This window comes from Typopeltis vanoorti, chromosome 7, assembly GCF_054136105.1.
Source record: "Typopeltis vanoorti isolate ZY-2024b chromosome 7, IOZ_Tvanoo_1.0, whole genome shotgun sequence".
Taxonomy (NCBI): Eukaryota; Metazoa; Arthropoda; class Arachnida; order Uropygi; family Thelyphonidae; genus Typopeltis; species Typopeltis vanoorti.
Genome location: NC_143555.1, coordinates 13,626,615 through 14,065,044, shown reverse-complemented (window position 1 = coordinate 14,065,044; position 438,430 = coordinate 13,626,615). Strand labels below are relative to the sequence as shown.

Genomic DNA, 438,430 nt, shown 5'->3' with positions numbered 1-438,430 from the left:
TCAGTTTCATATTCTCTTACATTTAGAAAAATTATTTTTTATTAATTCACATAGCATAAATGTACTTTCAAATTAAAGATAATATGAAATTCTGTTGTTATTTGATCCTTTTTCTGAGTGTAGGCAAACAAAGATTGCAAGTAAAGTATCTTCACAACTAGGCTTCTTGTATATAGAGGTTAATGAAGGTTAATGACTTCACAGGAATTACCTTAGAATACCATAGTGCAAAACACACATCCTTTCAAGTATGTATAATGCTATCGCGCGCACACACACACACACACACACACACTCTCTCTCTCTCTCTCTCTCCTTGGAAAGAAGTCAATGGATACCCCCCCCCCCCAGGGCTGCATTTACCATTAGTTGCATGAAGCGCAAGCTGGGGGCTACATTTTAAAACCTTACTCCTCACAAAGAACAATAAAAAAACAGTGTACTTATAGTTGCAAAATAAAATACTTATTTTTAAATATTAAATTTATAATATAATAACTAGAGGCCGCTGAAAAATTTGTGAGGCCTCCCACTTCCATTTGAAATACATTGTTCTTTCCTTAGAATATAAAACTAACAAGAACTCCTGTATTCCATAAAATTCATGTATAGAAGCGTACCATTTCTTTGCCGGACGTATATACACGTCCAGCACACCTGGATAATATTCTGTCAACCTGTTGAAAGAACAGGGATAAGAAGTGCAGTTTGACTGTCATGTCAGTGGCGTAGCTAAGGGGGGGGGGGGGTCCGCCCTGGGCTGCACTCTGGACCTTTTTGAACTTTTGCAGTTAATTCTAAAATACAATCTTGAGAACTCATTTCCAAATATTGCAATACTACTGCAAATTTTCCTCACAATTGCTGTAAGTGTTGCTAGTTGTGAGAGGAGTTTTTCTAAATTGAAATTGATTATGAATTACCTGCATTACTATGAAATAGACTTCGCCAATGTCATCAACGATTTTGCTAACAGAAAAGGAAGAAAAATAACATTTTAGAATGCTGAAATTAAAGTTTTACTTCAAAAATGAACATAGTGTTTTAATTTATTTGCCCGTATGTCGTTTTGACTTTTTGTAGTATTTTTGGTGTGTATTGAGAGGGACAGCAAACTCAGGGACCGCCCCAGGCAGCAAAAGCTCTAGATATGCCACTGTGTCATGTCCATTAGAAGGGGAAATGATCCTTCATGCTGAAAAGAACATTTAAGTAGATTACCTGGTGTAAGTAGCAGCTATGTTCAGTTGCCTACAGCAAACAACGCAGTTGCTTGCCGTTTGCTAGGTAACCAGAATCTAAGTTATATCAGACTAAATACCTATGACTCATATCATTTTTGGCTGCTTGGTTTTATTACGTGTAATTATGTAATGCCAGTGCAAAATAAGAAATCCTTTCATACTTTCTTCACTTCATATTGTATCACTTTAGAAGATCAGTGCCACTATCAATTTTTTTGCTAATTATTTTAATCGCGAATATATTTTAAAATTCTCCCAGAACTTGATTGAAGATAATTATTTTTGTCAAACAATTATTTTATAAATTCATGAAAATTCGAATTTAAAAATGAATACAGCCTCCATCTGTTCCAAATTATTATTTTTTTTTTTCATAATCATAGTTCAAAGGTTAGTTCACAGATTGCGCGAAGGTTCGCACTTTTAAATTTTGCTTTACAGAGAATCATACATAATCACTAATCATTCACTACAAATAGAAATACACGCCAGTTATGAAGTCAACTTTTATGTACATATTTTCAGCTAATTTCGATATTATACGGCAGTTTTGAAGTAGTGATATTTTCCCTATGGATAAGAACATGGATACAGTTTATCTTTCGAAACATGTGTAGGTGCATGCGTCAAAATGAAATTTTATTTCCAAAATTTTCATAACAGAATTAATTCGCCTTTAATGGCTAACTCCCCCCTCCCAAAATTATCACACCCACACACACAAAATGCTGCTAGATAAAATATGTGCACTTTCTTTTTGTTTGAATTTGTTATTTTTTCAATAATTGTACCAGAGAACTTTTAATATTCTGCAAAATTAAATTATGATTATTATAAATTAGCTTTCATTTATGTTATTTCCTAATAAGTATAAATCATTAAATTATGGAATATTGGGGAAATTAATGTTTAAAAAACAGTTTCATCCTACAAAAGCAATATCAGAATAAAATGTTTTGAGCATCTGTAAAGCAATCAGAAAGGTGAAAAATATAATAATAAACTAAAATAAATTTCTGTGTGCATTTGGCTATTGGGACTTTTTAGTGCATCTACTGGATGTGTGAGTTTCTCACTTTCTCAATAATTTTCGTTAACTTACGGACTGTTACTAGAGCTGAAAGGAATAGATCTATAACCCCCCCCCCTCAAAAAAAAAAAACATAAATGATTATGTAATACATATGCACCTTTTCTTTTAAATAATTGAAATTTTTTTTTTCTTTCAAGATAATTGTATCAAATTATTTATAATTTTTTGATAATAAAAATGAAACTGATCACTATAAATTAAGAAATCATTTTGGTATAACTGTTGTAACATCCTGTAAAAGATATGTCAGTATTTCTGTGTTAGGATGTCTGTAATCAATAATGGAAAACGAAACAAGACATTCTTGATGCATTCTGCATTACAGCTAGGCATTTTAGTGTGATTTCTGGGGAAACTTTTTATTATTATTATGTAAGGTGTCTCCATGGAGTCAAAAGACTCATCGCGGGAGACCCCACATTAACATACTAACCGTTATTCACACAATACCTGTCATACTTCCCTTTAAACTTATTCATAACCACCTGTGTGGCAATGCATTCCACCCATTTACAACCCTCCAAGCAAAAAAATCTAGTCCTAACACCCTTGTTAACCAAACACTCTTACACAATCCCCCTCGTTCTCTTCCTTCCTTCACTGGTCTTAAAAAGGTTATCAGTATCAATCCTATAAAACCCTTTTAATAATTTATATGCCTCTATCATATCTCCTCTCATACGTCTATCAACTAGTTTTTGAAGCTCACAGACCCTCAGTCTATCCTTGTAGGAGACATTCCACAGGCCTGCAACAATTTTCGTAACCCACATCTGAATCCTCTCCACCATTTCCACATCACCAAGAAATCCAGGTGACGAGATCTGTGCACAATAGTCCAAATGAGGTCTTATTAATGCTTTATGAAGTGGGACAATCACTTCCTTATCCCTGCTTGTCAGTGTTCTGCAATAACCATGTAATCTGATGTGAAGTTTTGGCAACCTTTGCCAAAATTTCACTTGCCCTCGAAACTTAAGTTCTCTGTCCACAATAACTCCCAGGTCCCTAACCTCATCAACCTCCTGCAGTTCAGTTCCATCAATATAGCAAACAGCATGTGATCTCATCCTTCCGAAGTGCATCACCTTACACTTGGCCACATTAAACTGGCAGCCATTTAGTTTAGCCCAAACCACCAGCCTATTTAAGTCATCCTGTAGATATCCACATCATCTGAATCAACTATCGCTCTTCCCAGTTTTGCATCATCAGCAAACAAGTGGATATCTCCTTTCAAACTATTCCCAATATCATTGATGTACAAATTAAATAACAGAGGACCAAGCTGAGCCCTGAGGCACACCGCTAGTCACCTGCCTTCTACTGGACTCCGCTCCACCATAAACCACTCTTTGATATCTATCCATAAGTCACCCTCTAATCCAAATCACTAGTCTGGGATCCATACCCATTTGCTCCAATTTATGCAACAGGGTTCGATGTTGGATCTTGTCAAATGCCTTTGCAAAGTCCAGCAGGATCACTGAAAAAGGATTTCCTTTATCCAACTCCATTGTTACTTCATTATAGAAAGTGAGCATATTGCTAAGGCAAGATCTACCCTTCACAAAATCATGTTGCTCTCTTGCCTTTCTCAATAGCAGTGAGAGTAATCTAAGTTTAGCTTTTCATCTGGCTAAGAGGATTATTATGGAGTATTTTGAAGACATAGTAATATTTAGAATTTAAAAATAAATAAATAAATAAAAATAACACCACTGAAATTTCAGCAGACCGCTGAACAACTGATTTCAGATTGCTAAGAAATAGGACAGAATTAGAAGCTTCGACAGCACAACAATATTATTGCTTTATTTTATTTATTTTATTTTTTTGTCAAAACGGTAAACTGAAGTAACAGATTTTGAATATTGTCTGAAAGTTTTCAAACCAGTAGAAATTTAAAGTACAGTAGTATCTTGCTAATCTGAACTCTTTAGTTCGAACCCTCCAGTAATCCGAACTGTGGTTTGAAAGAAGAAAAAAAGTTTTATTACGTATTATGATTTTGTGTACTATCATTTTTATTTAATAATTATTATTTTAACCATTATTATTTATTTTATTATTATTATTATAGTACAGTATTTTTTTTTTCATACTGTCGATTATACGGTTACACTGTAGGCCTATTTTGATTTATTGTGTGTTCACATTTGCTTTTTTATACTGTACAGTACATACTATATTGTTGGCATGAATCACGCTGTCGAGAGTCATGGATAAAACTGTGGCCTTCTAGAATTTACTAAGATAACTACGGTGATACACAAAAAAAGCAAAAATTAAAAACATGCATAATTTGGTTAAAAATATAAATCCAAATGTTGAAATTTCACAAACAGATGTTAAGGAATGGAAAACAGGTAGAACTGAAAGTGAATTCGAAATCAAATCAGATGCTAAAATTATAAATATGACGCTACAGAATGAATTAGAAGACGATGATGACAATAAAGAACTCGAAGAAAAAAAAAAAGTAAAACATGGAGAGGCAGTTGACAGTTTTAATGTGTGTATAGAATGTGCTAAGCTGAATGATATGCCATTCCACAAAATTGTATTGCTAATGCAGCTCCGAGGAGAAGCATTCGAAAAAAAGTTTAGCTTCCAAGAGAAAACCAGTGACTTTTTTACAAAGAAATCAAAAACTTTTTTTTGCATGTTTTGTACAAGAAAGTGATATTTTGTGTGCAAATTAAGTTATGTACTGAACTATGCAATTTTATTAAATCAGAATCCTCAACAATACAGGTACACACAAACTAAATTTTTTTCTAAAATCAACTTGTATACTATTATTTTTTAATTTTTATATTACAGTACAGTAGCATTTTTTCTATCAGTTACTTCATTTATTTACAGAATTAAATTGATGTACCATTAGAATCTGATTATTTTTGTCTTAAATGCTAGTTATTGTTGTCTCTTGGGAGAAAATTCGCTAATCCGAACTTTTCACTACTCTGAACGATCACGGTTTTTATTAGTTCGGATTAGCAAGATACCACTGTAGTTATGCAATTGAGTTCCAGGAGAGGAGAAGGGAGGTAGATTATTATTATTATTATAAAAATCTCCATGGAGTCAAAGACTCATCATGGGAAGTCCACTGTTATACACACAGTTTATCATACTGTGCCTTAAATATATTCACTGTCTCTGCACACACCACACTCTCGGGCAAAGCATTCCAATCACTCAACGCTCTCCATGCAAAAAACCTGCTCCTCACTCCCTTGCCCACACCCTCCTTATACAGCTTCCAGGAATGATCTCTTGTTCTCCTGCTATCCTCACCCATTCTGTGCAAAACCTCCCCGACGTTAATCTGGTAATAACCACTTAACAGCTTATATGTCTCAATCATATTCCCCCCCCCCCTCCTTCTATCCACCAATTTCTACAAATTGCATTTTGTCAATCTGACTTCATACTCTACATTCCAGAAACCACCTTAGTCAATCGCCTCTGAACTTTTTCCAATGCAATTTCATCTTTTTGAAAACCAGGTGACCAGATCTGTGCACAGTAATTCATATGGGCCTGATCAAAGCCTTATACAAAGGAACCATAACATCCTTCTACAAGTCAATGTCCTCCGCATCATTCCCATTATCCGTTATGTTGTCTTCACTATTTTAGTAACATGTCCCCGAAATTTTAGGTCCTTGTCTGCAATCACTCCCAGATCTCTCATTTCCTCTACCTCTTCCAAGATATTCGCACCAATTGTGTACTTTGCATCCCATCTCTGCTTTGCTTCCCAAATTTCAAAACCTTACACTTTGAAACGTTGAATTGACATCCCCACTTATTTACCCATTCAGACAGTGTATTCAGGTCCTCTTGCAAAGCTACAGCATTTACACTACTCCTGATAGCTCTGCCCAACTTTGCATCATCTGCAAACAACTGCACATCACCATTCAGACCTCTCCAGATATCATTTACATACAAATTAAACAGCAATGGACCCAAAACAGACCCTTGAGGTACACCACTAGTAACTTTCCTCTTTTGAGATATCGCTACTCCATAGACAACTTGCTGATACCTATCAGACAACCATTCTACTGTTCAGCCCCATCCTTTCCAATTTAATTACCAGCTTGTCATGTGGCAATTTATCAAACACCTTTGCAAAAACGATGCAGTGGAAAATCTTCAAAATGACATAAATTTTGAATTATTTCATATAGGATATCCTTCATGTTATATTTTTAGCATATCTACAGTGGTTACACTGGATATTATAGTAATAATGTGGATCCTAATAATAATATAAAAAAAAAAATCTGTTGCAATTTTAAGCAAAAGACAAAGGCGAAGACTCTCTGATAAAATACCATTGGATATAAATTTTTGATATTAAAAAGACTCACAATGGAAACCCCGAGTAATGCAGTTTAACATCATTTGTTGTTCACAAAAAAAAAAAAGAAAAAAAAGTTCCTAAAATTGAAATGTTACGATTCATATAACGATATTTTGCAAGGAAAGAAAGCTAAATGTCATTTATTTCAATAAATCTTATTTAAAAAATATAAATATTTAACACAATATTTTAAATGAAACAAACATTTGAAATTTCGCGAAAAAAAATTCTTCTATATTGTCAGTAAAGTGAAAGAACGAAGTTGTCTTGTTCCGTGACACTGATTTGAAGAATAAAAGGCAGCAAATTTACTATTACTAAATAGATTCATTGCAAAGGCTGATCTGTTGTCATTTCAGGATTGATTATTTTTGCACATGTGAAATTCGTTTTTATTTTTGGGAAAAGACACAATAATTGTGCCAGAAAAAAAAAGCAAATATCGTAGGACAGAAGGAAATTCCAGGTAACACAGTACACGCAAAATCAAAGGCTTTTCCACCACAGTTAATTCGTTAACGGCTCTAAAATCGCCATTCAGGGATTGACGGCGAAGGGGATAATTGCATGATAAAAAGTAGAATGGGATGAAGTTTTGAACATTAAAATTGAATTGGCAACTATGCCGCGGAATCTTGTCTGGAAGCAGTGCATGAGCTCTAAATTAAAGCATCATTGTCTGATCATTTTGACAATTCAGAAACAGCAATTTTAACAGTTGTGTGGGACAAAATTTTACAACGAATAAATGACTAGTAAATCTCTACAAGATCCCGATATGGATTTGTTTTTAGCTAATAATTTGTTAGTCTTTAGTTGGTTTTATTTTAGATATAAGAAATAAGTTTTTGCAGCTTTAAATGAAGAAGCGAATTTATTAACAGATGAGACAAAATTTAAATATGAAAAGGAAAGAGTGAAAAAAGAAAGAAAAAATGTGTCTTACGAAATTTCACAATCTAACGATGAGATTACTCGTATATTACATGGGAAAGAAAATTTCATTGTTAATACTTTTAATGTCTTTGCGATAAGCTAATTGTGGAAATTAATGAAAGGCCAAAAAGCTATTTAGACAGATATGTTTGGCATTTTTTTGAAGAAAGATATATATAGCTCGACAAGTACAAGACTAGTATTAACAAAATTTTAAAATCTTATGGGCGTGGTATTGATTCAGAAAAATTTATTGGTGAAGTTAAGCAATTTTTAATAATGATGAAGGAAGAAAATGTTTCAATTAAAATATGTACAAATTTATAAACGATGGGTTGAGGTGTACTTTTCCGAACGTAGAAACAATTGTAAAAATATTTTTGAGGATGCCTATTTCGAATGCTGAAATCTCATTTTCAGTGTTGAAATGAATAAAAACTTTAAGAAGCAACTCGCACCAAAATAAAACAAGTGACCTGTCGTTATTATGCATTGAATTAGATGTAATACACTCGATTAATTATGATATCATTTTAGATGATAGCATTTTTTTGAAGAAAGATATAGCTCAAGACAAATACAAGACTAGTATTAACAAAATTTTAAAATCTTATGGGGCTGATATTGATTCAGAAAAATTTATTGGTGAAGTTAAGCAATTTGATCACAAAAGAAACGAAGAAATTATGAAAGAATTAAGCCAAGAACCAGTAATAGAAAAAATTAAAAAATATAAACATAAATGGATGGAACACGTTCAAAGAATGAAAACAGAAAGATTACCAAAACGAGCCTTCAAGTACAAGCCATTAGGAAAAAGATGACTTCTAAGGCCGGATCAGGCCATGCTAGGCCTAAATCCTTGATATGCATGCATGATGATCATTTTAGATATATTTGCTAAAACCAAAGCCAGAAAAAAATAACTTTTAGTTATTTTTTCTTTTTTAACTTAAATTTGAACTGACATATATATACTCTCTCTATATAAAAAGATAAGCCGAAATTTGAAACGTTTTTATGTAATGATTTTTGTCTCCGGCTTACCAGCCGGAACTCGGGGGGTTGTCCCCCCTTGTATATATATATTATTTAAATGGAAATATATGTATATCAATGTTGTGTTACTTTTAGTTTATTAAAATGAGTTATTATTGAAATGTGGACTTTTATTTTCAATAAACTAAAAAAAAAAAAAAATGCGTATGAATTTGATTACCTGAAATAGACTTGTTCTTTTGGGGCTTATGATGTTGCGCCTAGGGCCTCAAAAAGTATAAATGCGACCCTGATACCTCCCCTCATTCCTCAATAGCAAGGCACATTGTACCATGTAATGAGTCATGTTTGTAGCTGGTATAAATTGGAGGAATATGATGCTCCCAAGTTAGTTCAACTGTGCACTGACTTGGGAGCACCATGTTGCAGGCCTATCTCTCTGCAAATTGGGCTGTCCAAGGTCAGCAATCAGTAATACCATGCTGAGATGGATGTGCAGGGAGTCAACTGCAAGTGCTACCTGCAGTGGGGAACCCACCACACTCACCGAAAGTGGCCATACGGTGCTATGAAGGATAATATGTAAAACCGCCATTCATTTGCAGACAAGTTGAATTCAGAATTACACGCATTGATTCTAACACGAATCTGCATAAAAACATTCAGAACCATGGGTTTCCATGGAAGCACTGCAGTTAGAGTAATGCAATCCCTACGTTACTCGAATTAACACGCAGCATCGTCTTCAGCGATGCAAAGAATATGTACAGTGGGATGTGAAAGCTTGGAAAACTTAGAGCAACGAATTATGCTACACCCCTCTGCTGAGCAGATGGACAGCTGTGGTGGATGCCCAGTAAACATATCTTACCAATGTGTATAACCCTAACTATGAAATTCGGAGGTGCCAGTGTGATGGTACGATATTGTTTTTCCTGGTTTGGCCTTAGACCTCTTTGTAGTGCCACAAACATTGAACTCTGAGAGATACCTCAACATTTTGTACAATATACCATGCATTCTACTTTGTGGCATTTCTATAGAACTGATCATAGTTGACTGGCCAACAATGATCAGTTCTTCACTTTATGACTGAGCTACTGGTATATAGAGGCTAATACTTTGCATGAATTGCCAATGCTTATATCCTCACAGACATGTATAATGCTATTCATTATGGGAAGGGCCATTACCCTTCCCATAATGAATACCTTATTTGACCCTTATTGAGGTCTCATCAGTGGGAGCCAGACCTAGAAGTGATACCTAGGTTGAGTTACTTCAACAGAAGTCATATTGCCATATACTAATAGTCAAAAGGTATCACACCATATTGATTGCTGAAATACTCTGGATTAGAGATAGATGTTGAAAGTTTTTTCAATTGGTTATGCTGTAAATTTAAGATGCCAAGTTGAAAACCTTTCAAGAAATTATATTCTTGGTTTCATGCTTTATCCAAGTGTAGGCAAAAAAAGTTTGTGCGTGAAGTAACTTCACGACTGGGCTACTTGCATATAGAGTCTGATGACTTCACAACATTTGCCTTGGTATCCCATAATGCAATGCACATATATAATACTATGCATCCAGAATACTTTAGTATTATATATGTGTGTTGCCAAGGCAACTGATGTGAAGTCATTAACCTCTATTTACAAGTAGCCCAGCTGCAAAGTTACTTTATCCAAGTGTAAAGCAAACAAAGTTTGCTTTACACTTGGATAAAGGATGAAGCCAAGAATATAGTTTCTTAAAAAAAATAATCAGCTAACACCTTTTATTCCTGTATAGGAAGTAAGCCTATACGGGATTAGCCCTGACCAATTTTTGGAGACAGTGGGCAGTTCAGTCTCCACTGGTAGCCAATGAGAGATAGCTAGCCCTGGGCTATAACTAATTTAAGCAATCAGCAGTGAAGAGAGAACTCAACAAATGCTGCCATTTTATCTAACACTTTTTTTTTAATGTTTGAATTAGTATGGGTTCTATGGTTGATTTTCCTGCATTTACAGGATAAAAAACCCGCTTGCCCCTGCCAGAGATCTACTAACTTGGGAACAGGTCGAATAAGGACTTAGAAAAAGTTCCTCTAGTCAGCGACTGGACTTGAAATGAAGTCTATTTTTGGGCGGTTTAGCGCTGAGGTGGGCAAGCACCACTTCCACTGAGTAATCTGGAATTTTTTTTTATATACAAAAAAAAATGATTTTTTTCTTTAGGTTTTTTTTAATCTCTCGCCTATTACCCTGATAAATTGATTTTGGTATACAAGCGAGTACCCTTTTTTTTTCACCTTTGTTTTTTTCCTCACTTCCAACCATGAAATCATTAGTAGCCATCAACCTAACTACTGTCAACAACAAAAAGTGGAGCCAGCTGCCTACTGATTTATTATTATTATTTCCCAAGACCTCATGGAGTCAAAGACTCATCTGGGAGGTCCTTTTATCACACACACATCTCATCATACTGTACCTTAAACACTCAAACTCCTTGCAGACACCACACTCTCAGGCAAGGCATTCCAATCATTTACAACCCTGCACCAAAAAAAAGCTGTCTCTCACTCCCCTAACCACACCCTCTTTAGACAGTTTCCAGGGATGAACTCTGGTTCTCCCCTGATCTCCCACTATTCTCTGTAGAACTTATCCACCATTGATCTTATAACAACCCCTTACCAACTTGTAGGTCTCTATCATATCTCCCCTCTTCCTTCTCTCCACAAGACTCTGCAAATTACATCTCAATCTTTCCTCATACTCAACATTCCAGAGGTCAGAACCTACCTTAGTCAGTCGCCTTTGGACCCTTTCCAGCATCTCTTCATCCTTCTGAAAACCTAGTGACCAAATCTGGGCACAATAGTCCATGTGTGGCCTAATCAAAGCCTTATACAATGGAACAAGAATCTCCCTACTTCTACACGTCAGTGTCCTCCACATCATTCCCAGAAGTCTTTGTGTTGTCTTCACAATTTTGGCGATGTATCTCCTAAATTTTAGATCCTTATCCACTATCACCCCCAGATCTCTTATTTCTTCTGCCTCCAACAATATATTCTCACCAAGCATAAATTCTGCATCCCATCTTTGTTTTCCAAATGTTAAAACCTTACATTTTGCAACATTGAACTCACATCCGCCATTTGCTTGCCCAATCACTCAATTTATTCAAGTCTTCTTGTAAGGCCACAACATCTTCACTATTCTTCATGGTTTGTCCCAACTTTGCATCATCCTCAAACAACTGAATATCTCCATCCAAATCTTCGCCAATATCATTAATATACAAGTTAAATACTAATGGCCCTAAAACAGACCCCTGAGGCACTCGACTAGTGACTTTCCTTTTTCCTGGATATCGCACCCCCATACACAACTTGTTGATACCTATCAGATAGCCGGTCTCCAATCCAATGCACTAATCTAATATTCAACCCAATCTGCTTTAGTTTGACTGTCAGCTTATCACTCTATCAAAAGCCTTTGCGAAATCCAAGTATATTACTGTGTATCCTTCTCCTCTGTCCAAGGAAGCAGTCACTTTATTGTAATAAGTAGATCACTAAAACATGACCTCCCTTTAGCAAATCCATGCTGTCCATCAAAGATTATACCATCGTTGTCAACCCAACTCTGGATCCTAGTTCTCACAAGCTTCTCCAACAACTTAACCACAACACCTGACACAGAGATAGGCCTATAGTTTGATGCATGAGTTCGATCATCTCCTTTATGAAGTGGCACAATCTTGCCCTCCTTCCACTCTTTAGGAACTTGGCCAAGTGCAAGACTCGTATTAAAAAAATATGTCAATGCAGGTATTAACTCTGGCATATTCCTTCAGAATACACGGTGATATATTATCAAGTCCCACAGCCTTGTTTACATCTAGTTTACTCAACTCTCCAAACACCTCTTGCTCATTTACAGTCAGTCTCTCCTCTCCATCATCAACTGCTCTCAATCTCTCCACGAAGTCACCTTCACAAGCTTGGAAGATCTTTATGAACTACTCATTAAGTATCTCCACCATACATTCTGCAACAGCTGTCTTTATACCATTTTCTCCTATCAGTGTCATCCTTCTATAATCATTCTTTCTTTTGCTAGCTACATATCGAAAGAACTCCCTAGGATTCTTTTTGGCTTCATTAGCTAACTGCTGCTCATACCTCTAGCTACTCTCACCAACTGATCACCCTCCTTGCCTGGTCTTTGTACACCTCATGAAATTGGTTACTTCCACTTCTCTTATGCTGCCTCCACAATGCCATTTTTCTCTGTATCGCATGCTTAATCTCTTTATTCATCCATCTCACACCTACCTTATTTAACCTTCTCACCCTTGGAATACATTTAGACATTGCATCTACTAAATAGTTTTTGAAAATCCCCCAAGCTGCATTGATCTCTTTCCCCGCTAACTCCTTATTCCATGCTACACATGCAAGCTGTCTCCTGAGCTCTTCATAATCCCCCCCCCCCCCTTGTAGTTCCACATATGCCCTTTTTTCACAGGGGGGGGTCCTTGCCCTGCTGGCAACCACCCAGGTAATCACCTCATGGTCACTGTCACCAATTGGTGGATTATTTGACACCTCATTTATAATTACATCCTCTGATGAGATGACCAAATCCAAGACCCTTAAACCTCGTGTGCCCTCTGTTACATACTGTCTGAGGCAGTTATCCCTCAAGAAACTCATTTTCTTTACTTCCAGTTGCTATCTTTTCATTCCAGTCTATATTGCCATAATTAAAATCACCCATAATGATCACCCTTTTCTTATTTGCTTGGCTTATTTGACTATACATTTCACTATCACCACCATCCACATTATCAGGTCTATAACAACATCCCACCAAGTATTTGATTCTATTCACCTCTATCTCACGCCATATTGCCTCAAAACCACTGGCCCTATATTTCTCTCTTGTATCTCTACCTTGTATGGACATAACTCTTTCTCTATCATCAATAGCACACCCCCTCCCTTTTTACCCCTTCTATCCTCACGAAACATATCACACCCTTCCATCTCTATTCCTCACCAATTGGTGGATTATTTGACACCTCATTTATAATTACATCCTCTGATGAGATGACCAAATCCAAGACCCTTAAACCTCGTGTGCCCTCTGTTACATACTGTCTGAGGCAGTTATCCCTCAAGAAACTCATTTTCTTTACTTCCAGTTGCTATCTTTTCATTCCAGTCTATATTGCCATAATTAAAATCACCCATAATGATCACCCTTTTCTTATTTGCTTGGCTTATTTGACTATACATTTCACTATCACCACCATCCACATTATCAGGTCTATAACAACATCCCACCAAGTATTTGATTCTATTCACCTCTATCTCACGCCATATTGCCTCAAAACCACTGGCCCTATATTTCTCTCTTGTATCTCTACCTTGTATGGACATAACTCTTTCTCTATCATCAATAGCACACCCCCTCCCTTTTTACCCCTTCTATCCTCACGAAACATATCACACCCTTCCATCTCTATTCCTGTCAGGATGTCGTCCTCATCTAACCATGTCTCACTTATTCCGACAATCTTTGGGTGAACAGACCCAATTAGTTCAACCATTTCATCCGCCTTGTTTCTTATACTTCTAGCATTGGTATACAAACACGACAGCTCATTTCTGGATCTACAGCTAGTTCCACTGATACCACTCACTCGATGTGATCTCTCCATGCTGGACTCGGGCAATTTCATTTTTTGCTTCTTCATTTTAGAACCCTTTTCAATTTCATCTGTTTCCTCTTGATCCCTGGTTATCCCATTTCTTTCCTGCCTACACATGCTCTCACCTCTTCTTGGAGCATCCACCTTTCTCACACTGTGTACCCCTGTCCACTCTGAGCCTCCCCGTTTCGCTGCTCCTCTTGCACAGCCATTCTCTTATTTTCTACACTCATACCACTCACTTCCCCATGCATTTCCACTTCTTCAATCTCTCCTGTCTTACTCTCCTGCTCTTCCACATCGATCTGATTCATTCTCTCTATTCACTTCTCTGCCTTCCAGCAGCAGTCTCTCCAAGCGACTCACACCATAACCACTCAATTGCAGTCCATCGCTCTCATATAGCTCACTTCATCCCTCAAACTCATTCCACACATTAACAAACTGTACTCCCATCTCCTCACACATTTCAGCCAGAATATCATTCATAATCCTTGCTCTCTGCCTCATTTCATCACAATCATACCTAGGCAACACACTGACTACCCTTCCTGTCACGCTATTCTCTTTTATCTTTCCAAGCAGCCTCCTGACATTCATTCATTCTGACATGCTCTTTGTTCTCTCTCAAATCATTTGTACCAATTAATACAATTAACTCTTTTGCTCACTCCCTCCTCATATCCAATGCCTCAATCACTCTACTCATTTTACCGCCTGGAAAACATACCTTGTGCATTTTATCCTCTAGCACATCTTTAGTAATGGAGTCGCCAGTAAGTTAGAGCTAGAATTTCATTTACTCCCATTGAAAATAAAATCATTAGGCAATTTATTATTTTTTTTAAAGTAAGGATTTGTGACAGTCTTTAGTTAGGAGATTAATTTGGTAACAGCTCTGTGGAATGCTCCTTATGAGGATAGTTGAAGGCGTTTGGGTTGCAAAGTTTTGATAGGCGAAAAAAGGACATGATAGAAACTTATATTAAACGGGTTTTATAAAATTAACAAAGGAAATTTTTCAATATATGAATGATTTTTCTGTGGAGAGTGGTGAATGAATGGAATGGATTGAATTGGCAGAATTAATTTCGAGTGACCTGATCATGAATGAATTTAAGGAAATGTATGAAAGGTTTGTGTGTATGTCTTCCATGATGAGTTTCTAGACTCCCATGGAGGTACTGTATAATAATTTCATTGCTTAGCATGAGACTGTTTAAAGCCTCTAATAAGAAGCTTAAAGCAGTAGCATTCGGAGAGCAACTGGATTTGAGAAAATGGAGCAGAGAGATTTTTTTAGTCAATCATGGTCAAAAACATGAGATACTCTGGTGTGCGCCGAGCAACCTTATGCACAAATGCCACTACCTTTGAGATTGAAGAGAATGTAATGAGAAAAACTAAGACGCTTAATTCCTGGACTTAGGGTATTTCGAGTGTGGATGTGCTTTGAAGCTCTTGTAAGATGACTATATATATATATATATATATATATATATATATATATATATATATATATATATATATATATATATATATATATATATATATATTGAAAAACCTGCTTGCCCGAGTCGATCTCTGGCACGGGCAAGCAGGTTTTTCCTCCCGGAAACTCGGGTTTTTCGTCCTGTAAACTCAAGAAAATCGACCGTAGAACCCACATTATTTCAGACATTAAATATATTGTGTTAGGGTTAGGGACCACGAGATGGCGGCACATTTGAGCCGTCTCTCTTCACTGCATACCGCTTAATTAGTGATAGCCTTGGGCCATCTGTCTCTGATTGGGTACCAGTGGAGATTGAACTGCCCACTCAGTCTCTAAAAGTTAGATGGGGCTAAATGGCCTCGCCTACTCCCGTATCAACTAACGCCGTAAAAAGGCGTTAGTTGATTTAAAAAAAAATATATATATATTGAATTTTTTTTACATTAGTATATGTTTTTGCTACATTGCTGCGGTTTTTTATGAATTTTATGGTATTTAGTGCATTTGTTAATTTATGTGATAACATTGTTAAATTAAAATGGTTTTTAAAACTGACGCCAAAATCCCGGCAGAACTGCGGCGTCAGAAGCTAAAAATCGCATACAATTCCGAAACGTGAACTTTTATGTTCATTACACAGGAAATAAACTTGATATGTGAAATTTCCAGATGATGAGGAATTATTAGATAATCGACCAGGGAGTGAGAGAAAGTAGAGGAACGTATACAGAAACTATGTGGGGGAGCAAACAGGAAGAGGCAGGAGATAACGGAAATTGGTAAGTTATTAGTGAATAACAAGTCAAAATACTATATAAGAAAGAAACAATATGGTAATCTGATTAAATTAGCTTGATGACGAGTTGCTACATGGAGCTTTCCAGGGGCTAAAGTAAGGGATCTGAGGAATGCAATAGGGAAAATATATAGAAGAGATGGTATGTACAAATGATTTAAGCAGTGTTAAATATAGTATGAGAGACAGTATGAAATGATTGTTGGAATAAGCAATAAAGCAAAAGGAAAAAGTAAAATTTGTTACTGTCCCATGCAGCTCGGTAGAAGTGGTGTATGCCATTCACGGCGCCATATCGCACGAAGTAAGAGCCTCGTAAGTTCAAAGTTCAATTCTAGTCGCTGACTAAAGGAAAAACATTAAGTTCTGAGAACTTTTACTAACTTTTTCGACAGTCCCAGAGTCGATCTCTGTTATTATGAGCAAACGGGTTTTTTTTCTCAGAGGAACTCTGGTTTTTCGTCCCATAAATTTCAGAAAATAGACCAAGAATCCACACTATTTTCAGATAGCAAACATAGTGTTAACATTAGGGACTATGAGATGATGGCACTTGTCAGTCTCCTCTCTTCACTGGATGCTATGATTAATGTATAATTAGTCTTGGGTCTCAGATTGGCTATAGGTGGTGATTGAACCCCCCCCCCCAGTCTCCAAAAGTTACATGGGGCTTAAAATGGCCTTGCCTACTCCCTATAGGGAATAAAAGACGTTAGCTGATTTTTTTTTTTTACTTGTTACTTTATTACTAAGTGCTTTATTTCTATAGTGCTGATAGTAATGATTCGATATGCAGGTAATGTAGAAAGAATGGGTGTAAAGTAATAAAACACTTGTATAAACGGGATGGCCTGCACTTAATGAATTTGGAGAAATTATTTATTGGAGTGAGACTTAATGCAGCGATTCTACGAAAAGTAGATTTCTCGGAATGAACACTGAGAATGTGTAAGTTCAGCAAGAGTGTGCAGAGACGGTAGTGATACAAATGTTAAGCAGGATTATGAATCTGGTGAAGTTATGCTTCGGATTCGGACTTTTGAGTGTGCCTGTGGAAGGGAAAGAGAGGTCCAAGCAGACTGCAGATGTATACGAAAGAGCCAGTATAGAACTTATTATGTACATAAATTCCAGGAACATTAGAAACAACACAGTTTAAATTTGTTGCTTTGATGAATGCGTTGTGGCTTAAATTCGTGGCATTAGTGAGACTTTGCTCTCAGACTCGGATGTAGCAACTGGAATCAAGTTGAAAGGATATAGCATTTTAGGGATGGTAGGAGAGGACTAGGCGTGTATTACTAATGATATAAGATGACCATTCTAGTTAGGGTAGAAACTCATGAAAGCAAAAATGATAATAATATTCCATGTAGAAGTGAATTTGAAGCTGTTTGGTGAAGTGAAGTCTAAAGGGATGAAATAAATGATGTGATGTTGGGGAGAAGGAAATGCATTCCGAAATTACCATGATGACTACTTAATGACTAATTATTAAGGATGACTTGCGTTATCCAAACATTGATTGAGTAGCAGAGAAGACTTCTAAGAATGAAGGAGAATTTATGAAGCTGTTACAAGACAACCTTCTTAAGCAGCATGTAAAAGAAGCATCTCAAAGGTAATGAGTGTTTCATTTAATCATATTGTCAGAAAGGTCTAAATTCGACTTTTACCACCAGTTGATGAGAGCAATCATGCGTACTGACCTGGAAATTCGTTATGTTTATAGAACTTCCAATTAAAAAGCTTGGAAGTATGACAAACTCAGAAAAATAATCGTTTCACTCCATTGGTATCAGTTAATAAATGGAAAGAATATCGGTATGGAATCATCAGTGTATGGGAAGTTTTGAACAGATGCTTAAATCAGGAGGTATCTGAATGTGTCCTTAGAGTTGGTAGAACAAAATTAAAAGAGAAATTGATATGCAACCCTATTAAGCAAAAGATACATAACGGGATGATCTGGAAGGAATATCGTGAAAATAAGGGTGAAAGGAACTATGAAATATAAAAAGCGCAAGCCAGAAAAGTTTCGAGCAAAGTCAAAGTATAAAAAGAAATTGGTTGTGCAGGCTGAAGACAATTCAAAAGAATTTTATCATTATGCTGCAAGTAAGGGTATGAATATGGAAGAATAACCTTACTGAATGTGACAATGTCCCTTGTTGCTTGTGCAACAAGGGACATTGACATTGACATTGAGTTTACTGCCCCTCTCAATACACATCAAAAATACTACAAAAAGTCAAAACAACATATAGGGAAATAAATTAAAACACTGTGTTTATTTTTGAAATAAAAAGCCTGTTTAGCTCAGTGGATGTGGCGTTTGCACAACACGGCGCTTAACCGCACGAAGGAAGACTTTGTTTCGAATCTAGTCGTCCACTAGAGAAAATTTTCCTAAGCCTTTTTTCGACCGGTTCCCGAGTTAGTCGCTCTCTGGCACGGGCAAGCGGGTTTTTTGTTCCATAAACTCAAGAAAATCGACCGTAGAACCCACGTTATTTCAGACATTAAATATATTGTGTTAGGATTAGGGACCACGAGATGGCGGCACTTGTTGAGCCGTCTCTCTTCACTGCATGTTGCTTAATTAGTGATAGCCTTGGGCCAGCTATCTCTGATTGGCTTCCAGTGGAGACTGAACTGCCCACTCAGTCTCCAAAAGTTAGGGCTAAGCGGCCTCGCCTACTCCCTATACGGGAATAAAAAGGCGTTAGCTGATTTTATTTTTATAGGTTAGGCTTCTGTCCAGGCTCACTCCAAGGTATTTCAGGTGAGGCTCGTGTTCTACCATTTTTCTACAGAGAGAAAGGTTGAGGTGTCGATTGGCCTCTGCATTGTTCAAAGGCTGGCAAAGGAGGAAGATTGATGTAGGATCGCTAGGTCATCAGCATACATATACTTACTTGAGCTGGTATGTTGTAAGTCGTAGTACACGTAGATGTTAAAGAGTAAAGGGAATAACACAGATCCCTGTGGGAGACTGTTGTGAAGGAATCTAGGACTGCTCTTTTTTTCTGCCAATATGGACCCGGATCTTTCTGTTGGTGAGAATGGATTCAAAAACCTGGAAAGTTTTTTCACTTATAATATTTCCTAGCACTCCCGATTGAATAAGCCAGCTTGTTCAATCGGGAGTGCTCTTTCGATGAGCACTCCCGAATTTTCGGTAAAATTCTTTCAAAGAGTTTAAAGATGGAGCAAAGTAAGGAGATAGGTCATAGATTTTAAACATCATTTGGATCTTTCCCTGGTTTGCCCACGATAATTATTTTGGCTTCCCCCCCACAGATTTGGTAGTTTTTCAGTCATAATTTTTGAGAAAAGGGCGGCCAGCCATGTTAGGCCTTGTTGACTGAGATGTTTTGGAAACTCGGAGAGGATACCATCCCTCCTGCAGCCTTGCCATTCTTGTTGAGTTTTAAGGCTACCTGTGCCTCTTCCCGAGATACTGGGTGTGCAAGTGCAGGATGCTCAGGGCTGGTGTTCAGGATTTGTCTGATGGAAGATTGCACAGTAATTTTCAAGATTAGAGCTAGGATGTATCGTGGAGGTTTTCAATGAATGATTTGCCATTTGATCAGGGTTATCTCTATTCTTTTGCATGTTGTTGTTGGTTCTGCCCTCTAATTTCCTCAGAAGTGACCAACTTTTTCGGCTAGATATGGTGAAATCGAATTCATGGATGGTTGAGATCCATCTTTCCTTTCTGTTTTTATCCAGCGTTGCTATGAGCTCCTTAGCAATAGTTGGGTCTTCAGTGTCTTCATATTTGGCTAAAAGTTCCTCAGTTTTTCTACTCCAGCATGGGATGTATTGTTTTCTGTAGCCTCTAGGAATAGAGGCTTTGGCTGCAAATTTGATTAGTTTAGCTAATCTTGCATAGCAATTGGAGGTGGGTGGAATTTCTCTAATGGTTTGCTCGATTTGTTTCTGAAATGTATTCCAGTCCAGTGAAGGTTCCATCTAGCGATTAGTGTTCTGCTGATGACTGGGATTGATTTGTCTGGCTCTATTAGTGCAGGACAATGCCGACTATTAGGGAATCTGTTGAGGGTGGTTCTGGTTGTTGGCAGAGGGTGGTCTTTAGAGAGTATGTACAGATCTGGGGTGTAGGTTCTGTTCCATCTGGCTGAGTGGAGAGTGCCTTCCTGCTTGGCATTGTAAATCAAATACAAGTTATATGTATCCATCCAGTTAACTATATTATTATCATCCCGGTTGTTAGAGCAATAGCCCCACATGGTGTATTGAGAGTTGAAGTCACCAACATAGCAGGGTGAGGTGGTGGCCGGTCTCTTTGATCAAGCCAGGATTGCGATGGTGGTCTGTACACATTTAAGATGGTGGTATTTTGAACTTTAATGCCTATGAAGTATTCTGCATGGTAAACCAGAGAAAGTGGGTGATAAAATAGAAGTCTGTACACTTCTGAAAAGATGTCATAGGATATCAGATAATTAAATGTTTCATTGTGGAGAAAGCGATTAAAGAAATAAATAGATAAAAAAAGACGATTATCTATTTTATCTATTTATTTTTACGTTTTTCGTTTTATTAAACTTCTCCAGTCAATATCATCTTTGTAGTCGTTCATATTTTATCAGTTTTAGTTTTACTTCGCGTATTTATTTATTATATGGTGGCTCAGGTTCCTTTGTGTATTTGAAAATATCCTTTTTATATTTATTGGTCTACTGTTTCATCACGTTTATATTCATTGTCAGTATTAAAAATTGTTTGTGAACGATGGTAGAACTAAGAAAGTTAGAATATTTTAACTTCAACATATTTCCGAGGTATGTTTTTATTAAAATACACTTGGCCATTTCTATTTTAGTTTTTGGAAATACTTCAACGCACTTTTGACTATTTTTATATGTTAATCATCATGCTGCAGGGTCCAAGCCGGTGTGTTTAACCAAAATAAAATGATGCTCCTATAGTAAGGGACCCTTGCTTGTGTTTTCCAGGGAGAAAGAAACCTAACTTCACCACAGATGCAAGAGTTGCAGCTTCTAACTCGAATATAAAAGAAGATTCTGATTATGATGTTTCTCAAAATTCTTAAACAACTTTGTTTTGATAAATCTAAATTAAACATAACGAGCGTTATCTCAAGAAAAAGATATCCCAATCCTTCAAATTTGAAGGATAGAGATAAATGGTCATGTCTCGGTTTTTAGTAGTTCACTTTAGATTGCACCTGAAACAGTTACTTCTATCATTAATATTTAAAATTGAAATGGATTTTACATACTGCTATTAATGTTATCATATCAATTAATGAATTTACTTCATACTTTTTTTTTTGTTGTTTAGGTCTAATTCAAATTTTATTTTTTTAAGCTTTGAGTTAACTCCGTTTATCCCTATTGCAGTGTTTCTCAAAGTGTGGTACGTGTACCCCCGGGAGTACGTGGCAATTTTCGGCTGTGCATAATTAAAGGGAACATTATATTTTTCAACAAATAGTGCAATTAGAGACAACTGGGATAAAAACGGCACTAACTAATGAATCATCTCCCCCCCCCCCCAACAGAAACTGCTCAAGCAAATCCATATGTTGCCGGTGGAACATATATTTTTGCTTGACACCACCCCGTCATGAACGTGTTAAAACTAAGAAATATATAGCAAATGTGTGTCAGATATTATGGAATTCCGTTAAAGGGAATTAGCATTTCAACTCAACTGTTGGAATGCTAATTTGTCTTTGGTTCGCGCGATCTTTTAATACCGCACCAATCAAATGCAGTTTTTCGCTGTTCTACGTATCTCAAGTCTTGTAAATTACTGGTAATTTTTGCTTGAAATAATGGGAAAGAAGATGACACTATTTGGGTAGATGACTTTGACGATGCACACAAAGAAACTGTTTTCAATGCCAAGTAGTGATAGCGAGTAGGAGCTTCTTGGTAAGTCGCACCATTTTCAGTCTGAAAACTTTAGTTTCCGAAAACCCCCGCACATATCTCGCAACACTATTTTTTAGCTTTAATTTTGGTGAAAAAAAGTGAGAGTTATATTCGAGTAAATACGGTAAATTTTTTTAGCTTTCATATTCTTACGTATGGATCATTGGTTAAAGATTGGATTTATAAAACCCCCAAAAGAGAGCAATATAGCAGATACAAGCAGCTGTAAGCAACAAGAAAACGTTGATTTTGAATCTGAATCAAATGAAATTGATAAGGGTGTGTCGTCTGACATCTCTAGAGAACCAAGTAGGAAGAGGATGAATTACTTGAAATGTGGATTTTCATGGACTGGAAATGAACAGGAACCTATTCTATTAAAAACAAATCATATTTGTTGTTTACATGAACATATAAATTCAAATAAAATAATTTATTTATTATTATTTTGATAAGTGGGTACTTGGTAATAATAAAATGAAATTTAAGAAGGGGTACGTAAATATCTGAAGTTTGAGAAACACTTCCCTATTGCATGTCATTTCCTTCAGAACAGGTTTCCTTATGACTCGGATTCAGCATCCAAAGCTCCCACTATGTTGAAAATATTTACTAGAGTTCTGTTGTACATCTGTTAAGTAGAGTCTTCAGTTTTTATTTTATTTTTACTCTTTGTTTATTCATATTAATTTATAAATGATAATAAAAATGCTGTAAAAACATAATTTTGGGAATAAAAATCCTTTAATTTTCTTTTGCAAAAGAAAGGAAGCAGAACTCTCAATCCTTAATGTATGAAAATCGGTCTGCAACAGTCACCATCGTTTGCATCAATGATATTTAAGTTTATTCGTACTGACCTTTATAACTTATGAGTAACGAAAATACGGCAGATAACTAAAATTCGATTTTTGAAGAGTAGAAACCCTATTCACATGCGCTACACGAACTGATTGAAAAACATCTTTAAAAAGTTCTACAACTAATACAATTGAATCTTTCAGTCTTTCTTCTGATGATTTGGCATCATAGAATAAATAAAAAAATCTCAGCGCAGCCATTAGGCTATAAGCACATTTCTATTTATTATTAAAAGCAGAAATAAGTAATTATATCTGATATCCTTAATATATATCAGTAAAAAACTAAATTTGAGAAATCCGAGGATTACTCTTGCAGTTCCATCAGTTACAAACTTGATGCATGTACTTTTTTTTATGCCTTCCAGTTTTAGAGTGGAAATCAGAAAAGGCAAAGTCAGTAGCCGGTCTTTATTCTTAGTGAGTTCGTGACTGCCGATGATTTATTGAGAGACCTCCAGGGTGTCATGGATTCATCGAGGAAGGCCACATACTATACGCACCAGCTATCAAACTTGTTGAATTCATTCACAATGCTTGCACACACAACATCCAATGACAATCCATTCCAATTACCACCACTCTGTGAGAGAAAACTCTAGATCTCATTTAGATTTGGCCAGCTGGCAAGTAACTGCCGACAGACTGAACAAAATAGAATATTTTTTATGTAATAAAAAATAATTTTTTAAATAAAATATTTTTAAGAAAAAAAATAGATATAACATTACTAATTACTTTGCAGAACTCCTGGTGACTTATTGGAACATATTAAAAATGAGAGGGATCTGTGGATAAATTATTTGTATGACGAGTAGGGTTTGTCTAATTTGTCGAGTCCTGATCTAAGGTATCTTCAGTTTAATTTTTTTTTTTTTTTTTTTTTAATGGGACAACATAGCATACAATTAAGAGAAAGATTCTAAAAAGTGCATAATACGTTTCGTGAGGTAAAAAAATGATCAAAAATTTTTAATTTTAAAATAATAATATATAAATAAAAATATATTCGGAAATGCTAGTATATTAAAAAACAAGTACTATCCCCATAAAGGAGATAACGTAATCCATCATACAGTGATGTTCCAGATGTTTTCTTATAAAGGCGTTCCATAAGGATCTGCTCTTATAATAGAGGCCTCTGTGCTTAGTGGGGATAGCTAATTGTTATAAATTTAATAAGACAAGCCACAAAAGCAAGGAATTCGAAGCTTTCCATGAGGAATAACGTTAACAAGTGTGGGTGAAAGAGTACTTCCCATTGTAGGCCTTCAGTTTGTTGGTGCAATTTATTTTGCACAATGAAACGTAACTCATCGGTTTCTTTTATTTCTAGTATTATGTGCACTTTCCTTTTTTTTTTTCAATTCTAAAACAGGTGTTCACACACATCCATGGCCACTTTGTTGACGAGTGGGTATGGTATCTACGCGACTAACTAAACCAGTAATTGGATATGGTATTGGTTTTAGTTAAGAGTTTTGAGTTAACTAACTTCATTACAAAAGTGATAACGCTTCAGGATAAACGACTTAGCAGTTGCTTTCAAAAGAAATCAATGTATAGCTTGGTCATCTGAAAGCAATCTTTACTGATCTCTCTCTCTCTCTAGAGAGAGAAATTTGACTGACGAGCAGGGGGAGAGGAAAGCCGAGATGCTCTCATATTAAAAATTACAACTAATAATTATAATAAAGTGACATTTCAAAAAATATTTTGTAGTAGTCGTGTGCAGAAACACGAGTTAATTGTGAAAATATTTAATTGAAGGTAAAAACCGTTGTTCCATTACATAACGCTATTATATATATACAGGGTGTTCGGGATAAATTTGACATATTTATAATTAATTATATTTTTCCGTAAGTTACATGTATTAACACACACTTCTCTTCATTTAAAAGGTTGGACCCTTCTTCATTCATATACAAGATGTCAGAAAGGATGGATAGCTGGAACCCACCTGAATCATGGAAGAGAATAACTTGTATCATGATGATTCGTGCCGGCCATCAAAATAAGGATATTTCGACTGCTGCCCAATGCTCCCTGAATACAGTAAAAACAATCAGGCATGAACTAGAGACTTGCAATGGTGACTACGAGGATGTAGCAAGAAGAAAGATCCCTAGCAGATGATCTGATTGCGTTCGTACAGCAGAATTCCGCATTTTTTCCAAGAGGGCCTCAGGTTGACTTCAGATGGCTACGTGGAGTTGCTAAACAACGGTGTAGTCAAGCCCTGGATAACAAGGGTAGCCAATGGTAGGCCGTATGTATGGCAGCAGGATTCGGCCCCTTGCCACACCTCTGGGAAAAGTCAAAAATGGTTGTGTGAAAATTTCTACGACTTCACCAGTCCAAATGTTTGGCCTCCAAACTCCCCAGACCTTAACCCCATGGATTATTTTGTATGGGGCGCAGTTGAAAAAGACACCAATCGCACTTCCAGTAATACAAAAGCCCAGTTAATGGATAAAATTAAAACAGTTTTTGCGGCCCTTCCCAGGGAGACTGTAGCATCAGCTTGTTCGAGGTTCCGAAGCAGGATTGAAGCTGTGATCGATGCTAATGGTGGTTATTTTGAGTAAATCTTGTTGATAGTATTGTAATTAACTCTGCCTGTAATGTTTTTTGTCAATTCATTAAATTTAATAGATACAAAGAAGATTTTCTTTTTCCTTACGAAACTGTCAAATTTATCCCGAACACCCTGTATATATCAGAGAAATCTCAGACTGGTTATAAAGTTGCAGAGTCGAATGAAATTACTGCTACAATATGACAGCCGTATGGAAGCACATTCTTCTACATTGTGCAAATAATTTTAGAGGCTTTTCAAACGACTTTAAGTTAATTAAATCTCATTCTGAGAAATTGAGTGATTCCGACCTATTAAATTTAGATGCACAGCGGGAAGATCCTGAAGAATAGGAAGAAAATTTAACCACTGACAAGCCCAAAGAGGTTTCACAGAAACAATCTGAAAATAGTTTTCGTACAATCGAAGTTTTTAAGCAGCCTTACAGACCGACCTTGGTGAATAGAGAAAACCAGTAAATTTGCAGAAGAGGCAATAGGGCCATAGCGTCAGTGGTATGAAAAAAAAAGAAACAGAATGCCCGCCAAACTACGTTAGCTCAATTCTCTGTTAAGAAGCAGAATAATAAATTTATATTCTGAATGTGTTTCATTGTCTTTCAGCTTCATGGTTTTCCTAATATATATATATATATATATATATATTAGGGTTACCAAGTAATTTTATAAATAAACTTGGTTATTTTACTCGTAATTCCAAGTAAGCAAACAGTTAAGTTTGCGCCTGAACGTAGTTCAAGTTGGTGGTGCAACACGAGGGCAACTCATTGTAAAGGTGGATAAAATTCAGGCGCAACCTTAACTGTTTGCTTACTTGGGATTAGGAGTAAAATAACCAACTTTATTTATAAAATTACTTGGTAACTCTAATATACATTATTTCCAAGGTAAAAAAAAAAAAAAATTATATCTATATCTCCTCCAGAGATTCTTATTCAAAAAAACACCTTGTAGCAACTTGTACAGGTAAAGTTGATAAGGCTCTGTATTACTAAAATCTTGGTATTTAGGGTCTAGCTACTCACTGAGGAGACCTTAAAAAAGGTTGAAACCGGTGGGGACTATTATGAGTTCGCTCTCTTAAGGTTTTTGCGTTAACGGAGCAATTTGAGTCTCCGGGGAAAGTGTTTTCCGGCACTGCCCGGTGAGGGGTTTTATCGGTGCTCCTGAATATGAGCGGTTCTGCTCGGTGGTGGTGGTGGGTGGAAGGCCATCACTGAGTGGAGCCAACGCTGAGATGGACAATCTTTCGCCCACTATTGAGTGGCCTAGGGACGTCCGAATTTTTTTAGAGACGGCTTCACTTATTCATAAGGTTGAAACCGGTCTGGGTAGTGACCCCACCCATAACACAATGTATTGCAGTATACATCTCTTAGTGAGATATGCTTTACATTATGGAAAATACTAAGAATAGTGATCAGAGCTTTTACTACCTTTACAATGAGTTGCCCTGGTGTTGAACCACCTTTAGACTTGAACTACGTTCAGGCGCAAACTTAACTGTCTGCTTACTTGGGATTAGGAGTAAATTAACCAAGTTTATTTATAAAATTACTTAGTAACCCTAATATACATTATTCCCAAGGTAAAACACACACACACACATATATATATATATTGAGATTTTTATTTATCGTATATTGTTCCACTAGTATTGATTAAAACGACTAGTTTTGTCAAAAACAAATGACAGACCCTTCAAGCATTTATCTACAAAGAGAACAACAGCAACAAAGCAGATACGAAATAGCCGTTAGCAGTATAAACATAAATAAACAGAACGAGACATGCACAGAACTAATGTCTTGCCCTCTAATAGGAGACTTGTTTTTTAAAAATGATTATTGGAAAAGTTGGCCATGTGTGTCGTATTTCCACTGAGCCATGTGATTGACTTGTTTTATATAAGCCATGATAAACAAGTTTCGCTCCCAAAAGCACGTGATGGCTTTATCTCAGAGCATTGTTATTAGTATCAATTGTATGCTTGGTGAGGCCAGAATTTTCTTACCTTGTATGGGTAAGGAATGTCGTATCCCCCCCCCCAACCCGAAATACCCAGGAATATTTTTTAAAATATTAAAAAATAAAACAAGATATATAAAGGAATCTGCTGAAGTAATTCACTCACGTGGCTTTCTGATTAGAAACCAAAGGTTAATTCTGAGTGACGTCTCTGGAAGTCTCTAATACGACCTCTTAACACACATGACTTCAAGTTTTTATCTGTAGTCTCAGAGCAGATGACATACAAACTCTGTGCATGTTGTCCTGTGCCTCCTTGTTTTCATATTTCTACTGCCGACAGATTTGCTTTATTGTGTTCTCTAGTCATTTGGTTTCGGCGAAACTAGTCGACTTAATGAATACCACGTGGCAATATGCGACTAATTCAAATCACACTTTTTAAATAATAATAATAATAATACCTTGTTATTGTACGCCCACAAATCATAGAACCGAATCTGGCACAGTGCTAAGAACAGTCAATTCATGCTGAAGGGGTGAAAGAAATAAAGGATGTACAAATCGGTCACCAACACGCGAAATCACGTGCTTTTTACAATTGGGAAAGGAAAATACGTAAATTTCCAACTATTGTACAAGCAAACTAGAATTTTCAGAAAAGAAAATGTAATTTTCCAGGGGCGAATGCTGGTCTTGAAATTCATGCTTGCTCTTGTCATCATTCAGGGAATGAGAGGTGTGATTGAAGTCTGATTAGCGGAATAATAAATTACTGACCATTTAAAACTATGTACAGGTAACCCTCGTATAATGCGGGTGTTAGGTTCCCCAGAAATGCCACTTTATATAAATCGCGTTATGCGAGACTCAGATCACATAGAAAAAGTAGGGTTAGGTTCCGAAATCGTTTTTTTTTTTTTAATTATGTAAACAACAATGACATATCCAACAAAAAAAAAATTAATTCAAGTAATTCATGTAAGTTAAGAAAACATAAACTATGAAACAAATACGTAGTATAAAAATTACAATTTGTACTTAAACTTCATTGCACATAATGCATAAATGTTTTAGGCAAAATAAAATAGTGCATATTTTAATCTTTCGTAGCACGAGGATTTGAGGATTGGTTAATAAACACTGGTTTTGTCATGTGATCACCTGATGCATTACTACAAAACAGTAGAGTAATTCTATTTTTGGAAACTTTGAATCCAGGAGCTGATCTTTCATTTTTCGAAATATAGGTGCGTTTTTGCACTTTTTTTTTTTATAACCCGAATTCATCCGCATTGAACACCTGGTCTGCACTCTAAATGTTTATAAACTTTGAGAGCTTTTTGTTTAATAAGATTCCCATCCATAGGAATTTTCTTTTCAAGTGCAATCTTCTATCGAAATCATTAGAGATTTCTCCATTTTGCCATTAGGATATCGCGTACACGAGCACCGCGCTTTGCACTTATCGTTGACCCAGCAATAAACACTTTCTCGGATTTTTACGTTCATTTTGTTTGATTGTTCGAATTGTTGATTCATTTAAATTCAAAGTCCCTCCAAAAACTCCTGGTTTTTCTCCATTTTTCTACAGATCCAAGATTTTGAATATTTTTCTTCGAGAGAAATTAATTTTGTTTTCAATGTTGGTTTTTCCCTTTCGTTGCAGTTTGTGGCCATTACTATAAAAATAATTTTTTACACAAAAAAGCAAGCATTACATATTGTGTGTAACTCACCAGAAAATAAAGTGCTCAGCTTGAGATGAACACACTTATGATTTTTAATGCACTTTCCTGGCAGAAACGAGGACAATTTTCAGCAATAAACGTTTTATACGGTGAACAATTGAGGTACATGCGTGCTAAAGGGTATTTCCCCTAATAGAAATTCGCTACTTATACTGTAATTACATGCGGAATACAGGCAGACATAAATTTAACGAAGAAAATTTGATTTTTAAGTCGCGCGGTGAAAAACATGAAAAGATAAAGGGTTACTACAATTTGTAGACCGTGTTTTTATCGGAACCGTGTTGTATAAGTACCGCGTTCAACAAGCGTTACTACAATTTTAGACCGCATTATACGAGGGTTACCTGTATTTAGAAATTTATGTACATTTAATTATACAAATACAACATTTATTTTACAAATGATATTCTATCTTTTTCAATTTAGCTACTTCATGTTGATAAGATCAATGCATCTCCTCAAATGAAAGCTCATACAGTAGCAGAAAAGAAAAAAAAAAAACAAGCAAAAAAAAAAAACCCGAATTAACCGATATGTATGTGCGTGTGCTAATATAGTACATAATCCAAACAGAGACATGGGATGGAAAGTCCAAATAATTACTGATCATCTGAAAAGTATAAATTTTATATATCACTTGAGAATGATTTTTTGTAAATATATGAAGAGGATATCTTAGCAAAATGTGCAAAAAGAACTAACAAAAGTCATCTTACTTTGTATGGATATAATAGATCCTGGTAAAAAGTTTTATTTTCAAATTTTATTTATTTATTTCTTAATGTGACTCCCACCCACAATTATTATATATATATATATATATATATATATATATATATATATATTGTATTTATTTTTTGCATGTCCTAGAAACTCTGTTCTAGAGATCAAACAGAATTTTTGAGCCACTTCAGGTCTCCAGTAAGCAAGAAAACTATGTCATATTAGGCAATGAAATCTCCCGACTGAAAGCCATCACAGACATCCGTGGCTAGATTTGAACCTGTGAGCTGTTGGTTGGAGAGCAGATCTATTAATCACTGGGCCAACCAGGCCAGCTAATTATCAAGGTTAAGCATACAGAAATCTTCTGAAAAATCTTGATTCACTTGTTATGATTTTTTATGTTCTATTGTTGCGTTGGCGTTGGTGTAGATGATGATGATGGTAGTTGTAGTTCATCATTGTTGGTGGATTTGAGAGGTGCAGACGGAGAGTTGCGAAGTAGGTGCCATTCCTCGATGAGTCTTTGGACTCCCTGGAGGTGTCAAGTAATAATAATAATAATAATAATAATAATAATAATAATAATAATACAGATTCTACCCTACAGTTCTTTTTTATGAACCGGTCAATAACATCGTCATAAAAAGTTGGTAGTAACTTAATTTTTCCAAGCAACACGCACACTTGTAAAGGCTGGCTGAAGCTCACTGGCTAGAGTTACTTTGACTGCATATGGCCCTTGTTTAAGCAACAGGGTGAGATGACGTGGAGGGAGCGGAAATGGCTATGCGCGCGCATGAAATCACAGTTCTGAAGCGAGGACCTGCTTGCTCGCATGTGGGAGCATCCACATGCGAGCAAGCCGACCCTAGTCATGACTAGGGTCGGCCTTCGATACACAACGCAAAGCTCAATTATAGCCGCGCAAGCTTAAGACTTCTTCTGTCTACAAAATAAAAGCCTAAATGGAATGCATATAAATGCATGCATTTATTAACAAATAAATATTACTTCTTTCTCAATTAATGAGCTTGCGCAGCAAGCATGGAGAATTCTCCACCCTAATACCCAGGGCCGACCGATGCAGTGCACCCGGGTCCCACGATCTAGTGGTCACAGTCGGTACACATTTGCGGAAACGTATTTTTTTTTCGTCTTCTTCTAATTTTGCTTATAACTAAAGGAATTTCATACTGGATTTTAGGGCCCCCGGTAATAATAATAATAATAATATTTCTGTGTTTCTCTATATATTAGGGTTTTTGCTTAACCCTTTTGATGCGTTTATGCAGTGTATAAAAATTAACAAACATGATTTCGTTTTTACCTTAAAATGCCTAATTCATCATTAGTTTTTTTCTAACCTGTTACACATTTATATCATTTTGCTCGTTATCAAAACCGCTGAAAAAATATTTATCATATTCTTTATATATGGTTAGTCTAAAGCAGGGTTGGACAACCCTTAACATGTCTGCCAAACGTGGCACGCCAATGACTTTTTTCCGGCACGCAAGCCAGGGCTCATCTTAAATAAGAATTAAATAAACATTTCAAATATCTTCGCTGACGCATATTTTAACTTAATATAATACAATTTTATTAAGTACAGCTATACCAAATGAAAATGCAATAATTAATTAAACTCTACCAACTGTTTCAGTAATAATAAGTAATAAGAAAATTAGAAACAAACATCCTACTTCCAAGCCATCAATATATCTCGCGATGTACAAGTTTTGTCCAGTTCAGTTGTTGCATTATTCGTCGGGCATCCAGACGTGGCGTGGCTCCTTTACCAGCATTTGATATATCTTTTCATGTTTCGTAAAGAACGTATCCGTTTTCTAAAGTGTATTTGGATTTTATTAAATCGTAAGTCATTAAAATATGGATTGGAAGTAGTTATTGTCAATTAATATGTTTTACTTATTAGATATAAAAGCAAATTTCCTTTACATTGATTTTCGGAAACTAAAGTTTTCAGTTTTTTCGTAAAATCCCCGCATATATTGCAATTGATGTTTCCTGCTTAGAGAGCAGTTTCCTTGTGTGCATCGTATCCAAATAGCACCATCTGCTTTCCCATTATTTCAAGCAAAAATTAGCAGTAATGTACAAGACTTGAGATACTTAATGAACAATGAACAGACAGCCATGGTACTAAGCCAGTAAAGATATGTGCATATGATTGGTGCGGTATTAACAAAGATCACGCAAGTCAAAGATTAAAATCAGCAGACAATTTTTTAATTGAAATGCTAATTCTCTTCAACCAAACTCAATATCTGAAAGTGCCATAACAATATTCACTATATATTTCCTAGCTTTAACACGTTTACGAATTTTAACACTTTCTGTTGATTTTTATTGTTGCTCTGCATTTGAACTGGGGGGACAGACTTCCGCACATCTAGTTTTTAGTGTTTGCCAGTGCAGCATATGGTTTTGCTTGCGGCTAAATAGCATAGTTTTAAACTCTGAAGGGCCATGCGATTCATTAGTTAGTGCCATTTTTATCCGAGCTGTCTCTAATTGCACTATTTGTTGAGAAACATATTACACAGACTGCAAATGTTTGTACCTTATTCAGTGATACAATAAAACGGCCTGTTTTTACTTGCGTCTGTAGACATATTAGCTAGTATGGAGGGCGCGTGGTTTGCCACGGGATCTATTGCCATGAGGTGAACGTGATTAAACTTTTTTTTTCTGTGCGAGGTTACGCGAAACTTTACAATTTCTTTTTTTCGCAAAGTAACATCAGGGGTGCGAGTTATACGCGAGGATCAATTATATTCCAGTAAATACGGTAAGTTATTTTTAAAGCTATGTGAAATGTATTATCAATATTCAGGATTATGAAGTGTTGTCTGCACGTGATTAGATCTCAACTACGTTAATTTCAACTCAGTTAATAGTGATAGTAAGGGTGAAACTGATGTACTGAAGTAAACAAACGAAAAAAAATAAACACATTCCTTGAGTGTTTCTAAAATTTTGTCATATTGTAAAAAGTATGTACATATTTAACTTTTTTTTAATTCATGGGATAAAAATATTTAATATTATTTACTCGTTCGACAGGCAAAGCCTAACCCATAATGTCCATGCCAAGAAAGTATTCCTCTGGGTGTCAAAAAGGAAATCAGCAGAAAAGAAAAAAAAAAGAAAAGCAAAATCTCAAAAAGTCACACGTAGATTTGTTTTCATGGCTACAAAATAAATCTGACAACGAAATTGCTACGACGTCAGCAGTTGCAATTCAAACTTCAACTGAAGAAGAAAACTCCAAACAAGCTACACAACTTTTCAACGAAAATGTAGAAAGTGTGGGATTCGTCGAAAAAGACACGTCTGATTATACAAACGTTTTGGATACAGCAAATAACGATGAAAACAATAATAACGATGGTGATCAAGTGAATATAAATGATCCAAGTTTGTGGCCAAATATCATAACTGATACATTTAGATTATTTTGTGTTAAAACCGGACCTAAACAACATCATCAAGACGCATTCGTTAAGAATGTTGAACGTAGATCATTGCTACATCGTACTATTTAAAAAAAAAAAATGCCAAATGGTGAAACTCAGCTTCGCAGCTGGTTAGTATTTTGCTTTTGTTGTGTATTATTTTTCAAAAGAAGAGGAAAAGATCAATCAACACGATTTATATATGGTTTTAATAAATGAAGGAAACTGTCATCTGTAATTCGAGATCATGAGCTTTCTGTTGGTCACTTCAATTCTTTTATTGCTTGGCAAGAATTATTAAAAATACTTAATTTATGTTCGACTGCTGACAGAACAAATTAAATTAATATAAATAAAGAAACGAAACGTCTAAAATTACTATTCCAAAGAATTGTAGATGTAATTCTATTTTTAGCAAGTAATAATCTGTCATTTCGAGGATCCCATGAAACAATAGGAACGCGAATAATGGAAATTTTTTAAGTTTAATAGAATTATTAAGTAAATATGATCCTGTGCTAATGGTTCATGTAAACAGAATTAAAAATACGAAAAAAAGAATTGTGCATCATTTGGCGCATAGATTTCAAGAGGAAATTATTGCTTCATTAGGTAATGAAGTCCTTAATAAAATTAAAGACGATATAAAAGCAGCCATATATTACAGTATCCAAATGGATTGTACTCCTGATATTTCTCACAAGGAACAAACTTCAATAATTATTAGATAAGTAAATTTGTAGACAAGAAAATAATTATAAATGAGTCATTTATAGGATTTATTGAAGTAACTGATGTGACTGGTAAAGGACTAGCAAATTCGCTTTTAAAAAGAATAGTACAATCTAGAATAATTAGTTTAAACCCTCATACAATTTATGTACCTTGCTTATCACATTCTTTTAATTTGATAATTTGTGATACTGCTTCCAGTAGTATATATTGTAAAAAAATTTTCGGAATATTGCAACGTTTATACTGCGTATTTTCTGCATCTACGAAAAGGTGGGAAATTATACAAAAGCATTTAAATATTACGCTTAAACCATTATGTGATACTCGATGGGAAGCCAAAATAGATGCAGCCAAAGCAGTGTATACACACAGTTTGAACAAACTTATAATGCCTTAGAAGAATTTATTGGTGCAATTAAGTATCCGAAGTATCCGAAGCTAAAAGTCTACTAAGTCCTTAAAAGGACTGGCTTACAGGGGCGAAGCAAGAATGCTTTTCACATTCCATGTTATCTGTAGAGGACAGTGTAGGATAAGGTATTATTGAGCTATATAAAGCTCTGATCATGGCAGGAGGGTAACAGCAATAGCCGAGCCTCAGTTAAAACTTCATTGGCTACAGCATTGCCATCCATTACCCTCCAAGTGTATTAATCACCGCATCTCACGGTCGATTATCTTTCTCACGTCTCCAATCTCCAAAAGTCTACTAGATTCATTACAAGAAATGCCATTTATTTGAAGCTTATCGGTGTGTTTTACAATATTGTCAAAAATTAATAGTATCAACAAACTATTTCAAGCAAAAACAATTGTTCTTGACTCTGCTTTTAATTTAGTGAATAAAATTAAAAATGAAATCCAAAATTTAAGATCAAAATTTAACACATTTTTAGACGACGCAAAAATGATAGCACGAAACTTGAATATTTCCGAAGACTTCCCTGAAAAAAGAAAAAGATTATTTTTCGAACTGGCAGAAGATGAAGTTTTACTAAACCCGGTAGAGGAATTTAGATGTCACTTTTTCAACGTTGTGATTGATTCTGTTATTGTACAAATAGACGAGAGATTTAAAAATATGCCCAATGTTATTTCTTATTTTAAATTAATCACTGATATAAAAACATTAGAAAAAAAATGAACTAGAAAACCGCTTAAGGGATTTTGTAAAATATTATTGCGGCAAAGGTTGGTCGACTGGTAGAGCCTCTGCTACTAATGGCTCAGTTAAGTAAGTTTGAGCGCAGTTAGTAGTTGGAAGGGGCCCAATCGTTAGATGGTGTTGGCACACACTCTCTCTCGATGAGTCTTTGGACTCCCTGGAAGTGTCAAATAATAATAATAATAATATTGCAATATATATATTAAATAATAGTTATAATGAACTATTTCCAAATGTGCTAACTGTATTGAAAATTTTCTTTACGTTACCAGTTACTACAGTAAGTGCAGAGCGTTCTTTTAGCAAATTAAAATTGTAAAGAATTATCTTCGGTCAAGTATGTGCAAAGAACGCTTAAATGCACTTGCTATATTAAGCATCGAAAAGGAAATTACCAAAAATTGTAATTTTTCGGAAATGATTAATGACATAGCAAAAAAAAAAAAAAAAAAAAAAAAAAATCGCATATTTAAATAAATACATATTAAGCAATATACGTGTAAGTAAAACTAGGCCCTAAATAGTAAACCTATTTATTTTTTTATGTGCTTAAATTAATTTTTTATTACTTTAAACAATAATTAATTGTAAATAGTTTTTGTGCGCTAGTTGGTGAGCCAGGTTACTTTTGTTTGTGTTAAATATTTATTTTAATTATTTAATACTTTTGTTTTGTGTTCAGTAAACGTTATGCTAACCTGTTATATTTCGAATATGTTTTTTTTTTTTTTTTTTTTTTCCTGTGCCAAAATCATTTGCAGGTAAGAGGTTTTACAATACGTTTATTTCGAATCCTTTAATTTTTACCTTTCAAAAATATTTTAGGGCCCCAAAAGGTTTCTTGCTCCTGGGTTCCTTTATAGAGAAGGCCGGCCCTGCTAATACCAGAAGCCTTTGCTGAACTTCCAAAATATCCTCCCCTCTATATTGTTTCTTCTTTCGCAACCATGTTTTAAATGCGATTTTTTAAGTACTCAAGTTAGACGTGTTTCACAAAATGTATGAGTCCATGCTTACATATGCTATTTTTCAGTTCCTACTACGGAAATTTAGCATTTATTAAAATTTGTCATGCTGTCTGAATTTGGGTTTCTGTTGGAAAAAATAAACAATTCGACTGCATATCTGTTGAAAGCATGAGCGAATCACTAAATCCACTAGACCAGTAAATATATGTCTGTGAAGTGTTAATCACACGTGCTTCTGCTGGTTTGTTTGTTTTAAGGGGGGAGAGTTTCCTGAAGGGGGGAAAAACTTGCTCTCTCCGTACGAATCCGGCTAACTTACCTTGAAACGAAAAGAACTTATAAAAGTTCTTCGCGTCGTAGATGGAATTTGAATTGGGGCCTTCGGAAAACCAAAGGGCACATGTTCGTGTGGTCTTACCGGTGGCTCTACGGAGACACACGAACCGAAACCGTGTTAAAACAACAATAAATAAACTGTGCACAGTTCATAAACCAAAAACAATTCTAGATTCTGCTGATGTGATAATGAATGATGTCACTATACAAACTTGCTGTTGAGAAACACCTCCTTATCGCTGTCACGGGTCATTTCCATTTTGTTATCCTTTTGTTGTTATTATTTTAAGCACGCAGGTTGTGTTTGATGTTAATGTACATTTACTTTATATTTTTATTTATTTTGTTATTCTTTTCTTTGCACTGGGAGGCTACTTTTGTACCTAATGGCAATAGAATGTTTCTTAGTTCAAGATTCCTGATAGTGCTTTAAGCGTTCCATGTGGAAGCATGGGTGGAGAGCTAATGACTGAGAAGACCAGTGAAGGTTTAAAAGACAAAACATATGCCATCCTCATGTTTCTAGAACAATTTTTAACAATCTTGCCTTGTGGTCCATTATTCTTCTGGAAGTGACTTTTACTATATGGCATTAAACTGTAAACATAAAGGGGTGTACCTAGCCAACAACAGTGCTCTCGCAGGTTGCATTATCCCCCCCCCCCCTCAACATACACATCACCACCTCCTGTCTACAGTATTTTCCAGTTGATACGATTATTAAGCAATTAATACCGTTGTTGGCGTACTCTGGTCCCGTCGGCATGGGACAACTTTAGCATAGGTTTAATAATATTAATAATAACATGGATCCTTCGCAGTAAAGGTAGAAATAGAAACCAAATATCGAACTTTTTAAGCCGCTTATTTGAAGGAGCGATCGTGGCTAATAATGATACTACCGAGAAAGGCAAAAACATATGGAATAGTCGAGTAATTTTTACCAGCTTCCTCCCCCCCCTCTCGTTGCCAGCCACAATGAGGCGTGACTCATTACACGACAGAGACCGTACTTACACTTTCCTCATACTGTATTTTCCCCATTCACTGAAGGTTTTATTTTATGTTAGACGCTACATCTAATCTTCTTCTCCGCGTTTATCCCGCTTCCACTGCAGGATCCGCGTGTTACATTATATGCGACTTTGTTAGTACAATCCCAAACCGACCTGCCGCTTGGCAGGGGGGGGGTATTTTTGATTGTAACAGCGTCTGTGTGTGTGTGTGTGTTCACGGTGCCAGTTTGCCTGTTCTGAGAGACGAAAATCCGAGTTGCCGGGAGGAAAAAATCCTCTACCTCCGTATGAGACCGGCTAACTCACCTTTAGTCGAAAGAGACCAGATAAAGGCTCCTCACGTCATCGATAGGAATTGAACCTAGGTTTAGACGTTACATCTAATACAAGTCATAAATGTATACTTTTGAGAATCCCTACAGGTTTTGTAGAACCCTAGGTTCCGCAGAATACAGTTTAAGAAACCTGCACTTAACCAGCCAAGTCTGCATTTAATCCCTTGAGCTATGCGATGATATGACGTTGTCCGAAATTATAGTATTAATGTTCTCTTATAATAATTGATATTCAGATTACCTCGATGGACTTGTGATTTCAGAATTGATATTCAGAATAACTGTACTTATATATAAGTCCAACAGTATACTGCTTTACACTAAAAACTGTCATTGATGCACTGTGTGAAAGAGTTAATCTGTATAGTTAATAAAGGTTGGTTGACTGACAAAAGTTATTTCGAAAACTACTCTTATTCTGCGCGCACCTACTCACTTCCATTAGTGACGTGAAGAAAGCAACTTCATTTAATGACAGGCAAAGCATTTTAAATGTCATATGTCAAGACAAGTAAACTTGCCCAAGTGCAAAACTAAAATTTATATACAGTATTCCGTTTAGATAAAATCACTTGTGGACACTGTTTTTTCAATCTGTTCCAGCAAGGCGGAAATTTCCATGTTACAAATGTACATAGCCACATCATGCAATGGCTATTGTATCACGCTCAAAGTCACTTAATTACTACTTATGCACACCATTCCCAATCTCTTGACATCGGCCTGCATGCTTTATAGCTTAGATTTAGAATGAATACGTTACGATGTCTCTTGAGAAACATTTGATTCCATGGATGATGAGACGTGTATAAAATGGTCACTCACTGCGGCTTATTTAAATAAATAAATAAATACTAACAATTGATTTTTTTATAACAATGGTATTAAAAAATAAAAGAAAAAACATTTAAATGTTTGATAATGAGTGCAGAATATCAGTATAAAAGCTTGTCATATTTAGATAGCCACTGATGGTTATATCAGAAGTTGTAATAATAAGAGATAATGTTAAGATATCAGGGTGATACTATTTAATACAAGCTTTCATAAGTTCCGCATTCATCTGTATTTTATTATTATCTTTATTGTATCGATGTACGTGCAGTAGAGTTTTAACAAGCTGAAAAATGGGGATGCCAGTTTGATGTTGCTAAATGCAAGGTTTGAATTTTGGGATCTCCAGATGAGATACTGTATTCTCCATATGCGAAAGAATACTGGAAGAAGCTGAGGAAGCAAGGGATCTTAAAGTTTTGGTGATCGAAATTTGAAATTTAAGGAACATGTTGCAAAGGTAATAAAGACTGTGCAATATTAAGACGAACATTAATCAACATAAAATGGTACTGATTCTATATAAGGCCCTGATCAGGTCTCATCTGGACTACTGTGTTTAAATCTGGCTACTGGGTTTGGGAGGGGATGAAGATACTTTGGAAAGGGTGCAGAGGCGGTTGGTAAAAATGACTTCAGGACTGTAGAAAGTTAGCTATGAAGATAGATTGAGGTCATGTAATCTGCAGGAATTGGCTGATAGAAGCGAAGGGATGATATGATTTGACGTTTAAGCTCTTGAGAGGTATTTGCTGGATGGATACGAGAGAGATTTTTGAGTTAGTGGAAAATAAGAAAGGAGCAAAAACTAGAGGTCATCTTTGGAAACTGCGGAAGGGAGTGGGGAATAAGAGTGAGAGAAGTATTTTTATTTATTTAATTATCACGTGGAGAGTAGTGGGTGAGTGGAATACATTGCCTGATTATTGTGCTGTAAATACTAATACTGTGAATGAGTTTAAGCTTTGGTATCAGGGGAGTGCCGGCCATATGTGCAATGTGTGTGCGACGCACACAGGCGCCAAAGAGGAGGAAATACTTTAAAAAAACGTTTTTTTTTAAAGTGATTTTTTATTAGAGGGGGGACGCCAACTAAAGTTTTGCACACAGGCGTCGAACACTACTGGCGCGCCCCTTTTTGGTATGATAGATATGTTGCAGGCAAGAGCGATTTTCTGCTAAGTCTGCGTTTTACTTATTTCATATTGTATAGTAATCTATGGAATACATTACTATACAAAGACTCATCTGTCGATGAGTCTTTGGTTCCAGGAAAGTTAATGTAATAAGTAGAATTATTATTATTTCCATATTCCGTTAACACACTTCACAGTCAATGAGTAACAAGAAACACGAAACAGCACAATAAAATCTTTGGCTGGCAAGTGAGTCTCCTATCATCATCATTATTAGATACCGTCCCAGAGTCAGGGACTCTAGGGAAGCTGTAAATATTATTGTTGTTGTTGTTCTTATTATTATTTCATTTATTATCAGTATATTTACTTATTTTATTTTATTTATTTATTTTATTATTATTTATTTTTTTATTTTTTTGAGAGCGAAGATTGGGCACTCAATCACGGAATCCATCCTGTTAGGTGAGCTTATGGCAACCACTATGCAAAACGCTGTACACAATACTGTGCTTTATTGTACTGCTTAATAATGCGTAATACAATACAAAATAAGAATAATAATAACATTTCAAAAATGATTTTAACAAAACGTGTTCTCTAGAAAACGTTTTTGTACATATTTGGACTATGGACTTAGATTACTCATTCATGGCAATATCAACATGATTCTTTCGTTTTGACTTGTAGATAGACCGATCAACCAAGTGAAAGTCACAAGGCTGGATGAAGGTCGACAGAAAGAGATAAGCATTTCCATGGCTCAGGAATTATAGCCCGGATTTTATCGGACGCCTTTGTTTGTAATATCACTGCCGGCGATTGTTGTTGTTGTTCGTTGACCATTAAGTGGTGTCTTCCAGTAATTTGAACAGCATAACTCATCTCTGAATCACACTGATATATATTTTAAAGCTTATATATGTTGCCGAGGTGCTGTCGTTACAACGGATTGAAAATTATTTTCTCTGCGTAAAAAATCTTTACTTATGATTTGCATATATAATGATAAATAATTTTGCATTTTGATGGAACAATACTATATACTACTTTCCTTCTTCCGCTTCTAATCATTAAATAATTCGTTATGAATAACTCTTTTTACCTTATAAAATAACGTACGACTGTAGTCTAAAGAAACCTAAAGAAGCTAAGAATAGTTAGGAGAGGGGAAAAAGCGAGGAAAAATTTTATTATGAATAATTTCATGTTAGGTAGATTACTGTAATATGGAAGAAAGTAATGTAGCTGCATCCTGAGATGAGTCTTGAAAATCTACATAGGTGCCATCTACCAACAATTATTACAAATGCTCTTTTAATGCACTGAACATTTCCAAAATAAAGGAAATATTAATAATTGAAAATTAAACTCCGAAACAGTTTCAAATTGTAATTATACAAAAAAAAAAAATAAAAAATAAAATAAATCATCTAATGCCTTTTATTATTAGGGAGTAGGCGAGGCAGTATTTGACTTTTGGAGACCGATAGAGCTATAAACAAAATTTAAATAAATAAAAATAAAATTATTTTCCATTTAAATTAAGGTGGTGGTTAAGTATAATTCGAGTTACGGTAAAATAACTGAATTGTATACAATGATTAACAGAGTTCAAAGTCTAATGTTTATTCGGCCATATACCACTCTGCACTGCAGAAATTTTCTTTGTTTACCCAGGCCATGTTTAAAACCTGTTGCTACCAGTTTTATTTTCTCTTCCCATGACACTTTCGTTTGTACTGAAAACGACTTGAAACGATAATAAGAATAAGAACACGCACTAATATCTCTGTGTAGGTGTGTGTTGTAGGAGGGGGGGCTGTATTGGTAAAAAAAATATTAATGAAACGAATCATTGATTTCTTTTGGAAATAAAAGGCGTTAACAGATTTATTTTATTTATTTGTTTATTTTTCAGTAAATCCTTAATCTGATAGAATTTAATGAAATTTCATATTTAGAATAACTATTAAAACTTACAGAGTCCATTTATTTGGACTAGTGGTAAATTAGATTAAAAAAAAAGTCGTGCTTACAATACATATTCGTTCTGATCGTTCATTATAACACTTGTGATAATAAACGATCATTATCATAATGTTATCACTAAATATGATACATTATATTTCGATTTTTATTGGACCATGATTGTGATAAAAATATATACATAATCGGCGACAAGTTTCGCCAGCTAGGGTCTGTCTGGCTTCTTCAGGACGAGAAAGGTTATACTAACATTAAATGCTAAAACAGAAGAATGCAGTAACGACCTTAAAATCAGTTAAACAAATTGAAAAGGACGCGTAACATTAAGAGCATAAAGCGTGGAGACTTAGTCATTGTTAGTAAATCGCGTTTTATAGTTTTTCGCGTAATTGAGTTCTGCTAAACATAATGAATTTATTAAGTTTTTCTAAATGTCTTTTAATATCATGCCTTGATTTCTATTGAGGTTGTCTCCTGTCCGGAGTACCACTGTAGCTTTTTTAAAGTTTCTACATCTGAAATCTTCTTCAGTGTATGGCATGGAGCTGTCGTCCCAATCTATGGAATGGTTGGAGATTGTGAAATGATGTGCTAATCCTGAGGTGTCTGTTCTGTTGTTGTTGACATCTCCGATATATTCTTTCTTTCGGATTTCTAGGCTATAATGATGTGCTCAGGATTTGCACATCATTTCTCAATCTCGAACCTAATGGTTCGAGATTGAGAAATGAAGTTCGAACCAAAAGGGCTAAAAATCGTCTACTCCCTATGGGAAATAAAAGGCGTTAGTGGATGCATTTTTATTTATTTATATCTTCCGTCAGAAAAATCGTACTTGCATCAAGAGCAACCAACTCTGAAAGCAGTTGAAAAAGATCTCGAAAATGTTTCTCCATTCAGTGGTTAGAACTGAAACATCGAATTTATCAGAGCAGAGAAGAGCAGTTTTACCAGGACCGAAATGATTCGAAATGTGAACAGAGATTATAAATATAAATTTCATTAAATCCATTCACCCAAAAGAGGAATTATTATTATAATTTTGAGTAATTTGGGTACAATCACAACAGGGGGGAAAATCGTTCATTAACTTTAATTAACTGAAAATCACGTTGTCACAATATGCATATGAGTAATATATACTAGCGTGAAATCTTATAATTTTTTACATTCAAAACATTTTGAAATTGTTCGGAGATCAATTTGTGCTTATCGATATTCCGTTATCTTTGCTTCAACTAAAATTTACAGATGTGTGGTATTCAGGAAACTGTTTCTGATGGCAGTGCTTTTGTAAAAATTCAATAGCAGGTCAAATCGCACTCTAGTTGGTGTAGAGTGCGATTTATGATTTACATAATATAGACATTTTTTGGTCTAATTTTGTGTCTACAAAATGTTTGATTGAAACCAATATTGACATGCATTGATAAAGTGTTATAGAGATTCTAAATAACAAATTTCATTCCATTCCATTCAGCCAATCCAGCATTATTAATTCAATCGAATCATTTTATTGAAAAAAAAAAGAAAGAAAACACGATTCTATCTGATCTTAATAATTCTACATTGGTCGGACTTCTAATAATTCCAATAGTAACAGACATATTCGAGCATATATCCCAAGTACCAACTTTTATTAAATCCTGCCTAATAGTCTGAAGTTATTGCTATAATTTGAAACGGCTTAAATGGTGCGTCTGAAACAATAGAGGGTTCGAACATTTTTATGAACATCCAAATATACAATTTCTTATCTAATTTTTCGACATAAGGAGATCAGAAAAGTCCGATAACATTAAGTCCTCAGATCCAGCTGGTATCCTTTTACTTGTGCTGAAAACGTCGCTTCACAATTAACACCCATCGTGTATCGCTTATATCAGCTGTTATACTCTTCTGGCATTTACCTAACAGCATAGATCCAAGCCCTTCTTCCATCATATCCCTACAAAAAAAGGAAGATAAAATTAACCATCAAATTATTGTCCCATTGCCTTCACCTCAATGCTCTGTCCAAGGGCTGGGAGACAGCCATTAATAGCTAACTTTGCTACCTAAAATCCACAAATGAATTAGATGGTGACTGGATTACAAGAATCTAATCACCATCCTTAATTGTGCACATTGCAGATAGTTTCTTCTCTCATTACATATCTCTATTAGTGATGGGGTACAGTAGTGCCCTCAGGATTTAATCTGGAGGAGGCGAATTGGGTAGACGGTTATTTGAGAATACACACTAAGCATCGCATATGATCGCTAATTCATAAGTGGTATAGAAATAGAAGACACGACACAACATAAATTTTTAAAAAAATTTAATTAAGAAAAAAATCTTTTAAATTTCCTAGTGTTTTTTCCTTTTTCTTTCGGGGAAAGGGCCCCTGTCCCCCTCTGGGTGCGCCACTGATGGGGTATACCAGGGCTCTCTGCTGCTGACAGAGACACATTGTATAGTCAAATCAGGCTTCAAGATCTTCACCGACGTCTTAAACTCTGGTTTCCTTACTTCCTAAGTGAGATGAAAACATAATTCTGTCTTATCTATATCTCCAAAAACAGATCTTGCTTTTCTTGATATTTCAATCTTCATTCAACATCAGTTTTATCTTCTTGGGTTTCACACTTAGCTATTCTGGCAAAAGCATATTTATAGCTTCTTCAAGTCTTCATGGTTTATGATAAATATGTTGTTTTTTCGACCAAAAAACAACATACATGACTAATGTGATAAAAAATAACTAACAGTGGATTTATGGGTCGTAATGATTTAATAAACCTACTAGTTTCGCCACTTAAGCTAGTGGCTTCATCTGGGTTGGGATGAACACACAAATATACAACAAGCGTTAAATATGAATAATTACACCACTAAAAAACACCAAATGTGTAGGACCCATAAACCCAGTGTTACTTATTTTTTTTTTAATAAACGTGGTTTACTTTTTCTTCAAAATGTTATTATTATTATTATTATTATTATTATTATTATTATTATTATTATTTTGACACGGCATCTAAAAAAACTAAACAAACACTAAAAAAACTCTGCCTTGATCTTAGAATATTATTTTCGCATTGGCGATGCATTCCAACTCTTCCTAATAATTCTCTATTGTATCAAGAAGTCCGCAGTTCGTTTATGACAATTATTTACAGATTCGTTTTCTGATCGCTTCTTCATACATGCTCTGGTTCTACATTACTTTATTAACCTTGGTACATAATGCACACTAGGAATGCAAGTGGTTTCAGATGCATCTTTGAACTTTCTGATGTATCTGTTTTCTGAGATTATATTTCCTCTTCTTATTTACGAGATTATATGGTGTCTTGATCTATTAGTATTATGAAATGTATACGATTCGATTCTGGTCTTCTGCAATTTAAATTTCTACACCAGTAGTATACCTGGCCTACATAACAAATTTCGATATATGCAGTATACCTTCACTTAGTAGAGTATAGGGTCTTACGAATCTATCAGATCGAAATAAAACAACAACAAAAATGCAGAATAATAATAAAAAAAAAACTGCGACAAAAGCACAGCCTTTTTTCATTATGCATTCTGATTGCTACAGCATCTAAACAGTTTTAATCAGTAGCTTTCAGTGAAATGTTTCGAAGTTTTGATACAAAGCCAATGATTTAGATTTGAAATGTAGGCAAGATTAAATTTAGATTTAGATTAGATGATGTCCACCTTGATCACCAAAGTTATGAATTTAATGTTCTGAAAAGATTAAATCATAGCGGATCTATACAGTAGACGTCTTGGCTTATTATTATTATTATTATTGGCTATTACTAATCATATGCACTCCATACAACGTGGAATACATTATTCAGCGTTAAAAAAAAAAAAAAGCTGGAAATTATCCAATGAAAACGAAATGTATTTTTCCATGACAATTCATCTCATTTGAGGTGAATCATTAAGTCAATATTCCAGAGGGAGCTACGTATAGGAACTACTCCATGTGATATGTACGAACTAAAGATCTGTGTAAAGCATTGCTGTATTTTGGTTTCTCTTTTGTTGCCGACCTAGTTTTTTTTTCAGTGAAAGATTTGTGCTTGGGCCCAAGGTTAGTATATACATTATTACAGCTAATCATATGTTATGTTGATGTTTTAGGTGACATCGAAACAAAGATCAGTGTTGGTAATTTCGAAATTAGTATTGAAATTGAAAATTCAAAGTATTTAAGTATTGAAATTGTTTTTAATTTTAAGTGTTAAGTTAATTGATAAGTCCTAAATCTGCGATTACCCCCCCCCCCCCCTCCCTATGATACAGTCTAGTGGATGGAAGATATGAAATTTCTATTTTTCATGAGTTTCCTGAGCGTGACGTAACTTGGCTAACTCAACCGATTATGTGTGACATATTATATCAGCTGAAGAACTAGTTTCCATAATATTGCAAAGTTTTTATCTAATAAAATAGAAATAGACGATAAAGGTATTGTTTTTATTGTACACAGATGTTGTTACACTCAGAGCTGCAAAGAATTAACTCATGGTTCCAATGCTTCGTTTTCAGAATCCTAAGAAAGTAGAATTTGTTAAATGGCAGTACTGTAAGTACTGCCATATTAATACGATGTCATATGTCCGTTCAAAGTTCAGGTTCATACTTATGCACGATATATTAGTTCATTTATTGTTATCCATTGGTTTCCGTAAATGTGCGTTAATGTTCGCAACATACTGTTTTAAAGCGAAATTTTCAAGGAAGTTTTCACTAGATGAAGATATATTATTTGCAACGAGAATACTTACTTTAGCAGTGTTACAATATTGTTGTTGGTACTGGAAATTTAAGTACATTTAATGCTACTTTATTCAAATGCAAGTAACATTTCGTGTTACTCTTAACCCTAGCTGAGGAAGCAGTACTAAGTCAGACAATAATAAAATTCACGATTTTTATTTATTGGAATGTTTTCACTATATATTTTAGAAATATATAATTAAATTAAAGAATATTAAGAATGAATTGGAAATAAATTGAACAGATCTACCATCAAAAAGCTACATGTTTTCCGAAAATCAACTTAATTGGTGGGTAGAAATTTAAGCATGAAAAATCGCTTTCACTTGTTCACACTTTACCACACCAGTCGCTTCAGGTATATTTGTGTATGTTTGTGTGTATTAGAGAGAGAAAGAAAGGATGCTGCATCTTAGTACTGACTTGCAGAGATCTATAACTGAAGCCTTAAGGGGTCAGAAAAACTGCAGGGAATATCATATTATTATTATTATTATTATTATTATTATTATTATTGCTATAGTGATACTAAAATTTATTATTATACTAATTGTAACGAAACTAGGTAATTTTACACCCCACACCCATTATAGAAACTTCTATCTAAATGAAATGAAGCCCTCAACATCTTATGTGAATCTAAAGAGGACTTTGGGGTAACTTTACATAATGTCTTGCAGGCCTGGTTGGCTAAGTGGTTAGCATATCTGCTCTCCAGCCAAAAGGATGTGGGTTCGAATCCAGCTTTGGGCATGGATGTTTGCGACTGTCTGTGAAAATACTATTGGTAGTGGTGGTCGTCGGTAGATGACGTTGGTATAGATGATGAAGTTGGTTGTGGTTGGTGGAGACCCTCCATTGATGATTATTTGGACTCCCTGGAGGTGTTATGTAATAATAATAATAATCTTTATATATATGTATGCAGACCCTCTGTAGCTCATTTGATGTAGACAAGCCTTTGGTTGGAAAGACCCAAGTTTGAATCACATCAATGATGTGAGAAATCTTTCATATCTCTTCAATCAGATGGTTATTAAGCCAGTCTCATATGAAGGTGGAGGGTTTTCTCCTAGAAACTTTATTTTTGTCCTTCAAAACAGGCAAACGGATCCTGTGAACATGCAGATCTACAGACATAAATACTTGCTCTTAGGGAATGTAGCAGAGAAGAGGTGTGTTGTATTAATTTGTCATAACTTCTAATCAGGGAAATCTATCCATTTCTAAGAGACACATGGGTTGATGATAATTTATAATTTTAGTGGTGCAAAGATAGCAATGGTCATACCTCACCAAATCAAGGTTATAGTACACAAGGTAGGACAATCAGAAACAGAAGCAATGAAGAATGATCTTATTAGAAAAACTGTGAATGGATTTGAAGTGAGAGAGTGAGAGAGAGAGGTCATTTATGTAGAGGAGGAAGAGCATGGATGAGAATACAGAACCTGGTATACTCCATTGATAAATCTGAGAGGGAGCCATCAGCCATGATACTTATTGAATGACCAGAGAAGAAGTTGACAATCCAATCACAAATTAATGGGGAAAGTAATATCGAGAGCTTGTTGAGAAGGACTCAATGTTAGATACAGTCACATCCGTTGAAAATATCAAGGATGATCATGAGTTTCCTGTGTTTCCATGGCCTGTTTCCCCAAGAGGGATTAGGTTATCAAAGTCTTTTGAAGAATGAGAATGGCAAAATCCAAATTTTATTCACACTAATTATGTGATAAATTCCCAGTTAGTGAAGAGGCTGGTTGTTAATAACCCTGAATTTGTATCCTGGCTGCCAAAGCAGTCAAAGATAAAACTTAGAGAAGTAATAATAATAAGTAGGGCTTGGATGAAAGTCAGAAGTTTACACTGCAGTGGAAGACGCAGCCCCTCATTTCAGTGATGATTTCAGTTATTTGGGCAGAGGAAGCATTTGGATTAGTAGTGCAGAAACTGTAATTTCTACATCATGAAAAAGATACAGAAATCCTAAAGGTTATACTTCTCGGCACCATTATAGTGCAGTAGAATATAAGACTAAGATTGGCCAGGAGGATATTGATTGGATAAGAGTATGGTTAGAGTTGGCAAGAGGTGAACAGGCATCTGCAGTGTATTTGGAAATCAAATTGGTTAGGAAAAAGTCCAGAGTGTTGGAAGAATGATCAGGAATGTCTGATATTTTAGTTGGTTTAAATTTATTTGTGTTATTTATTTGTGTTTGTTGTGACTGATGGCCAGTGGTTTGGCTCCCTTCCAGCTTAATGTGTGAAACTGGAGAAACGGTGCAAGTCTGTGTTTTGAGCAATGTCTCTCTTAGGAAGATGATCTCACAGTGTGAGTAATTAGACTGTATGAAATCAGCTTTCAGAGATAAGCAGAAAGAGGGCAGCATAGAAGTGTGCATTTCTGTTTTTACAGAAAGCATTATGCAAGGTGTAATTGGATAACTGGCTTGGTCTGTAGTCATAGAGAAGGCCAATTAGGGTTTGGTTAGATATAGTAGATTGGCTTTGATGCCTGTAGGTAGTAGTGTATGTAATTGTATGTATGTGTGCACCAGAAATAGATATGGAAGTGTCTTTTTTGGATGAAATTTCTGTATTATGTTAACTTTTAGGAGTATTTTCCATTTGTAAGAGATTTTTTTATATCTGCAGTGACACTTGCAATTAGTTGGTTATTTTCACATTAGAGAGCAGAAAAGATCAGCGGCATGCAGGTGAGGTTGAATGACTTGGACATAAATTTAGCTCAGGGAGTGCACAGAGTACAATCCAGGTGTGGCCTTGACAGTACTGGCATATAATCTACAGCTGCTTGATAGCTGATCAGGAAGCCCCCTGGCAGGACCATTACTATTATGTTTCATTCTGTGTACTATTGAATGGTCAGCCTGTGGCAAATGTTTTACTTCTGTATCTTCAAATGGAGATGTTGGCTACCCAATGTGTTAATAAATTAGAGAGCCAGCAACTACTATACTAACATGCTGTCAGTTTATATCCTTTCTTGGGGAAGCAACATAAAAAAAAATATTCGAGAGAACTACAATAAATTATATACAGGGTGTTCGGGATAAATTTGACAGTTTCGTAAGGAAAAAGAAAATCTTCTTTGTATCTATTAAATTTAATGAATTGACAAAAAAACATTACAGGCAGAGTTAATTACAATACTATCAACAAGATTTACTCAAAATAACCACCATTAGCATCGATCACAGCTTCAATTCTGCTTCGGAACCTCGAACAAGCTGATGCTACAGTCTCCCTGGGAAGGGCCGCAAAAACTGTTTTAATTTTATCCATTAACTGGGCTTTTGTATTACTGGAAGTGCGATTGGTGTCTTTTTCAACTGCGCCCCATACAAAATAATCCATGGGGTTAAGGTCTGGGGAGTTTGGAGGCCAAACATTTGGACTGGTGAAGTCGTAGAAATTTTCAGACAACCATTTTTGACTTTTCCCAGAGGTGTGGCAAGGGGCCGAATCCTGCTGCCATACATACGGCCTACCATTGGCTACCCTTGTTATCCAGGGCTTGACTACAGTTAGCAACTCCACGAACAAAGCCCGAATTCCAATGCCAGGGTTCTTCAACACCTGTTCCTGCAGATTTGCGAGGAATTCTGCTGTACGAACGCAATCAGATCGTCTGCTAGGGATCTTTCTTCTTGCTACATCCTCGTAGTCACCATTGCAAGTCTCTAGTTCATGCCTGATTGTTTTTACTGTATTCAGGGAGCATTGGGCAGCAGTCGTAATATCCTTATTTTGATGGCGGGCACGAATCATCATGATACAAGTTATTCTCTTCCATGATTCAGGTGGGTTCCAGCTATCCATCCTTTCTGACATCTTGTATATGAATGAAGAAGGGTCCAAACTTTTAAATGAAGAGAAGTGTGTGTTAATACATGTAACTTACGGAAAAATATAATTAATTATAAATATGTCAAATTTATCCCGAACACCCTGTAAAACTAGTAGAGAATTGTAGACCTAAAAGATTTATCTTGGAATTATGTGATCTTTATCTCAAGAATTGAAAAATAACTCAAAAGCTCATCTACAATATTTACTCTTAAAGGTCATTCTTATTCTATGGGGGGAGGGGGGGGATGAACCTCACATTTGAACAGGTGTGCTGAAAATTGTACATAATGGCAATGTATTATTGAAATGTGTAACACTGTAAAATCAGTATTAACTACTTTTAATGTTTCCTCTAAGCTGCATGCTTGTGTAACTGCACAGTGGTCATCACATGTATATACACATCTTATATTTGCTTTCAAGTTCATAACAGTTACTTGTAGCTGTTATGGACTTCTGCATTGCTTAATAAAAGATTCTTGTAAGAATTGTAGGATAAAATTATTAATGGACTGTATTGATGCAGCTTTTTTTTAGATAAGAAATTTATTCTTAGAGAAATAAATAGTAGAATAGGAGGATATAGATACAGAATTAGCTTATATCCTGAAACAGATTTTAAAATGGTATAGAAATGCACCAAAACTAGAAGGTACTTTAATATTGAGATAGTTAAGGATTTTCTTATTTCGTTTTAATTCAAACAAGGCACATTAACAAAGATGCATTATGAATGATAGGGAAAATTTGTCAGTTATTAATACAGGAATTATTTTTAAGTAAAGTCAGTAGAGATAGTGGAATATATATAAAAAAAAAAAAAAAAAAATACAGGCTGCAGTTTTTATTCTGGTTTTATTCAACTTTTTAATTGCTTTTCATTCTCAGAAAATTTCAAAATCAACATTATGGATCTCAAAGAAAAAAACCATCTCTAACAGAGCAGTGCTACAGCCAGACTCCCAATCCTCTCACTCATTACAGATCATTAGCACATATAATTTTTCATGAAGTTTTGTTTTTTGTTCATATGATATATCATAACTTCATAAATGTCACAAAAACATCCAAGGATGGAATGCAAAACTTTTGATATCTCTATTTTAATTTTTGTGCTTTTTTATTATTATGTTCTGATAGTAATGCAAACACATTTGATAATTTTAAAATTCAATGTAAATTGTTTGCTGTTTTTAAATAAGCACATTTTTTAAGTAACTTATCCAAGTAAATAACATCTTTAATATTACATTTCAGATTGGAGTAAGAATTGTTTGTCCAATAATGCTGGTCAGTCCCTTAATATCTTGGATAAGCAATGAACAAGTTCATGATAAAGTAACAGTCACTGATAATATAGAAGCTGTGTCAAACTTTTGTAACAGTGCAAGATGTGCTTTTTGTAAATGCTCTAGTTTAAAGAAGTACTGCCCAGTTTGCCATAAGAAAGCATCTACAAAAAAAACGAGCACATGATAGCATTTTATGGTAAGTAATTATTAATATGAGCTGATTGTAGTAAAAATCTACAAGGACTAATAAGTTATTATTTCTCAGGCATCTCCACAGTCAGACTCATTGTGAGAGACACACTGCTTGTCATACCTCTTTGAACTCGTGCACTGATGAAGCACTCGCTACCACCTCTTAGCATCTCATTCCACCCATATTGGTCAGCTCGACTAGGCCAAAAATTATCAGCACCGGTGAGACCTGTTTGATAGAGAATGATGTAGTGAAAAGGAGAGAATGTAAGGGATTTTCAGCCAATAAAAATAGAATTTCACGAGGATCATAGATCTGAGAGAGATGGTTCATTTGAGGCTGTCTATGTGAGATAGAAACCAGTAGGACAAAATATCAGTTACTGCTATAGACCTGGGGGTCTACAGGAAGATGTAGATGGCCAAGCAGATTAGCACAATGACTACAGGCTGAGAGAAAATGATGGGAGATTATCATGGGAGACTTCAGCTGTGAGAATATACATGTGTAGAGGCTTAAGTGCTGTGAGGACATCATGTTGGAGGCTTAATGGATTTTTTACAACACTCAAAAAGAATTAAAATAGAATTTAATACTTCCTATAGTTCGTCCTAGTCACTAGGACATCTACGGGGATTACAAAAACAATTAATGTAACATATACTTTAATGGGTAATGCTACAGTCGTTCTTAATACCAGTGAATACAATCGTAAAATGAACATTATCCTCCGCGATCGCGCTACCCACATCCCGCTAGAACACGACCCCACAAAAACACAAGTTAAGAAACTAAAAATCTTACTCAAAAAAGTATCTTCCTGGCCCCCTGATGTCACGAAAAAACTTAAACCTTCCCCCCCCCCCCCCCCCCCCCGAATATACGGTTTATCAAAAATCCACAAACCCAATTCCCCACTCAGGCCTATAGTAGATGCCACCAATGCACCTTGCTATAGACTATCTAAACAGCTGGCCAACTCTCTGATCCCCCTCACCGGAAGGTCCCCTTCCTATATAAAAAACTCGACCCACTTTAAAGCCCTCACAGAAAATTTAACCTTGAATAAGACAGACATATTGGTAAGCTTTGATATCTCCTCTTTGTTTACCAATATTCCCTTAATTGACACCTTATCTCTCTTAGAAAACGTTTTTCCCTCTGACATCTTAGATCTCTTTTCCTTTGCCATTAACTCTGGGTATTTCTCTTGGAACAAAAAAAATCTACAAGCAGATAGAGGGAACTGCCATGGGTTCCCCCCTCTCACCCCCCCTGCCAATTTCTATATGGAAGATTTTGAAAAATGAGCCATAGACTCAGCCCCACTCAAACCTTCTATCTGGCTAAGATATGTAGATGATGTGTTCCCTATTTGGCCTCATGGCCCAGACACATTAGACTCCTTCCTCAGTCATCTCAATAGTCTACATCCAAGAATCCAGTTCACTGTGGAAAAGGAAAAGAACAATTGTTTACCCTTCCTAGACACCTTAGTCACACGCCTGCCTAATGATACACTTACCTTCACCGTATACAGAAAACCCACACACACAGGCAGATACATTCACAAACTCTCCCACCACCACCCCTCTCAACAATATGGCATTATTAAAACTTTAACCAAGAGAGCCCACAATCTTTGTTCCAGTGGAACTGCCCCTCACTACTGAGCTTAACCACATACACAGCACTTTCCTCTCCAATGGCTACAGCAATCATAGTATCAAAAAAATAATCAACTCCTCTCCCATTCCCCGTCCTTCTCGTCAACAAGATTTTAAAAATGCCATCACCATACCCTACATCCGAAAAAATAGCCAAGATACTAAAACAGTACAACCTACACACAGCATATAAGCCCCACCGCAAACTTGCTACCCTTATCCATTCTACAAAAGATCAGCTCCCTCCTCTCTCTCTGCCTGGAGTTTACAAAGTACCCTGTTCCTGTAAGCTGGCATACTTTGGACAGACAGGCAGATCAGCATCCATCCGTCTAGAGGAACACAAGTCTTACATCTTCAAACACAACTATGGCCATTCAGGCTTGGCTGACCATGTTTTGGACACCACCCACAGGGTATCATGGAAGAAAACCACATGCTCCACCACAGCAAATTCAAGAAAGAGAGACTTTTCTTAGAAGCAGCAGCAGCTCTCAAAAACCAACCAAATCTCAATAAATACGGTTGCATTAAGCTTCCGAAGATTTGGGAAACACTCATCACCAGAGTTCCCACCTTACATTCCAGGCCACCTACTACTGCCCTTAGAGGGCGCTCTACCTAGATAGGACTTTAGTGTCACCCACGTGGTTGGGCTTCATGTTGTTTGTTATTTGTGTATATGTTACATTAATTGTTTTTGTAATCCCCGTAGATGTCCTAGTGACTAGGACGAAATATAGGAAGTATTAAATTCTATTTTAATTCTTTTTGAGTGTTGTAAAAAATCCATTAAGCCTCCAACATGATGTGAGAATATAAATTGGAAGGAGGAAAGGACATGTAGTTAGTTATTCACCTTTGACATCAGTGGATGCCATATATCACTCCCATATGTCAGTGTTTTTGTGAGCGAAGCCTTTTGCTAGAAGTGGTAGGGTCACAGAATCCCTTTTAACACAGAGGTAGTAGAATAACACAAAATTCATGCTCATGGCCAGGATTCAAATCTACAGCCTTTTGGCTGGAGAGTGGGTATGCTAACCACTCACCCCACCAGGATGGAAAAGATGGAAATGGAATTTATACAGTTATTAACAGGGATAATTATCTGAAACAGCACATAATGGAGGGAACTAGGGGTTTAAGAGTGTTGGATCTGGTAATAGTTTATAGGTTCAGAAGACCTATAGTACTAATTCTATCTTTTGATCAATGAAAGTGACCATGCAGTCTTGTTCAGAGGTTGCTCCACATGTGGAATTCTCAGTTAGAAAAAAGTATTATGCAAGGAATATAAACAAAAATGGGATCATTGTGCTCATGAGCAATATGAAATTCAGGCAAGATGACTAGTATGGTAAGAAAGGCTAAATCAGATTAGGAGAGAAAATTAGCTAAGCAGGCCAAAGTAAATCCAAAAGAAGTTTTTCACTACAGCAAGTAAGAGAAAGACTGATTATGAAAGGATGATTTTACTCAGTGCTGATGATAGGAAAGTGACAAAAGCAGAAGAAATAGTTGACAGAGGGTGATGTGAGAATTGAGATAAATCAACTGTGGAGGTACTCGGAATATTGAAAAATATCAATGTAAATACAGCTGTGGGACTGGATGTTATGTCAGCTCATGTGCTACCTTGTTTTCACACTTTGAATGAAAGTGTGAAAACAAATAATATTTCACATATTTATTATCCTAAGACCCCCCCATAGAGTCATAGGCTCTTCTAGGAGGTCCCTTTCATACATACACAGCTCATCATACAGTGCCTTAAACACATTCAGATTCTCTGCAGACACTATATTCTCAGGCAACGTATTCCAGTCATCACAACTCTCCATTCAAAAAAACCTGCTTCTCACATCCTCCTTATACAGCTTCCGGGAATGACCACTTGTTATCCAAATCTCCCACCATTTTATGAAAACCCTCTTCAACATTGATCCTATAACAACCGCTTACCTACTTAAACATCTCTATCATATCAACCCTTTTCCTCCTATTCACTAGACTCTGTAAATTGCATTGTCTCAACTTTTCTTCATATTCAACATTCCAGAGATGATTAAGAGATATTAAAATACTAAATTTTAATTGTATAATAGCTACTTACTATATACAGTAGTTAAAAATATAATGTTGTGTTAATATAGTCAAATACACACATCAATGGGATGTTTGGGGTTGTACATTTGCAACATTTAAAACATTAAACATAACCTATTTCTAGTTTTAAATCTGTTAAGTTTCCTATAAGGAAACATATGTATATATAAATTGTTGCAAATCTATAATTACAATGCAAAGGAAATCAAATCTAAAATAGAAGGAACAATTTAGTGGCAAGACATCATATTAAACTGTGCATAATGCAGTGAATTTGATGGTCACATGTGAAAATAATTAAGAAAAGATTAGTTATTATTGTACAGACACCCCGATGGAGTTCAAGGATTCATTACAGATGAGAATTATAATCAAGCCTAGTAAATCCACATGCATATTAGTATATGTCAACTTTGGTTCAAAAACCAGGATTGATGGACAGATTTTTTTTTTTTTTGTAAATTATGTTGGGCATTCAATTCATTTCATGAAAAAAAAAAAAAATGTTTACACCTGGTTAAGTAAAGAAGGTGAAATTGGTAACATCCAATCTTCTTTAATGCAAATGAATAGTGATTAGGGGCCATATCACTTTGGATGGAGAGGGGTGTGGGAAAATGGTATAATTACATTGATAGATACAAAAATGGGCCAAGCAGACTGTAAATAAGTACAATAAGGACAAAAAAAAAGTAAGGACAAAAAAGCAAGTAGGTAACTTTATGTCTATGCAAATGTCTAAGATTATTGGCATTAGTGAAACCTGGATATCATAGTCAGGTGAAGTAACTAGAGTGTAAAAGGTATAGTATTTTTAGGAAGGACAGAAGAGAGAAGAGTAGGAGAAGGTACTATTAATATCAAGTGATTTGTGTCCAGTTAGGGTAAAAAGTCATGAAGGCAATAATAATGTCCCTTGTGGCAGTAGGTTGGAGGCTGTCTAGTGTTGACATTGAGGCTAACAGGATTAAGTATATAGTAGGTGTTGCTACAGACTTGTCAGTTCAGTTGCTGGGGATGGTGAAATGTATTGCTAGATTATCTTGATGGGTACTAAGTGAGTAATCGTCATGGATGACTTAAATTATCTAAACATTGATTGGATATATGAAAAATCTCATGATACTAACAAAGGAGAATTTATCAAGCTGTTGAGAGACAACTTGCTCAGGTGAATAATGAAAGATATGATCATAATATTTGAAAGGGGGGGGGGTCTCAGTTAAGAATGTGATTGTTTTGCCATCAGTTGGTAACAGTGATCATGCCATACTGAGAAGTATTTACATAGTTAACTATATGGATGTTCAAATTAGGACAGGTTACATGCTCAACAACAAAGCAAAAAATTAAGACAAATTCTGAAGAATACTATCTTTAATCCAATGTTATCACTTACTGATGGCAACTGATCAGCAATTCATGGGAAGTTTTGAAAGGTGCTTAAATAAGGCAGTATCAGAACATATCTCTAGAGTTTGATGAACAAATTGGGTGGAAGTGGAATGGCTATGCAAACTTATTAAGCAAGAGATCCATAAGAAGATTATGTTAAAGGAATATCGGATTGAGAATGAGAGGAGTTAGGAAATAAAGGGCAAGCTAGATAAGTTCCAAGTATTGTATACAAGCTAAATAATCAGAGCATGAAAATAAATTGGCTGTGCAGGCTGAAGGCAATCCAGAAAATTTTTATCGCTATTCTGCAAGTAAAAGATAAAAATGAATATGGAAAATACAGTACCTTCATGTCAGAAGCCAGTAATATTGTTTAGGTAATGAGTGCTCACTTCTCTCAGGTGTATGTAACATAGTGTGCAATGCTAGCACTACACTGGATGAAGAGATAAAAGTGAATGAGATTCAAGAACTGTTGTGTAACCTGGATATCAATTTGACAATAGGACTAGATGGGATATCAGTATGTGTGCTAAAGGACTAAAATGTTTGGCCCTTGACATGTTCTGTATAACTCGAGTCTCAGCTCAGGAAAAATCCCACTGGAATGAAAAGAATGTATGATAGCAGGTAAGTAGATGTTTCTTTTGCAAAGAGTGAGTGAGTGGATCACTTTGCCTATTGAAATAATGAGTGCATCCAGTGTGAATGAGTTTAAGAGAAGGTATGGCATCTGATGTGAATGATCTATGGCTTTCCTTGATGAGTCCCTGACTCCCTGAAAGTCTATAATAATGATAATTATAATAATAATCAGTTAACAAAATAATTTTAATTTTGTAATTTCAAGGAATCTAATGACAGAAACACCTATTTCACGATTATTTCCTTTGAAAATGAAATCCAAGGAGAAATACTGCTTTGAAAAGTCCTGCTGTTGGTTTCAGGGTAAGTGAATGTTATTTTTTTTAAAATTAATACTATACCATTTAGCATTTATAATTATGATAACAAATAACTTAATAAAATATTATTATTACCCCAAGACTTCCTGGAGACAAAGACTCATCTGGGGGGGGGGGTCCTTTTATCACACACACAGCTCATCATGCTATGCTTTGAACACATTCAGTGCATGTATGTGTTGCAGTCACCACACTCTCAGGCAAGGCATTCCAATCATTCACAACTCTGCACGAAAAAAACCTGCCACTCAATCCCCTACTCACACCCTCTTTATACAGTTTCCAGGGATGACCTCTGGTTCTCCCTCGCTCTCCTACTATTTTCTGTAGAACTTCTCCAGCATTGATCCTATAACAATCCCTTATCAACTTGTAGGTCTCTATCATATCTTCCCTCTTCCTCCTGTCCACCAGACTCTGCAAATTACATCTTCTCAATCTTTCCTCATACTCGACATTCCAGAGGTCAGAAACTACCTTAGTCAATCACCTTTGGACCCCTTTCCAACATCTCTTCCTTCTTCTGAAAACCAGGTGACCAAATCTGGCACAATAGTCCATGTGTGGCCTAATCAAAGCCTTATACAACGGAACAAGAATCTCCCTACTTCTACACGTCAGTGTCCTCTGCATCATTCCCAGAAACCTTTGTGTTGTCTTCACAATTTTGGCTATGTGTCCCCTAAATTTCAGATCCTTATCCACTATCACCCCCAGATCTCTTATTTCTTCCACCTCCAACAATGTATCCTCACCAAGCATAAATTCTGCATCCCATCTTTGTTTTCCAAATTTTAAAACCTTACATTTTGCAACATTGAACTCGCATCTCCATTTCCATGCCCAATCACTCAATTTATTCAAGTCTTCTTGTAAGGCCACAACATCTTCACTACTCTTCATGGTTCGTCCCAACTTTGCATCATCTGCAAACAAATGAATATCTCCATCCAAATCTTCACCTATATCGTTAATATACAAGTTAAACAGTAATGTCCCCAAAACAGACCCCTGAGGCACTCCACTAGTGACTTTCCTTTTCCTGGATATTGCTCCCCCATACACAGCTTGTTGATACCTATCAGATAGCCAGTCTCCAATCCAATGCACTAATCTAATATCCAACCACATCTGCTCTAGTTTGACTATCAATTTATCATGAGGTACTCTATCAAAAGCCTTTGCGAAATCAAAGAGATTACTGTGTATCCTTCTCCTCTGTCCAAGGAAGCAGTCACTTTATTGTAATAAGTAAGTAGATTACTAAAACATGATCTCCCTTTAGCAAATCTATGCTGTCCATTAAAGATAATACCATTGTTGTCGGCCCAACTCTGGATCCTAGTTCTCACAAACTTCTCCAACAACTTAACCATAACACCTGACACACACAGATAGGCCTATAGTTTGATTTATTATATCATTTAACTAAATGGTTTCTCATACATGCCTGAACAGTTATGATAACATCATATTGTGTGAAAAATATACAAGTAGTATAAACCTGTTAACCAAATGTCTTCTCCTTTTTTGTTTTGAAGTTTTGAGCAACTAAGATGCCAATTTATAATGTTTTATGGTATAAACAACACTAGATAGAAATAAATAATTTATTGAACTTACTGATATTTTGCTGGATTACAAATCAGCATTTCAAGAGCCCAAATTATAACTGTGGTAAAGCAGATGTGCTTAGACTGCTGTAGAAAATTCAAATTGTTATTGATTTTGGTAATGTTCCTTGCCAAAGATCTTCTCAGATTGTTGACCAGTTAATGCAGCCATACTAATTGAAATTAGGGGAGTGTTTTATAGCTGATGCTGATTCATAATCTCTTAAACCTGTAGTGACTTCTGTTCAGCATAGTTATCTTTTTCCATTTAATCATATGTGAAGGACTGTTAAGAGCATGGGCTGCCAGCCTTGGCTTGCTGACAGATGATCACAGATGTTTTTATGTTTCCAAGGCAGATGCTAACTGTTCTACTGAAGTGGCCTAGAGGTAGGACATTACTTCCTTTTCAGTTATGACTTGAATTGTTTCTGCAGCAGTTTGAATGCTATGCATTTAACAGCAGTTGTAATTTTTGCATTTAAAGGTGCTGGTTTGAAAGCATAACAGTGCTTCACAGTATAAACAACTATTATCATTTAGTTTATTTTTTATTTTTTTAAATTAAATTCATTTTTTATAACTGATAACACCACGTTAGGAAAAAGATAAATTTTGGAAAAGTTTGTTGATATTGCACCTGATTAACACCACCACCACATATGATACCACAACAAAAGTATACTGTGAAAAAAATTCAAAATTTTACTGGTGCTAGGTAGGGAGCTAAAGGTAAAATAATGTACTCATTCTTGTTGAATGTCACTTCAGTACTATTATTGGCTCCAAAAATTCTCTCAGATTTGTAATGGACTTCTTTGTAGTATTCCCCTTCCTCAATCTGTCTGACTCCGTGTAAAGGAATTCCAGGCATGACCTATCAAACCAGACTTTGTCTTAATGATACATCCGATGTCTTCAAGGGATGTTAACAGTTCTGTCTGCTAAAACAGGTCAAATTCCAGGCACATGATATTTTATACACATCCTAAGATGTGTATATAAGATGTACTAATGGATACAGTTTATCCTTAAAAAAATGGATAATGGTTGCTTCTTTGGTGTGGGGTTAAAAGTGATGTGAACATTATATTTGTGTAGTAGGTTATGTTTTCAGAAGTATCCTGGATATTAGTGATGGGAATAATTTTAATATGATCTTGTATATTGGTGGTGGGGGGAAGTAAGTAAGTAAGTGTCTTTTTTTTTTTATGGCTAAAGTGTAAATAAATTTAGATAGTACTACATTACCGAAACAGTAGTATTTGCCCTGTTAGTTAGTGTTTTAAGAATACTGTATAATTAGTCTGAGTGATGATATGGGCATGTTGGTTTTCTATAAACATAAAGTGGTGGTAATGAAATATTTTGATATGGATGCTTGGATGTTACTTATTCATGTTAATGTTTAGTGGAATAAAACAGATCTCTTAAGCTAATAATTAACTAAATAAATTTATTTAGCTATATAAACAGAGATATCCTTCATACTTACCAAAAATTAGCTATCCTTAACCTCTCACCTAAAGATCCTCTCTACCATCTGGACCATCTTGGGGGGTCTACAGTATCTCTTGTTCCTGCAAGCTTAAATACTTCAGACAAACAGGAAGAACTGCCAATATCTATCTGGAAGAACTTCATACTTACCAAAAATTAGCTATCCTTAACCTCTCACCTAAAGATTCTCTCTACCATCTGGACCATCTTGAGGGGTTTTCAGTATCTCTTGTTCCTGCAAGCTTAAATACTTCAGACAAACAGGAAGAACTGCCAATATCTATCTGGAAGAACACAGTAAATTCATCAATACTACAGTTGTTCTAAGGTGGCAGACCATGCCATGGATATGGATCCATTGGAAGAAAGACTCCATCCTATACACAGATTTAAATCTGAGAGACTCTTTCTGGAAAGATTAGGGGCATGAACAGATGGCATCAATGGCAATATCATATTAAAAACAAGGATATTAGGAAAGAACTTGAATGTTCTTTCAAGTAAAAATGTGATGCACAGTACTACCACCTGTTTTAAAGCCTTGATATATTTTCTACTTCATTTTTTATTGTATTTATCAATATTTTACAAGTGGATACAGAGGGTTAAAAAACAGCCTATGAAAGAAGTTATATATGGAATGTTCTCGGCACAGATCATAATATGCTTCTAAAGAATATAGAAATGATATCAAAATTGGAGGTGTTAATCTCAGCTCTTTGCTTTATGTGGATGATGTTATACTTCTAAATAAATCTGCTATAAGTCTGCAAAATTCCCCGACTAAATTGAATAACTGTTGTAATAGATATGGTATGAAGGTCAGCATTAAAAAGACAAAGACAATGAAAATAGGTAGAATTGTTGAAAATGTCAACTATGTTCTGAATGGGGAACCTGTGGAACAAGTAAAACATTTCAGCTACTTAGGCACAATTTTTAGTGAAGATGGTAAATTAAATATGGAAATAGACAACAGAATGAACAAAACTGGTATGCTAGGAAGTCAACTGAATAAATTTTTATGGAATAAGAGAGAAATTAGCCAAAACACTAAATTAGCTATATACAAGACAGTGTTCAAACCAGTTTTAACTTATGGATCTGAGAGCTGGGTCAGAAGTAAAACATTTGACCAAAGGCTAGAGACCGCAGATATGAGAGTCCTGAGAAAGATTAGAGGCGTGAACAGATGGCATCAATGGCAATATCATATTAAAAATGAGGTTATTAGGAAAGAACTTGATATTGTCAGCATCCAGGAATGTATTAGCAGAGCTAATCTCTGCTAATGCATTCCAATCTTTCCCTCTCTCATTCTTAAGCAGAATGGGAGAGGAAATATTAGTAAAACAAGTGTTACCTGCCAGGTTGACAGGAAAAAGACCCAGAGGAAGACCAAGATATAGGTGGATTGATATAGTAAAAAGTGCCCTTAGAAGACAGAAATATTAGACCTGATAATATTGGAGTCTTGACATTTAAGAGACTGATTTGGAGGAAAATTGTAGATAGGAAGTTAGTAATGATATAAATTTTTCATGTAGTACTATCATATCCTGTACACCCCTTGAGGATATATATCAGGAATTTGATGATGATGAGAATATAGAAAAAATGTATGAAAGGTAAGTTATGTATAAAAGTAGGTAAACATAATTCCTGGAAAGCTTATGGACAGAATATGGAAGATAAATATCATGAAGGTGATGTGAATGTTTTTGAAGCTATTAAAGAAAGGTTAGAAGTGAAGAAGAGAATATCACAAAAGGAATAAAAGATGATAAAGGTAATATGAAAAATGAAGATAAGGATATTTCTCATGTCTGGTCATATTAAGAATATTAATGAGGAAATTCACATAAACCTGATATCCAAATTGAGAATATTAAGCATAGTAATTTTAATTCAATAATTCAGTAAAATATAACATTGATGAATTAATGTCAAGTATTAAAGGAACTGCATTATGAGTTATTCTTCTTCAAGTGTCATCTCCTAGAAGGAGGTTGGCAACCATGTCATGGAACCTTTTTCTTTCTTTTGTTGCTCTTGAACATTCTAATTCAAGCCGGTCCAGTCCTTGATGTCTTCGAACCACATTCTCCTAGGTCTACCTCTCCCTCTTTTTCCATCCAATTTCCCTTCTAATATTAATTTCTGAATGCCTTCTTGTCTGGTTAGATCCAAAATATTTAAGTTTTAGCTCTTTAATTATTTTCATTTATGTTCTTTTCATTTTTGGTTTCTTTAAAACATCTTCGTTTTTCATTTTCTCTGTCCATGGTATTTTCAGCATTCTTCTGATGGTCTACATTTCGAGAGCTTCAAATTTTTTCTCAGCTTCTTTATTTAGAGTCCAAGTTTCACTGTTGTAGAGAAGGCTTGAACAGATATAGCATTTTATTAATCTTTTTCTTATGTCTATATTAATGTCTCTGGATGTTAGAACAGTTTTCATATCAGTAAAGGCTTTTCTTGCTATATCTATTCTTCTTTTTATTTCTTTAAGGGAATTTCCTCTGTCTATAAACATTTGTCCCAAATATATAAAAGACTGAACCTGTTCAATTTTCTTTTTGTTAACATTTATGTTCTGTTTCTTATTTATTGGTTCTTTTGATATAATCATGCACTTTGTTTTCTTTAGGTTAATAATTAGTCCCATGTCTAAGCTTCTGTTGTAAATTTCTGTGATTAAGTTTTGAAGATCATCTTCAGATTCAGCCATAAGCACTGTGTCATCTGCATACATGAAGTTGTTGAAGTTCCTACCTCTGACTTTTGCATCCTTCAGTTCTGAAATATTTTTAAAAACTTGCTCACTCTACATATATATATATATATATATATTGTACAGTAAGGGTGATAAGACACATCCTTGCCTTACTCCTTTTTTGATTTCAAAGTTGCCAGATATGTATTATTATATCTTATTGAGGCCATTTGATTCCAGTATATATATTTGTAATTATACCTAGATCTTTTCCTTTTAACCCATTATTCTGTAGGATATGTATTAATTTCTTCTGATCTATTGAATCAAATGCTTTGGTGTAATCAATAAAACAAAGATATATGCTTTTCTGGTTGTCAAGGCTTCTTTCACATAATGTTTTCAAATTGAAGATTCCTTCTCTTGTACCTTTTGTCTTTTTGAAAACCTGATTGAGTGTCTTCTATTTCTACTGACGAAGTGCCTTTTATTCTTTCTAGGATTATTCTCAGTAGTTATTTTGGCTTGTTAAACTTATTAGTCTATATTCTGTACATTCAAAAGTTCTTGGAATTTTGCGAATAGTGACAAAGATGGATTTCCTTAGATCATCAGGGATGTATCCTGAATCATAGATGTTATTAAAAATAACCTTTAGGTCATTAAGCATGTTTTCATTTACTTTCTTTAACAATTCAATAGGGATCTGATCAGGGCCTGGTGTTTTACCTGTTTTCATTTGACTTAGAGCGTATTCTATTTCTTCATATGTAATTGGTTCACCATCTATATTTTGTATATCTGGTGCGTCTGTGCGATCAGAGTCAAACAGTTCTTTTCCATATTCTTTCCATCTTTTTATGATATCTTGTGTCTCTAATAGTATTTTTCCATTTTGATCTTTTATACAAGGATTATGGTTGAAAATTTTCTTTTTATTTGTCAGGGCTTGGATTGATTTATGCATTTATTGTGTTTCTTGTCCAATTCCTCTATTTCTTTACATTTTTCATTCAGCTACTTGTCTTTAGCCTTCCTGCATTCATTTTTTATAATTTTACCGGGTATTCTATACTGTTGTGTACTTTTCTTTTTTCATCTTTCATTCATAAGTTCTAGTATTGATTCAGTCATCCAGAGTTTTTTCTTATTGTATTATTTAATTTTTGGGATAACCTTGTTAGCTGTCTTATATATTACACTTCTAAAATTTGACCACCTGTTTTCAATTTCCTCTGTGTTACAAAGTATATTGTCTTCTATTTTATATCCTACATGATCTAATTTCTTCCTAATTTCTGAGTTAAACACCATTATGTTGTCAGGTATATTCAGAGCTGTGAAGTCAAGTCTTTCAGTATGATTGTTTTTAGAAATGTTTTTTAGTTTAATTTTTAAAGTGGACACAACAGGATTATGGTCTGAACCTATATCAGCACCTGGGTATGTTTTTATGTTGGTTATATTATTTTTCTATCTATTATTTATCATTACGAAATCTATTTGGTTTCTTATATAGTTATCTGGGTTTGTCCAAGTATACAGTCTGTGCTTTGGATGTTGAAAGAAAGTATTCATTATGCGCAAGTTGTTTTGAATGCAGAATTGTATCAATCTCTCACCTCTTTCATTTCTGTCATCTAGTCCAAATTTTCCAACAACTGGATTTTCTTCCCCTTCTAAAACCTTTGCATTCAAGTCACCCATCACTATGAGTGTCTCATTTGATTTTACATATTCTACAGATTTTTGTAAGTTATTATAAAAATCTTCTATTTCTTCATCATTGTGATTCATCGTAGGGTCATAAACCTGGATAATTATGATGTTAAAAGGCTTTGCGGCTAATTTAATAAGTATTATTCTTTCGTTTATAGGCCACAGCCCCATTATTACACATTTAAAGATGTCTTTCTTAGTCATGAAGCCCACTCAATATTCATGCTTCTCTCCACCAGAATATACAAATGTAGATCCATCTTCCCATGTTAGGCCATCTAACATAGTTTTCCCGTGTTAGGCCATCTTGTTTCACTAATTCCCATCACATCAACTTTAAGTCTTTTTATTTCCTGTATAAGGTTGTCAAAATTCCCTGGGTTTATATAATGTTCTCACGTTCCAAGTTCCAATTTTCAAAACTGTTTCTTGTTTTCAAATGAGGAATATCAGATGCCATCCTTCCTTCCTTTCGGATTTAAGTTGACATCATCATAGAGTGCACTTGCAGTGCTCATTTTAATCACAGTTTCAGTGTCTTCTTCCCTGTAACTATTTACAGCTTGGGACGTTGCAGAGGTTCCAATTTCCAAAGCATAGCTTGTAAAATATTTCTGTTTCTTCATGGTCGACTATAGGATAGAGGATAGTAACGTGGTGAGGCCCTGATCTCTTCCACGTCTGCAATAGTCAGCCAAGATCCTGGTAGAACACACACAGCTAATTCCACCCCCTGTGAATTATTATAGTGTATCAAATAAAATATTGAAGTAACATGTTATTTCTCTCTCTGCCCCCCCCCCCAAGTTTCTTCTCTTCTAGTGAGACATTTGAACACATACAGCAATAATAGTTTTTTTTTTTTTTCCTGAAGTTAACCAGGATTAGAAAGTGTCTTGCTTTTAATCTGAGAGGTTGGTCACAAGGTATTGCACATCCCATTGTAGGGTTGCTCTTGGTGTATAGAAATTTTGAAAAATTTCTCTTATGAGAGTCAGATGAAAATCTGCAAGTTTTTCCCTGTTTTTACTTTGTACAGTATCTACAAATTTAGAACTGTTTGTGCAAACAGAGATCAGTAACAACACTTCAGCTCATTCCTAGCAAGACAAAGATTATGGTTCTCTAAGGAAATACAGACTCTTCACCGAAGTGAGGAGCTTAAGGCTCTTTCTCAGACATAGCCAAGTTAGCCAGTCTTGGGCATGGACTGCAGGATTTTCTCCCCAGTTTATCTGGGGTTTTCCTCCTGCAGAGCAGGCAAACCGGTCTTAAGAACACAACGCTTTAGACAATTGCACATGGTTTGAGCGTGGGGGTAACGACCCCACCTCATAGTGAGTTATGAAACCCTGGCCTCCAAAAATAGGAGGCCAGGGGGACTGTAGTGCCAAATAAGGAGAAGAGAAGGAAATACAGACAGGGAAGCTCCTGAGAAACAAGTGTACTCAGGAGAAAGAACTGAGGAAGTCAGCAAGTTCGAGTACCTGGGATCCATCATTAACGTTAAGAATTGCTGTTCAGAAGATATCAGAAGATGATTAGGAATGGCAATTCTTCGCATTAATAATGGATCCCAGGTACTCGAACTTTCTGACTTCCTCAGTTCTTTCTCCATTAAGGTACACTTGTTTCTCAGGAGCTTCCCTGTCTGTATTTTATTTCCTTAGAGAACCATAACTTTGTCTTGCTAGGAATGAGCTGAAGTTGTTTGTTGTTACTGATCTCGTAACTTTGTCAAGAATTTGTACGTTCTTTGCCATTACAGAGGAGTACTGTATCATGATCATACCTCTGATTACTGATCAATCATCACTTATCCTAATTCCTGTGTTGAGCTCATCCAATGCTTCACACAATGTCCTCAGCATAGATACTAAACAAGTGAGGAGAAAGTAGATATCCTTGCATAACTCCCTTTATAACCTGAAGCTAATCATCAGTTAATCCAACACTGTTCTTACCATGTCTTCTTGCTCCCTTTACTGGTTAACTATCAGCCTCATAGCATGCATCCAAGACTTTTCTAAAATCTGGAAGAATGGATCTATCTCCACAGGAACAAAGGTGAGGATTTTGGATACAGCTGTCTTTCCAACAGTGACTTATGGATGTGAGAACCTAAAGAAGTCTGATAGGAAAAGAATAGCTGCTTTTGAGACATGGTTACAGAAGGCTGTTGAGGATATCACATGAAACGTGGATGGACAAATGAATGGGTGCTGGAAAGCACTGGTAGAACTTTAAGTCTCCTTAAGGATATCGACAAGAAATTTGAAATACTTTGGACACATGAAAGGATGGAAGGATTACCTTTCAGAACAGTAATAGAAGGTAAAGTTCCTGGAAAAAAGAGGAAGGGGTAGACTGTCAGTGAAATGGTGAGATAGATGGTGTGTTTGGAGTGACTGATCTTCAGAGTTAAAGCATACAACAGGACCAAATGGTGAGGACTACTGTGGCGCATCACTGAGCATTTGAGTGACCATATGGCATCTGTGGATGTCCAGTGAACAGATGGATGGATGAGGCCTTTCATATTTCAGCATAAATAGTGCATGATCCACTTAAATGTCATTGAAGTACGCAGTTTGAAAATAAAATTCTGGAATTGACTGTTTAAGCTTCATCATCTGAATCCAGTAGAACACCATTGGTAGCCATTTGAATGGTGCCTTGTAAGTACAAAGGGGATATACCTCTTTTTTGACTTCTAATAGCAGTGGCATTAAAAGGGAAACAGGGAAAACAATGGTGGGTTAATCTAATTTTGACAGATCAAATCAGATTAACCTGTCATCATTATAAACTGGTTGAACATATGCTGGAAGAATAGTGTTATTATACTTAGAACAAATTTTAATAAATTCTTTGATTAAAATTCTATTTTCATGAATATTACTAGTATCAAAATATTTTAAGAATAAATTATGTATAATTATTTCAGGAAAGCCTAGTTAATAATCGTAGGTTGACTATTTCAGAAAGTGATAATCTGCTGAAGATATCTGATCATTCTAAAAGCATTCTTGATAAACAGAACTCTCGAAAATTTAATTCTCTCATGAGATCATTAGGAAAATCAGGTCACCATATTAGAAAACATCTGTATAATTTGACTGAACAGATTAAGTCAAGCAAGAAACAGTGTGTTGATTTAGCCTTAATGGTGCAATTTTTCTTTTCCACTGTGGAGAAAATACTAATGCAGCACTTTCAAGTAAAAGGTATATGTATTTAATTAAAATTGTGTTTAATCTGTTGATTTAGAAAGTAACATGGTTTTTTTTTTTTTTTAAATCCTGTTCTTAAAATAATTATGCATTTTTATATATTTGTGGGAATGAATTTTTGAAATATTGCATTTAAATCTAGTGCATATAAGTAGAATCAAAGATTTAGTATATACTTTTAAGTATATACTAAATTTATGATTAAACATACTGATAAAAGCTTGTATTGCTCAGTAGAAGTGGCGTTTGCACTCTACAGTGCTTGACCGCACGACGAAAGGCGTTCGAATCTAGTCGCCAACTAGAGGAACTTTATCTAAGCCTTTTCTCGACCGGTTCCAGAGCTAGTCAATCTCTGGCACGGGCTAGCGGGTTTTTCCTCCCAGAAACTCAGGTTTTTCTTCCCGTAAACTCAAGAAAATCGGCCGTCAAACCCGCACTATTTTCAGACATTAAATATAATGTGTTAGGGACCACCGATGGTGGCACTTACTAGCCACCTTCTTCACTGCATGCCAATTAATTAGTGATAGCCTTGGGCCAACTATCTCTGATTGGCTACCAGTGGAGATTGAACTGCCCACTCAGTCTCCAAAAGATAGATGGGGCTTAAAAATGGCCTCGATTACTCCCTATACGGGAACAAAAAGGCATTAGCTGATTTTTTTTTTTTACATACTGATATGTACAAAATTTACCAATAATTGTCCAGACACTTGAGCAATTCACAATTGAATTGTGAATTGCTAAAGTGTCTGGTTTGCTAAATTGCTCCAGAGCACTGTTTTCCAATGGTCAGTTGTCCAGTTCACACGCTCTTTGCTGCATTTTCGGCAGACGATCCACCTTTTTCATTGTTGTGATGTTCAGCTTGTGTGCCGCTGTTCTTCTGTGGAAACCCAGTAAATGGAGTTCTTTTCATGCAGTATTAGCTAACCATGGTGTTACTGGCACTCTGGAACTCATCACAGATTGTCTGTGCCAATTGTAGCTGGTTTTTGCATGCTGCCTATTTTAACACCCTCCTGACCCTGCCAGTCATTTTTGGCAGCTGCCTAGGGTGTTTACCTGTATTAGTGATGCCAGAATGTCTTCATTAGTTGATCACATTGCCAACTGTTGATTTTGGATGCTCCAGTTGAACTGTAATGGCACATATGGCCAATGTGACAACCCACGATGACATCTCTCTCTCTCTCTCTCTCTCTCTCTCGATCTCTCAAAGTCACTGAGTTCACGTCATGTAGCCATATACTACCAGTTGCAAGTTTTTCCACTTGGTTATACTATAAATTAAAGATACCAAGAAATAATATTCTTGGTTTAATCCTTTATCCAAGTGTAAGCAAACAAGTTTGCACCTGAACTATTTTTAGTACTGGAGCAACTTGTATAAAGAAACTGACTTCACATCATTTGCCTTAGTGTCCCATAATGCAAAGCACATCTCCTTGCCAACATGTATAATGCTATGCATTATGGGAAGGGTCACTGCCCAGACTGGTTTCGACCTTTGGGAGCCAGACCCAGGTGATCGTCTCTTCAGTCTTCTATGCTGAGCTTGCACCTATCCCACCACATGGAAGCAAGCACATATCCAATCCATTTCAAAAAAGGAAGATAAATGCCTGCCATCCAACTACTGACCAATTGCCATCACCTCAGTCCTCTCTAAAATAATGGAGAAATTATCAATAGTCACTTCTTCACTACCTAGAAGCCCACTAATTAATCAGCAATCACCAGTATGGATTCTGCCAATCTAGATCCATGGCTGATCTCTTATCCTATGTCACTTGCCACTGAACATGTACTAGATAGTTTTGGAGAAATGTGTGCTATCCCCTTGACATTTCCAGGGCTTTCAATCATGTTTGGCATTGAGGCCTGCTTTGCAAACTCCTTTCTGTCTACCTGCCACCCTCTGTAACTGGATGGCACCCTCTCTTCAAGCTTTGCAACCAAAGCAGGAGTGTCTCAGGGTTCCTCTTTCTCTTATACATTTGTAGTGAATGACTTCTCATTCACTACAAATCCTATCTATAGCTTTGCCAACAATTGCCCTCTTCATTCATCTGGCTCCTTTGACATATTATATAGTGCCCAGACTTTTACATCAAGATCATCTGCAACCACTGCCTTAAACAGTGATCTTCATAGCGACCCACCAATTAATCAGCAACCACCAGTATGGATTCTGCTAATCCAGATCCATGGCTGGTGTTTGCCAATTCACTGAGCAGTGACCATGGAAGAACCAGTAGAAGAAACAATGAGCTAATATCTATCCTCTTCAATCTACCTGCACCCTCTCTTCAAACTTTGCAACCAAAGCAGGAGTGTGATGGAATTAGCACTTTTCCTGTATTGCCTGTATACAAGCTGCATGTTGATGTGATACAAAAGTTCTAGAGGAAGTCTGTATCCAGCCTAGTTTACCATATTAAGTTCTTTTCCCATTGATCTCACCTCAGTCCTCTTGAAAATAATGCAGAAGGCTTGCTTTTTTTACTTGAAGGCCCACCAGTTCATGACTGATTTCCAATATGGATTCTGTCACTCTTATTCCACTGCACATCTTATAGTTAACTTTGCCCTCTAGACACACACATGGTCCATGTCCAAGTGTGGACATGGACTAGCATCTTATTGTCAGCTTTCTATCCTTTGTGATCAGATTGAAGATTTCCTTTCTTGTCATTCATTGCATGTTATGGAAAATAGTTTCCTCTCATCAGATTTCTCTATCATTGCAGGAGTGTTGAGGATCTGTGATTTTACCTATATTCTTCCTCCTATACATTTAATGATTTATTCTCACTAACCACAAGTCCTGTCCAAGGTTTTAATGATTCAGGCTTTAGTTTTTCATAACTAGTGTCGTAGATACTGATCTCTTTGCCCTTCTCCATTGGAGTGAGGATAATCTAATGCAGTTCTCTTTGTGCTTACAAAATGTGATATGCTTTTCCTTGTCACATCCATGGCCTAATCAAGAGAATTAGCGTCTCTTTCATTCAAAACAGTGCTTCTCACCTGCACAACTCCTAACATTTTATAAATCCTTTTGCTGCCTAACATTGAAGTGCCCTTCTCATGTTTAGAAAAGGGTTCACTAAGGATTTCCATAGGAATGTTTGATGATGATCCAGAAGATTAGCATCAAACCAACTTCTTGTTCTCCTGTTTCATTCTGTCTGTCTCAGTTCTTTGGTACACCCTTTCCCATACCATTTTAGCCAATGACCACCACCTTCATCTCTTGAAGAAACATTAGCAAATTCAACAAATTCCTTTTTTTCCTCCCTAATGTTTACCCATACATGGCACTGTTTTGTTATGGATTTTATGACCTTATGTGTGTGTGGGATTGATATACATATAAAAATGCAGAACAGTTGATAGGCATTAATATGCTTGCCTTGAATGGTTAGTTATAATTAGGTATTGATTCAAAATTTAATCTCTCTCTCTCTCTCTCTTTTTATTTTCATGGTCGTTTGAAATAAGTGAAAATTAGAAGGGTGTGAGATCAAAACAGAAAAATGATATTCAGTAATCTGTACAGGTGGAAATTTTCTTGGTTTCTCATGTTGTCAAATACCATTATTCAGTTATCACTACATGAATTTCCTCCATCATGAGTTGGAACAACAGTTATTTTCTAGCTATCAGGAAGCATCCTAAAATGCTATCTTTAGGTTTAATCCAGTCACTTATCTATTCACCAGTCTGCAAATTCATTTTCATAATTATGAATAAATGCTGACAGACACAAAATACTATTGGTGTTGTGTGTTGATGGTAATAGTGTGTAGTAGGAGGATTAAGTAGAGGAGAAGTTGAGTTGTATAGTGAAGTAGCATGCCTCCCACAATGAGTCCAAGGGCTCCTTGATGGTGTCACATAATAATGTTCATAATTATAAGTAAATAAAATCCAAATAAGTGTTCCAAATTGCCATGATGACTTTAAAATTCCATCCTTCATTCTAAGTCTCAAGATCTTATTTTGAAAATCTTAGAGTTCATGCTTGCATACTTGGAGTGATTAAAGTTTAATTAAATACATAGGCTGTTCAATAAGTAATAAGACTATATTTATACAGAAAACAGATTACCTTTAATTGTCATCATTTACATGGTCTTTTTCGAATTGAATAAGCACTACTGTGAGATGCGATGCATTTGTCCCAACGTTGCGTCCACTTCTTAAACACATGTGAGAGTCCGTTTTTTTTTTTGAGTTCTTTCAAAAACCGCCTCCACATCTTTTACACATGCTTTGCTGCTTTCGAAATGGCAGCCTCTTAGTGGTTTCTTGAGCTGAGGAAACAGCCAGAAATCACGCGGTGTGAGATCAGGACTGAATGGAGGGTGTGGTAGGATATTTGTGTTGTTCTTCTGCAAAACGTCCACTACACAACCAGCAATATGTGGCCTTGCATTATCGTGGTGCAATAAGAAGCCATTCTTCAGCAATGGATGCTTCCTTTTGATGTGCTTGATGATAATCGCTGCTGTGTTGATCATTGTCTCTGTGATGGACGTTGAAGGTCTTCCCTCACGTTCAAAATCTTCCACATTTTACCTTCCTTCCTTAAAAGTTTTATGCCAGCGAAAAACACTTGCCCTCGACATTGCTTCATTGTGGAAAGCTTCACGTACCATGTTAAAAGTGTCCGATGCCAATTTTTGCAAATGCACACAAAATTTAATCGCATAACGCTGTTCCAAGGACGCTTCCATTTCGAAGACTGGTCGCACCTCATAGGTGCACCTATGAGCACTTCGTTTAGTCATAACACTCTGGCACATCGGCCCGTATATGCCATCTATCAACCTCTTTTGTTAATACTTACAGCAACATTTCTTTATTCTACAGAAATTAATATTGTAATGAGTGGTTTCGCCACAGTAAAATTAGTCTTATTACTTATTGAACAGCCCACGTATATGCTTATGTGAATTAATAATTTTAATACAAAATAATTGATCTTTTGGTTATTTAAGTGGTTAGTTATTTTCCTCTTTCTCTATCTCCTTCCCTCTTTTAACCATTCATGGGTTTGAATCCTGCTGCAGACATGGATGTTTGTGAATGTCTTTAGATGTAAAATAAATATTATGTTATAGTGTGAGATCACTGACTTGCTTATTGGAAGTCTGAGGTGGCATGAAAAGATTCAGTGTTTGGTTTCTAGAGCAAGGTTTCTCAATTGTTTAACCCTTAGTTCACCCATTGCACTATAGGTTTATAACTTTTCATGGATGGGAATAACAAAAATCAATTCTTTTCAGTGAATGCCAAACTTTGAATCTCCTTTTTCTTTGATTTTCTATGGCCCAGAATCTCCTTACTTCACATTGTTTCAGTAGCTTTTTTGAATGACCCTTACAATTTTTGGCATGCCTTCTCTACTTTCACACACAGAACTTGGGTATTTTTCTAAAAATGGTTAAAAAAAAAAAAAAACTAGCGTTTTGTAGTTTGTAATGATCTAAACGAAATCATTTATCTACTCTTGGAATACCACGAGAAGACCTTAGTAAAAGAACATAAAAAATATCAGGGCAAAATGTTCTAGAGGCTGTTGAAAAAGCTTAGGAATATTGTAAAAAGAATCAAAGATGATGGTGACATGACAAAAGAAAAGGATATATCCTAGATGTCTGGAGTAATTACTCTGAATGACTGTTAAATGTTAGAAGCAGTGATAGAACAGTAATAGAAAATTTTCAAGAAGAATACAAACATCAATATTCAAGGTAGAAAAAGCTATCAAAAACTTGAAATGTTGAAAGGCAGCTAGTGAAAAGACATTTCTGGTTGTTTGTAATATTCAACCAGAAATGCTTTCACTTTATACCAGATATTATTTCTATCACTCTTTTACATATTGTCATTACTGTTTCTGCTTTCTGATCACACCTATTCCGACCAAATCACTGAAATAATCTTTAATGGAATGAGAACCAATTAACGACAAAAAAAAAAAAAAAAAAAAAAACCTTCAAAGAGGCTTTTAAGCTTTCTGGTCTCTCTAAAGGATAGTTGATGCACCTTCTGCATTTCATTCTTTCACCTCACTCACACACATTCAAATGGTACTTAGGTCACCACTCAATGATGTGATTGACCTCTTGGTGTCAGTCTCCTTGCCAACTCTTGTTGGAATGACCAAGACAGATTCCCTTCTTTATCTAGAAGAGCCCCTGCTGCATGCCTCCTCTGATCTTCCATCAGAAAAGCATCAGAAAGGCCTTACTAGCTTGGCTGCCAAAGAATCTTCTATTCCAGATAGTTGCCCTTCCCAGTTGTTCAATGGACTCAAAATATGTGTTCCAGAATTATCACATCCCATATTTCAAGTTCAAGCAGCCATATTCATTGCATATACCCTACAGCATGGAAGCAAGCTTATTTTCTGTGCACATTCCAAAAAAAAAAAAAAAAAGAAGTCGGCCATCAAACTATTGTCCAGTTGTTCTCATCTGCCTCAAAAATAATAGAGAGGATCATTGAAAACCAACTTCTTTACCATCTGGAGACTTAGTGACAATCTGTATGGATTCCACCACGCTTGCCCGCATCAGTTACCTTCCTTATGCCCAAGCACTGGAAAGGTTTCAAGAATGTTGTGTAGCCATCCAGTTTATAAGACATTTTGGAGGTTAGGCATTACTGGGCTGCTTTCTGACTCTATCTTATGGCCTGCCTTTTTTTACTCTTTGCATTTGGATTGTCAGTGTCCATGATTGTTCATTACCATTCACCCTACCTTGGATGATGGTATGCTCTTTAGATTTTGTCATCAATACCAGAGCTTTTTCTTGTTGACCCCTTCCTTCCTAATGTACATACATAAATGACCTCTTCTCACTAACTTCAAATTTCATCCAGCTGATGATATACTCCATTTTCTTTATTTGACAAACTTTGTAATGCTCAAACATTCCAAACTTAAACTTCTATAATCATTGTCCTCAACATTTTGAGGACAACCCAGTGAAATTTAATTCTACTAACTCTTTTTGAGCTCACATGTACCTTTTTATCCTTTCCTTGCAGAACTACATCTAATCCATACCCCTCTTCATCCAAAAATTTAATGTTTATTTTTGCTTAAGACAGTGCTTTGCACCTTACAAATTCTTTGTAGTGATTTATGTTATATACATCTCAAATCTGCTCATATTTGGGGTGGCAGTACAACAAAAATTTCTCTCACACTCTCACATGCAAACACATATTCAATCCACTCACTTTCTCTTAAATTTGTATTATGATTTTTTATAATTATTTTCCTGGACATTGTTCTGCCAAAATAGCCACTTTCATTCTTTTTCTTTACTCTAAGCCAGCAAAAACTTGAGTAGCTGCTGGTTTATATCCATGTGAAGTTCAGCTTCCAAGTTACTGAACCACCATCTCTTCTCTTTCATTCCATGTACCTCTGTTCATTGAAGCAACCTTCCTCAATCAGTTTTTCCTCATGGTGTATCACCCATTTCTTCGGGAAATATGCCAAGAGGTTTCTTATCTCTCCTTAATCACTTGCCCATAAACTCCACATGAGTGGCTTGATATACAAAAAAAAAGTTGATTTACAGTTGATCATTATTTGTAAATAATTTGATATGTTTTGTTTAGGATGAATTGGGCTTCCCAAGTTGAGTCCTGAGGCTGTGGAGGTTCCTAAAGATCATCATCATGCAGTACTATCATATCCTGTACACCCTCAAGGGGTGTACAAGATATGATAGTACTACATGAAAAAATTGCATCATTACTAACTTACTATCTACAATTTTCCTCCAAATCAGTCTGTTACTTGTCAAGACTCCAACATTATCAGATCTTATATTTCTGTCGTCTAAGGCACTTTGTACCGTATCAGTCCACCTATATCTTGGTCTTCCTCTGGGTCATTTTCCTGCCAACCTGGCGGAGAACACTTTTTTTGCTAATCTTTCCTCTCCCATTCTATTTAAGTGACCATACCACCTGCGATTGGCTCTGCTAACGCATTCCTGAATGCTAACAGCATTCAGGAATGCGTTTTATGTTATATACCTTATATCCTCATTTTTAATATGATATTGCCATTGATGCCATCTGTTCACGCCTCTAATCATTCTCAGGACTCTCATGTCTGTGGTCTCTAGTCTTTGGTCAAATGTTTTACTTCTGACCAAGCTCTCAGATCCATAAGTTAAAACTGGTTTGCACACTGTCTTTTATACAGCTAATTTAGTATTCTGACTAATTTCTCTCTTATTCCATATGAATTTATTCAATTGACTTCGCACCATACCAGCTTTGATGATTCCGTTGTTTATTTCTATATTGAATTTACCATCTTCACTAAAAATCGTGCCTAAGTAGCTGAAATGTTTTACTTGTTCCACAGGTTCTCCATTCACAACACAGTTGACATTTTCAGTGATTCTGCCTATTTTCATTATCTTTGTCTTTTTATTGCTGACCTTCATAACATATCTATTACAACAGTTATTCAATTTAGTCAGAGAATCTTGCAGACTTGTAGCGGATTTATTTAGAAGTATGACATCATCTGCATAAAGCAAAGAACTGACATTAACATCTCCAATTTTGATATCATGTTAATGTCAGTTCTTTGCTTTATGCGGATGATGTCATACTTCTAAATAAATCCGCTACAAGTCTGCAAGATTCTCTGACTAAATTTAAGACCATCTCTGACCACTTTCCTTCATAATGTGATCCATATAGATAATGAATAACAGAGGGGATAATGTACATCCTTGTCTCACACCAGATTTAACATTAAACCATCCTCCTGTCTTCCTTCAAATCTAACTGCTGACTTACAACTCAAATAAAGACTAAGTATTGCTTGATATAATGCCCCATTGAAACCATATAACTGTAGCGTATTGAATAGCTTCTCTCTTGGCACTTTGTCATATGCCTTTTCCAAATTGACAAAACTAAAATACTGATCTTTGATATATTCCCATGCTTTCTCGACTATTTGTCGTAAAGTGAAGATCTTATCCTGACAGCCTCTATTTATGGCCTGAATCCAGCTTGTTCTTCACCCAGCTTTTCTTCCACAATTCTTCTCAATCGTTTCTCAAGTATACTTGCATAGAACTTGCCAGGAATACTTAGTAGAGAAATACCTCTGTAATTCTCATATTCAGTTTTATTTCCCTTTTTATATATGGGTACTATGAGAGCTCTACTCCAATCATCAGAAATTCATCCCTCTGTCCACGCTTTCTGAACTATGCAGCACAGCCACTGTAAGACTTTTATACCACCATACTTCAGCATTTCTGTTCGAATATCATCTACTCCTGCTGCCTTTCCACATTTTAAACCTTTTGATGGCTTTCCTACTTCAAGTATGTATATATATTCCTGACTGCATGCCTGGTCAGTGTTTTTTACCACTGTGCTCTCATCATTGCTTGTTTCATTTAGCAGTTTTTCAAAGTAATTACTCCATACGTCAAGGATATCTTTTTCTTCCATTTTCATGTCACCTTTATCATCTCTAACTCCTTTTACAGCACTCTTCCCTCCATTCCTAAGCTTCTTCAACAACCTCCAGAATATTTTGCCACCTTCTTGATATTTATTTTCTATATTCTTACAAAAGTTCTCCCATGACTTTTGTTTAGCTAGTTTTACACAGTGTTTAGCATTCTTGCATTTGTCTCTGTATTCTCTAAGAGCACAATCTGATTTATTTGCCAGGAACTTTTGATATTCTTTCTTCTTTTCCTTCACTGCCTCTTTAACTTCCTGTGTCCACCATGGAGTTGTAATTTTTCTATCCTTGCAGACAACTTCACCACATGCCTCTCTAGCTGAATCAATCAGGGCTTTCTTCAAGGCTTGCCACTGAATCTCCAAGGTTTGATTCCTGTTCTCAAACTCTTTCATTTTTTCTTCAATAATCTTTGTGTATTTTAGTCTACAGTTCACATCTGAGAGCTACTCAACTTTTATTTGCTTTAAAACTTTCTTACATGTTATTCTTTTCAATATGAAATTCAATTTTATCCTGCTCATGACTAAATAGTGATCACTTCCAATTTCAAATTCTCTGTACACTCTGGTGTCCTGCACCAGGGAGAAAACATCACTATCAACAATAACATAGTCAATGAATAAGAAAAGCATATTGCTTTTCTTATTCCTTGCCTCTTCTCTCCATGTGAATTTGTGCACATTTTTATGTTGGAACATGGTGTTAGTAATAACCAGTCCATGTCCTGAGCAGAAATCCAACAGATATTTGCCATTATTATTAGCTTTGCTCTTTTCTCCAAATTTTCCCAAAATATTTTTGTATGTCTCACAATCATTTCCTACTCTGCTATTTAGATCCCCAACAAGGACCAATTTTTCTTTTTCATTGTGTCAGTTGCTTTTTCTAAAGCCTCAAAAAATTCCTCCACTTCTACCTTAGTAGAATCTTCTGTGGGACCATAGGCACAAATAAGTCTCATTGTCCATTTCCCCATTGTCATATTTGCCCACATTACTCTACTTGACTGCCAGCCATTCAAGAAGATTAGCCTCGTATTTTCTGTTGAATGCTATGGCTACTCCTTCTTTTCCTTGATTGTCATTGCCTGAATATAACATTTTGTATTTATTGCTCAGAAAGATCTCACCAGTTTTGGTCTTTTTTGTTTCAGTCACCCCTATTATGTCGATCTGGTACTTATCTAATTCCTCAGCTAGCTCCATTTCTTTGCCATTCAGGCTTCTTATGTTGATAGTACCAATCTTTAACTCTGGTGATGTTGAGTCGGGGTTTGTTTTCAGATTTGTTCCAGTAGCTGACTTTTTGCTGTTCGCCCTGGTTCCCTGGCGAAAACAACAGGAGCCTTGTTTAACCGGGCGACGCCCAAGCCGGCATGAAATTTTGTCATATTGTACCATCATTTTTTATTTTGGTTTAACCAATAAGAATGCAATTTGGTCGGCTAAATCCCAAATTGGCAGCCCATCCTCGTTCGTTCAGTATCCAAGTAGATACCCAAAAGGGTGCACCACGAGACGGTGAGGATTGGACATTAGATCAGAAGCCCTGGTCAGTTCTCTGCATTCCTTTAAAGGCTATGTGGAGGTCTCCTCTTAGTTATACAGCTTTGACCCTTAAGCACCCCTAAAGATAAAGACTTTAATGTTCAATGAATTTTAATTATGTTGTTTAAAAATGTATCTTAAAAGAAGTTACTTTCTTGTCTTAAATTTACCAGTAATTTTGATTTTTATGTTTTGGATTATTATAGATTACTCAGATGAAGAACAGGAGGGTGTGTTTAGTAAAATTGAAAATTATGTAATGACATCTCTGCACGAATTTATCTTTGCCAAAATGTGTGAAGAAGAACAGGATAGAGATAAAACCATTTCTGATAAAATACATCGGTTGTACTGGGTAAAACCAAGTGAATTAGATGCAGATATTAATGAAACAGATTCTTATACAATGGAACTAGTTGACAGAGCAGCAATTGGTATGTAAAGTATCATTTTAATTCATATTGCATTGTCTAAAAATAATCAAGCAACATTTTATTGAGGTCCGGAAAATTTAGAATTAAAAATAACTGTTATTAAGAGAAGTTTCAACATGCCAGAAGTTTGATTTTTGCAATTTCAGTAAAATTAACACCAATCACAATTCTTAAAATTTCTGTTATGAGCATGATATAATAATGATCTCTCTCTCTCTTTCTCTCTCTCTCTTACTTGGTATTCAGTTTACTGGATGATATGCTTATTCAGTAAGATAGAATGGAGGCAGAATAGTATAAAAAAAATAGATATCATGTGCCTGCAAGCCAGACCATTGAGAGGTAACTCACACCTGCGTCAGTCAGTTGCAGTATCTTGCACTCGAACAAATTATGGGAGACTATAGGAACAGATTGTTTGTTGTAGATTGGTTGTAGTTAATTTAGAAAAAAAATCATTTTTATCCCAGGAGTGGGTCATATGAAATTAATACTATCAATAATAGCATTCATTTAGGTGACTTTGACTTTTTTTGAGATCCTCTCTCCCAGAAAAGCCTTGAGCATGCCCCCTGAATTCATTGACCTGCTGAATTTTCTTCCCTATTCCTAATTATAAGAAGTGTTGTATTTGGTTTTAAATATGTTAAGACTAAATTAAAATTCTGTTATTTCTCACTGTATTATTTTGCTAACAAACAAAAAAAAATTATATGTATTAATTTAACTTTACAACCAAGTTAAATTAAACTTAATTTGAACTTTATATTGTCTTTCTATGTAAGCAAATTACAGATTATGACTCATTCATCACTGAATGTGGCAAAAAGGTAAATACAAGTTTAACACCGCATTACAAAATACAATACTGGAATACATTTAATAGTAGAAATAATAGTAATATTATAATTACTGTTATCCAAAATTAAGCAGATGCACATGAAGCAAAAGGAAATGAAATTGCAAGACAAAAGAATTGGAGGGAATAAGCAAATGACTGATAACTAAAGCACATACTCCAGATGTGTAAAATAATAATAATAAAAAATAAATGATTAAAATGCTCATGTTATTATCATATCTTCTGTTAACTCAATATCAAAATTCATAATTCGACCATGTAAGTTGATTAAAAAAAATTAACAATTAACAAAATTTTTAACTTAGAATAGTCTAATGCAGTTTCATCCACATAACATTTTATTATCACTTTGAGGTAGGCATAATTACAAAAAAAAAAAAATTGTTAACCACTTATTTAAGAAAGAATTAAAACAAATTAATTCCATGACATGAAGGATATTAGGAATGTAGTTCTGATGTTGCTTGACCAATAATTAAGCAATAAAGATATGATTTTACCTAGAGACATTGTAGACTAAAGCCATCAGTAATAATTCAGAATTAGTTTTTATGTAAGATTCTATATGTTATTATTGTTGATTTCATTAGCTGTTTGTCTTATTAATGCTAATGAAATTTTTTCTATTAACATTTCATAATTATGAAAGAAATTACTACACACCAATTTCCTTGAACTTCATTATAAAATACTATAAATATAATAATGCATCTAGTCTAAATAGCAAATCTGTAAGTTAAATCTTAAACACCATAATGGACCATTTTGAAGGAATACCCAACTTCTGTTGTTTCTGTTTGTTGTATTTCACCAAGTATTAGATTTGGAGATCATGCTTAAAATAAATAATTATATTCTAATACTCCTGTTACAACCCTTTTCAACTGTTCTGAATTGAATAACTCTTATAAAAAAATTTATGAAAATTGCATTCATGATGGAGAACCTATAGAACAAATAAAATGTTTTTGGTTGTTAAGCACAGTTTTTAATGAAGAAAGCAAATTAAATATGGAAATAGATAATAGAATAAGCAAAGCAGGTATGGGAGTCAGTTCAATAAATTTATATGCAATAAAAGAAAAATTTAGTCATACTAAAACTGCATATAAGATGTTCAAACTAGTTTTAACTTTTTACTGATCTGGGAGCTGGGTTAGAAATAAAGAAGTTGATCAATTCTGAGAAAAATTAGGTGCTTTGAACAGATGGCCTCAGAGACAAAATCCTCTGAAATGAAGTATGGAACTTGATTATTAAAAAAAGAGCCATACAGCTTCATTTTGCAATGTAAAATTACATAGGCAAAGTAGATGTTAGATCCAACTTTATTTCAAAGCTGAATGTTTGTAGAAACTATGAAAGTTGAGTAAATTGACCAGAGAGCTTACGAGAATACAATCCTCAGCATTGGAGTTGCCTTAGCTTGCACTGCTTAAAAGACACGAGCACTTCCAGTGTCCATATATTCACCTTTTATTAGTGCATTTTTTTTAAGGTTTCACTGGCCTGACAACTTTCGAACTGGTCGGTTCTCTTCAGAGACCAGGCAGAAACCTTAAGACAGCAAAAACTCTCATTCAGTATTAAGGAAATCAAATGTCAGAGAAACTTATTTTCTGTAATTGAACTCTCGGTCAGTGTGCAAAAGTAATTACTAAAAAAAAAAGAGCCATACAGCTTCATTTTGGCTTTGTAAACTACTTAGGCAAAGTAAATTCGTAAATTGACCACAGAGCTTACGAGAATACAATCCTAAGCATCTGAGTTGCCTTAACTTGCACTACAAGACATGAGTGCTGCCCAACCTTTCATATATATGCCTTTTATTATTAGTGCCTAGTCTCTGAAGAGAATCGACCAGTTCGAAACAGCTGTCAAGCCAATGAAATCTTAATAAAATGCACTAATAAAAGGTGAATGTATGGACACTTGGGCAGGCTCGTGTGTTTAGAGTAGTGTGCAAGTTAAGGCAACTCAGATGACGAGGATTGTGTTCTTGTAAGCTCTCTGGTCAATTTACAAAACTTTCATAGTTTCTACAAACATTCAGCTTTGAAATAATGTTGGATCTAACATCTACTTTGCCTATGTAATTTTACATTGCAAAATGAAGCTGTATGGCTCTTTTTTTAATAATCAAGTTCCTTATCCAGGCCTATGTAAGGAACTTGACATTGTTGACATGAATGTGTGAAAAGAGCTCATCTAAGCTGGGTATGATCACTTAAACAAATGTAAGTGCTGGATACCATGATGGCAGGTAAAAGACCCAGGGAAAGAACAAAATAATGGAAGATCTGACAGTACTGAAGAACCAACATAGAAGAAATTAATTTGGAGGAAAAAATTCTTGATAAGACAAGACCGATTACTCTCATAATAATAAATTATAAGTGCCAACTAAAGCTCCATAGGCACAATATAGTGTTAAAGGACTATAAAAGGACTGTCCACTACAACAAACTCTTCAGTGATCTATGAATTTGTTCCAATGAGAATTAACTGTATTAATAATATAGACTTAACTGGATAGTATTAATTAATTGAGAATTAACTGTATTAATAATATAGACTTAACTGGATAGTACTGTCAGAGTATTCTTCCTTCTTGAGGGGATATCATTAATTTAATGATGAGATTATGCTAAAATGTGTGGTTGAGAGATTATTTAGTTACTCCTAGTTGACCACCTCCTTTAAAGTAAATATAAGATAATCTCTTCAGCAAGTAAAGATTAATCACATCAAATCTGTTAAAGGCTGAATGACAGAGGATAAGTATAGATTGACTTAATGCCAGTGATTAACTTTATTTTTCCTTAAGACTCCTCTATACAGATAGTGGATAATAAAATCCCCTTCTCCAGACTCTGGAATTTTCCCCTAAAAACCCTTGCTATTAATCCTTTAAATTGCTAGCTTATAATAGTCATCACATAATACTGATGTGTTATGCTCAGATGTCATTCGGTAGTCAAGCAAAAGTCATTTGTGAATTAGAATAATTTTAATTATGCCCTTGGATTAATAGACAAAGAATTATGACAGGGGACATCTTTAAATTATATTGTAAATTTAAATTAACAGAAAGACAAACAAATTGGCTATATGTAAAATGGTGTATTCTAATGATAAATTAAAAATTCCCTTTCATAACAATACTATAATTCACTCCATTCAGATCTAGAAGAGGGGTGTTGGCTATTCAATACAACTGGTTGTTCATTAACATGGGCAAGAGATTTGTTCAGAGAATTACTAAAACTACAAATAGTAGATATTGAAATAATTGATTTTCACACTTTGGGTAGGGATCTCATGTTCAGATAATTGTAATAATCAGTTGTATGCATTCAAGTTAAAAATATATACATTAGTATTTAAAAGATGAAAATTTTGTGACTCGAATTATGATGTTATCAGCTACTATATTTGCTTGCATTATTATCAAATTTGGCTGAATAAGTAAATATTGTATATTTGGTGTCCAATTTGGATGAAGCACTGGATATTCAGCCAAAGCATATTACATTCAGTTTTACAAAAAAAAAAAAAAAAAAAAAAAAAAAAAAAAAAAAAAAAAAGCACAAAGTAAAAGCTGATTTTATAAAAGACACTGAAGAAAGGTTACAAAAAGTGTGATCATCTAAAATGCAACCACATGAGCATGTAGAAATGAAATTTTACTTTCTTTAAATTTAATAAAACAGCCATGTAATTTTACTTTATTTTAAAAAAAAAAAAAAAAATCATCAATTTCCTGATATGTACCTAAAACGGGGGTTGGTCACTATGACAGCACTACATGATTAAGTTTAGATTAATATTAATCTCCTATCAACAATTTTTCTCCAAATTAGTCTATTACTTGTAAGCACTCCAATATTGTCTTATCTGACATTATGTTCTTCTAAGGCAGTTCTCACTGAATCAATCCACCTAGACCTTGGTTAAATCTTCCTCTGGGCCTCTTTCTTGGCATCAAACACCTGTTCCCATTCTATTTAAGTGACCATACCACTTTAGATTAGCTCTGTTTACAAATTCTTGAATACTAATAGTGTCAAGTTCCTTTCTAATATCTTCATTTTTAATATGATTCTGTCATTGATGCCATCGGTTCACTCTCCTAATTTTTCTGAGTGCCCTCCTATCTGTGGTCTCTAGTCTTTGATCAAGTGCTTTATTTCTAACCCAGCTCTCAGATGCATAAAACTTAAAACTGGTTTGAACACTGTCTTTTAAATTGCTAGCTTGGTGTTTTGGCTAATTTCTCTCTTATTCCATATATATTTATTCAACTGGCTACCCACCATACCATCTTTGCTTATTGTGTTTATTTCCAGATTTAACCTGCCATTTTCACTAAAAACTGTGCCTAAATAGCTGAAATATTTTATTTGTTCAATAGGATCCTCATTCAGCATGCAGCTCAAGTTTTTCTATATTCATAGTTTTAGTCTTTTTATTGTTTTTTCTTATTTCTTGTGTTTTCTTTCCATGTGAACTGGTGCACATCTTTATGTTGAAACACAGCGTTAGTAGTGTTTCAACATAAAGGAAACAGGGCGAACCGTCCCAATCAGAAAGGATGAACACAAACGACACATAAAATACCACGGTTTTGGAAAAACCGGCCTTTCTGACCACGCACTCCAAACATACCATAGAATTGATTGGAAAGGCACCCTACATCGCACCAAAACCTGGTTTGAGCGGAAATTCAAGGAAGCATATGAAATGCTCAAACATGATCCAAATCTGAATGAAAATGATGGTCTAACCATTCCAAGAATGTGGAGGACCCATCTGCAACCTTCATAGCAACCATGAAGAAAAATCTCAATACAAGAAGACTTGGTGAAGTGTTTTTTTTTTTTTTTCCCCTGAACATTCAATAGCAACCTGTACTGTACAAATCCAGAATATAATCGTAAAATAACAATATAAACGGTATAATTCCAGTAGAATCCTAGTACGTGAGGACTTTAGCAGAGTTTATTGTAGTTTTTATTGTTTTTTTTTATCACTAGAGGACAGGCTAAGAAAAAAGATTAGTTAACAAAGTAGATGTAGTTTACCTGTATAGAGTGCAACAACATGTAGCTTGGTTCTTATACACATGTATCCTTCTGATGATGACCTCAATACAGGGGTCAAAACGTCAAGTTATTATTTTATTATTAATCAGTAAAATAATCTTTTCAACATGTGTTTTGTGTCTCTAAATTCATAAATATATTTATTAAGACCTCTAGATACCTTTTTTTGGGTATGGCCTGAATGTATGGCATTGTTACAGTTTTCTATAGTCTTGTGTATTAAGCAATGAAGGGGATTTCTGAGGAGCATTTAGCATTATGTCTATTCTCTGGGAATTATAGCCATTAGCTAAAACAGTGATGCAATTAAGTGAGTTCAATGGTGAGAAATTGTCATTGGAACAGATAGCTCTGCAGTTGGTACCATGAAATGGATAATGGATGAAGCTATCATTGTGTTAAGTCAGGGGCATAACTTTACCAGCTGTTACACCTAGATGTGTTCCAAAAGTGAAAATAATGGCATTTGCTGAACATGGAATATACAACCTGCCCTCAGTTATAGCCACTAACATTTGTTTGGATATAGCCAACATCTAAATCTAATCGAAACCTCTCAGAAGCAATATGCCAAAAAAAAAATAAATAAAAAAATCGATGCTTTAATAGAACTATACAGATTGTGAATCAAACAGAATATGAAAATAAGATGTACATTCTTTTACAAGATCAGTCTACATATCAAATCATAGATCTTGATTCAACTAACTTACAAAAGAATAAGGTTTGGAGTTTTCTAAAGAAAAGAACAGAACTTCCTGGCCTAAAGAAACTGTTAACAAACTCAAGCCTTTTCATGTAAAAACACCCAGAATATATGGAGCATGAAAAATTCACAAGATACACCCCACGCCTAGTTGTGGATAGAATAAACAGTCCTGCATACAAATGTGCTAAACATTTGGTTAAATTACTACCCACCTCCACCAGGTAATTCTTCCTCTTTTATTAAAAATTCTGTTCATCTAAAAAGTATTAAAAGGCCATATTTTTAAAAAATCAAGACACGATTAGTTTTGATGTTACTTCACTATTTACCAATATTCCATTTAATTGAGCCTCTTGATTTTTTTAAAGTCGCATTTCCCCTCTCCAAAGCTATTATTCATATTCACAGTACATGCTGATTAGTTTGCATGGAAAGGGAAGAAAATAATAAAGTAACACGTAAAAACCAGAGTGAAATCTTTAATTAGTAAAAAGACAGATATTTCGTACTAAAAATAATAGTACATCTTCAGTGTCTGTAACAGTAATAGGAATCGAATACAGGCAAACGTTCAGTGGATCACCTATTAAAATACAATTGTTACCACGTGCTAGGAAATAATAGAAATAACAAATTTAATCTATTAAGATAAATGTTTTTTACATAAGATAAAAGTCTCCCAGATCTTTGAGAGAGAGATATACAGTCATTTCTATTTAAATTCGGTCAGTGTAAAATAGTTTCACAACTTTCTTTGAATAAGCATTCATATTTGAATCTGCATCTATGAAGGAGAACTGCTTTATCCCACTGGACACTATGAGTAGAGTCAATACTGTGCTGCGCCAGACCAGACTTCAGAAGTTTGTTATAATCAATATGATATTGATGTTCTTTTATTTTTTTTTTCCCAAAGAATGGCCAGTTTGTCCAAAATAAGAGGCATCACATTCGCAAGGTATTTGGTAAATGCCAGCCAAAGAAAAAAATTATAGATTCTGAAATATTAGTCAGTTTTGACATCATTTCTCTGTTCACCAATATCCCATTAACTAACACAGTCAATTCATTATATGAAGATTACCCTCCAGATATTGCAAAGATATTCGAATATGTCATCCACTCAGGTTATTTCAGTTGGAAATGAAAATCTACAAACAAATTGAAGGTACTGCAATGGGTAGCCCTCTGTCTCCACCTTTGGCAAACTACTATTTGAAACAATTCGAAGATACTATGTTCTCATCCATTCATCCTCAACCATCTCTTTGATACCATTACATCGATGATGTTTTTGCTGTTTGGCCAAACACTAAAGATGAACTTTCCACTTTTCTACAACAGATAAATAACCTTCGCCCATGCATCCAATTCACTATGGAAAAAGAAAACTCTGGTACTTTACCATTTTTGGACATCCTCCTTACTAGAACGTCTTCTGGTACCTTATCTTCTACAAGCATCTTTCGAAAACCCACTTTTACTGGCAGATACATTCACAAAACGTCTGCGCACGACATGTCTCAAAAATTTGGCATTCTTAAATCTTTAATTCATAGAGCACATAAAGTTTGCTCTTCCCCAATAATCTTACAACAAGAACTTCCATCATTAAAAAGTTAATGGAATCAAATGATTACAACTCCAATCAAATCTAACAGATACTTGACTCTTATGTTCCAACACCTACAGTTTCTTCAACAGTCTGCAGTGTTCCTATTCCATACATTCCAGGAATCTCAGAACCTATAGGTAGAATTCTGAAAATGTATCAACTGATCCCAACATATATTCCTATCAACAAAATTTCTTCTTTATTACCTTCTACAAAGGATAAACTGTCTTTTCTATCTTTGGCTGGCGTTTACCAAATACCTTGTGAATGCGATGTCTCTTATTTTGGACAAACTGGCCGTTCTTTGGAAAAAAGAATAAAAGAACATCAATATTATATTGATTATAACAAACTTCTGAAGTCTGGTCTGGCGCAGCACAGTATTGGCTCTACTCATAGTGTCAGTGGGATAAAGCAGTTCTCCTTCATAGATGCAGATTCAAATATGAACGCTTATTCAAAGAAAGTTGTGAAACTATCTTACACTGACCGAATTTAAATAGAAATGACTGTATGTCTCTCTCAAAGATCTGGGAGATTTTTATCTTATGTAAAAAAAACTATTTATCTTAATAGATTAAATTTGTTATTTCTATTATATCCTGGCACGCGGTAACAATTGTATTTTAATAGGTGATCCACAAAACTTTTGCTGTATTCCATTCCTATTACTGTTACAGACACTGAAGATGTACTATTATATTTAGTACGAAATATGTCTTCTTTTTACTAATTAAAGATTTCACTGTGGTTTTTACGTGTTACCTTATTATTTAATTACTATGCCACAGGTTCCACTGAAAATCAAAATGGAAAGGGAAGATATATAAACAACTAGATGGGACAGCTATGAGCTTCCCTTTTAGCCTGTTTCTACATGGAAACACTTCTGAAAACCAAGCATTGAATACATCCAATCTCAAACCTGTGGTTTGGCTGCCCTATGTTGATGACGCGTTTGCCTATTTGCCCATTTGGTCCAGAGGCATTACATGCATTTTTAGTGCATTTAATGAAATAGCTAACACCCTAATATCCACTACACAATGGAACAGCAAAGTGATTGTCTCCCCTTCCTAGATACGTTACTCAAACTCCTTCTTGATGGTTCATTATCTTTTTCTTTATAGAAAACCTATACGTACACAGAGATATTTGCACAAACAATCGCACCATCATTCAGCTCAGCAATATGGTATCCTAAAAACACTAACTTACAGAGCCAGAGCTATCTGTTCTGATGACAGCTCTCTTACCACTGAATTCATGTGCATCACACTTTTTTAGCTAACTGCTATAATCCTAAAGAATAGGCAAAATACTTAATGCAGCATAACTATTATAATGCCACTGGGCAATCTGAAAAGATATCTAGAGTGTTTAATAAATATCAGCTGCTCACTACATTTAAACCATATATCAGATTGGCAACTCTCATCCGTTCACCTAAGGATAAACTTTCCTTTATCCAAAAGTGTATGAAATTTGTGACCTGGCTTACTATGGACAGAGAGGAAGAACTGCTGACATCCACCTTGGAGAACATAAAAAATGCATTTGGCACTATCATTATGGCAAGTTGGGACTAGCAGACTATGTGTTGGATACCCTTTTACACAAAATCAAATGTAAGAAAACAAAAGTCCTACAGAGAAGTCATAAGTCTCAGAGATTTGTTTTTGGAATCAGCAGCATGTTTAAAATATTCTTCAAGCTTCAGTAAGAGATAATATTCTACATTCTGTAATCTCTATATAATTCATCTAACTCTACTTTGTATCCTTTCCATAGCTTCTTTATTCCCTCTGAACCTAAAGACCAAATCTGTGCATAGTAGTCTGGATACAGATAACTTCCTGATTTGTACATGTCAATGTATTTCAACATCACAATTACTGTCTGATTGGTTGCAGTTTTTGCTATGTGACTTTTTGAACTTTGAACTGCATTTTTTTGATCGCAGCACTTTCTGGTAGCATAATTCTGCTATTAGAATATGCTGTTGGAAATCTCATCATTCCAAATTGCATTACTTTATTAACATCATAAATTTGAGATCTTTAAACTTCTGAACAGATATTATAGGATATGTCTGAGAAAATTTTTCATGTGGAAGGTGGGCAAGAGAACACGAGGTCATTCATACAAGTAAGTTTGTGGTTAAGGTAGGGATAAGAGCTAGATTTTTCTCATGCAGAGCAGTGAGTGAATGAATTTAAAAGAAAGTATGACAGCTAGTGTGGGTGTATAGCCTCCCTTGATGAGTCCTTGACTCCTTGGTGGTCTCAGATAATAATGTCAGAATGGCCTTCAAACTAGTTAATGCCTTGCATGGTTTCCTTCATTCCTCCAAAGACAGTGTTCCATTCTACAAACATCCTAGGGTATATAGGATTCCTTGTTCTTGCAGAACAAGGAATCCTATAGACAGCTCCCAGTTTGACCCACATAGAAATTTCAAAATTCATAAGAAAGAAGTGGACTCATAGCACACATCTTTGCAGAACATCACAGTTGATTAGCAAGCTTTCTCCATGCCTAAATTAGAAGAGAATACTTTTATTTAATTGTTCAAGGAATCTTCACAGCACACTAAATAGAAACCTAGCACTTTGTGTCATCTGGAAGTAATTAATTAGTGTATGTAACATTCAGAACCTCTTATGCCAGCATCAACAGAGTTAGCGCAAAATACACTTCGCATGAGGTTCCTAATAATATTAGTATTTTTCAACTTTGTTTGATCAACAGTCGAATAACCATTGATCAAATCATTGTCTCTTTGGCATACTGTTTGAAATGTAATATGGCATGTGTATACTCCAGATGATGACCTTAATATGAAGGTTGAAATGTTGGGAAATTAAAGTAATTATTTCTAACATGGTTGTAGTCTCCATAATTTGTCTGAAATGAATTAATAAAGCCATGATTTAGCTTAATTTTTTTTAAATAGCAACCTCACATATGAGATTTCAAACTGAAGTGCATTATTACTTAATGACAGACAAAGACATAGTCTGTTTTTTGTATTTATGTGTACTTATTAGTTTTGACTGCTAAAGTTTGTTGAAATTTTACCACGTGCCAGGCTTAACCTCTTAATTTGTGTGTCTGTCTGATTATTCATTTTTTTCCCCTAAATATGAATTGTTCCCATAAAAACTTGCCTTTAATTTTTTACTGTAGGTAGATTAAGGGTAAGGTAATCCAAAAGCATAGTACTTTTTTCAAGCTCCTTCTGGCTTTCAGTAATCAGGGTAGCTGTCTCACTCTAGATGAAATTGGTTGGAAGGTGATACTGTTAGTTGCTGTATATCAGTTATAAATTAAGAGAAAAAAGTTTCCTACTTCAAATAATATCCATACTTATGAATAGTATTGTGAAATGCTATTAAAAATGATAATGAGAATAACTTCAAGTTACCTTTATTCCTTGAATTTGATTATTAATTTAAATTTAACGGTGTTTTAGTATTCATACTTTCTCATTAATTGATAAACAACTCATTTTTATTTCTAGATATGATTGAAATAGACTTCAAGAAATCTCATATAGATAAGCTTCAGTGCATTATGAACTGCAGTAAAAAGATATTTTCCATTCTGCAAAATAAGCATAATTTTGAAGGAAGTGCTGATGAGTTCCTACCCATTTTAGTTTATATAATCATAAAAGCAAATCCTCCACATTTGAGTTCAAACACAAAATATATCTCATATTTTAGCAATAATGACCATATAGTGAAATCAGAGGAGGGTTATTACTTTACTCATTTGGTAAGTGAATTTTTTAATCACACTTAAATTTTTAATTAAATATTTATTTTGTGAACAAACTTTACATTTTTTTATTTCAAAAATAATGTTTTAATTTAAAAGCTGTGTACCAAAAAATATTGAAAGTGAAAAACCATTATTGGATTTGATTGAATTTATTTCTAAACACCTAGCTTATTTTTTTATAATAAACAGTCATATCTGATTGTGGAATCGGCCATTAATTCTCAAGAACAACCTTTTGGCCTAATTTGGAAAGTCGAGAAAGTTGGCCAACTCTGGCTCCTGGCCATTGTAGATTCTGCTTGGGGATTAATGGACCATGCATTCAATTCTCATTTTAACAAACACCATTATAATGAACACTTGCTACAATAAATAACTGAAAAATATTGGCTAATGTAGCAATCAGCTATATGATAAAGGAAATTATCTACAATAAAGCTTTGTACTGTAACAAATTATTCCTGTCATGTATATATTCTCTGTGGTGCAAGTTTGAAAGTGATTCACAAGTTCTTGAGGCAAATTGGCCCACTCCTCCTTCAGAGCAAGGAATAAGGACTTGTTTATTTTCTGGTGGGGAATTTATTTTCAGCAGCAATGTGTCTCCTTATTGTATCCCAAATGAGTTCCACGGGTTTGAGATCTGGGGAGCATGCTGGCCACTCGATTCGATTAATATCTTCAATCTCCAAAAGTATTTCCACTACTCATGTAAGATGTGGTGTGGCATTGTCATCTATAAAAATAAATTCTTTGCCTACAGCACCATGTCCAGCACTTGTAGCTCAGTGCTTCCATTAAGCATAATGCCTCCCCACACGATGATCCCAGCACCACTGTATCTATCCATTTGAAGAACATTTTTGTGATGGTAAGCAGTACCACTTTCAAGCCAGATCAAGTTTCATCTAGAATCAGAGGAAAGACTAAAATGACTCATCTATAAAGAGAGTACATTAGCTCATTGGTCTCGTCTCCGATTTTTATGGATACAACTCCATAATGTGCTCTACAGTGAGCTCTGGATAAAGGGACACAGACCATAGGTCTTCGGGCATATAGGCTTACTTGTCACAGATGTCTTGCCACACTTTGTCGAGATATCTGTGTAACTGTGCTTAAATGGAGTTAACTTGTAAGCTGACCTGGTGTGATGCGTTGATTACGTTTTGCTTTTATAACCAAAAATCTGGCTTCATTTTCCTTGGTAGAGTGAGAGCAACCTCTTAGCAAATGTCTGGAACACATTCCATTGGTTTGAAATGCTGCCCAAAGTATGGATGCAACACTATGTGAAATTCCAAACTCTGGCAATATCAGTAACTTTGTGGCCTTCTTCATGCGTTCCAATAATTCTTCCCCATGTGAAATCATCTATCCAATACCTTTGAGACATTATAAGACATCCAGGTTTGCAACTGTATTCCTTTCACAAAAAAAAAAAAAAAAGATCTTCCTTCAAACACAGTTTGCTTAGTTCAGTCTTTTGCCTTTTATCCTGTTAAGTGCAGCCATGTTGACCCCTTTTGTACACTATTCAAAAATTTGAATGTGTACCTGCTTTCTTCTTGAAATTGTCTGTTATACATATTCTGTTATAAATTACCATAAGCTGATTCATCTGAATTTGTAATCTTCAGAAATAGTGTTAGTCCTTAGGTTTTGGATGCTAGTATTATATATATATATATATATATATATATATATATATATATAGAAATTACTCCAAAAACTTGCAAAAATGATTTAGATGATATAATAATAGTAAAAGAATTAAAGGACAACCTAAGTAAAATAAGATAAAGTAAATCAGCTGGCAAAAAATAGACAGGATAAACTCTGAACTGTATAAATTTGCTGGAAAAAAAAATTTCACCAGGGATTATTAAAATTTTTAAATAAAATATGTATATAAGTGGACAAATACCAATAGAATCAAATACAAGTATAATAATACCTGTATTCCATTCTATAGGATAAAAGAAAACCTGCAAATTACAGTGGTATTAGCTTGCTGAGTACATGCTACAAAATATATAGTAGCATAATTAATAAAAAATTGAAAGTATAGAATGAAAAAATATTTAAAATGGATTTAGAAAAGGACACTCTGCAATTAGTGCAATTTTTTGGTTAAAATTACTTATAGAGAAAATAAGAGAATTTAATTTAGAAACTTGCCTTTTGTTTATAGATTATGAAAAAAGCATTTGATAAAGTAAAAAGTCAGGTATTCTTTGATATATTATAAAGAATAAATATACCTAGTATTTTATTACAGACAATATTGAATATATACAAAGATAATGATAAAAATATATGAAAAAAATGTCTATCTACAAACCAAGATGTAAGACAGGGATATTCTCTGTCTACATTTTTTAATATTTATATTGATGAAATACTAATACAGTGGAACACTTTAAATAACACAAGTATAGAAATTTCATGGAAAAATAAATGTGTTATTTATTTGCAGATTATCAGATAAAGTAAAAAGTAAATTTTTAAAGAGCAGTATAATTTTAACATTAGAATAGAACAGTTCACAATGAAAATGTCTATACATTAAACTAAAGCAGTATTTTGCAGACAAACTCTGGTTAGAAATAAATAGTTATTAATAATGAATTAATAAACAGAAAACTACTTTTAATTATCTTGGATGTGAAATATTATATTAAGGAGAAAAAGACATCAGCTTAAAAACTTCAAAATTTTTACAGGTTATAGGCCTGATAAATAGAACTCTCAATTTGAATCTTGTACAAAGAGAAATATGCTTATAAATATACAATTCTTTAGTAGTACCTGTATTATTATATGGCAGTGAATAAACAAGATAAACAAAGAATAAAAACAATCTAAATGCAATTCATTAGAAGAACCACAATATGTATATTATTAGACAAAAAAAAGGAATGAAGATATTTAAAAAAATATCAGTAGAAGAAAAACTAAAAAATATAAACAAAATTGGAGAGAACACGTAAACTGAATGACCTGATATCTGAAAGACCTGATATCTGAAAGCACCTGATATCTAAAACAAGTAATAAAATATAAACCAGTTGGGAAAAGAAGGCCAGGTATTTCTCAGAAGTGGCTATTAGATTGAAAATAAGACTGGAACAGATCATAAAGATCTATATCCATATTTAGCATTATGATGAAGAATATAAACAAAACAGACCTACACATTTTAACATTCAAAAACATGCTACTTTATATATCTTCATGGTTTGTTCATATAGTAATTTCAGACTTATGACCTTTTTCACTTATAACATGGTGTGCAGAACGAGACCTATCATAAATTGAGGTCTGACTCTATATGTTTGTCGTCAGCTTACCCTAATATTAGTCATTCATCACCCCCAACACCAAATAACCTCATTCCACATGGACTGAGGTGAATATGGAGAGCATGCCACTTTGTCATGAATGTTTGAATAACCTTAGATGGTAGATGATTTTGATTGTCAGCATGTATCTGCTTCCCTTCTTAGTGGAGTCATGAAGGTTTTATGTTTAGTTTTTAGAAAAGGATGGATTATCTAGCTTTTAACCTGCCCACAATAATGTGCTATTAGTCAACAACTTTTTGTGGGTGTCATTTAAAAAATAGTTTAACAATAGTTATGTGAACAATGAAAACACTTTGTCCCTTTGAGCTTTTTTAAGAAGAAAAACTCTGAATTTAACTGTCCAGATAGTTACTTAACTAACTCTAAAATAGTATAGTATATATTCTAGCAGCCAACTTTATACTCTTTCTGGGATCTTGTGATGCACTTAAATTTTCTTGCCTTGATATGTGATGAGTGATAGTAAGAAACATTTAAAAAATAGTTTAACAAAAGTTATGTGAACAATGAAAACACTTTGTCCCTTTGAGCTTTTTTAAGAAGAAAAACTCTGAATTTAACTGTCCAGATAGTTACTTAACTAACTCTAAAATAGTATAGTATATATTCTAGCAGCCAACTTTATACTCTTACTGGGATCTTGTGATGCACTTAAATTTTCTTGCCTTGATATGTGATGAGTGATAGCAAGAGGCAACTAGTTACTTGATGCTGCTACTATGGCTTCATCTAGGTTTTGTCTAATAAAAATTAATAAATAAAATGTCAAGTTAGCACTGCCTCCTGGGTTAACTTTCATCACTGATAGAATTGTTTCCGTGAAATGCATGCACACTGTCACATTGAGCAATTTTCATGGGATAAAGATATTTTAATCAACTTGGCTGTAATCAAAACAAAGTTTTCTGTTTTTTTTTGTTTTTTTTTGAAAGAGAGAAAACTGATTAACTTACTTCTGATAGCATCTGATCCTCCAGCAGGATTACATTTCTCTCTTTGAGAATATCATGACTGGAATAGAAATGGAAAGGTATGAGGATAGAAAGAGAAAGGGGGGGGGGTACTGCTGATGTTAGCAGCGGAATTATGTCTACACAAGGTTGAGATTTGAGGAGCAAATAGCAGCAGTGGTTTTGAAGCAGTGGTGTGAGGTGGTGGTTGATAGGATATTTAGTTGGGTGATGCTATAGGCTGAGGAATGTACAGGCAAATTGGTTTAGTGAGCAAGAGAAGGGTTGATTATTATGAGTGATTTTAATTATGATAATATTGATTGGAATGAAGAGATAGTAGGGAATAAGGAGAATGAATTTCTTGTTCTTCAGGGACAACTATCTTAGGACACAAGAGTTTGAATCTTAGATCTTCCTCATAGAAGGAATATATCTTCCATATATATATATATATATATATATATATATATATATATTCCTTCTATGAAGAAGAAATATATGTAGAGCTATAAGGCTGGTAATTATGAAACATGACACATCTGGGAACCATTGCATGGAAAAAGCAGTTGGATGAAAAAAAAAAAAAAAGAGACAAATGCTGTTGCTTGGGCACTGATTCAGAGATATTTAACATCATCAATATCTGAGTGTATTCCAAAGGTGAAAAGACTAAATAAGATAGGAGTAAAATAGATAAATAAAGGGATTAAGCATGAAATCTGGAAGATGTTGCTCCAGAGGCAGCACAATGAATATTGGTAATAGTCAGTTGCATGAAGAGGAGCATGCTAGGAAGGTGACTTGGTTGGGGATAGCAAAAGTGTTGTATGAGTAGAAATTAGCCAATTAAGCCAAGAAAAATCTTAGTGAGTTCATTTGATATGTGGCAAATAGAAGAAAGAATGACTACTATGTAGGACAGTTTTAGCGGATGACAATGGTAGATTAGTAACTGTTGCACATCATATAGTCGAAGTGTTCAGTGAGCAGTTTATCAGGGGTATTTCATCTTCATGAATACAATATGAGAAGCTTGAGTGTGGAGGAGAGACTGATAGAAAGTGTGCAGGAGGTATAAGGAATTCAGTAAACTTGGGGTTAATAAGCAGTAGAATTTGACAATATACCATCATGTGTCTTGAAGGAATGCTCCATGGGAATTACTGACATCCTTGGGATACTGTTTAACATGAGACTTACAACAGGGCAGGTTCCACAGTATTGAAAGAGATAAAATTGTTATACTTAACAAAGGAGTTAGGAGAGACTGAACTTACAAATTATAGGCTAATCTTTGTGCATAGATTGTGGTTAAGGTATCAGAGAGGTTGGTGAGGACTATGATTCAGAATTGGATTGCTAATAATAGTCTCTTATGGGTTTAAGGGATGGAAATGCTTTAGCTGTCTGCTTATGTACTAACAGAGTGATGAATTATTGAATAAGGGAAATGCATATGCAGTAGTATACATGGACAATCTACCAAAGGCCTTTGGTAGATTGTCACATGATAAGCTGGTGACTAAATAGAAATGGATGGGGTTGGATAAGAGACTAGTGACTTGGATAGCTGATTGAGTGTCAGGTGTCAGCAAGTTGTGCATGTAGATGTGGCATCCCAAAACAGGAAGGTCACTAGTGGAATGCCTCAAGGATCTTTTCTGGGGCCATTATTGTTTAACTTGTATATTAATGATATTGGGACAGGCTTAACTGGAGATATGCAGCTGTTTGTAGGTGATGCAAAGTTGGGTAGAACTATGAGAAGCAGAGCAGATATTGTAGCCTTAGAAAAGGATCTCGATAGACTGTGAGTGGGCAAGAAGAGAGAGGAGCTGTAAATTTATTGTTGCAAAGTGTAAGGTCTTGAAATTTGATAAGCAAGGTTGGGATGCAAAGTATACAGTTAATGGGAAAATTTTGAAGGAAATGGACTCGATGAGAGGTCTGAGAGTGATGAGGGGACAGAGACTTGAAGTTCAGGGGTCACAGTGCTAAAATTGTGAGAACATCAGAATGTGTAAGGCCTTGATCATCTGGTTTGCAAAGGGATGAGTATATCTTAGAGAAGGTCCACCAAATTGGTGTTTGGTCTCTGGATATAAAGCCATTGAGGGAATGCAATTTGCAAAACCTTGTGAATATAAAGATAGAGGATATGATTGAGATGTGCAATTGGTGAGGGGGGGTTATTACCAGATTAATGTGGAGGAGGTTTTCATAGAGTAGAGGGAGATGAATAGAACAAGAGACCACTCTTGTTCTATCCACACTTCACTCCCTGTATAGGGACAGGGAGTGAGAAGCAGGTTCTTTGCTGAGGAGTGGTTGGTGAGTGGAATGCATTGCCTGAGAGTGTGGTGTGTGCTGAAACTGTGAATTCATTTAAGGGTATGGTTTGATCTTTTTTGATGAAAGTGTGGACCTTCCACAATGAGTCTTTTGACTCATTGGAAGTCTGATGTTAATAATTCTGTAGCTAACTATTACATACCTATATAAAAAGATATCTGTAGCTTCCTCAGCTTCCAGAAAAAGTTCAAATATTACTTGTTTTCTGTACAGTTGTAAGATTTCCATAAATCCCAGGTTCACTCCTATATAATACTTCTCTCGCCGACGGAATGATTCCCAAGGAATTTTCATAAAAGTCTGCCTTGCTATGCTGTTGCATGAATAAGTAAATTTTCCTCCAGAAGAGAGCCATTAGACTAATCCCTGAATCCTCCATCCACCACATCTAATTCTAATTTGTCTGACCATCTTTTGTTTGTTCTGTGTATATAAAGTAAGCTTATATTAATGTACTGTGTTATAAATATTGTATCGTACTCTAGTAAACATACCTTGTAAAATAAATACACCCAATACATAAATATACACAGATTTTATTACTGAAAATGTAAGTCCATGGGATTACCTTTTGTTATTTGGAAAGAATTTAAAAAATGACAAATTTGAAATTTTGAGATAATCAAAGGGATATATTATTAGTTCACTTAATGGAATTAAGCTGCTCTATACAGTTAAGCTACTCCATACACTTGCCTTCTGTTTCCATTGAACATGGAATAGAAGACAGTTGTTTGTTGATAGTCAAGAACTAGCAAATAGATTATCTCAATTTTTAATCATTTTACACAATTTCCAGGTAAAACCTTAGTAAATAAAATCAGATTTCAAGGACAGTTATGTATACTAAAATTACTTAATATTTCTCATCATATAATATGTAAAAACTAGTATTGTTTTATAAACAGATTTCTGCAGTGAAGTTCATTGAAAATATGACAGTGGAATCCTGCCATCTTAGTCAAGATAGAGATATGATAGTTTCTGATGATGCCAGTGACAAAGAACTGTTTTTATCTAATGCAGCAAGCAAAATCTTGCATTGTTCTGCTGAAATATCTATTACCTTAGAAGTCCAGCATGCTGTTTTGCAGAAAAGTTTATCACTTCTCAGCAGAGCCACAAAGCTCAGGGTAAGAAATTCCAAACTTTTGTTTGCATAGAACATTTAATTTTTTTTTTCTCACATGTTATTGAATATAAGTTAACCACTTTGTAGCCACTATTAAGCAGACATCTTCTTTATAAGAAACCTTCAGTTTTGAGAATGCATATGCCATTCTTTGTCTGTTGTTACAACTACTACCACCATCCATACTGGAAGCCTGAAATTATGAAAAAAATAAATAAATCAGTCATTTTCAGGACAGGTTTTCTGACTTGTTTAACTTGGCCCATTGTTCTCACTAATATACCATGTTTTCAATGTTTAGAGATGATTATTGTATAAAAAAAATATATATGATAAAGGTTGGAATTGCAGGCGTAAACTTCTGTGGCTAATTGGTTCAAAAGACATATTTCGGTGATTACACCACATTTTTTTATTATTCAGTTCTATAAAACACTGAAATAATAGTTCCCAACAAGTTTCGTAAATCGTAGGATTTACATCTTCAGGGGGTAAATAGTATAACTTAAAGTTTAAACAAGAGAATTAATAAATACAAATCATAACCGTCTGGCTATTCCTAAAACTCAAATAGCAGAATGCAGATATATAACGTTATTCACGTTGAACAATACTGGATGATGTCACGTGTGCTTGTTCTCGCCAAGTTCATATTGAGGTAGATTTTTCATTAGAGCTGACCACACTTGATGGAGAATTAAACCTTGATTTTTATTGCATTGGGTTGAGTTTTTTAGCATATTAGCAGCTTCTTTAAATTTTCTTATATAACTGTTGTTTTCTATGTATGACATTGTCGTTTTTTGCCAGAGTACATCGTGTCCAGTGGAAGTGGTATGGAAAGCAAGACCCGTTTTTTGTTCTCTTTTGTATTGTACGTCTTTTTGGTGTTCAGCCATGCGTATTTCTCCAGATCTTCCTGTCTGTCCTACGTAGCAAATCCTGCAAGAGCAATGGATTTTGTAGACTCCTGGTTTTTTAAGGTGGTTTTGGTGATGTAGGAATCTTGAGATTTTCTCCATAGGAAGGAAGGCTACTTTTATGTTGTGTTTGTTCATTAATTTGGCTAGCTTGTCTGTAACATTTTTGATATAAGGAAGCGAGATTGCATTTTTGTAATCCTGTTTTATTGTGTTAGCTGGAGGCATTTTAAGGATTCTCTTGATGGTTTTTGTTTCATATCCATTCTGTTGGAGGATTTGTGTTAAGTATTTTAGTTCTTCATTACATCTTTCTTGTGTGCTGGAGATATTGTATGCTCTGTCTTGAAGAGTTTTAATTAAGCTTATTTTTTGTGAAGGTTGGTGGTGTGAGGTTGCATTTAGAAATCTTCCAGTGTTTGTAGGCTTCCTATATACTGAGAAGGAGAGTTTACTTTCTTCATTAACTTCTAATAGAATATCCAGAAAAGGAAGTTTTTTATTTTTTTCTTGTTCTAAAGTGAATTTTATGGTGTTGTGCAAATTGTTGAGATAATCTTTGAAATTGATAAGTTCATCTGTTGTTCCACTGAATATGATGAAAATATCGTCCACATAGCGTAGCCATATTTTTGGTTTTTTATGGTAATTCTTAAGAGCATTGTTTTCAAATTTTTCCATAAATAGGTTTGCTAATACCGGTGATAATGATGAACCCATTTTAAAGGTTGGAATATTATGCCATTTGTGGATGATTCATGAAGCATAAATTAAATTTATAGATGCAACAAGAGATTGGTTTTCTTGGAGGTCCATACACATAGTACTCCATTTCCTAGGAACATTTCAGAAATTTGTAGAAGTATTTAGCTTGTCACACTAATAATTGGAGCATTATAGACATTAGTGTGACAATTGGAGCATTATAGACATTAGTAGTTTTTTAAAAAAAAAACATTATTATTAAGAGAGACCTTCAGGAGTCATGGACGTCACATACTACATGCACCAGCTATCATACTTATTCTTGACTTTATTCACACTGCTTGCACACACAACATTCAATGGCAGTAAATTCCAATCACACACCACCCTGTGAGAGAAAATTCTAGCCCTTCTTAGCAGCATTCATTCTCAGCTTCCAAGGATGCCCTCTTGTTCTTTCCCCATTCTCCGTAAAATGAAAAATTCCATCAACTGAAATCCTGTATGACCCTTTCAGGAGTTTGTAAGTCTCAATCATATCACCCATCTTTCTGATGTTTGCTTCATAATTACGAGGGTGGTCTCTGAAAAGTTCCCGGCCTCGACCATAGATGGCAACACTATCGGCAAGAGATTTTTTTTTTCTAAGTTGGTACATCTGTCATAAGCAGCCATGTGAAATTGCAAGTCATACTATCAAGTAGGTTGTTTTACACAGCTGTCTGAAGTAAAAGTGTTGTCTGTATCCCTTGAAATGGATAAAATTGAATATCGTGCAGTTATAAAATTCTTTGTAAAAGAAGGTTTAACAGCAAAAGAAATTCATTCGAAATTCATAAAAATTTATGGGCACTCTTCTCCTTCAATTTCAACAATTAAGAAATAGGCTGCCGAGTTTAAACGTGGCTATACCAGCCTTTAAGATGATCCATGTGAAGGATGTCCAAAAAGTGTAACACCACCACCAGAAATCATTGAAGTGCACGATATGGTATTGGATGACTGGCGAGTCAGAGTGCGTAAAATTGCTGAGACCATAGCCATTTCAAAAGAATGTGTAGGATATATTTTGCATGAAGAATTGCAAATGAAAAAGCTTTGCATAAGATAGGTGCCGATGCTTACTCACAGCAGATCAAAAATGCATTCTCATGAAAATCTTTGAACAGTGCTTGGAGCATTTTAACAAGAATAAAACTGATGTTGTGTGTCGATTTACTACTATGGATGAGACTTTGATTCAGGACACGGAAAAAATAGAACCCTAAGAGCAAGACACACAAGCAAAATAGAAGATCAGAGTGAAGAAATTTATGTAAATGAACTGTTAGCAGCAATAAATAAAATAAAACTGGACAAATAAGCAGGCCATGACCAAGTAACACCAGAAATGGTAAAGAATTTAGGAATGAAAGCCATAAAATTTCTTTTACACCTATTCAGTGTTGTATGGAAAAAGAAAATTATTCCCAAAGACTGGGAAGTAGCTATAATAATCTCTATATTTAAGAAAGGACACAACCGCAAATGTGAAAACCATAGAGGAATTTCACTTTTAAGCATTCCAGGAAAATTATATACCTGCATTTTAGAAGCGTGGCTTAGGAATCAAATAAAGGACACGCTGGATGAAATGCAATATAGCTTTCGAAAAAATAGAAGCACATAGGATCTTATCTTCAGTCTTAGACAAATATCAGAGAAAACATTGGAATATGGAAAAGAACTACATTCATGTTTTATAGATTTTTGAAAAGGCCTTTGACCGAGTTCCCAGAACTTAATAGGGCAAACAGTAAAGAAAAACAAGATACAATAACTTAATAGCAGCCATACAAAGCCTCTACAAAAGTAATAGAAATTATGTAAGAACCTGTAATAATAGATCAAAAGAATTTGAAACATTATCAATATCAACATTTGGTATGAAGAAACAAAGAAAAGGAATATGACCATAAATATAAATAAAACTAAAACAATGATCATATCTAGAAACCAACAAAAACACATAATAAAAATAGAGAATCACCAACTGGAACAAGTCCACTCCTTTAAATACTTGGGATCATATATACAAGAAGATGGTAGACTAGACACAGAAATTAACAACAGGATAAGAGGGAGAACAAAGCTATTCTATGCAATGAAAGGCCCAATCCTAGATAAGAAAGAAGTCACCCAAAATACCAAAATAGCAGTGTACCATTCAGTGTTTCTACCAACATTAACATACAGTTGCGAGTCTTGGTGTTTAACAACAGGAAACACAAATAAACTACAAACAATTGAAATGAAATACCTCAGGAAAGTGGCACAAAAAAAAAGACTAGACCGAATAAGAAATCAAACCATAAGAGACAGCCTTCAAGTTGCACCTCTGAATCAATTCATAACACAAGCCCAAATGAGATGGTTTGGACATCTTAATCGAATGGAAGAAGGAAGAATAGCGAAAACTGTATATGAAAGCCAGAAATTAGGAAAAAGAAACATAAGCAGACCCAGGAAAGGTTGGAAAAAGGAAATGAAAGAAAAATTGGAAAAGAAGGGAATTAACTTTGCTTCTTGGAAAGAAGCAAAACAACAAACCTTGGACAGGACGACATGGAAATCGCTTTGGCAAAATCTCGATGCTTAAAAGCATAAGAGATCATAGACAAAGAAGAAGAGACTTTGATTCACCATTACACACTAGAATCCAAATAGCAGTCAAAACAGTGGACAGAAGCTGGTTGTTCAGTGCCAAAGAAGACAAAGTTGGTTCCATCAACAGGAAAGGTCATGGCACCGGTGTTTTTGGATGCTAACAGCCATTTTAGCATCCAAATTTGTTTATTAATTATCTTGAAAAGGGTAAAACAATAACTCACCATCGTCATCAAATTCCTGCCATGTACCCTCAAGGGGTGTACAGGATATGATAGTACTACATGAAAAATTTACATCATTACTAGCTTCCTGTCTACAATTTTCCTCCAAATCAGTCTGTTTCTTATGAAGACTCCAATATTATCAGATCTTATATTTCTGTTGTCTAAGGCACTTTATATCCTATCAAACCACCTATATCTTGGTCTTCCTCTGGGTCGCTTTAATGCCAACCTGGCAGAGAACACTTGTTTTGCCAATCTTTCCTCGCCCATTCTGTTTAAATGATCATACCACCTGAGATTAGCTCTGCTAACGCATTCCTGGATGCTGACAATGTTAAGTTCTTTCATAATATCCTCATTTTTAATATGATATTGCCATTGATGCCATCTGTTCACGCTTCTAATCTTTCTCAGGACTCTCATATCTGCGGTCTCTAGTCTTTGGTCAAGTGTTTTACTTCTGACCCAGCTCTCAGATCCATAAGTTAAAACTGGTTTGAACACTGACTTGTATACAGCTAATTTAGTGTTCCAACTAATTTCTCTCTTATTCCATATGAATTTATTCAATTGACTTCCTACTATACCAGCTTTATTGATTCTGTTGTCTATTTCCATATTTAATATCTTCACTAAAAATCATGCCTAAGTAGGTGAAATGTTTTACTTGTTCCACAGGTTCTCCGTTCACAATGCTGTTGACATTTTCAACAATTCTGCCTATTTTCATTGTCTTTGTCTTTTTATTGCTGACCTTCATACCATTTCTATTACAACAGTTATTAAATTTAGTCAAGGAATCTTGCAGACTCGTAGTGGGTTTATTGATAAGTATAGCATCGTCCGCATAAAGCAAAGAGCTGACATTAACATCTCCAATTTTGATATCATTTTTAATACCAATTTCCTTCATAATGTCATCCATATAGATAATGAATAACAGCGGGGATAACGTACATCCTTGTCTCACACCAGATTTAACATTAAACCATCTTCCTGTACTTTCTTCAATTCTAACTGCTGACTTTCAACTCAAATAAAGACTAAGTATTGCTTGATATAATGCTCCATTGACACCATATAACTGCAGCGTATTGAATAGCTTCTTTCTTGGCACCTTATCATATGCCTTTAACAGATCTACAAAACTCAAATAGATATCTTTGTTATATTCCCATGATTTCTCCACTATTTGTCTTAAAGTGAAGATCTGACCCTGACAGCCTCTATTTGGCCTGAATCCAGCTTGTTCTTCACCAAGCTTTTCTTCTACAATTTTTCTCAACTGTTTCTCAAGTATACTTGCATATATCTTTCCAGGAACACTCAGTAGGGAAATACCTCTGTAATTCTCACATTCAGTTTTATTTCCCTTTTTATATATCGGTACTATTACAGCTCTACTCCAATCAACGGGAATTCGTCCTTCCTGTCCAAGCCTTCTTGGACAGGAAGGACGAATTCTGCAGTGCGGCAGACTATGCAGTGCGGCCACTGCAAGACTTTTATACCACCATACGTTAGCATTTCTGGTCGAATATCATCTACTCTTGCTGCCTTTCCACATTTTAAGCCTTTGATGGCTTTTTCTACTTCAAGTATCGATATGTATTCCTGACTGTATGCCTGTTGTGTGTTTTTTTACTACTGTACTAACACTGCGTGTTTCATTTAGCAATTTCTCAAAGTAATTACTCTATACTTCAAGGATATCTTTTTCTCCTGTTTTCATGTCACCTTTATCATCTCTAACTCCTTTTACAGTACCCTTTCCTCCATTTCTAAGCTTTTTCAATAATCTCAAAAATATTTTGCCACCTTCTTGATATTTATTTTCTATGTTCTTGCCAAAGTCCTCCCATGACTTTTGTTTAGCTAGTTTTACACAGTGTTTAGCTTTCTTATTTGTCTCTGTATTCTCTAAGAGCACAAGCTGACTTATTTGCCAGGAACTTTTGATATGCTTTCTTATTTTCCTTCACTGCCTCTTTAACTTCCTGTATCCATCATGGAGTTCTGATTTTTCTACCATTGCAGACAACCTTACCTCATGCCTCTCTGGCTGAATCAATCAAGGTTTTCTTCAAGGCTTGCCACTGAATCTCTAAAGTTTGGTTCCTGTCCTCAAACTCTTTCATTTTTTCTTGAATAATCTTTGTGTATTTTAGTCTACAGTTCACATCTGAGAGCTGCTCAACTTTTATTCGCTTTAATACTTTCTTACATGTTATTCTTTTCAATATGAAATTCAATTTTATCCTGCTCAAGACTAAATAGTGATCACTTCCAATTTCAAATCCTCTGTACACTCTGGTGTCCTGCACCAGGGAGAAAACATCACTATCAACAATAACATAGTCAATGAGACTTTTCTTATTCCTTGCCTCTCCATGTGAATTTGTGCACATTTTTATGTTCGAACATAGTGTTAGTAATAAAGAGTCCATGTCCTGAGCAGAAATCCAACAAATATTTGCCATTATTATTAGCTTTGCTCTTTTCTCCAAATTTTCCCAATATATTTTTGTATGTCTGACAATCATTTCCTACTCTGCTATTTAGATCCCCAACAAGGACTGTCTTTTCCTTTTTCATTGTGTCAGTTGCTTTTTCTAAAGCCTCAAAAAATTCCTCCACTTCTACCTTAGTAGAACCTTCTGTGGGACCATAGGCACAAATGTCTCGTTGTCCAGTTCCCCATTCTGATATTTGCCCACATTACTCTACTTGAGACTGCCTGCCATTCAAGAAGATTAGCTTCGTATTTAGTGTTGAATACAATCGCTGCCCCTTTTTTTTTCTTGATTTTCATTGCCTGAATATAACTTTTTGTATTTCTTGCTCAGAAAGATCTCACCAGTTTTTGTCTTTTTTTGTTTCAGTCACCCCTATATGTCAATCTGGTACTTATCTAATTCCTCAGCTAGCTCCATTTCTTTGCCATTCAGGCTTCTTATGTTGATAGTACTGATCTTTAACTCTGGTGATGTTTAGTTGGGGTGTTTTTTCAGATTTGTTCCAGTAGCTGACTTTTCGCTGTTCACCCTAGTAAACACAACGGGGGCCTTGTTTCACCGGGCGATGCACCATCTGGTATGAAATTCTGTCTTGTTGTACCATCATTTTATAATTTGGTTTAAGCAAATAAGAATTACAATTTGGTTGGCTAAATCCCAAATTACCAGCCTATCCTCATTCATTCTGTATCCAGGTAGATACCCAGTAGGGTGCACCACGAGAAGGTGAGGATTGGACATTAGGTCAGAAGCCCTGGTCGGTTCTCTGCATTCCTTTAAAGGCGATGTGGCGGTCTCCTCTCAATTATACGGCTTTGACCCTTAAGCACCCTAAAAACAATATCTGGGAATATTATTCCAATCTTTTAGACTAGACTAGATGAAAAAAATTCGTGAGAAAAGATCCGATTTGCAGAAGAAAACAATCATCTTTCATCAAGACAATGCACCTGCCCACAAAGGTGTTTTGTCAATGGGAAAATTAAGGGATATGCACTATGAATTGTTGGAACATCCACCCTATTCTCCAGATTTGGTTCCCTCTGACTTCTATCTCTTCCCAAAACTAAAACTCTTCCTCACTGGTCAGCGTTTTTCTTCAAATCAAGAGGTGATTGCAGCTGTAGAGGAGTATTTTGCGATCTTACTGAGAACCACTACATTGACAGGATCACGGCACTGAAGCATCGCTGGAATAAATGCATTAGTCTTAAGGGAGATTAAGTGAGAGAAAAATAATTTTGAAATTATGAATTCATTTTTTCATTATTAGGCTGAGAACTTTTCAGGCCACCCTCATAGTATTCCACAATCCTGATATCATTTTTAACTCTCCTTTGCACTCTTCCCGCTGAATCTAAATCACAACAGAATCAGTTTCTTCTAGCTTAATCCCACAAATATAATTCAACAGTGCGTATCTAATCATGCAAAAGTGCATGCCTTTGCATTTACTGATTTACATTTCCCATTCAAATCATTCTACAAGGTTATATCTGCAGCATTCCTGATTACCCAACCTATCTGTCATCATCAGCAAATAGCTGTATGTTGTCTGTCAAATCCTTCTTAATAATGTACAGATTGTGAATAACTGTGGATGAAGGACTGATCCTTGTGGTACACCACTAGTTACCTTAAATCTGCAGACTCAAATCCCCTATATACTACTTTTTGATATATGTCAGTTAGCCATCCTCTTATCCACACTAATATTTTATAATCCAAAGCCATATTCTCCAATTTGTGCAAGTCTTCCATGCTGTATTTTGTCAGAAGCCTTAGCATAATCTAAAAGTATCATGGTGTATCCATTCCCCTTGTCTAACAATAGTGGTAACATTATTATAGAATGTGAGCAAGTTGCTAAAACATGGGCTTCCCTTAGTAAACCAATGCTGTTCATTGCAAAGTAGTGATTTTCTGTCAACCCATTTCTGAATGTGAGCTCTAACCAACTTTTCCAAAATTTTCACCATTCACGAGATACTGATTGGTCGATAGTTGGATATATCAGTCTTTGCACCACCCTTGTGCAATTGGATTACCATACATTCTTTCTTTTTCTGAGATTCAAATTATATAGCCTGGTCAGAGGAATAGCCAGTTCAGCTGAACACTCTTTTAGTACCCATGCTGATATCCCATGAGTCCCTATTGCTGTTCTTATTCAATTTGTGCAACAGCTCTTATATCTCCTCCTCCTCATACACCCGAGTTTCTTCATCCAGTGAAGACATAGCAGTGAACTCAGTGTTGCATGCACTAGGTTGATAGCTTTTAGCAAAATGGGCACTCATTAATTGAATGACCTCTTCTGCATCTGTCACCTTCACTCCACACATTTAGAAACTCATATCCATCCCTTTTACAAAGCCTATGTATCGAATCGTTTGCCATAATAGTCCTTCTTCTTAATTCATATTTATCATATCAAGGTAATGTACTTACTATTTTCACTTTCTCACACTTCACACTTGCCTCGTCCAACAACCCTTTCATGTCCTCTCTCATACAAACTTATCATTAGTTAAGTCTTTAGTATCTACTACAATTATGATCACGTTTACTTTTCCTTTTTGTTTTAAATTGCTTGTATTATATTGCTCCTGGAAAACCCAAAGTTATAACTTGTTCATGAACAGCATGTTTTATGATAGTCACCATACTAAATAAGATTCTTCTTTTTAAAACATTACTTGCCTGATTTTTGTTACTTACTGACTTACCTGATTCTCTGCTTTGTAGTTTCTTATTTTGCTGCTTAATATTCTTTTCCTCCCTATATTCATTCAAATGCCTCTTGACTTTCTGTAATTTCTGCATCTTCTCTCTGATAATCTGCTTTAATATCTATTTTAGAGGTTAATTCATTTTCAATAACCTCCTTAGCTGGGCAAGTCTTCTTGTTCTGCTCTTCTTAGCATTACATTTCTTGTGTGTTTTTGGCACCAATTTAAACTATATTTATTATTGCAATATCTTAACAAAAATATGTTATAAAACACAAAAATCTACATGAATAGAAAATTAGCTTTTTATAGTATAAGGGAAAAGCTCAATAAAGCAGATAAAAATCACCAATTTTACATGAGCTCTAAATTCACCGACTAGTCACAATATAGCCTCAAACAAACTGAGCACATGCGTGTTACAAACTGCCATCATAGCTGATGGCAGTTTGGCACAGATGTTTAAGTTCTGTGGAAAGAGCTGTATCATTAGAACAAATCACTCTGGCTCTGTGTTTAAGTGGTTTTAAAATACCTTACTGTTGGACTGGATGATGATGTGAATGTTTATGTAGATATCTTTGTGTGTGTATGTGTTGGCTTTCTATAAATTATAAATAGATCCATTTCTAAAAAGAAATTCAGTCCATTTGAAATCATTAGTTAAAAATCTTATCCTCAAAAATTCAGACATAATGGTTATTTTTTGTGTCACTTCTTTATTTACTAATGTTCCACTAATAGACACTCTCAATTTAATAGTCTAAATTTCCCCCTGATATCTTTGGATTATTCAAATTTATAATATATGCAGGTTGACATGGGAGAAAAAAATCTACAAAAAGATTTATGGTACTGCTATGGATTCCTGCTCCACCCCCCCCCCCCACTCCCTTTTAGCTAACTTTTACATAGAATACTTTGAAAACAAAATGCATACAAGCCCCTAGTGTGGTTATACGCATGTGTGTTGTTGATGATGTACTTTTGTTGATATTTTTACCTTGTTGATGATGTGTTTGCCATTTTGCCCCATGGATAAGACACTTCAGAATTTTTCGTAACTTACCCAAGCAGCCAACACCCCAAAATTCACTTCACAGTAGAAAAGAATCTAATAATAACTGTCTGCCTTTTCTTAACAAATTAGTCACCTGCCTTTCAGATAGATCACTATCTTTTTCCCATTTACAGGAAGATATCTACATAAACAATCACATCATCCAGCCCAACAGTATGGTATTTTAAAAACACTTACACACAGAGCAATTTGTTCTAATGATATAGATCTTTCCACAGAACTTAATCTTCGCATCATACTTCCTTGGCCAACGACTACGTTTCCTACAAAATAGATAAAATACTACATAGCCCATTGCTTCTCTCTCCTCTAATACACAAGAACAAGACACCACTATTGCTATTCCCTATGCCAAAGGTACATCAGAAAAGATAGCCAAAGTACTAATAAAACATGGTCTTGTTATGTCCCATTCTATCTTACGATTTTGTTTGTCTTACAAATTGCCTTCGTCTATATTCTTCTAACTTCTACTTTCAAGACATCACCAAAATTTCTACTAATATCTGAGTTATTGTTCCCCGTAGTATCCCTAGTATTTGTATTTTAACTGCGCCCTTTGGGATATTTAGTTTAAGATATTTTATACATAAACAGAGAAAAGGAACTCAAATATCTGAAAGTGTAACTATTGCAGTCGTGACACTATTTCTTGTTACTCAACATTAATTCCTTAAACTACCCGTTTCTTAACATTAATTCCCTGCGTAATTAGGCTCGAATGTTTCTAAGCGGTGCATTGGATTAGCAATATCAGACAACTTTTTTATCATTAAACAAAAGGTTTATTATTTCTCTAAACATGGTACATATCAAAATACTCAACTAAATTACTTACACATTAAAATTAGCTTAATACAAGTAGTTGGGCTATGATTCGACAAAAGTTACTATGATCATGCCGCCACAAAATTTCATACAAAACATGAATTCACTTAACATGGAAAAATTAGATCACCACACATTATTAGATTATTCAACTTCAAGTACACTAACAAAATCATTAACTACTCTAGCACATACTTATGACAATTCCGATTCTCTACACATCACACTAGGCATTCAAATTCCTCAGGCTACTTGATTACTCAATTCACACTAATCAATCTCAATATTAACAAAACCATTTACTTCATTAACACACAACTGTGTCATTAACTTTCCTTTTACAATGTAGTAGGCACTCAAGATTCTTAGGACAATTAATTATTCACAAATTATCAACACTAGCTAGCTTACTTTTAACACTCTCTATCAAATTCTAAAGTCCTATTATATTTTCTCCCTAATCACTTTAACAGTTCCGTATTATGACAATGGTACCTATCACAAACAACTTCTAGTTAACATAAGACAAAATTCACAATACCTTTCTTTAGCTTCACTTACGGGCCTTTACCTTCTACTGAACGAACTTGCTTGCATAACTTCTTGCAATTCAGGGCTATATAAATATCTGCGCCGTCGGCTGTACTATCCGAAACGAGGACATTGATATTTTCACAGCTTCCTATGACTCTATGGTATATTTCGCTTTCTACATAGGAATACAGGAATAGCTTTCCCGCTCACCTCGATTCCTTGTTGTGACATGAATATACAAGCCATATCTCTCCACTCGGGAACACCCTGAAATCCACTAGAAAACCAAACTAAAACCACCGCGACTGTCCAAACGTTTCTTCTCCTCTGGCAAAAGGCAAAAATGCCTAAAGCCTCCTTGACTATCTAACCGTCTTCTCCAAAACCCAAAAGAGCCTACTCTTCTCAGAAAAAAAAGCCACGAGGGGGGGGGGGTTACCAACCCTTTTATAGCTGCTCCCCTAACGCCGCCCTTTCTTACTTCTTTTTCCCGCCTCCTACTTGTTTTCCGTCTGTCTACCAATTGGGTAGCATTTTGCCGCCATGCGTCATTTTGATCAGCAACTCGTAACGAAGTTTCTATCCGGGTATAGGCCCTAAGCGATATTCCGTTATTTCTCTTGTTAGCCTCTATCTTAACCCCTTTTAAACCTTTTCTCAGAATTCTACTTAATGCTTAATCTGTAGCCTCTTACATAGCGTATTTCATGACTCATTCTTTTATACTTATGCACTTAACTCTTTCATTCTTAATCGCATTACTATATTAATCCTTAGTTAGCTACTTATTTAATACAAATTCCTTGTTTAGTCATAATACATCTTAATACATTCCTTTCTTTTGTTATCTTAACTAAGCAATAGACCTTTACATTTTACTCAATTTATACTGGATGCAAGAATATTTTATTAATTAAATTATTCCTTTTATGCAGGGGTTTTTATTTATGTTATTTATTTTTCATGTTACACCATGATAACTGAGAATATTATATTCTCAAAGATATCAGGTCTAACAGTCTTCGTATTGTATTCAAACCAATGTTAATTTAGAACTCTGATCCACTTTCCTAAGGATAAACTCCATCCTCTAGCACAACGCTTCCCAAACTGTGGGCCGTGGCCCCCTTGGTGGCCGAAGGTTTTGTTTGGGGGGGAGGGCTGTGAAATAATGAAAACAAATTTAAAATGTTTTAAGACTAAGTAGATTTTTTTATCTTAAAAGAAACGTATTTAATTTTTATTTTTCGTTATTTCTTTTTTGTTATTTTTTATATTTTAATGAAAAAAATCACACATTGGTTCACAAATTTTGCTTCCTGCGTATTTTGGCGCTTAATGAATATTAGTAAATAAATGCTTATTTATATAAGTTTTAATTTCAAAGCAGAAATCTAAGAATTGCAGTTTCAAATATTTCACCTGATATTGACTTTTTGTGTAGCAGTATATAAACACATTCATCACATTAAATTGTTATTAAACTTCTTTTATGTTTTTAATTCTTTCTTTAATTGTTTTACATTTGATGTGCTTGTACTGCAAATGTACAATAACAATATATCTATATAAAAATATGAGATAATGTGCCATGTCAAATGTGTATGTAAGATGCTAAAAATATAATATTTGCATTTGATTTTTGCAATATTCGCTGTGTATGTTTTGTATTGAATATAAATACAATAAATATAATAATATATGTCTGTATTACGATTTTTTTTTCAAGAGGGGCCATAAATATTTTAATTTTTCCAAAGGGGGTTCTGACATCTAGAAATTTGGGAAGCACTGCTCTAGCATGTCCTGGAGTGTATGAAGTTCCTTGTAACTATGACTTGACCTACTATGGGCAGATAGGAAGATCTGTTAATGTCTGCCTTGGAGAAAATAAAAAAATACTTCGCTACCATTATTATGGCAAGTCAAGATGGGCAGATCATGCTTTAGACACTCCTTCTTAAGGATTAGTTGGAAGAAAACCAGTGTGCTATTTAGAAGTAGTTACAGATAAGAAAGATTATTTTTCAGTCAGCCATGGCTATGAAGCATTCTCCTAACCTGAATAAGTATGTTTGCATTCATTTCCAAAAATTTAGGAGACTGTTATCTTAAGATTAACTCCCTACATAGCAGGGCACCAAATTAGGACTTTCGCTTTAAGTGTATTGGTGTTGTTTATTTATTTTTCGTTAAAATTGTCAAATCAGTAATTTTCTTATAAGTCCGGGTAAATGAATTAATTTGGATCAGTGGAAGTCAAATAGCGAGCCTAGTGAATACGATTATAAGCAGTTAGAATTGAAGGAAGTATAGGAAGATGGTTGGTTTAATGTTAAATCTGGTGTGAGACAAGGATGTACATTATCTCCTCTGTTATTCATTATCTATATTGATTACATTATGAAGGAAAGTGGTATTAAACATGTCAGAATTGGAGATGCTAATGTCAGCTCTTTGCTTTATGCAGACGATGTTCTACTTCTAAATAAATCCACTACAAGTTTGCAAGATTCCTGACTAAATTGAATAACTGCTGTAATAGATATGATATGAAGGTCAGCATTAAAAAGACAAAGACAATGAAAATTGGTAGAATTGTTGAAAATGTCAACTGTGTTGTGAATGGGAAACCCGTGGAACAAGTAAAACATTTCAGCTACTTAGGCACGATTTTTAGTGAAGATGGTAAATTAAATATGGAAATAGACAACAGAATCAACAAAGCTGGTATGGTAGGAAGTCAATTGAACAAATTCATATGAAATAGGAGAGAAATTAGTGGGAACACTAAATTAGCTGTATACAAGACAGTGTTCAAACCAGTTTTAACTTATGGATCTGAGAGCTGGGTCAGAAGTAAAACACTTGACCAAAGACTAGAGACCACAGATATGAGAGTCCTGAGAAAGATTAGAGGCATGAACAGATGGCATCAATGGCAATATCATATTAAAAATGAGGATATTAGGAAAGAACTTGACATTGTCGGCATCCAGGAATGCATTAGCAGAGCTGATCTCAGGTGGTATGGTCACTTAAACAGAATGAGCGAGGAAAGATTAGCAAAACAAGTGTTCTCTGCCAGGTTGGCAGGAAAACGACCCAGAGGAAGACCAAGATATAGCTGGATTGATAGGGTACAAAGTGCCTTAGACAATAGAAATATAAGATCTGATAATGTTGGAGTCTTGACAAGTAACAGACTGATTTGGAGGAAAATTGTAGATAGGAAGTTAGTAATGATGCAAATTTTTCATGTAGTACTATGATATCTTGTGCACCCCTTTGAGTGAGGGTACATGGCAGGAATTTGATGATATTTTGTCTGTTACAATTTAAATTGTTTCACTTTCTCATTTTCATGTATAAACTATAACATTCTGCTTTATGCCCAGAAGATGCTGATTAAATTCAGCAAAATATAAGCCAGTTAATATACATCATTTTTTAATAAAAGAGTTGGTGTTATTAATGCTGTTAAAATAACATTATTAATAATGTTCAACACCTAAGCTTGTGTGTCAGAATGAGATGTGCATATGACTTCATCTGTTTGATTCCATGAAATGATTTCTTTTTCTGTCTGAAATACCTGGTCCAGTTGAATATCCAAAATAACTAAGTGGAATGAAGACCTATATCTCTTATTCTGCTAAAATATGATCCATTATTCAAGCAGTCTTGATTTTTCGACAACAGGCTTCATGTTCAAGTCATATGATGGTTGTGATTGTCCTTAGACAGGAGATGAATTTAATATCCTGGTATGAGACCACTTCCTCAGTTATTGGAAGTCTAAATTGGCTCAAAAGAGATCCACTGGTTTTTCTCTAGTGCAGTATTTTTTTTTTTTATTATGTGAAAATTAAATAAAAAATACAAAAAAAAAAAAATTCTCAACCCATCCAGAGTAATAATGTATAGGTCTGCATCCTTTCATGGTGGGAGTCGCATAAAATTAGCACACCAAAGCAGTCCGAGGAAAATTCCACACAATTTGCTTAAAAACAAAAACTCTAGCATTACACTTGAGTACAGAAGCTTGGACTACCTGTTGGGCAGTGGGGGGCACTCATTAACAAATCCATTTTCTGTCCTTCCCCCATTCTACATGCATTGTGAGTAATATGTGTTGAGGGCATGCCAAACATGCTACAGAGAACCATTATTTTCCCCATATTCAAGGGTACAGTAGGCAAGCATTTCAGGACTGTCACTGTCTGCCAGTTAGTGTACAAAATCAAATCAAATGATAATGTGCCTTTAGGAGACTTCCAGATCAAATGGCATAATCTGATTACCAGATCATGCCTCGAGGAAGGGTGTGTAGTGGTATGTTGGAGAAGGGGAAGTGTTGAAACCACATTATGGTTTGGAGACTGGTTGGTTTCACGTTCAAGAGTATTTTTCTCCCACTGCATGTTCCCTTTCTCTTTTCTCTTCACCTTTTGAAACATTAAATATGTAACTAAGCTTGAACAATTATCTCTGCACTTAAACTAAAAAATAAACCTTCCTCAAAAATCCCCCCCCCCCCAAAAAAAAAAAAAAACTTTTATACCACCTTAGATTACTGTGCTGACACCTTTTTTGAATGCTTATAATGTCAAGTTTCTTTCTAATATCTTCATTTTTAATATGATTCTGCTATTGATGCTGTCGGTCCACTCTCGTAATTTTTCTCAGAACTTTTATATCTGTGATCTTTAGCCTTTGATTAAGTGCTTTTTTTTCCATATAATTGTGATATATTGAAGAGAGTACAAAAGGGTGTTAAAAATGATATATCTGGATTATGGAATACTGATTATAAAGACAGATTGAGAATTTATAGATTGCAGACACTAGCAAACAGGAGAAAGAGGGACAATATGATTGAAACTTGCAAAATTCTGAAAGGGTCATACAGGATTTCAGTTGATGGAATTTTTCAATTTATTGAGGATGGGGTAAGGACAAGAGGGCATCCTTGGAAGCTGAGAATGAATGCCTCTAAGGGGGAGGGCTGGATTTTTCTCTCATAGGGTGGTGTATGATTTGAATGGATTGCCATGATGTTATTAGTGTAAACAGTGTGAATGAATTCAAGAATAAGTATGATAGCTGGTACATGTAGTATGTGGTCTCCCTTGATGAGTCCCGAACTCATCAATAATAATAAATAATAATAATAATTTTTTCAGCTAGCTACTCACCATATTAGCTTTGCTTATTCTCTGTCTATTTCTAGATTTAACCTGCCATATTCACTAAAAACTGTGCCTAAATAACTAAAATATTTTACTTGTTCTGTAGGATTCTCCATTGAGGATGCAACTGAAGTTATATGAAGAAACAGAAATGTTTCTGCCTATTTTCATAGTTTTTTTTTTATTGCTGATTTTCATGCCAAATGTGTTACAGCTGTCATTCAATTTAGTTAGAGAATCCAGAAGATTGGAAGTTTTTTTACTTGGTTATACTATACATTAAAGATACCAAGAAATTATATACTTGGTTTAATCCTCTGGGTCTGACTTCCACTGAAGAGACCTCAATAAAGGTTGAAACTGGTCTGGATAGCGACCCTTCTCATAATGGATAGCATTATACATCTCCGCAAGGAGATGTGCTTGTGCTCAAAAGCTTTTTTCCAGATGTACAAAACTAAAGTCATATTCCCACAATTTCCTCAAAGAGAGGAAATCTAATCTTGGCAACCTCTATTTGGCCTGAACCCAGATTATTCTTCTCTAGGTTTCTCTTCCACGATCGTTCTACACCTCTTTCAAGTATGCTTGCAAAAATCTTACCAGTAGAGAAATTTCTCTGTAATTTTCACATTCAGCTTCATTCCCTTTTTTAGATGGGTACTATGAGAGCAATACTCCAATCATCAGGAATTCGACCTTTTGACCAGGCCATCTGAATTATTTAGTGTAGCCACTGCAAAACTTTTTTATACCTCCATACTCAAGCATTTCTGGTCAATATTACTCCAGCTTCCTTATTACATTTCAAATTTTTGATGGCTTTTTTCTACCTGAAGTATTAATATGTACTTATCTTTGCATTCCTCTTGAAAATTTTCTAGTATTATACATATCTGTCATTGCTTGGTTCATTTAACAGTTTTTTAAAGTAATTACCATCCCAGATATCCAGGATATTCTTATCTTCAATTTTCATATCACCTTTATCATCTTTGATTCCTTTTTCAGTACTGTTTCCTCCATTTATAAGCTTCTGCAGCAGCCTCCAGAACATTTTGCCACCTTTCTGATATTTATTTTCCATATTCTTACCAGTCTTCCCATGATGTTTGTTAATTACTTTTACACGTAGCTTAGCTCTCGTACATTTTTCTCTGTATTCTTTTAGGACATTTGCTGACTTATTTGCTAGGAACTTTTTGTATGCTTTCTTCTTTTTTTCCAGGACTTCTTCTTTAACTTATGTCCACTATGGTATTCTTATTTTTCTAGCCTTGCTCCTAATGTCATCACATAACTCCCTAGCTCAGGGGTTGGCAACGCAGTGCCTGCTGGTGCCAACGTGCTCACAATGAATTTTTAGTGTGCCCTCAGAGAAATTATTGTAAACTGCTTTGGAGCTCGCAGCGGTAATTTCGCAGTGTAGTTCACAGTATATCTGAGAGATACATTTTCATTACTAGTATGTGCTAAAATGCAAGAAAACATAAAGAAAAAACACTTCAAATATAATACATGATGATACAAATTAAGTGAATATTGAATCCAACATTATTTCATAGCCGAATATAGAAACTACAAGAGTTTCGTGCCGAATATATAGAAACTAAAAGTTTTGGCGGTACAAGCATAAGTAGTACCTTATGGACAACTCGTAGTAAAGTTGGAGCAAGCTCCAGACCTCTTTCCTTAGTATTTTCCATAAATGTAAAGCGCATCTTGCAGAGGTCAGCAACCTTTTTAATATGAAGAGCACAATATGAAATTTGAAAATTACGGAGGGCTCATGACACAGACATTTTTTTCTCTGATTTCAGGCTTAGAAATTCTATGATTAGTTATTTTTAAGAAAAATGAGATTTCAAATTTTAACATTATTTTATTTAACTTGCACATATTTTTGTCACATATGAATGAATATAAAATACCATAAAAATAAAAAATGAATACAAAAAGAATATTCATGATAACAATTAGCATGTATCTGTCAGATCAGATGCCTTGCTTTATCAATCATAATGCAAATGTATTTGTTTATTATGCAATAATAGTTCTCGTAGAATAATAGTGTGGCTATTTCTAAAAAAAAAAGTAATATAGAAAGACATTTCAAAACCATTCATGCCAATTGTAATTTTAAGTTTAATTATTTAAATAAGGAGGAGTCGGCAACACAACACCCCTGAGCGTCATGGCGCTTGCAGTATTGTGCCCTTCATGTTAGAAAGGTTGCCGACCACTGCCCTAACTGAATCAATTAATGTCTTCTTCTGGGTTTATCACTGAGACTTCAAAGTTTGGTTCTTGTTTTCAATTTATTTCATTTTTTCCTCAATAATGTTTGTCGAGTCTACAATTTACTTTTAAAAGCTTCTCAACTTTAATTCTTTTTTAAAACTTTCTTACATATTATAAATTAAAGATACCAAGAAATTCAGTCGTAAGGTGAAGAGTTAGGCTGTTGTCACACGGACATGAGGCTATAATTGCCGAGGATGATTACCACTTGGGATTTTCTTTTCATTGTGATATTCATTTTTATCCTGCTTTGTATTAAGTAATGGTCACTTCCAATTTCAAATCTTCTGTATGCTTTCAAATTGTATCCTGAACAAGCAGAAAGATGTCATTATCAACAATAACATAGTCAATGAGTCTTTTCTTATTTTTTGTGTCTTCTCTTCATGTGTACTTGTACACATCTTTATGTTGGAACATGGTGTTAGTAATGACTTGTCAATGGTAGAGTATTAATATATTTATAACATTTTATTGTGATATTTTCGACATGGCACTAACATGACGAACAGTGGCGGCAATGGCTACGTTGTCCAGTGATTAATTTGTGAGATATTATTCAGTGCAGTATATGCAAAATGTATGCATCGAGAAAATTAAAGAAATATCTGGAAGGAAGTTGAAACTGCATAGAGAATATGTATTAAGTGTTTTAAAAGTGAGTATCTGTTAGGTAACGAGAATGCAACATATACCGATGATAAGATGGAAAATGATGTTAATAATATTGAACTTGCGGTCATGAAAATAGACGATAACGATATGGATATCAATAAAGAAATAGTGTACTTAAATGTTAGTTATCCTTCGTAAGACAAAGAACAAAATTGAATGAAAAACTACAGAAGCGGCAAGAGTTAAGCAGGGCTGAAAAAAGAAAGAAGCAGGTGATCCAAAAGAATAATAAAGACCAACCAAGAAAAACGAGTAAAGGAGAAAATTATGTATGGACACTCAATAATTAGGGGAGTACTTAATGAAAGTATGACAAAATCGTGTTTCCAGGGTGCATAATTCACGATATTAGCCATGCTATCCGGATGCAAAAAAGGTAAGTCGAAGGAAATGATTGTCTTGGTTGGTTTGTAAGTCTTCTGCCATGCTATGACAGAGGCGAACTGAAGAGAAGGCAGAGAAGGGCATCGATAGCCAATGAGTCTATACATAGATTGTGCAAAAGCAATTATGTGTAGAATTTGTGGTCTCTGTTGACAGAAGGAAGGATTTGTACAATGCCAATGGACTACATCAGAATGGTTTGGTGTTAGATGTCTGGAGAGTGCTTTGTTTCCCGAACATGCTGATGTGCAAATTCAGGGGATACTTAAACAATCAGGGTGGAAGCAAGTGAGTTTGTGTGAAGGTTACCATGAAGCAAGTGGGTGTGAGAATGACCAAGTGAGGTGGTTGGGGTGGGGGGAGAATAAAGGGATGTGGCATTTTTATATACTAATGCCAGAAGTATCAGGAATAAGAGGGATGAGTATTTGGCATTGATTAGTGCAACCTTGCCAAACGTTATAGGCATTAGTGAGACTTGGCTAACAGCAGATGATTTAGTTACAAGGACTGAATGTGAAGGGTTTAGTATTTTTAGGGACGATAGAGAAGATAGGATGGGGGTGGGGATTACTATTGATGATAGCAGATGAATTGCAACCAAAAAGAATAGAAGACCGTCAGGAGGGTGGCTGCTCATTTGAAGCAATCTGGTGTGAAATTAAGACCAGTAAGAAAAAATATACAGTTGGTTGTTTATGTCCTTTTCTCTACTAAGTTTAACATCAATTTAATCACTAGCTAGATATGCATTAATTGAAATATATTTTGGTTCTTTTCTTTGCTACAAACCAAGGAGCACAGAGGGTGGGGACCAGGAAATGTTTAGACAGTTGAGCTTGGCAAGTGCAAGAAGAATGATTGTTATGGGAGATTTTAACTACAGCAGTATAAATTGGGGAGAGGAAGATGCATGTAGCAATAAGGGAAAGGAATTTCTAGAATTCTTGAGGGACAAATGTCTTAGGTAACATGTAATAGAGGGAACAAGAGGTTCAAGAGTTTTGGATTTGGTCATAGCATCAGAAGAGTTGATAATAACTGAGATGACATCTCTCCCACCAGTTGGAGAGAGTGACCATGTGGTTTTGACTTGGAAGATGAATAGACATGCAGGAGTATCAAAGAGATGGGAACATATGTGGAATTATAAGGCAGGTGATTATAATAGTCTTAGACATCAACTTGGGGAAGTTTCATGGAGGGAGGAATTGGAAGGCCAGGATATCATTAGTGCTTGGGAAATTGTGAAGGAATATTTGTTAGCAGCAATAGTAAGCTGTATTCCACAAGTGAAGAAGAGGACACAATTTGGTGTAAAGTGGATGACAAACAATATTAAACAGGAACTGCATGTGAAAAAGGGGCTATGGAAGAGATATAGGAGACAGGTGAAGAGCAGATGCATGAAGAATATAAGACACAGGCCAGGAGAGTGACTAGTATGGTAAGGAAGGCAAAACCGGAATATGAGAAGAGATTGGCCCTAATATCAAAAGAAAATCTTAGGGAATTTTTTAGTTATGTGGCCAGTAGAAGGAGAAATGATTGTGGAAGAATGATATTGTGAGATAAAAATGGGAATAGAGTGACTGATGCAGAGGACATAGTGGAATTGTTCAATGAACACTTTATTGGAGTATTTTTTTATCCTGGAAGAGTAAATTTTACTACTAGAGGGATAGGCAGTTCGAGGTTTAGAGGTGCAGGAGAAGAGTGTGTTCCAAATACTGAGTACTCTGGATGTCAGTATAGCTGTGGGACTGGATGGTATTTCACCACGACATTTTGAGAGAATGTGCTAAAGAACTGACAGCTCCTTTGATCTGGCTTTTCAGTGAAAGTCTGGCTACAGGAAAGGTCATCAGGGAATGGAAGGAAGGTAAGATAGTGGCATTGCATAAGGGCGGTAGCAGACTGGAAGTGTCTAATTATAGGCCAGTTTGTGTGTCATCAGTAGTTAAGATCTTGGAGAAATTAGTGAGGGGCCATATACAGCAGTGGATAATGTTATCTGTGAGAGTCCACATGGATTTGTTAAGGGGGCGCTCTTGTTTTAGGAATATGCTAGCCTTTTATAATGGAAGTGTCTAATTATAGGCCAGTTTGTGTGTCATCAGTAGTTAAGATCTTGGAGAAATTAGTGAGGGGCCATATACAGCAGTGGATAATGTTATCTGTGAGAGTCAACATGGATTTGTTAAGGGGGCACTCTTGTTTTAGGAATATGCTAGCCTTTTATAATAAGGTTACAAGAGCAGTTGATGAGGGAAAATCAAATACTGCCATTTTCTTGGATTTAGCGAAGGCATTTGACAGAGTGCCACATGATAAGCTGATATTTAAGTTGCAGCACATGGGTCTGAATGTCAGATTGGCCAACTGGATTCAGGATTGTCTGTCCGATAGGTATCAGAGAGTTGTGTATAGTGGGGCAGTTTCAAGGAGGCAGAGGGTTACAAGTGGGGTCCCACAGGGCTCAGTACTGGTATCTATATTGTTTAACTTTTATATCAATGACATTGTCAGTGGATTGCAGGGGGATATTCAGTTGTTTGCAGATGATGTGTTGCTGGGAAGGGTTATTAGTAATAGTGCAGATGTGGTAGTCCTGCAAGAGGAGTTGAATAAGCTAGACAGATAGGCAAATGAATAGGGGTGTCGGTTTAATGCAGCAAAATGTAAAGTCTTGAGGTTTGGGACACATTGATGGGATGCTGCATACTCTGTTGGAGGAGCTATACTGGAGGAAATAGGGGAGACAAGAGATCTAGGGTTGATGATTGATAGAAACCTGAAATTCAAGGGACATATTGCAAAGGTGGTGAAGGTAACACAGAGGATTGCTGCAATAATGAGAAGAACACTGACCTGCAGAGATAAGAGTTATCATTCCATTGTATAAGACCCTGATTAGACCACACTTAGACTGTTGTACTTAGATTTGTTCCCCAGGATTTGAAGGGGACTTTTTCCACAGTTAATTTGATAAATTAACTGTGGAAAAGGGGTACAAAGGCAGATAACAAAGACAGTTTCAGGACTGTACAGTGTTAGTCATGAGGATCGGCTGAGGGATTGTGGAGTGCAGAGTTTGGTGGATAGAAGGAGAGGTGATATGATTGAGACTTTTAAACTGTTGAGAGGTGGTTACAGGGTTGACACTGGGAAGTTCTTTCACTTGGTTGAACAGTGGGAAGGAGTGATGACAAAGGGCCATCCCTGGAAGTTACAGAAGGAAACTGTGAGCAAGAGGGTGAGGAGTGGTTTCTTTGCATGGAGGGTGGTTGAACCGTGGAATGCATTGCTTGTTAGAGTGGTGAGAGCGAGAACGGTCAATTAGTTTAAGGAGTGGTATGATAGACTTTGTGTTTCCTAAGAGGGACCTCCCATGATGAGTTTTGATAGACTATGTTTCCTAGGAAGGACCTCCCACGATGAGTCTTTTGACTCCTTGGAGGCCTAAATAATAATAATTATTATTTATGTGCTTATCTGTTGTGCTTTAATATTCCGAAGAAGATGCAACTTATAGTTACTGAAGTTATTTACAAACAATTCAAGATCCATTAAATCAACTTTTGTAGAGAATGTATAAAATGCACCTTTTAAAAAAAAAAAAAAAAAAAAAAAATCCTGATTGTTTTACTTTCTTCTCAGTAATATGATTCATATTATTGTGGTAGGTAAATATTTCATCTGTATTTCTTTTATGTTCTTTCTAGTATATACACCTACCACCTTAACTCAAATTTTGTAATTTTTATGAAAAAGAATGTTTTGGGGTAATTTTCATTTTTAAAAAGTCTCTTCCTGCATTAATAGTGTAACTGAATAATCTGTTGCTTATTTCTCTCTTCCCTTTAGGATGAACTGACACATGTTCTGAAAGATAGTACTTTAGTAGAGAAAAAAAGACTTCAAGATGAAATATCCAGTGAACTTGGTGAATCTATTACCTCACTGAAAATGAATGGTGGTGTTACCCCATGTGTTTCTGCAAGGCACAATAAAAAAAGTACTCCCAATGCAGAAATCAGAAAGAAAACTGAAGACAGAGATAAATTGCTGACTAGTGATGATCATGAGATGACATTTTTCTCAAGTAGCAGTGAAACACTGAATGACAGTGTGATTGAACATAAAGCCTTATCATTGTATAGACTTCCAAGAACTGACGAACACTGCTTGACTCCAGATGAAAATTTAGTTGAAAATGGTGAAGATGCATTAAGTTGGTTAGCTTTTAAATGAAATCCTCAGATGTTAATTCCATTAATATATTTACTCACTAGCATTTAAATACTTAGTAATGTACTGAGTGATCTGTGCATTTAAATGTCAGGATTTTATTCGATTTTATATTTTAAATGAAAGTTAATGTGTTTTGTCTTAAATTAAGGTATTTTTTCTTATTTTTTCAACACCATTGCTTGAAAAGTTCGAGCATAAGAACATTCATTTTAATTCATTTTATATCTACATCGATAAATAAAAATAACTTTTATAATACAGTATTTTATAATATATTATATTTGAAAGATATATTTTAAAAAAGATAATTTATAGGATATATTTATTAATTATATTAAAGTATATAATATTCTTATAATATTGACACATAACCAAAGAATAAAATTCTTTATGCTTATCAATTGATTTGCTATCATGATGGCAATTGTCACAAATAATTTTGACCTTTCAGTTAGGTTAGTTATTATTATTAATATAATTATGGCTATTATAGCCTGTTTTTGTTTAGGAGTATCCCTTATTTTAATACATTGGCCAACATTACTCAAAAAAGGGATATATATATATATATATATATATATATATATATTTAAGGCATTATGGGTGAGATAGAAGGCAATATGGCAGAATAAAAGAGGCGGAAAAAAATTTGTACATACCTTGTTTTTGGTTCTATGATGCCTTCCAATTCCAAGATCTTGCTGAAGGTTGTTTATAAATGGAGGGGGATAGAAAACATGGGGGTGCATTTTGATGTGGGGAAATAAGATTGGAAACCTGGGTTACTATTAACATAATATATATAAATAATATATATATATATATATATATATATATATATATATATATATATATATATTGTTTAGGACCGCATTTTTTGTGTGTGCATGTGTGTGTGTGGGGGGGGGGGGAACGAAGGGAAACTGTCCCAGTTTCCACATAAGGATATTCTTCACCTTCCTTTCTCCCCCCCCCCCTTCTCCCACAAAAAATGCAGCCCTAAACAAAATAATATATATATTTATATATATATTATTAATAGTAACCCGGGTTTCCAATCTTATTTCCTGCGTCAAAATGCACCCCCCCCCATTTATAAACAACTTTCAGCAAGATCTTGGAATTGAAAGGCATCATAGAACCAAAAACAAGGTATGTACAAATTTTTTTCCACCATATATATATATATACCCCTTTTTTGAGTAATGTTAGCCAATGTATTAAAATAAGGGACACTCCTAAACAAAAACAGGCTATAATAGCTGTAATTATATTAATAGTGTTTAAGAGGAGTGACATGGGAATTTTCCCAGAAACTATACTTAAGTTTTTTTTTTTTTTTTTTAATTAAAGACTAATTTAAAATTGATGAATCTTTATGTAAAACAATTGTTTTTCATCTTATTGTTTAGCATTATAAATGTCAACATCACAAGAATGAAATACGATTATCTATTAAGCTGCTAATATTTTTCTGGATTTCAAATGAGCATCTCTTCAGAGCACAAAATAAAATTGCCTCAGTACACAACCACTAATAATCTAGTAGTAATTAAACCAGACACTCTGGAATCCAGCCATGTATGAAGTGGCTTGTGCCTCTAATTTGACCTCCTACCAGAAAGATATGATTTGTTAACATCCACCCCAGGTAACATAAGAAATACTTTTTGCTTCTATTGTAAGTCAGGACTAGTAGATCAAGCTTGGATACTCTTTCATATAGGATTAGATGGAAGAAAACTACAGTGTTTCATAAAAGTTCTGAGAGACTGTTTTTGGAATCAGCAGCTTATTGGATCCAGAAGTAATGAAGCATTCCTCAAGCCTCAACATGGCTGCATTAATTTGCTAAAAATTCAGGAAATATTCATTTTAAAACCAAGTCCAACTTTTAACAGCTATACTTTTTTTTTATCCAACATTAGAGGGTGCCAAAATGGGATGTTAATTATTTTTGTCCATTAGTTTTGATTGTTAGTGTTTTACTAAAGAACTGTGGCTGTGTGTGTTTTGAGGAGAAATTGTATTTGGATGATGGCATGATTTTGTGTGTGTGTTGGCTTTCTAATAAGAGAAAAAAAGATAATGGATCATTCATTATCTTAAGATTGAATGGTCCATTATCTTTTTTTTTTTCTCTTTATCATCCAGAGGAAGGAACAGTGAATAATTTGATTCTTTTTACATTGTGAAGAAGCATATTTTAGGTGGTTAGCTATTTAAATGCACTAAAATGAATCTAGTGTGTGTGTGTGTGCGTGCGTGCGCGCATGTCTGTGTGTGGACCATGGGCCCAGTTATAGACATACCATCTACATAGCACAACTAGACTACAGGTTTGATGAGTGTAGCTGTGTTGCTAAATACTTTGTTCTTTAAGTGGTCAGTATTGAAATTAGCTAAATGGGAGGGACAAACCTATCACAGTCTGATCTCTAGTTGCTTGTATTGTATATTTTCCTTTCCATGGGACTGCATCAGATCCATAGTCTAATAATGGTATGTTAGTACATAGAGATCCTTGATTTGATAGTCAACTTTACCCAGACATTTGGATTATTCAGATTTATGAAATGCAAGTTATTTTACTTAGGAAGGAAAAATATACAGCCAGCTAGATGGGAATACAATAGGTTCTTCTTCCTTAGGCGGTTTCTATATAGAATCTGATGTAAGAGTGGAAACTGTAGAGAACGAGGCAATCACACCAGTTACATTCAAACTTATAGTCTGGCTACATTGTGCAGGAATTTGCTTGATGTTTGACTCTGCAATCCAGATATATTCGATTAATTTCTAGTGCATTTAAACAGCCAACATCCTAAAATATACTTCTCGACAGAGGAAGGATCAAATAACTGTCTGTCTTTTCTTGACACATCAGTCCATCTTTGAAATGGTTAGTTACCTTTTTTTCTGCTTATAGATAGTCACACACACACACACACACACACACACGCGCGCGCGCGCGAAGACAATCACATTATCATGATAAACAATCACACTATCATCCAGTCAGACATTAAAGTATATCCTTTAAATACTAACTCAGACAGCCAGGGCCGTTTATTGCATTGACCTAGCTCTTACTAGAACTCAGCTCCCTCTAATACACATTTTTAGCCAGTGGCTACAACTCATAAAATAGATAAAATGTTATATAATAGTAGCACAAAGTATTGAAGCCAAACTATTCCTATCCCCTATATCTCAGGTGCATATGAAAGATAGACACAGTGTAAATAAACATAAATCTCTACATAAAATTCAAACCACAAAGCAAACTAGTAGTCCTTATCTGTTCACTTGAAGACAGACAATATCTGCGAACATCCATCTTGAAGAATATTAGAAATACCAAAAAGCTTTGGTATTATATTGGTGCAACATGATTTTCAGAATTTAAAACATTAATACATGCTTCTTTCTGTTTCAATACTCTTTCCATAGGTTAACTTAAATTTAAAAAAGGGCACTCCATTACCAAAAATAGCTTTGCTTTATATATGTATAATTAGAAATACATTTGCTAAGATAATTGTGGAAAGTCAGGATAAGCAGATCATGCTTTGGAAAATTCATTATCCATCACTATCCAAATGTGGAAAGAGCCCAAAGTGTATTGCAGAGGTTGTGTGTCTGAGGGATTATTTTTGGAATTACAGCAACACTGAAACCAATACCCAGACTTCAACAATTATTATTATTATTATTATTATTATTCCTGATACCTCCAAGGAGTCCGAAGACTCATCGCGGGAGGACCTCTTCAACTGTCTCTACACCTTACCTCTACTACGAATCAACACCATCTACCGCCCACCTCCAACACCACCACCACAACTAGTAATTTTTGTCTGTAAATTGCGTGTGTTCTGAAGGGCCGATTTGTATGTATGCGGGATGAAAAACCCGAGTTTACGGGAGAAAAAACCCTGCTACCTCCATATGAGATCGGCTAACTCACCATCGATTGAAATCGGCCAGATAAAGATTCCTCCCGTCGCGACGAGAATCGAACTTAGGCCTATTCCAATCCAAGGGCGCAATGTACCGTCGTTCTTCCAATTGCGCTACGGAGGCAATTATGTCTGCACTGCTTTACCAGAAATTTGGAAGATATTTTAAAATAGTCTAACTTAATGGTTCTTTTGTGTTAGTTCTCTTGTCCATTACAATTTGGTTTGTTTCTACTACTGTTTGATTATGTATATTTGTATTGTGAAAAGCTGAAGATGCTGGTTTGAAATCTAGCAAAATATTAGCAACATGATTAAACTTATTTATTCAATAACTTATTAAATTTATTTATTCAATGTTGATGTTGTGTATATAGTGATGAACAACATGATGAATAATTGCAAATATCTAATTCTGTCTACGTGGTTTAATCACATGCCTAACATAAACATCTCTTTTCAAAGGTTATTATAAATATACTACAGTTACATTTTGTCTAAATGTTGAGATGATACATTAAGATAATAGTTCTCCAGCTTATTCAAGCTATTTGCACTGCTGCTTATATTTGCCAAAGCTGAAAACCAGCAAATCAAGAATAAAGGAAAATATATAAAAATTTTAAATACTGTAAGCAAATACATGTAGGAAGAAAGAAGGAATTTAACTCCTTCCACTCTTTTAATCTTTTATTTCATCTATTTGCAATCAATCATTATCACATCCATCCAGTTTTAAAATGTTGTTTTAGTCTTTCCTCTTATTTGTTTGTGAAACCTATGTTTGAATTATTGTTTGTTGCCTTATGTGTTATTGTTAACACACTTGTCAAATTTCACGTTTATACTGATTTGCATTCTAATATCGTTACCAAGATTTTTCAGTCCCAAATTACTTTTCCTTTAATTAACCATTTCAATTATGTCAGGATCTGTAATAATCATAGCATTAAAATTATTCATTATAACTTTTGTTATGTTATGATAACAATAAAAAGTGATTTACCAACTTTTAAAGAAAGATATTCAGATCACTGAAAAAATTCCTTTACTATAGCTAATCTGGTAATAGGAAGCTTGAAATAAAAGCAAGAAAGAATTCCATAATAAGAATTTATTAAGCATTTTTATTCTTAGCATTTATGAAAAATGTCTTTTCATTTATTACTAGAGCCTTCTGTTTCCCCCGTGCTTGCTGTTTTTTTGTTTTTTTTTTCTAATTTTCCACCCAACTTTTCTTGGCCTAATTGCATTTTCTCAAAAAGGCTTGTGGTATATGATCCTCTTGATTTAACAATTTACACTAATACCATAAGTATTGTAATGATATTTGCATCATATATATTTTTCTTCTTTACACAATAATGTATATCACTCTCACTGGTTTAATTCATTGCCAGTATTTGATTCATGATTAAACACCGAGCAAGAAGTCTGGCTCCATAAACTGTGCCCGGCTGTTATGAACATAACAGTTAACCTACTATAGCGCGCGCGCGCACACACACACACACACACACACACACACATAGGGACCATAGGAATAGTTTTTCAAATTTCTGATATATTGACCACATGATGAGAACCTTTATTAAAAAAAATTTTAATAATCAAACAGTAGCTCGGTAGTTTCATGTGCTGATGGGTTCACTTTATGAAGAGTATTCTTAAGAGTAAAGGCTAGAGACATATAATGTATCACATTAAGCAATCAATGAATGAAAATTAAAATAAATAGTGAACCCATTAAAGCAGGTGTACTAGCTGATATTGTCACATAGTACAGTGTGATGCATATCATATCATAGCCAAGGTTTGTAAATGTGAGATTTCTGATGAATGAAGACCAGATTTTTGAAGAACCATGCTTTGGTATTAATTGAATGTATGCTCTATCCCGTGGAGGAATCTGCCAGTATTGGTGGGTTTCTGTATACTGAATAATAGTCATTTATCTTCAGAGACATTCTAGGAGAATGCCAAGGAAAAGTAATGCCCTGTCATTTTTCAAGTTCAAAAGTAAATTTTTTTCTGGACTGTAGGTTGTTGTTTAAGGTAATGCTTGAATTCTTCCAGTTCTTGGTTTAAACCTTGTCAGACAATGAAAATATCATTAACATTTCATAGCCAAATTTTAGATTTTGATGGTATATTTTTATCCTTCTATTCATTTTGGTGATGAAAGAATGAAGGAAACAGTAATAGAACCACCACCACCACACCTTCTATTATGTCTAAGCTTAAATGTTACTAATCTCTTTACAGATGTCTCCAGAGAAGAAACATTGGAGCTACTCTGAGATCTTTTCCCATCAGATAGTGTCATTCTATTCTGACTGTATAGCAAATACTTTCAGTTCAAAGATAAGTACTGGAAGCAACCATGCAGTCTTCCTATGAGCCCTCCTTATTTCTGTTTTTATTTCTTTCTAAAGGATGTAAAACTAACATTTGGTTATATGTTGATGATAGTTTCATCATTTGATCAGGTTCAAACCAAGAGCTGAAACAATTTAAGAATTATCTTAACACCCTATACCACGGGTGGCCAAACTTTTAGACGTTGGGGGTTACGTACCTAGTGAAAATATCTCTGCAGGCGACTATAGATGCGATCGAAAATCGTGGAATATTTTCGAGATTTTTAAAAGTTTATAAGGCAATAAATATAACAAAAAAAAAAAGAAAATTTATTGTTCATGACTTTATTAAAAAAAAAACAATAAAAAATACAAAAAACTAAATAAAATTATACAAACAAAATTGAATATTTTAATTTAATTGGACGATACCTGACATTGCATAGATGCAGCTAAGCGATCACAATCTGGATCATACGAACTTAAAGAAATTCATAAACATGATTCCAGATGTTGCTCACTTAGCTGCGATCTATGCTTTGTCTTAATAGCATTCATACATGAGAATGTTGATTCGCATAAATAAGTTGATCCAAAAATGCATTAAAATAAGCGGCAATTCTCCAAATATTTGGATATTTACTTTTGTGGATCAACTTCCAAAAACTATTATTTGAAGCAATTGATTTGAGCTGGATATCGCATTTTGTATTTATAATTTCTTCTTCCAAATCTACTCTATTTGTGTCGAGAAATTCATTCAATTTTGAAGCTGTGTTCTCAACATTAATATTTTCATTGAAGGGATATGATAAAAAAGTAGAGATATTATCGAGCTCACTGATTCTTACAAATCTTACCTCAAATTCGTTCATTAAAAGTCTTATGCTTTCATCGTATTTATTAAAGGTGACGTTTTGTATATCCCTTGACTGGTCAGCCAAATTTTTAAAATGTTTCAATTCACACCACTTTAATTGTATTTCAAGCATGTTTAATTTTTCCTTGAATGATTTTAAGGAGCTTATCATATCAATGAGTGTTTTATGTTTTCTTTGTAATTCTAAGTTTAGGTTATTTAGTTTTTCTGTAATGTCACAGAAAAAGCCGAGGTCAAGTAACCATTCTTTATCATTTAATTCTGGATGCGAATCATCTCTGCTTTTCAAAAACGAATTTATTTCTGGAAGAAGTTCTCTGAATCTTGCTAAAAATGTGGCGCGGCTTAACCATCTTACATCAGTATGTAACAATAATTCACTATGCTCACTCTCGCATTCTTTTAACAAAGCCCGAAATTGACAATGCAGCAAGCTATTTGATCTTATTGAATTAACAATTTTGAAAGCAACATTCATAACATGATTGAATTTCAGTACTTTTGAACACAAGATCTGATGGATGATGCAATGATAGTCTGCAAAACTTGGGATATCTTCATCGTTTTTAACAAAGAGTGATGAAACCAATTTTATTACCTACCATTGCACGTGCTCTGTCCATAGTTTTTGACACTAACTTATGAATTGGAAAACTTGTACGTGCAATGTAATTCTTAAATAAATCATAGATATCTTGACCTCTTGTTCGTCCTTGAATTGGAATAATGGTTAATAATTCTTCTGTGGCTGACATATCCTCAAAAACCATTCGAATAAAAATACATAATTGTGCAGTACCAGCGTAATCAGTAGATTCGTCAAACTGTAGTGACAAAAAATTGCACTTATGTTTTCATGCAGAATCTGTTCAAGGTTTCGGCTGGTTTCTTCTGCTGTACGCATGATTGTGTTTTGTGATAATGACATATTGTTAATAGTAGTTATTATTTTTGATTTATTCTTAAAATTTTGAAATAATGTTTCACCAGCTTTGAAGCCTTCCTTCCATAATTCTCCATCTTGAAACGGCTTATTATGTTTAATTAAAGTTTCATCAACTTTGAATGATGCAATTGTGGCAGCCTTTGCACCTATGTTGTACTTGACAAAAATATTTTGTTGTGCTGTCAGTAGTGTCTTCATTTGATGTACCTTTGATTTTCTTAAGGCAGTAGGCCCTGTGGATAATCTTCTTCGTAGTTTTTATGAACAGTTCGATAGTGTCTTTCAACATTTGCTTTTTTCGGTAAAGCCACATTCGTGTTGCAAATTATACATACGTATTTGTCTTTCGTCATAATAAAGAAAAAAATCTTCTCATTCTTTATGATAGTGATAAGTTTTTATTTTTTTCACACTTGTTCTTGGCTCACTCATTGTTATCCTTAATTTTTTTTTTTTAAACAATACTAATTGCATTCACTTGCTTAATTTAAAATAATACACGCTAAAGATCGATTTAAAATAATACACACTAAAGAAAAAACAGAAAACGATTTCATGGGATTACTCGGTACTAAAATACTGGATAATCGAGACGCTTTGGCTGCAAGAGTCTCGACCAAGAGCAATACACAGATGAACTGTCAATTGCCAGTGTACACATCATCAAACATGTTACCATTGGGCGTGTTCAGAACCATCAAGCGAACGTTTCTGGACGAAGCGAATCACGTGATTGATGTAAAGTGATGGCTTCATTGTTACCTGCTAAATTATAAACTTTACATCAGATTAGAAATAAATTAGTTTGACAATTTTTTATCAATTAATAATTTTGATTATCATTTATCTATTCATTTTCAATCCATTTATTCGTTTAATTTGCTACATTCGTTAAGAAACGAATAATTTGCTACATTCAGGTGCCTTGCAGTCGACGTCTTGGCCACCCCTGCCCTATACCTTAGTATAAAGTTTTCCCTTGAACTGCAAAATGACAGGACATTGCATTTCATTGACTTTTTCCTAGCAGTCTCTGTAGAAAAGACTTTGTTATACAGTATACAGAAAACTAGTGCTGATGCCTATACTGTTTCCTTTAAGGGGTTTACAGGTGCGAGATGATCACCAGGATTTTGCAAAAAACCTCCATTACATTGATTTAAAAAAAAAAAAAAAAAAAAAAGCAATACTTAATAGGAAGGTCACCCTTCCTTAAATCTTCAATATTGTGGACAAAATTTCTTGGATTCTTCAAATTCATGGAATAAAAATGGCTTTTGCTCCACTATATAAGACCTCAAGAAGCCAGGCAAATACTAGTGAGACACAGATGATTTGAATTTGGATAAGATTTTTAAATACAGCCATATAATACACACAGATATCACAAAAAGTAATCACTTTGGAAATTATTATTTATTAGGATTGAACCAAAGAAAGGCTGAAGTATCATTTTACTTATTTATACACAAGTTCCAATCTCCTTAGACTATAATTATATAATCTGTGACAGCTCTGGCAGAAAACAGGACGTTCAGTTCATCATCAACACAATGGGAATCCCATTATAAATATAGGGGAAAAAAGTTATAAATTATTTATAGAAAATATATTAAAAATGTATCTATATCGGTTATAAACACGTCACATGGGTGCTGTAGCTCCCCTAGTGTGTGTATTGTCACTTTTGGGGAAAAAAAAAATAAAGAATGGCATGGGATGGAGTAGTAAAAGTATCTAGTCTTTTAAGCAGAATCTGTGTTCTGAATTCTTTAAAAGTAAAATTCACTATATTTATCTAGTCATCACTCAGTTCACATTGAATATCTTAATATGTATTAATACAAAATGGGATGAAGTGCAATATTATTCACAAGACATACACTATTTTTCTTCTTACTTGACTTTTACTATTTATTGCATAGCTCAGTTCAAACCACTCCTACCTATTCAGTAATTCATATTTTAATATATATATATATATCATGACAGTGCTCCTTTGCTTTTAAGTTAAATGTTAATAATCATTTATTCATAAATGCATATCTTTCTTTATAACTCGGGGATTGTTATTTAAAAATTTCTGTAAAACATACTTATATTACACGTTAATGCATTCATTGATTTTAGTTAGTGTTTTTTTTTTTTCCATCATACAAGGGTAATTCAAAAAAAGTTTCCAACTCTAGCAATAAAATCCCTTTCTCAAAAAGGTTCTATCCCTTTTTGTTATAATCACTTCAAAGCAGTTGCTTTATTTATGTATATACTGATTCCAACAATCTTATTGCTTCCTGAATCAAATAGTAAATGCCATTTTTTAGAATGACCTGCTATTCTTGTATGACTGTTTCCTTAACTGAACTGTGAAGTACCATGCTGAATATTGAGGTGTCTATCAGCTCAAATTTTTTTCTCAAACACTTGGATCACTGTTTGTCTTTAACTTCTCAGCTGTTATAAATCCATCAAACCCTTCAATAACACTATTATTTGTTGCCTGTTTCAAGTATTTCATGAGGCTAACCTGTGGTACATACACAACTTTAATACATATTACTTCTTTAAAGGTTAATGTGGTGAAGTACTAGTGTCACTGTCAAAACATGACTATGTTACTGCAAGCAGTGGATAACAATATCTGGGTGATCCATGCATAACACATAGTTGATTACTGTATGTGTAAAACTTGTAGGAACCATTGGAATAGTTTGTTATAGTGAATTGCCTTTAGAATAGCACTGTGCACATGGCACTTTGGTTAGGACTTTTTTGATAGCTTGTTATAGTGAAAGAATTTGTTAAAACGTGTTTGCTATAGTGAGAATCAAATGCAGCTCCTTCATATGTACCAAAGCATTCTCTCAAACATTTGTTTCTTCTTAATTAATTAACAGCCTGAATAATTTGTGCACATTTGTTAATTAAAAAAAATTATATATATATATATATTGAGGATTGCATGTTTTGTAATGCAGAATGCTTAACTTTTTTGAGAAAAGCTGTTCTTATAATTTGAAATTAATAATAAAAAATCATACCACTTGAATTACATTGCAATTTTTGTAAATTTGCAATTATGTAATTTATTTCAGTTGCCACGTGTTAAATGTGATATTTTTGTATCATATCAGATGTGATATTTTTGTTTGTTAAATGTGATGTTTATGTTTAGTATTAAACATTAGTATTTGTTATCTAATACTTTCATTGGAGTAATATTTTTAATTGCTATTCTCTCTCTCTCTCTCTCTTTTTTTTTTTAAATCTGTATACAATGTTAAAAGTTGCATATAACTGGCACAGTTAAGATGTTAATAGTTAATCTTTTAAGGTTAAGAAGACATGGGAACCTAATTTTGATTACATCTCACCTAAGAACTCTTTCTACTAGTGATGTCTGACCAATATTGAATTCAATAAAACACCAAACAGTAATCCTTCTGTAAAGTTTTTATTTTTAAGAATTACACTGATTAGGTATTCAGATGACATCAGAAAGGTTTCATAGTATTCATACTTGATACATATACACATATTTGTATTTAATGAATAATTTAGTGAAATTGGATGAAAATCATCTTGGTCATATACCTGGGCAAGAGTGGCATCTGCCTCAAGATTACAAACACTATAATCTCTAAAGTTGAGCATTAAATTAATAATTAAATCCAGTCATCTTTGATATTTTCAACTTAGAATCATATAAAAATCATGAAGATATATTTGTAAAAATAAGAGGATAGAACTTAAACTAACAAAGTTATAAACCAAACTTTTTTGTTTATTAGTTTGGTTTACAACTTTTAAATATTGAGACGTAGTATGTGAGCCTCCATTTGTACTCTTGCCCATGACCCCCAACAAATGCTGATGGAGAGCTTGATTTCTACAGTGGCATTTTGAGGGTTTAACATGCTAAAATTACTATTTTGCATATTAATTTCCTCTTTTTTGTCTAGCTATAATCTGTAAAATTGCGAGCATTAAATTAATTCGCTTAAATCCATGTAGCTATAAAAACCCATTGCATCATTTGCACGAGTTCAAATGACTATACTATCTAGGCAGTCCACACTAATCAAGTATGGCCTTGCAACATCAGTTTGACCATATTGTGCAGGCTAAAAGTAACTAATTAAAGTGCATTAAGTTGGAATGGGTTAATATTGGAGAAATTACTAAATAAACGACGTATGATTTATCATATAGTTTGTTTCTGTAGTATGTTCAAAAATTGACAGTAGATTGGAAATTCTGAAAGCAAAAATTTTGCGCATGTAGTTACTGTGTGTGTGTGTATACGCACCCGCTTGCACTCTCCCTTTTTGACCCGCGTGCACAGCTTAGAAGGAATGTTAGTCCTGGTTAAGCATTACGAAAATTTTTGACATTAGATCTCATATTCATGTCTAAGTTCCTTTTCCTTAACTCTGCCTGAGAAAAGGTAATTTCTCTCCATAAACAAGAATTGTGCAACTCTGTTGCACTATCACTCTTCCCAATTCTGCATCATCAGCAAACAAGTGGATATTTCCTTTCAAATTATTAATGCACAAATTAAAAATTTGAAGGGAAATATCCACTTGTTTGCTGATGATGCAGAATTGGGAAGAGTGATAGTCAATTCAAATGATGTAGATATCTTGCAGAATGGCTTAAATAGGCTAGCAATATGGGCTAAGGTAAATGGCTAAGTGTAAGGTGATGTACTTTGGAAGGATAAGATCACATGCTGTGTACTATATTAATGGAACTGAATTGCAAAACATTGATGAGGCAAGGGATATGGGGGTTATTGTGGGCATACTGCGAAGGTTACCAAAACATCACATAAAATTACATGGTTGAAGAACATGCTGACAAGCAGGGATAGGGAAGTGATTGTTCCACTTCATAAGGCATTAATAAGACCGCATTTGGACTACTGCGCACAGATCTGGTCACCTGGATTTCTTGGTAATGAAGAAATGGTGGAGAGGATCCAGAGGTGAATTGTTGCAGGTCTGTGGAATGTATCCTATGAGGAAAGCTGTTAATAATTTTAATTTAAGTTCAGGGCGCAACGTGCCACCGCACACGCAATTTGGATTCCTTTGTACATACGCGCCCTTTCTTTTGTCATTCCTAGTATTGCCATACTGTACTGATGATGTCCTAAGATACCTAGGACGAAATATTTATGTAATAAAAAACCTACTACTGTGGTTCACGTGTGTTAAATTTAGTCATTAATTCTCCACAGGTTTCTCAATGTAATCAAGCTGGTAGATGTAGTAGAGAAGATATGATAGAGGTATAAAATTATTAATAGGATTGATACCAATGACTTTTTTTTTGAACAGTGCAGGATGGGAGAGAACTAGGGATCATCCCTGGAGATTGTGTAAGAGTGGTTAACAAGGATGTTGGACTAGATTTTTTGCTTGGAGGGTGGTGAATGTGCGGAATGCATTACCAGAGGTGGTGTTGAATGCTTCGTCTGTTAATAAATTTAAGAAGTATGATAGATAATGTGTGAATAATGGTTAGTGTGTCAATGTATGGTCTCCTGTGATGAGTCTTCTGACTCCATGGAGATGCCGTAATAATGATATTATAATAAATTTAGTTTAATCCTTTCTCCAAGTGTGAGCAAACAAAGTTTGCACCTGAAAATATCTTCAGGCCTGGGGTAAGGTAGTGCAACCCATAGCAAAGGTGGACCAAGCTAACACCACTCCTATCTCAGTATCTCCCATAATGCAAAACACATCTCCTTGCGGATATGTATAATGTTATGCATTAAGGGAAGGGCCTTAATGCATAATTGGATAAAGGATTAAACTAAATTTATTATATGTTGTTTATTTTTTAACGGTATATATTAGAACACAGAAAAATAGTTGAATAATTAATTTAACTTATTGCTGATATTTCGCTGGTGTTATAACCAGCATCTTCAGAGCACAAAAACACAATTTGTCACAATACGTGAGACTATAACAACATGGTGTAATCAACGGACTAGTTAAACAAAACTGTAGCAGCAACACAAAGACTAGAGTCCTGATTTTGGCGCCCTCTATCTGGGAAAAAAAAATTGCAGCTATCACAAACATACTAGTTTTTTCTTAAGATGACTGTCTCCCAGATTTTAGGCAAATTTATACAGCCATATTTGTTGAGATTTGGAGTGTGTTTCAGGGCTTCTGTTGCCTCTAAGAACAATCTCTCTGACTTGTAAGAGCTTCTGTGCAGTACTTTTGTGTTCTTCCAGTTGATCCTGTGTGTAGGGTTATCCAGAGTATGGTCTGCTAGGCCCGACTTGCCATAGTGATAATGCGGATGTTCACAGTTCTTCCTGTTTGACCGTAGTAGGCTTGATTACATGAGCCGGGTACTTCATAGACTCTTGGATGTGATAAAGGGGGAATGCTGTCCTTGGGTGAGTGGATAAGGGTTGCTAATTTGCTCCACGGTCTGAATGTGGTGCGTAGTTCATGTTTATTAAGAATTCTTGAAATCTTTTCGGATGTGCCTTTAATATATGGGATGGTGCTGTTTTGTTGTAGTTCTCTGTGGTGGATAGTGGGAGGGGTTTCTTAGGAGCGTTTAGTATTTTGTTTATCTTATATGGGGATTATAGCCATTGACCAAGAAGGTGTGGCATAAGTGAGCCAGTTCAGCAGCAAGAGTATTGTCATTAGAACAGATTGCTCTCGCTCGGTGGGTTAGCATTTTTAAAATACCATATTGTTGAGAAGGATGATGGTGTGATTGTTTGTGTAAATATCTCCCTGTATGTGTGGGTTTTCTAAAAACTGAAAATGATAAGGAACCATCTGGAAGACGTGTGATAAGTGTATCCAGGAAGGGCAGACAGTTATTAGCTTCCAGTTCCATTGTAAAGTGGATTTTTGAATGTTGGTTATTTAAATGCGCTAAGAATGTTTTCAATGTCACTGGGTCATGTGGCCAAATAGCAAGCACATCGTCAACATAGCATAGCCAAAGTGTTGGTTTGAGAGTGGCTGTATTGATTGCTAATTTTTCCAGGTGTTCTGTGTAAAAGTTGGCTGGGAAGGGGGAGCCCATGGCTGTCCCATCTATTTGTTTGTATATTTTCCCTTTCCATGTGAAATATCCTGTATGTATTGTGAATTTGAATAGTTCAAATATATCAGGGGGGAAGTGTGACTTCAGTAGATTGAGGATATCAATTAGTAGTACATTTGTGAATAGTTAGGTGATATCAAAGCTTACCATTAAGTCTGAGCTTTTTATGGTATGGTGTTGTAAGATGCTTTTTAGGTGGGCTGAATTTTTGACAAAGGAGGGAGAATTGTTTGTGAGAATGGCTAGTAGCTTAGCTAAATGTCTAGCCAGTTTGTATGTGGAACTATTTATACTGTCCACAATTGGGCATAAGGGTGTGCCTTGTTTGTGAATTTTTGGTGCTCCATAAATCCTAGGCGTTCTTAGAGGCAACAGAAGCCCTGAAACACACTCCAAATCTCAACAAATATGGCTGTATAAATTTGCTTAAAATCTGGGAGACAAGTCATCTTAAGAAAAAACTGGTACCAGTTTATTTCTCTGTTTAGGGCTAGTCTTATGTGATAGCTGCATTTTTTTCAGATAGAGGGCGCCAAAATCAGGACTAGTCTTTGTGTTGCTACTACAATTTTGTTTAACTAGTCCGTTAATTACACCATAATTACACCATGTTGTTATAGTCTCGCGTAGTGTGACAAACTTTTTTTTGTGCTCTGAAGATGCTGGTTATAACACCAGCGAAATATCAGCAATAAGTTAATAAATTAATTATTTACTTATTTTTCTGTGTTCTAATATATACCGTTAAAAAATAAACATGTACGACGAACACAAGTCTGTCCACACGTTTAAATTTATTATAGTCTAACCAAGTGAAAAATAAACTTTCAACATCTTTCTCCAAATCCAGAGTAATTTAATAAAAGGGTCGCACACCTTTTGGCAACTCCTATAGGTAAAGATGACCTTGCCATTGCTTCTGCCTGGTATCTCCACTATTGGGCCTGGCTCCCACTGAAGAGACCTCAATAAAAGTCGAAACTAGTCTGGGTAGTGGCCCTTCCCTTAATGCATAACATTAGACATATCCGCAAGGAGATGTGTTTTGCATTATGGGAGATACTGAGATAGGAGTGATGTTAACTTGGTCTACCTTTGCTACGAGTTTCCTGGTGTTGTACTACCTTACCCGAGTCCTGAAGATATTTTTAGGCGCAGACTTTATTTGCTCACACTTGGATAAAGGATTAAACTAAATTTATTATAGTCTAACCAAGTGAAAAATAAACTTTCAAAAAAATACTAATATCAGTTTTGCTTTGGTAACACGTATGAAGGCACTTGCGATGTACCTGTCGATTTGTTAAAAAATAAAATGTAATGCATTTAAAATTGATGTACTTACTACATTCTGATAGTTTGTAATAATGTAATAATTTCAGTCTTCTTTATTATAATTCATATTTCCTGTGTTTTGTAAAGATAAAGACATTCTCCGTAGCGTAATTGGAAGAACGACAGTACATTGCGCCCTTCGATTGGAATAGGCCTAAGTTCGATTCTCGTCGCGACGGGAGGAATCTTTATCTGGGCGATTTCAATCGAAGGTGAGTTAGCCGATCTCATACGGAGGTAGCAGAGTTTTTTCTCCCGGAAACTCTGGATTTTCATCCCGCATACAGACAAATCGGCCCTTCAGAACACACGCAATTTACAGACAAAAAATACTGGTTGTGGTGGAGGTGGGTGGTAGATGGCGTTGATGGAGATGATTCGTAGTAGAGGTTCGGTGTAGTGGTTAAGACAGTTGTAGGTGTCCTCCCGGGATGAGTCTTCGGACTCCTTAGAGGTGTCACGAATAGTAATAATAATTCTCTTTACGCTAACGAAGACAGCGTTCAGCTATTAATACGCATCTTTTCGCATGTTATTTACATCAATTGCGCATGCTCGCAATGAGATTGATGGGTTATGGACAGCGAGAGCGTTCGCCACCGGAGTAACGAAGAAAACAAGTATAGTTGATGGAAATTTGAGAACGGCAGCCAGAGAATTTTATTCTTGAGAAGTTTTTAAGAAAACGTGACATTCGGGAGAAATGGAATGTAGCAATGTGAATCTCTAAACTGGGAGAGTTGATACTGTCAACAAGTGTTTAGTAAATAAAATAAGATATTGGATTTGATGTTGTAATTCCATGTTCAAGGAAACGTTGAATGAAAAGTTCCGTCAATAATTCTGTCTTAAGAACACCGGATCTATTTATTATTCTGTGGAGAAAAAAGCAACGGAATTGGTGAAATCTGAAACTGTAAAATAGTTTAACATGAAGAGCTCTACTTAGTTGTTTATGAAGTAGTAGAAAAACTTCTTTCTCTGGTACAAAAATTGTAATTGGTGCGAGAGGTAAGAATATTTATACTCCAATGCGACAGGAGGAATGATTGAAAAAATCGTATGCTTTATAAGTAATTTATAAAAAAGATCCCATTGAAGTGAAAGGGTAGTTTTATATTTTCGGAAAGGGCCTCACAAAGAAACTGTCTGAACATTTTGTTCTTGTGAACACAAGATGTTTAGTCTGGTAGACATGATCATGTATGCGTTAAACAACCCAGTAATAGAATGAGTCAGAGAATTAATGATTTTATTCTTTTAAAATGAGATCTCTAAGCAGTAGACTTTGGAAAGCCTTGGATCTAGTTATTTAATTTTATTTATAATGTATATATTTTTTATTCGGTACTCGAGTCAATAATTTTTCCGGTTCTCAAAGAAATAGTTAAGTCATTGCACCTATTGGAATAAAACTCTTGTGCAAGTATACAGGATACCTAACATTCGTTGTAGAACAATCTCTTTACAGAGATGAAAAATGAATAATTAATAACCATATTAGAATATCCATGATCAGAGGAAGTTGGGGGGGGGAAATATAAGACATAGATAAACTGACCATAGATTTTTAATTCGTACAATATTGCCTACTGGTTTCGCTAGTAATTGACTAGCTTTTTCGAGGCTTGCACAGTACAAAAAATTGATAAATGCAAAAAAGGTTTAAGAATACAACAAAGGTTAGTGTAAGTTCGCCCACCGATTAGAGGTCCCTCGACACTTCTGCGCTTGTCAGAAAAAGGAGAATCAATTCCGGTAATAGGGTAATCAATCTGTCTTCTGGGATGTCTTGGTTTATTATTACAGGTCGGAAAATTTAACTTTTCTTTTACGAACATTGTAGTTTTTAAAGTGTAACTATTTTGCTTGTATAACAGTTGGAAAAATGTACGTAGAGTGTTAACAAAATTAAAAAAAAGTATAGCATAAAACAAAAATTTAACTAAGTTTATTTTTAAGAAAGTTTTCTATAAAATAAAAATAATTATACAGAAAAACAAAAATTTTTTCAAATGAAGTTAGATATTCTAAACTTACAGTTCAGAGAACTGAGACACTTTATTGTCCTAAACCGATTAATTATTTATGACTTGTGACTCTTTTAACAAATCCATGCAAAAGAGGTTGAAAAAAAATACCATTATCAAATCCTTTTAATCTTCATAGTCATCTGAATCGGTGTCCGAATCGCCATCACTTTCACTTAAACTGATCACAAAAGGTTCGCATAATTCTTCGATAATTCCGTCTTTGACATGAAAGCAATATTTTTCCCAGTTTTGAACTGTAATACTTTCAATCGCATGTTCTGAAAGCTTAAAAAGTTTCGACATATCAATATCCCCAGTTACCTTGCGATGGCGAATGAAACTTTTCACTTCTGCCCAAACATGCTCAACAATAGCATCAATATCGCAATGATATGGTGGTAGCCTCAAAGCTAGAAATCCATGCTCGTTGAGCATCGTGTCGAATTTAAATAGTTTAGTTGTGGGCGAGTTTCTTTTGATCAAATTAAGTAATTCAATTTTTCGCATATCTGGGGAATGAGAAATGTTATTTGCAGAGACGTTCCAATTTGGAACTTTGTTTAATCGAATAGAGTAATATGAAGCGTTATCAATTATAACAGCATTTTTCGGAAGGTTTAGAATTAGTTTTTCTTCTGCCCACTTTTCGAAGATCGTAGAATTTATTTGCCTATGGTAATTGGCTTTGTATTTGTATAGTAAGTTTGAATTTGGTAAAAAACCCATTTCTCCACCCGCACACAAAATTATTATGCGCCGCGAGGCATTTCCGGTTTGTAGCACTCCACATTCTTCTTTAGACTGCCAACATTTTCCATAAGTTAAATCACTATCAATCCCAGTTTCATCTAGATAAACAATCGGTCTTTTCTCCTCCCTGAAACGTCTTATTGCTCTCAAATACTGCGTTCTAGATTCTAGATAAAACAATGTTACTTCGCTCCATCTGGGACTTTTTAAAACAAATTCCGATTTCATTAAGTATTTTCCTTAAAGTTTCTCTTTTCCAAGGAAAATTAATTTTTTCTTTAAGCACAGGAATCAATTTCGGAACAGTTGGCACTCTTTTCTCGACCACGTAAAATTTGTGAATAATTCTTCTTATAACGTCTACATCAAAAATCATTCAAAGCTACGGTTTCGATGGTTTTCTTTATTCTGGCGCTTTTTTTTTTAGGAGATTTAAGTTTTGGCTTACCTTCACCTTTTGATTCCCTACGAATTCTTTTAACAGTCGACCCCACTACGCCCGCAATTGCACTTGCACGTTTTCTGACTTGAGAAAGGGGAACAAGGAGACGATTCTTTTTTCGCAGAATGTCAGCACATTATTCAATATTCTTTTGTAAGAGCTACTGAAACGTTTAACAACAGAACGTGCTGACTGTACTGGATCCATCATACAAATTAATAATAAAAAATAAGGCAAAAAAGCGACAACAAAAATCAAGCTAGTACTAGTACAACGACAGACAAGAAAGCACGTGATTTCGCATGTTGGCGACCAATTCGTACATCCTTAATTTCTTTCTCCCCTTCAGCATGAATCGACTATTCTTGGCAAAATGCCAAGGAGAGGTCTACAAACGGTGGGCGAACTATATACCTGTTAGGTAGCTAAGATAACACGTTCGCTTGACATGTCTGTATGCATTGTGACTCTCTACTAAGTATCATGAACACGCGTAATATCATTATTCGCGTACTGTAGTTCTGTTGAACTGAGGGAATTAATTAGATTTTTCCAAGTATCGTTCAGTATGGCCCCTTGATTTCTGTTTTGGTTGCTGCCTGTACGTATCACTATTGCCGCTTCTTTGAATGATCTATGTCTGTAATCAACTACGTAGGGCATAGAGCTGTTATCCCAGTCTATAGTGTGGTTCGAAGTTGAAAAGTGATGTGCTAAACCAGAGTTATCGTTCTGTTGTGATTTACATCGCATGTTCTTTCTGTCATATTTCCAGGCTTCTCGAAGTTTGTCCAATGTAGGAAAGACCGCACGTGCATGGAATATTATACACACCTGGATATTTATAAAATGGAACACTGTCCTTAGATCTTAGAATCTGTCTGATGCTAGTAGTTGGTTTAAATACAACCCTGATGTTATGGGCTTTTAACAATCTCGCAATTTTGGTGGAAATTGAACCCATAAATGGGATGACTATTGTTGAAATTTTCTGGGAGATTGTTCTTTCTTGTTGGTTATCTTTGTATAGAAATTTGTTGATGATGTTTCGAGGATAACCATTTTGCGATATTGTTATAGAGATTTGGGACAGTTCTGTCTGAACCTCTTCATCGTCGTAGATAAAGTTTCTGGCTCGATTTCTCAACACGTGGATGATGCTTTGTTTATGTGATCTGTGATGGTTTGAAGAGTGATGAGATATCGTCCGGTGTCCGTAGGTTTTTTTGTAAATGGACAGTTTGAAATTATCTTGTCTTTTAACTAGTATGTCCAAGAAGTGTAGTTGTTCATTGTTTTCTACTTCTAGAGTAAATTTGATTGTGGAGTGAGTTGATTCTATTGACAAACATGTAGGTTTTTCATGTTGTCCTGCCATATGATGAAGATATCGTTCACATATCTCCACCATACTGAAGGTTTAGGAGTAATGTTGGTGAAGATTTCATTTTCAAATTTCTCCATGAAAAAGGTCTGCACATGGTGGTGACAGTTGTAGGATGTTTTTTCCCCTTCACTTGTTTATACAGTATATTATACTTTACAAGAAATTATATTCTTTTTTAAACTCTTACCCAAGTGTTACTTAACATGTAAACTGTTTACTATCTTCATTATTGGTCTGCTTGTATGTAGAGGCTGTTGACGTCTCATCAGTTGCCTTAGTGTTCCATTATGTAAAACGCACTAGCTCCCACCATTGAGACTTAAGTAAAGTTTAAAACTGTTCTGAACCTATCCGTAATGCATAGCAATATAGACATCCAAAAAAGGAATGTGCTTTACAATTAGTCAAAATATATGACCATCACAGTAGCATGTGGCATCCTCTGGTCCAGATAACTATTTCTACCCATCTTGGCATTGAGTTCGCTTGACCACATAAGGTGATCCCAGAGGATGGTGAACAAGCAAGGCACTAGTTTCTTACTGGCAGATGCTGTATGCTGCATCATCTCAGAAATGTTCAGCAGAATCCAGATCAGAAGAATTAGATGGGGGCAGGGGAAAAATGCGAAATGCTTGAATGTGCTCTTCGAACCATGTTTGTACAATATGAGCCTTGTGACATGAGGTGTTATCCTACTGGAAGACGGGTATTGTCCTACCAGGTAGGACAATGCCTGTTTGAAAACAAATCCCCAATAGAATTAGCAGTGAAAGTGGGGGATGATATATGACTGTTGTTCATGAGAACAAGATACAAACCTAGATGCTTCCACCAGCAGCAAATTTCAGAAACAACTGAGTTTATCTTTTGGCTCATAAGCATATATAATATACTGTATGACCAAGTAAAAATACTTCCTACATTAAAGTGTGAATATTCTGCACATTAAAGAACTCCATAATTCTGTTGCACTATCAAAATATCATTTGAACAAATCTTATACAATGGAATAATTACTTATTTGTTTTCTGTCTAAATTCGTACGTTAAATTCCATTAACTGATTTCGTACTTTTATTAAGTTCAATTTTCCTAAATGTATGTATCTTATATTTGATAGTTGTATCTACCAACAATCAATATTATACTAAGTAGAAAATGATGAGCTGAGTAAAGTTCTCACTTCTGGGACTTCATTAAATTTTAAGATTATACACTGAGTTAAGAATCCCTCCCCCGATTTACGCATTTGGCACAATAACGAATACCATGTGATATCAGCGTCGTGTGCGGCTACTATAAATGGGCACACCTAGCCTCTAAGTGATCAATAAACGTTTGCCAGTAATGGGTAAACGCGGTGACGTAAACGAATTTAATGCTGAGAACTGCCTGGGGTTTCTGACCTAACGTCCAATTCCCACGAGAATGGGTTCGTAATTTAGGACTCAGCCACGACATTGTATTTATTATTGGCTTAAACCACAAATGCATATGATAGTACATGATGAGATTTCATGCCTGCGGGGGGGGGCACCTCCCGGCTAAACAAGGTCCTTGCTATTTTTTTCAGGTAACCAGGGTGAACAGTAAACAGAAGAATACACCCAACATCAGACGAACCATCAATATAAAGGAAATCGAACTTGAATTGGGAAAGTACGACGTAAGTGGAGATAATTGGCATCATTAACACGTTCATTGCCAAGCTGAAAATTGGAATTTCGTGGGGTGGCCAAATTTTTTTTATTTTTTTATTTAGTTAACGACGCCCACGCGATAACGCGCGATCGGCCATTCGGTGAGAACTCGCATCGCGCGATATCGCGTCATTGGCAATGAACGTGTTAAGACAAAAACGTGTGATATTACGAAATAAGTATAAGATGGTATTTCCAGGCAATAATAATCAAGGAAAGGAAGGAGTTGGGGTAGCATTAACACCGAGCATGAAGATAGACTTCATAGCAGAGAATATTTACATAGGAGATTCTTAAAATTAATAAATAACTTGGAGGAAATGTGAGGTTCCATCAGATTGGTTAAAAGCTAAAGCTATATCTATATTTAAGAAAGGAGACAGAGATGATTGTGTAAATTACAGAGAAATAAGTTTATTAAATTCAGGTTACAAAATTTACAGTAAAATACTGAATAAGGGAGAAATATTGCAAACAATTACTCTCTGATGAACAAACTGGTTTCAGGCATGGAAGATCATGTATAAACAATACTTATGTGCTAAAACAAATTATTGGAAAAAGAGAATTTAATTTAGAGACATATGTCTCTAAATTCCACAATAAAACAAGTTAGACGAACATGGTACTTCGTATATGCCAGGTAGCATCATTGCTGAGAGTTTTCTTTGGAAAAGGTAGCATGTTGTGAATTTGGTTGGTGGGTTTTATTTTATAGATTTCATAATTTTTGTCAAACCTTCAGAAATATCTTTTAATTTAATATATAGGAGTCCTATGGGGTTCTTGTCTGGGTTGATATGTAGGAAAGTGGTTAATTAAACAAAATAAGCCTAACAATACAATTTAAATATTGAAGAAAAGAAAAAAATCATGGCATTTGAAGGTCGGGATCATGTTAGATTAAAAATAGTTATAGAAAATAAAATAATAGAACAGATGACAATGTAATTATTTAGGTGCATAATAACATACCTTAAAGATATAGAAATGAAAAAATAAATTTCAAAAAATCTGTGGAACAATTAAAAGGATACTGAATAATAATAAAAAAAAACGACGAGAAACGACTAAAATTTTACAAAAGTAATGGCCACTTCTACTCTGTTACATGGTTCAAAAACGAGGGCGGCTAAAAAGAAAGATGAAAGCACAATACAAACTGCATAGGGGAGATTTTTAAGAACAATTGAAGTATGCACAACATTGGATCATACGAGTATAATAAATGAAAACCTCAGAAAAGAATTAGATATTTATAATACTCGTATAAATGAAAAGGTTAAGGAATATAGAAAAAATATCTATTCAAGGTGGAAATACAGTATATCGGCTACAAAAGAGGTGCATAGATATATACCAAAGGGGAAAAGAGAGAGAGGAAACCCATTGACAAGGTGGAAAGACCAGAAAGCCGGGACAGACAAATGCCAAATTCTGGAAGAGAAGAAAAAATGAAAAATTAGCAATATCATTTAACACCGAACATCAATATAAGCATATTGATTGCAAGACAAGATAGTTTAAAGACGAGTTATTTGGACAAACTTCAAAATGCAGAAATGTATAATGAAACCTATTTGTGCTAAGATCTCTCAGAAGGTTCTAAGTAAGAAGTGGGGGATTTTTTGCGTAATTAGAACAGGCAACTTACAAAGAAAGTGGAAAAAGCGATCTTGTTAGACACCTGAACAGCAGAATAGGAAATGAATCTCAGCTGTTATTATGTAGAAACATTTTGGAAAAATTTGGAGAAAAGGGAAAAGCTAATAAGTAAGGTAAATATTTACTATACTTATCCTCAGGACACGGACTACTCATTAATAGCACCATGTTTCAACATAGAGATGTGCACAAGTACATATGGAGAGAAGAGACAAGAAATAAGAGGACTCACTATGTTCTTGTTGATAATGACATCATTCTGCTCGTTTAGGATTCAAAAGCATATAGAGGATTTGAAACTGCTGCAAATTTTCTTCAATAATGCAAACATTACCGAAGAAAATTTGCAGCAGTTTTAAAACAGGAACCAAAATTGGAGTCTCAGTGGTAAACTCTGACGAAGACATTGGTTGATTCAGGTAGGGAAGTATGTGGTGAAATTTTGTGCAAGGCCAAAAAAATTAGAACACCATGCTGGACACAAGAAGTTAAAGAATCAGTCCTGGAAAAGACGAAAGTATACTAAAAGTTCCTAGCAAACAAATTAGCAAATTCCCTAAAAGAATAAAGAGAAAAATATAAGCGAGCTATTTGTAAAATTAGGTAAACAAAAGTAATGGGAAGACTGGTAAGAGTATAGAAAATAAATATATCAGGAAGGTGGCAAAACGTACTGGAGGGGATCGATGAAGCTTAGAAATAGAAGAAAGAGTACTGTAAAAGGAATCAAAGATAATAAAGTTGACATTTAAACTGAAGATAAAAATATCCAAGATGTCTGGAGTAATTACTTTGAAAGACTATTAAACAAACTAATCAGGGAGCTGTACTTGAAAACTTTCAAAGGAATGAAAGAGGAGTATACTTCCAATACTTCATGTAGAAAACATGGCTACTCTGCAAAATTCAGAGTGACTGGAAAGATCGAAATTCCAATGATCGGAGTAGAGCTCCCATAGTACCTATATATATAAAAAATGGAATAAAACTGAGTGTGAGAATTACAGAGGAATTTCTCTGCTTAGTGTTCCAGGTAAGATTTATGCAAACATATTTGAAAAGAGGTTCAGAAACATTGTGGAAGAGAAACTTTGATAAGGATAAGCTGGGTTCAACCAAACAGAGGTTGTCAAGATCAGATTTTCACTTCAAGACAAATAGTTAAGAAATCATCGGAATATGACAAAGATCTGTACTTAATTTTTGTAGATCTGGAAAAGACATTGGACAACTTGCCCAGAAAAGGTTTTCAAAACATATGTGGTGAATGGAACATTATACAGAGCAATACATAGTCTATATTTAAGTTGTCAATCAGCAGATAGAATTGAAGGAAATACAAGGAGATGGTTTGATGTAAAATCAGATGCTAGCCAGATACACATTATCTCAGGGTTAAGACAAGAATACACATTATCTTCATATTATAATCCAGTGCTGGCTAGTCCTCTGGAAGAACTGGTCTAGTAGCGAATAAAGAAAGTTCTGAACCTTTCTTTGAGTGGTTCGGTTCGCGAGTTAGTTGATCTCAAGTATGGGCAGTTGAGTTTTTCTTTCAGAAACTCGGGTTTTTAGTCCTGTGAATCCAAGAAAATCGACCGGATATCCTACGCTATTTCAGTAAATAATATATTACGTTAGGGTTAGTGTACACGATATGGCTGCACTTAAGTTTGTAGTGCTATACACGATAAGTGCACTTATGTTTGTAGTGCACCCTTCTCCTAGTGCAATTGAAATCGCTGATATTTGTGGGTTAGCTATTCTATGATTGGCTAATGCTAGCTGCCCACTAGGGTTCAAAAGTTAGGTCTAAAGGGCCTCGCATACTCTTTTTGAGGAATAAAAGGCAAATCATAGATTAAGTAGGCTTTGACTCTAAGTGCTACATTTTGTGTTGATTTGGATGGAAGAGTGAAAGTATAGAGATATATAATAAAAATAAATAAATAGAAGAAATCATAAGCACGCTCGTGAAATAATAAAACTGATGTTTTATAAAATTATATTTGGTGAAATTTCACTTTACCTAATATTCAAAATTTATGAAACCCAAAAATTGTGGTTCAAATCTAGTTGCCGACTAGAGGAAAATTTTCTAAGCTTTTTTTCGACCGGTTCCCGAGTTAGTCGTTCTCTGCATGCCGGCAAGTGGGTTTTATTTTTTTCTCCCAGAAATTCTGGTTTTTCGTCCCATAAACTCAAGAAAATCGGCCGTCGAACCCACACTATTTTCACGTCTACTTCCTATACGGGAACAAAACGGCATTAGCTGATTTTTTTTTTTTTTTTTTTTTTTTGAAAAATTATGAAATTTAAAAAAAATCCGCCAACTCCTTTTTAATTCTTGCAGGGAGTAAATGAGACCATTTTAGTCCTATCTAACTTATGCAAATTCAGGGGAGAGTTCAACTTCCACTGGTACCCAATTAGAGACATCTGGCCCAAGACCATCAATAATCATAAGTGACATTTGATGAAGAGAGGCAGACGTGTCACATATTCTGGTCTCTAACCCTGGCACAATATATTACGTCTAAAATAGTGTGAGTTCTACATTAATGAAACTTAAAAAATTCTCAAGCGCAAATATTATAAGATTTAAAAGTTATTAGGTTCTAGTCTGCAGTCTACAGGTGAATTCCGCATTGCTCAGTTACCATACTGATTATATATTGCATTTTTCTCATTTCTCTAAATGTCTCCAATGCATGCTGGTAGAACTATCTTAAACGTGATGCACCATTTCATAAACTTTCTTTTAATAGTACTAGAATAATATTATGGAGGAGAAAAAATTTTCCATGTATTTTTTCTATTGTGTATGGTATTAAAGGGTGTTCTTTCAGGAATTCAAATGGTGATTTAATAATTTATATTTCTTTCTTGTTGTTATTAATTCCATTTGGTTACTTCATTAGGGTTAACACTGTGAAGTGATACAGTGCAGGGGGGGGGGGGAGCAAGGGCTCATTGACTGAAATGAATGCATTCATGGACATAAAGACTTAAAGAATATCACTGAAAGTTAGTTGCAGAGGTTCCGGCTTGACAAACTACTGCCAGGAGCATGAGGAAAGAGGCTTAAAACGGTTGCAATGGATTTTAAAAATTTTTAATTCGATTTTTTGCCGTTTCTACTCTCAGTTGAGCATAGCAAAACTAAGAACTTGTTTTAATTATATTATTTATACCTGTTTAGCCTTGTGGAAATGGCATTTTTGCTTCCAATAGTATTGCTAGCAGCAGACGCGTAGTGAGGCTATGCCCAATGTGGGCCCCAAAATTGAGATTTTTAAAGTTTTTTTTTTTTTTTTTTTTTTGAACCGCGCAGTTTTCTTTCCTGGCCATAGGCGCCAAAAATCCTCACGACGTCTCTGACTAGCAATAGGTTTCGATTCTAGTCATTGACTACAGCAACATTTTCTAGCCTTTTTCAATCTGACCCCGAGTTAGTCGATCGTTGGCATGTGCAAGCGGAATTTCCTTCCAGAAACTCAGAAAATCGAGTTTTTATCCCTCAATTAAATATGGGTTAGGAACCACAAGATAGTAGCAACGTTTGCTGTTCTCTCCCCATGATCACTGATAACCTTTGACCAGCTATTATTGATAGTGAAAGCTAGAGGCTGGCTTTCCCATCGATCTTCAAAATGTTTGGGTTAAATGAACTTCGCCTACTCCTTTTGATAAAAAATATATTAGATTTTCCCATGCTTATTTATCCTGTGAACTGGTTCTAAATAACTTGAAATCTATAATTAAACTCACCTTCCATTAGAAATGATCAGACAGGGCGTCCTTTGGTTGGAAAAGATCTGAGTCTCATTTGCGTTGCGCCAAAAGGGATTTTTTTTATCGACTTTTCAATGTTGAGTCTGCTGATATCATATAGAGGTAGCAGATTTTTTGGGGGGTGTGGGGGGGACTTTTTATCCCATATTCAGGTAAATCAGCTATGAATCACAATGGATTTTTAATCCTGCATAAATATGGATGCAGGATTAAGTAGTGTCAAGGTGCTGGTTGTGGGAGAGATTCCCTCCCAAGTTGAGTCCATGGAGATGTGATGCAATACTACTACTACTAATAATAATAAATACAGCAGTTAGCAGAGGAAGATATATGACGGAAATAGCAATAGTCACTCGTCTCAGCTGAAGAACAGCCAGTTATACTGCTCACCATTAGTACTTAAACAGGTTCTCTAATGTATTTTATTCCTGAAAAGGGGAAATGGTATTTTTATAGTCCTAACTTGAAAACTCACAGTTGCAACAGGTCTCCATCTTTTATTATTGTGGCAAGTTTAATGCATTTCTGTTCAGTGTGAATTAACCAAATGTGCCATAATTATGATAGAAAACAGAGTATTGTTCCCAACGTTATGTGCTATTTGGGAAATTTTTCGAGTTGTGGTATTGAAACTATACTTACCTCCATAACTAGTGAACTGGCTGAAAATTAGGTCAAGCAAAAATTACTTTTCTATATCACTAGATTTGTAGCTGCAAGTGTTTGTTTGTCTTCTTCTTTTTCTTCTTCTACTAATTTAGAGTTAGGAAGTTTACCACAGGTTAACACAAGCATTTTTACATAGTTTTCTCTTTCTATAATATTCCATCTTTGGGCACATCCAAAGGCAACTGGGAAGGAGAGTATTGCAGACAACTGTTGTCATCTCATGGGCAATATATATATATATATATATATATATATATTGCTGTCTAAAACAGCGAGATCTGGGTTCAGTTTGTGGGAGAAAAACTCTACATGCGTGCCAGAGATGAACTACTCCGGAACTGGATGGGGCCAAAGAAACAAAGCAAAACAAGGCTAGTTTCATCAGTTTTCATCTCACAAGGTCTGATGCTTGATAAGGAACATAAATATGAAAAATTAATGAATTCGGTTTCATTAAATTATGTTTTTTTTTTTTTTTACCAAGTAAACACACAAGCTTTTAAGTTAGAAGATTTGTGCGGTGAGCAGTTACAGTCGTCAGGGTAGGAGTAATGCACTGGCGTCAGAGTCACCAGATGTCATGCGTTTGTCTTGACCACCACTGATTTATATTTGTACATTATTGTGAAAAATCATCCCGTAAACTCAAGAAAATCGACCGTAGTACTCACATTATTTCAGATAATAACATATCCTGTTAGCCTTAAGCACCAAGAGATGGCAGCATTTGTTTGATGGTCTCTTCATCAGTAGTGCCCATAATCTGTGATAGACATGGGCCAGCTATCTCTGATTGGTTACCGGTGGAAGATTGAACTACCTACTCAGTCTCCAAAATTTATATAGGGTATAAAGGCCTCGTCTACTCCCTACTTGGGAATAGGACGCCCCATGGTTCATTAGAACCTCCCAGATTCACATAGAAGTCAACATTCCCTACATCACATCCCTCCTTCATGATCTAGCAGAAAAGTTCTTCACCAAGACAAGCAATCATCCAAACCTGCTGATCAAGCAAGCTTCAGACTACAATGAAGCAGAATTCTACAAATATTCAAAAGACCCAAGTCAATTCTATACTCCGCTGAACACAGCTAAACTCACTCCATTCCAGGGCGGGCTTAAAGCTCAGTAACTCCCCACTCAAAGAGCTTCCCTCTCAGACAAAGGGAAATATGAAAAGCATATGTGCTTCACCCATCTAACTAATATGGTTCTGCGTGTTAGGGAATAAAAGGTGTTAGGTGATTTATTTTATGTAAAACATTCTTTACGATCTCAACTACAAACGTTTGACAAGAACGTTTGTAGTCGAAATCATAATTAGATCTTCACTTCACTTGTAATTATATCGAATGAAAACGAAATAGCTAAACATTTTAATTTTGAGGACACAAAACGAGTAAAACTTTTTAACTCTTTGCAAGTTGTAACATATAAAAGATTTTATATATTTTTGCATCTATAAATTAATTTTTATTTATTTTTTTTATAGGCCTGTGTAGCTCAGTGGAAGTGGCACTTGCATCCTTTGTGCTTGGTCGCTCGAAATTAGACTTAGATTCAAGACCAATCGTCGACTAGCTGACTGGAGGAACTTTTCTAAGCCTATTTTCGGCCGATTCCCGAGTTAGTCGTCTCTGGCATGGGTAAGCGGCTTTGTCCTCCCGGAAAATCCGGTTTTTCGTACCGTAAACTCAAGAAAATCGACCACATTATTTCAGACAGTAACATATCCTGTTTGGGTTAGGTAACAAGAGATGGCAGTACTTGTTTGCCAGCCTCTTCATTGGGGGCTGCTTATAATTAGTGATAGACATGGGTTAGCTATCTCTGATTGGCTACCAGTGGAGATTGTACTGCCCACTCAGTCTCCAAATGCTAGATAGGGTATAAAGGCCTTGCATACTCCCTCTTCTTTTTCTTCTTTGATGCATCAATCCGAAGATTGGTAAATATAGCATTATATCACAACATCCTGTCTTGTGATCTTCTTTTTATCTCTTCATAGCTCTTAGCGCCAGTTAGCATCATCATGTTATTCATATATTAAATTCTTTGTCTGCCTCGTGGCCTCTTCATTTCTACAGGCCCCCTCTATTATTTCTGTAATCACTCCCCCATGACTCAAATGGTGTCCAATTAGGATTTTTCTTCTCTTATTGATGTGTTTCATGAACTATATTTAGAACTTCTTCATTACTTTTACTTTCTGTCCAACTAATTTTCATCATCTTTCTCCAGCAGCAAAGTTCATATGCCTCCAACATTTCATGTATTGTTTTGTTAGAGTCCAGTCCTCACAACCATATAATGCAATGCTCCATATCTATGATTCCACTTTTTTTTGAGCTGGATGCTAAGTCCTTTACTGGTAAAAATGTTTCTTCTGTTATAGAATGCTTTTTTGGCTAGGATTATTCGTGCTTTAATATCTGATTGGTTTCTTCCATCTTCTGTGATAAGATTTCTAAGATATTTAAAAGAGGATACCTGTTGTATTAGGTTATTATTTATTTCCAGGTTTATTTTTATTAGATTTGCTTTACTTGTAATTAATAATTTTGTTTTCTTATAAATAATTTTTAGGCTGCACTGTGTGAAGATTTCTTCCATCTTTGTTAGGGTGACTTTCAGTTTGTTTTCGTTATCAGCTATAATTGCTATATCATCCGCAAACCGTAGCCAGTTAATATCAATTCCATTCATCTTAATTCCTGTTTCTATTTGCTCTTTCAGTTTATTTATTGCATCTTCAATGTACAGATTAAACAATATGGGTGAAAGAGAGCAAACCTGTCTTACACCTCTACATTTTTTTCCTATTGCGGTTTTTGTTGTTTGCTAGCTGCTTCTATTAGGGCTTCCTGGTGCTTGTAAAGACTAAATATGAGCCTTCTATCTCTCCAATCTACCTTTATTGTTTTTAGGAGGTGAAACATTTGATTCCAGTCAATACTATCGAAGGCTTTCTCCAAAGATAATCAGAGTATTTTGATTCTTCTCCACTTAGAGCTAAGATTGCTTCTCTTGTCCCCTGCTGTTTCCTGAATCCAAACTCGTCATTGCCAACATACATTAGATTTGAATATGGCGCCATTGCGACGTAAGATAATGGCGTCCAAAAATACGAAGCCATTGTTCAAAACTATAATGTGAGAGAGTTTGTCCAATGTGATGTGTGTGGATGTATGCATTCCCGAATGAGGCTGGACTTTGAATGAAGGTGATAGTGGTGGGAGACTGTGCAGAAATTGTAAGCAAAGTGAGGAGTTGAAGTATGTGTCAGGTTTCGAGACAGTTATGGTTGAAGAAAGCCAGAATGGGAGTGAAAATAGTGGCTTGATAGGGAATTGCGATGTACAAGATGGCAATGAGAGCGGTGATCAAAGAAAGAGTGAAAGCAACTATACATAGAGAGAAAATGGTTTGAACGATAAAAAAAAAATGAGGATTTATTTGTAGGAAATGAGATCGCTAGGTTGCGAGCAGTGATACAAAATGCTCAGCAGCAATTAGAGCACCTGCAAAACTCTTTCCAGAGTGATTCGGCTAATGTAAATAAACAGCGTAAGAGTGGAAAAGTTTCTAAAATGAAGGAAAGAGTGTTGTATGGTGACTCGTTATTAAGAGGAGTGATACATGGGAGTGTAACTAAATCGTACTTACCGGGTGCGAAATTTAAGGAAGTAAGTGAGAGCATTAGAGTGCAAAAACAGAGGGTGAAAGAATTGATAATTGTGGCAGGTACGAATGAATTGAAAGGAGATAAATTCTTTATGAGAGAGGACTTGAAAATATTGTTAAAGGTAGCGAAAGAAAAGAGTGACAGAGTTAGAATAATGAGTCTGTTGCGGCGGTATGACAAAGAGGAGTTTAGAAGGAGGGCCATAATCGCAAATGATATTATGCGCAGGTTATGCAGACGGTGTGGTGTGGAATTCATGGATGTGTGGAATGAGTTTGATGGGCGAAAGGATTTATACAAGATGGATGGCACTGCATTTAAATGGGCTTGATGTGCCGAGACTGGAAAAAGTGTAGCTGAATGAAGTGAAAATGGATGTGCAGAACCAGGGAAACTAGAACTACCAAGGAGGGGGGGGGGGGGGAGGATGAGTGGTTATGCAGACATCAGTGAGACAGTTGAGTGTAAGAATGTATATAATGTACCCGAGCCAGCACTAAGGACAAAAATGGGAATGGGACATTTAGAATAACGCATCAAGCTAAAGGGGGGGGGGACAAAGGAATCACTGCAGTTCATGTATATTAATGCCAGGAGTCTTAGGAACAAGAAGGAAGAATTTTTGGCCCTGATTGGCCCTTCCTGGCCACAGGTTATTTTCATTAGTGAAACATGGCTGACGGAAGATGAAATAGTTAGTGGGATAGAATGTGTAGGTTATGGTGTGTTTAAGAGGGACAGAGAAAATAAAATGGGGGAGGGGTGTTATTGATGATAGCTGATGAACTGCAGCCAAGGAGAATTGAAGTTGTAACGCAGGATAGTGAAAGAAGCTCATTTTAGGCTATTTGGTGTGAGATTGAGACTGGCAGAATAAAATATACAGTTGAGTGCTGCTATAGACCAGGTGATGGAATAGATGGTGGAGATAGTATGCATAAACAAATTGATGGAAGGAGGGTAATTATTATGGGGGGGTTTCAACTATGGTAACATTCATTGGAAGGAAGAGGACACATGTGAGGAAGGAAATGGATTTTATTCAGTTATTAAAGGGATAACTATCTGAGACAGCATGTCATTGAAAATACTAGGGGTGGGAGAGTGCTTGACCTGGTAATAGCATCTCAGAATTTGACTGTAATGAATATGACCATATTGCCACCTAATGGTGAGAGTGATCATAAGATCTTGACCTGGGAGGTGGCTAAAAGTGTGGAATTTTCGATTAAGACAGGGTATATGTGGAATTACATGGTGGCAATTATGACAAGCTTAGGAGATTGCATGGATCAGTGCCATGGCATGTACAACTGGAAGAGCTGGATGTCCATAGAGCATAGGAAGTGGTCGAGGAGCATTTACAGGAGGTTATGGCTGATTGTATACCTAGGGTCCGAATAGTAAAACAAGTTAGGGTTAAATGGATGAATAACACCATTAAGTTTGAGCTGCAAAAAAAAAAAAAAAAAAAAAGAAACAGCTGCGGAGGGAATTTAAAGAAAGTGGTGACCTGCAGGCACAAGAACTGAATAAAGTACAAGCCAGAAGGGTAAGGAGTGTGGTAAAAAAAGCAAAAGCGGATTATGACAGGAAACTAGCTATGCAAACTAAAGAGAATCCCAAACAGTTCTTTCAATATGCTGCAAGCAAGAAAAAAACTGTACACGGCAAAATGATTTTAAGGAATGACGATGGTAAGGAAGTCACTGAATCAGTCGATATAGTGGAGTTACTGAGGGCACACTTTGCAAAAGTATATCATCCAGGTGGTGACATTGAAAAAATGAAGGAACCATTAGTTTATACGGGAATTGTGATGAATGAATGGAAGTGAATAGTCTATTATAGAACCTTAATGTGAATACATCGGTGGGATTTGATGGTACCCTGGCACGCGTCTTGCGTGAAGCGGCTAAGGAATTATCATTGCCCTTGACCATGTTGTTTAATCTGAGTCTCGGGTCTAGTTTAGTCCCGAAGGTGTGGAAAGAGGTGAAAATAGTTTCACTGCATAAAGGAGGATCCAAGACTACGGTTGCAAATTACCGACCGATCAGCATATCAGAAGTCGTTGTCACGGTCTTGGAGAAAGTAGTCAAGGGAAAAATACAGGAATGGATTGATGAAAATGAGATACTGTATGGGGGACAGCATGGCTTTGTGAAAGGTAGATCATGCCTCAGTAACTTGCTCAAATTTTATAACAAGGTGACAGCTGAACTGGATAAGGGTAATGGGTTTACAGTGATACTGCTGGACCTGGCAAAGGCGTTTGACAGGATACCACATGGAATTCTAATTCGTAAACTACAACGTATGGGAATGGATATAGGGTTAGTTAGATGTATAGGTGGGTGGTTGATGGAGAGATATCAAAGAGTAGTTTATTCAGGAGTAAAGTCCAAAAGACGGCCTGTGACTAGTGGTGTGCCTCAGGATTCTGTTCTTGGACCACTGCTGTTTAATCTGTTCATTAACGATATTAGGAAGGATCTAAGTGGAACAGTTCATTTGTTCGCGGATGATGCAAAGTTGGGTAGGGCGATAGTGAATGCAGAAGATGTCAGAGTCTTGCAAGATGACTTAGATAGATTGGAGTTCTGGACTAAGGAGAATGGATGTCAATTTAATATGACAAAATGTAAGGTTATGCATTTCGGAGTGAAAAGATTAGCAGCAGTATACCACATTGGTGGAACTGTACTCCAGGAGATTGATGATGCTAGGTACTTGGGAGTGTTGGTGGATAGGGAGATGAAGTTTAGGGGGAACATTGCAAAAGTAGCTAAATCTGCTCATCAACTCACTTGGTTGATGAAAAATACCTTGACGAGCAGAGACAAGCAAAAGTTATTGTACCTCTATACCGAGCCTTGATAAGACCTGATCTTGACTACTGTGCCCAGATTTGGTCACCTAGGTTCCTTCTTGATGGGGAGGTGGTGGAGAGGATCCAGAGGCGAGTGACTAAGATGATCGCGGGTCTATGGAATGAACCATATGAGAACAGGTTGAAGATTTGTGGGTTGCAGAAACTAGTTGATAGGCGGAAAAGGGGAGATATGATTGAGACATTCAAAGTGCTAAAGGGATCCAATAGGATTAATTCAGAGGATATTTTTGAGATCAGGACTGGTGGTGGGAGAACTAGGGGACACCTATGGAAGCTGTGCAAGAGTGTGGTTAGCAGGGGTGTTAGAGCTGGGTTCTTTACTTTTTGAGTGGTAAATGAATGGAATAAGCTGCCAGAGTCTGTTGTGGGTGCTATGACGGTGAGCGAGTTCAAGGCAAGGTATGATAGATACTGTGAGAATGTTGTATAGTTGTGTGGACATGATGTTTAGGGCCTCCCTCGATGAGTCTAAGTACTCCCTGGAGTCCCCGAAATAATAATAATAATAATAATTCAACCTTCTTTGTTAGTTTTTTCTATAATTTTTATTATTATTATTATTATTATTATTATTATTATTATTCCTGATACCTCCAAGGAGTCCGAAGACTCATCGCGGGAGGACACCTACAACTGTCTCAACCACTACACCGAACCGAACCTCTACTACGAATCATCTCCATCAACCGCTCACCTCTACCACCACAACAACTAGTATTTTTTGTCTGTAAATTGCGTGTGTCTGGAGGGCCGATTTGTCTGTATGCGGGATGAAAAACCCGAGTTTCCGGGAGAAAAAACCATGCCACCCCCGTATGATATCGGCTAACTCACCTATGATTGAAATCCTCCAGATAAAGATTCCTCCCGTCGCGACGAGAATCGAACTTAGGCCTGTTCCAATCGAAGGGCGCAATGTACTGTCGTTCTTCCAATTGTGCTACGGAGGCATAGGATATATTTTATTTTCTCAAAAGCATCTATGTACATTCGGACGAACTATTTGCATATATACAATAAGTACATAGCATGCTTATTTCAGTTAACAATTTTCATTTACAGCATGATAATGAATACAATAAAATAATACAATATACAATAACATATGTGCAATAAGTACATGGCATGCTTATTTCAGTTAACATTTTTGATTTATGTATTTATTTATTTATTTATTATTATTTACATTTTTTTTTTTTTTTTTACAACATGATAACATGCCCAATGTCTGTTTTTACCTAGAGTCCTGTGCAATCTTTTGGGCAGTTATTTTGTCATTTAACATCCATTGAAATATCAACATATTTTTACCAACTGAAAATTATAAGACATATACTTCCTCTTATACAAATAGGAGGATACATTTTGAGTAGTATTTTCGAAGCATGTGATATTAAGCTTATTGTTCGATGATTTTCACACTTGTTTGCATTATTTTCTTTAGAATGGATATGATAGAGTATTGTGAAAAATCTTTGGGGATGATCCCCGTTTCATAAATATCCTTTATAATCTTGAAAAGGTATGACTTAGTTATGTTTCCTGAGTATTTTATTAATTCTTAAGGGATATTATCAGTGCTTGGTGCCTTGTTGGTTAACAATTCATTCAGTGTCTACTCCCTATAAGGGAATAAAAGGCGTTAGCTGATTTATTTTATTTTATTTTATAAATTATTTTTATTTTTGTATCCAAAATGTGATCTGACCGTATGCACTGCGAGAAGAAAATGCGAGTTTTTTCCGGTCCACTTTGTTGTTAAGACATTTGGGTACTGTATTTTTATCCTGTACTGGGCAACACAAAAAAAAACAAAAAAAAAACAGTCGGTTCTGGAAGAAAAAAAAAAAGATCGAGAACAAGTTGCTTTAGTCGATCAGTAGAATTTTTCCTCTGTCCGCACGGCACTATGGGAGCAAATATAATTTTTATAGGGCTATACATGTTAATTTATGCACTAACGGGGGCTACTAATATGAATCTAATTCTTTTTTATTCACTGCTAGATAAAGGCCTCCCCCCGTAAATTCCCAATTGTTTTTGTCTTTAGCTAATGTCCACCATCTCATGTAAATCTTGTTCTTTGAAGATATTTCATTCTCTTTGTATGCACTCAATGCTTAATTTAATATTTTATCTCTTAATCTGCTAATATGTCCAGCCCATTGCCATTTACAGGGTGTTCGGGATAAATTTGACAGTTTCGTAAGGAAAAAGAAAATCTTCTTTGTATCTATTAAATTTAATGAATTGACAAAAAAACATTACAGGCAGAGTTAATTACAATACTATCAACAAGATTTACTCAAAATAACCACCATTAGCATCGATCACAGCTTCAATTCTGCTTCGGAACCTCGAACAAGCTGATGCTACAGTCTCCCTGGGAAGGGCCGCAAAAACTGTTTTAATTTTATCCATTAACTGGGCTTTTGTATTACTGGAAGTGCGATTGGTGTCTTTTTCAACTGCGCCCCATACAAAATAATCCATGGGGTTAAGGTCTGGGGAGTTTGGAGGCCAAACATTTGGACTGGTGAAGTCGTAGAAATTTTCAGACAACCATTTTTGACTTTTCCCAGAGGTGTGGCAAGGGGCCGAATCCTGCTGCCATACATACGGCCTACCATTGGCTACCCTTGTTATCCAGGGCTTGACTACAGTTAGCAACTCCACGAACAAAGCCCGAATTCCAATGCCAGGGTTCTTCAACACCTGTTCCTGCAGATTTGCGAGGAATTCTGCTGTACGAACGCAATCAGATCGTCTGCTAGGGATCTTTCTTCTTGCTACATCCTCGTAGTCACCATTGCAAGTCTCTAGTTCATGCCTGATTGTTTTTACTGTATTCAGGGAGCATTGGGCAGCAGTCGTAATATCCTTATTTTGATGGCAGGCACGAATCATCATGATACAAGTTATTCTCTTCCATGATTCAGGTGGGTTCCAGCTATCCATCCTTTCTGACATCTTGTATATGAATGAAGAAGGGTCCAAACTTTTAAATGAAGAGAAGTGTGTGTTAATACATGTAACTTACGGAAAAATATAATTAATTATAAATATGTCAAATTTATCCCGAACACCCTGTAAGTGCTTTACAGTTCTTCATAATATCCTCCACTCCAGTCATCTCTCTCTCTCTAATTCTATCCTTTTTGTTAGGTGGAGCGTTCTTCTCATTCGTTGTTCATTTCTCACTTCCAAAGGTAAACACTGGAATCAGTGGCGCACCCAGAGGGGGGGGTAATACTGGCCCCTCCAAAGAAAAAGGAAAAATACCACTAGAAAAATTTCCAAAAATCTTTTCCTAATTAAGTTTTTTATTTTTATTTATTTATGTTGTGTCGTATCTTCTATTTCTCTACTACTTATGAATTAGCGATCATTGTAGATGCTCAGTCATAGGTTGTATGCGATGCGTAGTGTGTATTCTGAAATCGTCTAATCAAACATCCCCCCCCTTCAAGATCAAACCCTGAGTGCGCTACTGACTGGAATAAAGCACATATTAAATAGTTTTCTTTTTAAACATAGAGATTTCACAATAGCTAATCCTTATGCAGCTTAAACGCTTTGTTTTTTCCTGGCATATTTCTCCTATTTATTTCTTCATCTTGTTTTCCTTATTGTTAACTAATTGTCTCGGGTAAATGCCACTGCCAATTTCAATAGTATTATTTGCTAACTTAGGTTGATATGAATATGTCATAAATTTTGTTTTAGTTATGCTAATTTATAAATCTTTTTTTCATGCTTTCTTTGTTAAGGTCATTTAGCATTTTGTGAGCTTCTTCTTCTTTTTTTTTTTTTAGTGTGTGTGTGGGTTTAACAGAACAATGCGATCTGCTAAACAGCGTCATCGTTATGTTTGCAGACTCATTTAACGAAATACATGTATATGCCGGTTGCATAATTGCAAGTGTTTCCTCTTTTTTGTTTTGTTTTTCAAGCTAACCCTCGCTCATACTTTTGTCTGGTCTACTAAACTTTCTCACTTTCCACTGTTACACCTCCATAATTTATTAACTGGCATTCAAACCTCATTCACATCCTTGGAGGTGTCACATAATCACAGGAATCTTTACTTATGTAATCATTAATAGCAATGGGCGCACCCAGGGAGGGGGGGGGCTTGGCCCCCCTCAAAAGAAAAAGGAAAAAGCCTAGAAAAATTTCCAAAAATCTTTTCCTAATTAAAATTCTTATTTTTCTTTTTTTTTGTTGTGCCATGGCTTCTATATTTACCCTACTTATGAATTAGCGGTCACATAAGGTGGGAATACCCTTTGGCTCTCGGGTATATCACGGCCGTTGTGAACGCAAGGCGAACGAAATATTGCTTGGGTGATATTTTGTTTGTCCGAGCCGGGGCAGAGATCACAGGTATCATGTATCGGCAATCACTGCAGATGCTCAATCATAGGTCGTATGCAATGCGTAGTGTGTATTCTCAACTCTCTCCCCACAAGATTAAATCTTGAGTACTCGGAGCCCCCTCCAAGATTAAATCCTGAGTGCGCCACTGATTAATAGTACAGGTTATGCAAAGCTTCTTGACCTTTGCCCACTGACTTTTAATAAGCTTTCTGGTTTATTAATGTGATTTTAAAAAAATGAACATTCTAATATTCGAATTGAATATTCCGAAGAGGCTGAAAATTTTCATTATGGTTCTAGACTAAATTAAATTCAGAAATATTAATTAGCACCGATATTTTTGCTTTATGCGTCTTAGAGCGTGTCGTTTGTTTACAGAAGGGTTTATCCAAGCAAATTGCGGGCATTGCTGTTTATGAAAAAATAAATTAATTTGCATTGAATTTCTGGACAAACTTTCTTTCTTTATATCATAAAATAAAGCAAACTTGAAAACTGGAACTAAATGAATCCATTCAGAAAAGTTTTATATAAAAATTGAATCTCACTAAATAACTCATGCTGTAATACAAGTATGATCAAATGTTACATAAAATGTATAGAAATAGAAAACATTCTATGTTTTCTGCTTGCTAAAGATATTGTACTGTAACATAACGTGTAATGCACCACGTTTTCTCGATATACACTTATATATCTCGACCTATATGCTTATAACGGCTGGCCGGGAAATGGCGACCAGCGAAGACGACGGGAAGGTGATAGAAGTAGTTAGGAGTCAAGTCTTTGAAGTTGGGCCAAGATATGTGAATTTAGCATATATTGGAGAAGGTGCTTATGGAATGGTTGTGTGAGTAAAAATATAATCACCATTTGTTTCTTCACGTACAGTTATTTTAGAGCAATCAAAAGCATGAAGTTGAGTCTAATATACCAGCTTTCATATAAATGTTCTTTCATACATATATGTATATGAAGACAAAAAGTAGTTTTTTGTCTTCCTTTCCTGAAGAAAATAATTCATCAAGTTGCTTTATCTTGATTTTCATTATTGATAATGAGTCTTCAGATTTCACGGAGTAATATCAAAGATAATAATTGAGGTAATTTATATTACCTTGATGTTTGGAGAAATCCCTGGATTACATTTCTTAACGGCCAAAGGAAGACGTCGAGGCGATTAATATGCAAATATCGAATATATATTGAATATATAAAAATGTAATTCATAGAGGATTTTTTAAGTAGTAAATTATTATTACCGCTGTTCATTTTTCAGGTATGTATAAATTACTCCCAATTTGTATAAAATATTCGTTCATGGTATTGAGGAATGCAGTTTGATCTTTGGATATTTTGAGATATCAGTATGTTTGGTATTTACTTGATATAAGTGTTGTTTTACAAATAGAAAACTGCATATTAAAATATTTTATATGTTATGTTAGGTGATTTTTTTAAATATTTTATTTTTATTAAAAATAACTTGGAAATTTTCTATTATTCTTGAATTTTTTAAAATAAGTGGGAAACAACTGTAATATCCTACTTAGAAAAAATTTCTTGCTGTTGATATACATAAGAGGAAAGCTGTGTATATAAACTAGAAAATTAGCCAACAAGCTGAAATACTAGAGAATTCGTTACCTATCCTTTTCTCACTTTCTCTATACATCATGTTGATTAAATGGATTTTCTCAGAATCAATAATTTTCACACACCAATGATTTTGTTATTTTTTATTTTAAGAAAGTAGCCTTTTTATTTATTATTTGCATGTGCAAAGTATTATATTACATTTTAAGATGCAAATTTTTATTTTAATACTATACTTGATATGGGTGTTATATTTATGCATGAGATTTTAATCTTAAAACAGGACACATTAGATCAGTCAAAGAATACTACAGTAAATGTCTTACTAAGCATTTGATAGCAAACACATTATTATTTATGTAATCATGCAGGATTATCATCATCATCACATTCCTGCCATATACCTTCAAGGGGTGTAGAGGATATGACAGTACTACATGAAAAATTTACATCATTATTAACTTCCTATCTACAATTTTCCTCTAAATCGGTCTGTTACTTGTCAAGACTCCAACATTATCAGATCTTATATTTCTATCTTCTAAGGCACTTTTTGCTGTATCAATTCACCTATATATTGGTCTTCCTCTGGATTGTTTTCTTACCAACCTGGAAGAGAATACTTGTTTTAGTAATCTTTCCTCTCCCATTCTGTTTAAGTGACCATACCATCTGAGATTAGCTCTGCTAACACATTCCTGGATGCTCACAAGTTCAAGTTCTTTCATAATTGAGAGAGGACTTGAAAGTATTGTTAAAGGTAGCGAAAGAAAAGAGTGACAGAGTTAGAATGGTGAGTCTGTTGCCTCGGTATGACAGAGAGGAGTTTAGAAGGAGGACCATAATCGCAAATGACATTATGAGAAGGTTATGCAGACGGTGTGGTGTGGAATGAGTTTGATGGGCGAAAGGATTTGTACAAGATAGATGGCCTGCATTTGAATGGATTTGGCGTACGGAGACTGGAAAAAGTGTTGCTGAATTAAGTGAAAATGGATGTGCAGAACCAGGGAAACTAGAACTACCAAGGAGGGGGGGGGGGTGGATATGCAGACATCAGTGAGACAGTTGAGTGTAAGAATGTATATAATGTACCCGAGCCAGTACTAAGGACAAAAAATGGGAATGGGATATTTAGAATAACGCATCAAGATAGGGGTGGGACAAAGGGATCACTGCATTTCATGTATACTAATACCAGGAGTATTAGGAACAAGAAGGAAGAATTTTTTGCCTTGATTGGCTCTTCCTGGCCACGGGTTATTGGCATTAGTGAAACATGGCTGACGGAAGATGATATAGTTACTGGGATAGAATGTGTAGGTTATAGTGTGTTTAGGAGGGACAGAGAGAATAAAATGGGGAGGGGTGTTATTGATGATAGCTGATGAACTGCAGCCAAGGAGAATTGAAGTGATATCACAGGATAGTGAAAAGAGCTCATTTGAGGCTATTTGGTGTGAGATTGAGAGACTGGCAGAATAAAATATGCAGTTGGGTGCTGCTATAGACCAGGTGATGGAATAGATGGTGGAGATAGTATGCATAAACAAATTGATGGAAGGAGGGTAATTATTATGGGAGATTTCAGCTATGGTAACATTGATTAAGGAGGAGAGGACACATGTGAGGAAGGAAATGGATTTTATTCAATTATTAAGGGATAACTATCTGAGACAGCATGTAATTGAAGATACTAGGGGTGTGAGAGTCCATGACCTGGTAATAGCTTCTCAGAATTTGACTGTAATGAATATGACCATGTTGCCACCTATTGGTGAGAGTGGGAGGTGGCTAAAGGTGTGGAATTTTTGATTAAGACAGGGTATATATGGAATTACCGTGCTGGCAAGTATGAAAAGCTTAGGAGATTGCTTGGATCAGTGCCATGGCATGTACAACTGCAAGGGATGGATGTCGATAGAGCATGGGAAGTGGTCGAGGAGCATTTACAGGAGGTTATGGTTGATTGTATACTTGGGGTCCAAATAGTAAAACAAGTAGGGGTTAAATGGATGAATAATACCATTAAGCTTGAGCTGCAAAAAAGAAAGAACTGTGGAGGAAATTTAAAGAAAGGGGTGATCTGCAGGCACACGAACGGTATAAAGTGCAGGCCAGAAGGGTAACAAGTGTGGTAAAAAAAAGCAAAAGTGGATTATTAAAGGAAACTAGCTATGCAAGCTAAAGAGAATCCCAAACAGTTCTTTCAATATGCCGCAAGCAAGAAAAAAAACTGTACACGGCAAAATGGTTTTAAGGAATGACGATGGTAAGGAGGTCACTGAATCAGTCGATATAGTGGAGTTACTGAGCGAGCACTTTGCAAAAGTATATCATCCAGGTGGTGACATTGAAAAAAGGAAGCAACCATTAGTTTATATGGGAATTGTGATGAATGAAGTGGAGGTGAATAGTCTATTACAGAACTTTAATGTGAATATATTATTCACATTAATAATATGGGATTGGATGGTATACCGGCATGGGTCTTGCGTGAAGCGGCTAAGGAATTATCAGTATCCTTGACCATGTTGTTTAATCTGAATCTCAGGTCTAGTTTAGTCCCGAAGGTGTGGAAAGAGGGGAAAATAGTTTCACTTCATAAAGCAGGATCGAAGACTACGGTTGCATATTACCGACCGATCAGCATATCAGGCGTCATTGTCAAGGTCTTGGAGAAAGTAGTCAAGGGAAAAATACAGGAATGGATTCATGAAAATGAGATACTGTACGGGAGACAGAATGGCTTTGTGAAGGGTAGACCATGCCTCAGTAACTTGCTCAAGTTTTATAACAAGGTGATGGCTGAACTGGATAAGAGTAATGGGTTTAGAGTGATACTGCTGGACCTGGCAAAGGCATATGACAGGATACCACATGGAATTCTAATCCGTAAACTACAATATATGGGAATGGATATAGGGTTGGTGAGATGGATAGGTGGGTGGTTGATGGAGAGATATCAAAGAGTAGTTTATTCAGGAGTAGAGTCCAAAAGAAGGTCTGTGACTAGTGGTGTGCCGTTGGGTTCTGTTCTTGGATCACTGCTGTTTAATCTGTTCATTAACGATATAAGGAAGGATCTAAGAGGAACAGTTCATTTGTTCGCTAATGATGCAAAGTTGGGTAGGGCGATAGTGAATGCAGAAGATGTCAAAATCTTGCAGGATAACTTGGATAGATTGGAGTTCTGGGCTAAGGAGAATGGATGTCAATTTAATGTGACAAAATGTAAGGTTATGCATTTTGGGGTGAAAAGATTAGAAGCAGTATACCACACTGGTGCAACTGTACTCCAGGAGATTGATGATGCCAGGGACTTGTGAGTGTTGGTGGATAGGGAGATGAAGTTCAGGGAGCACATTGCAAAAGTAGCTAAATCAGCTCGTCAACTGACTTGGTTGTTGAAGAATACCTTGATGAGCAGAGACAAACAAGTTATTGTACCTCTGTACTGAGCCTTGATAAGGCCTCATCTTGACTACTGTGCCCAGATTTGGTCACCTAGGTTCTTTCTTGATGGGGAGGTGGTGGAAAGGATGCAGAGGCGAGTGACTAAGATGATAGCGGGTCTATGGAATGAACCATATGAAAACAGGTTGAAGATTTGTGGGTTGCAGAAATTGGTTGATAGGTAGAAGAGGGGAGATATGATTGAGACATTCAGATTGCTAAAAGGTTTTTCTATAGGATTAATTCAGAGGATATTTTTGAGATCAGGACTGGTGGTGGGAGAACTAGGGGACACCTATGGAAGCTGGGCAAGAGTGTGGTTAGCAGGCGTGTTAGAGCTGGGTTCATTACTTTTAGAGTGGTAAATGAGTGGAATAAGCTGCCAGAGTCTGTTGTGGGTGCTATAACAGTGAGCAAGTTCAAGGCAAGGTATGATAGATACTGCGAGAATGTCGTATAGTTGTGTGGACATGATGTTTAGGGCTTCCCTCGATGAGTCTCACTCCCTGGAGTCACCTGTAATAATAATATCCTCATTTTTAATATGATATTGCCATTGATGTCATCTGTTCACACTCCTCATCTTTCTCAGGATTCTCATATCTGCAGTCTCTAGTCTTTGGTCAATTGTTTTATTTCTAACCCAGCTCTCAGATCCATAAGTTAAAACTGGTTTGAGCCCTGTCTTGTATACAGCTAATTTAGTGTTCTGACTAATTTCTCTCTCATTCCATATGAATTTATTCAATTGACTTCCTACCATGCCAGCTTTGTTGATTCTGTCGTCTATTTCCATATTTAATTTACCATCTTCACTAAAAATTGTGCCTAAGTAGCTGAAACGTTTTACTTGTTCTATAGGTTCTCTATTCATAATGCAGTTGACATTTTCAAATCTTTTGCCTATTTTGATTGTCTTTGTCTTGTTATTGCTGACCTTCTTACCATATCTGTTGTAATAGTTATTCAGTTTAGTCAGGGAATCCTGCAGACTTGTAGTAGATTTATTTAGAAGTATAACGTTGTCCACATAAAGCAAAGAGCTGACATTAACATCTCCAATTTTGATATCAGGTTTAATACCACTTTCCTTCATAATGTGATCCATATAGATAATAAATAACAGAGGGGATAATGTATATCCTTGTCTAACACCAGATTTAACATCAAACCATCTTTCTGTACTTCAATTCTAACTGCTGACTCACAACTGAAATAAAGCCTAAGTATTGCTTGACACCGTATAACTGTAGCGTTTTGAATAGCTTCTCTCTTGGCACCTTGTCATATGTCCTTTCCAGATCTGCAAAACTTTCCATTCTCTCCTCATCCATTTCACCTGTTGAAGCCATCTTAATCTGCAAGCTGATTTCATCAAAAATCTGTAAAACGTTTGCATCGTGGCCTGGTATGCTCCAGGTTTCTGCTCCACATAAACAATAAGTTTAATGATTATCATGTATATTTCTATTTTAACTCTGCTTGACAGAATTTTGGAAGATAATAAATGATGTGGTGTATGATAAGAACAATTGGAGGTATGTATTTTCGTGGGTATTTTTGTACTAATTTTATTTTCTTGAGTGATCAATGTTCGAAGATATTTGAAGGAAGTGAAATTTTTAAATTTCAAGTTTACCATTGGTAAATTTGAAATTTAAACTTGGTAATGATCTCTTTACCAATGGTAAAGAGGTCATTTTCCCTTGATGTTTGTTTGTTTCTATGTACTTTTAAATTCAGTTTTAACCTAGTTTATTTATAATCCTAGTTTTTCAGCAGAAGTTTTCTGTTTTCTAAATGTTTTTCTAATATCTTCAACATTTTCTCCAACTAGGAATATATTGTTTGCATATTCTAATTATACTGTTCTGCTTGCGCTTTCTTTTAGTTTCTTGAATACATTTTTCTTATTCTGTTAACCAATACCATACTTAATCTGATAGTGGTGTAAATTTTGATAAGATTTGATATATTCTGGTTCATTTAATATCTTTGAAAGGCTTACTGTATGAATGCCATCATCATCATCAAATTCCTGATATATATTGACCTGTTTATAAAGTTTACTTTTGAATTCAAAATAGCCAGAGTTTACACAGTGAGATAGTGGAGAGAACATTTTATTTGAAATCTTGTTCTTTAAAATATGGAGAACTTCTTGTGTCGGAATGGTGGTAAACAGTGCTACCACATCAAAGCTCCCCATGATGTCAGAAGATTCGAGTTTTAAGTCCTTGATTTTAGAGAGAAAATCTGTTGAGTTTTTAATATAAGAATTCGATTTTCCCGCATAAGCTTTTAACGATGATGCCAGATATTTAGATAACCTGTAGGTGGGTGAGTCAATGCTGTCTACTATAGGTCTCAGTGGATAGTTTTCTTTATGTACCTTAGGGAGACCATATGGCCTTGGAATGAGTGGGTGTAAAGAACGGATGGAAAGCCGTGTATTTCATGAAATTTCTGTGGTCTTTTGTAGGAGATTATTGGTTCTATTGTGTATTTCTCTTGTTGGATCCCTCTCAATTTCCGAATAACTATCTGATTCTAACAATGTTAAGATTTTTTCTCGGTAGTCTATTTTATCTAGAACTACAGTTGCATTACACTTATCAGCTTTTAAAATGACGATGTCCTTATTAATCCTTTGATTTTTAATTGCAAGTCTCTCACCAGGGGATATATTTTCAGAAGGAGATTTTGCATTGTTGATTGCAAGAATTGCTTCTATGCGAAGTAAACTCGCATCTGCAGTAGGAACTTGCGAAGCTGCTTTCTCCATCTTAGTTAAAAGTAGTTCTTTAGAAATGCATTTTGAATTCGAAGGTAAACTTTATAAATAGGTCAAAGGATTAGCTATGGGAAGCCCCTCTCTCCTATATTAGCCAACATTTTTTTCGAGGATTTTGAACAAAAGACAATCTCCTCTTTTAGTTTAAAACCAAGAATTTGGCTTAGATATGTGGACGATATATTCCTCATATGGGAGCATAGGTTTCTCAACCAACTAAACAACCTTCATCAGGATATCAAATTGACCATGGAAATTGAAGAAAATAGTCCCTCTGTTTCCTAGATGTTAAACTCACCAAGACGCCTGAATCAATAAAAGTCTCTATATTTAGAAAGCCAACACACACGGACAGATATTTGCATTTGTCCTCACATCACCATCCAGCACAAAAGTTGGGTATTATATCAACTCTTGCGAATCGTGCAAGATCTGTACTGTCAGATGAAGAAGAACTAAAAAAAGAACTACAACATCTTGCATGGACCTTTAAAAGCAATTGCTACTCTTTAAAAAGTATCAACAAACAATTATCCCACTGTCAGCATAGCAACGTAGAGACACAGGACGACTCCAAAGGTTATATCTCCTTGCCATATATCAGCACACTATCCAAAAAACTGACTAGAATCTTAAAGAAATTTAACATACAAACGTGCTTCTCGACTCTAAGATCAAGTTTCAGCAACTACAAACAATCTCTCACAACTTTCTACAATTCCCAGGTGTATACTAAGTGACATGTGAGTGCAGAAAACCTTACTATGGCCAAACGGAGAAATCTATCCTCCTACGTCTCGAGGAACGCAACAGAGACATTGCTTACAAGAGAACCAGAGCTACTGCCCTATCAGGCTATGTCCTGTTTTCAATAAACACGAACAACGAAAGCCACCAACATGAAGTAAATTGGACAACCACTTCAAACCCACACATTTGCCACGATGAGGTAGAACACAGCATTGTCGAGTCAAAAGAAATCACCTTGGACCCTCTTCATATGAACAGTAATCTCAGCTATAATTTGCCTGACTCTTTCAGCTCTACTATCAGATACTGGAGATCGCGTGGTTCCACACACACACAAGTGTACAACAATAGAACTTTAACACGGAGTATAGCTCAAGTTCACAATAACTGTAATTTACAGTTGAATGTTATAGCTTTATAATTGTATAGCTTTAGAGGTCTCAATGTTTTTTTCAGTGTCTTTTAATAGCTTTCTATGTTCTTAACGCCTGATGAAGTCAATCCCGACGAAACATGTTGCATTTTCAAATAAATCTCAATTTTTATAATTCTTGGATTTTTAGTCAGTTTATATTATTATTATTATTATTCTTGACACCTCCAAGGAGTCCGAAGACTCATCGCAGGAGGACACCTACAATTATATTAAATTATATTAAAATGAACATATCCCAACTCAAGTTAATAGTAGTAGTGATATATATATGTAGAAAGTTTTTTACCTTGGGTATAATATGTTAACGATGCCAAGCTATTTTAACCTGGTTTTACTCCATTTCCCAAGTAAGCAAACAGACAAATAAGTCAAGTTTGCGCTTGCACGTATTGCAAGTCTAGCTGACCCACAAAGTAGTGCAAGTCAAGGCAACTCGTGGTAAAGGTAGAATAAGTTCTGATCACTATTCTTAATATTTACCCTTCATGCAAAGCCAATCTCTTTGAGGAGATGTATGATGCTATGTATTAAAGGCAAGGGGCCACTACCCAGAACGGTTTCGACCTTTATTGAGGTCTCATCAGTGGGAGTCAGGCTTAGGAATATCAAGATTTAAGTAATACAGAGCTTATAAGTATTTTACCAAAACAAGTTACCATAAGGTGCTTTAATCTTATTAAATAAAAATCTCAGGATGAGAGATATATGTAGAAAGTTTTTTACCAGGGTATAATATATGTTAAAGATGCCAAGCTATTTTAACCTGGTTTTACTCCATTTCCCAAGTAAGCAAACAAACAAATAAGTCAAGTTTGCGCCTGCACGTATTGCAAGTCTAGCTGACCCACAAAGTAGTGCAAGTCAAGGCAACTCGTGGTCAAGGTAGAATAAGTTCTGATCACTATTTTTAATATTTACCCTTAATACAAAACCAGTCTCTTTGAGGAGATGTATGATGCTATGTATTAAAGGCAAGGGGGGTAGTGGCCCCTTGCTAAAATAGCTTGGTATCTTTAACACACACACACACACACACACACACACACACACACACACACACATATATATATATATATATATATATATATATATATATATATATATATATATCTCCACAAGGGGTGTACAGGATATGATAGTACTACATGAAAAATATACATCATTACTAACTTCCTATCTACAATTTTTCTCCAAATCAGTCTGTTACCTGTCAAGACTCCAACATTATCAGAGCTTATATTTCTATCTTCTAAAGCACTTATCTCACCAAAAATCGTGCCTAAATACCTGAAATGTTTTACTTGTTTTATAGGTTCTCCATTCAGAATGCAGTTGATATTTTCAACATTTCTGCCTATTTTCATTGTCTTTGTCTTTTTAATGCTGACAGTCATACCATATCTATTACAACAGTTATTCAATTTAGTCAGGGAATCTTGCAGACTTGTAATGGATTTATTTAGAAGTATAACATCATCTGCATAAAACAAAGAGCTGAGATTAACATCTCCAGTTTTGATATCAAGTTTAATACTGCTTTCCTTCATGTGATCCATATAGATAATGAATAACAGAGGTGATAATGTACATCCTTGTCTGACACCAGATTTAACATTAAACCACTTTCCTCTACTTCCTTCAATTCTAACTGCTGACTTACAACTCAAATAAAGGCTAAGTATTGCTTGATATAATGCCCCATTGACACCATATAACTGAAGCGTATTGAATAGCTTCTCTCTTGGTACCTTGTCATATGCCTTTTCTAGATCTACAGATCTTTGTTATAATCCCATGATTTCTCAACTATCTGTTGTAAAGTGAAAATCTGATCCTGACAGTCTCTATTTGGCCTGAATCCAGCTTGTTCTTCACCAAGCTTCTCTCTTTTACAATCCTTCTCAAGTATACTTGCATATATCTTACCAGGAACACTCAGTAATGAAATACCTCTGTAATTCTCGCATTCAGTTTTATTTCCCTTTTTATATATGGGTACTATGAGAGCTCTACTCCAATCATCGGGAATTCGTCCCACTGTCCAGGCATTCTTAACTGTGCAGTGCAGCCACTGTAAGAATTTTATACCACCATACTTGAGCATTTGGTCGAATATCATCTACTCCTGCTGCCTTTCCACATTTCAGGCTTTTGATGGCTTTTTTCTACTTCAAGTATGGATATATATTCCTGACCACATGCCTGGTCATTGTTTTTTACCACTGTCCTGTCATCACTGCTTGTTTCATTTCATCATATGCTTTTTCTAAAATCAACGAATAAAATATGGACCTGTTGATTATATTACAATTTGTTCTCTGGTCTTAGTGTAATCTGGTCATCTGTGGAGCTATTTCTTCAGAATCCTGCTTGATATTTACCTATATTTTCTTAAGCATGTGGGAAGATTCTTTTTAGAATAATATTAGATAAAAGTTTGTAGACTGCAGCAACTATTTCTTTATATAGTGGTGTGATTCTTTCCATTCTGAGGATATCTTATCTCTTCCTTTTTTCCATATTAAATTTAGTAATTTGTATTTCTTGAGTTGCTTTCTGTTTACTTCTCCTCAGGCTAGTAAAAGGTGTAAATATTTCTGGATGAGAGATATAATATGTTTTCTGTTCAAACGTCTCAACAAGGTTCATCACAGTTTAGGAGTTTATTCAAGTACTGTCACCACCTGTGTGAGAGTACTTTAATTTCATCCTTAGTAACTAGTGTTGGTCCATTGCTATTGTAGTTTTCATGTCTGCACCTGATTTTTTTTTTTCTGATCTCATAGGAAAATGTTTTTTGGTTCATAATCATGTATGAGGGTTGTTCGATAAGTCTGGGCAATAATGAAGAAAACAATTTTTTTGAGACAAACATTTTTTAATTTTCAACATAGTCAGAGCCGGCGCTAGGATCTTTGTCGCCCACATGCAATGTCTATCTAAGTGCCCCTGTAACGATCCGGGTGTGTGTGGTTCTTTTACGATAATAAAAATTTTAATTATTTGAAATTTCTTAAATAAATTTTGATAGAACAGCCACACGTTGGTTCGCTAAATGTAACGAACCGGGGTTGTTGACTAGGCAGGATAATTGTTAAAAACTTGAATATTCAAAAAATTCTCAAAAGGTAAAGCAAATTTTGATAAAGCCACTTCACTTTAATCGTTGAATATAATGATACAGGGATTACAGCCTTCTCACCGACCCGAATCGCTAACAAAATTAGAATGAATTTTAATTAAAGTTAAAATTTATTTGAACTAAGATTTAAAAAATTCTTGCATTTTACAAGTTACTAAATTCTTAGTAACTTGTAAAAAATGTTTAATAATTTTTATAAGTGGAACTATCTTTTAGGAAAATAAAAGAAACTCAAGATAGATGAGAAAATAAGAAAATAATTCAGAAATAATTAGAACATTTAATATAAGTATTCAAAAAATAACATCTTCAGAATAACAGAAAAAAAAATTAAATTACATAAATATACTTGAAATTTTTTAAATTAAAAGTTTAGGGTTTTTGATTTCATATTCACAAAATTAGAAATAATGGTCTTAACGTCTAATTCTGCACATATATCATTTTCAATAACTATTAACGCCAAACTAACAAGCCTTTTTTGTGACATATTTGTTCTTAAGTAGGTTTTAAACAATTTCAACTTGGAAAAGGAACGTTCACCGCTCGCTACATTAACACCTAAGGTTAATAGTATTCTTAAAGCAATTGAAAAGTTAGGGAAAGATAAATTATTGGACACAATAAAATTAAGAATATCGAAATGGTTTTGAATATTTAAATTATCCTTCCGAAAAATATCCCGGAAAGCACATAACTCGTCATATAGTTCTATCGCATTTACGTCTTTATTGTCGCCGTCCTTCAAGAGAATCTCTAAATCGTCACAAGTTTTTCGTAAATCTTAGTTATTAATTTGTAGTAATCTATACAAGAAATTGAAATTATCATAATATGTTTTTAGTTGTTCAAAATGTTCTATTAACGAACACATTGCAACGTCTAGAAGTGTATAAAACACATTCGCTCTAAATGTATCTTCTAGCGATTGTGGCGTTTCGTCATGATGCTCGTAGTCAAATTGTCGTGTCTTCTTTTGTCGTCGGACTTCCGTACCAGTTTTAAATTCGTTCTCCGTCCACCTCTTCACTCAGTTCTTTTGCGTTTTAGAACTTCTTTAAAATTTGTATCTGATCGATATTCTTGTAAGAATATTTTTAAGTTTTCGATAGATTCTAAAGCAAGTCTGTAGAGTGCTTTCTATGGGGATAAACAGAAGATTTCTGGATTACAAAGTTTAGTTAAGTGTGTAAAAGAGGGGATAAAAACATATAATTTACTAAAGGAGAATAGATGCAGAAGATATTTTTCTGTACATGATAGGAGAGACTCCTTCCAGAAATTGTGTAAGAGTCTGGTTAGGTAAGTATGTAAGCATTATATTTTTTATTTGGAGGGTGGTGAATGGGGATTATGAGTGCTTTTTCAGTGAAGGAGTTAAAGAAGTATGATAGGTATTGTGGAATTATGGTTAGTGTGGGTTTCCCATGATAGGTCTTCAGATTCTATTGGGATACCTATGTAATAATACTACAAAATGCTGTCCTGCATATTGGGAGGGCAGGGGAAAGAAGAAATAATAGCTTGGTATTCTCAAGATAACTGCTCAGCATTTAAGAAATTAATTCTTCCCTTTTGCTCAGGGCATTACTTTACTTTATTTCTCAGCAACTATTAACTCTTTACAGATCACAAATCCATCAGCCATTGAATACTGTTTTCACATTTGGGGTAATTCCCTTATGAGCCCTCTAAAAATTCTTGGCTGAGTCATTGGCATAGGAATGTTTTGGAACTGGAGTAGTTGGCAAGGGTGTATAGAGTGCAGGATATTTTAGTAGTTATTGCAAATGTCACACTATAAAACACACTAAGCTACAAATCTGTTACCAGATCTCTCTGCCATTACTTTCCCTAATTCAGCATAATCTGCAAATGATTGAATATGTCCTTTCACACCATGAACTATGTCATCGATATATATAACTACATAACATCAGTTCCAGGATGTGTAATACCTCTTGTTATTTTTCTTTTTTGAGTCAGCTCTCCAACTATAACTTACTGGCTTCTGTCATTCATCCATTTATGTATTTGTGCTGCCAGTTGGCTCTCCATTCCCATCTGTCTCACTTTCAAGAGAAGTACATTTACATTTTCTGTTCTAAAATTTAGAAAATCTGCTTATATGCATCTTCAGTACATTTATGACCTTGTTATAAAATGTAACTAGATAACTGAAACTGCTTTTTAATGAATCCATACTGTTCTCTGAAAATAGCCAGTTTTTCATCATTCCAGTTTCATCTTCTATTTCTAACCAACCTCCCCAACTTTCAGTATTACACTACACTCTTGTTGAACAAGTGTGGTAAACCAAGTCAATGGTCCTGTTAACTGCTTTGCATATTCTCTTATAAGGATAGCTCAGCAGGTTTTAAAGCCATAGTTACATCAGGCTTACTTAAACTTTCCCACATTACAGTTTGTAAACTGGTCTCATCTCTTCCTAATGTTATCACCTCTAAACTTCAAAACATGAAATACACTGACAAAATAGTTGCGGAATGTTTCTGATATATCTTCCTCAGATATCACGTGTGCATCATCTCAAGTAATTAAAGTCGGCATTCTACGCTGCTTGAAAAAGTCGATGGACACCATAGTGTGAGAAACAAACAGCCATGCACCTACTTAATAAGATGTAGAACTTCCTTTTGCTGCAATGAGTGTGGCAATCCTACAGGGCACACTTTTCACAAGCATAGGAGAGCAATCAATATGAATTTTGGACCATTCTTCCTGTAGGCATGAGATCCTGGACTGTTTTTGGGCAGATGTCCTTTGACCTCACCTGTGCTCTAGATTTAATTCCACAGATGTTGCATAGGACTGAGATCAGGGCTCTGTAGAGGTGGCCAGTCAAGTGTGGTGAAATTAATGTCCACAAATCATGCAATTACAGCAGCAGCCTGATGACATGGTGCATTGTCTTGCTGAAAGAGACAATGGTCAGTTCCACAAATTAGGAAGCATTTCATTATCCAGAATGTTCAGATACTTCTCAGAGTTCAGTGTTCATGGCATCGCAAACAGATGTGTCTGAGGCCAAACCAGGATAAACAGGACCATACAGGATATCACACTGCCATCTCTGAATTTCATAGTTGGGATTACACACATTCACCTGGCATTCACCACACCCACACCTGCCCATCTGCTTAGTAGAGGGTGTAGCATGATTAATTTTTCCATAACACAGCCAAGCTTCCACATCCCACTGTACACTCTCTTTGCATTACTGAAGATGATGCTGTATGCTGGTTTAGGTAATGTGGGACTTGCATATTGTGGTCCTACCATGGCAACCCATATTGTGAGCCTCGGTTATGAATGTTTTGTTGTGCAGATTCATGTTCCACTCAGTGCCTGGAACTCTGCATTCAGTGTGTCGGCTGCCGAATGGCAGTTTTACATATTATCCTTTGTAGCACCATGCAGTGACGTTTGGTGAGTGTGGTGTCATCCACTGTGGGTAACACTTGCAGTTAACTCCCTGCACTTCCATCTCAATATGGTATTGTTGTCCCGGAATGGCCCGATTTGTGAACAATTTGTTGATGAACAGATAGGCCTACAAGATGGCATCCCATCACAACACCTGTTTCAAACTTCGTTAGTTTCCTTCTCACAGTCATTTTACTTGGACATAGTTGTGCTCACTTGGGAGCATCATATTCCTCCAGTTTATACTGGCTACAAACACGTGACTTGTTACATGGCACAATGCACCTTGCCCATGGTGTTGTCTGTTGACTTCTTTCCAAGCAGTATATACTTTCTCTTTTCTTCTGTTGCTCATAGAATTCAGTAGAATTTTGCTTTGCTACCTCTGCTATTCTCTTTTCTGACTTCTCCAGCCTCTGTTTTATATGCTTTATTTAGCTGGTGAGCATCTTTCTCATTGTACCGCCTTCATAACCTTGTTTTGTGCAGCTTCTTCATATTATTCATCCATTTCCAGGGATGAACTAAGGTTAGCCTGGCAGAGTAGACACATCTATCTGCTTTCAGCCAATGGGATGTGGGTTTGAATCCTGCTGCAGTATGACTATTTTTTGAATGAGTTTGGTGGCAGATGGTTTTGATTGCACATTAGAAGACCACTCTGCTTATTAGAGATCTGAAATGGCTAGAAAAGGCAGTGTCTTAACAAAATTATGTAATCCTTACTCCACCTACTGTACTAATGTACAGTGAGTAGATGGATTTCATATAAAATTTTACACCATAGCCTTCTGACTTTAGGAATACAGTTTAACGTTATCATCAGCACTTGTTCTGAATGATTCATAGACTTTGCTCTCCTACTTCACTGAAGCTTACACCTGCCTAACAATCTATTTCTATCACTGACTTCTTAAAGTCAGTGATAGAAATTCTTTGCACTTATTCTGAATACTTAGAGCATCAGTATACATAAATTGCAATACTCCCTTCCTCCCATAATCTTCCTGTGTGTGAATTAGCCCACTCTCTATACTGTTAATTTTCTGTGAACAATTAATCCCAAATTCACAGTGATTAATGACCTTAGTACTATTTACAGCTGACTCTATCACCTACCTCCCTAGCAAATCCCGTTTCTCTGTTTTTGACCATTTACTCTATCCTTTATCAAGAAATGTTCTAAATGCCAAGCGCCCAATCCATTTAAGTGAAAAACATCTCTCCTAAAATACTCCTTCCTTTTATCAAACTCATCCCAGACATTCATAAAATGAATATTCAGTTTCATTTCTTTGCAGAAGCTTTTTCACAATCTTGACATCATTCCATTTACTGTAATTGCTCTTCTGTTTAATTCCTATCAAATCTTGGTAGCACACTCATGATCTTTCCACTCTCGCTCTTTGCATTCATTGCTATCATTAAATCCTTCAAATCCTGTCTCACAGAAAATCTTTCGCTATCTAGATCATTTGTCCCTATAACTGCAATAATTTCACTCTCTCTATTTTTCTGCAATTTCACAGCCTTAATCTTTGACCGTGGATAACACTTTAATTATACTACCATTCTTTGCACCCTTAATTATAGAATCCCCATACAGCACAATATCTTTTCTGCTCCTTTTTAACTTGACATCCTTTACCCCCACTGATGCTTGTTTTTGTCTCTGATCTTCCCACATTCTTTTGTATATATCGCTCCGCAATCTCTGTGTATGTATTTCTGCACTATTTATTCCATGCACACACTCACTTAATTCGTTACTAAATAATCTGTCATTCTCATTCCTTGTCATTGTTTTTGTCTCTGATCTTCTCCCACATTCTTTTGTATATATCGCTCTGCAATCTCTGTGTATGTATTTCTGCACTATTTATTCCATGCACACACTCACTTAATTCGTTACTAAATAATCTGTCATTCTCATTCCTTTTCATTCTTAATCCCCCCCCCCCATTCTTTCTATTCCATAAAAACATTAGAACATATTGGAATGCTGAAAGATAGACTATACAATTTGGTCTGATCAAAATTATAAAATATATTACAATCATTTAAAAAAGTGTGTTCCTTTGTCTCAGGAGAACTTGCACAACACAGTTTACTCCACATGCTTCTATCAGTTACATTGGGATATGGCTGTATAAAAAAGGAATGTTTCCCATGAGACTAATGGCACCTAACTGTGAAGTCTTGATGATCACTTAAACTTGGGACATTAGACAAACCAGATGTATCATCATATATTACACTAAAACTTCGGTGTTTATACGAGTCAATTAATACAGGCAAAACAGGTGATACATTAGAAGATGTGAAATGGACTGCATTATCTTTCATTTCTACCTTGACATCAGATTCAAGAGATGACACCATAGACACACACACAAGATGATAAAGATGTTAAGTAATCTGGATTGACATCCCTAGCAACTACAGAAGAAATGGTTGACTCAGATGACATATCAAACTAGAAAATAAAGGATTGATGTCATTCCTACCCAAGATTTTGATTGGCAGGTGAGAATTAACTGTAGCATCAGAAACTGAATGGGACAATACACTGGTATGCACACATCCATCTGAATTGATGAAAGGATTGTTGTCATAACTACCCAAGATTTTGATCGGTAGGTGAGAATTAGCTGAAGAATCAGAAACTGAAAGGGACAATACACTGGTATGTACACATTCACCTGACAGTTAGCCTTCAGCAACCACATCAAGGCCACTCGAATGTTGATTTAGATGACAATACTCATTTGGGAAGTCTGACTAAGTAACCTATAACACTGTCACTTGAGTTGTCAAATGTTGTTTTCAAATATTTACCTAGTTTAATTTTACTAAGTGTGATAGAAACCATCGTTTCAAAATGTTTAACCTCCGACAGTACAACGAATGCCGTTTTCTTTGGCCAGACACAATATGACTATGCATGATTGGTAATGTTGATTTAGATGACCATAGTCATTTGGAAAGTCTGACCAAGTCATCTATAACACTGTCACTTGAGTTGTCATGTTGTTTTCAAATATTTACCTAGTTTAATTTTACTAAGTGGGATAGAAACCATTGTTTCAAAATGTTTAACCTCTGACAATGAATGCCATTTTCTTTGGCCAGACACAATATGACTATGCATGATCGGTTTCCCTGTTTCCTGACGATCATTACCTGAAGCTCCCTGCTGTGTGTGCCTTCCACAGAATCATAGTGCTTATTAGCAACTTCCAAAAAATCTTTCGTTTTTAGCAACTCCGCAGCTTTTAACAATAATGGAAGCATATCCCATGAAATATTAATTTCTCCATGGTACAAATATTGGATCATCAACCTTAAGTAATTAAAGTTTATATCACTTAATGTCATAACAGGATGATTACTTGAGTTCTCTAAAAAATAAGCTGTAGAGAAGAGTGCAGCTTGCAGATAGAAAACTACTTTGTGAGCCTTAAGGGTCATTCCCTCACACAATAATGTTACATCCACCACCAAATTCCTGACATGTACCCCTTGAGGGTACATGTCAGGAATTTGATAATGATAAACATGTACCCTCAAGAGGTGTACATGATATGATAGTACTACATGAAAAATTTACATCATTACTAACTTCCTATCTACAATTTTCCTCCAAACCAGGCTGTTATTTGTCAAGACTCCAACATTATCAGATCTTATATTTCTATCGTCTAAGGCACTTTGTACCGTATCAATCCACCTATATCTTGGTCTTCCTCCGGGTCGTTTTCCTGCCAACCTGGCAGAGAACACTTGTTTTGCTAATCTTTCCTCTCCCATTCTGTTTAAGTGACCATACCACCTGAGATTAGCTTTGCTAACGCATTCTTGGATGCTGACAATGCCAAGTTCTTTCCTAATATCCTCATTTTTAATATGATATTTCCATTGATGCTGTAAAAATAATCATAATTTAAAATTCTGAATATTTTTACGTATTGTTTATGTTAACATGTTTATTAGTTTTAGTTTCATAACACGCATTGTCGGCACTTGCAATGTGCCCGTTATTGAAATTGTTTTGTCAAAAATGATATGTAAAGAAGTTAAAAAAAAATTGATGTACTTACCAGATTTGATATCTGTATTACTTACAAGAATTTTATTGTAATTTAAAATTATCAAAAGTTGTATTTTATGAAGACATTCTCTTGTCGCTAACGGAGACAACGTGCCAGCCATTACACCTATTTTCTCGCTTTCCATTTTCAAGGAGTGCGCATGCTCGTTTGATGAGTGATTGACAGCTGACAAGTTCGGTATCGAAGCAACGGGAGAGTAAACAAGGATAGCGTTCGGAAGAAATTTAGAACACAGGCCGGCAGATATTTAGGTTCGGGGAAACTTAGGTTTTTTTTTATGTGACAGTCGGAGGAAAATTAATAGTATATTCAGAAAAAGGAATCGTGGAACTATTAAGTTTTAATGTGGAATAAGTATGTGGATAAATAAAAGAAAATATTGCTATATGCGTTTTAAAAGGAGTATTGGAGGAAACACCAATAGAAAGATTTATAGTAGATTCCGAAAAGGGAATCGTAGAGCTGTAAGTTTTTTTAATTGGAAGAGTAAGACTGTCAATAAGCATTTAGTGAATAAAAGAAGAATTTGCTATTTACGTTCTAAAGGAATGTTCGAGAAAACTCTGATTAGGAAGTTTCATCTGTATTAAGCACGCCAGATCTGACTGTTATTTCTACTGAAGAAAAGAGATAGAATTAATCTGTGCTACATAAGTGATGAGAAAGGATCCTGTAAAAATGAAGAATAGAGTCATATATCTTCGGAAAAGGGCCTTGACAGAGAAAGAAACTGGCTATGAACATTTTTTGATTGTGCAAACAAAGTGTTTAGTCTAGTGTTAAGTGTAAGTTTATTTAAAATGGCCTTGGATCCAATTAATTTGTAATTAGTTATGTAATATTTGTTTGAAGTGTATATATATTGTTTTTGTTTTATTAAATGTGTTTATTTTGTATTTTGGTCTTGAGTCAGTGATTATTTGGATTCTGAAAGAAAGAGTTAAGATCATTGCACCAATTGGAGTGAACCCCTGTGCATATAATAACATATTGGTGCACTCGGAATTAAAAAAATAATTGTTAGAAACAGAGATCATCCCTATGGTAGGATTAATATTAAGATAATATCTATGAATATCCTCTCTATATAAAAACCCACAAATTATTAACAATGCCATTTGTTCACGCCTCTAATCTTTCTCAGGACTCATATCTGCAGTCTCAAGTCTTTGGTCAAGTGATTTACTTTTGACCCGACTCTCAGATCCATAAGTTAAAACTGGTTTGAACACTGTCTTGTATACAGCTAATTTAGTGTTCCGACTAATTTCTCTCTTATTCCATATGAATTTATTCAATTGACTTCTTACAGCTAATTTAGTGTTCTCCGTTCAAAACACAGTTGACATTTTCAACGATTCTACTTATTTTCATTGTTTTTGTCTTTTTATTGCTGACCTTCATACCATTTCTATTACAACAGTTATTAAATTTAGTCAAGGAATCTTGCAGACTCGTAGTGGATTTATTGATAAGTATAACATCATCCGCATAAAGCAAAGAGCTGACATTAACATCTCCAATTTTGATATCATTTTTAATACCAATTTCCTTCATAATGTCATCCATATAGTAATGAATAACAGCGGGGATAACGTACATCCTTGTCTCACACCTGATTTAACATTAAACCATCTTCCTGTACTTTCTTCAATTCTAACTGCTGACTTTCAACTCAAATAAAGACTAAGTATTACTTGATATAATGCTCCATTGACACCATATAACTGTAGCATATTGAATAGCTTCTTTCTTGGCACCTTATCATATGCCTTTTCCAGATCTACAAAACTCAAATAGAGATCTTTTGTTATATTCCCATGATTTCTCCACTATTTGTCAAAAAGTGAAGATCTGATCTTAACAGCCTCTATTTGGCCTGAATCCAGCTTGTTCTTCACCAAGCTTTTCTTCTACAATTCTTCACAACTGTTTTCAAGTATACCTGAATATATCTTGCCAGGAACACTCAGTAGGGAAATACCTCTGTAATTGTCACATTCAGTTTTATTTCCCTTTTTATATATGGGTACTATGAGAGCTCTACTCCAATCATTGGGAATTCGTCCCTCTGTCCAGGCCTTCTGAACTATCCAGTGCAGCCACTGTAAGACTTTTATACCACCATACTTCAGCATTTCTGGTCGAATATAATCTACTCCTGCTGCCTTTCCACATTTCAAGCCTTTGATGGCTTTTTCTACTTCAGTATGGATATGTATTCCTGATTGCATGCCTGTTGAGTGTTTTGAGTAATTTATCAAAAACACTTAATATATTATCTTTGTGATTGTGTTCTTTCAAGCAAATTTTCTGTAATCTTGTTATCATATTGAGTTCTGAACTAGCATTAAAATAATATATTCAATCAAAAAAAATATAATCAATGTTAATTAATTCAATTAACAGTGAAACATTAAAAAATGTTTAATGAATGTTATTAATGGCTATTATTTAATCTAACACTTGTTTATTGTGCTGCATCTGCTACATGTTATGTAAAATAGATATCCCTGAGCAACTTAAGAAACTCATTCTCCTTGCTCACACGTATTATTTCCTACTTCCATACTTTGTTGTCCATTATCACGTGCCTGCCCTCTCACTAATCTCATCCTCGAAAACATTTCAGAATTGCTTCCTTGAATGTTTCTCAGTCTTAAACAACATCCCACTCAATATAATTTTTCCTGTCTGCCTCACACCAGACGTCTAACGCTACTATCATTGCTGTTACATTAAGGCTGTTTTAAATTTTTTAAGGCGACATATGCATTTCTCTATCCATGAAGCATGAACATTAAAATTAATGCGAAATGAAATGCTTGCAATTCATTTCTTGTTACTTTTTTCAGTCTGCATCATCTTTAAGCAACTTACAGTTAACCAACACTCTGCATGCCTGCCATTCCATCAATATGTAGGTCTTCATCAAATTCCTGATATGTACCTTTTAAGGGGGTGAACAGGTTACTACATTAAATAGATTACATCATTACTAACTTCTCATGAACAATTTTTCTCCAAATTAGTCTGTTATCTGGACTCTAGTATTATCAGATCTTATATTTTGGTCTTCTAAGGTGCTTCTTCCACCCAGCTCTTGGCCTTCTTCTGGGACTTTTACTTGACCTCCTCCCCACAAATACTTGTTTTGCGAATCTTTTTCCCATTCTGTTTAAATGACCACGTCACCTTATATCAGCTCTGCTTACACATACCTGAATAACAATGTCAAGTTCTTTCCTAACATACCCCATTTTTGATATGATTCTGCTATTGATACTATCTGTTCACTCCATTCTTTCTCAGAATCCTGTATCTGCATTTTTTGATCAGGTGTTTTATTTCTAACCCAGTTCTCAGATCCATAAGTTAAAATTGGTGTGAAGACTGTCTTGTATACAGCAAGTTTTATGTAGTGGTTGGACTAACTTCTCTATTAATCCATGTAAATTTATTTAGTTAATTTCTATCATACCAGCTTTGCTAAGCCCCTTTTCTATTTCGATATTTCATTTGCAATCTTCATTAAAAACCGTGCCTAAATAGCTGCACATCCTAGATTTAACATCAAACTATCTTCTTGTACTTCCTTCAGTTCTAACTGCAGATTGATAACTATTGCTGGCTGTGTCATATGTGACAACATTTGGAGCACCATGTTGTCATATGTTTTCTGCAGATCTAACAAAACTTAAATATAAATCCTTGTTATATCCCCATGTTTTTTCAACTATTTGTCTAGAAGTGAAAATGTGATTCTGACGGCCTCTATTTGTCCTAAACCTAATTTGTTTTTATCTACTCCCTCCCCTCCTTCCACTTTCTTAGCCTCTTCTTAGGTATGTTTGCATAAATCTTAATTGGGAATAAGAATTCCTGGTAAGATAAATTTTTTTTTTATTAATTTTGTCATTCATTTTTTTATAGATGGATAATATGAGAGCTCTACTCCAGTTGTCTGGAACTTATTATTATTATTTCCCAAGACCCCATGGAATCAAAGACTCATGTGAGAGGTCCTTTTATCACACACACATCTCACCATACCGTGTCTTAAACACACTCGAACTCCTTGCAGACACCACACTCTCAGGCAAGGTATTCCAATCATTCACAACTCTGCACGAAAAAAACCTGCCTCTCACTCCCCTACTCACATCCTCTTTATACAGTTTCCAGGGATGACCTCTGGTTCTCCCCTGATCTCCCACTATTCTCTGTAGAACTTCTCCACCATTGATCTTATAACAACCCCTTACCAACTTGTAGGTCTCTATCATATCTCCCCTCTTCCTTCTCTCCACCAGACTCTGCAAATTACATCTTCTCAATCTTTCCTCATACTCAACATTCCAGAGGTCAGAAACCACCTTAGTCAGTCGCCTTTGAACCCTTTCCAACATTTCTTCATCCTTCTGAAAACCCGGTGACCAAATCTGGGCACAATAGTCCATGTGTGGCCTAATCAAAGCCTTATACAATGGAACAAGAATCTCCCTACTTCTACACTTCAGTGTCCTCTGCATCATTTCCAGAAGTCTTTGTGTTGTCTTCACAATTTTGGCGATGTATCTCCTAAATTTTAGATCCTTATCCACTATCACCCCCAGATCTCTTATTTCCTCTACCTCCAACAATATATTCTCACCAAGCATAAATTCTGCATCCCATCTTTGTTTTGCAAATTTTAAAACCTTACATTTTGCAACATTGAACTCGCATCCCCATTTGCTTGCCCAATCACTCAATTTATTCAAGTCTTCTTGCAAGGCCACAACATCTTCACTACTCTTTATGGTTCGTCCCAACTTTGCATCATCTGCAAACAACTGAATATCTCCATCCAAATCTTCGCCAATATCATTAATATACAAGTTAAATAGTAATGGCCCTAAAACAGACCCCTGAGGCACTCGACTAGTGACTTTCCTTTTCCTGGATATTGCACCCCCATACACAACTCGTTGATACCTATCAGATAGCCAGTCTCCAATCCAATGCACTAATCTAATATCCAACCCCATCTGCTCTAGTTTGACTGTCAACTTATCATGAGGTACTCTATCAAAAGCCTTTGTGAAATTCAAATATATTACTGTGTATCCTTCTCCTCTGTCCAAGGAAGCAGTCACTTTATTGTAATAAGTAAGTAGATTACTAAAACATGACCTCCCTTTAGCAAATCCATGCTGTCCATCAAAGATTATACCATTGTTGTCAACCCAACTCTGGATCCTAGTTCTCACAAGCTTCTCCAACAACTTAACCACTACACCTGACACAGAGATAGGCCTATAGTTTGATGCTTGAGTTCGATCACCTCCTTTATGAAGTGGCACAATCTTGCCCTCCTTCCACTCTTTAGGAACTTGACCAAGTGGAAGAATCGTATTAATAAAATATGTCAGGGCAGGTGTCAACTCTCTGGCACATTCCTTCAGAATACGCGGTGATATATTATAAAGTCCCACAGCCTTATTTACATCTAGTTTACTCAACTCCCCAAACACCTCTTACTCACTTACAGTCAGTCTCTCCTCCCCATCATCAACTGCTCTCAATCTCTCCATGAAGTCACATTCACAAGATTGAAAGATCTTTATGAACTGCTCATTAAGTATCTCCACCACACATTCTGCAACAGCTGTCTTTATACCATTTCCTCCAATCAATGTCATCCTTCCATAATCATTTTTTCTTTTGCTGGCTACATATCGAAAGAACTCTCTAGGATTCTTTTTGGCTTCATTAGCTAACTGCTGTTCATACCTCTCTTTAGCTACTCTCACCAACCAGGTCATCCTCCTTGCCTGGTCTTTGTAGACCTCATGAAATTGGTTACTTCCACTTCTCTTATGCTGCCTCCACAATGCCCTTTTTCTCTGTATCGCATGCTTAATCTCTTTATTCATCCATCTCACACCTACTTTATTTAACCTTCTCACCCTTGGAATACATTTAGACATTGCATCTACTAAATAGTTTTTGAAAATCCCCCAAGCTGCATTGATCTCTTTCCCAGCTAACTCCTCATTCCATGCTACACGCGCAAGCTGTCTCCTGAGCTCTTCATAATCACCCCCCCCCCCCTTGTAGTTCCACATATGCCCTTTTTTCACAGGGGGGTCCTTGCACTGTGCTGGCAACCACCCAGGTTATCACCTCATGGTCACTTTCACCAATTGGTGGATGATTTGACACCTCATAATTACATCCTCTGATGAGATGACCAAATCCAAGACCCTTAATCCTTGTGTACCCTCTGTTACATACTGTCTGAGGCAGTTATCCCTCAGAAACTCAAGAAACTTATTTTCTTTACTTCCAGTTGCTATCTCTTTATTCCAGTCTATATTGCCATAATTAAAATCACCTATAATGATCACCCTTTTCCTATTTGCTTGGCTTATTTGACTATACATTTCACTATCACCACCATCCACATTACCAGGTCTATAACAACATCCCACCAAGTATTTGATTCTATTCACCTCTATCTCACACCATACTGCCTCAAAACCACTGGCCCTATTTCCCTCTTGCATCTCTACCTTGTATGGACATAACTCTTTCTCTATCATCAATAGCACTCCCCCTCCCTTTTTACCCCTTCTGTCCTCATGAAACATATCATACCCTTCCATCTCTATTCCTGTCAGGATGTCGTCCTCATCTAACCATGTCTCACTTATTCTGACAATCTTTGGATGAACAGACGCAATTAGTGGAACCATTTCATCCACCTTGTTTCTTATACTTCTAGCATTGGTATACAAACACTTGGAATTTTAAAATATCTTTAAAACTTTCTACCATGACTGTTAGGCTATGCAGTGCTGGATCTGTAAAACCTTTCTATGTGTATATTTGAGCACTTCTTGTTGATTATCTACTGCAGCTAATTTTTCACATTTTAGCTTTTTGATAGCTTTTCCCACATCTAGTATTGTTATGTATGCCTGATTGAATTCCTCTTGAGTATTTTCTTTGACTCTTCTATCATTTGTTTCATTCAGCAATCTTTTAAAGTAATTGCTCTATGTATCTAAATTATCTTAATCTTCAGTTTTCATGTCATCTTTATCATCTTTCATTTGTTTTCCAGTATTCTTTCTTGCATTTCTAAGTTTTTTTTCAATATTCTCCAGAACATTCTATGCATCTAAAATATCTTAATCTTCAGTTTTCATGTCATCTTTCATTTTAGATGCATAGAATGTTGTATTATTCTTTCTTCTATTTCTAAGGGTTTTTTTTAATATTCTCCAGAACATTTTTCCACCTTCTGATATCCCATTTATTTTCTCTTGCATGTTAGGCTTAGTGGTCTGACATGGCCCAGTAACTTAACTTGTTTGAAATCTAATTAATACTTTGGTTGTGTGATTAATCCTATCTGCATGGTGTATTATGGCTCTCAGTTGTATGTATTCTTTTTGCTAGCTTGTTTTGAGTGGACTTTCTGGGAAGAAAAACCTTTCCACCTTTGTGTGAGACTGGCTAACTAATGTGTACTAGACAGAATTCAGATCTAGGTTTTTCCAACCAAAGAGCATTGTAAAAATTGACTGAGCCATGGAGGCCCCTTTCTGCTATTTGTTTTCAGTATTCTTACTGATTTTTCCCCGTGACTTATTTTATTATTATTATTGTATGGGTGCCTCCATGGAGTCCAAAGACATTGCAGGAGACCCAAACTATTCACACAATCTCTCATACCTCTCCTTGAACCCATTAACAGACAGAGCACTCATAACTGACTGGCAGCCCATTCCACTTATTCACAACCCTCCAAGCAAAAAATAAGTTCTCACATCCCTACTAACTACACCTTTATTCAACTTCTAGAGATGATCCCTTGTTCTGGTCCCTCTAGCCAAGTGCTAAAACATTTCCCTTGCATCAATTCTATAAAATCCTTAAAGCAATTTAAATGTTTTTATCTCGTCCTTTTTTTCTATCAACCAGCTTCTGTAATTCACACACCCTCAATCTATCCTCATAGGGAACATTCCACAGGCCACTCACCATTTTGGTAACTCCTCTGCACTGCTTCCTCATCCCCAAGAAACCCAGGAATCCAGATTTGAGCACAATAATTCCAGATTTGGGTGTATCAAGGCCTTATAAAGAGGAATAACAACTTCCTTAGCTCTCCTTGTTAATGTGTTCTTCAATAGCCAAGTAATCTTATGGACAACCTTAGCAATGTGTCCTCTCAACTTTAATTCTCTGTCTACCACCATCCCTAAATCTTTTAACTTTATCTGTTTCCTGGAGTACATTGCCGTCAGTATGATACACAGCTTGTAATATATTTATCCCAAAATGCATAACTATACATTTCTTCACATTAAACTGACACCAGTTATCTTTTGCTCATACTGACAGCTTATTTAAATCATCCTGCAAGCTCTCCACTGTCTTGATTAACTATTAGTTTACCTAATTTTGCATCATCAGTAAACAATTGAATATTTCTTTTCAGGTTATTTCCGGTATCGTTTATGTACAAATTAAACTATACTTGTTCAGCTGTTTTTATACATTGCTTTTTTTTTAATTTTTATTTTTTACAAGTTTGTTTGTATCAGAGCACATGCCGATTTACTTGCTAGGTGCTTTTGATAAGCATTCTTCTTTTCCATGACTTGTTGATGAAGGGATAACTGTGTTTTATTCATTAGAATAAAGTTACACATAAACATAGTTGGTTATTTAATTAAGACTGATTAAACTATAGGTATTTTAATTCACATATCACAGCACATCTTCAGTGTATTACAGTTGGAAAATTAAACAGCAATAAAGGTACAGGAAGAATGGAACTTCTCCTTATATATAGTTGCATGACAGCCAGATAAAAACAATACTGTTAGGATCAAATGAAGTGCGATTTAAAAACAAAACATATAATATTAAACCATATAGTTCTTGATAATAATTTCTCCCAGTTTCAACATGGAATGCCTGTTAAAATTCAGATTAGGGCAGTGCAGAAGGACTTTGGATAGCCATGTTTATGGGAACGTCTGTGTAGTGTCATTTCAAAGGATCCTGTGTCTAGTATTGGTAATCCCGTGTTGCATTTCTTAGAGAGAATGTTTTTGAAGATAATAGGATTGATGTTCAGAAATGTATATAGAAACAGATCAGCTTGTATGTCCAAAGTAGAATAGCTAGCAGTTGCACGGTACTGAAATGTACTCAATCCAGCTAGCAGTATAGATGGAATTTCATCTTTAGGAGATGGTATCATACAGCTCATTAAATTAATAGACTTGAAAGTGATGGAGATATTAAACTTTGTCAAGATATAAGAAATATCTTCTAAATACCTCTTTTTCTAATAGAGGTTGGAGAAAAATGTTTGATAATCTGTTATTTTGGGACAACTGTTGAGAATTGCCATTTCTTTAATTACATAAATTTATTTTTGAAGCATTTCAGATGAACAGATAATATATGCTCTTGAAAGAATGCATATAATAATACCATATTTCTGTGAGGGATGTCGAGAAAGTGTTCATATACCAACCAGAGAAGAATGGTTTGCAAAAAATAATATTGAGAAGGAACCATCCAGTTGTCTTATAAGCATCTAAGAAAGATATAGTTCCATTTAATTTAAGTTTCATAGTTTATTGATTTTTTTGTAAGAATTTTTGTTGTTGACGTGAATTATTCCAAAGAGCAAAAACTCCATCCATATAGCAAAGCCATAGGGAATGTTTTGGATTAAACACTGAAAATTTTCTTCCATTTATTCCAAGAAGTTAGAATGCATGGCAGAAATTGGAGAGCCCATCGTGTGATACCTTTTGATGCCTCTTATGTTGAGAGTGCCAATTTTGAATTGTGCTCTTGGCGAGTTTGTTTCATTAGGTAGTATTTTGCTGTTTGCCTTGATTCCTTATGAAAACATCTAGGCAGGGGGGGGCGGTGCTGTTTAACCATGCGATCCCCCAGCCAATATGAAATTCCATCACATTGTATTATCATTTTGTTTCAGTTTAAACCAATAAAAATGCAATTTGGTTAAATGAATCCCAAGTTGTCATCTATCCTCATTTGTTCTATATCCAGGTAGATACCTACTAATAGGTTGCTCCATGAGAAGTTGAGGATTGAACATTAGGTCAAAAGACCCAATTGGTTCTCCTGATTCCTTCAAGGGCAAAGATTGTTTTCCTGTTATCTAGTTTTGACCCTTAATGATCCCTGAATATATATAAGTTGAAATCACTGTATCAATGATACTGAATTAAAGATAATTCAAGATATTGAATATTGTGAGTCTGTCTGGGGGTGGAAATGTTGGATAATTATCTGATGAATAAAATATTCATTAGATAATATTCCTATATATTTTATTACAAGATTCTGTTTTTAATTACTCGTCTTGTTCTCGGATTACTGATGCTTGTTGTTTTGTTCTTCAGAATTGCAGCCAAGGCCAGGTTGTCTATTTTGCAGAATGAAAAACCCAGGTTTCTGTAAGTGAGTGCTACCTGACAGTTGTCATTTGAATGTAGATGCTTTTTTAACAAGCAATACTAGACTGCACACTGCATTTTGGATTCCTAGAAAACATAATCAAGTAGCTGGATATTAATTCTTTGCTCTACCAGTTTAATATCATCTGGTTATCACTTGTTCTCTCTCTCTGGTGTTTCACCTTTTATGCAGATACCTTTGCAACGAGTTGCCTGGTGTTGTACTACCTTACCCCAGTCCTGAAGATACTTTCAGGTGCAAACTTTGTTTGCTCACACTTGGATAAAGGATTAAACTAAACTTATTATAGTCTAACCAAGTGAAAAATAAACTCTCAATATGCAGATGGTGCTTTGCTAGTGTTGAGTAAGTTGAGACTGGTAGGGAAGAATTTCTTGACTCCCAGTCTCAGCTTGCTCAACTATTACTCTTGATTATTTATATATGTATAGAATCAAACCTACACACAAAAGGCTACAAAATATGTAATGCTTCAATTTGCTGTCTAGACCCACATATTAAGGAAAAAGACAATTTCTTCAACAGCTGAAGATTGTAGGCTTTGGAGAAGACAAAGTGAGAGAAGCTGTTCCAATGAACATCTGTAGATTGTCTTTCTTCTTAATCTTGATTTCTATTTAAAACAAATTTCAAATAAACTATTACAATAATAATGAAAACTGTTTGGAGATTATTGTTAAAAAAGTTTAACTCAAGTATGTTGAGATATGGTTATTGTCTTTTGAGGCATAATTTAAGATGAAGCCCTAGTTTATCTCTGAGGGAGCCATGCAAGTGAATAACAGCAGTAGATTCTCTAATTTAATCATGTGCTTGGATATTCCAAGGATATGGTCGGCTCTAAAGGATACTATTTTCTGATCCTTTGTCATAATCCTAACATTTAGTTCAGAGATACTATATGCATTCAATACATAGGAAATCTTTCACTCAGAAATACTTGCCCTACTTGAATTGCATCAGAGTTGCATTTTTGCAAGGGAATAAGAAGGAATCTGGCTGTTTTTTGAACAACTGAAGACTTTGAATAAGATTCCCAAGATTTGGATATAATTCCCAAGCACAGAGATAGAGCTGGACTAGTCCAACTTTGGAGATGGATTCTAAATGAATGACTAGTAGCTGCTCTTATTTTTACAGGTTTGGAAGAAAGTAGAGAATGATAGTGCCTAGTTCACGATCATTTTCCCATGAAAGTACCTATAGAAGAGGCATTCATAAGGCAGAAACTAAACATCTGAGAGAGAGAGAGGGGGGGGTCATCAGTTAATTGGATTGCCCTCTTCTGAAGGACTTTGAAGCGAGAAATATTCCATGGTTGGGCTGATTTAGGATATTTGCAGTATCAACAGTTGTATACATGAAAAATGATACATTGAATGGAAAATTACATAGTTTTCAGTGGCTGCAGAAGCTATAACTGAGATATGTTAGTGCCATGAAAAGCTGATGTTAGACATCTCAAGAAGAGGAATCTGATCATGTTTAGTTATCTGGGTGTTATATAAAGACTTGAATTGAACTCTTTCTTGCAAGAAAATACACAGGACTGTGTTTTAATGGAATTGAAGTTCATAAAAATTAGCATTTTTTTTCCATTGAAGAGCAGCAATGAGATCAAAGTTTAATCAAAAGTGATACATTGAATGGAAAATTACATAGTTTTCAATGGCTGCAGAAGCTATGACTGAGATATATTAGTGACATTGGTTATAGAAAATCTTGAGGATTCTAATGATTGAGCACTATATGGTTGGTGGAAAGAGGAATGAAGTGTATTGTCATAATCATAGCCAGGGAATTGGATTTGAATTCAATGAAAGCAGATCATTTATGTACAGGATGCAGAGAGTAGGTTACAAAGCATAGAGTTCTACAATACTCCTCTATTTGATCTGAGGAGAGGAAACCATCTCCCACAACACATGGTAGAAAGCAGACCATTGGATAATAGCCCCCAGATGCCTAAGAAATATCAAGAGCAAGCATGTTTCTCTGAACCTTTTGATTTGAGTCGAAAGGTGGATGATGAAAAGAAAATCAATGGATTGAGAATGGTAAAATCCACATTGGTGAAGTTAGCTGTTGATAACCTCCATGGTTCTTGAGAAAATTGAAATGAGAGCCATTAGACAGTAATTTTTTGGCTGACTTATCACCACTTTCTTTAGAACAGGCTTGATGTAGTCTGTTTTGATGCTATAAGACAGATGCCAGTGAAGTAGGAAAGATGGAAGAGGTGATATAAGATGGGGGTTAGTTTTGGAGCACAGGTTTTTAGTGCAAGAGGAAGGATACCATCAGGATTGATGCCTTGTTTCTGTTTTAAGTATTTAGGATTTGTCTGATTTCTTTCTGACAGATGACTGGGAGTGACATGAGATGTAGTTCTTGGTAAAGTGTGTGTGTGTGTGTGTGTGTGTGTGTAGGGATTTGACTTGGTCATCAGTACAGGAATTGGATGAGAAGGATATCAGTAGGTCAGCTGTTTTCTGTATAATCTTGCCATAGTGCCATCTTGATGTGAGAGTGGCAGAAACAAGGATGGGCAAAAGTTGTGCTCATTAGCCTTGGTGAAGTTCAGCTGCCATTTGTAACATTTGGCCCAATCAGATTTAGATTTGTTCATGGTTTTTGTGGAAGTGACCAGGGAGCATTGGTGCAGCCTGAGTATGACATTGGAGTTCTGATCTCAACCCACTTATATGCTGAAATTTATTTTTTTCCCTCCCTGTTTGGATTGCCTTGGCACATTTATTTTAGAACCAAGCTTTGAATAGTGTTTGGGAATCCTGGATGGAACAAAGAAAAAGGCTTCATTCCAGTGAGAATTCTTTTTATTTGATCTGATCAAGTGTTTAGATCAGGAGACCAGAAGCAATAGTCAAGCCATGGAAAGAAGGGATAGAAGTCAAAGTGGACATCCCATTTGACATCCTTGTAATACACAGGAATTTCCCTACTGTAAGAAACCTAACATCTATAGTGTATTTAGAAGTAGGGTTTGTTAAAGAGTCAAAGATATTATTATATAGGCAACTCCATGGAGTCCTAAGAATCCTTGAGGGAGGCCCTAAATGCTATGCCAAGCCTATCTAACATTCATGCAATATCTATCATATTTTGCTTTAAACTCATTCACAGGCATGGCATCCACAACAGACTGGCAACCTATTCCACTTTTTCACCACTCTCCTTATTCACCACTCGTGTGCAATAAATTACAGCATAGGTTGCATGCATCTGAGAGATACATTCGTTACTAGTATGTGCTAAAATGCAATAAAACTTAAAAAAATATAGTCCTCACAGTCTTGCTCAATTTCCAAGGATGGCTCCTAGTTCTCCCACCACAAGACCAGTTCTGAAAAATTTCCTTTCTATTAATTGTGTAAAAATCCATCAGTAATTTGTAAGTCTGGATCATATCACCTCTTTTCTACCTGTTTAACCAATTTCTGTAACCCATCAATCTTCAACTTTTGCTCATAAGGTTCATTCCATAGCCTTCTACCATGTTAGCCACTCGCCTCTGTATCATCTCCACCACCTCCTCATCCCCTAGAAACTCAGGTGATCAGATCAGTGCAGTAGTCAAGATAGGGTCTTATTAGGGTCCTATTAAAAGGTATAATAACTTGCTTGTCTTTGCTCGTCAGGGAATTCTTCAGTAACGAAGTATTCTGATTTAGCCATTTTTGCAATATGCCCTCTAAACTTTAACCCCTATCTGCTAACATCCCCAAAACCTAGCTTTATCAATTTCCTGGAGTATGGTTCCATCAATATGGTACACAGCTGGTAATCTTTTCATCCCAAAATGCATAACCTTATGTTTTGCCACATCAAACTGACATCCATTCTCCTTTGCTCATACTTGCAGTCTATCTAAATCATTCTGCAAAATTATATTGATAGAGTGGTGAGAGTATTGGCAGCTATCCTGGTAGTGGATGAACTGTCTGTGGTATACCATTTGCTAATGGTAAATACTTGGGCATCCTATAGCATTAATGGTGCTTGTGAAATAGAAATCAAGAATGAAACATGTTAAACATGGTACTTAACTGTATCGAAATTAGCAACAAATATTGTGCATCAAAATTAACAGGTACTTCATCAATATAAAATGAACAGAAAATTCAGAGAGATAGAATATGAGGTAAATGTACCTGTTAATTTCTAACAAGTGCCATGTTCTAGGAGGAGCATATGAAATAGATTAGTAATCAGTTTTGATATTTACATAGGATGAGAATCTACTGAACTCAGGATAGAGAGGCAGTTATTCAATTTAAATTTGGTATAGCTGGGTCTTTTAGCTTGCTTTAAAGAGATGATGCTAATATTTAAAACTGGTTCTGTGGAAAAACCTTCCCCTCCCCCACAAACTGGCTGGTCTGTGCAATGTATTCTACATGCTATTTTAGAAACCTTCCTGCTGGCAACTGGATAGTGAACATTTCTGGACTACCATTAACCCTGTGGAGGTCGCAGTCTTAAAAATTGCAGCATAGGTCATGTGCATCTGAGAGATACATTCATTACTAGTATGTGCTAAAATGCAATAAAACTTAAAAAAAAATGCTGCAAATATAATACATGATGGTTTATTTATTTTCAGTTACAATCTAGAAATTATTGAACAAAGAAACAAAGGAAAAAAACAACAACTAAACCAACACTATACTGACGTCGGAGTTCGCGGTATCTCTCAGATACAATTTACTCAAATATCACTTTCACATTCGACTCTATCATTCTCATCATTGGACTCGGGTAATAAAATCACTGAATCTCTTCAACATCTGATGAATTATCCAATCGATATATTTTTCCAGCCATTTTCAACGGTAAATACATAAAAAAAAAAAAAAAAAAAAAACTAAACCAATACTATATTGACATCGGAGGTCGTGGTATCTCTATCACCCACCTTTCCATAACACGTGTTAAACCAAAACTGACTGCATAAACAGTGTGGAATATCACTCGTAATATATGCATGTGCAGATACTCATGACCTCCAAGCTATATACTGGATATGTATGAGAATATTTATATTAAACAATTTGCATGACCTCCAAGCTATACACTGGATATGTATAAGAATATTTATATTAAACAATTTGTTTGTATCTGTCAGATTAGCCATGATCTCTGTTAGGTTAATTGGTGCAGGAATTCATGTGTTCACTACAGGACATGATGTTGCTGTTGTCCCTAAAACCATTCTCTGTTTAGATTTTATTTATAATATCAAGTAATTTTTCTGGTCTTTCAAGTGATAATGCTAGCAGACTTTGGTTTGAAGTTGCTGCTTCATTATTTGAAGCCAAGTTACCTCCCATTCTAATTTTTCTGTGATTGAATTCCATGTTCTCCTTTTGCCAAAACAACCATATATCTATTTTGAATCTGGATAAAAGAAAAACCATAGTTTTAATGAGATGAAGATAGAACACCTTTTACAAGATAGATCTATATAAATATCCTGCAAAACAAACTGGCTAAAAGAACACTCAGTTGACACAGTTATATTAGCCTCATAGCTTTAGTTACTTTGAGTGCAAATCTATTATTATTATTATTATTATTATTATTATTATTATTATTATTCAGGCCTCCATGGAGTTAAAAGACTCATCGAGGGAGGTCCTTCCTAAGAAACACAAAGTCTATCAAGACTTGTTGTGGGAGATCCCTCCCAGAAAACACCAAGTCTATCTTACCACTCCTTAAACTCATTGACCGTTCTCGCTCTCACCACTCTATCAGGCAGTGCATTCCATGTTCAACCACCCTCCATGCAAAGAAACCACTCTCACCCTCTTACTCACAGTTTCCTTTCCTAACTTCCAGGAACGGTCCCTTGTCCTCACTACTTCCCGCTGTTCAACCAAGAGAAAGAACTTTCCAGTGTCAACAATGTAACCACCTCTCAACAGTCTAAAAGTCTCAATCATATCACCTCTCCTTCTTCTATCCACCAAACTCTGCAATCCACGTTCCCTCAGCCAATCCTCATAACTAACATTGTACAGTCTTGAAATCATCTTTGTTATCTGCCTTTGTACCCTTTCCATAGTTAATTTATCCCCTTCAAATCCTGGGGACCAAATCTGAGAAAAATAGTCTAAGTGTAGTCTGATCAGAGTCTTATACAACGGAATGATAACTCTTTTATCTCTGCAGGTCAGTGTCCTTCTCATTATTGCAACAATCCTCTATGTTACTTTCACCACCTTTGCAATATGTCCCCTAAATTTCAGGTTTCTATCAATCATCAATCCCAGATCTCTTGTCTCCCCTACTTCCTCCAGTATAGCTCCTCACATAGAGTATACAGCGTCCCATCGATGTCTCCCAAACTTCAAGACCTTACATTTTGATGCATTAAACTGACACCCCATATTCAGTACCACATCTGCACAATTACTAATAACCTTCCCAGCTTCACATCATCTGCAAACAACTGAATATATCATCAAGAAATAAATTATAATTCTACCAAACACTAATTAAATAATTGAATAAGTGAATAAGGTCAGTCTGCAGAAAAAGCTTAATGAACATCATTATGTTTAGTACAAAAGGTCTCTCACAACTTTGTTTCCTCTGGAACAGTGCTTGCCTTCCCCACAGAAGCAGTTTTGAATACAAACTTTTCTTCATAAAATGTTCAGAGGCCCTGTCATACCATAGAGATTTAAATTGGAATGATTGCCTCTATTTTATTGAGATATTAAGAATATCTCAATATAAGTTGAGATATTCTCATCCTGTGTAAATATCAAAAATGATTACTTTTCTATTTTGTGTGATCCTTCTAATTAGGATGACAAAAAATGAGGCGGGGGTTATGTAATATTCTGTATTCATGAAAAAGATCTTAAAAAATTTGTTACATAAACATATTGAGCTCACATTATTCTTCAGTGACAGAACCCATAGAAAAATTTAGGTAGATGTAGAGGGGTAATGTATTTCACCACCATCGTAACATGAATATTTCTCTGATGAAGTGATCTTGCGCAGCAAATTTCGGTCTTTTAAAACCTTATCATAAAACGTCTGTGTCCATGATACATAGCCCTCATTGTCTCAACACTTAAACTAGATTTTTCCTTTCATCACATCCTGTTCAAAACAGAAAATGTTCTCTCAACAGGTGCTGTACTTCCTGGAAGACAAAGAATAAACTCTACAATATTACAAAAGTCTTGAACGTCTAGGCGTTTTTCGCTTATTTCAGAAAAAAAATCTGTACCCATCTATCAAATACAGGAATGTTTTCTTTATTCCATGTATCCAACTGCCTCACAATTATAGATTTTATGAGAGTCCACTGATCGAGTACACGAGTTTCTTTTGTCTCTGTGCGTGTGATGAGTACCACGTTCAAGCTGTCCTGTATTTCTTTCCATTCAGGTGTCTTAGTAGCATCCATTTGAACGTTTCAGTGTTTCCTAAACTGCACTTCCACTTATTGACATATTCTAAGCTGGTTTCATAGAAATTCTCATCTACCTCAAAAAACTTATTGCTCATTAATTTCTCCTTGATCTACTAACATTTTCAGTTGTTTTTTGACATCAGTAACACTTCACTTTTTCTGGGCTCTAAATTGTTTACAAGATTTTCAATATTCTTGGCTACTTCTGTAGCTAAAATATTATCTTTTTCGATTAAGATAATGTATGTTTGGAACGTAGACACTTAATTTCTTGCAAATGACAACCGTAATTTCAAACAGGGATCTTCAAAACATGTTCGCAACATAACAAGGTATTTTTCTTGAGAAAGAAAATAAGAACGAAGTCCATTAAACATGCTTAAAATACTGTCAACTGATGGACCCAAGGACAAAAATCTTGTATTCCCATGATCTTAACAATTTAGTGTAATTGTTTCCTGCAAAGTCACAAACGTTCTTCAACTCTGACTTGTGTATATATTGAAGTATTTGTATACTTCAATATATATACACATATATATCAATTGGTAAACAGTCGATAGCAGCAGAACAGATGTGTGAGTGTTGCCAACATGTATTTTTTATTTTCTCTGAAAAAATCACTGCAGATATCGATATTTAGTATTGAACAATGCAACTCCATGGTTATACAAATTACTGGTATCCATGATATTGATATACGATTATAGGTTATGAATAATAATTTATGATTGACCAATATTAAAGTATATTTATAGTTTTTATTAAAAACGGGACAAAATTGGCATTTTTATTAAAACGAAGGGCCGCCCGGAAAATATGAAAAAAACGGTACTGTCCCGTTTAAAACAGTACGTATGGTCAGCCTACTTCTAATGCATGCCACTTACTGTTATGGGTTAACCAAGTGTTGTATTTATTTTGCAATTTGTCAATTTGAATTGCTTACTTGTCAGACACTTATGATGTATGGTTAATTTCAAAATTACATGGCCATAAAATAACTTTCCCTCTTTGGAGGCATCTGTAGCTAAAACCAATAAACAGATTAGACCAAATTTTATATTGAGACTTTTGAAGGCATGGGGAGATGATTTCCATGGAAAAAAGATTTAAAAGTACCAAAAGTCGCCGATTAGGAAAATTTTGGCGCCGGCAGAGCCAAAAACAAGCAGATAATTACATTAAAGGCAGATAAAATGGAATAATAACATTTTGATGGTGTAAGCAACAGCCGCGTCACTCATTCCAGCTGGATATGTGGCGCATTACAATGATAATAATAATAATAATTAAACTAAAACAACAACTTGCGAGAGACACAGAAATTAATGTATTGATTGAACTCACAGGAAATAATGTTTTATTCATCAGAATCAGGGTCCCCTGGCCATATACATGATTTTCAGTGTGCTGACTTTTCTTGTGTACAACAAATTGCATCCGGTGTGCGACATGCTCTAAAACTGAGCGTAAGTAGTCGGATTGGATGGTCATAACAGCCCGTTTTTATGTTCTCTTTCAAGACATGCAAGTTGGGAACGCCACCAACATACACAACGGATTTCAAATACCCTCACAGCCAAAAGTCACATGGAGTGATGTCTGGGGATCGAGGCAGCCATGCTGTCGGAAAGAACTGACTGATAACCCTCTCATTACTGAAATGCTGGCATAAAAGGTGGTGTACTGAACGTTCAATGTGTGGCCGTGCTCCATCCTGCATAAAAATTATAGAGTCCAAACATTGTCTTTGCTGCAATGCAAGAATGACAAAATTTTCCAGCATTCGTCAATAAATCTCTCCAGTAATGGAGCAGGTTACATGACCTGTAGGGGTAATATGCTCAAAAAAAGCATGGTCCTATTATAAAATTGGCTGTGAAGCCACACCGCACATGTGAAGCTTGGGAATGTTCAGATGAACAAATTCTGCAGTTGTGAGTGTTGACCAACCCATTCAAATAAAAATGAGCCTCATCACCCCACAATATTCTCCAAGGCCAGTCATTGTCGACCTCCATTCGGGCAAGAAACGTTAGCGTGGAGGTCATGCGCATAATCTGCAGTAGTTTGTGCTTGCACACGACTGAACTTGTATGGATAGAAGTGAAGCATTTTCCATAAGATTTTCCAGACTGTATCATAAGCTATATTAAGTTTGCGAGTTATGGCACGAGTGCTTGGACCAGTACTGGTCCCTGTGTTGTCGAACACTGTAGTAGCAACATCTTTTACTGTCTCTTCTTGCACTGCTTTCTGTTCTCTGCCAGATCTAACTCCTAGTGATCCAGTTTCTTCAAACTTCTTAATGATAGCTCTCAGTGCTACAGCTGACATAGGCCTGTATGCTGGTTACGAAGCCTTCTAAATTCCCGAAGGGCCACTACGGCACTGTTTAAGGTAAAACAACTTAACAAGTAAAGCACGCTGAGGCAAGGTAGGCATATTGAGCACAATTCGTCAGTCATTCAAATAACTACCTGAACGTTCCCAATCCTTTTTTAAGTGGAATTGGTGGCACTGCTGTCACGTATGCACAGTAAAATTTGCATAATCCTTTTTACCTGCTTTTACTGCAAATATTTGACTGCTTTTGGCTCTGCTAGTGCCAAAATTTCCCCTATTGGCGACTTTTGGTACTAATATTTTTTTTCACGGAATTCATCTTCCCATGCTTTCGAAAGTCTCAATATAAAATGTGGTCTCATTCTGTGTATTAGTTTTAGCTACAGATACCTCCAAAGAGCTAATTTAATTTATGGCCACCCTGTATTTTTGCTAATTTAAGTGAAGTTAAATCTGTGCCAAACCCGTTTCACTTTGAGCATCTCTGTTCACTTGACCAGTGGAACTAGAGAAGGGAAACCAGTTTAAGTTGTAGATATTGAAATCCTCAAGTAAGATGGCCTCACTATTTGAGTATTTCAACTGTAGAAAATCAACCTTTAGATATAGGTGGTCAAAGAGGTTAGAATGGTTATCAGAATTTGGAGAGCAATCGAGACAGCGAATGAATGTTAAAGAAATTCGAACCAAAGGAGATTGAACAGGAATTTGAGATTTGCTATTCTTTGACATTATGTGAATTGTGGTTTAGGCAGCTTGAATATGATAATAGTTTAGGTCACTAGATGAGGCTCCATTAGGAATAATAAGTCTGTGGTTTTGATGACTGTAGGTTGTGATGAACATAATTTATATTGCTATTAAGCTGTGAATATGGGTAAAGTAGATATGGAATGTTTTTATATGAATTATTAATGTATGTGGGATTTTTTTTTTTATCTGCAGTACAAATGTATTTGATTAATGTGAGAAAGAAGAGTTAAATACTGGCTCTTTATTTAAGAGCAGGTGCATGTAGTGAGAGGTGAAAACTTGCAAACATTCTGTCTGCACACAGAGAGAGAACCCATTCTCTTGTTATGCATAGTCTTGACATTTCCCTAAGCAAAAAATCCTTCTACCACTTACTTGACTGAGAGTAAGTGGTAGACAAGTGATAGAAGGATTTTTTTGCAAGCAGATTGGGAAGCCACCAGATTTTTTTTTATTATTTAGTGGCTGGCCTGACTGTTCACTGCTGTGCTTTTGAATGGGATATGGTTTTGGTCCTACAGTGTCTTAGGCACATCCTTGAAAGGTGTCATTCACCTGCACTGCAAATGAAAATAGAGAAGGCGAGAGACAGGGAGGGAGCAAACTGAAACTGGGAACCCTTGCTGTACAGACCAAACTTGGCAGCAGTCTACTTCTGACTTCGAGGAAGCAAGGTGGTGGTGTTTCACAAGGCAGTGAAAGATATCTATCACCTAGAGCAGTGATGGCGAACATTTTTATCCAGGTATGTCAAACATCTTTTTTTTTAAAATATTGACGTTGTTGATGTGCCACTTGCATACATGCATTATAAATTTAACTACATAATCATAGATGGTGACTTATACAAGTCATATTAGGCTATTTATTTAATAGGACATTGATGTAAAATCTATGTATTCATATTATACAATTAATTTAATAAAGTGAAATTACAAACTTACATTATATTTAATGACTTTTCTGTTGCTGAGTACTGGTAGAAAGTTGCTTTATAGAAGGGCTGTAGTGTCTACATTTTAATGCTACACAGGCAGCGCTCAAATCATTGCTCAATCTATTTCTCCTTTTCGATTTGATATTATTTAAGGCAGAAAATAGAGTTTCACAAGAGTATGTAATTATTATTATTATTATTATTCCTGATACCTCCAAGGAGTCCGAAGACTCATCGCGGGAGGACATCCTCAACTATCTCTACACCTTACCTCAACTACGAATCAACGCCATCTACCGCCGACCTCCAACACCACCACAACTAGTAATTTTTGTCTGTAAATTGCGTGTGTTCTGAAGGGCCGATTTGTATGTATGCGGGATGAAAAACCCGAGTTTCCGGGAGAAAAAACCCTGCTACCATGTAGAAGAGAAAATTGTTAGAAGAGCTTTAGCAAAGATTTTAAGAGCATGAAAGTTTTCAGGAAGGCTATTCCACACGCTTAGAATTTCACAGTCTGAATTTTTACATGCTGGTATCATGCAGACATTCCCGCTCAAGTTCTTCTAATTCATTTCTAAGAGCAATAAACTTTCTTTACCAGATAGGATTACACTGGAAGTCAGCTAGTTGCATTTCTAGATCTTTTAAATCAACCACCCAAAGCCATCTAATTTAAGATCCATGAATTCTGTTTCATCAGGATACTTTATGAATTGGATTGTTTGTTCCAACATTCGAAATTGCTCAGATCTAGAAGAAAACTGCTGAGTTACTGACTTTAGAACTTCGATAGATTGGTTGCTATGTTGTTCACGATTTTTGGGACTGGTTTTGTTAAAAAAAATTTTCACTCTTGGCAAATACTGGAAATTGTTACTTTCTAAATCACGTTGAAATATTTTGAGTTTATTTTCAAAGCTCTTGATCGTGCCAAACATAACATCGACAGATTTTCCGAAACCTTGCAGTTGTATATTAAGTTCATTCAGGTGCAATGAAAAACATCAGCTTACTGAGCCAAGCAGAATCGTTCAACTGAGAAAATTAATGCTCCATGCCCTTCATATTTAAATATAATTTCATTTAAACATTCAACAAACCGTTCAAGTACTTGGCCACGACTCAACCATCGAATATTATTGTACATTAATAGACCATTGTACATTGATTCAACTTTGCTTAAAAGTTAATTAAATTCTCGTTTGTTTAAAGCCCTGGCAGCAATAAAATTAGTTACCTTTGTCACATTTCTCATCACATCATCCAAATCCTTTAAGCCTGATTTCACACACAGTGTCTCCTGCTGTATAATACAATGGAAACAAACCAGGGGATGACCAACATATTCTGTAAATTGTTTGATAAAACAGACATTACAGCCAACCATATTAGGCACGGCATCAGTTGCAATCAAAAATATTTTCGATAAATCTACGGCACACTTTAACAACACAGTCGCATATGTCTTCACCTGTCATGTTTTGAGGTAAATTTTCTAACTTTATCAATTCCTCGTGCATAGAATCACCATGAACATACCTTGCAATTATAGCCAATCGAGCTGATGACATAATATCAGTAGTTTCATCGAGACAAATGGAAAAACAATGGCATGAGTTCAAGTCTAGTTGTATTTGATTTTCTATACTAGCATTCATTGATATAACTCTGTCTTTAATAGTATTCCTACTTAATGGTAACTCTTTCATGTGCTTTACAATAGCTTCCTTATTATGAAAGTCCTCAAATAAAAATGGTGCACACTTTATGAAAGCTTCTTTAATATAATCACCATCACTAAGTGGTTTCCCATGTTCAACAATAGCATGTGAAATACTCTAACTTGCGGCTACTAAATTTGAAGGTCCTGAAACAAATTTAATTAAAGTCCCTGATTGTGATTCTGCCAGTTTTAGATGTTGTGATATGTATTCTTTGCGTTCTTCAAAAGTTTTTTCTAGGAGCCATTTGTGCTTAGTTTCAAAATGTCTTCTTACATTCCAAGTTCTACTCACAGATAGCTCACCATACAATTTACAGAGAACTTTATCGCCTCTATCAATAACATCATATTGTTCAGTCCAGGCATCTTGGAAATTTCTTCCACTTCCTTTCTGTGATAATTTTAGTTTTTTATTAGTGCTAGCTGCCATTGTAAAAGGGTTCACAAATTAAGAAAGAGCACAATTGTAAACAGCGGTAATTAAGCAGTAATAATTAATAAGAACTAACAAATACTGGAAATGAATTATACACCAGCAACTCAAATTACTTAAGTGGCAGACCATGCAAGACTACCACTACTTCTTTCAGTAGGGTTGCCAGATTTATTACTGGTACGTTCGTAGCAACCTTGTTACGTTTTACTCTCTATCATGCTACTAAATAGCAGCTATTTAGTAGGTTTTGTTGCAACATCATCATAAGTTGTTACTATTTACATTATTATTATTATTATTCGTGACACTTCCAAGGAGTCTGAAGACATCGCGAGAGGACACCTACTATACAACACTCCGTCTCCACTACTACACCAAACCTCTACTACCAATCACCTACATCATGCCATCTACTGCCCACCACGACTACAGCTAGTATTTTTGGTATTTTTGTCTGTAAATTGCGTGTGTTCTAAAGGGCCGATTTGTCTGTTTGCTGGATGAAAAACCCGAGTTTACATGAGAAAAAACCCTGCTACCTCTGTATGAGATCGGGTAACTCACCTTCAATTGAAAAAGTCCATATAAAGATTCCTCCCGTCATGACGAGATTTGAATCGAAGGGCGCAACGTACCGTCATTCTTCCAATTGCGCTACGGAGGCGCTTATTTAAAAATTTACTGAATTTATTGCAACTATAGAAATGTTTTCATTGTTTACTCAGATAAATTCAATATTTAATGCTGCAAATTATATTTTCTGTTAAAGTGGTTTTAAATATGTTTATAACTTGTATTACTCAGTCAAGAGACTTGGAATACATGCATGAACAAATTTCACACAGAAGTCAAATGAAAAGTTTAAGTTTATAATATATAAAGCACGTATTTATAAGTTTGTATCATATAATATTGATAATAATTTTTATAAGTTTTTATAATATCATACGATTATGCAGAAATTATAATGATTAAGAAAGAAAACGTAAACTTAAAACGCTCGTTGTTTATAGGCTAGTTACAAAATAAAATAGAAATAGGCTAACTACAAAATAAAATAGAAATAGGCTAACTATAAAATATAATTCTTTCAATGAACCAAAACCTACCTTCGCCTTAACTGAGAGCGATCTTACATGATTTATCGAAACTCTCAAGTGTGTCAGTGCTGACACGTGTGGCATAGGTTCGCCATCACTGACCTAGACATTTAGTTGGCATTTCCTCTTACTAGGGAAGATATTCTTCTGTGGTGGCAATACTCAGTGGATATGCCAGAGCCTCTTTATGGAAACAGGCAACACATTTGGAAAGTGAAAATGATTTGACTGTGAGGGATTTATATATATTGTGTATCACATCTCCTTGATAGCCTTAGTAGCTTACAAATCTCTCAATCTCTGGTCTCCTTTGATCTCTTGAAAGACTAACTTCTTCTACAAACATCTCATCAGTTTGACATATGAAAAAGAAAACATCTGATCATGGTGTCTGTATCCTAAGCAGTGGCATGATTTGTGGTAGTAGAAAATGACGTGCAAGCTCAGAAAACATCTGAACTTGCATATCATTTTCTTCTACTACAAATCATGACATTGATTGGGATACAGACTGAAATTTGGGATACTGGCATATCCACTGAGTATTGCTCTATCTAGGGGAACTTATTTTCACATTGAATCAATGAATCTACTGCTGGTTCCCTTAATAGAAACTAGACATAGAGTCCATAGTTTTGGTCCTCTTAACAGAAACTAGGGACCCAGTGTCTAGAAATCATTAATATATCTGAATATACTAGAGTTCAACTATTCCAAAAATCAATTAAGAGGGTGATGTAAAATCCCGTTTTATTTTATAGCCGGGTACGAAACTCGGGTCGAAATCTTGACCTGAGTTTCGTACCCGGCTATAAAATAAAACGGGATTTAACATCGCCCTCTTAATTAACAAATTCGCCAGTAAAATAGCCTTTCAGCTTATTATCTTTATATTCCAAAAATCATTTCCAAGCAGCCATTCATCACTCTTACTTGTTTTGAGTGTTACTATTCTTATGACGTTTTATGAAGGTTCCATCCGTGAGATGTCACTTAACTTATACTTTGCTATTACTGTTGATGGACAAAACCTGTTCACATTTGATTTGAAGATCTGTAGATTATATTCCCTGGGAGACTATTTTGGACAACAACATTAGAAGTTATGAACAAAGAGGAGGAGGTGAACTTTTTCTATGGGTTTGAAGTTGAACTGTGAAAGGAGTGATTATTGCCGCACACATTTGAATGGATTTGACAGAGTGAAGGAATTATTGATACCGATTCTACTGAATATTAGCCATAGATGTATTTGTAGAAGATGCAGGCAATAGAAATTGAATGTCTGCATGAAAGTGTATTTGTGAAAGAGGGGTCATTAATCAGTGCAACTGCTCTTTTCTATATAGAATTCATCATTTTTAGGGAGCTGATGTGATCCCCACCACAGATGAGAGAGCTGAATTTAATGGTTGGATAAATTTTCAATTTGTATAGAAGTAGGGCCCTTTGGAGGTAAAGGAATGCTTCATATGAAAAAGGAAACTTAGTTTTTTTGGATGCAGAGAAGGGAATAATTTTGCTATTTTTGTGCCCCAAAAAAATTTCAGGTTTGAGTAATCACATGAAGGTAAATCTCATCTTGAATAGAGATTTGAGTGTTGTTTAAAGTTACACTGGAATGAAAGGTTTCTTTCTTTTCTTTTTTTTTTTTTTTTGTGTGTGTGTGTGGGAATAAAGTGGAGTTGTGTTTTTGCTTTCATTCAAATTGACCAAAGTTATTCACATCACATTGAGGAATGGTTTGGAGACTGGTATAAGGGTAGTAGATATTAAGGTTCTGGAGGTTGTGGTGATTTGTGGATTGCAGGATTTGTCAAATAAAACGGAATGCATTGTGCTGTCATCACCAGAACTATGCATTGTGTTGGTGGTCAGCTGGAGTAGATCATCGATGTTTAGAGGGAAGAGGGTGGACAAAAGAACTAAGTCTTGTAGAATTCCAACATTAGTTTTTATAGGAAGATATGGAACAATTCTCCAAATTTAAACAAATATGGCTGTTTCACCTTATCCAAAATCTGTGAAATGATCACTTTGAGACATTTAGTGGATCATTTTGATTCCTTTCATGGAATTAACAAGATATCATTACCATACCCATAGAGCATGCCAGCTATCCTGCCTATTACGCTCAGTCTTTGTCTTCCTACTGATGTTTGCCTCTGTGCATAGGTAAAGTATGTGTCTGTGAAGATGCCTTGGTGAGCAAGGCAAAAAATTTAGTTGTTATTATCCCTGGATGTGTGTTTTCACTTATAAAAAAAAATAACATGAAGAGAGGAATTGCTAAATCACTGAACTAGCTGTATATAAGATAGTATACAAACTGATTTTAACTTTTAGAATTGAGAGGTGGGTAGAAATAATATTTTTAATCAAAGACTGAAGACCATAGATGTGAGAGTTCTGAGAAAAATTAGGAGAATGTACAGATGGCATCAATAGCAGAACTATATTAAGAAATGAATGTTAGGAAGGTACATGACACTGTTAGCAATGTGTGAGCAGAGCTAATCTCAAGTGGTAGGTTACTTACTTACTAAACAAAATGAGAGAGAAAATTTTAGCAAAACAGGTGTTCAATGCCAAGTAAAAGATCTAGAGGATGACAAAGATGTAAGTAGATTGATCTAATTAGAAGTGCCTCCTTAGAAGAATGAAATATAAGTTTTGACATATTAGCATACTAATTTGGAGGAAATTTTTCAGTTGGAATTTAGTACTGTCATAGTATCTTGTACACCCTTTGAAGGTACATATCAGGAATTTGATGATGATGAATAAGAATGGAGTGTTTCATTCACAAAGTTTTGGATATAATCTGAGCGAGGGTGAGAAAAGCTCAGGGAAAGAGCATTCATGTGCAGAGGGAAATATGTGAAAGTTCAGATCTTCTCCAGATGTACCCTAGCATTGAAGGTCTGAGAGACCTTCACCAATGCTAGGTGAAAATCTGAGAGAAAACGAAGGTATATACCATCTGTATTGGGTGATCAGAGAGGAAACTGCAACCCAATTGCAAAGTTTAGAAGGCAGACCATAAAACTGTATTTGCTGAGTATGCTGTGCTATATCTGGGCCAGGAGACAGGCTATGTGGTGGAATCCATATTGCAAATTATCTGGTGGATCTCAAAATGGTGAAGAATTCAGCTGTTGATCTCCATGATTTTGGAGAGAATTGAAGTAAGCAATTGGACATTAGTTTGTTGCCTGACAATTTTTGGGAGTGAGAGATTGAATTTAGTTTGTTTCCCTGCTTTAGGATAAATGCTAATTGAGGAAGAAAGGCAAACATAGGATAGGTGTTAATTCTGGAACACAAGTTTTTACCACAATAGTAGGGCTTGGTAGACTTGTTGGAATTCAAGCTATTTAGGATTCTTCTGATTTTTTTCTGACAGAAGACCAGAAAAGTCATGGATTGAGCTATTTGTGTTAATGTGGAATATACCCATGATTCAATGTAGGAATTGTAAAAGAAGAACAATGCTAGAAGGTTCACCTTATTTTTGGGTGATGTGATAATGCTCTCAGGATGAATGAGAGATGCCTTTCCAAAGCTGAGTATGAAGCTAGAGTTTTGTCTCTAGCAACATTTCATATTATGGATTTTTGCTTAGACTGCCCATGTAGATTTGTTGGAAATTCAAGTTATTCCTGATATTTATTCAGAACAGATGTTTAGATCAGGAGAATAGAAATAGTAATTTGACTGTGGAAATAAGAAATAGGCATAATGGAGGTTATTCGATTTGGTGCTTTTGTAATGCCAAAGTTCAGAAGACTGAGAATGACTGTGCTGAACGTTGTTCCATAGTAAAGGAAACTTGGATGAGGTTATGGGCTGAGTTGCCAAGAGGAGAATTGGCAACCTCTGTGTATTTAAAAATAGAGCTAGTCAAAGATGTTAGGAGGATGATTTTGGGGAGTAACTAGCATCTGGTGGTCAGATGGACTATTTGTGTTAGGTCACTGCTAACAGCAAATATCTCAGCATCTCTATCAGCTTGATTTGTGGAATTGGTGTTGAAATCTCCATTGAAGCTGACTTCAGTGTTTGGTGTTTAGACCGAAATAAAGTTTTAGAGATAGGTAATCAAAGAAGTCAGAATGGTTATTAGAATTTGGAGCATGTATTGCAAATGAATGAGTCAGAGTACTTAGAAAAATAATGGAGGATTTCAGGTTTGGCAATTTCTGACATGGGATGTCAAATTAAACAAATGCACATATGTTGCTGTTGTGATAGAAGGAATCAAGTATAGTTTGGACAGATAAAGTAGTTGGTTGAGATTCTGTTAGGAATAATACGTTTGGTTTAGATGACCTTGATGGTATTTCTCATTTATTATTATTAAGACTGAATGTTAAATTGGATGTGGAACTTCTTTAAATAGAAGTTCCACATCTATTTTTTTTTGGAATGAGTTTTTGTTCATTGTGTGTGTGTGTGTGTGTGTGTGTGTGTGTGTGTGTGTGTGTGTGTGTGTGTGTGTGTGTGTGTGTGTGTGTGTGTGTTATTGAAATGCTAAAATAAAAATGCCAGAATTCAGAGAAATTTGGGGTTCACTCTCACTATTGATAGATTGTTACATGTAGCTCATTTGTGTTACATTGTCATGATGAGAATGAAATAAATTATACTCGAATACAAAAATTGCAACCATGTGACTGTTATAAAGCTATTTATATAGCACATATGCAAAGATAATTACTTTAAAATATTAAAAAGAATTCTGATATAATTAACTTTTTCCCTAAGTGTTTTTTTTTTTTCCCCCTAGGTCTGCCTTTGATAACATAACTAAAGAGAAAGTTGCCATCAAGAAAATTTCTCCATTTGAACATCAGACATATTGTCAAAGAACTTTACGGGAAATAAAAATTCTCACTAGGTTTAAACATGAAAATGTAAGTATTTACAAATTTAGTTCAACACTTAGATTAGCAATGCAGATATATTAGCTCCACAATAGCACCATTGCTGCTAAGCATTAATAAAAGCATACTGACTGTTGTGACATTAAGCTCCTTTTATATGAAAATTATTTCAGTCCATAATTTTAATCTTAGCAAGGGAGAAAAACAGTGTAAGTATAGCCCTTGGGAAAACAGCATAAGTACACTGAAAAATGATAATGGTTATGAGTAGGAATACGACATTATTAAATATGGAATTGTATGGAATTTGAAAATTATTCCAGTACATTATTTTAATCTGAGCAAGGAGAAAAACAGTGTAAGTATACTGAAAAATGAGAATGGTTATGAGAAGGTCTAGTTACTTTTAACACAAACCAGATACTTTTTTTTCAGGCAGTTTTAAACTGTATTTTATTCATTCTCCAAGAATTATTAAAATTTTAGTAATATAAATTCAACATTACTCTAATGGTTAATAATCGTACCCATCCACGAGATCATGTGCTCATGCTGAAATTCAACATTGGTTAGTATAGCTACTGTCTGTACTGACCAATAGGATTGCTTTTAGGGTGGCCCTCCTTCCAAAAAAAGGGGGTTGCAAAAATGAAAAAAATTCTAAAGTAAGACATTTTTTATTCAAATTCAATGAAAAGTGGATATAAGTTTTCTTCAGCTTTTTAAAATTAAAAGCATCCAATTCGTTCTGCTTCCAGATCTAAGATGACTCCTGTTTAGTTCTATGCATTTTTTTGGGCCTCATGGTAAAATATTTTTGCATTACACTGTTACGTGTAGCCCTTGGAATTTAAATTGCTGATGTGGGGAGCCCACTGGAATTCAATGTTGAGACTGATTTCCCATCTCCCAAAATGTTTTTACAATCATTCATAACAGTCATAACTGATGTATGCAGTGGGCACCATCCTGCTGTACTAGAATTTATTCATAAGTGATGCCAAGTCTTTTCAAAGTGTCTCAAGCACATCTACATACTACTACTTTGAGAAGGGGCCAATTGGGCATCTTAAGGAAAGTGTACCCAAACAGTGCATTTTTTTAAAAATTTTTATAAGGACCTTTCTGCAACTTCTTGAGTTGGTTCCAAACTCCAAGAAGATGTTTCTAGAATTGACTTTCTCTTGAGATTGGAATAAGCCTCATTTAACATCCAAAGAAAACTAAGGAAATTTGGACTGTCCTCAATTTGAGCAAGTAGGTTGTATCCGTTTCTTTTATTTTTAGAATATCCTTATTGGAAAGCTTCTGTTTGGTCTGTATGCAGTGTGGGAATTTCTTGATCATTAACAAGAGTTCTCCGGAATGCTTCTGTGGCAGTTCCAAACGATTGACTTTTTTTTTTTTTTTCTGAATGAACCATTTTATATTATATTACACAAATTCTTATACCATTTTGACATCTTCTGTTCACGCTCTGGGTCTTCCTTGAGTAGCTTGGATGATAATTATATTTAAGATAGTCCCATATATTTCCTGAATTTGTCAACCCAACTTCACATTCAGGTTTTAGGGGGTGCTTTATTAGTTTGGAACCCCACACAAAACAACTCATTTAAAGTATTGAGTATCTCATTTTGGAAGTAATTTTTGACACGGAAAGCACAAGATGATGTTCTAGTGCGAGTCATTCATTCCTTTAAACGAGTTGCTTTGTGTGAGGTTCCAAACCAATAAAGCAGAATGAATTAGGAAGAATGTATTCTTTGGTGTTTCTAGTGTGTCCAAAGACATGAGAAGCATGTTGTGAAGTTGCCTGCAAGGATAGAAAAATCACAACTTTAGAGTGGATTCTGGAAATTAAACTGGCAGTCAGTGAAAAGAACACTCTCAAAAGTTCCTAGCAAGTGGGTCAACATGTGCCCTGAGAGATTACAGAGAAGAATGTAAGAAAACAAAATAGTTTGTAAAAGTAGCTGAAAATTGAAAGACTGGTAAGAATTCAGGAGATAAATATTAGGAGGGTGACAAAATGTTCTGGAGGATATTGAAAAAACAAACAAACTTACAAATGGACGAAAGAATATTGCAAAAGGAATTGGAGATGATTAACCACCCAGCTGGCCTTGGATGCGAAGAGCCTATTAAAATTATAATGTATTCCATTGATATTCAATTGAAATACATGAATACGAAGTTTAACATGATTGGTATATTTTATCCATATCAATGTTTCTGTGGGTAAGGTGAAAAAACTGATTAACATATGAAGATATTCTATATATCTGGAGTAATTACTTTGAAAGATTGCTATATGAAACAAAAAAGTGATAGAACAGTAAGAGTACATGCAAATACTTTCCACATTTCAGGGTTTCAAAAACTTGAAATGTGGTAGATGCTATTTGAAATGCTAAACTATAGAGGTATAAAATTTACATGTGCTGCACTGCATAATCTAGAAATCATGTCAGAAAATAGACTTCCAGATGATTGGAGTAGAGCTCTCATGAAAGTAAAAAACTGAATGTGAAAATTACGGAAATTTCTCTGCTGAGTGTTCCAAGTAAGATTTATGTAAGCATACTTGAGTAGAGGCTAAGAAAAACTGTGGAAGGGCAACTTGGAGAAAAACAAGCTGGGTTCTGACCAAATAGAGGTGGTCAAGATCAAAATTTCACTTTAGATGAGAAATCCTGGGAATATAAGAATCTGTATTTAAGTTTTCTAGTTCTGGAAGAGGCATATGAGAGGGTGCCAAGAGAAAAACTATTCAAAACACTACTCTTATATGGCATAAATGGGACATTATAATAAAGCAGTACATAGTGTGTATTGGAGATATAGGTAAGTTGCTAAAATTGAAGGAGCTACAGGAAGATGGTTCTTTTATAATCAGGTGTAAACAAGGTTGCACTCTCTGCTGTTATTCATCTCGGTGGATTACATTATAAAGGAAAGTAGCATTAAACCTGATATCAAAATTGAAGATGTTAATCTCAGTCTTTACTTTATGCAGATGATGTACTCTTAAATAGGTCCACTACAAATCTTCAGGATTCTTGAACTAAATTTGAATAACTGCTATAAAATTTAGCATGAAGATAATTAGTAAAATGAATGACTGTGAAAATAGGCAGGACCATTGAAAACATCAGTGTTTCCTGATTGTAGTGCCTATGTAACAAATAAATTATTTCAGCTGTTTAGGCACAGTTTTTCATGAATATGAAATTAAAAACGGAAATTGACAACAGAATTAGCAAAGATTGTACGGTAGGGAGTCAATTGAATAAATTTATATGGAATAAGAGCTAAATTAGTCAAATGCTAAACTATACACAACATAATGTTCAAACCAGTTTAAAGTTACTAATCTGAGAACTGGGTTAGAAGTAAAGTATCTGATTAAAGACCTGGAGACCACAAATATGGGAGTTCCGAGTAAAGTTCAGGAAGTGAACAGATAGTATCAATGGCAGAATCATATTAAAATGAAGATATTAGTAAGGAACTTGACATTGTTCACATTTAGGAATGTGTGAGCAAAGCTAATCTGAAGGGGGGGAAGTTACATAAAATAGAATGGGAAAGAGCAGGTTAGAAAACAGTGTGATGGCAGGAAAAAGACTCATAGGTATTCCAAGATTTAGGAGGATTGATGCTGTGAGATGACTGAAATGTAAGATCTGACAATAGTGGAGTCTTGACAGATAACATACTAATTTGGGGGGAAATGGTTGATAGAAAGTTAGTACTATCATGGCATCTAGTACACTTCTTAAGGGTAATATTAGGAATTTGATTATGATATAAAACTTATCAATTACCTCTGAGAAATTCATATGTGCATTCTCATATTAAATTTGCCCTAATTTTCAGTCATCAATTGTGCATGTACCTTATGTAGTAGGAGCATGCTAACAACAAAATTGTTCATTGTAAAGCCAGATTAATATTTATTGACTTTATTAAATGTAATATTTTGATATTATTTAATCTGCTTTTAACTTATTTCAAACTATTCAGTAAAGCATTTTTGTTTTTATTATATGATATTTGATGGTACTCTTTTTTTTTTCTTCTTTTTCTCCTCCTTTACAAGATCATAGACATTAGAGATATCATCAGAGCCCCAACAGTAGAACAGATGAAAGATGTGTATCCTTTGTTTTTTGCTGTAGGCATGCTATTTTGGTAGATTCAAGTTAGACACAGCAGCTGTGTTTAGACTTCAGCAACTCAATCTGTTTTTTATTTAAAATTATATGCAAATCTTGCCATTTTTCTAGGTAACTTTGTGAACATGGCCCCTCTCCCTCTCAATACATTGTCTCTCTTCTTTCAGCACTTGTAATTTCATATTCGTAAGTTCCTCAATGTTTACCACCTAACTCTTGTTTTCTTCCTCTCCTTCTCATGGTCTCTACCTTTCCTAACATAATTGTCTTTTCCAGTGATTCTTCTCACTGGAATTAATGTTTCAATTAATGTTTAGTGATTGGTGTCTCCATGATGCATTTTGCCTTTTAGTTTGATAAAACCCTCTTGTTTACATTCTTACTATCAATGGTATTCTTAACTCTCCTCCATGTTGATCGATTAAAATAAATCATTTCACTTTCTTAATGTTCAGTTTTCATATCACCACTAGAAAGAAAATTCTTAACAGTTCCAGTGTGATCTACAGTTCGTACTTTTATGACCTTACTGACATTTGTCTTTCATAATTTTTGAAAGATGATAAAAAAAAATTGATAAAATTATGTAATGTTTAAATGGACTTATGAAAATTAAGTCCATTTAAACATTACATAATTTATCAATTTAGCTGTATACAAGACAGTGTTCAAACCAATTTTAACTTATGGAGCTGGGCCAGAAGTAAAACACTTGACCAAAGAAGTAAAACACTAGAGACCTCAGATATGAGAATCCTGAGAAAGATTAGAGGTGTGAACAGATGGCATCAATGGCAATATCATATTAAAAACGAGGATATTAGGAAAGAACTTGACATTGTCGGCATCCAGGAATGCGTTAGCAGAGCTAATCTCAGGTGGTATGGTCACTTAAACAAAATGGGCGAGGAAAGATTAGCAAAACAAGTGTTCTCTGCCAGGTTGGCAGGAAAACGACCCAGAGGAAGACCAAAATATAGGTGGATTGATACGGTACAGTGTGCCTTAGACGATAGAAATATAAGATCTGATAATGATAATATTGGAGTCTTGACAAGTAATAGACTGATTTGGAGGAAAATTGTAGATAGGAAGTTAGTAACGTTATAAATTTTTCATGTAGTACTATCATATCCTGTACACCCCTTGAGGGTACATGTCAGGAATTTGATGACGATGATGATTAAATGGACTTATGAAAATTAATTTAAATAAAATCTGAAAATATTGCTAGTAAGATTTATTGTTGAATGTTTGTTATTTTCTGAAATTTATTAATGTACCTTGTATTTCTGACAATTAACAAAAAAATAGCAAAGCTTTTATGGTAATAGAGTTGCCCCCCGTGTTTCAAACCTTAGGTTAATATTAAGTTCTAACTAATTAAATTTTTTTTATATGTTAAAAGAATATTAAAAAGACATGGGCATTTGTTTTTTTGAAGGAAGTGATGATATTTATTTGTTTCCAGACTTGATTTAGCTAAATATGTGTGTATTATTATTATTATTATAATTATATAACCCCATTATACTTGGGGTTGCGCTCTCTAGAATCGTCACAAATATTGAAAATGGGAGACATAACATGGGATAATAGAAGTTGCATTGCCAAGTGAGCGAGATTCCAATCTTTCAAGATTATTTTAATCAGAAATGCACCTATTTTTCATACATTAAGGCATAAGAGTAATAAATAAAATATCCGGTACATATCAAATACCATTTAAAGTAGTTCTTCCTTTTTAATATTAGCACATCTTGCAACTCTAACAAAAAATAACTTAAAATCTGTGATGTTATCCAGCCTTTCTGAGTTGCTCTCCAAACAACATGCAATCTTGCCTTTATGTGTATCCCTTCAGTTGCTGCAGGTTTTCTTAATGATACAATGAGAGATCTTATTTTGTAATCCTGGAATGCATTGCCTCCTGATAGCATTGTGCAGAGATCTTTGGTGGCTTTAAACCTAGACACTGTCTTCTCTTTGGATATGTAGGTATGACTAGGCATTCACTTCCAAAACAGGCCAGTTTCATCTAGGTTAAACACCTGCTTCTGTGTGTAACTTCCTTCTGCTATCTTTGCTTTGAAGAGATCATGAAATTCTGTAGTTGCAGCCTCACCAGTCATGTTAAGATTGTAGAACAGACAATGACTCTAATAGCATCGAACCACCCACAACTTGCAGCAGAAATATTGGTTGCTTTCATCTTTTGTCAGATCTTCTTATTTACAGATAAAAACAATACCACATAGATCAATAAAGCAGTAAGGACACTAAGTGGACACTGAGCACAGTAGATGGAGGTTGGAAACAAGGTGCATGCATGGAATCTTCCTCTACCTTAGATAGGAAACAGCAATAATCCTTATGTACTGAAATGAAACCAGTATATACAAAAATGTGGATAATGAAAGCATGGTATAATGAGAGTTACCTGTTGGAAGTTTTTCCACTTGGTTAAACTATAAATTACAGATGCCAAGAAATTATATTCTTGGTTTTATCCTTTATCCAAGTGTAAACAAATAAAGTTTGTGCCTGAACTATTTTTCAGGACTGGACAACTCGTATAAAGAAGCTAATGACATCACATCACTTGCCTTAGTATCATCATCATCAAATTCCTGACATGTACTCTCAAGGGGTGTACAGGATATTATGATAGTACTACATGAAGAACTTATAAGAGATGTTGAGTTGGGATGCATTTCAGGATTTGTTCCAGTAGCTGACTTTTCACTGTTCACCCTGGTTCTCGGCAAAAACACCGGGGGGGGGGGCTGAAATTCTGTCATGTTGTACCATCCTTTTATTTGTGGTTTAAGCTAATAAGAATACAATTTAGTCAACTAAATCTCAAATTGCCAGCCCATCCTCATTCGATCAGTATCCAGGCAGATATCTAACAGGGTGCACCACAAGAAGGTGAGAATTGGACATTAGGCCAGAAGTCCTGGTTCTCCACATTCCTTTAAAGGCTATGTGGAGGTCTCCTCTCAGTTATACAGCTTTGACCCTTACCTTAGTATCTCATAATGCAAAGCACATATCCTTATAGACATGTATAATGCCATGCATTATGGGAAGGGTCACTACTCAGACCAGTTTTGATCTTTATTGAGGTCTAATCAGTGGGAGCCAGACCCAGAGGTGATACTAGGGTTGAAGTAATGCAGAAGTCATATTTCCATATACGAGTAGCCAAAAGGTGTCGCACCTCATTATCTCATCACCTTTCAAGTTGGAAGTTTTTCCACTTGGTCTGGGTAGTGATGCTTCCCATAATGCATAGCATTATACATGTCCATAAGGATATGTGCTTTGCATTATGGGATACTAAGGCAAGTAATGTGAAGTCATTAGCTTCTTTATGAAGTTGCCCAGTCCTGAAAAATAGTTCAGGTGCAAACTTTGTTTGCTTACACTTGGATTAAGGATTAAACCAAGAATATAATTTCTTCGCATCTTTAATTTATTGAGAGTTACCTGCGCGCATCTCATGTTGGCTAAATAGTCTGGAGATGACGGTTATTATAGCCATTTTGAAAAAAAAAAGTGTTTGTTTTTTAAATATTGATGGTGTTTGGCTAGGTCATCCTTGGATGATTTTCAAATACAGACAGGTCCTGAGATACGTAAATCCATGCTTACGTAAGAAATTCCCTAGATAACATTCAAAACGTTATATCAGGAATTTAGAGATGAAAATCTAGAGATGAAATTACAGATAATAAAGAAATATGAAGGTGGATGAAGCTTAACAGGTATAGTACATGAACTCAGTCTTGCAGTATCGACAGTAAATATCATAGTGCACAGAAAAGAACGTGTTAAAGGAACAACAGCATGAAAAGAACCATAATAACAAAACATCGTGAAGGTGCACTAATGGAGATGGAAAAATTGCTTAAGATATTGATGGAAGACCAGATCCAGAAATGTGTTCCTTTGAGCATAATGACAATACAGGCTAAGGCAAGAAGTTTATTTGAGGACCTTAAGGGAAAATATCCCTAAGGAACTTGTAATTTCAAATGTTAGGAGCAGCATGCTTTTCAAACGTTAAAAACATGAATTTGAGTAACTTGTAAAAATCTCACACGTGTATGTGTGTGCGTGGAATAGATTGCCAATGGGTGCGAAGAATGAATTTAAGGTAAATGGTGTGGGGTGAAGTGATCCTCTCACCGTAACTGTTTGAACTCCCTAGGGTTGCACAGTTCTTAGATCTATGTGTTAAAATTAATTTTTACATAATGTTTTGTGAACTAGTGATTGGATGTTTTTAATTATTTCTTGTTCTGTTTATTCAACTTTCTCCTCGCCATACCAACAATGCATACTCTGTTGTTACTGCTTCCAGGAGACTTAACTTCATCTGACTAGCTTTCACTTGAAAAGTCCATATAATGATTCCTTTCATCATGATGAGAATTGAACTCAGTTTTTCTCTAATCAAAGGGCACATGTCCTATATTATTCTTTCAACTGTGCTACAGAAGCAAATTAATTTCAGAAGGTAAGTACATATACAGAGCAAGAGTCTGAGATTGAGACCAACCAGTAATGTACAACAATGTTCTGTGGTACTGCTAATCCTTGCAGCATTACGAATGTATAAACTGATGGATAAGAGAAATAACATTTCTCTTATCCATCTTGTTTATAACATTTTATCATAAAATGTGAGCATATTATTGAAACAGGATATTCTCTTAACAACACCATATTGTTTCTGTGGAGAATTCATTTTCTGTCCACCCATTCCTGGATATAGAACTAGCTTTCAGAGGACGTCACCTGCTATCCCTGAGTTACTAATTGACTTGTAATTCTCCCAACCCCATTCATTTTGCAGTACAGGGTCTACCTTGCTCTCTTTCAATTCTTTTGGAAAGAGCAGAATAACCATGTTTGTAACTTAGCTGCTCCTATTTATTATTTGCTATTGTTATTCAATATTTTGTAATTACTAGATGTTTTATAGAATGAACATAATCAGGGCTCCAGAAATTTTCAGCCTTGTCCTAAATCAGTGGTTCTTAACCCCATTTTTTTTTTTTTTTGCCTGGCACCCCCTGCTCAATTTTACACTAGGTTAATGACTCAATAAAATAATTATAATATATTATTAGGCAAACCTAAATTACCATCAACATATTTGAACTAATAGTTAATTAAAAATTAACTATCAGTTAATGACTGATACAAATTAATTTTTACTCAGAAAAGACGTAAACTTACCGTACTTAATAAGCCAATCATTAATGGCTACCCTGAGCCTGATGATATCCTGCTAATTTTTCATTATCAGATTCAGTGTTTGACAAACTAAGTCTCAAGTTTCCTCTTTCACTTATTTACGATCTATTTCGCTGTTTAGCTAACAATTGCAACACGACACTGAATCCTTTCTCACCAAGTATGAAGAATGAAAAGCAATGAACAGTAATTTTATTTTTTGCCAAAGCTGAGGATACTTGCATTGCATGTCTGGCTAGAATCATTCATACCCACGCTGTTGAAATTGTACTTGAGCTTCAAAATCATTTTTTAAGTCAATAAATTTTTCACATAAATTTGGATGAACAGAAGTGGCATCAGAAAGAAATGAATTTATGACCCAATCAGGTATTTTAAGCTCATCAAAGTCTTTGAATCTAATCATCATTTCTTCATTCAGTGTCAGAAGATAGAAATAACAACAATCCAAAGCTGTATCTAATATTAAATCATCATGTATTATTTGTAGACTTGGGAACTGCAGAAAATTTCATCTTGCAATGCTTTCCTTGTAGAATGTTAATTTGCTGATAAAAGCATTTATAATTCCCTTTGCTTTAATAAGATTCATGTTGCTCCGCTGCAATTTGATGTTAACCTCATTTAATTTGGTGAAAATATCGGAAATATATACAATGTCACCCTTTTCCTTTTTTAGAACATTACACATGTTCTCATCACAAAATTCATGTGATGAATTTTGGAATTCATCACAGGAATTCCAAAACAGTATAGTAGAGATCATTAAAGTGTTGTAGACAATTTCCATTTGAGAGCCATCTAACTTCAATGTGAAGCTAACGATGCTCAGATTCGTTTTCATGGCAAAGTTCCTGAAAAATACAGGTATTCGATGACTGGCCTTTTATGTTATTCACGGGTTTGATAACATCATCCAAAGTTTTATGTAATCTACTGCTAAAATGGGGGTGCTTAAGGGTCAAAGCTGTATAACTAAGAGGAGACTTCCACATAGCCTTTAAAGGAATGCGGAGAACCGACCACAGCTTCTGACCTAATGTCCAATCCTCACCTTCTTGTGGTGCACCCTGTCGGGTATCTACTTGGATACTGAATGAACGAGGATGGGCTGGCAATTTGGGATTTAGCTGACCAAATTGTATTCTTATTGGTTAAACCAAAATAAAAAATGATGGTACAACATGACAAAATTTCATGCCGGCTGGGGTGTCTCGCCCGGTGAAACAAGGCCCCCGTTGTTTTTGCCAGGGAACCAGGGCGAACAGCATAAAGTCAGCTACTGGAACAAATCTGAAAACAAACCCCAACTCAACATCACCAGAGTTAAAGATCGGTACTATCAACATAAGAAGCCTGAATGGCAAAGAAATGGAGCTAGCTGAGGAATTAGATAAATACCAGATCGACATAATAGGGGTGACTGACACTAAAAAGACAAAAACTATTGAGATCTTTCTGAGCAATAAATACAAAATGTTATATTCAGGCAATGGCAATCAAGGAAAAGAAGGAGTAGCCATAGTATTCAACACAAAATACGAGGCTAATCTTCTTGAATGGCAGGCAGTCTCAAGTAGAGTAATGTGGGCAAATATGAGAATGGGGAACTGGACAATGAGACTTATTTGTGCCTATGGTCCCACAGAAGGTTCTACTAAGGTAGAAGTGGAGGAATTTTTTGAGGCTCTAGAGAAAGCTACTGACACAGTGAAAAAGGAAAAGTTCTTGTTGGGGATCTAAATAGCAGAGTAGGAAGTGATTGTCAGACATACAAAAATATTTTGGGAAAATTTGAAGAAAAGAGCAAAGCTAATAATAATGGCAAATATCTGTTGGATTTCTGCTCAGGACATGGACTGGTTATTACTAATACCATGTTCCAACATAAAAATGTGCACAAATTCACATGGAGAGCAGAGGCTACGAATAAGAAAAGTCTCATTGACTATGTTATTGTTGATAGTGATGTTTTCTCCCTGGTACAGAACACCAGAGTGTACAGAGGATTTGAAATTGGAAGTGATCACTATTTAGTCTTGAGCAGGATAAAATTGAATTTCATATTGAAAAGAATAACATTGTTTTAAAGAGAATAAAAGTTGAGCAGCTCTCAGATGTGAACTGTAGACTAAAATACACAAAGATTATTGAAGAAAAAATGAAAAAAAAGAGTTTGAGAACAGGAACCAAACCTTGAAGATTCAGTGGCAAGCCTTGAAGAAAACCTTGATTGATTCAGCCAGAGAGGCATGTGGTGAGGTTGTCTGCAAGGATAAAAAAAAATCAGAACTCCCTGGTGGACACAGGAAGTTAAAGAGGCAGTGAAGAAAAAGAAGAAAGCATATCAAAAGTTCCTGTCAAATAAGTCAGCTTGTGCTCTTAGAGAATACAGAGACAAATGCAAGAATGCTAAACACTGTAAAACTAGCTAAACAAAAGTCATGGGAGGACTTTGGCAAGAATATAGAAAATAAATATTAAGAAGGTGGCAAAATATTCTGGAGGTTGTTGAAGAAGCTTAGAAATGGAGGAAAGAGTTCTGTAAAAGGAGTTAGAGATGATAAAGGTGAAATGAAAACGGAAGAAAAGATATCCTTGAAGTATGGAGTAATTACTTCGAAAAATTGCTAAATGAAACAAGCAGTCATAGTACAGTGGTAAAAAAACACAACAGGCATACAGTCAGGAATACATATCCATACTTGAAGTAGAAAAAGCCATCAGAGGCTTGAAATGTGGAAAGGCAGCAGGAGTAGATGATATTCGAGCAGAAATGCTGAAGTATGGTGGTATAAAAGTCTTACAGTGGCTGCACTGCATAGTTCAGAAAGCCTGGACAGAGGGACGAATTCCTGATGATTGGAGTAGAGCTCTCATAGTACCCACATATAAAAAGGGAAATAAAACTGAATATGAGAATTACAGAGGTATTTCCTTACTGAGTGTTCCTGGCAAGATCTATGCAAGTATACTTGAGAAACAGTTGAGAAGAATTGTAGAAGAAAAGCTTGGTGAAGAACAAGCTGGATTCAGGCCAAATAGAGGCTGTCTGGATCAGATCTTCACTTTACGACAAATAGTCGAGAAAGCATGGGAATATAACAAAGATCTGTATTTAAGTTTTGTCGATATGGAAAAGGCATATGACAAGGTGCCAAGAGAGAGAGAAGCTATTCAATACACTACAGTTATATGGTGTCAGTGGGGCATTATATCAAGCAATATTTAGTCTTTATTTGAGTTGTAAGTCAGTAGTTAGAATTGAAAGAAGTACAGGAAGATGGTTTAATGTTAAATCTGGTGTGAGACAAGGATGTACATCATCTCCTCTGTTATTCATTATCTATATGGATCACATTATGAAGGAAAGCGATATTAAACATGATATGAAAATTGGAGATGTTAATGTCAGCTCTTTGCTTTATGTGGATGATGTTATACTTCTAAATAAATCTGCTAAAAGTCTGCAAGATTCTCTGACTAAATTGAATAGCTGTTGTAATAGATATGGTATGAAGGTCAGCAATAAAAAGACAAAGACAATGAAAATAGGCAGAATTATTGAAAATGTCAACTGTGTTGTGAATGGAGAACCTGTGGAAGAAGTAAAACATTTCAGCTACTTAGGCACGATTTTTACTGAAGATGGTAAATTAAATATAGAAATAGACAACAGAATCAGCAAAGCTGGTATGGTGGGAAGTCAATTGAATAAATTCATATGGAATAAGAGAGAAATTAGTCAGAACACTAAATTAGCTGTATACAAGACAGTGTTCAAACCAGTTTTAACTTATGGGTCTGAGAGCTGGGTCAGAAGTAAAACACTTGACCAAAGACTAGAGACCACAGATATGAGAGTCCTGAGAAAGATTATAGGCATGAACAGATGGCATCAATGGCAATATCATATTAAAAACGAGGATATTAGGAAAGAACTTGACATTGTCAACATCCAGGAATGCGTTAGCAGAGGTAATCTCAGGTGGTATGGTCACTTAAACAGAATGGGCGAAGAAAGATTTGCAAAACAAGTGTTCTCTGTCAGGTTGGCAGCAAAATGACCCAGAGGAAGACCAAGATATAGGTGAATTGATACGGTATCAAGTGCCTTAGATGATAGAAATATAAGATCCGATAATTTTGGAGTCTTGACAAGTAACAGACTGATTTGGAGGGAAATTGTAGACAGGAAGTTAGTAATGATGTAATTTTTTTCATGTGGTACTATCATATCCTGTACACCCCTTCAGGGTACATGGCAGGAATTTGATGATGATGACTGCTAAGTTGTTTTGTAACTAAGTGTTAACTATGAAGAATGCAGTGAATTGTAAAGATATTTGGAACTGCTTCTTTTAAATGTGCTATAAACCCACGGTGACTACTAATCATAGCTGGTGCTCCATCAGTTGCACACGAAATAATATTTGTTAGTGGAATGTTTTTAGCATTAATAGTCTTTAACAACCTTAAAAAATTGTAGAACCTTTTGTGCCAATTTTCAGATATTCAGCAAATAGAAACTTTTCAATAATTTCTTCATTAGTATTTATATAATGCACGTAGGCTATTAGCAAAGCTTTGTTGTCACCTAAAGTTGTCTCATCGAGTTGTAAAGAAAATTCTATGGTTTTTAAATCATAAAGTTTTTTTTTCCAATGTCCTTTGCCATTTCGTCGATTCTTGTTGATGCTGAACTGTTGCTGAGAGGAATTGAAGATGTTATATTACTTTTACCCAGGGCCAATCATCGAATCTAAAACTTCATAGGTGGTAAGATGAGTTTCGCCAATAGTATGTGGCTTTCCACATTACAATTAATTTTGAAAGTTTGTAAGACACAAGTCCCTTCTTTTGTTGGTTACTTTGTATTGCGACCAACCCTTTAAGTCCAGGAAGATTTTTAAATTTAGTCTTTAATTCTCAAAAGTACTCCACATCCTTTTTTGCTTTATTTGGATGCTTTCTTCTTAAATGATTAATCATTCTTGAAAGCTTCATTCCTTTGTTTGAGAAAGGTTTTTCACATATTAAGCAGCATGGGTTTACTAAAGGAAGGTCATGTTTTAGCAATTTGCTCATATTTTATAACAGTATTACAGTCGAGTTGGATAAAGGGAATGGATGCGCTATGATAATGTTGGATTTTTCTAAGGCATTAGATAGGATACCACACGAAAGGCTGTTGCATAAAACTGGAGAATATGGAATTGGAAAATAAACTAATCACTTGGAATAGGGAATGGTTGACAGACAGATATCAAAAAGTGGTATACAGTGGGTGTGAATCTGCCAGATTTATGGAGCTATACTTGGGTAGCTCCATCACTATCACTACAGGGTCCCATGCGACTTCTATTCCTGCAGTGTACACCCCTTCAGGGTACATGGCAGGAATTTGATGATGATGACTGCTAAGTTGTTTTGTAACTAAGTGTTAACTATGAAGAATGCAGTGAATTGTAAAGATATTTGGAACTGCTTCTTTTAAATGTGCTATAAACCCACGGTGACTACTAATCATAGCTGGTGCTCCATCAGTTGCACACGAAATAATATTTGTTAGTGGAATGTTTTTAGCATTAATAGTCTTTAACAACCTTAAAAAATTGTAGAACCTTTTGTGCCAATTTTCAGATATTCAGCAAATAGAAACTTTTCAATAATTTCTTCATTAGTATTTATATAATGCACGTAGGCTATTAGCAAAGCTTTGTTGTCACCTAAAGTTGTCTCATCGAGTTGTAAAGAAAATTCTATGGTTTTTAAATCATAAAGTTTTTTTTTCCAATGTCCTTTGCCATTTCGTCGATTCTTGTTGATGCTGAACTGTTGCTGAGAGGAATTGAAGATGTTATATTACTTTTACCCAGGGCCAATCATCGAATCTAAAACTTCATAGGTGGTAAGATGAGTTTCGCCAATAGTATGTGGCTTTCCACATTACAATTAATTTTGAAAGTTTGTAAGACACAAGTCCCTTCTTTTGTTGGTTACTTTGTATTGCGACCAACCCTTTAAGTCCAGGAAGATTTTTAAATTTAGTCTTTAATTCTCAAAAGTACTCCACATCCTTTTTTGCTTTATTTGGATGCTTTCTTCTTAAATGATTAATCATTCTTGAAAGCTTCATTCCTTTGTTTGAGAAAGGTTTTTCACATATTAAGCAGCATGGGTTTACTAAAGGAAGGTCATGTTTTAGCAATTTGCTCATATTTTATAACAGTATTACAGTCGAGTTGGATAAAGGGAATGGATGCGCTATGATAATGTTGGATTTTTCTAAGGCATTAGATAGGATACCACACGAAAGGCTGTTGCATAAAACTGGAGAATATGGAATTGGAAAATAAACTAATCACTTGGAATAGGGAATGGTTGACAGACAGATATCAAAAAGTGGTATACAGTGGGTGTGAATCTGCCAGATTTATGGAGCTATACTTGGGTAGCTCCATCACTATCACTACAGGGTCCCATGCGACTTCTATTCCTGCAGTGCATGGTGTTCGACAGGGTGATCCTCTATCTCCCCTTTTCTTTAACTGTATCATAGATGAGTTTCTTCACTCTCTTCCTAGCCACATAGGCTACTCTCTAGGCACTTCTTCCTTTAATGCTATGGCCTTTGCAGACGATCTTATTCTCGTAGCATCTACTAAGGTAGGCTTGCAGGAACTCCTTGACTGGGCACTTGACTTTTTTTTTCTATTCGAGGCCTTTCTATTAATGTAGAGAAGTTCTGCTCTTTAGCTCTTGTCCCCTTTGGTCGTGACAAGAAGCTTAAGGTTGAGACTATAGAGTTTTACCTTCATGGGAGGCCATTGCATGCTTTGACCATCCTGGAAGAGTGGAGATACCTCGGTATCATGTTCATGCCAAAGGGAAGGTATTCAGTCCCTTCTATCCTAGAAGCTGGGATCGCTTCTTTAAGGAAAGCAGCTCTCAAGACTCAAAGACTGTTTCTCTTTTCCCACTATCTCGTACCTCGCTTTTACCACAAGTTGGTGCTTGGTTGGACATATATCTTGGTACTGTCCAGAATGGACAGGGCTATACATTTAGCAGTGAGATCATGGCTCCGATTGCTGCCTGACACCCCTACTGCATATTTCCATGCGAGGGTGAAGGATGGCTGTCTCAGGGTTCCATCACTTACATGAATGATCCCACGTCTGCAGCTGTTCAGAATTGCAAAGTTAGAACTATCTTCCCCATTCTGCAGAGAGGCTTTCAATAGCCCATTAATACAAGAAGACTTTAGGCAGGCTTAAGGCTGGTCCCATTATCAAGGTATCTTAATTGAACCAGCACCTGCAGAACACAAGAGATGGGTTCTACTGCACTATTCAGTAGATGGTACTCATATCTGGTGCCTCCCCCAGCATGATTGGGTAAGGGATGGTGCCAGACTCCTCCCTGGGTTCGAGTATATTGACCTTATCAGGACGAGAATCAGTGCCCTGCCCACTTGAGCCCACACAGCTTGATGGGGGTAGTGACGACTCAAACTGTAGGGCTGGCTGCCACTACAGTGAGACATTGTCTCATATAGCCCAGTGTTGCTTCTGCACCCGATAAGATCTGCGTGCAGAGGCATGATGCCATGATCTCCATTCTGAACAACCGCTTTAAGAACAAAGTCCTGGGAGATCGCGGTGGAACCACATTATAGGACCTCTGTGGGTTTGTGTAAGCCAGACTTAGTGAATAAAAGAGATGGTGACGTTTGGGTAGTTGATGCCCACTAGCCTATAGCCATAATAATAAGGTAAACTATTATAAGAATAACCAAGATCTAGTTAGTAAGAGGAACATGGGGCAACTCCGAAGTTTGCCAGTGCCACCATCTCTTTACATGGCGTATGGAGCGCAGATAGCTATAAGGACTTAAAACAGCTTGGCTTATGCAGAAGGATATAAAAGTTCTTTCCTTGAGGGCCTTACAGGGCACACTGGTGGCATGGCATTGCCACCAGAGAATGACTACAATGATAAGTAGAACAGGCATAGGGTAAAACACTTGTAAAGGCATATATCAAGTTTGGACGAGATGTCTGGACATGATGTAAGGGTAGTACTGCCCATAACCAGTACAAAGATTAATAATAAAAAAAAAAAAAATGACCAGTGGTGTACCTCGGGATTCAGTCCTTGGGACATTATTGCCTGATGCACATTAATGACATCAGGCAGGATCTAACATCAGATGTGCAATTGTTTATTAATGATGCGAAGATAATCAGGGATGCTACTGATATTCAGCACTTACAAAATGATAAGAATAGACTGGAAATTTGGACAAATGAAAATGGCTGTCAGTTTAATGTTACTAAGTGTAAAGTTATGCACTTCTGTATGATTAGAGTTCCAGTGGCATATTATATTAGCTAGGTTATGCTATGAGAAAACAAAATTAATAACGGAAAACTCGCGTACGAAGATTATTTAATAGTATAATATTCGCCTGCACAGGCATCTTCAGTACATATCAAGCTCAAATTAAACAATAACTGACAATTCCAAAAAGCGCCACCTAAGTAGCTGGTGTAAGATAACTAAAAAGGTCAATAAATTTCCTTAAAAAAAAAAAAAAAAATTTCTATACAATAAAAAGTTAAGAAAGATTAGCTGATTTGTAAAGTACTATCTCCCATAAAGGAGATAGACATAAGCCATCGGATCTGTTTAAGTTAGGAGAATGATGTAAAGTTTCACATGTTTCTTTATAAAGGCGTTCCATGAGGAACCGACTTTTGTGAAGGACTCTTGGCATGTTCTGCAAGTCCAGACTTTTCAGGTTTAAAGTATTCAATATAAGATTGGTGTTCTTCTAGCTGAATAGAGGCAGATCTTCCTGTTTGTCCGAAATAAGAACTTTAAACCTGAAAAGTCTGGACTTGCAGAACATGCGATCTTCACTAGACATAGAATTCATTGGAGAAAGACAAGAGTCCTTCACAAAAGTCGGTTCCTCGTGGAAAGCCTTTATATAGAAACATGTGAAACTTTATAATTCATTCTCCTAACTTAAACAGATCCGACGGCTTATGTCTATCCCCTTTATGGGAGATAGTACTTTACAAATCAGCTAATCTTTCCTAACTTTTTATTGTATAGATTTTTAAAAAAAATTTTTTTTAGCAAATTTATTGACCTTCGTAGTTATCTTACACCAGCTACTTAGGTGGTGCTTTTTGGAACTGTCAGTTATTGTTTAATTTGAGCTTAATATGTACTGAAGATGCCTGTGACACACAGGCGAAAATTATACTATTAAATAATCTTTGTACGTGAGTTTTTCGTTATTAATTTTGTATCGATATGTCTACTCATGGTATACCTCTTTTAAAACTTGAAACTAAAGAGGCAAGGGATCTTGGCATGTTAGTGGATAGGAATTTAAAGTTCAAAGGTCACATAGCAAAAGTTGCAAATACAACTCAGAGGATAATTGCAATGTTGAAGCGAACCTTGACATGTAAGGATTAGGAAGTCATTTTGCTTCTTTATAAGGCTTTGATAAGCCCACACCTGGATTATTGTACACAGATTTGGTTTCCCAGGTTCCAAGAGGATAAAGAAGTTGCGGAAAGGGTGTAAAGAAGAGTTACAAAGATTATGGGATTTAGATTATGAGGACAGATTGCGAGTATGTGGATTACAGGCACTGGTTAACAGGAGAAAGAGTAGAGATATGATAGAGGTCTATAAACTTTTGTATGGGTGTTATAGGATATCAACTGATGAAATTTTTCATTATATGGAAGGTGGGGAGAGAACACAGGGGCATCCATGGAAGTTTAAGTTTCTTTACAGTCAAGAAAGGGGTAAAAGCTAGGTTTTTCTCCCAGAGCAGTGAGTGAGCAGAATAATTTACCCTTAGTGGTAGTGAGTGCATCTAGTGTGAATGAATTTAAGGGAAGGCATGATAGCTAGTTTGGGTGATTTATAGCCTCCCTCGATGAGTCCTTGACTCCCTGGCAGTGTCAGATAATAATCAACCCATTTACACGAATTTCTTGAAGTCACTATGCAATCTGTATAATAAAACAATAATATGCATGAAAAAAGGTGAAAAAAAGAACCAAAGCATTTGAAGTAACAGGAGGACTTTCGCAAGAGCACCCTCCCATCTGTAATATTAATTGGAATATTTATGAATGAAATAATCAGAGACTGGGATATAAACAACAAAGGAATTCAAATAGAAAAATATTTATTTCAGCTCTTTGGAGTATTGCCAAATGATATTTGGAGAAACTGAAGATAATTCGTAAAAAGTATGTATATAAATTGAATTTAATGTCAGTTTCTCAAGTAAAAAATAAAATGAAATAATTGCTTTCAAAGGAAAAATACATGTCCAAAGCAAAATAATTGAACAAGCCAATTTTAATTACTTGAGCTATAAAATAACTTACTACAAAAATTTAGATATATTCATCAAAATAAATACATTTTCTGAAAGAAACAATATTGTTTACTTAAGAGAATGTAATAACAATTATACCAATTCCCTAAGTTGACACTGTGGAAATGAAGCATGGATAATGAGAGAAGTAGAGTAAGAATAGAATCATTGCAGCAGAAATGAAATATTTATGAGAACAGCAGGTTATACAATGACAGATAATAAACAGAGTGAAGATGTTGAAAGAACTAAACCAGAGACATTAATAAGAGAAATAATTTAAAAAAATACAAAAATAAATAGAATCATGAATGTTATATGAAAATGTCCAGGAAGGTAATGAATTTTAGAACTATAAAGAGGGAATTAGGAAACAAAAGACCAATGAAGCACTAAGCAGACAGTATCAAACAACATGTCTTAAATTTGTGAAAGCAAGAAAAAGAAGTGGCATACTAAGCAAGGATTGGTTGTTTTTCCCCTGTGCTTCTTCTTTCTAATTCACTAATCGCCTTATTTATCCTTTAAGTTCAGCTAACTCACTCTCTCTTCCTTTATTTATATTCTAACTATCGTTTATTTTTTTTTCAACTATGCCATTAACAAATGCACTCCATAAGCTGCTATGCACATTAACTGATTCTAGATAAACTGACACTGTTGTAACACCCTGATAACTTAAGAATGTGAAATTTTTAGTTATCATGATGTAACAAGAGAAGAAATAAAAACCCTGTATAGATAACTAAGTAAGCAAGCTTGTTCCTAAGCAGATATCGTTAAGAGCCTTTGAAAGTAATGAATACAAAAAAATAAAAAGAAAGAAAAACATGCTTGCATCCAAGTGAAAAATATAGCTGAAATTGTTTGTTGAACTAAATAAAAAAAAAAAAAAGGGGGAAATTTATTACAGTTGTGATATGATAAAATAAGGTTAAGTAAAGCAAAGAAGATTAGTCATAGGATTTTGTATGTGAGAGGCTAGTTTTTACACACTTGAAATAAGAGATTAATGATTCGAGTTAATTTTTAGAAAATTTTGGAAAGGGGATTAATTTAGTATAGATGACATAGAGGTTAGCTTAAACAAAAACCAAAGTTCAAGGTCATAATCCCCGAATTGAGACTTCGTCACGTGTCAGTCGCATGCACACGGACCACATGATGTTTTGGCAGAAAAATGCCACTCTAATCGGTCAGTGAAATCGACTCCAGTAAGGGGGGAAGAAAAGAAATTGAAGAAGGTGCTGGTAGGGGTCATCGTATAAAAGGGTTAGGAACCCTCCACACACACACACATACACAAGGGCTTTTTTCCTGAGAGTTTTTCTTCACGAGTCTTTGGGTAGGTCTCATGTGGTTTTCCTGAGTGATGGGTTAGGAGTTTTCTCCATCCAACACAATAAGGAAACAAAGTGTGCGGGATTTCGATTCCGTGTTCCTATTGTAAGAAACGAGAGATGCCGTTTAGTTAAAAAGAGAGAAGATAATGTCAGTGTGTTTCATCGTCCAGTGATTGTAACAAGAGAAAGAAAATTAAGGAGTCAGTGCCCACGTGGTGAATTTTACAGCCATAGAATAGATGATCCTATGTATGTCCTTGATTGAAGAATGTAAGGTAAAGATTGTGAAAGCCCATCTTAGTGCCAAAAGAACTTAGAAATGGTAAGTTACAGAAGAGTTCGTCCTAGGAAGGTAAAATATCGGAAAAGGGTAGAGACCAGTGTAGAAGATCCAAGTCAAAAGGTACTGTAAAATCTCGTGTCAATTCAAATCATACGTAACTGTAGTCATTGTTCAATTACTGAACATTTGAAAGGATTAATGAGAATTATACTAGGACTTTAGTACATGTCAAACTAGAATAAAATTGAGCTTGTTATTATTAATTAATTATAATAACAAGCTCAATTTTTAATTATAATTAATTACGTAATTCATGTGCCTAGAGATTTATGCATGTACATTGTATTTTAATTAAGAGAGTTTTAAAGGTCAAAAGTGTGTATTAGCTCAGCGAAAGGATAATTTTAATCCATATTGTCTTAGTGAGAAAATTTGAGTAACTGATTATATATGTCTTAGAAAATACAGAATTATAGCATGATCATACCAGTAAGAGGTTACACAAAGGATCAACTAGTTCTTGGATTATATCTTGTTTGTATGTATAGAATCTGTTATGGCAATATGATCACAATTCTCATGTAGGATCTTAACCTAATACTTATAGAATGCATTGTACCATGTTTAAGAGTTCAATAAACTTTTGTTCATTGAAAATACAGTTGTCTGAGATTGCTGCTCAATGCACCACTTGTAACAACGTACGAACCTAATCGCGGGGGGGGGGATTTGTTAAGTTACGAGATAAAGGTCACGACTGCATATTAGTTTCACACTCAGACATATTTTGGTAATTGCTCCTTGTTTTTGAATTTTATATCTTAAACTAAATGTCCTGAAAGGTGCAGTATAAAATAAATATTTAGGGACACTAAGGGGAGAAGCTTGAATATTTGTATTTGGGTGATATCGTATATATAAATAAGATTTGCACAAAGACAAGTAGAGTTTCACATGTAAGGATAGTTGAAAGCCTAATAAACGTAAATTGGGACACAACACTGTGGAAATACACAAGATAGCAGCACGATAAGCAAGATATTATCTTGTATTTAAAACAAGTTAGAGATGAATAACAGCATGCAACTTGACTGGTATGAGTATTCTACAAACATATACTTGCTATCTCTACTAATTATTAAATATACATAATTCTATTGCTACAAATTATTTTGCTTTTTATAAATGCTTTTTTAAAAACAAATTTTTTTTTACTAATGGGATTTAATATTTTTTATATAGATAATTTCAGTGTTTTATATAGAAAAATAACTCACTGTAATCACTGTAAAACTTTTATTTTATTATGTTATATTTGTGTGTTGTTATTTCAGTTATTGATTAACTTGACTTTTAACTCTCAGTTATATAGTTCAGTGCTTAATGGAAACGGATCTGTATAAACTTCTCAGGACACAGAAGCTTGGGAATGATCACATTTGCTACTTTTTATATCAGATTCTTCGGGGTCTTAAATATATTCATTCTGCTAATGTTCTGCATCGAGATCTTAAGCCAAGTAATTTATTGTTGAATACTACATGTGACCTAAAGGTAATGTTTCTTTTTACACTGGAATGCGTAATTCAGACATTATTTTACGATTTTTTTTTCCCCGAAGGATTTTAGGTGAAATTTTCAGTATTATACTTAAGACACTTCTTATTTGATGTCTTTGATCCAGATTTTTACTCTTTCTCAAATTCTAATAAAAAATTTATGAAGTTTTTGCATTTTTTATTGGAAAGAAAAAAATAAACAAAAATAAGTGCTCTAATAACTTAAAGATGAATCCTGTCTGAAAATTCAAATATTTACAATAAACTTTAATTCTCTTTATAAAAAACTCGCAATCTGAGCTATGTACATGGGAGTGTGCTCTCATGTACATAGTTTACAATTTATATTTGTAAATTAATGATAAACTGTCACTTACTTCATTTCTCTTAATTCCATGGCTGAAATTTTCTGTTTATTGTGTCAGTCAGAGAGCGAGAGAGAGAGAAGAGTATTTCCTGGAAATGCATTTCCTGCATGAGGATAAGATAAGTGTACAGATATAGTTTTTAAAAATGAGACCTTTTGTGGTTATAAGACCATCGGTACTTTATTAATATAATCCTGCCTACTAGTTTCGCAAGCGACTGTCTAGCTTTGTCAAGGCTGAACAGTACACACAAAAAAAATATGACAGAATACAGAAACAGTTAAGTTTGAAACTATGCGTGACAATGCGTGCGTGTGTTGAGAAGCTTCAGACAGTATCATGGACACGTGTTATATGATTTTTCGCGCATTGTAGTTCCATTAAACTGAGAGAGTTGATTAAGTTTTTCCATATATCTTTCAGTATGGCATCCTCATTTCTGTTGAGGTTGTTACCCGTTCTTAATACCACTGCAGCTTCCTTGAAAATTCTGTAACCGTAATCATCATCCAAATATGGCATAAAGCTATTTTCCCAGTCAATTCCATGGTTCATCATCATCAAATTCCTGCCATGTACCCTGAAGGGGTGTACAGGATATGATAGTACCACATGAAAAAAATTACATCATTACTAACTTCCTATCTACAATTTTCTTCCAAATCAGTCTGTTACTTGTCAAGACTCCAACATTATCAGATCTTATATTTCTATCGTCTAAGGCACTTGGTACCATATCAATCCACCTATATCTTGGTCTTCCTCTGGGTCGTTTTCCTGCCAACCTGGCAGAGAACACTTGTTTTGCTAATATTTCCTTACCCATTCTGTTTAAGTGACCATACCACCTGAGATTAGCTCTGCTGACGCATTCCTGGATGCCGACAATGTCAAGTTCTTTCCTAATATCCTCCTTTTTAATATGATATTGCCATTGATTCCATCTGTTCACGCCTCTAATCTTTCTCAGGACTCTCATATCTGCGGTCTCTAGTCTTTGGTCAAGTGTTTTACTTCTGACCCAGCTCTCAGATCCATAAGTTAAAACTGGTTTGAACACTGTCTTGTATACAGCTAATTTAGTCTTCCGACTAATTTCTCTCTTATTCCATATGAATTTATTCAATTGACTTCCTACCATACCAGCTTTGTTGATTCTGTTGTCTATTTCCATATTTAATTTACCATTTTCAGTAAAAATCGTGCCTAAGTAGCTGAAATGTTTTACTTGTTCCACAGGTTTCCTGTTCACAACACAGTTGACATTTTCAATAATTCTACCGATTTTCATTGTCTTTGTCTTTTTAATGCTGACCTTCATACCATATCTATTACAACAGTTATTTAATTTAGTCGGGGAAGCTTGCAAACTTGTAGCAGATTTATTTAGAAGTATAACATCGTCTGCATAAAGTAAAGAGCTGACATTAACATCTCCAATTCTGATATCATGTTTAATACCACTTTCCTTCATATAAATGATCCATATTGATAATGAATAACAGAGGGGATAATGTACATCCTTGTCTCACACCAGATTTATCACTAAACCATCTTCCTGTACTACCTTCAATTCTAACTACTGACTTACAACTCAAATAAAGACTAAATATTGCTTGATATAATGCCCCATTGACACCATATAACTGTAGTGTATTGAATAGCTTCTATCTTGGTACCTTGTCATATGCCTTTTCCAGATCGACAAAACTTAAATACAGATCTTTGTTATATTCCCATGCTTTCTCAACTATTTGTCGTAAAGTGAAGATCTGATCCTGACAGCCTCTATTTGGCTTGAATCCAGCTTGTTCTTCACCAAGCTTTTCTTCCACAATTCTTCTCAACTGTTTCTCAAGTATACTTGCATAGATCTTGCCAGGAACACTCAGTAGGGAAATACCTCTGTAATTCTCGCATTCAGTTTTATTTCCCTTTTTATATATGGGTACTATTAGAGCTCTACTCCAATCATCGGGAATTCGTCCCTCTGTCCTGGCTTTCTGAACTAAGCAGTGCAGCCACTGTAAGACTTTTATACCACCATACTTCAGCATTTCTGCTCGAATATCATCTACTCCTGCTGCCTTTCCACATTTCAAGCCTCTGATGGCTTTTTCTACTTCAAGTATGGATATCTATTCCTGACTTTATGCCTGTTGAGTGTTTTTTGCCACTGTGCTATCACTGCTTGTTTCATTTAGCAATTTTTCAAAGTAATTACTCCATACTTCAAGGATATCTTTTTCTTCCGTTTTCATGTCACCTTTATCATCTCTAACTCCTTTTACAGGAACTCTTTCCTCCATTCCTAAGCTTCTTCAACAACCTCCAGTATATTTTGCCACCTTCTTGATATTTATTTTCTATATTCTTGCCGAAGTCCTCCCATGACTTTTGTTTAGCTAGTTTTACAGTGTTTAGCATTCTTGCATTTGTCTCTGTATTCTCTAAGAGCACAAGCTGATTTATTTGCCAGGAACTTTTGATATGCTTTCTTCTTTTCCTTCACTGCCTCTTTAACTTCCTGTGTACACCATGGTGATATGATTTTTCTATCCTTGCAGACAACTTTACCACACGCCTCTCTGGCTGAATCAATCAAGGTTTTCTTCAAGGCTTGCCACTGAATCTCCAAGGTTTGGTTCCTGTTCTCAAACTCTTTTTTTCATTTTTTCTTCAATAATCTTTGTGTATTTTAGTCTACAGTTCTCATCTGAGAGCTGCTCAACTTTTATTCTCTTTAAAACGATGTTATTCTTTTCAATATGAAATTCAATTTTATCCTGCTCAAGACTAAATAGTGATCACTTCCAATTTCAAATCCTCTGTACACTCTGGTGTCCTGTACCAGGGAGAAAACATCACTATCAACAATAACATAGTCAAAGGGACTTTTCTTATTCCTAGCCTCTTCTCTCCATGTGAATTTTTGCACATTTTTATGTGAACATAGTGTTAGTAATAACCAGTCCATGTCCTGAGCAGAAATCCAACAGATATTTGCCATTATTATTAGCTTTGCTTTTTTCTACAAATTTTCCCAAAATATTTTTGTATGTCTGACAATCACTTCCTACTCTGCTATTTAGATCCCCAACAAGAACTTTTCCTTTTTCACTGTGTCAGTAGCTTTCTCTAGAGCCTCAAGTTCATTGTCCAGGGAACTGGACAATGAACCTTCTCTGGGACCATAGGCAAAATAAGTCTCATTGTCCAGTTCCCTATTCTGATATTTGCCCACAATTGCATGGTTGGAAGTTGCAAAGTGATGTGCTAAGCCTGAGAAGACTGTCCTGTTGTGATTTACCTCACCAACATGCTCCTTCTGTCTCATTTCCAGGCTTCTTGAAGTTTGCCGAATATATGAAAGGCTGCATGTACATGGAATTCTATAAACACCTGGATATTTGAAAAATGGTACACAGTCTTTAGGAGATCTTAATACTTGTCTCATGGTAGTGGTAGGCTTAAATACCACTCGGATGTTATGAGATTTTAACATTCTTGCTAATCTTGAAGAGACTGAATCTACATAAGGGATGACTGCTGTTGAAGCATACTGGGTGACTGTTCCTTGTTGTTGGAGGTTGTCTTTATACAGGAACTTGTTGATGATGTTTCTAGGAAAACCATTCTGCGATAGTGTTATAGCAATTTGAGAAAGTTCTGTGTGTACCTCCTCTTCGTCTGAAATAAACTTTTTTTCTCTGTTCCGTAACATGTGAATGATGCTATCTTTTTGTGATCTATGATGATTGGAAGACCATCATAGATCACAATTAGGTTTTCTGTATATAGAAAGTTTAAAATTATTCTCCTGCCTTTTCACCAGGCAGGAGAAGAACAGACAACTTCCCTTCATAGACATACTTTCCAGTATGTCTGTGAGGGGAGTTGCCTGTTTTTTTCAACTTCTAGAGTAAATTTAATCTTGTTGTGAAGAGAGTTTATTCTCTCTAAAAACACCTGTAGGTTTTCCATGTTTTCATTCCAAACGATGAAAATATCATCAACGTATGTCCACCATATCGATGGTTTAGGTGTAATTTTGGTAAAAATTTAATTTTCCAACTTTTTCATGAATAGGTCTGCACAAGGTGGCGACAGTGGGCTAACATTGCGAGGCCTTCCAATTGTTGGTAAACTGTGTTGTTTACTTTGAAAAAATTTGATTTAAGGCAGTGATTGAACAACTGTGTAATGTCTGTAGGGAAGAGATCTTTAATAATATTAATGACCTCCTCCACTGGAACATTCTTAAATAAAGATACTACATCCAGGCTTGCCATTATGTCCATTTGTGATGTCTTGACGTACTTCAGTTTCTCTACAAATTGTTCAGAGTTCTTAATATAGGACTCTGTTTGTGTAATTTTTCCTTTTAGTAAGTTGGCAAGGTGTTTAGCCAATAGGGATGTAGGAGAAAATCTGCCATCTACAATCGGACGCAGTGGAACATCCTCCTTATGCAATTTGGGTGCACCATAAAGGCAAGGAGTTATGGGATGTGCAGATTTTATTATTTTTTTTTATACCATTCAGCCTTGACAAAGCTAGACAGTCGCTAGCGAAACTAGTTGGCAGGATTATATTAATAAAGTACTGATGGTCTCATAACCACAAAACGTCTCATTTTTAAGTATTTTATGACCAAATATGTATAATTTAAAGGTATAGTTTTTACAATTAATTTACTGTGTTATTTGTCAGAATTTACCTTGGAAGAGCATTGCATCTGCTGTAGTCTTAATGTTTTGTGTGAGTATATACTCGGGAGTAGAATTATGAAAATAGTTGTTTTGTATAGGTTGCTGTCTGCTACTTAAGCCTGCTATAGATGAACAGTTTCATTTCTAATTAGGAATTATTCTCCAAATGCAAATAGAAAAATATTATTATTATATGACCACCTCCAGGGAGTCCAAGACCCATTGAGGGTGGGCATCTACTCTAGAACTCTGTGTACTTTATGGCTCATTCTATCTGCAACTACATCAACACCATCTACCGCCCACCACCACCACTAGTATTTCCACAGACAATCACAAACATCCATGCCACAGCGGGATTCGAGCTTGCAGCTTTTTGGTTGGAAAGCGGATACGCTAACACTAGGCCAACCATGCTGGCAAAATATCAGTCGGAGATAGCATATCCAGTATTTTGTCCTCATTCCTACTCATGCTTTTATGCATGTATATATAATCTAGAGCCTGTTTTGTTGATTTTCTCTGGATGATAAAAAAAACATTTTGTAGTTCTGTATTAAGTAGGAATGAGGTGCCGATCAATCTGAAAGGCAAAATTTATAGGACAGTAGTGAGGCCAGCTATGACATATGCTATAGAAACTGTGGCCCTGAGGAAAAATAACATCAGCAGGATGGAAGTAGCAGAGATGAGAATGCTTAGGTGGATGTGCGGTGTGACCAGAAAGGATCGTCTGAGAAATGACTATGTCAGGGGAACAGTGAAAGTTATGAACTTAGGAGCAAAAATACAGGAGGCAAGGTTGAGATGGTTTGGTCATATGATGAGGAGGGAGGACGAATATGTGGGAAGAAGGGTCATGCAGATGGATGTGCAAGGAAGGCGGAAGCGTGGGCGGCCAAAGAAGAGATGGAGGGAGCTGGTAGAAGAGGACTTGAAGATGAAGAACTTGGATGTGATGACAGCCCAAGACAGGAAGGTGTGGAGGAGACTCATGACAAACAGTGACCCCACTTAAGTTGGAGAAGCTGCAGAAGAAGAAGATCTCTTTTAGTTTGTATAACAACCTCCAGTGGGAAAATCCTATCCCAGGTCCTTGCAAAATCTGTAAGTATCATTATATCCATTCTACTTATCCATCTCTACTGTCAAATTGCTAAAGCAAGTAGTAATCATTATTCATCTATCTTTTGGATACAATTCCTGACTAGCCACTTCAGTACCTTGATGATCACCGCAGAGATTCTAACTGGTTTATAATTTGCTTCATCAGTCTTAGCTCCACTCTTGTATAATAGAATTAGCTTATTCTCCTTTCACTCATGAATATTGCATATGTTGAGACTCATGGCATGACTAATTTTTTTGCACATTCCTTTAGTATCCATGCTACTGTCCCATTCAGTCAAAGTGCTAAGTTTAATTCAAGCTCTTGCAAAAGTATCAACATTTTTAACTCCATTCTTTCATCCAGTTCTTTGGCGTCCAGTAAGCTAATGAGTCTGCTCAGAATATATATATACCTTACTAAAGTGAATACTTAACAACTTATCTAGTTCTTGTGTATCAGAAGTTTTCAGCAACCCTTTTATTTTCAGCAACCCTTTTATATATATATATATATATTTATAAAAATAAATTTAACTGACTAGAACCCGAGAAAGTATAACAAAAACCTTTAATACATCACAACTAGTTTCATCGGTGCTCCGACTTCTTCAGGTGAGAAATAAAAACATAAGATATAAAATAACACGGTAAAAAATGAACTTTACAGCTTAATAAAAAGCAGAATAATAACAGTCATATTTGAATAGGTGACCGTGTACTACCGTTGGCATGAGTAGAATGTGTGTGACAGCTAATTTTTGAGTGCCAGTACTGGATTACTGCGCTATGGGAATCGTGTAAATTGTAGCTAAGATTATTGTTTAAATGTGAAGGGTCCAGAACTATTTCTTTTGATTCGATGATTCTTCTTTCGAATTCATCCTTGCAAATATATAAATTAGTAGTGCGTTCCCAATCAACTTGATGTGGCTGTTCTTCAAGGTTAGAGTTTGCCGAGAAAAGGACATGACTGGAAAGGGCGCTCGCTCGTGCTCTACTGTAGGAGATGTCACGTCTATGTTCCTCAAGACGAAGTGAAACAGATTTGTCTGTCTGGCCAAAATAAGGTCGACCACAGTTGCACAAAACTTTATAAACACCAGGAAAATGCAGATGGTTGTGTTTTGGTTTTGGTCGACTCAGAAAAGAACGAAGTTTTGGCAGCGTAGTATAGTCGGTCTTTATGTTGAATTTTTTCAGAATCTTAGCTAGTTTTGGGGTAAGAGTGCTGATAAAAGGTAACTGTATATGAGTGATAGGGTTGGAGTCATCTTCTTGTCGAGGATGTTGGCGTGGTCTCAAACGTTTAGTGATGTTACGAGACGAATATCCATTATTTAAGAAGGTGTTTTTCAGGAAGTTAAGCTCTGTTTGAAGGTCTTCTTCTGTGGAAATGAGACATCTTGCTCGATGGGCGAGGGTGGAGATGATGCCCAGTTTTCGAAAAACCACCCACACTGATAGATATTTACATGGTTCTTCTCATCACTTCCCACCTCAGAAACTGGGCATCATCTCCACCCTCGCCCATCGAGCAAGATGTCTCATTTCCACAGAAGAAGACCTTCAAACCGAGCTTAACTTCCTGAAAAACACCTTCTTAAATAATGGATATTCGTCTCGTAACATCACTAAACGTTTGAGACCACGCCAACATCCTCGACAAGAAGATGACTCCAACCCTATCACTCATATACAGTTACCTTTTATCAGCACTCTTACCCCAAAACTAGCTAAGATTCTGAAAAAATTCAACATAAAGACCGACTATACTACGCTGCCAAAACTTCGTTCTTTTCTGAGTCGACCAAAACCAAAACACAACCATCTGCATTTTCCTGGTGTTTATAAAGTTTTGTGCAACTGTGGTCGACCTTATTTTGGCCAGACAGACAAATCTGTTTCACTTCGTCTTGAGGAACATAGACGTGACATCTCCTACAGTAGAGCACGAGCGAGCGCCCTTTCCAGTCATGTCCTTTTCTCGGCAAACTCTAACCTTGAAGAACAGCCACATCAAGTTGATTGGGAACGCACTATTAATTTATATATTTGCAAGGATGAATTTGAAAGAAGAATCATCGAATCAAAAGAAATAGTTCTGGACCCTTCACATTTAAACAATAATCTTAGCTACAATTTACACGATTCCCATAGCGCAGTAATCCAGTACTGGCACTCAAAAATTAGCTGTCGCACACATTCTACTCATGCCAACGGTAGCACACGGTCACCTATTCAAATATGACTGTTATTATTCTGCTTTTTATTAAGCTGTAAAGTTCATTTTTTACCGTGTTATTTTATATCTTATGTTTTTATTTCTCACCTGAAGAAGTCGGAGCATCGATGAAACTAGTTGTGATGTATTAAAGGTTTTTGTTATACTTTCTCGGGTTCTAGTCAGTTAAATTTATTTTTATAAATGTATACATCCCGAGTAAATCCTAATTTCAACAATATATATATATATATATATTACTCCAACACATGAGAGACAGAAGTGTCTATAACAAATAAATGTGTGTGCATGCACGCGCAGGGGTAACGAGCAGAGTAAACATTATTCTTCTTAAACTGCTGGAGGTTGTAGTCCTTCAGAAATGTTTCATGGGGTGCTGTCCTGCAGAATTGAGGTGGATGAAATGGAGTTGAAGGTTTGGTGAGTATGCAGTCTGACTGTAAAGATGTTGGATAGCTGTTGCTCGAGTTCCTGTAGATCACGCAGAAATGGGAGGCATAATGGATGCTAATTCTGCTGAACAGTGATCATGGAAATATCTATAAAAAAGACACAATACAGAAACTGATATTCTATGGGAAAGTAGCTGAAGAGAGTCTGTAAGAGATGTAATTAACCAACTGAAAACTTTCATTTTCTGAACAGCGTCTAGAATTTTTAGGGAGGTCTTAGGTACACCACCCCAACCATAAGAGCAGTATTCCAAGGTTGGAATGTCAAGTATTTTGGAAGCTGATGATGCTATAGAAGTGATACAGTTGTGCTAGGAAAATTTTGGAGTAAGTGTCAGTTCAAGAAGAGAGATCTGGCCTTGACTTTTGAGCTAAGTATTATCAAAAGTAGAAAAGACCTATGTGAGACAACTAGCAAAACTGTGTTTTGGAAGCACTGAAGTTGACTAAGTTGCTTTTATTCCAATCAAGGATACTGTGGAAATCAGTGTTCAGGACACTTATTGTAGATAATCTTATTCTTCTTCTATTATTACAGATAATGGGTGAAATGACAGAGACCTGAGGAACAGCAGCATTAACAGGAAAATCCAAAGAGATAATACCATCCACTATTATACACAGGAATTAATCTGAGAGAAAATTGCCAGACTCTATCAAAAGCCTTGGAGATGTCAAGTCCAGTAATGCTTGAAACGTTTTCATGGAATGAGTCCAGAGGTGCATGGATGCAGGCCAGAAGGTCTCCTGTGGATGCCAGTTGAGTATAATTTAGCATATAAATAATAAAGAAAGGAGGTAATTTGCCATGGTCATCTATAGAGGAGTTGGAAGAGAATATTGAAGGACATCAGTCTTGTGTTTCTGGTAGGGAGATGACCCCTACACATGAAAGGTCACAGAACCTATAACACAGTGGTCCATGTGTGGGTAAGTGTTTATGGTAAAAGAAGTATCTGATATATTTCTTAAGGAGTTGGAGGTTGTACTTGGTGGGAAAAACAGTATGAGGGGGATTGTTCTAAAGAACAATCTCCCTCATGTTCTAAAGAATAGTGGTGGATGGAATGAAGGAGGATGATAAGTTTTTTAAACATGTTTAGAGTTGGGCAGTGCCAGCCCTAGTTCTTATATGCTTAGAAGAAAGTGGAGGAATGGTAGTGGTCTGCTCAGAGGAGCAATGCTCATGAAAGTACCTATAGAAAAGGCACATTGCAGAAAGTGACTAAAGAGAGTCACTAGGAAAGGGTCGCTTATTAAGCAGATCACCCTCTTCTGTATATTATCAAGAATTCTTAGAGAAGTTTTGGGCACCACCCAAAATGTGGGAACAATATTCCAAGGTTGTCAGATCTGAGACGTATAAAGTATTAAGAGTGGAACAAAAGAATGGAAAAGAACACCACATTTTTTTAGAGGCAGAGGAGGTTGTGTATGTAATATGTTTGTACTAGGATAAACTGGATGTGAGAGTCAGCCTAAGAAGAGAAAGCTGATGGGAGTGAAGTAGAATATTTCTTGCAGGTAATAAGGCAGGCCTGAGTTTTTATGCATTAAAATTTACTAAGATGTCTTCACCCTGTTTGAAGATGTGGAAGAGATCAGTATTTCAGTCATTTGTTCTGGAAGATCTTGAGGCTTCTATCATTTGAGGGTCTCGATCAAAGTTTTACCTGTGAATCGGTAAAATTTTGAATAGGATTTAAAGTCAGAGAGAGAAAGTCATTAATATAAAGGAGGAAGAGCATGTGTGAGAGTACAGAACCTAGGATACTCCAGCATTGATAGAGAAATCTGACGAGAGAAGGCCATCCACCATGACATGTGGTAAATGACTAATGAGGAAGCTGACAATCCATTCGGAGAGTGCAGAAGGGAGGCCTCAATGCTTGACTTGATCAAATGCTTTGGAAATATCGAGAGTGACAACATAGGTTGATCCAAATTTTTCCATGGCTTTTGTCCAAAGGTGGGTCAGATTAGTGAGTTGATCAGCTGTAGAATGAGATTGGTGAAATCCATGTCGCTGATTGACAATTAATTGATGTGGCTCTAGGTGGTGAAGCAGTTGGTTGTTGATAACTTTCTCCATGACTTTTGAAAATGCAGAGGTGATAGCAATAGGATGATAGATGGCTGACTTTTGTCTCCCGTGTTGGGTATAGGCTCTATGTAAGCCTGCTTCTGTACTTTTGGGTAGATGCCAGAATATGATAGCTTATATAGGCATTACAGGATGCGTTAATTCTGAGGCTTAACTTTTGAGCACAGCTGGAGGATTACCATCTGGACCAGGAACCTTAATGGTATTGAGATTAATTTGGTTTTTCCTGATGTCCTGGCGAAATTTCAGAGAGGCATGTAATGGGCAGTTTGGGAGGTGATTTGCCTTGGTTATCCAAGCAAGAGTTGGAGGGAAAGACTGGTACCAAGAGATTTACCTTTTCCTTGGGCAGGAAATTGAATTGGATGAGGAATTTTACATCAGATGCATTTTGCATCAGGATGCAAAAGCGGTGGAATATGGAAGGGCAGAAGTTACATCTAACAGCCTCAGAGCAGGACCAGAAGGTCCTGCATCAGCACCCTCGAACACAGAGCCCTAACAATTTGCTCCAGTGAACAGGCTCTGAATTTGAAATTAAGAAAATCAAGAATTTGAAATTATTAGCCAAATGTTTCTAAAAAAAAAAAAATGGCTACAATTAAAAAAAAAAAAAAAACCAGGAAAAAACAGATCCTCCATAAAAATGCCATTAAAAGCAACAAAGATTACAAGAATGCTATAGCCATACGATACATTTGGGGCATCTTGGAAAAAATAGAACATTACTTAAATATAATATCAATACAACCTTCAAACCCCTTGCAAAATTAAGAAATTTACTTAGCTCTTCCAAAGATCCTCTTTCATACCTTACCTACCCAGGGGTTTACAAAATTTCATTGTACCTGTAAACTACCTTACATAGAGGAAACAGGATGCACCATCCCGATTAGAAAAGATGAACACAAACGGCACATTAAACATCTCTACTATGGTAAAACAAGCCTGTCAGACCATGCACTCCAAACATTTCACAGAATTGACTGGAAAAGCACCAAGTCCTTACACCAAAACCTGGTTTGAAAGAAAATTCAAAGAAGCCTGTGAAATGGTAAAACATTATGAAAAAATAGTATCCTGAAACATCATCCAAATCTGAACAAGAATGATGAATTAATTATTCCAAGAATTTAGAGGGCCCCATCATTAACCCGTATAGCATCCAGAACAACCCCAAATAGAAGATCTTAATACAAGAGGACTTTAGAAATTATTTAATGTAGTTTTTTTTCTCACCAGAGGTCAGGCTAGAGTAAATGATTAACAAACATTTAGATTCATCTTACTTTTGTGTAATGTAGTGTCATGTATCTTGTATCCTATACATATGTATGTTTTCTTGATGATGACCTCAATACACAGGTCGAAACGCCGAATGTTACTTTCTTAATGATGAGTCAAGTAGTTATTCTAATGTGTGTTGTGTCTCTATAAATTCTTCACCATGAATGCTGATCACCGTGTAATCCTAAAAGAAAGAAATGGCAGTAGCAATTTTACACTTCCAAAAAGCAGACTGGTAATGTTTTGAATGAAAGAAATCTATCACTAGAGGTCTAGTTGGCATTTCCTCCCATCTAGGAAAGATATGTGTTCGAAGCACAAATACTTGCCTCACCATAATGCAGTCTGTGGAAACAGGCCATATTACGGGAATCTGGGGAGATGACTTGGCTGGGGAGGCTTAATATTGCATGATCACACCAGCCCATAATAGGTGATGATACAGTGCTACTGTTAAGGTGAGAAAGCATGTCTTATAGACAAGCTTCGGTGTTGAATGTTATTTATAACTTAACGGTATTACGACACTAAACTAAATTATAAAAAAGATGTTTATTAACTGGCTTATATTTCACTGGATTTCGAAACAGCATCTTCAGAACACATTACATGTTTCAGTTAACACGCAACAATGAGTAAGTGAAGCATTTCATATAATGGACAAAAGATCTAAAGTCCTATTTTGGTATCCTCTAATATTTAAAAAGAAATATTACAGGCTATGTAAAAGTTGATCTTAAGATAAGTCTTCGAAATTTTTGGCCAGTTAATGAAACCATACTTGTTCAGGTTAGGAGAATGCTTCATAGCCATGGCTGACTCTAAAAATAACAGTACATAGAATAGGGCATCTACAATCTTCCACCTTCAATAGCCAATAATGTACATTTAGATATAGCTAGCATCCTAAACAACCTAAAAGTAATTTACCACAGAATGAAATAGCTGCTTCAAAAAAGTTCTATAAGAATAAAAATATTGTGATTATTAAAGCTGATAAGGGTAATGTCACAGGTAATTGTAGGTAATTCTACTTACCAAATTATAGATGAAGATCCTATTCTGTCTCAAAAGAAAAAAGTCTGTCAATTATTTAAAAAAGTGACTTCTTGATACCCATATTTATGGAGTACCTAAACTCCACAATTCTAATATTACTCTACATCCTATAGTTGATAGCATAGACAGCTGCCCTACTTATAAACTTGCTCAACAGTTGGCCAAATTGCTTGCCCACATTACTGGCAATTTTTCTTTTATAAAAAATTTTGTCCATTTCAAATCACTAGTTAAAATTCACATCCTTAAGGATACAGACATAATGGTTAGTTTCGATGCCATGTCTTTGTTTACTAATGTCCTACTACTCTGGAATTAGTAAAGTCTAATTTCCCCACTGATATGTTTCTATTATTCAGATTTACTATGCATGCAGGTTAGTTACATGGGGAAGAAAAATCTACAAACAGATTAATGGTGCTGCTATGCCCTTCCCCTCACCTCTCTCAACTTTAGCTAATTTTACTTGGAAGACTTTGAAAACCAAATACTTACCACAGCTACATACATGTATGACTTCACATCACTTGCCTTAGTATCCCATAATGCAAAGCACATATCCCTACAGACATGTATGACACTATACATTATGGGAAGGGTCTCTACTTTGCTTACACTTGGATAAAGCATTAAACCAAGAATATAATTTCTTGGTACCTTTAATTTATAGTATAACTAAGTGGAAACACTTTCAACAACTATCTCTAATCCAGAGTATTTTAATAATAAGGTGTGACACCTTTTGGCAACTTGTATGTTAAAATATGACTTCTGCATTGCTTAAACCTTGGTATCATCTCTGTGTCTGGCTCCCACTCATCAGTGGGAGCCAGACGCAGAGTGGGGCCACCGCTGAGATTATGGCTCTGCTTGGTGGTGGGGTGAGCCTGCCACTGGGTAGAGCTAATGTTAAGAAGTTCTTCTCGGTGATGGGGTGAGCCTGTCACTGAGTGGAACAATGCTGAGTTGGGCGATCTTTCGGGATTGTCTTATTTTTAGAGCCCTCTTCACCTATACTAAGATCGAAACTGGTCTTGGTAGTGACCCTTCCCATAATGCATAACATTATATAACATTATACATACCCATAAGGATATGTACTTTGCATTATGGGATACTAAGGCAAGTGATGTGAAGTTGTACACCTTTACCATGAATTGCTCCAGTCCTGAAAATAGTTCAGGCACAAACTTGTTTGCTTAGACTTGGATAAATGATTCAACCAAGTATATAATTTCTTGGTATCTTTAATTTATGGTCTAAAACAGGGATCGGCAACCTTTTCAACTTGCAGGCCACATCGAACTTTTATTTTTAATAATCGGGCCGCAAGCGTTTAATTAAGAGAAAATGGTGAGTGAAAAAATACTTAAGTTATCAATTTTAAAAAAACATTTAAAGTACCAGATATGAAACAAGCATGAAAATGAAACTCAATAAAAAATTATCATCACATAAAAACAAAGTAATATAATTTATGCATCACGATATGTGTGTGTCTCCCTGCTTAATGTGCCTTTTGTGATTGTTTTCCCTTAGCCAAATTATCTATATCCACTTTACAACCTGAGGTACAAATTCAAATCGAAGCATGCAAAGTTCATCAGTCAGGTTGAGAAGAAAATTTATTTTTTCTAAAACTCATGGCAGAAAATGCTTATTCACAAATGTATGTGCTTCCAAATGAGACTATCATCTTTGCAAAACTGATTTTTTGAAACCGAATCCTTCAAATTTGTTTGGTAAGCATCGATAAAATTTTTGGATATTTTCTAACGAAAATGCGTTCTTTAATGTTTCATTGTGCTGTAATTCCAAAACTTCCATCTGTAAGTCATCAATGTCGATTAAAAGTCTTCAAAAAGAATCGCATTTTGATGCTATTTTTATGAAAATCAACAAATCTTGTTGAAAATTCCGTTTGTAAATCTTCAATAATACCAACAAAAGTTTCCTTTTGTTTGTATTTCCAAGTTGCACAGGTGATATCACGAAATATAGGAAGAAAATTATTTTTAATTTATTATTCATATTATAAAATGTATTATTTAAATAATTCAACATACGGGCCACAAGCCATGTAAATATGGTCAGCTTTTTATGGGCCACCAAAAATGCACATTTGGGCCACATGCTGCCCACGGACCGCCTGTTGCCGACCCCTGGTCTAAAACATGTTTAATTCATTTGTATCGCTATAAATTTGAATGTTTGTTTAAAGAGGGTATTTGAGTCTTACTTTACTATCTGATTCAACCAAGTATACAATTTCTTGGTATCTTTAATTTATGGTCTTAAATATATTTAATTCATTTGTGTCGCTATAAATTTGAATGTTTGTTTAAAGAAAGCACTTAGGTCTTACTTTACTATCTGAACTTAAATTGGCAGAATGGCTGCCTCTAGCCATCTAAGATATGGGAAAGTGTTATTCTAATCACACATCACTAAATTTTTTTTTTTTTTTTTTAAATAAAGTTAATAGACAAATGTTTCCTCAGTTATCCCCTTGCATTCTTTTACGTACAACATCATGAGCTCTTACTGTTTAAAATCAATCCATTGTTCACATTCTACCTTGTAATTAACTATTGTTGTCACTGATGATAGCCTATAATATTCATGCTGAAATATGCACCGTGTCCCCATTAAGTAACCAGATTGATTTTTTTACAGGGCAGCCCTTTGAATAAAAGTAACAAACCTGTTAATAGTTTTGAAAAATAGTTTTGACTGCAGAATGTGTTGTAATCACAGGTGCAACTTTTGAGTTGGGTGATGCGGTAGTTTTCATGTGGCAACCATTGAAGTAAGAGTGTGTGAGTGGAGCATGTCAGAAGTTGCCTCATGGAGCAGAGAGCTGTGATCAAATTTTACTGTAATTAGGAAAAACTGCTACAGAATTGCACCAAGACCTATGCCGTGCACAGTGTTCTGCTGATTTTCGATGTTTAAGGAGGGGGGAGGGAGTCCCTGGAGAATGAATCACGCTGTGGATGACCAGTTTCTGCATGGGCAAATGAAAATGTGTGAAAGCTAGGAAAATTGTTGCCCATGGCAAGGGAATAACCACTAGGCTACTCTCTGTACAGCTTGGTGTCAATAAGGAAATGGCCAGATTAATCTTAGAAAGAGATCTGCACAAGAGGAAGATTTGTTTGAGGTTTGTGCTGCACACGATACATGAACAGAGAGAGAGAGAGCACAGGATTGAATGTTGTCAAAATTTCATCCATGCAGTTGATCAAGATCGTGATGTGTTGCAAAGAACTGTCACTGGTGATGAAAGTTGATGTTTTCAGCTTGATCTGGAAACGAAATGCTAGAGCATGGAATGGCATGGTATGTCTTCTCCTCATCGGAAAAAAATCAGATTGCAAAATTCACGTTTTAAGAGAATGGTCAGTGTTTTTGAGGTGTAATGCAACATCTGTATGCCCGCATTTGAGAGTCAGGAAGGAACTGTTCCACAACAATTGTATTGGTTTCTTTTACATGACAATGCACCCAGGAACTGTGTGCTACCTGTGAAGCAGTTTCTGGCTTCAAAGTCAATTTGTGTGATTGAAAATCCATGCAGTTGATCAAGATTGTGATGTGTTGCAAACAATTGTCACCAGTGATGAAAGTTGGTGTTTTCAGTTTAATCTGGAAATGAAACACCAGAGCATGGAATATCATGAAACATCTTCACCCCAGCAGAAAAAAGTCTGGTTGTCAAAAATCACGTGTCAGGACAATGGTCATTATTTTTTTTTATGCTGCTGGAATTATCCACCACGAATTAGTTCTTGAGGGCACCACAACGAAAAATCAGTTGCAGCATGTCAGGAAAGAAAACTGTTCCACAACAACAATTCGTTTCTTTTGCACGACAACGTGCTTTCACACTGTGCAATGCCTTTACTCATTAGTTAATGGGCACACTCTCTCTATGGCTTTAAATAAATATTATTACTTATTTCCTTCTGTTTTTTGTGTGAACTAAATGAGGTAAAATGATAACATGATGAGACCTGTAAATTGTTGAAAGCATATTACCAGACTGATAATGCCTGTAAATTGAAAGGGAAGTAAGAAATGGAAAACAGGTTGTCAGGCAACTGTATAAAGGGCATAATGAGCAAGGGAGTTAGAAGTATATTTTGGGATGGTGAGTAGGAGACAGCAGATGAGTTTAAGGTACAGTGTGACTGATATGCATGATAATTTAAGATGGACCTCAAGTTGAATCTCTCCTAGATGAGAATTATGACTTTATGGCAGTTTGATGATTATAATTATTAATAAATTTTCATTTAATTGCTTTTTCACAACTTAAATTTTGTTTTCTATAGTAACAGTTATCGAGTGTATTATAAAGGCATTCGGTGATGAAAGCAAGGAAAAAAAATAACATATCGCACACTATATAGGATGAAAAGAGCTTTTGTTTCTTCCTTGATTAATATAGAAGTTTGAACTATTAAATATCTTTGTGTGTGTGTTTGGCAGATATTAAAGCAACTTTGTTCATTTGTGGAAATATAAGATAATTACTGATTATTTTCTACTCAAACAGAATTTAATGATTTAAGCTGTGTATTGATAATTTTTTAGATTTGTGATTTTGGCTTGGCACGAGTAGCTGATCCTGATCATGATCATACTGGCCTTTTGACAGAATACGTTGCAACAAGGTGGTATAGGGCTCCAGAAATCATGTTAAACAGCAAAGGTTATACAAAATCTAGTATCCTTTTGTGAAATATAATTTATGATATAAATAGAGAATAATTCGTGTGTGTGTGTGTGTGTGTGTGTGTGTGTGTGTGTGTGTGTAACATGTGCACAAGAAAGAGAGAGATACTTTGAAACAGATTTAAACATTTCAGAACTTTTGCTAAACAAGAATAACAGGCTTGCATAATTTAATAGGTTCTGAAAAGGTTGCAGTGTTTGTTAGTAATTCAAGAATGTTGAGCATGATTAGTACAGCTATTTATTTATTACACAGATTCTTCACAAAGTGAAATTGTGAAAATATTATTTATATATTTTCATTGACAGAGTTGAGAATCTTTCTTTATAGAAGTATCTAGCATGCTTGCAACAGAAATTTCCATACTTAAATAAAATAAATAAAAAAGAATAAGAGGCTGAAGTATGCAAGTGATCAGTATATCACTAAAATCTGTCAGTCTGAGTAATGTTTCCTATTTAAGCACATTATCATTGTTTTATGCTATTTTTATTCATTTTTTTTTATAATTTCATTAGTGTATTATCTCTTCAAGAACTTTTGAAAATAGTCCAGACAAATTTCTTATATCTGTGGTAGTTTTTTTAAAATCAGGCAACAAATCATTACATACTGTTTTGCTGCCTGATGTTAAAAATGCATGTTATGCATACAGCTTGTGGATCAAGATAAATTGTAGGCATATGTATATTTTGCGATGTGTTGAACAATCGAGGAGATGGATTCAACTAGAAGTCATTTGCCATTCCACCGATATTTGTAAAGAAACTTAGAGAAGATTTGTCCAAATTAATGAACCTGTAAGGTTAGAATAGAAAAGATGTTTCTTGTCTGTACCATTTATCTGCCATTTGTGTGAGTACCCTTAAAAGCATACTTTCACTAGTTGGAGGAAATGCCAACTAGACCTAGAATAGATAGTAAATGTCTTTCATCACCCAGTGAAACGCCACTGCCCTGAATATTGAAGGCATGAAGTGGCCTTTGCCATGTTTTGTCTCTTAGAGTAGTGTTTGTGGTTTCTGTTTTTCCCCCTAACCAGTGGTTCAGGTGAAGGCCTTTTTGTTTATGCTCTTGGCACCATAATTATTTAACTAGGGAGTCTGTACTTCCAACTTCATTTGAGGATATGACAGTAAAGCATTTTCTATAGGCTGGCTGCTAGTAGACAGGACTGAACCTGTTAGTAACTCTTCAAGAAGTTTCCTGATCAACTGTCAAATAATCTTACTGCTGTTTACAACTTTGCCGGGTTGTGCCTGGAATGAGTCAGAATATAGCCACTTGCAGAGAGGTACTATCCAATGACATGCTTAGATTGGAATCTGAGCACTTGCTGTGTTTGAGTAGTGATTCTGAGTACTTCACCCTGCTGTGTGTCCCTGTTCTTTAAATTTTCCCATTATTTTACTTGCACCTATGATAGACAGTATAAAAAATTCCAGAGTCACTGTGGTTAAAAAACAACAACAAAACTGCTCCAGAAAGCACCAAAAATTGCATTAAAAAAAAACAAAACATAACATACCCAGAAAAATCCATCAAAATATCAGAATTCTATGCAGTAAAATAAATAATAATTAAAAAATTTACATCTCATAAGAAGAGCAGGACTTCTGCATTTTGTTAAGTCTGATATCCTATACCAGAAGTTATCAGACCTGGAATCCCCTTTATATGATCTGTTATGTACTTTCTATATTGATGACAGTCTAATTACCCTAACAGGGAGATAGTCTTCCTTGATTGATTTCAGTGTCCACAATTCAGACCTGCTTCCCTTCTCCAGCTTTACGGATCAAGTTGAAAAATAAACCAGACTGTTTGCTGTTAGTAAAACACATCATGTGTGTTGGTGAATACAAATTGTTCACTAGTTCACCAGCATTCCACGTAATTCTCATCATTCTCCCAACACTGGACCTTTTCTTAACCAGCTCTCCCTCCAGTACACCATTGATGTTAGCTTTCCTCTTGGTGAGTGTGACCATAACCTTGCCCATGTCTCTTCTTGGCCATTCTCAGCCTTGTATTTGGTGATGGTGTCAGGTGGGATGACCTTCGAGACTGTGCCATGTTTCCATGGTACGATTACTGCTTTTACTCTTCTGATCCTAGCACCTGCTCTGATCCAATAACAGAAATTATTCTTGTTGAGACAAGTACTTTTATTCCCCACACCACTCAAAAATCTGACCTTTATCTAAACTCCGACTCTCCAAATCCAGCCTTGTAGTCCAGCCAAGGCTTGTGGGATGCAACTTCTATTCCTTCAACATTTCTCATGGAACAATGGTAACATCTCCTGAAGATAAAGCAGATCTTTAGGATACACTCTTGTGTAGATGCTGGTGTATGCTGGGGCTCTGTGCCTTCATCTGGGTTACCTGCTGCTGATGTGATTAGGAAGCATGTTAGGTTCAAGTTCTTCTCTTGGTGTGTGTGTGTGTAATTGCTACCATAAGATATTGTGAGGACGTTTTTGGTGAATACGTTCAAGGAAATATATAAGTATTTAGATATAAGTGGTTAAAAGGAGCTCCTCCCTTGCTTGGTCTTTGGACTGCTTGCAGAAGTACTAATAATATTAAACTAATTTTGGTATTTAATTTTGTCTCATCTTAATGTATGTTGTAGCTGGGTAACTTCTCTTTATAGCTTAATTTTTGGCATAATAAGGTGGGGAGGTTCATCCATGGAATCAGACTCATCGTGGAAGACCCACACTAACCATTATTAACACCATACCTATCATATCTCTTCTTAAACTCATTCACTGTCATGGTACTCACAACTGTCACCGACAAATCATTCCACTCATTTACCACTCTCCCCAAGTAAAAAAAAAAAAATCTAGTCCACACACCAATACTAACCACATTCTTAAACAACTTCCAGAGGTGACTTCTGGATCTCTCCTTATTCATCATGTATTGAAAAATTGCTTTTGTGTCAATATTATAGATCCCCTTTAGTAACTTATAAATTTCTACTATGTCCCCTGTTTCTAACCTGTCATCTGGATTTTGCAATCCACACAATTTAATCTGGCCTTACAGGGAGCACCAGCTTGATCACTCATCTCTAGATCTTCACCACCACCTCCTGATCTCCAAGAAATCCAGGTGACCAAATCTGTGCACTCAGGATGAGGCTGAATCATAACCTTATAAAGAGGGATAATTCCCTTATTTTGTCTTGTCAGTGTGTTTTTTAGCATCTAAGTAATTAATCATTTGAGCTATTTTGCGAACATTTACAATATGCTCTCTGAACTTTGACTTTCTGTCCATCTCCAGATCCCTAGCCTCACAAATTTCCTGGAATCCAGTATCGTCAACCTTACATTTTGCAACATTAAATTGATAGCCATTATCCTTTGCCGACACTGCCAGTTTATTTAAATCATCCTGAAGGATATTTACATCATTTTTATCAGCTATTGCTCTCACCAGCTTGCATCATCAGCAAACAGCAGCATACCTCACCAGAGAGCACCTAACCTAGAATCGCCCAACTTAGACCTTCTTTGGTTGAAAATATCCCTCCCCCACTCAGTCAAATTCATCTGCTGTCATCGCTCTCCTAATACCACCAACCACTATGAGCTCTTTCATTTCTTCTACTTAAAAGTTGATTTTCTCCAGTCCCACTCTCCTAATAGTGAAATCATCCTTCTGAGTGATTTTACTAAATAATTTAAGGAAATTGCAACGTAAACTAGGATTACATTAAAATAAATTTTAATATACTTCAATATTTCGGCAATGTCACGTTGCCATTTTCAAGAAATTTAAGAACAAGACACGTGCATGCAGGCACAACAAACAGTAAGTGAGGAAGAAGCAGGAAGCTATTATTTCTCCTAAAGTCCTGATGGTGTCCCCTAGCAGGCAATGTTAGTATTCTTGGGCGATTTGGCTGAAGGTCTTCTGATGTAGGTTTCCCAAATTTGAGACAGTCTCATGCAGCCAAATTTGTTGAGGTTTGAATTGTTTCTTAGGGCTGAAGCTGATTCCATGAAAAGCCTTTCATATTTGTATTTACTACGGTGTATTATTATTATTATTATTATTCCAGTCAACTCCAAGGAGTCGACAGACTCATCGAGGGAGGCCCTAACATCATGTCAAGAACAACTATTTGACATTCACACAGTATCTATCATACCTTGCCTTGAACTCATTCACGGTCGTAGTACCCACAACAGACTCTGGCAGCTTATTCCACTCATTCACCACTCTCCAAGTAAAAAACCTAGTTCTAACACCTCTGCTAACCATACTCTTGCCTAGCTTCCATGTATGGCCCCTAGTCCTCCCACCACCAATCCTATTCTCAAAAATATCTTCTGGATTAATCCTAAGAAACCCTTCAGTAATTTGAATGTCTCAATCATATCACCCCTCCTTTGCCTATCGACCAATTTCTGCAACCCACAAATCTTCAACCTATTCTCATAAGGTTCATTCCACAAACCTGCTATCATCTTGGTCACTCGTCTCTGGATCCTCTCCACTTCCTCCCATCACGAAGAAACTCTGGTGCCCATAACTGGGCACAGTAGTCCAGGTGGGGTCTTATCAAGGCTCGATACAGTGGAACAACAAGTTGTTTGTCTCTGCATGTTAAAGTATTTTTCAGAAGCCAAGTGATTTGATGAGCTGATGTAGCCACTTTTGCAATGTGCCCCCCCAAACTTCAATTCCCTATCCACCAACACTCCCAAATCCCTGGCCTCATCAATCTCCTGGAGTACAGTTCCACCAATGGGATATACTGCTCTGCTGCTATTCTTTTCACCCCAAGTGCATAACCTTACACTTTGCCACATTAAATTGACATCCATTTTTCCTAGCCCAGTCCTCCAAACTATTCAAATCATCCTGTAAAATTTTGACATCCTGTGCACTCACAATTGCTCTACCCAACTTTGCATCATCAGCAAACAAGTGAACTCTTCCTCTCAGATCCTTTACTATATCATTGATGAACAAATTGAAAAGCAGTGGTCCAAGAACAGAGCCCTGCGGCACACCACTAGTCACACGCCATCTTTTAGACTCCACTCCTGAATAAACCACTCTCTGGTATCTCTCCTTCAACCACCCTCCTATCCATCTCACCAATCCTATAAACTGGAGCAGGTGGTTCCATGTGGTATCCTGTCAAAGGCCTTAGCAAGGTCCAGTAGTATCACTGTAAACCCATTACCCATATCCAGTTCAGCCGTCACTGTGTTATAAAACGTGAGCAAGTTACTGAGGCATGATCTACCCTTCACAAAACCACATTGTCCCCCATACAATATCCCATTTTCATCTATCCAATCCTGTATTATTTTCTTGAGTAATTTCTCTAAGACCTTGACAATGATTCCTGATATGCTAATCGGTCGGTAATTTACAACAGCAGTCTTGTTGGGTATCTACTTTGATACTGAGCAAACGAGGATGGGCTGGCAATTTGGGATTTAGCCGACCAAATTGTATTCTTATTGGTTAAACCAAAATAAAAAATGATGGTACAACATGACAAAATTTCATGCCGGCTGGGGCGTCGCCCGGTTAAACAAGGCCCCCCATTGTTTTCGCCAGGGAACCAGGGCGAACAGCGAAAAGTCAGCTACTGGAACAAATCTGAAAACAAACCCCAACTCAGCATCACCAGAGTTAAAGATCGGTACTATCAACGTAAGAAGCCTGAATGGCAAAGAAATGGAGCTAGCTGAGGAATTAGATAAGTACCAGATCGACATAATAGGGGTGACTGAAACAAAAAAGACCAAAACTGGTGAGATCTTTCTGAGCAATAAATACAAAATGTTATATTCAGGCAATAACAATCAAGGAAAAGAAGGAGTAGCCATAGTATTCAACACAAAATACGAGGCTAATCTTCTTGAATGGCAGTCAGTCTCAAGTAGAGTAATGTGGGCAAATATGAGAATGGGGAACTGGACAATGAGACTTATTTGTGCCTATGGTCCCACAGAAGGTTCTACTAAGGTAGAAGTGGAGGAATTTTTTGAGGCTTTAGAAAAAGCAACTGACACAATGAAAAAGGAAAAGTTGGTCCTTGTTGGGGATCTAAATAGTAGAGTAGGAAATGATTGTGAGACATACAAAAATATTTTGGGGAAAATTTGGAGAAAAGAGCAAAGCTAATAATAATGGCAAATATCTGTTGGATTTCTGCTCAGGACATGGACTGGTTATTACTAACACCATGTTCCAACATAAAAATGTGCACAAATTCACATGGAGAGAAGAGGCTAGGAATAAGAAAAGTCTCATTGACTATGTTATTGTTGATAGTGATGTTTTCTCCCTGGTGCAGGACACCAGAGTGTACAGAGGATTTGAAATTGGAAGTGATCACTATTTAGTCTTGAGCAGGATAAAATTGAATTTCATATTGAAAAGAATAACATGTAAGAAAGTTTTAAAGCGAATAAAAGTTGAGCAGCTCTCAGATGTAAACTGTAGACTAAAATACAGAAATATTATTGAAAAGAAAATGAAAGAGTTTGAGAACAGGAATCAAACCTTGGAGATTCAGTGGCAAACTCTGAAGGAAACATTGATTGATTCTGCCAGAGAGGCATGTGGTGAGGTTGTGTGCAAAGATAAAAAAAATCAGAACTCCCTGGTGGACACAGGAAGTTAAAGAGGCAGTGAAGGAAAAGAAGAAAGCATATCAAAAGTTCCTGGCAAATAAGTCAGCTTTTACTCTTACAGAATACAGAGACAAATGTAAGAAAGCTAAACAGTGTGTAAAACTAGCTAAACAAAAGTCATGGGAGGACTTTGGCAAGAATATAGAAAATAAATATCAAGAAGGTGGCAAAATATTCTGGAGGTTGTTGAAGAAGCTTAGGAATGGAGGAAAGAGTGCTGTGAAAGGAATTAGAGATGATAAAGGTGAAATGAAAACAGGAGAAAAAGATATCCTTGAAGTATGGAGTAATTACTTTGAAAAACTGCTAAATGAAACAAGCAGTGATGACAGCACAGTGATAAAAAAACACTGACCAGGCATGCAGTCAGGAATACATATCTATACTTGAAGTAGAAAAAGCCATCAAAGGCTTGAAATGTGGAAAGGCAGCAGGAGTAGATGATATTCGACCAGAAATGCTGAAGTATGGTGGTATAAGAGTCTTACAGTGGTTGCACTGCATAGTTCAGAAAGCCTGGACAGAGGGACGAATTCCCGATGATTGGAGTAGAGCTCTCATAGTACCCATATATAAAAAGGGAAATAAAACTGAATGCGAGAATTACAGAGGTATTTCCCTACTGAGTGTTCCTGGCAAGATCTATGCAAGTATACTTGAGAAACGGTTTGAGAAGAATTGTGGAAGAAAAGCTTGGTGAAGAACAAGCTGGATTCAGGCCAAATAGAGGCTGTCAGGATCAGATCTTCACTTTACGACAAATAGTCGAGAAAGCATGGGAATATAACAAAGATCTGTATTTAAGTTTTGTCGATTTGGAAAAGGCATATGACAAGGTGCCAAGAGAGAATCTATTCAATACGCTGCAGTTATATGGTGTCAATGGGGCATTATATCAAGCAATACTTAGTCTTTATTTGAGTTGTGAGTCAGCAGTTAGAATTGAAGGAAGTACAGGAAGATGGTTTAATGTTAAATCTGGTGTGAGACAAGGATGTACATTATCCCCTCTGTTATTCATTATCTATATGGATCACATTATGAAGGAATGTGGTATTAAACCTGATATCAAAATTGGAGATGTTAATGTCAGCTCTTTGCTTTATGCGGATGATGTTATACTTCTAAATAAATCCGCTACAAGTCTGCAAGATTCTCTGACTAAATTGAATAGCTGTTGTAATAGAAATGGTATGAAGGTCAGCAATAAAAAGACAAAGACAATGAAAATAGGCAGAATCATTGAAAATGTCAACTGTGTTGTGAATGGAGAACCTGTGGAACAAGTAAAACATTTCAGCTACTTAGGCACAATTTTTACTGAAGATGGTAAACTAAATATAGAAATAGACAACAGAATCAGCAAAGCTGGTATCGTGGGAAGTCAATTGAATAAATTCATATGGAATAAGAAAGAAATTAGTCGGAACACTAAATTAGCTGTATACAAGACTGTGTTCAAACCAATTTTAACTTATGGATATGAGAGCTGGGTCAGAAGTAAAACACTTGACCCAAGACTAGAGACCACAGATATGAGAGTCCTGAGAAAGATTAGAGGCGTGAACAGATGGCATCAATGGCAATATCATATTAAAAATGAGGATATTAGGAAAGAACTTGACATTGTCAGCATCCAGGAATGCGTTAGCAGAGCTAATCTCAGATGGTATGGTCACTTAAATAGAATGGGAGAGGAAAGATTAGCAAAACAAGTGTTCTCTGCCAGGTTGGCAGGAAAACGACCCAGAGGAAGACCAAGATATAGGTGGATTGATACGGTACAAAGTGCCTTAGACGATAGAAATATAAGATCTGATAATGTTGGAGTCTTGACAAGTAACAGACTGATTTGGAGGAAAATTGTAGATAGGAAGTTAGTAATGATGTAAATTTTTCATATAGTACTATCATATCCTGTACACCCCTTGAGCGTACATGGCAGGAATTTGATGATGATGATGTCGTCTTGGAACCACCTTTATGCAGTGGAACTATTTTCCCCTCTTTCCACTTCCCTCTTTCCATTATTGTGGCTTTCTTCCACCGTATTCTATGGCAGGTATCCAGTGCATGGTTAGCAAGACCAGAGTGGCTGTATTGGTGAAACCGGATGTAGTCCTTGTGTTCTGAAATTCTGATATTTGCTGTCCTGCCTGTTTGGCCAAAGTAGGAGGACAGCTTACAGCTGTAAGGGACCTGGTATACACCAGGTATGTCTACGGGGGGGGAGGTTGGTCTTTAGTAGAGCGGATAAGGGCAATTTTTATATGGTCTGTAACAAGAAGTTAAGTCTGTTTTTTTTAGGATTTTTTGCAATTTTTTCCGAGGTGCCTCGGATATAGGGTATGGTGATGGATTTAGAGCAAAGCAATCCTTGTTGTGTGAGGGTGGGGTGGGGGAAGGGAGGTTGTGGTTTACTGGTTTCAATATTTTTTGGATTTTTTGGGGGAGGTAGCCATTGGCTGAGAAAGTGTTGAGAATGTGGTTTAGTTCTGTGGTTAGGGCATTGTCATTTGAACAGATAAGTTTAGCCCTGTTGTGTAGTGTCTTAATGACTCCATATTGTTGCAAAGAGGGGGTGGTGGGATTGTTGGTGAATGTATCTGCCTGTATGGGTGGGTTTTCTATAGACTGAGAAAACCAAGGTTCCATCAGGCTGGCGGTTGACTAGTGTGTCTAAGATAGGAAGGCAGTTGTTTTTTTCCTCTTCCAGGGTGAATTTGATTCTGGGGTGTTGGTTGTTTAAGTGTGTTAGGAAGGAGAGGAGTGCATCGGAGCCATGTGGCCAAATAGCGAACACATCATCAACATAGCGAAGCCAAATGGTTGATTTTTGTGGGGTAGAGTTTAAGGCTTTCTCTTCAAACGTCTCCATATAAAAGTTGGCCAAGGGTGGGGAGAGTAGAGAACCCATGGCTGTCCCCCTCTATTTGTTTGTAGAATTTTCTTTGCCAAACAAAATAGCCCGAGTTCATTTTGAACTGAAATAGGGCTGTGATATCGCGAGGAAATTTAGCATGGATTAGCTTTAAGGATTCTTTGAGTGGGACATTTGTCAATAAGGAGACATCAAAACTGACCATTATGTCAGTGTGTTTGAGTGTAAGGTTTTCTATGCTGGCTTTGAAGTGGGCTGAGTTTTTTTATTTGTGAAGGTGTGTTGCCAGTATAGTTTGAGAGAGCTTTGGCCAAATGTTTAGCTAGTTTGTATGTGGGGGAATCAATGCCATCCACTATGGAGAAATAATAGCTTCCTGCTTCTTCCTCACTTACTGTTTGTTGTGCCTGCATGCATGTGTCTTGTTCTTAAGTTCCTTGAAAATGGCAACGTGATGTTGCCGAAATATTGAAGTATATTAAAATTTATTTTAATGTATATCCTAGTTTTCGTTGTAATTTCCTTAAATTATTTAGTAAAAATGCATAACCAGCGTCTAAGCCTGTCCACGAGAATGGGTGATTTTAATGTCCATAACACCGATTGGCTTTCCTCTTCCAGTTGTACAGATCCTGCAGGCAGAATTGCTGAAACATTTGTGATCACTAATGACCTTACACAAATTGTTCAAAAGCCGACCAGAATACCAGATAACCCGAACCACTCCCTAGATCTCTTCCTTACCAATGACCCCTCCAAATATGCAGTGAATGTAGTGAGGCCCCCCCCCCCCCCCCAGGGGGTAATTCTGACCACAATCTAGTGCTCATCTCCTCCCCCATGCAACAAGCTTACACAATCAAGTAATCCTCACTGGCATGAAAACGTGCATTCCCAACACTACTCTGAACTGCCATCCTCTAACTAAACCCTGATTCTCCAAAAGGTGGTGTCAAGGATGTACAAATAAAACATCAAGCATATCACAACTTGCTTACATCAAGAGTTCCATTCTCCTTCAGTGCTTATACCCAAGCCCAAAATAGATACAAGAAAACTATCAATGCTTCTAAAACAGAATTTGAACAGGCAAAAAGCAGGAAACTTGCAGACTCTCCAAATGGCAGCTATGCCTTTTGGTCTCTCCCCGAGGCAATTGGTCATAACGTTTGCCCTACACTATTCCCCCTGCCCCATCATATCCAGATGGCTCAATTGCAACATCACTCACAGAAAAAGCTAACCTCCTCCCTTCAGCCTCTAATGCACACATAACTGACAATGGCAAATGCCCTCCAGTCATTCCAACTGTCCTACATACAATATCCCCCTGTATCCTTTTGCCAAAAAAGAGATCATAAACCTGTTGTCTAAATTAGACACAAAAAAAAGTCTCTTGGCCCTCCTCCAATTGTCCTGAAGGTCTGTGCACCAGAACTGACTCCTATCCTATGCCGTCTGTACATACTCTCTTACTCCACTGGTGTATATCCCAAAGCCTGGAAACTGGCCTATATTCAACTCATTCCTAAAAAGGGTTACAAATCACTGCTATCTAACTCAGTCCTATTCAAATTGAGTTGAGAGTTGATGGAGAAAACCATCAACTCTCAACTCCTATTCTACTTTAAAGGTACCCAGCTATTAAACGACCACCAGTATGGATTTCATCGATGCCAATCAACAGGAGATCTACTCTCGTACATCACCCATTGCTGGACAAATGCCATGGAGAAATTTGGCGAATCCCAAGTGATTGCACTTGATATTTCTAAAGTCTTTGACCAGGTCTGGTACAAAGGCTTACTAAGCAAACTCCCATCATTTGGACTGTCTCAGGACTTCTGCAGACAGATTGCCAGCTTCCTGTTTTGATGCACACTGTGTGATGGTAGATGGCTCCCTATCCTCTCACCATCCAACTAATGCTGGGGTCCCACAAGGTTCAGTTCTCTCACCATCAACCCTCTTCCTTCTCTATATCAATGACCTACTTCAGTTGACCTCCAACTCAATACACAGTTTTGCAGATGACAGCACATTGCACTCCTCCCTTTCATTTGACAAACCCTACTCTACACAACTCACTTCAACCACCACTGCCCTTAATTCTGATTTCCAAGCCATCCTCCAATGGGGCTCAGATAACCTCATCGACTTCAATGCTAGTAAAACACAGTTCTATCTTATTTCTCACAAAAAAGAACCATTTTCCCCCAGCATTATTTTTGATAACACTCAAATTTCCCAGACAAGATGAGATTTGTCTTCTCAGAATTACCCTAACATCAAGCCTCTCCTGGCATAAATAAACACATCACAACCATTGCATCCTCAGCTTCCAAAAAACTAGGTTTTCTCTTTCGCTCAAGACATTACTTCACCCCTCTAAACAGCTGTTAATCTTATACAAATCAAAAATCCACCCAGCTATCGAATACTGCTCTCACATTTGGAGTGGGACTCCTAAAAGCTCCTTCAAAATTCTTGCCTTAATACAGAGGAGAGCAATTAGACTGATAAATGACCCATCTCTTACCATCTCACTCTCACATAGACGTTTTGGTCTCTGCAATTTGTATATTCTATAAATATTTCCATGGGAAATGTTCATCTGAAACAGCATCAATAATTTCCTCACTCTGTACTAAGCCCATTGGAACATGTACAGCTGCTGCCCAACATCCTTTCGCAGTACACCTTGAAACCCATAGAACAAGTTTCTTTTCCTCTTTCTTCATCTCTGCTACTCCTTATGTATTTCCCAAGGAATACAATATACAGGCTTTTAAATCAAATGTAAACAAGTTTCACTTTTCCTAACCCACTATCCATATATATGGTACTAACATACTATAGGTTGACTCCCCTAACCTCTCATATATGGGCCCAACATAAAATAAAAAAAAAATTAAAAAAATAAACTACCCCCCCTCGCTTGAATCATTCCCTATATCATCAGTATACAAATTTAAGAGTAGTGAACCTAATACGGACCCCTATGACACTCCACTGTTCACCCTTGTTTGCCTTAATTCCATTCCACCATATACTGCACTAGTGTCTTTTACATCATCCCATCAGCTTAATATCTATTTTCATTTGTTTCAACTTATGTAATAGTTTTCCCATTTGGTATTCTATCAAATGCCTTTGCAAAGTCCAGCAGTGTTATGGTTTGTAGTCATTCCCTTTATCCAGTTCTGCTATCACTTTATTATTAAATGTGAATAAATTACTGAGGCAGGATTTTACCTTTAACCAAGCAACATAGTTAACTACAATAATCATAAAAGAGAAGTTAATTTTCTGACCGGTAATAATAAACAACTCATCCCACAATACGGACTGATTACCCTATTATCGGAATGGATTCTCCTTTTTCTGAGATGCGCAGAAGTGTCGAAGGATCTCTAATCGGTGGGCGAACTATAGTCTCTAAACTTCTCTGCTTTGGTAAACACATTGTAAACATTTTCCCTGTGATAACCATCTTGTCTCGCAGTAAAATAATGATGCTGAATGTTCCGCCCCAGCCATGTCTTTGCAAAGTTCAGAAAACAGTCTTGATTTTAAGGGTCTCATTTTTATACAATTCACTATGGTTATTATGGTTAACTGTTGTTAACACAATGTTTAGACGAGGACTCATTTCCTTTGCAGCAAGAGCTTCTCTATGAATCATGCAATATGTCCAAATACATTGTGTGGATTTTTCCATCACAAGGGCTTGTAAACTTTTAAACCTTCCAGACACAACTCAAGTACCATCAGTGAAAATCCCAACACAGTTTTTCCACTGTATGTTTGCCTTGCATATAAAATTGTCCAACATTTTGAACAATTTAGGTGCTGTGGTTCTTCTTTCTGCTGGTTTACAAAACAATAACTCTTCAACTGCTGATAATCCATCGCAAAATCGAACATAAGCAATTAACACACTAGAAAAAAAAACAATTTTTCCTTGGGGCCACAGTGTTTTATTACGAAAATAGAATAAAAACTTCAAAAGAAAACAATCCTTTCTAATAGAGAAGATGTACTGTGTGCTATGAAAAAACACAAGCTGAGAAAGTACGTGAATATGCCATGAAAAGATGTAAACAGACAGCATGGAAATGCAGCAAATGTAATGTGTACTTTTGTGTAGAATGCTTTTTCCTAAAACATACATCAATAAAAAAGTAATATAAAAACTTGAAAATTACTAATGTAAAAAGTAATGTGAAAACTTGAAAAAAAGTTCATAAGAGTAAAGTGTTTTTCTTGACTTGTCAGGCTTAAGTGTAAAATTTAGGTAAAAATAGCTAGAAAAACGAAATTTATTGACTTAAATTCATTTGATCCACATATTTAGAATTAAATTGTCAATATTAATTGTAACAATAAGAACATCAACAAGTAAGATTTTCATGAACCAACTGCAGGGTTTTGCCCAGGGGGGCCACCTATCACGTAACATGTATGTTACAGCATGGCAGCACGAGTTGCTGTGCGCTACGTGGCTCCCAAGATAAAGAAATGTGTGAGTTATATATGCATCACAAGGCCCGGGCTCAAAACTAGTGTGAGTTAAATACAACTCACATGGCAATTAATGTGTTAAATGACAAACCTTATTGCTATCTGTTGCCTCATCAAGCTGAATTGAGAATAATTGGTCATAAAGCTTTGACAAAAGTTGTTGCTGCATATCTTCATATATATATATATATATATATATATATATATCACCAATTTGCTGAGCAACAGTATCATTTGATAGAGGTATGCACTGTGGTTGTTTAGCAAAACTTTCTCCAAGCATAGTTTCCACAATATCAATCACAGCTGGCAGAATTGAAGGTCTTCTCCAATAGTGTGGGCTTTTTGCACCTAGCATATTTTAAATGCAACTTTGTAAGAAGCTAGTAGAGTTTTTTCATTTACAGACTAAACTTTTTTAATGCAAGACTTTTGCTTTTCAAAACATTTCAGTTTGGCAGCAAAGACCTCTCGAGGATGTTTGTTAACATACTTCTTATAAAGTGTTTCCAAGTGTTTTTTAAGTTTATTTGGTTTCATGCTATCAGCCACCAAAATTTTCAGACAAATAACACGTAGTGGTCTTTCTTCATCATTTACTTACAACTGACATGTAAATATTCTGCTGCATACTTGCTTGATTTTTACTTTTGGAGTGATATTCTGTGAACCTGAATTTGTTGACATCGACACTGCACAGTTGTCAGATGCCCGCTTACATTCAATTAGGGAGGGTGTGAGCAGAGGCGTTAGAAGCAGGTTCTTTGTATGGAGGGTGGTTGGTGAGTGGAATGCATTGCCTGAGCATGTTGTGGATGTGGACACATTGAATCAGATTAAGACGAGGTTGGATGAGCATTGTATGCAATAGTGAGTACCTCCCACGATGAGTCTCTGACTCCATGGTGGTTGGGTGTTGATAATAATAATTCAATTAAAAATTTATCCATTTTTCTACACTAGAAAAGATTGTTTTTATACTATGTATCACAGTCGTTGCAAATAGGAGTAAAATAACGCCAACCATCGACTTTTCACTGTTGGTCACTGTTGCAGTGTTATTACTGTCTTGCCATTTTAAGCTTTTTATACTCACAGAAATATTTCCAGAACAATTGAGACTCCCCATGTTGAAATTGTGAATGTTTCTGAAAGGCCGATACTATTCAATGATCTGTGCAGTGATGCCAGATCTCTACAATTTTCGAAAGATTTGATGACGTATTTAAATTTGTACGAATATTTCAAAATTTTAATTAATTCCTATTTTTATTTATTTTTGCTAACTTTTATAAGTTTTGTCAGGGTCTCAACACAAGAATGTGGGAGGAACGTGGGGGGAGGGGGCATGCCACAAAAAATACTATTAAAAAATGGGGGCACACATGAAAGAAGGTTGAGAATGTTTAACTATCTTCTCCAATACTTGAACTGCCAATCCTAAGATTTTAATTAGTCTGTTATTTGCTACTTACTATCTTGGAGCACAGCCAGAGCTGAGAGAGATTAAATAACTTTGTGAGAGGCACTGTCAGTTTTCATCCACATTCTCATTAGAACATAGGAAGACATGCCATCCAGTTCCACTGCTGTATTCTCATTGATATTTTCAGTGTGCTGAGCACCTCTAGTTTTTTTACATCAGTTCTCACATCAGCAACTGCAAAATCTCCATCTGGATGATATACTCTTGCAAAGTGATTGCTTAATAGCTCAACAGTTTCTTTTGCTTCTGTCACTTTTCTATCATCAGCACTTAATATAGTTATTCTTCCATAATCATTTTCTCTTACTCACTACATAGCAATAAAACACTTAGATTTAATTTAGCTAATTTTCTCTTGAATCTGATTTTGCCTTTCTTACCATACCAGTCTCTCTACTTTCCTGCACGTTGTATTTCTCATGAGTATTATGTTAATCACCTTTTATATCACTTCCCATCAATTTAACTCCTACTTTGTTTATCCTCCTGACTCTGGGCAGTCTGATACTTCCTCCCTCAAACAATCCCTGGCCACTTCCCATGCACCACTAACATTCTAGCCTTGTATCTTCAAATGCCACGGCACTGCTCAAAGTTGCCTCCTAAATTTGCCATAATTACTAGCTTTCTAGTTCCACACAAACCTATCTTGACTGAGAATTCCACATGTTTAGCAACTTCCTAGAACAGGACTGCATGATCACTTGTCCCAATTGGAGGCAGAATTGTTACCATAGCTATGGATATTCTGATGTTATTACCAGATCCGTCACTCTCAACCCCCCCATCCTCACCCAATCACAATTTATTTCAGGTTATTATCCCTTAGAAACTGTATAAATTCCATTTCCATCTTGCCAGTGAGTTATCTCATATGTAAAAAATCCTCCTTAACTTCTATTATTGACGGTTGAAGCTCTTTAGCTATCATTAGTAATACCATCTTCCTGTCCTATTTCCTCTATCCGCTCTGAAAATACAATATCCCTTACATTCCATCCCTGTTACAGTGTCATTTTCTGTTACTCAGGTTTTGCTGATAATTTCTGGCCAAGTCAAGCTGACCAATGCTGAAAACTACTCTACTTTATTGCTGATACTTCTAGCATTATTATACCTGCATTTCAACATCTCCTTGCACCCACAGCCTTGCATAATGTCATAACCAACTCATTTTGCTGTTTGCTTTGATTTTTTTTTTTTTTTTTATGGTCCAAAGACATCAAGGGTAATACTGTGCCAGGACACAGGTCATAGCAGTACATATGGTAATTGGTTAATAGGACAATCTCAAACATCCATGCCCTTGGCAGGATTTGAACCTGCAACCTCTTGGTGCTGGAGAGCAGATGCGCTAACCACTCGGCCAATCGGACTGGTTCATTTTGCTGTACCCAACTGCTCATGATCATCTCTCTGCTCACACTTGTTTGTTCCATGCATGGCTAGGCTCATGATTGACATCCCCACCCACCCACCCAAACATGTCTAGGTTCCCTGAATTTATACTTCCATCCAACCTCTTGCTGAATAGTACTTTTTCCAAACATCTAACTTCATAACCATTCAATTGCAGTCTATCAGGCATATACAAGTCCTTTTGCTCATCAAATTTACTTCATACATCTATAAATTGCATACTATTCCTCCTACACACTCTTCCCATTGATTCATTAGCAATCATGGCCCTTGTCAATTCTGTCCTGTTACAGCTGGCAATGTTAAACTGTGAATGAAATTATTATGTATATTTTGTTCTTCATTCACATTTAACATAACCTATCATATATTAAGCATGACTTGTTTAAAAATTATTTGTTAATCCCTTGCTTAAGAATTATTATTCATGTATTATTCCTGAATTTCATCAGCTATTATTTGATTAAATAATTTTAATGTATATTTTACTATTGGAAGGACTCAGTGATAAATATCATTTATCTTATTTACTTTATTCCTTCAACAATATTATGAGAAATTATATGTATATAATTTAATATACCTTATATATATACTGCAACATATATTTTATTATTGTTAATTGTAAATGAAATGAAAGAGAAAATTAAGTAACTGTAATATTTTTATTAATGTTTTTCATTACTCAATGTAAAAGTATAGGCTTATGTAACGTTAACGCGAATGTTTACATTTTGTTCGTTGCCATGGAGAGAAAAATAAAATGGAACGCGCGTGGGTAGACCGTGAGCTTCGATAACGAGGAGAGAAGAAAAATATATGGGCGGTAATATAAGAGTAAAAGGAGAGAGAGTTTTTTGAAGGGGAAGAAGGAAGGATATAAGCAAGGGGGTGAAAGTAAATAAAAAGGACTGAAGGGCAGGAATTCAAGAGAGTAGTATTTAGAAGTGTGCAAAGACGAAGTGTAAACTTATAGATAGCTGAAAGTAAAGTCAGCAGTGGCATTAAAAGGAATTTGGTGCCATATTTGGATAATTAAAGGACTGGAAGGTTAATGAAGGATTCAGAATAGATCCAGTTAGCTTAGAATTACTACTTATTTCTATATTGCTTTTAGGAAGAATTGTATGGAGCTTAATTTGTTGTGAAGTAGTAAACAAGGATATCAATCTGCCGTATAGTTGCCGTCGAGAATTGTGAAGCGCGACAAATGATAATCTAGTTATAACCTTGAAGAATTCTTTTTAAATGTGTTCCATAGGTGTAATAAATATAACTTGAAGATGTGCTCACATTAAATCTGACGTGCTGAAGATTAATTCCGGTAAGGACAGTCATATTTTATTTGTTTCTGTGTATGAAGACTTGAGTGATAGTTCCATTTTGCTTATTCTAACATTTACTGTGGCATATCACCGAAGTTAGAAGTTAAAAATAATTTGCCTTGAAATAATATCTGCCGTGTTTAATGATATGATAAGTGCCAGCTGAGAGTTAAGTGTGGAGTATAACTGAGAAATATGAGCAAACTAATTAAACAAGAAATTCTGTTGTATTAATCTGAGTAAGGAATCTTGTAATTGAGAAAACTGTGAAACTTGTATGTGAAGATTTTGAAGACTGAATTAATATGAATGATTTGACCTGATGTACTAACTTAATTGTAATGTCTTATCTTAGAAGTGGAATTCATGTATTTGTCATATAACCTTATATTAAATGTTTTGTTTTATTAATTTCAATATTGTGTTTGCCTGATTCTTTTTTATTGCACCGTTTATAAATAATTCGAATCTAGCGGGAGCCTCAAGTGAAAATTATTAAATTCGGCCTAAATGAGTAAGGAGACTGCTAATTTAATTGAAAATCGATTCTACTATTTTATATAGACTAATCTAAATATAGGGTGGTGCAGTATAAATATAAATTTCCCTACAATTGGATTAGTGATCAATTAGCAATTAATAGATTTTATTAATAAGAGTACGTTACAACAAAGTGGTGGATTCGAAACTAGGATGTACATTCCAACAGCAGCAGACTCACAATCTTTGCTTTCTCACCTTTCATTTTCACTTCTTTCAGCAACTCTTTTATATATCTTCTCTCATATTTCTCACCTTTCAATCATGCCTGTCAAAACATTCAACTCTTTCACTTCTCCCCTCCACAAACTAACAACCTCATTAGCATCCTTGATCTTCACACCTGGGAAACATGCTTATATCACATTCTCATTAAATGCACCTCTTATGGAGTCTCCATACAATATCTTTTCCTTACTCCTCAGTCTTCACTCTCATTCTTTTCCCATTCATTTTTGCATTAATTCTCCCTCCTACAGTGCCATATGACAAATGTTTCTTCTGTTGTTCTAGCTCACATTTTGTCTAAAGGACTGCACATGAGTATGCTATTTCTCTCGTCATTGCTACCTCATCATCCACGTTACCTTCAGCCTTATCTTTTGTGCTCTCTCATTCATATTTCATCTGCTATTGCTTGCTCCTCCCACTATATTCTCTTCACACTTTCACTATCCTGCATAATATCAGTAATATTAATCATTTCATTCTCTTGCTTTAGACATGCCATGCATTTGTTGCATTCACTGACGAAATATTTCCTACACGACCCTCTCTTTCTTTCTACCCTTCTCTCTTTTATCAAATGCTTAGGTTGCTTTAGTGTATGTTTTATCCTGTGAAGGACTCCACATAAGCACACTATTTCTCTCTTCATTGCTACCTCATTATCTGCATTACCGTCGAGCATGCTCTCATTCATATTTTCTGATTGGGAAAACAAATCCTCAGTTTATTTACGAGGGTGATCTGAAAAATTCTCGGCCTAAGAATGAAAAAACAAATTTATAATTTCAAAATTATTTTTATTTTTTAACATAATCTCTCTCAAGACTAATACATTTTTTCCAGCGATGCTCCAGCGCCATTATGCCGTCCCTGTAGTGGTTCTCAGTAAGATCTCTAAAATACCCCTCTACAGCTGCGATCACCTCTTAATTTGAAGAAAAATGCTGACCAGCAAGGAAGAGTTTTAGTTTTGGGAAGAGATAGAAGTCAGAGGGAGCCAAATATGGGGAATAAGGTGGATGTTCCAACAATTCATAGTGCAGATCCCTTAATTTTCCCATTGCCAAAACACTTTTGTGGGTAGATGCATTGTCCTGATGAAAGATAATTTTTTCCTTCTGCAAACCAGGTCTTTTCTCACGAATTTTTTCATCTAGTCTGGTTAAAAGATCAGAATAATATTTCCCAGTTATTGTTTTTCCCTTTTCAAGATAATTAATAAACAAAATGCCTTTAGCATCCCAAAACACTGATGCCATCAGCAGTGCTTTCCTGCTGATGGAACCGACTTTGTCTTCTTTGGCACTGTGAACAACTTGCTTCTGTCCATTGTTTTGACTGCTGTTTGGATTCTGGCATGTAATGGTGAATCCAAGTCTCATCCATAGTAATAAATTGATGCATAAAATCAGTTTTATTCTTGTTAAAACGCTCCAAGCACTGTTCAGAGATTTTCATCTGAGTGCATTTTTTGATCTGTTGTGAGCAAGCGTGGCACCCATCTTGAGCAAAGCTTTTTCATTTGCAATTCTTCATGCAAAATATATCCTACATGTTCTTTTGAAATGCCTGTAGTCTGAGCAATTTCACGCACTTTGACTCGCCGGTCATCCAATACCATATCGTGTACTCAATCAATGATTTCTGGTGTTACACTTTTTGGACACCCTTCACATGGATCATCTTCTAGGCTGGTACGGCCATGTTTAAACTCGGCAACCCATTTCTTAATTGTCGAAAATGAAGAAGAGTGTCCATAAACTTTTATGAAGCTTTGAATGAATTTTTTTTGGCATTAAACCTTCTTTTACGAAGAATTTTATAACTGCATGATACTCAATTTTATCTATTTCAAGGGATACAGACAACACTTTTGCTTCAGACAGCTGTATAAAAAAAAACTACTTGATAGAATGACTTGCAATTTCACATGGATGCTTATGACAGATGTAATAACTTAGAAAAAAAATCTTGCCGATAGTTTTGCCATCTATGCTCGAGGCCGACAATTTTTCAGACCACCCTCATATGATGATCAGATCATATATACATGCTAGTAAGTATTTGGCTAATTAACAAACAAATCAAATCAATATGAAATCTGAAACTTATAATTTTTTGTGTTTAAAAGCTCCAAAAATGGTTCTTAATTCATGCTTTACTTATGATAGGTGTCACTAATCCTTGGTATAGAGCACAGAAAGTTACATATATTGGACTGTTACATGTATGGAAAGATGTGATGGGTAAGTGAAGTTGTGTAAAATGGATTTTGCACATCTATGAAAATACTTCTTTTCACAGATGTGCAAATGTGTGTCAACAGGTTGGGAGAAATAAAAACAATTAGTTTTGAGATTAAATCCATATACTCTTCTAAAGTTTCTTTTAAATTAAACTATTCCTGCACAAGAAGTATTGCGAATTTTATTTAGATTAATTTTAATGTTCAGAAACATTTCATCAGTCATGATCTGTTAGCATCATTCATATATTACTTCTTTCTATGAATCTTTTTGTCATATATCATGGTTGAGTTATATTTCTATAAAAGCTTCTTGAAATTAACAAGTCTTTCAGTTGAATATGAAGAATAGTTGAGAGGACGGACCGCTTCACTTAGTTTTGTACTACTTCAGTAATAGTCATATTTTGTTAACTGCAGTGTCACATATGTGTATATATATATTTCTATTGCCAAGTGTTACTGAAATTTAGCATGGCGGAAGCAGATGAATACCGTAAACATGGAACTCCTCACTGTTATAAAAAAAAATTATTTTATAAAGTCAAAATTAATTGTAATCTTTATTATATTTCCTTACTGTTTCACAGTAATGTTTTATATTTATGAGAATATATAACTATTCATTTCATATTAGAATCAGATTTCTTACAAGAACATTGATGCTTGCTTGGATTATTAAATGAAGTGCTTATAACAGACTGGCATCTGAGGATCTGGATCAGATTCACGAATACATGATGCTGCACTTTCAGGCCCATCAGCAGAGTTGCTTTCATTCACATTTGATGTCCCAGGTGGTTTTGGAATTGGCATTGCACTGTCAGGAGGTACAGATATATTTATGTGTACAAAGGTTTCTGTGGTTCAGTAGTTCGAGAGATAGATTCCGGTATTGAGACCTTCTTATTTAATAAACACATGTTTATTAAATAAGAACAGGATATGTACGAACGGGATACGTGAAAACCCAACAAGTTAAGTTTCACAAGTCATATGACTTACATCATCAGGGGCATTCGTGTATAAAAAGTTAAACACAACTAACAAAGATTAAATTCCTAGTCCATTAGATGTTTCTAACTCTAACATTTAAAAAATTGTAACATTTGTTACTGAATTTTTGTTGGAATGTTATTTGTTATCACGTTCTGTGCTTCACGTGTGTTATGTCTGACTTCACATCTTCACTTCCAAAGTGCAATTCTGGATATGAAGTAAGAACTCAAGACCAGAGGAATTATTATTTTTTCCCCTCTCTTTCAGATTTTAAATGAGTCTGCATTGTTCATACCCTTATGCGACATTAAGCAGCTGCAAACTTCAGGTGGCAATGAGAATAATGCAGTCAGTCTTTTGTATACTACCAAAATGCATTCTGAAATGTTATTTTGAATCGCATCAATTAAAGAGAAAGCATATTCTTAATCAGCGTTTCCCAAACTATGTTCCGCAGAACACTGGTGTTCTGTAGAAAGTGAATAAGTGTTCTGTGAAAAATTATCAAAATTAATATGAGCCTGGAATGGTTTTAAATGCTGCGACAAGTTCAGATATGTTTGAAAATCAGATGCTTCTTGCTTTGCGTGTGGATTGTGCTATTAAGGCCAGTGCATGCTGGCCTTGACTCAGCCGCCCACGGTTGTCGACACCTCTGAGCACGAGTGAAGTTCGGAGGTACTGTTCTAGGAAACATGTGGTCACAAGCAAGGTCAATGCAATGCTCTGTGGCCCGGCACGCCTATAGTGCACACTGTCGCATTTTTGTGATGCGATACAGCCTGCTGCAGTGATAACGTGCTCTTAGCTTTACATTGAATACGAATTCTAACCGAGATGTTTCGTTAAAATTTCAGGATTTGTGAAGTGTTCCACCGTAGGAAAAGTTTGAGAAACACTGTTCTGAATCACAGTTCCAAAACTAGATGCGACACTTAGAGGAGAGTAACTGCATATTTGTCTACATGGTAACTGCATATTTGTCTACATGGTAGTACTGCCGTGTCATAAATGAAGCCATCTTGTTCAACAATGACAACAACACATACATATGTGTCAGTGATGTACTATTATAATTCTTGTTCATCAGCACAATCTGGAGAGTATCAGTCTCTAATTTAGTGTAACTCAAATCTTCTGACTTCTGAACAAAAATGATGTTTTCTTAAGTAAACTGTGGATAATGATACAGTATGGATGTTATTTTTGTATTTGGTATATGCATTTACATTTAAATCGTCTACTTTTTGCCTAAATTTTTGTTTTAATGCTTTATTTAAGTGTATTTTATTTTATTTTTTGTTCAGTCATATCTTATTATTTAATTATTGCATTTTATTCCTTAACTAGATTTTTTTCAGTTGACATTTGGTCAGTAGGTTGTATACTAGCAGAGATGCTATCAAATAAACCAATATTTCCAGGAAAACATTGTAAGTATGTAAATGAAGCCATATTGTTTGCTTTATAGAACTTATTTATGTAAAACAATGATAAAAATATTTTTTATATTTATAATATGTGAAACATTACACCGCACATTTTTAAATCAAAATTTTCTATAAGTTTATCTAAAAGTAATGATATAGCTTAGTTATTATCCTTTCTTTTTAAAATACTGTAATCTGTGATATCTGAACAAGAACACATGAATCTGTGAAGGATTCACTGAGTTATAGCTGTTGACTATATTGCAAATAAGTAAATCATTAATATTAGTACTTGAAAAATTGCAATTAAATTTCCATTCAAGATAATGCAAGCATTCTATCTTCCCTTATTCTTAAATATCTTCTATACAAGTACAAATTTGTATAGATTGTTTACAAAATTAGGACTAATACTAGAATCATTGCAGATAAATGAGTCTTTAAATAAATAATAGAAAAGCATTCAGAATAGAATTAAATTCAAACACAGCCATGTTTAAATTTTAAGTATGAACAAAGAACATTTATAAGTTAGTTGGTTGAAATTTTTTTTTTTTTATATATATCACCCCACACATGAATGACTACAACATCTATAGCAAATAAATGCTGTGTGTGTGTGTGGTTGGAATCAAGTCCTTGGGAAATAGTTCATAGAGAAGGCTGTTCCACAAGGCTTGATTTGAATATAAGATGATCAGGAGTGGCAGGTTTGGTGGGTGTCAACAGTTAAACTGAAAAAAAAAAAAAAAAAAGTTGGACAATTGTTATTTAGCAGAAATGGGGACAGGGATAATGGATGCTAGTTCTGCTGAACAGCACCCATAGAAAAATCTGTAGGAGGGATAACACAATATAGAAACTGTCTATGACATGGCTGAAGGGATCCTGGAAGAGAGGGTAATCATTCAACCAAACTGTTCTATTCTAAACTGCATCAAGTATTTTTTTAGAGAGGTCTTCGGTGCACCACCTCATATGCAAAAGCAGTATTTCAAGGTCAGTTGGATTTGAGATTTGTACAGCGTACATAACTGGGTACTCACAGCTGTCAAGTTGAGCACTATCAGAGTTAAGTGGAGAAGAGCTAAAGTTCTCCCTGCAAGAAAACAGGCAGGCAAAAGCTGGAAGCTGAAGGTGATCAGTCCACCCCAATGAAGGATGTGTGGAGATAAGAGTTTAGCAAATTTATCATAGATATCTTGAAGCTTGAACACAGTAAGGTGTTTTCCACCCATCATGCTTGTATAACAGGATGCCATCACTAGCAAAACTGTGAACAAGACTTGAGATCGGTGAGAGCAAGTTATCCGTATACATGAGAGGAAGTGAAACAACAGGTGATGCTATCTATGGCTTTGGTGATAGTATATTATATCTTCTAATTGCATGAGTTGTCTAGCAGTTGTCTTGTTTTGCAGGATGAAAAACCCATATTTACAGGAGAAAAAGTTTGCTGCCTTTGAATAAGATCAGCTAGCTTATCTTCAGTGAAAAGTCTTGGAAAGGTATCTTAGAATCTTAGACAAGATTTCAGATCAGTTCTTTCCAACAGGAAAACAAAGGTCATATTGTTCCCGTGACCACCCTATAGAGGCATACATTGAAGAGTAACACTTGTAATAAAGGAATGGGTGTGAAATATGAGACAAACATTTGGAAGTCCATTTCTTTAGTCATATTGTTGAGAAAATAAGGCACCTTTTATACATAATACAGTAGATGAAGCTAACACATTATGTAGAGTTATGGAATGATAGTAAGGTTAAGATTCTAGATATTTGATATGACTTTCTTGTTTTGGTGCTCCATATGCAAATTTAGTGACCATCATCAAATTCTTGACATGTACACCCTCAAGGGATGTACAGGATATGATAGTACTACATGAAAAATTTACATCATTACTAATTTCCTATCTACAATTTTCCTCCAAATCAGTCTGTTACTTGTCAAGACTCCAACATTATCAGATCTTATATTTCTATCGTCTAAGGCACTTTGTACCATTCCTATATCTTGGTCTTCCTCTGGGTCGTTTTCCTGCCAACCTGGCAGAGAACACTTGTTTTGCTAATCTTTCCTCGCCCATTCTGTTTAAGTGACCATACCACCTGAGATTAGTTTTGCTAATTCCTGGATGCCAACAATGTCAAGTTCTTTCCTAATATCCTCATTTTTAATATGATATTGCCATTGATGCCATCTGTTCACACCTCTAATCTTTCTCAGGACTCTCATATCTGCAATTTCTAGTCTTTGTTCAAGTGTTTTATTTCTGACCCAGCTCTCAGATCCATAAGTTAAAACTGGTTTGATTTAGCGTTTTTCTCTAATTTCTCTCTTATTTCAAATTAATTTATTCGATTGACTTCCTACCAAACCAGCTTTGTTGATTCTGTTGTCTATTTTGATATTTAATTTGCCATTTTCACTAAAAATCGTGCCTAACTAGCTGAAATGTTTTACTTGTTCCACAGGTTCTCCATTCACAATGCAGTTGACATTTTCAAGGATTCTATCTATTTTCATTGTCTTTGTCTTTTTATTGTTGACCTTCATACCATATCTGTTACAGCAGTTATTCAATTTAGTCATGGAATCTAGCAAACTTGTAGTGGATTTATTTAGAAGTATAACATCGTCTGCATAAAATTTAGTGACCATCCTATATATTGTTGTGTTGACTTCCTTCTAATATATGTACTTTTTTGTCTATTATACAAATACTCGTAAGACTCTTTCTCAGGTATCACGTGGTACCTCTGAATAACAATGGAATTGCCTCAGGGTCGAGCCAATATCAGAGTATCTGAGATCAACCTCTCCTAAAGCACTAAGAAATTTATTTTTATTGCTACGTCACTTAGGGCGTTTAGATTAAATAAACTATATCAATCAATAGGCGATCTCTAGATTGTACTTAAGTGATACCTTGACCTTGCAGACGTGGCCAAAATCTCTTCTTTCTAATTTCCCGCTTAGGTTCGTATTAAGTTTTATAAGAGGTTCATCGGATTCCAAATTACAGATAGTCTTAATTGGATTCAAAAGCAAGGTTTATTGAACACTATAATTATATATATATATATGTATACAGTACATGTTATTTTAGTTCTCATTCTAAGAGAGTTCCTGACAATTAGGTTAATATTAAAACACTCTAACAACATACAGATACTCAAACTTAGAATATCCATTCTAAGCCTCCCAAAAATAATATCCCGCATAAAGAAATAATAGCTCTAAAAGAACTACGCAATAATAACCACATTACAATAACCAAATCAGACAAAGGAAATGCCACGGTAGTTATGGATACAACAGAATATGAAAGCAAAATGCATGCACTGCTCCAAGACCGGTCGACATATCAAATCATAGATCGAGATCCCACCAACTCATAAAAGAATAAGGTGTGCAAGTTACTGAACAAAATCACTTCCTGGCCTAAAGAAATTGTCAAAAAAACTCAAACCCATACACGTTAAAGCACCCAGAATATATGGTGCTCCAAAAATACACAAACAAGGTACACCTTTACGTCCTGTTGTAGATAGTATAAACAGTCCTATATATAAACTAGCCAAACATTTAGCAAAATTACTAACCACTCACACAAACAATTCTCCCTCTTTTGTTAAAAATTCTACCCACCTAAAAAGTATTTTAGAAAACCACACCTTAAATAGTTCAGACCTAATGGTGAGTTTTGATATCACCTCATTATTCACTAATGTACTACTGATTGAAACACTTAACTTACTAAATTCACAATTTCCCCCAGATATATCCCAGCTATTTAAATTCACCGTACAGGCAGGTTATTTTACATGGAAAGGGAAAATATACAAACAGTTAGATGGGACAGCTAGGGGTTCACCTCTTTCTCCCCCCTTAGCCAACTTCTACATAGAACATCTGGAAAAATTAGCTATCAACACAGCCACTCTCAAACCTAGCCTCTGGCTACGCTATGTTGACGATGTGTTTGCCATTTGGACACATGGCCCAGACACATTGAGTACATTTTTAATGCACCTAAATAGCCAGCATCCTAAAATCCACCTTACAATGGAACTAGAAGCCAATGACTGCCTGCCTTGGACACACTGATCACACGTCTTCCAGAAGGTTCCTTATCATTTTCTGGTTACAGAAAACCCACACATACAGGGAGATACTTACACAAACAATCACACCATCACCCTTCTCAACAGTATGGTATCTTAAAAACACTAACCCATAGAGCTAGAGCAATCTGTTCCAGTGACAGTGCTCTCACTGCTGAACTTTCTCACCTACGTTAAACCTTCTTAAACAATGGTTATAATCCCCGTAAAATAGATAACATACTAAATGCTACCCATAAATCCCCTCTATCTACCACAGAAGACTACAACAAAACAATCACCATCCCATATATTAAAGGCACATCTGAAAAGATATCTAGGGTGCTTAACAAACACCAATTACGCACAGTATTTAAACCTTATAAAAAATTAGCAACTCTCATCCGTTCACCCAAGGACAAATGCACTCCTTTATCACATCCTGGTGTCTATGAAGTGCCCTGTTCTTGCCATCAAGCCTACTACGGACAGACAGGAAGAAATGTGGACATCCGCCTCAGTGAACACAAAAAATATATCCGACACTTTCGCTATGGTAAGTCGAGTCTGGCAGACCATGCTCTGGATACCCCTGCACACAGGATCAATTGGAAAGAAACAAAAGTATTGCACAGAAGCTTCTACAAGTCAGAGAGGTTGTTCCTGGAATCAACAGAAGCCTTGAAACATACCCCAAACCTTAACAAGTATGGCTGTATAAATCTACCAAAGATTTGGGAGACAGTCATCCTAAGACCAAATTAATATTTATTGCTTTTATTTTTTATCATTTGGACTACTATTTCAAAACTTTGAATTTTTATTTTATTTTTTAAACCTAGATGGCGCCATATTAGGACTTTAGTCTTGTGTTGCACGCTGCAATCACTTATACTGTCCCCACTGTTACACCGGATTGTGGTTGTCTTGCCTTTGCAACAAACTTTGTGTTGTGTGCTCTGAAGATGCTGGATATAAGACCAGCGAAATATTAGCTTTTAAGTTAATAAATAGTTATTTTCTTAACCATCTGTGTTCTTCTATACCGTGAAACCTATCATAACAAGATACTCAAACTGATTATTTTTATATTAGCAATATCAATCTTATCAACAAACCAACACTCTAACTAGGTATGATATTCACAGCAATAATTATTCCAATCCAGTCACAACCAAACCACTCTAGATAGCATCCAGTGTCTTTTACAGTTTGTTATTAATATCACTCTTCACTCTGAATTTTATCATAACACTCTATAAACACATGTTATAATTTAATTCCATAAGGAGATAGTAAATTTATGGTATTGATCATTTATCTCAAGATCACTTCTGTTCTTTCCTCTGAATCACAACGCGACACAAATCCTTTCATTCACAGCTAACAAAATTAATAAATTCTACTATCTTGAATGTTCATCACATTAATTGATCTTCAGGAATCTGTTTCTCCTTGATCGAATTTTCCATAGATTCCTCTCTGGCTTTAAGCATGCACGTGGTTCTCCATGCTATTGGTGAACTTTTACTATCTCTGCATAATGAGCACGTAATTCTTCCTTCTGGGAGCGGCTGGGCCTATTCTCGATCCACGGGATTACGGACTTCGAGTTTCCGCCAATGCCTCGATCAAAACCTCCGGAGTGGAGGCGATGCCACCCTTCTCCAGTTCACGACACCGAGAGACCAACATCAGGAGATCAGGAACAAAAAGCCTCGTGTGGGGGATTCTTGACCCTTTTATTTCGCCTTCTGTCTCAGTGATTCTCACACTCCGCGATGTCCACCCAGCGCTTTCATGTGGCTCGACGTCACAGCGTCCACCTTTCTCGTGCGCTGTTGGTATGCGATTGCCCAGGGCAAACCGCTCCCCTCACATTACTGCTTTGTGACCTTTAGATTTACATCCCCTTTTAGAAATTTGTGCAAGTCATTCAACAACTCCTAATACTTATGGCTCTAACAAATATTAAGTATTTACATTTTCCACTGTTATTTACAGAAACTAGTGAGTGGTCTTTTGTTGAAATACTTGATAACTACTTTTTCTTCTTAAGTTTGAAACATTTAACATATTTACAGAGCTGTATTATAATACCTAGAGACAAACACATGTATTTATTTTCCTTTTTATTGGGTTATGCATGTTAAACCGTGATAAGATTGGAATTCCTAAAATCACAATTTAACAATATATATTACAATCAGTTCATTTCAGTCTGTGTTTCACTGTGACCCTTATACTTAATTTAGATGAACATTTCTAGATAACTTCCAGCAACTTTCTGAAATGAACCGCAGAGTAAAATATACAAATATTACTCAAGAAAAATTTAAAGCATTTGGAGTAAAAAAAACTGTTTCAGCCAAGGGAGCTGAAGTAGTTTGCAAGAATTAAAAAAAAAAATCAGAATGCCATGGATTCAGGAAATTAAATAGGCTGTCCTGTAAAAGAAGAAATTCTATCATAACAAGTAATCAGCATTTGTTCTGAGAGAAGAATGTAAGAAAGCAAAGCAGCATGTAAAAGTAGTTTAACAAAAGTCATGAAAACCTTTTGATAAGAATACAGACGGTAAATGATAGAAAATGGTTAAATGTTTAGGGGACTATTGAAAAAGCCTAGCAATGGAGGAAAGAATACTGTAAAAGTAATATGATATGATGGTGATATGAAAACTGGAGATAAATATATTGTAAATGTCTAAGTAATTATTTTGAAATACTGTTAAATGAAACACGTGATAGGACAGCAATAGGTAATATTCAAGATTAATGCAGTCAACATAAAATGAAATATGGATAGGCAGCTAGAATAGGTAGTATTTGATTAGAAATATAGAGGTATAAAAGGTTTACATGACTGTATTGCATAATTCAGAAGTTCTGATATCAGAAGTTCGAATTCCTTATTATTGTATAGAGCTCTCATAGTACTCATCTATAAAAATGAGTAAAACTGAATTTGAGACTTAAGAGGAATTTTAATTTTATGGCTATTTTGCCTATTTTTGTTTAGGAGTAACCCTTTTATGATATCATTGGCTTTTTACTAAATTTTTAGGGCATTCCTTTCAAGTGCTATCTCCTACTAGTAGGTTCCTTACCATGATGTGACTCATTGTTAACTGCGGCGTACCGACATGGTGAGGAACGATGGAATGATAGTAAGGTTAAGATTCCAGGTATTTGATATGACTTTCTTGTTTTGGTGCTCCAATGCAAATTTAGTGACCATCCTGGTATATATATTACAATCAGTTTATTCAATCTCTTCCACATTTTAGGGCATTATTGATGTTTTAAAGATATAGATATATGAAGAATATAAGGAAGGAATAATTTTGGACATTCTTTTCTAGGATGTTCCTTGTTGTCATCTTATTGAGCGGCGTGTATGACTGGAAGGAATGGGGGGGTTGGAAATGTGGAGATAGAGAGAGAGAGAGAGATGTGGGAAAATTGCAGAAAGTATACAAGATATATGAAATTTAAAACCCGGGTTTTAAGGGTAGGCAGTGAATTCTTTGGGAAGAAAGTGAAAGAAATTTTTTGGGGGCAAGGAGAAGGATAGAAGATGATGAAACAGGATTAGGGGAGGGAGTAACGAGATGTTAGCCTCAACTATTGGCTCTTCAATCATCCCCCCCTTCCTCCCACTCATGTAACACATTTAAATAGTAATCACATAGCACTCTCACCAACACAAGTCTATGTTATGATCTCATGGTATGCATTCAATGATTGCATCAACTTCATGAAAGAAGTATACAAAAAAACATTCTAAAATACATCACCCAAAAACTACGCACTAAATTCCTTAAAAATTGTCTGAATAAAATCACCCCAATATTCGCAATAGTATGTGCACAAAACAATTCCCAGAAATAAAATAATTTGTTATCGTGCATCCAGAGCACACTTATAAAACAGGCCCTAAATGAGAGATTTCGAAAGAAAAACATACTTATACATTCACCAAACAAAAAACAGACTAAAAACATTATGAAGCCCAATGAATGGACACTTTTTTTAAGAAAATATCCAATCACATATCAACGACTACACACAATTAATTGAAACTCGTCATGCAAAAAAATTGAATACCCTAACAAACAGACACTTATAACAACAAACATGTAGCTTCCAACCCTTCGGATAACACCACCATACAACCTACGGCAAACAATTCAATTATAAACCTATCTAATTATAACCTCACACCCGATTAAATTACCATCCTAAACAAAGGTCTAAAGTTCCCAATATCCCCAAAATATGTGCCAAACAAAGACGTTATTATAAATCCAAGCCAAACTAGAAACAGACCCCAACAAAGAAGTAATATTTCATAAAATAAACAACTTAAATAGCAATGCATTTAAGTAATTTAAGTATTTAGCAATAGGTATGAAGGTCAGCAATAAAAAGACAAAGACAATGAAAATAGGTAGAATTGTTGAAAATGTCAACTGTGTTTTGAACGGAGAACCTGTGGAATAAGTAAAACATTTCAGCCTACTTAGGCACGATTTTTAGTGAAGATGGTAAATTAAATATGGAAATAGACAACAGAATCAACAAAGCTGGTATGGTAGGAAGTCATTTGAATAAATTCATATGGAATAAGAGAGAAATTAGTCAGAACACTAAATTAGCTGTATACAAGACAGTGTTCAAACTAGTTGTAACTTATGGATCTGAGAGCTGGGTCAGAAATAAAACACTTGAACAAAGACTAGAGACTGCAGACATGAGAGTCCTGAGAAAGATTAGAGGCATGAACAGATTGCGTCAATGGCAATATCATATTAAAAATGAGGATATTAGGAAAGAACTACACGTTGTCGGCATCCAGGAATGCGTTAGCAGAGCTAATATCAGGTGGTATGGTCCCTTAAGCAGAATGGGCGAGGAAAGATTAGCAAAACAAGTGGCAGGAAAACCACCCAGAGGGAGATACCAAGATATAGGTGGATTGATACGGTACAAAGTGCCTTTAGACGATAGAAATATAAGATCTGATAATGTTGGAGTCTTGACAAGTAACAGATGATTTGGAGGAAAATTGTAGATAGGAAGTTAGTAATGATGTAAATTTTTCATGTAGTACTATCATGAAAAAATGCACACCTTGAGCGTACATGACAGGAATTTGATGATGATGATAGCAATGCAGTCAACATCAAATATGAAATAAAAATACAATTCAACATCACTCCAAACTTACAAAATGCACTGATATCATTAAAAAAGAACCCGGATATGACAATCACAAAAGCTGAAAAAGACAACATATTAATTATCATAAACAATACAGATTATCACAATAAAATAACAGCTATTTTAAATGATCAAAACACATATCAAAAAGTCCTAAATTATCCAACCCCCAACCTCATAGAACATTAACAACATACTACAACATACTACACATGTTAAAAAACCAAAACAAGATAGATACAATAACAATGAAAAAAACAACACCCCGCACCACACATACTCCATATATATTCAGACAAATTAAAGCCCATAAAGGCAGTTACCCAATATGCCCAATAGTCTCATACAAAAACATCACCTTTATCACAGTTCCTAGTAAAACTACTCAAACCTTTACTAACCAAGTCAAAATCAATGAACAAAAACACAGACAACCTATTTCAAAAAATAATAAACCCAACTATATCCCACAATGGCGTCCTCTCTTCATTGGACGCAACATCACCATACACCAATGTGGACATCCTCAGAACGTTAGACATCATACACACATTACTCACAGAAGACCACACATTAGGATCACAAACAAACTTGATGCCCAGTGACATTGTAAACCTGATAAAACTAATAATCTCAGCAAACTTTTTTAAATTTAACAACATCATTATATTCAAATTTTCAGACTCCCTATGGGCCAAAATATTAATGGACAATTAACTGAATTGTTCCTATCACATCTACTCATCATCTTCCCCATATACACACACACACACACTCCCGGGAGTGGGGGGGGGGGGGTTGCTGAGTAGATGCATCACCTTTTATGGCCAATACGTGGACGATATTCACTAAAGTTCACAATAGAAACAGAGCATGAAAAATCCATCAATTTCCTAAACCTGACATTAATTAGAACAAACAACAAAATAGCCACAAAAATATTCCACAAACCTATACATATCAGAAATTACTTCCACTTTAACTCATATCGTCCTTATTCTATTAAAAAATCAGTCATTCTAGCACAATTTATTAACGCATACAAGTTAATAAATTGTGTTAATAAAATCTCGACTACACAACTATCTCAATATAGAAATTAACACAAATTTTTAAAAACCGAAATTACCAAACACAACTAATAAATTATGCCAACACAACTGTGAAAACCCATCAATATAATTCAATAACCAAAACAAACTTCCCAACACAAAAATTCATTAAACTGCCATACATCCAGATCACATACAAAGCCTACAAATACATTTTTAAACACACAGACTATAAATTAGCGTTCACCACAAACCAAAAATTGGCAGCACTTCTAGAACCTACAAAATCTCACACATACAAAGAAATACTAGAATGCCAAAATGTGGTATACGAATTTCCTTGCCAACAAGACTGTGACGTCACCTATACAGGTTCCACAATCAGATCTTTATGGGCAAGACTACAGGAACTACTTCTGTGACTGCAACATACCAATTCCAGAACATCTAAGCAATAAGAAATGTAATAACCAAAAGAAAAATAGAATACAAAATACAGGAAAAACAAAAATAGCAGTCCACACTCTTGAACAGAAGCATACCCCTGCCAATCAACAGAGCCATACTAGTAGACATACAGGAAAATGAAGCAATGCTTAGAATATTAGAAACAATAGCCATAAAATTTGACAAAACCTCAATAAACGTTCACTGACCCTTATATAATCTCCAAGAGTTGGAAGCTCCAAAACATAAAAATTAGGTCACAACTCCGACCAATAGAAAACAACACAGATACACCCAAAACAAAAACACCAAGTCGATATCACATAGCCTCCACTTTTCCCATGAGCTCTGAAGACAACACACAGTCGAAATGGCTCACACCCCATTACTCCGACCCCTAATCCTGTTTTCATCATATTCTATCCTTCTCCTTTCTCTCTCAAAAAATTTCTATCTTTCACCTTCCCAAAGTATTCACCACTCACCCTTAAAACCCAGGTTTTAAATTTTACATACTTTGTGTCCTACCTGCAATTCTCCCACATCTCTCTATCTCCACGTTTCCACTCCCTGCCTCCTTCCAGTCATACTTCAGTAATATCGCCATTATGCTGGATGCCGCTCAATAAGATGACAACCAGTAATAACATCCTACAAAGGTATGTCCAAAATGATTCCTTCCTTATATTCTTCATATATCTATATCTTTAAAGCATCAGTAATGTCCTAAAAATTGAGTAAAAAGCCAGTGACATCATAAAAGGGTTACTTCCTAAAAAAAAAATAGACAAAATAGCCATAAAAATTAATATTTATTTAGAGGAGTAACATAGAAAATTTTCCAGAAATAATATCTATTAAGAGGAATTTCCTAAGTGTTCTAAGTAAGATGCAATCATACTTGAGAAGTGGCTAAAAAAATTATGGAAAAGAAACTTGGACAAAAACAAGCTGGTTCCAGACCAGCTTGTTTTTGTCCAAGAGGGTTGTCAGGATCAGATTTTCACTTTAAGATAGATAGTTGAGAAATTATGGAAATATTACAAGGATTTTTATTTCAGTTTTGTGTATCTGCAAACATGGTGCTGAGAGAAAAGCTCTTCAAAATGCTATAATTATCTGGTGGAGAAATGGAACATAATACAGAGTTGTCAGAATTGAAGGACAGAAAGATCACTTGATGTAAATTCAGATGCAGATGATGGTTCACACTATTTCCACTCTTATTCATCATCTGTATGAATCAGATTATGCAGGAAAATGGCATTGAACCCTGATATCTCATATCAAAATTGGATGTGTTAGTCTCAACTCTTTACTTTATGCAGTGATGTTATACCTTTTAAATAAGTTCAGTACCATTCTGCAGGATTTCAATAACAGCTATATCAAATTTGATATGAAAATCAGAAGTCAAAAGAACAAAAACATTATTATTATTATCCTAAGACCCCATTGCAGTCACAGATTCATCTAGGCGGTCCCTTTTGTCATACACACAGCTCATGATACCAAATCTTAAATGCATTCAAATTCTCAGCTGAGGTCCTGTGTTAATTTCATATGAAATCAACACTAGATTTTTCTTTTCAGAATCTTATGTTTTTGTTCCACAAAACTGGCAAACTTTCAGAAAGGATATACAATTAAATGACATAGTATACTGGCCTGACAGCATCAGTTGTTTTGGCTATAATTCCAAATAGATCCTTCTGTTTTGATATACATTAGGCTCATACAGGTTGGTGTGGAGATGCAACCTGTTTGAAAACTTGAAAATTTTTTTTTTTTTTTTAGTTAGTGAAAAAAGATCATATGATCAGATGTAATTTTTTTTTTGTTTTTATTGCACCTTTCTGTGTTTAGAGTTAATGTTGAATCGTTTATTGCATTTCAGATAGGCATTTTAGGCCAAATATGGAAAATTACTAACAGAAAGTTTTAAAATGTTGAAAAATTCTGCTCATTTTTCATATGAATACTGAAAGCTGAAAAAGGCTTAAATATATCTGAATATTATTAACATTAAATCGCATTGTGGTTAGAAGACTTACCGTAATCACACGTACAAAATCACTGAACTGTGCCTTAGTTGTTATTCAGCATTTCTGCACCCCCCCTTCCTCCTTATCTGTCTGTCTATCGCTCTTTCTTTCTTTCTGTGTGTGTGTGTGAGAGAGTATCCCATTGATCAACTACTCCTTGCAAAGAACTCATCCCATTAATACAGCTTCCCAGAATGACCTCTTGTTCTCCTAACTCCTTGTATTCTGTGAAGAATTTTTTTTTTCACATTAATCTGTTAAGTCTCTTACTAATTTATGCCTGTTTTATCTCCCCCCCCCCCCTTCATGAATCCCTGCAACTGGATTTTTAAAATTTTTTTCTATTATTTTTTTTTTTTATGTGGCTTCTACCCATGAAAGGTTTATTTGTAAACTAGTACATTTATAATGTACTGGTTTAGTCTAATAACAGAATCACTTAACATTAATTTAAATGTTTTCATTTGTAAAATTTTCGGCAGAGTTTCCTAGACATTGTCAATACAGTTATATGAAAAAGAGAACAACAATTCAATCAATTTTTAGAACAATAGTATATTTGTATTCTGGGTGGACTAAAGATTTTTTTTTTTTTAATATACAGGGTAGCCCATAAGTCACAGAATGGCACATAAATCATGGAACATTCCACAGAAAGTGCCCATCTTTGTGAAGCCTAAAATGGAAGGTATTTACGTGATGTGGCTAAAAAAAAATTCTGATGATGTTTAAAACTTATGTGACTTCTTCACAAAGACAGGCCCTTTCTACAGAATGTTCCATGACTTATGGGCCACCCTGTATTTTATATTTTCATACTCTGTATTCCAGTCACAGCATCTGTTGTATAGTTCTCCCCAACTTTGCATCATATTCAGACAGCTTGCTGCATATCTCTAGTCAAAAATGATGCCCCCCAAAACAGATTCCTACAACACTCCAGTTATCTGTTTTGGGATACTGCTCTCTCATATGCAATTTGCTGATACCTATCGGACAATTGCCTATACAAATCGCTGATCTGTTACACTAGGTGCACACTATAGTGAACATTACTATATCAAATGATGCCCTATAAGAAACCTTGAAAAACTTCTAGCCTAATCCCATAGAATCAGTGCTATTTATTTTAAGCTCACTGTTGCATACATTGAAAGCTCAAAACCTTCATAATAGCAAACTGAATTTCCTAGCAAATGATATCATAATCCCTGCCAGAACATAGATGCATTTTTTTTTCTCAACTTTATTTATCCAGAACAATTGTAGCATGTAATATCTTCATTAGCATGACAATAGATGTGAAAGGAGATTCTAGTGTTTTCAAGGATTCGGGGGGGGGGGGAGTAGCTCTTCATAGTGTTCATACTGAATAGTCGATGAAAACTCAGATTAAAATTATTATTATTACATGAGAGACTACATGAGGTCCAAGAACTGACTCATTGCACAAAACCCATACAGTATATGTCATACTACTCTTTGAATGCATTTACCAGCAAAACAGATTCTGGTAACTCATTCTGATCATTTGCCATTCTCCAAGTGAAAAATCTAGTTCTTCACCCTTGCATATGAGAGTCATTTTCCAGCAATGACCCTGTTTTCTGCCCCCCCCCAGACAACTGCTAAAAATTTTCCTCTATATCACTCCTCTAAAACCCCTTTAGTAACTTAAAATATATACCATCTTTTCAACCTATCAGCCTCTGTAATCCACAAACAATTAATCTATCATTGTAGTGAGCATTTCACAGACCACTCACCATTTTAGTCAATTCCTTTTGAATCCTCTCTACCATTTCCTTATATCCAAGAAATTCATGTGACCAACCAACCCCATGCACAAGTAATCCATGTAGCTGTATCAAAGCTGTATAAAGAAGAATGCTAACTTCATTATCTTTGCTTGTTAATTTGTTCTTCAATAACCAAATAATCCCATGAACTATCTTGGCCTCTTCTGCAGATCTTGGCTTCATCAATTTCCTTGAGTACAGTTCTATCAGCCCTGTACACCCCTTGAGGGTACATGACAGGAATTTGATGATGATGATGATGATGAGTTCTATCAGTGAATACGCAGCTTATAATCTTTTCATTCCAAAATGTGTAACTTTACACTTTTCCACATTAAACTAGTACCCGTTATCTTTTGCACATACTCTCAACTTATTTAAATCATCCTACAAGTGCTGTGTATCACTTTATTAATTGTTGTAATACCCAATTTTGCATTGTCAGCAAACAACTGCATATTTCCTTTCAAATTATATCCTCTTTATATTTATGTACAAATTAAATAGCAATGATCCAATAGACCCTTGTGACACACTAAGTAATACTGCTTTTTGATATATGTCCATCCACTACTCTCACCGTGTTTCATACTCATTCCGATTTGTTCCAGTTTGTGTAATAGAGTTCTGTGTGGTATCCTATCATATTGTAGCTATTCCCTTTATCCAACTAAATCATTCTTTTATAAAAGAAAAAAAAAAAAGTGACTAAATTACTAAGACATGACCTACTCTTCACAAAGCCATATTACTTCTTCAGAGTATCATATTCTTATCCATCCATTCCTGAATTCTTTTTTAGTCAACTTTTCCAGCCTTTTATTACCACTCCTGAGATAGTAATTGTCTATAATTTGCTATCTCAGTCAGAGGCACCTTTACAACAAAACTGTTTTGCTCTCCTTCTACTGCTGCCAGAAATTTACTAGAGCTGTGACAGCCTAGTCAGAGACAATGCCATTTCCTTTGTATATCCTCACAGTTTTCATAGCTAGTATCCCATCTAATCCCAAGGCCGTATTTGTATTGAGATTCTGCAATATTCTAAGTATTTCCACTTCATCAACTGCTATTCCTATATCACTTCCTGTCACATATGTTACAGCACTATATTTTCACTTGGATGATAGAGTAGATTAGATTTAGTTGCAGAGTAGATTCTTATGCCATGACATTGCTTCAACCTGTTTCCTAAGCTTGTAATAATCACCTGTCCTAGTTCTCATATACCATTTATTAACGGAAAATTTCTGGTGTTTGATAACCTTCCAAGTCAAGACTAAATGGTCGTTCTCCTCCTAATCAGAAGTAGCTCTTCTCCTTTGACTAGATCTAGCACTCTTAACCCAGTCTTTTCCATCATATGCTGTGTTTAAATTAATTATCTCTTAGTAATTGAACAAATTTAATTTCATTCCTGCTATGTGAACTTTCCTTGTTCCAATCTGCTTCACTGTAGCTGAAGTCACCTGCAATCATTACTCAACCTGCATTTATTTGCTGATATATATATCCTCCATATCTTCCTTTGCACACTGGTGTCCAAAAGCTCAGGAAAAACTACATTTTTACCTGTATAGGAAAAAATGTTCATGATTATAGCCACATGTGGACATTAATTTATTACCAGCCTACTAATCAATTATATTACACAAAAAATTTGTAATAAATTTTGTACAAATTAAATTGCAATATGTTTTTGGCACAAATTTTCTAAGGATATAATTAAAGAACTAATGTACAGTACTCAAAAAAAAAAAACTAAGTGGAAAGACATTTCAGTATGGAGTGTGTCCACCCTGAGCTGCAATGTGGCTCTCACAATGTCATGCAATGCTTAGCACTAAGTGATTAGGAGTTCTTGAGGCAAACTGCCCACTCCTCATTCAGAGCAAGGATAAAGCCTCGTTTATTTTCAGGATGGGAATTTCGAGCAGCAATGCATCTCCCTATTGTGTCCCAAACATGTTCTATGGGATTGAGATCTGGGAAGCATGCTGGTTACTCAATTCAATTAATATCATCAGTCTCCAGAAGTATCTCCACTGCTTGTGTATGATGTGGTGTGGTGTGGCATTGTCATCCATAAAAATGAATTCTTCACCTACAGCATCACAGAACAATCAAATATGATGCTGAAGAACTTTGTTGCAATATTGTTCACCAGTCATAGTCCCTTTTTCTGGCACTTTCAACTTGGTGTGTCCAATAAGCATAATGCCTCCCAACACCATGACATCCCCAGCACCACCATATCTATCTCTTTTAAGAACAGTATCACAATGGTGAGTAGTACCACTTTCACACCAGATTAAGTGCCATGCAGAATCAGAAGAAAGACTAAAACTACTCTCATCTGTAAAGAGCACATTAGCCCATTAGTGTATTGTCCAATTTTTATGGATGCAACACTACTGAAAACATGCTCTATGATGAGCTGTGAATAAAGGGATGCAGATTGCAGCCCATCGGGCATATAGGCCTACAGTTTGTCGAGATATCTTCATACTTATGCTTGAATGGAGCTGACTTGCAAGCTGATCTTCCGAAGTGTGTCCATTATATTTTGCTGTTATAACTAAAAATCTGTCTTCATGCTCTGTGGCAGAGTGAGAGCAACCTCTTAGCAAACATATGGAACACATTCCATTGGTTTGATGAAACCCTGCCCATACATAGCCTGAATACAGTGCTATGTGAGATTCCAAACTCTCCAGGATTATTAGTAATTCTGCAGCCTTCTTAAAGCTTTCTAATAATTCTTCCATCTGTGAAATCATCTAGATAATGTCTTTGAGACATTACAAGACATCCAAGTTTGTAACTTTATTTCTTCATGAAAAGAGCTTCCTTCAAACACAATTTGCTTTGCAAAGTCTTTTGCCTTTTATCCTGGTGATTGCTACCACTAACCCCTTTGCTCATGATCTGAAAATTTAAATATGTACCCACTTTCTACTTTAAATCATCAGTTATACAAATTGACACAAGCTGATTCATCTGAATTTGTGGTAGTAATATTCAGAAATAGTGTTCCTCCTTAGGTTTTGGATACTAGTGTATGTCCTGGTCTACAGCAACAGTCAGCTCTACATTTTGTGCTTTTGGTCTCTACCTCACACACCAGATTGCCTCAAAGGGACAACCTTCCACATCTCTGTCTTTGTGATCTACTCTTTTTGGCTTCCTGCTTTAATGAACAGTGCTCCCCCCCCCCCCCCAATCCAGTCCTCATCGCCTAATAACCACCTGATTTGCTGTCAACCAAGTCTTACTAATGCATATAACTTTTGGCAAGGTGTACCAACCAATGCCAAAAAATCCTTCCTTTTCTGATTCTTCTGGCATTAGTGTACATAAACTTTAGTATACCCTTAGGCCCACAATTATCATTTCATCCTGTATTGACTGTCCTATTCAATTTTGTCACTTGAGAGACTAGATTATATATTTTTGATCATTCTCATGATCTCTTGACAATGACCTGTTCTCAACACACCAAACTCTAAATCCATTTTGAGTGCAATCCATCAACATTGTATAAGTCCTTGCATCCATCACATTCAGTCTACAAGCTGCACATCTTTCTTTCTGTAAAACCTACACACTGATTCGTTTGCAATTGTTGTCCCCCCCCCTCACCTCTTTCATACCACAGCAGCAGCAGCAAGTCACACTCTTTATTCTCCCTCATTCCTTTTTTGCTTCTTCCAATAACTCTGGCATATCTTGTGTCTTACAATATTTTTTGTCTTAGATGTCATTAGTGCCTGAAATAATTGCTTCATTGCATTCTGACACTTTCACTTGTATTGTTAAGTATCATCATTATTATTATTAAATACAGATGTTGGGAGTAATGCTGGGGCAGAATATTGCAGAAAATTTATTAATGTTTTTTAACTAGAAAATGTATTGACAGAAGTTAAATCAAATTCATATGGTGAACAGAGATACTGACTTGTTTACACCAGCTGTGCCAATCTTGTCTCATCCCTCTTTGTAATTGGGGATCACTAATTATTAAGTATTCTAGAACTGAATATCCACACAAGACTGATAAACATAATCGAAAAGCGAATACTGCAATATTTTGGACACATTTGTAGAAGGGAAGGCAACTGCCTGGAAAAAGTAATCATCCAAGGTAAACCATGTGGGAAAATAAAAAGAGGAAAACCCCCCCAATAGGTGGATTGACCAAATATCAAGAATCACTGAACTTAAACTAGAACAAGCAATAAGAGAGGCTCAGGAGAGAAAGAAATGGCGAAGCGTCATCAGGAAGGTCACGAGTCCTCAGACATGAAGAGATCCGAGAGAGAGAGAGAGAGAGAGAGAGAATTATTAAGTTGCCTGAGTGCCAGCGTTTCCAGGTTATTTTTGATTTTTTTAAATAGCACAGACTTCCGCATATTTAGTTTATTATGAAGATTTCAAGTAATGATGTTTATTTTATAATTTCATACTGTTCTAGGTCTTTTTCTTAATATGTAAGTTAAATGTGGGCTGCCCATATTCACATTTTAAAGCCATCATTACTGCTAAGATTAGGATGGTCACTTACCATCTCAGAGGCTTCATTGATTCTGGAGTAAAATGCTCCAGAGGCAGTTGTGAAAAGCTTGGAAATGTAAAAAAAGTGTACAAGAGAAGGAATCAGAAATAATAGAAGTGAAGCTGAAAGCTCAGTACATCCAGAATAAATTGGATGTATTGAATAATTACTCTGACAGATTATTGAATGAAATCATCAGAAATATAATAGTGATAGTAAATATTCAAGAGAACTTCTGTAATACATATGTTAAAGTATTGAAGATAGAAAAAGGTATCAAAAATCTTAAATGTGGAAGGGCAGTGGAATAAGTGACATTACATGAAATAGGCATAAAAATTTCACTCCGGCTACACTGTACAATTATCATGTATAAATCATCAGGAGGTCTCATCAAAGGGTTCCATTTGACTGGAGTGGAGTTTGCATATAGCATCCATCAGTAAAAAGATTTGAAACAGGATTTGTGACTAAGAGATTGACTTTCCTACTGAGTGTTTGTGGTAAGATTTATTCTGAGCATGTTTGAGGGGGGGGGAGCTGCTAAAGAAGGGGATAATGTTTTACCATTTCTCAACTTTATGGGGGGAGGAGGAACTTTCTTCAAGAGATGAAGATTTAAATATTTCATAGTTTTAGAAAACAAAACAGCAAAAAACATGCTTATTTTATTTTCATGTATTAAGCTTTATTTTTCTATAAAATTTGTAAAACTCATGAACTTTTAACTTGATGGTTTTACTTAGTAAATTTTCTAAAATTACTTATTAAAAATTGTGCTGTTTCATTACTTATTACATTAATTGATGTAGGTTTGTATCTGTTTGTAAGTTTCTGTGTTTTAACTACTTTCAGATTTAGATCAGCTTAATCATATATTGAATATTTTGGGGTCACCTAATCAAGATGATATGAACTGCATTATTAATGAAAAGGTAATGATAATGCACTTTTTTTTTTGTAAAAGAAAAATAGTAATTGATGTTGAGATACTGAGTATAAAAATGCTTTTTTCAGTGCACTTTAAATTTTGTTACAGAAAATAATGATTACTTTCAAAAAAGTAAAGCTTACTTTTTGAAAGTAATTTTTGTTTTTGAAATTTTTATTTGCAATTTTACATTGTTGAAAGCCTGAGCTTAATGTTTTTTCTTTTTTTTTCTTAACAAAAATGCAATGCTGATATTACAAAAAAAAAACGTTATTCAAAATCTAGTACATACCTAGGAAATTGTGATCTTTAATGTTCGTTTCCATTGGCTGTTATCTTTTCTATATACCCAACATGGCATTAGTGATGTTTTTACATCTGTATTCGAAATATAAGGCTGATAAGCTGCTGTTTCAAAATTGATACAAGAAGCATTTATTGGAATTTTATTAACTCTACTAAATGTTATTACAAATTTAACCAAAAGACAAAACTGTTTTGTGTTTTTCTTTCCTTTTCTGAAAATTAATCAGCAGAATTGATTATTTTGAAAGAAGTATATATTAATCATTAAGATTAATATAAAACCCAGAGTAAAAAATATATTGTCTTACATTATTAAAAGTCATCATTAATTTAAAAAGGTACTGTGCAATAAGCAGCTGTTCCTGTGTTGTGAGGAATGTAATGTATGGAGATTTAGTGATTCATGGAGGGTTGAACAGAATGTTAGAGGAGTGCTTCCTTTTGAAACAAACTGTGTGAATTTTGCAATTAAGACAAGTCAAAATGTAGATGAGGTGATAGTTGATACAAATGATCCAAGAGGCAGCAAGAATCAGGTAGAAAACAAATATTTGAGATCAATGTTAGAAACTCTGCAGCAGAAAAGGTGTGAGAAGGAAGTGTGTGTTGTCTCAGTATGATAATGCAATGTTGAAAAGAAGAGTGTTAGTAATAGATGACATGATAGTAAGAATCTCTAGAAACGGTAGATCTGAAATAAAGGGATGTTTGGAATGCATTTGATGACAGGAGAGAGCTGTATACAAAAGATGGATTGCATCTGAACATAAAAGGATGTAGGCGTTTGGAGAGAGAGACAGAGATTCTTTTCTCTGAGCAAGTGAGTGATGTGGCAGAAAACAGAGGTTTGCCATGATGGAAAGTATGAGAAGTGGGTTTGTGTGGTGGGAATAGTGGCTTGGAAAATAGCAGGTTATATAACCTGCTATTCTTTACAATATAGTATATTGTAGAGTGGAGACTGTGGAAAGCAATAATAGATATGGGACTGAGAATATGAGAATACTGGCTTGTATTATACAGAAAAAAAGCAATACATTGCTTTTTTTCTGTATAATACAAACATCGAATAAAGGGAGTTAGTTTGTGTCAGTCTTTGTATAGAAATAGAAGGATATAGCATATTTTGGCATGATAGGGAGGGGAAAAATGGGTGGTGGAGTGTTACCTGTAAGCAGTAGCATGCTGGAGCTGGCTTGCACTGGCTCATGCAAGCTGATTGTTAAATTTACAAGAATTTTGTGAGCCATTTGTTAAACTGATAATAGGTATAAACTGCAGAGTGACACCTGCTTCAATCCACAATGGCTACTGGCATTTTGGCAATAGGTTTGTACAGGGTGTTCGGGATAAATTTGACATATTTATAATTAATTATATTTTTCCGTAAGTTACATGTATTAACACACACTTCTCTTCATTTAAAAGGTTGGACCCTTCTTCATTCATATACAAGATGTCAGAAAGGATGGATAGCTGGAACCCACCTGAATCATGGAAGAGAATAACTTGTATCATGATGATTCGTGCCGGCCATCAAAATAAGGATATTTCGACTGCTGCCCAATGCTCCCTGAATACAGTAAAAACAATCAGGCATGAACTAGAGACTTGCAATGGTGACTACGAGGATGTAGCAAGAAGAAAGATCCCTAGCAGACGATCTGATTGCGTTCGTACAGCAGAATTCCTCGCAAATCTGCAGGAACAGGTGTTGAAGATCCCTTGGAATTCGGGCTTTGTCACGTGAAATGAATGTTGCAGCCTCTACTATGAAGCTTGCACTCAATGAAGACCTCCGCTACTACTCATACAAGCGCCGCAAAGGTCAGCTGCTTACAGAAAAGGCCCGTGAAAAACGTTTGATAAACGCGAAGAAACTTCTAAGCAAAGTGAAACATCCTGCGGAACCACAAACAATCTGGTTCTTTTCCGATGAGAAAAACTTTTGCCAGGATCAAAAACACAACACGCAGAATAACAGATGGCTGGCATACAGTACAAAGGACATTCCTCGTGTAATGCAGACTAAATTTCCCCAAACTGTGATGGTTTTCGGATGTGTATCCTCTGAAGGCAATGTGATGCCTCCGCATTTTTTCCAAGAGGGCCTCAGGTTGACTTCAGATGGCTACGTGGAGTTGCTAAACACTGTAGTCAAGCCCTGGATAACAAGGGTAGCCAATGGTAGGCCGTATGTATGGCAGCAGGATTCGGCCCCTTGCCACACCTCTGGGAAAAGTCAAAAATGGTTGTCTGAAAATTTCTACGACTTCACCAGTCCAAATGTTTGGCCTCCAAACTCCCCAGACCTTAACCCCATGGATTATTTTGTATGGGGCGCAGTTGAAAAAGACACCAATCGCACTTCCAGTAATACAAAAGCCCAGTTAATGGATAAAATTAAAACAGTTTTTGCGGCCCTTCCCAGGGAGACTGTAGCATCAGCTTGTTCGAGGTTCCGAAGCAGAATTGAAGCTGTGATCGATGCTAATGGTGGTTATTTTGAGTAAATCTTGTTGATAGTATTGTAATTAACTCTGCCTGTAATGTTTTTTGTCAATTCATTAAATTTAATAGATGCAAAGAAGATTTTCTTTTTCCTTATGAAACTGTCAAATTTATCCCGAACACCCTGTATATGGTGACACAGAAAATCCAGTTGCACTGTGTGCTTATTTTGGTACTTTTTGTACTTCCCATGTAGCAGGCTGTGTGTTAAATTTTCTTTTTTTACTTTATATTCTTACCTTGTGAATGACTTGTTTGTTGTGTTCATAATTTGTTATTGTTAAAACTTACGATTAGTATCTTTAGTGAATATTTCTCGCACTTGCTTTCACCCTTTCCGCTCTGTGGCCACTACTTAAATTGCTGATGTGTGCAAAACTTGGTAGACAAAGAAATTGCCCACGGCTAGAGCCAAATTTCTTTGATACAAATCTGGAATTAACTCTGTGTCAGAATATGGAAAAATTGGTTTGTTAAAGCTGCGCCATCCAAATTCTTAGACAGGAGAATCTTCCTTGTCAGGGAATTAACACTCAGAATGACACACTATTCAATAATCAAGCAATTGAAATTCCCAATTACAAAAAAATTTTGTATATCCTTACTCTTACTGCAGTCGTAGCTATCCCCATAATTTAACTCGCACTGGTTCTATTTCATGAGTGGGCATCGAGTTCAAATATCAGGCAATTTGTTAGATAGGAAAAAGAAAGGTTATTCATTACTCTAATACAATATAGACAAATATTAAGACAAATAATAACAAAACTGAATCTCTCCTACAAAATTGAATATGATTAACCAGACATAACTTTAATACTCCTAGTCATAAACAATATGAGACAATATCTACTACCAGTTAAATTTCTGACTTGATTCTATTCAACTAACATTCTTGTACAAGCATTTATCTTATTCTAGATTCAAGACCTATCAGGCTATAACATACTTTAGCAATTCAATACCACACTGTAGATGAATTCTTACTCAGAGCTAAGACAATCTACTAGTTGATTAGATACTGAAGTTGTGGTTCAGTTTTGTAAGTCCAATCACTGAGCATATTCACACAATATTGCACACTATCTCTTGAATACAAAGGAATTGAAAAGTTTCTACATTACCGAGCATCGGGATCTCTCTTGCCTTTTCTCTCGATCTTCCGAAAAATTCACACAGCTTGTTACTCTCTTTCATGGTCAGTTCTCTACAGGTAGGACAAACTAGTGATTACGATCATGAATCACCCTTTCCGATGTGGGCGAAGCTGCTGTGCCGGATTCGGTCCACGTGGTTCCGCATGTTGATCGGTTTGCGCTGGCCTTTCCGCTGCACCGATGATTATGTCCACAGTGGATCGCTATCTGGCTGCATAGCTGCCACTGGACATCATTCTTTTCAACTGCTCTACACAACTTCTCCGGGAACGACTGGAACAGGAATCCCGAACAAAAAAAGAGCCTCGAGTTGCCATCGCCAAGCTCTATATATCCTTGCTGAGCTGTTCTCCTTCTTACGTCACTCTTTTACGGCTGGCACCTAAAATTCTTGCACTCTGTACTGTTCTCTCCTCGTTGCATTCTCCATGCGCGCAACTTGGACCTCGTGTACATGACTGCCTGGGGTCATTTCTTTAAGCCAGTTATCTCGTTGTATGCTTAGATCTAACTTTCTCATGTTAACATAACTTTCACTAAATTTTAACTCTTATTGGTTCATTACTTCTGTCAACAATTTCACTTATACCTATATACAAGCATTTTTTCCAGGAATTTTTGTTTTTACTGAATGAATTATTTAAATCTGAATTTAAATCTGAATGAAATATTTTACAATATAATAAACCTTTCATTCAAGATTTAACAGAAAGCAATAAAAGCGAAGCAAGGGGAAAAATGGGTGGGGAATGTTACTTATAAGCAGTGGCATGCTGGAGCTGGCTTGCACTGCTCATGCAAGCTGATTGTTAAATTTACAAGAATTTTGTGAGCTATTTGTTAAACTGATAATAGGTATAAACTGCAGAGTGACACCTGCTTCAATCCACAATGGCTACTGGCATTTCGGTAATAGGTTTGTATATGGTGACACAGAAAATCCAGTTGCACTGTGTGCTTATTTTGGTACTTTTTGTACTTCCCATGTAGCAGGCTGTGTAGGGATTATCTCTGCTAGCATTACAAGAATATTTTCAACAAACATCCACTTCATTTTGCATGAGCTCTTTCTTCATAAGGTAATGACAAAGATTTCATTGTTCTAGAATTGTCATAAATCTAATAAGATGGCATTGGCAAAATTAAGTGGATCTTTGCTGATAATGAAATTTGTTTATATTCCTTTTTGGGGGGGGGGTAATTCTCACCAAGAGAGAATCCATAGCATTTTTATCAAGTCAGTTATTAAAAATTTACCAGCACCTCCTGCATATTAGTCACAAATTACATCCTTTCAAGGTGAGGGAAATAGACTAATGACTGAGGAAGAACTGCTGTAGTTATTCCCAGAAGGTAATACAGTCACAATATAAAACAATGAAACATGTATACATAATAGGTTTTAATAACATTTTATGAAATGAAAGACTTCAATCAGAAAATAGTAGATCATCACCAGTGAACATATAATTCAACAAGATTGATTAACAACATCAACGAATTCTTGACATATACTTTCAGGGTGTACCAAGATATTATGACAGTACTACATCATCATTATTGTACATTACAGAATAATAGCAAAAGATTTCAGAAGATATGAACCATGTGCTAGCATAATACAGTACAAGAGATTGTGAGATGGTCCAAAAAACTACAGCTTGCAACTAATAAGGATAAGACTCTCCCAAAATAGTAGTTACAGTTTAAGTTTTTATTGTACAATGAAACCTGTGGAGTATTCATGACTAAACAAACACACGTAACCACAGTAATGTTTTAATAAGTAAATATTTCATATTAAGTATCATAGGACATCATCAGTACAGTTAATTCAAACAATACTAGGAATAACATACAGTTAATGGCACATGATTACAATGAAATCCCAATATGCATGCAGTATCATGTTATAGAATTAAAATAAAATATATCTGGAGAAAAAAATAGATTACATTAAAATAAGATAACATATATATAAAAAAAATATCCATGTATAAAAATTATTTTACACAATTTTGTATGACAATTTCCCATACTTTAGGGATAACAGAATAAAAACTTCATCATCAAATTCCTGCCATGTACCCTCAAGGGGTGTACAGGATATGATAATACTACATGAAAAAAATTACATCATTATTAATTTCCTATCTACAATTTTCCTCCAAATCAGTCTGTTACTTGTCAAGACTCCAACATTATCAGATCTTATATTTCTATCGTCTAAAGCATTTTGTACCGTATCAATCCACCTATATCTTGGTCTTCCTCTGGGTCGTTTTGCTGCCAACCTGGCAGAGAACACTTGTTTTGCTAATCTTTCCTCGCCCATTCTGTTTAAGTGACCATACCACCTAAGATTAGCTCTGCTAATGCATTCCTGGATGCTGACAATGTCAAGTTCTTTCCTAATATCCTCGTTTTTAATATGATATTGCCATTGATGCCATCTGTTCATGCCTATAATCTTTCTCAGGACTCTCATATCTGTGGTCTCTAGTCTTTGGTCAAGTGTTTTACTTCTGACCCAGCTCTCAGATCCATAAGTTAAAACTGGTTTGAACACTGTCTTGTACACAGCTAATTTAGTGTTCCGACTGATTTCTCTCTTATTCCATATGAATTTATTCAATTGACTTCCCACCATACCAGCTTTGCTGATTCTGTTTTCTATTTCTATATTTAATTTACCATCTTCAGTAAAAATCGTGCCTAAATAGCTGAAATGTTTTACTTGTTCCACAGGTTCTCCATTCACAACACAGTTGACATTTTCAATGATTCTATCTATTTTCATTGTCTTTGTCTTTTTATTGCTGACCTTCATACCATATCTATTACAACAGCTATTCAATTTAGTCAGAGAATCTTGCAGACTTGTAGCAGATTTATTTAGAAGTATAACATCATCTGCATAAAGCAAAGAGCTGACATTAACATCTCCAATTTTGATATCATGTTTAATACCACTTTCCTTCATAATGTGATCCATATAGATAATGAATAACAGAGGAGATAATGTACATCCTTGTCTCACACCAGATTTAACATTAAACCATCTTCCTGTACTTCCTTCAATTCTAACTGCTGACTTACAACTCAAATAAAGACTAAGTATTGCTTGATATAATGCCCCATTGACACCATATAACTGAAGCGTATTGAATAGCTTCTCTCTTGGCACCTTGTCATATGCCTTTTCCAGATCGACAAAACTTAAATACAGATCTTTGTTATATTCCCATGCTTTCTCGACTATTTGTCGTAAAGTGAAGATCTGATCCTGACAGCCTCTATTTGGCCTGAATCCAGCTTGTTCTTCACCAAGCTTTTCTTCCACAATTCTTCTCAACCGTTTCTCAAGTATACTTGCATAGATCTTGCCAGGAACACTCAGTAGGGAAATACCTCTGTAATTCTCACATTCAGTTTTATTTCCCTTTTTATATATGGGTACTATGAGAGCTCTACTCCAATCATCGGGAATTCGTCCCTCTGTCCAGGCTTTCTGAACTATGCAGTGCAGCCACTGTAAGACTCTTATACCACCATACTTCAGCATTTCTGGTCGAATATCATCTACTCCTGCTGCCTTTCCACATTTCAAGCCTTTGATGGCTTTTTCTACTTCTAGTATGGATATGTATTCCTGACTGCATGCCTGGTCAGTGTTTTTTACCACTGTGCTGTCATCACTGCTTGTTTCATTTAGCAGTTTTTCAAAGTAATTACTCCATACTTCAAGGATATCTTTTTCTCCCATTTTCAAGTCACCTTTATCATCTCTAATTCCTTTTACAGCACTCTTTCCTCCATTCTTAAGCTTCTTCAACAACCTCCAGAATATTTTGCCACCTTCTTGATATTTATTTTCTATATTCTTGCCAAAGTCCTCCCATGACTTTTGTTTAGCTAGTTTTACACAGTGTTTAGCATTCTTGCATTTGTCTCTATATTCTCTAAGAGCACAAGCTGACTTATTTGACAGGAACTTTTGGTATGCTTTCTTCTTTTCCTTCACTGCCTCTTTAACTTCCTGTGTCCACCAGGGAGTTCCGATTTCTTTATCCTTACAGATAACCTCACCACATGCCTCTCTGGCAGAATCAATCAATGTTTTCTTCAGAGTTTGCCACTGAATCTCCAAGGTTTGATTCCTATTCTCAAACTCTTTCATTTTTTCTTCAATAATCTTTGTGTATTTTAGCCTACAGTTCACATCTGAGAGCTGCTCAACTTTTATTCGCTTTAAAACTTTCTTAAATGTTATTCTTTTCAATATGAAATTCAATTTTTTCCTGCTCAAGACTAGTGATCACTTCCAATTTCAAATCCTCTGTACACTCTGGTGTCCTGCACCAGGGAGAAAACATCACTATCAACAATAACATATTCAATGAGACTTTTCTTATTCCTAGCCTCTTCTCTCCATGTGAATTTGTGCACATTTTTATGTTGGAACATGGTGTTAGTAATAACCAGTCCATGTCCTGAGCAGAAATCCAACCATTATTATTAGCTTTGCTCTTTTCTCCAAATTTTCCCAAAATATTTTTGTATGTCTCACAATCATTTCTTACTCTGCTATTTAGATCCCCAACAAGAAAAACTTTTCACGTTTAAATCTAAACCAAAATTTTGGCTACAATATGTTGACAATGTCTCTGCTGTCTGGGGTCATTCTGAACAAGAACTACACCTCTTTCTAGATAAAATAAACCTTCATCCTTGCATCCAATTCACGCTAGAAAAAGAATCTCCACAGGGTATCTCATTTCTGGATTTACACATCCAAATGTTAATTCTATAACAAAGAAAAGAAGATGGTTCCATCTCCACTTCTGTCTATCGCAAGCCAACATTTTCAGGTCACTGCATTCACAATTCATCTGTTATTAATCCATTTAAAAAATTTGGTATCATTAGTAACCAGAGCACACAGATTCTGCTTCTCTGAAGAATCTCTAAATCAAGAATTGGAAATAATCAAAAATACAGCCATACTAAATGGATACAATCCTAAACCAACTCAAAAAATCATCAGTCACTTCCGCTACACATCAACCTAGACAAGAACAAGACTGTAGGGTTCCCATACCTTATGTCAAAGGAATCTCCGAACGTCTTTCAAAAATTATGAAGAAATACAAACTTGCTGATACCTACAAACCAATCAACCAATTCTATAACTTGTTACCTTCTCCTAAAGACAAACTCTCATCTCTGATGCTACTGGGCATGTACGAGGTTCCATGTTCCTGTAAATTGACTTACTATGGACAGAAAGGTAGATCTTGTTAATAAACGCATTTCGGAACATCAAGACCATATCTGTCTTATCAAACCGCAGAAATCTGGCCTCGCACAACACAGATGAAAACCCAAACTATAAGATCCATTGGAAAAAGACCAAACTTCTACACAGATCTTTATATAGACATGAACATTTATATAAAGAAAGTGCTGAAGCCCTACTTCACAGACTAAATCTGAATCGTAACGACATTCTTGCTATCCATAAAGTATGAGAAATTGTCATACAAAATTCTGTAAAATAATTTTTATATATGTTTTTTATATACATATGTGTTATCTTATTTTAATGTAGTTATTTTTTTCTCCTGATATATTTTATTTTAATTCTATAACATGCTACTGCATGCATATCGGGATTCCATTGTAATCATGTGCCCTAACTGTATGGTAGTCCTAGTATTGTTTGAATCAACTGTACTGACGATGTCTTATGATACTTAGGATGAAATATTTACTTATTAAAACTTATTACCATGGTTACGTGTGTTTGTTTAAAGAGTTCAAGTTGGAGTGATGTAGTAGAGCTTCAGCACTCTTTGAACAACACTCAAATTTAAAACAGCAATGGTGTAGTATACAAGTCTTACAAGATGTTGTGGTCAACTTCTGTGCTAGACCAGACTTCTCAGGCTTATAATAGATAATATAAAAGGAATGACCTGTAGTCTTTTCTCAACAGAGTGTTCTATTGTCCAAAGTAAAAGCAATCACAAGGTATTTACCAAATTCCTTAGGATAACAGAGCCCATTTATCCTTGGTTAAATGTAACAAAGAAGAGCTTGTTAACAGGAAAAAAAAACAGATGCTAGATTATATTTCTTGCAGATCTTTGAAACTGGTTTCTAGTTCTTAGAAATGCACTTGTAAGAGTCAAGGATGTGCAAATTGTATGTAGAGAGAAGCCACTGCTGCATAATACAATGGATATCAAGTTATAGTTTGAGATCATGAGGGTTGGATGAAACAATATGAGCTCTATTCAGCAAAATTTTGATGACACCCAATTTTTGGGTGATTGATGATTGATGTACAGGATCTTGCTGTACAGAATGCCCAGTTATGATAAACAGAAGTAATCAGAATACCAGAAGGAGAGTGAGCTATCCAAGAAGGCCAAGTTTGCATTTTCTCCATTATGAAGTTTACGTGAGATGGTATATGCTGTTGATTATAATTGGAAATAAGGGGGCAGAGTATCTTCAGGATAAAGCCATGTGACAAAAACATTATCCACATAACATATCTAAATGATGACTGAGGTTGTATGGAGAAAAATAGGGTGTCTTCTGGATGCTCAAGGTAGGAATTGGCTAAAGCCAGAGCTTTTTGTGGGAGTACCTTCGAACTTCTTGTAGTGTTTATTTTAGCAGAAAAAACAGCTTGATCAAATGACAAAATCTAACATTTTGTCCATGTCTGGGAAATGCCTGCAATAATCATAACTTAAGAGCACAAGAAGTACATTCGTAAACAGAGTCTGAATGTCGTTACTAGCCATGATATCAGTAAAGCATAAGGATAAGTTTTATTTTGGTAAAGAATTCTGAAAAAAAAAAATTTTTTTTTTCCTTAATTAAATAAAAGAGCAGGAATGGCCAATCAGAGCATTCAGTTTCTTGATAAGTGGTTCTAATGTGTAAAAGAAAGGATATTTTATGATGTTATCAGAGGTATCCATAACTACAGCAGTTCTTCCTTGGTCATTAGGCCATTTCCCTCCCAGTTCTTTACCTTGAGAGGATGTAATTTGTGACTAATATGCAGGAGATGCTGGTAAATGTTTAATAACTGACTCGATAAAAATGCTGTGGATTCTCTCTTTGTGAGAATTACCCCCCCCCCCCCCCCCAAAGTATAAACAAATTTCATTATCAGCAAAGATCCACTTAATTTTGACAATGCCACCTTATTAGATTTATGACAATTCTAGAACAATGAAATCTTTGTTTAACTTATGAAGAAGCAGCCCATGCAAAATGAATGGATGTTTGTTGAAAACATCCACTTCACGCCGTTTCAGAAATGAGTTTTAACTGATAGTGTTTGCAATAAAAAGAAGTATGTAATTTCCCATGTTTGTGCTGTATATTTTTCATCTTCCACTTAAAGTATGATGGTTCAGTCAAGTAAGCTTAGCTTTATAGAAACCTAATAAATACAGTGATAAAGTAAAAATTATAGTCGTATTGCATCACACTATACCAAGAGCAGTTCACCTCATGCCTCGCTTTAGATCTCTCAAAAATTATAAAGAAGATCATTATCAGCTGAATTGTTTATCTCTAGGAAGCACATCGGATAATTAGTGACCAGTATTGTTTTGGCATTCTAAATTTACACCAAATTGCAGAAGTTTCTCCAAACCTTAACCCGGAGAAAGGTTTGGAGAAGAGCTGACTTGCTTCTCTGGCCTTTTCTGGCACAAACACATCATATCCAGCTTTTAAACAGCTTGGTGGCCTTTTCTACTCAGCATATTGCATTCCGCCTGTACTATTGCTAACATTGTACAATCCTAAATCCACAACCTTAAAAATACACTTCTCACATTTAGATTGGAGCACTGAAAACACTTCTAAAAAATGCATGATGCTATTTTGGAAAATGACATCAACTCTCTCTCTCTTACACACACACACACACACACACTCTCTCTCTCTCTCTCTCTCTCTCTCCCCCCCCCCCTCCACTTTCTCATAGATATTCTGTTTATTTTATGCCTTTTCTCTAACTATTTTCTCAGGAACTTTCCTGTTGAACTTGCAGCCAGCCATCATTCCTCTAGCTTCCTGTAAAAAAGCAAGTAGCTGCTGATCATCCTCCATAAACAGTTCAGATTCAAATTACTGAAACATTCTCTCTTCCTTTTCTTTCATTCTTCTTTTTTGTTCATTGTTGCCTTTTGTCCTCAAAGGCTACAATTTCTGACAATTTAAGAAACTTATCGACAGGTTCTTTTTTCTCCTTAATCACTTTTGGCAATCCCACTCACAGACGGTTGCAACCCATAGTACATACCATAAATGAATTAAGGGTAATCTAATCTGGACCTTGCTCTAGAGACTGAACGTGAATCTTTTCAAGTCACTTCAGACTTTCAATAAGCAGAGTAATGTTCTCATTCTGGGTGTTGAAAATTATCTAATCACTATGTGCTATTGGTTTCGCAACCTGTCATAATCAATATGATTCACCATCTTTTTCTACACAGGCAAGGACTCTCTACTGGATCATGATCCCACAAGAGAAAGAATTGCAAACCATACAAACCTAAATTCACCAATAACATGTGAATTTAGCAGTTACATTATATATTGGTTCTTAGGTTACTTCATCTTTTTATCTCTCTGTCTTTATAGGATTCCCAAAATTTATAAAGAGAACATGCCTCTACATTCAGTTTTCGAAGGTATAGATTTCCCACAACTTATCTCTGTAAACATCTACCAAGACTTCTAAAGGTTCTGAAAGGTTGGTCATTGTCTTTAATGAAAAATTCTTGTTTCTATGTTAACAACATCAATCTCAGTGAACAAGACATTTCAGCTTAGTTGTTGATGTTCAGACTGAAGAACTTTGAATAGTGCTATGGGTTCAGTTCTCAAATAAAACTTGACCTTACATATTGTACAACATCTGGTTTTTTCAGATCTAATGATATAGTAAAAATTTAATTGATGCAGCGCTGTCACTGCACCACTAAGATTTTAGGTTCATCTGGTCACTGACTGGTGCAATGTAAAATTTGAGGTCCTATTTATGATTACATCAGTTGTATGTTCTCTTTCTGCATTATTATTTCTTTGTAACTATTTTATATATATTAAAAAAAATAAAAAATAAAAAAAAAAGAGAAGAAGAGAGAGAACATTTTCCCCATGTGCAGAATCAGGTAATAGTGGCATTAAAAAAAAAAAAAAAATTGAAATGTCTTGACTCTTGAAACAAGAAAAGCAAATTATTTATTTGCATATACCAATAATAAAATAAACATAAAAATAATAAAAACATATCACATAGAGCTAACATGCTGCAAGGAGATCTAGATGATCAGTGGAGATGACAGTCAATGTGTTGTGTGTGTGGGACTAGTAGATGATACTGCCATACAGCATTGTACACCTAGTGTAAGATAACAAAAAAGTGATCAATATTTTCATAATTAAAAAAAAAAAAAAAAAAAAAAAAAAGAGGAGGAGGATAATCAAATAGCCTTGGATCTACTGATTTTTCTGCAATGGAATGGCAGCCTGCAATTTTCAGTTTTTTGGAAAAAAATACATATCCATTCAGAATCACACCATCATCCTTATCAAAAAAACTGGGACTATCAAGACCTTGATACATTGGGCACATTCTTTGTTCTACTGGTGAACTTCTACAGAAATAATAAAAACATATTAAGTCAACATTGTCATCAAATGGTTTTAGTGATGTCTTTACCAAAAGAGCATTTAGCAGTTATAGGATTCCTGTCTCTTCCGCTAAAGAGGAAACAACTCATATTTCTCTCCTTTATGTGCAAGGAATTTCTGAATGTTTAGTGAAAATGTTAAAGCCATTGAAACTTTTTGTTGCATTTTGTCCTATCAGAAATATCTCCACCTTTCTCGCATCTCTTAAGGACAAGCTTCTTCTTAGTTTTCTAGGTTTTACCAGATTTCTTGTTCTCGTGGCTCATCATATTATGGACAAACTAGATGATCTGCTTTTATTTGTTGTGAAGAACATAAGTCATGTATCAAACATCATGAACAGTCTGGACCAGCTGAACATGCCACCTGCAGCAAGCATAGAAGCACAGGAATAAGACAAGAAACCTTCATGAAAGCCGATTTCTTATGAAATATCATTATAAAGAAATTTGTGAAACGTTGCTATAGTGTCCTAAACTAAATAGATCCAATGTTCTATGTTCATCTCCTTTATGGGAGATAGTACTTCTTAAATCAGCTAATCTTTCCTAACTTTTTAACATATATAATTATTTTTTTTTAGTTAGAAAATTATTGAGTATATTTTGTTATCTTACACTAGCCACCAAGGTGGCAGTTTTTTGAATTTCTGTTATTATTTAATTGGCATTCCATTTTTATAGTGAAGATGTCTGTGAAACATAGGCAAAAGTTTTACTAATAAAATCAAGTTTTTGCTGCATGAATTTTTCTGGCTTTTGTAGTTTATTCTTAATTTCCCAGAATGTAAAGCATCTATCTATTACTAATACTTTACATTTTTATGTCTGTCTATCAGTTTTGAAATCTTATAGCAAACTCAATATCGATGTCCTTTAGTTGAAAAGATCTAGGTTTGAATCCCATCTAGAACACGAACATTTATAAGGCCTTTTAATTGATGGTGAGTTGTTTCATACAGAAGTGGCAGGGTTTTTTCTCATTGAAACTCAGAACACACAATTAACCACCCAAACAGTCACATGGGTGAAATATATCAAAAATAAACATTTCATATCCAAATTATTTGTATGATATCCAAAGGTTATACAGGTAATTGTCGACTTACGACCATGTTAGGTTCCAACTGACCGGTCGTAAAGCGATCTGAACATAAGTTGGACCAGTTTAGGTAAATCACACACTGTGTACAACACAATTGGTTTACTATTTATAAAAATAAAAAATATTATGAAAAAGATATCAAATACTGTATAAAACCTAAAAAATATTTTATCTTAAAGAACTAAACAAAACATATGTAGAAAATAGATAATAAATATTTTACTGACCACTCATGCTTGGCTGCGGGTCATCAATGCCGCCACTTGATGTAATAGGAGTTGTTTTTTCTCATAAACATGTTGATTTTTGTCTGAATTGTTTGTTTCCTTTTCTGCTCGTAAATTTCAAGGTATGGCTGAAAAGCATCTTGTACCATTCATTCAATCCCTGCAAATCTTTCGATGTTTGGGTCCATTTCAAAATGTGTAAGAAGTTTATTTAGTAGAGAAAAACCTTCAGATAACCCTCTAGTGGTTACTTTTCTCATCTTCATTTTTCTCTTCTTTCATCCTTTCTTTTTCAGCCATTCTTTCTTCTTCCAAAGTGATAAGTTCTTCGTTCGTAAGTTCTCCAGATTCTTTCTCTAGCAGCTCCTCAACATCTTCCACTTCAATGTCTAAAGAAAGTCCATTTGCCAGTGTTACAATATTTTCCGTAACCATTTCAAGTTTATGTTCACTATCAAATTCATCATTAATAAAACGCTGGACACAGTTTTTCCAGATTCCATTCATGCATTTCTTTGTCACAGCCTCCCACGCGGCTGCAATATTTTTGATGCATTTATAAATATCATACTGTTTCTCAAAAGATAGTTCTGGTCGGCATCTATTGCTGCTATAGCTCGGGCGAAAGTGGTTCGAAGATAGTGCACCTTAAATGTGGCAATCGCCCCCTTTGTCCATAGGCTGAATGATTGGAGTTGTATTTGGCGGCAAATAAAAAACTTTTACATCTGGATGGAGGTGGTCTAGGTGAGGTGAATGGCCAGGTGCATTATCTAAGATTAATACAATTTTGAAAGGAATTTCTTTCATGAACTTGAGGTACAAAACAATTTAGAAACCAGTCTTCAAACAATGTTTGAGTCATCCAGGCTTTTCAGTTTGAAAGGAAGTATACAGGCAAAGTGTGCTTGTTTACATTCTTGAACGCACTGGGATTTTCTGAATGATAAATTATAAAAAGGTTTCAGTTTAAAACCTACGATGTTCCCACCAAGGAGCAAAGTCAGCCTATCTTTAAGTGACTTAAAACCAGGCATGCTTTTGACTTCTTGGTGACAGTAAGTGCGTTCTGGCATCCTTTTCCATAACAATCCAGTCTCATCCACGTTGAAAAGCTGTTCTGGTTGATACCCTCTTTCCGTAATTATTTCATCCAGACCTTTAAGAAACTCTTGAGCTCCTTCCACATCCACACTTGCTGATTCTCCAGTGCAGGGGTTCCCAACCTTTTTGTTTCCTAGAGCACATTCTAAAATACTGATAGGGCAACGGGCACCATCTATTTTTTCAAGCAAATTTTTTGAATTCGTTTGTTAAATGAATACATACAAAATTTACATTCTAATCAAATGTTTTATTACTTAAAAGTTTACATTATATAAAAATTTAAATATATATATGCAAGTTAGTGTGATCTTTGGCATTGCATTTCATTGGCCAGTGCTTCATAATTAGGAGAATATGATGATATTCCAGTTCTTAAACTGGAATGAACAACTTCGAATGCGCATCTACTTTACATTGTATGCATTTAATACTCATCATGTGTCATTAACGCATGCGTCATATAGCATGCCATGAATTGTTGCATGATTATTTCAAACTATACGGCACACGGTTGAACAGCGGCGGGCACACACAAATTGGTCGACGGGCGCCATGGTGCCCGTGGGCATAGGGTTGGGAACCCCCTGTTCCAGTGACTCGAACCCTATGAAAATTGAATCTTCTTTTGAATCTTTTGAACCATCCTGTACTTGTTATAAATGTCTGAGTGTAATCTTTTCCGGCACGTTTCTTCAGTGTCTGAAAGAGACGTCTAGCCTTCGACTGCACTGTAAGAAGGCTTAAGGGTGTTCGCTTCTGTATTTGATCTTCCATCCAAAGAAACAATTTTTCCATTTCATGGATGGGCCTTGTACGTTGTTTTGTTATCACTGTTGCTCGCATGGGTGCCAAACCTTTAACAACTTCACGAATCTTTTCTTTATCTTTCAAAATAGTCGACACTATAGAATGAGATAACTTAAAATCACGTGCGATCACATTTACCTTCTTTCCTTCTTCATGCTGTTTGATCACTTTCAATTTTGTGTCTAAATCAATGGCCTTTCTTGCTTTCTTGACAGGTCTAGGAATAGACAAAGGCACTTTCCTCTTGGTTGACATGATCTGTATTTAAGTTTTGTCGATTTGGAAAAGGCATATGACAAGGTGCCAAGAGAGAAGCTATTCAATACGCTTCAGTTATATGGTGTCAATGGGGCATTATATCAAGCAATACTTAGTCTTTATTGGAGTTTTAAGTCAGCAGATAGAATTGAAGGAAGTACAGGATGATGGTTTAATGTTAAATCTGGTGCGAGACAAGGATGTACATTATCCCCTCTGTTATTCATTATCTATATGGATCACATTATGAAGGAATGTGGTATTAAACCTGATATCAAAATTGGAGATGTTAATGTCAGCTCTTTGCTTTATGCGGATGATGTTATACTTCTAAATAAATCCGCTACAAGTCTGCAAGATTCTCTGACTAAATTGAATAGCTGTTGTAATAGATATGGTATGAAGGTCAGCAATAAAAAGACAAAGACAATGAAAATAGGCAGAATCATTGAGAATGTCAACTGTGCTGTGAATGGAGAACCTGTGGAACAAGTAAAACATTTCAGCTACTTAGGCACGATTTTTACCGAAGATGGTAAATTAAATATAGAAATAGACAACAGAATCAGCAAAGCTGGTATGGTGGGAAGTCAATTGAATAAATTCATATGGAATAAGAAAGAAATTAGTCGGAACACTAAATTAGCTGTATACAAGACGGTGTTCAAACCAGTTTTAACTTATGGATCTGAGAGCTGGGTCAGAAGTAAAGCACTTGACCAAAGACTAGAGACCGCAGATATGAGAGTCCTCAGAAAGATTAGAGGCGTGAACAGATGGCATCAATGGCAATATCATATTAAAAATGAGGATATTAGGAAAGAACTTGACATTGTCAGCATCCAGGAATGCGTTAGCAGAGCTAATCTCAGGTGGTATGGTCACTTAAATAGAATGGGAGAGGAAAGATTAGCAAAACAAGTGTTCTCTGCCAGGTTGGCAGGAAAACGACCCAGAGGAAGACCAAGATATAGGTGGATTGATACGGTACAAAGTGCCTTAGACGATAGAAATATAAGATCTGATAATGTTGGAGTCTTGATAAAGTAACAGACTGATTTGGAGGAAAATTGTAGATAGGAAGTTAGTAATGATGTAATTTTTTCATGTAGTACTGTCATATCCTGTACACCCCTTGAGGGTACATGGCAGGAATTTGATGATGATGATGATGATGAAAAAATTGCTAATTGTAACACAAATTATAACTGAACCAAAAATAGTGAACATAGTATGTATGGAAACAGAAATCGAGACGCATGAATCGTGTCAAACACACGTTACTGGGCTGACGCTACAAGCACAACCATTCCCATTAGGCTACGGGGACCACACGGATAGGGCGTGTGAGTGTAGTAGAAAAATCTGTTACAGTAGTTCATACTGAAACGTGGTGCGAGATGCAGTTGTAAATCGATCAGTTGTAAAGTGCATAGGTTGTAAGTCGACGACTACCTGTACTGACTTCGCTTTGCATTCACATAATTATGGATATATGTACATATCAAGGCTGGTACAGTGGTTAATAGACATAATACACTCATCTCATAGACTTAAGTTCTTCAGCGATAACTAACCCCAAATAACAATCTATATGCTGAATATCAATTGTCATTCTGTCTGAATAGATTTTGATGAAATATGAGTCTGGAATCTTTTCTGAATTTATCAGCAACTTCACCTAATTGGACAATATGATTAATTTCATATCCCAATAAAGTTAGAACAAAATGTATATTTTATTATTTTACGATAATTTCTCTTTTGCCTTTTCTTTAACACTCTACTCTGGAGTGCTGATTGTCCAACTGATTTGGTTAAAGTTAACAGTAACATTAAAATGCATTTAAAATGATTTCTAATTATTGTATTTCATTTAGCAAAATTTCATTTAGTTTTTTTTTTCCTTTTTCAAGGCATTTTGTATAAAGGTACAAAGTTTAACTTGTATATAGTGTTTTTTTTTTTTTTTTTTTAGTTAACACAATACTTTCACCAGTGGTGGTGATATGAATTTCATCACCCAGTATGAGACCAGTGCCTTGCTTATTGAATGCCTGAAGTGACTTGAAAAAGTTCCCTATTTAGTTTCTAGAGTAGAATTCCTGGATTATCTTAGTCCACTCGTGGTGATACTACTAATGCACTTTAGACTAACAGCCTTTCCATGGATGGAATACACTCACGCACACACAAAATCTTAAACTATTGCATCATAAAGACAATTATTATTATCTCGGGCAACTCCAAGGAGTCGACAGACTCATCGAGGGAGGCCCTAACATTATGTCAAGAGCAACTATTCGACATTCACACAGTATCTATCATACCTCGCCTTGAACTCATTCACGGTCATAGCACCCACAACAGACTCTGGCAGCTTATTCCACTCATTCACCACTCTCCAAGTAAAAAACCTAGTTCTAACAGCCCTGCTAACTATACTCTTGCCTAGCTTCCATGTATGGCCCCTAGTCCTCCCACCACCAATCCTATTCTCAAAAATATCTTCTGGATTAATCCTAAGAAACCCTTCAGTAATTTGAATGTCTCAATCATATCACCCCTTTTCCACCTATCAACCAATTTTTGCAACCCACAAATCTTCAACCTGTTCTCATAAGGTTCATTCCACAAACCTGCTATCATCTTGGTCACTCGTCTCTGGATCCTCTCCGCCTCCTCCTCATCAAGAAGAAACTCTGGCACCCATATCTGGGCACAGTAGTCTAGATGGGGTCTTATCAAGGCTCGATATAGAGGAACAATAACTTGTTTGTCTCTGCATGTTAATTTTTTCAGCAACCAAGTGATTTGATGAGCTGTTTTGGCCACTTTTGCAATGTGTCCCCTAAACTTCAACTCCATATCCACCAACACTCCCAAATCCCTGGCCTCATCAATCTCCTGGAGTATGGTTCCACCAATGTGATATACTGCTGCTAATCTTTTTACTCCAAAATGCATAACCTTACACTTTGCCACATTAAATTGACATTCATTTTCCCTAGCCCAGTCCTCCAAACTATCCAAATCATCCTGCAAAATTTTGACATACTGTGCACTCACAATTCCTCTACTCAACTTTGCATCATCAGCAAACAAGTGAACACTTCCTCTCAGATCCTTTCCTATATCGTTAATGAACAAATTGAAAAGTAGTGGTCCAAGAACAGAACCCTGCGGCACACCACTAGTCACAAACCGTCTTTTGGACTCCACTCCTGAATAAACCACTCTCTGGTATCTCTCCATCAACCACCCTCCTGTCCATCTCACCAACCCTATATCTATCCCCATCTGCTTTAGTTTACTGATTAGAGTAACATGTGGTATCCAATCATACATTAAACCAGAAATGACACATTGCAAAGTGGATATAAATACAAACTGCTAGATAGCCTGTAAGCTGTTGATCAGGTATCTCACCCACCATGCATGCTTGCTCATCTTATCTTGTCCTACTTTCTCAATTCAGCATAGGCTTGCATGCATCAAACCACATATTATTTAAAGATTTTCATAACAGTGATTCTGTAAGTCATGCTTAGGCTCTCTCATTAAGTCAATTAAGTCTCATCTGTGCAGTTGTGATTGATGTGCAATATATTCACCAGTCCAGAGTTCCCAGAATTGAAGAACTAGTGGAAAAAATATGCTGCTATAATCTCATATATAGAGAACATTTCAGCAGCATATTTTTCCCACTAGTTCAATTAAAAGTAAGTAAGAAAGTAAGTTCCGGATTGGCTATCAGAGAAAAAAAATATACTTACAAAAAAAACTTTATTGGAAATTAAAGTAGATATCTTTCACTACTTTTCTACATAATTTCTGCCATTGTTCAGGCACATCATAACGGGGCACCAACTTCTTCTTTGACCTCATAGTCATCTTGAAACCACGCCACCAAGGAAAGATTTCAGATGATTGAACAGGTGAAAGTCACTTGATGCAAGGTCAGGACTATATGGGGGATGATGGAATTGTTCCCAGCCGAAGGTGGCGAGAAGTTGTTTGTTATGCCGGCTGTGTGTGGACGGGCATTATCATGAATCAAAACAACTCCCCTGGTAAGCATGCCATGTTGTTTATTCTGGATTGCATGACGCAGTTTCTTAAGGGTTTGGCAGTACATACTCATGTTGATTGTGGAGCCCTGACCCAAGAAGTCTATCAGCAAAATTCCTTGTCTGTCCTGAAACACAGCGCACGTGATTTTCCAATTGGAAACCATTGTCTTCAATTTCATCTTGACTGGTGATGAGGTGTGCCTCCACTCCATGGACTGTTGTTTGGATTTAGGGATTGTGTGCGACACCCAAGTCTCATCCCCGGTGACAAGTCTGCTCAGGAAAGCATCATCATTCTCATGGTAGCGTGTCAAGAATTCCCATGCACTGCCCAGCCGATTCACTTTGTGTTGTTCTGTAAGCAACTTCGGCATCCAGTGTGAACACAATTTCCGATAATTCAGTTTTTCCGTCACAATTTCATGAAGACATGAACTTGAAACTTCTAGAAATTGCAGCAAGAGTGACGTCATAGTGAATCCCCTATTCTGTCGAATCTTCTCTTCAACTGAACGCACCAAATCGTCAGTCACTAAAGATGGTCGCCTGCGCCATTCATCATCGTGTACACCTGTCCTTCCTTCATTAAAAAGTCTTACCCTACTTTGTACCATTTAATCACTCATTGCGTGTGCTCCATAAACCTCAACAATTTGCCGATGAATTTCAGCTGCTTTAACGTTCCTCGCATTCAAGAAACGGATAACTGACCTGATTTCACGTGCAGAGGGCGATTTGATTTTCTTAGACATTATAAACACACACACACCAAGAAGTGTACACACTGTGAGAATGTCTGAAAAATGGCACCAACGCCTTGCTAAGGAATCAATAAACTCAGCACGCATGCACACCATTGCGATCTCAGCACTGCAGTGAAAATATTTAAAAATGAAACTTACTTTCTTGACATCCTTCGTAATTTGTGTAATACCTTGAATTATTCAAATTAGTGTTCCTGTAGTCATGCATACATTGGCTAGGCAATTTGGCCACTGGAAATTAGCCAGTGAACATATTGGTCATGTGAAATACAAACACATGGATCGCACAGGATTGAAGAAACATAATCATGATTTGCAGAATGAGCATGTACTGTGAGAGTCTTTAAAGAGTCAGCAAGTAATTTGATAACAGCATACACTTTTGAAACCAAGGATAAAAACAGTATTGGGTTAAAGAACCCAATCTTGCATTGGGGTTCTGTAACGTAGACATAAAGTAATATTGCAAACACTGAGAACTACTGTATAAAAGAGTATATAATTGTCTTCAACAGGCAGCCTATACAGTCCAGCCATGATGAATATCTAATTGTTCGGACCAAAAACTTTGATGCTGTTGACACTTGTAAAGACATGACAAGGTGTCAAGAGAAAAGCCATTCAAAATGCTGCAGTTTTTATTATTATACGGGCGCTGTCATGGAGTCTAAAGACTCATCGTGGGAAACCCAATCTATCCACACAATCTATCATACCTCTCCTTGAACCATTAACAGACAAAGCACTTACAACTGACTCTGGCAACCCATTCCACTCATTCATCACTCTCCAAGCAAAAAATCCAGTCCTCGCATCCCTACTGACCATTATTCAACTTCCAGGGATGACCCCTTGTTCTGGTTCCTCTAGCCAAGTGCTGAAACATTTCTACTGCATCTATCCTATAAAATCCTTTAAGCAACTTGAATGTTTCTATCATATCTCCTATTTTTTTCTCCTAAAAATCAACTTCTGTAATCCACACACCTTCAATTTATCTTCATAGGGAACATTCCACAGGCCACTCACCATCTTGGTCACTCGCCTCTGAATTATCTCCACTGCTTCCTGATCCCCAAAAAACCCAGGGGCCTGACTTGCACACGGTAATCCATATGTGGGCATATCAAGACCTTATTAAGAGGAATTACAACTTCCTTATTTCTACTTGTTAATGTGTTCTTCACTAGCCAAGTAATCTTATGGGCTAATATAGCAACCTTAGCAATATGTCCTCTAAACCCACCCCTAAATCTCTAGATTAATCTATTTCCTAGAGTAAAATCCATCAATGTGATACACAGCTTGTAATCTATTACCCCAAATTGCATTTTTCATCATCATCAAATTCCTGCCATGTACCCTCAAGGGGTGTACAGGATATAATAGTATTACATGAAAAAAATTACATCATTACTAACTTCCTATCTACAATTTTCCTCCAAATCAGTCTGTAACTTGTCAAGACTCCAACATTATCAGACCTTATATTTCTGTCGTCTAAGGCACTTTGTACCGTATCAATCCACCTATATCTTGGTCTTCCTCTGGGTCATTTTCCTGCCAACCTGACAGAGAACACTTGTTTTGCTAATCTTTCTTCGCCCATTCTGTTTAAGTGACCATACCACCTGAGATTAGCTCTGCTAACGCATTCCTGGATGCTGACAATGTCAAGTTCTTTCCTAATATCCTCATTTTTAATATGATATTGCCATTAATGCCATCTGTTCATGCCTCTAATCTTTCTCAGGACTCTCATATCTGCGGTCTCTAGTCTTTGGTCAAGTGTTTTACTTCTGACCCAGCTCTCAGATCCATAAGTTAAAACTGGTTTGAACACTGTTTTGTATACATCTAATTTAGTGTTCTGACTAATTTCTCTCTTATTTCATATGAATTTATTCAATTGACTTCCCACCATATCAGCTTTGCTGATTCTATTGTCTATTTCTATATTTAATTTACCATCTTCACTAAAAATCGTGCCTAAGTAACTGAAATGTTTTACTTCTTCCACAGGTTCTCCATTCAACAACACAGTTGACTTTTTCAATGATTCTGCCTATTTTCATTGTCTTTGTCTTTTTATTGCTGACCTTCATACCATACTATTACAACAGTTATTCAATTTAGTCAGAGAATCTTGCAAACTTGCAGCGGATTTATTTAGAAGTATAACATCATCTGCATAAATCAAAGAGCTGACATTAACATCTCCAATTTTGATATCAGGTTTAATACCCACTTTCCTTCATAATGTGATCCATATAGATAATTAATAACAGAGGTGATAATGTACATCCTTGTCTCACACCAGATTTAACATTAAACCATCTTCCTGTACTTCCTTCAATTCTAACTGCTGACTTACAACTCAAATAAAGACTAAGTATTGCTTGATATAATGCCCCATTGATACCATATAAGTGTAGTGTATTGAATAGCTTCTCTCTTGGCACCTTGTCATATGCCTTTTCCAAATCGACAAAACTTAAATACAGATCTTTGATATATTCCCATGCTTTCTCGACTATTTGTTGTAAAGTGAAGATCTGATCCTGACAGCTTCTATTTGGCCTGAATCCAGCTTGTTATTCACCCAGCTTTTCTACCACAATTCTTCTCAACTATTTCTTAAGTATACTTATTTAGATCTTACCAGGAACACTCAGTAGGGAAATATCACTGTAATTCTCACATTAAGTTTTATTTCCCTTTTTATATATGGGGACTATGAGAGCACTATTCCAATCATCGGGAATTCGTCCCTCTGTCCAGACTTTCTGAACTATGCAGTGCAGCCACTGTAAGACTTTTATACCACCATACTTCAGCATTTCTGGTCGAATATCATCTACTCCTGCTGCCTTTCCACATTTGAAGCCTCTGATGGCTTTTTACCTTCAAGTATGGATATGTATTCTTGACTGCATGCCTGGTCAGTGTTTTTTACCACTGTGCTGTCATTGCTGCTTATTTCATTTAGCGGTTTTTCAAAGTAATTACTCCATACTTCAAGGATATCTTTTTCTCCCGTTTTCATGTTACCTTTATCATCTCTAACTCCTTTTACAGCACTGTTTCCTCCATTCCTAAGCTTCTTCAACAACCTCCAGAATACTTTGCCACCTTCTTGATATTTATTTTCTATATTCTTGCCAAAGTCCTCGCATGACTTTTGTTTAGCTAGTTTTACACAATGTTTAGCATTCTTGCATTTGTCTCTGTATTCTCTAAGAGCACAAGCTGATGTTTTTGCCAGGAACTTTTGATAGGCTTTCTTCTTTTCCTTCACTGCCTCTTTAACTTCCTGTGTCCACCATGGAGTTCTAATTTTTCTTTCCTTGCAGACAACTTTACCACATGCCTCTCTAGCTGAATCAATCAGGGCTTTCTTCAAGGCTTGCCACTGAATCTCCAAGATTTGATTCCTGTTCTCAAACTCTTTCATTTTTTCTTCAATAATCTTTGTGTATTTTAGTCTACAGTTCACATCTGAGAGCTGCTCAACTTTTATTCGCTTTAAAACTTTCTTACATGTTATTCTTTTCAATATGAAATTCAATTTTATCCTGCTCAAGACTAAACAGTGATCACTTCCAATTTCAAATCCTCTGTACACGCTGGTGTCCTGCACCAGGAAGAAAACATCGCTATCAACAGTAACATAGTCAGTGAGACTTTTCTTATTCCTTGCCTCTTCTCTCCATGTGAATTTGTGCACATTTTTATGTTGGAACATGGTGTTAGTAATAACCAGTCCATGTCCTGAGCAGAAATCCAACAAATATTTGCCATTATTATTAGCTTCGCTCTTTTCTCCAAATTTTCCCAAAATATTTTTCTATGTCTCACAATCATTTCCTACTGTGCTATTTAGATCCCCAACAAGGACCAACTTTTCCTTTTTCATTGTGTCAGTTGCTTTTTCTAAAGCATCAAAAAATTCCTCCACTTCTATCTTAGTAGAACCTTCTGTGGGACTATTGGCACAAATAAGTCTCATTTTCCAATTCCCCATTCTGATATTAGCCCACATTACTCTTCTTGAGACTGATTGCCATTGAAGAAGATTAGCCTCGTATTTTGTGTTGAATACTATGGCTACTCCTTTTTCTTGATTGTCATTTCCTGAATATAACATTTTGTATTTATTGCTCAGAAAGATCTGGCCAGTTTTGGTCTTTTTTGTTTAGATGCCCCTATTATGTCGATCTGGTACTTATCTAATTCTTCAGCTAGCTCCATTTCTTTGCCAATCAGGCTTCTTATGTTGATAATACCGATCTTTAACTCTGTTGATGTTGAGTTGGGGTGTGTTTTCAGATTTGTTCCAGTAGCTGACTTTTCGCTGTTCGCCCTGGTTCCCTGGCAAAAACAACGTTATCCTTGTTTAACTGGGTGACGCTCCAGCCGGCATGAAATTTTGTCATGTTGTACCATCGTTTTTTATTTTGGTTTAACCAATAAGAATACAATTTGGTCGGCTAAATCCCAAATTGCCAGCCCATCCTCGTTCGTTCAGTATCCAAGTAGATACCCAACAGGGTGTACTTCACCCTGTAGATACCAATCCTCACCTTCACCACGAGAAGGTGAGGATTGGACATTAGGTCAGAAGCCCTGGTCAGTTTTCCACATTCCTTTAAAGGCTATGTAGAGGTCTCCTCTCAATTATACAGCTTTGACCCTTAAGCACCCTATTTTATGTTTTTATGTAATTTTACATTTCTCGACATTAAACTGACACCCCTTAACTTTTGCCCATACTGACAACCTATTTGAAACTTCCTGCAAGCTCTCCACATCATCTTAATTAACTTTTAAAATATCAAGACATATTTCCAGTATTAATAAACCTCTGTTGATTTTATTTAGCACAGTTATGATTAGTTCACGACATGCTTTAAATATTTTCTATCAGCATCTCATCTTCACCCGACCATTCATGTTTCCTGTTGCATATTGAACTTCTTCTTTTAAAACATCAGGGTATATTTCCAGTATTCACAAACCTCTATTTACTAATACACTCCATTGACTATTATATGTGTGTGTAAAGCTTGCATATCAGCACTCTAGTACTTAAGTTTCACAGTATCAGGATGTAATCCAAATATATGTATTTATTTATTTCATATAAACATAGGCTTCATTAAAATGTTTTGCAAATGCTAATGATTTTCAGCATTTCCTGTTGCATTATGTATTTTGCTAGGCAAGAACATATTTACAGTCTTTACCAAAGAAACCTAAAGTTCCATGGGGCAAACTTTATCCAAATGCAAAACTGGAAGGTAATTTAATGACTTAAGCAAATTTTGGATTCTTATTTATCTTTAATGTTGTTCAAATTACTTCATAAAACATATGTATTATTTTATGTGTTTTGAGTAATGTGATAATTTAATTGTATTTCAATGTTATTTTTATTCAAAATATACTGGATTTATTCCACCTTTTTTTATGTAATAAGAAATGGACCTAGCAAACCTTTCTTAGGTTAACTGGAAATTTTCTCAAACTTTTATTATTAGTGATGATAATTTTACATTAGCTAAAAGTGTATTTGATAAAAATCAGTAAATAGGTAAGGATAGCTGATAACTGTTTGGTTTTGTAAATTGAGATAGTGCCACTTTATTGAATTAACTATTGGCTAATATAAGCAGACATTGCACTTTATTTGTGACTAGATTGCCAGCTTCTTCTTTTGTCATTCATTGCATGTCTTGTGGATGCCCCCCCCCCAGTCTGCCATAGTACCTCAAGGCTCTGTGCTTTCACCCACTCTTCCTCCTATCCATTAGTTATCTTTTCTCACTAACAGTGATTCCTTTTCATAGCTTTATTGACCACAGTACACTCCATTCCTCTTTATTCTTCACAAAACTTAATGCTTTACACACCACTTACTAGCCATTATCAAGTGGTGAGAAGATAATTTTGTAAATTTTAATGATCTAAAATTTATGGAATTACTAAATACTCAAAATGTAATTTGCCTTACTTCTGGAAGAAAGACCATGCTTCACTTTCCCTCACTTTTGATAACATTCATGCTTGATTTTATACATCTCACTGACTCTTTCCAGTTGCTTTCCAATAGACTCTTTGTCTCTGCATATATCATATCTTTACTATAGTTATTTCCATGTACACTGTTTCACTGAACTGGCCACCACCATTTCTCTACTTCTCTTTCATCAAGTCAGAACACCAGCATCTGCTAGTTGACATCCATATGCCATTTGCCTCCAAATTCACTGAGCAATTTCTCATACTCTTTCTTTATTCCATATACCTCTGTCCTTTGGAACTGTTTTCCCCAATATCTAATTCTTCAAGGAAACACATTAACAAATTTCGTTCTTCTCCCTAATCACTTGTCCTAACATGATTGATATTAAAAGGCAGGAAAAGTTTCTAACAACCACAAAAATAGGAATTTTTGTGATAATGACTATATGCATAAAGATTATTCTCTCAGCTGTTTAAAACTGTCTAGTGACTTCATTGGATATGTCACTATCCATTAGCAGTTTACCATGTAAAATTTATGTCCTTTCATTTCAGTTTTGAGTAAAATTTGTATGTGACTATAATTAGAGCTGCAGAGGGATTTGTGAATGGAATAGATGTTATCATCATCTTCATGGAGTCACATAGCTCATCACACCATCCTTAGATGCATTCAGTGTCTGCACCACTCTCCACACAACCCCCCCCCCCATCCTGTTCATACCTTCCTTATACAGCTTCCAGGGATGGCCTCTTGTTCTCCCATTGTTTCTATTCTTTGAAAAATCTCATCTACATTAATCTAGTAATAGCCCCTTGCTAATACATATCTCAGTTGTACCCCCCCCCCCCCTGCTTAAGCCACTAGATATTGTAATTCGCATTTTCTCAGTCAGTCTTCATACTCAACATTACAGAGAACCAGAAACTACTTTAGTCAATCATCTCTGGACTCTTTCCAACATCTCTTCCTCCTCCTTGAAAACTAGGTAACGAAATCTGTTCAGTAATTCATATGCAGTCTGGTCTGATTAAAGCCTTATACAGTGAAATCATAATATCCTTCCTTCTACCTCTCATTGTTCGTCTCCATCATTGCCGTAATATGCTGTGTTGCTCTCACAATTTTAGTGAAAGATCATGAAATTTTAGTTTCCATCCTAGATCTCTCATCTCCTCCACTTCCTTTAAGATATTCTCACCAATCTTAAACTCTGTATCCTATCTTTGCTTCCCAACATAACCTTACACCTTGCAACATTTAACTCTAACTCCACTCATTTTAGTTTTGTGAAACTTCAATTGATTGGGAGAATGGACAAACTGTTCTACTCTAAATAGTTCTTCCCAGTTTTGCATCACCTGCAAACAACTGCATATTACCATTAAAAACTTTTCCCACTATCATTAACATACAAGTTAAATAGCATTTGTCCCCAAACCAGATCATTGAGGCATTGGTGTTCTTCTAGGATATCACTTTCCCCATGTACAACCTGCAGATACCTATCCAATCTGCATAATAATTTACTATCCAACCCCATTTGTTCCAATTCAGTTATCAACTTATGTGGCAATCTATCGAAGGCCTTTTCAAAATCTAAATGTACCACTGTTTATGCATCCCACTTGTCTGATGCATTTGTCACCTTACTATAATAAGTAAGTAGATTATTAAAACATGATTGTCATTTAGCAAACTTATGTTATCTATGAAAGAGAACACTGCTAGTTTTAAATCTCTGTCCTTACTAACCTCTAGGACACTGTGATGGTCATTCCAGACAAACAGATTGGCCCTATAATTTGAAACCTTAGTTCCAATCCCTCCCATACAGTGGAACAATTTTACCCTTTTTCCACTCCTTTGAAATGTTGTCCAATCTAAGACTCATGTTAAAAAAGGTACATCAAAGCTGTTAACTATCTGGTACATTCCCTCAAAACATATGGTGATTTATTATCAAGTCCTATAGCCTTATCGACTTTAAGCTTACTCACAATTCATCATTTCCCTTCTCACTGCTCTGAAGGTCTGCATGATGTCACAGTCATTCACAAGGATGAAATACCTTTGAGTTGCTCATTTAACATCTCAACTATATCCTATTCAGGGATTATCATTTTACCATTTTCACTACACAACATCATTCTTCTATAATCATTCTTTCTGCTGGCCATGTATCAAAAGAATTCCCTGGAATGTGGCCTCATTAGCTAACTGCTGCTTACTGCACTTTTGCTACCCTTATTACCCTACCCTACCTCTTTGACCTGGTCATGGATGTACTAGTGTAGGATGTCAAGAAGGAGGCACCATGGAGCATGCTATTTGCCGACAACATTGTTCTATGCGAATCATCCCGAGAGAAGCTTGAAAATACCCTGGAAGAGTGGAGAAAGGTATTGGAGGAGAGAGAGGCATGAAAATTAACTGGGAGAAGACTGAATATATGTCAACGGGGAGTGACGAGGATATGATCATACGACTTCAGGGTGAACGGCTAATTCCAGGGAAGAAATTCAAGTACCTTGGGTCAGTCGTCGAGAGGAATGGTGACCTGGATGAGGAAATACAGCACCGAATAACATGCAGCTGGATGAACTGGAGGAAGATGAGCGGGGTCCTGTGCAACAAGAGAGTGAGTTGTAAGAGGAAAGGAAAGCTGTATAAGATGGTGGTGAGGCCGGCGATGCTTCATAGCGCGAAGACGTGGCCTATAACAAAGGCACAGGAGAGGAAGATGGAGGTAGCGGAGATGCAGATGTTGAGATGGATGAGTGGTGTAACAAAGAAGGACAGGATAAGGAATGACTACATCAGAGGGACGGTTAAAGTGGGACCAATTGGCAAGAAGATACAAGAAAGTAGGCTGAGGTGGTTCGGACATGTAGAGAGGAAGGGTGAGGAGTATGTTGAACACAAGTGGAGTATATGGAGTTGGAGGGAAGGAGGAAAAGAGGCAGGTCCAAGCTCAGGTGGAGGGATAAGGTGACAAAGGATCTTAGGGAGAAAGGATGGAGTCCGAAGGACGCCCTGGACCGGAGAACTTGGAAGAGGAAGGTTAAAAATCGGTGCGCCGACCCCGTTTAACATGGGATAAGGCATAGTGAAAGAAGAAGAAGATTAAAGTGAGTCAGCTTTGTTGTCTTCTTTTTCTATTTCTCATGCAACTGATTATTACCACTCATCTTGTTCTGCCTCTGTGATGCTTTCATCTTCCAAATTGCATGCCTCAGCTCTTATTTATCATTCTTTCTTTATTCATTTCATATCTACTTTATTTAACCTCCCAACCTTTGGAATTAAGGGGTGCTTAAGGGTCAAAGCTGTATAACCGAGAGGAGATCTCCATATAGCCTTTAAAGGAATGCGCAGAACCGACCAGGGCTTCTGACCTAATGTCCATTCCTCACCTTCTCGTGGTACACCCTGTTGGGTATCTACTTGGATATTGAACGAACGAGGATGGGCTGGCAATTTGGGATTTAGCCGACCAAATTGTATTCTTATTGGTTAAACCAAAATAAAAAACGATGGTACAACATGACAAAATTTCATGCCGGCTGGAGCGTCACCCAGTTAAACAAGGATAACGTTGTTTTTGCCAGGGAACCAGGGCGAACAGCGAAAAGTCAGCTACTGGAACAAATCTGAAAACACACCCCAACTCAACATCAACAGAGTTAAAGATCGGTATTATCAACATAAGAAGCCTGATTGGCAAAGAAATGGAGCTAGCTGAAGAATTAGATAAGTACCAGATCGACATAATAGGGGCATCTAAACAAAAAAGACCAAAACTGGCCAGATCTTTCTGAGCAATAAATACAAAATGTTATATTCAGGAAATGACAATCAAGAAAAAGGAGTAGCCATAGTATTCAACACAAAATACGAGGCTAATCTTCTTCAATGGCAATCAGTCTCAAGAAGAGTAATGTGGGCTAATATCAGAATGGGGAATTGGAAAATGAGACTTATTTGTGCCAATAGTCCCACAGAAGGTTCTACTAAGATAGAAGTGGAGGAATTTTTTGATGCTTTAGAAAAAGCAACTGACACAATGAAAAAGGAAAAGTTGGTCCTTGTTGGGGATCTAAATAGCACAGTAGGAAATGATTGTGAGACATAGAAAAATATTTTGGGAAAATTTGGAGAAAAGAGCGAAGCTAATAATAATGGCAAATATTTGTTGGATTTCTGCTCAGGACATGGACTGGTTATTACTAACACCATGTTCCAACATAAAAATGTGCACAAATTCACATGGAGAGAAGAGGCAAGGAATAAGAAAACTATGTTATTGTTGATAGTGATGTTTTATCCCTGGTACAGGACACCTGAGTGTACAGAGGATTTGAAATTGGAAGTGATCACTATTTAGTCTTGAGCAGGATAAAATTGAATTTCATATTGAAAAGAATAACATGTAAGAAAGTTTTAAAGCGAATAAAAGTTGAGAAGCTCTCAGATGTGAACTGTAGACTAAAATACACAAAGATTATTGAAGAAAAAATAAGAGTTTGAGAACAGCAACCAAACCTTGGAGATTCAGTAGCAAGCCCTGAAGAAAACGCTGTTTGATTCAGCCAGAGAGAGGCATGTGGTGAGGTTGTCTGCAAGGATAGAAAAATCAGAACTCCATGGAGGACACAGGAAGTTAGAGAGGCAGTGAAGAAAAAGAAGAAAGCATATCAAAAGTTACTGGCAAATAAGTCAGATTATGCTCTTAGAGTATACAGAAGCAAATGTAAGAAAGCTAAACACTGTTTAAAACTAGCTAAACAAAAAGTCATGGGAGGAGTTTGGCAAGAACATAGAAAATAAATATCAAGAATGTGGTAAGATATCCTGGAGGTTGTTGAAGAAGCTTAGAAATGGAGGAAAGAGTGCTGTAAAAGGAGTTAGAGATGATAAAGGTGACTTGAAAATGAGAGAAAAAGATATCCTTGAAGTATGGAGTAATTACTTTGATAAATTGCTAAATGAAACAAGCAGTGATAGCACAGTGGTAAAAAACACTCAACAGGCATACAGTCAGGAATACATATCCATACTTGAAGTAGAAAAAGCTATCAAAGGCTTGAAATGTGGAAAGGTAGCAGGAGTAGATGATATTCGACCAGAAATGCTAGATTCCCTGACTAAAATTGAATAACTGTTGTAATAGATATGGTATGAAGGTCAGCATTAAAAAGACGAATACAATGAAAATAGGTAGAATTGTTGAAAATGTCAACTGTGTTGTGAATGGGTAACCTGTGGAACAAGTGGTAGGTAGTGAATCGAATAAATTCTTATCGAACAAGAGAGAAATTAGTCGGAACACTAAATTAGCTGTATACAAGACAGTGTTCAAACCAGTTTTAACTTATGTATCTGAGAACTGGGTCAGAAGTAAAACACTTGACCAAAGACTAGAGACCGCAGATATGAGAGTTCTGAGAAAGATTAGAGGCATGAACAGATGGCATCAATGGCAATATCATATTAAAAACGAGGATATTAGGAAAGAACTTGACATTGTCAGCATCCAGGAATGCGTTAGCAGAGCTAATCTCAGGTAGTATGATTACTTAAACAGAATGGGCGAAGAAAGATTTAGCAAAACAAGTGTTCTCTGTCAGGTTGGCAGGAAAATGACCCAGAGGAAGACCAAGATATAGGTGGATTGATACGGTACAAAGTACCTTAGACGATAGAAATATAAGATCTGACAATGTTGAAGTCTTGACAAGTAACAGACTGATTTGGAGGAAAATTGTAGATAGGAAGTTAGTAATGATGTAAATTTTTCATGTAGTACTATCATTTCATATCATGTACACCCCTTGAGGGTACATGTCAGGAATTTGATGATGACTTTTGGAATTGCATTGAACCATTTCTTCCACCAGATAGTTCCTGAACAGAGCCAAAGTAGCAATGATCTCTTTTTCATCCAGTTTCTCTCAAGCCAAATCTTGAGTTTGTTATAATCACCAGACTTATATTCTGCACATCCCTTTCTCACAGAAGTCCTTATATGGTACCATTTACAATAACATCCTCTAATGCAGCGCTTCCCAAACTGTGGGCCGCGGCCCCCTTGGGGGATGTGGGTTTTGTTGAGGGGACCGTGAAATAATGAAAAAAATTTAAAATCTTTTAAGACTAAGTAGATTTTTTTGATCTTAAAAGAAACCTATTTATTATTTATTATTTCTTTTTTTGTTATTTTTTATATTTTAATGGAAAAAATCACACATTGGTGTGGGTTCACAAATTTTGCTTCCGGCGTATTTCGGCACTTAATGAATATTAATAAATATATGCTTATTCATATAAGTTTCATTTCAAAGCAGAAATCTAAGAATTGTAGTTTAAAATATTTCACCTGATATTGGTGTAGTAGTATTGAAACACATACATCACATTAAATTGTTATTAAACTTCTTTTAAGTTTTTAATTCTTATTTATTTATTACTAATCGTTTTACTTTTCATGTGCTTGTACTGCAAATGTACAATAACAATATATCTATCTATATAAAATATGAGATAATGTGCCATGTCAAATACGTATGTAAGATGCTAAAAATGTAATATTTACATTTAATGTTTGCAATATTCACTGTGTATGTTTTGTATTGAATATAAATACAATAAATATTATAATAATATATGTCTATATTACGATTGTTTTTCGAGTGCAGGGGAGGGAGCGTGAAATATTTTAATTTTTCCAAAGGGGGCCCCTGACATTCAGAAGTTTGGGAAGCACTGCTCTAATGAGATATCAAAACTACAATCGTTGATTCTTGTGTACCCTCTGTTACATACTGCCTAAGGTAGTTGTTTCTAAAAAAAATATTCAAGAAATTCATTCTCTTTGTTCCCAGATGCTGTCTCTACATTCCAATCTATACTGGTTTCCATAAATTAAGGAACAAAGAGAACAAAAAATTCATGATAACTCAAAAACTGTATGATGAATTTTTATGCAGTTCAGTGAAAAGCAGTATGATATGAGATGTGACAGGAAGGGATACCCAGAAATTGGAAATAAATAGTTTAATTCAGTGACAAATGGGTACATGAAGACAGTGGTCAAAAACAAGAGGTCAAAATGTGATTGTCAAATTGCCTCAATAAGTAAGGTGGTCACACCTCACAGCAAAACAGTGCTCACAATGTTGTTTCATATGGTTTATAATAATGTCCAGGAAATGTTCATAATAACAGCCATTGCTCCTGTAAAACTCTCTTGATTCATGCAAGGTTTTGGGGAGAGAGGTTGAGAGCAGCAACACATTTACCTAGTGCATTCCAGACATGCTGAATACAATTAAGGTTAGGAGACTTGGGTAGCCTGTCCATATGTACGATAGTGTCTTCTTGAAGATATTAGTTAGTCCACGAGGTTCACTTGATGAGGATGAACATTATCGCCTTGTAGGATAAATGTCTCCTTTATCACACCTGCATGTGGATGAACATAGGGATCCAGAACATCATCTCAATAAGTTGCAGCATTCATCGTTCACATACAAGAAGCACATACAGGTTGTTGCATTCACCCAACAAGATGCTTCCTTAAACCATTACGTTACCTCCGCTATATGTCCTTTTCACAGAGGGATGATAGCACGTTATCATCCCTTAAAGGTTTCCCTGATTCTCTCCAGATCAGAGCATATCACTTTGTAGAGCAAATTGGAACTCATCTGTAAACAATACTGACCCCCCCCCCATTGGTCCAGTTGATGTGGAGCCTGTTCCATCCTACAGCAGCTCATTTTAGTTCTCTCCTGTGGCTTTGAGATAGGAGCACAGAGACTACCCATTGCATAGCATACAGACCATCTTCATGAAGCCTTCTGTGCACGGTGGAAGCAGATATCAATATTCCTGTAGCTGATTCAGAATAGCATTCCTGTTTTGGGGATCAGATAATCAGGAATATTAGTCACCTACTGTGGTCTTTTATAACCTGTGGCCTCACTTCACTGTATCTCATGGATGCTGTTTGTTGACTGTTGGATTTGGTTGTACAGTCTGTGAACCATGCTCAACTCGCATGCTACCATCTGGCTATCTCTGCCTGACTTCAGCCAGCCATCTAGTATTACGATGGTTTGCCACCTGAATTCATCAGTTAAATGTCTTGCAGCCATATCCAAGATTTTTGCTATCATGAAATGTCTTGTTCTCACTCCAGACAGGAAATGGAAAACAACTCCAAAATGCTCACTTTTATGCTGTGGCTCATTTGCATACTGACTAGACTCAGCATCACTTTTTACTTAATGTACCTGATTTTCATATGTTCCCCATCCCAAGTTATCAAGATTTTTCTCTTCGTTCCTTAATTCATACCATACTCCATCCAAACCACAGCCACTATTTGCTCTTTTCATTTCCACCATGAATGGGCATAACCCTTCTGCTACCAGCACCATCACAATGCTTCCTCCCTGACCTGTCTTCATGAAAAACATCTTATACCTCCGTGTCTATTTTTGTCAGGATATCATCCTTGTTCAAGCTCATCTCACTTATTCCGACAAATTTTAAGTGAATAATGAACTTTGATCAGTGCAAAAATTTCATAACCCTTGTTTCAGATATTTCTGGCATTTGTGAACAAATACAACCCCCCCCCCCCCCCATAATTCCTTTTATCACCAGTCATATATTCCTCACTTCACTTGAATGTTCCTCTTCGCACATCCTAGCCATCTCAATCCTTTCCTGTCCACTCCTGCATCCATCTCTGCATGACTCCTCTGCTATTTCCCTTTCTCTGTGTTTCTTCTTTCTCATTCTCTTCACTCATGCCACTCACTTCTCCATTCACAAGCTCTCGTACCCTACTTTCCTACTCTTCCATATCAATTCTTTTTTTTCTCAGTTGATTTTCTTTTTATATGATGAGATATATGGATTGATTATTGAGTTTGCTAAGTTTGCCATATAATGGTGCTTTGGCTAAATATGATGTAAGATTTGACAAAAGTCATGGAAATCAGAATACTGTGTAGAAGCTGTTACATCTGAACACTATTTTTAGAGACAGTGTGAGCATGGAAGTACTCTTTAAATTTCAATGGATACGAGTATATTACTTTTTTAAAAAAATTCAGTGGTACTCATTTTAAGCCCATCTTCATCTGTAAACCACCTCAAATCCCTAGAGGTTTCCATGATATGATATTAGCTCTTTTGTTCATTGCAGTTTAGAACTGTTTCCACATTTACTTAAATGTTGGTTCTTTGTGTTGTGACAGGATTTTTTTTTTGTGTGTGCTCTCAGATTGCTTGTTTGAAATCCACTGAACTCTTTCAGCACTTTAAAAATAATATTTTTTAAATTTATTTATCATATGGTACAGAGCAGGTTTAATTAAAAGTAAAACCAATCTTTCAAAAACAGAACAGAGTATATAAAATATAAGAGTAAACCATTATAAAAAGTCATCATTTGTATCATAGGTTGATGTCAAATTCATCAGCCATTCAGCTGCCTTTGTCGATATATTCAGTGTCTGATGGGTTGCCAGGAAGGCTTATAAACTACATTCATTGATGCTCCAGGAATGCAAGTATGCCACACTCCTGCCTTGTTCAGTTCTAAGACCAGTTAAATGTTTGCCAGGCATGACAAGGGAGATTAAAGCCAGATGGTCGACTAATTGGAGCCTTTATAACTTCTTTGTCGAACAGTGTTCGACACAGAAAAGAGTGCAACATGTTGTTCCACTCTTCTTTCCAAGCATTGGAAACGTTAAATCCCTTGTCAATAAGCTGTTTTGAAGATTACAAGGAGAGATGATGTCAAGATCTGAGTCTGTCACATCCTGCCACTTACAGATCAATGTGGATTTGGGAGTTGTGGTTGCTCATGATTTATGTATATTATCTTTGAAGGAAGTGCTTCCTGCATAGGTGTGGTGGCTATACTGATTAAAACTGTAGAGAGATTGATTTGATTGTCATCATTATTGTCATCATGTTTTTCAAGGATTTAGGACTATAGTGGCCTTCTCCAGCCTTAGAAGTCATCGTTGAATCTCTTTAGAGGATGTCCTGATTTTCTTTTTCCTAATATTTTGTAATTTAAGGCTTGTTTTATTAATCTTTCTGTTTTCATTCTTTCAGCGTGATCCATCCATTTATGTTTATATTTTTTAATTTTTTCTATTACTGATTCCTGGTTTAATTCGTTCATAATTTCTTCATTTCTTTTGTGATCGAATAGAGTATATTTTGCAGTTTTTCTCGTAAACTTCATTTCAGCTGTTATTAATCTTCATTTGTCTTTTTGTTTTATTGTCCAGATTTCATACAGTAGGACTGGTATTGTATACTTTTAATCTGGTGTGTTTTTGAACTAGGTTCGGTTTACATCATCATCATCATCAAATTCCTGCCATGTACCCTCAAGGGGTGTACAGGATATGATAGTACTACATGAAAAAATTACATCATTACTAACTTCCTATCTACAATTTTCCTCCAAATCAGTCTGTTACTTGTCAAGACTCCAACATTATCAGATCTTATATTTCTATCGTCTAAGGCACTTTGTACTGTATCAATCCACCTATATCTTGGTCTTCCTCTGGGTCGTTTTCCTGCCAACCTGGAAGAGAACATTTGTTTTGCTAATCTTTTCTCTCCCATTCTATTTAAGTGACCATACCACCTGAGATTAGCTCTGCTAACGCATTCCTGGATGCTGACAATGGCAAGTTCTTTCCTAATATCCTCATTTTTAATATGATATTGCCATTGATGCCATCTGTTCACGTCTCTAATCTTTTTCAGGACTCTCATATCTGCAGTCTCTAGTCTTTGGTCAAGTGTTTTACTTCTGACCCAGCTCTCAGATCCATAAGTTAAAACTGGTTTGAACACTGTCTTGTGTACAGCTAATTTAGTGTTCCAACTAATTTCTCTCTTATTCCATATGAATTTATTCAATTGACTTTCCACCATATCAGCTTTGCTGATTCTGTTGTCTATTTCTATATTTAATTTACCATCTTCAGTAAAAATCGTGCCTAAGTAGCTGAAATGTTTTACTTGTTCCACAGGTTCTCCATTCACAACACAGTTGACATTTTCAATGATTCTGCCTATTTTCATTGTCTTTGTCTTTTTATTGCTGACCTTCATACCATATCTGTTACAACATTTATTCAATTTAGTCAGAGAATCTTGCAGACTTGTAGCGGATTTATTTAGAAGTATAACATCATCCGCATAAAGCAAAAAGTTGACATTAACATCTCCAATTTTGATATCATGTTTAATACCACTTTCCTTCATAATGTGATCCATATAGATAATGAATAACAGAGGGGATAATGTACATCCTTGTCTCACACCAGATTTAACATTAAACCATCTTCCTGTACTTCCTTCAATTCTAACTGCTGACTTACAACTCAAATAAAGACTAAGTATTGCTTGATATAATGCCCCATTGACACCATATAACTGCAGCATATTGAATAGCTTCTCTCTTGGCACCTTGTCATATGCCTTTTCCAAATCGACAAAACTTAAATACAGATCTTTATTATATTCCCATGCTTTCTCGACTATTTGTCGTAAAGTGAAGATCTGATCCTGACAGCCTCTATTTGGCCTGAATCCAGCTTGTTCTTCACCCAGCTTTTCTTCCACAATTCTTCTCAACCGTTTCTCAAGTATACTTGCATAGATCTTGCCAGGAACACTCAGTAGGGAAATTCCTCTGTAATTCTCACATTCAGTTTTATTTCCCTTTTTATATATGGGTACTATGAGAGCTCTACTCCAATCATCAGGAATTCGTCCCTCTGTCCAGGCTTTCTGAACTATGCAGTGCAGCCACTGTAAGACTTTTATACCACCATACTTCAGCATTTCTGGTCGAATATCATCTACTCCTGCTGCCTTTCCACATTTCAAGCCTTTGATGGCTTTTTCTACTTCAAGTATGGATATGCATTCCTGACTGCATGCTTGGTCAGTGTTTTGTGCTGTGCTGTCATCACTGATTGTTTCATTTAGTAATTTTTCAAAGTAATTACTCCATACTTCAAGGATATCTTTTTCTCCCATTTTCAAGTCACCTTTATCATCTCTAACTCCTTTTACAGCACTCTTTCCTCCATTCCTAAGCTTCTTCAACAACCTCCAGAATATCTTACCACATTCTTGATATTTATTTTCTATGTTCTTGCCAAACTTCTCCCATGACTTTTTGTTTAGCTAGTTTTACGCAGTGTTTAGCATTCTTGCATTTGTCTCTATATTTTCTCTAAGAGCACAAGCTGACTTATTTGCCAGTAACTTTTGATATGCTTTCTTCTTTTCCTTCACTGCCTCTTTAACTTCCTGTGTCCACCAGGGAGTTCTGACTTTTTTATCCTTGCAGACAACCTCACCACATGCCTCTCTGGCAGAATCAATCCATGTTTTCTTCAAAGTTTGCCACTGAATATCCATTCAGTGGCAAACTGTATGTTAGTTTACAGTTCACATCTGAGAGCTGCTCAACTTTTATTCGCTTTAAAACTTTCTTAAATGTTATTCTTTTCAATATGAAATTCAATTTTATCCTGTTCAAGACTAAATAGTGATCACTTCCAATTTGAAATCCTCTGTACACTCTGGTGTTCTGCACCAGGGAGAAAACATCACTATCAACAATAACATAGTCAATGAGACTCTTCTTATTCCTTGCCTCTTCTCTCCATGTGAATTTGTGCACATTTTTATGTTGGAACATGGTGTTAGTAATAACCATTCCATGTCCTGAGCAGAAATCCAACAGATATTTGCCGTTATTATTAGCTTTGCTCTTTTCTCCAAATTTTCCCAAAATATTTTTGTATGTCTCACAATCATTTCCTACTCTGCTATTTAGATCCCCAACAAGGACCAACTTTTCCTTTTTCATTGTGTCAGTTACTTTTTCTAAAGCCTCAAAAAATTCCTCCACTTCTACCTTAGTAGAACCTTCTGTGGGACCATAGGCACAAATAAGTCTCATTGTCCAGTTCCCCATTCTCATATTTGCCCACATTACTCTACTTGAGACTGACTGCCATTCAAGAAGATTAGCCTCGTATTTTGTGTTGAATACTATGGCTACTCCTTCTTTTCCTTGATTGTCATTGCCTGAATATAACATTTTGTCCAGTTTTGGTCTTTTTTGTTTCAGTCACCCCTATTATGTCGATCTGGTACTTATCTAATTCCTCAGCTAGCGCCATTTCTTTGCCATTCAGGCTTCTTACGTTAATAGTACCGATCTTTAACTCTGGTGATGTTGAGTTGGGGTTTGTTTTCAGATTTGTTCCAGTAGCTGACTTTTCGCTGTTCGCCCTGGTTCCCTGGCGAAAACAACGGGGGCCTTGTTTAACCGGGCGATGCCCCAGCCGGCATGAAATTTTGTCATGTTGTACCATCTTTTTTTATTTTGGTTTAACCAATAAGAATACAATTTGGTCGGCTAAATCCCAAATTGCCAGCCCATCCTCGTTCGTTCAGTATCAAAGTAGATACCCAACAGGGTGCACCATGAGAAGGTGAGGATTGGACATTAGGTCAGAAACTCTGGTCGGTTCTCCGCATTCCTTTAAAGGCTATGTGGAGGTCTCCTCTCAGTTATACAGCTTTGACCCAGGTAGTTAAATGAAACCCTTCGGTTTCATTTAACTACCTATTATAAGCACCCCTTCGGTTTACATATAGAGTCAATTACAACTGTTATTTTTAAATATTTCACAATTTTTAGGTTTATATCTTTTTCATATGTAATCATACATCATAGGTAGTTAAATGAATTCACCTGTCTTAAAATGTTATTATCTGTTACTATTTTAGTTCTTATTGGATCTTGTCCTTTAAATGTCATTATTTTTATTTTTCTGTTGATATTATCATTCTATAATCTTTGGCTATTGCATTTAAATTTAAAATATCTTTCTGTAAGTTATCTTCATAATTTGTAATTATTATTTCATCATTAGCACGATGGAGAGTGTTTAAGTTCACAGTAAGAGAAAATTTAATACCTTGATGGAAATTTTTATTCCATTTTATTATTATTTTATTTAGATAAATATTAAAAAGAGTCGCTGAAAGGGAACATCCCTGTCAGACTCCTTGGTTGAACTCTCTCTCTCTCTTGGATATGATAGTTCATAATTTAATCTTATTTGTATTTGGTTATTTTCATATATACTTATGATAGCTTTTAGAATATTATTTGATTGTCTTTCTTTTAATATATTAAATAAAATACTTCTTTTAACTTTATCAAATGTGTTTTCAAAGTCAATAAAAGTAATATGTGTTTCTAAATTGTATTCTCTTCTTTTCTCTATTTTAAATTTTAGGCAAAAGGCTGGTTCTATACATAATCATCCTTTTTTTAAAATTCTACTATGCATTTTGTTATCATTATCATCATCATCTTTTTATTAACAGGAATTTAGAATACTTATACCGCTATAATTTTTAGGATCATCAGTACTACCTTTTTTAAAGATAAAATCACTATTGCTTTTTCCCATTCTCTTGGTGGGTTATTGTTGAATAGATTTTATTTAAGAATAGTAAGAGTCTTTCTTTAAACCTTATTCCTGCATATTTATATAATTCTGAACCTAAATTATCTTCCCCAGGTGATTTTTTATTTCTTGTTTCTTTCAGACTGATTTCTAATTCTTCTTTAGTTATTTGATTTTCGTTAAATGTTTGCAAGTTATCTTTTTTAAAATAAAATATTTATCTGTCCACAAGTCTGTGTTTAATTTTATACTTTCTTTAGTATCTGTTGTATACATTGGGTCTTATTTTATATAAATCATGTTCTAAATTAGAAACAAATGTTTGTTTCTAATTTAGAACATTTGTTCCATGATTCTCTGTCTGAAATAAAAACATTTGTTCCATGATTCTGTCTTTTTCTGACTTCTTTTAGCTATGGCTCTTATTCTTTTATATTCTATTTCATATTCTAATCTTTTACTGCTTAACCATTTATGATATGCTGCTTTTTTCATTTCGATTATTTCTTTGATTGTATCATCCCATATCTTCAGTTTTTTCCCTTTTTATTGAATTTTTTGGTCTTTCCTAAGCTTTCATTTGCTGTATTTAAGTATCATTTTTATATTAAGCCATTCTATTTCTTCATTTCATTTTATTTTATCTAAATATTGGTTAATTCTTTGTTCATATAGCCACTGTATATTTGTCATTTAATAATCTAGTTTTATAAACAAATGTTTCAAATTTTCTTTTTGTTCTTGTTATTTGTAGCCATTTTAGGTGGTAATCTTAATTTTATTGGAAGTGATCACTACTTATTTCATATCCTTTGTGAACTCTAATATCTAAAGAGAACTTTGATGTCTTTTCATTTAAGATAAAGTAATCTAATATTGATTTCCATCCTCTTGCTGCCCAAGTATATTTATGTATTAATATATGTTTATATAAAGAATTCATTATTTTAATGTTACATCCTCTGTCCAAAAAGAAACCGAAATTTTGATAGAAAATAAAACATAGGCCAATTATAATTATTCAAATAATTTATTTCAATCAATATATTCTCCCTCAGCTTCGATACAGAGTTTGGCACTGTCAATTAATTAGTTAAATGAGTTTTTTATATCGGTTTTTGGGATACTGTTGAGGATTGTGGTTACTGCTGCTTTCACTGTTTACACTGGTATCGCTTTCCTTTCATCAGCAAATGAAGTCGGGGGAAGAGAAAGAAGTCACAGGGTCCTAAATCAGGTGAATACGTGAATGATCCAACACATAAACTTGATTTTTGCTCAAAAACTGTCTCACAATGTTCAAACGATGAGATGGTGCATTATCGTGCAAAAGTGACCAGCTGCCTTCATCATGATATTCATGCCATACGTGACAAATTCTCACTATCAATCACTTCAAAACTTTGAGATAAAACTCACCATTGACTGTTTGGCCAGGTGGAACAAATTCTTTGTGGATAATACCCTTGGAATCGTAGAAACAAATCAGCATTGTCTTTACTTTTGACTTCTCCAAGCGACTTTTTTTTGGATACCCCTCTTCTGGTTGTCTTCACTCAGCACTCTGATGTTTTGTTTCAGGCTCATACTCAAAACACCACATTTCATCACCAGTAACAATCATTTCAAGGAAGTTTGAGTTCTTAGGAGCGGTATTAATGAGGTCGTTTCAGTTTTCAGTGGGGAACAAATCGTGAATTAAATTTACGAAGGGCCAAACTCTCTGTCAAAATGTTGTGCACAGTTGATTTTGGAATCTCCAATTTATCTTCAATCAATCTCGCAGGCGATTTCGGGTTTTCTTTGATGAAATCATGCACTTTTTGGATGCTGTCTTTGCTCAGTTTAGTTTTTGGATGGCCTGGCTTTTCGTCGTCCTCAAGTGTCTCACGAAATTGCTTAAACCACTCGTAAACTTGAGTATGGGATAAGCATTCATCACCGTATGCTTTTTGAAGCATTTGATGCATTTCGGTAAAACTTTTACCAAGTTTAACACAAAAAGCAGTCGCAGTTCTCTGTTTGAAACTCATTTTCCGACCGTTTGTCAAAACACACTGTCACTCTTGGCACTATAACTCAGCTTCTAATGAAACAAATGTCATAAACAGTTGACACAACACTAATGAAGGTTGCTGCTTCCGACAACAAAAAGATACAACAGGTGGTGCCACTAGTTTCTTCTATTTTTGAAAAGTTCAGTTTCTTTTTGGACAGAGGGTGTATTATATACTACAAAGTCGATCAATTTTTTACCATTCCTGTTTAGAGTATGTTCTTCATATATTTCTATATTATTATTAATTTTCGTGTTTCCAATTTTTACATTTAAGTCTCCTGCTGATATTACATAATCATTTTTATTTATTTTATTATATATATTTTATAATTGATTATAAAATTCAGTATTATCCTTTTCTCTTCCTTTTTCTGGGCATATAAACCAATTATTGTTAAACAACCTCTGCGTAATTTTATTCTAGTTTGTATTATTCGTTGATTCTGTAATTTTATTTTAATAATAATAATATTTTAACTATTTTGAAAGGGAATTATGAATCCAAATCATAACACCTGCTTGTGCTCTTTGGTATCTGTCAACTCCACTGTATATTACATTATTTGATTTGATTTTTCTTGTCACTTTTCCCATACTGATGAGTTGGATATCAATTTTTGAAGTGTGTGTTATTCAGCAACACAGGGGCAAAATATTCAGCAGTGGTGCAGACCAAGCTGATATTTGCAGTCCAGACCATCTCTGTTGCCCCCCCCACCCCATCCCACAATGTGCCAGCAAGCTTCTGGATGATGTTGAGGGATGCCAGTTTAGCAGCACGTGTTGCAAGATGCTGATGGAATGTCAGGGTCCTGTCTATTGTGGTCCCCAGATATTTAAGGTTAGGGTTGTACTTTAGTATTTGACAGTTCTTTTCAATTTTGAAGTTCTTTGCAGGCCTGTTTATGATAGAGGTGAAAACTAGACCTTTGTTTTATTTAGGTTTGACTATATCTCCAGTTCCTAAAATAGGTACTTAGCATAGCTAGATCTGTTGTTAATATGTCCTCTATCATTTTTAGTTGTTGATCATGAATTGCTATTTCCAAGTCGTCTGCATAGGTAAATTTCCTGGAGACAATAGAGGGCAAATCACTAATGTACACATCGAAGAGCAGTGGGACCAGAACAGAGCTTTGGGATAGACCATTATTCAATCTCTAGGGCCGGTTTACTTCATCCTTTGTGAAAATCTGGAAGATGCGAGTGGTGAGGCAGTTATTAAGAAGACAGTACATCTTTTTGCATGGTATTATATGAAGTAAGTTAAGAAGCAAGCATTGCTTCCATACAGTGCTATTAGCAGCTGTGAGGTCACTAAATGCTATAGATGTTTTCAAGCATTTTTGAGAGTATGTGTTGTAAGAGCGAGCACTTGGTCTACATAGCTATTGTAGCTACATGCCCTTATCTAAACTCAGCCTGTTTTATGGGAATACATTTTTCTATTACTTAGCTTATACGGTTATAAACAGGTCTTTCTAAGATCTTTTTTATAGAAGCTGCTAAACAAAGCTATTGGGCATAATTTTCAGGCTTATCCTCACTCTTGCCAGGCTTCAATGAGGCTATCTTAGAATGTTTAAAGGCACTTGGTAGTTTACCACTAGCAAGAATGTTTGAATAGTAACAGCAAAGCCACTCTCCAGCTGCTTATCCCATATGCTTGAATTACTTTATCACTTTCAGAAGGGGGAAACAGAATGAGAAAATTCTGACTCCACAACAGCTCCATGCTTTGCCCAACCCAGTTGTTTTAATATTTCTCGTATGCTTCTTGACTGCAGGTTTTCTACAAAGATTAATTATATGGTTATTAATTTTTATGGCTATTTTGCCTATTTGATTACATTAGAGTGTATTTGACTCTCCTTGATGTTCAGAGTTGAAGCATCTCCTAGTCTTCATAGTAGCGTCCAGGCTTTACAGCTAGTGTCTGAAGTCCTTATAGTGTATGGTGACTTTCCATCTTTCTCTTCTTGCCGTGTTCAGGTTATCAAGAAGTTCCCCAATGAGTGGTTGGTTTGAAATTTTTCATACAGCCTTTGTGTATGTGTTCCAGCAGGGAATATATTCCTTTTGGTATCCTCTTGAGATACAATGTCAGGGTGCAGAGAGGACCACTCCCACAAATCTTTCATAGTTATTCAGCTCAGGCTTAATGAACAGTACATTGCCCATCAAGTTTCCTCATAAAGATTCTCCAATTTGCCTTGCGGAAATTTCATTTCGGGGAGGGGCATTGATCAGGTTAGTGAGACTCTTAGGCCTACTTGGAGGATGTGACTGGACAGTGTTGTGTTTTGACAAAGCTAGGGAATATTAAACATATTGGATTATAGGGACTTGCATCAGTTTGCTGTCAGTAGTCACAAATCATAAATCAGAGTTGGTATTCTATCAGTCAGAGTGAAAGGTGCATAGTTGTTTGTCATCAAAGACAAGTTGCAGATTGTTAATATCTTCCCAGTGTGCCAGGACTTTTCCATTTTCGTCACTATTCTTATATTTCCACTGTGTATGATGACTATTAAAATCCTGCATATATTGCAAGCCATATTGGGATAAAACTGACTGAGGCGAAGATGTACTTGGAGGTTTGTAGACATTTACTATTTTAAGACCACAGGGAAGATTGTACAATAGTTATTGTAGATATACCATTGGTTTGTTCTAGTACCTGTGAGAGGAGTGATACCCCTGTGATAGTGCTTTGTGTATATGTTGCATATCCATAAATTTTGTGATATGGAATGCTAATCATTGTATATATATCCAGGAATAATTTTCCACCAGCATTTGACAGATCCTCAATATGCATTTCTTTTGCAACAACTATGTTAGTGCTCTGTTTCAGAAGCAATTTTCCCAAAACTTGGCACTTGCTATAGCTTAAAACCTTCCATGTTCAGCTGTAGTACTCCGACTGTTGGGCCTATATGAACTGATGTTGATCCCAATGCCTCATTGCAGTGATCATGGAATTGATGGCTAAAGTCACCAGTTCTGCACTTGTGACACACATCCTGCTCTTAATTGCCAGGAGTCCATAAAGTGGCAGTTTGATACCTAATATCACTGTTGCTCATTTAGCACCATCCATAGGACACATGCAGCATAAGGATTGCTATGGATGCAAGCAACGTTGCCTCCCAAAAGAAGGATAATTTATAGAATATAACTTATAGTTTACTTAAAACGTTTTTTTACTTATAAGTAAAATTATAAGTAATATTACAGCTTTTAGTTTTAATATTACTTATAATGAATTTATAATGAGAAATGAATTTCACCACCTGGTGTGTGAGACCACTGCAGTACTGATTAGAGGCCTGAACTGGCTTGAAAACTTCTTTGTTTGGTCTCTAAAGTTAGGTTTCCAGATTATATAAAAAATAATTCAAAATATAATAAAATATTATAAATAAGATACAAAAAAAGCCCTTATCCCACCCAAAACTGATTGCTATAGATTTATAACCTTTTATGGGTGGGAGGTTATATATATATATATATATATACAGGGTGTTCGGGATAAATTTGACAGTTTCGTAAGGAAAAAGAAAATCTTCTTTGTATCTATTAAATTTAATGAATTGACAAAAAAACATTACAGGCAGAGTTAATTACAATACTATCAACAAGATTTACTCAAAATAACCACCATTAGCATCGATCACAGCTTCAATTCTGCTTCGGAACCTCGAACAAGCTGATGCTACAGTCTCCCTGGGAAGGGCCGCAAAAACTGTTTTAATTTTATCCATTAACTGGGCTTTTGTATTACTGGAAGTGCGATTGGTGTCTTTTTCAACTGCGCCCCATACAAAATAATCCATGGGGTTAAGGTCTGGGGAGTTTGGAGGCCAAACATTTGGACTGGTGAAGTCGTAGAAATTTTCAGACAACCATTTTTGACTTTTCCCAGAGGTGTGGCAAGGGGCCGAATCCTGCTGCCATACATACGGCCTACCATTGGCTACCCTTGTTATCCAGGGCTTGACTACAGTTAGCAACTCCACGAACAAAGCCCGAATTCCAATGCCAGGGTTCTTCAACACCTGTTCCTGCAGATTTGCGAGGAATTCTGCTGTACGAACGCAATCAGATCGTCTGCTAGGGATCTTTCTTCTTGCTACATCCTCGTAGTCACCATTGCAAGTCTCTAGTTCATGCCTGATTGTTTTTACTGTATTCAGGGAGCATTGGGCAGCAGTCGTAATATCCTTATTTTGATGGCAGGCACGAATCATCATGATACAAGTTATTCTCTTCCATGATCCAGGTGGGTTCCAGCTATCCATCCTTTCTGACATCTTGTATATGAATGAAGAAGGGTCCAAACTTTTAAATGAAGAGAAGTGTGTGTTAATACATGTAACTTACGGAAAAATATAATTAATTATAAATATGTCAAATTTATCCCGAACACCATGTATATATGTTAAAGATACCAAGCAATTTTAAACCTGGTTTTACTCCATTTCCCAAGTAAGCAAACAGACTAAAAGTCAAGTTTGCGCCTGCAATTGATGCAAGTCTAACTGATCCCACAGGTAGTGCAGGACCAGGGCAACTCGTGGCAAAGGTGGAACAAGCTCCGATCACTAATCTTAATATTTACCCTTAATGCCAAAACACATCTCCAAGAAGGGGATGTATGATGTTTTGTATTAAAGGCAAGGGGCCACTACCCAGACCGGTTTCGACCTTTATTGAGGTCTCGTCAGTGGGAGCTAGGCTTAGAAATACCAAGATTTAGTAGTACAGAGCTTGTAAGTATTTCGCCAAAACAAGTTACCATAAAGTGTTTTAACCTTATTAAATAAAAATCTCTGGAGGAGATATAAATGTAGAAAGTATTTTTACCTTGGGTATAAATATGTTAAAGATACCAAGCAATTTTAAACCTGGTTTTACTCCATTTCCCAAGTAAGCAAACAGACTAAAAGTCAAGTTTGCGCCTGCAATTGATGCAAGTCTAACTGATCCCACAGGTAGTGCAGGACCAGGGCAACTCGTGGCGCAAACTTGACTTTTTGTCTGTTTGCTTACTTGGGAAATGGAGTAAAACCAGGTTTAAAAATTACTTGGTATTCTTAACATTTATTATACCCAAGGTAAAATACTTTCTACATTTATATCTCCTCCAGAGATTTTTATTTAATAAGGTTAAAACACCTTATGGCAACTTGTTCTGGTAAAATACTTATGAGCTCTGTATTACTAAATCTTGGTATTTTCTAGCCTAGCTCCCACTGATGAGGCCTCAATAAAGGTCGAAACCGGTCTGGGTAGTGGCCCCTTTGCCTTTAATACAAAACATCATACATCCCCTTCTTGGAGATGTGTTTTGGCATTAAGGGTAAATATTAAGATTAGTGATCGGAGCTTGCCCCACCTTTACCACGAGTTGCCCTGGTCCTGCACTACCTGTAGGATCAGTTAGACTTGCATCAATTGCAGGCGCAAACTTGACTTTTTGTCTGTTTGCTTACTTGGGAAATGGAGTAAAACCAGGTTTAAAAATTACTTGGTATTCTTAACATATATATATATATATATAAAGTGAATCATTTGTGATTTATTGTGATGTATTGTGATTTGTGTTATTCATTTTGTGGTGTTGAATTTTAACGTTATATATACTTGCACTTGTAATACAATTTAGTTCATACTGATGGTGCTCCTTATCCATAGGCAAAAATTTTATAACTAATATTTCTTTTTCTATAAGATATCCTTCTTAGAAAAAGAAATATTCCTTATAAAAATTTTTGCCTATGGATAAGGAGCACCATCAGTATGAACTAAATTGTATTACAAGTGCAAGTATATATAACGTTAAAATTCAACACCACAAAATGAATAACACAAATCACAATACATCACAATAAATCACAAATGAATCACTTTATATATATATATATATATAACCTCCCACCCATAAAAGGTTATAAATCTATAGCAATCAGTTTTGTGGGTGGGATAAGGGCTTTTTTTGTATCTTATTTATAATATTTTATTATATTTTGAATTATTTTTTATATAATCTGGAAACCTAACTTTAGAGACCAAACAAAGAAGTTTTCAAGCCAGTTCAGGCCTCTAATCAGTACTGCAGTGGTCTCACACACCAGGTGGTGAAATTCATTTCTCACCTAAAGATATAATGGATTCCAGTTAATTGGACTACATCTGGAATAGCATAATTTGGCCCAATTAAGTAGCTGCTCCAATTAAACAAAGTTGCACATCAAGAATTTAAAAGGTGTTTGTATATAAGATAAAATAAAAGTTTAGACATATTTTTTTTTGTTTATTGCATAACAAAATTACTGACTTATAAACTTATACAATTGGCTTTAATTAAAGTCAAATATTTGCCCTAAAGTTATTCCATTTATATACATATTAAACACACACATACAGTTCTTAGTAGTGAATGATGTTGTAGCAATTGAACGAGCATAGCCTGTCGGGATTTTGTTGTCATTGATTGACTGCAATTAAACAAAAATCAGCACAGGTATTCATTGCTGATATAACGTTGTCTGACTGTATGAAACAGATGTTTTGCTGCAATTTCCTCCTCAAAATCTTCATTTTCATTCGAGTATTGAAGACTATCAATAAATGCAAACATCTTCATAGTTTCTGATGTGATTCATGTCTAATGGGACATCATTTTTCTCCATTAGCCATAACTGGTATATCCATGATTGAATGTTTAAAACCATAGTTTAGTAGAATGGTCTTGTTGCTTATTCCTCACCAACTGTCAGTCATGAACTGTATTGCTTGTAAAAGATGAACTTTTGCACTGACTTCTTTAACAGTTGTCAAGAACCAGTAAATTTTTTTTTCTCAATTTTTGTTGTAATTCCTTGTAAAAATTCATCTAAGCATTTTTGCTTGCATGGCACTGAACTGATAAACTCTCCACTCTGATGTCGTTCATGTCAAATGAATTCACTTTGTCTTTCTGATGTGGTTCATGTTGTGGTTTAAAGCATTGAGAACTGACCCTTTTTCCAATAACTAACAGCTTTCATTATCAGTTCCTGACATATTTGAACAGCATAACATTGTTACACTATCCATTGCTTTTATTAATCCAAACAGTGTAGCTTGTTTATAACACCCGGAACCATCCAGTGTGTACAATAAAATAGCCCTGTTTTGTCTGATGAAAAAAGGCTATTTTATTCAGCTGATGACATTGCAGATACCATCAAAAATAGTTTTTGAAGCAAGATGACATAATTTTTCTAACAATCCATGTGGTTGAAAAATGAAATGGTTGAAAGTTATGATTTACTGGGATCCAGAATCAGAAATGATGATAAATGTGAAGATGAAATTAAAAGAAGGATAGTCATTGGAAAAACAAGAGATGTTAAACCTAATAAAAATTATGAAAAATAGAGGTGTAAGTCTATGAAAGTTAAAATTGTCAAAGCAATGGTATTCCCAGTAATGATGTATGAATGTGAAAGCTGGATTATTAAGAAGACAGAAAATGAATTCATTTAATTTTGGATGTGGAGGAGACTGTTAAGAATCCCATGAACTGCAAGAATGACCAATAAGGTTTTAGAGAATATAAAGACAGAATGCTTCTTGGTGTTAAAGATCACTAAACAGAAGTTTAAGTACTATGAACGTATTATGCGAGCTGATGAATCATTTGAAAAGGCAGTTATGTTGGGGAAGATTGAAGGAATGAGAACAAGAGGAAGACCACAAAAGAATTCAATGGACAACATAAAATAACTTAACTTGAACTTGAACCTCTTTTCCTTGAAAGAAAGGACAAGAGGCTGAGTGGGATAGAGAGCCTTTGTTCACAGAATCACGAAGAGTCAAAAACGACTGGATGGCACATAACAACAACAACAATGTATTCACAAACATCCATAGCAGGACTCAGACCCATGATATACATTAAACTATAATGAAAATTTGGGCCAAACAGTGCTGATCTTTCAGCAAAACATAATCATCAATTTCTTTCTTTATTAACATCATCATCATCATATATTGACCTATCAGAGCATGAGATAATTATCATAGTTATCTCACACTCTAATAGGTCAATAAAGTTAAATTTCCATTATTAATTTCTTCTTACAGATTCTAAGGAAGAAATGGAAGGAATTTTTTGAGACATTACAGAAGGCAGCTGACACAGTGAAAAAGGGAAGGCTGGTTCTTATCGGAGATCTAAACACCAGAGTAGGAAATGATTACCATATAGAAATGTTTTGGGAAAATTTGGAGAAAAGAGCAGAGCTCACAATAATAGTATGCATCTACTGGATTTCTGTTCAGGACATGGACTAGTTATTACTAACACCATGTTCCAACATAAAAATGTGCACAAATTTACATGGAGAGAAAATGCAAGAAATAAGAAAAGTATCATTCATTATGTTATTGTTGATAGTGATGTTTTTCCACTGGTTCAGGACACGAGTATATAGAATTTGAAATAGGAAGTGATCACTATTTAGTTTTGAGCAGGATAAAATTGAATTTCATATTGAAAGGAAGGGTGTGTAAAAAAATTTAAAATGAGCACAAGCTCTATGCTATATATTCTCTAAGAGCACAACTTGAAAAGCTTGTTTTCTTGGAAAATACAGAGAAAAATGTAAGAAAGCAAATCACTGTGTAAAACTAGTTAAGCAAAAGTCATCTCTGCTAAAGGAATCAGAGATGATAAAGGTGACATGAAAACTGAAGATAAAGATATTGTAGATGTCTGGAGTATTTACTTGGAAAGATTGCTAAATGAAACAAGCACTGTCAGCATGGTGGTAGAGAACACTCAACAGAATGCAACCAGGAATACATATCCATATTTGAAGTATAAAAAGCCATCAAAAACCTGAAATGTAGAAAGGCAGCTGGAGTAGATGATATTCGAGTGAAACGTTTAAGTGCTGCACTGCATAATTTTGAAAACTTGAATTGAGGGTCATATTTTGAATGATTGTAATAGAGCTTTTAGTGTCCATTTGTAAAAAGGGAAATAAAACAATGTGTAAGATTTCCTGTAAGAGTTTTGCAAATATACTTGAGAAATGCTCAGAAAAATTGTGAAAAAGAAGCTTGGGAAAGAACAAGTTGGATTCAAGCCAAATAAAGGTTGTCAGGATGAGATTTTCGCTTTAAGATAAACAGTTCAGAAATCATGGGAATGATCTGATAACAAGAATGTGTATTTAAGTTTTGTTGATCAGGAAAAGGCATATGAAAGGTGTCAAGAGGAAAGCTCTTCAAAATGCTACAGTTACATGGTGTGAATGGGACATTATATAGAATGTCTATTTGTGTTGTAAGTGAGCAGTTAGAATTGAAAGGGATACAGGAAGATGGTTTCATTAATAATGGAAACACTTGTTAATTTAAATATTTCTATCTGTAGAATTTTGACTATGTTTCATAGCCATTTTTGATAAGATTATAGGAAAACAATCATATCAAAAAGAACATCAATTTAATTGGAAGCATATGATATTATATGCACTATTGGCTGCAGAATAATAGCTCTATCTGCATTAATAGAGGAAAAATTAATATCTTCTTTATCTCTCCTAAAGAAAAATATCCTCCTCTTTCTTATTCTGAAGTTTACAGAATTCCCTGCTCTCATGGCTTATGTTATTATGGGCAGACTGGTCGTTTGGCACAAATTCATCTTGAAGAACATCAAGGATATATTTCGTTTAAAGAACCCAGTAAATCTGGTTTAGCAAACCATGCATCATCTACAACAGGATTCAGTAGAACAAAACCAATGCTACATAAAATTTTCTTTTGGAAAGACTGCAAAGAAAGTAATGAAGCACACATTCACAATCCAAACCTTAACAAAAACGATTGCCTTAAATTTTCTCAATTTTGGAAAGTTATACTGACTAATACTCACTAATCATGTGTTCTGTAAATTGTAATTAATTGTTTATATTTAAAAATATTTTATTAACTAATTTATTTTATTGTAATTATTTTTGGTATCTATTAATGCAGAGGTAGCTATTATCCTGCCACCGATAGTGCATATAATATCATGCATTTTCAATTGAATTGATGTTCTCTTTTTTTGTGATTGATTTCTTTGGCAACATCCTGTGATGGAACGACTCGGTGCTGTATTACAATAGCTGGCGACCATCTCGGTCAAATCCTCAGAGCCTCATATCTTTCATGCAGAAAAGACAAATGAAACAATAAGACAAGAAGTTGAACGACAGAACCAGCCGAATTGATAACATGATAATGAAGTTACAATCAATGACTGAACAAAATTCTAATAACTATAAATCTCAATCAATCAGGTGTGCGACAAGTGTGCACATTATCTCCACTGTTATTCATTATTTATGTGAATCTCATTATGAAAAAGGTGTTATTAAACCTGATATCAAAATTGGAGATGTTAATCTTAGCTCATTACTTTAAGCAGATGATGTTATACTTCTAAATAAATTCATTACAAGGCTGCAAGATTCCCTGACTAAATTGAATAACTGTTGTAATAAATTTGATATGAAAATCAGCAATAAGGATGATGAAAATAAGCAGAAACATCCTTGAATGAGAACTTGTAGAAAAAGTAAAATATTTCAGCTATTTAGGGCAAAATTTTTAAAAGATGACAAATTAAATATGGAAATAGAGAACAAAATAAATAAAGCTGGTTTGGTAGAAAGTCAACTGAATAAATTTATATGGGATAAGAAAGAAATTAGTCAAAGCACAAAATTAGATATATACAAGATATTGTTCAGTTTTAACTTATGGATCTGAGAGCTGGGGTAGAAATAAAGCACTTGATCAAAGACTGGAGACTACAGTTATGAGATCTGAGAAAGATTAGTGAAGTGGACAGATGGAATCAATGACAGTATTGTGTTAAAAATGAGGATATTAGGAAAGAACTTGTCATTGTTAGTATTCAGGAATGTGTTAGCAGAGCTAATCTTAGATGATATGGTTACTTAAACAGAATGGGAGAGGAAAGAGTAGCAAAAGAAGTGTTCTTTGTCAGGTTTAGCAGGAAAGAGATCCAGAGGAAGACCAAGATGTAGATGAATTGATATAGTAAAAAGTGCCTTAGAAGATAGAAATAGAGAATAGAATAAATATCTGATTATGTTGGAGTTTGGGCAGATTACAGATTAAATACTTTTACACCTGATGATGATGAGTTACCTTCTGTTAAAAGTTTTTCTTCTAGATTAATTTGTTATTTTTAGGTCTCATTATTCTCAGATATGAAATTTTGGCCCTATAATATATAAACTGCATAAATCAGCCTGGATTTTGGTTTTGCTCTGAATCTTTTTCTGATATCCTTATACTACTACAGCTGTTTTGCTAACCTTTCCTGTTCCATTCTTTTTAAGTGACCACACCATCTCACATTCTGGAATGCTAATAATATCAAGATAATTCCTGTCTTCTTTTTAAATATAATTCTGCATTAATGTGACCCATTCACTGTTTTTTTTTTCCAAGTCATTATCCGTGGTCTCTAGTTTTGAGCAACCATTTTATTTCTAATCTAACTCTCATATCCCTAAGGCTAGTCTAGTATTTTGAATAATTTTTCCACTTATACCAATTCCCTCTCCATCACATGCTTGGCTTAATCATTGTCTATTTTCATATCAGATTTCTCATAAAAATTATGATGAAATAACCAAAATGTTTTATTTGATCAATAGGCTTATTGAGAATTATGTTCACAATTTAAAGAGTCTTCATTTTTCATAGGAAGATTGTAATATTTTCATATGAAACTGTTACATTGATTAGTCAATTCTGCTAAAGAGTCCTGAAAATAATTACATAAATACACTGCAAGTCTTCAAAACTTGTGGTGTGTTTATGCAATTAGTTATGCAGTTGTGCCTTCTGAATTCTGTATTTGAACATTTTTAGTCTAATATTATCTGCTATGCTGCTTATCTATATTTCAGATTTCTAATAGCTTTTTTTGTCTCATGTACGGAAATGTACTCAGGGTTCTGGTGTCATTTTTTTAATTTAATATTTCAAAGTAATTACTTCAAATATCTGGAACATCTGTCATCTATTTTTATGTATTTTTTAAAATAATTTGATGAAATTTATCATTTGTTTAATGATTATTTTTATTTTTCCCTCAGAGCCACCGTAGCTTAGTCGGTATAGACGAAGCCCTTTGGTCGGAAAGGCCTGGGTTCGATTCCCATCCATGATGCGAGGCCTCATAGATTCCCATCCATGATGCGAGGCCTCATAGATTTCCATCCATGATGCGAGGCCTCATAGATTCCCATCCATGAGGCCTCGCATCTCAAAAAAAAAAAAAAAAAGAGACCAGATAAAGAGACCTTTATCTGGTCTCTTTCAACTAAAGGTGAATTAGCCGGTCTCACATGGAGGTAGAGTTTTCACCTGGAAACTTGGGATTTTCATCCCTCAGAGCAGGCAAACTGGCCCCATGAACACACATGGATTTACAGCCATGAATACTTATGAAAATATGCGGGAGAGAGAGAGTCCTCACCTTGTGTCTTTAGGCCTGTTGTTAACCATGAGTCACATCGCTGTAGTCAACCTTCTGGATAGGAGACAGCACATGAATGGGAATGGGGGTTTTCCTTCATTTCCATGCTTTTACATTAGCCTCAGAAACATTTTTTCCACTTTCGTGTTCTTCTTCTTCATAAGCTTCTTTTGTGTTACGTCCTATATTCTGGTCTTTTATTTTCTTTCTTTCTTTAGCTATTTTCTCACATATAACTTAGCTGCTTTCTTGCATTTGTATCCATGTTCACTGATGACACCTTGATTTCTTACCAAGAATTTTCAGTATGATTTCTTCATTTCTTGCACTGCTTCTTTAACTTCTTGGGTTCACCACCATGAGGTATTGGTTCTATCCTTGCAGACAATTTCACCACATTTCCCAGGTGCTAAGGGAGAATGCACAAAAAACTTAATTTTGGTGCATTCTCCCTTTGCCCATCTATCTTTATGTTGGAACATGTTAATAATAAATAGTACATGGCTTGGACAGAAATCCACGAAGTACTTACCATTATGATTAACAATACTTTTGCAGTTTTTCCATATAATTTATATATGTTTGGGATTCTTTTCCCTACTTTTGGTAGTGTAAAATTATAGACTTTGCCATGTTGTAGTAATAACTTAATTGTAAACTAAAATAATTACCTGACATTTCAACCTTCATCATCAAGCTTTCGATCAACAATTTTCCTCAAAATTGCTGTTATCTGTTAAGATTCCAGTATTATCATATCTTATATTTCTGTGTCTTTTAAGGCTCTTTTTTACTGTATCAATCCATCTACATCTTGGTCTTCCTCTGGATATTTTCCCTGCCAACTTGGCAAAGAGCAATTGTTTTGCTAATCATTTCACTCCCATTCTGTTTAAGTGACCATATCACCTGAGCTTTACTAACAGAGTCTTGATTGTTAACAATGCAAGTTCTTTCTTTCCTAATATCCTCATTTTTAATGTGATACTGCCATTGATGTCTTCTGTTCACTCCACTGATCTTTCTCAGAACACTCATATCAGAGGTCTCCATCTTTGATCAACTGTTGTATTTCTAACCCGACTCTCAGGTCCATAAGTTAAAATTCATTTGAACACTTGTATATGGCTAATTTAGTGCTCTGACTAGTTTCTTTCTTATTCCATATAAATTTATTCAGCTGACTTCCTATCATACCAGCATTACTAATTCTGTTGTCTATTTCCATATTTAATTTACCATCTTCACTAAAAATTGTGCCTAAATAGCTGAAATGTTTTACTTGTTCAATAGGTCTACCATTCAGGATACAGTTGATGTTTTCAATGTTTCTGCCTGTTTTCATTGTCATTGTTTTTTTTATTGTTGATTTTCATACTAAATTTATTACAACAGTTATTCAGTTTAGTCAGAGAATCTTGCAGACTTGTACTGGATTTATTCAGAAGTATAACATCTGCATAAATTAAAGAACTAAGATTAACATCTCCAATTTTGATAACATGTTTAATACAGCTTTACTTTATAATGTGATCCATATAGATAATGAATGACAGTGGAGGTAATTGTGCAGTGTTGCCACACCTGACCTCAGACCCTTTTCCTGTACCTCCAAGTTTAACTGCTGACTTACAGCTGAAATAGAGACTATATATTGCTTGATATAATGTCTCATTTACACCATAGAATTGTAGAATTTTGAAGAACTTTCCTCTTGGTACTTTGTCATATGACTTTTCCAGATCAACAAAACTTAAATACAAATCTTTGTTGTTATATTCCTGTTGCAAGAACTATGGTCAGTCAGGTCTAGTTGACCATGCCTTTGGATACCTTGTACAGAATCAGATGGAAGAAAACCATTAAGTTCTATCACAGTAAATACAAACTTGAAAGACTCTTTTTAGAATCAGTAGCAGATTTTAAAAAAACAGCCTAATCTTAATAAATATGGCTGTGTTAAGCTTCCCAAGATTTGGTAAACTTAAATTCTTAGGCTTCCTACCAAAAAAATAAGACTAGCCAGCAGCACCCACAGAAGGTGTCCCTCGTAAGATTTTAGTCTTTATATAGTCATATAAAGATTGAAACCAGGAATAGAAAAATCTGGTCAAACCATTTTAAGACTATCTTTCACCATGGAAACATGGTGAAATGTTTCCATGGTGAAAGATTTCTTCTACAATGCCACTGATAGAAGAAAATAACGACCACTCAAAAATTTTACAAGAAGAAGTTAGATATGCAATAAAACAGATGAAAAACAAAGCACCAGGCATTGACACTATCCCTACTGAACTATGGTCATATGGAGGCAGCACATCAATAGAATATTTAACAACTCTATTCAATAAAATACTACAAACAGGAGAGATCCCAGATGACTGGAGAACTGGAAAGATCGTTCCAATATACAAGAACGGAGACAAAAGAGACTGCAGAAATTACAGACCAATCAATTTACTCTCCCACACCTATAAAATATTCGTAAGAATTATACAAAATAGATTAAAAAACACCTATGAAGAACTGATAGGCATAGAACAGGCTGGTTTCTGAGGAAACTACAACAATAGACCAGATTTTCACATTTCACCAACTAGCAGAGCTCAGCTGGAAAGACCATAAAGAACTATATTGTTGTTTTGTGGACTTTAAATACTCTTTCGATAGCATCAACAGAGAAATCCTTTTTAAAGTTCTACTAGAAAAAGCAATAGACAAATATATAATACAATTTCTGATAAAATATTATTCGAAAACACATGCAATAATTAAATAGGACACACTCACAACAGAACCCATAGAGATCCAAAAAGGAGTAATGCAAGGATGCCCATTATCCCCATGCCTATTTAACATATATCTAGATGAAGTTGTAAAGAAGGCAATAGACAATTAGCCTTGAATCAATGTCAATGGTTTAAACATAAATAATATCGAATATGCAGATGATCTTGTCCTTCTTGCAAGAACCCCAAATGAACTACAAAGATTGATAAACAAGCTAAATGAAACCTCTAAAACATATGACACGACAATAAATATACAAAAGACAAAAGTGATGAAAATAGGGAAGAACAGAACTACCATCTCAGCAACCCTAAATGGAAAACAAATAAACAAGTAGACAATTTCATATATCTTGGATCAATACTAACAGAAACAAGATGAACTCAAAACAATCAAACACAGAATAGCAATAGGATGGACCACCATGGGAAAATTACGGAAAATCTGGAAAACAAACAAGATATCTAAGCAAGCCAAAATCAAATTATATGAATCAATAATTATGCCAACAGTAATCTATGGAGCAGAAGCATGGACAGTTAAGGGGAGAAAAAACTGCTGCCATTTGAAATGAAATGCTTAAGAAAAATAAATAGAACAAGTTGGATAGAAAAGAAAACTAACAGCACAGTCAGACAAGAATTATTGTATAAAAAGACAATAATAGAAAAAAATAGAAAACAGCAACCGAGATGGTTTGGCCACACTGTACACATGGACACAGACAGACTTCCTAACGTCCTAATCAATACTTTTCCAACTGAAAAAAGTAGACCCGGAAGACCAAGAATTACCTGGCTGAAATTAATAAAGAACATCTTGGAATGCAGAACATATAAGGAACTTTTTTGAATAGCAAGGAATAGAGAAGACTGGAGGATCCTGTTCAAGAGAAGACTCAACCGTCTTAGACAGAAGAGAAGAAGAAGATAGTCATATTTAATTTCTTCCACTTATTATTTATTGTGTGTGTGTGTGTTATTACAATTTTAACATTGTATTCCTGAAGATGTCTCTGTGCCAGAGACGAAATATTAAAATGATTAAACCTGCTGCTTAATTATTTCTCTTTGCGATGTAGTTCTTCCATTAAATTGTAATATGAGTGCAAACCAGCACTCATAATATAATTAACACATTTCAGCTAAAATATCCAGAATTCATGACAAATTTAAAGAGGTGTAGATTATATGATGGAAACTTAGATGATAAAAATCAGCTAGAGGAACATTTATAAAAAAAAGTGAAGCTATATCAAAGCTTACTAGTAAATCTGTGGAGTGAAGCCTCAAATCTTTAATTTTAGATATGAAGTCACTTGTATTTTTAATGTAAGAAAAGGAACGTTCAGTTAAGAGAGAGAGAAAAGAGTTGAAAGAAAATGCAGAATTTTGTATGTAGGGCTACCTATGCAATTCATAATTGGATGAAGAGGATATCGTGGTTTATGCATCTTTGGTAAGCCATAAATTCTAGGTGGTCTTACACAGTTTTTTTTTAATTTTTGAACTTCATTTGGATCAAGTAAAAATACGTAATCTACATCTAACGAAGAGCTAAGTTTATTTATTTGACTCCTGTAACTATTATTTTTGAGGAAATAGCTTATGCTAAAATATTGATTTTAATTCCATGAGAATTGATTTTAATAATTTTAATTAATACTTATTAATGCTTTCCTGTATTTCAGCAACATTACATTGCTATCATCAAAGATCACAAAACAATGATATGTGCATGCAGGCACTAACACAAGGCAGAAGGCAACCAAAGTTGGGCCTAGAGTCCTAAATGCGCCCTTCCCACTCCATTTGGGCTAGATCGGGTGGTCTTGGCCATTTGGCTGATGTATAAGTGCTTTCCAAATGTGGGGCAGTGTCATGCACCCAAATTTATTGAGGTTTGGAAAATTTTTCAGGGCTGAGACGGATTCAAGGAATAGCCTCTCATATTTGTATTTACTGTGGTGTAATAGTGTCCTTCTTCCAGTGTATCCTGTAGTGGTTGTCCAAAGCATGCTCAGCAAGTCCTGAGTGGCTGTAATGGAACTGGATTTCCTAACCTCAATAAGTTTGGGTGGTAAAATTAATTCATTAATTCCAAATAAATTCTAACCTCAATAAACTATGGCCAAACAGGCAGCAAATTCTGATATTGACTGTCCTGCCTGTTTGGCCATAGTAGGACAGTTTGTAACTGCAAGGGACCTGGTAGACACCAGGTAGGTCTAGGGAATGTGTCTGGTCTTTGGTGGAATGGATAAGGAATGCCAATTTTTTATGTGGTCTGTAAGTAGTTGAAAGGTTGTATTTCCTTAGGATTTTCATTAATTTTTTGGATATGCCCCAGATATATGGAATGTGATAGATTTTGAGTAATCTCTGCTCTGAAGGGGGTTGTGATTACAGGGTTTAAATATTTTTTGGGGGATTGTAGCCATTGGCTAATAAAATGTTGAGAATGTGATCAAGTTCAGTAGTTATGGCAATGCTATCAGATATGATTAATTTTGTCCTGTTATATAGGGTTTTTATAATCCCATATTGTTGAGGGGGGTGACTTTTGGCAAATGTATCTACTTGTAAACAGAGAATGCCAGCAGAGTGTCTAGAAATGGGAGACTGTTGTTTTCCTTTTCTAAAATTGGATTCTGGGGTGTTGATTGTTTAGATGCATTAAGAAAATGTTGAGCAAGGTCCAGGTCATGTGGCCAAATGGAGAACACATCATCTACATAACGTAGCTAGGCAGTGGGTTTATGTAGGGCAGAGTTTAAGGCTTTTTCTTCAAAGGTCTCCATGAAGTTGGCCAGGAGCAGAGAAAGTGGAAAACCCATACCTGTCCACTTTATCTGTTTGTAGAATTTTCCTTGCTAAACTGGAAAAGACCTCGGTTTGATTATCGTCATGACGAGAGGAATCCTTATATGGGCTTTTTCAATTGAAGTTGAGTTAGCTAATTTCATACGAAGGTAGCAAGGTTTTTTTCTCTCAGAAACTCGGGTTTTTCCTCTTGTGTACACAAAATCAGCCTTCAGAACACACAATTTACAGTCAAAAATACTGTTGTTGGTGATAATGGTGGTAAATAGCATTGGTGGTAGTGTTATAGTAGGAGAATTAAGTAGTAGTGGAGAGGGTGAGAATAGCGAAGTAGAGTGCCCTCCCATGATGAGTCCTTGGACTCCCTGGAGGTGTCACACAAAAAAAGAGGAAGGGATAGACCGTCAGTGAGATGGATGGATGGATGGTGTGTGTGTATGTGTGTGTGTGTGTGGAGTGACTGATCTTCAGAGAGTTGAAGCCTACAGAAAAGCATACAACAGAACAATGTGGCGTGGCACATCATCGAGCATCGGAGTGACTATATGGCATCTGTGAATGCCCAGTGAACATATGATGATAAATAATAAAGCTCCAAAGTACTTTGGCATCGCTCAAATCTCAATCTTAACGTTGGACTCTCTATGCCAAAAATCTCAGAAATTACTATTTAGAACTATGCTGTTTAATTCTGTAAGTTATTACATGTCACACACATGCTTCAAATTTTTTTTATATCTGTTTACTAAAAGGCACACAAAGTGACAAATATTGCTGTCAAATGACAGTAATAAGCTCAAATTTTATTTAAATTATTGATTATGCTACCATGGCACAGCTGGCATTTACCAATATTATAGGATTCATCATCAGCAACTAATGATCCATTTGCTTTCAAGATGATTCAAAGCTTGTTAGTGTCTTTTCTTCTTAATGTTGCTTCTGCAGATCTGATGATATCAATCCATCATGGTTCTGTTTGGAATTATGGTTGTTTTTCCTCCTGTGGAATCCAATCTAGCACTATTTTGGTCCATCATTGGTCTTGTTTTTTGATCTTTCACTCTTTTTGTAATGTCAGAGACTTTGGTTTGATTTCTTATCCAAATATTCCTTTTGGGATCCAGTCTTGTGATACCAAGCATACATCTTTCCTTATTAAACTGTGCTGTTCATGTTTTTGAGTTTACTTTACATTTAATGTCCATGTTTTGCAGCCATATATTTCATTATAGGAAGAAAGCTAGGCTAAAAACTTCCACCTCTTTTTTTAGGCATAGTGGTAATTGGTTTTTTAATATTGACTTCAATTTTTCAAAAACTCTCCAGACAAGCATTATTCATCTTTTGACTTATTCTTCCATGGTATTTTGACTCATTGATATACATTGTTCTAAGTATATGTAATAATATACTTGACGAATTTCATGATTATCACTTTTTGCTGTTCCTAGTTTTATAGCCATTGAACATAAACAGGGTCTTCTTTTGGTTTATCATTAGCCTGTTTGGCTAGCAATTAGGAGTTCACAGATAAGTGTGTAGTTCATCTGGACTTTCCACTGGTCTTTCTATTTTGCAGCTTGTCTTCTTCCCCCCCTTCCCTTTCTTCCTCCCCTGGTCTATTTATCTACTTCTTTTGGTAGCCATTATCTCTCGATTCTGTATAAGTGCTCTTTCCATTTCTTCCTATATTCCTTGATCTTTTCATTCACTTTGTAAATACCCAGCTCTCTTCTAATGTCTTCATTTTTCATGTAGTCTAATTTTGTGCATCCTTTAATTGTTTTTAAAATACAGTTCTGCTGCCTTTATTTTACTGTAATTATTTTTTAACAGTCAATATTTCTGAACCATATAATAGATTAGGAGTGGCCAATATTTTGTAAATTTTAAGTTGGGTCTCTTCTTGTCTTATATTTTTATTCAGTGTCCTTTTAATTGTTTCACAGATTTTCTGAAATTTCTTTATTTTTTTCATCTATCTTTATCTTTTTTAGATATGTTATTATTCAACCTAAATAAATAAACTGCGTCACATGTTCTATTGTTTTCTGTATAAATGGCTTAAATATCTCCTTTTTTAATATATATTCATGCTGTTTTCTTTCCAATTGAAGAAGTTTGAATATTTCTTCTAAACATTGCTGTGAATAGTTTGAGGGGATATTGCATCATCTTATCTTATGTCTTCTGTATTTCCACAATGCAGATATTTCCATTAAAATGAATTGTTGCTGTTGCATCGATGTATTATGATTTGATGGTCCTTACATATGGCTCCTTCACTTGTTTTCATAGTGCATTAAGTAATGCATCAGGTTTTACTGAATCAAATGCTTTTGTAAAAATAATCATAATTTAAAATTCTGAATAATTTTATATATTGTTTATGTTAGAATGTTTATTAGTTTTGGTTTCATAACACGCATTGTCGGCACTTGCGATGTGCCCGTTATTCAAATTATTTTGTCAAAGTGACATGTAAAGCAGTTAAAAATTTATGTACTTACTGGATTTGAATAGTTGTGTTACTTTAAACAATTTTAGTGTAGTTTAAAATATTAAGTTGTGTTTTTTGAAGACATTCTCTTGTTGCCAACGGAAACAGCACGTCAGCCATTATACCTGCCTTCTTGCTTGCAGTTTCATGGAGTGCGCATACTCGCTGAGAAGTTTGATGTGTGTTTGACAGCTGACAAGGAGAGCATTCGGTATCGAAGTAACGGGTATAAACAAGAGAGCGTTCGGGAAAAAATAAGAATGCAAGTCGGCAGACATTTAGATTCGGAGGAAATTGAGTTTTTTTTATGCGACAGTCGGAGGAAAATTAATAGTACATTCTGAAAATGTAATCATGGAATTATGAAGTTTCAAAGTGGAATAAGTATTGATAAATAAAAGAAAATATTGCTATAGATGTTTTAAAAGGAATATTCGAGGAAACGCTAATTGGAAGATTAGTAGTAGATTCCAAAAAGGGAATCATAGAACTGTAAAATTTTTAAAGTGGAAGAGTTAAGACTGTCAATAAGCATTAGTGAATAAAAGAAGTTGTTTACTTTCTAAAGGAATGTTCAAGAAAACTGATTAGGAAGTTTCATCTGTATTAAGGATGCCGGATCTAACTATTAAATCAAAAAAAAAAAAAAAAAAACAGCTAACACCTATGTTGTTCCCATATAGGGAGTAGGCGGGGCCATTTACCCTATCTAACTTTGGAGACTGAGTGGGCAGTTCAATCTCCACTGGTAGCCAATCAGAGAGATAGCTGGCCCAAGGCTATCACTGATTCATCGGTATGCAGTGAAGAAGGCGGCAAGCTAGTGCCGCCATCTCGTGGTCTCTAAACCTAACACTTGTATTTAATGTCTGAAAATAGTGTGGGTTCTACGGTCGATTTTCTTGAGTTTACGGGATGAAAAACCCGAGTTTCTGGGAGAAAAAACCCGCTAGCCCGTGTCAGAGATTGACTAACTCGAGAACCAGCCGAAAAAAGGCTTAGAAAAATTTCCTCTAGTCGGCGACTAGATTTGAACCACCAAATCCTTTCTTCGTGTGGTCAAGTGCTGTAGAGTGCAAACGCCACTTCTACTGAGCTACACAAGCTCTAATTTAACTATTTAATTTAACTCAAATCTAACTATTATTTCTACTAAAAAGAGACAGAATTGAGTTAGGAAGAATTAATGTGTGCTACATGAGTGATGAGAAAGGATCCTATGAAAATGAAGAATAAAGTCATATATCTTCAGAAAACGGCCTTGATAGAAATAAACTGGCTATGAGCATTTTGTCATTGTGCAAACAAAGTGTTTAGTGTAGTCTTAAGTGTAAGTTTAATTTTAAAAAGGCCTTGGATCCAATTAATTCTGTAATTAGTTATAGTTTTGTAAAATTTGTTTCAAGTGTATGTTTATTTTATATTTTGGTCTTGAGTCAGTGATTTTTTGGATTCTGAAAGCAAATAGTACAGATTTTTTGGATTCTGAAAGTATTGCACCAATCGGAGTGAACCCTTGTGCAATAAATAAATATAATAAAAGCACTCGGAAATTAAAAATAATTGTTAGAAATAAAGAGATCAAATAATATAAACATTTCTTTCTATTAACACTTTCTCATAATAAATGAAACAAAAGAAAGTGGAAGGTGTTATTTATTGTCCTGTTCAATAATCTATTCTAAAACTTGAATATGGTCCATTGTGCTGAAGCTGCTTCTAAAGCCTACCTACCTACCTACCTACCTACCTACCTGCCTGCCTGTTCTTTTCTTTTGGCTGTGCAAGATCTAGTTGCACAGAGCCTGTGAGCCAAGACTTTTGCAGCCATATCTAACACTTGTAAACAAATTATTAACCCATCAGTGATAGGTTAATAATTTGAATCTTTTACTTCACCTTTTTTATGTATCAGAATAAGGGTAGCTTCTTCCCATACTCTTGGTACATCATTTTCTTTCAGAAATAGGGTAAAAAGTTTTGCTAAGCTTTAGATAATTTCACTGCAAATCTATGCTCTTCTGCAGCTTTTTAGTTTTGCATTCTTTAAATGCTCAGGGGCTCACTTTAGTGAGTACAGGTGTGGCAAACCCGAGGTACCTGATGCTGGACCATGCTTTACTTCATGTAATATACATCTGTTATGTTATCTATAGACTGGTCCCTCCTCTTCCTCCCTTGATTCTTTCTTTCTTCTCTTCTTGCTCCTTCCCCCGAATTCTATTAGAGTATTCGAGGGGAATCTTTCCTATTTTTCTATGTCATTTCGTCTTGTGCTAACAGGACATTATCAAACACTGTAACATGATCAGGCCATCAAAAAATGTTCACACTGCATCGTCTGTCGCGCGGGTTACCAAGGGATGCGTTCGGGTTTTAGGCAGAGGGACCCGTTCGAAAAATATGTTAGTCTCCCTTAGACACCACTCCTCAGCACTCTGCTAGGGGAAACTTCATCAATGGGCCTGCTACCCATTTTGGGAGGTGTTTAGGGGCAGCGCAAAAAAATGGTTCTGCAAAAGGACGGAAATGGCAACGACAACAGCACCAGACTATGGCTTTAGGCAACTGGAGCATCTTCTCTCTGACAGGGAAGGAGTTGGAACTGGTCGAGGAAGCCAAGCGCTACCGGCTAGACTTAGTCGGGCTTTCTTCAACGAAGAGGAGAGGCTGTGGAACTGTCGACCTGGATAAGGGGTGGAAGCTCTACTATTCTGGTGTGAGCCCGACAATGTCTGCTCAGGCGGGTGTGGGGATACTCACAAGCCCCCAGCTGTCAGACTGTGTTGCTGAGTGGATCCCATTGGGGGGACAGGTATGTGTGTTAAGGCTTCTGATGAAAAATCATGATTTGGCTGTGGTGCAAGCCTATGCACCTAATCTGGAATCAGAATACTCTGCCTTCCTAGAGGAAGTGGATGCTGCTTTTGACAGGGTGGCAGACATGGAATCAATCCTGCTAATGGGTGACTTCAATGCACATGTTGGAACAGATGACCAGACATGGAGGGGTGTGGTTGGGAGGAATGGTGCCCCTGATCTTAACGCGAATGGGTTGAAATTATTGGACTTCTGCTGTACTAACAGCTTGTCCATAATGAATACCTTCTTCCAGCACCGAGAAGTCCATAAGTATACCTGGTACAGGGATACACTAGAACAAAGGTCTCTGATTGACTTCTTTATAGTCTCAGCAGACCTATTTTCCTCAGTGTTGGACGTTCGTGTGAGAAGAGGGGCAGAATTGTCAACTGACCACCACCTTGTTGTGTGCACTCTACGGCTTCAGAAACCAGATGCCACCATCAATGCTGGTAGGCCTAAGCAGCTATACCGCGTGAAATGGGAGACATTGGAAAATGAGGCTGTGAGGAAGAATTTTGCAGATGACATTTCCTCCAGGTTCAAAGCGATTCCCAAGCATACTGCAGATGTTGAGGAGGAATAGAAGCTGTTCAGAACAGCTGTCACTGCCTCTGCACTCTCATGGTGTGGCAGAAAGCGGCTCGGCGTGGCAACGGGCAGTGAGAAAAGGACACCTTGGTGGAACCAAGAAGTCCAAAAAACTGTCCGGGCAAAAAAAGGAGTCCTACCTAACATGGCTTAGAGTCAGGTCACCTGAGATGCGTTTGCAGTATGCTGAGGCACGAAAAGCTGCTGCTAAGGCAGTAAAGACAGCAAAGCAGAAGGCTTGGGAATCCTTTGGAGAAAGATTAGACTCATCCTATGCAAATGCAAACAAAGTATTCTGGCAGACCATCCGCTGCCTTCGAGGGAGGAAATCGTGCACAGCAAGGGCAATTAAGGCCTCTGATGGCGCACTTTTAACAACCAAGAAGGATATCCTCCACAGATGGAGGGAATACTTTGAGAGCCTTCTTAACCCGGGTGGCCCGGCAGTTGTGGACATCCAAGAGGTGCAGATTGGGGCAATGACTAGTCTCACAGCAGAAGAGGTCCATTTAGCAACAAAATCGCTAAAATCGGGCAAGGCTGCTGGCAATGATGAAATTCGGCCCGAAATGCTAAAAGCCTTAAATCGAGACGGTGTTTTCTGACTGACTCGAGTGTGTCAGGCTGCATGGGTATCTGGGCAAGCACCAAAGCAATGGCAGACAGGCATAATAATACCAGTCTTTAAGAAGGGAGACCAGAAGGATTACAGTAACTATCGTGGCATCTCTCTGCTCAGCCTGCTTGGGAAAGTGTATGCTAAGTGCTTGGAAAGACGGTTCAGGAGCATGGTTGAGTCAAAGTTCCAGGAAGAACAGTGTGGCTTTCGTCCTGGTAGAAGCACAACTGACCAAATCTTCACTTTAAGGCAAGTCTTTGAGAAATCTTGGGAATATGCCAAGAATGTCTACACATGTTTTGTGGACTTGGAGAAGGCATATAACCTGGTTCCTCGGGATAGGCTTTGGCAAGTAGTACAGGAGTATGGAGTGGATGGTCAACTATTAGCTGCCATCAAGTCCCTGTATGAATGCCCAGAGTTTTGTGTCAGGGTAAACAGCACAAAGTCTGAACTTCCGCTGTCATCCCTCCTTTTCATAATATTTATGGACTGGATTGATAGGCACAGCTAAGGCAGTGAGTGTGTCAGAATTGGAAAATGTAGCATTGGACGTCTGCTTTTTGCAGATGACCTAGTTCTGCTTAGCTCTTCCACAGATGACCTCCAGCGGACCCTGGATAGGTTTGTAGCTGTTTGTGCAGATGCTGGAGTGAAGATCAGTGTGGCCAAAACTGAAACATTTGTGGTCTCAAGACAATCATCCCAGTGCACTCTAAATGTAAGTGGAGTCCCAATGAGACAGGTGGAGAAGTTTAAATACCTTGGGTCCATATTCACGAATGATGGAAAATGGGACGTAGAGCTAGATACTCGAATTGGCTTAGCAAGCTCAATATTGCGGGAGCTTGGCCGTTCGGTAGTATTGAAGCGAGAGTTAAGCTAGAAGGCAAAAGCTGGCTGTCTTCAATACAGTCTATGTCCCCATCCTCACCTATGGTCATGAGAGTTGGGTAATGACCGAAAGAATGCGGACACGAATCCAAGCGGCTGAAATGAGGTTCCTTCGAGGGGTTGCGGGGCTGACAAAACTTGACAGAGTCAGAAGCTCTGCAATTCGGGAAACCCTCAATACTCAACCACTGCTTCTCTGTGTTGAGAGATCACAGTTACGCTGGTATGGGCACCTGGTCAGAATGCCACGAGAGGCTCCCTCAGCAGGCCCTCTTTGCCAAGCCAGAGTGTGGGAGGCCACATGGAAGGCCAAGGACTTGCTGGATAGATTATATCCAAAACCTTGGGTGGACACGTTTGGGAATCCCACCAGAACACCTGAGCTTGGTGGCAGGAGATCATGACCATTGGAAGTTCCTCTTGCAGCTGTTTCCCTCACAACCCAATTAGGAAGAGTGGGCCTTGAAGATGTATGTATGTATGTATTCTTTAAATGCTCCACATAACTTTGTGTGGAATTTGTGACACTTCATTTATTTCACAGTTATCTTTTTCATTATTTTGTCATTCTAATATGTATAATATTGAGTAAAATTCTTCAGTTTTGTTATAATGCTTCTCTATTACTACAAGCTGGTTGTAATCAGACTACATTTTATTATTTATTTATTTGATTATGGCTGTGATTGTCTTCATTCCTTTGCTGTATGAGTTTACAGTTGAAACATTTTCTGATTGTTTTGCATAGTTCATTATGTTAAGTTTTATTCAGTAGGCTAACAGTTTGTTTTCCTCAGAAATTTTGTCTTGTTTCTGTTTTGCAATACCAACTATTTCACGTAAGTATTGCAAAAGGTACTGGGGGTAATGATGTCATTACTTTCTGATATGTTGACATTGTTGTCTTTATTAAGATTTATAAATCTGATTTATGTTTAGTTTTGATCCTTGGAACATTTTTTTTTCCTTTTCAGCAAATGTTTTTTCATTTTTTTTTGAGTGGGTACACACGATGGTCACTTCCAGTGTTGAACGTACTGATAACAGAAAAATCCTGAAATATAACTTATATAATAAGATTATAATAAAAGAGAAATCAGCCAATTCACTAAAATAACAGTATATAAATCAGTGTTCAAACCAGTTTTAAGCTATATTTTAGTTGCAGATCACTTAATTGATGGAAGTACAGGAAAATAATGTAAAATCAGGTTAAAGATAGGGATATACACACAGTCTCAACTGTTATTCATCAATATATATTGATCACATTATGAATTTGAAAAATTCGTTGAAAAAGAAGTTGAATTAGGAAAGTAAACAGATGGTATCAATGGCAGAATAGTATTAAAAATGAAGGAACTTGATGTCATTAGCATTCTGAAATGTGTCATCATTGCTGAAGTTGTATGGTCATGGTCACCTGTACAGAATTGTGGAGGAAAGGCTAGTAAAACATGTTTTTTGATGCAGGATGGCATGAAAAAGACCCAGAGGAAGAGGAAGACATATAGGTGGATCGATGTCACATCTTATATTTCACCTTAAAGAGTGAAATATAAGATGTGACATTGAAGCCTGACAGAAGATAACAGATTAATGTGGGAAAAAAATGTTGATAGGAAATTATGTAAACTTAATCATGTAGCAAGGTCTTTTTCTCCCAGAAACTTGGTTTTTTAAATCCCATGTACAGGCAAATTGGCCTTGAGAACACGTGCAATTTACAGACAAAAAAACAGTGGTGGGCAGTAGATGGTGTTGTGAGTAGATGATGATGGTAGTAGCAGTTTTATATAGTTGATGGATTAAAGGGTGAGACTGAGAGTTGTAGAGTATAGTGCTCTCCCTCTCTCGACAAGTCCTAGTACTCCTTGGAGATGTCACGTAATAATAATAATGTATTGTCATATTCAGTATACTCCATTAGTGTAGATAAAGAATTTGATGATGATTATTTTGTGTATAAAAATTAATTCTTCAAAATTTTAAAAATATTAAAATATGCATTCTTTCATTTCATTATTTTTAACTCATTAGATATTTATTACAGCTGTGGATCTTTTGGATAGAATGCTAACATTTAATCCACACAAAAGGATAACGGTTGAAGAGGCCCTAGCACATCCATATTTGGCTGAATATTATGAACCTGAAGATGAAGTTAGTAATCAGTAAATTTTTAAAAAGATTTCTTTCTGCATTTTAAGTAAAATATATTGCATAATAGATTCTGTACATCTACAATTATCACTTAGGGTCATATTTGTTTATTAACACTAATGTAATTAACATTAGTACTTTGAGCTAAATTAGGATAGAGAAAAGTGCTTTATTTTTATTTTTTTATGCGACTCCCACTCACAAAAGGTTGTAAACCTGTGGTACATTTAGCACTGTAGACAGGCTAAGAATTTTTTCTATATTTATTAATTAAAATTTTTTTTTGTATTTATTTATTTTTACATATTTCTTACATTTTTTATCATTTTAGATTTGTTTAAACTGTTTTAGATAGCATCATGTCGCTGTCCTCAGAGTAGTATAAAAATACACTTTGTAAATGGTTTACTTTTCCATTCTTGTTTGGTGTAACTCGGAGAATGTGATGAGATGATACTTATCAAGAAAATGTAATATTAAATATTTTATTTTTCTCTCCCCACATTCCATCCATTCCATATCTGGGAAATATGTGCACAACTATTTAAACTTAATAAATATTTACTATACTTAATAAATTTGTTGGTACAAATGATTTGAGAGACGAGAAGTATTCTACGAGAGAGGATGCAAAGGAGTTGTTAGAAGAGGCAAAACCGAAGAGCAAGAAGGTGAAGATGATAAAGGTGAACTGAGGAGGAGGGCATTGGTAGCCAGTGAATCTGTAACTTAGATTGTGCAGAAGGAATGATAAAGGATTTGTTGATCTGTGGTCTGTGTTTGATGGAAAGAAGGATTTGTACATTGCTGATGGACTGCATCTAAATGGTCTTGGTGTTAGGTGTCTGGGGAGAGAGAGCTTTGTTCACCGAGCATGCTGAAGCATAAATTCAGGAAAATGTAAGCAATTAGAGTGGAAGCAAGTGAGTTTGTGTGCACCCATGAGGTGAGTGAGTGTGAGAATGACTAAGTATGGAATCTAGTCTCTTAAGCAAAAACATTGAATAGGGTAGTCAATTCAGGAAGTAAAGGTGGGTGGGGGACTAAAAGGATGCTGCGGTTTCTATATACTAATGCCAGAAGTATCAGGAACAAGAGGGACGTGTTTTTGGCACTGGTTAGTGCAACCTTGCCAAAATTTATAGGCATTGGTGTTTGAATGTGACAGAGTTTGAATGTGAAGGGTTTAGTATTTTCAGGGAAGATAGGTTGAGAGGGGAGTATTGCTGGTGATAGCAGATGATTTGCAGCAGGAGGGTGGCTGATCATTTTGAACAATCTTGTGTGAGATTAAGGCCAGTAAAGCAAGATATAGAGTTGTTGTTGCTATAGGGAAGATCTTCCAGATCATCTGTGGGAAGTTCCACAGATGATCTGGAAGACATACATTGCCAAATTAGTACAATGAGTACAGGTTGAATGATTATTATGGGGGGGGGGGACTTCAACTATGGAGATAGACTGGAAGGAATATCACATGGCAGGAAGGAAATAGAATTTATACAGCTGCTAAGAGATAATTACTTAAGGCAGCATGTGATGGAGGAGGACTAGGGGTGGGAGAGTATTAGATCTGGTCATAGGATCAGAAGAGCTATCCATAACCAAGATGACCACATTGCCTCCAATTGGTGAACATGACCATGTGGTTTTGACTTTGGAGAGTGTAAAACATGAGGAATATTTTATCAAGAAGGGATATGTGTGGAACTACAAGGCAGGTGATTATTATAAACTTAGGAAGAAGCTTAAATCTGTTGTGGCATAAAACACTACAGGGTAAGGGTGTTAGTAGTGCATGAGATATAGTTAAGGGTCATCTAGAGGAAGTAGTATTAAATTGTATACCAAGGTTAAGGAGGGTTAATCAGGTAGGAGTTAGATGGGTGAGTGATATCATTAAGCTGTAGAAGAAGAAAATGCTTTGTAGAGGGTATGTAAAGAGAAAGGTGAATAGCAAACTCATGAACAGTGCAAGGTTCAGGCAAGAAAGGCTAACTTCCCATGGCAAAGAAGGCAAAATCAGATTATGAGAAGAATCTAGCCAAGTAGACCAAAGGAAATCTCAAAGAGTTCTTTCATTATGTGGCAAGTAAGAGGAGGAATGACTATGGAAGATTAACCTTAATGAGTGATGATGATGGTCACAAGGAGACAAAAGCAAATAAAATAGTTTGAGTTACTGAGTGACCACTCTACAAGGTTATATAATCCTAGTGAGGTTACTGTGCTAATCTATGTGATAGACACTAATGTGAGAATAGAGGTGGATGAATTGGAGATTCTTAGGATATTGCAGAATCTCAATGTAAATACAGCTGTGGGATTAGATGGATTATCAACAAGAGTTTTGCAAGAATGTGTAAGGGAACTGGCAATGCTTCTGACTAGGTGCTTTAATTTAGTATCAGCTCTGGTGGAGTTCTGAGGGAGTTTAAAGAGGACAAAATAATTCCTTTACATAAAGGAAGTTCTAAGACTGCAGTAGCAAATTATAGACCAATGTATCTCAGGAGTGGTGGTAAAAGTACTGGAAAAATTGATAAAAAAGAGAATTCAAGAATAGGTGGATAAAGATATAAGATAAAGAGTAGGTCATGCCTTAGTAATTTACTAACTTTTTATAATAGAGTAATAACTGAGTTGGATAAAGGAAATGGCTACATGATGATTTTGCTGGATTTTGCAAAGGCATTTGACACATACCACATGCAATTCTGTTACGCAAATTAGAACAAATGGGGATGGATATGACACTGGTTAAGAGGGTAGTTGGTGGAGAGATTTCGAAAAGTGGTATATGGAGGGGGGGGGGGGGGCAGAATCTAGGCAAAGACAGGTGACTAGTGGTGTGCTGCAAGGTTCAGTGCTGGGACCATTGCTGTTTAATTTGTACATAAATTATATAGGAAATAACCTGAAAGTAAATATTCAGTTATTTGTCGATCATGTGATTTAGGTAGAGCAATAGTTAATCAAGGTGATGTGGAGAGCTTCCAGGATGATTTAAGTAAGCCGTCAGTATAGACAAAATATAATGAGTATCAGTTTAATGTGCAGAAATATAAAATTATGCATTTTGGGATAAATAGATGTATCACATTGATGGCACTGTACTCCAGGAAATAGATGAAGCTAGAGATTTAGGGATGGGTGGCAGACAGAGAGTTAAAGTTTAGAGGACATATTGCTAAGGTAGCCCATAAGATTACTTGGCCATTGAAGAACAAGTACAGATAAGGAAGTTGTTATTCCTCTTTATAAGACTCTTTATATCCCCACATCTGTATTGCTGTGCTCAAGCCTGGTCCTCAGGGTTTCTTGGGGATAAGGAAGTGGTGGAGAGGATTCAGAAGCAAGTGACCAAGATGGTGAGTAGCCTGTGGAATATTTCCTATGCAGATAGATCGAAGGTGTGTGGATTGCAGAAGTTGGTTGTTAGGAGAAAAAAAGAGAGGAAAAAAAAATAAAAACCTTTAAGCAACTTAAAAACATTTAAGTTGCTTAAAGGTTTTTATAGGATAGATGCAGGGAAAATGTTTCAGCACTTGGCTAGAGGGACTAGAACAAGGTGTCATCCCTGGAAGTTGAATAAAAGTGTGGTTAGTAGGGGTGTGAGAACTAGATTTTTTTTGCTTGGAGAGTTGTGAATGAGTGGAATGGGTTTCCAGAGTTAGTTGCGAGTGCTTTTTCTGTTAATGGGTTCAAGGAGAGGTATGATAGGGTGTGTGGATAGATTGCATCTCCCATAATGAGTCTTCGGACTCCATGGAGGTACCCATATAATAAAAATAATAATATAGTCTTATCCCTCTTTCTCAAACACACACTCCCATCATTTCACAGGTTAACTGTTATAATTTAAATGTGTGTTGAAGTCATGCTGAAAGATTTTTTAAAATTTGATTTACTTAGATATAAATTTAAGCACATCAGAATTTTGGTCAATGTATTGCTCTCATTTTCAGTAATTCAGACAAACTAAATATGTAACAGAGTGTTGTGATAACAGATGATAGCAGTTATTGTTTAGTTGATAATAGCAGTTGTTTAGTTAATAAGAGCAGTTATTATTAGATCATAGAGAAGTTGAATATTCATTGGGATTAAAAACAAAATAGTAGTCTTACATATACTGCTTTGCAAAGAATGAACACCCCTGTTGGCAAAGTACATCATGTGTAATGAGTCATGTGTTTGTAGCTGGTATAAATTGGAGGAATATGATGCTCCCAAGTCAGTGCAACTGTGTCTGGGTGAAATGGCTGCAAGAAGGGAACCCATGGAGTTTGAAAGAGGTGTTGTGATAGGATGCTGTGTTGCAGGCCTATATCTATTCAGCAAATTGTTGACAAATTGGGCCATCCCAGGTCAGCAATCATTGATATACTGAGATGGAAATTCAGGGGATCAACTGAAAGTGTTATCTTCAGTGGACAACCCACCACACTCACACTCATCAAACATCACCGTAGGGTGCTACAAAGGATAATATGTAGAAACTGCCATTTGTCGGCCAACACAAATGAAGAGTTCCAGCCATTGACTGGAACGTGAATCTGCACAAAAACATTCAGAACCAGGGCTCAGTAAATGGGTTTCCCATGGTAGGACTGCAATATACAAGTCGCACATTACCTGAACCAGCGTGCAGGATCTTCCTCGGTGGTGCAAAGAGCAAGGTACATCATGTACATTGGGATATGGAAGCTTGGAAAGCAGTGTTATTGAGCAAAGAATCATGCTACACCCTCTACCAAGCAGATGGATGGGTGTGGTAGATGCCTGTTGAACATCTCTTACCAGAGTGCATAACTCCAACTATGAAATTCAGAGGTGGCTGTGTGATAGTATGGTCCTATTTTTCCTGGTTTGGCCTCGGACGGCTTTTTTTGTGGTGCCAAACATTGAAGTATCTGAACATTCTGGACCATTATATTGTCCAGAAATGTTTTTCAGAACTCGGCATTGTCTCTTTCAGCAAGACAATGCACATTGTAATAAGGCTGCTACTGCTGTAACTGCATGGTTTGTGGACATAGTTGTCATCACAATCTGGCCTCCACAGAACCCTGGTCAAGAGACACCTGTCCCACAACAGTTCAGTACTTCATTACATGTCTACAAGAAGAATGGCCTAAAACTTCCATTGATCCCTGTTGTATGCTTGTGGAAAGTATACCTGTAGGATTGCTGCAGTCATTGCATGCAGCGAAAGGAGGTTCTACATCTTATTAAGGCAGGCAGCATGGCAGTTTGTTCCTCACAGTATTTTGGCTGTTGACTTCTTTCTTAGTGTATAAGTAATGATAGTGAGAAATCCTTAATAATATAACTTAGCAGAATTGGACAACTGGAGGCAAGAATTTCCTTTCATATTTTACAACTGAAGGAAGGCTTTGTTGTTTTTTTTACATTATCTATGAGGAAACAACTACTGTGGCACATTTCTAATGCTCCTTTAGACAGATGGTAGAGGTGTTCCTAGTATCCATAAGCAAATTATGGTTTCAGTTTATCTTTAGAGGAACTAAGTTATGAAGCCAATTTTTAGGTGAAATACAACATGGAGATTGATGGCACATAGTAATCTTGAAATGCTTTCAGGAGTAACGTACATGTGGGATAGAAATCACAACGACATCTTGCTGATAGATCTAACATTGATTATCAATCTGTCTTTTGGATCTAGTTCTTATTGTAATAAAACTCTTGTAGGCTACATTGAGCAATCCTAATGCACCAGACTCTGACAAGCAAAGCATGGATATATGTATTTGTGCATGTGTATGTGTTTTCTGTACTGAGAGAATTGTGCAAGGGAATTGGTAGCTCCTGTTGCCAAGCTGTTTGAGTCCCAGTTCTCGGAATGCACCTAGGGAGGGTAAAGAGGACAAAAATAGTTGTGTTGCTTAAAGGAAGCTAAAAGAACAGAAGACACAAATTATAGGCTAATCAGTGTATCTCAGAGGTAACATTCAAGGTATTGGAGAAGTTGAAAACTGCAGAATTCAAGATGAACAGGAATATGATATTCTGTGGGGGTAGGGGATCATCATGTTAGGTGAATGGTAGGTCTTGCTTTAATGTGCTCAATTTTTATAATAAAGTGAGCAGTTGAAATGAATCAAGGAAATGGCTAAATAATGAGATTTTTCTTGGACTTTGAAGGCATTCAGTAGGATGCCATGTGGAACTCTTTTATATATATTGGAACAAATAGGATTGACGTGAATGAAAGCAGGGGGACTAGAGGTGTACTAAAGGGCTCTGTACTTGGGATACTGCTAGTTATGTTGAAAGTTTTTCCACTTATACTATAAATTAAAGATGCCAAGAAATTGTATTCTTCAGAAAAAAAATCTGAAGATGGCTTCCGGGCTTCCTGAACTTGTACAGCCAGTTTCTTTTGAAGAGGTACAGGAAGCCTTAAAACTCACCAAGAATGGCAAGGTTGCAGGAGTGGATGATATCCTCCCCGAGTTTCTAAAACATCTCGACCAACAAGGTCAAACATGGCTGGCTGCCCTTTTCTCCAAAATTATGACAACTAAAAAACCATCAAAACTGTGGCAGGAAGCCAAAATAATTGCTGTGCCCAAACCAGGGAAAGATCCAAATAATGTCAAAAATCTATGACTTATCTCCTTGCTTTGCCCCACCTTTAAGTTCTTTGAACGAATTCTCCTTAAAAGAATTTCACCACTCATCAAAGAACACTCCTAATTGAACAAGTTGGCTTCAGGCTGGGAAGAAGTTGCTGTGACCAGGTCCTGGCCCTGACAACATGGATTGAAGCAGGCTTCCAGAAGAAACTTAAATCCAGAATCACTTTCATCGACCTAACATTAGCTTATGACATAGTCTGGATGAGGGGCCTCTTCCTAAAACTAAGCAATATCATAAGGTGCAAAACAACTTTCCAGCTTTTTGAATCCATTCTCTCCAACAGATCTGGGTCCATATTGGTGGAAAAGAGAGCAGGCCTAGATTCCTCCACAATGGTCTTCCACAGGGCTCAGTGTTATCCCCTTTAATATTTAACATCTGCATGTCTGACTTACCACATACCAGCTCGAGCAAATATATATACGCAGATGATCTCACAATCCTACACCAGTCTACCTCCTTTGCCAATCTGGAAACAACCTTGAACACAGACCTGAACATCCTGAAGGTATACTTCAAGTAGTGGTACCTGAAGCCAAATCCAACAAAAACTGTGTCCACAGCATTCCACCTGAACAATGCAGAGGCAAATCGACACCTCAATCTCTGTTTCTGTGGCAAAATGGTGGAACATGAGCCTCACCTGAAATACCTTGGAGTGAGCCTGGACAAAAGCCTGACCTATAAAAGGCACATCACTGACCTGTCCAACAAAATTAAAATGAAAAATAATATCATCTCACGGCTTGCTGGAACAACCTGGGATTGTGGTGATGATGTCTTAATGTCATCTGCACTAGCCCTCGCATTCTCTGCAGCAGAACATTGTGCCTCTGTCTGAGAAAGAAGTGTGCACACTAGCATTATAGACACCCAGCTAAACTCTACGATGTGCACAATTAGTGGGACACTGAGAAGCACCTCTCTCCCCTGGCTGCCTGTCCTATCTAACGTTGCTCCACCAAATATACGGAGAAGACAAGCTTCAGTTAAAGTATTTAATAAAGTAATGAGAAACCAGCTCCTGCCCCTGCATCAGGCTCTCATAAATCCACCTAGTCTTCACCTAAAATCGAGAAACCTTTTCTGGTCCATGGACAAAGTCTCTTCAGCTGCCTTACCATCAACACCTGACGTGTGGAGAGAAAACAGTCTTCCAACAAATGGTTTCCTGGTTGAAGATCCCTGTGCTCCGCAGCCTGGTTTTGCCCTTCCTAGGAAGATTTGGTCATCTATCAACAGGATCAACTAGGGCAGGTGTTGCTATCTGCTGTATAAGTGGAGACTGTCACACCACCATTATTATGTGAATGTTTCCCTGTTAAGACGATCACTCATTTTGTGAAGCAGGATGTCCTGGAGACCATCACCATGAAATTGGCTGCCCAAGGTGCCAATTTCATGGTGGTGGTCTCCAGGACATCAATGAGGTGACAGATGAGGCCCTGGATTGGCTTTCTGGTCTGGACATGGACCTGTAGTTGCTTTTGCCATAAGAATAAATAAATAAATCCTTTATCCAAGTGTAAGCAAACAAATTTGCACTGAACTATTTTCAGGACTGGGGCAACTCGTATAAAGAAGGTAATGATTTCACATCATTTGCCTTAGTATCCCATAATGCAAAGCACATCTCCTTGCAGACATGTATAATGCTATGCATTATGGGAAGGGTCACTACCCAGACCAGTTTTGACCTTTATTGAGGTCTCCTCAGTGGGAGCGAGACAGAGGTGATACTACTAAGGTTGAAGTAATGCAGAAGGCGTATTTTCATATACGAGTAGACAAAAAGTGTTACGCCTTATTATTAAAATACTCTGGCAATGTTTGCGCGTGACATAACTTTGCAACTGGGCAACTCTTATATAGAGGCTAATGACTTCACTTGCCTTATCCAATAATGCAAAGCACACACCCTTACTTCACACACTAACTTTGTTTGCTTATACTTGGATAAAGGATTAAACCAAGAACATGATTTCTTGGCATCTTTAATTCATAGTATAACCTACTAGAAAAACTTTCAACATCTATCTCTAATCCATAGTATTTTAGTAATAAGGTGCGACACCTTTCGGCTACTTGTATATGGAAATATGACTTCTGCATTACCTCAACCTTGGTATCACTTCTGGGTCTGTCTCCCAGTGATGGCATCTTGGATTTGGGCAAGATAAGTACTTTAGTTTTCTTTTGTTTGTTTTTCACTTTGATTTTATTTTGCTGGTGCTAGTGGTGGTTTTGCCCCCACTAGCACTTTTTTAAGTAAAAAAATATTAAGATTGTGGTAGTGCATTTAATATCTGCATTATAGGGTTACTTTTACCAGTATCATGGCTGCCATTTTTATAGTAGCTCAAATAGAGCATTTGCTGGTGGTGTAGAATTATATCTATATCACGGGATTATTTAATTTCCAGTCTTACGACTGAAAGGGTCCTCCCCCCCTTTCTCTCTCTCGCAAACAAATGCAGAGGTTTTAGCCTTTTCCCCACTTGAGATAATGGTACCAATTTTTCCAAGAGTGTGAACGCTAGGATTTGAAATTCCACGATGTGAAGAAGCAAGATGGGTGATTAAGGTTTTAAAAGACACAGTTGGTGCTAATGAGATTTGTTCTTTCACCCTGTACAGCAGAGGGAAATATTTAATTGTAGTTAAAGATGTGGAAACAAGGTGTAGGATTTTACTTTGGAAGGCACCACAGTTATTCCTGTAATGGTCGGGAGCCAGGTAAAAACAGTAAAAATCGAAAGATTTCCAGTGGAATATATAGAGAACAGTAATGAAATTCTTATACAGACATTCTTGAAATGGGATAAGATTAGCAACATACAAAAGGGTTTATCAGGTGAAGATCCAAACTTGCTTTCTGGTGATGTAACCTTCACAATGGATATGAAGACGCCCATACTAAATTTTGTCAAAATTGGTGCAACCCAAGTTATGGTAAACCATCCCAGAGCACAAAGGCAGTACCTGCGTTGTGGTTCATACAATCAATTAGGTGGTAATAAATGTTTTGACTGTATGGAGATTGGACATATCGCTAATCAATGTCTCAAATCAGAAATGCAAAAGTTCTGAAACACTGCATTAATATGTGACCTTTTAGAACTTTCACTGAAAGTTCTAAAGAGTGGGAGCACCAGTAGAGCCAATTAGAACACCATATATATCAAAGAGGCATAATGAAGAGTTCCGGATCTTCCAATTCAGTCTAGAAAAGACTGCACTTTTAAACAAACAACACTTGGCAAAATCACAAAAAAAGTGTGCGACCAAATCAGCTATAAATTAGTCCAAAATTTCAGAACTGCAGGAGCCACTTTCCCAGTCAACGATGGGTTGAACAACATCAGTTGAAATTACCAATAATGAACTTAGTATAACAACTGAACAGATAAAAGACGAAATGAAAAAATAAAACTGTTCTCCAAGGAGAAACTGGAGAAGAAACAGAAAAGCAAATAAGACAACTGAAAGAACATCATTAAATGTATGAGAATTCCAGAGGCAAATTAAACAAGAAACTATATGGAAACTTATGCTATGCCATAATATCAGGTTTTTGTTTCTTCTGCAGATATCTTTATATCTGCAGATGAAATATACTTCTGCAGATATAAAGATATAAAAACTAGCAGATAGATCCACTTCTTTCTTATTGGAGCTTTGGAAGATTTAGCAGGGCTAGAGTAGGAGTTATTATTCTTATCTCCCCTCCTTGGATCATTCTGTAATATCCAAAGGGATGCAGAAGGGAGAATCTTTGAAAATAGACTGGAAATACTGTGGATGTGTAATAAGGTTTATAAATGTTTATTATGCTCCATCCATTGGAACATTTAGATGAAAATTCTTCCAGGAATCAGAGACATTTATACAGTGCCCACTATATCATAGCAGCTGGAGACTGGAATTGTATTGAAAACCCCACAGTAAACAAAATAGGAGAACACCCCAGGAGTGGAAAAGTGGGATATGCACAGTTAAAAACATGTCTCAACAATGTTCAACTAGTAGACATATAGAGGATTCGCAATCCTAATCTCCAGGCTTACATGTACATGAATCAAGGTATTAGTACCTGTCTTGATCGAATTTATATTTCTTCCCTTATAAATCGGATAATTCAGATAAAACATCTTGATATCAACATCCAGTTCTATTTAAATTTTACTGCATGGAACAAGCAGAGATCAGTTCTAGACCATGCAAATTTCTACCAAATTTTATGTTGATCTTTTCAACCAAAATTCCAGACCCTCTGTTCAAATTGGAATAATATTACCTGGAATTGGGATATGTGGTTACAATTCAAACAAGCAGTAAAACAGAATATGATGGAATGGGGAAAGAAACAGGCTTTCCTCAAAAGAAAAAAGTTGACAGACCTGTATAAAGAGAGAAGCTTGTTCATAACAAATCAACACAATGGTATAGAATGTAGCAACATCATTAGACACATTAACATAGAGATAGAAGTGGAAAGGCAGAAACAAGTAGAAGAAAGAAATTTTAAAATAAGAATACAACAGCATTTAGCAGATTGCCCTTCAGCTGCATTCTTCAATAGAATTCACTAAATTATGTGAAAAATGACTATCACTCAAATCTGCATTGATGGTGAACATTACAGCATCTGAAGTTACCACAGCCTATAAAGAATGCCAGACAAGAAATCCCCATGACCTGATGGTCTAGAGATAGAACTTTACCATGAGGCCTGGGATTTTATTCTTCCCATTCTAGTTATACTATTTAATTCTTTTCTTTTGCCAGGACACATACCAAGTAAATTTGTAGCAAGCCATACGTCCTCATCTTTCAACCTAATAGAGATCACACCTTAATCAGCAGCTGGAGACCTATTTCTCTATCTAATACTGACTGCAAGATTACCAATAATATGCTGAAAGTGGGAATGGGATATATAATTAAAAGTACACAGGTGTATGGAGTTGCAGGCCGAGCAGCAGAATTTAATCTGTTTCTGCTACATGATCTAATCCGCTTAGTTAATATGAAAAAGCAGTCGATGGCAGTGCTCTCAGTAGACCTTACTTAAGCATTTGATAATGTCTGGCATCCCTTTCTGTTCCACATCCTCCAGCAAATTGGTGTAGGTAAAAAGCTGCTATCTGTTATCAGAGAAGCCTATGCCAATTCAACCACCCATTTCCTGGTTAATGGGTTCCTTTCAGATTCTCAAAAAAGGAGTAAAGCAAGGTTGCCCTCTTAGCTCATGCTCTTTGCATTGGTTCTTGAAACTTTCTTACAGGAAGTCAACAATACATATGCTGTGTGAGGAATAAGTTTTCCTTCAACTACAAAGGAAAATCAGGTATTAGCATATACCAATGATGTGGTGGACACTTTGAAGGATAATGTTTCCATATATATCTTTTTTTGGTATTTTGGAAAAATTCAGCAAGATCAGTGGATTAACTATTAAAGCAGACAAGACAAAATTAAAGTTTTTGGAAAGTGGGATCTTGGAGCCATTCCTTTTGGACTAATTGCTAAGAGAGAACCCCTCATTATGCTTGGAATTCCTTTCTCCACCTATCCAATATTACAAGTTCAAGAACTTATATACAAAAACTTTGAAACCTTAGAAGACTGGAAAATAGGGTCACTTTCCTTTTCTTCTAAAGCATAGTATTCAAAACCATAATCTGTCCTGCTCAGTTGTACATAATAAATATTACAGACATCACAGAAGCTGAAGAAATGCAATTATATAGTAAGCCTGTGCAATTTTTTGGTCCAACTGATACCAAGAAATTAAAAAGGCATTTCTTTAATTATCAAAGAAGCATGGAGGATTTGGGTCTTAAAATTCTGCCATTTAAGCAATACAGTTTCAAAAATCCATAAAATATTGCAGGCCAATCACACATGTGCAGATCTTCTTTGGTGCTGTTTGGAGTAAATGAATATAAAAGTCTGAGATTGTTCTGAATGCTACAACACTGTGCTTAACTCTAAGGCTGCTACAACACTCTGGCATTGACATTCTTTCCATTTAAAAAAAGTAAAATTTGATATAAAGAAATCTTTAATCTTTTTGCTGCAAACTTCCACAGTTGGGTACTAACAACAATACTTTATTTCAAGGATATCCTAACAGGTGCATACTGCCGCCTTCCAGTCAGTACCATCAAATGGAAGTACTTTAACATCGTAGATCCAAACTGTGACATCTGTTACCGATTGGAAACAGTAGAACATACATTTTACAGCTGCCCTCTTGCTCTGTGTATTTGGAACAGATTATGTAATGCATTGGGCATTCCATTACTTACAACAGAATAGGTTTTTGCAGTAACCAACACCTGTCAACAGTGAGAAAAAAAATTTTGATTTTTATAATTAATGAATTAAAATACTAGAAACATGGATTTGAAAACCTATATAAAGCATTTGGATGTCATGAATATGACATCCAAATGCTTTATAATATTGTATTGTGGAAATTTTATTGTTCAATCAGAGGATTTTTGTATTTAGAAAGAAGCATTCTAGGAGATATAAAATTTTTGACTAGATGGTGTAGATCCAGTGGTGTAGCTAGAGCTTTTGTCACCTGGGGCGGTTTCTGAGTTTTCCACCCCTCTCAATACATACCAAAAATACTACAAAAAGTCAAAACGACATATAGGGAAATAAATTAAAACATTATGTTTATTTTGGTTGTTAAAAAGTATAGTTGTCTTGAATCCCTATATTAACTACTCTAGGCCTTTGATGAGCATCCCTTTTAGTTTTTCACCTTAATAAAGGTCAAAACCGGTGTGGGTAATAACCCTTCCCATAATGCATAGAATTATAATCTGTAACGATATGTGCTTTGCATTATAGGATACTAAGGCAACCAATGTGAAGTCATTAGCCTCTATATACGAGTTGCCCAGTCGTGAAGTTACTTCATGCACAAACATTGTTTGCTTATACTTGGATAAAGGATTAAACCAAGAATATAATTTTTTGGCATCTATAATTTATACTGCTATTTAATTCATACATCAATGATATAGGTAATGATTTAAGGGGAAATATGTAGTTGTTTGCGTGACGATGCAAAACTGGGAAGAGCGATAGTCAATGAAGATGACAGATTCTGCAGAATGACTTTATATAGACCCAGTAGTATGTGTAAAGAATAACTGCCTGCTTAATGTGGTAAAGCATAAGGTGGGAAGAAGAAATCACAGGCTGTGCTCTGATCTCTTCTTCCCAAATTTTCCCATTGATGGAAGTGGAATGTAGGAAATTGATGAGACCAGCAATCTGGACATGATTGTGAACAGTTTGGAGAGCATATTGCAAAAGGTGGCCAAAATAGCTCAACACATTACTTGGATGTTACTGACAAGATGTTACTCACATTACTGACAAGCAAGGATGGTGAAGTTATTATTCCCTATATCAGCATTTGGGTGATAATCTTGTGACATGGAAAATCTAGCATGCTTATTTTAGCACCAATCCTGCTTTGTTGCCCCCCCCCCCCCTCCCATCCTATGTGGCAATCTTTGTAGGCATTATATCTCTGCTAGGAATTTTTTTACAGGAATATATGCTTTCCATTGTGATTCTGATGTATTGGAGAGAGTGCAAAGGAGAGTGTTAAAAATGATATCAGGATTATGGAATACTAATTATGAACACAGATTGAGAATTTATAGACTGCAGACACTAGCAAACAGGAGAAAAAGAGGTGATATGATTGAGACTTGCAAACCTCTGAAAGGGTCATACACGTATGGATTTCAATTGATGGAATTTTTCAATCTATGGAGGATGGGGAAAGGACAAAAGCCTTGGAAGCTGAGAATGAATGCTACTAAGAAGGGGTGAGGGCTAGATTTTTTTCTCATATGGTGGTGTATGATTGGAATGGATTATTGGATGTGGTGAGTGCAAGCAGTGTGAATGAATTCAAGAATAAGTATAATGGTGCATGTAAAGAGAACTACACAGTGTGCCTGTTAAGTAATGAGACAACAGTTATATCAAAATGCATAATCTTACATTTTTCCACATTAAACTGGTACCCATTATCCTTTGCCTGTACTGTCATTCTGTTTATTACACTCTTTACATTACCTTCAACTTACATTACTCAATTTTGTATAATCAGGAAATGACTGAATATTCCATTCAAATCATTTCTTGTATCATTTATGTACAAATTAAACAGCAGTGATCCAAGCAGAGAGCCTTATAGTACATTGATAGTCATCTGCTTTCATCTAGATTTTGTTCTTGCATATACTACTCTTTGTTATCAGTTCAACAGGCATTTCACCAGCTTTATATCCCTTCCCATTTTGTGCAACAGTTCCATGCAATGTCCTGTCAGGTGCCACTGCAAAATCCAGTGTCGTCATCATATAGCCATTCTTTTTATTCATGTGATACAGGAATAGGGATTGATGAATTGGAAGTACTTAGGATATTGCAGAATCTCAATGCAAAAAATAGGAGATTAGATGGAATAGCACAGACTAACCTGTTGCTCTGTTATACACATTTTTTGTTAGAGAGGGAGGGGGGGGGGGGCTTTATCTATTAGAATGTCACTCTGTTACTTGAATTATGTCTCAATCAATTTTTCTAATTACTATCACTTCAGAGATATTGATTGGTCTATAATTTAGTGCATTTGTCTTAGTATCCTTTATGCAACAGAACTGTTTTGCCCTCCTTCCACTCCCTTGGGACTACCAGAGCTGAGATTTCAGTTAAACAGCCTGGTCAGAGGCAACAGTGCTAATTCCTTTGTACTGTTATGTCTCTGTATTTTCGTTTCTTTATTAGAGTATGTATTTAGTATGGTCCAATTTTGATCCAGTTCTCTCTATATCCTTCTACCTTAATTTTATATCTTTCTCCTTAATATATAACCCAGCTTGGCTCCTAGGGATATTTCCTCTTTAGAAACTGGCAAATTTATATTTTAACTGCACCAGCCAGCTTCTTATAACAAGAATATATTCACACTCAGGGAAATATTCCAGGGTTTTAGGCATATGCGTTAATCTTGAATTCACACGTGAGTATATAGATCTCGGTACCTTGCAATCGTGCAATTATATAATTATCTAAACTCCTTCCTGCTATTTGGTTCTATTTTCACAAGTGGTAGTTTGACACCTCGAATTCAGGCAAGACTCAGGTTCAAGTAACAAAACATGTTTATTAATGCTAAAGAGACAGGTACATTAAATTTTGTATTAAGTTATCAAAACTTCTGAATTGCTAGCTAAGTAAATGTCTTATGCTAAGCTATACAAACTGTTCAATACTAATACCTAATCTTCTTACATAAACTGACATGCAAAATCATGTAATACAAATGGATAATTAAACATTGTCACACTCAAGTCGAGTTCCTTCATTCACATTTACTTTAAATAGATTTTTCACAACTCATTTCTCTCTTAGTTAAATTTACTCAATTAACAAAGGGTTTTCACTACTTCAATCATATACAAGTTAGAGATTTATCCTATACAGTTCTTTGTCTAATAGAATTGGCTGTATTAATTACTCTATCCTGTCAAAGTTCTCTAAAGACACAAATTCTAACTTCAAACAATCTCAAGATATAAAACAAAAGGATCTTTACTTTTCCAAGTCCCTCCGAAGGTCTATTAGCTGCCATGTGTTGCTCGGGTCATCCTTTGTCTTGGCTGGTTCCGGGTCAGGTCTTGTGACTGAGTTGTTCCGTTCTCTGCTACCAGACACAAATCAGGAAATGGCTGGAACTACGAGCCTTCTCCGCTCACTCGGGTGGGTCATTCAGGGTTTGGCACCATTCTGCATGAGCTGTTGATTCTCGTACGGGTCTCTGCAGAATACCTCTCAGCACAGGTCATGAATATGGCCATCCGTTGACATAGCACCCTCGGCTTGTCCTATCTCCAATCACTCGTCGAGAGTCCTCAATCTCCAAAATCCATGAAGAAACAGAAAAAAGCCTAGAGCTTGTCGCATTGGCTTAAATATTCTATTCTTTCTCAGCACCCTCTTTTTCTGTATTGTTTTTTCGCACGATCCATAACTTGCATCGCCCTTAGGTTGATCCCTTGCTTTCCCTCCTTGCTATTAGGTGTTGTTTTAGAGGAAAGGCGCTTATGTCAGCCTTCCCTGTATGCTGCAGCCTTCGGTGTTACGACAGGCACTTGTGGCTTAGACGTGACCATTGATCCTATTAGTCATTTCTTACCTGGCGACTTACGATTTTTTGATAGCTTAATAATACATAAATTAAGCCATTATTCCTTTACATGAAATGCTAATCTGATATAATTCTTGATTTTAGCTTTCCATTTGACAATAAATAATTCCAATACGTTACACATACTGATATACACTTTAACATACAACAACTCAGGTGTTTCTCACCTTCCGCTGGTAAGCAGGTATTATGCTAATTTCTTTCTTATTTTGTAAAGCTTACATGTTAGATCCTGAATGAATAACTTATCAAGAAGTTCTCAGTTCAATATCTAACAGTACATTCTTGTAATACGTGTGCTATTCCATTTAATCTCCTGTTTTTTGCATTGAGATTCTGCAATATCCAAAGTACTTCCAATTCATCAAGCCCTATTCCTGTATCAGTTATGAGTTATCATATCTGTCACAGAAATATCTTCACTGGGATGACAGATCCTTGGAGTGGTCACTCAGTTATTTTTCCATAATCATTCTTCCTTTTACTTGCCAGATAAAAAAAAAATCTTTGGGATTTCCTTTTACCTGCTTGGCTAATTTCTTCTCATAATCGGATTTTGCCTTCCTTATCATGGTGGTCAACTTTCTGGCCTGCATCTTGTACTACTTGTGAGCTTGCTCTTCACCTCTTTTTTTATGTACTTGCTATAACATTTTCTTTTTTATGACCGCTGCTTAATAATATTACTCATCCATCTAACTCCTATTTGATTTATCCTTCTGACATTGATATACAGTCTGACACCCCTTGACTATCTTCCATGCACTGCTAACATCCTTCCTTTGGTAGATTCTTATGAGGAAGAGCTTCAAGCTGCCTCCTAAATTTGTCATAATTACCTGCCCTGTAGTTTCACATATATCATTTCTTAACAGAAAATTCCCATGTTTGGCAATCTCCCAATTCAATAGCTTATGTTCGCTCTCCCTAGTTGGAGCAATTATGGCTATATTGGTTATGGGCAGGTGTTCTGATCATAAGTCAGGGAACATCCCATAGAAAGGGTCCATCTTGTGAAGCAGAAAAATTGAAAACAATTATGTGATGTGTTTTTCATAACAGATATAAACATCATCCACCGATATTAAAAAAAAAACTTATGCAGTTTCTTCACAAAGACGGACCTTTGCTATGACATTATTATTTCATATGAAATGTGTAGATTTTCTCAGGACTCTTGTAAATGTAGTAGGTTAAAACAGTGTGCATATAATAATAACATGCATGCATGTGTACACACACATGGCTTATTACATTTCATATATGCCATGTTTTTTTTGGTTTTAATTGAAACTTGTGTTTTAAGAGAACTAGGAAAGTTTTAATAATCATCATTCAGTCTAAAAACTTTGTAATTATTGCTTATTGTAGAAACCTTTACTGAATTTTGAGATTGATTTACTAATGAAAACTTGACATATTTCAGCCCATTGCTCAAGAACCCTTTAAATTTGAAATGGAACTTGATGATTTACCTAAGGAAAGGCTGAAGGAATTAGTATTTGAAGAAACTGTGTTATTCAAAAAAAGATTAGAAATGGAATTTCATCAGCAATAATAGCAATATGCTATGAAAGGTAAATGAATTTTGCAGGAGAAATGTAAATTTTCGATATGATTTTAGTAATTTTGTTATGTTAACACGTTCGCTGCCAACTACGAGTATACTCGTAGTGGGTAAATCTGCTTCACAAGCCAGCTACGAGTATACTCGTATGACGCTTACCGCCGGGAACGAGATTATTGTAGTGACCTTGAAGAGATGAAAATCCTTGGCTTGTGGGGCTAGCATCAAAACTGTGTAATCTCATAGACCGTATATGCTCTGTACAAGCCAACTACGAGTATACTCGTAGGACGTTTACTTCCGGTAACGAGATTATCGTACTGACCTTGAAGAAGTAAAACTGCTCGGCGTAGGGGAACAGACCATGCCAAAGTAGCGTGGCAGCGAACGTGTTAATGTTGCTGTTAGGTAATTTCCTAATAGCAGATGTAGCCTAGTGGCTTATGTTTTCATAGAAGCATATCTGAAACTGAAAGAATCTTTTTTTTGAGCATTGGAAAAATTGAAACAAGTGCCTAATTTCAAGTAAGGCAGTATTAGGCTATCCAAAATATTTGAGATGTACTTTTTTTTTTGGAAGATCATCAGCCTAACAGCTTGGGATGCTTGATTAATGTATATACTGAGCACACTAAGATACTAGGTTTAGCTGTTTGTTATGGTTTCCACTTTAAACTGCAAAACTAATCCCCCCCCCCCCCCCCTTTTTTTTTTTTAAAGTTTGTTTGTGACATCAACCTGAAGATACTACACTTACCAGTAGTGTTGATCATTAATATGACCCCCCCCCCCCCCATTTTTCAAGTGAATTTTGATTTTGTCAGTAAAAACTAATGACTGTTCCTTCCAGAGAGAAGTCTAGCAGGTGTGTTTGATGTTATTTAATTTTTTTCTAAAACATAAATCATGGTAAGAAATGAAACTTAAGTGCTTATCATTTATTAATTGCTTTAAGTTTCCTGTAAGATCCTATTTCTCTTTAATTTATTGGCAACCTTTATCAGCAGCATTATTTAATTTTTCATTTTCTAGAATATTGCCTCACAAAAGAAACTTTTTTAATGGAAGGTAGTATTTAAAATTATTTTTAAATACTGTAATACAGTAGCACTACTCTTCTCGGTCCTTATTTTTCAAATGAAGGTGAGTTAGATGGTAGTGATTTCCTTCTGAAAACTTAAATTTCTCAACCAAACAGGTAAACAACCAGAGAAGAAAATACCTGTTTCAGTTGCAATATTCCACTCAAAACAATCTTGATCCTTATTACCTGAAAAACATCACATATACATTAGTACATACTCCCCAAAATTAACAGCAAATTAACCATCTTAAGACATCTCAGTCAATCCTGACTGAAGTGTCTAGCAACAACATTGTTTTAATCTGGTTCTCACATTTCATCATACTAAACTGCATATTAGCACCATCAAATTCCTCACAATAAAATTGTTTTTGCCTAATATATTTATTTCTAAATTTAACCATCTAGCACAACAGCCATATGAGCAAGGAATGTCCATGCTGCCAAACACAAAAGTAGATGCTTCTTTCCAATGTGAACTATTAGATATGAAGATTAGCCTCTAGGAAAGCCTCACTCATCTAATGTTTACCATGATTGGTAGCAGAAAGCAGTATGATGGGTTTTTCCTCCTTTTGGGATTGCATATATCTGCTGTGGTTTTCCATGTACAAGTAATTTCTTTGGGCTATAAAATAATGTTATTTTACTGCTCTAAAAGACATTCTGAATTATAGCCAGTACTTAAATCTTGCTATGTGACTGTTCTACATGCAAGTGACATCACACATAAAGCATAGTACTTCAGGTTAGCTTTTCTTAAATAACACTTAAAACCTGTACACGTGTGAAAATAAGGTAGAAGTTAATTTTCAGTAGCAGAAATCCACCATATATGCAATATATAAATAAATTATCAGCCACATGCACAAAAGATTGCAAAACCCATACAAGTCAATGCAATGTGTGTTGCAGAGTTTGGTACTAGAATAGGAATAAATCATGCTTACATGCATTTCAAAAGAAATTATACTGTTAATTAGAAGAACTGTCCAGAATTCTGCACCCACCCAGAATCTTTTATAACATTTCCAAAGTCATAGCAGAAAAAAAAAAAAAAAAAAAAATTAAAAACTTATCAAAAACTGCAACAGTGGTTATTGCCACTGATATTTCACTGAGCAATTTTCATCACTCAGTGGAACATGGAGAAGTGTTGGCTGCTGCCATGTTTTGTCTCTGGAGTTAGGTCTCTAGTTCCTTCTCTCCATTCACATGTACTGAGCACAAAATAGTCCTGATGGATATGTTCAACACACTGTAATTAACTAGGAAGCTAGCATCTTTTGTATTTGAATGTACAGCACTAAAGCAAATCTGCAGGCTGGTTGCTAGATAGCATGAGAGTTAATTTGAGGAGGCTTCAACCAGTCAATGAAAAATTCTGCTGCTAAGAAGTAAAGATGGCTGTGCAGACTTAGACTGCCATCTTTACACTCTCAGTGTGGGAGTCATGTCAAATTTTTAACTTTACTGCACACCATCATTCTTTAAGTTTCTGACATCACCTACCATGGAAGGTACCATGATAAATAATAACAACACTAGGATTTCAAAAAAATCTCCCATAAAAAAATAAAATATACAACAAAAATGAAAACAACAAAATCCTATGGGGGGGGGGATCTACAACATCCACTTCACCATTATTATGTAGTGTCTCATTACAACATTAATAATGTACACTATTTGCATTCATCTGAACATCTCTCATGCCTTACTGAAACTCAAGTGGCATGTTTTATAACTACAATTCACCTTAATTGTTCTAACTATATTCTATATGATTTCATTCATAATAAGGGTGGAATATTACTGTGATGTCAAAGATGACAAAATCTTCACTCCCCCTCCACGTGATCTGCTTTGGCTAACAATTGCCCTGCCTCACATTGTTGCTTTCATATATTCCCTTTGCAATGTTTCTAATTCTGATGACCATGCTGACCTATTTAATTATTTATTCCTGCAGGTTGATTTTCTTACAGTCTAATTATCCAAGCAGTGATATCATCTTCCTTGGATATTTCTATGTTCATATTTCACACTGGCTTCCCTTATCAAAATTAACAGTGTAATCTGGAAGAGAAGCCGAATTATTTTCCATTAGTAATAATATAAAACACAAATTGTTCACCTACCTACTGTAATACTAGATTATTTTCTAGCTTCCCTTCTAGATAACACTATAGATATTAGCTTTTCTTGGCAGTTCCCATCATAACCTTGCTTACTGTTTATTTTTGCTCTCATAATCCAAACACCTGTTCTGACCAAATAACTGAAATAATCATTCCTGGAATGAAGGCTTTCATTCCCTTATGCCAAAACAGGTCAAGATGAGTATTCAGGATACTTCAAATGGTTCAAATCAAAAATCCTAGCTTTGCACTTTAGCCAGCACTACAGTCCACATCATCTGAGAGTGAAAAAAAAAAAATAATAATAAATAAAAATACAGATGAAAAAACTTGTTTCTTTGTAACATGCCTTCTGGTCCCTGTATAAGGCTATCAGATGCAGCATCTTCTTTCCTGTTCTTTCACCTCTCTTGCATCTAGGTGGTATCATTTCAAATTACCTAGGATAGAAGACTGACCTGCTTTCATCAGGTTTCTCATTCAACTCTTGTATAGAAGACCAAGATTACCACAAGCAGCTCACCTTGTGGGCTCTTCTGATCATTTGCCAGAAATACATCAGAAAAATCCTCAGCCTTTTTACTAATATGCTTCCTGCTTCTAATGCCATCTTTCTAACTTTGCATAAAAACTATGCACCAGAATTAAAAGGCATCCTGTGTCATTGTACTAGCTGTTATATCTACCATGTATCCAACAAGATTGAAAGCAAGCCTTTATCTATCGTTTTTGCTCTTATATAAACACCTGTTCTGACCAAATAACTGAAATAATCTCTGCTGGAATGAAGGCTTTCATTCTCATGCGCTAAAACAGGTCAAGATGAGAGTTATTTTTATCAAGATGTTATTTTATGTTTAAGAGACATAAAAGTCAGCCAGCAGAGATTATTTCAGTTATTTGGTCAGAATAGGTGTTTGGATTATAAGAGCAAAAACGATAGATAAAGGCTTGCTTTCAATCCTGTTTGATACATGGTAGATATAACAGCTAGCTGTTATATCTACCATATATTGTAGTTGTATTGTTGCCCTCACCTCAGTATTCATGAAAGTAATGGAGAAGGTCATTAAAGCCAACTTTTCACTACTTGAAGGTTCACTAATTAGTAATCATTTATGGATTCTGCCACTTTTACTCTACAGCAGGTTTCCTGGCACTCCCAGTGGTGGCAGGCCTCCTGGAAACTTGGGTGTTTATCCTGCAAAACACACACACACACACACACACACACACACACACACACACACACTTATAGACAGTATGCACTTTTTTATTTGCCATACAGATGACATCCTGTAAAATTAGGGATAAATCTTACCCCTATTTTTACATTAGATCACTTTGTATACCTCTTCAATTCTATCCATCATATACAATAGGGTTTTGAACAGCTTTTCTCTTGGCAACTTATCATATACCTAAGCTACAGAACTTTCTCATGATTTCTCAACTATTTGTTTTAATTAAAAATCTGATTTTTACAACTCGTATATGGCCCTGAACCTAGCTTGTTTTTCAAGCTTCTCTTCTACAGTTTTATTATTTGCTTTTCGAGTATAGTATACTTGTATAAATTTTATCTGAAATACTCATTAGGGAAATTCTCTGTAATTTTCACGTTGTTTTATTTCTTATTTTATAGATGGTACTCTGATAGCTCTACTAAAACATCTGAAAAGTAATCTGCTGACCAGACTTGAATTATGCAGTATGAAATATTTCTGTATTTGAATATTCTGTTTTGTTATACCATCATTGTACATTATGGTTTAAGCCACTAACTAGAGCTTCTACCTAATCTCCAATCCTCACGTTCTCATGCTACCTGAATACTGAATGAACAAGGATGGATTGTCAATTAAACCAAGAATATGCTTTGGTTTAATTGACAATCCATCCTTGTTCATTCAGTATCCAGGTAGATGACAGGCTGCATCATGAGAACGTGAGGATTGGAGATTAGGTAGAAGCTCTAGTTAGTTGTCAGTTCTCTGCAAGGTTATGTGGATATCTCCCAGTTATCCAGACTTTGACCCTTAAGTATACCACTTAAAACAAATGGTGGACCATGTGGTTAGCCTAGTGACTGTGTGCTTTGCAACCATATGCCTGGGGAAGGAGTGTTGTAGGTTCGATTTCCGTTGGAGACGTGAGGAGCTCAAGGATCTTCCTGAGCCTTAGCCAGTCTTGGGCACAGGCAGTAAGGTTTCCCCCTATTTTAACTGTGGTTTTTTCATACTACATGCAGGCAAACTGCCCCCATGAACACACACAGACTACAGTCATGAATACCTCCAATAGGGATGCTGCAGAGGAGTGGCATGCTGGCTGCATTATTTTGCCATGACTCCTCATTAGGAGGAGATCCAACCTGTCTGAATCAGATGGAGGGAGAGATAGGTTTGGAAAAGGCCTGTGACGAGGTGCCCAGAGAAAAGCTGTTCAAAACACTACCATGGTGTACATGGAACATTATATTGAGCAGTATTTAGTCTGTATTTGAGTTTTACGTCAGCAGTTAGAATTGACAGAGATACAAGAAGATGGTTTGATGTTGTATCAGGTGTACGACAAGGGTGCACATTATCTTCTTATTTATTAACTATATAGATCACATTATGAAGGAAAGTGGTATTAAACCTGATATCATAATTGGAGATATTGATCTTAGCTCTTTACTTTATGCAGATGATATTATACTTCTAAATAAATCCAGTTCAAGTTTGCAGAATTCCCTGAATAAACTGAATAACTGCTGTAATAAATTTGGTATGGAAATAAGCATTAAAAAGAGACAAAGACAGTGAAAATAGGTAAAAACATTGAAAACATCAACTGCATCCTGAATGGTGAGCCTATAGAACAAGTAAAACATTTCAGCTATTTAGGCACAATTTTTAGTGAAGATGGTAAATTAAATATGGAAATAGACAACAGAATTAGTAAAGCTGGTATGATCGGAAGTCAGCTGAATAAATTTATATGGAATAAGAAAGAAAGAAACTTGTTAAAACACTAAATTAGCTGTATACAAGACTGTGTTGAAATCAATTTTAACTTGTGGATCTGAGAGCTGGGTTAGAAATTAAACACCTGATGAAAGACCTCTGATATGAGAGTTCTGAGAAAGATTAGTGGAGTGAACAGATGGCATCAAAGGCAGTGTTGTATTATAAATGAGGATATTAGGAAAGAATTTGTTAGCTGTCAGGAATGTATTAGAGCTAATCTCAGATCACTTAAAGAATAGGAAAGGTTAGCAAAATAAGCATTCTTTGTCATGTTCTAATTAGTAAACAGTGCCTTAGAAGCGAGAGATATAAGATCTGATGATATGGGAGTCTTGGTAGATAACAGATTAATTTGCAGGAAAATTGTTTATAGGAAGTTAGTGATGATATAACTTTTTTTTTCATGTATCATCATAATATCCTGTGCACCCCCCCTGAGGGTACTCAGGAATTTCATGATGATATTTGAACATTTTTGGTTAGATGTCATTTATTCTAGCTGCTTTTCCACATTTCATATTTCTGATAGCTTTCTCTACTTCACATATTGATATGTACTTTTGATTGCATTCCTCTTGTTTATTTTCTGTCATTATCAGCATCATACTTGTCTAACTCTTCTGTTGGTTCCATTTCTTTTCCAGTAATGCTGCTGCTCACATTGATGGTGCCTGTCTTCATTTCCACCGATGGTGAGTTTATTCCAACAGCTGACTATTCATTGTTTGCCCTGGTTCTCTGATGAAAGCAGCAAGATCTTGTTTAACTGGACAATGTCTCAGTTGTCATAGCATTTCAGCCCATTCTCATTCATTTAGTATCCACACAGATATCTAATAATGGGATGCACCATGAGAAGGTGAGATGATTGCATATTGAGTGAGAAGCCCTGATAAGTTCTCTACATTTCTTACAGGCTATATGGAGATTTTCTCCAGTTATTTAGGTTTGACTCCTAATCAGCCAGCCACCCATGCTCTTCCTCCTATATATATTTATGACATTCTCTCATTCACCTATTTTGCTGATGACATTACACTTCGGTCTTCTTCTTTGTTCAAATAATCTTGTATCTACAAATAATTTGGACTTCTAGATCTTCCATAATCATTGTCTTTAACACTAATCTTGTTATCATTCTACCAAAATTGCTTTTTTTTTTTTGTTTGATAATTACTTTACTTTGATAATATTCTGAACTTCATTCAAGATCTTTATTTTTTCTTTTTGGATTGAGTTTCATATCTAGCCTATCCTGGCTTAAATTCATCACATGTGGTCACCTTGGTCTGCAAAATAACTCTGTGTCCTCTTCTTTATTTATTTAAGTTTTCAAAACACTACAGGTAGTCGTCGACTTACGACCATGTTAGGTTCCAACCGACCAGTCGTAAAGTGATCTGGACGTAAGTTGGAACAGTTTAGGTAAATCAGATACTGTGTACAACACAATTGGTTTACAATTTACAAAAATAAAAAATATTATGAAAAAGATATCAAATACTGTATAAAACCTAAAAAATATTTTATCTTAAAGAACTAAACAAAACATATGTAGAAAATAAATAAGAAATATTTTACTGATCACTCCTGCTTGGCTGCGAGTCATCACTGCCGCCACTTGATGTAGTGGGAGTTGTTTTTCTCATAAACATGTCGATTTTTGTCTGAATTGTTTGTCTCCTTTTCTGCTCGTAAATTTCACAGTATGGCTGAAAAGCATCTTGTACCATTCGTTCATTCCCTGCAAATCTTTCGATGTTTGGGTCCATTTCCTCAAAATGTGTAAGAAGTTTATTTAGTAGAGAAAAACCTTCAGATTACCCTCTAGTGGTGAATTTTCTTTCTGGTTCTTCCTCATCTTCATTTTTCTCTTCTTGCATCCTTTTTTCTTCAGCCATTCTTTCTTCTTCCAAAGCAATAAGTTCTTCATTCATAAGTTCTCTAGATTCTTGCTCTAACAGCTCCTCAACATCTTCCACTTCAATGTCTAAAGAAAGTCCATTTGCCAGTGTTACAATATTTTCCGTAACCATTTCAAATTCATATTCACTATCAAATTCATCATTAATAAAATGCTGGACACAGTTTTTCCAGATTTTATTCATGCATTTCTTTGTCACAGCCTCCCACGGGGCCGCAATATTTTTGATGCATTTATAAATATCGTACTGTTTCCAAAACTCTCACAAAGATGGTTCTGGGTCGGCGTCTTTTGCAGCTATAGCTTGGGCAAAAGTGGTTCAAAGATAGTGTGCCTTAAATGTGGCAATTGCCCCTTGGTCCATAGGCTGAATGAGTGGAGTTGTATTTGGCGGCAAATAAAAAACTTTTACATCTGGATGGAGGTGGTCTAGGTGAGGTGGATGGCCAGGTGCATTATCTAAGATTAATACAATTTTGAAAGGAATTTCTTTCTTGAACTTGAGGAACTTGAACTTTCACGAACTTGAGGTACAAAACAATTTAGAAACCAGTCTTCAAACAATGTTTGAGTCATCCAGGCTTTTCGGTTTGAACGGAAGTATACAGGCGGAGTGTGCTTGTTTACATTCTTGAACACACAGGGATTTTCAGAACGATAAATTATAAAAAGGCTTCAGTTTAAAACCTGCGATGTTCCCACCAAGGAGCAAAATCAGCCTATCTTTAAGTGCCTTAAAACCAGGCATGCTTTTGGCTTCTTGGTGAATGTAAGTGCTTTCTGGCATCCTTTTCCACAACAATCCAGTCTCATCCACGTTGAAAAGCTGTTCTAGTTGATACCCTCCTTCCGTAATTATTTTATCCAGCCTTTTAACAAACTCTTGAGCTCCTTCCACATCCGCACTTGCTGATTCTCCAGTGACTCGAACCCTATGAAGGTTGAATCTTTTGAACCATCCTGTACTTGCTATAAATGTCTGAGTGTAATCTTTTCCGGCACGTTCCTTCAGCATCTGAAAGAGACTTCTAGCCTTCGACTGCACTGTAAGAAGGCTTAAGGGTGTTCGCTTCTGTGTCTGATCTTCCATCCAAAGAAACAAGTTTCCATTTCATGGATGGTCCCTGTACGTTGTTTCGTTATCACTGTTGCTCGCATGGGTGCCGAACCTTTAACACCTTCACGAATCTTTTCTTTGTCTTTCAAAATAGTCGACACTGTAGAATGAGATAACTTAAAATCACGTGCGATCGCGTTTACCTTCTTTCCTTCTTCATGCTGCTTGATCACTTTCAATTTTGTGTCTAAATCAATGGCCTTTCTTGCTTTCTTGACAGGTCTAGAAGTAGACAAAGGCTCACTTTCCTCTTGGTTGACATGTTTAGGGGTTTTAAAAAAATGCTAATTGTAACACAAATTATAACTGAACCAAAAATAGTGAATGTAATATGTATGCAAACAGAGATCGAGACGCATAAATCATGCCAAACACACGTTACTGGGCAGTGGGCTGACGCTACATGCACAACCGTTCCCATGGGGACCACACGGATAGAGCGTATGAGTGTAGTAGAAAAATCTGTTACAGTAGTTGATACTGAAACACGGTGCGAGATGCAGTAGCAGTCGTAAGTCGATCATTCGTAAAGCGCATAGGTCGTAAGTTGACGACTACCTGTACTTCATGCTTGCACGACTCCTAAGACCTTATAAATCCTAAATTCACCCAATTTTTGAGTACTGTTATGTATGGAGTGGTGCACTGGATACTGTATAGAAGAGCCAATCTGAAGAGCAATTCCCAAATTCTCCACCACTCACTTTTTTACTGCTATTCTGTTTCTAGGTATTTTCACTGATTCCACTGGCCATCACCACCACCATTCCCATACCTTTTTCTAATCATGTAAGGACATGAGCAGCTGCTGATCCAAACTTATCGACGTATTGCACTCACATCTGATCCTCTTCTTTAACACTTTCATTGCCAAGCTGAAAATTGGAATTTCGTGTGGTGGCCAATTATTTTTTATTTTTTTTTATTTAGTTAGCGACGTCCACGCGATCGCGCGATATCGTTCATTGCCAAGCTGAAAATTGGAATTTCGTGTGGTGGCCAAATTTTTTTAATTTTTTTATTTAGTTAACGACGTCCACGCGATAACGCGCGATCGACCATTTGGTGAGAACTCACATCGCGCGATATCGCGTGATTGGCAATGAACGTGTTAATTCCATCTACTTTTGTTCATTGAAACAGTCTACAGTAGACCATTATTTCCAATGAATACAACTCAGTTCTTCTAAAAATATATTAACAGATGGCTTCATTTTTCCTTATCACTTTTCCATGCACATAGCACTGATTTTGTGATCTTTCATATGAGATTAATATTAAAAAAAAAACTGGCCTGATGTTATCATAGTATAGCTGAATAAAGTCTGTATTACTCGTGGAAAGGCTTAGACATTGGTTACGCATTTTTTACTGAATAATTTAAGGAAATTACAATGTAAACTAGGATATACATTAAAATAAATTTTAATATACTTCAATATTTCGGCAACGTCACGTTGCCATTTTCAAGGAACTTAAGAACAAGACACGTATACGCAGGCACAACAAACAGTAAGTGAGGAGGAAGCGGGAAGCTATTATTTCTCCTCAAGTCCTGATGGTGCCCTCTAACGGGCAATGTTGGTATTCTTGGGCGATTGGGCTGAAGATCTTCTGATGTAGGTTTCCCAAATTTGAGGCAGTCTCATGCAGCCAGATTTGTTGAGGTTTGGATTGTTTCTTAGGGCTGAAGCTGATTCCATGAAAAGCCTTTCATATTTGTATTTACTAGGGTGTATTATCGTGGCTTTCTTCCACCATATTCTATCGCAGGTATCCAGTGCATGGTCAGCAAGACCAGAATGGCCGTATTGGTGAAACCGGATGTAGTCCTTGTGTTCTGAAATTTTGATATTTCCTGTCCTGCCTGTTTGGCCAAAGTAGGACAACCTACAGCTGCAAGGGATCTGGTATACACCAGGTAGGTCTAGGGGGTGGGGAGAGGTTGGTCTTTAGTAGAGCAGATAAGGGATGCCAATTTTTTTTAGAGTCTGTAACAAGAAGTTAAGTGATGTTTTTTAGGATTTTTGTAATTTTTTCCGAGGTGCCTCGGATATAGGGTATGGTGATGGATTTAGAGTAATCCTTGTTGGGAGGAGGAAGGGAGGTTGTGGTTTACTGGTTTCAATATTTTTTGGATTTTTTGGGGGAGGTAGCCATTGGCTGAGAAAGTGTTGAGAATGTGGTTTAGTTAGGTGATTAGGGCATTGTCATTTGAACAGATAAGTTTAGCTCTGTTGTGTAGTGTCTTAATGACTCCATATTGTTGCGAGGAGGGGTGGTGGGATTGTTGGTGAATGTATCTGCCTGTATGGGTGGGTTTCTATAGACTGAGAAAACCAAGGTTCCATCAGGCTGGCAGGTGACTAGTGTGTCTAAGAAAGGAAGGCAGTTGTTTTTTTCTCTTCTAGGGTGAATTTGATTCTGGGGTGTTGGTTGTTTAAGTGTGTTAGGAAGGAGAGGAGTGCATCGGAGACATGTGGCCAAATAACGAACACATCATCAACATAGCGAAGCCAAATGGTTGATTTTTGTGGGGCAGAGTTTAAGGCTTTCTCTTCAAAAGTCTCCATATAAAAGTTGGCCAAGGGTGGGGAGAGTGGAGAACCCATGGCTGTCCCCTCTATTTGTTTGTAGAATTTTCCTTGCCAAACAAAATAGCCCGCGTTCATTGTGAACTGAAATAGGGCCGTGATATCGGAAGGAAATTTAGCTTGGATTAGCTCTAAGGATTCCTTGAGTGGGACATTTGTGAATAAGGAGGAGACATCAAAACTGACCATTATGTCAGTGTGTTTGAGTGTAAGGTTTTCTATGCTGGCTTTGAAGTGGGCTGAGTTTTTTATGTGTGAAGGTGTGTTACCAGTATAGTGTGGGAGAGCTTTGGCTAAATGTTTAGCTAGTTTGTATGTGGGGGAATCAATGCCATCCACTATGGGACGTAATGGCACATTTTCCTTATGTATTTTGTTAGTGATTTCCACAGGCCAAGAAGTGACCTTCTTATGTAGCCTGTAGAGTTTTCTAATTTGTGAGTTGGTGGGATTATACTCGATGCCCAATCTAACAATAGAGCTTTCAGCTTACCTGTGTAATCCTTTTGGTTAAGCAATACTGGTATCCCCCGTTCAATTCGTATCGTAATATCTTCAACAGGTATTCTTCTGGGCACAATGCCGAAGTTGTGGCCACGTGCAAGGGCGTCGAGTGCTTCAGGTTTCACACTAAATGACGAAAGGTTGACTACCGTTTCAGTAGGAAGTTGTGGTTTCGAGATCGAGTTCTTTTTAAATTTTAAAATTTTTTGATGTGTCGATCTCATACTTTTTTAAATTCTTTCTCCGCTGCAGTGCACGAGATGTCATATAAAATAGACCAAATTTCGTGGCTTAAGGTGCTTGAAAGGTCATCTTCGAGTGCCTGCATAGCTAAGTTAGCATCATTTAGGAAACGACGAGTTGTGGCAGTTTGTTCCCTCAGCAAGGCTTGGCTGGCATGGTTATAAATACGAAGAGCCTTTTGCGAAGAGAAACGGTGCTTGGATTTGACACAGTTAGGAATAACCTGGTTATCCCGGCAGTGTTTTAGGAAGGCGAGATGATTCAGTTGTCTTGATAGCTTTAACTTCATTTTACCGTAATGGCGTGCTTTACATGCGATATCATCTCCGTGATTATCGTAATTCTCGTGGAAAGGCTTACACGTTGGTGTAAGCCTTTCCACGAGAATTACGATTTTTTTATTGAATAATTTAAGGAAATTACGATTTTTTATTGAGTAATTTAAGGAAATTACAACATAAACTAGGATATACATTAAAATAAATTTTAATATACTTCAATATTTCATCAACATCACATTGCCATTTTTAAGGAACTTAAGAACAAGACACGTTCACGCAGGCACAACCAACAGTAAGTGAGGATGAAGCAGGAAGCTATTATTTCTCCTCAAGTCCTGATGGTGCCCCCTAGTGGGCAATGTTGGCATTCTTGGGCGACTGGGCTGAAGGTCTTCTGATGTAGGTTTCCCAAATTTGAGGCAGTCTCATGCAGCCAAATTTGTTGAGGTTTGGATTGTTTCTTAAGGCTGAAGCTGATTCCATGAAAAGCCTTTCATATTTGTATTTACTACGGTGTATTATTGTGACTTTCTTCCACCATATTCTATGGCAGGTATCCAGTGCATGGTCAGCAAGACCAGAGTGGCCATATTGGTGAAACCGGATGTAGCCCTTGTGTTCTGAAATTTTGATATTTGCTGTCCTGCCTGTTTGGCCAAAGTAGGACAGCTTACAGCTGCAAGGAACCTGGTATACACCAGGTAGGTCTATGGGGTGGGGGGAGATTGGTCTTTAGTAGAGCGGATAAGGGATGCCAATTTTTTTTTTAGTCTGTAACAAGAAGTTATGTGATGTTTTTTTGGATTTTTGTAATTTTTTCCGAGGTGCCCTGGATATAGAGTATGGTGATGGATTTAGAGTAATCCTTGTTGTGAGGAGGGGGGGGGGGGTTGTGGTTTACTGGTTTCAATATTTTTTTGATTTTTTTTTGGGGGGGTAGCCATTGGCCGAGAAAGTGTTGTTTAGTTCTGTGGTTAGGACATTGTCATTTGAACAGATAAGTTTAGCCCTGTTGTGCAGGATCTTAATGACTCCATATTGTTGCGAGTAGGGGTGGTGGGATTGTTGGTGAATGTATCTGCCTGTATGGGTTGGTTTTCTATAGACTGAATAAATCAAGGTTCCATCAGGCTGGTAGGTGTCTAAGAAAGGAAGGCAGTTGTTTTCTTCCTCTTTCAGGGTGAATTTGATTCTGGGGTGTTGGTTGTTTAAGTGTGTTAGGAGGAGAGGAGTGCATCGGAGCCATGTGGCCAAATAGCGAACACATCATCTATATAGCGAAGCCAAATGGTTGGTTTTTGTGGGGCAGAGTTTAAGGCTTTCTCTTTCCTTAAGAAGATTACTTCTTGGCCTGTGGAAATCACTAACAAATTAAAACCATTTAACTTCATACCCCCCCCCACCCCCCATATTTATGGACTCCCAAAAATACATAAGGAAAATGTGCCATTACGTCCCATAGTGGAAGGCATATTGATTCCGCCACATACAAACTAGCTAAATATTTGGCCAAAGCTCTCTCACACTATACTGGCAACACACCTTCACACATAAAAAACTCAGCCCACTTCAAAGCCAGCATAGAAAACCTTACACTCAAACACACTGAAATAATGGTCAGTTTTGATGTCTCCTCCTTATTCACAAATGTCCCATTCAAGGAATCCTTAGAGCTAATCCAAGCTAAATTTCCTCCCGATATCACAGCCCTATTTCAGTTCACAATGAACGTGGGCTATTTTGTTTGGCAAGGAAAATTCTACAAACAAATAGAGGGAACAGCCATGGGTTCTCCACTCTCCCCACCCTTGGCCAACTTTTATATGGAGACTTTTGAAGAGAAAGCCTTAAACTCTGCCCCACAAAAACCAACCATTTGGCTTCGCTATGTTGATGATGTGTTCGCTATTTGGCCACATGGCTCCGATGCACTCCTCTCCTTCCTAACACACTTAAACAACCAACACCCCAGAATCAAATTCACCCTGAAAGAGGAAAAAAACAACTGCTTCTTTTCTTAGACACTCGCCAGCCTGATGGAACCTTGGTTTTCTCAGTCTATAGAAAACCCACCTATACAGGCAGATACATTCACCAACAATCCCACCACCCCTCCTTGCAACAATATGGAGTCATTAAGACACTACACAACAGGGCTAAACGTATCTGTTCAAATGACAATGTCCTAACCACAGAACTAAACAACACTTTCTCAGCCAATGGCTACCCCCCCCCCAAAAAAAATCCAAAAAATATTGAAACCAGTAAACCACAATCCCCCCCCCCCTCCTCATAACAAGGATTACTCTAAATCCATCACCATACCCTATATCCAAGGCACCTTGGAAAAAATTATAAAAATCGTAAAAAACATGACTTAACTTCTTGTTACAGACTATATAAAAAAATTGGCATCCCTTATCCGCTCTACTAAAGACCAACCTCCCCCCACCCCTAGACCTACCTGGTGTATACCAGGTCCCTTGCAGCTGTAAGCTGTCCTACTTTGGCCAAACAGGCAGGACAGCAAATATCAGAATTTCAGAACACAAGGACTACATCCGGTTTCACCCACAGCGGCCATTCTGGTCTTGCTGACCATGCACTGGATACCTGCGATAGAATATGGTGGAAGAAAGCCACGATAATACACCCTAGTAAATACAAATATGAAAGGCTTTTCATGGAATCAGCTTCAGCCCTAAGAAACAATCCAAACCTCAACAAATTTGGCTGCATGAGACTGCCTCAAATTTGGGAAACCTACATCAGAAGACCTTCAGCCCAATCGCCCAAGAATACCAACATTGCCGAAATATTGAAGTATATTAAAATTTATTTTAATGTATATCCTAGTTTATGTTGTAATTTCCTTAAATTATTCAGTAAAAAAGTCTGTATTAAAAATGAAAATATTTTATTAATTTTTCTAGTATTTTTCATTGCATTTGTAGTGTAGAATTATGAAGACAAAAACTTCCATGTAACACTTACTTTAAACTGAGATAAAATAACACTTGACATTTTGATCTTTATGTCAAGGTCATCATCAGGAATAATACACACATGCACAAAAGCATGCATGCACACACACACCTGGACATAAGCTTCATCACAATACATTATAAAAGGTACAGCATTACTGCTCTGGTCAACTCTTGATCCTGTCTAGACCCTTTGGTGAGAGAAAAGAAACAGAGAAAGATAAAAAAAATTAAATATTGAAAGTAAATACTTAAATGAGTAGAACTACATCAAGTGCTGCTGGGTTTAGTCCTATTTATTATCCACTGACCACTAGTTACAAATTGATCTATATTTGCATTGCAGAAATGCAAATATAGATCTGAATTGCAGAAATAAATTATCATACCCAGTCAAACTTCCACAATTTCTCACAATGTGTATTTTATAGCCAACTTTCTTACCTAAGAAACCTCCAGAAGTCAGTATTCCACAAAATAAGAATAGCAGTGCTCTAAAATATCATACAACAACAAAAACCAGTTTCATAATGAATCAGAAAGAATACTGCAACAAATAAAAGCATAACCTTTTAAACAATCTTACTATAGTAGTTGCCATATTATAAGCAGTGATTGCACTAACTCACAAACAAGAAAGATTTTTATATACCTGATACCGTACTATGCTAAACCACTAGTTAATATAAACAGAACCATAAACATTTGCAAATCCAAAATCCTGTTTTGTGCAGTTGTTTATAAAACGTTTTATAAACTTGCTAAACAGTTGGCAACATCAATCTTACCCTTATAGGTGGGCTCCATTCTTTATAAAAATGTTGGGATTGCCTTGGGATCCACTCTCCTCCTTCCATTTGCCTGATTTCCTTACTAGAATACTAAAATGCCAAGCCCTGATGTTCTTCTTAAAATATGAATCTCACATCTTTCAAATGGTTTCATTATTATTCATGTATATAAAATTTACACACACACAGGAAAAACACATAAATCAATGATATATCATCACCCACTTCAACATTCTTGTATTCTCCAAAATTTGACAGATTCTGGATTGTTTATTCCAGTTATACAGCTCTTGTCGCAGAACTCTGAGATGTCTAGCTAGTAGCTACAGTCCTGTAAAATATATAAAATACTACACGCCCCTCTTCTTCTTTCCACCACTGACATAAAAAAGAAAGAAACTATTCCCATCCTCTGCATATGAGGTACATCTGAAGAAGACACTGAACTGCTAAGAGCTTAGGGAAAAAAAAAGTTCCATGTTTGATTTCTAGAGCAGGATTTCTGGACTATGTAAAAATGAATAAATAAAATAGACTGAATTGCTCTGGATAATTTTATTATTTTCAAGGACTTGCTTCTCTGAGGAGCTGAATAAGCTTCTTTTCTTATCAGTATTAATTAAAACTTAATACAATAATAAATTTAGTTTAATCCTTTATCCAAGTGTGAGCAAACAAAGTATGTGCCTGAAAGTATCTTGAGGACTAGGGTTAGGTGGTACAACACCAGGACACTCCTTGCAAAGGTGTAGCAAGCTACCAACACTCCTATCTCAGTATCTCCCATAATGCAAAACACATCTCCTTGCTTATATGTCTAATGTTATGCATTAAGGGAAGGGCCACAACCCAGACTAGTTTTGACCTTTATTGAGGTCTCTTCAGTGGGAGCCAGGCCCAAGTGGAGATACCAGGCAGAAGCATTAGCAGGTCATGTCTACCTATAGGAGTTGCCAAATGGTGTGCCACCCTCTTTTAATAAATTACTCTGGATTTAGAGAAAGATGTTGAAAGTTTATTTTTCACTTGGTTAGAGTATAATAAATTTAGTTTAATCCTTTATCCAAGTGTGAGCAAACAAAGTTTGTGCCTGAAAGTATCTTCAGGACTGGGGTAAGGTGGTACAACACCAGGGCACTCCTTGCAAAGGTGGAGCAAGCTACCAACACTCCTATCTCAGTATCTCCCATAATGCAAAACACATCTCCTTGCGGATATGTCTAATGTTATGCATTAAGTAATTATTATACTCTAACCAAGTGAAAAATAAACTTTCAGCATCTTTCTCTAAATCCAGAGTAATTTATTAAAAAAGGGTGGCACACCATTTGGCAACTCCTATAGGTAGAGATGACCTGCTAATGCTTCTGCCTGGTATCTCCACTTGGGCCTGGCTCCCACTGAAGAGACCTCAATAAAGGGCGAAACTAGTCTGGGTTGTGGCCCTTCCCTTAATGCATAACATTAGACATATCTGCAAGGAGATGTGTTTTGCATTATGGGAGATACTGAGATAGGAGTGTTGGTAGCTTGCTCCACCTTTGCAAGGAGTGCCCTGGTGTTGTACTACCTTACCTCAGTCCTGAAGATACTTTCAGGCGCAAACTTTGTTTGCTCACACTTGGATAAAGGATTAAACTAAATTTATTATACTCTAACCAAGTGAAAAATAAACTCTAAAACTTAATACAGGTGAGTGTGGGTGGAAGCTTGTGTATGCCCTTTCTTGTTCATGTGTCTGTGTTTTTTTTATGACAGACCGAAAAGACCATTACATGAAAGGCATGTAATTGAAGTATACAAGAAAAGACGGCAAGCTTCGATCAACAAATGAATACAATTCATTTGTTGTTTGTTTCAGGTGACTCAAGAAAATATTTATGGTTTCATTGTCATGTTGTCCAGTATATACACTGCTTGGAAAGAAGGCCAAGGACACCATAGTGTGAGAAACAAACAGCCACGACACTCACCTTAACATGTAGGACCTCCTTTCACTGGTAACTGCAGCAATCCTAAAGGGCATACTTTCCACAAGCATAGGAGAGCAAGCAATGGTAATTTTAGACCATTCTTCTTGTAGGCATGTAATGAGGTCCTGGACAATTGTGAAACAGACATCCTTTAACCTCATCTGGTGTTCTAGTTCATCCCACAGAATTGAATATGGTTGAGGGATGAGGGCTCTGTAGAGGGCAGTCAAGTGTGGTTACATTAATGTCCACAAATTATGCAGTAACAGCAGAACCCTTATGACACAGTGCATTGTCTTGCTGAAAGAGACGATGGTTAGTTCTGTATAACTGCTATAAAGTAGGAATCATTGCATTCTCCAGAATGTTCATATACCTCTTGGAGTTCAGTGTTGATGGCATCACAAACCAAGGTCTGAGGCCAAACCAGGAAAAACAGGACCATACCATGACACCACTGCTTCTGAATTTCATAGTTGGAGTTCTGCAATCTGGTAAGAGACGTTGACTGGTATCCGCCACGCCTGTCTATCAGCTTGGTAGACAGCATGATTCATTGCTCCATAACACAGATTAATAAGCTTTCACATCCTGCTGTACATGCTCTTTGCATCACTGAAGACGATGCTGCATGTTGGGTTGGTTAATGAGGGGTTGCATATTGTGGTTCTGCCATGTAGATCCATGTTATGAGTCTTGGTTCTGAATTTTTTTGTGCAGATTCATGTTCTAGTTGATGCCTAGAACTCTGCTTTCAACCTGTCGACTGATAAATGGTGGTTTTTAAATATTATCCTTTTTTAGCACCATACGGTCATGTTTGGTGAGTGTCGTGGGTCATCCACTGTAGGTAGCACTTGCAGTTGCCTCCCTGCATTTCCATCTCAGTATGGTATTATTGATTGCTGACCTGAGGTGGTCCAGTTTGTCAACAATTTGTCAAACAGATAGGCCTGCAACTTGGCATCCTATCACAGCACCTCTTTGAAGCACTGTCAGTTCCCTTCTCGCAGCCATTTCACCTGGACACAGTTGCACTGACTTAGAGGCATCATATTCCTATGTTGGCTACAAACATGGGACTCGTTGCATGACATGATGCACCTTGCCCATTGACCTCTTTCCAAGCAGTGTGCATCTAATATATATTTTGTTTATCAATCCATCCATATATTTAAGCTATATTTTAGATTTTAAAAAGGAGGCATGTCTAGTCAGCTTGTTCAAATGATTATGAAAATATAGGCAGTAATAATTTTGGGAAAAATTTATTTTACCATACAAAGTATCCTTAATTGGAGAATGTAAAAAGAGTGGTAGCCATATTAGGCACTCAATTCTTCTGTAGATTTCTGATGGAACATATCAGTGACATAAAAAAACCAACATATTTAATGATCGAGTGTGATATTTAGTCTTGTTAACAAAGTACTGTGTGTATTAAATACAGGTGGATAAAAAATACCTACCAATTCCTTGAATATGATACTGATTTCTTGGCTAAATATTAGATTATTATTAATTTTAGTAACCTTCATGGAGTCAAGATTGTCATTGTCATCAGTGATTATCCAGACTGAAAAATGTTATGCATTTTGGTCAAAATTGATATATGCTGAGGAAATAGCAATCGTGTGGAAGTTTTTTTTTTAATGTTGGTGTATTATGTAGTGTCCTAGTTTAATAGCTTGATAAGTGCTTGTGTCTCACAGTAGCAAATGTATTTTTGTAAACATATTTTTCAATCAAGAACAGCTTTACATTCATTTTATCAGTTTTCATCGTTAAAATATTCTCACTGGTGATTAGTAATTCACACTTGATTACTAAGTTTTCTTCCTTTAGTTATTGGTTGGGGATTCTGCTGTTTGGGAATTCTGTTTATATTATTGGCCATTTTTGAGCGTACGAGGAGGTACCCAAAAATAACTGAAATTATTTTTTTTAAATATTTTAGTAAATAAAGTTTATAATACCATATTCCAGTCTCCTACAAAGTACTCTCCATGTGAGTCAATGCACTTGCCCTAACGTTTTTCTACTGCTGGAAACAGTTTGCATGGCTGATAAATACTGAAGAAAGAAAAAAAACTATAACTGTTAATTTAAATGGTAGTACTTGTTTATTCCTTCTATCAAAGGACTTCATCAGGCACAAATATACAGAGAAGAAAATATTAAGAGACACACAGACAAAACATCAGAAATATTGTAATTATTATTAACAGAGACCTACATAGGTCTTATTGATGGAAGCCACACGTTATTCATACCAGCTGTCATACCTTCTCTTAAACTTATTCAAGCTAAATTCATTTATTCATCAAGTTACAAAAACCATTGGTTATTTGACTGAAAAAACATATTATGAATGTTACGTTAAATGTAATTGTAAAAGTACAGAAAAAAATATTTTAACGATTGGGGGGGGGGGGTTGTCACATTTATTAATACAGGGTAGCCTATAAGTCATGGAACATGCTGTAGAAAGGGCCCCCCATCTTTGTGAAGCAACTGCATAAGTTTTTTAACATCACTAGATTTTTTTTTATTACTTATGAAAACTACATCACGTAAATGTCTTCCATTTTCGGCTTCAAAAAATAGTCCTTTCTACAGAATGTTCCATGACTTATGGACCACTCTGTATAATGCTAAAAAGCATTATATTAATAAGCGTATATAACTAATTAGGCAGATAGAATGTGAGATTTTAATGCAAGCAAGATTTCTGACAAAAGATTAAATTAGCTAACATGGCAGGTAATGAGTGTGAATAGAAGTTATAGTGCAGGTCAGTAATAGAAGTGAAAGAGCGTACAATAAGTAATATGGAAGAGGTGTGTGTTGGGAGGCATAGTTAATTTATTTAGCATAAAAGAAACAAAAAAAAATGCAAGAAATTAATGAGCAAAACTACATATAGAATGACAGTTCCTGAGGTCTCCAGGGAAATTGTGTGTGTGCGCGCGCGCGCGCGAGAGGGACAGTTATCAGCAATATGATGCATAATCTGCACAGAACACATGCAAAAGGGTGACTGAAATTCCCCACAGATGTAATAAGTGGACATAGCACCTTTGTATGGTCCTAAATCTGGTCCCAGAGGTGTCAAGGTAGATTGAATCCTGGAGATTTGATTGTTCGATCTGCAATCAGGTACTTGTTTGTAGTTCATTTCAGAGGCTTCTCCACCAATCTTAGTGACCATCATCTGGTATTTCCACAAGCCAGATGGAAGATCTGGAGAGATATCTTGATATAGGAAGGTACATGTTATTTCTGATTTTATTTATTCTTTGATGGTAGCCTCTTCATGGAGGAGTGACATGAGAAAGAACAGGCAATCATGGTAGAGGAGTAGATCTGGTACTAGAGATGGTTCTCATTATGTTAAACTGTGTATCTGGGGGGGGGGGGGGGATGCAGTATAATGACAGGGATCTTGTGGTTTAGATTAGTGCTCTTCAACACTTGGCAGTACTGCCCGCTAGTGAGTGATTTAAGCTTTCAGTTAGGTGGCAGAATATTATATACAAACTCAAATTTGTGAGAGAATGTATGTGAAAAGGAAAAGTTACTATCATTAATAAAAAGTTAAAAAAATATTTGTGAAATATTGGAAATAATATAGTACAAGATTGTTCCAAAACAATTTTATTCATCATGCCATGCTATTGGTTGAATGCTTGGAATGCATATGGCTGTACGGGTGTTGAACATACATAAAACAAGATTATGCCAAAATGTTTTCATTCAATGCACCACGATATTGGTTCAGGTGCACGCAGCCTTTGTGACTCGGTCAAAATGTATGTTGCTAGTGCATGGTATTGCCAATGACAAGATTTCTAATTTTTTTTTTTTGGATTATTATTATTGTGTTGTGATTTGAATAATTTCTGTAACAAATATTGAAAAATGTCTCAAAAAAAGAAATATACTCTGCTATTTACCAGAGTATCTGAAGATGGGTTTTATCGAATCTATTACAAACAGCTTCCAATGTGTTTACTGCCACAAGACATTTTCTAACAAAGCAATGAAACCAAATCGATTGCCAGAACATCGTGCTATAAAGCATCCAAAGATAAAGATAAGTCCATTGAATATTTTCAAAAAAAAATTATGAAAGATTTCAAAATCATTCTACAATAACTGCATCATTCAAGAAATAAAATGCTAAGATGGATTAACTGGCTTTGCATTTCTTGATTGCAAGAACATCATGCTACAAAGCATCCAAAAATAAAAATAAGCCCATTGAATATTTTCAAAAAAAAAAAAAAAATTATGAAAGATTTCAAAATCTTTCTGCAATAACTGCATCATTCAAGAAATAAAATGCAAAGATGGATTAACTGCAGCTTATCATATATCACAATTAATTGCAAAAAGTGGTTAAAGCCATAACATTAGAGACTGATAATACCATCTATCAAAGAATTTATATCTCAACAGTAATATATCAGGATCCAACTGAAGTTATAAAACATTGCCCCTTAGTAATTCATTGATGAAATCACAGTTAATGTTGAAAATAAACTTGTAGCTCTTCTCCAAAACTTATAATTTTCCATTCAGTTGGACAAGTCTACCATTGCAGATGATGCTTTATTGATGGCATATGTATAGTACTTTAATGAAAACAGTACATTGCAAAAAGAAATGTTAATTTTTAAATCTTATTACAGATGCAAAAGGATTATCAATATTTACTACTGTGAAATTCTACTTTGCAAAAAAATATACCCTTGAACAATATTGTTGTATGTGCTACTGATGGAATATCATCCTGCTATCGTGGTTTTGTTGCTTATTTGAAGGAGGAAGTGCCAGACATTTTGTGTATTCATTGTGTGGTACATGGGTAACATCTTATAGGAAAAAATCATATTTGAGTACAATCATATTGAATGCCAAAAATGATAAATGTTTTGACAGCTATGCTAGGACAATAATGAGCAATTTATTAGATTACTGTTATGCACAGAAGTTCATTGGCTCTCAAAGGATGCATGCCTGACTCGTTTTGTTGAACTATATGAGAGTGTCATACAGTTTTTTGAAAGTGAAAATGAGGCTGATCCCTGTCACAATTAAAAACAATAAAGCATAATGCATTTTATTTGGCAGGCATTTTTAAGAAATTTAATGAAATTAATTTGCAGCTTCAAGGAGCCAGTATAACATTTATCAGTTGCAAAAATGTTGTCATTATTTATTGAAAAAACTTGATCTTTTCCATCATAATCTTTTGAAGAGGGAATTTCATTAGTTTCTGGAATTGCCATCAATAAAAGATGTAACTCCAGAGGAGATTGAAAAGTTCAGTAGCTACCTCAATGAACTTAAATTTGATATAGAAAAACGATTTAGTGATATTTTGAACTAGAAGGCATATGACTAGATAGTGAATCCTTTTACTGCAAATGCTTCTGAGGCAAAAACTTCCAACCACCAACTTCCAACAAGCTGCTGAGGCTGATATAACATATCAGGAAGAACTATTAGACCTTAATATGATGAAGAGAGCAAATTGAATAATACTGGTGGATACCAAAAACTCTGGCAAAAAAAAAAAAAAAAAAAAAAAAAAAACCTCTTTACATCTAAGTATGTGGAAAATGATATTTAATTTACTGCTACCTTTCTCTACATCATATCTAGTGGAATCAGGCTTTAGTGCTGTGAATGATATTGTCACCAAAGAGAGAAACTGTCTGAAAATCACTGAAAGAGGAGACCTTAATTTGTTCCTTTGTTCAAGGATTTCATTAAATTAAAGGTAATTTCACTTAATTTTATTGTTTGTAATTTTTGTATGTAACCAGGGTATGTAATTTTTTTCTTCAATTGAAATATTATTGGGCAGTAAGGAAATTTTACCCTCACGAAAGTTACAAAAGCGGGTGCTAAGTATTAAAAGCTGAAGTGTACTGGTTTAGATGAATATGTCATAATGCAAAATAGGAATTAGATATTAGATAGACTGCAAAATCACTTAGTATCAGAAAAGCTAAGAAGGGAATCAAAATATGAAGGGGGGGGGGGAAACAAGGGAATTGTGGGGGAAAAAAGTGAAAAGAATGGTGGTTCTGTGATTAGAGGAAGTGTTAGACAAGCAAATAAAAGTATGTTTTCCAGGAGCAGAAATTAACAATATGACTAAGGCAATATGCAAGCTGGTAGAACAAGTGGAAAATATGATTGTATTAATGAGAACATGTGATTGGAAAGGAGATAAGTATATGGTATGAGAGAAGATATTATTATTACAACTTGACACCTCCAAGGAGTCAAAAGACTCATCGAGGGTGGGCACCTACTCTACAACTCTCTGTCTCACCACTCAATCCACCAACTACAGTGCACTACAGATGGCGCATCACCAACTACAGTGCATCACCAACACCATCTACTGCCCACCACTACTAGTATTTTCACAGACAATTGCAAACATCCATGCCCACGGCTGGATTCAAACCCCCAGCCTTTTGGCTGGAGAACAGATACTCTAACCACTCGGCCAACCCAGCTGGCATATAAAAGGGCTGTTGTGAATGAGATGAAATAAGAAAAGCAGGAGAGTCCAGATTGTGAGCCCGTTGCCAAGGTATGGCATGAGTAAGCTGACATGGAAAACTGTGGTTGCTAGTGATGCAACTTTCAGACTGTTTAGGAGAAATGGTTTACAGTATGTCAATGTGGGGAATGTTTTTGATAGTAGAAAGGATTTGTGTGTGCAGGATTGATTACAAATGCTTAATTTCTATTCAGTGTTTTGAACGCATGGTGAATATTTAACATAATACATAGTGTAGTGCAAGATTATTCATCATATTCAATGCATACTCTTGTTTAAAGCCAGTTGTGTGATTAAAAAACACAAATGGCAACATCTTTGTATAGTTAGTCCTTCTTTCCTAAGGTTGTGATTCTGTTTCATATCTTTAATAACATAAAATCCTGTTAATTCTGAGGGATCACAATTTTTTTTTTAGAAGTGAGAGGAGTGAGAAAACCTGATTGGTGTTTTAAAGTGCTGAATTTTCACAACTTCAGCTTGTTGGAAATCATGCTCTTTCTTCTCCTTTTGAATATTCTCTTATTGAAACTAACTTTGTGCTCTCAGAGTAAACCTGCGTTGATGATACTGTATGATAAAACTATAAATAAAGGAACCACTTTTCCTCACCATTCAGTATACACAGGAGAGTACTAGAAATTAAAGATGCCAAGAAATTATATTCTTGGTTTAATCCTTTATCCAAGTGTAAGCAAATAGAAATTTGTGCTTGAAGTAACATCACGACAGGGCTACTTGTATTATAGAGGCTAGTGATTTCACACTAATTGCCTTAGTATTCCATAAGCAACACACATATCCTTACAGACATGTAATGCTATGCATTATGGAAAGGGCCGCTATCCAGACTGCTTTCAACCTTTAGTCAGGTCTCATCAGTGGGAGCCAGACCCAGAAGTGATACCAAGGTTGAAGTAATAATTCCATATTGAAGTAGTCAAAAGGTATCATACCTTATTACTAAAATACTCTGAATTAGAGAAAGATGTTTGAAAGTATTTTTTTCACTTGATTATACTATAAATTAAAGATGCCAAGAAATTATATTCTTGGTTTAGTCCTTTACCCATGTCTGTAAGGATATGTGTGTTGCATTATGGGATACTAAGACAATTACTGTGGAATTATTAGCCTCTATATACAAGTAGCCATGCAAATTTCTATAGAAATAATAATATAATAGCAAATAAAAATAATTTCTTGGCATCTTTAATTTATAGTATAAGTAAATGAAAAAAAACCTTCAAACAGGAGAGCATTAGGTAATAAGACTGCTCCTCTGAATATGTTGTAATCTGTTTTCTGTAAGGTACACAGTGAGTGGAGATAACATGCTCCTGTAAATGACATTTGATATAACCATTCAGATGTCAATTAATAGTAATGCCAATAGTAATGGGGAAAAAAATATTGCATTTTGATATTATTCCAAACTTTCAGATATGAATAAAAAAAAGTGGCTTGGGAGGTGGTTATAAGAAAATCTAGTCTTCATTTATATATTAGGCTGAATAGCCTATTGTAGCTATGTAAAGCTTAGCTTTTCTTAAACCCTTATTACTAGGCTAGGAGGGAGATAAATCCCTTAATCCCCATCTCTTTAAGAGATCTGCTAAATGCATCTTCATTAAAAAAAAATAATAATAATAAATAAAAAAAAAAAAAATCCTTATAACCGTTTCTACCATCATAAACATCATTTTGAACATAGGTCTTTCCAATCAAAGGACACTCAAGGGAAACTAGTATATCTCAGTTTTATTTTTCATTTGAGTATATTGATATAAGGGAGGGTTCTGTTTTGGTCATTGGGGATCCACATCTCTGATTAAGCATTCTGAATGATGTAGCTTGCCCAGTGTAAAATTTTTATTCACTCATGTTTGAGATACCTGATAGTTTTTGAAGTCTCCATTATTGAACTATACAGAATTTGGTAATTCATCCTTTCTGCCTTTTTTTCATATGATTTCTAAATCGATTTTACTTCTCATTTATGACATAATTTCTTTTATTTTTCCAACAGGTAAATCATCTGTATGATTTTGAAGAATAGGCCATTAACTGCACAGATGTACAGATTAAAACTTCATTTTGCTGATACTGCCATAAACAATTGGTGCATCTAATTGTCTTTCATCATTACTAGAAAACATTACTGGTGTATTGTCATTTCCTCATTTATGCTAAGGTTTGCTCGGCTTTGGTATGTGTTCTGTTTCTGTAAAAAGAAAAAGAAAAAAATTATATTTATATGCATAAGGCATAGCAGTAATAACCTTTATCTTATAAAACTACATTTTAATAATTTGATTTTTGTTTCTGGAAATCAGATTGCATTCCCCAAGAATGGGTTTTTGTCATGCAAATGCTTTAATTTTTGACAATTATTATTTTCTTTGTACATTCCCTAAGAATCTTATAAGATGGGCACAGAGCTTAGTACTGCCTAGTGTTTTTAAGTTCTGTGGAACCTAGTTGAAGACCACACAAAATATGCAGAAAACGATACAAATATATTTTATTGCACAACCAGAATTAATACAAAACAATCAAGCAGTTTCATGAAGAAATGAAACAAGTTTGGATTAAATATAACTAAGCGAATTATTGGACTTGGGAATTAAGGCAAGACTGAATTGAAATTGACTTTTCTTTTTGAATGACAATCCTATACACAAAAGGTTGTAAATGTATATATCATTTAGTACCATGGTTGATCTGGGGATTAAACATCCAGAAATCATGCTGTAGAAATGTAATTTTTCATGTAACTTTGAGCTTTTCAGTAAGCCAGGTGGCAGTCTCATTCTGGTGATAAATCACTACTATTGAAAGATACTAAAGACATTCGCTGAGATCCGTGCCACAGTGAGATTCAAACACTCACAGCTTGTAAGTTGAAAAGTAGACTTACCCAACTATGTTAAAATTTTATTAAAACAAAAGTATATTATTAGATGTCTAAAAGAAATATAATTAAGATGTCATAAAACATTAAGGAAAAAGAAATAAAAACAGAAACAAAAGCAAATATATTCAAAGTAACATACTTAGACTACTTATTCTACAAAAAAAAAAGTTTAAATAAACTCATTTAAATATATATACAGGGTGTTCGGGATAAATTTGACAGTTTCGTAAGGAAAAAGAAAATCTTCTTTGTATGTATTAAATTTAATGAATTGACAAAAAAACATTACAAGCAGAGTTAATTACAATACTATCAACAAGATTTACTCAAAATAACCACCATTAGCATCGATCACAGCTTCAATTCTGCTTCGGAACCTCGAACAAGCTGATGCTACAGTCTCCCTGGGAAGGGCCGCAAAAACTGTTTTAATTTTATCCATTAACTGGGCTTTTGTATTACTGGAAGTGCGATTGGTGTCTTTTTCAACTGCGCCCCATACAAAATAATCCATGGGGTTAAGGTCTGGGGAGTTTGGAGGCCAAACATTTGGACTGGTGAAGTCGTAGAAATTTTCAGACAACCATTTTTGACTTTTCCCAGAGGTGTGGCAAGGGGCCGAATCCTGCTGCCATACATACGGCCTACCATTGGCTACCCTTGTTATCCAGGGCTTGACTACAGTTAGCAACTCCACGAACAAAGCCCGAATTCCAATGCCAGGGTTCTTCAACACCTGTTCCTGCAGATTTGCGAGGAATTCTGCTGTACGAACGCAATCAGATCGTCTGCTAGGGATCTTTCTTCTTGCTACATCCTCGTAGTCACCATTGCAAGTCTCTAGTTCATGCCTGATTGTTTTTACTGTATTCAGGGAGCATTGGGCAGCAGTCGTAATATCCTTATTTTGATGGCGGGCACGAATCATCATGATACAAGTTATTCTCTTCCATGATTCAGGTGGGTTCCAGCTATCCATCCTTTCTGACATCTTGTATATGAATGAAGAAGGGTCCAAACTTTTAAATGAAGAGAAGTGTGTGTTAATACATGTAACTTACGGAAAAATATAATTAATTATAAATATGTCAAATTTATCCCGAACACCCTGTATATATATAATAATGTAGAAATAATATGCTACTCATCTACCCCTCAGCAATACATACTGATTTTATATTACAATCTTGCTCCTAAGCAGTTGCACACTGCTTGAAGTTCTGACATCTATTTATAACATAGTTATTCATGGCCAGGGTTGGGAGGAAAGGTAGTCAACACTCAGAAATCCACAGTCTCTTGGTAAATACTGCATGCACAGACATTAGAAGAATAACTAACTGGTAAAAGAAGTAGAAATTCTTATTGATGCTACATTTTAACTTTGTTGTGTCATTCCAACTTTTCTTGATAGTGGTGCTACCCACCTCTGAACCAATGAATTATTACTGCAAACGATTTATGGCAGATAACCAGTTTGCTAAAATACTCTGTACATTGTAACAAAAAAAAAAACTGCACTGTACATCTGCAAAACTTCTTTTGCTTTAAAAATTGTAACCACTACATCCCCATCAATATAAAATGCTGACTTTCAGATTGCAATCACAGTTCTACAGGAGGGACCTGAGAAATATTGTTATAACAGAGCATTTGCCATATCATAATGATTATCGTTTCCTGATATGTGTCCTAAAGGTGTGTAACAGTACTATAATGATGTACCATAATTATATTTACATTATTATTGGTTCCTCTCAATATACTTTTTTCTAAGTTAATGTTATTTGTTGGGTCTCCAGTATTGTCAGATGTTGCATTTCAGTCTTTGAGACACTAGCAATTGCATCAGTTTGTCTAGAAATTGGTCTTCTTGTAGGTCTTTTTCCTACCATCAAACATCTCTTTTGTTAAACCTTTGCTTTCCCATTCTTAAATTAACTCTGCTCACATATTCTTGGAGACATATATGAATTTCTTTACTAATATTTTTATTTTTTAATATGATTCTGCCCTTGCAGCCATGCACGCAAACACATAAGCAAACCTGAAATGAAAAAAACTGAGCAAGGCCCAAAGCCTTAAACTGTATTACCTACTAGACTTGATTGGCATTCTTCTTGGCAGTGGGCAGATGGTCTGAGGATGAATATTTCCAAGATATGAGGCACTTTTCTGTATCAACCTCAGACTATCAGCACCTACTCAAGCCCACTAGGTAGTAGAGCTTGGTACTTTTGATCTTGCCTCTTATTTCATCTCCCTTATGTAGTATCTACGTAAGGGAGAATGCAGTGAAAAGAGATTCGGTGTATCTTTTTACCTGTGTGTTGTTCTCTGATGATGTCCATTTGACAAAATATATAAAATAGTAATTTAATTACCATCTTATACATTTTATCAGATGATATAATAACTAAAATCATTTTGTCAAATGACATTGTCATTTTCTAAAAATACAAATATATGAGTGATAATCAGAATATAACCTTGCACCATTCAGATTGCAGTTAGTGTTTTCCATTTTCATAGTTTGTTTATTTTTGATTTTCATGCTAAATTTATTATAAAGCAGTTATTCAGTGAATTTATTAGGAGTATAACATCATCTGCATAATATAGGGAGAGCTTAGGTTTGTATGCTTGATTTTTATATCAGATTTAATGCCACTTCAGAATGTGATCCTGTAGATAATGAATAATAGTAGAGATTGCATGCATCCATCAGTTCTATCTACTTCTTATAACTAAAGTACAGGCTTTATATTGCTCTGTACAGTGATCACTTTTCATATAATTGTAGTGCATCGAAGACTTCTCTTGATGCCTTATTATATAGTACGTGAGGCAAATAAGGCCCACCTTATTTAAAATTTGAATAAGTTAGACAATTATTTAGATTAATTGAAACAACAGCGTTCATATTAAAGTTTGTATTATCACTAATTAAAAAAACATAAGAACAATTCTTGCAGTAATTTATATTTTAACCAAGTCTTTAAAAAACACCTTGAGTAGGCCTTATTAAACCTTAGTAGTTTAATAAAGCCCTTGAACAAAATTAAATATTTAAAAAAGAATATAATAATTATTTTTAATTATTATTAATTTTAATCATAATTATTAGCTTAAGAACAGTCATAAGGGCATACAAATACGCCACATTCTTCTTTGGTGAGACCAACACACTCTTCATGGTACCATTTAAGATACCGTGTGCATTGCCTCATATCAGAAACCTTTTCTTCACTGCATCCATGGCAATACCACCCCTCTTTTGACACTCTTTGTTCCTTTATTTTATTTTTATTTTTGGTTCTTCCTGTTTTTTAGTGGCTGCCTTCTCTTTCTTACTATCCTTTTCTTTGAAAAGATCTTTGGTCGCTCTCTGGCCCTTATAATTTAAAAGCTTATCTTCATGGTGTTGCCTTTACAACTGCATAATTTGGCATTGGCATTAACTCCTGAAACGATGACTTCAAAGAGTTCTTTGTTTTTAGATTTGACAATGGAATCTCATCATCGGAGTTATCTGAATCACAAGATGGAGGATTAGGACATGTTCTTACAGCTCAAGCAGGATTCAAAAATTGAGCTTTACGTTTAGAAATTGTTGGGTTTCTCTTTAAAAATAACTTCAACCAATCTTTTCCTGAGAGGCCACTTTCTTTATTGAAGTTATTCCAAATTTCATTTTGTTCGCAAAATATAAAAGTTTGCCTGCGTATAGATTTTGAAGTTAAAGGGACGCCAATTGAAGCAAACTTGACTATTCTTTCTACCAAGTTCTTCTCTTGTTTTTTTGTTAGCACAGTATTTCTTCCTAATCTCTTCTTCATCTTCTCTGTCTTTAAATGGTTCCTCAATGTTCTTCTAGGTAATCCATAGCGTTCTGATGCTGCACGTTGTGATAGTTATCCTCTTTGCACAGCTTTCATAGTTGCTTCTAGTCTTTCATCAGTCCAAAGACCCTATTTCTTCTTAACTTCTGACATTTTCAGAGGCCTTTAGCAATAAAATAAGTAACTATTATGAGCAGTCACCAAAAAATAAAATCATAAATTATAGCAGTTTAATAAGGCCCATCAACAAATTTACTGGGCCTTATTAACCGCCGCGAACTAGATTACATAACATCTATTTTCACATAAAATATGAATTCAAATAAATTAAAACATTTTTTTATCATAAAACTGAATGTTGAAAGAACAATTTAAATATAAAAACAATGCAAAAAGGGCAATATTTTTAATTAAAACTTATGTCCCTAGTCTCATCAATCTCTTGGAGTACTGTTCCATCAATGTGGTACACAGCTGGTAATCTTTTAATCCCAATAACTTTACACTTTTCCATATCTTCATTGCTCAGGGCACAGAAGCTATTTACAGATAAAGGTAATACCACGTAGACCAATAAAGCAACAAGGACACAAATGGACACTGAGCATGACAGGCAGAGGTACAAAACAAGGCATGCAGAAGTTTCCACAACCTTGGATAGGAAACAGCAATACTTCTTATATTATCATCATGCTTTTCAATGATTTAGGCCTTCAAATGTTCTGGCCTTAGAAGTCATCATTGAATCTCTTTAGAGGACGGCCTGGTTTTCTTTTTCCTAATGGTTTGTAATTTAAGGCTTGTTTTGGTAATCTTACTGTTTTCATTCTTTCAACGTGTTCCATCCATTTATGTTTATATTTTTTAATTTTTCTATTTGCGGTTTAATTCTTTCATAATTTATTCATTTATTTGGTGATCGAATAGAATATACTTTGCAGTTTTTCTCATAACTTCATTTTAGCTGTTATTAATCTTTGTCTTTTTTGTTTTATTGTCCAGATTTTGCTTCCATACAATAAGACTGGTAGGGCTAATGTATTGTATACTTTTAGTCTGTTTTTTTTTTTTTTTTTTTTTGAAGTTTAAATATAGAGTTAATTACACCTGTTATTTTTAAATATTTTGCAATTTTTAGGTTTATATCTTTTTCATTTTCATAGGTAATCATACATCCTAAGTAGGTAAATGAATTCACCTGTTCTAAAATCTTGTTATCTATTACTATTTTAGTTCTTACTGGATCTTGCCTTACAGGCCATTGTTTTTGATTTTTCTGTTGATATTATCATTCAATAATCTTTGGCTATCTCGCTTAAATTTAAAATATCTTTCTCTAAGTTATCTTCAGAATTTGTAATTATTATTTCGTCATCAGCAAAAAGGAGTGTGTAAGTTCACAATAGGAGAAAGTTTAATACTTGGAAGGAAATTTTTATTCCATTTTATTATTTCATTTAGATAAATATTAAAGAGTTGCTGAAAGGGAATATCCTTGTTGGACTCCTTGGTTTCTCTCTCTCTCGTACATGATTCATACCTTAATCTTATTTGTATTTGATTCTTTTCATATATACTTATGATAGCTTTTAGAATATTATTTGGTATTTGTCTTTCTTTTAATATGTTAAATAAAATACTTCTTTTAACTTTATCCAATGCTTTTTCAAAGTCAATAAATGTAATATGCGTTTCTAAATTGTATTCTCTTCTTTTTTCTATTATTAATTTTAGGCAAAAGGCCAAGTCTGTACATGATCTGGCCTTTTCTAAATCCATTGTGAACTTGTAAATACAACTTTCAGAATATTTTATTAGTTTATTTAAAATTCTGCTATATATTTTGTAACAGGGATTTACAATACTTACACCTCTATAATTTTTAGGGTCATCTCTACAAATTTTTTCTAAGACGGGGATCTCAATTACTTTTTTTTCATTCTGTTGGTGGGTTACTTGTTGAATAGATTTTATTTAAGAATAATAAGTGTCTTTCTTTGAACCTTATTCCTGCATATTTATATAATTCTGAACCTAAAGGCTTCTCCAGGTGACTTTCCATTTCTTGTTTCTTTCTGGCTAATTTCTGATTCCTCTTTAGTCATTTCCTTTTCATTTTCATTGAATGTTTGCCAGTTATATTTTTAAAAATATTTATCTGTCCACAATTCTTTATAGAATATTAATTTCAATTCAGTGTTTAATTTTATGCTTTCTTTAGTATCTTTACTTAAATGTTTCGAAATCTTATATATATCGGGTCTTATTTTATATAAATCATGTTCTAAATTAGAAACAAATTTGTCCCATGATTCTCTGTCTTTTTCTGACTTCTTTTAGCTATGGTTCTTATTCTTTTATATTCTGTTTCATCTTCTTAACCATTTCTGATATACTTCTTTTTCCTTTTTGATTATATCATCCCATATCTTCAGTTTTTTCTTTTTATTAAATTTTTTGGTCTTTTATTTTGCTGCTGTATTTAGTATCGTTTTTATATTAAGCTTTTCTATTTATTTATTTTGTTTTATTTTATCTAAAATTCTTTGTTCATATAGCCATTGTATATTTGTATCATTTAACAATCTAATTTTATAAACAAATGTTTCAATTTTTTGTCTGTTCTTGTTATTTGTAGCCATTTAGGTGGTAATCTTAATTTTATTTTAATGAGGAAGTGAACACTACTTATTTCACTCTGTGAACTCTAACATCTAAAGAGAACTTTGTCTTTTCATTTAAGATAATGTAATCTAATATTGATTTCCATCCTCTTGCTGCCCAAGTATATTTATGTATGTCTTTTTATTTATAGAAAGAATTCATTATTTTAAGGTTATTATTCATTATTTGTAGATTATAAACTACAAAGTTGATGTCTCTCTTTTTTTTTTTTTTTTACCATTTCTGTTTAGAGTATGTTCTCCATATATTCCTTTGTTATTATTAATTTCCGTGTTTCCTATTCTTACATTTAAGTCTCTTGCTAATATTACATTATCATTTTGATTTATTTTGTTATATATATTTTGCAATTGATTATAAAATTCAATTAATTTTCTTGACCAAAAAGCTCTGGAAAAACTTTTATTGGGATTATATTGATCAAGTGTATATAATAAACAACTAAGTTATACCAACTAGTTTCACCAACTAAGTCTGTTGGCATCTTCAGGGTACATAACTGATGTAAGGCACTAAAAAGTAAAAAACTGTTACAAACTAAAATCAGCCGATTCCAATTATATTAAATAAAGAACAGAGCGCGTACAATACTTTCATAGAGCGTGGATGATCTGATCTCACTTGTTGTTATTTAGGAACGTTCTATAGTTGGCACTATAATTCAGTTCTGGCGAGTTGAAGGATCTGATAAGGGTCTTCCAGATCACGGGGCAAGATTAGTCCTTGGTTCCTGTTAAGGTTTTGTGTACAGTGGGCAACTGTTGTGGCCTCCTTAAAAAAATTCGGGAGCGGAAGTCCTCCTCCATGTAAGGAATTGTGCTTCTATCCCACTCTATGGTATGGTTCGTTCTTGAGAAATGAAAAGCTAACCCCGATTTTTCTTCTCTGTTATTATTGACGTCACCTATATGTTCTTTTTGCCTAATTTCAAGTCTCCTTGAAGTTTGGCCGATGTAATTCAAGCCGCACAAGCATGGTATGTTATAAACTCCAACATATTTGGAGAAAGGATGGCTATCTTTTGGAGATCTTAAGAATTGTCTAATCGTTTCTGTGGGTTTAAAGGCCACTCTTATTTTATGTGGTCTAAGGAGTCTAGCAATCTTATTGGAAACTGTCCCTAAGTATGGAATGACGATGGTAGAAATATAACGTACATCATCTTGTTGTCTTTGTCGGGGTTCAGTGCAAAATTATCTTGTGGACGAGAGTCTTCGAGGAAATCCATTCATGATAAGGTTGGTGGATATCAGGGATAGTTCTTCCTGGAGGTCTTGTTGATCTATTGTAAGGAGAGAGGCACGGTTCTTCAACATGTGTACAGTACTAAGTTTCTGAGAAATGTGGTGTAAGGAAGTGAAATGTAAATAACGTCCTGTATTGGTAGGTTTGCGGTAAACTGGGAGGTTGATACCACCATTCGGAAGCTTCTTAATTAAAGTGTCCAGAAATGATAATTAGTTATCTTTTTCAAGTTCTAGAGTGAATTTGATTGTGTGGTGCAGAGAGTTGATTTTGTTAAGAAAGTCGAACAGGTCCTTTTTTGTGTGGTTCCAAACGATAAAAATATCGTCCACGTATCTCCACCATACTGTGGTTTAGGGTCTGTTTGAGTTAAGATTTTACTTTCAAAATCCCCCATAAAGAGATCAGCACAAGATGGAGAGAGGGGGGCTACCCATTGCAAGGCCAGTCAATTACTGATATATGGTTTTATTCCATAAGAAAAAGTTTGATGTTAAACAATGACGGAACAGAGAAGTAATGTCTTGTGGGAGCAAACTTCCTAAAATGTTGATCACTTCCTCCACAGGGATGTTAGTGAATAGAGATGTAACATCCAGGCCGGCGAGTAAATCCGTATTGGAGATAGAGATGTTGTTCAGTTTCTCAACGAAATGTTGCGAATTTCGTATATAAGTGTCCGAATTATGGATGTGAGGTTTGAGGATTCCTGCCAGGTATTTAGATAACAGATAAGTTGGCAAATTGATTCCATCCACAATCATATAAAATTCAATATTATCCTCTTCTCTTCCTGGGGCATATAAACCAGTTATTGTTAAATAACCTCTATCTAATTTTATTCTAGTTTCTATTATTCGTCCATTCCATAATTTATAATGCTTTAACTATTTTGAAAGGGAATTATGAATCCAAATCATAACACCTGCTTGTGCTCTTTGGTCTCTGTCAACTCCACTATATATTACATTAAAATTTTCAGTTCTCATGGTTCCTTTTAATTTCTTTTTTGTTTGTGATTACTGTTATTTGAAAAATTTTTTCATTTAATATTTGATCTAATTCTATTTCTTTATACACTGTTCCAGTTTGCTATATGTATTATATTTTGTTGTTTCCATTTTCATTTTACCTTTTCAATTCCAGGGTCATTTTCCATAGATTCATTTTGATCGCCTTTCTTTGCTGGTTTAAAAGTAGATTAATGTTCTCTATGTCAGGTGACTAGCCTGGAAATGGATAGTCCAGTGGTTAGAACTAGCCTTCTTCCAAATTTAAATCTGTAGGAGGAATAGGGTATTTGAAGGGGAAAGAGTAGATTTTAGAGGGGACATAGATATGGACCAGAAATGGAAAGACCCTATAGTCCTCAAGCACTCTAATAGCATCCTATTCCCATTAATGTGTCATCTCCTATGTAGGAGGTTGACTACCACGATGTGACTCATGGTTAACTACGGGCATAACGACATGTGGTGAGGACCCTATTTCTTAAACATATTGTCGTAAGTATTCATGACTGCAATCCGTGTGTGTTTATAGGGCCAGTTTGCCTGTTCTGAGGGACGAAAAACCTGAGTTTCTAGGTGAAAAAATTCTCTACCTCTGTAGGAGATCGGCTAACTCACCTTTAGTCGAAAGAGACCAAACCTCACATCATAGATGGGAATCAAACCCAGGTCTTTCCAACCAAAGGGCTTTGTCTATACTGACTGAGCTACGGAGGCTCCTAATAGCATAAGGGTCATAAAATAAGAAGAGTTGGCTAAGGCCTTATAGGTAAGATTAAAGTCAGTGGATCTTCCTCAAGGTAGAGGAAGAAGAGGATAGGATCCAGCTAGGAGACCATGGGAATGCCACTTCCCTTACAATCAAGATCTATGGCTCTGTTGGTCCACAAGTCCTTATTCAATATATTCAGACCATCCATGATTTGAGAATCTCAAGTCAAATGTCATCTACTCCATTACTGAAATAATTTATAACTGCCTTTGTGTTACACTTTTTTTTTTTTTGCAATGTTTTATTCACTTATTAATTCTTTTAATAATTGTTTAAAGCACAGTCATTCCCACTGCACTTTGAATAGACATCATTACAACTAAAGTTGGGAGGATTTGATTTAAATTGAGAAGTGTCAGTAAATATATATGTATATATATATATTTATTTCAAATTTGACAGAAGTGGATAAAGGTTCTGAAAACAGTAAATCGAAAGATAGTTTACCAGATGGCAATTTGTTGAATGAACAATTCAGTGAACAATATTTTAATGAATGGTAATTCATCAAATAAGCAATTAATAAAATAAATTGTCACAAATGCAATTGATCAGAAAAACAATTCGTCAATAATTTTTTGATGAATTCCTTTCAAAATTCATTGAAAGAGTAATTTTCTTGCAAAATACTGTTTGAAAGTGTTTATTAACAATACCTAACCTTATCCAAGATGCAGACAACATGAATAGGTAGTCATGGAGACGTAATAATTTTTGTATTTCAGAACATTGTTCTGTAAGTGTATATGATGATTTATCTCTAGACAAAAATTTCATTCTACCTAATTTTTTCAAAACTATAATTGTCAGATCTTTACGAAAATATTCCAATAAAGTTTATCATCGATGCGAAGTGCATATTAAAATTGTAATACTAGTGATATTACATTGAAATATATGATGGATACGAAGCGTATGAGGATGCGTATTTGATCCATAATGGCCGGTAAGGTGGTTAACTTAACTGCGCAGACAACTTAAAGTATATTTCCTGAAATTTATAGATTCCATTAAGCAAAGGTTATTGAAATATGTTTTAATATATTTCAATAACCTTTGAAATAAATTAAATACATAAATGAGTGGTGTATGGGCATTACATAATTGGTTAATTACACACACACATACTCTCTCTCCGAAAATTTTTATTTTCAGAAAAATTCTGAATAGACACTTAGAAATCTTATTATTTATTTATTTATTTTTAACAAGACTATACAAGTTTATTATCATTGTCATATGCACAGAGTATTTACAAAATACTAGGTAACTATTTTTATATAAATGATAATAACAATGCTGCATTTTGCAATTTTTACAAACATGTTTATAATGCTATATTTACGGTTGGTAAAACCTGTTTTAAATTGAAGTATTTTTTACAATAAGTGATATTCTTTTTAATAATATTGGTTCTAGATGAGGTATAATGCAATTGCATGTCTCCTTGAAGCTCTTGTGCTAAGTTTATCAGAGGATGACATTCATCGTTATTGCATATTATTTTGTTGCTTTATCAGTAGTACTTCAAATACAATATACTATTCATGATACTCAGGAATTCGATGGTGCATCACTAAACTGGAATCCAGGCCCATGAATGATTATAATGTAATAGTGCTTCAGTACATAAGACTGTTTTCATTTGTTATAGTTTTGAGTGCTTCCCCTCCCCCCCCCAATAAAAACAATCAGGTTGGCCTGCTTTCTCCATCCTTAGTTTCATATTCATATCACAATTTGAACAGCACCAGTTCAAATATGGAAGTGATATACTATAAGGTTATTTACTTCTCGTGTCTTGTTGATATTAAAAAGTCTGATAGAAAGGGATAATTTTCTGTACTCTTCCACACCACCGCAAAGTAATTAAATAAAATCTTCTGAGAGAGAGAGAGGGAGATTAGAATTTGTTTCAATTAAATTTCAATTATTTATTTCAATATTTCAATGTTGAAGTAAATAAAATGGATCTGAAAGTTTACTCATATGTGAACATCAGTTTGATATGCCAATATAGCAACTTCTGGTTTTATAATGCATGCTAGACTGCCAGAAGAAAGGACCATTATAAGTTCAGTTCTAGTTACTGACTAGAGATTTATTATTATTTTTTTAAGGTGGCTGGTTGATATTAAAAAGTTCTTGAGTTAATCATTCATTGGCAAGTGTGATCTCCCCATTGATCGATCATAGAACTTGCACTATTTTAGACAGTAATACCAATTAGGGTTCAGAAACACAAGACTCTTTGCAATTGCCTGCAGTGCTCTTGCCCTGAGGTCTTCAACAGCAGTAGCTATGAACTCTATTGGTGATGATTGAGGATGGAGACTAACAATATATCAATTTGTAATAGTCAGAGCTAGGGCTACAACAGTTTCACCCACTATCTTTAGGCAATAAAAGGCAGAGGATTTATTATTTATCAGTTTTAATTAAAATACCTGTAATTTAATTATCCATTATTTCAATACATTCAATCCAACTTCTTTTGGTATGCATATATTTTGTCCAACTGATACACAGCAAATGTTTGAAGCATCTCAGACAATTTGCTTTCTTTATTAAGTGATTTAAATCTAGAATAAACTTTATCAGTTCACTGAATAATTTGCAAGTCCACCTCTGCTCATTATCCTAATTACACATTTCTTTTGTCTTCAGCATTAAAACAAACCCAGCAGTTGATAGACTGGACTAGTTGAGTTGTTGCTTTTGGAATAATATCATTTGAAAAACTTGACTCTTTTGAAAATTGATAAAGAAACACATTCAATGTTATTATATTATATTATAAAACATATGTTCAGATTAGTATACTGTTTGTATACTGTATGACAGTATATCAGATTGATATACTGTCAATAAGAATGCCCCCAAGATATCATAAGCAAATTTATACTCTGTTATAGACAAACAAATCATCTCTTCCTTAAGATCAGAGCATACAATTTCACTAACTCTTTCCTGTTTATTAAGAAGAATATTCCATCTTAATTCAAATGAGCAAAGGTTGCAAAATTAACACAACAGTATTCTGTGTGGACAAGTGATTAGAGAGAAAGAAGGAATCTGCTGTTTCTTGAGCAGCTGGAGGTGATAATGATTGAAAAAAACAGTAGTCAGAATACTGTTCCAAAGAACAGGTGTGTGTATAATAAAAGAATTTGGAGTGCTATTTGAAAATTTGTTTTATTTAGACTTTTTAATGGAAGAATTAGATTAACAAAAATTATTTACAGTATGTATGCCAGCAATGCTGAATTGTGATAATTGATATTACTATTCACTATACAAGGATGCTGTTATGAAACATACCTTTATAGTCTGCAAATCATTTCCTTGTTTAGGAATATGACAGCAGCAGAAGGTTGGGAGAGGAAATCAAAAGCATTAAGGCATCTCACAGATATGGGGATGCACAAACACTTAGCATTCTAAGCAAGAAAGTTGCTCAGGTTTCAGCATTTCAAGCTAAATATTTTTCTTTCACTTTCCATACTTAGTCTTTTATGATCTATGAATATCTTCAATATTTTACTATACAAAGTGTAAAGTTAAAATTATGTTATTTGGTCTGTAAAGCTGAGCTTATAGTTACTTACTCTTCCCATAAAGTTGTAATACCAACTTAAAAAAAAAAATCAGCTAATGCCTTTTATTCCCTTATAGGGAGTAGGCGATGCCTTTATACCCTAGCTTTTGAGACTGAGTGAGCAGTTCAATCTCCACCGGTAGCCAATCAGAGATAGCTGGCCCATGTCTATCACTAATTATAGGCTGCCAAACAAGTGCTGACATCTCTTGGTACCTAACCATAACAAGATATGTCACTGTCTGAAAATAATGTGGGTACTACGGTCGAATTTCTTGAGTTTACGGGAGGAAAACCCGCTTGCCCATGCCGTGATCGGTTGAAGAAAGGCTTAGAAAAAGTTCCTCCAGTCGGCGACTAGACTTGAACTCAAGTTAAACTTCGAGCAACCAAGTGCAGAGGAAGCAAGCGCCACTGAGCTACGCAGGCATGCCAACTATTTATCAGAATATTCTATTAATAGTAATACCAACTATTAATAGAATATTCTGATAAATTTCCTTCCTCTAAGAAGGAAATGTATCTAAATATTAAAGTCACAAAGGAAATAGATGGATAATATGAAATTTGGCAAAAATTTAAATTAAAAAGAACTTTATTTGATTTGGCAGTTACTAATGGCTTACTTTTGCTGTGTAATCCTTTAATAATGTTATCATAAGTAACAAAGAGTTCTGCAATTGTGGCAAAAAAGCTTGTGGTATTTCCATTAGTCTAACTTGCTTTCTACCGATTTGACTTCAGCATGCATGTGGATAATGAACACAGTTCCAGCATACTAATTTTGGTATTTTAAATGAAAGTGGATACAACAGTAAGAATTATTGTGAATGGTACTTTGAAATGTAAAGTTCAATATGAGCTCTATGTGCAGTTCAGCATATATCCAACCTGAAATTGATCCTTTTATAACCAGCTATCTATTTAGAGGTTAGGTATTCAGCAGACTTGCATTTCTCAACATTGCCAGGTTCTTTAAATTGATTACACCATAACTGATATTTATTATGAAATGGATTGCCCACATAGATTTGTGAAACTTCCACCGCACACAAATTACCTTAAATTTTGCATACCGTAAAAACACTTTTTTTTTTTTTTTTTTTTTTTTAATTTTGAACTGAGAATGAAATGGGTGCATGTGCATACAAAAATCTTAGAGTGGATCATTAATTTGATTTGAAAAATATTTGTATTTAAAAGTCTGACATTCTTTTGTGGGAAATGTTTGTGTCTGTATACTCAGTAAGCTACCATTTATTTCAACTTCAAAGCAATGACCTCTCAATTAACTGACTTCTGGTAGAGCACCATGTAAATGTACTTCGATTATCCAACCCTTCAAGGGTCAGATAAATGGTAGGTTACTGTATTTTGATGAAGGCCAGTATATCTGGATTTGCTGGGAATAGAGGTAACCTGAGTTTTGAGAAGAAAAACATGATCTACATCTCTGAAATTAACTCGCTTTCATTTAAAAGTTCTAATCAAGATCCCTTGTATCCTAGATGTAATTTGAATATATATAAATCTTTTAATCTAAGGACATCATCACTTCTGTGCTGTGGAGATGCTTGCATTCTGAAATTACAAGATTTAAAAGTGCCTTTGGGTCTGATTCAGCAGCTCTCTCTCTTATATAAATGGCAACAAAACTTGCCCAAGCTGTCTTTTGTAAGACAGTGTGGGCAATCCTTACAAATGCTGCAAAATTGATAGAAATCTCTAGTGCAGTCAGTCTTACTTCTCTTTTTGGATGTCAGTTGCAAACTAATTCTGGAACAGATTGTGATTGTGGATGTGAAACTATTTTTACAGGAGCATCAAATATAAAATACCTGAGCTATGACAAACCATCAATTTCCACCTTGAAATCTGAACTCTACCATGAGAAGTACACACTGTGGACACCTTGGTTTTGTTTATGGTCGAAGTATAGGGTTTGAGCCAGTGTATGATGTTTCTATGTGACATGGCTTGTTCCCATGTCATACATCCACCACACACACACACACATTAAGTCATTCTGAATCCATCATTCTCTTGACATGTGACACCATCTATTCATCCCAATGCTGTCAAATTAAGATCTTTAAACAGTACATGAGAGTATCATAGATTAAACTTTTTAAATAACTTTATTTATTATTCATTCCATAAAATGACAGTTTCTTAAATGACGTAATATTTATTTGTATAATTGATGATTAATAAAATTTAGACCAGTCAATTCTCACTAAAGTAAACTTTTAGGGACCATAAGAGTTATTTGTTAAAGTTAATTTCCTTTGCAGTACTACTAATGTCAAGGAATTTTGTTGGGACTGTTGAGTAGTTTGTTATAGTATTCGCTATAGTTAGAGTTGACTATGCTGAAAATTTGATAAATATGACAAGAGCAGAAATTTTGAAATAGCACAAAAGAAAAACAAAGTGCAAATTATTGCAATATATGTAATAATGTATTTATTTGTAGTAATTTAAACATGCTTATGTTTTTTAGTACATTTTCTTTCTTACAGCAATATGATTAATATCTGTTTATTTATATCCGACTTTAGGTAAGAATATATGGAAGTTTAACTTTATTTGGCATCTGAATTGTCTTTGGTATGTAAAATGTGTACAGAATATCAAATTTGATTTATACATATTGCTTAGAAAATAAACTATATACAGGTATGAATATTCTGTGTTTTCAAATTTTGTAACTATATGTAAATATTGTGATTTTATTTGCATTTGAGAGCATGTTATACTAATGTATGTGCATACATGCACACACACATCGATGTGTACATTTGTCAGTTGTACCTGTTAGGTGTCTGGGAAATGTTGCATTTTGTAGGTATTTGCATGATTGTTAAATGTGTGTTTTGAAATTGCCTGGTGCTCTTCAATTTTTTTTTTTTAAATGAGACAAAGTGGGAATAATGATGGTTTTTCTTTTATTAATAATCATTTTCTCATTGACATATTTCATACTTTATGCAGTTTTCCCTGGCACCTATAATATGCACTTAAAATTCAGTCTTCGTTAAGGATAACTAAGTGCTAATCTAATGGTAATGAATGTATTTTTTTTTTTTGACAAAATTTAAATATTACTTATATAGAAGTGCCTTTGCTTCCTCTGCTTTTCTAAGTTGTAGATAATATAGTTAATATGTTGAGAATCTTGTTACACTATTAAGCAGCCATTTTCATATGATATAAATATTTGTTTCTGGTTACTTACTAGGATTTATTCAATGACTTTATGAACTCAATGGTGATCCATTTTTATAAATTTGATGTATTTCTTTCTACCAAGCATTCCTTCAATTGTGATTATCAGTGATGTAACTATATTGTAATTGTAATACTGAAGTTGGTTATATGATTTAAGAAATCCTGTTTAAGTGCTTTGTGTTATATGTGTTTGTTTGGAAGATAAAGCTTTGAGTGTTTTATGAGGAGAGGAAAACACAATTTGAGATTCGATAAAGTGAGCAAATGCCAGTTGATCATTACCATATCCTGCAAAAGTAATGCTGTTATGTGGGAAAAGACATATTATAATCTTTTCTCAGTCTTGATTAAAGTTTGTAAAATCATCAAAACTGTTACAAAGATTCAGTTCTTATTAAGCTGGTAAAATCTTGATTGGTCAGGCAGATAATATATTAATTAGTTCAGCTTACATTCAGGAATTAAGTGCTTCTCACATCCTGTAATTAATTTTTCTTAATCATCTGAGATCTCAGTTTTAAGAGCATTTGATTTCCAAAGATTATAAAAAAAAATAAAAAATCCTTCATTTTCATTATATCTTTATATTTGGAAATTTATATTGGATTTATGTACTGTTGAATTTATTCAGACGTCTTAAATTTTGTTTTCCTCGTTACTCTTCCATGTTTATTTTATGTGCTGGACCAATAATTCAAGTGAATGTCATTTTGCTTTTCTATTAAATGATACTGCAGATAGTCAAATTGTCCATAATGTAGCATTGCATTAAAATTCTGTTACTGATCCTTTTATTTTACTACTCAGTTAAACCTCAAAAGAAATACTTTTGCTAACTAATAAATTCTAATTTATTATAAGAATCAAATATATAGTTTTTATTAGCCAATCATGGTATTTAGGTATTAAGTACTTCTAACATCCCGTGTTAGATGTACTTAATACCTAATCATTTACATATTTCTGAATGCTACTTTAATTCTTAGTAAACATATATATATATATATATATATATATATATATATATATATATATATATATATATATATATAAATAAAACAATAATTGTCAAGGTCTGTAACATTCATGGCATACCCTAGTCATTTCTCTGTGCTATTTATTCCCTGTTCATCTCATTTTTCTTTCAGCTTCTCGGGTGCAGGTTACAAACTTTGACTACAGATAAATCTTTTTGCTTTTTTTTTTCTCTTCCATTATGGAGTTGTCATAAATAACTACATATTGGACCAATCCTTCTTTATATTCAATGTTGTGCTGATTTTTTTATTAGTACATGAAATTTATATTTATTATTACTCAATTGAGTTTAATATAATTCTAAAAGCTCAGTGAATTTGTTTTCTGATAACATAACATAGACATCATGCGCTAAGCATGCGAATGCTATTTGAGGACAATTGTACAGAAATAATATAATGTCATTCGAAAACATGTAAGATGGTATCTTTCTTTATGTATAAGGAAAATTAGTAGAATGATTTTATGCATATACATTTCATATATATTTGTGGTTAAGCTGGATATTCATCTGGCCAAGGACTAAATGAATGATGTTTGGCATTGTACCACAGTTCCATTCATTCACATCTTTAACTAAAAGCAAATTGTGATATTGTATATGCCAGATTTTGTTTAAAGAATACAATTTTATATGTGTATTATATAGTTGTACAATTAAATCTACTTAAGATTGTCTGTTAATTGATTTGTTATTTAGTTTTTTCATTATTACTTGTCACAGAATTACATCTTTTTAAGTGTCACTGTGTAGTATTTATTTGTAGAGTGAGCAGAAAATTTAAGTAACAGGAATATAGTCTTAGAAGTTTATGATGATATTTTTATATATTTGACATCTTAATTTGCAAGGTTTCCTACCTTCATTTGCTTTCTTCATAAATTTTGGCAATTTCAAAAAATTGCCTGTATGTTAAAATGTTTTTTTTTTTTATTGAAGCATTAACTCCATAATATT

At 35.6% G+C, this 438,430-nt stretch overlaps 2 protein-coding genes across 3 annotated transcripts; both read left to right on the top strand.

The window, feature by feature from the left end:
• The first annotated feature begins 48,555 nt into the window (after window positions 1-48,555).
• Window positions 48,556-126,101, top strand: LOC150104493 (uncharacterized). The gene is made up of 6 exons (XM_090395564.1): window positions 48,556-48,660; window positions 69,275-69,554; window positions 80,861-81,088; window positions 92,903-93,159; window positions 100,747-100,971; window positions 125,579-126,101. Exons 1-6 carry the CDS (start codon window positions 48,556-48,558, stop codon window positions 125,963-125,965), a joined length of 1,482 nt encoding a protein of 493 aa, XP_090251690.1. The 3' UTR covers window positions 125,966-126,101.
• Window positions 126,102-166,684: 40,583 nt separating this feature from the next.
• Window positions 166,685-438,156, top strand: LOC150104492 (mitogen-activated protein kinase 1-like). 2 transcript variants are annotated; one of them, XR_016548527.1, is made up of 12 exons: window positions 166,685-166,803; window positions 215,757-215,883; window positions 219,959-220,014; window positions 238,713-238,902; window positions 256,841-256,973; window positions 280,670-280,741; window positions 300,832-300,911; window positions 328,178-328,256; window positions 373,298-373,407; window positions 391,758-391,908; window positions 419,164-419,343; window positions 435,765-438,156. XR_016548527.1 is itself a non-coding variant. In XM_090395183.1 (11 exons), exons 1-10 carry the CDS (start codon window positions 166,685-166,687, stop codon window positions 391,887-391,889), a joined length of 1,098 nt encoding a protein of 365 aa, XP_090251309.1. In that variant the 3' UTR covers window positions 391,890-391,908; window positions 435,765-438,156. The 2 variants fall into 2 exon arrangements, 1 of the variants encoding a protein (XP_090251309.1); XM_090395183.1 differs by lacking the exon at window positions 419,164-419,343.
• The last annotated feature ends 274 nt before the right edge of the window (window positions 438,157-438,430 follow it).

Bases quoted from the DNA above. Each gene is read 5' to 3' on its own strand.
- LOC150104493 (XM_090395564.1), top strand. From the start codon at position 48,556: ATGGTCATACCTCACCAAATCAAGGTTATAGTACACAAGGTAGGACAA. The intron at 81,089-92,902 runs GTATGTAAAGTA...TTTTATTTCTAG, and splicing joins AGTTGACAGAGCAGCAATTG to ATATGATTGAAATAGACTTC. The intron at 100,972-125,578 runs GTAAGAAATTCC...TCTTCCCTTTAG, and splicing joins GCAGAGCCACAAAGCTCAGG to GATGAACTGACACATGTTCT.
- LOC150104492 (XM_090395183.1), top strand. From the start codon at position 166,685: ATGGCGACCAGCGAAGACGACGGGAAGGTGATAGAAGTAGTTAGGAGT. The intron at 166,804-215,756 runs GTGAGTAAAAAT...TTTTCCCCCTAG, and splicing joins GGTGCTTATGGAATGGTTGT to GTCTGCCTTTGATAACATAA. The intron at 220,015-238,712 runs GTATCCTTTGTT...TTTAACTCTCAG, and splicing joins GTAGAACAGATGAAAGATGT to TTATATAGTTCAGTGCTTAA.